General features: G+C 39.4%; 17 protein-coding genes and 2 long non-coding RNA genes across 37 annotated transcripts; 11 read left to right on the top strand and 8 right to left on the bottom strand.

Moving 5' to 3' along the window:
- Positions 1-2,823: 2,823 nt before the first annotated feature.
- Positions 2,824-63,228, bottom strand: SLC17A7 (solute carrier family 17 member 7). Its single transcript, XM_087917860.1, has 12 exons — positions 62,510-63,228; positions 27,426-27,678; positions 26,609-26,727; positions 20,730-20,844; positions 18,181-18,268; positions 17,295-17,381; positions 15,674-15,816; positions 14,482-14,631; positions 12,719-12,851; positions 11,191-11,301; positions 6,845-6,972; positions 2,824-4,387 (listed from the first exon to the last, which is right to left on the bottom strand). The coding sequence occupies exons 1-12, from the start codon at positions 62,569-62,571 to the stop codon at positions 4,013-4,015; spliced, it is 1,764 nt and encodes a 587-aa protein (XP_087773986.1). The 5' UTR covers positions 62,572-63,228; the 3' UTR covers positions 2,824-4,012.
- On the top strand, positions 63,193-73,144 carry LOC148124422 (uncharacterized). Its single transcript, XR_015740362.1, has 3 exons — positions 63,193-63,275; positions 67,645-67,832; positions 71,755-73,144. It is a non-coding gene; the product is annotated as an uncharacterized LOC148124422 (long non-coding RNA).
- Positions 73,145-79,271: 6,127 nt separating this feature from the next.
- Positions 79,272-98,635, bottom strand: PIH1D1 (PIH1 domain containing 1). 5 transcript variants are annotated; one of them, XM_087917866.1, is made up of 11 exons: positions 98,536-98,635; positions 92,021-92,131; positions 91,108-91,220; positions 88,761-88,827; positions 87,569-87,754; positions 86,267-86,328; positions 85,934-86,018; positions 85,674-85,770; positions 83,692-83,782; positions 83,429-83,572; positions 79,272-79,542 (listed from the first exon to the last, which is right to left on the bottom strand). In XM_087917866.1, exons 3-11 carry the CDS (start codon positions 91,192-91,194, stop codon positions 79,495-79,497), a joined length of 867 nt encoding a protein of 288 aa, XP_087773992.1. In that variant the 5' UTR covers positions 91,195-91,220; positions 92,021-92,131; positions 98,536-98,635; the 3' UTR covers positions 79,272-79,494. The 5 variants fall into 5 exon arrangements, with proteins under 5 accessions (XP_087773992.1, XP_087773991.1, XP_087773990.1 ...); XM_087917865.1 differs by lacking the exon at positions 98,536-98,635 and adding an exon at positions 96,664-97,705; XM_087917864.1 differs by lacking the exon at positions 98,536-98,635 and adding an exon at positions 94,615-94,742.
- Positions 97,785-146,922, top strand: ALDH16A1 (aldehyde dehydrogenase 16 family member A1). Its single transcript, XM_026712170.2, is given in 19 exon segments — positions 97,785-98,404; positions 98,407-98,665; positions 100,539-100,924; positions 104,773-104,875; positions 105,967-106,093; positions 109,226-109,404; positions 112,802-112,879; positions 115,387-115,571; positions 121,744-121,896; positions 122,892-123,089; positions 125,991-126,089; positions 129,396-129,532; positions 130,130-130,235; positions 130,318-130,484; positions 131,983-132,150; positions 137,591-137,795; positions 139,873-140,058; positions 145,425-145,550; positions 146,649-146,922. Coding segments are annotated over 19 exon segments (3,582 nt in total). The 5' UTR covers positions 97,785-97,861; the 3' UTR covers positions 146,826-146,922.
- A 24,689-nt stretch (positions 146,923-171,611) lies between these two features.
- Positions 171,612-202,794, top strand: FLT3LG (fms related receptor tyrosine kinase 3 ligand). 5 transcript variants are annotated; one of them, XR_015740364.1, is made up of 8 exons: positions 171,612-171,850; positions 175,748-175,848; positions 179,299-179,409; positions 181,833-181,886; positions 183,091-183,237; positions 187,148-187,304; positions 189,812-190,005; positions 190,999-191,425. XR_015740364.1 is itself a non-coding variant. In XM_087917869.1 (8 exons), exons 2-8 carry the CDS (start codon positions 175,807-175,809, stop codon positions 202,412-202,414), a joined length of 693 nt encoding a protein of 230 aa, XP_087773995.1. In that variant the 5' UTR covers positions 171,612-171,850; positions 175,748-175,806; the 3' UTR covers positions 202,415-202,794. The 5 variants fall into 5 exon arrangements, 3 of the variants coding, with proteins under 3 accessions (XP_087773995.1, XP_087773994.1, XP_087773997.1); XR_015740363.1 differs by having other exon boundaries at positions 189,859-190,005; XM_087917869.1 differs by lacking the exon at positions 190,999-191,425 and adding an exon at positions 202,403-202,794 and having other exon boundaries at positions 189,836-190,005.
- Positions 198,927-210,151, bottom strand: LOC148124423 (uncharacterized). Its single transcript, XM_087917867.1, has 4 exons — positions 210,030-210,151; positions 203,548-204,077; positions 201,217-201,387; positions 198,927-199,213 (listed from the first exon to the last, which is right to left on the bottom strand). Exons 2-4 carry the CDS (start codon positions 204,047-204,049, stop codon positions 198,951-198,953), a joined length of 936 nt encoding a protein of 311 aa, XP_087773993.1. The 5' UTR covers positions 204,050-204,077; positions 210,030-210,151; the 3' UTR covers positions 198,927-198,950.
- A 19,008-nt stretch (positions 210,152-229,159) lies between these two features.
- Positions 229,160-237,587, bottom strand: LOC113443727 (galanin peptides-like). The gene is made up of 5 exons (XM_026712143.2): positions 237,507-237,587; positions 235,325-235,379; positions 231,753-231,878; positions 231,244-231,318; positions 229,160-229,384 (listed from the first exon to the last, which is right to left on the bottom strand). Exons 1-5 carry the CDS (start codon positions 237,585-237,587, stop codon positions 229,326-229,328), a joined length of 396 nt encoding a protein of 131 aa, XP_026567928.2. The 3' UTR covers positions 229,160-229,325.
- Positions 237,588-246,276: 8,689 nt separating this feature from the next.
- Positions 246,277-252,665, top strand: LOC113443525 (GTPase HRas). 4 transcript variants are annotated; one of them, XM_026711803.2, is made up of 5 exons: positions 246,277-246,413; positions 248,356-248,497; positions 249,422-249,600; positions 250,671-250,830; positions 251,257-252,665. In XM_026711803.2, the coding sequence occupies exons 2-5, from the start codon at positions 248,387-248,389 to the stop codon at positions 251,365-251,367; spliced, it is 561 nt and encodes a 186-aa protein (XP_026567588.1). In that variant the 5' UTR covers positions 246,277-246,413; positions 248,356-248,386; the 3' UTR covers positions 251,368-252,665. The 4 variants fall into 4 exon arrangements, with proteins under 4 accessions (XP_026567588.1, XP_026567589.1, XP_026567590.2 ...); XM_026711804.2 differs by having other exon boundaries at positions 248,366-248,497; XM_026711805.2 differs by lacking the exon at positions 250,671-250,830.
- An 11,726-nt stretch (positions 252,666-264,391) lies between these two features.
- KASH5 (KASH domain containing 5) lies at positions 264,392-285,095 on the bottom strand. The gene is made up of 11 exons (XM_087917318.1): positions 284,855-285,095; positions 271,543-271,704; positions 270,979-271,096; positions 269,070-269,120; positions 268,486-268,563; positions 268,296-268,352; positions 267,709-267,768; positions 267,278-267,342; positions 266,723-266,804; positions 265,241-265,345; positions 264,392-264,550 (listed from the first exon to the last, which is right to left on the bottom strand). The coding sequence occupies exons 1-11, from the start codon at positions 284,992-284,994 to the stop codon at positions 264,392-264,394; spliced, it is 1,077 nt and encodes a 358-aa protein (XP_087773444.1). The 5' UTR covers positions 284,995-285,095.
- Positions 285,096-295,905: 10,810 nt separating this feature from the next.
- Positions 295,906-302,519, bottom strand: DKKL1 (dickkopf like acrosomal protein 1). The gene is given in 6 exon segments (XM_026712055.2): positions 295,906-296,409; positions 298,081-298,103; positions 298,106-298,166; positions 299,333-299,464; positions 299,740-299,917; positions 300,971-302,519. Coding segments are annotated over 5 exon segments (687 nt in total). The 5' UTR covers positions 299,878-299,917; positions 300,971-302,519; the 3' UTR covers positions 295,906-296,076.
- A 3,765-nt stretch (positions 302,520-306,284) lies between these two features.
- Positions 306,285-330,218, top strand: TEAD2 (TEA domain transcription factor 2). 4 transcript variants are annotated; one of them, XM_087918548.1, is made up of 12 exons: positions 306,285-306,638; positions 315,884-316,085; positions 317,128-317,192; positions 317,322-317,384; positions 318,984-319,112; positions 320,108-320,166; positions 320,267-320,331; positions 320,852-320,988; positions 322,886-323,050; positions 325,129-325,284; positions 327,363-327,518; positions 329,658-330,218. In XM_087918548.1, the coding sequence occupies exons 2-12, from the start codon at positions 315,938-315,940 to the stop codon at positions 329,769-329,771; spliced, it is 1,257 nt and encodes a 418-aa protein (XP_087774674.1). In that variant the 5' UTR covers positions 306,285-306,638; positions 315,884-315,937; the 3' UTR covers positions 329,772-330,218. The 4 variants fall into 4 exon arrangements, with proteins under 4 accessions (XP_087774674.1, XP_087774675.1, XP_087774676.1 ...); XM_087918549.1 differs by having other exon boundaries at positions 325,129-325,191; XM_087918550.1 differs by lacking the exon at positions 320,267-320,331 and having other exon boundaries at positions 306,335-306,638; positions 322,917-323,050.
- Positions 330,219-333,233: 3,015 nt separating this feature from the next.
- Positions 333,234-353,272, bottom strand: CD37 (CD37 molecule). Its single transcript, XM_026711928.2, has 9 exons — positions 353,107-353,272; positions 349,368-349,443; positions 349,135-349,207; positions 347,454-347,578; positions 346,061-346,135; positions 343,717-343,821; positions 342,159-342,344; positions 340,145-340,228; positions 333,234-336,312 (listed from the first exon to the last, which is right to left on the bottom strand). The coding sequence occupies exons 2-9, from the start codon at positions 349,431-349,433 to the stop codon at positions 336,235-336,237; spliced, it is 792 nt and encodes a 263-aa protein (XP_026567713.1). The 5' UTR covers positions 349,434-349,443; positions 353,107-353,272; the 3' UTR covers positions 333,234-336,234.
- A 14,249-nt stretch (positions 353,273-367,521) lies between these two features.
- On the top strand, positions 367,522-406,163 carry SLC6A16 (solute carrier family 6 member 16). Of its 2 annotated transcripts, XM_087917021.1 has the most exons (15): positions 367,597-367,699; positions 368,143-368,257; positions 373,256-373,378; positions 381,771-381,896; positions 387,570-388,380; positions 389,685-389,842; positions 391,332-391,458; positions 394,046-394,227; positions 395,745-395,855; positions 397,010-397,251; positions 398,795-398,975; positions 399,882-400,083; positions 401,801-401,960; positions 402,128-402,290; positions 402,890-406,163. In XM_087917021.1, the coding sequence occupies exons 5-15, from the start codon at positions 388,185-388,187 to the stop codon at positions 403,154-403,156; spliced, it is 1,989 nt and encodes a 662-aa protein (XP_087773147.1). In that variant the 5' UTR covers positions 367,597-367,699; positions 368,143-368,257; positions 373,256-373,378; positions 381,771-381,896; positions 387,570-388,184; the 3' UTR covers positions 403,157-406,163. The 2 variants fall into 2 exon arrangements, with proteins under 2 accessions (XP_026567477.1, XP_087773147.1); XM_026711692.2 differs by lacking the exons at positions 368,143-368,257; positions 373,256-373,378 and having other exon boundaries at positions 367,522-367,699.
- A 13,732-nt stretch (positions 406,164-419,895) lies between these two features.
- On the top strand, positions 419,896-435,427 carry BAX (BCL2 associated X, apoptosis regulator). Of its 4 annotated transcripts, none has more exons than XM_087917847.1 (7): positions 419,984-420,170; positions 428,423-428,471; positions 428,858-429,025; positions 430,610-430,745; positions 430,896-431,000; positions 431,846-432,184; positions 432,745-433,453. In XM_087917847.1, the coding sequence occupies exons 1-6, from the start codon at positions 420,113-420,115 to the stop codon at positions 432,140-432,142; spliced, it is 813 nt and encodes a 270-aa protein (XP_087773973.1). In that variant the 5' UTR covers positions 419,984-420,112; the 3' UTR covers positions 432,143-432,184; positions 432,745-433,453. The 4 variants fall into 4 exon arrangements, with proteins under 4 accessions (XP_026567638.1, XP_087773973.1, XP_087773975.1 ...); XM_087917848.1 differs by lacking the exon at positions 419,984-420,170 and adding an exon at positions 420,382-420,512; XM_026711853.2 differs by lacking the exon at positions 431,846-432,184 and having other exon boundaries at positions 419,896-420,170; positions 432,745-435,427.
- A 7,152-nt stretch (positions 435,428-442,579) lies between these two features.
- LOC113443578 (apoptosis regulator BAX-like) lies at positions 442,580-455,946 on the top strand. The gene is made up of 6 exons (XM_026711905.2): positions 442,580-442,678; positions 443,968-444,022; positions 444,763-444,957; positions 446,642-446,774; positions 448,630-448,722; positions 455,778-455,946. Exons 1-6 carry the CDS (start codon positions 442,615-442,617, stop codon positions 455,811-455,813), a joined length of 576 nt encoding a protein of 191 aa, XP_026567690.1. The 5' UTR covers positions 442,580-442,614; the 3' UTR covers positions 455,814-455,946.
- Positions 455,947-468,730: 12,784 nt separating this feature from the next.
- Positions 468,731-473,216, top strand: LOC113443563 (ferritin, higher subunit-like). Its single transcript, XM_026711881.2, has 4 exons — positions 468,731-469,118; positions 470,467-470,613; positions 472,218-472,343; positions 472,899-473,216. Exons 1-4 carry the CDS (start codon positions 469,017-469,019, stop codon positions 473,061-473,063), a joined length of 540 nt encoding a protein of 179 aa, XP_026567666.1. The 5' UTR covers positions 468,731-469,016; the 3' UTR covers positions 473,064-473,216.
- Positions 473,217-489,457: 16,241 nt separating this feature from the next.
- Positions 489,458-493,464, top strand: LOC113443562 (ferritin light chain, oocyte isoform). The gene is made up of 4 exons (XM_026711880.2): positions 489,458-489,687; positions 492,096-492,242; positions 492,366-492,491; positions 493,144-493,464. Exons 1-4 carry the CDS (start codon positions 489,586-489,588, stop codon positions 493,300-493,302), a joined length of 534 nt encoding a protein of 177 aa, XP_026567665.1. The 5' UTR covers positions 489,458-489,585; the 3' UTR covers positions 493,303-493,464.
- Positions 493,465-494,895: 1,431 nt separating this feature from the next.
- On the bottom strand, positions 494,896-549,263 carry GYS1 (glycogen synthase 1). Its single transcript, XM_026711844.2, has 16 exons — positions 549,130-549,263; positions 542,199-542,380; positions 527,307-527,498; positions 527,032-527,217; positions 524,414-524,558; positions 523,568-523,685; positions 521,197-521,317; positions 520,110-520,216; positions 518,596-518,655; positions 518,257-518,335; positions 514,388-514,501; positions 512,325-512,451; positions 510,560-510,655; positions 504,455-504,618; positions 499,312-499,392; positions 494,896-497,747 (listed from the first exon to the last, which is right to left on the bottom strand). The coding sequence occupies exons 1-16, from the start codon at positions 549,245-549,247 to the stop codon at positions 497,439-497,441; spliced, it is 2,199 nt and encodes a 732-aa protein (XP_026567629.1). The 5' UTR covers positions 549,248-549,263; the 3' UTR covers positions 494,896-497,438.
- Positions 549,202-550,257, top strand: LOC148124424 (uncharacterized). Its single transcript, XR_015740319.1, has 3 exons — positions 549,202-549,271; positions 549,526-549,576; positions 550,119-550,257. It is a non-coding gene; the product is annotated as an uncharacterized LOC148124424 (long non-coding RNA).
- Positions 550,258-554,504: the final 4,247 nt, after the last annotated feature.

The raw sequence follows: 554,504 nt of genomic DNA on the forward strand, positions 1-554,504 counted from the left end.
CCAGCTTCATCCAGTGAGCTTCCATAGTTGAATGGAGACTTGGAACTAGTTCTCCATGATTATGTTTCTCAACCTAAATTCATCATATAAGATTGTTGTAAGGAGAGGTTTTTACATGCATGGAGAAAGAGACAGCTCAAGTATAATAGGTTTGTTTAAGAAAAGTCCATAGGATTGAAAGCAACAGTCTAATCTAAATGAGAGAACATGATTGGAAATATTTTATACCTATTCACGAGTGAATTGGAAGCTTTTTAATATTTGCTGTTAAAGCACAGTGTGGAGAAGCGGTTGATTTAAATAAGAATCTGGGAGAATAATAGGCCCAACTTATCTGAAGGGACTATGCTAGTTAGTTTCTTGAAAGAGAACAAGTAGTTATAAAAACTGTAATCCATCTGATGGAGGGACAGTGAAAAATAGACATTTAAGGGATAACATTTGGTTAGCCTTTAAAGTGCCTATTATTTGAAAATACCAAAAGCAAGATAAGAAACAATGGATGAAAACTAATCAAGGAGAGAAGCAACCTAGAACTGTGGAGAAATTTTCTAATAATGAGAACAATTAACCAGTGGAATGGTTTGCCTTCAGAAGTTGTGGGTGCTTCATCATTGGGGACTTTTAAGAAGAGACTGGACAGCCACTTGTCTGAAAAGGTATTAGGGTCTCTTACAGTAGATTTATTAACAGTAGATTGGACTAGAAAACCTCCAAGGTCCCTTTCAACTCTATTATTCTGCTTTGATCTGCTCTGAAGTACTTTAGGGTTTTAGAATATAATGTTGCCTTCTGGAGAAGAAATGGCAAAATAATTGACAACCACAACACAATGAGTAGCCCGTGAGTAAACCAGCTCTTTGTAATTTTTCTCTGGACAAAGAAATGACTTGAGATGGCCCACAGATGCTCCAGACAGTTGCTTTCTTGTGAAGAGACTGCAAGATAGGTTTTTTCCAGTGGGCTTAGAGACCAGGGAATAGCTTCCTTACTCAACCCATGGCCAGTGCCTTTAAAAGGAAATAGGGTTTGAGTACTTCCTTTTCTAATTACTTTCGGAAATCGCTTGTTAACTGTTTTCCATCTATTAGGAACCTGGATTAACAGGTTTTACAATAACAGGTGAGTTTCCTTCGATCAATAGTGAAAGAAGTTTTAAATATAAGTTCTATGACTAACTTATAATACAATGCAAGGACTATTTTTCTAAAATAAATAGCAAAATTATGATTAAATGTTTTGATTTTCAGAAAGTTACGAATAGACTAAGGGTTCTAGATGGATTCAAAATAAGATGTTGGACTTAATTATAAAAATCCTTCCTGTAGGAAAATACTTTTGGTTTTGAATTCTTGAAAAAAAAAAAGAGAGAGAGAGAGAGAGAGAGAGAGAATGAGGCTTAGAAGTTTACGCTAGAGGACACCAAAAGAAACTTACATAGAGTAGAGTTGGAAAGGACTTTGGAGGTCTTTTAGTCCAATCCCCTGCTCAAGCAGCAGACCCTATACCATTGCGGATAAGTGTTCAGTCTCTTTTTGAAAACCTTCAGTGATGGAGCACCCACAGCTTCCGGAGGAAAACCATCCAATGATTAATTGTTCTCACCGTTAGGAAATTTCTCTTTAATTCTAGGTTGTTTCTCTCCTTGATTGGTTTCCATCCATTGTTTCTTGTCCTGCTTTCTGGTGCTTTGGAAAATATGACCCTCTCCTCTTCTTAGTGGCAGCCCCTCAAATACTGGAATTCTGCTACCACGTCCCACCTTAGTCGTTCTTTTTTCTAGACTAGCCATACCCAATTCTTGCAGTCATCCTTCATATGTTTTAGTCTCTAGGTCTTTAATCATCTTAGTTGCTCTTCTCTGCAGTCTTTCCAAACTCTCGCATCTTTTTTGTAATGTGGTGACCAGAACTGAATGCAGTATTCCAAGTACGGTCTTACCACTTGATGGTTCTTCATGCATTCCATATTTCTGGCACTAAAAGAGAACCAAATGCAGAACTAATCTGTAGGGCTTATCAATAGATAAGTCTCTTTGCTTCTAGTCTCATGTCTTAGCCACTACCCCAACTAAATATTACAATTAAAGAAGATCGCTTAAATTTGGTTTACATAATTGAGCAAAATATTTTAATATTTGACTTATTGAAGAATATTTTTCAACAATGGATCCAGAAGTTAACATTAAGAGTTTCTGCCTCTGTAGACATATAGTTAAAAGATGTTATGGTAGAGGAACTAGTTTTATCAGACAAGACTGAGACTGATTTTAAAGTGAATTTAAAAGCTTCAAAAATGATATAGAAAATGATGCTATGCTGAGTATACAAAAGAAACAGATAATAATTAGAGGGGATATACAAATAACAAAACAAGACTGACTTGTTAGACTGATTATATTAGAATTATAAAAGAATATTCTTAAAGCCTTGAAGACTTTTTTAGAAGAGATGAAGAAAAGTAAAAATAAATTGGGGGTGACATTATTTGAAGGGATAAAAAAATTAAGATTATTAAGAATACAAGGAAGGAATATAAAGCTGGTTTATTTGATCAAGGCTAAAAAAATAGATATGTTGTAATCTCTGGTAATCCTTAATGGATATTTTTTATAATCGAGACTGAAATAATGAGATTTTAAAGGAATTGTTCCTATTTAAGAGAGTAGATATGGGAAGAAGAGATCATTGTATTTTAAGAGAAGGTGATAAGTTTTTCTTTATATATTTCTTTTCATTTTCTTTTCCTATTTTTCTGCAGATTCTATTTTTCTTTTTTAGTTGGTATTTGTTTTTATTGATGAAGTTGAAATTTTTAATAAAATTATTGTTAAAAATAGAGTATAATGTTGCCATCTGAAGTTTTCAGTGTTGAAGAAACCTTAGATGTATGTTTGAATGTAAAGTGCATTAAATAAATCTGAAGTACTATACATAAAAAAACCTGCAACAAAACAATAGGAGGAAATTCCAAGAGGTGGATTGGGCAGGGAGAGAATATAGCCAACAAGTACAGGATATTTTTAAAGCTTCCAAGAATTGGGGGGGTTGGGCGGGGGGAGAGAGAGACAGAATTTGATATTGTTACACAGAAAGAGATTTACAGTACACATTAGGAAAATATCAACCCATTAAGCATAAAAATCATTTACAGCTCAGGAAAAAATGCTGAAATGCATAATACAGTATTTGGAAATGTCTGGGTGCATTTTGAAGGCCTATAGATTACAGCAGAAAAATGGACTATTTTTTAAAATATGGGAGCAAGCGGTTATCTTAAGGGCCACTGTGAACGGATTCTCCCATCTTCAGTTCAGGAGGATGGTTGGTGCATAGGTATAAAGGTATAGGATGTTGAGGGAGTCAGTTCTAATTTATTTCTAAAAATCAGAAGGGTCTAAGGCAAAGTTTAAAGTACTGAAAAGATGAGCTGCACAACAAGGGTAGCCAAGTAAGAGACTAAAAAGCTGGGGTTGGTGCCAAGCCACTTCCTAATTACAAGAAGTCCTGAGGGGAAACCAAAATATCAATATTTCCTACAGTCCATTTGGCCTAGGGATTGAACCTGGGGTCATATACATGTGAAGGGCATGGTCTATTCATAAGCTATGTTTTCATTTCATACATAATAGAGGATGTTGCAGGGTCTTTGCTGTGATCCCAAAGCTTTTCAAGGACTGTGCAGTGGAATCAGGAGCAATGGATGTGTGAAATTTAGCTCAACCCCTTGGTTCAAGGAGCATCAGCCTTCAGTAGGAATGGACAGTGTGGAGATACAGTGGCCTGCAAACAAGGAACAGTAAAGTAAAGCACTTGAAGTAAGTGCTTATGGATCATTGAGGGGTAGCAGACTGCCAGGAAGGGCAATTTTCAGTGGGTCCAGACATTGATTGCCAACACACCAGAAACGGGATGGAGGTTATAGGACAGAATGGTAAAGTAATGGAAGATAGAGAAGAAGGCTGAACAAGAAGCCTTCTTCTCACTCCATTGGATTGACTCAATCCCCATCATCACATGAGAGCGGAGGATGGGGTTCTCTGTGACAAGTCCCGTTGTTCTGGCACACCATACATATAGGAATCTTTCCCAGGATCCTGTATATATTCCTCCTTTTTGTCCCAGTCAGCCGTCCAACCTCCATTGGCAAAACTGGTACTTTTGGTGGCCCCATAGCCACCACCACCTGCCCCTGCTCCCATGCGGGCAGCTTCATCTTCCTCGTCAGCCAGTTCATCCTCGTTGATGAAGCCACATTTCTCTTCAGTCAATTCTTCTGGCTCAGCCCAGGGCTGCTTCTCCCCAGAAGCAAAAATCCCATAGAAGATGACACCACCATAATGTACTAGAGAGGCAATGAGGAAAACGTACTGCCATTCTTCTCGTGTCTGCGGAAAACGTAAAAGATCCATCATTCACAGCTTATTTGAGGGATATCCCACACCCATGTTCTTTAAGCTATGGCAGAAGCCTGAACATTCTCTTCCCCAAAAGGAGCATTCAGTTTCTTGAAAATCCTCCTTCCGTACTAAAAGTTATTAAATCATTGTTGCATATGCCACTGCCTTGAAGATGAAAAGAATGAGATTACTTATAATCAAATAGGACTGGTAACTTATAGGATGGATAGATAGATAGATAGAGTCTGGATAGAGTCAGAAAGAGATAGAGTCAGAAAGTAAAAGAAAGTAAAAACTCAGGATTGCAAAAACAAGGTACACTGGCATCCCTTTAATGTTTCCAGAACTACTCGAGTGGGTGTCTTCTAAATTTTTGCCTGATTTGCATTTTGCAGAATTGAATATTGCAGAAGTTGCTAAACAGCTGCGACCTTCCGGTTAATGGAAATTGTGCAGCTTGGGAGAGAGCAAGCAGTGTTGTTGGCAAGATTGCTAAGTCAAACCCTGGTTTTCCTGATCTTAAGACAGAATTGGCTCATCTTTGCTTTGTTGCAGAGTTTTATTTTGATTTACTTTCCAATTTTGCCGACACTCCTGGGATTTCTTGTAGTTTCACGTTCAGATTCTAACCAAGTCTTACCCTACTGAAGTTTCTTTGAGTTCAGCCATAGTCAGGCTCCACTAGAACAATAAAAAATGGCATGTAAACATTCAAATGCTCCAGAACTCTTCATCAGTTTTGATAGTTCCAAAACCCAGAGGTGTATGGAAAACAGACTGACATTAGAACAAATAATAATAATATCCGATAATGTTGCAAGATACAAGCTGCAGACTTGATTCATTGTAAGTTATTTAACCATGGGCAGTTGAATAAGACATAGCTAAATTTACATACTCTTAGTTGTTCCAGCCTTTATTTCAGTCATTGACCAATATTTTGTGCAGCTTCATATCAAAACTTATAACATGCAAAGATTTAAAAGGAGCAATAAAAGTTGCTTTTACGGGTACTTAAAAATATAAATAGCACACGAATAAAGTGAGCTAAAAATGCATGCAATCAATAGAAATGAAAAAAAAAAATCCAACAGGTAAAATACTCTATTAATAAAAAAAAACTGCTAAGAAATGTACTTAGAGGCTAGAAAATTAAACTTGTCGGCCTACTAATATATTAAAATATTGAACTGTTACAGTATTCAACAAACCAATGTTCTCCTGCTGATTTTTATGACAAACTATCAGGATTTCATAAAACTCGGGAAAAGTCCGATAAAAAAGAACAGTTATATCTTATTGTCAGAATTAGCAATTTGCAAATCACAATAACTAATTTGTTAAGCCAAAAGCAAACAAACCACAATATGGCTGAGTATCTGCCAGGTTCTGTGTATACCAGATTTATATTCTGATAAGTATTCTGTTAAGTAAGTAAGTTACTTAAGTTCTTTAACAAAGAATGGATGTCTAATCCCTGTTGAATTTAGTTAAGCATCGTTGTGGGTAACAACACGAGAGGAAAAAATCTGAATATAGTACTGAGGTTTGCCATCACCTTCTGCCCAGACAAAACTTGAAATTAATCACAATAGCAAAAGATTTAATCATTTGATTTGAAATAAAATCATAATTAGTTCTACCTAACAAAGCCATGTAAGCTATGCTGTGACTTAACATTAATGTATGAACAACGTCATAACCTCTCTACATATCCATCTAAAGCAGGGGTGTCCAACCTTGGCAACTTTAAGACCTGTGGACTTCAACTCCCAGAATTCCTCAGCCAGCTTTGCTTCTGGGGGTTGAAGTCCATAAGTCTTAAAGTTGCCAAGGTTGGAGACCCCTGATCTTTTGCTGAATTAAAGTCCATTCTTGAGGCAGCAGAGAATTAAACAATAGAAGGGAATATATGTAGCTCAGGGTGAAACTGTGAGGTCATTAGTGTTCTCTGAGCATGGCAGTTTTCTTACATTTAATTACCAAACTAGGTAACATCAGTAGCACTGATGGGATTATCTAGCTTGGTAATGAAACATCTGCAAGAAAACCACCAAGCTCAGAGAGCACCAAGCACCCTGGCGAATTAAACAAACATGAAATTTGTGATTCTAGTGCCAATCCTTAACTAGCAACTATTACCTTTGTTTGCATATACTGCCAGTCACCTGATGTCCATCCAAAACAACAGGTGACAATGCCCAATGTATTGCACATGCCAATATGCTTAGTACAACTAAGAACAATTTAAGCCTATCTGACTCATGAGATGAGGATGAGACAAAAGCAAATATCCAAACATGTCACCTGCACATTTTGGGTCATACTAAAGTGGAAGTGGAGAAGCACCTTACATATGATATGCATTATTTGCACAAAAATAAGAATTGTAGGGACACACATTTATGCATAAAAATGTTCCACTCTCTAGAAACCGTTTCTTACCTTATGTTTAGTCATTGCTCCAACAATGAGTGGGCACACCATACCTGACAGGGTCCCTACACCATTGGAGATGCCCATCAAGATACTGGCATATCGAGGAGCAATATCTAAATGATTGACATTGAATCCTGGAAGTGGAGGAGATAAAAATGAAATGAGTATGACCCACTGCCTGATCACTTATATTGATCACTGATTACTTATATTGATCACTGATTACTTATATATCACTTATATAGATTGCATTTGGCTACACAATTGCAGTTTAATAAGATAATGGTTAATGTTACTATGGTCTTCAATCTATTAATACAACTTTTCTAAGGGAGTTGTTTTTCAGTTTCCATAATGAGATTGGAGAAGACATCCATAACACCATGTAGGTTCAGCTGATTGGGCCGGGATGAGTGAAGGGCCAGGGAGCATGATACTCAAAAATTTAAAGGAAAAAAAATACGTTAAGGTGCCTAATCAAATCTGCAAAATTCATTGCATTTCTATTAGTCTGCTGGGGCAGAGAGGTTATGCAAAGTAATTCTGAGAGCTATTAAATTAATTCCTTTTAACACAAGCAGAACGTTCTTCAATTTGATGGTGATTGTGGAACAATGCAAGAGAACAATTCTACAGGTGGTACTTGCTTTATAACCACAATGGAACCCACATTTTTAGTTGCTGAGCAAGATGTTGTTAAATAAATTTTGCCCCATTTTATGACTCTTCTTGCCACAGTTGTTAAGTGAATCACTGCAGTTGTTAAGTTAGTGATTGGGTTGTTAAGCGAACCTGGCTTCCGCATTCACTTTGCTTGTCAGAACGTCGCAAAAAATTATCACGTGAGTTCAGGACATTGCAATTGTCATAAATGTGAGTCAGTTGCCAAGCAGCCAAATTCTGATCATGTGACGATTGAAGATGCTGCAGTGTTCATAAGTGGGAAAAATGGTCCTAAGTCATTTTTTTCAGGGTCATTGTAACTCCAAATGGTCACTAAATGAACTGTTGTAAGTTGAGGACTACCTATATGTAATCTGTAGTCTAAGATGTCTAGATCACTTTGGGTGTGGTTATGTAGGAAATGCCTTTTGGGGCTTGGCAGAGGGCAGTTGATAGCCATGATTACATCACACTGGTCCAAAACTCAATTCCCAACTATTTGAAAAAGCTTTGTGGAACTAAGCAAGAAAATCCTCTGTGTTGGAAAAGAAAACAAAATGAAACCAGAAAGCACTCTCCATTTTCTTCAAAAAAAATAACCATAACATTTAATGATATAGTGAATTTTCCAGAAATCTTATAGAGGACAGACATGGTTAGCATCTTAATACTGCAAACCCATGTTATGCTCAGTACTTCTTTCTATTAATACACTTAGAAGCACACAGAAACCTGTGTCACTTTTGACAGGTATAAAACCTCACTTGATAGGTATAAAACCTCAACCTAGATAGTAAGTTGCACATATATAATTAAAAGTGGCAGCTGATTCACTTCAGATTATGGTACAGTAGATCTGTTCTTTTGATGCATCACATACTTACCTTCACTACACTTGAGTAGAGCTAACTTTCATAAATTTATGATATGCGACTTCCGGCTGGACTTCCGTCACCTTTGGAAGCAAGGACCGTGAACACTGAAGGCCCGTTCCAAGCTCACCTCCTTGGATAGCCACCCTGAAAGGGTGGTGAAGAAAAGGGACCACCTGGCAGGTAGAGAAGAGCTGCATCTCTCCTCCCTGACACGGAAAGCCCCCTCATCCAAAGACGAGCTGTAGCGGAAACCAAAATGGCTGCCACGAAGATGGAGACAGTCTGAATACCTAAGACTATGCAGGACTGTGAACGGTGTGCGATCTGGGTGAGAATATTTTTGAATTGCTAAACGTAACCTCGATAAAGATACCAGAAAAGAGGACTCACAACGATTTGTGAACTAGCAGCAACCTAATACTGGAGAAGAATCTGTAAAATACTAAAAACTTAATCTTAAAAACCGAAAGACAGAAGGAAACTAAAATAAAAGAAAAATAATGCAAATATTTTCAATAATAAATAGAGAATTGAATTTGTGATCGGACAGGATTTGGCTGTGGATAGGCATTATTTAAAATGCTACAATCAATTTACAAAAAGGAATATATATCTAACTTTTTGAAATATTGGCAAATTTGAAAAAAAGACTAAAGAGGGAAAAAAAGGTGGAAAGTGGAAACTGACCTAATGGCGCCACCTGCTGTCAAAAGAAAATACTGTAGATCCCTAAAATTTTGAAAAGGCCTGACTTAAGAATAATTGAAAGAAAGAATTAAAGGAATTGTAAGACCCCAGAATGTCATAATGTAAATTTAATTGGTGGAGAAATCGATGAAGGTATCATCCTTGGATTATTTAAAAGATAGAATGATTAACTTTGGGACATGAAGACTTCTAGACACTGGATTTATCGTTTGAAAAGCGATGCTGGTTTGAATAAAAGATTACTGGACAATTGGAGAGAAGAAATAGAATAAGCAAAAACAAAGATGAGCGAAATATGTAAAGAAATTATGTTGGACTTACAGACTATAAAATACACTATAAATAGAAGATTTGAGGATATTTTTAACAAAATACAGAGCGTGGCAGAAGAGCTGGAAATGGAGCCGCAAGTAGCAGAAAGAAAACGAGATCTCGGAAGAGGAGGAGCTAACTGGAAGAATAACCAGAAAAAATAGAATAGATGGAACAACAAATAAAAAGAAAGGATAAAAAGGAAATAAAATGATAATGATTGATGCAATAAATCAAGGGGAGAATGTTTTAAGGGAAAAGCAAGAGGGAATGAAATTACAGAGAGGATATTTTGAGAGGATAGGGGTAAAATTAGATAACTGGAAAAGGAGAAACGGAATATAATGATAGAAAATGGGAGACAAGCTAAGGATCAATTAATGCTTTAATAAGAGTAAGATATGATGGTTGAAAATGGGAAAGATAAGATAAGAATTCCACATGAATGGGTGTATTATTATTCAAGACATATAATCTTTAATTGTAAAAAAACATGAAATTAATACCTGAGTATAGGATTATTATTAAAGATAGATAATTGTTAACTGTAATAAACATGAAAATTAATATTGTAATTGTAATAAACATGAAATTAATATTTTATTATAGGATTATTATCAAAGATACATAAATGCTAACTGTAATAAACATGAAAATTAATATCGTATTATAGGAAAAGAAATGACATGTGGAATCTGATAGAAATAAAAATAATATAGTGAAAGATGGTATTAGATAAAAATGATTATATTATTACTAGAATTGTATAATTTGCTAAATGTAAACAGGATGAATATTATTTTGTTCGTATTATAACAAGACTAGAAAGGGATTTTGTTTTAAACATGACAGTGGCATAACCAAGAAACGAAAAGGGGATAAATAATGGAAAATAAAAAAAATAATATGAATTTATAATGATTATTAGAATTATATGATTTGTCAAAAACAGCAAATATGACTATTAATATAATATTTACAATAAAAGAAGCTATGTTAAGAATATAGAGATTGACACAAAAATAACACGTGGGAATATTGGATGATTAAGATTGATAATTTGTATTAATACCAAATTATATAAAAAAGTTAATAGTATCAATACGAAATTATTGTCATATTTGTTTTATAATGTAAAGCACCCTGGAACCACACTGTTCACACAATACTGTGTTTGTGGAAATAAAAAAATAAAAATGTATTTAAAAAAAAGAAATTTAAGATATGCAACTAAGATAATTAAAGGCCTAGAGATAAAAACATGGAGAACAGTTGCAGGAATTGAGTATGGCCAGTCTAAAGAAAAGGACTAGGGGGTGACATGATAGCAGTATTCCGGTACTTGAGGGGTTGCCCCAAAGAAGAGGGAGTGAACTCTGCAATTGTTAAATGAATCACACAGTTGTTAAGTAAATCCAGCTTTCTCCATTTGTGGCTTGTCAAAAGCTGTCTGGGAAAATTGCACATGGCAGTCACATGAGTGCCTGAATTCGACCATGTGACTGTGGTGATATTGTGATGGTTGTGAGGACTGGTCATAAGTTACTTTTTTCAGTGCTGTTTTAACTTTGAACAGTTGCTAAACAAATGGTTGTAGGCCCAGGACTACTTGTAGTGCTTTACACGTCTTTTCCATCCCTGAAATCCCCCTAAATCAGGTTTAAGAAGTTTGGGCAAAACTTTTGGCCCACTCTTATTGGACTCCTTCTATCCAGGTAAACTTGGGAATGGAGAGGAGATTTACTGCAGAACATAACCATGCCTAAAAATCAGCCCAGCTGTTCAAAAGCTTACCTGAAATAGCAAAGCCACTGAAACCCACAGCTAGGACGAGAAAAGAAATTGCCATCCCTTTGCTGTGGGAATAACCAACTACTAAGAGCAACGTGGCTTCCATGCCGAACCCTGATGAGAAATGAAAACCACACATGTAACTATGGATTACGAAAAAATACTAGCTGCATTCAAACACCGTTTGAAACTAAAACTAAACAAATCATGGTTTGGCTTAGTATGCAAGATAAGAACCCAGTCAAAAGACCCCAGTTTAAAACCAATAATCACCATTGGTGTAAGACCAGGTGAGGGACAGATAATCATGGAGAAAATCTATGTTGGTCACTAAGAGCTGGCGTTGATCTGATGGCACATAACCAATAAACCCAATTATGAGCTCTGCCCTCTGCCAGTCATTTTGATATTTTGAGGTTCTGAGATCATTTCAGACCATTCCTAAAAGAGGTTTCCTGAAACTTCCCTGTGACGGTGCTCTTCAGATGAGGTGGACTATAATTCCCAGTATTTTCATCAGCAAGGCCATAAGTATTTTGACTGAGGATTTGAAGAATCATATTCCAACATATCTAAAGGATGCACCAAGTCTTGGGATGCTTTTTTTAAAAAAAATGAAAGCTATTCTTTCACACATGAAAGAAGTTTGGAAGTTTCTGGAAAGTTGTGGGAGTAAATTCCTCTCAAGAAAGAGCAGACAAGATGTACAACCCTTCTGTCTGGTTAGGCTCAGGCTATTGGAAACTCAGCCTGAACTTTGTTAAAATCACATGCAAAAAATTTAACAGAGTTTTTATTCTGTGAGTGGAAACCATGTTTTTCTTCATCATTAAAGATGAAAATGGATTTAGTTGAATTGTCTGCAAAGCTTTTAGATTTGGAGGACTTGTGGCTCTTCAAATGTTGAATTAAAACTTATAAATGTTGACCAGATTAATATCAGCAAGGGATGATGGGGTCAGGTATATAACATTATTTTGATTGTGGTAGGCTGCCTGTTCCTATTTTAAGAAATACAAGGTGATTCTAAGAGCTGTGGTGGTACAGTGGTTAGAAGGCAATATTGCAAGCTGTCTCTGCTGACTGCCAGAAGTTCGATTCTCACCGGCTCAAGGTTGACTCAGCCTTCCATCCTTTCGAGATAGGTAAAATGAAGACCCACTTTGTTGGGGGTGATATGCTGACCCTGTAAACTGCTTAGAGTTTTAAAGCACTGTGAAGCAATATATAAGTCTACAGTAAGTGTTATTGCTATTGCTATAGCATTCCTTCCTTTAAAGCAGGTTTCTCCAAACTTGATAACTTTAAGACTTGTGGACCTGGGAAATTCTGAAGTCTTAAAGTTGCCAAGTTTGAAGACCCCTGCCTTAAAGAATTCAAGTGTCTTTTGTTCATTGGAGTACTCATCTTTTCAATCTGGGTATCTATCTATCTCATTTTTCTTTTTTTTTAAAAAAAAACCCTCTCTAGAGCTGTCCTAACTCTTGTCCCCACAGCTTTGTGCTGTGATGATGACGCCTCTCTCACTCACCCCCACAGTTCATCATCTTGCGGACGTTTGTGGTAGACATAAGTCTTCGGGAGCGCAAGAAGTCAGCAATTTGGCCTCCAATGGGTACAATGATGGTCATAACCAAGTGGGGCAAAGCAGAAAGCATCCCCACCTGTGTGTGAAAAGTGAAGAGAAACCATCAGCATCCCAGAGACCCAGAAGGTGCGGAGCAATCCCAAGTATCCCTTAACAGCAGCCTTCCCCAACCTTTGAGGCTTGCCAACCTCACTAGAGGGGGAGGAGAGGAGAACCAGGCCATGCGTGCCCACACAGCGCCACGCATGCAAGAGAGAAGAGAAGGCTTTGGGTCCAGGTTTTGCGCTCCTTCAGGTTTCTGTGCACCAAAAGCTTTTGCAAAGAGACGGAAGGCCTGAAGCAGTGCAAGATCGTTTCCCCGAAGGCCTTCGTCCATTTGGAAAAACTTTTGGCACAGAGAAGAGAAGACTTTAGGGGCGCGGTCTTGTGCTCCTTCGGACTCACCAAGGCTGCCAGACTCTCCAAAAGCAGATCGGGTGCAGCCAGCCTCGGTCAGTCAGCGAATCTGAGCAGGGCACACTCCTCCCACTCAGCCTCTCCTCTCTTCATTCCACTTTTGGAGCATCAGAGCATCAGCTTTGCCACCCGGCTTGGGTGGGGGGTGGGGGGCAGAGGGGAAACTGGGCCACTCCCACAAGTGGAGCTGCACCAGCCCACATGGTCTGGTTCCAAATATGCCAGGCCTGGTTGTGGGGACTCTTGCCTTAGAACACAGGTGTCAAACTCTATTTCATTGAGGGCCACATTAGGCTTGTGTTTGACCTTGGAGGGCTGGGGGGCATGGCCATGGTGGGGGTGACATGGGACTCGTGCCAGGGGCACCTGTGGTGGCCGAGTCTAAAGCAGGACTTCCCTGAGACCCTCCCCCACTCTCATTATAATCTTCTTCCTTCCTTTTCTTCTTTTTCCTTCCCTCTTCTTTTTCCTTTCTTCTTTCTTCCCCTCTTTCCTTATTTTTCCTTCCTTTATCTCTTCCCTTCCTTTTCTTTGTCTTTACTTTCTCCCTTTCTCCTTTCCTGTCCTTTCTTGCATGCTGAAATGCAAAAGGGGAAACGTTTCTCCTTTTAGTTTGTTTTGATAGCCCTCCACCAGCGAAAACTGGGCTTGGGGGAGCCTCATACCCCCTCTCCTGCGATATCCGTGTTCACTGGTGGAGGGCTGCAGGAGGCTGTTGCAGATGAAAATGGGCCACAGGGGGGGCTGCTCGCGGGGGGCCCCGTGCCTTGTTTTTGCTACCAGGGGCACCACGGGCTGGTCCTTTGCTGTTTCTAAAGCACCCTGCGGGCTGGATCTGGCCTGCAGGTCTTGAGTTTGACACCCCTACCTTAGAAGAAGAGGGGACTCAAAGGAGATAGTATCTTATCTCCATTCTTTTTCAAAAAATAGATTTATGATATTAGGCAATTAATTTTTTAAAAAAACCTCCAATCCCACTTTAAAAAAAAATGTTTTAGGAAGTAATAATAAGTTAGCACTTTCCCAAATCTTGTTGTGTCTAAATTGTAGCCAATTTTTGCTACAATTGGCCAATCTAAAATTTAGATAGGCTCCCAATTTCTAGGGCCAATAGAGGATAAGCATCTCTCTTGCAGAATATACTCAATTTGCCCAAGTGCATTTTTTGTTGGTTAATGACCTCAATAACGTTATTTGTATATCCATGTGCACACACATATATACAAACAAGAAAAAAACCCTTTTCTTACCTTACTGATTTCAAAGCCAAAGACTTCTTCAAAATAGGCTGGCTGGCTGATTAAAAGTAAATAAAATGTCCAGCTTCGGCAAAAATTGGCTACAATTATGGCATAAACTGGCATGGATGTAAAGAACCTACGCCATGGAGTTTTGAATTTCTGCAGAGACAGAGCAAAGATCTCTTGTTATCAGATATCTTCCAGATGTGCTGTTTTATAATTTTTATACATTCCAGATGGAATTTCAACAGACACGTCTACCCAAGATGGAAAACCCAGAGCTATAGGACCAGGGGTGGGATGCAAATATTTTTACTACCAGTTCTGTGGCCATGGCTAGGTGGGAGTGGCTAGGTGGGCATGTCCATGTGACTGGGTGGGCGTGGCTTCCTTTTTGCAGCAGCCCCCTCCCCGCACTCTGTTTTTTGCCTCCTGGGCCTCAGGGAAGCTTCCTGGGCAGGGGTGGGATTCTACCGGTTCTGTCCACCTCTGTAGAACCGGTAGCTCTGAAGAGCAGCAGACATAGAACCAGTTCTATGTCTGCTGCTGTTTTGGCCCACCCACCCACCCAGGCTGTTCCCTGACCTTTATCTCCTGCTTTTTCAACCTCAGCTGTTTTGCGTGACACAGCTGCAGTTGAAAAAGCAGGAAAAAAGTGCTTTTTCAAATGTTGTGCACCTGCGCTCAGCTGTCCAGGCAGCAAGCCGACAATGTTATAAATGCGCGCACAGCGTGCGTCAGGCAAAACATAAAATCACCGAACAGGTAGTTACACCAGTTGGATCCCACCCCTGTTCCTGGGCGAAGCAATAACACAGCGAGGAGGATCCCGACACAGCTGATCATCAGAACAGCTGATTGTTGGGAGGAAAAAAGAAAGAAATACTTATTGGAGTGACTGAGCAGGGGAGAATGCAGTCAGTGATGTTGTGCATGCACAATAAGGACTGACTGGGTGGAGAGGGGAGGGGAGGGGCATGTGGAGAGGGGAGGGGCCGCCAGGGGCACGATTTGCTGGTTCCCCAAACTGCGCAGAATTGTAATAACCAGTTCTATAGAACCGGTTCGAACCGGTAGAATCCCATCCCCTATGTAGGACACTACTAAATAAGTAATTTAATAAATGAAGGTAAAATTGTTGTGATCCTTTTGAAGCATCACAGAGGAGCTGGCTAACTTACAAATATATACAAAGACTGACCATAAGGGGATTCATAAGGCTGGCGCTCTCTCCGATGCTTTCCTCTATATACTTCTTCTCTTCCTCGGTGATGGTGGGGTGCTGTGCAGGACTCTCATAGGAAACCATCAACCAGAATAAATACCATAAAATACCAAAGCTCCCTGCAAAGACAGAAGGGCAGAATAACTGGTGAGATCTATGTGTCATCCTTTTCCCCCCCTCTTGGGTGAACATGATCGCCACCCCTTTTAAGTCAGGAAATCTGTGGCTCCGGTTGCTGATCCTTATCTAGCTTCAACTGCTTAGGTTTCCCATCATTCCAGTCATCTGACTTCTTGCCAAGGTGATGGGTGACAAAATGTCGTAGACCTGGAGGCTTTCTGCAGATGGTGGTGGAATAAGTGGGAACATTTACAACAGATAGTGACCATAATTAGGCTCAGTTGTTAAGCCAGTTATCATTTATTTATTATTATTTATTTATTTTGATTTGTCAATCGCTTACAAGATAATAGGTATAAGTATATACATAGTTATGAATACATGAAATGGGTACATATAAGAAAAATAAAAGAAAGAACAGGACAGGGACGGTAGGCACGTTGGTGCGCTTATGCACGCCCCCTACAGACCTCTTAGGAAAGGGGTGAGGTCAATAGTAGACAGTCTAAGGTTAAAGTTTTGGGGGTTTGGGGAAGAAACTATGTGAAATTATGTGACCATGCCCAATTTTACGACCTCTTTGGTGGCAGTTGTTAAGCAAGTGCTTAACAATGTCTTTTAACAATGTAGGGATGCATTAGCTCAGTGGCTAAGATGCTGAGCTTGTTGATCAGAAAGGTCAGCAGTTCGGCAGTTCGAATCCCTAGCACCATGTAACTGAGTGACCTCCCGTTACTTGTCCCAGCTTCTGCCAACCTAGCAGTTCGAAAGCATGTAAAAATGCAAGTAGAAAGGACCACTTTGGTGGGAAGGTAACAGTGTTCCGTGCACCTTTGGCATTTAGTCATGCCGGCCACATGACCATGGAGACATGTTTGGACAGTGCTGGCTCTTTGGCTTTGTAATGGAGATGAGCGCCACCCCCTACAGCCAGAAACAACCAGCACATATGCGCGAGGGGAACTTTTACCTTTAGCACAACAATGTCCTATAGTGAACGAGCTAAGCCAACCCATTGTTTACTATAGGACATTTTTTTGCCAGAAAGTGGAAATTAAAGCCATTTTCTGGCAAAAAATATAAATCATGGTCACATGACTCAGGGACTCTGCAAATGGCATAAATGCAGGCTGGCTGCTGATTGCCCAAAATGTGATCATATCAACATGGGGGTAGGGAGAGAATGAGGGCTAGCCATCAGAACTTCAAATCCAGGTCGCAAGTTCCTTGTTTGGAGTAAGTCATAACTTTGAAATGATGCTAAGTGACCAGTTGTAAATCAAGGACTGCCTGTATTTTAATATCTATATAGCTGGGGATGACTGAAGGCTGTCTCGTTAAGCTGGGAATGAGATGAAGGCAATGGCACAGGGACATGGAGAATAAAATGTGTGCTAAAGCATGTTAAGGCTGTGATTAAGTCTCAGTAAGGAAAGGCTCAATATGGCAGCCATCACTTTCGTGCCAGTTCACTTACCATAGACGTAGAATACAGAGCTCCATCCTGAATATTGAACTAGAATCCCAGCAAGAGGCATGGCCACTACCGCTCCTGCATAAGAACCTGGAAAGTTATGTAGGAAATATTAGCTAAATATGTAAGCCAGGATTCCTCCCTCCCATCAACCTGTAAACCTGATAGCGCAATTGCTCTTTGATCTGAAATGTCATTCTTAGTTATGGTTATAGTGTTTACACATGAGAGAAAAGGAGATGGTTAAAAAAACCCACCCACAAGAGGAATAGGAGCTAATAAATAATGGTGAAATTAAGGTGTAATTCCTTAATTATTTACCAGCAATGCTAATTGAACTGAAAAGGAAACAAACAGGGTAGAAGCTACAAAATAAAATTACTAATAGTATTTACAGCTTGCAGGAGACCATATTGTTTCCAAGTAAAGATTAGAGAAATGTGTTGTCTATCAATATGAATGCTTATAGATATCATAATACTGCATTGAATGCTTTGAGTAACCGCTATTTTAATTCTGTTACTAGATTATTATGAAAAAACAATACCTCACCAACAATAAAGAAAAATTGTGAAAGCAACTTCATAGCCATTTTTAGTGAGTTCATAAACCAATGGGGGGATGAGAGGGAAAAACTCCGGTGAAGTGTTTTGATCCAGAGTTTTGCACAAAGTCTAAATCAGTGTTTTTCAAACCTGGCAAGTATAAGATGTGTGGATTTCAACTCCCAGAATTCCTCTGGCAGCATACTGGCTGAGGAATTCTGGGAGCTGAAGTCCATAGATATCTTAAAGTTGTTAAGTTTGAAAAATATCGGTCTAGAGATAGATCAAAGATTCACTCTCCAGAAATCAACAAATATCAGCTTTAAGAATCAAGGTTATCTTACCACAGAAAGCAGTTGTGGCCAGGCGGCTACGTTCCAAAGGGGGTGCCCATTTGCTCCAGATACCGTGGCATGCTGGGTAGGTGACTCCCTGGAGGTGGAGAGCAGAGAATTACCATAAAGAGGAAGACCAGAAATTTAGTTTCATTAGTCTCTTAACTCTTTGGTATTCAGACTCTTCTGTAAGATAGTGATAGGAACATGGAGACAGACGAAATTTCATAGAAGAATTAAACCTGTTGGCCCTGAGAAAGTAGGTGGGATCTTCAAAGCTGTCAGTGTGATCACCTGTGCATTTGATCCATGTCCTTTAGTTGGGCAATGTCTCCCCAGGAAATAATGAGTTGGTAGGTCCAAGCAGTGATAAATTCATCCTTGAGAGAGGAGGTGGCTACTTCCCCATAAGACATTGCTGCTCTGTACAGTATTGGATAATTTCTGATTTGTTTCTCCAATTCCTTTGGGGGAAAGTTGCAGAAGGCTCTGGAGGTAGTTGATATATCAATATGCTTCTGGATCAAGGCAACATGCTTGTTGTGGTTTGCTGGCAGCTGGTGCAGACGGCAGAGGTATCGGACAGTGAGGACTAAAGGGAACCAATCAGGGAGTCTGGAGAGGACTTGGACGAGGGTCCTTCGTCCGATGCAGGGATGGGGCCAGGACATATTGGAGTGAGTCTGGCAAAAGCGAAGCAGAGGGCCCAGGGGAGCCTGTTCCCAGTGCGCGTGTGCGCAGAGCTGCTAGAAGGCGAGAGCAGTAAGGCTGGGAGGTAATTACCCCTCCCATAAGGGATAAAAGTCAGACCTTGATGACGAAAGCTTTGCAGGAAGCAAAGCAATTCAATATATTCTGAGTCCTTCTTGAAGCTCTGTACTCTGGTCGCTTTTTTTCTGATACTTTGGGTGGGCTCTGTTATAATTACTTTGAAGACTTCCGTTTTTGGCAGCATCCCACAGCACTGACAAACATGGGCTTGTCTTGGGAAACTGTATAATTAGTTCTTGCTGGAAAATGAAAGTAATTCCCAGCGTTGCATTAAAATAGGTTTTGCTTTTCAAACAAGCTTGTGTTTCAGTACGTTTGATGAAACCTGGGTCAGAACAATACTAGATTACCACTGATCTTCCATGATAATCTAAGAAAGGACTGGAATGGGGGTTGGATCCATTCTGGGCCTCCCTGATCCCTGAATGGCCTTTGATAGTATCAATAATTGTATCCTTCTGAGGTGCCTTAGATTATTAGGAGGCTCAAGGTTACTCCCCACAAGTCTGGGATTTTTTTGGATCACCTGCCTGCCTTTTAAAAGGCTCTAAAGTTTTGGCTTTTTCCTCAGGAGCCTTGTGGAGTCATCTTAATTATTCTGGTTGTGGGATGGTGAGAAGTTGCCTCATGTGTGATATGTCTTATTTTTTATTTCTCTTAAAGTTACCCTGACTTGTATCCAATTGGACAACTATAGAAAAATAAATAAAATAAGTAATAAAATAAAATAATAAAATAAAGTAAAATAAAATAATAAAAATAAATAGATAAATACAAAATAAAATAAAATAATAAAATAAATAAGGTAAAATAAAATGATAAAAAATAAAGTAAAATAAAATAATAAAATAAACAATAAAGTAAAAAAATAAAAATAATAAAATAAATACAATTAAATAAAATAGACTGAATAGGGCAAGCCCAAGTCTGCTTGCTAAAATGAAGAACAATGGGATCTTTCTCCCATTCTGTGTATGGATCTATCTGTAGTGAAACTCATTTCAACTCTAATATGAGTTGAGAATATATTAGCTATGAGAACAGAATCTAAAGTACACCTGCAAGCAGCCATCCAGTCCAGGGGCTTCCAACAGGCCATTTAGTATTCAGAGCTGTGTCTTCCAACCTTACTCTTTCCTCCCTGTTATCTCTCCTAGACAATCTGATGATTGGGCTAACCCTACACTGAGATAGAAATCAGCCTTCTCCAGGTTGTTGCCACTTGGTTATCTTTATCTTCAGGGATGGGATCCGACCGGTATAACTACCGGTTCTGTTGCTCTGCGTTGCGCATGAGTGCAATTTACGACCTGCTGAGCTGCCCGGACAGCTGAGCAGCTCTGTGTGCAAGTTCTTTGTAGAGCAAACAGGATTCATCCCATTGAGGGCAATAGCATGGCGTGGTTTGATGTTCTTCTTACACCTGTACACCTGTTTAGTCGTTCTTCGTACAGCTGTGTGATACTTTTAGCCATTTGAATAGCTCTCAATGGTTATTACTGCTAGCAATAAAAGTGTGCATAACCAATGTTTGTTTTTTATTGGATTCTTGCAATACCCTGGAGAGTCAGCCAGGCTTTATATAGTGTAAAGTGGAAGAAGCTCACAAAATCATAGAATTATTGAGTTAAAAGAAAGTACAAGGGATCATCTTCTAATCCAACTCTGCTGGGAGATGGAAGAGGAACATTTAGGGATATTGGGGGAAACCATCTTCTGCAATTCCTATCCATTCCTGTGTTAACTTTGTGGCTACAAAAACAAACATGTGAAGTGACCAGCCTTACCTCAACAAGCCCTTGTAGGATCCTCACAAAGATTACACAGCCAAAATGGACCCGAGCAGCTGAGGGAATGAGCATGTTCAAAGTAGAGGTTGCCACAATGGCAAAGCCAAAAACTCTGCAAGCAAGAGTAGAAGGTATTAGCATCAGTAGCAGCAAAGAGCGCTTTGAGCACAGAATTTCTATTGCATTGTTCTCGTAAGAAAGTGTTCTAGAGTGTCCCTTTTCACTCTTCCAAGCAATCAGCCATACCCTTGCTCCAGAATACTCTATTCCACACACGCAGAGCTTGTAGACCAATATTTTTTAAACTTGGCAACTTTAAGATGTGTGGATTTCAACTCCCAGAATTCTTCAGGAAGGATGCTGGCTGAGGAATTCTGTGAGTTGACATTCATACATCTTAAAATTGCCAAGAAAAACACTGTTATGAACTGTTTTGGTCTTCTTTCTATCTTTCTGTATACTTCTGTAAAATAGTGTCTGTTGGTCTCTCTTCATTTTGATTCAATTGGCTTCGTAAGAATCAGACATTCTTCTGAGATGTAGATTTGGAGGGAATAATATTTCTGTGTACAAATTTCATGACTGCTGACTACCCCTACCCCAATACCATCTCATGAAGTGCAGAGGAACAATTGTCTTCTTTAAGCACCACTCAGTATTTCATTATTTTGGATTAAGGGGATATTGCCATTTTGTTTGGGGTCAAAATTGACCCCTGAAGACTTGAAGTGACAGCGACTTTTGAGGCAGGATCCTCACTAATGGCTTTAGGCATCTTCTGGGGTCATCCAACTGTTGTGGGACTGAAATAATATCAATGAGTTTTGCATTGCTTTGATGGTGGATAGGTGATGGGAGAAGATGCTTGAACAGCCTGGAGATGGTTTAGTCTGGCAATGTGAAACTACATAACATAAACTTTTTTTTTCTTGCCTGGTTACTAAAGACTCATCTTCTGCTCTCATTAAAAACTGTTAACTCAAGTTCCATTGCAGACTTAATCCAACTGACTCTTGTTGGATTAGGACCACTGTATACTGTACAAGTAACCCTCAACTTGCAATCTTTTGTTTAGCAACCATGCAGAGTTACAAAGCCCTAAAAAAATATGCCTTATGTATTGTCCTTACACTTAAGATCATCACAATATCTCTACAGTCATGCGATCTAAATTTAGACAGTGGGCAACAGGCATGTATGTCAACTCTGAAACAGCTCAGGTCTGTCGCAGCCATGATTCCATTTCTGAAGTTTCCACAGAGCTGGTGCGAGGAGGCTTGGAATGCACACCAGCTAAAACAATTTGTTATATCCTGGGAACCAAGGTCATCTCAATGGGCGCTGACCAGAGACTGAACTCCATTGCCAAGGAGACGCCAGAGCACCTAACTGGACAATGTGATCTGTGATACGGGGGGAGCAGAGGATGACTAACTTTTAATTATACGAAAAAGCATGAAATAGTCATAGCTGTTTTTTAAGTTTCATTCGTGCTGAATTATGTACTCAATAAACCAGTGTTTTGCTGAAAATGGACCTGTGGGTGCTGAATTATTTGGCTTCATCAGTGGGAACTTTAACAATGGGTTGATGATAGTTGCAGTATACTGAACTCATATGTCAGTGTATAAGGATTCATGAACTGAAATAGGCATAGCAATAAGTTAGCCAATGGTGACTATTTGGTGACTGACAGAGCTTGGAGCCAGGGCATGGCTTAGCTTATCTGTTCTGTGTATAAAAGAGTTCATTTTGTCTTTGCTTGAGAGTTCTAGTGCTTGTTCTTGTACTTGCTACTTCTTCTTCTCTCTACCCATTGTAAGAGCTGCATGGGTATTGTATACATGGATCATGTTTTATATTATTGTATATAAAGATTTTTCTCTATAATGAATCCTGCTGAATTATTTGTTTGTGTGCTGGCTGGATCGCTACAAACTCTGACATCATCTAATCACCATTTGCAACTTCACAGCTGGCTTCCAACAATCAGCGGGGAAAGCTGGATTTATTTAATGACCACATGATTTGCTCAACAGCTGTGGTAAAATAATTTGTAAAACCAGGTATGAGTCACTTAATGATGGCCTAGCATAACAATTGAAATTCTTGTCCCAATTGTGATCATAAGGTGAGAGCTGTCTACCTTGATTGCAACAGGAGAAATATTATTTGGGCTGTAAAAATAGGATGCTTTCTGAAAGCTAAGGAGCTCTGGGATATTGTTATTAATCCATTCCAGGCACCATTAGCCATTGAAATCAAAGGCAGCATGATAAGGCACTGGCCTACATCATTTTAAGTTTGGAAGATGAACAATTATTGAATGTAGCTGATTTAAAAATTGCAAAGGAGGTTTGGCTGAAATTTAGACGTGCATGTGAGTGCATCAGCATGCAATATTGTGCAATTATCGAGACAATTGTACAGAGCCTGACTGCTACCACAAAAGAGTGTGAAGAAGCATTTGCTGCACATGCAGACTCTGTTTATTGAGTTAGAACAGTGTGGATTCAGACTCCTGAATCTCAGAAAGTGCTGTTGGTGTTAAATAGTTTTGATGAAACATGGGACATTATTTCAGCCTTTTTTGAATACAAACCAGAACAGGAATTATATATGGAAGTCTTTAAAACCTGTTTGATTTCTGAAGAAAACAAACACCATTTTAGAAGAAGCCATGAGAAGAAATTCCTGAGGTGGGGGTCCAAGGACCAGAGAGAGAAGAGCAACAGAAGAGATTGGATTACATCCCAAAGGAACAGACAGGATGTCTGCAGAGGCAAGAGTAACAGAAGAGATTGGATTATAGCCCAGCAAAGAATTTCTAAGAAGAATGAAGAGGAACAATGGTGGGGTTTCATCTGTACTGATAAGACTCATTTAAAGAAAGACTGTTTACAAGGAAGAAAAACAACAGATAGAAAAGCTGTGTTGCAAAAGTTAGTTATTGTAATAGTAGAGACAAATGGTTAATAGACAGTGGGGCTAGTCAAACAATTGTTAATTTGTTTTTCAGAATGGATCCAGCTGGAGGAGATGCAATAGCCTTGGCAAATGGCCAAAAGGCTAAAGTCATAGGAAAAGGCAGCGTACTGATTCCATGTCTGGAGGGAAAGTTTAGTAACATACTAGCTGGATACCCATGCTTCTCTACTAAACTATCTGATCGGCCTTGGTTTGGGGGAGGAAAATAAGGAGGAAAAAATTCTGGCTCTGCCTACCAGTATCCATCGATATTCATTTGACTAGCGTGCTGTCAGTGTGTGAGAGAGTTGAGGGCTGTTTGGAAACTGAAACAGTATTTGCTGTGTCAGCAAGGAGTCAGCAAGGAGCCTGGGCATGGCTTAGCTCAATTGTTCTGTACTAAAGCTGGTTGCTGCTGTGAAACTAAAACTGAAACTGAAATTCCTCTCTTCTGCTTGTGTTTTGCATTTGGAACAGATTTGTTTTCAGGTGGGGAGATGGAGTAGAACTACTTAGCATCAGAGCGTGTTAATAATAATATACAAAATATTAATGCTCTGATGGTCATCTTGAAAAATCCTTTCTTAGTGAGCACCCAGAGGAACATACAGGCCAAATTTCAAGTTTGTAAACTTTACAGTTCTGGAGATTTTGTGATGATGCATGAGTGCTATTTCACTTTTATATTTATAGAAGATTATGTGTGCCTGAAATGGAGCATAATTTACTGAGTGTCTCCAGTTTAGACAAACAAGGGTTTGAGACCACATTTGTAAATGGGAGATTTCTCATAAAAAGAAATGGGAGTGTATATACACAGGGCATAAACAGGATAATCTTTATGTGTTGCAGGGACAAAGGTTCAATGTGCCCAAACATTTGGAAATGTGGCACAGCATCATTCATGCATTCATCTCTTGTACAGAAAGCTTGGCCATGTCAGCTTCAGCGTTTTGCAAAAGATGCCACAGTTTGGAGAAGGATTAAACTTGAAAGGGTGTAAGGCATACTTGAACTATACAATATGTAAATCATCGAATTCAATCAGTGTAACAACCGGTTTGGTGAACGAGAATTAGAGGAAGAAATTTTTATGGTTTGAGCACCAGGGTATGAAAGTAAAAATCCTAACACTGTGTGTAAATTGAACAAGGCCATTTATAGGTTGAAGCAGTCAACCAGGAATTGGAATGTCTGTTTAGATATGGCATTGAAGGGTCTTAGGTTCAAAAGTTGCAAGGCTGGTGGTTGCATATATACTGGAAAGTTACAAGGTGGGGATTGTCAATTATTAGCATTTGTGGATGATCTTTATTTCATTGCAAAAGATGTGTCACAGGTACAAGTATTTGCTAATCAGTTAGAGAAGAAATTTGAATTGAAGAATTTGGATGAAATACAAAATTATCTTGGTGTAGAGATACAAAAACTGAGAAAGGTGGTTATATTCTCAGTCAAAGGGGAAAAAATGAACAGCTGTTGGAGAGATATAACATGAAGGATTGTAATTCTTCTCCAACACCTATGAGCACAGGTTTCCATAACAATTTGGGTGAGGAGAAAAGTGAAGCCTGTGATCAAGAGATATATTAATCAACAATAGGGAGCCTGTTATATCTGTCAAAGTGGTCCAGACTAGACATAGCTTGTGCAGTAAGCATCTTAAGTCACTTTACTGCTGCACCAATGTAATTGCATTGGATGGGTATAAAAAGAATTCTCAGGTATTTGAAGGGAACTGTAAATTTGGGTCTTTAAATACAGGTGTCTGAAGAATTAAAGTTGAAATATTATGTTGACGGTGATTATGCCAATGATGTAAAAACCAAAAAGTCCAATTCTGGGATTGTGGTATGATTTGGAGGGGCTTTAATTGGTTTGAAGTTCAGAAAATAAACAACTGTAGCCATTTCTACTGCAGGGGCAGAATGTATTGCTGTATCTGAACTTTTTTCAGAGGTAACTTGGTATGTACGGCTGTTACAGGATTTAAATGTAAATGAAGCTGTAACAGTGTTTGAGGATAATGCTCCTTGCATTAAAATGGCAACAGGTGACAGAGTGAAAACTAGAAGCAAGCATGTGGACCTTAAATATTGTAATGTAAGAGAAGCTATCAAATGTAAATTGATGTGCTTTCTTCACTGTTCTTTAGAAGACAATCTGGCAGATGTAATGACAAAGCCAATGGGGAATATTTGGTGACTAAGACAACTTGGAGCCTGGACATGGCTTAGCTTAACTGTTCTGTGTACAAAAGAGTTCATTTTGTCTTTGCTTGAGAGTTCTAGTGATTGTTCTTGCACTTGCTACTTCTTCTCTCTACCACATTGCAAGAGCTGCATGGATATTGTATACATGCATCATGTTTTATATTATTGTAAATAAAGTTTTTTCTCTATAATGAATCCTGCTGAATTATTTGCTTGTGTGCTGGCTGGATCACTACAAACTCTGACATCATCTGATCACCATTTGCAACTTCATAGCTGGCTTTCAACAGACAGCGGGGAAAGCTGGATTTATTTAATGACCACATGATTTGCTCAACAGCTGTGGCAAAATAATTTGTAAAACCAGGTATGAGTCACTTAACGATGACCTAGCATAACAACTGAAATTCTTGTCCTAATTGTGGTCATAAGGTGAGGCCTACCTGTATGATTCAAATTTGAGCCAAATTTTAGAAGAGAACATACGACTGGAGTCATAACTGTTCAACTATAGCCTCAGACAGTTGAGATCTGATTTAATAAAATTTTCAAGAGTTGCTGTCTCTTAACTTTCATTATCCCAGCTAGGATGGCCAGTGGTGATGGACACCAGAAGATCAAGACACTAACATCTTGATGGTCCTAGATTCCCTAGCTGATCTACACATAAACATATATTTCACTTTTCCCCTTTACCTGTTAGCTGCAAATTTCTGTGATATGAACCCCCCTGGGATCTGGGTGACGATGTAACCCCAGAAGAAGGACCCGTGGATCATGCCTACTGTCTCTGGATCCCAGTTGAACTCAGCTTTCTAAGCAGGAAAGGAGAAGAAACAAATGACAGGGGACACATGAGCAGGCAATTCCTGATTAGAGCCATTTATAGGGCCTCCTTAGATAGGACTTGGAGCAATTTGGAGAAATGCAACTGAGCCAGTTTATTGCTCTGTTATTATGTTATGTTAGGTCATTCTGCATTTTTTGGGGTGGGGGGAAGACTTGCAGAAAATTATTTCAGGTAAATGAAATAGTGTGTGGACCATTACGCCCAGAAGCTAAACTTATTTATACGGTAGTATGTGCCCAGCTGACAGCACACGTTAACTTGAATGGAGGCTGAAGAGGGTGTTTTTTAGAATGTGAGAATGAAGAGTGCATTCCTTCAATACCTGATCCCAGAATACCCAGGATTAGGGGAAACACTTAAGTGTTTGTCAGGCCTGTTCTCTCTTCCTGATGTTTCTTTTTAGAAATTAAGCATCTATGTAGAATTCTCAACCTCTTGTTCTCCCTATGAGTGTTGACTTGTATTTTATAAATCCAGACTTCTGAGCATGTGAAATTTCTCAAATGCTACTGCTTCATCTGTTGACCTGATGCATCTTTCAGAATTTTAAGGAGGTGCAAGATTATGAAGATATGAACCACCCCCTCAAAACAACAACAACAAAGCAACAATCCTGAAACAAAACGCAGTTACTTTCCATTAACAGAGGATGAACAGCCTCACCTTCACAATGACTTTATCCCCTTCATAGACAGTGTTATTATTAACCATGCTGACAATGGCCACACCCAGGTTGCATCGGATGCCAAAGCTGATGCAGAAACCCAGACCGCAGAGGATGGCAATGATGTAACGGCGAGGGAGGCCAAAGCAGGTACAGTCTACGATGGGCTGGGCCTTCTCAGTCACTTCAACAGGCCGCCCCTCTTCTGTCAGTTCGATGATCTCCCCACCGGGCTGCTTTCTTTCTAGAATTCTGGGGGTGGAGACAGCAGGCAAGGTGGGAACAAAAAAACGGATGTATGTGTTAAAATTAGGACTTTGATGTAGTGGTGATAGAGTGAAAACCAGAAGATGAGGACTTTGAGTCTTCCCTCAGGCATGAAATATGGTGAGTGCCTTTGGGGCAGAGGCTGTTGTAAAATCAGGAGTGACTCACTTAGTAACCACCTTGCCCTAGCAACAGAAACTGTGGTCCTGACTCCTAAGTCGAGGACTACCTGTATTAGGTGCAATGAAAAATCTAGACAGCTTTTGAGTGTGACAGAACTCTTCTTCAGATTCGGCTGTAAAGAAGAATTTCTTGACAGGGATGAAGACAGAGTTAAAAATACAGGTGTGATAGCAGAAGATTTAACGCATAACAAGGCTGCCCAGGCATTCTTCATTAAGCCCTCCATCTTTCGCCGGCAGAGATCCTGTTATGACTGTTAGATGTCAGCAAAGGAGTATCGTATTTTTGTACTTAGTCTTTTTGTGTTTTTTAAAAATCATTAACTGATTCTAAGGCTTAGAGCTGGATGGAAACACACCATCAAAGTCCTGTCTTTTTTTTTTTTTTTTTAACACACTGTGCATTGCAACACACATAAAAAGACGCAGGGCTTCCATGATGCAGTTGTGGCCGCCATCTTCTTGTTCTTTTATCTCTCTCTCTCTCTCTCTGGAAACCTCCCTCAATAAAGCTTTTGTTTTTCTACTGAGTAAGTAATTACATTTTGACCTTCTTCCCTTGCAAATACAAGGGAAGGCAGGGATTCAATTTGCTCATCAGAATTCACTGACTCTTGTGAGTTGGTGAGCAAAAAATAGAGAAAAACTCAATTGCTTTTATATATGCAAAATAAGAGATTTGTCTTGGAGAATACTAGGCATAAAATCAATAAAAGCAAAATCAATAATGCAGGGAAGAGCACTGCTTGGTGACTGGCAGATGCACTTAGCATTGGAGAAAGTCATACCACGGGAGGCAGGCCAATGATGTCAGGTGGGTTGGATGGTCCCATAACTATGGGAATGGGATACACATGGGCAGGTAGTTAATTTTCTTTGCTAGGGAAAATTTGGTATTATTTTTTTAAAAAAACAACAATCCAAAATCTATTTTTGGTTTGACGAGACAGCTTTTATATACGTCTTATCTCAAATTGACAAGAAAGCCTCTCATCAAGGAACTAATCAAGGAGTGAAGCAACCTAATACTAAGGTGAAATTTCCTGAGAGTTAGGACAATTAATCAGTGGAACAACTTGCCTCCAGAAGCTGTGGGTGCTCCAACACAGGAGGTTTTTAAGAAGACATTGGACAGAGATTTGTCTAAAATGGTATAAGGTTTCCTGACTGAGCAGGGGTTGGACTAGAAGACCTCCAAAGTCCTTTTCAACTCCGTTACATTCTGTTATCAATTTTTGGCAGTGCTAGGGGTACTACCAACTGGCCTGCTTACAGGCCCACCCTGGTCTAATGAATGGAAAGGGGAGTTTTGTCTACCTTCCCAATATGTACTAAAGAGTTAATGGACTCTGCTTCACTGAAAGCAGAGTGACCTGTAACTAGGCGGCTGTGAGAAGGAATTGCAAAAGTTCTCCCCTGCCAAGGATTGTAAAGAAGCTTGGAGCCCTCCCAAGTCGTTGTCCGTCACCAGCCTCTTCCTGCTCTTCCATACCGTCTTGTCAGCCTGGTGGAGAGGCGGGTGCAACCCACGCAGAAGCTGTTCTGAGCAGAGCCGATGCAGATGGGCTGTGAGCTCTGTCTCGGCTCCAGGCCCAAGAATTATTTCCCTTGCTTAGCAACCAAGGAACATGGTCCTTCTTCCCAGTCCTGCTTTGCTTGACCATCTTTTCCCTCATCCCAAAATTCTCCCTGCCCTTCTTCTAAATCTTCAATCTTCCGTACATCTTATGCCTTTCTCCGCCTTGCAGGACTGTTGCAATGAGGGAGGAGCTCTTGGTAATGTCCTTGCACGAAGGAAATTTTCTGCATCCTTTTGAAACTTCCCAAGTGCTTAGGACACCAGATGGACAGGAGGGCCCACGTTCATTTTCTCAACCTTAAATTCGTTGCATCCCATTTCTGCCAGTATTTTTATCCTTTTCCTTTGGGCTGCCCCCCCACTCAAATCATACACATTTCCACGTGCATTTCTCTCATTGTATTTTTGCACACCTCCTACAAAATTTTTTGGTATTATATACTATTTGATTGAATACAAATACATTTTAATGCCATGTTTGCAAATATAAGCATCGTTTCCCTAATAGGCACATTCTGTATGTCTTAAAAAAGCAAGAACACCCTTGCAGAATTCAGAGAAGTGTGAATATCAAAGAACAACTGTATTTTTGTCTCACTCAGGAAGTGCTAATTTGGTAAGTTTAGTAAAATTCCACCTCCGTTTTCACTTCTGGCCTCTATTTCTACCATACTCTGTTCCTTTCATTACATACTGAATTACTTATTAAACCGGTGAAACTAGTTCTGGTGTGTCTAATAGTAAGGAAAAAGAAATTGGACATAGGATTTGTGGATTTATAAAACACTCCAGTTTGTCTTCCAGGATTTTTAACTCTGAACCTTTTCCCTATCAGAGTGCATTTTTAGCGGAAATTTCCACGTTCAAGCAGCAGGTATAAGCATACTTGCCATCAATACAAGTACCTTTTGACTTAACGACCACAATTGAGCCCAACATTTATGTTGCTAAGTGAAGCAGTTGTTAAGTGAATTTTGCCCCATTTTGCAACTTTTCTTGCCACACTTGTTAAGTGAATCACAACAGTTGTTAAATGAATAACACGGTTGTTAAGTGAATCTGGCTTCCCCATTGACTTTGCTTATCAGAAGGTCGCAAAAGGGGATCACATGACCCTAGGATACTGCAACTGTCATAAATATGAGTCAGTTGCCAAAAATCTGAAATTTGATCACATAATCACTGGGATGCTGCAACAGTCGTAAGTGTAAAAACAGCCAGAAGTCACGTTTTTCAATACTGTTGTAACTTTGGTCACTAAATGAACTGTTGTAAATCAAGGACTAGCTGTATAAAAAAATGGGGACTTTTATAGAGGTTGGACTGCAAATCCCAGAATTCCAAGCTGTGGTGGCCAATGGAGATGCTTCTTGTTTCTAAGATCTGACATCACTCTTCTACTCCACCTCCTAGGAAAGAATCTGTTCACGGATTGGCTGAATTGACTTCACTGGGAGAAATACCAGTGGCACTGTAGTTTTCTTCCACAGATAACAGAACCACCCATTTTATGAATTTATCTCCCATAGCTTTTAACGAAAGTCAAACACACAAAACATAACCCATGTCAGTATATTAAAATGCTACCTCTGCTAAAAATGAGAGAAGCTTACCTAAACAAGTTACCCCTTAGATCGAAAAAAATTACTACTTGAATATTTTGCTATGGGGTTTCAAAAAATTTTTTATGATATTTTGAAAACAAACAATACAAAAGCAATAGGGACCTTTTTGTAAGGAATTTTGAAGAATATGGGTGGGCTTTGCTATGTTTAATTTCTGTCTGTAGTCAAAAAGGTTATTTGACATGGATACAAAATACTGGATATTATTTTATTCAACACTTCTTATTGATTTTGTTGACACGAGTTTATATTAATATTTATTATATATTGATTAATATTATAGAGATATGCTAGATTTTATAATAATAAATTTTATATTCCTGTTTTAATGTTTACCTATATACTATGAACTTGGATGGGGGAATTTTTGAGGGCCTGTTAAAGAATTGATATGTTACATAAGATTACTGTCATTATTTTCAGTGGTGGGATTCAAATTTTTTTACTATCAGTTCTGTGGGCGTGGCTTGGTGGGCATGGCATGGCTTGGTGGGAGTGGCTTGGTGGGCATGGCAGGGGAAGGATACTATAACATCTCCATTCCCTTCCCATCCCACTAACCTGCTTTCCAGCTCTGTTCTCCTGTGCAGGGCAACGAAAGAAGACCCAGCTGATCAGCTGGGACTCAATGAGAGGCAGGGAATAGATGAGGGCGGGGCCAGTCAGAGGTGGTATTCCAAACTACTCAAAATTTCCGCTACTGGTTCTCTGAACTACTCAAAATTTCTGCTACCGGTTCTCCAGAACCTGCTGAATACCGTCTCGGATTATTTTCCTATAATATCTGAAGATTTTCATTTTTTGTGAATGGTTGCTATTCCCTCTCTCCCTCTCAGGACAAGTTGCCAGCAAATTGTCACTGTTACTGTCCCCTTTAATCAATTTGTCTTAGTAGAAAGGGCCTAACCTTGAACAAATTGTAACAAAGGCAAAATTTCCATTAAAATTCTTAGGAAGGAGCCCTGTTCAAAAAGTCTACCTCTTGCTGGAATAATGAGGAAAATACTACTTTCATGCTGACGCAGCTAACAAAAACTTAAGGCTGCCTCAGTCATGAAATAGAAGTGAGAGAAAGGCAAAGGCACGAGGAAGAAGAAAAAAATATGTACCATGATTAGATGTACTGTAATTGGGGAAAAACAAGAACATATTATTTTCTCCCTTATAGTGATGCCAACCAAGGGCTGTGTACAGTATAAGTAATCCTCAACTTATGAACATTTAACAACCATTCAAAGATATGATGACACTGAAAAAAATGGCTTATAACCAGTCCTCACACTTAGGTCTATCATAAGTCCCGCCCCACCAGGTCATGTGATCAAAATTCAAGTGGAGAGAGGGCCTTGTCTCCCCAACCTTGTCATGTCTGCATTTAATGGACAGGAATGGGAGACTGGGACCAGGAACGGTCCAGGTTGGTTGCTGATCTCTGGCACTGTGCCCAAATGAACTTTTAATCTAGCCATATTTCAATATTCCGATATTTTCCTCCAAGCGAGTAATTCTGTCCTGAGGAAGATTTTTCTCTGCCGGCTGGGCTCTATTCCCTGTCCTTTGCAAGGGAGCATACTGCCTATCTCTGGATTTTGCACAACTCTGGATATGATCCCTTGTGCTGACGTCAGCTCTTGGTGGTGGAGCCGGCTGGCAGCTTAGGAGGAATGGTTTTAAATATCCCTGGCTATGCTGTCCTCTGCCAGCAGCTTTGCTGTGACCTTGAATAGTACCATAAGCTTCTCAGATTCCAGGATCTTGCTTCTCTTCCGCCTTATAACATCCATTCTAGGTACTAGATACTAACCACAGGGGAGAACAGAAACAATCACAGAGGCTGAGTATTTCAATAATCAGGCAAAAGATCCAGCACAGGCTGGCAAAACGTAATTTCCAGGGTGGTTTCCTCAAAAGTAAATCTTATTAATTTGGATGGATTGTCCTTCAGAATAAGAGTTCATACACCTTCAGCCAAAATAAATTTGAGGTTGCACCAGGCTGGGGAAACCGCATCCCTGTTTGACCATATAACTTTATGGGCATCTTTATGTCTTTATATCTAACAATCAAAAGACCCGCAAAGAATTTCAAATCGAATGTTTGTTCATCACAAACATTTCACACTGGGAAGATGGGATATTAGTCTGTGATTCTGAAGTTTAAGAAAATGCTATAAGATGGTATGATACTGAATGTTCTCCAAAATGCTAATTTGCTTCTAGTAGATCTAGAGAGGGATTGGATGTAAGTATTTCCTGTGTTCCTATGTCTAAAAACTTAACTTAGTATGCCCAATCAACTTCAGTTCCCAACTTTCAAACACAATTGAAACCAGAATTTCCATTGCTAAGCAAGGCAGTTATTGTCATATACCTGATGTTATGACTTTTTTGCCATTGTTATTAAGCAAATCACTTCAATTGTTAATTGAATCACATGGTTGTTAAATGAATCTGGCTTCCCCTATTGACTTTCCCTGTCAGAAGCTAACTGATTAGCTCACAAATGGCGATCACATGACCCCACCACACGAAGCCGCAACCATCATAAATATATATCAGTTGTCAAGCATCCAAATTTTGATTGCGTAACTGTGGGTGCTGTGCCAGTCATAAATCTGAGGGCTGGTTGTAAGTCTCTTTTTTACAATGCTGTTGTAATTTTGAATAATTTTGAATACTAAATGAATGCTTACAATTGGAGGGGTGCCTGTAAATTGTTACATTATAGTTATCTTTTTAAAAATTCTGTGTACTTTTGAGATTGCATCTTTCTCATTCCTCAAAATCTATTCCCTTCCCCAATAATTACAGCCTTCCCATTCTCCCTTTTAAAGAAAATAGACACAATAGCTGTTCTTTTCTTTTTATGTACACTGAGAGTATATGCACTAAAACAAATTCCTTGTGTGTCTAATCACACTTTGCCAATAAAGGATTCATTCATTCATTCTTCAGGATGTCATTTGTGTAGGTCAATACAGTGCATATCCCTCTTAATGTGATGTGGACAATATTATTTGGTTTCAAAGTGGACTACATATTATAGTAACTGATTACCTAGAATAATGTGAGCATGCTTGGAGTAATAGGACTCTATACAAAGAGCCAAATGGACCAGTACTTTCCTTGCCATTAACACAGAATGCTAAATATGATATGGATGTGACTAATGCTGGTAACTTGGTCTACATCTTCTCTTATTAAAAAATATTGCAGGTATCCTTGGACTTACAACCATTTATTTAGTGACCGTTTGAAACTACTATGACACTGAAAAAAGTAACTGATTACCATTTTTTCACTCGACCATTGCAGCATCCCTATGGCTATGTGAACAAAATTGGGCCAGTTGGGAGGGGCATGTATTTATGACCATGGCTGTTTCCCAAGGTCATGTGATCACCTTTTGCAAACTTATTACAAGCAAAGTCAATGAGGAAGTCAGATTCACTTAACAACCATGTTATTAATTTAACAACTGCAGCAATTCACTTAACAACTGGGCAAGAAAGGTCATAAAATGGGGCAAAATTCACTTAACAACTGTCTTGCTTAGTCAAAGAAATTTTGGGCTCAAGTCAAGGACTACCTGTATTTGAAAACTTCTATTCATCAAAGGCACAACGGGTGCGAAAGTCAATATCTGTGGTCCCATCTAGTGACTTCGGCATATAGAAAGCTTGTAAAATAAGAGGAATAAATAGTAAAGGGCATGAATTAATAAAAGGCAAGAATGGAGAAATGCAACGTTGTGTGTCTGAAAGAAAAAAGAAAACAGGAGGATTTAACAGCTAAATCAAAGTGTTCTGACTTTGTAGAATGGAACTGATTAATAAAGGCAAAGAAGTGAAGTTGATGGTTTAATTATGAATGAAAGCACTTAAATAAATGTCTCAAGTTATGAATTGATATTACCTCGGTTATTATGGATGCATATGAAAATGGGCAGGGGTGGGATTTAAATTTCTTAACAGCGGTTCTGTGGGTATGGCCTAATTTGCGGTTGTGGCTTGGTAGTCACATGACTGGCTGGGCATGGCTTGTCTGTAAATATTGTAAATATTTATGTAAATATTATTTTTTTTATAAAAAGAGAGCAACTTTTACCCAAAATCAGGCAAAGCAGGCAGATTGAGTTGCTCACAGAATCACAGATTCACTCACAGATCTACCTTTCTGCAATCTGCTGCCTGAGTCTGCACTGAAAAATAGAAGCTTCAGTCCTAAGGAAGGTTCGGCTCTGCTCTCAGGTCACTTCTCCCCCCCCCCCGCCCCCCGCCCCCAACTCCCTGAATAAATGGGAATCCATAGATTTGGGACAGTTTCATGTTAGAGGTATTCCTTAATTTATGACAACAAATGAGTCCAATATTTATGTTGCTAAGTGAGAGTTTTGTTAAATGAATTTTGCCTCATTTTACAACCTTTCTTGCCACAGTTGTTAAGTGAATCACTGCAATTGCTAAGTTAGTAAAATGATTCTTAAGTGAATCTGGCTTCCCCATTGACTTTGCTTGTCAAAAGGTCGCAGAAGGGGATCTCATGATCCTGGAATACTTCAACCGTCATAAATATGAGTCAGTTACAAAGCATCTGAATTTTGATCATGTGACTCTGGGCCTGCTGCAACAGTCATAAGGGTAAAAAATAGTCATAAGTCACTTTTTTCAATGTAGTTGTAATTTTGAACAGTCACTAAATGAACCGCCGTAAATTGAGGACTATAGATTAATTTTGATACAAATTGTGCAACATTTTGAATGAATGTAATTCTGGGGGTTAATAATTCTGCTAGGTGACATAAGTGATGGGTAAGAATGAGGTGCGAGTACATAGAAATAATTGCTCTCAGACATTTGTAGATGCAGGAATAAATGAGAATGATGACCTGCTTAGCAAAAGATTTGTGGGTTTTTAAAATGTACTTAAAACATAAGTCTACCCATTTGTACCACATGGCAGAGGACATCAGAAAGAAGAATTGATGCAATTGCTGATAATGAAAGACTGAGAGAATTTGTGAAGAATTTATAAGAATGAAGAATGTGGGAGGGGCAATTTTTGGGAGTGTCAAAGGTGCTTCTTGGGAAGGAAATGGACTGAAGACATTGGATTGAAATTGGACTATAGGAAAAAGATCCGTTGTTGTTATGAACCTCCAAGTCAAACTAAGTTTCTAAGGACAATATACAAATCCATGCGGATTTCTAGTCAATATTTTTGGAAATGGTTTAGACTAGATATACCTTTGTCAAGAATGTTTTCTTATTTCTCAATCTAAGATAGTGCTTCTCAATTTAAGCAACTCAAAAATTTATGGATTTCGACTCTCAGAATTCCCCAGTCCCGGTTCTGGGACTGATGCAAATTACAGCATTTACATCATTTTTCATGATGACGTCATACTGAATGTTACTTAAAAACTTTTAGCAATGCTTATGCTTTCACCTGGAAAACGTGTTTTATCCTACATTAAGGTTTCATTAGAAAGAAAAAGAGTAATTCAGAAAGAATATTTGTCAAAAAGAAATAGGTACGGTTACATTAAAACCTATATTGGATTTTGTTTCATTTCCTTTTAATTACATTAAATTAAATAGCTCTGAAATGATTGCTCTCCAATCATGCATTTAATTATTCTCCCTATCTATTGCATGAAAATTAGTTTGGTAATAACTGGAGATCTGTCTATATTCACTAGGAATCACCAACTTGAGGGCCCACAAGCAATAACTTTTGGGGCTTTCTCAGCCTACATACAAACCTTTTGGGGATCAGCTTTCATGTTCTTTGATATTTGTTCTTACAAATTTATGTCTCTCGGTACTGTTTATCAGTTGTTAATTTCACCAATCCCCACGTTTTTAAATCTCCCTGATCTGGGATAACTAGTGAGGCTTACATATACATCTGTCTTTTATTTTGAAAAAAAAAAACAACTTGAATATCATTTTACCCCATGGCATTTGCTGTAGCTTCAGATTTCCAAGTCCCAACTGCTCCTCTCTGTGGTTACCTGTATAGCCTGATAGACTAGCATCGGGTCTGTGGGACCAGGGTTCTGGGAATTATTCCCCACTTTCGCCTGCTTCTTCCATATTGTTGTTGTTATTCATTATATTTCTGATGTCAACTTTGAACCGAACCTGGCAGCAGTCATTTTTCTGTTCCTCAGTTGCCACTCAGAGCGGGAAGGGTGGGGGAAGGAGGTTGGAATGCCTTACTAGACACAACAGAGAGCTTTCTCGTGAGAAACAAGGTCATCTCTACTGGCAATGGATAAGATTGTGGAAGGAGTGCCTGGAGAGCCTGCCAATTAACCCAACTGGCCAACATGACTTTTGGGGAATTGAGTTGTTTCTTATTTTAATTATTCTGAAACCATGGGAAAGATTTAGAGTTGGTTTTCCTTTGAAGATCTGCCAATATGATACACTCAACAAAGAGGACCTTTGGAAGGACCTCAGTCTCAGAGTTCTGATCTGCTTGGGTTCATTCTGAACTCTTGGAAGATTGAATAAACATTTTGGGGATGGATGAATTAAAGGTTTTTTTTTTTCTTTTGCACACTGGCCAAAGGTAAAAATTTGGGGCATATGGTTTTTTTATCAATGCTATTTTCATCCTCCCTCCTTTTCTTTCACAGCGCTAATGGAACAGGTGCCAAAAATGGCACTTTGTCAGATTTCACACCTAAAACTTCTAAAATAGAACGGAGAAATAAAGACGGATGCAAATTAAATAAGGCAAAGCTTTCTTCCATTTTTTCTTGCTTTCTTACAGCTGAGTACCTTCTGCTGTATCCTGTTTTTTGAAAGATGGTGCCCTCAAAGATTAAAATGTGAGGCAATTCTGATCCTAGCAGACTAAGAGTGTGCGGGTAGCTCGAGTAGGTGTACAAGATTGCGGGTGGGAACATATGGATGTAGTGTTAAATCTCAGTATGTCCCCATTGTAGCCAAGGCCTCCATCACCCCCATTTCCACCCTGGTCTCGTACGTCTTGTCTATCAAATATGCAACAAAAAGGCTGAGAATAACGCAGGATGCATAATGCATGCATACAATCATGTTTAGCTCCCCTCCTTTTCAGAAGCACTTTGAATTCGAAATAGAATAGAATAGAGCTGGAAGGGACATTGGAAGCCTTCTAGCCCAGCCCTTCTAGTCAAGCAGGAGACCCTATCCCATTTCAGACAAATGGCTGTCCAGTCTCTTCTTAAAAACCTTCAATAATGAAGCACCTAGAAGTTCTGATAGCAACTGTTCCAGTGGTTCATTGTTCTCACTGTTAGAAAGTTTCTCCTTAAGTTCCAGATTTCTTCTCTCATTGATTGGTTTCCATCCATGGCTTCTTGTCCTGCCTAGAGGTGCTTTGATAAATAAGTTGACCCCTTCTTTGTAGCAGCCCTTCAAATATTGGAATATTGCTATTGTATCATCTCTAGTTCTTCTTTTCTCTAGACTAGCTCATTCTTCATATGTTTTAGTCTCCAAGCCTTTGATCATCTTAGTTGCTCTTTTCTAATCTTTTTCCAAAGTCTCAATGTTCTTTTTGTAGTGTGGTGATCAAAATTGGTTGCAGTATTCCAGGTGGGGGTCTTACTAAGATTTTATAAAGTGGCACTAATACTTTATGTGTTTTTGATTCTGTGCCTCTGTTTATACAACCTAGGATTGTGTTAGCTTTCTGGCTGCTGCCGCACACTGCTAGCTTATAGTCAAGGGATCATCCACTAGGATTCCAAGATCCCTCTCACGCTGTTTTTGAGCCAGGTTTTGCTCAATCTGTATGTATACCTTTGGTTTTTCCTGCCTAAATGTAAAACTTTTCTGCACGTTTTACTAAGAAGCTATCACTGGCAGACATTCTACATGGGTTTGCATTCATATGCACAACTTGAGATTGTAGGTAAACTTTATCATCTGCATTTTGTTAAGTGTGACATCAAAAATGAAGGTGACAAGTGAGCATGGAGAATCAAAAAGTTGAGATGCACCCAGAAAACACCAACCAGCTTTGATGAGGAAGCCTTTCAGAAATAGAGGAATGCAATCATTCCAAACCAATGGAAATGGTTCATGAAACTCCTTTCTCCTCCGCTATTAAGGTTGCTCTTTCATGTTGCTTCTTTTTGGGTTCTTAAGAGTGAAAAAAATGAGCCATCTTGTCTTTGGCCCTTCATAGATTACAAGGGTTCAAAGGGTACCGGATTTTCTCAGATCTTTCAGATCAAAGCATAGCATTGACACCAGAAATTCACCATGCAACTGAAAGTTAATGTTTAATTTTATTTCAACTTTCTGGAATTTTTGTTTGCAATGTAAAATAGTGGGGGAAAAAACATATTCTGTCATTTAGTGTGAAATATATCATGCTAATGTCTATGGAGAGTCTCAGTCATCCAGGTTACGGTTGTCCCAAAGGTTCTTTTTTCAAAAGGCAACTGGACTTCCCACCCGCCCTGAAGATGTTTCTCTTCTCATCCAAGAACGTTCTTCAGTTCTGATGAGAGAACTGAAGAAGCTTCTCAGATGACAAGTGAAACGTGTTCAATAAAGTCCAGTTGCCTTTTCAAAAAGGACCTTTGGGATACGATTCTAATTATCTTAAGGTTTTTGTTCAATTGTCTTCCATTGGACCTGTATAATTCAAAACTTCCTGCGTCTGCTCCTTAATTTCCTGCCACAGACACACTTGATCTGTTATTTATCAAATGTGGTAGAGAAAAGATTCTAAGCAGAAGCAAGATTAAAGCCCTCCCCTCCATACTAAAGCTCTTATAATTATTTTAGGCGAAAAGGTAAAGTCTCCCTCAAATCAAGCTAAATTCCTGGTGACGAATGAATGAATCCACGCATTCGTTATCTTGAAAACCTGGAAGTTCCTTGCTATCATCTTCAGTGTAAGTGTTTTTTTTCCTTCCCAATTGTAGGGTTTCCTAGTGATTCCCCATTCAAATTTTAATGTATTTAGTTTTTTGATGAGTCAGTTTGAAAAACCTACCATGATACAAGTTGCTGAGAATACAGGTAGACCTTGACTTACGCCCACAGTTGAGCCAAAAATTTCTGTTGCTAAGTCAAACATTTGTTATGGGTTTTGCAGCATTTTATGACCTTTCTTGCCTCAGTTGTTAAGTGAATCACTGAAGTCATTAAATTAGTAACACAGTTGTTAAGGGAATCTGGTTTCCCCATTGACTTTGCTTGTCAGAAGATCGCAAAAGGGGATCCCATGACTCTGGGATGGTACAACGGTCATAAATGTGAACCAGCTGCCAAGCGCCTGGATTTTGATCACACTATCAAGGGGATGCTCCAAAGGTTGTACCTCTGAAAAATGGTCATCAGTCACTTTTTTCAGTGCTGTTGTAACTTTGAATGGTCACTAAATGAACTGTTATAAGTTGAGGACTAACTGTAGACATGGAGGCAATACCTCAACAAGTTATCTTTCTGGCTGGTAGTTTTTTTGACAGAAGGAGTAGGGTGCTCTCTGGGGTGTCTTCTGCCACCTATGACTTGGACCCTTGTTCCCCATGGCTTCTTTGTGTTGTTGTAAGGGAGGAATGTCTGGGAGACCATACATGCCTTCAGGGGTGGGATTCTACCAGTTCGCACCTATTCGCTAGAACCGGTTGTTAACATTCTAAGCAGTTCAGAGAACCGGTTGTTAGAAGAAATTACTGGCCTAATCCTGTAAGGAAGGCAGGAAGGAAACATTCTGGTGTTGCTTACAGAAACTGCCTCTCCGTTAACCCTTATTACATTCTTGGCAGGACTAGACTTCCTGTCTCAGGAATATCTCTGGAGTTTTTTTTCCTTCCTTTGCTGGTACTTTGCTTGTGTGGAGTGACCATTTAAAGTTACAATGGCACTGAAAAAAGTGACTTATGACCATTTTTCACACTTATGACTGTTGCAGCATCCCCACAGTCATGAGAGGCCAGGCGAGGAGATGCATGCCTCGATGTGAGTGATATTGAGTTGGCCACGCCCAGCCAATAACATGACCACCAAGCCACGACTCCCAACTAAGCCACACCCACAGAAACGGTTGTTAAAAAATTAGAATCCCACCCCCTGCATGCCTTGTGGGAGTCAGTGTTGCTGTCAGGAGTAGGCCTAAGCTGAGCAAGTATTTGTGCTTGGTCATTCTCACTTTTTGTCCTTTTCCGCTCACTCTCTAGGTTTTATTTTTGCTGTTTCATATCCTGGATATCTTCCAAAAACCAAGGAGCCACTCTGGATTGGGCAGTAGAGAGCAGGGGTGGGATGCTACCAGTTCCGCCCGGCTCTATAGAACCAGTAGCTCTGGAGAACAGCAGGCGCCAAACCGGTTCTGTGTTTGATGCTGTTTGGCCCACCCACCCGCCTGGGCTCTTACCTGTCCTTTATTTCCTGCTTTTTCAACCGCAGCTGCGATTGAAAAAGCAGGAAAAAAAGTGGCTTTTCAAATGCTGTGCACCTGCACACAGAGCCTTTCAGCTGTTCGGGCAGCACAGCTTAAGGTTTTTTACCTGCACATGCAGCGCATGTCAGGTCCGCATGCATGCAAGGTGCACATGTGCACATAAAACGTAATCATCAAACCAGTAGTAACCCTGGTTGAATCCCACCCCTGGTAGAGAGTGTTTGATTTTATCACGGTCTCAAGATTACTTTTGTTGCCAGCCATCAAGGCAGGGCCTCCATTGACTTGTCCATTGGAAAGGCTGAGGAATTCTGGGAGTTGAAATCCCCACAGCTTAAAGTTGCGGAGGTTGGGAAACACTGCTCTGGAGGGACCGCTACATTTATGACCGCAGTTGAGCCCAGAATTTATGTTGTTGAGTCAAAAATTTGTTAAGTGAGTTTTGTTCCATTTTACGACTTTTCTTGCTACAGTTTGCCTAGTGAATCGTTGCAGTTGTTAAATGAGTAACATGGTTGTTAAGTGAATCTGGCTTCCCCATTGACTGCTTGTCAGAAAGTTGGAAAAGATGATCACAGGAACCCAGGACACAGCATCTGTCATAAATATGAACCCTTTGTCAAGCATTCAAATGTAAATCACATGGCTGTGGGGATCCTGCAATCATCATGTGTGAAAAACGGCCATAAATCCCTTTTTTCAGTGCCGCTGTAACTTTGGCACTGAATGAACTGTTGTAAGTCAAGGACTACCTGTAGTTTATTTTGGCAAGTCAGTAAGTAACACTGGAGCCAAAAGGCTGTGTGTTCATGACACACTGAACCACCAACTAGCCAAAGTACATATTAGCGTACTGTGTTGTGTGGAATCTGTATGATCATGCTGTGATTCTGTGCTTCATTCAAGCCTTGAAAATTGGGTTAATTGGGAAAAAAAAACACCATGGTTTAGTTAGCCGGTGCTAAACTGGCTGTGCAAAAGCTACCCCTGAATTCCAGTCAGAATGTGCTGCCTCAGAGCCTGAGGCTCATCTGCCTTGTCCTGCAGGCTTTTCCTACCATGCTGAGTAACAGAGGTAGCCAGGAACTGCAGGATGCCTTTTAAACTTGCTCCAGGCCTAGTTGAATAATTCATCTCATTCTGGCACTAAATGCTTCCTACTTCATCAATATTTCATGGAATTAAACATTGAGCATTTCCCCACTTTTTCTTTTTTTAAAAAAAAAATGATGTGCTTAATTGTCCTAAATTCTTTAAATATGGGTACAAGTTTCTTGGAAGCTTGCAGTAAGTGAAATACGAAGAAATATAACTCTTCAAACTCTTTTTATAGATTGCCAAGGGCACCTCTTTAGCTATTATTGGAGATCCTTTATATATTATTTGGCGATTTGCTCTGATCTGTCCTAGAAAAAGAGGAGGAGGAGGAGGAGGAAGGAGGAGGAGGAGGAATACAAGAAGCTTACAATCTGGACATGGTTTGCAATTTACATTGTTTTGGTTTATTCACAATAAATTGGATTTGCACTTCACACTAAATCATTGTTGAAAGATCACTGTGATAGAGGTCACATGACATGCTGAAACCTACCCTAGCAATTTTGGGTTCCCACAACCCTAACAGTTGTGGGAACCCAGCAATTGGCTGACTGACCCAGGGGTGTCCAACCTCGGCAATTTTAAGACCTGTGGACTTCAAATCCCATAATTCCCCAGCCAGTGATACTTTAAATCCACAAGTTTTAAAGTTGCCGAGGTTAGATCCATTGGACTGACCAAATCAACTAGGTTGAATTGGCATTGACCTGATGCTCGCTCATCAGTGAAGCTCAGCTTGGTGACAGCAGCCTTCTCAGACCTTAAAGATGTTCACAAGACATTTTTTGATTCCTTTCCTTTGGGAAGCCATGATTTGGGGTTTCAGAGGCAGATCTTCTTGGTGGCTGACTTATTTTGGTCAAATAGCTTTCATTCTCAAGCTTAGGGTTCCCATCGTTCCTGTTGAAAAAAGGTAGAAACTGCGGAATCTTTAGACCTGAGAGATGGGAATTTTATGTTAATCTGGTTGTTGTATTTTTATATATTAAGATTTTAGTCTTATATTTGATGTGTTTATGATTTTATGGTTTTATTCCTATGACAATGAGCTGCAGAGAGTCTACAACTAGAGAGCAATATATGTTGTATTTGTGAAATAAATGCTGTCTCTCCCGAGGAACGAATGTTTGGCTTCTAACTGGTTTCTTTCTAGTGAGTTTTGACCTTTTTTAATTTCCAAATGCTTTTAATTGAAACATGACTTGAATTTTTAATGGTATTCCCCCACTTATGTTGAACTGAACTGAATCAGCCTGAAACAATTCATTGCACGTTGAAGCCTCTCCAGTAATCAATCGCCTGTTATGTATGAGTGTGTGTGTGTGTGTGTGTGTGTGTGTGCATTAGAGAGAGTGCAATATAACTATATTTAAAAGCATATTAAGTAGAAGCAATTTGAGAAAAATATTTTTAGCGGGAATATGAATTCTTGAAAAATATGATTAAAATTAAATGCTTCCCTGGATTTAAAGAGGATTAAGTGAAAATGGCTAAACTGGTGTAAAGGAATTTCCTTATTCATAGCTTGCTTGGGCAATTCCCAGAACATCTGATTGTCCTTTGGGAAAACCAGTTGGATTCTGAACTCTTTTTCTTGATAAAATACAACCACCAAAAATGAATAATTATTACCATGTCTTCCCCAAAAAAAGACCGGGTCTTATATTAATTTTTCTTCAAAAGATGCATTGGGGCTTATTTTCTGGTTAGGTCTTATTGTGGGGAAATGTGATACTAAATGTATCTGTCTGGCTGACAATCTTAACTGGGACTTTTTTGGGGGATAGGATTTATATTATGAGAATCCTGAAAAATTATGCTAGGGCTTATTTTCCAGTTGGGTCTTATTTTGGGGAAAACATTGTATTATAGAATAATTTACTATTTAGGTAAAGTAAAGTAGCAAATGATTACATTTACTATAGTATTATTATCTCTTTAGAGAATTTATAAGAGCTATGGTGGCACAGTGGTAAGAATGCAATACTGCAAACTACTTTTGTTGATTACTGGTTTCCTGAAATTTGGCAGTTCGAATTTCACCAGACTAGACTTCGGGATAGGCTTCTCTACTTCCAGGAATTCGAATTCAGATATGTGTCCTGTTGCACACTTCTTAGAATTCTTCTCTCTGCTTGGACATAGCTGTCTGGGAAGCTTGTCTGAAAACTCTTCTGGCGATTTTGGAAATGGACAATCACACAGACGATCATGGTGGTGCCCAGTATGAGAGGTTTTCATAGGGAGAAACGCTCAAAGAGAGCTGGTTCTAGGGGGCATTCCTCCTTTTCTTTGACCATCGTTGCCATGCGGATGGCCTGTTCATTCACCTTCTTGTCTAGAGGTCGAATGTTGGCATCTTGGCCTGGATCTAGAAACTCATGGTGTTCTGATTCCCTAGGTTTCAGGGTGTCTGTGTGCGACAAGAACTCAGGGCCTTTTATCCAGGTCAATTCTGCTAATTGGGATGCAGGAATAGACCTTGTAGCATGGTCTCCTGGGTTCTGGTCTGTTGGCACATACTTTTGATCCGCTCCACTCTGTTGCTCACATAGATATAGAAGCATCTGCTCTCATTGTGGATGCAGCCCAGCACCACCTTGTCTCTCTGTGTAGAAGGTGGTGGGTTCTAGCTTAAGGTCTATCATCTTTGTTATCAGATCCGTTAGTTCCACATCCAGCACAGCCCTGCAGAGTTCCAGCCTTGGCACAGTATGACCTTGTTGTGGTACTAGTATTGCCTTTCCCATGACAAAACTGACATAAATGTTACTCTCCCCGCCGTAGACCCTGAGGTATGCCACGGCTGCTAGTGCCTTTGTTGATGCATCTGAAAAAAACATGCAATTTCTTCTGTGCTGTGGCAGGTAAGATAGGAACATACGTGCGCTGCAAATGAATATCTTGGAGACAACATAGAGAGTTGCACCACGTCTCCCATTCTTGCCTCTTTTCTGGCGGAAGGGGCTCATCCCAGTCTTTGGTGTTTTTGGACAGCGTGCTCAGAAGGAGTACCTTGGATTGTTACAGGTGCTGCAAAACCTAGAGGATCAAACGGGCTGTTCACTGTCGACAATACTCCTGTCCTTGTGAAGTCAGTTTTCTGGGTTGGGGCTCTGAAGGTGAAGACATCTTCCTTCAAGTCCCAACATAGGCCGAGACCGCGTTGGATAAGGGGGGGGGAGGTGTCGCTGCTGAAATCAAGGTCTTGTAGTCCCTTGGCCTGGTCCTTGGGATTGAAGGCCATCAGCACTTCCTCGCTGTTGGATGCTATTTTGTGCAGCCTAAGGTTGACTGTCACTAGCATCTGCTGTGTTTTCTTCAATAGGTCTATGGCCTCTGCTGGGGTGGGTACAGATTTCAGGCTGTCATCCATGTAGAAGTCGTGTTCCACGAAGTGTGTGGCATCTGTACCATATTTGTCTCCACCTTCTCGAGCTGTGTGTTATAGACCACAGTTGGCAATTGCAGGGGAAGAGCCATTTCCAAAGACATGCACTCGCATTCTGTATTTCAATATCTTTTGGTTGTATTGTTCATCACTGAACCACAGGAAACAGAGGTAGTTGCGGTGATCTTCCCTGACGAGAAAGGAATAGAACATCTGCTGGATGCTGGCCATGACTCCTATGGCTTCTTTTCTGAAGCAGATGAGCGCCCCAAGCAGACTGTTGGTAAGATCAGGCCCTGTAAGTAGAGCCTTGTTCAGAGAGTGGCTTTGGAACTGCACGCTGGCATCAAAGACTACATGTATTTGGTCTGTTTTTTGAGGATGATACACTCCAAAGAATGGCAGGTACCAACATTCTTCATCTTTCCCCAGGGATGGGCCAAGCTCAGCGTGTCCATTCTGTACCATCTTGTCCATGAACTCCACCAAGTGAGCTTTCATTTCCAGCTTCCAGTTCATGATTCGTCTCAGACTGAAGAGGCAAGAGAGCCCTTGTTCTTGGTTGTTTGGCAGGCGCTGCCTGGGTATGCGAAAGAGTAGTGGAGCGACCCAGTTCCCCATGGCATCCTGTTGAAACTATGAGCCATAGAAATCCTTTGTCCTCTATCAACAAGGCCAAGTCATTGTCTTCTTTGCTAGTCTGGAACAGTGCCTCTCCTAAAACAGGTTTGACTGTCAAAAAAGTTAAGTGTTCCTGGCACGGTGTCAGATGGGATGCTTTTCCGTTCTTGAGAATGGGTGTTGTGAAGACATTCGCCTGGGTTGGGGCCTGCAGCTGATTGACACAGACTGTTCCTGAGATTCCCCATCCCAGTTCTGTCTTGAAGGCAAATGGGGAGCCTCTCGGGCTTCTGACTACTTCAATGCAAGCTAAAGCATCGGGGGCATCTACTCCTAACAAGAGCAAAATCTTGGCTTCAGGATCTAGAGCAGGAAGGTGATGAGCCATGTGCTTCAGGTGAGGTATATTACTTGCTACCTCTGGTGTTGCAGTCTGGCTACGATCATCTGGTAGCCCATCCCATTCTAACACGGGTGGCAGTGGGAACCATGAACTACCATCTAGTGACTCTATATAGAGTCCAGTAGCTTACCTCCCCACTGTGCACTGTGGTACAGTGCACACTGATATCGTGAAGGACACTTCTTCCTTTTGAACATCAAAGAGGTCAAAGAATGCAGACCTGGCCAACAAGCGATTGCTCTGAAAATCCAGTATTACATACATCTTCACTGCTTCTGCTGGGCATCCATCGGGTAGACGTTGGCTAAACAGATCTGATGACATGATCGAGGGGATAGTGTGTCACCACCTACTGCCATGCAGTTGACACTCGCCACCAGCTCCCTGTGTGCTTTGGTAGCACGCTGTGGCTCCTTGGTCGAGGGAGGGTTAGGAGTTGTCTGCTGTGGTGGCTCAGTCTGGATGCAGGGCACCTGGGTGATTGTTGCTTTTGCATAGATAACACTTTCAAGTCTCTAATCTTCTGGCTGAATATAGAGACAAGCAGTTCAACACTACAAAGGCTTCCATGCAAAGTTCATTTATTGGGTTTTATTAGACACTGTCAAATATAACCAATGGTGGGATTCAAATTTTTTTTACTACCGGTTCTGTGGGTGTGGCTTGATGGGCATGACAAGGGAAGGATACTGTAAAATCTCCAGTCAGGGGTGGTATTTGCCGGTTCTCTGAATTACTCAAAATTTCTGCTACCAGTTTTCCAGAACTGGTCAGAACCTACTGAATACCACCTCTGAATATAACTCACAGTTATGTCGAGATTCATCTAACATCCAATCTTTGTCTCAATAGTCGCCTCAATAGTGTGAAAAAATGGTTATCTTCATCCCATAATGTTATACCAAGGGAAGACTCCAACACGAGCTGGGGTCCAGGTAACAATGCCCCAAAACTCCCTTAGCCCAACCAGAGGTCAATTCAGTGACCAATCAGGATTGCAGATGTGACCACATGACATGAACTACATCTCCCAAGAGGCATTAACTACATTTCCCATGAAACATTCCCTTAAGGGGACAGCTCTCATTCCCAAACTAACTATATACTGTCTAACCAGCCTGCAGGATGCTTAAATCTGGCCTGTGGGGCCAACCTGAAAATAGCAAAGGACCAGCTGTGATGCCTCTGGCAGCCAAAATGGGGCACAGGGGGTGCATGAGGCCCTCCTGTGCCCCATTTTGGCTGACAGGGTGCTGCAGGAAGCATCCATCCTATCTCCCATCTCTCCCTACTAGCCAGCTCACAGAAGAGAACCACAATGATGATCCAGCCCTCAAAGAAATCCAGTTTGACACCCCTGTTCTACACCAACAGAGTTTGATTGTAAAAATCTGGATAACTATTAGATGGTAAACGGAAGTGTTTTCTGACTCTTTTTGCTGTCTCAGGTTACCCACTGCATATCCTGGCATCTGTGAACTCTTAGCATGTTTGACTGTGCCAGAGGATGTCTCTGAGTCTTTAACATTGTGTAAAAAAAATAGTTTGATAGAGCTTATTAGACCCTAGAAAAGAAAGAGGTGAGGTTTTAAGGACAAAAGACAAGGTATGTGTTGTTGTTGGTTGTGGCAGAAGCCACAAGGATAGTTTGCAATGATAGAGATATAGCAAATATCATTACATAAATTCTGTGTTGGTTTCTCATTCAACTTTTTTTTAATGTTGCTTGCTATTTCTTACTCTCTTTCTGTACTATACAAAATGTAGCTTATTCCAAAAAGCAAAATAGTTAGTTGGATGGATTTTTTTACATATCTGGGCAGCTAACAACAATTTAAAGGTAATCACAAAATATTTTATTGGCAGCCATCATAAAAACTAACCAATAACAATTAACATATTGTGGATTCTATTTGACCATCTGACTCCCATGACCTGGGCTCACAGCCAGGTTTTCAAGGCCTTCCAAAAGGCTGGCAGGATCAGCGCCAATCTAAATTTGGGCAAATCATGTCGCAACTGGCAGAGGCTATGACAGTAAAGGTTGACTTCCTGGGTCCCACAAAGTGACAATGCTTAATTAATGGGAACACAAAATGACTTTCCTGATAGATCTAACGGAACAAGAAGAAGTGATTGAGAGAAGCAGTCCCTCGAATAACACATCCCCATGCCACAAAGAGTTTTATGGGTAACCAGTAGCAGCACATTTAATTGCACCTGGAAACATACAGATAGTCCTTGTCTTATGTCCAAAATGGGAACCCAAATTTTCATTGCTAAACATGGCAGCTGTTAAGTGAGTTGTGCTTCTATGCAGGCATTTTCTGCATAGTTGTTAAACAAGTTCAGTTTCCCTCATTAACTTTTCTTGTTGGAAGATGGCTGGGAAAGTTGCAAGTGGCAATGACATGATGCTGGGATGCTGCAACCATCATAAATACATGCCAGTTGTCAAGTACCGGAATATTGATCATGTCACTGTGGAGATGTTGTGACGGTTGTAAGTGCAAGGACCAAGTCGTAAGATCACTTTTTTTCAGTGCCATAACTTTGGACAATTGCTAAAGAAATGGTTATAAGTTGAAGACTGCCTGTACTGGTATGCCCAGTGCAAAGTTGTAATGTGAACATCCCAAGGAACACTTTCAACTGTCTCTGTCACTGTTTTTTAAATTGATTGCTGCTTCTGGATGCTCTTCAAGGGCAGATCCATGTAGGCTGCATAGCAATAGTTCCCTTGGGAGATGACTAAGTCATGAGTGGCTATAAGCAGAGCTTCTCGGTCAGGAAAAGCCACACTTGGCAAACAACACAAAATTTGCAATAGTGGTTGAATATCTGTAGTTGGGGTGTAGCATGGGGGTGAAGGTTCATTCTCCAAGCTTGTGGCTCGGTTTCTGAACATTTTGTTACCAAGCTAGGTAACATTTTCAGTGGAGTTTAGGGCATATCTGTGTTTTTCTGTTTATAAGGGCTTCATGTGGTCAGTAGATCTTGTGATGGGTCAGGAGTGAGTGTGTCAAATGAGGGTCTTGTAATGGGTCTTGTGATGGGTCAGGTGGGAGTCATCATTGGGGGTCTTGTGATGAGGAGGTTGAGTTCATCAAAGCCTGGCACTCCACAAGCAATTCTACCAACAGACACATTGACCTACAACCAGCCTACAAAGACCTCAGAATCCGAATCAACTGCAAAGCTAACCAGAAGCAGCACCAACCCACACAAGCCCCCCACAACCAGCACTTCACTTCTCAATGACCCTCACCTGATGTAACCTCCCAATGACCCTCACCTGATGTAACCTCCTTATCACAAGACCCTCATTTGACATACTATGTCATTATTTGGTCAACCCAAAGTGGAGTTGTGAAAATGAAAATGCATCTCATTTACTTTGGCCATGTCATGCATGGGAATTCTCTGGAGAAAACAGTTATGTTTGAAAGAGTTAGCAGTAAAAAGAAACCAGACCATCAAGAAACATGGCAGCTGGACACCGTCAAAGCTGATGCCAGACAGAGTGTTGAAAAACTCAAAGAAATAGTGCAAGATTGGAAGATGTGGAAAGACCTGGCCATAGGATCATCAAGACTCAGACTCAGCTTAATGGATAACATCATCTTTGGCTTGATGTAGATGTTAAACAGGCATGGGGAATGTGCTGTTCAGACAGTCTATAGTTAATTGGGAATTGGGATGGTTAGTTAGGAATTGGGAGCTGTCCCCTTAAGGGAATGCATCATGGTAAATGTAGTTAAGGCATCCTGGGAAATGTAGTCCATGTCATGTGGTCACATCTGTAATCCTGATTGGTCACTGAATTGACCCTTGGTGGGTTGGGGAAGTTTCCTTCACTCTTGCCTGGACCCCAGCAGTGTGCTGGTGCCTCACCCCCTTGCTTCTTCATCGTGGGGATGAAAAGATCACTATCCCTTTACACTATGATTTCAGCTATGCAAAGATTAGGACATTGAGATGAATCTCGACGCAACCGTAAGTTATGTATGAGGATACCTGATGAAGCAATAAAGAAACTTTGTATGGATGCTTTGTAGAAGTCTGTCTGCCTTTATACGTTCAGTCAGTAAGTATAAAGGACAGAACAGGGAATTTGTCAAGCCTTGTGAAGCATCCCACAAAGCAGTGACTGTGGACTAGGCTTCTCCTCCTCTAAATTAGGGGTGTCACATTCATGTCATCTCGGTGCCATCACATAATGTATCGTGACTTTTTCCCCCTTTGCTAAACCGGGCGTGGGTGTGGCCAGCATGTGATGCATCTGGCCCACAGGCCGCAAGTTTGATTAGCCCTGCTCTAAATCAACACCCAATTGGAGTCAGACTAAAGGAAGGAAAAAAATCAGTGCAACACAATGCTCTCAAGTCCTGAAGCCACACCAGAAGGATACCATGATGAAGGTTTCAGAAACCACCAAGAGACCCAAAACAGCCAGCATCTCAACGAAATTAAGTAGTTTCCTTGTTTCTTGATGCTTCACCAATCCTTCTACTTGTAGTTTTTATACAGTAAACTTAGCATGTAATCTGAACCAAGACATAGAACAAGCTAGTTGAAATCAGTCGTACCCAATTAAGGAAGACACTTTTAAGCCCCATTCAGTGATATGTTGAGGTTGGGTTGAATCTAGCTTAATTATAGCTGAAAGAGATGTGCAGAAAGTCATTAAGTCTCATAGATTTCAATGAATTGGAGAACTAAAGGAGAACTGAAAACTAATTGTGGATTCAACTCATGATGTCTTTCTTCTTTGAGATTTCTAAAATGACGTAATACTTGATTAAGATTTGCAAAAGCCAAGTTTCACAGCAGACCAATTTGGTCTCTTTGCCAAACTCTTCTGCAAGGTTTACCACCTTAAGAGAATGAAGTTCACAGGTCCCACAGCCAATCTTTGCAAAAGGCCTTGAAAGCTCAGCTATTCAGCGATTGTTGATTAGACAGTCTGAATCTAGAATGCACTGACAATTCTTTCAAGAGTTTCTCTGCATGTGAAATGAAGCAAGAGAAGATTGGCCAGGAGCCAATGACATGTCACTTCAAATAAAAGCTCATGAACAGAAACAAACAAAGCCTTCATTTGTGGGTGGCATCAACAGATGGGCAATATGGTGTGCTAATGATTTTGCTTTTTGTATGTGTGCCGCACACCTTTAGGAATGGGATGTGTTAATATTAAAACACAGTATTTGACTTTGTGATTGAATGAAATTGAAAGATACAGAGAAAGAACATGCAGAGAAAGGCAAAGGAATAAAATGTGTAGCCATATATTCTTATTAACCACAATGTCTTGTCTCACAGGACATCCTAAGCTGAAACCCAATAAACCAGATTATGGCTTAGCCTATTTGTGTAAATCCAGTCATTATGTGTAGTTCCTTTCCTTTTTTTCCTTTTGTATTTTTAAATTAAGTAAAACTATCCTTCTGACTCAGGACTTCATTTTAGATAGCATAATAAATAAACATCAAGGAAAGAAATAAAAATAATCAAGATTAGTAAAAGATATCAGTTTCAACAGATAGATTAATAAATGATATAGACAGAATAAGATACTGAAAATAGAGTAAACTGCACATTTATATATTAAAACAATAGAATTCTGCAGAAAAATTCTATTTTCATTTATCTAAAACATTTGCTTTTAAAAAACCAATCTCTTTCGCTAATTAATTTAGGATTAATTATTATTAAATAATCTTGGTAATGACATTTGTTCTAAATAATTATTCCTAATCATTCATCATACTAATTCTGTTTATTAGGAGGGTGTATTTATTTCTAAATTTTTCTACAGTTTGGGAGTAAAAGAATGGTGCTGATTCTCCCCCACACACACCTAATTCGAGGTATTGCTACCTTATCCATAACAATAGATAGGATTGTCAAGGGATCAAAGAACAAACAACGGCTTGGAAGTTTTTTATTCTGTGAAAATAAAAAAAATAAGGTAATACAGATCTTAAGCAATCATACTTTTTTCACTAATATGAAAGAGGAACTGATGAAATGAATAGTAGAACTACTGTGCATGAGTGAAATTTGAAAGACTTTTTCTTAAGAAATAGGCATAGCCCTAGTATTTACTCCTTAATGCCTGATTCACCACATCTTGAACATTTAATTCAAACTGATTTCTGGATTTGCATGATACACTGAATCATAAACTACTCAAATGGGCTGGATTCATGCAACAAACTGAGTCCTACAAATCAAAAGGAAAGCTAAGACTGTGCCAGTGCAGCTGATTATTTATTTGATTTATTTCCCACCTTCTCTCTGAAGGTCAGGATGTGTAATAGTATGTGGAAATGGCCTTGGGAGACAGGAAGAAGAGCTGCGGATGGGAAAACTGGCAGGTACACCAGCAGGGAGATCACAGGAAGAAATACTTTCATCCTGGCAAGATTCTATTAATGTAACCCTATAATAAAGATAGAGCAAATACCACAGTGTTGTACTTCTTGTCCGAATGTCTATGAGGATTCTTTATTTTTATTTTATTTTATTTATTTAATTTGGTTTGTCAATTGCTTACAATATAATAGTAATAAGTAAAAACATACTTATGAATACATGGATACATATAAGAAAAATAAAAGAAACAATAGGACAGGGACGGTAGGCACGTTGGTGCGCTTATGCACACCCCCTACACACCTCTTAGGAAAGGGGTGAGGTCAATAGTAGACAGTCTAAGGTTAAAGTTTTGGGGGTTTGGGGAAGAAACCACAGAGTCAAGTAGAGTATTCCAGGCATTGACCACTCTGTTGGTAAAGTCGTATTTCCTGCAATCCAGTTTGGTGCGATTAACCTTGAGTTTGTATCTATTGTTTGCTCTTTTGTTGTTATGGTTGAAGCTGAAGTATTCATTGACAAGTAGGACATTGCAATGTATGATTTTATATACTATACTTAGATCGGACCGAAGGCGGTGTAGTTCTAGGTTTTCTAGGTCTAGAATTTCAAGTCTGGTGGCATAAGGTATTCTGCAATGAGTAGAGGAGTGGAAAACTCCTGTGAAATATTTCTGGACTTTCTCAACTGTGTTAATATCAGATACATAATGTGGGTTCCAGACTGATGAGTTGTATTCAAGTATTGATCTAGCAAATGTTTTGTATGCTCTAGTTAGTAGTGTAATATTACCAGAGAAAAAACTGCACAGGATTAGGTTAACAACTCTTAATGCCTTTTTGGCTATGTAGTTATAGTGGGCTCTGGCACTTAGATCATTAGAGATGAATACTCCAAGGTCCTTGACAGAGTTTGGATCATCAACAAAGTCTTGACTATTCAGCCTGCATTTTATTTTCTGATTTTTTTTGCCAATATGTAAGACAGAGCATTTATTTGTTGAGATTTGAAGTTGCCATTTGTTTGACTATTCTGATACGTAGTCGAGGTCTTTTTGAAGGGGGGCAGTATTGTCTGTTGTGTTGAATAGCTTTACATCATCAGTGATTACATTCTCAGTCATCCAGGTCATGATTGTCACAAAGGTGTTTTTTCAAGGGGGAGCTGAACTTCCTTGTTTTTCTTTGAAGATGTTTTGCTTCATATCCAAGAAGCTTCTTCAGCTCAGAGCTGAAAAAGCTTCTTTGATGAGAAGCAAAACATCTTCAAAGAAAAACAAGGAAGTTCAGCTGCCTCTTGAAAAACCACCTTTGGGGTTGTTATCTGAATGATCCCACAAGGATAACAAGGTTACTCCAACCTTCTGTTTTCCCCAGAATAGAAATCCAGCGTGATTGTCCTCTATCCTAACCACTGTACCACCAAGACCAATATAGGAGGAAGAAAAAGGTTGTCTATGTTTGCCATCTTGAATTACTTATAAAGTTCTTATTATTACTTATAAAATAATAGCAAACAAACAACACAACAAAATAAAATACATTAGGCCATTTTATGAATCTTAATAGGGCAACCTCCTCTTGTTACACAGGCAGATGCCTTGATCCCTCATTAAACCTCAATAAGCCACAGAGGAGAATCATTTTTAGCTTTCTGATAAGTGATTGTCACAATCAAATGCTGTGAGAGAGAAAAAGGGCTACTACCACTTTTAAGCAGGGGTGGGCTTCAAAAATTTTAGCAAAAGGTTCTCTGCCTGGTTGCTGGGTGGGTATGGCCATAGTGGGCATGGCCTAGTCAGCCTCCTGCACAATGGTGTGTGGGGGGGCGTGTTTTTGCCCTCCCCAGACTCCGGAGGATTTCCTCGAGCCTCAGGAAGGGTGAAAATGGCCTCCCCAAGCTCCGGAGGCTCTCTGGAAGCTGGAAATGGGTCCATTTCCGGCCTTCCTGAACTTCCAGGAGGCCCGTTTTTTGCCCTCCCCGAGCCTTCGCAGGCACCTTGCACAGCTCCCTCACATAATAATATTTCTTTTGTATTGGAAGAAGATAGGATGAATTTCCACTTATTTTCTCCTTCTGAAGACTTGGTTTTCAAATACATTTCCTGCCCCCATGTCCAGATCCAATATTGTCAAATTTTAATGTATCTCTAACCATACTGTCAGTCAGTCTCGCACACAGACGTCCAAAATGTACATATCCAGGAACACATTATATAAGGGTTAGGTTATTGGGGGCAGGAAAGCCGAACATCTATGAAAAGATTTTATGCCGGATGCTAGACAGGGGATTAGCACTGGGGCCAGCTGTCTTATTCTCTGCTCGTATGTACAAAATGCTACAAGCACCAGCCTGAAATCATATCTGGCAGAGCTATACCACCAAACCTTTTGTTCCAACTGCTGAAGCCTCAGAAATATATTTAGTAATGATTGAAATCACTTTGAAGGTCTGTGTGTCTGAGCCAGAGCTGCAGTTCTCATTAATGGAAGGCAAGAAGGACAGAGAATCACAGAGAACAAATGATAGCAAAAGCATTTTTTCAGATCCCTAACTAACCTCTGTTTCCCAGGATCCTTTAGGAGACTAATGGATACCTGGAAGCTTCACATAATATGCGGGGTCAGTATGATGCATAAATATAGAGCCAGAATGTTTTCCTTTTTCTCTTAAACATGATTAAATCTATTTTAGGTGCTACATTACAGTTTGGTTTGTTTAGTACTTCAGGGAATTATGGTTTTAAAATGCTAAAACGTGATCCAGAGCTTGTGAGAAATCAGAAATCGCTTTCCATTGCTTTCTTCTTGAACTGGGAGGGAGGGAGGGACTGGCCCAAGGTCACCCAGCTGACTATGTGCTTAAGGGTGGACTAGAATTCACTGGCTCCCAGTTTCTAGCTGATGCTTTAACTACTACACCAGACCAGTTCTCACATTTAATAGCATTAACACTTTTATTTGGCATGTCTTATATCTAAGTGCATAGTGCACAATACCTAGGCATATTTTCCCCCATAAAAACAACCTTGTGAATTAGGTTCAGCTGAATGAAAATGACTGGCCCCCAGTCACCCACTGGATCCAATGTCTTCGTTTCTACATCAAACTGACTCTAATATAAATGATTGCAGAATATAGAATATGAAATTATGATGCATTGAGGATAATTACAAAACATTTTGATGAAAGAATTGGCATTTTGTTATAAAATTGTTTTGTTTGTGCTTAAATCTTGGTCACAGTCCATGAGAATGATGTAGAAGGAGCTGCTGCATTGGATATATACATGAAACTAGTTTATATTTTACCAAACCGAATGTGTGATTTTCAATTTTCTTATGTTAGATTTATAAAAGAGACCTATTAAAGTTGTAAAGAATTTTGTGAGAAGAAAAAAATAAAAGAAAAAGTCATAATAAATCAAATTCCATGACTTTATTTGAGAGGATTAAGGATTAAGTTTGTTAAATGAAAAGGGAAAGATTGGTTTATTTGATCAAACCCAAAAGAGATGTATTGTTATCTCCAGTATTCCTTAGTGGGCTTTTATTGAATAGGATTGAACATTGAGGCTTTACAGATTTGTTTAGATATAAACATTCTTTCACTCTATCTTTTTAGAACTTCCTATTTTTTCTTTTTATTCCTTTATTTATTCATTTATTTTAGTTAGCATTAATTTTCTTATCTTTTAAATTGTAATGCTAATTAAAATTAGGATTAAAAAGAGGGGTTTTTGCCTTGTTAAGGTGAGGATATGCCAGTAGAAACAATTCTAAGCTTCTAAGCATCAAACTGGGATTCATGGAATTATTTGGGGAACCTTGAATTCTTAAAGATCAGGCATAAGAAGGACGTTTTTATGTAGTACATAGATTGTCAGGTGTAAATAACCGAACGCTCGTTGAGTTCAAAGCACCAAAGAGTTTATTATTGCTATCTGTACACAAGAATCCGACCAACTAATAGTCTAAGTTAAGTAGGAGTTAGATAATGGTCAACAGTATATACTGGTAGGTCTCTTGTGTGAGCACAAAGATTCCACACTGACGACACATTTATCTCCATCTCCGAGTTCAGCCTGCTTATCTCCTTCATAGATAATTCTACTGAAATAACAGAGCTAGGAAGGACCTGAGACTTATTGCTTGACAAACAATAGCAAGAATGTTCCTTTGATTCTCTGGACCTTCTGAAGAAGGCAACAACCTATTGAGTTGGCCATCCTTTCTATTATTCAGAGCACTGTGTACTCTAGACCAACTTGGCATATCCCAGATGATTTGAACTGTAGCCCTCATTGGCCTTTGAAAACCATGTTGGTGAAAAATTGTGGGAAACAATCCAGCACATACAGAAGGCGCAAAGTCAGAGAAGGCACAAATTCAGACATTAATTGGAAGAGGCTGGAACGATTTGGCTATCTGGCTGTCCAAACCTGGCATAAATTAGAACACCTTATTTATTTCATTAAAAAAAAAAAAATCAAATATACCCAAGTCCTCAGGACAACTAGAGAGGGACACAATTCTGTAAAAAACAAAATGGAAATGTTTGGTTGAAGGAGAGGTGATATTATGAAATCAAAAGCCTCCTATACAAAGATATTTTGCGTTTATTACCTAAATCAGGTACATCCAATCTGCAGCCCATGGGTCACATGTGGCCCTATACAGCGAGTAACGTGGCCCCACAAGATAATAAAACATTAGAAAATAAAGGAAGTTTGTTATTTATATACACATGCTGTGCATTGACAATAAATGTTTGATTTGATTTGATTATTGTATATTTTATATGTGGCCCAAAACAATTCTTCTTCACTCAGTATTGCCCAAGCAAGCCTGGACTACTATGACCTAAATACAAAATATAAACCAGAAAATGATAGCCATACTGCAAATAAAGATTTTTTTTTCTAGTCACCCAAATTCTGGTGATTGGTCTTCAAAGACAATTCTACTAAGCAATTGTTGCTTTATTATCTAACTCCAGTATTACAATGTTGGAGAAGATTCCTTCAAATGTATCTTCCCTTCTCTTTCTGAATGTCTTCCTCCTCTTCACCATGTCACTGTTGCCCATTTACTGTCCATTCACTCTTCTCTTCCATTGCACTCCACCCATGTACATCCCTGGTTGCACACGTGTAGAGGGTGGTGAACAAGGGGAAGAGTAAGAAGGTAAAGCAAAACTGGGATTTCCCCCGTTAGCCTGGAGACTTCAATGTCAATCTCTGGTGAAAGAAAGTGTCCTTCAAGACTCATCAAGCATGGGCCGCATGGATCTAGATAATATAAAGTCCTTGACTGGCATGGGAGTGTTGAGGACTGAAGGCTCTTTCTTCATGTTAACTTTCTTTCTCTTCAATCTGTCTCTCTGAGGAACATATTTAAGAAATGGCTAAGAGACAGCAGTAAAATAAAACTTATTTGCAGGATACGGAGGATGAAGTCATGCAATAAACCTTAAATCCAGTTAACAAAAATGCAATTGCTTTGTTCATATAACATGCTAGGCCCAGAGAGCTAAATTATCACTTAGCATGTCTCACCTTGCTCAAGAGTAGTAATTGTGAGAGAGTTCTTGGAGTCCTAGTGGACAATCACTTAAATATGAGCCAGCAGTGTGCTGCAGCTGCCAAAAAAGCCAACACAGTTCTAGGCTGCATAAACAGAGGGAAAGAATCAAGATCACATGAAGTGTTAATACCACTTCATAATGCCTTGGAAAGCTACACTTGGAATACTGCATCCAGTTTTGGTCATTATGATGTAAAAAAAGATGTTGACACTCTAGAAAGAGTGCAGAGAAGAGCAAGAAAGATGATTAGGGGACTGGAGGCTAAAACATATAAAGAAAGGTTGCTGGAACTGGGTATGTCCAGTCTGATGAAAGAAAGTTCTAGGGGAGATATGGTAGCAGTGTTCCAATATCTCAAGGGTTGCCACAAAGAAAAGGAAGTCAATCTATTCTCCAAAACTTCTGAAGGCAGGGGAAGAAGCAATGGGCGGAAACTCATCAAGGAGAGAAGCAACTTTGAACTAAGGAGAAATTTCCTGACAGTTAGAACAATTAATCACTGGAACGACCTGCCTCCAGAAGTTGTGGATGCTCCATCACTGAAAGTTTTTAAGAAGAGATTGGACAACCATTTGTCTGAAATGGTATGGGATTTCCTGCCTAGGCAGGGGGTTGGACTAGAAGACCTCCAAGGTCCTTTCCAACTCTTCTATTCTATTCTATTCTGAATAGAATAGAATAGAATAGAATAGAATAGAATAGAATAGAATAGAATAGAATAGAATAGAACAGGTAACAGGTAAAAATCAGATGCTCTTCTATCTTATTTTCAGTTAAACAATTTAGCTCTATCATATCTGTTAGTTTCTGCTGTTAAATAAGTATCTGAACACAGGTTTTAGTGTTGAAATTTATGGCCATGCTTGGCCTGAAAGCTGAATATTCATGAGGAATTTACAGTCATCCCTCCATCTCCCCTCCCCAGTTTTAAGCAAAGGTGCGGAAAAGCATATCAGGATTGGCTGCCCATCATTCCTTTGGAGGCTCCATACTGTCTTTGTCACTATGGATCACATTAATGGCTGTTTCTGAGTCAGAATACACACATCTTGTGTGGACGCCAACATCAGCTGTGGCTCTGCCCTATGCCCTGGTTTCTTTAAGAAGTAGACCATTGATCAGTCCTGGAGTTCAAAAGCTGTTTATAAAGAGATGATATCCATGTATGCAGATATTTAGGACTTGGAACCATCCTGGGACAATCCAAATTCAGCCTGAAGGGAAACAGGTTCTGCACCTGAATAAATTATGCAAAAGAAACACATTTGCATATCTTTTCTATTATTTAATCCATTTCTGCTACTAGGAATGGCGCTCTACCGGCCTTATTTAATCTTTTCCTGGCATTCTAAAGTTCTATCTCTTGTTTTTCAAATTTCGCTTAGAAACCTGGCTTCGGTTTCTTTCTTTTAACAGCAAAGGATGTTCTAGATGCTGAGGGTGAGCCTGATTAATTTCATTGAACTGGGTACTCCGAATTCTTATGCATTCATAAAGATGTCTTACAAATCTTTATGTTGTCTCCAGGGAACCATATTTGCAGGAGGGATATTTTGTTGTCTGCCTAACTATCCATTTTAGTCATACACAACAAGAGTTATGGGAAGAAGTATACGTCCTTGTGAGTTTAAATATACTTCTAGAAATGGGGCGGGGGAGAGAGGGAGAGATAGAGAGAGAGAGCTCTCTAGCCACTTATAACTCCGGTGAATATTTTATGTTCTACCATGACGGTGCATATTTCAAACTGGAATCCATGCCAATTACGTAAAGCAATTTTGCTGTGGCAGTCAGACTCCTCCCAATGTATCTCTATGGTGGGCTGGGATTTTTATTTTAGCTTTTCTTTGCTTGGCTTTGTTTATTTTTAAATAGCAATGATCTTCTCAGCTGCATTGACCGGAGCCTTGTTTGACCTCCTAGAACTTTAGAAGGCCTTGCTTGGGAAGTAGAGTGGGTGTGGAGAGGTTTGGATTATAGCTGATGAGCCATTCCTAGAGGAATATGATATCCTATATTGGGTTTGCCTTCATGGGAATTGGGCTGTTTTGATCATGGCTATCCAAAATCTTGTTTTTTCTTAAGACTTAGATTGTTGAGAATTTGATCTCAATGGGTTAGCATTCAAACATTAATTTCCCAGTATGATGAAGAAACTAGTATGAATTTAACAAGCTCGTCACCCCTTACTATTTTAAAACCCATCCTCTGCTTGCAAAATCATTCTCTGGGATGATACAAGGCTGAGCAAATTTAATAAAATAAGTGAAAATATAATATTCAGCCCATAAAAAGATTTTGATATATTGGGAAGTCTATGGATGTATCATAGTGGTGGCAGCAGAAATAGTAATGCTGAGTGGTGGAAACGTTATTGTATGGGGTTGGGGTAGAGAAATGGATAGATGAAGGTTAAAAATAGAAATATTTCGCTTCTCTTGTTCTTTTCGTGGTTACTTCTCTCATCATCACATTTAGGTGACCAAACATATAATGTTTGGTAAATGCTAAAATACTGAAGATAGGAGCAAGGAGAGATATAAAATAGTTTAAATGTGACTTGTAGAACTAAAAAAATGATTTCCCTGTGCATTTGAAGCATGCAAACACAGTGATACAAGATAAACTGAAGTGTTCAGGTTTGTAGCCAAGAGGTTCCATCTGGCTATAGAGCAAAGGAGATTTTTTTTTAAAAATAACTTAGATAGAAAGTGGATTCTCTAAGCAGGGGCGCACATGGAAAAAAATAAAGTAAAAATGGAATGAAAAAGAAAGCAATTTGTGGTCTTGAGTGCACGTATGAAAAACTGCTGGAAAATATATATTGTGCTGTGCGAGAATGTTACTTTATCATTGTTGACCTCCAGTAGCTGAGCTCTCAGATAAATATGCAATTATATGTGGCTTAGATATTTTAATTCCACCTAATTAAATCAGGAGGTCATATATAATTCCCACAATCCCTTGACTTGCACACAACATTCCAGTGAGGTAGAGAACTGACCTGAATTTAACCTCCATCCTCCCCCCTCCAGGAACTATCTAGTGGGAATGAATCCATTAACAGGAGACTATATTTTTCAGACCTGGAAAGTTAGGATGAGGCAAGATTGGTGATTGTTGTGAGAATATACAAGAAATACAGCAACAACATTGAGTAGGACAGCATTACTTTAAAGACTGTGCTAGTGCATGTGTATCTGCTTCAGTTCAGCCTCCAAGATGGAAAATGTGCATAAGGTATAAGTGAGTAACTGAAGATACAAGGATGTGTAAATTGTGGACATTGCTTATGACAGTTGTAACCTCTTGCAACCCACCTACCCCATTCTCAGTTCCAGTTTACCCTTCAATTCAATTAAAAGGTAGAACATTTACATGTACTATTTTGAATAGTTACAGTTTAGGATTAAGACCCCTTTATTTCTCTCTTACCTAGATGGCAGTAAACTTTGTTATAACACCCCCCAAAAAAAAAATCTGTTTGCGGCTTCAAAGAGAGAAAAGAAAGCAGGCAGGCAGAGTCGAATTCTTACCTGTTTATCTGCCCCAAGGTCCTTCCAGCCAACTTCTTAAACTCTTCTTTTCGAAACTCCATGGCGTTTTGCTCCCTTGGTTAAAAGAAAGAAGCGCGGGGATCTCCCTGCCCCACTCCTTTCCCACTGTCACTTTTGGAGACTCGAACAGTTAAAGACTCCGCCACATCAGGAAAGCTTCTTGGGGAGAGACGGGGTTGCACAGCGATCTCAACCCGTTCCTCTCGCCTGATGCCTTTCTTTTTCTCGTTTCGTGAGCTTCTTTCCCTCTTCCCTCGATTTTCGTTCTTTTCTTGCCTACTCTTTCCCTTTCTAGCTCTTCTCTTCTTCCCCTTCTCTCCACCGGTCTCTCGATTTTCTCTAGGACCCTCGAGATCTGCCAACTTGAAAAGCGGTGCGTGGGGATACGACCATCAACGGCGCTGCCGCCTGGCGCCCTGCCCAATCCACCAACACGGCCTGAAGCGTCATGGGGGCAGCTCTGCCACCGCGCACTAGTGCCCGCGCCCTGCGTGGGACGCTGCGGAGGGTCCCACTCTCTCCCCGCGCTTCCGCAGGCACCTAACCACTAGGGGGGTCAGTCTCCGGCAAGAGGTTTACGGAAGCGTCGGCTGGGGGCGCCAGGGCTGACTCGGAGCGTCGGCGCGAACTTTCCCTGTCCCGAAAACAGGGTCGCCGCCCAAGATTGGGGTTTCAGCACCACGGAGAGCGACGTGAGAGCGCGCGACAGCGCCCGGTGTGAGATTAAGGGAATCGCGCGACCTGTGTGAGCTGTGTGTGTGTCCAGTGGGGAGGGGGTGGCGGGCGCATAGAAGAGATTAGAGGGGTGTGTGGGGGGGATGGATCATGGATGGGAAAATGAAAGGCAGCGAATGGGGAAGGAGGGTTGTGAGTATAAAAACCGAGGTTCCGAAAGCGGGGCAAGAGATTCTGGGTACGGAAAGGATACCAAAAGAAAAGAAAGAAAAAGGAACGGGAAAGCAGCAAGTGAGAAGTGTTGGAAGGAAGAAAAATGAATATAATGAACAGAAGTGGCAACTTTTTTAGACTGAAGTCTGGATTGCAGTCTGCCGAAACGATGAAGATGAAAAAAGAAGGGGAGAAGGGGCGGGGAGGTGAAGAGGAGAGGAGAGAAGAGAAGAAGAGAGGAGAACAGAAAAGAGAAGAGAAGGTTGGGCAGGATGCAAGACTTCCTTGCAAGTTGCGGCCATGTCCCAAGAGAAGGCCGAGTAAGCAGCTCAGAGTCATTAATCTTTCAAAAGTACTGAATTAAGCTGAGAGAGGAAGAAGCTGGGATTGGGTGGAACACAGTCACAGCAGTCGGGGGGAGCAGGGGCAAGGCAGGAGTAAAGAAAAGAGAAAAGGAGGCAAAAATTGGGGTGGAGAGGCAAAAATTTCCATTTTGCAGCCCCTGGAAATTGGGAACAGGTGGATGGCAGAGGGTTCTCTCTCCCACATCCAAATGTAAGCAAAAACTTCAAGAAAGCAGTGAAACAGGGCCCCATCCCCATGAGGCATCAGTACTCATTCATGATCAGGGCTGGAGCGTGGAATAATGTGCAGGAGACTCCACTCACTTGGGATGATGCTCTTCTTGTCCTTTTGATAGGCTGTCATATCACATCAGCCATGAGAAACCAAATGCTCCAAAGCAGTCTAGAGCAGTGTTTCTCAGTCTTGTGAACTTTAAATTGTTGCCACGGTTAAGAAACATGGGCGTAGAGTCAAAAGAGAGGTAGATAATCTGTCTTGATACCAAAATCCTATGCCTCCAGTTCAGAAGGAAGAGCCATTTATTTCCCGATTCTGCATTCTTACGTTCTATGAAAACCTGTTTTTGATTGTTGCACACTGTCTGTATTTCCCAAAGGCAGCCATCCCAACATGGTCTCCTCCAGTTGTGTTGAACATCCATCATTCAGATATACCGTAACTTCAAAGTGATGAGAGCTACAGTACAAAACATCTGGAGAATTTAAAAAAAGGCTGCTGTGGCTCATCTTCTACAAGATGTTATGTTAGTTTTGTTGTTGTGGCATCTGTAGAATTATCTCATTTTATACCAATATTCAGTTAGTTTAAATATATTTATTCCACATAAAGTTGGGGGGTGGGGGGGTTGAGAAGAATTGCAATTATAAACATTTTAATTTGCTAGTTTCTGTATCAACATATTTAGTAAATGATCAAACAATTCCAGAAATGGGAAATCAATTATTGCTACAACTTTACTTGATGAATTGATTCAGTTCCACAAAAATCTTGTTAATAACATAAAAATATCAAATGAAAAATGGCTCTTTTTGAATGTAGTGGCATTCTTCCCAAAATATATAATATTATTAAAGAGCATTGATTTGGCTTTCTACATTATACAGAGAACAAAAAAAAATGAAGTGTTTTTAAATTCATCCGGCTGGATATATACAACCTATGCAAATGAATGCAGACATGCAAACTTTTACCAGAAAGATAAGCAGCAATGGTCATATTGAGAAGTTTTCTGCTTTTAGGTTTCCTAGTTACAACTAATTATTTTTCCTACATATTTTTTTTATTAAAGACAAATGGTGTATGTAAGTTGCTTTGAGATCCTTCCAAGCTGAAGAATAAGGGAATAAGATGAATGGGTGGTAATATTTTATTAATTATTTACATTATACTAATAGTGACTTATGACCACTTACTTGGAAGTAAATGCCATTGTTTAATTCTTGCTTACAGTTTGCACTCCTGTCTCCAGTGCAAATGTGTTTTGATGACCATTATAACAGCAAATCCTCTTTTCATTGACTCTCTCATCCTTAACAGTCAGCTGAGAAACCTTAAAGGCACCAGTAATTTGTAAGACTTCTACTTTCCTTAACACTCTTTTAGTAATGAAGAAAATAGTTTTAATTAATTCAGCACTTTCCAGCCATACTTAGAGAATTTACACATATATACATATATAAAATATAGTGTGTGTGTGTGTGTGTGTGTGTGTGTGTGTGTGTGTGTGTAAGAAATACTATATATAGTACTTCTCCATCTCCAGGTTGCAAGTACTTTGGAAACATCTGTTTGGCCACTGTGAGAAAGAAAATTCTGGAATAATAAATTCTGGAATTCTGGTATTGACAACAGTCCTTCTGGATCAGGGGCAAGGCCATTTTATTCCAGCATTTTCTTTCTGACAGTAGCCAACCAGATGTTTCCAAAGTACTTGCAAGCTGGAGATGGAGACTCTCCCATAATCATTCTTCACATCCTGGAAGAGATGCTGACTCCATTACAAAGGTGGCATGGAATGTTCAAAATGAATAGAACGTCTGAAAATTTATTCAGTTCCCCCTAAAACCATCCAAATCAGAATGTATCACTATGGCAAGTAAGGGATGAATTCTACAGGCTAATTATACATTATGTGAATACTGTGCTTTCTTTTGTCTTCTTTTAATCCTTCAATCTTCACTGAATAAAGCTTCACTGAATGATTCCTAGCCCTGGTGTTTTAAAGCAGAGTTTCTCAATGTTAGCAATATTAAAATGTGTGGACTTGAACTCCCAGAATTCTCCAGCTAGTATGGGTTGAGATCCACCTATTTTGATGTTGCTAAGGTTGAGAAACATTGTAAGGATAGACAATCTCTTCTCTCTATCCACTTTTCCCATCATGTTATACACCTTCATTATGTCCTTCCTCACTTTTTGTTTTGGCTAAATCAGACAACCCAAATTGCAAATGTTTTAGGTTTTTTCCCCCTCCAAGGGAAAGGAACTAATATGCTGCGGAAGGCGCAGATTATATGTTGGTAATTGGATTGTATGGATTTCAGCATAATAAGTGAATGAGATGCAATAGATTGGAAAGTCATAAAAACATCCTGGGGAAAAAATAGCAACCCACTTCATTATTGCTGCCAAGAAAATTATATGGAAAAGTTATCAAAAGCTGAACTCAACTTTAGCTTATCTTTATCTTTTAATATAGATTCATCCATGTAGGTCATAATACTATTTGCTTGCTTGGTTTGGTGTATGGTATACACTCAGAAATATTAATTTTAAACCACAGTTTCTGGCATTGGGGTTTTTTGTAGCCAGAGCTTTAATAAATTGTGATGTATTAAATAAAAACAGTATTAAACAAAAGGTTTTTTTTGGGGGTGGGGGTAGAGTTGAGTGGCCTTAAGAAATCTAATTAATAATGCCTCAACTGGCAACCTGAATATGTAAGCCTAAAATAGGTGTCTTCAGGGATTGGTGGAGTGTAGAATAGATTCCTAGGAGGGAGGAGGATCAAGGGACAGCAAAGTTTAGATAGTTAGGTTGGGAGGAAGCCAGTCAAGACAGCTCCTCCCTCGGAATTTTCAGAGTACATCTTTGGTGATGCAAGTAGTTTGCTCTTTCCTACAGGTGAGGAACAATAAAGGAAACTGCTTAGCACTAATTCAGTGTGTCCTTCTTGATTTTTGAAGCCTGACAAAGGCAGTGTATGTAAATGTGTATATGTGCATGTGTGTGTTTAGGTATACATTTCAATCAACCAATCAATCATCTATTGGCACCTGTAGTCCTTTCACCCAAATCAAAATGGTTGGATGGATGGATGGATAGATGGATGATGGATGGATATCTGCCACAGGAATGGGTGTGGAGTAATTGAAAAAAGCAGCATTGCACCAATACAATACAAGCTGTATTGTATTGGATCTACATCCATTTTGTAGAGGCATTGGGAGGCATTGTTCTAGGGCCTCAAAGATCCTCTGCTTTCTTACAAGTATGGAGTGTCATGATCTATGTACAAAATTGGAGGAGCTTGTATTGCACAGGTGTAATGCTGCTTTTATCAATTACCCCATAGCCATTCCTGTGGCAGACATCCATCCATCCATCCATCCACCTATCCTTTTCTTACCCAATAGAAGCCAGAGACTGTTTTAAAAATCAGCTGATAGCTTCACTTCTGAGGCTAGCAAACTGATCCCATGGAACCTGAGACTCCAACAAAGCACTAAGCATAATTCAGCTCCATGTGCTGGAGCCGAAAGCCTCGTTTTAGTTGTGAAACAGGAAGCAAAGAGGCAGGCCAAAGTGGCAGGAATGTGTCAGAGTTTGTGCTAGATTGGCTCATTTCTTTCTCTTTCCAGACTCGGGGGACAGACCAGCTGTCAGCTGAGTCACAGGCGGTCAGGGAGTTGGCAGTGGTGAAGGTGAAATGTGATTTTGGAAGAGAGACCCAACAGGACGCAGATGGTGTTAGGTAGGAGCAAAGCAAAGGCCGAGGGACAAAACAGCCTTGGGAACAAGTGAAGAGGAAAAAAATTGCTTAACCCAGGTGAGACTTATTCTGTTTATTCCATCCATCTTGGGCCTTCTAGTTGTATTAGACTACACTTTCCATTATCCTCAGAGGGCTGATTCTCCAATCATGCTCTATTTCTTTTTAAACCCCAATTTTGTGGTGGGTACAAGAAATGGAAGAAAGAATAAAATCAGTCCTTTGCTCCTTGCTAAGCCTGTGTAGAACGTGCACTTTGGTATCACAATTTTTGATAATTTGTGATAAACAGGTAGTCCTTGACTTATAAAAGTTCATTTGGTAGCCATTCAAAGTTACAATGGCACTGAAAAAAGTGACTTATGAACATTTTTCACATGACTGTTGCAGCAACCCCATGATCACACAATCAAAATTCAGACTTTTGGGAACAGATTCATATTTATGATGGTTGCAATGTCCCAGGGTTATATGATCTCCTTTAGTGACCTTTGACAAGCAAAGTCAAGGGAAAGCCAGATTCACTTAACAATCATATTATTAACTTAATAACTGCAGTGATTCACTTAACGACTGTGGCAAGAAAGGTCACGAAAGGGGGAAAATTCATTAACAAATGTTTCACTTACCAACAGAAAATTTGGGCTGAATTGTGGTGGTAAGTCCAGGATCACATGTATAGAGTATAATTTAATTATAAAAGTAAGGGGAATATTTATTTCTTGCCTGAGGCTCAAAATAAAAGATTAACTTTATTCGTGTTGGAGGTGATTTTTGCATGAATTCATTTTAATTGCAAGGGGTCATGATACTTCAACATTTGCCCTTACGCTGAATCACAGAGAGAACAGAGGCACTAAGCCAAAATGTAATGAACCATTCTGCTAACTGTGAAATGGGAATGAACCCTGGGAAACTGTCAAATGTGAATTGGTGGGGGTGCCAAATCCCCAGCATATTTATTCCTCAGGCCCTGCATGGCCGGCTCTATCTAGCAACAGCTCGCTACCCAATCGTGTTGCCTATCGGCCACTACTTGAGCCTTTTCAGTGGTTCCCTGGGACTTTTGACATGCAGAGTTTCCATTCTATCCTTCTACCATATTGTGACCCGCTTAATAGGAGCTGGATTGGAGACTTCGGTTTCTGGGCTTCTCCAAAAAGCAATGGTGCTTGAATGGACTCCCACGGCAGTCTTGTGTCCTAGAAGGCTGCTTTCCAATTTCAGTAGTTCTATGGATTTCAACTCCCAGGATTCATGTCAACATGCTTAGCTGAGGAATTCTGGGAGTTGAAGTCCACACAACTTCAGCACAAGTTGCTGAAGTAAAAAAAACACTTAACTCAAAATCGCAGTTGGGACCAGAATTTCCATTGCTAAGCAAGGCGGTTATTAAGTGAGTTGTGTCTGGTTTTATTGCATTTTTTTGCCATGATTGTTAAGTGAATTGTTGCAGTTGTTAAGTGAACCACACAAAGATTAAGTGAATCTGGCTTCCCCCAATGATTTTGTTTGTTGGAAGCTACTTGGGAAGGTTACAAATGACAGTCACATGACCCTGGGATGCTGCAACTGCATAACAGCGATGACGGGTTGTAAGTCAGTTTTTTTCAGTGCCTTGTAACTTACAAAATAGTTGTAAGTGAAAGATTACCTGTATCCTAGAAATTAATTACAGATAGTCCTCGACTTACAACCATTTTTAGTGACCATTTGAAATACAATGGCACAGGAAAAAAAGTGAGTTATGACCATTTTTCACATTAGCATTGAAAAACAATCACATGATCACGTTGTAGTCACATGATGAAAATTTGGACAGTTGCCAACTGGCTTGTACAGGTAGTCCTTGACTTAGAATAGTTCATTTAGTGACCATTCAATTTTACAACGGCACTGAAAAAAGTGAATTACCACCATTTTTCACAGTTACAACCTTTGAAACATCCTCATGCTCATGTGATCAAACTTCAGTTGCTTGGCAACTGGTTGGTACTTATGACTGCGGCTGAGCATGTGATCCCCTTTTGCAAACTTCTGACAAACAAAGTCAATGGGGAAGCTAGAGTCACTTAAAAACCAGGTGACTAACTTAACAACTGCAGTGATTCACTTAAACAACTGTGGTAAGAAAGGTCATAAAATGGGGGAAAACTCACTTAACTAATGTCTCACTTAACAACAGAAATTTTTGCCTCAACTGTGGTTGTAAGTTGAAGATTATCTGTATAACCTGCCTGATTTTCAAGTCAATTAAGAATCCCCCTTACATCATGAAGCCCCTACAAAAGACTGAATAGCTTTCTTCTTCCTCTTCTTCTTCTTCTTCTTCTTCTTCTTCTTCTTCTTCTTCTTCTTCTTCTTCTTCTTCTTCTTCTTCTTCTTCTTCTTCTTCTTCTTCTTCTTCTTCTCCTTCTCCTTCTCCTTCTCCTTCTCCTTCTCCTTCTCCTTCTCCTTCTTTCTCTTCTGCCACTGCCACTGCCACTGCCACTGCCACTGCCACTGCCACCACCATATCTATCATCGGACGTTGGTGATCATGTTGGTGATCCTATTTTTATCAACAGCTGCACCAAAAAGTGCTGCTGAATTTTGTCCAAACCAATCCCTTAGGTTTTGAAGCCATAGTGTTCTTCTTCTGCTTGGACCTCGTTTGCTTTCAGTTTTTCTTTGGAGGATTAAGTGAAGTGTGCCGTATATTTCTCAGTATCGCATCACACGTCCAGTTTGCTTTTTTATGGTTTTGATTATTTCCCTTGGCTTTCCCAGGCGGCTTGTCACCTCCTCCTGAGTAGCTTTGTGGGCCCATAAATGTTTAAAGGGACACCAAACTGAGTCCCACAGCCAGACTCATCATCCTCATTGTACCCTCCCTCCTGCCCGCTCCTGTTTCAGAAATCAGCAGGAAGGGTAGAATGAGTGTGGAAGTGGTGCAAACAATGAGCAGTTTCTCAGTGAGGAAATGCCACTAGCTGCACAAAGCATAGGCAAGAATGTACTTGAACAAATTGACAACACCCTGCAGTCTTGGGAATTGAGGTGATGCAGAGATGTCTGTGAGCTGAGAATATTTACAGACTCTCTTACCTGCCCTTCAACGGAATCGCTTGCAAACACAAATCATCTTCCCAGATATGGCAATACAGACAATCCTTGACATTATGACCTTATCGAAGCTTGGAATTAAGGCCATAACATGAGAGTTGTTCAGAAGGGCTACCATGTGACCCATCCATTTTATATGGTTGTTAAGTGTACATCATGGTCATTGAACAAGCACCATGGTTGTTAAATGAATCAATTATACCCAGTTTACTGGAAACCAAAAATAAACTCGGAAAACTGGCAAAAAACACTGGAAATTGTGGTCACGTCACCACAGGATGCTGCATATGGCTGTAAACATGAGCCAGTTGCCAAGCATCTAAAATGCAATCTCTTGACGAAATAAGTATTGGGTAGGGATTGTATAGCCTTTGGAACTTCAAAATCGGGTCATTAGTACAGAGTTTTGGTTGCTAAGGGACCAGTCGTTAAGCAAGGACTATCTGTAGAAAACTTAAATTATTAGAAATTGACAGATTTAAGATTGGCATTGGCTCCTCTCTCCATTAAAGCCCACAATGGTAAGGGCCAGAGTGTGAGCAATTGCATTCTTGTATAATGGCAGAGGCTGGGGGTGGAGTCAAAAGAGGGATCAGCCTAGAATCACTATGTAGCCACCAATGGACTAAGTCCAACCCCTTTTTCATTCAATTAACCCTGATCTAGTGCTAACAGACTGCTAGCTGTTAGTCGATTAGCTTTTTGTGTAAAGGCATGAGCAATAAATCTGTTTAATTATGGCTTGAGGGGTCCTTGGTGCTCTCTGAGCTTGGTTATTTTCTTGCAGACATTTTATTACCCAAACTAAATAACATCATCACTGCTAATTGGAACCTGACGTGGCCTTAGTCTTTCACGCCCTTCTCACTATTAGGCGGACTTTCCAACTTAGCATCTTTCAGCATGTGGTGCTATGAGCCAGCATGAGGCATCGGAGGCAACATCAGAGCCAAAAGAAAACCATCCAATCTGAGAACTGTAGTAGTGGAAGTTCAGTTCAATCTGGAGATGCAGGTTGGGGGATGCTGTGCACAGGAGTCAAGGAACAGATGCTCTTTTGCTTCTTAAGGGAGAAAAATTACCTCAAACAACCAACCCCATTTTCTGAACCAGAGAACCTCTAGGCCAGCCATTTGCTCCTTCTCAAGATCCCAGACACCTCTCCAAGTAATTAGCAAGTAACTCAGCAGGGTAAAGAAAATGCCCCACAACGTGAGATACAGCATATGCATTAATAAGATGTAAATGTATTCATAGTGAAAGTAGTGTTGGCAGAGGATAGCATGGGGGAGAAGGCAGATCCCTTGTCATTTTTGCAATGCTAGAGCAACATCATTCCTCCTCTCCCTCCTTCCACCCTGTTTGCTTTGATGAAAGAATCGGGGTGGGGAGAACAAAGCTATGACAGACATCTGTCCATATTTGAAGCTTGTCCAGGATCGTTAGTATGTATTCATACAATGCACTGACCCTCCACTGGTTCAACTGGGAGTGTCAGTGCATACTCAACATGATAAATCTTCTCCAACTTGAGTGTCTTCCAGATAGTAGGAATACTGAGCAGGAATACTCAGAATTCTTGGCCTTATAACCATGCTGTAAGAACATCTGGAGAAAGGTACAGTAAACTATAAACCATCCTTTACTAGATACAGGGGTTACATTCACCCAATTTCCTAATGTTTTGCAATGGTTAGTTAATGTTTCAAACTGCTTAGACCTGCGTTTCTCAACCTTGGCAACCTTGGACGTCAACTCCCAGAAGTCCCTAGCCAGCATGGAAGTTGACATCCACACATCTTAACATTGCCAAGGTTGAGAAACACTGGCTTAAGCAGAACTGAGCCTTATTGGAATATTCTTCTATTAGATCCAATTATTTATCCATTCAGTATTGCTGTGACAAGCTCAGATTTACACCCAATCTAGTTTTAGCAAAGCCTTTCCATGGAGAAATCTTTTCTAACCTCTCCTTCCCAATCTCTGTCCATGCTGGTGATTAGACACGGGCCTTTTTCCTATAAAGATCTATTGTACAAGACATCTATGCTCATGGGTCTAATCTGTAGATGTACATTCACTTGATTCCACTGTATATATTATACTGGTTCTGGAAAAATATTGACATTTTCTTACACAAGGACTCAAGTCCCATTTGTGACTCAATCATCAAATGACAAATTATCATCCAGGGAAGAATTATCCCCTACCTAAATGCAGAGCATTTATAACTTGGAATTCTTTATGAAGGCCAGAGGAAAGGAGTACCTATGATCCTACCCCAGGGCAGGCTATTGGAAGATTTCTGAATATTTTAGATTTCAGCTTCCATCAGCTCTAACAATAATAGCTTAAAGGAGATATTGTCCAAAACAACCTAGGTAATGCTAGGTTGATATCTATCCCATTCTGTAAATAAGAATTAGGATTAGCCTTAATTCTCCAGTCTTCTGCATTCCTAATACCTCTTTTATCTCCATTCAACTGGAGCCAAGTCTGCTTGAAATGCTCCTGAACCATATTAGTGTTTTGAAAACCCTAATCTAAACTTTCCACATAGATGTTGCTATGCAGGGATTCCACACTGAAACATTTTCACTTAAATATAATATCCCTGCCACAGGTGGGGCAGGCCCCCAGCCTTCTGGCTTTTCAGAAGAGTTTGAAGACTTGACTCTGCCAACTCATATGGGGTATTCAGGGGAGCACCCTGGGATTGTTAGTGCCTTGGAGACTGTCTCCTTGCCATTTTAATTTTAATTATTCTATCCTTGTTTTAACTACCACCTTTTGCTGAAATATATACTTTATATGGCTTTATATTTTTAACTGTACACTGCCCAGTCACTGAGATAGCAATAGCAATTAAACTTGTACACCACCTCATAGTTCTTTATCGCACTTTTTGAACAGTTTAAAAATGACAGCATATTGTCCCCAACAATCTGGGTCCTCATTTTATTGACCTTGGAAGGATGAAAAGCTGAGTCAACCCCAAGCCCCGTCAGGATTGAACTCCAGGCTGTGGGCAGAGTTAACCTGCAAAATTGCATTCTAACCACTGCACCACCAAATGGGTAATCTCTAAATCCAGTTAATAAAATAGAGAGCCATTACAATTTTTTTTAAAAAACTCCTTTACCGAGTTTAAATCAGCTGGGCTTGTACTTCTTGCTAGTATAAAAAGTGGCTAAGGTCGCCATCTGACTCCCATCCTAAATCATTGAGAGGAAAAGCAATCTGTAGTAAAATTTAAATCTGTCCCATCTCTCTCCAGCTCCCATTAGCAACAGGGGATGGAAGAGAAAACAGGCTGTTTTAAGGAAAATGAGAGACAGACGGTGTGAAGGGGAGCAGGCGGGGGTGGTGGTGATGGACATGTGCTGATGGAACAAGCTGTACGAAAAGTGGGGAAGAGCATGGATAAAGAAGGGAACAGGAGGAGATTTGTATTTGTATGCCTCTAAGTTGGAAAGAAGAGATAGTAGCTGTAAATGAAGAGAAAGTGAGATGGAAACTCCCAATATCCTAATACGCAAAATACGCAAAAATTACATATCAAAGGCCAAGGATTCAAGTCCCAGCACATCCAGTAAAAAAGATGCGAGCAACAAGAGCAAAGACGAATGAAATGGCCCATCTTGTTTCAGCTCAAAATTGATTTCCTACTTGTTCAGGGAGGGTTAAAGAAAACTGGCACAAACATCACTATAATTTTCATGTTCTTCTCCATATATATGTGCAACGTGTGCTTGTTTTTATTCCTGTAGATCATTTTGCCTAATAACATATTTACTAAAAAGCTCCCTAATATCATGCACTCGTGTATTTTTATTTTTTATATATTTATTTATTTTTATTTGTCAATTGCTTACAAGATAATAGGTATAAGTAAAAACATAGTTATGAATACATGGATACATATAAGAAAAATAAAAAATATATAAAAGAAACAATAGGACAGGGACGGTAGGCACATTGGTGCACTTATGCACACCCCCTACAGACCTCTTAGGAAAGGGTTGAGGTCAATAGTAGACAGTCTAAGGTTAAAGTTTTTGGGGTTTGGGGAAGAAACCACAGAGTCAGGTAGAGTATTCCAGACATTGACCACTCTGTTGCTGAAGTCATATTTCCTGCAATCAAGCTTGGTGTGATTAACCTTGAGTTTGTATCTATTGTTTGCTCTTGTGTTGTTATGGTTGAAGCTGAAGTATTCATTGACAGGTAGGACATTGCAATGTATGATTTTATATACTATACTTAGATCGGACCGAAGGCGGCATAGTTCTAGATTTTCTAGGTCTAGAATTTCAAGTCTGGTGGCATAAGGTATTCTGCAACGAGTAGAGGAGTGGAGAACTCTTCTGGTGAAATATTTCTGGACTTTCTCAACTATGTTAATATCAGATACATAATGTGGGTTCCAGACTGATGAGCTGTATTCGAGTATTGGTCTAGCAAATGTTTTGTATGCTCTAGTTATTAGTGTAATATTACCAGAGAAAAAACTACGTAAGATTAGGTTAGCAAATCTTAACGCCTTTTTCGCTATGTAGTTACAGTGGGCTCTAGCACTTAGGTCATTTGAGATGAGTACTCCAAGATCCTTGGCAGGCCTTGACTATTCAGCCTGTATTTTATTTATTTATTTATTTTGCCAATATGTAAGACAGAGCATTTATTTGTTGAGATTTGAAGTTGCCATTTGTTTGACCATTCTGATACATAGTCAAAAAGTCAAGGTCTTTTTGAAGGGCAGTAGTATTGTCTATGGTGTTGAATAGCTTTACATCATCAGTGATTACATTCTCAGTCATCCAGGTCATGATTGTCACAAAGGTGTTTTTTCAAGAGGGAGCTGAACTTCCTTGTTTTTCTTTGAAGATGTTTTGCTTCATATCCAAGAAGCTTCTTCAGCTCAGAGATTGGTCTGTAATTTTCAACTAGGCTGGTGTCTCCCTTTTTAAAGATGGGGATGACCGTGGCTTGTGACCATAGTTTTGGCAAGGAGCTGGTCCTGAAAGATTTTTCAAAGATTATGTTTAGAGGTTCAGCTATGGCAGTGGGTAGCTTTTTTAAGAAGTAGGCACATATTCCGTCCGGTCCAATAGATAGAGATGGTTTTAGATTGTGTAGTGCTTTTTCAACATTGTCTTCTGTAAAATTGATATGTATTAGATCATTGTAGTTGTCTGTGGTTCGACTAGGAAATACTGGGCATGATCCATTGCTGTTTACAAATACTGAGCCAAATAATGTGTTAAAGAGGTTGGCTTTAATAGTGTTGTCGTTGCAGTCTTTACCAGTCCTTTCAGGAGTGGGATTGACCTTGATTATAATTATAAAATAGGTGCAGTTTTGTATGCATTTCTCCTAATATCCTGCATGCAGAAGAAGCTGCAACATTTGGAATAAAATATCCCCAAACTAATAGCATTTTAGTGTATGTATTGGTACAGAAATGCCAAATGATGCTAGTTCACATTAATACACAAACAAAATTCCTTCTCCGTTCCTGTAAATTAGGACTGACCATCAGGGAATGCTGTTTGGGCAAAATGCTAGAATAAACATATCCAGATATATGGTCAGAGAAGAGAATTTAAATCTTCATTGTATGGTTGAAACCTAATCCCAAGTGAAGGTTTGGTGGTTTTGCCATTGTTTGAAAAGAAATCTAAAGAATTAGGGCCATCTGAGAACTTTAATTTTGTTTTATGGTTTGGAAAAATATTAGTCAACTCATGCCCCGTTGGGTCATTTCAGAGGTATTTCCTCACCTAAACAGAGAACTAGAAGGATCAAGGGTGGGTAAAAAAGCAGTTGCAGCAGGTGTGACTTATGACTTCCTGCCAGCTTCTCCATTGAGTTTTCTTGTGGGAATTTGATTTAAACATTGAAAATCATCCTTCCTTTCTCCCTACCTCCCTCCTGGCAAGTGGCTGCTGCTGGATGAGGGAAGGAGCAAGGGATTGCAAGACTGGCTGGGAAACTGTAACAATTGAAAATGAAGATCATATGACTGCAGTAGAAACAGTGCAGCATCAGCCAGTAGTATTGAAGCAGTAACACTTCCCCACATTTTATTCTCTTGAAAGTCATGGGTCCCATATATTGGATGTATACTTTAAGTTAGCCCATATGAGGAAACTTGATTCAAAATCTACTGCCCTACGATGCACTATTTCACACAGTTAAAGCTCAGGATGAGTTTTAGTAGCATATGGATTCTAATGTAGCTCAGCCCTCTGGAAATATCAGTTTATTTTTTAAGACAAGCTTTCATAACCTGGGATCTTCCAATTTTTCAAAAACAGGTAACAAAGATGCTATCCTTCATAGCAAGATGGGAAATCTATGTTTTTCTTCCTTCTTTTTCTCCCAAAGCCAGAAGAGTGCAATGCAGAAATCAGTCACAAAAATCTGCATGAAACATCAGTGGGAGGAGTCATAAAAATCAAGATGGCACCTATGAGAAAAGAATCTCTTCTTTACTTTTTTGGGCTAGACCCACAGATATCTCTATGCATTGCTTCAAATATTTCAATTGCATAGAGATCTGCAATTTATTTATTTTTATTCTGCCTTTAATTAGGGGAGGAATTTTGAAGACAAGATTGCAATTACTAGATGAAGGCCTATATATAGTTCATGATTATCACACATTCAAAAGAAATAGTTTAAAAATTTCTTATTGTTAAATAAGTTTAACAATAGTTTAACTATCGACTTTCAGATTTTGTTGAAAACCAGGACTATAATCTTTCTTCTTCTTTTGGTCAATGTGTCAGAAAAGTGCTACCTTGTAAAAAGGCTTCAATCATGCACATTTCACAATTAGTTCAGAAATTATTGCACCTGTGAGGTGTGGCAAAGTATTTTGGCAGCAACATATAAAGTCAATTCTGAAAATATCACATCTGCGAAGATATTCACATGGGGGTGGAGGAGAAAACGTACACCTTCATTCTTGCAAGGACAAGGGACAGCGGCAGCTAAAGAAGGAAGTGTTACAGGAGAATGAAGTTGGTATCTTTGTCACAATTAAATCCTCAATTATAAATGAGATCAGTTTTTCCCAACCTCAGCAACTTTAAGATATGTGGACTTCAACTCCCAAAATTCCCTAGCCAACCATGCTGATTTCTGATTTCATGACTCATGCTGGTTGGGAATTCTGGGAGTTGAAGTCGACACATTTTCAAGTTGCTAAAGTTGAGAAACACTACTTTAAATGGAGAAAGTTTCAGTTTAGAATAAGAAAGAGGACCAGGATTCTCAGCCAATTGGGGAAATTGATAAATTTTAATGCTAATACATCTAGACAATATCAGACTGATGAAGGCAAGCCTACAATTTTAGCAGTAGTTCCATCTCAGAGTTTGGTAAAACAAGAGCGTAAGACTGCTGAGTGGACTTCCAAATATGGTGGTGGAGTATCATTTGAGATAAGGGACTGGAATACATCAGTGCAGATGGCTTGTTAGAATATTTTCCCTGAATCCAGATATAAACGAAGCAGATGGAAATGATTGTGGGGTGTCTGTGAAAGGAACAGAGTAGTGAGTCATTTATTATCTTCGAAATAATTCAGCCTAGTTAGAGAGAAATCGGGGAAAAGGCAGCAACTTAAAATACTCAAAGAGACTCTGTCTTAATTAATTCACTATAATTGAGGGATTCCTCTACGGGTTTCCAAGATTCTGTATTTAAAACACATCTATCGATCTATCCATCCCTTCCTTCCCTCTTTCCTTCCTTTTTTTATAAATAACTCAAGGTGGTGAGCACTTTTTGCTCATGTTTTCTCCACAACCGTGAGAGGTGGATTGGGCTGACTGACTGGCCCCAAACCCCCTAATTGGCTTTCATGCCTAAGGTGGAATTGAACTCATGGTCTCCTGGTTTCTAATCTGATGCCTTAACCAATAGACCAAACCGGCTCTCTTATTAAAGATTCCATTAATTGGCGTGGTTCTTGCTTGCTTGATCATGCCCAGTTGAGTAGGCATGACAGTACACAAGGAAAAAAAAGTTCTAGCTTTGGCCATTCTTCCTTGGCTGATTTTCTAGCCATTAACAGTATCATTAGAAAGGAACACTTTCAAAAGACAGCATTTTTGGAGCCCATTGGAATAATTTCCTGCAAGAATCACTTCAAAATTCACTCCCTCTGCAATTGAAACAGAACAAATTTTCATTAAGATGGCGAGTACAAATCATGGCCACAGACTGCAATCGAGCTGACTGTAGGAGCGAAGGGGGGAGAGTACATGGATTAAGTATTACAAAAGGAGGCAAAATTAAATAGGAAAGAGTGACAGCTGTTGTGGGTGGAAAGGAAGCTGAAAACAAACCGTAGGAGGAAAAATGGAGACAAATCCTGAATCTCATCCAACATGTTTTACTGTGTGTTTCTAGGTTCAAAGCCTGTGTGTTTTAGAGATAACACTTCCCGAACTACAACATCATTCTTTGGCACAGGTCATTCCTATTTCTCCAGGCTGCCGTTCTTCACCCAGAAGTTTCTCGTAACTGGCTGGGACATATCTCCGTAATGTACATCCCCGGCCTACACTGTGATCAGTCCTCTAGACCGTCTGTTCAGAGCTCACAGCAACAGCAATGGGCGTTGGACAGGCATCAAGATCGTAAGGATCTAGACGAGAAGAGAAAGTAAAGAATGACTAGTAATTTGCACCCTTTCTGTTGCTGCATCTGTTGAAACAGGTAATCTATCAAGAGCCCGAGGAACAAGACCACAAACAAGGAGCAGACTCACAGTGACACTTGCATTGCTGCAGGCCAAGAATGGCAATCTTTGGGTGCCTGGGAATACACTTTTTTTTTTTTTTTAGGTGGGAGGAAGAATCAAGAGCCATAACAAGTGGGGTGGGGATGAATCCATAAAGTGGATTCACTTTATGATATAAGAGTATTATGAATATTATGATATAATATTCACTTCTATTATATGAAGCCTGTTTCATGGATTTATATGAAACGTTTTGTATGTTCCACTTCGCAATGACAGGAGGGGATTCTAACAGCCACCAAAAGATGTTTCTGGGTTGCAGGCAGCTTAGGGAATTCAGGTTACCCATTAGAGTAGAGCACAGAATGTGGAATGCCTAGCTGCCTATTTTTGTGGCTAGAACCAGGGAACTCCATCTTCTGGACACAGAAGAATCTGACAAGGCTTCAGAAATCAAGGAAGGCACAACACTGCAGGCAGGGGAGGTGTAGGCATGGGACCAGAGACTCCAAAATCATTTCCCAAAACAGAGGATAACAGCATTGTTGGGCAGAGGTGGGGGAAAATACACCTCAAAGGAAAATTTCAAGATATTTAAATGTATAACTCAAACAGTAGGGGTTGGGTAATGAGTTTAAACCGGCGGTTATAGCTGATTGATTGACAAGAGCTGGCTACCGCATGAGGCAATCTCAACTGCGATTGGTTGCCTTGAGTGAAAAGGGGAAGCTTCCTTATTTCCCGCCTTTTTTGCCCTGGGTGCCCTCTATGCTCTCTGTGATTTACCTCTTGAAATTCTTGCTGTGTTGATTTACCATACTATGCTCCTGTTTTGCCTCCCTTATTTACTGAAATACTATATTTATTTATTTGTACAAAAACTACAAGTTCTTGTCAGCGTCTCTGACTCCATTTCGACACAGGCTGCGCAATTCAGACAGAAAAGTTCCCTTGAAGTGAAGGTCTACTAAGGGGCCATTTCTGAATAAACCTGCATCCTTGAGAAGATACAGAAAAAGAAAAGAAAAAAACTGAAGGAGGATTATAGCTTCCAGGATGAAGCTTGCCAACTGGAAGTAATCCAGTCCTGGAAACAATGACAGATAAATGTATTGGACTCGTATTGTTGTTGTTTTTTTGCCCTTTGGCAATTGAAATTTTTGCTGCTAACATCGCTGATTCTGCATATTTTAGTCTAAACCTCCAATTCCTAATGGTCTCATAAACAGGAGAGTTCATTGTGGTAATGTTAAAAAGTCAAGATGGTGGTAGCTGTGTGATGGAAAACCTGCCCGTTTTACATACATTGAGACATTTAATGTGTAAAAATGGAGTGTGGCTTCAATTGCATAAATGTAACAACTATTCTGACCCTCCCACCCATCTCCGGCAGATGCTCCTGTCGATAAAAGAAAGATTAGCTTATTTATATTCTCCACCTGATTCTTCAGCAGGGTCAGGTGAGCTTGCAAGAAAGCTTGTGGTTCAATTAAAGCAATCAAACTAAGAAATTGAAGATTTGAAAATCAAACCTTCCCCTGTAATAAGCAGCAGCCCTTATTAGAAGAGGTGGGCAACTTTTCTGCCCCACAGACTACCTTTGGAAATAGGTTGAGGTCAAATTGATTCTTATACAGGTAGTCCTTGACTTACGACCATTCATTTAGTGATCATTTGAAGTTACAATAGCAATTAAAAAAGTGACTTATGACCATTTTTCACACTTAATGACTGTTGCAGCATCCTCTATGATCAAATGATCAAAATTGGACACTTGGCAACTGGCTGGCATATATTTATGGCAGTTGTAGTGTCCCCGGGTCATGTGATCAAGTTTTGCGACTTTCTGACAAGCAAACTCCATGGGGAAGCCAGATTCATTTAGTGGTGTTACTAACTTAACAACTGCAGTGGTTCTTAACAACTATGTCAAGAAAGGTCAGACGGAGCAAAATTCACTTAATAACTGTCTTGTCTAGCAACAGAAATTTTGGGCAACAGGTACAGGTGGTCCTCAACTTACAACCACAATTGAGTCCATTTCTGTTCCTAAACGTGACAGTTAAGGGAATTTTGCCCCATATTATGACCTTTCTTGACCTGTACAACAGGATCTTGAGGAGGGAAAGGGTCCTTGGAATACTCTTTCTCTAAATCTCTCCTTTGCTAGTAATGATGGCTTGTTAATTCTTCATCTTCAGGAGTATCAGCTGAGTAATGAGAGAAAATAGGTGTTGCTCCTGCAAGGTATTCCATGAAGGGCAAAGAAGGGGCAAATGCCAAACGTGTGTGAGATATAATTATGCAATTGCTACAGTTCAAGACATCCAACATTAGTATCTAAATCATGGCATATTCATGATGTATATATTGTCATTTTGGCATCACAGTGATTTGTTATGGAATCCACTCAGCTTCTGGCAGGCAAGCTGGCTACAAACAATAGTTACAGATCCAAATGACTCAATCAAGGGCAAAAGACTGAGTGCTAAGAAGAAAAATAAAAAGGATTTCTGAGAGTATAAATCTGTATTAGATGAAGCTTGCAGGCATACTCACCCATGAGCATTTAGATGTGATCTTCTTAATTAGCGCAAGCAGCAATTGAACCATAAATGAATGTCAGAGATTGGATATGTACATTAGGCAAATCTGTGGCTGGCTAAACTGTGATTCAGTGTATCACAGAAAAAGAACTAAAGTTACAACATTCCTTTAGCCAGGTAAATCAGAAAGAAAGTTCTATTAATTTTCAAGCAAATTCAATCAACTTGATCATCTATCTAGGCCAATGTTTCTTACTTTTGGCAACAGAAAGATATGCAAACTTCAACTCCCAGAATTGCCAGGCTGGTGTAATGATTAAGGAATCATGGGACTTGAAGTTCACACACCTTCAAGTTTCCAAGGTTGAGAAATACCATTATAGCATTACTTGGTGTGTTTTTTATATACAATACACCCCTCTGTATATTAGTTCTTCCTTTTTCAGAGCTTTTTGAAGGTTCATGGTGATGATCTCAAAAACAGAAAACAGAAAAGAAAAAAAAAAGCTCCCCTTTGACATAAGTTTTTGAAGAGCTCTTGCATCTACTTCATGCTGAATGGCCAGCAGCTAGCAGCTGAAATGAAGGAGACTGAGACTGAGTGTTGGAAACTAGGCTCCCCTTTCAGTGTGATCAATTCACAATAGACCATCCTTGACTTATGACCCTTTGTAAATCATGAAGGTCATAAAGCAGATCATCATGGTAACTGACCTGATTTTATGACATTTTCTTGAAGAGAGTCATTATGCTAACAAGGTGGTCGTAAAGTGAATGAGGTTTTTTTTAGCGAACCCATTATTTGCTATAGGCCATTATTTGCTATGGGATATGGTTTCTGGCCAAAACATAAATTGTAGTCAAGTGACCAGAGGATGCTGTAAATGGCCATAAATATGGACCACTTGCTGAGTGCTCAAATGTGGTCATGTGACCCTGGAGGGAGGGCAACCATCCAAACTTTGGAACTGGATTGTAAGTAGTTTTTTTGGGTGGGTGGGTGGGTTCTGTGATAACTTCAAATGGTCTCCAAGTGTCCGGTTGTAAGTCAAAGACTACCTGTCTCTATTTCAGAGGGGATAGGGCTATTACACAACTTTGAGATAGGAGAGGAAGTTTAAGAAGAAAAGTTATAGGTATCCAAACTCCTCTTCAGGACTGAAAATCTGGAAGTAGAAACATGCTTGTTTTTTTTAAATCAGGGGGTGAATTTCTCCAAGTCTCGTTCTTGCTTAGTTGCTCACCTTTGTTTCTTTGTGGAATTGAGCCCGGCTTTCCTCAGGGACAATGCTGTAGGGTATGAAAATATCCAAATGATAGAGCTCAGGATGTCCCCGTAATACAATACGGTCTTCTCCAAGGTCCAGCTCAATATTTCTCACTGAGATCTGTAGTAGTGATGAGGAGGACGAGAAAAACATATTCAAAAAAATGAAATCAGTCCCAGCACCTGGGCTAGAGTTGGAACAGGTAGGTGCTTCCCTGTAAACATACACTATGGAATTACCATTTTAGGGAGGGAGATCTTTGACACTAGATGACTGGGATGACTGGTTGACGGCTCTGCGACTATGGTGAATTCAGGAGTTACAGCAGGGCTGAGAAAAGAACAGAACAGACTTAGATAAGGAGAGCTGTGCCCAAGGCAGATCAATAACCACTGTCAAGTGCAGAATTTGGAAGGCTTTTGTGGGGCAAAACTGGATGGAAAACAAGGAGAGATGGAACAGGTTAGATAATAGACAGTACATCTGTACTCTATACCACAACATTTTAGTGCTGGTCCCTCATTGTGTACTAAATGCAACTGGGTAAAAAAGAAAACCCACGTGCTACAATCCAACAATTTAATCCAGTGTTTCTCAAAGTTGGTGGCTTGAAGATGTGTGGACTTAATTCCCATGGGTAGGGGAATTGGGGAATTCTGGGAGTTTAAGTCCACGCAACCTCAAACTGCCAAGGTTGAGAAACATGGTTAAGTGACTCATGCCCATTTTGCAACCTTCTTTGCCATGGTTGTTAAGTGAATCACTGCAGTTATGTGAATCACTTAAAGCAAATCTGTCTCCTCCCATTGACTTTGCTTAGCAGAAGCTTGCTGGGAAGGTTGCAAATGGCAACCACAAGACCCTGGGAGGCTGCAACTAGTGTAAATACATGCCAGTTGCCAAGCATCCAAACTGGTCACACTTAGTAATAAAATAACAGAATTGGAAGGGACCTTAGAGATTTTCTAGTCCAACCCTCTGCATAGGCAGGAAATCCTATACCATTCCAGACAAGTGGCTGGAAGCCCCCAATGATGGAGCACCCACAACTTTTGAATGCAAACTATTCCACTAGTTAATTGTTCTCGCTTTTAGGAAATTTTTCCGTAGTTCTAGGTTGGTTTGTTGATTAGTTTTCATCCGTTGCTTCTTGTCTTGACTTCTGTGCTTTGGAAAATAGATTGACTCTCTCAAATATTGGAAAAGTACTATGTCACCCTTATTCCTTTTTTTCACTAGACTAGACAAACCCATTCCTGCAATCTTTCTTCTAATGTTTTAGCCTGTATTGCTACAAAAAGAAAAACCTTCTGGGACTTGCATCTCCTTTTGCCAAACCATGCTGGGACCCAAATTCCTACCTAATGGTTTTCTTAAATGTCAAGGTTATTATGACTATTTTTGTCCTAGTTCTGAACCTATCCTTCTGGACACATTATACAAAGACCCAGCTTTCCAGAGAGGTCTGTAAGGCTGAGAAAGACAAAAAGAAAAGAGAAAAGCCAGCAGCAAGTGAAGGACTCAATTACAGCAGCATTGAAGATCAGGTTAGGGACAGATAGTCCCGCAGAATATCTATCCATGTTGTCACTAGAAATTAAGTTGATATGATGGCACATAATTAATCCATTAATTGTAAGATTATTCTGTCCTTATCAGATATGTGGGCAAGCAAGCAAAGATTCTGCTGTGCCAGTTTTACCACTATCCAGAATTGGCAAAAGTGAGTCTAATTAGAATGGATGAATATCAGGGTCAAAAATCTTATTCCAGGAGATCATATTAAGTCCTGAACACATATAAACTTAACGTAAACCACTTTAAATTTGATTGTGAAAGATTCAATTTTTGTAACAGCATTATCAAAGCCAGGAATATTTTATCAGATTCAGTTGTCTAAGGTACTAAGTTTCACAACGATAATTCCAACTTAACTTCTATGGACCTAATTCCATATTTAAGAAGTTCCTAAGCATGCGTAAATGCTCTAATGTGCCTGACATTCCTGTCATGTTTTACTTTTTTTGTTTTTCTTGTTCTAATTTGTAATTTTTGTAACAAATGAATGAATGAATGAGTATATCACCTAGAAACTTAAAGATAACATCCAGAATAGCTAGAGAGCATTTCTGGGGGAAAAAAGATGCGTGGGGGAGATCTTACAGCACAAGGAGGAGATTTAGCTTAAGGGAGTCCACTCCCCCAACTCAAAAAAGCACACCTGCTCTGTATTTCCTGGATGATGGGCTTGGATTTAGTGCGGATATTCTGTTCTGATATGGAGCCCATAAACTTCCTGTTCTTCAGAATCCGCCAATCTGAGAAGGAATACAAGCAACTGTGTCAGCTGGTTACAGAGGTAACAAAATCAAAGAAGAGCAAAGCAATGCTGCCAGAGTCCCCTTGAGATGGCTTATATTCAGGAAACCACCCCACCCACCGAACAAATGCTCTCCTTGCTGCAATTTTTATTTTCTGTACCTTGATTGCTGATGTCCATCTTGTACTTCTCTGACAATCCTTCCATGGCTATGGTAAGGAAGAATTCTTTGAGAAATTGGTTGCTCTTTACCAATAGGAGAGAAAATTGCAGATAGGAGAGAAAATTGAGATAGTTTAGGCCCCCTTTTCCCATGACTGTGTTAAAAAAATGGCTTGAAAATTGCTTTCCCCCATAAAATCCTGTGTGTCTTGGGAGCACACTCAGCATTTACATCGTGGAGGTCATACATTCAGCTTCCTGTTGTGCTGAAAAAGGCAACCAGATGAGCACAGGAAGGGAAGATCCCAAAGCCCCTGTAAAATAAGACTCACCTCCATCTTATTAAAAAAGTTGGTGTTTATGGTGACATCATAGGCCGTGCAACCATTACCACCTGAAAGGATGAAAGAAACATTAAGCTGATTCCTAATAGGGACAATTCTTCCTTAGGTCCAAAATGCACACGTAATGTCCATTGTTTCTAGTTTCTAGTTGCTCTTGAAGGGATACAACTACACTGTATTGTCTTCATGGAAAGGTCCCCGTATAAATCCATTCCATATGAATTTTTTTTTAAAGTTTGCTTTTTCAATACTATTTCCTTTTCAGTCAGGATGGTTAAAAATGTGTATAATATTGCATTTGTATTCTGTTATAAATTTTCTGCAGAGTATAGGATAGGTACAGAGTAATCCACACAACAAATAAAAGTAGTCAACAGTGCTCTGTTCTCTGTGATTTCCAACTGCATCTCTGTGAAGTGTCTGAACTGAGAAGTCCGAGAACAATTTAGAAGTAATTATGAGTGACTTCTACTCTCTGTTAGTGCCATCCTCACCTTTGCCCAAAATAGTTTTGTTGCTTCTAAGCCCAGACAGATGTTATGACCTGAGAAGCAACAGGGTATTCAATTAGGTAGATGGAAAGCAACATTTACATCCACCTGACCCACTGGCATGGGAAGACAGAGTTGATTATTACAGACCCCATCAATTAGGAGTGCACATCTGGTGGGGCCACGAAAAAGGGCCTTGTTGGTGATGGCCCCTTTTGTATAGAACATCATTCTCCCTGAGATATGGTTGACCACCCACACCCTATTGCTTTTCCGAAAGGCCCTAAACATGGTTTTGTCAGCAGACCTACAGAATACTAATGGAAATGGATCTGAACAAATGGCTATTTTGATTGTGTTGTTGCTGCTATGGAGAGTGGAGTGCTTTTTTATGGAGTTTTATATTATGTGGCGGGTTTTTAAATAGCACTAGCATTTAGACTTATATGCCCCTTAATAGTGCTTTACTAATTTAGTGCACTTTCTAAGTGATTTAAAGAGTCAGCATATTGCACCCAACAATCTGGGTCCCTATTTGGACCTCGGAAGGATGGAAGGCTGAGTTGACCTTGAGGTGGTCAAGATCGGACTCCCGGAAATGCTCAGAATCAGCTGCAATATTGCATTGTGACCATTGTACCACCATGGCTCCTGCCTTACAAATGTTATAAGTCACCTGGAATCAGCTATGTGTGAATTGGGCAGTTACTATATATAAATTTGTTTAATAATAATCAATTCCCTAGTTTGTACCATTCATCTCAACACCAATCAATTTTCTAATGAGTTGACAACTCACTCTTGTCTACTTCTGCATGGGGCTCCCCCAGACTCATGGGGATCCGGAAGGTAGAGGCATTCTCTGATTCAATGAGGCAAGCCAGCTCTTCATTGGTTAGGTCGGGCGGCGAAGGGATGTGCGGGGATTTGCAGACATTGACAAAAATCTTCTCACCAGAACTTGTGTGGGTTTTAAGGCAGAATCCTAGGGAGGGAAAAAATGGTGCAAAATGAAGATGTCACACATGCAACAAAAACTAGAAGTGATAATATCTTTCTTGTGATCTGGCAAACCAATTTTTTCCTATCTTATTGAAGGATTTAAATATGCAGCAATGAGATATAAGTGGAAATTGAACCTATCCGCCGCCAACTAGTTCTACTTGAAATAAAGCAAGGAAAGCCTCTTTGTGTACAAATCCAGAATATCCAGGATCAGTAAAACTCTGTGAACCCTATAAAACCTTATAGATTAGGCTTAGTTGAACAACCCCTAGCTTACCCTACCCTGCCTACCCTACTCTACCCTATTCTTTTACTCTGCCTCTGTCCCACCCACAGTAGCACAGCAACTGGAACTGGCATTTTTTTTTAGCTTTCCAAGTTTCCCTGCAAAGCTTCTCCTATTTAAAACTCTTTTCCCATTTTTGATACTATTTTTTTTCCCAAGTGCAGCCTAGGAATATCATGCAAAGTTATTTTTGTAAGTCTTTTTTTAATTGAGTGTAGAATATAAACACAGGTGGTCCTTCCTTTATGACTGGTCATATTTGAAGTTTCAAGAGACCTTCCCAGAGCTACTGACAGTCCATTTTCAAAGTTACAATTGTTGTACCCCCTCCCCACAGTCACATTTTAGTGTTTGGCTAACAGCTCATTTTTATGGCCCTTTGCAGTGGCCCACGGTCATGTGACAGCAATTTGCTATGTTTTTGTTTCCCCACTGGGAAAAATGGATTCACATAAAGACCCATAATATCCCCTATTATCTCATATCCCTCTTGGAAATCAATAAAGAAACGACGGAGAAACAAACAAGAGAAAGTAGCAACATGTTGGGGAAATGAGCAAATGTATGCCATACGATAGGAAAGGAAGAATTTCTCATTTCCATCTTAGGTCTGAGAAATCTTCTCCCATATCTTACACCTTTTTCACATTCATTTTCTTTCATTTAGCATGTTTCCTTTAGTAGTATTTTTTTTTTTTACCTGGAAGGGGGCGGATAGGCTTGGATTCTGCTGGAGAAGGAACGGAGCCCTGGATATTCTGGGCTGCCTAGAGAGAGAATAGTTGGATGTGTTTATGAATCCTGTGTGCCCCAACCAGTCAACAGCCACACTGATTTATATTTTTTCCTTTTTCTTATGACTAAAAGAAACCTATTGGGGGACCTACTGGGTCCGTCAAATCTACTGAGGGGCAGTTCTATGTTGGAGGTAGTTGCTAGATTGACAGCAGACCCCAGCTCCCCCCCTCACTCTCTGCCCTCCACTCGCCCATCTTTTCTTTACAAGTCATATCAATATATTTTCTTTGTTTTATTGTTCTATTACTTTACTATTGTTTTGCTTAAACTTCCTTTTTATTTCTTTGTTTATAGATGTGAACTGCCTAGACCAGCCCCTTGGCAAGAGGGCAAATAGTATTACTAATTCTACTACTACTACTACTACTACTACTACTACTACTAATAATAATAATAATAATAATAATAATAATAATAATAATAATAAATGTCGCTATTTGGAAATTCTGAATTCATCAGACTTGAATACCCTGATTCTACAAAAAACCACCCAACTTGGAATAGCTTATATCCTCTGACACTACCTTAACAGTTCCTAGGTCCTTGGTTAGGACTCGAGCTGTTGAGCTATCAACCAGCCCCAAAGGCTGTGAATCCCACCAAAGATTAACAATATTATTATTATTATTATTATTATTATTATTATTATTATTATTATTATTATTAACAACAACAACAACAAAAGCCTTAGTTGATACCTAGAATGCTGGCAGGAAACCGTATCAATTATCAGTGCCATTCAATGATATTTGTGATACATTTTTAAAAGTTCAGTTGACTGAGTTTCATATTTAATGAATAAAAGAAATATTATTAATAATAATCATACCAATAATAATAATTCATCTTATTCTCTAGGAGTGATCAGACAGACTAATTGCACACCTATAAGGGTGAGTGGTGGAAAAAAAAGACAAAAAGGGAACAAAGCTACTTTAACCTGCAATTTTGGAAAGTGTAGATCAACACTTTTGGTACATGCCATGTGTAGAAAAGCTGTCACTGTGCATCATCATTAAATAAGCACAATCACTGGACAGTAGATAAGGAAGAAGATACCACACAAGGGCTCTAATGCCAATTACAGATTCCTCCCAACATTACCAACTACCTGTAAAACTGCATACATATGCTGAATTGATATTAACATCGCCTAGGAGAGAGTTCCACAATCTTTTTGGCTTCATGGACTAGTCAGGGGGAGAGGGGACAAGTGCATGCATGCAGTTCCATTTGTATGAGCAGCGGCATACACGCCTGCCGCTTGCACAAGCGGAGATGTGCGCACATGCACTTGCCACTTCTGTAGCCTGGTTCTGAATGGCGCAAGGCCTGGAGGTGGACTGTGACTGGGGGTTCAGGACCCGTGTCCTAGGGTGAAGAAAAATACAATAATTATATCCTACAGCAATTACTACTGAGAAAAGTGACCTTAATAAAATTGTAATTAGGAATGACATTTGAGCATTTTAGCTCCTTCATAAAAATGCGGTGTCTTTTATGAAAACCAACTGCCTCTAGAATCAGAGTAAAAACATATCATGATGGCTTTATTACTGTGTGTCTGGAATTGCCTATAGATGCATAATTGAATTTAAAATCATAGTTCGATCAAATTGCAGACAGCAATAGTCTTGAAAAAGAAATGAAGATGTCCTTCCAAAAAATTATTTTTGACAAGAGCCGCTTAGCCTTATCTATATCTGTTGAGATGGTTCAGAGGCAGCCCCCCCGCCCCTGCATTGGAAGCCCATCAAAAGAAGTGGATTGTTGTTAATATTTATGGCCCCCAAGACCACCTCTGGCTTCCACAACCACTTTTTGAAGCTCCTAATCTCCTCTGACTTAAGTTGTTGAAAAACGATGGTATGATATTCTTTTGAATGGGAAAAAAACTAAAAAATGTTCATGTGAATTATAAAACAGGAATGTCAAAGCAAAAAAGCCAAGGGCTGCCTAAACTCCCTTTGAAGTGCCAGACACACCCACTCTGCAGCCTTCAGATCAAAGACATTACATTAAAAAGTCCCTATTTTGATTTAATATGACAAAAGAGGAGAAATAATTGAATACATAAAGTGGAAGTATATTAAACTGGATGGATTTGATTTATGGGAACATTAAATGTTTTATGAAATCTGGTCTCCCTCAGCCTGAATTCCTACTGTAACCTCATTCTGTTCTCTTATCGCACATGTCTTGCAACCCAATTTTTTTCTTAAATATGAGAGAAACTGCCCTCAACACACCTGAAGTAAAAGGCGATTGAATTCCTCTTCCTCTTGTTCTCCTTGTAATTCGGTCGATAACAGCGACTTATCTGTAACTGATGCCATGCTGAACCTGGTGGGCCCAGCAGAATCTACAAAATGAAGGTTTAAGAACCAATGTTTAGAAACAAGTGACAAATGAACTAAAAACCAATTTTGTAATCTTGGACCTGTCAAGATGTATTATTGTATATAACTATAGTACAGGTAGTCCTTGACTTACAACCACAATTGAGGCCAAAATTTCTATTGTTAAATGAAACAGTTAAGTGAGTTTTGCTTTATTTTATGACCATTCTTGCCACAGTTGTTAAGTGAACAGTTGCAATTGTTAAGTTACTAACATGGTGGTTAAGTGATTCCAATTCATAAAGATGAGTCATTGCCAAGCATCTGAATTTTGATCACATGACCATGCTGCAACAGTTGTAAGTGTGAAAAATGGTCATAAGTCACTTTTTCCAGTGCCTTGTAATTTTGGATGGTCATTAAATGAACTGTTGTAAGTTGAGGACGACCTATAGTAGAACATTAGGGATGTTGTTATTCAATAGGCCACCCTGCCATTATCAGTTTAGGAAAAATTTCATTGAGATCTTGGGTCAGGAAGAAAATTGCCTAAAAGGCATAGGCTGGTTTTTAAAAACTGATTACAGTGCTTATGCATGCTCCTCAAACCTTTGAAACATGCAGTGAGGAAAGTCTGTTAGGATGGACTCCTGAGAAAAAGCCATTGCTTATCCATCCTTCTCTTCCAATGAACTGAGGGGTCTGGAACACGGCCGCCATGTGTCCTTCATGGAATGGCAGCAGAGTAACAAGGCAGAGCCAATTTAATGGAATGGTTAAGTCATCAAGCTAGAAACTAGAGGATGGTGAGTTCTAATCTTGCCTTAGGCACCAAGCCAGCTGGTGATGTTGGGCCAGTCACTTTCTCTCAGCCCCAGGAAGGAAAAACTTTTCCAAGGAAACTCCACGGACTTATCCAGGCAGTCTCTGAGAACTGAAAGGGGAACAAAAGGCAGAAATGCTAAAAGATTTTACAACACTAGGGAGGATAACAAAGAGGCTTAGAATCCCTTGAATAATAATAGAAGAATAAATGATATATTTTTGTTTTTAAAATGGCCCAAGGTCCTTTTTTATTTTTTGCTATTGAAGATCAATGCAGCCACCTCATAGAAAAGTTTCCAAAATAATATTAAAACTGCAATTTCAGTCCATAGAAGAAAACCACAGAAGATCCAGGTATATGGAACTGGTACACTCTTTGTACCACCCAAACCAGCCTCCAATTGATAGCAATAGCACTTAGTCTTATATATTACTTCATAGTGCTTTACAGCACTCTAAATGATTTACAAATGTCAACATATTGCCCCCAACAATCTGGGTCCTCATTTTACCGACTTTGGAAGGAAGGAAGGAAGGAAGGAAGGAAGGAAGGAAGGTAGGTGGAGGCAACCTTGAACCAGTCAGGATCGAACTCCTGACTGTGGGCAGCGTCAGCCTGCAATACTGCTTTCTAACCACTTGTGCCACCATACAAGCACAAATCTTCTGATCCTCTTGGCCTTTCTTTTTAACTCCATTATTTATGGCAGTGGTTTTCTACCTGTGGTCCACAGTGTTAGGATTCTGGCAGACCCTTGGGGAGTCTGCAAAAGCTTGAAGAAATGTTACGATCTAAATATTGAGTTAAATTTTGGAGATCTGTCGCCAGAGATCGTGGCCACAAAAAGTAGTTAAAGGGGGTCCATGGCAGGGGTGAGATTCAATTTTTTTTACTACCAGTTCTGTGGATGTACTTGGTGAGCTGGCAGGGGAAGGATACTGTAAAATCATCAGTCAGAGGTGATATTTGCCGGTTCTCCAAACTACTCAAAATTTCCGCTACTGGTTCTCCAGAATTGGTCAGAACCTGCTGAATACCACCTCTGATCCATGGTGAAGAAAAGGTTGAGAACTACTGCTTTAAGGCATCAACATCTCCCTTCCCTCCAAGAAAATCAGAAAAATCAATTCTCTTTTTTCAGTCTCACAATATCATTGCAGCGCTAACTACAAGCAACTAGTCAACTATTACCTAGCAACCTAAATAAACAGAAGAAAAATTATTACAATCTGGTTACTTCTATGTGAAATTTCTTCCTTTTGCTGCTACTTCTATTACTACAAGCTTCATTTCTTTGACCTCAAATGTATCCTGAGACTAAAATAACAAAATCCTACAACCCATGTTAGCAGCCCAAATCTGTCATCTCCTCAAAAACCTCACTGAGCTTAGTGCAATTGACTTCCTATGGAAATGAATATAGGTAGGTCTTGATTAGGGTACTTAATAAACCCCACAAAATGGCTGCATTATTCCAATTTGCACTATTTGAATATTTCTCTGGAAAATAGGGTAATTTCTTTAAGATTCTCATTTATCCCAAAATAATGTTTAAAAGATACGAAAACAGAGCCTGTTTGGTCTAGAGGTTAATATTGGCCTAGAAGAAATGGAGTTCTAGATCTCCAGTTCTAGATCTCCCTCAGGCATGAAAACTGCCTGGTGACTTTGGGCCAATCCCTCTCTCAACCCAACCCACCTTGCAAGGTTGTTATAGACAAAATTAAGGGGAAGGAGGAGTATTAGGTATAAACACAAAATGAATTTTTTTAAAAAGCATTACATTCATAAACTCCCACCCAAGTGTTTTTCTAGGACACTTTTACCTTTTTACTATTATATTCAGAATACCCCTAAATGCTATTGTTAACATCTTGGTGAACAGCAAACATGACCTGGTATCAACACGATCAGGAATCAGGAAAAAGATTTGAAAAGATCAAAGGAAAAATAACAAACACTAAAAGTCAAGAGCAGGGAAGAAAAAAGAAAAATATCTAAAGAAGCGACTTCTGATTTTCTGTACGGTGGTCACAAACATAATTATCACCACTTTTACTTTCCCAAATTATATATTATCAGTTCATTTTTGTCCATTTTCCTCAAAAAGTCCATGAAAGGTTTCCAGTCGTTTATAAAAATTGTGACCTGGTATCAACATATAAATCATATTACTGTAAGTCAAATTTTGCACTATTCGAACTCGCGCTAGTCAAGATCTACTTGTACAGTTTACACACACTACATGACTGTTAGGTGAACGACACACGCTAGTAATTTTGTCATTTTGAACTAGGTACCTCTCGGTACAATACTGCTATCCAACCCACATACAATGGAGAAGCAATTCGTGGCTTCATTCTCTAATATTTGCTGTATTCTTTATAGAAATGGGATAACGAAAATAGAGAACAGCAAAAATTCGCCTGGGCTCCGTTTTTTTACTCACACGCTGTACAGTAGAAAATGTGCTGTAGAGAGACAGCAGTTTCCTCTGCTTGTGGGGTTAATTAAACCGAAATACTCTCACTCGCACCTAAGCACGGAGTTTCGTACAACGAATCCCACCCCCTCGGTTCACTGAGATGCACCTTGAAGGAGCTCTCCGCATGTTGCGTTGCGTTGCGTTGAGCCGGAAGATATTTTATAGACTTCAAGATGAGCATAGATGTACGAATTTAGAGAAATGAGCCATGCAGGCAATGTCAAGACAAAACTCCTTGATATGGAAGGGATGAATAATTTCTATGTCTATGTTCATTTGGCATTGTTTTGGGGCTGAATTTTATCTCAATATCTGATAGCTCCGCCTCCAAGTTACGTGACCAGGGCAGCATTTTTAAGTATTATTTAGTTAGGAAACGTTTTAGCTAATTATAGTATAAAGCAGCGTTTATCCATTTTGACAACTTTAAGACTTCAACCAGCAGAATTCCCCAGCATGCTTTAACTCTGTTGGCTGGGGAATTCTGGGAGTTGAAGTCCATACATCTTCAAGTTGCCCTGGTTGAAAATACTGCTATAAAATATTAACTAGGAGATGGATGGATGTTTCAATATGCAGAATATACTTAGGTTGTATACATTGTTGCAGATTTTTAAAGTATTGTTTTCTCTGGTTGACCGGTTAGTGACCACATAGATGAATTATCTTCATGATAATCTGTCCCTAAACTGGGCCTTCAGGTCTTCAAATGGTATTCCCATAACCCTGTTGTCAACTTCGAACCGAACGTGGCAGCAGCCATTTTTCTGTTCCTCATTTTTCTGTTCCCCAGTTACCACAGAGGGGGAGATTGCAATGCCTTTCTAGAGACAACAGAGAGCTTTCTCATGAGAACCAAGGTCAACTCTACCAGTAATGGATAAGGATGGGGAAGGAGTACCTGGAGAGCCTGCCACAATTAATCCAACACTTGGGGAATGGAATTATTTCCTATTTTAATTATACTGAAACTGTGGAAAAGATTTAGAGTTGGTTTTCCTTTGAAGCTGTGCCATATGATATACTCAATAAAGAAGACTTTTGAGAAGGATCCTAGAGAGTTCTGATTTGCTTGGGTTCATTAGTTGGAACCTTGACACCTGTAACATTTACATTGCTGGTTATTTGCTTCTCTTTCTCTCCATTTTCCCCAGCACTGGATTTTTCTTCAGGGAGTTAGGTCTCTGCATGCAGCCAAAACAGTATAATTTGAATCTGCCCAAGTGTCCAGCAACAAACTAAGTGTCTCATAGTTGGAATGTTGTTGGACATTACTTCCCCTGCTGGAAGATTATATTCTTTGAAAATATTTTTGGCGGCGGCATATGTTCGTTTTTATTTGGAGCATATAATTTTGAAAACTAATCAAGCTATCTAGCATCAATTTGAGTGGGGGAAAGGAGCGCGCTGTTGCTCTAGGCTACGGTCTCAATGATTGCAGTCAGTATGTTCTCTCTATAGTCAGTATGTTCCGCTCTCTAACTTTACGTCTCAACTCTTCCCTACATGTAGCTGAACTCTATGGCAGTTGGGAGGTCGGAAGTGACTATTAAAGCGGAGGGGATGCTGTTCAGTTGGGAGGTTGCTGTTTTTGGCTATCAAGAACCGAGCAATCAAGACTGGAGTCAATGGCCGGCTTCTCAGCGACGGAATGCAGCCGCGAGACCCCTTCAGTGTACGATCTCTACAGCTCCATGGAGTATGGGCCGGTCCCGGAGGCGCTTGGGGCAGCCCAGGTAAGGGACTGGAAGGGATCCCCTCTCACGTCTGATCTCCCCCCCCGCCCCTCCCGGCGGAGAGCGCAGGATCTGGTTGGCGTAAGAGGAACATACATGATCTGTGTGCTCCAAAGGAAAGTAACTTGCATTTCCGCCTCACGCTAAACCACAAAACTGTGGGCGCTCAGTGCGGGGGGAGGGGGGGAGAACTTACTCAACAAACGATCGTTAAGCCATCGTGGTTTGCAGTGGCTGGAAACCAAACCTTGCAAAAGAGGGGATCCAAAGCGAGCCCGGGGAGACTTTGCTCTATCCTGATTCCTCCCCCCAAAAGAAAACACAGTTCCCCAAGAGGCAATTTTTGTTGACCCCACATTTTAGCTTTCTCTCCCCCTCCCCTCCAACCCCGCCGTCTCCCACTCGCCTCTGTCCCTGACCTTCGCTCCCGCTGGCTGAACTCCCGGTCCTGCTGGGATAGGGCGGACTTTACTGATAATTCAGGTTCAGGACGTGTCATTCCCGCCTGTATTCGTTACTTCGGCGCTTTTAAAGACGAAGCGCTCTTGGTGGACGCTTGAGCGGGTTTTGCACCTCTCTTATACGATCGGCAGCGCTTTTGCCCCGGTTCCTTCAACTAGTTTTAATAGACAAACGTAGCTTTTTTTTAGCCAAGGAAATCTGCACCCGTTGTCACTTCCATATTGTATTCAGTATTTTGCTTTGCTGCATCGAAGTAAGGCGGCTGCTTTTAGAAACTTCTGCCTGGCAGGGTTGAAACCGCGCTCTAAAATTAGTTGTAGCCTTGTGGCTTGAATGATGCCTGAATATAGTCCCAGCCCATAACTGGATTGTGATTTAGCGTCATCCGAATCCGGAAAGTTTGGGTACCTAAACAAACTTCAACAAAGATGAGCGTTTCTGGGAAACAGCCCGTGTGCCGCCTGAAGGGGAGTAGGGGCGCAATAAAGAGGGTGTAAGAAACTTCAGATCAATGTCATCCCCGCTTCGCCGCTTCTGAAGTTTCAGACGAATTCGATCGACTCCGAATTTCCATTCGCTAATAGAAACTTCATTTTGCTGGTGGTCCCTTTCGGTGTAGAAATCTGGAATAACTACTGTGATTCAGTCCCGGGTTAAAAATGCTTTCGCCACCTCTCCTTAAAACAAAACCGGATTAGATGCAACTGGGGAGAGGGGGGACCTTCAGACGCCGTGCAAAAATCAGGAATAGAAAGAAAAGCAGCCCCCAACGTGAGAACAACTTTAACTCCCGGGTTCCCAGGGAGGTAACAACTCTGCTGTCGTGGGGGTACGGAGCAAACCCACCCACCCCTTTATCGCGCCGGCGCAAATGGCTCCAGAATCCCGATTTAAATCAGGTTCATATGCATACCACGGGCTCGTTGGCCAATAGTTGCGCAGTAAGTCCCACCTCGGGTTACGTGTTACCGCGGAGGTACCCGCCTCGCTCGGTCTTCTGGGTTAGGGAGGAGGGTACATCCCGACATGCACCGGGATTGGATTTTTAATTAAACATAGGTGGCAGAACGTTCCCCCCACCCACCCCCACACACTTTCCTTTGCTTTAATCCTGTTCCTGCCACCCACCCACCCCTCTTCCTCTCCGGTCCCGGGATGTCTTCTCCTTCCCCCTCTTCCTTCCTGGGCCCGAGGTCGACGGATCGCCCTAAAGTGCCTCGAACTCGGGCGGCCACTTGGAGTCACCGCGAGACTCTGGATTTCCTCGCCTTGTGGGGCGAGGAATCCATCCAGGCGCAGCTCAACCGGTGCCACCGGAATGCCGACGTCTACCAGTGGATCTCGGAGCGCATGGCCGAGAAGGGCTATTTCCGCGACGAGGACCAATGCCGGACGAAAGGCAAAGACCTCAAGAAAAGTTACAAGCAAGCCAAGCTGCAAGACGGCGTCGCCCGCCAGCGCTGCCGCTTCTTCCACGAGCTCGACGCCATCCTGGGCGGCGGGGGAAGCTCCCGTGGCGGGGACGGCGCGCCGTGGTGCCAGGTGGTGGTCAAGGAAGAAAGCGACCCAGAGCAAGATACCGAGCCGCAGCCTGCGGAGGACGAATACGCCTGGACCCAGGCCTCCGTCACCGACGGCAGCGATCTGGAGCCTGCCGGCGCCTCCGCCTATTCACCATCCTCTTCTCAAGCGGCTGCTGGGGCGTGATCTACACGGAGCCCTCGATCCTGCACCGTCAGGTGGCCGGTGGCGAGATCAAGGAAGAGAAGAGCCCGCCGCGGGAAGAGGCCGACCCTCGCGTGGGAGGAAGGGGTGCAGATGTGGCTTACCTCTACCCTGCTCCGGAAAACTCTCCAGGGGAGATCCCGGGCAGATCCAGGATGGTGGAGGAGCCTCTGCTTCAGCAGGAGACCCAGGGACGTCTGGACGCTTCCTGGAGAACCGGGGTAAAAAGGAGAGGTGAGTTGAAAAAGTAGCAGTGCAAAGTGGAGGGTGGGGGAGAGGGAAAGAGGCTTTATCCAGACATCAGACAAGGAATAGCTCTGGTCATCAATTCCTTAATCTCTGATCTCCCTACTTAGAAATAAAGTCTCCTTGAGTTCAGTGGAATTGATTCCCAGGATGTGAGCTTAGAACTGGAACAGTTTTGTGATCAGCTCAGATTGGCATCTCATTTCCAACAAGTTTCAGATATTAAGTGCCAGAGATGTGGGTGAACTGCTATTTAAAAGCCTGATTGAACTGTTTTACTTTCACTTTTATCTCTAATTGTGGGTGGGATCTTGGAATCCTAGTGGACAATCATTTAAATATGAGCCAGCAGTGTGCTGCAACTGCCAAAGAAGCCAACACAGTTCTAGGCTGCATAAACAGACAGAATCAATTAACATGAAATGTTAATAACATTTTATAATGCCTTGGTAAGGCCACACTTGGAATACTGCATCCAGCTTTAGTCGCCATGATGTAAAAAAGGCGTTGAAACTCTAGAAAGAGTGCAGAGAAGAGCAACAAAGATGGTTAGGAGACTGGAAGCTAAAACATATTAAAAAAGGCTGCTGGAATTGGGTATGTTTAGTTTAATGAAAAGAAGGACAGGGAGTCAAGCTATTCTCCAAAGCACCCAAAGGCAGGACAAGAAGCAATGGGTGGTAACTAATCAAGGAGAGAAACAACCTAGAACATTGGAGAAATTTCCTGACAGAATAATTAAGCAGTGGAACAACTTGCCTCCAGAAGTTGTAGATGCTCCAACGCTGGAAGTTGTTAAGAGGAGATTAAACAACTATTTGTCTGAAATTGTATAGAGTTTCCTGCCTGCACAGGGGCTTGGACTGGAAGACTTCCAAGGGCCTTTCCGACTCTGTTATTCTATTCTAACCTATTCTACTTTATCATGTTTGGGTTAGAATGCTAACAACGTCTTCTCTTGGCTTTCATTTGTAGTTGAGTGGATGGCCAAATAGTTTGGTGCTTTATTCCCCGTTAAGGGAGCCTTTTGACTGGATAGGATATGAGATGCTTTGGATGTTTGTCATCCATTGAATTTTAATATTCCATGTTTAATATTTTATAGTAGTATATTAGGACCAACAGGAAAGGATAATAGGAACTAGTGCGTGTATTCTCAACTTAAAACAGTTCGCTTATTGACCCAAGTTACAACGGCACTGAAAAAAGTGACATGATGATTTTGCACACTTATGATTGTTGCAGCATCCCCATGGTCACAAAATCAAAATTCAGATGCTTGGCAACCAACTCACATTTATGACAGTTGCAGTGCCTCATGGGTTACGTGATCCCCTTTTGCAATCTTCTGACAAACAAAGTCAATGGGGAAACCTGACTCATTATAAACCATGTTACTAATTTAACAACTGCAGTGATTCACTTTAAAAATGTGGCAAGAAAAGTTGTAAAATGGGACAAAACTCGCTTAACAAATTTTTCACTTGGTAACAAAGTTTGGGCTCAATTGTGGTAGTAAATTGAAGACTACCAGTGTTTAAATTCCGATTCATTTTTTCCAATGATACTCCCTCTATTTCCCTCCCCCCCAAGATATTTAACGTTCACTGAATTATATGGGTTTTAGAGATTTTTTTTTCTCTTTTGATGTTTCTACATCAGACTTCCTTATGTATGTTAATAACTCCTCTCTTGATTCTTTGAATCTCACTTTGTCTATATGAATGATGAAAGGACATGCTGCTTTAATGGTGTATGCATCTCAGAGGCTGGTTCTCATGTCTGGCGAGCTCCGGTGACATAGTTTTGGTCTTCATCACTGCCACTTGAGTAATATCATCTCATTCCTCCCTGCCATCAGCTTTTTCCAGGCCACGGAGTCTGCTGAGCATGCGTGAGAAGGTGGCCCAGCTCCGGAGCAAGAGGAAGAGACCCTGGGATGACAAATTTGACGAGTTGGTGCGGGATATCCGGACACATTTCAGAGAGAGAGAAAAGCTATTTCAAGGACTTTGGGAAGAAGAGAAAGCCCAACGGGAGAAGGATCGGCAGCTTTGGGTAGCTGAGATGGCTTGGATTCGGCAAATGTGGACCAAGAGCCAAAAGGAGAAGGAAGCAGGGGAAGAAGACAAGGGGACGAATGGCCCTGGGCATGTAAAGGAAGAGAATCGAAATAGAGATATCTGCAAAGACTCAGAAGAGGGATCTTGTAAAGAGGGCAGGGCTCGGGAGCCCCCGCTGTTAAAGGTTGCTCATGCTTTACAGCAGCCATTCATATCTCACTAGCTTAAATCTCTTCCTCTGGGAGATTTTTTTTGGAGGGAGAGGGACGATTTATTTCACCTCTATTGTTTTTTTTATAAACAATTCAAGGCAACGAACCTATATAATGCTCTTTCTTCCTCCTATTTCCCCCACAACAACCCTGTGAGATGAATTGGGCTGAGAGAGATTGATTGAGCCAAAATCAATCAGCTGATTTTCGTGTCTAAGGTGTGGGGATGAGAACTAATAATCTGCTGATTGGTCCCAGATCAGTCAGCCAGCATTCACACCTAAGGCAGGACTAGAACTCTCAGTTTCTAGCCTGGTGGCTTAACCACTAGACCAAACTGTCTTTTTTGTTCAGTTATAGTGAATGAATAAACTGTGGTGGTTGAGTATGTACAACACCAAATCCAAGGTAAACAAGCCACATTTGGATTTAATGTGGCTTGAAGAGCCGTGGTGGCGCAGTGGATAGAATACGGTACTCCAGGCTAATTCTGCTGACTTCTGGCTGCCAGCAGTTTGATACTCACCGGCTAAAGTTGATTCAGCCTTTCATCCTTCTGAGGTCAGTGAAATGAAGACCCAGATTGTTGGGGATGATATGCTGACTCTTGGCTTAGAGAGGGCTGTAAAGCGCTGTGAAGTGGTATATAAGTGCTATTGTTAATATATTGGAAGCCACCTTGTAATTCTCATGAGCCTCAAACAACATACCTGATGGTCAGGGATGATGGGAATTCTAGATAATAACATCTTACGTCTTCCAGTCTTCTTGCGGGTTTCAAAGTTTGGCTTTTGTATCTTGGCATTCAAGCTAAATTAATGTTTTGGGGACAATCTCACTCTCTCCCATAGTAACTCTTACAATAGGATTAGATTCTTTGTAATAATTATTTTAGCCTTGAAATCTTTCTACTGTCTTTCTCAACCTTTAGGTTTAATCAGTTGATCAATCAGTGAATATCTCTGCATAGATTTGAAAACGAATGAGAACAATGCAGGTAGTCCTCGACTTATAGCAGTTCATTTAGTGATCATTCAAAGTTAGAATGGCACTGAAAAAAGTGACTTATGACTGTTTTTCACACAACCTTTGTAGCATCCTCATGATCATTTGATCAACATTTAGATGCTTGGCAACTGGTTCATACTTATGATTGGTTGTCATAAGTGATTACCTTTTTCAACCTTTTGACAAAATCAATGGGGAAGCCAGATTCACTTAATAACCATGTTGCCAACTTATCAACTGCGGTGATTCACTTAACAATTGGGTCATAAAATGGGGCAAAATTCACTTAACAAATGTCTCACTTAACAACATAAATTTGGGACTCAGTTGTGGTCATGCATTGAGGATTATTGTGGAAAAGAAATCCATACTATACTTTTAGACATCTGGTACTTGCAAGTTTTTCTTTGTGAAGAGTATGGACAAGTTTCTGCATGAAAACAGCTAGAATATTTTACAGTAGAAGATAGCTAATCCCCCTTAATGGATGACCGTCTTTGGACTATTACATCTGATTAATGTAATTTACTATGGCCTGCGTGAGTATCTGATCCACTGCAATCTTCTGCATGCCCCATATGGGTCATTCCACTTACACTCCTCCCAGCTGTGTTCTTACTACCATGCAAATCACATTTTCTCCTTTTACCAAGCAGTTGAATTGCTGGCTTAGGGTGGTACAGGAGATGGGAAGAGGGGCATACTTTCTACTTGAATTTTTTTTCACTGTTCCAGACGTGTTTTTGGCAGGTTGAAGGAACATAGTCATAATGGAGAGGAAAGAAAAGAAGAAAAACTGTAAACGTGCACAAGGGGGATGCTGATGGCAAATTAACTTCTTTTATTGATTTTGTGGATAGTTTGATGTAGTGATTAAGGTATCGGGCTAGAAACCAGGAGACCATGAGTTCTAGTCCTGCTTTAAGAACAAAGCCAGCCGGATGTCATTAGGCCCTCAATCTCTCTCAGCCCTGTGAAGCTGGCAATGGCAAACTACTTCCAAATCTTGCCAGAAGTCTTCAGAGGGAGTACAGGCAGTTGCCAAAAGACAAAAATGGACTTGAAGGCACACATGCATATATTTATGATTGACCTTCAAGGGACCTTAATATTTAAAACACAAGTTTTGGAAAAGTGAAGTACTCAATCACTTGGTATTTCAGATTAGACATTTTCAAATTAGGCTTTAGAGAAATTCTGAGCTTGGAAATGTTGGTCCTTTTCTTTATGCAAACTGAATTAGAAGTTGGTTGTGGCAATGGGGAAGATAACTAGCTGTACAGCAAATTCTCCTTTGCATGGAACGCTTACTAGCCCGAACCAGAAAACTATGGATGATGAATGACATATGAAGCTACTATATCACCTGTTCATAATCAGAGAGCTAGAAGGATCAACTAAGAGAATAATAATGAATTGTGTTCCGCTTCCATATCAGGTTGCTTTTTAAGTAATCAGGTGTCATCAACCTGATTTGGAGGCAGAGCAAAAAGCTCAGTTTGGAGTATCTTCAACACTCTTAATAGTCAATGTTGGAGTAATATACCAGGATGTAGAAAATTCGAAGCTTATCTGTATATATAAAAGCGAAAAAACTCACACATCATCACAAAATCTTTAGAACCGTAAGTCTACAAACATGATATTTGGCATGTATGTTCCTCTTGGCTTCTAGGTGCTCACTGAAAGGATTTTTCAAAATGACCATCAGAGCTTTAGTATTTCCTATATTATTATTAACACGCTCTGATGCTAAAGAGTTCTACTCCCCCTCCCCACCTGAAAAGAACTCTGTTCCAAATGCAAAACACAAGCAGAGGAGAGGAGTTTCAGTTTTAGTTTCACAGCACCAAGCAGCTCTAGTACAGAACAGTTGAGCTAAGCCACCCCCAGGCTCCTTGCTGTTTCTTTCTGTCTCACACAGCAAATATTGTTTCAGTTTCCGAACAGCCCTCAACTTTTCTCTCATACTGACAGCATGCTAGCCAGATGAATACCGATGGATGCTGGTAAGCAGAGGCAGAATTTTTCCCCTTATTTTCCTCCCCCAAAACTAAGCCCGGCCACATAGTTTTGTAGCGAAGCATGGGTATCAAGCTATTAAGTATATTGGTGCATTGATATATAGCTAGTTCGGTATAGGTAGTCCTCAATTGGGACCATAAGTGGGAACAAAATTTCCATTGCTTAATAAGGCAGTTATTAAATGAGTCTCTCTCAATTTTACAATCTTTTTGCCATAGTTGTTAAGTGAATCATGCAGTCATTAAGCAAATTCTGCTTCCCCCATTGACTTATCAAAAGCCAACTGGGAAGTTCATAAATGATGATCACGTGACACTGGGATTCTGCAACCATTGTAAATACATGCTGGTATTTTGAAACCTGAATCTTGATCATGCGACCTTGGGGATGCTTGTAAGTGTGAAAACTGGTTGCAAGGCCCTTTGTTCAGTGCCATTGTAACTTTGAACAGTCGCTAAATGAATAATTGTAAGTCAAGGATTACCTGCAATGTTAAAGGCTGAGTGTTCTGGTCTTTCCTCTCAATCAGGGTGAATCAGTGGGTAGGGAAACAGTGAATTTCCAGATGCTACAGTAATGGATCTCCTCTCGGCCCTGACTATTGGCCAGGCCTAACGAGTCCATCAGCTTTCTGAAGCTACAGGTTTCCTCCTTGAATCTAGCTGTTCCCTCCTGTTTTCTGGAAAAGGTTGCTAAATATCCATTATTATTTGGAGAAAATTCCAATTCTTCCACAGGGTAAATACTTCTTTTCCCTATAACCTGACATTTCCCTCTTTCTCTTCAGTCCTGGCTGGAATCTCATGGTCGTAAACTGGGACACTTTATAAATGGCAAGTGGCTGAAACCAGATGGGCGAGAGACCTATACGCACAAGAATCCAACCACAGGTAAAAATGGTGGATGAACTAGGGAGGCTGGCTTTTGTGGGAGATTACATATATTCTGGCAGGGGGATTCTGGGAATTGAAGTCCACCCACTTTAAATTTGATATGGTAGAGAAACATTGATTTAATGTTTTATATGCTTCTGCTCCAAAAACCCAGTTTCTCTGAGGCTGGAAAGGCTATATTTTCTGTGCTGTTTGTAATGCCATGAAGCTGCTGATAAACTGGGACTAGAGAGATGCTGAGAATGGCCTTACTGTCAACCATGAAGTGAACCTGGCCGAGGCCATCTTGGAGGATTCAGGGTTGTCACAAAGCAGAAAAAGGGATGGAGGAGTGTGGGAGGGGGGGGAAATAGCTAGGTGGGGTTTTGTATCCAAAACACAAAAGTTTTCCTGTGGGAACCAAGGACGTTCTAACAGGTGGCTGGCCAGAGAAGGAGTGAAGTAACCGAGAAACTAGCCAGCGCCTTGATTGGACAGCGCGACCGGTGACTTGGGAGAAAGGGGAATCATTTACTTTTTAATTAGGTGAAAGCCACAGGAACTTTCAGAGTCGGCTTTCACAGTTGTGTCAATATGATGTATCCAATAAATTGTTCTTTGAGGAACTTGCCTGCCTCAAGAGTTCTGCTTTCTATGGGTGCTTTATTTGGAACCCTGACAATTATTTGATCCCAACTCCCAAAGCTGTAGTGATTGCTGCTAATTTCTCCTTCCCTTTCATAAAGGGGCAGACTGTATTCCTTAAAACGACAGCAAATCCTGCTTCCCAAAATTGCTAATAATTTCTAAATCTTTCAGTCAATTCATGGTGGTGCAGTGGTTAGAATGCAGCATTGCAGGCTGGTTCTGCCTACTGCTGGGAGTTCGAACCTGAACTTGACTTAAACTTCCATCCTTCTGAGGTTGGTAAAATGAGGGCCGAGACTGTTCGGGGCAATATACTGACTCTGTAAATCACTTAGAGAGGGCTGTAAAAGCACTGTGAAGCAAAACAAAGAAAAAAGAGAAAGTGCTATTGCTATTGTTATTTCAGGGTAGACTTAGCAGGAGGGGGGAAAAATCCTCTTTTTTTCCCTCCTCTCCTTTAGGGGAACCACTGGCCACCACAATCCAAGGCAAGAAAGAAGATGTGGACAAAGCAGTTCAAGCTGCTAAAGTAGCCTATGAAAGTTGGAGCCTGCTCCCTGGCCATGTTCGAGCCCGACACCTTTACAAGTAAGAGGCAGTCACAAGCGGGTAATCTTGGCTACTTACAGATAGCCTTCTACTTATGAACACAATTGTGCCCCAGATTTCTGCTGCTAAGCAAGACAATTGTTCAGCTTTCTTCAGTTTTGAATAGAATAAAAATGGAATTCATTATTGGCCAAGTGTCATTGGACACACAAGAAATTTGTTTCCAGGGTATAAGTTGTCAATCTACATACTAGCAACAAGTGATGGTCATAAACATCGTAAAATACGTTCATCATAATCATAAATGATAGTCATAGGATACTAAATAGGCAATCGACAAAGATCATACTAGGATACTAAATATTAAATGAAACAATATAAATTGTAAGATACAAGCAACAAAGCTATAATCATAAGAAGATAAGGTAATAGGAAAGATGAGAAGGATAATAGTAATAGAGTTGTATGACAGTATTGTGGGAATTAGTTGTTTAGCAGAGTGATGGCATGGAGGAGGGGGGCGAACTGTCCTTGGGTCTGGTTGTTTTGACTTGTAGCCTCACCTTGAGGGAAGAAGTTGAAACAGCTTATGTCCAGGATGTGATGGGTATAAAATACAAAAATACAACAGCAAATAGGGGAGGAAAAATAGGGGAGCGAAAAGAGAAAGGAAGAGGGTAGAAAAGAAGGTGGTGGGGGAAAGAAAAAAGCTGTTGACTGCTAACTGCCTTTGGTGCAGTAGAATAAGATAATAACATCAAACCTCAATTTTTTACTTTTACATACCGTAACAGTATAAACTAGCCGTTTCTGTAACAACAAATCTAATTACAAAAGCCCAAAGTTTCATTTTTTTCCCACCTCAAGCACAAAGTCCAAGTAAAACAAAAAAATTGTGTTTTTTTCTTTTATCAAAGCAGTCCATTTAGCCATCTCTGCTAAGCAAGGCAGTTGTTAAGTGAGTTAGGCTGCATTTTTGCATCCTTTTTGTCACAGTTGTTAAGTGAATCGGTGGAGTTAAGTAAATCATGCAGTCATTAAGCGAATCTGCTTGCCCATTTACTTGGTTTGTCAGAAGCCAGCTGGAAAGGTTACAAATGGTGATCGTATCACCCTGACCCAGTGCAACCATCACAAATGCATGCCAGTTTGCGAGTGCCTAGATTTCGATCATGTGACCATGGAGATGCTGCAACGGTCATAAGTGTGAAAACTGGTCGTGTCACCTTTTTTTTCAGTGCTGTTCTAACTTTCAGCTAAAAGAATACAAGAGGTTTCTTTGACCACAGATTGGGGAAAGAGTGGTTTGTAGTGAGAGATGCTAGGGAGCTGTAATTCAGTAACATCTGGACATTCTCCACCCATATCCTGGACCTGGTTGCAGAACTATAACAACTACAGGTAATCCTTGACTTACGACAGTTCCTTTAGTGATTGTTTGAAGTGACAGCGTCACTGAAAAAAATGACTTATGACTGTACTTCACACTTATGACCGTTTCGGCATCCCCATGGTCACATGATCAAAATTCAGATGCTTGGCAACTGGTTCATATTTATGACGGTTGCAGTGTCCTGAGGTTGTGTGATCCCCTTTTACGACCTTCTGACAAGCAAAGTCTATAGGAAATCCAGATTCACTGGACAACTGGGTAATTAACAACAACTGTGCTGATTCACTTAAAAACTGTGGCTTATAAAAGAAGGATTATAAAATGGGGCAATATTCGCTTAAGAATTGTCTCATGTAGCAACAGAAACTTTGGGCTCAATTGCAGTCATAAGTCGAGGACTACCTCTACACCAGGCTTACTGTTTTAGTTATAACACATCTGGCTAGAGACATCCAGAAACATCACTGTTTAATTTTTTTTTCCAGCTGTCATTGGAAACCAGAGTTCTAAGTAGAATTTCGTTAGTAGAAACAAATTAAAGAAGTTCTTTAGTATAATTATCGAAGTGTAATTTCTAAGAGTTTTGAAAGAAGCTATGCCATGGTATAGCAGTTACCATATAGTTCAGTGTTTTCAAGCTTGGCAATTCCCCCACCCACCCCCGCCCAAGAAATGAAATGTTTTATTATAGGTTATCATAAGACAGAAATGCAATAAAAAAATAAAGTTAGAGACGTGCAGAATGACAAAAAAATAGTGAATTTTGACTTCTTTTTTTTTTCAATGCAGTAGAGTAGAAAAATACTTACAACCCTAACCCAAACTTGGCAATTTTTAAGATGTGTGGACTTCAACACCCAGAATACCCTAGCACGGGGGGGCCCAACCCTCAAGCCATGGCCCGCTACTGGGCCATGAGCCATTCAGAACTGGGCTGCAGAAGCAGCAGCGGGGCACACGCGGGTGCTCCAGTTGCATGAGCAGTGGCCATGGTGCTTGCCGCTCATGTAAATGGAGCTGCGTGTGTACTCACCCTGGCTCGTGAAGAAACATCCCACCCCCACCTCCCAAAAACAATCCTCAAAGCCAGAAAGGTTGGGGACCTCTGCCCTTGCCAAACAGAACTGAAGTCCACACATCTTAAAGTTGGTGTGGCTGAAGATCCTCTGCCTTGGCATTCTCCAGATAAATGTATCTCATCCTCCAGAATTTTAATTAAAAGCCGTAGTGCCTGGGGAATTCTGGGAATCAGAGTCCATATGCCTGGAAGTCACCTGGTTTGCTGGTAATTGTTGACTTACGATCACAGTCATAAGTTGTGCCCATTGTTAGGAAAGTCACCATGTGATTGTGTCCGTTTTTATAATATTTTTAGTGGTGGGTATTAAGCAAACGCCACAGTCATTAAGTGAACACTGTGGTCATTAATCGAATCCATTGCCAACAAAGGAAACTGGAAATAAACACCAATTTCCCGGGGGTGGGGAGGTGACATGTGATCATATGATTGCATGGTTACTGTAAATGGCCTTAAGCGTTGCCACTTGCTGAGTGTCCAAAATGTGATTATGTGGCCATGGGGTGAGCTAATTGTTGGAAATTAAAATCTTTGGAGATCCGTTGTACATTTGAATGATTGTAAATGACTGGTCTTAAGTCGAAGTAGAAGACTTTCTTAACGTACTATAGCTTACTCCTCTCAACTGGTCCTGTAAGTGAAATGTGTGCAGCCATTCAGTCCAGCCATGCTTTATCTGAGGTTGCCTCTTCCCTGACAGTGTTGCCAGGACCATCCAGAAACATCAGCGGCTGCTCAGTGTTCTGGAGAGTCTCGACAGTGGAAACATGATCCGTGAAAGCCAAGAAGCAGATCTCCCATTGGTTGTCCGGCATTTCTACCACTATGCAGGATGGGCCCAACTGATGAAAGAACAGATGAGCAACTGGCAACCACTTGGTAAGTCTCACTGGGGAGACTGGAACCTTAGCCTGGGAAAAAACACCCAGCATCCAGGTTTTCCTAGCATGAAGTTTATCTGCTCCCCCTCCCCCGAAGCACTGGAGCAGGGGTCTGACTGGGGAATTCTGGGGGTTGAAGTCCACAGGTCTTAAAATTGCTAAGTTTGGAGGCTTCTGCACTAGAGGAGAGTGAAATGGTTGAAACCAGTGGTAGGATTCAACCGGTTTTCACCGTTTCATCTGAACTGGTTGTTAAATCCCCACCCCATCAAAGTGGTTCCTGGGTGTTGCGCTGTGCATGATGGAGAACCGCAGTGGCTGACTCAAGGGAAGGAGAAGGCCAATTTCCCTCTTTGTTCTCCCTGCTCCTCCTCCTTCCCTCATGCTGGCCCTCCGTTACCCATTTCTCCATTTGCAGCTCAGCATCCAGGATCCACTTTGATAACAGGGAGGGAAGTGTAATTTAACAACTAGTTCGCCCAGGGTCAGGTTGGCCATCATGGGAGGCTCAGCCCACATGTGCGGTGGAGCTGGAGGACGGGGATGGGCCAAACCTCCCATGACAGCCAACCTGATGCTGGGTGAATCGTTGTTAAATTATTTGAACCCCACCTGTCAGCTGGTGCTCCGTTCAAAATCCAGGAAAGAAATACTTAGACTCTTGTAATTAGAAAAAAATATGTCTTTTACTGGAAGTCAGTGGTAGCAACAAGAAAATTCTGAATCTGGGTAATTAGGCACGCAGATCGCATATATCAAGGGAGTGAAATGTTCCCACCCCCAACAGTTCAAACGGTTCTTCCAATTAAAAGTTGTGAACTACATCATGCGGACATCTCCAGGTGGTGATGATTAGTTGACCTTGGCTTACTCAGATAAAGGGTTGCAGTTGCGCAGAGAAGAGAGAGCTAAGCAGGAATGAGAAACCCTCCCCAGTTTATACAATATTAGTTAGCAACATTTGCAGCTGGCATCCCATAGATTTCCCTCTTCCAGCCCCCGTTACTCATGGCAGCCAGAAAGAAGCAACGGAAAAGAGGAAGATCTTGAAGGCTGACACCCACCACTGGTTGAAACACTCAGTTTTAGATTCCATGCAGTGGTTGTGAGTTCGCAGCAGACTGTTTTGTTCTCCTGAAGGCGCCTGAAGCTTGTAATGATGTCAGTGTTCCAGCAAACCTCCACTCCAACCAATAACTCTGAGGCAGACATTGCTCAAAAGTTCTCTTTTATTTGGCTAGTAACTGGCACAACTGGGAGAATCTCGAATCTGAAAATTTCGGGCTTCCTTGCAATAATCAAAACTACAAATCCAACCCCCCACATCCATCATCACATCATCCATCCCAACTGAAGACCTCCCTCACATGCGCACAATAGCATGGCCTTGAACTACAAAAATAACGTTATTTTGTCTAACTACATTTACCCCAAGAACTTCCACCCTCCCACTTTCCCAGGCTCAAAATGTGGCAGCGTGTGAGCATCAGGTTTCAGTATAGCTTCCAAAGCTGACAAATGACCTGTTGACACTCGAAATACCACCAAAATGGCCATAACAGGAATGGGGCACATTGGAAGCTTGAAATGACTTGAATTTGACCATTCAGTGTGCCCTTGTCAAGCACAATAATGCAGCAGTGGCAAAGAAAGAAGAGGTTTGTTTACAAAGATTGCAACGTTTCTGAAATTAAGAACTAGCTTGTAAAGGTATTCCTTGGCTTACAACCACATTTGAGCCCAAAATTACTATTGTTAAGAGACATACTGGTTAAGTGAGTTTTGCCCCATTTTATGATTTTTTTTTTTGCCACCGTTGTTAAGTGAATCACTGCAGTTGATAAATTAGTAACCTGTTTGTTAAGTGAATCGGGCTTCCCCATTGACTTTGCTTGTCAGAAGGTCTCAAAAAGTGACCTTGGGATACAGCAAAGGTCATAAATATGAACCTATTGCCAAGCTCTCGGTTTTGATCCCATGATCGTAGGGATGCTGCAAAGGTCATAACGATGAAAAATGGTCATAAGTTACATTTTTCAGTTCCTGTGTAACTTTGAACGATCCTTAAACGAACTATTGTAAGTTGAGGACTACCTGTATGTAGAATGTGTATACACAAAGAGGCATCAAAGTGTATTCCTTTTGCTTTTTTTGGTAGTGGGGAGTGAGTATGAAGGTTACTTAGAGATTGCTATTGGGTAGGGAGAAGTGGCTGACCTTACTGTAATGTCCAGGCTTTGTGCATGCCTTCTAGCAGAATGAACATTTCCCAAAGTTGTGGCCGATTCTGCACAGCTTCTTAAACTAATCCCTCATCATCAATAATTTTCTCTTCAGTTTTTTCAAACGTCCTTGAAATTCTTCAGCAAATATTAGCAAGGAAAAAGAGGAGACAATAGTTAAACATAATCTTTTCTTTGGGTATGTCTATTCATTGTAATGGAATCACCTAGGAACAGTAGCTCTTTCCACGTGCTTAAAGGCTAATGGGGTCATGCAGGCATGTGTACACACACACACACACAAATATTAATTCTTAGTGATTAGATTTGGGACCACAGGCAGACTACCAATCTTCCAGTAGTAAACCGCTCTGTTTAATTATGTTTGCTTTTTGCATTGTTTTTATTCTTTATTTCTGGTATAGCTGGCTGCAATAGCTTAATGTTTTACAATAAAAGCCCACAACCAGGTTGACAGTAATAAAAAAGAAAAATAAGAACAGGCACTAGTGATAGGTTTAACTGTTAAGGCTGCAAAATTTTTCTAGTACATTTGATTGATCGTTTTGCTTTTGAATATGAATATGCTATGGGTTGTGGATTATGGTTTTTATAAGGGATATTTGAAGAGTGAATATTGCATGTTGTATGCTTCAACACTTCAGTCTTTTAAGAAAAGACTGAACATCATTTGTCTACAATGGTATAGAGTCTCCTGTCTAAGACCTTCAATGTCCCTTTCAACTCTGTTATTCTGTTATTAAATGAGAGGTGAAAAACACTTTAGATATGAAAGATAACTTATTGTATGATATTATTATATGACTTGCATGAATGAATGTAATAAATAATTGAAACCTATTAAAAATTCAATAAAAAAGTCAGTTCCTAAAGTTCAACAAGATTTGCATTCTAAAAACTTTGGTCTGCTATAATGTAGGTTCAGCTAGAATCACCGCCGTATTAATGCAATATACTGGTTAGGGAGTGTCCGGAGTTCCTCTCTAAGAAATTTAGGAAGTTTTGATCCTGGACTGCAGCCTTCCTGTACAGATCTCAAAGTGCAAAATAGAGGAAATTTGGCACATTTGGAGGCTCCTAGAAAGGATTATTGTAGAAACGGAACACAGCCACGGAAACACTCAGTTTCTGATGAAACTTGTCTCTCTATAGGTACTGTTGCTATTCTTATTCCTCGAAGTTTTCCTTTGCTGACGCTGACATGGAAGTTGTGTTCAGCCCTGGCGATGGGTATGTAAAAATAGTTCCAACTCATCTAAGCAAGTCTTGAGATCCATCCTGGCACAAAAGTCATTGCGTTGATCTCTATCTCGTGAGGTTAATCTGAGAGTAAAAGTATGCAGAGAAAGAGAAACTTGAACTCAATTCCTTGAAAGACGCTGTAGTTAAAAATATGTATTTTTATTCCATTAAAAAAAAATGTGCTTGCCCAATTCACTCACAGTGACTCCAGCTGCCTTATAGAAATGTAAAACCCAATGAACTTCCAGGCTTCTGGTGATAACACTCAAACGATGGGCTCCATATCATCTTGGGATGTCTAGGCCCACTGGCAAAGCCATGTCTTCAGGGTTTTTTAAAAGGGTATCAAGGTGAGGGCCAGTCTTATCTCCATGGGGATGATATTCCACAGAAAGGGAGCCAACCACGGATAAGGCCCTTCTTGGTTCCACTAGATGGACTTTCTTAAAAGAAGGAACCTGTAGCATACCATGTCTCCCTGCTGTGCTTTTAAAGGAAATACAGTGGAATCTCAGATCGCGAACGCTTCTGTTGCGACCAAATCGGGTTCCAACCAGAAAATCCATCTGATTTTTAAAGTGGGTCACAATTCAAAAATCAGGTGGTGAACAAACCCAGCCGTGGCAGATTCCCTTTCCGCACCGATTTCCCCTTCCATGCCCGCACAGTCCATGCAGATTTTTGTCTGCACATGTGCAGTCAGTCATGCTTCCGGTCACGACCAAATCGGGTTGAGACCATAGTCCTGGAACGGATTACGGTCACGACCCCAGTTTCCACTTTACTGTAACCTGGAGTTGAGAGTCAGTTTGGGGTAGAGGTTTAAGGCATTGGGCCAGAAACCAGAAGATTGTGAGGTCTAGTCCTGCCTTGGGCACAAAGTCAGCTGGAGGACTTTAGGTCAGTCACTTTCTCAGACCTAGAAAGAAGGCAGTGAGGCCTGAACATACTGCCAAGAAAATTGTATGGATATTTTACACTGAATGTTGGCTCTTAGGTACTATGACTAACAAACTGGAATTATAAATTGGGAACTTTAAATAGTATGCATTGTATAGATCAGGGGCATCAAACTCAAGGCCTGCAGGCTGGATCTGGCCTGCAGGACTGCCCTAGAAACAGCGGACCAGCCCAGGGTGCCACTGCCAGAGAAAAAGGAATTCAGGAAGCCGCATGGAGCCCTCCCAAACTCCTTTTTTTGCTGGCAGAGGTTTGCAGGAGGTCATCACAGCTGAAAATGGAGCTCGTGGGTGCCATGTGTTGCCCTCCTGAGATCCGTTTTCACTTTCAGAGGGTTGCAAGAGGCCGTTGCAGCCGGAAACAGAGCTTGGGAGCCGATTTTCGCTGGCAGCGCACTCAGACCACCACAGGTGCCCCTGACATGAGCTGGCCATGCCCACCCTGGCTAGACCCACTGCAGCCCACCAAGGTCAAGCAACCCTGATGCAGCCCTCAATGAAATTGAGTTTGACACCCCTGGTATAGATTAATAAATTCACAAAATCTACTCTTTTATTTGTCATTTATCTATCCCCAGCTTATCTTAGTTGAAAATATTTTGTCTTTATATATTGCTGATATTAGTCTTCTGAGCTAGGTGCCTTACCTTGATAAGAATGTTCCCTAAACTCATGGGATGTTAAGCGCAAAGGATCTTTCTCCCATCTTCCCTTACAGTTTCATTGGCCAACTAGCCATGATTGAACCTTGAGAAGGAAAAAAAGGGACTCTGGTCCCCATGTTTTCCCTGCCTCACTTGTCTTTTTCAAACTGTCTTTATTTACAAATATGTTCTTGTCTTGATTCTGCTGATGCAATACCAGCTGCAACTTTTTCTGAAAATCCACAGTCCTTTTTTTTGTGAGATCTTCTGGGGCAACATTTTAACAAAAAGCCATGAGAGTCCAGGGCCTTATGAAGTCTAAATCGGGCACTGTTTTCTGTCGTGAAAAAAATGGAAATCATTGACTCCGCTTTGGTCTTCTTCAGCTTTTCCCTGCCTGATGTCCTTCAATTTTCCCAAGTGACTGGGAATAGAGGTGTTTGAACCCCAAAATTATCTTGCGGAGACATTTGTTATAGCAGTTGTTAAATTAGTAACACGGTTGTTAAGTGAATGTGGCTTCCCCATTGACTTTGCTTGTCAGAAGGTCACAAAAGGGGATTGCCTGACCCCGGGATACTGCAACCGTCATAAATATGAGTCAGTTGCTAGCTGTCTATATCTTGGTCACGTGACCATGGGGATGCTGCAACAGTCTTAAGTGCGAAAACTGGTCGTAAGTCATTTCTTTAAGTGATGTCATAGTTTTGAACGGGCACTAAATGAGCTGTTGTAAGTCGAGGCCTACCTGGAGTTGCAGTTCAACATATTTGGAGGCCACTGTATATCAGATAGGGGAGAAGAATATAGGGAATAGATATCTCTCTGGCCTTTTAACTACCTTTTCTCTTCTCTTCCATCCCTAACTCTCCATTGCCTGCTTTGCCAACAGGAAACACGACGATCTTGAAGCCAGCCAGGTCCACCGGGTTGGCTGCTCTGTTCTTGGCCGAGGTCTGTACCCAAGCTGGGCTCCCCCCAGGGGTCTTCAATGTCCTCACTGGCGATCAGGGGCTGGGAGATGCCTTGGCACACGACCCAGGCGTTGACAAAGTGGCCTTTGCTGGAACTGCCAAGGTAAAGCCCCTTTGTCTCCATTCAGGCATTTAGGAGGAGGCTCAGGAGGAAAGATCAGGGGTGTTGGGTTTTTTTTTTTTGCCACTCTTGTGGGTAACATAGTTGAGATCTCGGTTAAGGCAGAGGTCTCCAACCTTTCTGGACTGGCGGGGGAGGGAAGAGGGGATGGTTTTGCACAGGCACTTCTTTCATAAATGCAGCTTTACACTCACGCATGCTAACCCGCCCGGTTCCAAATGGGCTGCAGTCTGGGCCATGGTCTGGAGATTGGAGACGCCTGAGTTAAGGCACCAGGATAAAAGTAAGGAGACTGTGAGTTCTAGTCCTCCCTTAAGCATGAAAGATGGGCGGGTGTCTTTGGACTAGTCACCAGGAGACTGTGAGTTTTAGTCCTGCCTTAGGAAACCCAAATGGATGACCTTCAGCCAGTCACTCTCTGTTAGCCCAACTTGCCACCCAGGGTTGTTGTTGTGGGGAAAATAGGAAGGAGTATTGTAGTGTTCACCACCTTGATTTATTTATAAAAATAAAAAGGTGGCATATACATAAATAAAAATATCCGATGAGGCTGCAGTCCTGTCTGCATTAAGTAAACTGTTGCATTAAGAGCAGGATAAAGTTATTCTTCATCTTACAATGACCATTGTGAGGCATGAAGTATTACATTCAAAGTCAGCCAGGGATCTATTCCATCCCTCCTTTTTTTTTTAATTGTGTCTTTAATTCAATTTGAAAGAGAATTTCCTTCAGCCATTCTTTGACAAGATAAGAGAATTTTGCAGAAATTATATGGCAGCACTATTGCTATTATGGCTGTTGTTGATTTGCTTTATGAGCTATTCGATTGGGAAGACGATACAGGTAGCCTTTGACTTACGGCACCAACTGGGAACAGAATTTCCATTGCTAAGCAGGGAACATCTAAGCCGTACCTAATTTTATCATTTTTGGCCATGGTTCTTAAGCAAATCACTTAGTTATTAAGTGAATCATGTTGTAATTAAGCAAATCTGGGTTCCCCTATTGATTGCTTGTCAGAAGCTGGAAGACACAAATGATGATCAGATTAGCCTGGAGGATGCTGCAACTGTAGTAGTTGCCCAGTGCCCAAATTTTCATCATGTGACCACGGAGATGCTATAACAGCTGTAAATGCAAAGATCAACTGTAGGTCACTTTTTTCAGTATTGTTGTGACTTTAAATGGTTGCAAAGCTAATGGCTGCAGATTGAGGATTATGTGTAAGTAGAAAATATGAAAAACGCATCATAAAAATAATATGCCACATGAAATAAAATTAAAAAGCAATTAAATTTTAAAAATTGTTTTACAAAGTGTTCAGGCCCAGAGTCAGATTTTAAAGCTTTCTCAGATAGAAAAATTGTTTAGCATAAATATCATTTAGCAGCATTAACAGGAATGCAGTATTTCAGCACTTATTTATAATGGTGATTTTCTCCAATTTGGACAGCCTCCAATTATATTTTGGGCTTCAGCTCCCTAAATTCTCATAATGGCTATGTTGGCAAGAGAAATCTGGGACTTGAAGTTCATTTCCCCAAAAAGGCTCAGATTAGGGAAGGCTGAACCACAAGGTCAACAAAAGATTTTGTATAGATGCATTTTTCACTGTATAAGCTGTCATTGCTTTCCTGACTTCCTATGTTTCAGTTAAATCCACAAAAGAAGAAAATAGGGAATTTGCCCAATGGACTTTTTGCAGCGATGATGCTATTATCATTGCTAAAGAACAGTCCCATTCTTGGGAAATTGTTGGACCAATTAAATTCAAAGAAATATTTCAACAAATTCCTCTGCTCCCAAATTTTGAGGGAAATTTCCAAAAACACCTTTTGTTTTATCAAGGTATCTAATGGGAAGTTCAGCAATTTATTCCTGTGTGTCCAGCAGTGGTAGGATAGACTTCCTGTCCTGAGGCTTCATATTAGATGGTCTGCAACTCCCAGGCTTCCAGTTAGTTCATTGGAATTATGGGAACTGTAGTCCAACACAACTGCAAGATGTTTGATTGGAGATAGTCACAGTAAAGAACATTTTAGATCTGCTTACTGAAGGGACTTCTGGTTTGAGCTTCTTCGGTGATGGACCGAAATCCACAGTCGTGCGCAGTTTTGAGCTGTGCTCGCCTCCAGAGCACCCCGAGCCGGCTGGATTTGGGGCTAAGCCACCCTGTAGAGGTGGTGAAGAGCGGGGAGACTGCCAGCAGGGTTGAGGAGAGCCGCATCTCTCCTTCTCAGCTGGCCATTACTCCCTTTCCCGAAGGCGGTTGCAGCGGTGGTCAGAAATGGCCACCTCAAAGAAGAACTCGACTGGAAAAGAATGTGCAGGAGGAAGAGAAGAAGAGAAAGTTTTGGTTGACTGGATTGAACTGAAAAAGCAACAACGTAAGGTACCCTGGAATTTGAACTATAAAAAATAACATTGTTCCCAAAGAAGATTTTGAAGTAGCGAAGGAGAGAAGGGAAGGGAAAGGATTTGGCTTTTTTTTTCCTTCCCTTCCTTATACTGACAGGTAAGAGATTCAAGTAAGAAATTGACAAAAATCCACATTGACATCAATAGGCATTTAAGCTGAAAATAAAATGTCAAAGGGATAATAAAGACTTTTGGATACTCAAAAAAATTTTAAAGAAGGAAAGGAGAGAAAAGGAATGAATAAAAGGGCAGGATCTGGAAAAATGGAGGAGACTGCCTGGAAATAAAAGGAACTTACAGTGAAACTTTAACAAGAGTCCTAAAAGATACATTCTAACTGAAATTTTGTAACAAAATAATAGAACCCCAGGAAGCGAAAGTGGAAAAAGGAAGCAAGAAGAAACAGCTTTCGATTATTTGGATTACTTGGTGATTTTGGGATTTTTGGCTATTGGATTTAAATGACTAAAATCAATCGGGTGGTTGTTTAAAAGTGTTTAAAATGGCATCACTTTTGGAAGAATTGAAAATGGAACTTAAAAAACAGAAAGAAGATGCACAAGAAGGAAGAGGTTCTTTTGGCTTCCTATTTCAATTTTTAGAAATGGAGATCTGGAACTATGAGAAACAACAAGAAACACTTGTAGAACAAGAAGGTCGGGACAAAGAAGAAGCCATCTTTAATGATCAAGTAATTTTATGTGGAGAAAAAAAGGAAAGGGGGGAAAGAGAGTGGAAAGTTTAAGATTTGAAAAAACAACCAAAAAAAAGAATAGTTTGAAAAATAATTACAATATTACAACAGAAGAGAGGATTACAGAAGAGAGAATTAGAAGTAGAAAGACAAGGGGGCAAAAAGGGGAGGGAGAAGAAGAGGGGGAAGAAGGAAAGGAAAAGAAGTTATAAAAGACAGAAACAAGATATAGAGAAGCAAGGAAAATGTATAAGGATTGAAAGTATAAGCCTATTTAGAGATAATGGGTGAAAATTTAATTAAAGGGATTCTGCAAAGGTACATAAGATAGTATTGTTATATTAGAAATAGAAATAATTTTAGAAAATATGAAACAATGTATGATTAAAATGATGGATAAAATACTTATTGTAATGCAATGAAATGTTTGTTAATAAATAAAAAATAAAATGAGAGAATAAAATTAGGAAAGGATGGGAACATTTTAATTATTATTAATTATTTATAAAAATATAAGTGAAGAGAAATATGGAAAAAATAATAATTATGGAAAGTTTATAAGCGTTCCCAAGGAGGTATGATATTCAATTGAAAAGAAATGTTAAAGAAATTAAGATTGTAACTAATATTAATGATAGAACTGAATTGGAATGGAATGAGTGTCTTATTTACTATTGTTTTATGTATGTATGTATGTGTGTATGTATATGTGGCTTTCATGTGTTAGACTAGTGAGGAAGTGTGTTCCAGCTTTTTTACTGCATTTTTGTGTTCATCCAGATGGGTACTTATGCTTCTGTTGGTCGGTCCAATGTATGTGGCAGGGCATGATGCACAGGGGACTTCATATATGCCTTGGTTTTCCAGGAAAGCTGGAACACACTTCCTCACTAGTCCAACATATGAAAGCCATAGGTCATAGCATCAACTTCAATGGCACCAAAACCCTAGCCACTATAGAAAACCCCAGCCACAGAATTATCAGAGAAGCCATAGAGATTGAAAAAAGACCTGAAAGCATGAATAGAAGAGATGATTCCACCAGACCATCAATTATTTGGAAGCCTGCACTCACAAACAAAAAAATCCCCACACCACAAGCCAGGCAAACACCTGGGCACAAACAGATTTCCCCCTGATACCTCCAGCTCAAACACACCCCAACCAGGCACCCAGATGAAACCTAGCTTCCTAATAAATGATAGCTGTCCATTTACTCAGAGCCAAGCTGCACTAAAAGCCTCCAATACAGGAACACAATGTTGCCAGCCAATCAAGACAAAAAAAGCCATAAAACAGACAGAAGATATTAGAAACACCAATCAAGCAGAACACAGCAAACTCCAAGACCAATAAACACAGACCAAGACTCCCAACCAATCATGATGAAGAAAAAACCATTCTGGCACAGCAGTAGGCTAGCCCCAAATTTAAAACTGAAACAACTGTAGAAGTCTGACTCACAGACAAACTCAATACAGAAGCCTGATGATGGCAGATGAGATTCTGCCGAAACGTTGCTACAACTTTAAAAGCACAACTATAACGACGTGGGAAAATACCCGAACAAAGCTGAATACCATACATGTAAGTACCCGCGAAAACTTAAGAAAACACACACACACACACACACACACACACACGTATGTATGTATATATGTATGTATGTATGTATGTTTGTATGTATGTATAAAGAACATAGTATGTATTTTAAGAATGTACCAAGCAGAATTCGATTGGAAGTTATGTACTATATTGAATGTTATAATTCTAAAGGCATTAATTGAAGTTTAATTAAGAATTGAATGGATAAAATTAAATGATATAAAGGTGTCATACTCCAATTAGTAACTACAGGGGAAAATATATTTAATGAGAAAAGATAATATGAAATTGAAACAGAACAAACAAAAGTATAAATACAATGATTAGAAAGACATTGAAACTTAGAAAAAGAGACATAGTTGAATTTAGATATGAGATAATTAAAAATAATTTTGAGAAAACCAAGGGAGGGGAAAAATTATGGAGAAAATGTTAAAATAGTAATAAGATATGGAATAGAACACAAAGATGAATATGAAATTGAGTTTGTGTCTGTATGGAGAAGTGATAACCCAGGATCATGCTATTCTCAAAAAAAGATGTTTTATTTGTATTATGTTTTTGTGAAAACCCAAATAAAATTTATTTATTTTTTTTAAAAAAAGATCTGCTTACCGATGGAATCACTTAGCCGTGTTTCACTTTAGGAAGCAGGAGCTTCAAATATTTTTGCTTCTTCCCTCTACAGCAGTGGTTCCCAACCTTTTTTTCGCCCCGCACCCATAAAGAAATTTCACTCGAACCTGTGACCGGTTTTCACACAACCATATTGGCATCCTCATGATCAGGTGATCAAAATTCAGATGCTTGGCCATTGACTCATATTTATGACAGATGCAGTCTCCCGGAATCATGTAATCATCTTTTCTTACAAGCAAAGTCAATGGGGAAGCCAGATTCACTTAACAACAAGTTACTAACTTAAGAACTACAGTGATTCACTTAACAAATGTGGCAAGAAAGGTTGTTAAATGAGGCAGAACTCACTTAACAAATGTCTTACTCAACAACAGAAATGTGGGGCTCAATTGGGCTCATAAGTCAGAGGTCCCCAAACTTGACAACTTTAAGACTTGTGGACTTCAACTCCCAGAATTCTCCAGCCAGCATAGCATAGCTGGCTGGAGAATTCTAGGAGTTGAAGTCCGCAAGTCTTAAAGTTGCCAAGTTTGGGGACCCCGTCATAAGTTGAGGAATATCTGTGTCTACTTTATTGCAGCTTTCTTCTGTTTTCCCATCATCCACTGCATTTCACTCTTCTTTTGATAGTGTAGTTCAGGACCCTTGGTCTCCTACTTATTCCAAAATCAGCAACACGTCAATTCTCGCAACTAGAGCAGGAATTTGACATGGGGAATGGGGACTTGGGGCTGGCGTGGGAGAGGTGGTCAGTGGCCATTTAAATATGATCTGATGGAGAATGTGTTTCTGCTACAGGTGGGTCGTTGTCTGCGTCAAGCCACAGCTGGCAGTGGCAAGAAACTTTGTCTCCAGCTTGGGGGGAAGTTGCCCTTCATTGTCTTTGACTCAGCTGACTTGGATAGTGCTGTTGACGCGGTGGTTGATGCCATCTGGCTGAATCAAGGACAGGTATGCTTTTAACCAAATATCGAACGAAGAAGAGACTTGGTGAATGGCTGTTTCTTAACATTTCCCCCCTTTTCAGGCTGCTGGTTGCTCACCCAAACATAATAAAAGAGGAAAATATTTTTAAAATCTCAATTCTTCATATTTTTTCCTCAGCAGCCTGTTAGATTTTAACTTTATGATATAGTAAACCTTTGCCCAGAATTTTCTGAAAATGTTGGCACACATATATAAAACTTTGGGTGTGCATTTTAGCTGCCCCCTTCAGTTGCACCTATTCAGCAATCACCATTGTGTTTATTTTTTTTGCATTTGCATTGTTTAAGACATTCAACTATTTAATGTTACATCAACTAGTCCCTAAAAATAGATAGGAGCTAGACATGTAATTATAGGAACAAGAGGCAATACAATCATTTTAAAATAAATTAATGGCTTCTACTGTTAAACCCAGATTCATTTTTCCAATTAGCAAAGAGAATAAAGTATGAGCAGAGATACTTCGAAAGGATCTCTCTGGAATATTTCCAAGCTTGACTCCAGAGATAGCAAGACATTAAAATTTGGCCAACTTTAGATGAAGTTTAATGTAGTTTGGCCAACCAATAGATGGAAATAGTTGTGGGAATAGCCTACTTCCAGACATATTGTACTTTGTAGGTTACGTATATCTAATCTTTTGAAAGGGATCAGAAATAGACAATTATACAAGGATTCTACATTGACTAAGCCAGGGTTGGCTCAGCTATAATTTATGGAATACAATGTTCATTCAACATAGCACACCAAAACTAAAGCTCCAAACATTCCCAAATGGGCAAAGAGTCAATCTGGGAATCATATTATTTTTGTAAATTGTTTGTCCACATATTCTAAGTTTAAACATTTTTAATGAATCAGGCTGTGATTCTTACTCTGGCAGAACCTTGGCTGGAAAATCCTGCAGCCAAGGATTGAATTAATCAACCTCGTGGGTGGCTTTTCCTTCCCCTTCTCAGGTCCACAGTGCTGGGGCTCAGCTGTTCCTTCAGGAATCCATTGCCAAAAACTTTATACAACGCCTGAAGCACCGAATGGGGCAGCTCCACTTAGGAGACTCTCTGGACAAAATCACAGACGTGGGGCCACTGATCAGCGAGAAGCAGCGAAATTTCATTGAAAGCCTGGTGGAAGAAGCTCGAGCTGAGGGGGCTGAGGTAAATGGGAAGGAGTTGTTGTGCCAGACCAAAGTCATCCTAACAATAGTAACATTTAATAATAGAGCTAAATAAAGCTAAACAGGGTTAGGCTTTAGTCCTTAGGTGAGAAAACACCTCAGGAAACCCAAGAAGTCCCCGAAGAAGACAGTTAGGTCTTATGGCCAAACCCCTCTCCACAACTGAATATTTTACATTTTTAATATTTAATATCAAAATTATTAATTATTCAAATTAAATTATGAAAATTATTTAATTCACATTTTTAAATATTGCAGTTGAATAGCATTGAACTTGGCTCCTGGAAAATCAGCTTTTTAAAAATGTGTAATAAACTTATCTTTGGGGGTAAATTTATTAATGTGTATTTGATAGAAAAATCCTTTCACATATAGTTGATGGCAATGCCTTTATAAAATGTGGGGGGAGTCCATTACTAGTAAATTGTGTTAGATAATGTAATTTATTTCAGAACCAAACCATGTTGCTCATAAAGATGTAAATAGAAAAAAACCCTACTTTGAAGTAAACACATTACAGGTGAAACTAGAAAAATTAGAATATCGTGCAAAAGTTCATTTATTTCAGGAATGCAATTTAAAAGGTGAACCTAATATATGAGATAGACTCACTACATGCAAAGCAAGATAGTTCAAGCCGTGATTTGTCATAATTGAGATGATTATGGATTACAGCTCATGAAAACCCCAAATCCACAATCTCAGAAAATTACGAATATTACATGCAATCAATAAAACAAGGATTGTACATAGAGCAATATCGGACCTCTGAAAAGTATAAGTATGCATATGTACTCAGTACTTGGTTTGGGCCCCTTTTGCAGCAATTACTGCCTCAATGCAGTGTGACATGGAAGCTATCAGCCTGTGGCACTGCTGAGGTGTTATTGAAGACCAGGATGCTTCAATAGCGGCCTTCAGCTCTTCTGCATTTTTCGGTCTCATGTCTCTCATCTTTCTCTTGGCAATGCCCCATAGATTCTCTAAGGGGTTCAGGTCAGGCAAGTTTGCTGGCCAATCAAGCACAGTAATCCCATGGTCACTGAATCAGATTTTGGTGCTTTTGGCAGTGTGGGCAGGTATCAAGCCCTGCTGGAAAATGAAGTCAGCATCCCCATAAAGCTCATCTCCAGAAGGAAGCATGAAGTGCTCCAAAATCTCCTGGTAGATGGCTGCGTTGACCCTGAACTTAATGAAGCACAGTGGACCAACACCAGCAGATAACATGGCTCCCCAAATCAACACAGACTGTGGAAACTTCACACTGGACTTCAAGCATCTTGCAGTGTGTGCCTCTCCATTCTTCCTCCAGACTCTGGATCCTTGGTTTCCAAATGAGATGCAAAAGGTGCTCTCATCAGAAAAGAGGACTTTGGACCACTGAGCAACAGACCAGTTCTGTTTTTCTTTAGCCCAGGTAAGACGCTTCTGACATTTGTTGTTCAGGAGCGGCTTGACAAGAGGAATACGACATTTGAAGCCCATGTCCAGGATCCGTCTGTGTGTGGTGGCTCTTGGTACACTGACTCCAGCCTCAGTCCACTCCTTGTGAAAGTCCCCAACACTTTTGAATGGCCTTTTCCTGACAATCCTTTCCAGGCTGCGGTCATCCCTGCTGCTTGTGCACCTTTTTCTTCCACATAACTTTCTATTAATGTGCTTTGATACAACACTTTGGGAACATCCAACTTCATTTGCAATTACCTTTTGAGGCTTTCCCTCCTTATGGAGGGTGTCAGTGATGGGTTTCTGCGCAACTGTCAGGTCAGCAGTCTTTCCCATGATTGTGATTCCTACTGAACTAGACTGAGAGACTATTTAAAGGCTCAGGAACCCTTTGCGGATGTTATGGCTTAATTAGCTGATTAGAGTGGGACACTTTGAGCCTAGAATATTGAACCTTTTCACAATATTCTAATTTTCTGAGATTGTGGATTTGGGGTTTTCATGAGCTGTAAGCCATAATCATCACAATTATGACAGATCACGGATTGAACTATCTTGCTTTGCATGTAAGGAGTCTGTCTCATATATTAGTTTCACCTTTTAAGTTGCATTACTGAAATAAATGAACTTTTGCACGATATTCTAATTTTTCGAGTTTCACCTGTATAAAACATGTCTGTGAAACATCTGTGCTATTTGTTAAAATTATGGCCTTGGATTTCTTTGCTAGTTGTTAACTAATAGGGAAGAAAAATGTAAGACTGAAGATTTCAGCTGAAAAATATTTGTAGCAGGGAGGAAATATTTCAGTAGACACTTCTAGAAAGAGTCGGGCTTTATTTGTTTGATTCAGGAGTTGATCAAGAATAATGATTTCTCTATCAGTAAGGGCCATCTTCTCCATCCTGGTATCCTTCAAACAAAATTGTTGGAGGCTGTTTCTCTTTCTCTGCTTGCCAAGAAAGGATAGGGGAAGACCATCTGCATCTGGAGAGTTCTGGCTTAGAAAACCTTGATGTTATTTAGACCCAGCTAGAATCTTCCACAAGCTGAATGTAATATTTAATGGGGTCTATCTTCAAGTGTCTTTCTGTTCATAACTCTGTGTGTGTGGTTTTTTTATAAGCCCCACCAGCTTTTTGAAGTGTTTAAATTTCTTTGAGGAGTCCTTAGTGCTCTCTGAGGTTGGTTGTTTTCTTGCAGATGTTTTATTACCCAACTAGATAACATCAGTGCACTAGTTGGATAATGAAACTTCTGCAAGAAAATAACCAAGCTCAGAGAGCACAAAGATCCCACAGTTCAACCCTGAGCTGGAGACATAGAGGGAAAGGGACCATTTAGGTGTAGAATCCAATCCCCTGCTCTGGATAGGAATCTAGATTAGAGCTTCTGTGACTGCCAACCTAATTCAAAAGTAATTATTATTTTTTAGGTCTTCCAGGCCTGTGCATCCCTCCCATCAAGTCAATTGTTTTATCCTCCAACCTTAATCACCGGCGTGTATCAGACCTCTCGCTGCGTCCAGGAAGAGGTAGGAGGAGATGAGAAAGCATTTCTGATATCTGATTTAATCTCTAGAAATTAATGTTAATAATAAATGGAATAAGAGAGCCAGCTGGGTCCAGCAGTTAAGGCTCTATGCTAGAAACAAGGAGGCTGTGAGCTCTAATCTTGCCTTGGAAATGAAAGCCAGCCGAGTAACTTAAGCCAGTCATTTTCTCTTAGCCCAGCCCACCTCACAGGATTGTTCATGTGGGATATAAATAAGAGGGAGGGAGAAAGAGAGAGGGAGAGGGAAAGAAAGAAAGAGAAGAAAGAAAGAAAGAAAGAAAGAAAGAAAGAAAGAAAGAAAGAAAGAAAGAAAGAAAGAAAGAAAGAAAGAAAGAAAGAAAAGAAAAGAAAAGAAAGCATTGAGTTTGTGCTGTTCTCTCTTCAAGTACCCATTTTTGGCCTTATACTAGATTTCTTTTAAACTCGCTTTAATCCACCTTTCTTCCCTCACCTAATATTTTCAGACATGTTAGGCTAAGTTGTTTTAATTCCCACTGACCCTGTTAAAATTGGAAATTCTGAAGCATTTGGTGTAAGGCACCATAGTAGATGAGGCCGCCATTCCGAACTTATCCTGTGGCCGCTTAAACATGGCCAACATCACAATGTCCTGCCTTCTGTCTTGTTTTTCTGCCTCTCTTATCTCCTGTCTTCTCCCTGTTCGGACTTTTGGACCATAACTTCTGTCAGGTCCTGAAGGCTGACAGATTGAAGAAAGCTGTAGTAGTGTAATGGTGGGGGTCAAAAGTGGGGCTTTGAAAATGCTTCAAACCTCATGCAAGACCTCCTTTTCCTTTCCCTTTTTCTTTCAGGTTTCTCTGCCTGCCTGAGAAACGGTATGGCTGTTTTAAAAGTCATATTAAGTTTGATAAATACATGTCTTAAAGTGGCAAAGTTTAGGTCTGCAGGTTGAAGGCTGAAAGAAAGATCAGTGCTATGCTAGGTTTGAAGCTTGCTAATTATGGCTGTAACTGATAACTGATCTCTGCATCACAACAGATACACATATAGACAATTGGGGAAAAACTCTGAAATACAGGTAGTCTTCAACTTAGAACTATTTAGTGGCAGTTCAGAGTTACAACGGCACTGAAAAAAGCAACTTATGACTGCTTTTCACACTTACAAGCATTGCAGCATCTCCATGGTCACATGATCAAAATTTGGATGCATGGCCAGCTGGTTCATATTTACGATGGTTGCAGTGTCCCAGAGTCATACGATCACCTTTTGCAACCTCCTGACAAGCAAAGTCAATGGGAAATCCATGTTCACTTAACAATCATGTTGCTAATTTAATAACTGCCGTGATTCGTGGCAAGAAGGGTCATAAAATGGAGCAAAATTCATTTAACAGTTTTTTCGCTTAGCAACAGAAATTTTGGGCTCAATTGTGGTCATAGGCTGAGGCCTACCTACAGCCACTTCCTGCCTTTCAGTGGACATGGCTGTTTGAAAGCATTAAGGGAGGATGCTTCCCTCCTGAACCCTTTTCCCCAGACGTGGGGTTCATAACAGTTGTTTTTGTCTTCTATCCATGGCATCTATCAAAGGAAGCTATGCCTTGATGAACTAACAGAGGGCCATCTCTCGACAGATATAAGAGCCACCAAATTGTGATGAAAAGAGACAAAGGTTGATATTGTCCAGGGTTTGCTTATCAGGACATACAAGGTGATCACTGAATCTTGGGACACAGCAAAGGTCATAAATGGAAACCAGTTGCCAAGTGTCTGGATTTTGATCTCATGGCCAAGGGGATGTTGCCATAACTGAAAAACAGACACAAGTCACTTTCTTCAGTGCCATTGTAACTTTGAATGGTCACTAAATGAACTGTTGCAAATCAAGGACTATCTGTACTTAGGTGCACTACCTAATGGGAAAATAGCTTTATATAATTAGGGTGCAGTGAGTGGTGATACCAAGTAGATATAACCCTATCACATGCATGGAGAAGGGCCTAGTACGTCCTGTGTATCGTCCCCCACAACTCTTTGTGGATAAGAGATGGGGCATTTAGCTTTGTTTCTTCATTTTGTAGCTACAGGTAGTTCTTGGCTTATGACTGAGCTGTTTGATGTTACACAGACCAGCATGGAGGCTACTTGTGACCTGGATTCAAAATTCTGATGGTTGCACCCTGTGGAGCCATGTGACCAAACTTCAGGGGCTCAGCAATCACGCTGCATTTATTGCTGTTTATAGCATCCCGGGATCATGTCACCATGTTTTATGGTGCTTTTGTCAAAAACCAGCAATTATTTCACGTGCTCAGCAAAACCATACCCACAACGAAACATTTGTTGGCTGAATGACTGCAGCATTTGTTTTTATGACTGAACTGGTTGCAAAATTTATAACTGTCATGTCAGTGCCACTACAGTTGTAACCTGGATTACCTTTATAATAAATTTGCTTCAAATGTGCAGGTAGTCCTCGACTTATGACCACAGTTGAGCACCAGATTTCTGTTGCTAAGCAAGACAGTTGTTAAGTGAATTTTGCCCCATTTGATGGCTTTTCTTGTCACCATTGTTAAGTGAATCACTGCAGTTGTTAAGTTAGTAAAATGGTCGTTTAGTGAATCTGGCTTCCCTATTGAGTTTGCTTGTCAGACAGTTGCCAAAGGAGATCATATGACCCTGGGACACTGCAATGGTTGTAAATATGAACCAATTGCCAAGATTCTGAATTTTAATCATATGACGGGGGGGCTGGAACAGTCGTAAGTGTGAAAAATAGTCATAAGTCACTTTTTTCAGTGCTGTTGTAACTTCGAAAGACCACTAAATAAAGTATTGTAAGTATATCTTTTTCTGCCTTCCCTATTATTGTAAGTAGAGACTATACATCTTTTTCTGCCTTCCCCATATTTTCTATTCCATCAGATTTTGGTTATTGCTGAGGTTCCAGGTTGCATATTCTCAGCCTAAAGTTTTGGAGGAAATGTTGCTTTTCGTCCTACACAAAATGTTTAAATCAAGCTGTTCATACTAATCTGCTGTCCCCATCATATATGCAGTTACTGCTGTTTTCAACCAAGCACCCCTCCTTGGCAGGATTTGCTTTGATAGGAAATCAATTTGCTTTGATAGGAAATCATAGGGTAACAGATTCTCATTGTTTAAAAATGATCTAAAGCAGGAGTCTCCAACCTTGGCAATTTTTAAGACTTGTGAACTTCAACCAGCTTTGCTGGCTGAAGAATTCTGAGAGTTGAAGTCCACAAGTCTTAAAGTTGCCAAGGTTGGAGACCCTTGATTTAAAGCATTTTCTTTTCCAGATCTTTGGACCTGTTCTGGTATCCCTGACTTTCCGGACAACCAAGGAGGCAGTGGCTTTGGGGAACAGTACCCCTCACGGACTGGCCGCTAGCGTGTGGACAGAAATTCTTCCCTTGGCACTTGAAGTTGCCCACAGGTATCACTTTTAGTGCAGCCTGTTCTTGGTTACGGTGTCCTGATCTCTCCTCTGGATCCATCTGCATTCTGTCATTTGGTTCCCAATCACAGAGACCTAAACCATTGTTTTCTCCCTGTGCAGGTAGTCCCCGACTTACAATAGTTCATTTAGTGACCGTTGAAAGTTCCAACAGCACTGAAAAAAGTGACTTACGGCTGTTTTTCACAGTTACAACCATTGCAGCATCCCCACAATCATATGATCAAAATTCTGATGCTTGGCAACTGGTTCATACTTACGACCGTTGCTGGATCCCGTGGTCCCGTGACCCTCTTTTGCGACCTTTTGACAAGCGAAGTCAGTGGGGAAGCCAGATTCACTTAACAGCCATGTTACTAACTTATCAACTACGGCGATTCACTTTACAATTGTGACAAGAAAGGTTGTAAAAATGGGGCAAACCCACTTAACATATATCTCAATTAACAACCAAACTCTAGGGCTCAATTAGGATTATAAGTCGAGGACTCCCTGCACAGAACACGCAAAAGTGTCTAATTTTTCGTGTCAGGCTACTTGAAATCCCTCGCCCCTTTTTGTCTTCCGTCTTCTTAGTTTGCAGGTTGGAACAGTCTGGATCAACAGCCACAATATGCTAGATGCCGCAGCTGCCTTTGGAGGGTATAAGGAAAGTGGCCATGGACGGAATGGAGGCAAAGAGGTTAGTGAGGAAGGGCCGTAACTGACTGGCGGGAGGGATCCCAGCGCATCTCTAAGTTTAATTCCGAATTCTTTCTGTCCAGGCACTTTATGAATACGTGAGACCAATCTGGGAAATTCAACCACACATCAGTAGTTTGGATCTGAACTACAGAATCTTTGCTACTTCACCAAAGAGTGATCTCCCACTGATTCCTGGGGATAAAGCTCCCTCCTCTATAGTTTCTGAGCTGAAAGAAGACATTCCAAGGTAAGAATAAGTGGGAAAGCACCTGTGGTGTTTTTTTTTTTTTTTCAGAAAACTACTTCACACGCTTTGTAGCAAGAATTTTTTTTTTAAAAAAAGCAGAAAATCAGACTTGATGATCTTATACAGCCACAGTACCTCACAACAGAATGAGACAACATGCCTCAGGCAATTTGCCCTGGCCAACTCACCACAGCTAACTCACGCGGTGCATTTGCATAGTTCTTTTTATTTTTGTTGACCATGTTTTCATTAAAATTAATTTATCTGTTGTATCAAAAGAAATTAATCCTATGACCACCAGTTTTTTTTTTTATTCTTTGATGACGAATTATTAAAGGAACTAGTCCCATAGTGATTTATCCTGTGGTGAGTTGTTACACAGTCCCTGTGTAACACTCCTGTCAAAAACCCGTTGCATTATGGGGAAATGTTAAAAAACTGGCTAGACTTGTTTTTTTTATACAGCTCAAGGTGGTATGCATCAGGCTCCTATTTTCCCACAGCAACAACTTTGGTAGATGGGTTGGGCTTAGATGAGAAGTACATGCCTCTGGGAGGAATAGAACTCACGGTTTCCTGGTGATTGGCCCAAAGTCACCCAGCCAGCTTTCATGCTAAATGTGGGACTAGAACTCACAGTTGCCCGGCTTCTAGTCCAGCACCTTAAACACTGCAATAAAGACTACATCTCTAGACTACACTTTTATTGGGAAAAGATGACCCTTAGCATTTTATCCAGAGTTGTTGAAGCTTTAGACCTGGGATATGTATCCTAAATAACTTTTCAGCAAGAACAGAAATTTACAGTGAAGCTTGAGAAAAAAAATAGGAAAGTATCTTTATTATTGAGTTTTGTTTAAGATGGCGCCATTGCCTAATTCTGGAGTGCAGCTGATTAATGAGTTTTTGAAAAGTGGTTAGGATCAAGAGTTCACCAGCATTTAAATCTCAGAATCTATTCATCGGCCAACATCTAATCCTTCTTCCAAAGTTCAAGGTACGGAGTTCCCCTACTTTAGCTAAACATTAAGAACAATAATGGGCCCGACATGATTGTGAACCATCCCTATGATCAATAAGAAAGGCCTGGTTCTCTCATGCCGAGTGCATTTCAGCAGCGCATAGGGCCTTTCCTTTCTCATTAAATAAGCAGAATTCATAGCCATCTTTTGCATCTCAATTTTGAGGAAATGGGGGGAAGGGATTGTAGCCCTTGAATATAAAGAACTACGCTTAATAATAGAAGGACTATGTCTTAATATCCAGACATTTTCACTTTCCCAAACCACTTTTCAAGCCTATTCTAGGGAATTTCATCCTCGGGAAGTCTCAACCTATCTGTAAAATCCACGCACCCGGAGTTTTTTTTTTGCCTTCCTGACCTTTTCAGCTTTGTTTTGAAATGGATTCAGAAGAACAAGAGGCAAAAGCTCTATTGCAGTTTCTCCTCCCTCCCTCTCACTCTTCCTTCTTCCTTCCTCTCTCCTTCCTTCCACAGCATGGACCAAACCTACAAGCTGTACTACGGTGGTGCTCAGAAGAGACCGGATTCCTTGAGTTCCCGAGCCATCCTTGATCACGCAGGCAAAGCAGTGGCCCTTGTGGCAGATGGGAACGTGAAAGACATCCATAATGCAGTGGAGGCTGCTCACAAAGCAGCGCCTGGGTAAGTCCAGACTTTTCATTTAACTTACCATCTAACCCAGGGATTTGGGATTGTTCTCTCATTATGAGATGCATACAAGTAGTCCTTGCTTAATGACCGATTGCATGGTGATCATTTGAAATTACAATGGATCTTCCCCCCCCACCCAAAAGGTACTTAGGATTTGGTTCCAGAATTGCAATAGCAGGTATATATCTCAACACACCAGGATAAACAGGAGAGGGAGGAAGGAGGGAGAGAGAGTGTATGTCACATGTTCATATTTGGACTCTTGTCAACCGGCTTTCATTTACAGTAGTTTGCAGCATCCCATGATCACATGACCATGATTTTCAGCAGTTTTTGCCATTTTCCTGCATTTACTTCCAGTTTTCTGCAAGAAACACCCATTGGATAAAATAGATTTAATTAAGGGCTGCTGGGTTCACTTAATGACCATGGCATTCACTTAACAATTGCCACAATGAAAATGGTAAAATTTGGTGCCGTTACCCGGTGAGCTGCTTAATAACCACCATGACTTTAATTCCAGAGTCAGTGACACTTATAAGTTGATGGCTGTCTACATAGAGAGAGCTGCCTGTGATTTATCAGCATACTCACAGGAAGAGACCAGTTACATACTTCAAAAAGAGGACCCCACAATGTTCTTTGTTCTGTGTTAATTAACATTTTTTCTTACCTTAATATTTAAACACACTGCTCAAAAAAATAAAGGGAACACTTAACACAATGTAATGCCAAGTCAATCACACTTCTGTGAAATCAAACTGTCCACTTAGGCAGCAACACTGATTGACAATCAATTTCACATGCTGTTGTGCAAATGGAATAGACAACAGGTGGAAAGCTCAGGCAGTTAGCAAGACATCCCCAATAAAGGAGTGGTTCTGCAGGTGGTGACCACAGACCACTTCTCAGTTCCTATGCTTTCTGGCTGATGGTTTGGTCACTTTTGAATGTTGGCGGTGCTTTCACTCTAGTGGTAGCGTGAGACGGAGTCTACAACTCACACAAGAAGCTCAGGTAGTGCAGCTCATCCAGGATGGCACATCAATGCGAGCTGTGGCAAGAAGGTTTGCTGTGTCTGTCAGCGTAGTGTCCAGAGCATGAAGGCGCTACCAGGAGACAGGTCAGTACATCAGGAGACATGGAGGAGGCCGTAGAAGGGCAACCCAGCATCAGGACCGCTACCTCCGCCTTTGTGCAAGGAGAGACAGGAGGAACACTGCCAGAGCCCTGCAAAATGACCTCTAGAGGGCCACAAATGTGCATGTGGCTGCTCAAACGGTCAGAAACAGATACCATGAGGGTGGTATGAGGGCCTGACGTCCACAGGTGTGGGTTGTGCTTACAGCCCAACACCGTGCAGGAAGTTTGGCAATTGCCAGAGAACACCAAGATTGGCAAATTCGCCACTGGTGCCCTGTGCTCTTCACAGATGAAAGCAGGTTCACACTAAGCACATGTGACAGACATGACAGGGTCTGGAGACGCCGTGGAGAACGTTCTGCTGCCTGCAACATCCTTCAGCATGACCAGTTTGGCAGTGGGTCAGTAATGGGGTGGGGTGGCATTTCTTTAGGGGGCCGCACAGCCCTCCATGTGCTCTCCAGAGGTAGCCTGACTGCCATTAGGTACCAAGATGAGATCCTCAGACCCCTTGTGAGACCATATGCTGGTGCGGTTGGCCCTGGGTTCCTCCTAATGCAAGACAATGCTAGACCTCATGTGGCTGGAGTGTGTCAGCAGTTCCTGCAAGATGAAGGCATTGATGCTATGGACTGGCCCGCCTGTTCCCCAGACCTGAATCCAATTGAGCACATCTGGAACATCATGTCTCATGCCACATTGCACCACAGACTGTCCAGGAGTTGGGGGATGCTTTAGTCCAGGTGTGGGAGGAGATCCCTCAGGAGACCACCCGCCACCTCATCAAGAGCATGCCCAGGCGCTGTAGGGAGGTCATACAGGCACATGGAGGCCACACACACTACTGAGCCTCATTTTGACTTGTTTTAAGGACATTACATCAAAGTTGGATCAGCCTGTAGTGTTTTTCCCCACTTTAATTTTGAGTGTAACTCCAAATCCAGACTTCCATGGGTTGCTAAATTTGATTTCCATTGATAATTTTTGTGTGAGTTTTTTTGTCAGCACATTCAACTATGTAATGAGCAAAGTATTTAATAAGAATATTTCATTCATTCAGATCTAGGATGTCTTATTTTTGTGTTCCCTTTATTTTTTTGAGCAGTGTAGTTCCACAGAATTGGAAGAGATCTTCTGGGTAGTATTTCTCGAACTTGGCAATGTTAAGATGTATAAACTTCAACTCCCAGAATTCCTCAGCCAGCATTATTGGCTTTGGAGTTCTGGGAGGTGAAGTCCACCCACCTTAAACTTGCCATGCTTGAGAAACAATGTGTAGTTCATCCAGTCCATTCAGTTCTGTTTAGTGCAAGGAATCGAGTTATAACTCTCAGAAAATCTTGAGCCCAAGCTGGTGTGTGTGTGTGTGTGTGTGTGTGTGTGTGTGTGTGTCAAAAAATCCATACACTTTAACACTGGGATTTGTTACATGTGCCAAATAAAACCTTTGGATAGTGTCATACAAATATATTATATTGAATTAGAGTTACTGCTGCATATTTCATTTGTGAATCTGTATTTGTATAAATTAATTTGGTGTATAAGAACAGTGGTCTAAAGCTTGGCCAGTTGAGAAAACAATTAAATTGATGCTACCTGAAAGTATCCAAAATAATAAAGCTGCATAAAGTATTTTTGCTATTTTTCTAAGACCCATCAGCAGAGGACATTAGATGCAAACTAATCCTCTAATATAGATAGTCTTTGCCTTACAACCACAGTTTAGCCCAAAATTTTGGTTGCTAAGCAAGACAATTGTTAAGTGAATTTTGCCCTATTTTTTACCTTTCTTGCCATAGTTGTTAAGTGAATCACTGCAGTTGTTAAATTGTAACACAGGTGTTAAGTGAATTCAGTTTCCCTAGTGACTTTGCTTATCAGAAAGTCACAAAAGGTGACTTTTGTGACCCTGGGACATGACCCTGGGCTGCTGCAACCATCATAAATATGAACTGGTTGCCAATCATTTGAAATTCGATCACCTGATCGTAGAGATGCTGCAGTGGTCATTAGTGTGAAAAAACGGTCCAGTGCTGTTGTAACTTTGAATGGTCATTAAGTAAACTGTTGCAAGTTAAGAACTTAAGCACACATTTGTGATTGGTTCGAATTTCTTTTTGACCCCAGTACAATTTCATTATCTGAATCTTGACAGAGTAGAAGGGATGGGTGGACGTTTGGAAATGTTATTTATTTTGGCAAACGTGCTATTTTATTTCTTGCTCTTTTCGCCTAGTCTTGTGCAATACACCAGAGAGAATATTGGTGTGTGTGTATGTGTGTGTGTGTGTGTGTGTGTTGGAGAGAGAGAGATACATATTTTTCTTCCAAATACCTTCCATGCTTCCCTAGATGTATCTGTCCTTTAATGTAGAATATATACTTTTGTCTTTTGATGAACCAAATCATTGATTCCAGCCTAGCTTTTCCCAACCATCAGAGAGGGATGAGATTCATAATTCAAGCACATCTGGAAGAAATCCAGATTAGAGAAGAGGGCTTGGGTTTCAAACAAAGATTTGTTCCAGCTCTGGTGTCAGAGAACCTGCAAACAGAATGCAGAAGGATGGGAAGCTCACTGCTCGGTCATTCATGCCTGATGGGTCTAGGACAACTCACCACGGTCAGCTTGCCTCAGGACAAGAGTTACTCTAATATTGAAAAAAATGTGAAATAATTATTAAAGAAGGGGTGCCAGAGGGGGGGGGGGGGGGCAGAATGGAATGCGAATGAAAAAAAATACGATAAAATGTTTAATTATTGTAAATAATTAAGTTGAATTGTTGGATTGTCCCACAATGAGTTGGCAGTGGCGAGTTATCCCATGGTGAGTTGGCCACGGTGAGTTAGTCGTGGTGAGTTGACCACGGCAAGATGGCTGGGGCGAGTTGTCCCATTCCGTGCCCTGGACATCTTCCACCTGGACTGCTGCAATTGCTCTACATGGGGCTACCCTGGAAAAGTAACCAGAAGCTTCAACTGGCACAGAAGGCAACCACACGAACAAACTTGGGTGCCCAAAGAATGATGCATGTAACACTTTGGCTGCGCAAACTGCATTGGGTGCCAATCTGCTTCCAACTCTAGTTCAAAGTATTGGTTTTGACCTTTATAGCCCTACTTGGATTGGTCCATATTACCAATGGAACCATCTTTTCCACATTACATCAGCCTATCCTACACAGTCAGGCAGTGAAGCTATGCTTGCACCCCATCAGCTAAAGAATTTCAATTGGCAGGGTCCAGGAGGAGAGTTTTGTCTGAAATTCCCCGCTCCCCAAGGCCCTCACTCGCCTTTCTTTCTAGCAAAGTATGAAAACATATCTCTGCCGCATACTTTGGGGCTCACAGAGAAGCACACAACCATGAGGCTGGTTAAGTGGCCTTGAATGTCCTTTCCCCAAGCCTTTTAATTAACTTTTAACATTTAAAATGTTTAACATCCTTGCTTCTTGCAAATTTCTAGGTTTTAAATAGTTCACTCGCACACTGTTCAGAGCCCCTCTCTGAGTGACTATAGAAGTTTCAAAATTTAACAAATAAATAAATTGATACAGATCAGTGTTTCCCAGACTTGGTAGCTTTAAGATGTATGGACTTCAACTCTCAGAATTCTCCAGCAAGTGGTTCCCTCTTCTCAGTTTGCTCTTGCTACTCCTAAAGTAGCAAATGTTACTCTTACTCCTGGACTCTGTATTTAGAAAAGGCTTGATTTAGATCACATGTCCTGAGAATGATTCCTAGGGAAACAAAGTGGTTGAATTGATTGGTTGGTTGCCGTTCCCTTGCCTTTTTCTGCTGTTTGGGCATTCACTTAGCTGCTGTAGAAGATGGCATAAAATAAGTCCATGCAGATTTTACTCCACTAATCGTTACCGACTCTAGGAGGCGGTGCTCCCTCCATTTCAAAACTATTGAGCCAGTGCTGTCCAAAGACATTTCCACAGTCATGTGGCCAGCATGACATCATGGAGCGCTGTTACAGTCCCACCGATTTATCTACTCACATTTACTTACTTTCAAATTGCTAGGTTAGCAGGAGCTGGGGCAAGAAACAGGAGCTCACCCTGCCACAGGGCACTTGGGTCTCAAACCTGGTCTGCCAGCTTTCCAGCCAACAAATCCAGCTTCTTAACTGCTGAGCCACCATGCCACCCCAAAGTTAGCATTCTGGGCTAAATATCTTTTTTCTTGATGCAGTAAAGTTGGTTATACGTTCTCAGGAAGGGTTATTCTATGAACGATGGTGCTAGTTTTCCTTTCTAACTTTGGGCTGGTCTCATAACAGATGGGCGAAGAAAACAGCACATGCCCGGGCACAGATCTTGTTCTACCTGGCTGAAAATATGGAACTCCGTCGAGCTGAGATTGCATCACAGCTGGAATCATTAATGGGTATAGAAAAAGAGAAAGCTTTGATGGAAGTGGATATGAGTGTGCAGCGACTATTTTATTGGGCAGCTTACTCTGACAAATATGGTGGAGTTGTGCAGGTGAGAATAACAGGGGCTTGGGTACATATGATGGGTACATATGATGCACTTTGCACTCTGTAACTGTTGATGGATGGAATGTGGCTGAATGCCCGGAAGAGTGTGAGATGTGACCATACTCAGTGCCCAAGAATTAAGCTTATGAGCAGAAGGGGTTCAATCCCTGCTGTAAAAAATAACAAAAAAGCTCAAAATTCTTGAATAATTTTCTCCAACTTTGGTGCCCTTCAGATATGTGGAGTTCAATTCACAGAAGCCTTAGCAATAGCTGTCCTGGCTAAGGATTTCTGGGACTTGGCCCATATATCTGAAGAATGCAAAAGTGAAGATAGTGTGAAGGTTAAAGCCAATCAGAGTTGGCCATATCTATGAGTTATGTAACCCAAGTTATGGTTTAGCTCCTTCTTGAATGATTTTAATCTTTAATTAAAGTTCCTTGGAAGTATCATCATTAATTTATATGATTTTATGTTTGTTGTGAAATGACCTTACAAAAAGGAGGGGCCCATGCTTAGGGAATAATCAGTTAAAGAGGGACGAGCCTGCAATTGAGTAATGGACAAAGAAAGAAGCTTGGAAAGGATATGCTATAAATAATTAGACCTTTAAAAAAGTTGGAGGGAGAATTACACTTTTAGGCTTGCAAAGTTCCGTTAGTGCAACCTCATAATAAAGTATGATTAGCTCATCCTGTCATGTTTCCTGTCTGATCTTCTTGGGAGGATGGCAGTTTCCCTCTTTAGGTAGGTATTCTTAAAAGTACTGGAAAATAGTGGTTCCACGGAAGGCGCTCCACTTGTGGAGTGCCCTGTTGACAACCCTTGAAACAATGAGCATCCGGCGAACCAGATTGGAGTTGCCATTTGGGGGTGGGAAGGCTTACAAGGATAATGAAAATAGTAAACTCATGGTATGGGTGGTGGACAACAAAGAACAACCAGCCAACAATCAGCTGGAGAGCAGGCTGGCAGCAGAAGAAAGAACTAGGCCCAGCAGAAAGATTCCAGGCCTCTGTAGAAGTACAACAGCCATGTGGGTGGGGCAGGCATGCGCAGGGGGTGGGGTTAAATAGATGGGGAAGCAGCAACGGTTATTACCGCCTTTGTTTTGGTTGCTATGTGCCGATGTTTCCAGGCCTGCCAGAATTAAAAGCAGTTAATCAAACTTTTTATTGGTTTTGGAGAATTGGAACAGTGACACCTGTATTTGCATGTGAAGATTGGCAAAGAGGAGACCTTACTGGGTACAATTACAAATATAGAGGCCTTCCCTGAGCTAAAATGCCACAAAGGCAACTTGTGGAGGTTTCTGTTCATACCATAGCAAAGATTCCCCTCTACGTTATCGGCCCTGTATGTACCAGTAACTGAAGGTATGTGGGAATATGCTTGGGAGAAAGGAGGAAGAACTACAGACTAGACAACATTAGATAAGAGGCAGCTGAGCTTACAGAAGCAATGAGGGTGTGGCAACCATCTTAAAAGGAATCCTCCCAAGGTTCTTCGACTGAAAAGATGAGCAGAGAGAGAGAGAGATGGACCCTCAGACTGCAAGGATTCTGTGAATATGATTTTACTATAAAAGTATAGCTAGCACTTTGGGTGGTGTTCTTGTCTAGGCTAACTAGCAATGCTAACATTGGAGCTGCAGGGGTCTGGCAATTTTCTTTTGGATTAGGGAAACCCTCATAAGAAAGGAAAAGGTGTGTATGAAAATAAAAATCAAAGCATTAGCAATAGCACTTAGACTTCACAGTGCTTTATACCTTTCTCTAAGCGGTCTACAGAGTCACTGTATTGCCCCCAACAATCTGGGTCCTCGTTTTACCAACTTTGTAAGGATAGAAGGCTGAATCAACCTTCAGCTGGTCAGGATCAAACTGCTGGCGCCAGCAGAATTAGCCTGCATTATGTGTATTCTAGCTACCGTGCCAGCAAGGCTCTTCCATATAGATATTTCAGTGGGTTGATTTAAAAAGGAAAGGGAGGCTGACAATCAGAAGGCATTTTGTTAATAGGAGATCTTTTATTCTCTTTATAAGCCTTGAAATTTTTGCTTGGGCCTTTTTCTGCTTCAGGAAACCACTCTATATGGTGCCTGCGTTCACTTTCGAGAACCCCTTGGTGTCGTGGGAATTGCCTGTCCAGACGCGCATCCTCTCCTCAGTTTTGTCAGCTTATTTGCTCCAGCAATTACTCGTGGCAACTGTGTTGTGGTTATTCCCAGTGAGCGATATCCTTTGCCTGCCTTGGACTTTATTCAGGTATTTTCTGAATTTTTCTTTGTGACACATTTTGAAGATCGTTTTAAAAAGCAGATATGAATGAACATGCGAGTGACATGCACCTGCCCCCAGGTGTGAACCTCAACCACTCCAGGGAGTGTATCACCTGTTTCTCTTTTAAGTATTTTCTCCTCTGCTCATGGAATATTTATTTAGCCAAAAAAAAACTCGATATTTTGGCCGCTTGGCAAGGCTCTGGGGAGTTGATGCTATCAGAACCTCATAAAAACGTAATAGTAAACTCATAAAATGTGATTCAGGCAAGTTTTACGCATGTTTAAGGATTCCAAAATAATCTTAGTTTGGAAGAAACAGCAAAAGGCTGATTAGAAGTTTGATTTGGCAAATTTACAAGCAGGCTAAGAAGCTTGATGGATTTTAAATAAGATTTTGAAATTAATTACAAGAATCCTTCCTGTGGATTTTAAATATATTTATTCTTGAAAATAGATAAGAAATGTACCCATGAGAAAATGCTCTCAATTAAGGAGCGGAGGGGGAATCATAAGATTGGATTTTGAAGGTTGGACATTAGAAGAAATCAGAAAGAACAAAGATTATAATTAAAGCAAAAGAGATCCACTAAAGCATAATGGAGCAAAACATTATCCTGAAGAATTCAAAGATTTTGGGGAACAATGCACTCAAAAATTATTCTTAAAATTATCTGCTGTAATAAAGCTGGGTTCAGAAGAAAAAGAAACTGGTTTTATTGGACAAAACAGAGGGGACTAAAAATCAGGCTAAAGAAGCTGTGGTAATTATTATCCTTACGGTGGTTAACTTGTTTTAGGAATGTCTACATTTTTCCCCTTTTGAGTCTGGAAGAAACAGGCAGAATGGCTTCTGTGGTACCCTAAGAATGCGAAATTCCTCACTTGGGAAGAGCTTAAGTCTCTCTTTGGGAAGTTGCATAAGAAGACAATTGTACAAATGCCTGTATCCTATCTTATTCTTAGTAGTTACATAAATATATTTGTAATTCATTTTACAATTAATAAAAGGTGTTAATGTGGTTTAATAAAAGGAAAGGAATTAAGGTGGTAAGAGTAGGGAATCAGATACCATAGCTATTACCACGGTGTTTCTCAACCTTGGCAACTTTAAGAAGTGAGGACTTCAACTCCCAGAATTCCCAGCCAGCATACTGGCTAGAATTAAAGTCCACCACTCTTAAGGTTGAGAAACACTGTATTAGGGCCACACATGATTTCTTCACAACATAAAACATTTATCCTTCCTTCCTTTAAGGCAGGGTTCCCAAATTATGCATCTGCTTTCTGTCATTTTAGCCTGTATTTTTTCACATTTTCAATAGTGCTGAGGCCTAAAATGTATCTAAAACCAAGACTTCTTGAAGAACTTGTGTAAAATTGCTGACCTCCTAGCAAAAATAGGTGATTTGTTGCTACAATCAAGCTGAGGGCCAGAACTCCCCAAAAGTAAATTCAGTTCTACCAAATTTTGGGAAATTTTGTATCAACAAACAGAACAGAGGCAAAATGGTGTATATGGATTCTCAAATGCGCCTGACAATTTTTTTCATAGATGACTCTTGATGGAACATAATGCCTGTGGGATGAGATATTTTTTTTTTTTTATTATGACCTCCCATAAAGAACAGAAGGTAAAGAATAGAAATAAACAGGCATTTTTCTCAGAGGAGGAAAGACACGGAGACCCTTAAGGATCTCTGTGCTGGGAATCATTGTTTTTTAAATTCTTGATAAAGGCTCTTGATTTATGATTAAGCTCTTAGCTGGTTTGTAGATGTTTCCAAACTGTACAGTGTACCCTCCAACCATTCATTTTGAAACAATTTGAAGTTACAACAGCACTGAAAAAAGTGACTTATGACCATTTTTCACACTTACGACTGTTGCAGCCTCCCCATGATCACATGATATAAATTTGGCTGCTTGGAACTGGCATGGATTTATGATGGTTCCAGTGTCCTGGGGTCATGTGATCACTTTTTGCAACCTTCTGATGAGCAAAATCAGTGGAGAAGCTAAATTCACTTTAGCAACTGTGCTACTAATTTAACAGCTTAGGTGGTTAACAACTGCGGCAAGAAAGATTGTAAAATGGTGCAAAACTCACCTAAAATACAACTTGCTTAGCAACAGAAATTTGAAGTTCGATTGTGGTCATAAGTCAAAGACTACCTGTAGTAAAAAGAACAAAAGTAACTGAAAACCTACAGAAGGATTTTTGTGTTTTTTTTAAAAAAATGGTGATTAACTAAATGCAATTCCATTGAAATAGGTGTAAACTGACATACATCAAGGCAAAAATCCATTAATTTTACATACGTATTGATGAAATCTTAGTTGTCAGTAGCTAAATAAGAAAACATTTTGAGGCCATAGCAGATAGCACAATGAAGATTTAACTCACTAACCTAGTGGTTCCCAAAGTGGCCGGTACCACCCCCTGGGGGGCGGTGGGATGCCTTAGTAGGGCACTAAGAGGCAAGGGGGATGGCAGGGGGGCGCTAAGAGGCAAGGGGGGGCATTCAAGGGGCCAGTCCTGCAGGTTCACTCATTGACTGTAGCACCACTCTGGAGCGGGTGTCTCCAATGCAGAAGCGGTGGCACATTACGTGCCACCACAGCTGCATTTGACATGCCGCTGCCCCTGCCGCCTCTTAGCGCCCCTCTGCTGGCCCCCTTGGGGACACTAGGCAGCAGGGGGGCGTTCGAGGCACCGGCCCTGCAGGTTCACCCATTGACTGTAGTAACGCTCCAGAGCCGGTGCCTCCAATGTGGAAGCAGTGGCACATTATGTGCTGGCGCGGGCACGTTTGACATGCCACCCCCTGCCACCTCTTAGCATCCCCAAGGGGGCTGGCAGAGGGGCGCTAAGAGGCGGCGGGGGGGCGGCGCGTCGAACACAGTCGCAGCAGCATGTAACATGCCACCACTTCCGCATTGGGGGCGCTGGCTCCAGAGCAGTGCTGGACGATGGGTGAACTGCAGGGCCAGCCTGTGCCTCGAACGCCCCCCTGTCGCCTCTTAGCACCCCTCTGCTGGCCCCCTTGGGGACACTAAGAGGCAGCAGGGAGGTGTTCGAGGTGCCAGCCCTGCAGGGTCACCCCATTGACTATTGTACCGCACTGGAACTGGCGCCTCAATTGCAGCAGCACATTGGGAAAAGCCGCTGCCACCACTTTCCCAAAGTGCCGCCGCTGTCGCATTGTCGGTCTGTCCATCCATGCATCCATCCATTTCCTGTCTGCCTGCCTTCCTGCCTACCTACCTGTCTGTCTTTCTTTCTACCTACCTACTAACCTACTTATCTATCTACCTACCTATCCATCTATCCATCCAAAAGGTCTCTGTCCTGCCTGCTTTCCTGCCTGCCTACCTATCCATTCATTCATCCAAAAGGTCTGCCTGCCTGCCTACCCAACTTTCTTTGTTGAATATAATATCTTTATTAAGTTCGCTAATTTCAGTCATTAGCTATTCTTTTCAATACACTTAATTCCAGCATTTAGTTATGCCCTTTAAGTGCCCACAATTCAATATCTGTCCAGTTTAATTTTTAAACCTTTGTTGTGTTAATGTATTTTCCTTTAAATTTCTCCTCCAGACTAGTCCAATAGAATAGTCAAATCCAAATTTAAAGACCCATTTTCTTTCTCACTTTCTCTGGTTGCCGCTTCCACACACTTTCCTCCAAAATAGCTCTTTAATTTGATACCGGGGTACCTAAAAAGCGATGTCCTTTGCCTGGTTCACACTCTGCTCGCTTCTTCTCTCTCCAGCACACAACTTAGTTTTCCGGAATGTTCTTCGTCTTTATGGTGGCCATTTTAAGACCACCTCTGCAGCTTGCCTTTGGGAAGGGTTTTCCTGTCAGGGAGGGGAGTTGCAGCTCCCCTCGACCCTCCAGGCGATTTCCCCCTTCTTCACCACCCCACCAGGGTGACTCCAGTTCCAATTGGAACCCTCCAGCAAGTAAGCTCGGGCAAAACCACACACGATCGCAGATTCCGCACCAACACTGATGAGGATCAAACCGGAACTCCCGAAATCCACAAGTCTTAAAATTGCCAAGTTTGGGGACCCCTGCTTTATTGGAAAGTATTGTCAATGAAGAACAGGAATAAATGTCTCTGTTAAAAAGCATCAAGCAACCCTAAATTAAAATAGTATTAAATATGTATATTAAAATAGGAGACAAGAAAAATTTAAAGATCTCTCTCTACTCTTCACCAGGAAAAAACTGGGTGAAATTATAATCTTTAATAGGCATATAAACTATTTAAATTCATAAAATCATCATGCCTCCGCTTCCATTCCTCCTAGATTTTGGATACAGCATGTTAGATATCAATCATTTTCTGAAAAGATAAATAGACATAAATGGCCTACTTTAGGATCCCAGGAAAGATGTATGATTCATTTTGTTTTGCTGGTCAAAGTAGCAAGCAGATTGTTGGCTGCCTTTGGATCTGTATTTCCCAAAAATTGGTCTTCTTTAGAATTGCAAAATAATGAACACAGCCAACTTTTGCATAGCAACAGAATTTGTTACTAACACCGGAACCAAGTACATCACCAGTACAATCAGTCCACTTTTGATTCTCTCTCAAGATATCTACTTCAAACACTTCGTTTAAGGGCAGGAGATGGGAAGAATTGTGTTTTCATGTTTCATCTTCGTTAAATCATTGAAAGGCCAAATCCACGTAATGATCCCAATATTTATGACTATTTTCTTCTGCTGTCTTCTACATTGGCAAGAGATGTTGATTTCTAAAGAAAGAGTCCTCAATTTATCCAAACAAAGATTGTTTTTGGATGAACGGGTTGAATAATAATGTTTTGCAACAAGAATTTTATAGCATGGGACAGGTTTCTCCGATTTAGTGTCCTGCAGATATAAGTAGTCATTGAATAACGACCACAATTGAGTGCAAAATTTCTGTTACTAAGCAAGACAATTGTTAAGTGAGTTTTGCCTCATTTTACAGCCTTTCTTGCTACAGGTATTAAGTGAATCGCTGCAGTTGTTAAGTCAGTAACATCCTACATTATAACTCAGTGCTCCAAACAGGCAGCCATGCTGGTTCTGGAGTGACTTTTCCTAGAAACCTAAGGGCTTTGATAGAGATGTGTTGAGGGAAAGAAATATTCGCTGTGCTTTTGTGTTTTATGTATTTTTGTTTCTGTATAAACTTACAAATAATTTGGGGAGAATCAATAAGGAGGAAACAATATGCGAGAAGCAAATCTGACAATTTTGGTTTATTTTCATATCATACTGAAGGAGATTGCATCTTGGTTTAGGGGGTTAGTAGCATCCACTTCCCCATACTTCTTTATTGTTAACAGGTATTAAACACCTCTGATGTGCCTGCTGGGATAATGAATATCATCTCTGGCTCCCGGGATTATTTGAGTCGAAGTTTAGCTGAGCATCATGATGTCCAAGCCATGTGGTACTTCGGCTCTAAAGAGGTGAGTGTCCTTGCAGGCTGTGGGACGGGATAGGCCAATTTCCACAGCCAACTCATCATGGCCAACTTGCCATAGAACAGCTCAAGGCAGCCAACGGTCACTAAATGAACTGTTGTAAGTTGAGGACTGTATATACTGCACTGTGTCCTGTCCATCTTCAGATGTAACTGAGTTCCACAGCTGATTTATTGAACAAGCCAAGGTCAATCTTCCCAGCAAGCAGAGTAAAAGCTTGGTTTGTTCAGCCAATTACTAATTTATTTTCCCTCCATTTCTTCCTTCAGTTCTCATGTTGGTATCACAAGTATACTAGACCTGTTAAGAACAATAAGCTTTTTTATATGGTAAAAGTTTTTTTTTTCTCACATACACATAAGTCAATTTTGCCTGTGCGCTATTGACGTTTTTTTTAATAAATGAGCATTTTTGAGGTTTGCCTCTTATTTATAGTCAATGTGGGTATGCTTCTGAGTTTGAACCATATGGGTTTTTTTCTGCTTTTGTGGGGATTATTGGGGGATAGGTCTGTCATTTTTGTTTTTCTTTTGTGGGTGCATATTTTGGTCACATGTGGGGATTGATATTTGTTGGGTTTTGTGGGGGATAGTTGTGGAATATCATGCAAAGCATGAGTGTCGTTGTTTTTTTAAATATTACTAAGTCCCCTGGTGAGAGATGAGTTTTTGTGGGGGCTTGTATCTGGTTTGGCATTTGGAGACCAGATCTTCAGGGGTTTAAATGAAGAGCAAAAAGGGGCAGATTAAGGAGTGATATCTGTTTATAAAGACGACTCTGGTCTCTAAAGATGCAAAGGTTTTGAAAGTCTCAGTTCTAAATCAGTATAGCTCTATTCATTTTATCATTTTATTGTTCTGTTCATCTATAGCATTAATGTCCAAACAAATTCCAATAGGCATTCCTATTTTCTTTAGTGTTTTGCTATGTTTGGACCATCCTTTGAAATCCATCTTGTAGGAGGTTGTTGAGGTGGGCATACCTAACTGTTGGGCCACCACCATGTCTCTTTTTGTAGCCATCTGTTGTCAGATAAACAAACATTCAATGGCTTCATGATGACATTGATTCTTTCCCAAACAGGGTTCTGGCCTTGTGGAATGGGCTTCTGCTGGGAATCTGAAGAGGACATGGGTGAATTATGGAGCTGACATGCGTTGTTGGAGTGATCCAGAAGATGGGTCAGGAGAAGAATTTCTCTACCAGGCCACCCAGTGTAAAAGTGTATGGATGCCTATGGGTGACATATTTCCCAACTGAGCTTTGGGCGGGGTGGGGGGGGAATTGGGACGGGAGCAGGGTAAAAAATACATATCTCTAATGTCTAATAAAAGAGCATTTCACTGTTTTGTTTAAACTGGTAGCAAGCTGTTTTCAATGGAATTGTTGATTCTTTCTGGGTATTTTCCTTTAGCAAATTCATAAAGTTCTATTCCTGGTGAGGCAACCTAACCTTCCTCCCATGTATCTTCATCCACTCCCAGGTTAGATGTTATGTTAATAACAGAATAACAGAGTTGAAAAGGACCCTGGTGGTCTTCTAGTCCAACCCCATATTCAGGCAGCAGATCCTATATTATTTCAGTCAAGTGGCTGTCCAGTCTTTTCTTGAAAACTTCCAGTCTGATTCCATCAGAAATAAACACACACACACACACACACACTTGGCCCAAGAAAACCTAGATCTGAATTGTGTGCTAAGACACCAGTTTGGTGTACTTGACTTCCAACCATTTGCCCAGTGACCATTCAAAGCCACAACAGCACTGAAAAAGGTGATCCACAACAGCTCCTCACAACCACTGCAGTATCCCCATGGTCACATGATCAAGATTCAGCTGGCAACTAGTTCATATTCATGATGGTTGCAGTGTCCCAGGGCCATGGGATCTCCCTTTGCAGCTTTCTGTTAAGCCAACTGTTAGCTCTTGTGGGCTTAATACTTCTGAAAGGAGAAGGACCGCCCTGTGTTGTAGGAAGAGCCATAATAGCCACACACAAAAATTACAAGAAGTTTGCTAGAACCTTTTTCAGACTATCTTAATATAAAATGGCTAAGCTATTGTGAGTTGCAGTTCACTTCATCAGCTATATGTGGTGACATCTTAAAGTTATCAAGGAACACCGGGCTAAAGGGACATGGGATTTATAGCAGGATGAGGCAGAGGGAGGGAGGGAGGAGAAAATGGTGATTATGCAGGTAATGGAAAGTGGTTGGGTTGGATTTTTGGAAAGGGGGATGCTCGTGGATTTATGAAGTAACTTTACAAGTTGTTTTTTTTTTAAGAATTTACAGTTATCCCACTTCATTGTACAGTAGAGTATTCACAGGTTACTGGGCTGTTGGCAGATGTGCTGAGAGGAGCCTGTGGTCAGAAGCTCCAAGCTGTCTCAAATTGTTTAGTCCAGGAATAGACTGTTACCCAGTAAAAAGATCAGATTTAGGATTGCCAAATGAGGTATTTCAGGAGCTGGATTAATTTGTCAAATATGTGTCTCTTATCCAAGCTTTTTTCTTTTTGGTAGCAAAACTTGCTACTTCCTATTCAGCTCAGTGCAGTATTCTTTGTAAACTTGTGTCCCCCCCCCCTCACATTGCTCAGCTTAGGGAAGGGGGAGAGACACATTGTTCAACATTAATATGATTTATTGGGTGCAGAAGTTCTAGAGCATCATCTCTGATAGCTCTATTCACTTGTTCATCAAATGCCGGGATCATTGAACTACAGAACAACTCTGAGCCACTTCGCAATTAAAATAAGATCAAAAACAATATCAAATAAGAACATCAACTGTAATAGAAAAGAATATACATAGCTCGGGGGCGAACTGTGGAGTCCTTAGTGCTCTCTAAGTTGGGTTGTTTGCAGACATTTCATTCCAAAATTGGGTAGCATAATTTCTCAGCCAGCATGGGGAATGGCTGGCAAAGGAATTCTGGGAATTGAAGTCCACATATTGCCAAGGTTGAAAAACACTGCTTTAGCCATGCCATATATCTGATGAATTGAACTGCAGCTCACAACAGTTTATCCATTTATGTATTACAGTAGTTTGAAAAAGGTACTAGAAAATCCCTTGTGATTACCCCACTAGGTAATGTGATGATGTTACTTAGTTGGGTAATGAAATGTCTACAAGAGCCAAGCTCAAGAGAACACCAAGATTCAATAATTCAACCATGACCTATAAATATTCTCTTCTTTTATCTTCTCAGCACAAGGTCTTGATATTTCAGACTATAGGTGGAAAGCCCCAACTTTTAAAGTTTGTTTTAAACTTCATCTTTTCCTGCCTATTTGGGGCAGCAGAAGTTTAACAGATTGCAGGCATAAATGGTTGTGGTATTTGCAGACTCTTGCTAAAAGTATAAACATCAGATAAGCTTGCATGACCTTCAGTAAGAAAAGCAATTTGCAACTGAATTCTGGAATTCTTTGTGACTCAGAAATGGAAAACGCCCACTATCTGCAGTGACTTCATGACCCTTCAAAACTACTTGCAGAACAAGATTACATTGAAGTTAAGAGGGCCATCTCAAGAATTGTTTCCTAAACTTGTATCTTTCACATCTGTTGGGACTTAGAGTCTGAGCTAGCATAGCCATTCATATTGCTGGGAATTCTGGGAACTGTACTCCCAATACAACTGGAGATTGTCTGTTTGGGGACGTGGTTTTCAAACTTCACTGCAACACAACTAGCTTGTAAACAGCATTGGGGTTCCATTGTTGCCTTGGGTCAATGGGACATTTGAGATCCCTCTCATTAGGAAAGGCTGAATTCCAAGAGATCAGTGGCAAAGCTGCTTTCCAAGTAATCAAACTCAAGATACTGTGCAGCTTTCAGTTTTGAAATGTAGCATAGGAAAAAAAAAATTCCCTGGGCTTTTTTCTGATTGGTGACTCTCTGCCTCTCTTCCCAGCTTTTTTTTACACCATTCACTTGGATGGTATGGAAAGGAAAAGTGAATCAAATGTCTATATACTTTAAATACATTAGCAAGGCATAGGAAAAAACTATTTGCTTGTCCTATTTCCAGAGTCTTTTTGATTATATTTCTTTTTATTCTGGAAGTAGTTTTCCGGGCAAATTATACAACTATATTTTTTAAAAGTAAAATATTATTTTAACCAACACAATGTGGATTTACAGATGGCTATTATGTATAAGCTAGGTTGACAAAATCAGAAATGAGGAGGTGATAAGCCACTTGGGAAAGCCAAGGGAAATCATCAAAAGCATTAAAAAGCAAAAGTTAGAATATTTCGGACATGCGATGCGACACCCGGAAAAATATGGCATACTTCACTTAATCCTCCAGGGAAAGATTGAAGGCAAACGAGGTGAAGGCAGAAGGTGAAGGCTTCAAAATTTAAGGCATTGGTTGGACAAAACTCAGAAGCACATTTTCATGGTGATTGAGAATCTCTATAGACTTTTAGCTTTACAATTTGGGATGAACACTCTTGAATGGTGTGGGAGTAGGAATGGATTTCCAGAGAAAAATTGCAGACTACAGGAACCAGGAGCACTACTCAGATGACCCTGAGGACACAGATAAACCTCCAAGGGTTTCAACAACTCTCTAAAAGGTTGCAAATGACCAGCTGTCTCCAAGGAGTATAAATCCTTCCATTCTACACCATCCAGTCTGTTGTGGAGCGGCGGAATAACCTGAGGCAAACAAGGAGCGAACTTCAGCTTTAACTTTATTGTAACAATAAAGGGTTGCTGCAGCTGCCGCTGCCGCGCTAACAAGGCAGCCAGCTGGTGGACAACAGCTGATGCGGTTTAACAGCTCCCTTTTATAGCCGGCTGTCAAACGGCATCAGCCAATAGGAACGGTGTTCCCACTGGAAACACGGACCAGAGTGAAGACTTCAGCTCAGTCTTTTCCGACCTTTCCCCCAGACGGAACATGTGTAGTCCTTCAGATAACTCGGGCGCTTGCACAGGCGGCCAGATCTTCTAAGTCCTGACGAAGCTGCTGCTGGAAGGAACTTTTCTGCTTGCTGGGCAACTTCTGGTGCCAACGAAGCTGGCGTCTCGGCTTCAGGCGTTTCTGGGGGAGGGACAGATGGCTGTTCAGCTAGGCTTGCGTTCCTGTCAGATCCAAGGGAAGTTTCTTTGGGCGCCGGCGGTTTCTCTGCTGCAGGAACTTCTTGAGGGCCATCTGCAGACGCACTCCAATGCCTTCTAAGCTGATCGATATGGTGGCGCCAGATGTGCCCATCTTGCAGTTGGACCCTGTAAGACTTAGGACCAGTTACCACCACAATTTGCCCAGGCATCCACAAAGGGTGTCCTGCATAGTTCCGGGCATAGACCTGGTCATTCTCAGCGAACTCCCTTGCCAAAGGGAGCTGTCAAACGGCATCAGCTGTTGTCCGCCAGTCAATTTTTAGAGGAAATATTCTGCCTTTTTAATATTTCCTAGGATATTTCAATTTTCTAGAAGAGGATGGGTGCCAACTTCCTACACATGTTTAAACTATTTATTTTTATTTATTTATTTGGTTTGTCAATTGCTTACAAGATAATAGATATAAGTAAAAACATAGCTATGAATACAGGATACATATAAGAAAAATTAAAAAAGAAAAGAAAAAATAGGACAGGGACAGTAGGCACATTGGTGTGCTTATGCACGCCCCCTGCAGACCTCTTAGGAAAGGGGTGAGGTCAACAGTAGACAGTCTAAAGTTAAAGTTTTGGGGGTTTGGGGAAGAGACCAGAGTCAGGTAGAGTATTCCAGACATTGACCACTCTGTTGCTGAAGTCATATTTCTTGCAATCAAGTTTGGTGTGATTAACCGTGAGTTTGTATCTATTGTTTGCTCTTGTGTTGTTATGGTTGAAGCTGAAGTATTCATTGACAGGTAGGACATTGCAATGTATGATTTTATATACTATACTTTGATTGGACCAAAGGCAGCATAGTTCTAGGTTTTCTAGGTCTAGAATTTCAAGTCTGGTAGCAAGGTATTCTGCAATGAGTAGAGGAGTGGAGAGCTCTTCTTGTGAAATATTTCTGGACTTTTTCAACTATGTTAATGTTATGTCTCACCTGTATCCACAGGTGAGAATACACAGTTCCTTTTTTTTTTAAACAAGTTTTATTGATTTTACAAACAAACAAACAAAACAAAACATCATTAAACATTAAAAACATAAAACCTCTTTCCATTGTAAATCCTTACAAGGCAGGTAACATATTGCTTTATATCACGTACTTATAATTTATCCCATTTCCATATAAACACGTAAATTCCCTTTACCAAATTCCACATTGTTTCTCTTTAATCATTATTCAATCATATTTCCTTTCTGATTTATCTGCTATCCAATCATCAACTTTATATTTTCCTCTGGCTTGTTTATAATTATTCTCATCTAGTCTTCCTCCGAGATTTTATTATTTAATTCTTAATTAAACACACACACATAAGACATAGACATAAAAACATAAAACTTTCTTCTAGAAAGTAACTTGGCCCCAGATTACCTCTTTTTGTATGGACTCAATTGAATTCACGCTCTTCTTATATACCATTACCCATCTTATTTACCATTCTATATCTATTATATAACTCCTCTCCACTTTTGCCTCATCTTAATTCTGTTTTATATATTTAATCTTGCTTTAAGAAAAATATTTTTATATCTTTTGTCCATTTCTCCCTTTACATCTGTCTCATTTCCAATTTAAGAAAGAATAGTTTCCCCTGGAATCACTAATCGGAGTATGATGCCTTTCTATCATTCCCCTAAGTTAAAATTTAAAATAACACCTAAATCCCAATCAGATTCTGCTTAGTACATTCTACTATTTCAAAAACCAATGCTACAATAATAAATCCACAACAATCAACACATTAATCCATTAAACTCTATATTCAAATTAATATTTTAAACATTCCCTTTAGTATTTTATTAAAACTTATTATCATTCATTATTAAACCTTTTAAAGTTATACCTTGATATTTTAGTCTTTTATTAGATCTTAAAAAGTTCTGATTATCTACTTATAATACAAATACCACTATTACAATACTCATGTGTACTTTGCAGAATCCCCCTTTTTTAAAAAAAAAAAATCCCATATATTACCCATTATCCCTAAAAAAAGTTTCCTTTTCTCCATCTTGTCTTATACCTTTGTAACTTTTTTTCCCCCTTTTCCCTTTCCTTCTTAGCCCGCCTAAACTTTTACCCCCTCCTCTCCAAACCTCTGCCTTCTTGATTTCCCCTTTCTGTTGCATTCCTCTTTCCTTTTGCTTTCTAGCATTCTGTTGTTTTTGCATCTTCTTTTTCTCTTTCATAAACATTTTTTTTATTTCTTAAGTCCTTCCTTTTCGCTCCTCTCTTTCTCCTTTCTTTCTTAGTCACACCGTTTAGTTCATTAAAAATGGCTTCTTCTTCCTCGGCTTCTTCCAGCTGTTGTTTAATTTGCTGACACATGACAAGCGCCATATCTAGGAAACAAAGGGCTTCTCCCATAACATCTTTGCCTTCTTTCTTTATTTTTAAATATTGTTTTTTTAGTTCATCAAGAGATAGAGCCATTTTAAACTGTTTCTTCTTCTCTTTCTGTATCCTCTTCTTATTATTAAGCCAATCAGTTATTTCCAAACTTAAAACAGTTCCCAAAAGTCCCAAAATCCCACAGTCATCAAACAGTCCAGGCAGAGTACAAGCTTCTTCTTTTTACAGTTTCTCTTCTAGGAGTGAAGTCAAATTAGGGAAAGCAGAAACGTCCAATCTGTGCTTTAAATCTTTCTTAGAATTAATTTCTATTCTCTTTATCTTCAAGGCATCTCCTCCAGCAAAGTCTTAGAGTAAAAATTTGTTTTCCCAAGCCTCTCCCTTCCCACTTATAACAAAGGAGTTTAGGTTTTACCTTCTATCAAAATGCTGGTTTCCTTGACCATTTGTTAATTCCATAAGGGAGGGAGAGTGACTTCCCCTTTTCGTCACTTTTCTTCGCAGCTGAAAACATCAATCGGGAACATTATAGCTTCCAAGTCATTACTTTCCCAGGTGTTAAATATGTCCTTAAGGTCCCAGTTCGACCAAGAAAAAACTTTCTTTAAAAAAGAACTCCTTCTCCCTCCTGCGCATTCTTTATCCAATTGCCGGCTTCTTTATGGTGGCCATAAAAGACCACCGCTGCACCGTCTTGAGAGAAGGGGGTTATTGCCGGCTGGGGGCGGGGTTTGCGACGCCCCTCACCCCCTCTGGATCCCCCCTATCTTCAGCTGCCCCAACAGGGCAGCCTTAGCCTCCAAATCCGTCAGGATCGGAGGCACCAAGGCGGCTAGCACAGCAGGGATCGCAGAGAAGGCGAATCCCTGCTGTCACCGAAGCCGACAACCGGAAGTCTCAGAATACACAGTTCCAAAGTTCAAATATTCAAGCAAAACAAAACCAGACCCAAAAGAGTTGGGCCAATAGCTACATTGGAGGCATCTGTCTCGACCACAAATGGATGATTCGGATCAGGATGCCTCAATATAGGTTCGGCAATGAAGGCTTTCTTTAGAGCCTCAAAAGCCTGTTGCTGCGGGGGGGGGCATTTGAACGGGACCTTCTTGCAAAAGAGCTGGGTGATGGGATCCGTCAGCTTGGCAAAATCCGGGATGAAGGTCCTGTAGTAATTAGCGAACCCCAAGAGACGTTGCACATCCTTTACTCGACGAGGGGGTTCCCAACTACACAAGGCCTCTACTTTCCTTGGGTCCATGGCAATGCCCTCGGGAGAGATGATATGCCCCAAGAACTCTATGGAAGTTTGGAAAAAGAGGCATTTCTCCAGCTTTGCATAGAGTTTATTCTCCTGAAGATGTTGTAATACCTGACGGACTTGGCAAAGGTGGCTATCCCTGGACTAGGAGTAGATCAAAATGTCACCCAGGTACACCACCACGAACCAATCAAGCATGTCCCGTAAAATGTCATTCATTAGATGTTGGAAAACCGCAGGGACGTTGGTCAACCCAAACGGCATTATGGTGTATTCAAAATGTCCGTATTGGGTGCCAAACGCTGTCTTCCACTCGTCCCCCTTGCGCATCCGCACCAGATTGTAGGCCCCTCGAAGATCAAGCTTCGTAAAAATAGTGGCCTCCCGCAACCGCTCCATCAACTCTGGAATGAGCAGCAAGGGATAACTATTCCGCACCATAATGGTGTTCAACCGGCGGTAGTCACAGCACAAACGCAAATCCCCCGTCATCTTTTTCACAAAAAGGACGGGAACAGAAAGAGGAGATGACGATGGTCTGCTAAAACCCGGGTCAAGTTCTTATCCAGGAAATTTCGGAAAGCAGCCAATTCAGGCTCAGACATGGAATATAGACGACCCTTAGGCAGTGGGGCATCAGGTAGAAGGTCCACAGGACAGTCATAGGCTCGATGCGGTGGTAACTGGTCCGCCTCCTTCTCACTGAAAACGTCAGAGTAGTCCAAAAGCTCCGGTGGTATGGAAACTGCTGGGCTGGCGATGTCCTGGCCAGCGCAGATATGTCTCGGATGATCCACGCACTGGAGACTTGGGAAGGAAATGGCATTCTGCACCCAAGCCACCAAAGGATTGTGCAGTGGTAGCCAGGACACGCCAAGAACCAAAGGGAGATGGAGGTCCGAGGTGATATAGAAGCTAATTGCCTCCTCGTGGTCTCCAATAACCAAACGCAGCAGCTGGGTAGCAAAGCGAATGGGCCCCGACCTAAGCTCACGCCCGTCAATGGTTTCCACCTTGATGGGTGATTCCACAGCAACCAAAGGGACATCAAAGTGAGTTGCGAAGGCCTGGTCCATAAAACTAGTAGTAGCCCCCGAGTCCACCAACACAACCGCAGGAATCCCCTCCTTCCAGGAATGTAGGAAAACCTGCGTGTCCAAAAGTAAATGCTGGGGAGGGCCAGGGTTCACCTCAACCACTTCGGGTGGTGGTGGGATACGTGCCCAACCTAAGGTTTTTCCGACGGCTCAGGAGTAGATTCTGGCACTAGTCTTCGTGTCCCCCTCCATTTACAAGAACTGGCAAAATGTCCCGGCCCCCCACAATAAAGGCACAAACCTCCCTGGAACCTTCACAAGCGTTCCTGCGCCGTCAACCGTGGGTGGAGTGCACCCAACTCCATCGGCTCCTTGGTCCTGGTCACAGTATTGCGGGATATCAAGGGCGTGGGTTTTACTGGAGGTTGCAGCCATGAGTGAGAGGACGGTTCCGGAACTGGTTGTTTACTCTTGCGTTGATGAAGCCGGGCGTCAATACGTAGACATTGTATGACCAACGCATCCAGGGTTAGAGCCCGCTCCGCATGCACCAGCTCATCTTGGATGTCGTCAGCCAAGCCCTCCTGAAAGGCATCCATGTGGGCTTACTCATTCCAAGTAGAGTCCATGCAGAGCAGACGAAACTCCGCAATGAATTCTTGCAAAGGACGTTTCCCCTGACAAATGTCCTTCAAGCGTCTGGCCACAGTTTGACTTTTAATGGGATTCTCAAACAAGACACGTAATTGCTGCTGGAAACCCTGGTAGTCATTTAATAAAGGGCTATCTTGTACCAGCAGAGGAGCAGCCCATCTAGCAGCCGGACCTGATAAGAGGCTAATAACAAACCCCACCCTAGCCCGGTCGTCAGGAAAGTCTTCAGGCCGTAAGGACATGAATAATTGGCACTGTCCCATAAACGCCGGGAACATATCAGTCTGTCCCGAGAATTTATCCGGCACAGCTACCGGGCATTTGCTAAGGGGGGGGAGCTGGGGGAGCCACAGGGGTCTGTAACTGTGCAACATGATTAACCAATTGAGTTACCTGTTGTTGTAACACCTGGTTAAGCTGTAAAAGTTGATCAATTTGTTGTTGCTGCTGCTCCACCAGTTGTTTAAGTTGTGTTTGGTCCATCTTGGTCATAAGATGGAGTAGGGCTCGAAGCAAAAATGTTATGTCTCACCAGTATCCACAGGTGAAAATACACAGTTCCAAAGTTCAAATATTCAAGCAAAACAAAACCAGACCCAAAAGAGTTAACTGCTCTGTTTACACAGTCCTTAGCAGTTTTCCAGGAATCTATCTGGCAAAGCTGAATTGTTCATAAATCACGATGGCCGCTTCAAACGTATTCTTCTGAATCCAAAAAGCACTAAAAGTCCACTTTGCTTTGAGCGGGGGAGAGGCATTAGCTCGCTCCTTATATATCACCTGAAGGGGCGTGTCAGTCTCATTAATTAATCCTTGGCTGGACATCTCTTTTCTAATTGAGATTGACGTCTCAATCTTCTCCTAGTTCTAGCATCCAGCCAGCATCTGGCAGTTTCATCATCGCTTGAAGCCTCTGGCACACCTTCCTGATTAACAGTTAACACCTGAGGTGCAATCAGGGAGGGAGTTCCAGAAGAGGAAGACGTCTCTGAAACTTCTAATAAATTAGGCTCATCTCTCATATTCAACTCCTCCTCCTCCCCCAGACTCCTCTCAACGTCGCTCAGTAATGCAGGCTCGAATCTCAATGCCAGATCTTCCTCCTCACTCGAGCCAACATCTGCTGACTGACCTGGTTCAAACCTTGGAGGCACAACATGTTAATATCAGATATGTATTGTGGGTTCCAGACTGATGAGCTGTATTCAAGTATTGGTCTAGCAAATGTTTTGTATGCTCTAATTATTAGTGTAATATTACCAGAGAAAAAGCTACATAAGATTAGGTTAACAACTCTTAACGCCTTTTTGGCTATGTAGTTAAGTGGGCTCTAGCACTTAGATCATTAGAGATGAATACTCCAAGATCCTTGACAGAGTTTGGATCATCAACAAGGTCTTGACTATTCAGCCTGTATTTTATTTTCTGATTTTTTTTTTTTGCCAATATGTAGGACAGAGCATTTATTTGTTGAGATTTGAAGTTGCCGTTTGTTTGACCATTCTGATACATAGTCAAGGTCTTTTTGAAGGGTAGCAGTATTGTCTGTGGTGTTGAATAGCTTTACATCATCAGCAAAGAGAACGCAGTTGCTCTTAATATTATCACCGAGGTCATTTATGTAGAGTATGAAAAGAGTTGGTCCTAGAACACTGCCTTGGGGGACACCACTGTTGACAGGTACAGAATTTGATAGGACGCTCCCAATTTTGACCATTTGTTGTCTGTTCGACAGGAATGCTTCTATCCAATTATGCAGGTGTCCAGAGATACCATAAGATTTTAGTTTTAGTAGTAGTTTGTCTTGTACCAGTGAATCAAAGGCTTTACAGACGTCTATGTAGATTGCATCTATTGCTTTGCCTGATTGAGTTGTGTAGTCCATATGTTTTTGCAGTGTAAGAGTTGCAGATTACATGATATTTTTTTCCTGAAATCAAATTGTTTATTAGAGAGGAGGTTGTTTGTTTCTAAGTGGAGGATGATGGATTGGTTAATAATTGATTCCATGACTTTACAGGTGATGCAGCATAAGGAGATTGCTCTGTAATTTTCAACTAGGCTGGTGTCTCCCTTTTTGAAGATGGGGATGACCATGGCTTGTGACCATAGTTTTGGCAAGGAGCTGGTCCTGAAAGATTTTTCAAAGATTATGCTTAGAGGTTTGGCTATGGCAGTGGATAGCTTTTTAAAGAAGTAGGCACATATTCCATCTGGTCCAATAGATAGGGATGGTTTTAGATTGTGTAGTGCTTTTTCAACATTGTCTTCTGTAAAATTGATATGTATTAGATCATTGTAGTTGTCTGTGGTTCGACTAGGAAATACCGGGCATGATCCATTGCTGTTTACAAATACTAAGCCAAAAAATGTGTTAAAGAGGTTGGCTTTAATAGTGTTGTCATTGCAGTCTTTACCATTAGGTCCTTTCAAGGGTGGGATGGACCTTGAGTCTTTTAGTTTGTTGTTTACAAAATTGTAGAAAGCGCAGGTGGAATTGGTGCTTAGAAGGTTTTCCTCTTGTTTAATGTGATAATTGGTGCATTCAGTCTTTATCTGGTACGATAAATTTTGAAGTTGGCAACATGACCAGATTTGCTTTTCCGCCAAAGTGATTTCTTTTTGGATTGAAGTTTCCTTATTGTTATGGGTAATTTGTTTTTTGTGGCTTTCGGAGTTGTTATTGGTACATATAGCTCGATGACTCTTTTGACTTCAAGTAAAAATATGTTGTAATGGTCTTCTAGAGTATTGCATCCATTGAATAGAAATTGCCAATCAAGGGATGAGAGACCATTGTTTATAAGATCATAGTTGCCTTTTTTGAAGTTATAATTGGGGATTCTGTCATTGTGATGATTTTTATGTGGATGTATGTTGAGACAAAAGTCAATCATGTTGTGGTCACTGTTGGAAAAGGGTTCTTTAATTTGTATTCCGTAAATTGAATTCAAACTATTGCAAAAGATGAGATCGAGGCAGTTGTTAAGTCTAGTGTTGTTGGTTACTAGTTGTTCTAGTCCCAGATTTGTTACTGCATTGTAGAAGGTTGCATGTGTGGGTTCAGTTGTACATTTGTTAAGGGTTCAGTTAATATGAGGCAGATTGAAGTCACCGAGAAAGATAAAAGCATGAGGATGCTGCCCACGTTAGTAGTGTATTTAGCTTGATGGCATGTTGGATGTCATAATCAGGGGCTCTGTAACATAGTAAGAACCGAAATATGATATTTCAGGACAGTTCACAAATGATGGTCTCAGGAATAGCAAGCTCTTGGGTAACTTGGATATTTTTAGATGTAGGGACTTTTTATAGAAGATACAGTCTTGAAATTAGCCCAAGTAGTTTGTGAAATTAACTTTTTTTTTTTTGAAAACAGTTTTATTGGTTTTTTTAACAAACAAACAAAAACAGACAAAACATAAAAGCATCAGCTCTCTTCCATACTTATATACAAACAGTGTGTCGGTTGGTTCATTAGTTTTGTGCATCCATTTCGTAGTCTCAATCACAATTATGTTACATAATAGCTCTTATTTTCAACCCTAACTTATATATATTCATATCATTATTAAAAAAAAAATCATTTTACTATACTTTTATTCATTCATACTTTATGAGATACCGTATTTCCCCATGTATAAGCCACCCCTTTTTTCCAAAATTTTCAAGCCCAAAAAGTAGGGGGGTGGCATATACAAAGCAGGTACACTTTTTATACGTGAAAAATGCATAAAATAATAAAGTAGGAATAAACTGGTTTTCCAGCAGTATGCTATACTTTTTTGTAAAAATTGTACGTGATGATACGATTACGAGTGCGAGTACGCGATAGAAATGCATACGCTAGGCATCGGCCTGAATGCTTCGTTCCTACTCTCGTTCCGATGCGTAGATTGCTAGCGTCGCCCGCACCGCTTCGGCGTCATGACCGAAGTTGTAGATCTAGACGTCGAATTTTGTTTCTTTGTAAATTTTCTTTCTTCATAACTTGTTTCTCTAATAAAATATTTTTTTCAAAACTTCACAGTCCAAAAATTGGGGGGGTGGCTTATACAAAGGAGGTACTTATACATGGGGAAATACAGTAACTATAATTTAAGTAATTTATTCTATAACAAATCATATAATCATGCCAATTCTATCCTTAAAAAAACACTTTATAGAAATAGTATCTGATAACAAAAGAAAAAGAAAAAACAAGAATATTCCTTATTATCTAAAATTCTAGGTATTCTATTATCATATTTCATCATCTAACCATTGATAGAAAAGGTCCCAAATTTTATAAAATTGTTTATCTTCTTGCTCTCTAATTTCAAATGTCAATCTACTCATCTCAGCACATTCCAATATTTTCTTAATAATTTCTTCCTGCGATGGAATTTTCTCATTTTTCCAGTTTTTAGCAAATACAATTCTAGCCGCAGTTAATACATTTACAATCAAATATTTCAGATCTTTACTATATACATCTGATAGAATTCCCAATAAAAAGAACTCCGGTTTCAAATCTATATGTTTCTTTGTCATTTTTTCCAGCCACATGCAGATTTTAGTCCAATATTTTCTGGTGTCCTCACGTTTGTGAAATTAACTTGATAGTTATGGAAGGGTGGAGGGTCAGAAGTCCAAGATGAAAGCTAACTATGTAGGACACAGCTGACCCACTCTCTCTCTCAGCCAAACCACCATCTTAGCTTGCCCAGAAAGTGTGAATTTTTTCTTCACTTACAGTTCTGGTTTGTCAAGGAAAGAACAAAATAAGAATCCCCATATTATCAAAGTAACACTAAGCAAATTATCAACAGTGATTTTGTTTTTTAATTAGGTGATCCTATCAGCAGAAACTGACAAACATGAGCAATTCACTGGCCTGCAACAACACACTGGGTTTGTTCCTAGTAAGCCAGAGGTCTTGGCTTATCACTGCCTGTGAACCAGATGGTGTGATTAAAGTCCATGTTATGAACTCAATCACCCAATCAGCAACGCAAATGTAAAAAGATCGACCATTTACAGGTGATTGAGTTCATAATTGGATATATCCATTCTGCTATTTTAGTTGGGTATTTGTGTGTGTGTGTGTATGTTTGAGTCAGTGTTTGCTCTTGGTGATTACCTGGACAAGTCCTACAGTTTTTTTGGCACTATTTCATGTTAATCTTCTCTGTATCATTTCACTTTTATTGTATATGTGCTGCCAAAGTGAGCACATTTGGCAATATTTGAGATGTGATTTGCCATTACCTGCTTCTAAGGGCGTAGAAAAAGTAACTGGCCTAAAGTCACCCAGCTGGCTTAATGCCTAAAGCAGAACTAGAACTCACAATTTACTGATTTCTAGCCTGACACCTTTAACTAGTGTACTACATTGGATCTTTTTAGTTGTCTACATTAAATGAGGTTATCACTTAACATAACATTGCTTTATACCTATTATAACAACAAATTTTTGTGAACACCACTAACCCTGTGGTAATATATTGTGAATATAAAGTCATCTTAAATCATGGAAAAAAGAAGAGAAAAATTCTAGGTGGCATGGCAATTTATAAGCTATTTTGTTCAGGATGTTTGCAGACATATTGAGACATGTTTCCTTTTGAACACTAGCATGGGTTTACATGCATATTTCTAAGTTGTTATTTATTTACATTTCCCTTCTTGAAAAGGAAAATCTAAACCTTCAAGAATCTGAAAGACCAATCCAGCCATAAATGCCATTCATATTTTTCCCAATCTATACTTTATGCAAATCTCAAGTTAAAAACTAGAACAATCTCTGATGCCTGAAAATAAAGCATCTTTATTCCAAATACATTGTGCTTAAGCAAAATTACATATTTCTGGCTCATAGTGGTACGGTTACATAAATGCCAAAATAAATCCATTTATTTTAATTTTGGTTTTTCTTTTCTTTAATGCTTAAGTGACCTAATTTTTAGGCCCTAAGTCAGAGTTTTTTTTAACCATGACTACTTTAAGATGGGAGGATTTCAACTTCCAGAATTCCCCAGCCAGCATCTACATCAAATCCTCACCCCAGGACTTGTGCAGTCTGATCACCCATTAAATCATTTATATTAGATGGGCTGGTAGGAATCTAGACAGGGAGAACATAACTGACTTCATAATCATACAAGACATAGCTTGTAAACAGTAATATCCATCTTCTGAGCTGCTGACTGAAATGAAAGATGAAATGGACACTAAAGATTTTCCACAACTTTGACTGAAAGCCAACAACAACAAAACACAGTAGAGACTTGAAAAAAAAAAAAAAGCCCTAATACCAAATATTTTCAAGATGATCAAGAAACACCCGGCTGATCTCACCCCCGAATCCAGAAGGAGGTAGAGAGTCCAATTATTAAGTAGGGAGAAGGAAGACAAATGAAAAATAGCACTTATTATTGAGCACATTAAACAACATTGAAAAATGAACCTAATTATTATATTGTAAGATACTTAAAGATGTAAAATGATATGAATAATAATGGAATGAATGAATATATGCATAGCGCTCTAAACCAGAATAGTACAACTATAATACCATAAATTGAATAGTTAAATTATATAGGTTTATTTTTTAATAGCATGTTATGTAAACTAGCAATTGTGCTTGTTTTCCTGGGTTTAGGATTTAGCAGGTCATAAGTCTCCTCCAATTAATAAGTTGCTCCAGTTTAATATACTCATCCAGGGTACGAAAAATGTTTTCAGATGGTGTAGTCATCCTCAAGAAATAACCAGGCACAACTGGGGCAAAAAAGGGAAGTCTCTGATCGTCACATAATGGGGTTGAGTTGATTTTCTTGGCTATTGGTCATCTGATCAACGTACAATGCACATAGCATGTATAAGCAGAAGGCCCTGAAAGCCAGAAATTATGGTCAGAACTTATACCTAAGTAGATAAAAACAAGCAATCAAGAAGCAACCTTTATAACTATTTGTTTTCAAAGAGATGGTTGCATGGATGTATCTAGAACAGTGTTTCTCAATTTTGGCAACTTTAAAATGTGTGGGCTTCAGCTCAGAATTCCCCATCCAGAATATTCTGTATCAAAACCAGTGAATATGACAGCCTTTCTAGTTTTAGCAGAAGACAAGGAAATCGATGCATAGGATTGGATTTGTTTAACCTCCCACTCAACATCACCAGCCAATAGGAAAAACTTCCAATTGAAGGCAGATAAACATGTCCTAGGATAACGTTGCAGGATCCATTATGAGTTTGTCACCATGCTTTCAGGCTCATGCTGGAGGGAATTTCTCTCTCTCCAGAATATGTGCAATGAGCTGTTCTATGCATTGCACAGGTAGTCCTTGACTCACAACAGTTCATTTAGAGATCAATGTTACAATAGCACTGAAAAAAAGGACTTATGGCCACTTTTTCATACTTACAACCATTGCAGCATACCCATGGTCACATGATCAAAATTCAGAGGCTTGGCAACTGACTGATATTTATGATGGTTGCAGTGTTCCGAAATCATGTGATCAACTGTTGTGACCTTCTGACAAGCAAAGTCAATGGGGAAGCCAGTTTCATTTAACAACCGTATTATTAATTTGGCAACTGCAGTGATTCCCTTAACAACTGTAACAAGGTCGTAAAATGAGGCAAAACTCAACAAATGTCTTAGCAATTGAAATTTGAGGTTCAACTGTGGTTGTAAATCAAGGACTACCTATATTTATATGATGCCTGGTTGTGTGAAACTTTTAGTTGTTAATTAGAGTGTTTGAGGACTGGCCATTAAGTCATGTAATTACTGTTGGCTGAACCCTAAGTATCTGATAAGCTTGTGGTAAATAATTACTTCTATAGCTCAGTCAGGCAAAAAGAATGGTGATTTATCACTACCTTATAAGGTACTTAAGAGCAGAGGGCTCAGCCTCACAATGAAGCAACGATCAATGACTTAATAGCTAGCCATCAAACACACTAATTAAAAACTAAAAACTACATACAACCAGGCACCATATAAATACAACACATAGAACACCCACTGCACATATTTTGGAAAAAGAGGAGTTCCCTGATGATGGGCTCCAGCAAGTGCTTGGAAGAATGAAGGGGAAAACAACTCAAGAATCTTGGGAAACTCTGAAAAGTATGACCATAGAAGCCCAGACCAGCACAATATCACTGAGAAAGAAAAACAAGAAATCCAAGAAGAAACCAGCATGGCTGCACAAAAATCTCTCTGGCAAATTGAAAGAAAAAAAAGGACAAGTACAAAAAAATGGAAGGAAGGACATACAACCATGGCAGAATATCAGCAGATAGCCAGAATCTGCAAAGATGAAGTCAGGATAGCAAAGGCCCAGAACGAACAAAGACTTGCAACAAAAATCAAAGATAATAATAAAAAAGTTTCTTCCAACATATAAATAACAAGAAAAAAATCAAGGAAACAGTCGGTCCACTAAAGAGAGAAGACTGCAAGGAAGTAACAGGCAACAGAGAGAAAGCAGAACTGCTTAACTCATTCTTTTCATTGGTCTTCACACAAAAAGAAACTATAGCTCAACCCACCAAAAACATAACTGTAAAAGACAGACCAGAAATAAAAGTTAAAATAAGCAAAAAAATAGTAAGAGAATACCTGTCCGATCTTGATGAAAACAAATCACCGAGGCCTGATGGATTACATCCCATAGTTTTAAAGGAGCTGGCAGAGGTCATCTCAGAACCACTGCACCATATCTTTCAAAAATCCTGGAGCATCGGGGAACTATCAGAGGACTGGAAAAGAGCTGATGTGGTTCCCATCTTCAAAAAAGGACAAAAAACAGACCTGGGAAACTATAGACCAATCAGCCTAACATCAATACCCAGGAAGATACTGGAAAAGATAATAAAAAAACAGATCTGCCAACATCTAGAAACAAGTAAAGTAATAACTAGCAGTCAGCACGGGTTTGTTAAGAACAGATCATGCCAAACCAATCTTATTTCATTCTTCAACACAGTGACTAAATTAATAGACCAGCAAAATACTGTGGACATAATATCTTTAGATTTCAGCAAGGCATTCGACAAAGTAGACCACAACCTACTTCTTAGTAAGCTAGAAAAAAGTGGAAGCACGACCACTAGATGGACTCACAACTGGCTGACAAACCATACTCAACGAATAGTCTACATGGAGGGAAGTAAGCAGTGGGGTTCCACAAGGTTCTGTCTTAGGCCCAATACAATATCTTCATTAACGGCTTAGATGAGGGAATAGAAGGGGAACTTACCAAATTTGCAGTTGATATTAAGCTGGCAGGAATAGCTAACACCCAAGAAGATAGGCTCAAGATCCAGATGGATCATTTTTTTAAAATAAAGTTTTATTGAGTTTTAACAATAAATAAATAAAACATCTTATTTGAGTACAGCATGGTTCCGGGTTATCACATTTCCATACAGACACAATTTCATATGCATACTCATCTTATGTATTCAACTTCATATCTTATTACTCTTTTTCCAACTTCTCACTATTTCTCTTCTTCACTATTTCTTTTTTGCCACAGAGAGGAAGGGGTCAAGCTATTTTCTAAACTAAAGCACCCAAAGGCCAGACAAGGAATAATGGATGGAAACTGAACAAGGAGAGATTTAACTTGGAAATAAGGAGAAACTTTCTGACAGTGAGAACAATCAACCAATGGAAGAGCTTCCCTCAGCAGTTGTGGGAGCACCTCACTTGAGACCTTCAAGAAGAGATTGGACTCCCACCTCAGAAATGGTGTAGGGTTTCCCGCTTGGGTGGGGGGATACACTAGATGACCTATAAGGTCCCTTCCAAATCTGTTATAATCTGTTATTTTTATTCTCACAGGCAATGCAAGTACGGAATTCCAGCTCTCTGAATTCCTAGCTCCTAGCTCTGCCAAAGAAGTTGATTCTTACATCCCAAAGGGGTTTTTCCAAAAGGCAGCTGGACTTTCTTGTTTTTTTTCTTTGAAAATATTTTGCTTCTCATCCAAAAAGCTTCTTCAGAACTCAATAACTTCTTGGCTGAGAAGCAAAACATTTTCAAAGAAAAAAACCCAATGAAGTCCAGTTGCCATTTGGAAAAGCACCTTCAGGACAAACATAATTTGGCTAATTGAATCTCCATAGATAGGAATCATAAATGTTCAGGATAACCACAAAGGCCACTGAAATGCATCTCTGTGTCAGTACATACTGATTGCATAATATGCATGCACAAATCAAGATTGCTACATTGCCACATCCTCTAGTTACAGGATTCAGCTTGCAACTGCTGACTTTATTGGGCTTGTTTCATTATTAGTCAAGGGGATTATCATAGAGTAGGCAGACATAATCTTGAATAAGTCAAATTAAGGGTGGAACAGAAAGAAATTAGGTTATCCAAAGCCATTGATCATTGCCTACTTCCTTATTTCTACAAGTAGCAGTTTCCAAATTCAGCACCCTTTACATGTATCATCCATAGCCAGAACTCTACCTACCGAACTAGGATTGTAATTTAGAATTCCTAGAGTCCAGCCAATTGAAAAAGCTGCTAAGGAAAACTCAGCTAATCATCTGGGATTTCCAAACTTCCCCTTCCCCTGCTGGCTGAGGTTTTTGGGAGTTGAAGTCCACAAATCTTAAAATTGCCAAGTTTGGAGACCCTGCTCTAGTCTCAGGGAATGAAATTCACTCTTCTGTCAATGTCAGGCCATACCAGTTCATGAACAGTCGAGCCGTTCTAGCTCCAATGCCTGGTTTTTCCCCAGTCAATAATCTGTTTTTATTCCATTTGATATCCTGCTTTTTTTACTACTACTACTACTACTACTACTACTACTACTACTATTACTATTATTATTATTATTATTTGTCAATGGCTTACAAGATAATAGGTATAAGTAAAAACATAGTTATGAATACATGGATACATATAAGAAAAATAAAAATATATAAAAGAAACAATAGGACAGGGATGGTAGGCACGTTGGTGCACTTATCCACGCCCCCTACAGACCTCTTAGGAAAGGGGTGAGGAGTATAGTAGACAGTCTAAGGTTAAAGTTTTTGGGGTTTGGGGGCCACAGTGGAAATATCTGCCTTTCATTTCAAACATTCCCAAAATTAAGAAATGAAGTAGTGGCAGAGAGCTGCAGCTTCACTAGTCATCTTGTTCCAGGATCACAAAAGCATAATATCACTTTTAGCTCTGTTGGGCTGGGGAATTCTGGAAGCTGAAGTCTACACATCTTTAAGCTGCTAAAGGTTCAAAAGCACTGGGCTAGACTCAGGGGTGGAATTCAAATTTTTTAACAACCAGTTCTGTGGGGTGGGACTTAGGTGATGGACATGCTTGGTGGTCATGTGACTGGGTGGGCATGGCTTGGTGGTCATGTTATTGGCCAAATCAATATCACTCACATCGAGGCACGCATCTCCTCGCCTGGGCTCTCATGACTGTGGGGATTCTGCAATGGTCGTAAGTGTGAAAAATGGTCATAAGTCACTTTTTCAGTGCCATTGTAACTTTGAATGGTCACTCCACACAAGCAAAGTACCAGCAAAGGAAGGGGGGGAAATTCCAGAGACATTCCAGAGACAGGAAGTCTAGTCCTGCCAAGAATGTAATAAGGGTTAACAGAGAGGCAGTTTTTGTAAGCAGCACCAGAATGTTTCCTTCCTGCCTTCCTTACAGGATTAGGCCAGTAATTTCTTCTAACAACCGGTTCTCAGAACTGCTTAGAATGTTAACAACCAGTTCCAGCGAATAGGTGTGAACTGGTAGAATCCCACCCCTGGCTAGACTGATGCGGGATTCTTTATCCTCTAATCCTACAGATAGTCGGCAACTTACAATAGTTTGTTTAGTGATCATTCAAAGTTACAATGGCATTGGAAAAAGTGACTTATGACTCTTTTTCATACTTACAACTATTGCAATATCCTCATGGTTGCGTGATCAAAATTCAGATGCTTGGGAACTGAGTCATATTTATGATGGTTTCAGTATCCCAATCACTTTTTGCCAAGCAAAGTCAATAGAAAGCCACATTCACCTAACAACCATGTTACTAATTACTACTAACTATAGTAATTCACTTAACAACTTAGCAAGAAGGGTCGCGAGATGGGACAAAACTCACCTAACCACTGTCTCACTTAGCAACAGAAATTTTGGGCTCAATTGTGGCCAAAGGTCCAGGACCACTTGTATATAACTGTAGAATTCTACATCTTTCTGATTAGAATTATTTTAATTGTATATAATTCTAATTGTTCTGATTTTTGGCCATCACAGAGTGACCTAGCTCTTTTCCTACGATGGTTTTGAGAGGTTGAGTCTATCTCATTTTGTCAAGGAGCAGAATATTTTCTTGAAGGACACTGGAAAAAACCTCAGCTGGATAAGTCTGAAGGTCTTCAATCTAACAGCAGAAGGAGAGAGAGTTAAAAGTGTGGGCCTTCCCACTAATCATATAATAAATTCATTAGATTTGGCAGAAAAAGTCTGGCAGCCTCTCTTTTAACAGGTTTACTAAACGGTTTAAATTGTTGATGTTATTAAAAGGACTTTTTTCAGGATGGGAAATTCAAAACAGATTAATGTATAATGTTAACTCCTGTAGGAAGTTAGCACCCACCCTTCTCCTAGAAAAATGAAATATCCCAGGAAATATTAAAAAGGTAGAATATTTCCCCTAAAAAGAGTAGAAACTCAGAAGCAGAAACTCACCTTAGAAGCTGAAGCTCACCCCCCACTTTGCTAATGGACCATTATTCTGGCCTAGGCCAGTCTATTTTACATAACAAAGATCTCCAGGTAGAGCTGTAATAGAAATTGCCCAAAGCCTTTTCATTACATCAACACCCAGCAAGGCTCAACCAAGCCTGGGACTAAGGACAGCCTACAGAGTTGCCCCTGTATAGCCCCATGGGAGTCTAACAACCAATTAGAATACAAGCTCAAATTCAAATCCCAACAGAGGGCATAAAACCCAGGGACTTTCAGCATCTCTTTCCTTTTCCTTCTTTCTTTACCCAAGGCATGTGATCCTGTCCACCATTAAACTATCTTTCCAAGCAGTCATCACGTATCTAGTGTCTTTCTTCCCCACTTGGAACTGAACACAGAAGGATATTTCTTCCACCACTCCAGTAGCTGGGTTGATCTGGATGATATCATAAATATAAAAGTGTATTAGGAAAATAGTTTTCTAGATCAATTTCAACATTTATAAAATCAAATCTTTTGACTTCCTCAAACTGGTGTATTTTGAAGACTGAAAAAAGGCAGCCAAGTCAGTTATGCTGTTACTGTAGTCTATTACTTAATTTCAATGGTTTTAATATTCCTTTGGTACCATATTTTCTCTACTTTTTGAACGCCATAGAGGAAACATAGGTAGTTTTCAACTTACAAACATTTCTTTAGTGGCCATTCAAAGTTATGACAGCACTGAAAAAAGTGACTTTTCATGCTTACAATTGTTGCAGCATCTCCCATGGTCACATGGTGAAAATCTGGGCGCTTGCCAACTGGCATGTAGTTATGACAATTGCATGTCCCAGGGTCATGCGATCACTATTTGTAATCTTTCTAGCCAATGTCTGAGAGGCAAAGTCAATGGGAGAAGCCAATTCACTGAAAAACAGCTGTGATTCACTTAACAACTGTGGCAAAAGGTCATAAAATGGGGCAAACCTCACTTAACAATTGCCTCATTTAGTAATAAAAATTTTGGGCTCAGTTGAGGTCGTAAGTTGAGGACCATCTGTATACTGCAAGGCAGATAAGTTTGAACATTTTTAAATGACAACTGTTTTGGATTATAATTCGCAACATATCAGCAAAGTCTTTCCATCTGGGTGGGAATTCTGGGAGTTTTTCAGATGCTACTGGCTTCTCAGGTTGGGAAAATAGCAATAGCACTTAGACTTATATATCTCTTCATAGTGCTTTACAGCCCACTCTAAGCAGTTTACAAAGTCCGCTTATTGCTCCCAACAACCTGTGTCCTGATTTTACCAACCCTGGAAAGATGGAAAATTGAGTCAATCTTGAGATGGTCAGAATCAAACTCCTGGCAGTGGGCAAAATCAACCTGCAGTACTGCACTTTAACCAGTATGCCACCACAGCTCTATGATTATATGCAACATAATGCAATATATGACATCCCTACTGCCTTCCCAAGTTAATAGAAAGGCATATTAATCTGTTGCAGCAAACTCAAGGTCTCGTGTGGCAATTTAATAACAGGCTTAATAGATCCCCTAAAATGATTCCCACAAAAGCATGCTAATTTTTAAAGTACCAAGAAAGGAGACTCTTTGCAGCTCAGGGTTGAAATCAGTGCACTGCTGATGTTACCTAGTTTGGATAATGAAATGTCTGGAAAAAAACGAGGCTCAAAGAGCCCCAAGAGCCCCATTGTTTTTAAAGTATTATACCAATTTTGTGATGTGTCTTGCCTTGTACAGTGATCATAGTCAAGGGAACTCAGCTGGGCCCAAATATTATCCTTTCTACAGCTAATTTCACTGGAAGAAATCAGATGGAATCCAGTCATACATTTGCACCCAGTCCAGAATGTCTACTGTCCATTGCTTTGTACAATGATACAAAAAAAGTACCAGAACCTTTGAAATCAATAAAATGTAGGCTATAGAAATGTTATAATTGACTTAGCTGCCCTTTTTTCAGGCTTTAGCATGCACCAAAGGATTTGATTTTATAATTAAACTAGGCTAGAAAACTATTTTCTTAATATGAATTTAATAGGGATTTTCTGGATCACAGTTGATCCCCATCCAGGAAGCCAGGCGTGTGATTAGGATCCCTAAATTCTCACCAGGGTAACGGCTTCTCTCCTTCCCAGGCTCACTCTATCTTTCCAAACCATTAGCCCCAACTTCCACCCAGATTCCCTGACTGTCTGGATGCCCTTCCAACCCCCAGGCTCCCCCGGGGAGACCTGCGGTGCAAGATCCGAGCGAAGAGGCAGCCAGGCGGAATCCTTGCGACACTGCCTGCGGGTTCAACGAGGGGTCGTTGAGGACAAGATGAACCCCCACGAGAACCTTTTCGATGCGGGTGGAGCTGGCGAAGACATTCGGTAAAAAGACGCCGTGGGACCCTCAAGTCCCTTGCTGAATGCTTGGCAGGGCGGAAAGCTGCGATCTTTCCCGCGAATTAAAAGGGCCGCTCCAGCCTGGGAAAGAAGCGGCTAGGAACCCTAAGGACTGAAGTGCAAGAATACTCGAGAAGGACTAGCGGCTTGCAAAGTCCTCTAAGGAAACGGAATCGAGAGGAACAGTGGAAACCTCTAAATTGCTCGGCTAGCTATAATTTGAAACCTCCTTGGGATTTTTGGGGAGCGGGTAGGACGACGGTGGGTATGTGCGTGAGTTTGCAATGCCAGGATCGGGCTGGCTTTTCGCTCCGATTCCTGAGCCCACGAGCTGTTGGTGGCGGCGGAGGAGGAGGAGGAGAAAAGAAGGAGGAGGAGGAAGGGTTTGCTCTTTGGGAGACTGATAGCTGATCCCTGGATCAGGTTCCCCATCTCCCCCCACCCCCACCCCTTCTGCGCAAGATATCAGCAGCCCCCGGGCAGCCGGACTCCTCCCACTACGAATAACTTTCGCTTTCACTCGCAATTGCAAGGGAACTCCTGGGCCTTTTTATTGTATTGTATTCCCTTTTCGCCGGATATAACGCACGTGCCAGGACAGCTGGCAACTCTCCTGCAGCACCTCCGCGATTGTGGAAGAAGAGTGCGTGCACCGAACGACCCCAGAACAACTACTGACCTCCCGGGACGTGGCGCGCTTCCTCTACATGCCCGCGTCGCATCTTTGCAGGTAAGCTAGAGGATTGTTTCTTGCTAGCCAGAAGGGCTAATCCTCCCCCACGCGCCCCATTCCTTCAAGCGGAGAGTGTCGAGGAGGGGAAAGCAGGGGCTGCCGCCACTTCGTTTTGGGGGGAGTTGGAGCGGGGAGCCTTCCGGGGAATGTCAAGGACTGGGTCCTCACTTGGATAGCGGGCAAGGGGCTTCGGGGACTCTTTTCCCATAAGCTCGGTGAGTTGGAGTTGGAGGCTTGGGCGCGCGGGATACCGCCTCTGCGGCTTGGTTTAGTCTTCTCCCAACCCCATCTCAGGAATTTCGGGTTTTCTTCAGGTGAACCACCTGCTGGATATTTTTGTTTTGGCTGCAGGAGCAAGCACCTGATCGTAGGAACGAGGGGCTCATGGTCTGGGGCTGATAATCATAATTTCTGAGAATTCATCATCCTCTGGTGAACTTCCTGGGCTCCTGTGGTACTTGGGCTGGTATCCGTGATGGAGCTGAGCCCTCATTTTTAAGGGGTTCTGGACAGAACATCCTCACGTGGCCTCGGATATTCCAATGGACAGCTTAGTTTTCCAATCAAGTGGAATTCTGCAGCAGTCATATTTTTTCCCCTTTCAGGTGCTTTGTGTGGTTTTTAAAAAAAAATTGCATAATGAAACAGAACTTTTCCCAGTACAGGTAGTCCTTAACTTACAACAACTCATTTAGTGACTGTTCGAAGGTACAATGTACTGAAAATGACTTATGACCATTTTTCACACAACCATTGCAGCATCCCCCGTGGTCACGAGATCAATATTTGGATGCTTGGCAACTGCCTCATATTCCTGGGTTCATGGGATCCCCCTTTGGAACCCATCTGACAAGCAGAATCAATGGGGAAGCCAGATTCACTTAACATCCGTGTTACTAACTTAACGACTGCAGTGATTCATTTAACACTGTGGCAAAGAAAGTCACATTGGGGCAAAACACACTTAGCAACTGTCCGCTTAGCAACATAAATTTTGGGCTCGACTCTGGTCACAAGTTGGGGACTACCTGTACTTAAGCTGTAGTAATGATGCTCTACTACCTACAAAGGAGAAAAATTTGGGGTGTTTATGGGTATCACAGCATGCCATCTAAAGGATGAGGGAAGATGATTAGAAAGGTAACAGTGTCTGTTTCTCTCCCACATCCTTTTGTGTTAAATCTTTGCAAGGCAAGAAGAACAAAGTTTTGCAAAGCTCCCCAAGGCCAGTGCAAGTGAAAGGGGTAGGGGAGAATGTCCCTTCTCCCTCCCCCCCCCATATTTATATGAAGGTTTCAAAAACAAACATCAAAAACTATTCTGCTGTCTCAGCTGACCCATAAGGAACAGCAAAGAAAAGTTTCCCCTCTCTGCTAGCGAAAGTGCGATTGAAATAACTGAAATGACTACTGCATATACATTGCAGTAGTATTTGATTAATGCGGTTGATATCATGAATGATAACTGTGTGAACGGAAGTACTGGGACTGCATATCATGTAAACAATATAATCTGCCAGTGTATAAACAGAAAAGTTCTTTGTAATTGACATTAAATTGACATGGAAACTGCTTTGGTGGTTTGTGTGGGATCAAAGCCAACTTAGTAAGGGCTTCAGAGGGGATTTTAGAGTTTTTTTCTTCACTATTTAAAAAGCAATCATTTTTTATGTTTTGACTTGGGGATATAATCCTCCATTTACTGGTGCTAAGTCAATGAAGCTTTGTTGGTCTTGAAAAATGATCAGAACCACACCTGGAAAAGACAAGGAGGAAAATTCCAGGATTACAGGGTAGAGTGGAAACTAGGACAATGATGAGGTGGAAGATGGTGGCAAGAAGAAGACAACTGGCAAGTTACTTTTAGAAGTCATTATTTCTGCTTAGAAAACTGGTGAACATGTCTATAATGTTATCAGGAGACAATTTGAAGGATAGGATTTTTTTAAAATACAATTTTCAGAATCTTCCAGCTCAGTAGAATGCTCCATATACCTGGAACCCAAGGAAGTAAAGAAAATAAAAACCATTAGGTAATGATATGATTCAGTGTGGGAAATTCTTGAAGTTGGGAGTTGAGAAACACTGCCCTGTTCTTTTTGTAGTCTTCTAAAAATGAAATAGTTCCAGTTCACCTTTTATTCACTTAGAAAATATATACCAAAATATATACCTTGTTGTTAATAATCTATTACATTCACACATTTTACGATGATGTCATATCCTAGCTGTTGTGAATCATCAATTTTTTTTTTGATGGTACACACTATTCTTTATTTTTTTTGCTTTTTCCAATGTCCCTGCAGAGTTTCTCTTGGCACCATCTGAGTTGCCTGCTGGACTTATTTACTCCCCCCCCCACCCCCCCGTTTAAAAAAGTGTTCAGTAAAAATAGAAAAGATAGCTTACTTCAAAATAAAATACCAGCCTAACATTATATTTTTTTTAGAAAATAAAAATGATGGTTGGATGCAGCCCAATATAAATGTGCCCAATACTCCCCTGGGGAAAAAAAATAAAGTTGAAGAGGGCTCCTGGATTTGGTAGATTTTGGTAAATTGAAAATTCTCATGCTATTTAATGAGGGGATTAGTTTTTCAAGAGTTCTTATAATTTGCTCTTATAATTTAAATTGGTTCCCAAGCCTCTTGGCTTTCTTGGCAGGTTTTGTGGACAGAAAATTCCATGTTGAATCTCTAGTAAAAGGAGATGCTGGTAAATATCCTGTCCAGACATTTGCTGAACAATTTGGAGAAGTTCGTGCAATAGATAATGGGTTAGATCACTGTTTCTCAACCTTGATAACTTCACTACAACTCCCACAATTCCCCAGCTGGGAATTTCACACATATCAAAGCTGCCAAGATTGAGGAACACTGGGCTAGGTAAGTAAAGGAACTTATCCAGTTCAACAGGTTGATGTATTCAGCGGCTCTGTTACCTTTCCGTATCTAACTAAGCACCATATACTCTTTCCATCCAGAGTCCTCTGCTCAATGGATCATCTTAGCCTCTGAAATTGGGCAGTCCACAGACCCTTTTAACTTTTTGTAGATCCTTAAAAACCTGATTCCCCACTTCCCCAAAATATTGGGAGACTAAAAGTGATACATTTGTACAGATTGACACTGGATTTTTGTTTTTATTTTCTTTTTAATGTTTTATGTTTTAACTGAGTGTCTTTTGCAGTTTGTAAAATGATGCTATTGGGAGATACCCAGACATGTCTGAAAGATGGGCAGCTACATGAACGTTTTAAATAAATATATTTCAACTATTAAACCCGCTTTGATACTTTATGCATTTATTAAAAAACAGCCATTCATCAGTTGGGTCGTGATGACTAAAAAAGTCATTGTCTAAAGGAAGAAGAAAGAAGGAATGGTGTAGAAGAAGGAAATATTAAATGCTTTAAAATGCTTACTTATAACTTGTATGAAAAAACTCTAGAAAAGCCTACCTTCAGAAGAGTGGGGAATTACCTCCTTAATCCTCAATTTATGACCACAATTGAGCCCAGAATTCCCATTGCTAAGTGAGGCATCTCATTTTTATGACTTTTTTTTGCCATAGTTACTAAGCGTATCACACAGTTATATGAATTATGGGGTCATTAAACAAATCTGGCTTCCCCATTGACTTTGCTTGTCAGAAACTTGCAAAACATGACCTGGGACACAGCAACCATCATAAATATGAATCCGTTGCCAAGAATCTGAATTTTGAGCATGGGGATGCTATAATGGCTGTAAGTGTGGAAAACTGTCATAAATCACTTTTTTCAGTGCTGCTGTAATTTCAAATGGTCATTAAATGAACTACTTGTACTGAATATATTTATTTGCATGGTGTCTTTTGCTGCTTAATCTTCTCAATATGCTTTCTTTTATTCCAGAACCCCTTCTCTTCTTTTTTAAGCGGAAACCTCAGCATGCTGGCCACCCACCAAACTACATGGAGATGATTTGGTATCATGATACTCCAGATTCTTCTGTGGTAAGTCAAATGATATAAATTGATGACAGCTGTCTGCTGTTGCTTTCCCCTTCAGAGGAGGTACACTAGAGACCCCAGAACTCCTGGACAGCATGGCCAGTGGAATTCTAGGAGTTGTATTCCTTTTAAAATATTTTTTAAATATTTTTTTCTTAATATAAAATACAAATGAAAATAGACAGTGGAGAAAATCGGTAAAGGGAAAAGGAAAAAAGTGAGGGGCAAAGAAAGAAAAGAGCAGTGTCTTCCAACTTTTTTGATGCAGCAAATTATACATTAAAAACTATAATCTCAACTTTTTATATAAGAATAGTATTAGCCATTTCTATAACAAAAATCTGTTTAATCATCAAAACCCAAAGTTAGAATTTTTTTTGCCTTGTTTTGAGCAGGAAGTCCAGGAGGATTTCAAAATGGAAACTACTCTAGATACATTCTTATCCCCAATTAAGACAGTTAATTTTGCCATCTCTACTAATTCCATCACCTTTTCAATCCATGGATTGACATAGTTTCCATTTTTGTGCATATAAGATTTTTGCTGTAATCAGCACATATAAATTCCATTTTTCCCCAAGTTCTTTATCCAGTAGTCCTAAAGGAAATATTTCAAATTTTTGATTATATATTCATTTTCTGAATCTTGGGGAGCTGTATTCCTGACATATTTGCAGAGTCCCAGCTTCCAAAAAGCTTCTGTATTGCAAACTACTCATGTACTTTAAAAAGGATTCAGAAAGAAGAGGGAAATTAAAATTGTCAGAACTCTGGAAGCTAGATTGTATGAGGAGTGGTAAAAAGAATCAGGGATGTTTAGCCTTAAGAAACGAAGAGATCTTTGTCTGGAGGCTAACATCTGTAGGTCTGGTTCTCATGTTAACACCACCATCTTGATTTTTTAATCTCATCTCACCCTACAGATACTCTTGATTCTCCTGTATGATTTCCAGGCTATAGAATTCTCATGCTTTGACTCTCATTTTTTAACTTTTGCAAGAATCACAATTGGCAATCCTTTTTTAAAGCATCTTGCACATAGGTACCCCTAAAAGTGATCAAAGCACATTTCTTTTCTCAGACTTTTAATCATTGTTGTTGTGAGTGCTTTTTTCTCCATTCATTGATTTTGTATTTTACTTCTACAAGTTAAACTACGAACAAGAGATTCTCAAAACAGAAATTTGGTTCTGTCAACAAGTGAAAGTCACATAGTGCAAAAATTGAAAAAGGCTAAGCAACAGAGGTAGTATTCAGCAGGTTCTGACCAGTTCTGGAGAAAATTTTGAGTAATTCAGAGAACAGGCAAATACCACCTCTGACTGGAGATTTTACAGTATCCTTCCCCTGCCACGCCCACAAAGACTCACCCACAGAACTGGTAGTAAAAAAAATTGAATCCCGCCACTGCTAAGCAATCATCCAATAAACTATGAAAAAAAAATCTGGGTATAAGAAAGAGCTCTACTTCATTTGGAAACTATTTAGAGTGGTTACTTCTTAGTAATAAAGATTTTTAGCTAACAGAGCTCCATCGAAGTAGTTTCTGCTGAGACGGGTGGTGGTTTGATTTGCTTGCAGACTTTAACAGAACAAAAAAAAAACTGGATTAAACATAGAATAAAATAAATATTAATCAATTAATCCACCTCCCACACATTCTTCAAACTTTATTAACTGTGAACAGCATATTCTAATTTAAAATTAAGTATAATCTAATAAAACTACAGAATAAATAAATAAACTAATTTATGAGCAACTCATCTAGTTTAACCTCAAAGAGTATGTTTTTTTTAAAGATTTTTTCAGAGATTTGGGAGGGTTTGTTTTAAGTAGCTTCTCTTGACTTGATTCATATATCATGCTGAGTTCATTTATATTATTAAGGAAACCACAGCTATGCAAAGTCCAAGCCAAGGAAACTACATTATCACTTAACATAATATGTAATTTAACTATCTCATGGACATTTTGCTAGATTTACACGTTAAATTTAGTTTGTAGATAAATATGTGAGAATCAAGCCAAAAGTAGTCTATTATCATGATTTAGCTTAGTATTAATGAAAGCGACATGATTAATCAACTGACTAAAATAGACTAAGACTGAAAAACATCATTGAGTGTCACAATTTCTGAACCCAATAATGTATTAAACCATTTTACATCCCCTTTTAATAGGGAGGAAAATGTAAAATAAAGCATGAAACTCTTTTTTCTGAAATAACATATGGTGATATAACAATCCATTACCATCATTTTATCCATATGTGGAAACTCTGCAAGAGGGATAGGCTAGTCTTGGAATTAGCTAATTTTAATTCTAAGATCTAGAAATGGCTAACTTTAATTCTAAGGCCAAGGTAGTAACGTCCATGCCTGAGCATTAATTGAACTTAGGACCTTTCCACAAATATTCCCAAGATTAAACAATTTTGGATCTAGACTCAAATGACAGTGTGAAGAAGCACAAAGTGTTATTAGTGCACTCCTGATATGTAAAAATAGATTTTAATTGACACAAGAACATTGATCCCACAAAAATCCCCTTGAGGAGTTACAATAGGCCATACATTTCAAGTGTTTTGTTGGCAGCAATGAAATTATTTCCCAAAGTGGCCTCCTTAAGACATATTTGGAATAGACTTCTGTCCCCAAGTTAGGAATGGCTGATCCATCATCCCATTAGTATACAATATTTCAAGACTACTAGATATTGCCTAATTATATTTTTAGAAATAAAAGCATGAAAGAATAATACGTGTTTGGAATGGTTCTCTGAATGAAAAACACTCTTAAATATTTGCAGATTATCTTGATCTACAAAACAAGGATGGCATTCAGGAAGGACTTCAGAAGCTTATGGATGAGATAAGAGGAATAAAGTCAGGGATGTATGAATAGAAGAGAATATTTGTACCAATGTACAAATATTGTACCAATAGGAGAGATTATACATAGCTCGGAGTTGAAGTGTAGAGTCCTTGGTGCTCTCTGAGCTTGAAGATGTCACCTATTTAGAATAGAATAGAATAGAATAGAATAGAATAGAATAGAATAGAATAGAATAGAATAGAATAGAATAGAATAGAATAGAATAACAGAGTTGGAAAGGACCTTAGAGGTGTTTTAGTCCAACCCACTGCTTAGGCAGGTAATCCTATACCATTTCAGACAATTAAAATTTTTCACTGTTGGAGCATTCACAACTTCTGGAGACAGTTGTCCTAACAGTTGCAGGCAAATTTCTCCTTAGTTCTAGATTGGAACTCTCCTTGATTAGTTTCCCTCTATTTGAATAATAAAACACCTGCAAGAAACCAACCAAGCTCAGAGAGCACAAAGGACTCCACTCAGGAATAGTTTTTTTAATTACTGTAATTAAAATATTCAGTAAAAATAATGTAGAGGTACATAGATATAGATAAAAAGGAATGTGCCAATTGTCTCCTAGGTCTTGCTGCTTCTATTGCTGTTTTTCTCCCCATTTGGGCTACTCAAGGGCTGCAGCTTTAATTATTCACCTATCGCTACTTCTGACTTTTCCCAGGATATAAAACCCCTGGTGAGTATGAATACATTGCATAGTTCAGCAGGCTGCCAGCCCCGTTTGGTAGAACAGAGCAGGAAATCACCTGCAGGAAGATTAAATCTAGTGACAGGTTATAATTTATTTAACAAACTTATATTGCTGCCCATTTCAGGAAAAAAAAAAGACTCTCAGTGGTGTAGAACAATGAATTAAAATAAATATATAAAACAATAATCCAAATTTCAAATTATACAAAATAGTTACAAAATCATGCAAGCCTAATTGCGTTATATTTCCCCCAATCATCCTATACTCCTGAGAATCAGGGAGGTGCCTTCTTGAGCCACTTTGAATATTACCTTGTTTCTCAGGTCTTAAAAATGTTTCAACCCCTTTTGCCTAGAATAGATAATGGTTCTCACATATCTCTATCAAGGTCATCTTCAGGGGTGGGATTCTACCAATTCGCACCTATTTGCTGGAACGGGTTGTTAACATTCTAAGCAGTTCAGAGAACTGGTTGTTAAAAGAAATTACTGACCTAATCCTGTAAGGAAGGCAGGAAGGAAACATTCTGGTGTTGCTTACAGAAACTGCCTCCCCATTAACCCTTATTACATTCTTGGCAGGACTAGACTTCCTGTCTCTGGAACTTCTCTGGAGGTTTTTCTTCCTCCTTTGCTTGTGTGGAGTGACCATTCAAAGTTACAATTGCACTGAAAAAAGTGACTTATGACCATTTTTCACACTTACGACTGTTGCAGCATCCCCAAAGTCATGAGAGGCCAGGTGAGGAGACGCATGCCTCAATGTGAGTGATATTGAGTTGGCTACGCCTCGCCAATAACATGACCCACCAAGCCATGTCCATCCAGTCACATGATCACCAAGCCATGCCCACCAACTAAGCCACGCCCACATAACCAGTTGTTAAAAAATTTGAATCCCACCCCTGGACAATTTCCTTACTCTGCACATCTTTTTATTCTTGTTTTTACTTCTATCAAAGGCAGAAATGCAAGTGCTGGTGATAGTGATGAAAAATTATACAAAAAAATCAATGCAAAATACATGTTTGTAGAAATGACACATTGCCCCTTTTTTGTGCGGAGTTTTTTACAGGGAAAAAAACTAAAATCCCCAATAATTAAAATATCATCATGCTGGCTACATGTCCAGGGAAATGTCTTGGGACAAAGCTAGCTCCCTCAGCTAAGAAATGGAGATGTGCTGAGCCCCTTAGAGTCAGATAGGAAAACACTTACCTTTTTACCTTTATAGTCATGTTCTCACCTTGGGCCTCTGCAAAACAACTGCATTTCATCCTTCCCTTTTGAGTCCCCAAAGTAGAAAGATGAGCAAATCAGAAGGTGACAAAGAAAACTGAAATGTGTAAAAGAGAAAAGCAGTTGTAAATTCTATCTTGTCAAAAGTTTAGGATGAACATTTATGAAGGCAGACTTAAAATTAAAGTATTAGTTATGGCACCACACAAAATTGAGCTACATCATTCTACCATGACATGGCACTCTCCAAAGCTGTTGAACTACTCATTCGATCATTCCCCGTTAGGAGGACAATTACTTGTGATCAGGGAATTAAGGGTACTTAATTTCCACTCTTCAGCCTACCCATGGAACTTAAATACAAAGAGCATCTAATTTTATGGCATTTTACAAGTAGTCCTTATGACTGATTGCTTAGTGACTGGTCAAACTTATAACAGACTTCCTTATGACTTAGTTCCAAAGTCAGGCCTCCGCTCTTCCCCCATGATCATATGACCATGCGTTACTCAATAACTGACCCATACAGGTAGTGCTTGACTTACAACAGTTCATTGAGTGACCGTCCAAAATTACAACATCACAGAGAAAAGTGACTTATGACTTATGTGATCAAAATTCAGACCGTTGGCAACTGACTCATATTTGTGACCACATGATCCCCTTTTATGACCTTCTGACAAGCAGAGTCAATGGGGAATCCAGATTCACTTAACAACCATGCTGCTAACTTAGCAACTGCTGTGATTCACTTAATGACTGGGGCAGGAAAGATTGTAAAATGGGGTAAAACTCAATAAGGTTGCACAGAGCAACATAAATGTTGAGCTCTATTGTGGTTGTAAACCGAGGACTTATCTGTATTTACAGCTATTTGTAGCATGCTGTGGATGGTTAGGATGATTTTGCCAATAGCTAGCATTTAATCCTGGTTTTTGGCAAAATCGGCCAATTGGTTTACTTAACAACTTTATTAGAATGGTGACAGTCACTTTAACGACCACGATATTTGCTTAACGACCGTGACAGTTGTTTAAACACCACCGCACAAGAGGTCATAACATTGGGTTTCTCACATGGGTGATCTTATTTATGACCATCACCACCATAATGGAGGGTCGTAACTCAAAGATTGTCTGCAATCTTGTCTTTCTCTTTCTCTCCCCTCAGAAAGAATATTTGCTCCTGGACTACAAAGTATCGATGAAGTCCATTCTGAAACCGGTACAGTCTTTATGGCAGCTTTTACCTCAGGGGTGAGGAACTATGACCCTTTTATGGTCTGTGAACTTCAACTCCCAAAATTCCCAAACTGGCTGGCTCTGGAATTCTGGGAGTTGAAGTTCATAGCTCGTAAAAGGGCCATAGTTCTCCACCCCCGTTTTACACGAATACTTTCACCTTTCAGTGAAATCAACAACATTGCTGTTGTTGGTTTGGCAAAAATGTATATTGTACATTGATTGTTGATTATTCTACTATTGTATATTGATCGTTCTACTATTCATGAAAATAGCCAACCCTCTTTCATGGAACTGCCCATGGCACGTTAGCTAAAGATGACAGGCCAACCTCCAACAAATTTCCTGCCACACAACTGAGAATATTGCCTGCTGTTGAAATAAGACTCTTGTATCTAGCCAATATTTTGTAGGAGGAAGTTCAAAGTTGGTGGGGTTCAATTTGGAAATGCTTTGGAGGGTGTTTTTTTTTTTAATTAATATGCCTATTTTAGGCATCTTCCATGCTAATGGCAAAGAAAATCAATTCTTGCAATTGTTTTGAGCTACCAAAATTCCTTGTGTATGTCCATGGTAGGGTAATGGGAAATGAAGTCTGCAAGGGTCCTTAACATCCTTTGCATATCTGTTGAATGTTCCTGGTTTAATCTTTGGCTTGTCCAGCCACATCTGGCAAAGTCTTGTCTCAAATAATTGAAAAGCTGTTGGTGACTCCTGATCAGGCTTGTGGAACCTTCCTAGTTGGAAGAGCTCCCAAACTGAAAAACTGGAAAATCATGTTTTTTAGTTAAGAACTAGTGCTTTGAGTCAGTAATGTACCAAAATGGTCCATACAGTGAACTTTTTCCTTTAAGCGAGCATGGAGGTACAGATCTCACATTATGATATGCCTCTGGATATAGGGTTTTAATATGATTTTCATCTCCAATCTTGGATTCTGCTTGAGTAAAATGGTCTTGGTGGCCATGCTACTAGATTTGGTCTCCAATGATATAGAGAACCACTAAATGGCAGTAGTGAATCCAGATTTTCTGCATTTCTGTGTTCCCATCTAGAGGGAATCCAAAGGTTTGCAACCCAAGTGTGGTAGTCTTGTTTTATAATGAAGGTACAATCTTTTTTCTTCTTTTTGCTTCCTTTTTGGTCTCATGTTTTCTCTGCATCCCATCTCCATTTATATTCTCCAGGACATATTCTGCAGTTTGTTATGGGATCTCCATTTCATCAATGAAAACTTAAAGGAATTAATCAAAGTGTCTGGGAAAAGCCTGAAAAAGTTATTCGAGAAGATACATGATCACACAAGATTTGTCGAGGCATGTAATATTAAAGAAGTAAGTTGAAGAACTTTGTTTAGAGTGCTTTGGAATACAATTCAAATCCAGAGGTGGTATTCAGCAGGATCTGACCAGTTCTAGAGATCGGTAGTGGAAATTTTGAGTAGCTTAGAGAACCGGTGGTAACCTTCCCCCAGGAGTGCGGAGGGAATTGAGATTTTACAGCAGGGGTCCCCAACCACCGGGCCGCAGACCGGTACCGGTTCGTGGAACATTTCCTACCGGGCCGCCGGTTTGCTGGGCGCCACCATCTTCTTTGACGAGAAAGTGCTTCCGGGTGAGCTTTTCCGGGTGGAAAGCGGCGTTTGGGTCCTGAAGGAATCCTCGCGCCTTAGTTTCATCGAGGGGGGGCTTTGAACAAAACTAAGGCGTGAGGATTCTTTCAGCACCCAAGGCAAGGCGAGCCGAGCGACCGTCCTGAAGCTGTCCCGAAGGGAAGCCCATCGACAAAGGTACAAAGGAGGAGTTGAAGGTGGCAGGGAGAAGCAGGGGACGGCTGGCTGGCCGGTCGCTCGGCTTGCCTTGCCTTGTCATGCGTGCTGACGCCAGTACCGGGCTGCAGATCATTTTGTGATGCTGGTACCGGGCTGTGGCACAAAAAAGGTTGGGGGCCACTATTTTACAGTATCGTTCCCCTGGAGTGGGGTGAGAATGGGGATTTTGCAGTCCACCAATCCACACCCACAGAACTGGTGGTAAATTTTTTTGAATCCCACACTGTACAAATCATTCCTATATTATTCGGAATTTAACCTAACTTGCCTTGTCCTACTAGCTTAGAACAGACTGCAATCAAAATTTCTATTTTTTTTTTATAAATGCAGTATTAATTTAGATCTGAACTAAGTAAAGAAGGAAGATTTAAATTAATCCAGGGCTCTAAGAGTGCTGAACAAAGTATGAATACTTCTGTGTGTATTCCTTGTCTGACAGAAATATTTGTATCTACATGGTCACTAAGAGTCCGCACCAGCTTGACCGCTCTTAATCAAAATGAGGGGAAAAGGAACACTGAAATTTTTCTTTACCCTATTTTTGGGTTGCGAGAAAATGGGAAAGTATCTGAATTTATTTAAGTTCCTCAGTTTTTTTTCTGGCTGGGACAGAAATTCCTCTCTTCCTTTGCGAGACAGATTTCAGTACAGGTAATCCTTGACTTACGATCACATCAGAGTCCAACATTTCTGTGGCTAAGTAAGGTGGTTAAGTCAAATGAGTTGTGCCCCATTTTACAATCTTTTATGCCACACTTGTTAAGTGAATCATGTGGTTGTTAAGTGAACCTGGCTTTCCCCATTGGTTTTGCTTGTCAGAAGCCAGTTGGGTGACAAGCAAATGATGATCACATGACCCAGGGACAGTGCAACTGTCATAAATACATGCCTGTTGCCAAGCACCCAAATTTTGATCATGTGACTTGTGGGGATGCTGCAATGGTAGTAAGTGTGAAAAATCGTCATAAGTCATTTTTTTCAATGCCTTTGTAAATTTGGTTATTAAATAAATGGTTGTAAGTCAAGGACTACCTATATTTGTTATGTCTGTTTCTACAAGTGGGTTCATTTCATTTTGAAGCAAAAGCCGCTGAGAATTTCCCGAGTCTGAATCAACCCTAACCCCTCTGTGTAGTGTACAATTGGATGGGACCTTTGAGGTCAATATACAATCCAAAGTCATTACTATTTGCAATAAATAGCATCACCAGGATAAAGCGGGTCTTAAGCTGGAAATTGCTGTCAAGCCCATGTTCTACAGTTTGTATTGCTCTTTTTAAAAATAATTTTATTAAGCTTCAAATATAAAAAATTTGAAATGTTGCAACAAAAAGGATTAAAGTGGAGGAGGGACCACAGGGAGAATTTAAAAAGTAATATACAAAAACCTCCAAATATAACATAGGAAAAAAAAGTTACTTCCAACTCTCTTCAGTTCAGATAAAGTTGTAAGATAAAACAAGGTAACTTTTGTTTTAGTTTAACAAAGAGATACAAAATATAAAAGATATATATACCATACCTAACAATCAAATAATAACAATGCTTTCTTAGTCTAAATGTGTGGCCTGGTGGCCTGGAGGTGTCTATCAGGATAGAAAGAGAAAAGATTTGCTACGAACTCCGTGTAGGCATCAGGAAAGGCACCCGGCCAGTAAATGCTCAGCACCACGCAGTCACTTGGATTTCACCCTGAATAAACAGATTACAAGGCTGTAAAACCCTCTTAGTCTATTATTAGTCTTAGTCTATTATTAGTTCTTTCTATAAGAATACACACACACACACACACACACACACATACATACATACATAAATACATACATACATACATATATAACTGTTGTGACTGGAAGGTTTGAGCCTGCTGTGAGTTTTGAGTCTGATGTATCAGAAGACACAGGTTTGAGTGATCAGGAAGGTTTGGCATTGGAATTGGAGCCTGCTCTAATGAGAGATGCATACGTGAGCCAGGAGGATGAGGGAGTGTCGGAAACACCATCCTCCAGAACCTTCCATGTCAATCATGCCTCAGGTGTCAGCAGCTGATCCACAGAACATACCAGAGTCCTTGAGTGATGACGAATGTTGGGTTGATGCAAGGACTAGATGCAGGTTGAGACGTCAAGCACAATTTGAAAAGAAACGTCAAGTCAGAGACTAATTAGACAGACTGACACACTCCTTCAAGGAATATAAGGAGGCGTGCTAGTTAACGATCCTTGTCCGGATCAACTTCGTTAATTACTGCGCAGCTTTGAAGAAGCCTCTGTTCCTGTTCCTGATTTATCTTGTGTTATCTCGGCTCGAAGACAGTTTCTGGGAAAGCTGCCAATGACAATTATAGAGACAAGTTAACTCTCTGGTTTCTGGTATTATTTGTTCGTGTTTATTTCTTTGGGACATTTGGACTCTCACTTGTGGCTACAAGTGAGACAGAACATTATATATATATATATGAGATACATCATTTACTTCAGTGGTTCTTAATCTTTTCTTCATCATGTACCCCCTTTAAATACCTTTTGTGGTGATAGACTATGGCCACAGACTCCCAAGATTTAAATTATAACATTTCTTCAAGCCTTTGTGGACTCCCTGTGATGGCGTTGTGGCCCCCAGGGGTCCACAAACCACAGGCTGAGAACCACTACATTACTTCAAATGAAAACAAATGCATAAAAAGCCAAAATAAAATGTGTATCTATTAAACTCCCAGCAGCACACATTTCTATAACAATCAATGCATATCTAATCAAAATCTAGACTTCATTTTTATCTTTGTCAAGCAAAAACTTCCAAAGGGTTTCTATGTAGAAAGAAAAGCAGTCCAAATCTTTAATAAAAGCAGTCACTTTTGACATTTCAGCCATTTCATGTTGTCGGGTTTTTTTTTCAAAATAAACTTCAAAAGATATACAGATACAGATTAACAGAGTTGGAAGGGACCTTGTAGGTCATCTAGTCCAACCCCCAAACCCAAGCATACCTTACACCATTTCTGACAGATGGCAGTCCAGTTTCTTCTTGAAAGCTTCCAGGATGCTTTTTCCTTAACAAGGAACTGCATTTAAAAGGTATTTTGTAGGTACAGGAAGTTCTTCGCTTATGACTGGTCACTCAGCCATCGGTAGTAATGGATGCAAAAAAAAGGTAGTCAGATTCAAAATTCTGAAAGCTGTCCCAGGTCAAGTGATCTCTTTTTGGATGCTTGGCAACCAACCCATATTTACATAGATTTGTGGTGTCCAATGACCATGATTTGCCACTGTGTTGATTTATTATATAAAAGCACAAATAATGGTGTCTGAACTTTGCCATTGATTTCTGAAGTATGAGGTAGTAATTACACCTGTCATACCGGGATGAGCAAGCTGCAGTTAATGCTTTGTGTTTTTCTTGCTTTTTTTCAGGATAATAATTCTACCAGTGTTGAGTTGATAAATATCTCCCAGTTTGTAGATGCCATTCCTTCCCACCTTCGGAATCTATCAATGAAGATAGAGACAATTACATCGGAAGAAAAGTATGCTGATTTTAAGAACTGCACCATTATTCAGAGCCAAATAGGTAACATTTTTAAGTGATGGGGAAAGGGGTGAGGAGGCAAAAGTTTGGCCATGTTCCCAATCATGCTTCATTCAACGATGTTATCTGTTGTGTCCAGTGTCCCATTCGATTTATCCCCAGACCATAAATGACATAGACTTAAGTGTTAAAATAATGTTTTCCCTCTTACCCCTCCATTATCCAAGAACAGGCTGTAAAGCTTTGTCCCTAATTACCATGAAGGGAAACGGGGTAAATGCTGGTGAGAGGAAACAGAAATGGCACCACTAAAGGCAGGATAGAGATCTGCACCTTTTCCACCTAGGATTGTTTTCTTCCAGCAACTGTGTGACATGCCGGTGGGGAAAGGCCCGGGTACCTATTAAGCTGACTTTCAGAAGATATTGTTCCCACAGTGGAATATGGCAGAGTTCCCCAATGTTTCCGGCTTTGGGGACTCCGCGGGGAGCGGGGGGGGGAGGAAAGGGATGGTTCCATGTGAGCGGCCGGCGAGCTTGTGCACGTGCACGCAGCTGCATTTGCAAGTGGTGTGCATGTGCGCCTCCCGCTCACTTAAATGGAGCGCATGCGGACACCAGCCATTTCCACAGTCTTGTTGCAAATCAGTCATGGTCCACTAGTGTGTTGTGGCCAACAGTTGGGGAGCCCTGGAATACGGTCTACCATTTCGGACTGCTCCAACCTGGTACCCTCTGGATTTTAAATCCAACATTGATTGGGGCCAGATGAAGTCTCAAGAAGCCATCTCAACTTCTCAGTACAGATAGTCCTCGACTTACGATCACAATTGAGCACAAAATTTATGTTGCTAAATGAAACATTTGTTAAGTGAGTTTTGCATCATTTCATGACCTTTCTTGCCACAGTTGTTTAGTGAATCACTGCGATTGTTAAGTTAGTACCGTTGTTGTAAAGTGAAGCTGGCTTCCCCATTGACTTTGCTTGTCAGAAGTTCACAAAGCTGATCTTATGACTCCATGACACTGCAACTATCGTAAATATGAACCAGTTGTCAAGCATCCGAATTTTGATCACATGACCAAGGGGATGCTGCAACGGTCGCAGGTGTGAAAAACGGCCATAAGCCACATTTTTCAATGCTATTGTAACTTTGAATGGTCACTAAATGAACTGTTGTAAGTCGAGGACTACCTGTCGACTACCTTCTTTAGTGGCTACAGCCACAGCATTCCTCCAGATGACACTCACAAAGTACCATTTTGGGGCACCGTGGAAACTTGAGATCTTGTCAGGCCCAAATACAACAAAGATACAAGGTGGCTCCTTCAAACCATATTTTATATTTTTTGAATGCCTTAGACAAAACCTTACCCGATTGAGCATTCTACTGATTGCATTTACAATATATTCTGTGAACTATTAAGAAGGGGCTGTCTTCACCCTCTTTCTCTCACACATGATATCTGGACTAAGCTGCCTCTTCCTCTTCTCCCTCGGGGTGGGGGTTGTGGCAACTGACCTCCTCACTACTTTACATCACATATGATTTTGCAATATTGGAAATGGCAGCTCATGGATGCTTCCAGGATTGACAGAGAGAAGACTGATACTAAACTGGGTGGAAGACCTTTCCAACTTGGAGCAGGCCTTGATTATAGTAATATGGCTGACTTAGAATACTATAACTCCAATTTAGTCACTATGAACTTCACCAACTATATTTAGTTCCAGCTCTTCTTCTGGGACATGCTTTAATCTTTCTTTCTATCCCACCCTCTTAAGGCACACCTGTGGTTTTTTTTAACTCATCCTGATTTCTATAGGAAGTAGAGGCTCTAATAATTCTCAGCACCTATACTAAAAGTCTTATTTTTTTTGTAAATGATTTAATTGTTTGTTAATCTTAACACGGAACGTCACCGCCACAATCACATGGCTGGCAAGGAAAAAGGAACAAAAACTAGTATCAAAGGTTTAAAATCCCACCACCCAAATTCTTTTAGTAATTGGACATAGAAGAAGGATTTTTTTTTTCCTGTGATAATTTACAAATCTAGAAACAGTAAGCACTTATCATTAGATATGCAACGTTATTTCTCTATCCCTTTTTACAAGGCACATTACAATGTCACATATCTTCAGGCAGGTCAACCAGTGGAACTTGGGATACAAAATATTATACTAAAATGTGACCGATTGGGTGATTTATATAATGTATAAGGTTGTGTTAAAATGGCTGGGCAGTTTGTAGGTCAGAACTTCAGGGAAACCCAGCTGTTGTCTTAACACTATTTTCTCAAACCTTTCAGAGGTATGGATTTTAACCCAGAATTCCCTTGCTGGCTCGGGAATTCTGGGAGCTGAATGTTGTGGGAGAAGTATCATCATGTTAAAGCCATAATATATGATTGATTCTGGCATGGCAACATAGCAATGAGTTTTATGAACAGATTGAAAATTTAGCATGTGTATGTATACCACCATTATGTCTTTTTTCTGAATATCACTTACTCTCTGCTCCATCCTCCCCACCCCTTTGTTACCAGCTGGCATTTGATCTGCCCCTATAGGTCAGTCTCTCTCTGTACTACAGAATCTTCCGTTACCCATCAACACTTCTGATTGGAAGCTAGAGAAGAAACAGTTATCTCAGCCAATCTCCCACAAAAGGACTTACTGGTGGTTACTTCTTTCAGCTATCTTAGTCTGTCTTCTCATCAATTTATGGAAAAAATGCCAGGTAAACTCTTCATAAGAAATTGCTTCAGGTAAAAATGCATAACCCAACAGTAGCATGTGAAGCAGCCTTGGATTCTACCTTAGTTACAGAACCGATATTCACAGGCAGAAAGTCTTCTGCTCTTTAATATTGTCATTGAAAGATCTGGATGAAGAGATAGAGAAAACCAGTTCTGTAGATGACATTTAATTGGATGGGTTCCTAATTCGCCAGAAGACAGAAATAAAATTCACAATTGCTGTTTGAGAGAGTGGAGATATGGACTGCAAGTAATAGAATGAATTTTACTAGAGATACATAACAAAATTCCTCACTCAAAAAACATAATCCACATATAGCGGATTGAAGGTACCTAGCTTGATAATTGTATTTGTGAAAAAGATATTGGAATAATAGCTTATTGCAAAGTGAGCCCATACTGTCATAAAGCAGCCAAGAAGACAGATTCAGTTTTAGAACGTATCAATACAAGTCCCATTTCCAAATCATAGACAGTATTGTTCCTTTCTTGCAATGGATCACATATTGTACTATTTTTCTACTGCATTAACATGTCTTGATATTTGCCTATTTTCCCATCCTCTGCAAACATGCATACATTTATCATATTTGCTTATTCTACATTTTCACCTTGTATGCATAATACATAAATATAAAAGATAAGGGTTATTTGAGAAGCCTTCCCCTTTCAGACATTTTCAGAACAACAACACAGTTAAACCATGTTTTAATTATGATTGGTGTTTCCTGTCCATATGGAGGAATTCTATTAATTGCATGTACAGTATTCTTTTATTTTTATTCTGCATTTTTACTCTGTTGAGTGTAACCCATAGTTTGCCAATCGGGGCAGGTTATAAAAACTGATCTGAACCGAATTGCACAGAATATAACTAGAAACCATCAAAATTCTCATTTTTGCTCAATCTTCTCTGCCAAATACAAATCAATGAAGATAAATGGTATGTTCTAACTTATCTGTTTCCTTCTTAGGTGTTCAATTGGATATTTTATATGGTACATAAACAAGGCTTATATCAAGACCGAAATTGACATATGTGTAGTCATTTTATTTAGCCTTATTATATTTGTTTTCTTCCTTTCTCTTTGCTGGTTATGGGGGGGAGGGTTTCGGGCTTGCCACATCCCTAAGGTGGGAGGAGTGGAGATAGAGGGAGATGTTTAGGTTGGGGGGTTCTTCTTCCCATGGAAACACGAGCTGTTAGAGCTTAGGCCCCTTGAGGTAGAGATTTATGACATCAAGCAACGCTGAATTACTTCTATTGGAGAATATGACTTTTGGGGGTTGTTTCTAACTTCCAATATTATGTGGTGTAATTCCAGGTTGTGTCAGATCTGGAATTACCATGGACTTTGCCAATTTGATGCTTTCCTAAATAAAAGAAATTGTTTTGGAAGATGGACTTTTTGCTCTTTTCTTTTTAAATGGATTTCATCACCTGGAAACCTGACAGCTTATCTTTATGGTTGATATGAATGACATGCTTTCGGGACATCCCTTATATTCTTAAAAGATATCCTCTCCAGTAGGCAGATAAGCATCAGTAGATAAACAATTAGAGAGGAAATAATTTTCTAATTAAAGAGCTATGAAGGAAAAAGCCACACCACACCAAGATCGATAGGGAAAACTACTACAGATAGTTCTTCACTTGCAACAGTTTGTTTAGTCACAAAGTTACAACAGCACTGAAAAAAGTGAGTTATGACCATTTTTCACACTTACGACCATTGCAACGTCCCCATGATCATGTGATTTACATTCAGCTTGGAAACTGGTTCATATTTATGATGGTTGCAGTGCCCTGGAGTTGTATGATCATATTTTACGACCTTCTGACAATGGGAAAGTCAGATTCATTTAACAACCATGTTACTAATTTAACAACTGCAGTGATTCACTTAGAACCCATCCTGCAACATCCAGACTCTGAATGGCCATTTTTTATCCAGGCCGATGCCAGTACTGTGGTCGTGGGTGCCGTCCTTCTACAGACGAATGCACAGGGATAATTGCTACATTGCGTGTACACATCCAGGAAATTGATGGAAACTGAGCAGGCATGGGAGAAGGAGGCTTTTGCTGTCTGGTGGGCTTTGGAGATGTGGTGGCATTTTCTGGAAGGTGCCAGGAATCCATTCAAGGTTTGGATGGACCATAAAATCCTGGAGGCCTACAAACCCCATGTTGCTTGTCCCCAAAGCAAGTCCAGTGGGCACAGTATTTCCAACGCTTTACCATCAAATATATCCCAGTGGGAAAAAAACTTCATGGTGGATGCCCTATTGTGGATGACCCAATACAATAGCTGTTGGGAGGAAGTAATCCAGGCCATAATGCCTCCTTATCTGCAGCCGGCCCATATGCAGAGTGCTGCAAACAATCTTAACAGAGGAGCCCGCAGAATGTGTTATGGGCTGATCCATGGTTCCTGGAGCCTCAGCCGTCACTAACCTGATGAAGCAGATTGGCATGGAAGGGCAATAAACTATATATCCCATCAGCCATGCGGGAGAAGGTACCATGACATGAAACAGGCCAGTCATTTTGGGTTCCTGAAGACATTACACCTCGCCAAACATCAGTTTCGGTGGTCTCGAATGCAAGCAGGTGTGGAAGTGTACATGAAAAGCTGTCCTGTCTGTGCAACCTCAAAGAATCGGGTGGGAAAGCCCCCTGGCCTATTACAGAGGGTGGCGAACCCGACCCATTCTTGGGAGGACATAGCACTGGACTTTGTAGTGGAGCTGCAATGGCCATACCATTATATGGACAATTATCAACTTTCTCCAAACAAGCCCATTTCGTAGCATGTGCTGGATTACCACCCACACGTCTATTGTCTCCACAGGATGCCCCAGAGGATAATATCCAATGGGGGGGGGGGTCAGTTTACAGAGAAGTTCTGATGGGAGTTTGTCCAGAGGATCGGTTCCTCCCGGGGTTTTAGCTCGGCATTTCACCCGGGTACCAATGGAGCAGCTGAATGGACTAATGCCATAGCGGAGCGGTACCTCAGGTATTACGTCACCTACCAGCCAACCAGTTGGGCAGATCTTCTGCCATTTGTGGAGGTAGCATATAGCAACGCGGTGCATAGTAGCACCAGGTTCACCCCATTCAGAGTGGTCAACGGGATGGACTTTGTGCCCATTCCCAAGTACCTGCAGGAACCATCCTTACCTTGCTGACCCAGTGAGTAGATGAGCACCATACCAGGCATGTGGAGTGCCGTAAAGGCAGCACTAATGAAAGCAGAGAAGACATACAAAGCCCAAGCAGACAAAAAATGGGCCACTCACAAACTGGAGGGGAAGTTTGTGGAGGGGAAAATGTATCTTTCAACCAAATACCTTCGGTTGAAAATACCCTGTAAAAAGTTGGGTCCAAAGTTTCTTGGACTTTTCCCCATAGTTAAGGTAATAAATCTGGTCACAGTGGAGTTGAAGCTGCCCCACCTGTTGGGACGCATTCAACCAGTGTTCCATAGTAGTTCACTAAAGCCAGTAGAGGATACCCACATCAGGAGCCCTCCACAGCCACCAGGGCCCATTAGCAATGATCAGTATGAGATAGACTGAGTACTAGATTCCCAAATCCACCAGGGTTAAAGACAATACCTGGTGTGGTGAAAAGGGTACCCCTCGACAGAGGCCACCTGGGTGGCAGAGAAGGACATGTGGACCACTCGACTTATCCAAAAATTCCACAAGCCCTACCCTCAGATACCAGGGGTGGGGTGAGGGAATAGAAACAGAACAACCATGAGCAACCATGATTAACATATATATATATATTTACTGTCTTCCAGGTGCGGCCCTGGTAGGGGGAGCAGCCTGTTAAGCCCGAAAGTCTTGACATACATGGGTGGGGAGGGAAAGAATGGAAATTGTCATGATGAAGGGAGCAACGGTGCAGAAACAACCAATCTCCAGTCATCCGCACAGCTAACTGACAGTTCTCCAAAGCCCAGCCGATTGGCGCCCGAGGAGACAGCGTGCGGAACTCAGAGGCCAGAAACGCAGGCACTGGATGGCGGACCGCTGATAAGACACAAAATGCTGGCATCGGTTGCTAGGGTGTGGGAAGGGGCATGGTCTTACCTATAAATAGAGCGCTGGGAGGCAGTTGCTCCCAGCGCTGACTTTTCAAATGTCAGTTACTCATTTGTGTCATGCCTCAGGATTGAATAAAAAATGCCAACTGCTTCCAGAGGTTTTTTTTGCTTCTGAATTCTCAAGACCTGGAGATTTGGACATTTGAGGTGACTAATACAGGTAGTCCCCGACTTATGACCACAGTTGAGCCCAAATTTTCTATTGTTAAGTGAGATATTCGTTAAGTGAGTTTCACCCCATGTTATGAATGTTGTTGCTGTAATTGTTAAGTGAAATCATTGCAGTTGATAAGTTAGTAACATGGTTGTTAAATGAATCTGGCTTCCCCATTGGTTTTGCTTGTCAGAAGCTTGCTAAAAGGGATCCCATGACTTTGGGACACAGCAATGGTCATAAGTATGAACCACTTGCCACGCATCTGAATTTTGTTCACATGATCATGGGGATGATATAAAGGTTATGTTTGAAAAATGGTCATAAGGCACTTTTTTCAGGACTGTTGTAACTTTGAACAGTCGCTAAATGAATTGTTGTAAGTCGAGGACTGATTATGCATATCATAATTTTGATGTCAATTCTTAGCAACCTTATGGATAGACTTTCTTTGAGATGATCAGTCCCTAATTTGGTTCATCGAATTTTCCTGTAGTTCTCCCATCACCACTATAATCAAGTCCATCTATTTGTCTTCTTCTCTTTCCTTCCATCCTAAAAAATATCCATTTTGGTATTTATTATAATTTCCAAAGAAAATGAATTTTGATTCCAGTCATTTGTGGTCATTTAAAGACTCTTTTCCTTGGGAAGCCAAATGTAACTTCCAACTGAAATTCCCTTTAGTGAAAAACTGTCCAATTTTTCATGGCAGGAAGAACACAAATCTATCATTCTTCACTTCAAGACATATTGCTGGAAAGGGTTTTCCTGTTTGTTTCTGGCAATTTTATGTAACACTTCATTCATTTTCTGTCCAAGTCTTCATCCGCATAATTAATATCTGATAACAATCAGAAATTGGATTTCATCGTCCACAATTGATTTAGCTGTAATTGAAAGTCGTTCTGAAGAAGTTTTAGGAATGTCTAGAAAATTGAGTGTTGGAGTATTTAATGAGTCCTTTGATAGGACATCATCTTTCTCTGCTGTTTTCCCAGTCTAGACAATGGTCTGATAGACAAATCTGAATCTAAAGAGAGATTGGGTTGGAGACAGCATCACAGATGGGAAGGGTTAGTTTCTGTTAGTTTCCTCTTCTACTAAAAGTAGTGTTACGAATCCCAGTTAGTGCTTCTTGTGAAGCCAGACTATGATTTGCTGAGCAAATAACTAGTTAACCTGCTTATAAATTTGGACAGTAAATTGATCCTAATATCTTGTATAAGTCAGAATTCAGGGAAATGAGTGATGAGATGTTCTCTTAGTCATTTATGAAGTGGAAAACATCTCTTTAGCAGAAGAATAAAAGTAAGGCAGTGGAATTCTTTCCAAATAGCTATTAAAAGGCAATAAATTTGGGGGTCACTTTTTCATACATTATCTGGGCACCCTTCTTTTTCTTTCATATTAAGGCAATGCATATTAGAATGACTGAAAAGGGAGAAAATTCACTGCCCCCTCCTACTTAACCAGAAAACATAAATTTCCTCATCCATTACACAGCCATCTTCTGCATACTGCATTTTAACAAAACTAATTTTTATGACTTTAGTCATGTATCCATAAAATTTTCTTTCACTGATGAATTCATCCAGTTTTTTTTTTTTTTTTCCAGAAACAGTGTTTATGACATTCGGATTGGCTCTGAATTTCTCTTATTCCAACATGAATCAGTTTTGCCCTGACCCATAACAGATGTAAGATACATATCTGATACATATCTAGTCAATTGTTCCTTCACATCTTCCAGAGAAAAACATATTTCTAAGGACAACATCTGAATTTCCTGAGAAGTTTTATCTGTTGTTTTATCGTTCAGGAGTTTAATAATCTAAATTTGTTGCTTTTGGAAAACACCAGACATTTGACTGACAACTTGAAATCTTTCATTATGTCTTTTGTTAGGCAGCTAATTGTGGTGAGCTTAAATCTTCTGGTCATTTTGTAGGCTGAACTCAGGGATTCTTAAAATTTGCCATCACAACTTTAATCTTAATGAATACACCTGCACTAAATATCCAAAAACACCGAAATAAACACAAATGAACAATGGAAACAGTACAACAAAACTTTGGAAAAAGTATATTTATTTGTAACAATATAACTGAAAGTACCCTCGCAGCACTACTCCACTCGGTTTGCACTAAAGGAGGTACCCCTTAGCTCTATAATATGTCAAGCAACCCTTGCAAAGCTTTAGGTGTGAGTTTTTCAGCAATTAGGCTGCAGTAAAAGTAATCCATTAATTTGCAGAAGGGATGAATTACACTTGGTTTGTGTTTTGATTTAAACTTAGCCCATGGGATAGTATCTTAATTAAGTTGTTATAAACTAGTTCAGAACCTAAGCAAAGAAAGAAACTGGCATTTTCCTCAGTGGAAAGTTCTTGCCCATCACTAGTTTTCCCAAGCTGATGTCTTCAGATTTATGAGAGAACAAAGTCCACATTCAACACCATGAAGGCTTTTGGGGACATTCTCTTCAGGAAAGGCTGCCTTGCAGAGAAATGCCATCTCAGTGTCTAGACTTGCTCTTCACACATTTGAAATAACTGCCTTCATGACTGATTATGTGCTGTCAACTCTTGCTGACTACATTGATAGATTTTGTCCAGGATAAATCTGTCTCCAACCTGGTTATTCACATCTTATCTGTTTATTGCCAAATAATTGAATCCATAAACTATATTATCCTATTCTCATTCCTTCCACCTTTAGAGTCTTAGAGTGTTCTCCAGAAAACCAGATCTTCACATGATGTGACTGAAGTAGGATAGTACCAATTTTCTGGTTTCTATCTCAACAACTTTTTTTCTTACTATAGATTCATAGGGACTAGTAAAACATGATCCTTCCTTCCTTCCTTCCTTCCTTCCTTCCTTCCTTCCTTCCTTCCTTCCTTCCTTCCTTCCTTCCTTCCTTCCTTCCTTCCTTCCTTCCTCCTTTCCTTCCTTCCTTCCTTCCCTCCCCAGCTGAAATTGACAAGCGTTCTAAGAATTCTCTCAATTTTCCCTTCTACATTAAGTGAAAGAAAGAATGCTTAAATTGAGGTATTTTTTGTTCCCACCATTCCAAGAGTGGACATGCCAGATGGGACAGGGTCAAGTACAAATAAAGGGTCCAAATAAATGGTCAGTCAATGGAAACCATATGTTCCCTAAAAAAGCAAAACAATTGGCATGTGCTTTCTCAGAAGGGACGGGAGTGAAGAAGCTGCAGGACATCAGTCAGACACCATTATGATCTATGATCACTATCTAGACAGCACACTTGTTGCCAAAGCTGAAGAACAGATTGAAACCCAGAGAGTAAATTCTTAAACTGGTTTCATCAAGGGAGACCAGGAGTTTAAGGCTTTCGTGTGGCAGAACCCTATAAGGACCCTTTGGGTCGGGATCTGTATCTGCTTGTGGTTATTTCTAGTGACGCAGCAATTATTTTTGTGCACGGGAAGAGAGTTTGGTCTAAGGTTTACGTCTGTCTGTTGGGAGCGTAGCAATGGAATTAATCTGACAGTGGCTGGGAACACCTCCAGCATGTTGCTTCCAGTACAGTGCCAAAGTGGCTTACATCCACCTAGATGCTACAGCAGGGGTTTCAAAATGAAGGCCCACGGGCCAATCTGGCCCCTAGGGTGCTTAAAACTGGCCCGAGGGGCTGGCGGCCTGGAAATAGCAAAGGACCAGCCTGCAGTGCCTTTGGCAGCCAAAACAGGGCACAGGGGGCCACACAGGTGGCCCATTTTCAGCCTGAACGGCCTCCTGTAGCACTTTGCTGACCAAAATGGGATGCAGGGAGCCGCATGTGGCCCCCACACCCTGTTTTGGCCAGCAAAGTGCTGCAGGGGGCATCCATCCCATCTCTCTTTCCCCCACCCCCCTACCCCCTCCCGCTGGTCTGTGGAGGAGAACTGCAATGCTGATCCATCCCTTGAAGAAACCCAGTTTGACACCCCTGTTCTAGAGGGAGGAGGAGGAGAGGGGAGGTGGCAGATTGACAGGAAATATGGGAGGGGAAAAGATACAGGTACTCCTTGACTTAGCAACCATTCATTTAGCAACTCCAAAGTTTGAAATTGTCACCACACTGAAAAGGGTGACTTGCCACCAGTCCTCAATATGACAATTGCACCATCCCCACAGTCACATGATCAAAATCCAGATGCTTTCAATCGGCATGTATTTATGATGATTGCATCATCCTGGTGTGACGTGATCACCTTTGGTGACCTTCCCAGCTAGCTTCCAACAAGCAAGCGGGGGAGGCTGTATTCATTTAACAGCCGAGTGATTCACTTAACGTCTGCACTGATTCAATTAACAACCATGGCAAAAATGATTGCAAAATCCAGCGTGACTCAGTTAACAACCTCCTTGCTCAGCAATGGAAATCCTGGTTCCAATTGTGTTTGTAAGTCAAGGACTACCTGTCAGCTATATAGCTACACATATATTCTAATAGCCTAATTTAGGAAGGTGGACTGTTTTCATCACTACTGGGAACCCAGCCCTATATGGATCTGCAAATTCATCATCCTTCCTTCAAACCACACTTAACCAGATTATTCCAGATTGAGATACACATTGAATAATATAGGGGGGGTGGAAATTGTACTGAAGGAAAGGGGAGCTGCTAGAGCGGAGTTGCACCTCAGATGAGATTTCCAAGGCTGGCTGGAGACAGGCATTCCAGCTTCACGGGGCTTCGTGGCACCTCCTTGGTGCCTGGTCCTGCCTCAGGTTTAGCAGGTTTCTCTGGTGATTCAGTTTCGAGCCCAGGAGAGGGTTGTTTAAGATCTGGGACCGAGAGGACCTGCATTGGTTTAAGTTGGATTTGTGTTGGAGTTGGGTAGACATTACCGTCTGTTTCACGGAAGAACCAGTCATAATGCTGGGGCCTGTCCAGGGAGAGAGCTGAAAAGAAAAGAAGAGATCTGGAAGCTAAAGAAATATGAATAGTCTACCTATCAGTTTAGAATTCCAGGTCTGGAATGAATTGGGGCATTTGGAAAATTCAGTACCTAATATAGGTTCTCTTCTAAATGGCCATTGGGTGGGGTTTCCCATTCATAAAATGGATGCCAAGGAAGACATGATTATATGAGAATGCTATTTGAGACCCTTCCTGGATCTTCTTCCAACCCACTTATTTACACATTGGAGTTATTGCTGCCGAATGCTCTATCTAGGTACTCTTACAATCTCAAATGAATAAGGCATTGCCCAGTAAAATGCCTCCGTTATAGAATGGGACAACTCACCATAAACATTTCACCATGGCCAACTCGGCACAAGACAACTCACTATGACCAACTTGCTGTGGGATAACACGCTCCAGGACAATCCATTATCCAGGATAATTCAATACAATAAATGCTATTCACTACTGTTTTGTCCATATTATCTCCATTGACCAAAAAATAGTAGAATTGTCCATGGTGAGTTGCCCCATAGCCAGTTGGCCATAGAGAGTTGTGCTGTGGTGAGTTGGCCATGGCAAAATGGTCATGTGAACTTGCCATGGTAACCTCTCTGTTATCATATCCCAGTGCTTATAATGCTTGTTTGGCAGCTACATCATTGTCGTTTTGGTACCTGGCCAAAGACCTTTTTCTATTTACAAATTTGGTACAGAAACATTCTTATGTCCTTAGTTTCGTTCCTGTGTTTATAACTGGATATTTTAATTGTACAGTAGTCCTCCCTTAACAACAGCAATCATGACCAGAATTTCCACCACTAAGTGATGCAATTGTAAGTGGGATGTCATGTGACTGCATTACTTAATGGCAGCAATCCCAGCACACCCCATTGCCATTGTTAAACAAGCATCATGGGTTGTTAAACAAGTCTCAGGCAGTTTCTGCTGGGCAGAAGAGAGTGCGCAGTTGGCTGGCAAGCCACGGCACAACCATGTCAGGGATGGTTCTTGCCAGGCAAGGGAAAATGTGAGGAACTTACCAAAGTGACCCACAACCTTCGTTGCTGACTTCCCCGTTGACTTTATTTGTAGGAAGCCAACAGGAAAGGTCATAAGTAATGGTCACATGACATTGAGATACTGCAAATGTTGTGAACACAAGTCAGTGGTCAAGTGCCTAGATCAGGGGTTCAAACTCAATTTCATTGAGGGCTGCATCAGGGTTGTGCTTGACTTTGGAGGAAGTGGGGGAGCATGGCCAGGGTGGACATGGCCAACTCAACATCACTCATGTCAGGGAAGCCTGTGGGGACCCAAGCCCTCTGCCAGCAAAAACGAGCTCACGAGCTTGGCAGAGGCACTGTGGGCCAGTCCTTTGATATTTCCAGGTCAGCCCCATTGGCCACATCTAAGCACCCCATGGGCTAGATCTGGCCCACAGGTCTTGAATTTGACACCCCTGGCCTAGATCAAGGTCATCTGACCAGAAGGGTGCTAGATCTGCCAGGACTTCGAGGACCAATTTAAGTACCACTCATTCAGCACTGTTGTAACTTTCAATGGTTGTTGAACCAATGGTCATCAAAAGTCTATGGAGATTCTTAATCGTCCAGGTTGTGGTTGTCCCCAAGGTGCTTTTTCTAAAAGACAACTTGACTTCCTTGGTTTTTTGTTTGAAAGCATTTTGGTTCTCTGCTAAGAAGTTTCTTCAGTTCTGAACTTCTTGGATGAGAAACGAAAAGTTTTCAAACAAAAAAACCAAGAACATCCAGTTCTTTTTGGAAAAAGCATCTTTGGTTATTAAAAGAGAAAGACTTGCAGACCCTTCCCTATCACCACCACCACCATTTTTTCAAACAAAGGCTATCAGCAACACTGATGAACCAGAAGGAAGAATTTTGTATCTCACCATGGGAGCAAAACGCAGGGGAATGACATTGACAATGCCCTCTTAAGTGGCCCTTCCCACCCCAAAGGACCTGGGGAACAGGTTTACCAGGTTCATCAAATGCATCCTCATTCAAGCGATGGTGTATGAATGGTTCTTTCTTGGATCCCCGACTGTGGGCACAATAGATTCCCACGAAAACACACAGCAATATACCGCACACCCAGAGGAAGAGAGCTATGGCATTCTTGGATATTCCTTGAGTTTCCCCAGCTTCACCTTTACAGGAAAAAAAAAATGCCTGAGTTCACATACAATACACCAAACTGGAAAAAAAATGGGATCAGCTTATACACTAATGCTTCATCAGGCTAAGGAACTCAGCCGTTGCTTTCCTACGTTGGCAGAAGCCGCCATGTGACTGCTTTGGGCACGGGGTTCTTCAGAGCAACCCTATTTTGTTAACCTGGGTTTATAACCAGAGAGCGTGCTATGTACTGGCTGCCAGTTTTCATTGAATGCAACGAACCCAGTCCAATTGCACTTTTTGCTTCTTGAATAAAAGCCAAGAAATCAAGCACAGTGCTTAGCACACTAAGTAGTCTTAAATATCTCTCTCCTCTGTCCCGAATATCTCATTCATCTTGCTTTCCCCAGCGAGACATACACATATATCTGAGTCTGTGGGGTGCAATTGGCTTTGGAATATTAGGGTACAATAATTCAAATGGTGGAACTGGATGGGGAAATGTTAAACTTGATCTAAGATTTAAACTAATGATTATTTTCCAGCCATGGATTGAATTATCTAGTTTATTATTTTTGAGTATCGATGGGATCTGACTAAGACTTTTGAGGTCCATAATTAGCCACCTCTAGCCAGTTCCAAAGAGCCTTCAATTTACAGTTGCATTTCTTCAATCAGGGAGGCTTAGAAACAGTGATGGGATTCAAAAAAATTTTCTACCAGTTCTGTGGGCGTGGCTTGGTGGCCATGGCAGGGGAAGGATACTGTAAAATCTCCAGTCAAAGTTGGTATTTGCCGGTTCTCCGGACGACTCAAAATTTCTGCTACCAGTTCTCCAGAACTGGTCAGAAGCTGCTGAATATCACCTCTACTTATAAGGGATTCCAGCAATTGCAACTCTAATAGACAAACCTGTTCTGTTTTCCTACTCTTTCCTCCATCTTTTTTCATAGTAGAATATTATTTTGAGGAAAGGGAACAAGACTACACAGAATACTAGTCAAATTTGATAGAAGAATTTCTGTATTGCATTGTTTTTTTTTTCAGAATCCAATATGAGAAGGTTTGACTGTCATCCACAGACTTTTTAAGAACTCAGGAATTTATGAATACAATCACATACGAAGGCAACGAGGCATCTCCACTTCCAGATTTCTGCTACAGAAGATCTAAAAAAATCATAAGAATATGGAACCATCACAGCTGCTAGCAACAAATGTTGTGATTTAACAAAGCTCTTTGTAAAAAAGGGAATTCCCTCCTGTCAGTCTTCGCAGTAATGGATGACTTCAAGAGACAAATACTTTGTATGTATAACCATACTTGACCAAATAAATAAGGCATAAGTTTGAACACTGTAATATATAACACTGTAATAATACTTACGTTCAGGGTTGAAAATGAGGGGTCCTTGGTTGTTTTCTTGCAGATGCTTCATTACCCAAACGAGGGGTAATGGTAATGATGTTACCTAGTTTAGGTACTGAAACCTTTGCAAGAAAACAATCAAACTCAGGGACACCAAGAAGCCCTAATTTAACACTGTGAAAGTAGGGGAAAAACATGATCTAGATCAGTGTTTCTCAACCTGAGCAACTTGAGATTTGCTGGCTGGAGAATTCTGGGAGCTGAAGCCTACACATCTTCAAGCTGCCCAGGTTGAAAAACACTGATCTATGTAATTTTTGCCATGTCTGATTCTATGTCTTAGTCATGATTGTCCTTCATTCCTACCTAACATTTTTCTAAAATATTGGCTTGAGTGTCCAAGAGAAAGGGCAAGGGAGGAAAAAAATCATGCATTACAGTGGCATCGTTCAAATGACATAACTTCATTTGTACAATGACATCGTGATGCATGCAGCAAATAAAAGCTACTGTGGATTATAAGAAGGAAAAGTAATACTGAATTCTTATCTCTGTCACTGTAATACATTAGGCTAGACCATCTTCTAAACCAGGAGTAGGGAACTATGGCCTTTTTACGACTTGTGGACTTCAACTCCCAGAATTCCTGAGGCAGCATGAAGTCCACAAGTCATAAAAGGGCCCTAGTTTCCCACCCCTGATCTAAACATTCAATTACTCTCCGTATTATGGATAAGCTAAATCTGGACCATTCAGGGATCCCAGATTCAACTGAACAAAAATGAGATTTCCTCCAAGGAACCTCCTTCCAAATTGCCTTTCACCTTTTGGCTTCAGCAGCGCAATTGCCACGCCCCGAGGTGCAGGCTGGTTATTTTCCATCTTAAGGCCAGAAAGATTGAAACGAGCTCTCTCTTCTTCTTGAAACATCTCAGTCATGTTCAGCACCAAGTCCGCACGCCTAGCTGCAGCCTCCCACTCATAATTTCTTATTGGATCCTCCACGTTTTGGTCAGAAAACCCAAATGGACTATATTCTTCTTCCTGGATCAACTCTGGGTTCTCAGTCTGGGTGGTGGAGACCGAGGGCTGAGTCTGGTTCTGATGAGGCAGGGATGAATTGGGTGGAGAGTTGGTGACCAGACTGGGGTGCAGGAGAGATTTGGGATCTTGCGTGGATTTGGAGGACATTGGTGACGGGGATGACAATGTGGTGGGGACAGATGAAGAAGAGGAGTAAAGGGGTGTGCTTGATGACACATTAGCCTCTGCATAACTCAGACTTATAAGTAACAGCAAGCCAAGAGCAAATGAAGATAGATTCATTTTCAGGTACACACCCCCAACGGAATTTCTATGGAGAAAAATACAAATACAAATACAATCACTCACACATTGCATCTTCTAAAAGTTCTCAACTGAACACACAAATCCTTTGTTTACCCTTTTTCACACTGTACGGGAGCTGATGTGGTTTGCCACTCAATGAAAAGCTGTAGCCTTTTTCACTCAGCAACAATTGCACAATTTCAGTCACCTATGTCGCTTGAATGTCATCAGGCAGCAACCTGAGGCATAGATATACTTCTCTGCAGTATCCTGACTGAATTATTTTAAATAGCTAGTTTACAGTAGCTATTGCAAGCTGTTTTTTCCTGGATTTCTGAAGCTCAGTCTGCCAATGTTATCCCTAGACAGACAGGCAACATCCCTACAGAAATCATTGAGATCAGCAATTGGGCAGTGTTGAGCTTCAGGGTTTAGTGACTATGGTCTAGATACACATTTCCATACAGACACAATTTCATATGCATATTCATCTTATGTATTCAGCTTCATATCTTATCACTCTTTTTCCAACTTCTCACTATTTCTCCCTTTACTTCTCTTAATTTTCTTTTATGGTAATCTCATTTTCTTCTTATTCAATTGTATTTCTTTTGCCTAAATTTCTATATCTTTTTATTCATTATACTTATACTTTCATCTGTCTTGTTTACAATTTCATATGTTCTCTTCCAACATTCTTAAAAAGGAAAATTTCCCCTATGATTGCCAATCAGAGTGCAACACTTTTAAGTCTTATTGTTATTATCATATGAAATCTCATTAAACATTAAATTTGTGCATTCTAAAATTATAACATTCAAATTTCTAATATCTATTTTATATCATGTAAATCTCATCATTCAGAGTCTGCTTGGTACTTCCCCTTGAAAATGTAAAAAGAAAAATTCTAAAAAAATAGCAAAAACAATATATATATATAATAATATATAATATATATATATAATCATTAGTAAACAAAATAGTTATTCAAATTCATTCTAGTACTGGTATGAGCCTTGTAAATCTTTCATGTTTCTTTTCAATATTTATCAATCTTCGAGAACAATTGAAATGTTTCCCTCCCTTCTTCATTATTACTTAACTGTTAATAAGCCTACCATTGGATAGTCATACAGTGTTGTCTTACAAATTATTTACTATTAATAAGCAAAATAATTGTTCAAATTCATTCGAGTAACTGGTATAAATTTCCTTATAAATCTTTCACATTTCTTTTCAATATTTTATCAATCTTTAGAAACAATTACAATGTTTCTCTCCCTTCTTTATTATTGCATTAATTATAAACATACCATTACATAACAATACAGTTTTATCTCATAGATTATTTACTTATTTCATTTCTAACTCATTACAGTATTCTACTGTTACAACACTATCTTTTGTACCTTTGCAGAATCCTCACTTTTAACTTAATTTAGCCATTGTCTCTGTTTTCTATCTGAGCAAATACCTTTAATCCTAGTGTGTTTCCCCTTTTTCTTTATTTCTTGCTTTTGTCCCTCATAAGTTCTTTCCCTTTCTATCTTTCCCCCCTTTTTCTCATCCCTTTTTTAATACCCTTCTTTCTCTAGTTTTCTTTTCTGCTTCTCCTTGCTGTTATATTTCTTTTTCAGACTATTTGTCTTTTTGGTTGTTCCCTTTGATCTCAGACTTTTAACTCCTTTCCCCCCTTTCCCCCTTTTTACCACACTTTTTATTATTTGATAATTGAAAATGGCTTCTTCTTTGTCCCGCCCTTCTTCTTGCTCTTGAAGCTTTTCCTTTTGCTTTTCATAGTTCAGGATCTCCATTTCAAAAAATTCAAATACGAAGCCAAAGGATCTTCCTCCCCTTTCTGCATCTTCTTTCTGTTTTTTAAGACTCATCTTCAATTCCTCCATTTTAAACACTTTTGAACAACCACCCAATTGACTTTAAGTAAAAAAAGAAAAAAAAACAATGCCAAAAACTTTTTTTTAAAATCACCAAATGATCCCACACTGTTTCTTCTTGTTTCTTTACTTTTCCTTTCTGTGGGTTACTGTATCTTTTAATAAGATTTCAGTTACAGTGTATCCTCAGGAGTCTTTTCAAAGTTTCACTGTTAATCCCCTTTGTTTTTCCAAGTAGCACTCCATTTTTTCATTATTCCAAGTCCCACCCTTTTGCCTCCACTCTTCTCCTTTTTAGGGCTTTAAAATGACCAAGAAAAAATCTTTATACTCCTTTTGACACTTAGATTTCAGCTTAAAGTTGCCTATTAGTGTCAAAATAGGTTAACATAAATTTCTTTCCATATCATTTGTAATTGTCAATATAAAAAGGGGGATATTTAACCTCTTTTTCTCTCTCCTTCGCCGCTTAAAAAATCTTCTTTCAGAAGTATCCCTCTAAGTACTTTTAGATTCAGGGTACCTTGCTTAGATGTTCTCTGTTGTTTAGCCCGGTCTGTCCTGCTTTCCTCTTTGTCTTCCTCCTGCACAATCTTATCCAGTCGGGTTCTTCTTTGAGGTGGCCATTTCTGACCACCGCTGTAACCACCTTCAGGAAAGGGAATATAAACCAGCCAAGAAGGAGAGATGCAGCTCCCCTCCACTTGGCTAGCAATCTCCACACTCTTCACCACCTCTACTGGGTGGCTTCAGCCCCAAATCCAAAGGATCGAGGTGCTCCAGCCGCAAGCACGGATCAAAACTGTGCATGATCGTGGATTTCAATTTGTCGCTGAAGAAACCCAAACCGGAAGTGGTCTAGATACTTCTGAAGATGTCAGCCACGATTACCAGCAAAACTGCAGGAAATCTGCTGTCCAGACAATGGTCAGACCCATTGAAGCTCAACACTGCCCAACAGGTTCTGGCTGTGAAAATATATACAATATCAGCAGTCTTGGGAATCTTAAATTTTGTAAAGGCAGGAAAAAACCTTTGAAGGAAAAACTCCCACAATCTCATAATGACCGCCAAGAGTTGCTGTTTGCTGGAGGAGTGCAGAAAAACAAGAGGGAAATGAAGAAATGGAGAAACTCGAATAGTGAACAGAAAACTCTTCATATGGAACATCAAGCATGGGAAATGTTTGTTTACCTTTTACATTAAACAGTGGATATTTTTAAAAAAACCTACATTATCAGTCTAAAACTCTTGCCTTCTAGTGTTGGGTTTCGATTCCCAGACTTCTAGGCAAGAATACATAACTTTTTAAAAGCAACCATTGGCCTTTGACCCTTCAAGGGTATGTCATCCAAGACCTTCACTCCCCATTCCATGTTCCATTGATTTTCATTCAAAGTCAAGTGGTATTTCTTGGTCACTGAGCATGTTCAATCTTCACTGAGCTTAAATTGTGTCATGTTGCTGCAAAAATAGGTTTTCCCCAATCTTAATGATTTTTGTATAGCTATACAAGAATCCACATGTTACTTGTGATTAGAATTTTGATTGGATGTAGAATTAAGTCAAACCTTCTCTTAGGGGATTGTAATTATGTTTTTCTGTGATTTGAGAAGAGATTTACAGATGGTTTTTGCACCAGGGATTGAAAGATTCTCTAAGAATCATTAAACTGTCAAGTCAACATAATTGTACTAAAGATAACCTTTATATCACTAACAGTGGTTGGATGGTGCTATATAGATACTGTAAATAGCTAAAATGGACTTGACCAACATTTGAACTTACAGGTGGCTGCCCTCATCAATGGACAAAAATTACATAAAATGAATAATTCTCATCACTGCCACTAAATAGATGGGGCAATGAAGATGGAAATGTAAGGGGGGGAAATCCAATATTTTGGGAAGTTGGATTCAACAAAAAGAAAATACAATAGGGCTGAACTGGGTTTCTAAGAGTGTGAAGTTTTGTGCTGCGACACAAAATATCTGATATGAGAACTGTTAATATTGGAGTCTTAATTAATCTTCTACCTGTATACTTGTACATATATCATGAATTGCCATGTATTTTCAAAGATGACCAGATTTGAGTAAGTAACAAACCTTGATATCTCTCAAAGAATTTGCATTCAGACAAGCTTGCTAGCTGAACCCTGGATTACAGAATAACAGAGTTGGAAGGGATTTTGGTCTTTTGGTCAACTTCCTGTTCAAGTGGAAGACCTTGTACCTTTCCAGGCGAATGGCTTTCCAATCTCTTCTTTAAAATCACCCAGATGGTGCATCCATAGCTTCTGGAGGCAAGCTGCTCCACTGGTCAGAAAATTTCTCTTTAGTTCTAGGTTGAATCATTGCTTCTTGTCCTGCCCACAAGTGCTTTGAAGAATAGGTTGGACACTTCCTCTCTGTGACAGCTCCTCAAGTATTAGAAGACTGCTATCATGTCATCCCTAGTCTTTTCTTCTTTAGACTAGACATGTCCAGTTCCTGCAACGGTGCAACCCTTTATTGTATACTTTAGTTTCCAGCTTCCTAATCATCCTTGTTGTTCTTCTCTGCACCTTTTCTAGAGTTTCAACATCTTTTTAAATCAAACGCCACTACCAGCAACATCTGGTACATTCCTCTGGTTATGAAACCTTGCCTTTCACAAAAACCTCTGACAAGAGGTGATAACCCAGCCCTAGCTACAAAAACAATGCTCCAACTCCCCTGGGTAACAACAGTGGCCTCAGAATGGTTTACTGTTTACACAGCTTTCATTACCCATTTCCTCCTGCCCATCATCATAAACAAACGTTTCTATTTCTAAATTGGTTTCAAAATCTAGAAATTTAAGGAATGTTATTGAAGAAGGTGAATACTGGTACAAAAAGTGAAGTGTTCTTTATGACTGTCTCTGTGTATTGGAACAATGTTCATTCCAATTTTCTCTCTTTGTAGTCCAGTTTCTCTGTGAGAACAGGTTGATTTTTCATCTGTTAACCTTCAGTTCCCTTCTAAAGCTGTACAGAAGCAAAATCCTGTATCCACTCACCTCAAAATAAATCCCACTGAACTGAAATTATTTCTGAGTAGATCAGCATCAGATTACATGAATCAGTGTCTCCCTTCTGATCAATTTTATGTTTTCAAACTATAAAACTGCAGCTCATACGATATTTTTTCCTTTCTAAAAGCCACCTAGTCCAGGTGTGATGAACAAGGTATAAAGAATTTCTAAATATTCAAAATTCTACCACTATTCCAAAATTTATAATTTTATATAATTTCATTATATATATAGCAATAACAATAGCACTTAGACTTATATACCACTTTATAGTGCTTTACAGCCCTCTTTAAGCAGTTTTACAGAGTCAGCCTATTTGGGTCCTCAATTTGGTCAACAATTTGGGTCCTTGTTTTACCTACCTTGGAAGGATGGAAGGCTGAGTCAACCTGGAGCCTGGTTGGGATTTGAACTGCCAAATTGTAGGCAGCTGGCTGCAGAAGTAGCTTGCAGTACTGCACTCTAACCACTGCGCCACAGAGGCTCCTATAAAATATATTGATGATGATGATGATGATGATTTTATTTATATATATAACTCAAGTTATAAATCTCAAGTTAGTTTTTTTGGTTAGACTATTTTAAAAAATGTATGTATGTATGTATGTATGTATGTATGTATGTATGTATGTACGTACGTACCAGTATGTGTAAGAAAACTCAGGACTGTATTTGTTGGAAACATGCAGGAGAGGTCTTCATCCTGCAATGGATAGACAATGGCTAAAATGATGATTGCAGAATGAAGACTTCTCCTGCATGTTTCCAATAAATATGGTCCTGAGCTTTCTTACACATACTGGAACTTACATACATACATACATACATACATACAAACATACATACATACATACATACATACATTTTTTAAAATAGTCTAACCAAAACTCAAAAACCAACTTGAAAAATGATGCAAGTTTTTTCATTACAGCTCTGTGTTGGAAATGTTCAGCATTTCTGCAGAGTTGCTAGTTTGAAAGGCAGAAACGCTCAGAAAGTTCTAAAGAGCTGCGCAGTGTACATACCATCCAATAAAAAGTCAGTCTTCTGATACGGTCACTTGCCTAAGGAAAAGAAATTGATCCAGGTAACCTAAAAGAAAGAGTCTGCAGCCAGGTAGAAAAGCATGAACAGTTTGCAGCCAGGTAGGAAAGCATGAACGCGTCGGAAAATAAAGAAAACTCCACCCCCCCAATTTTCCGAGCTCCCCTTTTTCTCAAGGGAAAGAGAAGAACCTGGCATATTATGAGTCCCAGGAGAGAACATCTTAGCAACGGGCTTGTTTGAGCAGATTATCTCCGGTTTCCCAGAAAGGCACCTCTGATTTTAATGTTCTATCATCTCTCCGCCTCTAATCAGATGTATTATTAGTAGGTAGGAATAAATGGGCTTATTGCCTATTCTGTCAGGAAGGCACCAAGCTAGGAAAAACTACTCCAGTTCTACATGATGTATGTACTGTGAAAAATGGTGTTCAGATTTTTTTTGGGGGCGGGGGAGAGGAGAAGGAGATTAGACGGGTGACTGATAATTGGAGTCAGAAAAATTGCATCAAAGTTAGCCTAAGTTTGGGTACTTTCTCTCTGATAGCTGGGCTATAACCTCTTTTTAGCTTCTCATCGGCATACATAGGAGATACACAACGAGTGCCAAGATGGGTGGGGGGAATGTCCACAATCCCCATGCAGTTCTTAGTGATCTCTGAGCTTGGCTTGCAGATGTTTCATAACCCAACTAGGTGACATCATCAGTGCGAGAGGGAGTTGGGTTTGCTCTCTGTTTATACACAAGTGGCTTGCCCTGTCATTTCAGAGAGAGTATTCTTGATTTTCTGCACCAAAATAATCAAGCCCAAAGAGCACCAAGAACTCCATAGTTCAACCCTGAGCTAAAAATATTCTCTTCTATCAATCTACAATCTCCTTTTGGAAGAAAGATACCTACTGATTGAACGGCAAACAGGTGCAAACAGAAAGGCTAATTTTGAATGAAATATGCGGCTACTCATAGATATCGTCATTCTATCCTGATCTTGATGGCCTTCTGAAAGGCTAAAACTTGGGTTGCTGGAGGGAGGATGTTCCACAAGGTAAGGTAGATGTAGTCATGAAAAGGGAACATTTTCAAGGTCCTCCTAAATGGCAAGATTTCACGAAAGGGTCTTGGAGAAGATTGTAAGCTTAATATTAATGTTACTAAAAAAAAAGGAAAACAAAAAGACCTACCAATAAGTACAAAAGTATGCTCATCTCATTATTTCTAGCCATAAGTTAATTTCCTCTTTCCAATTTGCATTTGGTTTGGTTCCTGTATAGGTTCTTTAATCTAGTGTGAAATAGATGTATCCATGCATCTATATGAGTGTGCCTGAATATGTACATATGTGGGAGAGAGGGGCAGGGACTAGCTAAAAGTCAAACACCCACTCTCTGACAAAAGATTAGGCCAAACAGAGCTGCACATCTGAAGGCGATGCCCAGGGCCATTAATTTATCAGCGCAGCTTCATATCTGGCCATGCATCTCTAGTCTGAAAGCCTAATTAGCCCGATAGAGATCAACATTTTCTGCTGTCTTACTATTGAAAACTTTAGAGAAGATGACACATTGCTTGGCCTTTTTTCAGAAAGACCAACTAAAGAATGAAGCAGAAAAGAGTTAAAGTGCCTAAGTGGCTACAACTTTTTCTTATCTCAAAAAAGAATTCTTCAAAAAAACATGTTTTTGAATCATGGACTGAGATTTTAATTAATAATATTAATTAATTCTCAGAAAGAATACAGATTTCAATGGACAAACTTTTAGAAGATGATGAGAAAAACTTCAAAATATTTTTACCTGACATAGATATTATCTAGTTTGAAGGCATGGAAGACAACATCATTGAGATTATCAAAATGGGAAAACAAAAGACAATTCAAGAAAGCAATCTGGGAACAATTATGGCAAGAAGTCCTGACAATGCCGCTTCATGGCTTGATGGAAGCTTTGAAGACTCCTTTTAAATGCCAAAGGATTTTATAATTAATTAATAATCAAATCCTGCAATGCCACAGGAATGATTTTGTTATATATTTGAATGTTTGAATGTTCCATTCTGATTGGTTCGGTTGACGGTGGGAAAATTGAATAGCCGTCATCGGCCGAGAGCCGAGAGCAACCGCTATAAAAGAGGCTGCTGCGGCTCCGTTGTTGTTCAGTTACCGAGAAGAAAATTAAAAGCAACTAAAGATTAACTGGTCTCGAGTCGTCTTTCTCACAACTTAACACTGGCGACGAAGGTGGGATACTGAGACAAGGAGACCAGTTGAGCACGTGGCAACGAGAACTGAGCTAGACGAGATGGCCGGCAACAACTCACCACCCGAACTGTTCAACCCAGCAATGGAAGACTGGGAATCGTACATCGACCGATTTCTCATGTTCCTAGAAGGGAACGAGCTCCAAGGAATTTCCGACAATAGGAAGAGAGCCGTTTTCCTCACCCACTGCGGACCCATAGTCTTCAAAATGGCAAAGGCATTAGCGTCATCCCACAATGTAAAGAAAATGGTGTGATCGGATTTAGACAAGTTACTACGAGCCCATTATACACCAACCGTCTCATGCCTTATCAAGCGACACGAATTCTACAAGCGTGACCAAAAGGAAGACGAAAGCATCGGAGATTTTGTCGCAGCCCTAAGAGACATTGGAGGAGTGTGCGAATTCCTAAACATGGACGAGGCTATGAGGGACCGCGTGGTTCTTTTATTAAGAGACCTTACACTACAGAGCCGACTACTGACCAGACCCAAAATAACATTGACCGAGGCAATACAAGAAGCCACCGCAGCAGAAGCAGCACAAAGATTAGCAGCCACCATGCGACAGATGAATAAAGTAACATAGGAAACCCCGAAAGACACTAACCAAGTGCAAAACAAGAAGCAAGAAATAACCACCACCACGACACACCATGAGGACATTGAATCCCTATCTGAAACTGATGAGGAAGAAGAAGTAAATGAACTTCGGTCGGAGAAAGACAGAAGGGAGCGCAGGGAAAGAAAATCGGAGTTTCGTTGTGCCGGATGTGGAGGGGACCACCCATGTTCCGAATGTTGTTTCTTCAATGCTATTTGCAGGCATTGTGAACGGCAGAGATACATAGCTAGGGCATACCGAAACATAAATAACTATAGCCCTAAATGAAGAGGAAATACCCCACCCCAAAAATGAGAGAAAGACAGACAGCGGGCCGTTGGAGCCAAGACAGCAGAAACTTCCTGGTTTCTGATCCTGGTTTCGAGCTCCTGGTCTGGTTCCTGTTCCTGGTGTTACTGGTCTCTGGTCTGTCTGCCTAATACTGTTTCCTCCTGTATGAGATGTCTACTGTGCAAGATACTTCTCTCTACTGAACACAAGGACTGTTTGCTTGGTGAGCTGTGGATTCAGCATTGTCTTTGAGAGAAAGGTATCAGAAGAAGAAGATTTACAAGCAGATAAAGACATTATATTTACTGTTTAAAAGACTAGGTAACTGGATAGATATACTGGATAATGACATATGGACTGAATGACTATTCTTAATCTCTGTGTGTATTAAATATCTATTTAAAACCACAAACAGTGTTTTTGTCTCAAGTGTGTGTATACTCTTGGGCCCAGCCTCTCTCTCATTTGGCTGCCTGGCTTGACTGCTGCTGTGCACTCAGCTCGGGGGTTTATCCCCAAACACTAACAGAAACACACCAGACAATAACTATTGGACACTCGAGCGCAGTCAATGTGAAGAAGGTACTAGTACAAGTCACCATAGAAAACCAAACATGTGAGATGGAGGTGGATTCTGGTTTGTATCTGTCAATGGTATCATGGAACACTCTCAAAAGCCTGATACCCGACATGAAAAGAAAGGAACTAGAAAAACAAAAACTCACACTTAAAGACTACCAGGGAAACAGAATTCCCATAGTTGGAACCGGACACTTCCAGATCAAATTTAAAAAATACACGAAAGTCCTTCCATTGACCATAGTTGACCAGGATCGCCCCAGCTTACCGGGACTTGAATGGTTCGAACCGCTAGGAATTGGAGTGACTGGAATAAACAACATCGCTGAGACAGACTGGGAAGAGAACCTGATGAGAGAATTCCAGGACGCCTTCAATGGAGAACTGGGCAAGTACCGAGGGTCCCCTATCTCATTTAATTTGGATCCTAAGATAGCCCAATAAGGTTAAAGGTGAGACGAGTCCCTTTTGCATTAAAACCAAAAATTGATTAACAATTAGATAAACTTATCACACAAGGGGTATTAGAACCAATAGACCACGCAAGGTGGGAAACCCCAATTGTGACTCCTATCAAACCAGATGGGTCCGTACGCATCTGCGGGGACTACAAGGCATCCTCAACCATGCGCTACAACAAAGCGCATACCCAGTTCTGGAAGTACAGCACCTGTTACACTCTTTGGGGGGAGGTAGAATTTTCATGAAATTAGACCTTGCACAAGCTTATCAACAGTTGCCAGTTGACTCAGAAACCGCGGAAGCACAAACAATAGTGACTCATAGAGGGGCATTCAAATGCAAAAGACTACAATTTGGAGTTAGCATGGGCCCAGGGGTATCTCAGAGTCTAATGGAGTGCCTACTTCAAGGAATTAAAGGGGTAGTGCCATATTTTGATGATGTGCTGGTATCAGCCAAGGATGAAAAACAACTCGAAGACTGTTTGAGGGAGGTCTTACAAAAATTTAAAGAGGCGGGACTTAAAGTTAAAAGAGAGAAATGCCAATTAGCCACTGATAAGGTTGAATTCCTGGGATACCTTATAGATAAAGAAGGGATCCACCGAACTGAAAAGAAAATCAGAGCAATCAAGGGAAAACAGATTTACAGGCCTTCTTGGGACTTATTAATTTTTACAATGTATTTTTGCCTCAGAAGGCAACGATAGCAGAACTGCTATACAGGTTGCTGGATAAGAAAGCTACCTGGATCTGGGGGCGATGAGAAGAAACCGCATTCCAGGGAATCAAAGACTTAATTACATCAGACTGTGTACTAATCCAAAATAGCGAGACCCTGCCACTAACGTTAACCTGCGATGCGTCATCCTTTGGCGTCAGGGCTATACTCAGCCACATATTACCCATGGAAGAGAAGCACCAATCGCTTTCCATTCAAAAACTCTATCAAAAGCAGAGTGGAACTACAGCCAATTGGACAGAGAAGCGCTGGCTGCAATAACAGGAGTTAAAAAGTTCCATGAGTATATCTATGGCAGGAGATTTTCACTGGTCACTGATCATAAACCTCTTTTAGGAATACTCACAGGAAACAAACCCACACCCAACATATTGTCACCGCGAATTATGAGGTGGTCCGAATTCCTTGCTGCATACAACTATGAATTAATCTACCAGCCAGGAAAGAACATAACACACGCTGACGCCCTGAGCCGTTCTCCCCTACCTGAGTTAGAGGATGATCCTGCACCAACCACATCAACACTGCACATCAAGACACTGGCAAACCTACTCATAACAGCAACAGACATTGTGAAGGAAACCGCGAGAGACAGAATCCTGGCGCGGATTTTAAATTGGGTAGGTAAAGGGTGGCCAGAGCCGAAAGCAACAAGACCGTTAAAACATTTCAGCACAGACAAACTGAGCTGTCAATTTAAAAGGATGTGTACTGTGGGGGGATAGAGTGATCCTACCAGACAGATTAAGGGAACAAATACTTAAACTATTACATGAAGGTCACCCAGGTATTGTCCGAATGAAATCCCTGCCTAGGAGTTATGTATGGTGGCCAGGGATAGATTCGGATATAGAGAAATGGGTAGCAATGTGCAAACAATGCCAGGAATCTAGACCTGCACCCCCTTCTGCACCTGTACTTGACTGGGAGAAACCTAGGGGCCCATGGTCTAGAATACGCATTGATTTTGCTGGGCCAACAAAAGGGCATACATTCTTAATAGTAGTAGACGCTTACTCAAATTGGCTAGAGGTAAGCATCATGCATTCAACCACAACAGAAGCTGTTATTAGACAATTAAAAAAGCTTTTTGCAATGCATGGATTGCCGGATTTAGTTGTATCTGACAATGGACCGCAATTCACTGCACTAACATTTGAGAGGTTCCTAGCCGAACTAGGTATAAGACATGCTTTAACAGCACCGGAACAGCTGGCTACAAATGGACAGGTGGAACGCATGGTCCATTTTACCAAAGAAACATTACACAGATTAGAAGCTGGAGATATCCAGGAAAAAATTTATAAATTGCTAACGATACAGCACATCACACCAAATGCCATGACTAACAAAAGCCCAGCAGAACAATTGATGGGAAGAAAACTAAAATCTAGTTTAGATAGACTACACCCCACATATAGCACAGAAAAACCAACAGACTCCTCCAGTAAGTGCCGTACATTTAAAACAGGAGACCTGGTCTATGCAAAAAACTTAATAGGGGAGCCATTATGGATACCAGTTAAAATAATCCAAGTAACAGGATCCCGGTCATACAGGGTAGAGACAAATGACGGAAAGAGCTGGAGGAGACATATAGACCAACTCAGATCAAGGGCCATATTAAGAAACACCAACAACCAAAGGGAAGAAGGGGAAGAGCCCACACAAACACAAGAACCAAATAAAACTTTAAACCAAAATAATAACCAAACCAGAGAGGGGGGAGACCCCTCAAACATAAATGAGAGGGGAGGGGGAGACCCTCCACAAACACAAGAAATAACAAAGCAAACCCTAACAACAACACAACAACTAATAGCACCATTAGCCCTGAGGGGAAATCAAAATCGTGTACCTGGAGAAGAAGAAAACTTCGGAGGACTGGAGCAGGCATTGGAATACCATCACGAAGCCACTCCTGGCAGGAGCAGCCAAGCCAACTCAACCAGCCCAGAAAGGTCAGGCGGGAGTGGCATGGCTGACTCCACCTTCCAGGAGATTCCACAGAAGAGGACAGGAGGAACAGCGAACCCATCCGAGCAGTCCAAAGACAACAACACGACTGAATTGCGCAGGTCCAGTAGGAACCATAAAAGCCCCACCTATTTACGTGACTACGTAACATAGGGGTGGCCTGATTTGTGGGACTGTACCACATAGGGAGGGGTGTTATATATTTGAATGTTTGAATGTTCTGTTCTGATTGGTTCGGCCGATGGCGGGAAAATTGAATAGACATCATTGGCTGCGAGCCGCGAGCAGCTGCTATAAAAGAGGCTGCCGCAGCTCCGTTGTTGTTCAGTTACTGAGAAGAAAATTAAAAGCAACTAAAGATTAACTGGTCTCGAGTCATCTTTCCCACAACTTAACAGATTTAAAGGTCAAGATTGTACAAAGGAAAAAAGAAGGAATATAACATTGGACTATTTGATCAGGGATTAATAATCTGTTTGATACTTCTGGTAACTCCTAATGGATGTTTTGTTGAAGTGGTGTCTAGATAAAAATTAGTCATCGGGAGAAGAATTTTTTTTTAAATTGTGATTTTTAAAAGGGATGAAAAGTCAGTATATGACTTAGAAATATTCAAACAAACAACATTTAGACTAATTTGCATCTCATAAAAAGTATTTAAAGACCTGTGTTCTGATAGATGAGCCCAATTCAAAATGCATTGACAATGTCTCCTTGAATGGTGATGAAACGTTTGCAACAAATTGCCAAGCTTGGAGCTCAAACCAACAGCCTAGATTACATTGGTTATTACTATGTGAATGAACAATTTCAATAAAAGGCCTTGTTGGGACAATTGTGAATATGACATCATTGCCCAAATGTGACATTTATGCCATGACACCATAATTGGTGATGTCATCATGGTTTGCACCAGTCTCCTAGGGCAGGGATATCAAACTTGCATTGGTACAGCAGCGTCACATGATGTATTATGACTTTTTCTCTCTTCTCCAAACCAGGCATGGACATGGCCAAAGTGTGACACATCTAGCCCATGGCAGCCCTGTCCTAGCTTCACCTGACTTTTAAAACATAATGCTGCTTTTCCTGGAAATAGGCAGAACACAAAATACTTTGGGACCATTGAATTGTTTTCCAGTTAGATGAGTCTATCCTCTCAGGACTTTGTGCGATATAATATGTCCTTTTTCCACAAGCTTTGCCATTTTACTCTGCCCACAGCGATATCTGCTGCAACTTATTAGTGTGTCTGTACTAATGAAGTCAATATTAACGAGGCTGCAAAGAAGTAGGACCACACAGCCGTCCACTTTTCATTGACAGGCCAGCAGTGAGTCACCTTATAGTATGAAAGAGGTTTTCATTAGTGCGATGTTGACAAGACCTTTCAAGGAGGGTCAATCCAATACAAGTAGTTCAATAATGAGAATGAAGTAATGGAGCTAACTAAATCCTTTGCCTTGTTAACGTTCATAAAGCCACACTTTAAAAAATTTGCTAGTTATTATGTCTGACTTTCACATTTAAATTCCTGTCCACTTGTGGCCAAGTTCAGAAAATATGCTACTATGGCATGGCGAGTTTAACCAAGCAAGGAAATATTATTAAGCCATAAATGGCACTTTACATATAAACCATAATAGTTGGCGTGACGCAAAACATTAAAGTTTAATTATTTTATTTAATGCATGATCCCAACCTATCTGCTTTTCCATCCATCTCATTCTCTTTGTGGTGTGTGTTCCGAATTTGGTTTCATGTTCCTTAGTATTATGATCTGTCTCTTAAAGTTTAATAAATTATTCTTGTCATGGCTAGTTGCACAGTCATCCAGATATTTAAACAGCATCTGGCATTTTTATCTACCTATTGAGTCCTTCCCAAGGACCTGGGATAGTCTGATGTCATTTCACGATATCCAAAGTGTAGTCACAGGATATAACTATAGATGCCAGTGATTTTTGACAATGCTGGTGGAATTCAAATGTTGCCCTAGATATTTAGGGTTATGCGTAGGTAATTTACAATTGGATTCACAGTCTAAGACTGATGGAAACTTAATAATTCAAGTCCTAACCAAGGATCTAAGAATTATTAAAGTGTCTAAAAATATAGGCAGATGCATATTTTTATTATTTTCTTTATTGTGGTTTGCCTCACATTCAGCTAAATGTATAGACTGGCTTTGGCATTTTTATCCCCTTTTATTGAGTCTTTCCCAACAACCAGAACAGGGTTAGGATTAGGGTTTGATGGTGCTAAAGGTACTCCTGTACAGAGGTGGATTTGAAAGTTGTACAGATGCAGATAGATAAATCAACAAGACATCCAAAACAAATTACATTTATTAGTTCATCAGGTATCCTCATAACTCACATTTGTGATGAAGTTCTTCTTTAATGACCAATCCTTTGTATATCTGCCTTGTAGTAAAAGATGGTTATCTCCTAACCCATCTTGTAGCGATAGAAAGAAGCTGCCATGAGTTAGAGAGTTCAGGCAAAAGTGAGGGAAACTCCCCTAACCCCTTGAGGGTCAATTCAGTGACCAATCAGGGTTACAGATGTGGCTATGTGACATGAACTACATTTCCCAGGATATCTTTAACTACATTTACCATGATGCATTCCCTTAAGGGGACAGCTCATAATTCCTAAGTAACTATCCAATTCCCATAGACTGGCTGGGACAGCACAGGTACCATTGCAAAATGTCAGCTGTGCCAAATAAAACTGCCTTTTGCAATTGACTGGTGGTGATTTTGTCAAGGCCAGTGGTGTTTAAGTGGTGCTCCAGATGTTTTGGGATTGCACCTGAAGTATCTATTATTAGTAGTACTATTTTTGTTCTTTTTTGCCACAGTTTTTCTACTCCTATTTGCAGGTTGTAATTTTCTCCAAATCCAGTCTAAAATCAGACTGAGTGTGTGACCAACCTTAACCATCACCACCACCACCACTATTTTAGTGCAAGTATTTTGCCAATATCATGATAAGGAAAATGGCCTGCAAGAAGAACAGATGATGATCTGTTCTTCTTGCGGGCCATTTTCCTTATCATGATATTGGCAAAATACTTGCATTAAAATGCAAAATGTTGGCTCTTTAAATGCCAAATTAGGAAACAGCATTCTGATATTTTCTCCTCCTTTAGTGTGTTTGTGGGGGTGTTTACCTAGTGTTTGGATCTGTGAGAGGAAGTCAAAAAAGTCTTCTTTTTACGCATACATAGATAAACCTTGATGTCTCTGGTTTAAATTCTTGCTTCAAGGAAAAATTCTTCAGCTTATGAGCAGAAGTTATACTTTCTTATGTCTTGGGAATAATCAAAACCCCACCATTTTAAAAAAATGGCTTGTGACTGCCAGTTTTGGCTTTTTTTCACTCCTTTTCCTGAGGACACCACTATTTGTGTCTAATCTGATATTCCTTACTGCAGTGTCTCCCAACTTTGGCAACTTTTAAGATGTGCGGACTTCAGAATTCCCCAGCCAGCCATGTTATTTGGACACTGGTTGGAAGATTCTGGGAGTTGAAGTCCACACGTCTTAAAGTTGCCAAAGTTGAGAAACACTACCTTAGCACAATGATACAGATATGCAATTTTCCTAGATTCTGAACTACTTTTTCACTATATGGAGTCTATAACAACATATTTTTAGAATGATTTCTATGTTGATCTGCTATAGCAAAATTATTTAATAGGCCTTTTAAGGTTAAAAAGGTTAATGGGAGATAAACATCTGTGGCCTAGCATTAATTTATGACTACTTTTTCTTCTTTTGTTCAATCATGCACAATTCTCAAACAAGTCCCTGCAGGTTTTGGCAAGGTTTTTCAAATGTGGTTTGCCATTGCCTCCTTCCTGTGACTAAGAGAGAGTGACTGGTCCAAGGTTGCCCAGATCTTGGTTTTGTGCCTAAGACAGGACTAGAATTCACTGTCTCACATTGGAATAATTACACCAAACTGGCTATGATACAAATTCCTTTGTGACTTTTTATACACAATACTGGTCTTATTTTTCATATTTTGCTTTGAGCCTTTTTTTAAGAAAAAAAAAATCATCTGAATCTATGACATGAAAAGTTGAGTAAAAATTTAATGGTACAGAAATATCTCTTAGTTCCACTCGCCTTTATCATTCATTCCCTTTTATACATGTCTTAAATATACATATCTAACTGTCCAATCTCCCTGCAACCCATTATTCTGTTTATTACCATTTCTCACTACTGTCTTTCTCCTACTTAAAAAAACTTACTCTAACAATCTTCACTACATCTTCCTCCACTTAAACAAGTCATGTCATGACTCCATGCTTATGCTACCTCATTATTTTCTTGATTGGGATGACACGGGGCAATCCATTCCAACCAGATCCATTCCATCTTTTCTTCCTTCAAACTGTTGACTTGGTTTTCTATTGATCCGGTTCCTCATGCCTCCATCAGCCTCTCGCACTGGTCTTGCTGAGCACGTCACAAGCAGAGATGGAAAGGTATAAATGTCCCTGAAAGAGGCTACTAATGTGTGGGAGGACAGAGGATTGGACTTGGGGAAGTCGGAGGAGGGTAAAGATCCAGAGGCTGTTTCAAAAGGAGAGATTGTAAGTAGTTAAACCAATAGGGCATGATGTTGGTCCGTGTTGGTGTAGATCTCTTCTCCATTTTTTTTTTCTAGCAGCAAAGCAATGGATCCTGTAACTGGTGCACACAAAGGGATCTTGTCCATCATAGTCCTTCTTAGTTCATGCGGGCTGCTTACATCAGGAACCTTCTTGCCAAGATTGCATTCCCCAGGCAGGTAAGCTTTTGGTTCACTGCCATTTTGTTCTTCCCCAAGTCATTTTAGATCATAGGATCAGTTCTGCAGATAATGATTAGCAAGAAGAGAGTGAGAGGGAAATGTGCAAATTAAGGAACACAGATGGGATCTTACACAGGAGTAGGTGACAGAGAAGGATATCGAGCAAAGGTAGGAATGAAGTCTTCTGCATATAATCCTCTGTGATAACTCAGTTAACTCAGCTTCATGTACAAATATATGTTCTTGACTGCTCTTATTCTTTAGGGCACTCTTCCATTTTCCCATCTTCTGGATGTTACTTATACTTTCAAAAGAAGACTGTAAAAAGAACCTCATCCATAGAACAGGGAGATTATGATTTCAGTAGTTCTAAAGTAAGCTTCCAATATCTATTCATTCAAAGGTTGAACTGGAGTGACAAAATTCCATTCATATGGAACTTCCAAACACAATATGTAAAGATGGCCACTGCTTCAAATAATTTGAAAGAAATTTGTGAATTTAATGAAAGATAAGTATGATAATAGCTACAAATGTACATAAAGATCTGATGGCCAAATATTACTTTCAGAGCCTTTAAAAAGAATGATTAATGTTATGTCTGGCTAATGGACTTCTCAAAAACTGATCTCCAGTTTCCTCTTTTGTAAGAAGGTTGTTGAGAAATTGGTAGGGCTCCATTTGTGGAGATCTCTGGGAGAATGGATGGTCTAGATTCTTTCTAACTAGACTTGAGCATGGAACCAAAAGCATCTTGATTGCTCTTGTAGAAAACTTGTAATAGGACCAGAACAAGGAAAGTACCATACTCCTTGTCTTCTTTGCATTCTCATCAGCTTTCAGTATCTTTGAATTCTCATCAGTTTTCATACCTTTGATCAATGTTCTTCTGGACTGTTGTACACACAATTATTGGCAGTAGGCAGCATTCTGTGCAGAAAATGGAATGCTTTTTAACAGTCAATCTGTGCGTTTGTGTGTGAGAGAGAGGGGGGGGAGGGAGGGAGGGAAAGGCAGGCAGGCAGGCAGGTGGGCAGGTGGGCAGGCAGGCAGGCAGGCAGAGACAGAAGCCAAAGAGTTGAAACTCTCAGCTCCCCTATTTATTTTCTACATGAAATTACTAGAGATCATTTGCTGACACCTAATTAGGTATCAGCAGTGTGATACCCAGATATATACCTTATCACCAGGATAAACAGAAGATGTGGTTGAAATTTTGCCTTGATATCTGGAAGGTTTTAGGATCTAGATGGGAAGGAACAGGCAGAGGCTGTCAATGAAACAGAGAGGCTTTGGGTGTGAAGGCTGTCTGATTCCAGAAATATGACATCCTTGACTCCACACTGGGTTTCACTTCCCAGGCAGAGTCAATCTGTAATCTGTGGATCCTTCTGGATTCACAGCTTCTGGATGAGCAGGTGGTAATTGTGGTTCTATCAAGAGCAATTCTAGCATTTCCAGATCAGGGAGCTTTGTTTATAATCCCTCATGCTATCTCCCATTTGGATTATTACAATCCATTCACATGAATCTATCTTGAATACCACTTGTAAGTTTTACATGGTCTGAAATATGGCACCCTAATAGTTATGGGTACTAGTTATCCAACTGAGACCCACAGAGGTTATTGAGTACACTGGCAGTTGCCACTTTAAAATCCATCATTCAGATCTGAGCACCTACAGGGCCACCTGCTCCCAGGTCTTTCCTTTCATTAAGTTTTAGAAGAGGCACAGCTTCATCCTTAAGGAGTATCACCTATGGTGGTGCCTGGTTCCCCCTCTTTTCAGGATGAACATCACCCTGACATCAGACACTGACTCCCTTGGCCTTCTGCAAAACTGATACCACGAGGCTTTTCCAGGGAGTCTTTGAGATCTTGTTCCTACATAGTGAGGAATGTTTATATATGAAGTTTGTTTGCCCATAGGAAACATCTGTCACTGTATTATTAATTGATGGGATTCCATAATGATGCCATTATTAGCACACTATGTTCCTTATCATCAGAGATGTTGAAGGTCATGTAGATGTTACAAATACTTGAGAGACAGGTCCATCAGTGGTTATGTCAGTTGAAAGTAGCTGGAAATGAAATTTCTATATGCAGATGGAAAGGTGCTCATCTTCACTGGAATTAATAAGGAACATCCTTTTTTGCTTATGACGGATACTGTACAAGCAGGATGCTGGAGGCAAAGGCTGACCTACAGCAAAATCTAAGCTGTGTTCCCATAAATGATGGAAAAGGACTAGATGTGTGCAGATTAAATGTAGAGAGTAAGGAAGAGGATCTCGATGGAAGCACATATCTTCCATAACTCTATCGATGTTATCTTCCTTCCACAGTAAGGAGGATTTGGATTTTGTCCAGAGTTTTCTCAACTATCAGCTTCACTAATTAAGAACATCCAGAAATCAAGTCCACAGGAAAGCTAAAACTAATTTTATTGAGATTGATTATAATAACAGAACCTTGCAAATCTGATATATGTACCTCCTTCCACTTCTTATACTCCAGTGAATTAGGGAGGTTGTATCTGAACTATTTCCAAATGTTATATGGATGTGAACTTAGGAAATGTTTTAAGTCTTGTCATCTTGGCAGTACATATTGTGTGTCTCCATTAAGATCAGGCTTCATCCAGTATTCAGGATTCCTCTATTGTAACTCCCTGACTCCTGTTTGTTTTTTGTTTTGCTTTTTAACTTTTTCCAGACAACTTTTCCAAAATGTATTTTGGGATTTCAATCAAAACAACTTAATATCTAAACACACATTTCAAAACCCTTTAAGATGAATTTCAAACTACCTGTGAAGAGTCAGAACTGAATGTAATGTTCAAGACCCCCGAGAATTAAAAAGAGGATTTCAATCATTTTTTTTCTTGGTGGTCAAATTATCCACCTGTTATTTCTATCAGCTACCTTGTGATGTCACTTTATTGTTAAAAAAAAGATCATTTTGCTTCATCTGAGAGAGAAAAACGGTAAATCAATACTGACTGAATTTGCACATTTTCCAAATCATAGTTTGGTTCTCTGGGCAAGAAACCACAACTGATTTGTTTCACAGCACTCATTTAAAGCCATCAGCTAAAGAAATACAGGTAGTCCTCGACTTACAACAGTTCATTTAGTGACCAAAGTCACAATGGCACTGAAAAAAGTGATTTATGAGCATTTTTCACACATATGTGGCATCCCTATAGTCATGTGATCAAAATTCAGACTGTTGCCAATTTTGATCACATGACTATGCCGCATAAGTGTGAAAAATTGCTCATAAATCACTTTTTTCCATTTATGATGGCCATAGCATCCTGGGATCATGTGATCCCTTTTTGTAACCTTCCGACAAGCAAGTCAATGGGAAAGTCAGATTCATTTAACAACTGAAGCAAGAAAGATCATAAAATTGGGCAAACCTCCCTTAATAAACGTCTTACTTAACAATAGAAATTTTGAGCTCAATTGTGGTCATAAGTCAAGGACTACCTGTACATTGTACTATGTAAACTAGGTCAATGTGTAATTCTATTCTACAATGTGCAGTTTTTAGAAACATATATTGGAACGAAGTCTAAAAAAACCCACCAGCAACATTTTTCTCAAAAAAACTTTACCAATCTTTAATCTTTCTCTCTTAAAAAAAACCAACAACAACCCTCACATATCTTTTGTTTCCCAGGAAGTTTGGGGAGCATGACGTCTCTCAATATCCTGGGTTAGAGAGCAACGTTGACCTTAAGGCTAACCTTCTTCCGTGGGGCATCTATACACCATCCATCTCCCTGCAGGACTGGAGTCTCAAATGGATGTCTTCAGACGTCACAGCCTCACAAGATGATGGCAATCATGACGAAAGACAGAACAAAAAAATCCAGCGATGGGGTTTAGCAAGAAAAGAAGCAGTACCTGCTGGGAACCAAATGGGGGCAGTAGATTTAACTGGATGGGTGCCAGGCTGGCGTGGGAAGCGGAGTATTGTGGTAGCAGATGACGCGGCTTTCCGAGAGAAAAGTAAGATGTTAACCGCGATGGAGAGGCAGAAGTGGCTCAACTCTTACATGCAAAAGTTTTTGGTGGTAAACTCAGATTAAGAATGAAGTAGCAGCACGTGGGGGAAGGGGCATAACATCTTGCATGATGAGGGTCAAACTATGTATTATCACATTCACGGACCCCTGTCAAGGACCAATTTTAGCTTGACAGAATGGAAAGATCTGTAGAAGCTTAAAAGCTGAATTTGCTCCTGTTCTACAGACTTTCTAGGGGGTCCTGATCCCTGAGGATCTTAGTACCTCGGAGCATGCTCTCTTTCCACTTGGCTTCACTGCTTTCTCCCCAAATCAGAGTCACATAAGATGCCCTACTCCATAGAGCAGATGTATTTGCTAAACTAGGCCATAATATGGGTTGCTTTGTTTAGCCTTATTTGTAAATCCTGCTGCTGAGATTTATCAACTGCTACTTATGCATTAGCACAAGGCATGAATTTAGCCAACAGTGGTTTATTCGTGGTTAGCATGGTTAGTTGAACCAGGAATTAGTCTGGGAAGCTAGTCTGAAAATAGCAAGAGGAACTTAGGCAAAGGTTTAATTCAAATTATGCCCTTCATGAATTACAGATCATGTCATGATGTGCCTGTAAATTGCGTTATTGACTTGACACTTTCAATACCTGTTCTAATAAATTATGAGATTTGTTTGCTTTGTATTTTTTCAGTGGAACACATTTCTGGAAAATATGAACAGAACAACAACGATTTACAGAGAAAGTCTGAAGAAGGTTGTGGCTGTCACAACACTGTCAATATTTAAATGCAGGTAGTCCTTGACTTGCAACAGTTCATTTAGTGACTGTTCAAAGTTACAATGGCACTTGAAAAAGTGACTTATATGACCATTTTTCACATTTGTGACCATTGTAGTATCCCCATGGTCATGTGATCAAAATTCAGATGCTCAGCAACTGACTCATATTTATGACGGTTGCAGTGTCCTGGGACCATGTGATCCCATTTTGCGACTTTCTGACAAATAGTCAATGGGAAAGCCAGATTCACTTAACAACCTTGTGACTGCCTTAACAACCGCAGTCATTCACTTTAACATCTGTGGCAAGAAAGAACGTAAAATGGGTCAAAACTCACTTAACAAATATCTCACTTAGCAATGGAAATTTGGGCTGAATTGTGGTCATAAGTTGAGGACTATCTGTAGTAATTTCTTTCCCCTTACAAACACACTGTTCCTAATTTTAGATGCAGTGAAAGAGCTCAGATGGGCTACTTCATTGCTCCTGCCTGGCTTCTCCTGGCAGCAAAAACTGTGAAACAAACCTGAACAGGCTCAGCATACAGTTGTTTAGCAGTTCTATGCAAACAGGAATCCTAGAGTCCTGCTTATGACACTGGTTTATTAAAAACCAGCCAGAATTTCCGATAGACTCCTAATACTGAATAAGCTATGGGGCTGAACTATCTGGTTTCATTAGCTTTTTCTATACACCAAATACTGTTTGTGCTGGTTAAACAGTATATAAGTTAGTTTGGGAATGAGAGCTGTCCCCTTAAGGGAATGCCTCATGGGAAATATAGTTAATGCCTCATGGGAGATGTAGTTCATGTCATGTAGTCACATTTGTAATCCTGATTGGTCACTGAATTGACCCCTGGTTGGACTGGGGGGAGTTTTGGTCATTCTTACCTGGACCCAGCAATGTGCTGGTGTCTTCCTTTGCTGTATTATTATGGGATGAAGATAACTATCTTTTCACACTATGAAGACGACAATGGAAAGATTGGACATTAGATGAATCTCAGCATAACTGTGAATTATATCTTGAGGATGCCTGATATAATCCAATAAAGAAACTTTGTATGGAAGCCTTTGTAGTGCTTAACTACCTGTCTCTATATTCAGCCATAAAATTAGAGATAAGGCAGTTTATTCACAATTAGTGTCATAACGTAATATCTGAATGCTGCCCTGCTATCTTTCAAGCTCATTTACTATTAATTCCTTGTGTTTTTGCCATTTCTAATATTTATGATCACTCTTCCACACACACAAAACTTCTGAACTATGATTTCTATTAATGATAAGAGGGATTTTTCTCCAAACACTATAGTGTAGAGTTGACTTATCTTTTCAGAGTCAATCAATTATCTCTCTCCTTAATACTCTGTTGCTTAATTAAGCAATGTTTCTCAACCTCGGGAATTCTGGGCTAGGGAATTCCGGGAGTTGAAATCCACACATCTTAAAGAAACACTGGTCTATAGTACTATTACAACCCAATTGCCAATTTTCTCATGGAGGGGAGAGAGAGCACTTGCAAATAATTTCTGCTAGTGTTATAGCTGAATCAAATTCAGAATTAATACAAGTCTACTCACACTGCAACACTGCTGGCCAAACAGACCCATACTGGAAGCAAATTAAGTTAGAAGTTAAGTTCATATTAATTCTGAGTTTAGTTCAGTGATAGCACTAGCAGAAATGATTTGCAGGTGCTCTCTCTCCCCTCCATGAGAATTTATTAAGTAGACAGTTTACACAGTCTTTTCCTTATGTGAATTGTGATACATAAATGTTGCCCATGCTGGCTGGGGAATTTTGGGAATTGGAAGTCCACACAGCTTAAAGGCTGCTAAGGTTGGGAAATATTCTTCAACAGGCACCTTCCACATGTTCTAAACCCCAATTTGTGATCTTCTCATGAAGGTACAAAAACACAGATCCCCAATAAGTGTGCCAACGTCTATTAAAAACATGAAGCTATAAGGATACGAGGAAATGAAAGTATAATATTGTTGCATATCCTGTAATTAAGGGGTCTTCAACCTTTTTTCCGCAAAAATTTTTATTTTTATTTTTACATGCAATAAATGCATTCCATTTCAACTGATTAGGTACATATTTCATGTGCTTACAATTAATAATACTCATTTTACCAATATAACAATATAACAATAACCACATTCCCATATAAATAATATAAGTAATATTCTTATCAATATAACAATACAACAATAATCACATTCCCATATGAATAATATAAGTAATATTCTTATCAATATAACAATACAACAATAATCACATTCTCATATGAATAATATAAGTAACATCCAATATATCTATTTCAGGGTCTTTAAACTTGACAGCTTTAAGACTGGTGGACCAACTCCCAGAATTCCTCCTCCAGTCATGATAGCTCAGGAATTCTGGGAGTTGAAGTCCACCAGTCTTAAAGCTGTCAAGTCTGAAGACCCTTGCTGTGATTGTTTACATTAGGGAAAAGAATAAAATTCTTTTATAAAATCCAAGAAGGAGGTTTATAGAGGCCTTGCAAGACAAGGAACTGCAGAATAATTGGCAATATTAAATAAAGGGTGAACAGGAAGATTAGATAGATGAGAAGTGAATTATTTTGAGCGAATTGCTGAATAGCGGAGCAGCAGATAAAACACGACAAAGGCTCTGACCAACACCTGCATGTGTGAAACAGGAAAGGAACTGCAATGCTACAAGCAGCTCTCAAAGAATATTACTGTTGCATCGATTCTTCTGACACTGGGAGGGACAGGCGTCCAATCACTCTTTGATCTAAAAAGAGAGAAAGCACATTTTGAGGTTTCATCTCAGTCCTGCCTGTGTAACGCCCAACTGTCTTTCATTCTTAATATTCCATGCTATAAGAACAAATCTAACATAGTTTGCCCCTGTCTGGAATCTATGTCTATATATAAAATAATCAAGACATATTGTGAACTTATTATAAAATTCCACTATGTATACATATAATAATACAACATATACCAATACTTGGTGCTTGGTGCTCGCTGAGCTTGGTAGTTTTCTTGCAAACATTTCATTACCACACTAAGTAACATCATCATTAGTAGAAGGGAGTCGGGTTTGCTGTTATTTTAACATACTAGTCGCTTGCCCTGTCAGTATTGGTGGGAGGGTTCTTGGTAATTCCCTGCATAGGCTGTTTAGTATTAATTTGTCTGCATTGGTAGTTCCTTGATTGGGGGATTGTTCACTTGATTGCTGGTCTAGACTCTAGTCAAATAGTAAGCGTGGAAGATACATGCTATAAAAACCTCCAGAATGTTCCTTCCTGCTCAGTCCATATTCTTTCTTCATGCTTGTGACCTGAGCCATAGAGATGCAGGGTTTAGAGTGCAGTATTGCAGGCTAATTCTGCCGACTGCCAGGAATTCAGTTCTGACTGGCTCAGGGTTGACTCAGACTTCCCTCCTTCCGAGGTGGGTAAAATGAGGACCCAGATTGTTTGTGGGGGGGCAATAGGATGACTCTGTAAACCACTTAGAGAGGGCTGTAAAGCACTGTGAAGTGGTATAGAAGTCTAAGTGCTATTGCTATTATCAGTCAGGCTAACAGAGAGAACAGAGCATCGGATGAAGCAAGAAATCAATAACCAAGTTTTGTCCTGGAAGGAAATGTCAGTACTAACTCTGAGAGACTGTGATAAGCAGCACCTAGAAATAGAAGATACAGTCTGTTCTGTCGCCAGTAAAGAGACTCGCAGACCGGAATTGAATTCAGCTCTTTAATAATAACAGGAACTTCAACTGCAGTCAAACCTCAGCAGCCCTTTTTATAGCGGCTGCTCCATGGCTCGCAACCAATGACATTTAGTTAAACTTCCCGCCGCTAGTGGCGGCCAATCAGGTACTAATGTTACTAACCAATCATATCGTTGCTTCTGTTAACCAATAGGAACATTGCCCTAGAAGTCTCTATTTAAATACACTACTCAGTCCTCGACTACAATTGAGCCCAACATTTCTGTTGTTAAGCGAGACAGCTGTTAGGTGAATTTTACCCCATTTTACGACCTTTCTTGCCACGGTTGTTCAGTGAATCAATGCGATTGTTAAACTAGTAGTACAGCTGTTAAGTGAATCTGGCTTCCCCGTTGACTTTGTTTGTTAGAATTTTGCAAAAGCTGATCCCATAAATAAGAGTCAGTTGCCAAGCGCCTGAATTTTAATTATATGACCCTGGGGATGCTACAACGATTGTGTGAAAAATGGTCACCAGTCACTTTTTTCAGTGCTGCTATAATTTCTAATGATCACTAAACAAATTGTTGTAAGTTGAGGACTACCTGTAGACAAAATATCATCAACACCCCCAAGTAATAGAAGCAATAAAAAAATTGGCCCATATAAAATCCGTTATGTGTAAAAACCAGGTGTTATACTCTTTCATAAGAGCAAGGTATACAGGAAGTCTTTCAGAAAACACCAGTCAGAATGGTATAGAGGCAGATGCTCTGTGTAGAGGCAACATTTCCACTCTCTTCTGCAAGTTAAAAGAGAGTAGTAGGCAAAGACTGAAGGTACTCCTCATCTTAGAACATCCATTGTTAGAATATCCACTGCTAAGCAAGGCCATTGTTCAGTGAGAAAGACCCTCTTATGTGTTCTCACCTTGGAAATTCAGGGAGGAGAAAAAATCCATCAGCGTTTGGAGTATGCCGAAATCAGAAGGTTGCAGAACAGGTGCTGAAAGAGGGAGGAAACAGCATTAAGGGCTACATCAGGGGTGTCAAACTTGATTTCATTGAGGGTCGCATCAGGGTTGTGTTTGGCCTCGGGAGGAGGCTATGGGGGGGGCATGACCAGGGTGGGTATGGCCAGCTCGATGTCACTCATGTTGGGGCGCCTGTGGAGGCCCAAGCGCTCTGCCAGCGAAAACAGGCTCCCGAGTTCCGTTTCTGGAACTTGCAACCCTCTGCCAGTGAAATGGAGACCGGTGAACCAAGGTTTTCACTGGCAGAGGCACCGCAGGCCATTCTTCCATTGTTTTCTGGCCCCGTGGATCAGATCTAAGCACCCTGTGTGTCTGGATCCAGCCCCCAGGCCTTGAGTTTGACACCCTGCTAGGCTAAATAATGGGGAAATAATACAGGGAAAAACCACCGACAGTGGGTGCTCACCAATAAGATCCTGCCCCACAGAATACAGATCCTCCTCAGCATCTCTTTTTCCAGCCACAGCTCCTTTATCAGGCAGCGTCTGGTGGGCATCTGCTTTGGGGAGAGGAGATTGGGAGGGAAGAAGTGCTGCAGGTTACATGGAAAAAAAAAGAGATGGTTTACACCAGGCTCATAAAACCAAGAGCTACTTGAGGGAGGGAGGGATGGACGGCCTGGTGGCCTTTTATAATCACCCCACTGCCAGCAGCCAGCAAACAAGGAATATTGGTGAAAGGGAAGAGAATTGGGAGACTTCCAGACCAGCATACAGGTAGTTCTCGACTTACGACCATAGTTGGCTCCAATCTTTCTGTTGCTAAGTGAAACATTTGCTGAGTGAATTTTGCCTGATTTTACCACCTTTCTTGGCCACGGTTGTTAAGCGAATCAATGCATTTGTTAAGTTAGTAATGCAGTTGTGAAGTGAATCTGGCTTCTCCATTGACTTTGCTTGCCAGAAGGTCGTAAAAGGGGATCACATGACCCTGGAACACTGCAACCGTCATAAATATGAGTCAGTGTTCGGATTTTGATCATGGGGACTGTGCTCTGGAATGCCGCAATGGTAGTAAGTGTGGAAAAACAGTCATAAGTCACTTTTTTTCAGCGCTGTTCTAACTTTGAATGGTCCCTAAATGAACCGTTGTAAGACAAGGACTGCGTGTATCATGCAGTTTTCCATCATTCACAGAAATGTGATACAGCTGTTTTCCATCTCATATTTCAGCACTAAATCTTAGCATTAGTAATGCCAGGAAGGCTCCATGTGGGAGAACTATATTTCTTAGGGAGGAAGATATCATCATCATCATCACCACCACCAATGCCACCAACGCATCTCCTCATAGTTTTCTTTTTCACCAAGGAGCCACAAGCGAAGCAATACAGGTAGTCTCTGATTTACAACCACAGTTGGGATCAGAATTTTGGTTGCTAAGCAAGTTAAGTGAATCACACCCAATTTTAGAACCATTTTGTCATGGTCGTTAAGCAAATCACTGTAGTTAAGTGGATCATACAGTCCTTAAGTGAATCCACTGACTTAAATTTCCCTATTGACTTTCCTTGCCGGAAGCCGGCTGGAAACTCATAAATGATGATCACCTAACCTCAGGATGCTGTAATGGTTGCAAATACAGACTGGTTGCCAAGTGTCCAACTTTTGGTATTTATGACCATGGGAATGCTGAGATAGTCATAAATTGCAGGTCCGGTCATAAGTCACTTTTTCAGTGCTATTGTAACTTTAAACAGAATATTTTAGTTGTCTAAAAGCGATTATTTTCCAGGCCTCATTCTTATCAGACTTCTCTTTAGCAAGACTTATTGAGCTACAGGTAGTCCTCGACTTGCAACAGTTCACAGTGACCGTTCGAAGTTACAACAGCACTGAAAAAAGTGACTCGTGACCATTTTTCAGACTTATGACGAATGCAGCATTCCCGTGGTCACATGATTTACATTCAGATGCTTGACAACTGATTCACTTTAATGTCGTTTTTCAGTGTCCCGGGGGTCATGTGACCATCTTTTGCCACATTCTGAGAAGCTAAATCAATGGGGAAGCCAGGTTCGCTTAACAACCAGGTTACTAATTTAACAACTTAATAAGTCATAAAACAAGAAAAGTTGTAAAATGGGACAAAACTCACTTAACACATTTCTCACTTAGCAACATAAATTTTGGGCTCAGTTGTGATCGTGAGTTGAGGACCAGCTGTAAATGAGATGGAGTTAACATGTGTTCCAGAAGCTGAACTATTTTCTATTTAAAATATATAAATCCCCTTTACATTAAAAAACCTTTTAATTGTCTTTCCCAGAGTCTTCTTATCAACCAATAGAGAGGAAGTTTCTCCACTGATAACAGAGGAGCTAGAGGCTGGCTGTTTACATACAATAATGGCTTATAGGTAGTCCTTGACTTATAACCATTAGTTTAGTTACTGTTCTCACATTTACTAGTTTAGAAAGTCCTCGCACTTACAACTGTCACAACTCCCCAGGGTCACATGATTAAAATTCAGGCATTTGGCAACTGGCATGTAATTGCAATGGTTGAAGCACTGCAGGATCATATGATCACCATTTGCAATCTTCCCAGCCAGATCTGACAAAGAAAGTCAATGGGGAAGGTGGGTTTGCTTAACGACTGGCTTATTTGCTTAACAACTGCAGTGATTCACTTAACACTTATAGCAAAAAAAGGTCATAAAATTGGGCAAAATTCACTTAACAACCGCTTTGCTTAGCAATGGAAATTCTGGTCCCAATTGTGGTCATAAATTAGGATTACCTGTATAGGAACTCCTCAACTTGCAACAGTTCATTTAGTGAACGTTCAAAGTTACAGTGACATTGAAAAATATAACTTACGACTGTTTTTCACAGTTATGACCTTTGCAGCATCCCCATGCTCGTGTGATCAAAATTCAGAGGATTGGCAACTAGGTCTTGTGACCATTGCTGTGTCCCAAGTCATGTTTTTGCAACCAGCAAAGGCAATGGGAAAGCCAAATTCACTTAATAACCGGGTTATTAATTATCAACTGCAGTGATTCACTTAACAACTGTGATAAGAAAAGTCATAAAATGGGACGAAACTCACTTAATAAATGCAACTGAAAATTTGAGCTTAGTTGTGGTCATAAATCAAGGACTACCTATGCTGAATCTCATCAGTCCAGGGATCAATTATAACAGCCAGATTGAGTTTTCACTGGATGTACAGATGTTAGGTTACTGCTCTGATGCCCTGATATATATTTTTATAATAACATTATTATTATATTATTACTATTAAACAGATAAAAACTAATCCTTCAAAACAGGATAAAAAGAATAGAAATTACGGAAAAATAGAAATAACTTAGAAGAAAAAAGGAGAACAATAATATGATAAGAAAGAAGTATACAGAGACATTACTTCCCCCTTTATCACACAACTTATCACCTTCTCTTAAAGCATAACTTCCTGTATTTCACTCTTATCTACAAACAGATCCTTAAAACTTCATCATTCAGTCCTGGTGAACAAAGATCAGTTAAAGGTTAACAGAAATAATAAGATTGATCATCTGCTGCTTTTTAGGAGCTTATCAAGGGACCCGCCCTCACTGCTAGTAATACAGTGCTATACATATTTCCTTAGAACAGTGCTTCTCAGTTATAACACATCTAGTGAGAGTTATTAAGCAGAGGGACAGCTTGCCTCCTGGAGCTGTGGCTGCTCCACCACTGGAAGTTTTCAAGAAAAAAGTGGGAAACCATTTGTCCAAGATGGTATGAGGACCCCCTGCCTTGGACAAGGGGTTAGATTAGAAGTCTCGGCCCCTCTCAGTCTCTTCCAGGCTTATGAATCTGATTCTGTGCTGGCTGGGGGAATTCTGGGAATTGAAGTCCATACATCTTAAAGTATTGAGGTTGAAAAACACACTGCCTTAGAAGGAAATGTCATTTGGTTCAGTAAAATTTCTTTCCCTGTGACCTTAATGCAGCTTTCACTTAACCCTGTTTTCTCTGAATCAACTTACGGGGTCCCAGAAGATATCCAGCACTGTTCAGGGTCCACCCGCGTTTGTCCTTGGGCTACAGAAGGAACAGTAGGAAACATGACGTTAAACTTGCATTCGCCTCATCTGGATTATAATCTGTGTCCCCCCCATCAAAAGTCAAATTAGTAGCAGAGCAAATTTTACAAAATTTAAGACAGTCCCTAGTCCTGTGTTTCTCAACATCAGCAAATTTAAGCTGTGTAGACTTCAACTTCCAGAATTCTTTTCATCAAAGTTGGCTGGGGAATTCTGGGAGTTGAAGCCCACACAGTTGAGATTTGTCGAGGCTGAGAAACCCCTGTCCTAATCTATTACAGGACTCTAAATTCTCATGAATTACAAAGTTTAATTTATGGGGATTGTAAAAAAATTAATGTATTTAGTGACTTGCTGGAAGGAAGTCCAGATGAAATGTTAGATGGCATGAGAAACAATTGGCTGGATATTTAATTCTCTCAATGTTATATCCTGCATCAGTTTTTGGACTAGGACAGGGGTCCCCAAACTTGGCAGCTTTAAGACTTGTGGACTTCAACTCCCAGAATTCCTCGGCTAGCATGGCTGACTGAGAAATTCTGGGAGTTGAAGTCCACAAGTCTTAAAGTTGCCAAGTTTGGACACCTCTGGACTAGGAGAAAGGAGCAGAAATTTAAGAGGACAAAAACCATGATTTGGGGAGCCACATTTCCCCTTCAAAATAATAAAAAAAGATCTGCAAAATTTCATTTCAAAGGAATGAAAAAGAGAAATTCAACCTCAGAAAGGAGAAAATTTGCACTGTTCTGTTTCTTTTTGTTCAATACCTTCCAGAGAAAAAAATGGAAGATACCAAGAAAAGGACTAGAAGTCCTATCATCTGAACAACAAAAAATGCTGCTTTATAAAACCTTAGTAAGACAACATTGGGAATATTGTATCCAGTTTTAGTTTTTTCCTCATTATAAAAAAGATGTTAAGACTTTGGAAAGGGTGCAAAGAAGAGCAACAAAAATGATTAGAGGGCTGGAGGCTAAAACATATAAAGAACGGTTGCAGAAATCAGGTATGTCCAATCTAATAAAAAGAAGAAATAGGGGTGACATGATAGCAGTGTTCCAATATTTGAGTGGCTGTCACAAAGAATAGAGGGTTAGCCAGTTCTCCAAAGCACCTGAAGGTAGGACTAGAAGCAATGGATGGAAAGTAACCAAGGAGACAAGCAACCTAGAACTAAGGGGAAATTTCCTTATAGTAGGAACAATTAACCAGTAGAACAATTTGCCATCCAAAGTTGTGGGTGCTCCATCACTGGAGGCTTTTAAGAAGAGACTGTTGCCTCTTGTTCTGGAATGACATAGGACTCCCGCTTGAGTAGGTTGAGTTGGTTTAGAAAAGGGTTGTCAAACTCTTGGCCTGCAGGCTGGATGCATGCGCTGGCCACGCCCAGTTTAGTGAAGGGGGAAAAAGTTGCGATATGTCATGTGATGACCTCATGACAACGTGAGTTTGAAACCCCTAGTCTAGAAGACCTCCAACTATATTATTCTGTATTCTCTCCTTTCTCAGATTTTTCTTTAAATGACAAAATGGTGTTCACATGTTCGAATGGTATTTTCTCGGAGCAAAGTACTGTCTTGAGGGCTAGGTAGCCATGAGACCATGATTTGCTCTGAGGAAAAACCTCTCAAAAAGGCCATGAAATTAGGGGTGTGTGAAAATCTTCTCACACCCAAGGACCCATGAAGAACTGAGACAGAATGTTTTGTGTGTGTGTGTGTGTGTGTGTGTGTGTGTGTGTGTGTGTGTGTGTAAATTTTTTATTTTGTTTTATGTTTATGTGGGCTATTACCACTCTGTTTTTCTGGTCGGCTAACTCTTGTGTGGATCATAATAAATTAGACCCCATTTTCCCCCTTTCCCGATTGAATGGAAATGCCACAGTAGTACTGAAATTCTTGGTGCAGACGTTCCTCCATAGTTAATCATACATATGCTTTTAAAAACATCCAACACCATGGAGCATTCACCCCTGAAATCCACAATCTGAAATTTGGTCGTCCCTGCTATAACCACTGCCTTTACCATCTTGTTACCTTCTGCCAGCGAGAGCCAAATGCTGGTACTCTTAATTCTCCCCCAGTAAATTGAAAATATAGATTTGGAAGATCTGATACAAACTCACCACAAACGCAACTCCAATACAGTCTCCAAGCAGTGAGCAGAAAAGCAAAGAAAAGCACAAGACATACCAAGAAGTCCTCATCTGGTTAGAGGAAAGAAGAGAATCAAAGAAAAGAGTTTGCTTTCCAATGACATGACATTTCTTTGCTAATAATTTTTTCCTTTGTAGGAAAATAGGATTACAATACCTTCTTTGGTTTTACTATCATCTCTGATATTTAAAAGTTAGCAATATTTTTTATTTTTATAAATAAACACCCAATAATTCATCTGAAATTATATTTCCACTATGGTTGATAATATATATATATATATATACACATGCTCAACCAAAGTGAATCAAAGTCTGAATTCTGCTACAGTCTATTTGATATGTAGACCATGCTTTATTCAGTAAACCATGATTAAGCAAAGTTTGGCTTAGTGTGCTTTGTGAATAATATCACAAAGAATAACATCTCTTTTTCTATGGCTCTCCTAGTCTTTTACCATAGCTCTACAAGCATTCTGAATTATAATTCTTATAGCCTACAATCACATCAGATGCTAAGAAGACATGGGAATTGCATTTCCATTAAGGCCACCTTATCAAGCTGGCAAAAACCCAAATGATCACCCAAATGAAAAGATATTTGCTGTGCCTATGCTTCTATCTAATGATTATCCAGTTTTTTTGCAATTCTGAATGGATTGTTTTAGTTCTACAAATATGGTTAATACTTCCTCAAGAAAATTACTATTTTTACACTGACCTTATACAATGTGAATAAGCAGTCAAAAATCTGGGTGAAACAATTTGGAAAATTGTTCTGCATAAAAAAGCAACTGTTCTCCCATCAAGTTTCGACGCTTGTATGATCATTAACTGTGGTTCAAATTTGCCTTCGCTCCACGATCCAAGGTCCTGTGAGTTTTGACCTTCTGTTCTTGAAAATGTTCTACACTTTTAAAATATTTCATCAAAATACTTTGAAACTCTTTACATACCTGAAAGTACATGGTATGTATGCTTGGTAGATACAAGCATACAGACATTTACCGGTAGCTAATAGGACTCTCGCGTCACTGAACAGCAGTACAATAGGTAGAAACTCTATAGATAAAGACTTTTTTTAGTACTCTGTCACATGCCTACCTTAAAAAACAGTTAGCAAACCTTCGATCTCCCACATAAATGCTGCTGCCAGGATTACCCTCACCTACCCACCCACCCAACCAACCAAGACCTCCTGACTCCTGAACCTTACAGATCAGAAAAATCATACCTTAATGTCTTGATTGGATTGCTGGAGCTCTGATTCCCCAGGCAGGAAGGAACCCAAGTTTTATAGAGGGGAAAAAAACATAGATTTGGGTGCGTCATTACTCCACAGACAAAGCATATCAGTATAATTGGCAATAATGGTACCATGAGGTCCACTTGCAAAGGGCGGGAGAGGAGATGTTGATTCCTTTTAGTGTTTATTCACATCCTGTGCCAGAAAATGGATAGAAAATTGGGGTAATTAGCCCTACTTGACTAGTCAATTAATTGGAAGAGAGCAGAGTAGAAGACACATTACAAGTAGAAGACACATTCCATGTTGTTGGTAAAACAGGAAGAAAATAAGAGTCCACTTTGGTTGGCTCTCTTTTTGACAATCTTATCTGGGAGAGCATCAATCTTAAAGCTGCTTCATATACAGCATTATCCATCCTCAGCACCACAATTTCTTTGGCCCGTTTCTTGACATTTGCATTTTTAATGGATCACTAAAAGGCCAAATGCAACTTTTTGCACAATGTATTTATTTATTTTATTTATATGGCACTCATCTTACTCTGAAAATTGACTTTTTTCTTCTAATAATAATTATGAAAACATTAATACTAATCCTCCTAAACTGGCCAAAACTTTTAGCCACTTCCATTCTATTGATATTATCATCAGGTCTACAAGGCAGTTGGAAAGAGCTGAAAATACAGGTAGTCCTCAACTTACAACAGTTTGTTTAGTGACTACTCAAAGTTACAAAAGGACTGGCAAAAGTTTTTCATGCAATTGTTGCAGCATCCCTATGGTCACATGATCAAAATTAAGATCAACTGAACGAGCCAGCTTAGCCTAGCGGTTCCATCACAATTTGTTAATTCATGTTCAACTCTAGTTCCTAGCAGTTCAAGTCCTGCGGGAGCTGTCTGGCTTTTTAAATTATAATAATAAAAAAAAATAAGATCAGCTGACTCATGTTTATGATTGTTGCAGTGTCCTGGGGTCATGTGATCACCTTTTGCGACTTCTTGATAAGCAGTCAATGGAGAAAACAGATTCTTTGTTACTAACTTAACAACTTCCCAGGTTTCCCCTAACAAATGTGGCAAGTGAGGTTGTAAAATGGAGCAAAATTCACTTCACAAATGTCTTATTCAACAACAAAAATGATGGGCTTATTAGCGGTCATACGTTGAGGACTATCTGTATTCACAATAAGCCCTTGATTTCGCATGTCAGGGACAAGGATTGTGTGTTTAAAAAGCTATAACGTCCAAGGGTGGGATTCAAATTTCTTAACAACTGGTTCTGTGGGCATGGCCTAATTTGTGGGTGTGGCTTGGTGGTCATGTGACTGGGTCGGTGTGGCTTGCTGACTGGGTGTGGCTTGGTGGTCATGTGACTGGCTGGGCATGGCTTGTATGTAAATATTGTAAATATTTATGTAAATATTGAAGAGCAACTTTTACCCAAAATCAGGCAAAGCAGATTGAGTTGCTTGCAGAATCACAGATTCACTCATAGATCTACCTTTCTGCAATCTGCTGCCTGAGTCTGCACTGAAAAATAGAAGCTTCAGTCCTAAGGAAGGTTCAGCTCTGCTCTCAGGCCACTACTCCCCACCCCACCCCCTGAATACCACCCCTGATTGGGCCTCAGGGAAACCTCCTGGGCAAAGGCAAAGCAGTTCAACAGTGATTTAGATTAGCTAGAAAGCAGAAATCTGACAGCAGGTGAGGTGAGGGGCCAGCCAGTGCCACGATTTGCCAGTTCTCCAAACTGCACAAAATTATAACAACCGGTTCTATAGAACTGGTCCAAACTGGTAAAATCCCACCCCTGGTAACATCCCAGAAATCCAAATGAGATTTTATTCATTTGTATTTTATTTACTTTGTACATTTTTTAAATTATTCAGTTACTAAGTCGTATCCAACTCTTCATGAACTCATGGCCCATAGCAAACCAGAACCTCCTGTCTGCCACTGTCTCCCAGAGATTGCTCCAATTCATGCCCACTGTGTGGCTGACCTCAGCCATCCCTTCTCCCTTTGGCCTTCAATCTTTCCCAGCATCAGGGGTCTTTTCCAAGGAGTCCTGTCTTTTCATTTGGTGGCCAATGTATTTGAACATTTAACAAATGTATATTTTACATATTTTTCTCGTTTTAAAAAATGGGAATGTGATTTTTGCAAATTCATAAAATAAGGGAGGAGATTTTTATGATGAGCAGAAACATGTAGTACAGGTAGTCCTCGACTTACGATCTCAAGCCCCACATTTTTATTGCTCAGCAAGATAGTTGTAAAGTGAGTTTTGCCCCATTTTATGATCTTTCTTGTCACAGTTGTTAAGGGAATCAATGCAGTTACTAAATAAGTAGCATGGTTGTTAAGTGAATCTGGCTTTCCGGTTAATGTTGCTTCTGAGAAGATTGCAAATAGTGATTACATGAACCTGGGACACTGCAACTGTAATAAATACCAGGCATTTGCCAAGTATCCAAATTTTGATCCCATGGCCACAGGTATGCCGCAATGGTTGTAAGTATGAAAAGGATCATAAGTGACTTTTTTCAGTGCCATTATAACTATGAATGATCACTAAATGAATGGTTGTAAATCGAGGCCCAAAATTGTCTGTGAGCTTCTATGAATGAAAGTGCACCTAAACCTGGATCTCCTCATTCCTGATCTAATACTACTAGGATCCAGAGAGATATTGGAAATAAATGTGAGGCTGCAATTGGTTCTTTGATATGACAGTTTTCTGCTGAATTTGCTCATACTATAATGAAAAAAAGCTAAGGGACAACCATCAGAACTTTGGGCCTGGGTTCTAAGTGTTGAAAGGCTGTCAAAATGCCTTTCTTCTGAGGATTCGATTTTCCCGCTGGGAGAGCTCCGGTGCAAGGATACAGACAACTGCTTGAAAGCTGGATCTTTTTATTTTTCAGGAAGGCGATAGATAGCAAGAAGTCTGTGTTCCTAGGCTAGCTAGCTTTGTATGATAAGTCCCTGATATTTTATACCTTTTCTCCTTGTGTGTGTGTGTGTGCTTGTGTTTGTATTTCTTAATGTTTTAAATCCTGTCAGGGATTATCTTCATTTCCGCCGGAGGGTAAACTCCGTGGGGTGCAGAAGGCAAACCTTGCGGTGTGGTTTGATTGGATTATTGGTTTCGTCCTAATCTTTTTTTTGCTTAATGGTTTCTTATATTTGTTTTGTGGCAATCTCCTGTCTGTCTCCTTTGCAATATATTTTGTGTCTTTTGTCTGTTTGTTTTGCTGATTTGGCATGTCTTGTGTTTGTAAGGGTTTTATTTTCTTGTTTCCTTAGTTTTCTTAGTTATTTGGGCTTTTGTCTAAGGGGCTTCTTTAATACCTTTTATTTGATTCCTTTTCCTATGCAAGTTTGTTTGATGGCTGGCTTGATGTTCCCTTTGGGCTTTTCCTGCTTGGGTGACACCACTGTCCTCATGAAGTTCCCTTTCCACACTAAGTACCTTTGGGGAACTGTCATAACTTCAAACAGTTGCTAAGCAAATGATATTTAGTCAAGGATTACCTGTGCCATTCCGGAATTTCAATTACCTGTGAAGTAAATCACCTACCAAATAGGAAGAAATAACCAATGAGACAAAGGAACCTAGAATTTCCAAATGCATACTAACATATAAAGTCCTTACAGGCAGTGCTCATTTAATGACTGCTTTGGGCAGTCACTGTATGATGGTAATGAAAAAGTAACTTGGGACCAATGCCTGCATTTATAATCTTTGCAGGATCTCTATTATGTGTTCACACATTACAGTGAGTTACTATACATTGTCCTCTGCATCATGTTTTTTTTTTCCTTTCCCTTGCAGATTTTCTAAACTATCTCTTCCTAAGCTGATTTTCACTACAGTGCAACACCATTGAAAGTGCTAAGGGCAAGTTAAACTCAAGTCCATGACCTTAATTATTAGTTTGGTGTTTCTTGGAACCAGCATGCTGGCTGTGGGATTCTGGAAGTCAACACGTCTTAAAAGTTTCCAAAGTTGAGAAATACTATTATAGTTGATTACTGTAGAACCCTCCAGGTTCAGCTGCTGCCTGAAATTGACCCTAATCAGTTTCACTCTTTTGTTTGCCTCCTGAACTGCTTGCTCCATTGAATATACTGTATATTCCCCGTTATGTCCCTGTTTACTCTTGTAGAAAGTTAGCACCTAGAAGAATGAAATATTCTAGGAAATATTAAAAAGGCAGAATATCTCCCAGGATGAGAAAAGGAGAAGCGTGTTCTTAGAAAACAACCCCCACCTTTGGTAATAACCCCAGAAAGACAGGGCCATCCTATCTACAGGACAAAAGGCCTTCAACTCCAGGGTGATAGGATTAGCTCTCACTCGAGATCCAAACCAGGACAAAGCCATTAGGCCATAATAGGAATTGCCCAACACCTTTCAGAACATAACCCTCTTCATTACCTCACCACCCAGCAAGATTCAATCAAGTCTGGGACACAGACTGCCTACAAGGTTAGCTAGATCCCCCCATAGCCCCCAGGGGTCTGACAATCATAGGATACATTTCTTGCAAGGCCCAAGAGAGGGTATTAAGTATATCTCACTCTCCACTCCATGTGGTCATCTACCCAGAATCACATGTGCTTGGTGGTTCTGGTTTACCATTGAACCATCCTTCCAAGCAGCCTCCGTGTTTCCAGTGTCTTTCTTCTCACTTGGAACTGAACCCAGGTAGACATTTCTTCCAACACTCCGTTGTAATCTTTTCGAATGAATGTGCATGCCAATATCAATTATTTCCTTGCTATTTATCCCTGCACCAGGATGAGCATTCCAAAAGGTAGGGGAATAGGAGAAAAGTGCTATAGTTTGCCCTTTTATCCAGGTTCTTCATTAGGTCTTAACTGGCTGTTTGGGGCAGTTATCTCTTTGATGCTGTTAAGAAAGCAAAGCTGTAGCCACAGTCATGCAATTTTCACTTAGGGACCACTTCACTTAATAATCAAGTTAACAGAACTAATTACAGTCACTAAACAAGGACTAACTGTACTTTTTAAATAACCTACATTTGGAAATAAACAGATCATCCCCATGTTGTCCCACGCAGGGCCCTATCTGCATGTTCCATGATTCTTCCTACGAAGAAATCTTTTCCATGGAGTCTGTGTATACTCTATTTGACTTCCTGGAATGTTTTGTGCCATAAAACACTGTTCTACCACACACAATGGCCACATTGGTTGGAACATTGAGACCCCTAGGCCCCGTATTTCCAGAAGGTTCTGTGTTGAAGAAACTGTTGTGACTTTGATTTCTTCGCAGACTGCTTTTCACAGCATTTTGTTACATCTCTTCAGTTGTTGGCTTTAGCAGGGACTTTCATCTTAACCTGGCATGTTTTTTAAGCCAAGTGGGCCCTCTTTTGTAATAGCTCAATTAGAGCTCCTATGTCACCTATCACAGAACTATATTTTCTTCCCCTCCATGTTTTTCAACCCAGTGAAGAGCTTTCGGGAAAGAGTCAGGCTGAACTTAAGAATTCAGGATGCTATGGGAAGGGTACCAAATAGGTCAGAACCACTTTGTTGGATATTAATAAGCTCTCAATGGTTGAAAGAGGCCATGAAAGACCTCTTGTAAGGTGCAAAAAGCATATTTGCACATCTATTCATTACATATTGCAATGTTCTATGATTTGCAAAGAGACTGCAAATCAGAAATCTTTGAGCTAGAGTAGCTTTGTCCATGAGTTCCAAAAAGGAGTCTACTTTGGTTGAGAATAAGGAGGATGACCCTGATGGAGAGATGTAGGAATCTTTACCTAGGCAAAAGAGGCTGAAGCATTTTAATGCCTAGAACTACAAGATAACACTCAGAAATGATTCAAGCAAGTTTCTTTTCTTTTTTTTATTTTTCTTATATGTATCCATGTATTCATAACTATGTTTTTACTTATACCTATTATCTTGTAAGCAGTTGACAAACCAAATAAATAAAAATAAAATAAAATAAATAAATACATGAAACTTACAAGACTGAAGTCAGTCACGTCAGGTAGAGTAAACCAACTGCATACGAGGACCAAAATACTCTGAAATTGGGTGTAATAACACAATTGTAAGTGCTATGGGGACATGGTGGCTCAGTGGCTAAGACACTGATCTTGTCGATCAGAAAGGTTGGCAGTTTGGCAGTTTGAAACCCTAGCACTGCATAAGGGAGTGAGTTCCCATTACTTGTCCTAGCTTCTGCCAACCTAGCAGTTCAAAAGCATGTAAAAATGCAAGTAGAAAAATAGGGACCACTTTGATGGGAAGGTAACAGTGTTCGTGCGCCTTTGGCGTTTAATCATGCTGGCCACATGACGATGGAGGCATCTTTGGACAGCACTGGCTCTTCGGCTTTGTAACGGAGACAAGCACGGCCCCCTAGAGCTGGAAATGACTAGCACCTATGTGCGAGGAGAAGCTTTACCTAAGTGCTGAGTGCAAATCTATTTTGTATGAGTGAACAGATAACATTTTGTTGGGCATGCTAAGTGTACATGCAAGTTTGGATCCCAATTCCCTGGAAATAGGATTATGTAGCCCAAAGCTCCTATCCCTCAACTCATCCTTTATGATTTCTTCAATTTGATAATTTTCATATACCAATTATTAAAGAATAATGGAATTATGGTATTGACTAAACACATCCATGCCCAAAGTCTGTTCTGAGATGGTAGAATTTTTATTATTAAATGTTCATCCCACTGAATCCTTTTTCAGAGCAGCTTAAAAAAAAAAAAAAACCCAGGATAAGAAAACCCATCCTCCCAGAACACAATACACAATATAACATAGCCTCCCCCTTTATAGATGGGGAAGCATCTCAAAGGAGTTTAAATTAATTTCCATGTGGGCGAAGGCTCCTTAGAATAGATGAACGAAACATTAGAATACCCTCCAATGAAATAACTTCCGTAGCTGATCAAGCACAGCTAGGGGCAAACAATAGAACTGCTGTACCAAATGTGCTTTTTTTTCAAGAGGCAACTGGACTTTATTTTTCTTTGAACTTGTTTTTTTTTCCCGAACAGAACAGCTGCTTTATTGGGACATCCAGTCCCGATACTTCCAAGACTTTTAGAAGATATGAACTGGGAGTGACTATAATTTTCCCGCGTTATTACGGGTAGACTACTCTTCACACAGAAGCTCCAAACAGCTACCGATATCGCTTTAGCCGCTTTTAACTTGCATCGCAAGTTAACTTTTCTAGTATCAGGGATGGGGTGGGGGTGGGTGGGGAAACAGGCTCTTCCCCCTCCGCCGCGTTCGCCCCACTTCCTGCTGACGCTATTGCTTTCTCTTCTCACGTCCCCGCCCTTGCCGTCCCGCAGCTCCTCTAGCTTGACCCATTTAACGCGTCTCTATGGTATCGGCGTCTTCGATTGGTCGTTCTGAGGCGGTACCTTCCACCTATTGGCTGGGCGGCCCTGTGTGGCGGGGCGCGGAGGGGAGCTGTCAGGCTACAGAGGGAGGGGTCTTTCGCTGCCGGCCTTAGGCCCTGGCCTTGGATAGGGGAGGCCGCCCGACGCCGAGAGCCCTCGGTACCCATGGGGGATCCCTGAGTGCGGTTTTCCTTCCCCTTTCTACGGGTTGGGTGAGTGCCTACGGCGGTGGGAGCGGGCGTGGGGCCACTGATTTAATTGCACGAAGAGTGGCGCTAAGGAATGGAGCGCTGGGTTAGTCGGGGACGAAGGGAAAAGGAGGCTGAGGATTCATTCTGGGGGAGCCGGTGGGCGAATTTGCCCAAGTCCTTAAAGAGTGCAGCCATTGTAGGGCCCTTGTGTGGGAATCCTGGCAATTGAAATAAATGGGGTTGCGGCGGAGGGGAGGTTCTTGCAAGTAATAGTTTACGGGCAATAAGCTGGTTTTGCTTGGTGGTGCTCGTCTCCTCCCCCCACCCCACCCCACCCCCGGGAAGAAGTTTGCCATTTGGAAGGCGGCTAATAACCTGACCGTTGATAAGACCTTCGCCTTCCTTATGGGAAGCGGCGACTGCAGCCTTGCCTTTTACAGGTGCGCTGATTCAGCAGGTCTAAACTTGTTAACTTGTCAGGGAAGCTACCTTATGCACAAGACGAGATTTGAAAGAGACTTCTGCAAATTTGGATTCCATTAACCTTTTTCTCTGTCCAAAAATAGTGAATGTTCCCAACCCTGGAAGATTTTGAGAAGCGATTGGACAATTGAAATTGTAGTATAGGGTTTTCTGTTTGAGCAGGGGGTTAGACTAGAAGATCTCCAAGCTCCCTTCCAACTGTTATTCCATTCCATCCCATCCCCATCCTGTATTTTTCCATGAAATGCAGACCTTTAGAAGCCTTTGGTAACTCCTTTAGTTTCTGTGCCATACCCGAACATAAAAAACATGGAAGTCCGTTGGTCACATAGCAAGAAGAATTAATGCCAGGTGGACCAAGACAGCCATAAAATGGATCCCACTTGATAAAAAAGCATCCACAAAAGAGACTTAAGGCAAGATGGATCGACAACATCAGCAAGTATTGTGGGCCTAATTGACAAAAAAAAAAAAGCTCAGGACCATATGGGTTGGAAACATGCTGAAGAAAGCCTTCATCCTACAGTGGATAGATGATTGCAAAAATGATGATGATGATGACTTGAACATAACTGTCTCCCCCATTTCATTTTCCTTCTCTTAAGCCTTGAAAGGGACTTCTATGCCAATCAGCCTATTAAATATACTGTAAACATACCCTTAAAGGTACTATATAAAGAAATAGTAAGAACCCAGCTCATTTTACTTTTTAATACCTGTGGGCAACTGTAGTATATATGCATGATACATCTATATCCAGTCCCAGAATTGTTGGAAGTTTTTCTGTGTAACACAGACATAAACAGGGAAGTAAGCACATGTCAAAAAACCCATATAGTCAGCAAGATACAGATAGGTAATAGTACAGGACCAGTCAGTAGCAGGTACAAACAAAAATTATTGTGGGCACTGATAAAGGAATAGAGGTAGCAGAGACAAATTACAGAAATTGTGTCAAAAAAGGGACACCCAAAATGGCCACATCCTCACAGGAAAAAACAAGAGACAAAAGAATGGGACAGGTAATTATACCAGCCAGAAAGTGAGAGAAATCCATCTAGAATAAGAACTTTGGAGATAACAGAATTGTTAGCGGAAAGTTAGGCTTCCTTCTTTTAAGTCAGTTTTGAAAGAGATTTCTGTTCCCATAAAAGATTGGTAGAAATCCTCGTATCGTGAGCTTTTTAAATTAAATGATAAGAAACCTCTTTATAATGATGATGATGATGTTATCCAGTTGTGTCTGAGCCTTGGCGATTTTATGGACCAGGTCTCTCCACACCACCTGATCTTGTACTGCTGTTGCCTGATTCAAACAACACCAAACTTTATCTGCTTACCCTATTGCAGGTTATTGCTTCCTAGAAAGAAATAGCAAATATTCAGAAATAGTTGTCCAAGTGTGAATTTTAAGATCACATGAATGTTGAAAAAGAATTGAAATTCACTTCAGTGTCTTCTGTTGATTTTAATTTTTTAGTTTTCTTTAGTTGCCCTGGAGCCCAGCAGAAATGACGGAATACAAGCTGGTAGTAGTGGGTGCTGGTGGCGTTGGAAAGAGTGCATTAACGATACAGTTAATCCAGAATCATTTTGTGGATGAATATGATCCCACTATAGAGGTATATAATCACTGCAGCACTGGCACTGACCTCGGAGTTGCTTAGTGTCCTCATTCTCTCATTTTGTCTTGTTCAAAGAATTCATTGCACTTTGATTCTGTCATTCTATTCCACTGTCCTTCCTAGGTTTCTTAAAATACAAAATACATTACTGGTTATTTACTGGTTGTGAATGTCTGATACCTGCTGCATTCTTTCTTAATGATCTACATATATTTTAATATTGCACAGTTCAAATTTCTGGGTGCTTTATCTGGCTGCTTTTAGTGTGTGTGTGTGTGTATGGGAGGGAGAGAGAGAGAGGAGAGAGAGAGTCTGGGGGGGAGTAGGGGGAAGAGAGGGAGAGAATAAACAATGTTTTTAAATTTATAAATGTACACTGTCCAGAATCATTTTGAGAATGAAATGGATGGTATAAATTTGACCAATAAATAAAACTTCTCTGCCTCCTTTTTCCTGGGGGTGCGGGGGAATGAACCATTGCCCTATTTCCCCACTACAGTTGCTCATTTCCTCAGCTCTTTTGGGAAAAACATACTCTGAAGTTAGAATTAATGCTCAATAGGCATAACAGTTTAAGCCCCTTCCCCCACAAAAAACTAAAAGCTCAGAGAAAAGCCAAAAAATTGTTGGTGCCATGTATATAAAAGCATCTTCTTCTATTTGCATCATCGTTCCATCTACATCACTCTAGTGGTTTGGTGTAAGATCTGACTAGCAAAAGGACACTCATCACTTCATAAAATCTGCTGTAATCCTTCTTCAGGACTTTTTTTTTTCCTTCAGGACTTTTTTACTGGAAATCTTTATGTATAGTAATGTTGTGATGAAGTATTATTTTGTTCCTGCCTTTTGTTTTTTCCTTCTCCCATGTTTTTCCTGTGTTATATTTTTCTTTGTGTGTGGATGTGCTTCTGAATTCAGGATTCCTACCGGAAGCAGGTGGTTATCGATGGAGAGACATGCCTTTTAGATATCCTGGACACAGCTGGGCAAGAGGAGTACAGTGCCATGCGTGATCAGTACATGAGGACAGGAGAAGGCTTCCTGTGTGTCTTTGCTATCAATAATACAAAGTCTTTTGAAGATGTTCATCATTATAGGTAAGAGGACAACTTAAATTCTGTAGGCTATCAGCATCTATTCTTTTCCTTGTTAGCTTCTTTCCAGTAGCAGTGATGGCAAAAGTACCCCAAACCTCTCTAATACTGAAAATATGATGGAGCTTTATTTGATTAGACTGGATTTTCTTTTTACTAAAAATGGGGAAAATGGTGATTTATTGAATTGCTGATTAAAAAAGAATGAATAAGAGAGCAATTGTATTATGTTAATTTTAAAGGGGGCAGAGAGGTAACTGCCATAAAGATTAGTTGTTTCTTCATATAGCTTTTTTTTCTATTTGTACTATTCACATTTTTCTTAATCTTACTTTACATCATTTCATGCTTCTTTGTGAAAACCTTTAATAAAAATCATATAAAAACATGAAAGCTCATTTTGTGTGTGGTGCAAAAATTCATGTAATGTTTTTTTCCAAAAGAAATAAAACAGGATTTCTCCAGAAAACTAAAGAACAGCCACCCAACTCCAAATTCAAGGGGGGAGTGAGTATGCAAGTAGGTAGGAGTAGTAGTGTAGTGTATATAGAATACTCAGTTTATTGGCCAAATATTTTATATATAAGGAAAATATGGTTACTTCATATTTTTTATTCCAATTTTGGAAGTCTCAGCCTCTTCTTTACAGCCAGACTACTTGCACTTATAACTGCATATATAAACGCCTTATTGGTAAGAACTGTTCTGTGATATGACTTAGGGATTTTTTGCTCAAAATAACTTATCTGAATCGGGGTGGGGCTTTTTTTGTTTTTGTTTTGGTGGAATGGGATTCAGCCCCATCCCCACCCTACCCCCATCCTGTCATTCCTCCATTCAGACTCATGATTTTGAATACTGAAACACAAAAACTGAGGGAAAAGGAATTGTATTTCTAAAGCATATTGCACATAATCTGGATTTCAATAGTCTGCTTTAAATATAAGTGAACACACAGGGCAAAATTAAGTACTGGAATATATTTCATTCAAATCTAGAAAACTCAGGATTGAATTTAGAAACTGATTTGGTCAGAAGCACCTTGTTCGCATTTTCCTCTTACATAACTCCAGGGAACAGATCAATCGTGTGAAGGACTCTGATGATGTTCCCATGGTCCTCGTTGGCAATAAGTGTGATCTGCCTTCTCGGACAGTGGATACTAAACAAGCTCAAGAGCTTGCAAGAAGCTATGGAATCCCCTTTGTAGAGACTTCAGCTAAAACCAGACAGGTGTGGTATTGTGCAAGTAGGATAAACTGCTATATTTCAATCTTATTTCACCTCATTATTTATGTGTTAATCACCATGTAGGCCAAATATCAGATGCTTTGCTTTATAATAATTGAAACTGGGATTCTCACAAGCCAGTATGGGGGGAAATAATAAACAAGGCTACAGTACATAAAAAAACATTGATTTTTTTTTACCCCGATTGAAATATTTTTGCCTATTGGTAACAGCCTAAGAAAAGTTAGCTAGAACCCAGGTATTTGGTAGTTGGAATCTTTGAATTGATCCTTGTTGTTGTCTAAATGTGGGTTTTGAAATCCCACTTTGTAAAAATTAAAGCACCTGATGTATCTAATATATTTTTAAAAGAATAAAGCCCTGTGTTATATATCTTCCTCCACTTTTTGTATTTGTATTCATCTAAAGGGAGTGGAAGATGCCTTCTATACCCTGGTGCGTGAAATTCGAAAGCACAAAGAAAAGATCAGCAATGGACGCAAGAAGAAATCTTCTAAAAGAAAGTGTATTATCCTCTAAGAGAGATGTTGTTGCACTGCTGGAAGTGTGGGAAAAAACCTTTGTTTGGGTATTTTCCAGCCTGCAAGATAAATTCTGATGGCCTTGTCCCCTCATCCTTTTCAGCTGGAACGCAAAGGTGGTGGTGTTCTTAAAATGTTTTTGTTTTGTTTTGCTATTTTTAAAACTTGGACATCACAACCAATATTAATAACTACATTTGATAGTCTTGTTGCTTCTCTGCAGAGTAAAAAAAAAAGATCCTTAGGATAACAAGGATTACTTCATAAAATCATCCAGTGTAACCTGATCCCAGAAACTAAATTGAAGGAACAGCAGGAAAGCAATGTTTCGTTCAGAGCATGGTGTCAAACTTGCAGCATATGTAGCTGTCATGTGACTTATTGTGCCGTTTTCCCTTTGTGGAGCTAGGATGGGTGTGGTCTGTGCATGATGCATCCAACCTGTAGGCCGCCAGCTTGACGCCCCCAATTCAGAGTATTACCTAGTGGTCTTGTTTGTAGCATTTTCTTTACTTTGGTTCTTTGCAATATTGAAGAAAAAGTCAAGTAGATGTGAAGTCATCTTTTTTGCTATCTGGAGAAATAAGACTGTTTGAAGGTAACGAAAAATATCAATTGCAAAAATGTGGAGAGCCAAACCCATTTTAGCTGTTTCACCCCTCCGTATTAAAATAGATGGTGCTCAGCTTTTCTGGATGGTTAAATTCAATATTTACTTTTTTGACTCTTCCTAATTTTCATTTGATTTGTTTTGTGTAATTCCTGTGTTCTCTAAACTGAACCAGAAATGATAATACATCAACAATGTGAAAGAGAAGTAGGGCTATTTGGGTAATACAAGATTTCCAAATGTAATGACATATTGTTTGAAGAATAATCTGAAGATGGTTGAATGATGGCACTGTGAAACATCCTAAATATAATCTATCACTGTTGTTCCCCTTTCTTAATAGGTATTCATGTTTTGGGGAATATGGTAATGTTTACACATCATAGAAAACAGAAAAGAGAAATATGATCAAAAGATCTCTTATCCACTTTTCCCCTTTTAATCATCTGAATATTTTATCTAACCCCTGGGAATAAGAAGTATAGGTACTTAAAGACTGGCAGTGAGAAAACAGAAGAAATATGAATTATCATTCTGTTAGTGTTTAAAGATATCAGTTATTGTCCTTTTGTATATTTAACTTTCTCTTTTCCCTCCTCCAATTCAAAATCCTTTGTAACCTATGTTCCTAAGGAACTGTACAATAAATACATGCCACCACTTGGAATAAACCTGTGAATAAGCTACCTGATGAGATCAATTTTTTTTTCTTAAGTGTATATTAAATTCAGAAGAGTATAATCCTTCTCGAGTTCGCTGTTGTTAGTTATGGTTATAGTATTTCCTAAAACTTTTTTTTTTTGAGAATGGAGCTGTGATAGTTGTGGAACCTGGAGGCTTTTAAGGAACTGATTGTTGATTGTCAGTTCAAAAAGTCTTTGACACATATTTAGTCTGGAGAATCTTATATCAAATTTCACCTTATTTTGAATTTTCAACTTTTAAAAATATTTTAAACCTATGAATTCTGCATCAAAAAGTTTGTTCTTAAAAAACAAAGCCCCTGTGAAGTTCTAAAGCATTCTTCCTTTTTGTAAAAGATTTAGATGTTTACAAATTGAAGAAGTATGTCTATTTCTCTTGATTTTTTTTTGCTCTGCACTAACAGTTCTGAACTCTTAACGTTTTCAAGATTTACAGTAGCTTTCTGTAACATGACACACTGTATGCTCACGTTATATGGTTCCATCCACTCACTTTGACTCATTTAGATATTACATTTTTGTATTTGCTAATTAGTTTTAGATTTGGGTCTGGTGATTTTTTCCTTTTGATTTAAGATAAATATAACTGAAGATGGCTCCCAAAGGAAAATGAACTTGTTTCTCTCTCTCTCTCTTTCTCTCTCTCTCTCTCTCTCTTTTAGGGCATAGTTGGAGGGGTGGTTTACTGGTACTATCTTTTCAAGCATATGTTCTTAAAAATGAAGTAACCTGTATTTTATTTAAGTTGCTATAGAAATGATTGTTGCTACTTTTAGTGGAACTCCAGTCAAAACTTTCTGCTTTATGGATTTTTTTCCAAATCCCAATTCTTAAAAAAAACTGAAGAGAAATTTGTAATCATGTAGACTACAGGAAAACTAACAAGAATATCAACAATAAAGTCAGCAAATTACAGGAACATTTCTTGATCATTAATTTAGTGAAAGAAAATAATAACTGGGAAGTTTGTTTTTAGGTGAGTAATGTGAAATAGAGTGGTGAACACTGAAATTTGAGGCTCTTCACACTCCTGCAACCTGGCTCCTATTAAAATGATTTGGATGGTTAGAGTGGAGATACAACAGGAGGTTATGTTCCCATTGTGATTTGATGAAAAGAATAAGGTTCCCTATTTTACCCAGTTCAGTTATTTGCAGCTTTGATAAGATTCCTTCTACTTTCTCTTCTAAGTTATTAACAAAAATGTTGGAGTCCAGAGTTGAGACACTCAGTAGTTTTCAAAGGTGGGGTTGTGTGCTTGACTTCTCAAAGATCCATAGTTTTGAGTAAGCTATTTATCTGCTCCTTGACATTTTTGATAATTTACCTGAGGAACCTATTTGTAGGAGTTGGGGCAAGTACCAATCATGAAAAAAAGGTTACATGCTTTAATGTACATAGATCCATGTGACTGAATGGCTGTCATGCAAAGAATTGACACAGAAATTCTGAAAAATAGTTTCTGTAGTGATGTGGAAGAAATCAAGCAGCCCTTCTTAGAAGTTGCAGACATTGCAAGATTAAGTCATAAAATGGTCTGTCAAATCATCTAACAAAAGTTAAACGGAAATTTGTAAGCTATTCTGTGAACACAAATAATACAGAAAAGGCCTTTCAGATTTGTACAAAGCTTCAGTTTAATCCATGGAAAAACTAAAGCTCATCTAGATCCATGAATGGATTCAGAAAGAATGATGGCAAACCAAAGGTTATTCAAATGAAACTGCTTTGGAGAAATATATCTGTGTGAAGGAGTATTTTACCCATACAAAATTGAAAGTAAGAAAAGATTGCTAAATGCATAGAAATTATTGCCTCTAGAAGTAATGGCTATCAGAAATGTAGCCTTAAAAAACAAGAACTGAACATAACTGGTTAAGACTTCAAAGGCATTAATCAGATGGGATAACATAACAGAAGAGGTATATGAACTATAGGAAGTAGTATAGAATGTATGCTTTTATGAACCTTGTCACACTTCTGTGAGACTAGAGACAAAAGGAATTGAAAAACCAGTAGCAAAACATATGGGATACATCAAGCCATCTGGATTCAACAAATGCAGTTTTCTACAAATAACGTTTGTAAAATGAAGTTTTTAATATTTTTAAAACAAGGCAGAGAGGGAACAATCTGAATTCTAGAACGAGGCTATCCATAAAGCTGATGCTTGCACCAAAAAAGGTTTACTCCTTGTGGATTCTAGCAATAAGCTCGTACAGAACTTCCAGCTTCACAGCATAAAGCAGAATCCATTACTTTAGCTAGGTGGACCCAAACTATTAAGGGATTTATATATTAACATAAATACAAATTTGACCCAGAAAACTACAGAAAGACAAGCAAATCAAGCTGCGTAAGTATTTCTTCACAGGGAGTATGACCCTGTTTAGTATAAGTAAGGGCTCCAACATTTTTTATCTACCCAAATAATTAGGCCCTCTCATTTGTCTGGGCTTAACTTTCACCTGTTCCATCTGATCCAGTATATAATCCGGCTCAAATAGTAGGGCAATGACACCTCTGATAGTAGAAAAAAACACATGTGAGCATTATATAAATATGTAGTCCACACATCCTGATAACCACACCAAGTATATATTCTTCATCCATTAGGGTGACTAGTCTGTTTCTATGCTGTGCCCAAGCCTGAAACTGGATTGAAATGGATCAGAAAGTCAGTTTCATCTAGAAGCAGGTGGCCATCACCTTTACTAAGAATGGTAAACATGAAATAGGTATATCGTGATTAAAAAATGGAACAACTTCAAGAGGGTTTCTTTAACAAACTTCTACCATCTCCTTCAAGGCAGGCAATATCAGACTGAATAAGGAAGGAACTAATGTTCAAAAGTGACACCTCCCTAAATTGATATTTCTCAGCAATGATACATGCCTTTTTTTCATAAATTACCACACAACTTTTAGAACACCCAATAACATTCCTTACCCATACATACATACATGATGGCTGACAATGGCCCTTGACTCGCATTCAAATTAATCTGGAGACAGATATATAGGTCACATTTCAAAACTAATTTCATCTTCAACCATCCTTTGAAGGAAATATCTAAAGAGAAACTGGAATCATGCTTATCAGCTGAATCTTGTTATAGCAATTCATTGGAATTTTTCTCTTCCTTTGAAAAACTAGGTGATTTGCCTTTCCCGTTAACGAAAGAAGTCAGGAAAGGTAACACATCCCATCTTACATCCAACTAATTGAAAAAATGCTCTATTTAATGCATTCTTGTAGAACATGTATTTACATGTTGGATCTTCAAAGAGATCTCCTTTTCTTTGTAGGGATTTAGGGATGGGATAACGGTCAGATAGGTGGTACATGTTGATACTTCAGTGACAAGAAATGCCAAAAATTTCCCTTTGGCTCAATCCACATTGAAAATTGGTTGTAGAATATAATTAAACAGAAAACTGCTAGCAAGGAAACACACAAAACAAGCAGCAGTCCAAGGAGTAACAGTTCCTGGATGATGTGCAGGATTAGATAGCTTAATGGGACGTCAAAAAATCTGTATGGAAAGAAGAGGGAGGAAAAGGAAACAAATACTAAAAGAAAAAAAGGCACCTGCAAATTTAAGTTAGATACAGAATCTGGAAACACAGGAGCTGAAATGAATTTTTACTGGATGAGGATTAGCAAGATCCTTTTACATTAGATCTAACGGTATGAAATTCATCATTTGTTTACTATGGTGCAAATATAAAATATTTAAAAATTATCAGAAAGCAACACAAATTATATTGTGGCTTTCTTCTTTTAACGTACTATATATGCAAAATAGAAATAATCCAAACAGATGGATTGTAACTCTTTTCACAGGAAAAGAATGTGGCCCCTATTAACTGGGTCAATTTTTTACTTCAGTGTTTAAACAACATTTAAACATTAAGAAACAAACTGCACTCCTGCACTCCTGATACAGCTCTTCTTTAATCAAGCCTAAAACAATATGTTGAGAAATCAGCACATTTTATATGCATGCAAATATGCTTGAGTGGCTACATTCTTAATTATTTAATTATTTAGTCTACTGTGTTCCACTTTCAAACATTTTAAGATCTTATGTCAATTGTATATACATCATTAATCTGTTTATTTCATACTGTATAGATACAAGAAAACTGGGGAAACATAATTACTCCAAAACCATTTGTTATTTTTTGAAATTGAGAATCAAAAGTTTAGTTGAATATTTTATATCTTTTGTTTACTTTATCAAAAGGCAAAATAGTATTCTTTATTAGCTGAACCACTAATTAGCTTCCTGAGAAGCTGGTCATCTGTCCTTTAATTATGATTTCCAATATATGAATCTTAATAATGAAATGTGGCATTCTCGGCCTTAAAATTGATTATCTGTTTTAGCATACTCTGGTCTAGTACTATAGTGACCATTTATGTTAGATTCACTTCTAGGCGCATTTCTATCTGAATAGTATCTGTAATAAATTTACTAGGCATGATAATTACATATATAGGTAGAAAGCAAAGCAAGCACTTACATATAATTCCTATTTTAAAAGGCTCAATTTGCTGTGGTGGGTAAGGCATCAAGCTAAAAACCAGGAGACTATGAGTTCTAGTCCCACTTGAGGCATGACCAACAAGGTGATCTTGGGCTAGTCATTCCCTCTCAGCCCTAGGAAGCAGGCAATGACAAACCATTTCCAAAATCTTGCCAAGAAAACTACAAGACTGCAAGACAGGCACCAGGAGTAAAGATTGATTTGAAGGCACAAAAAGTATGTAAAAATCGTAATAGAATACAAAAATACTGGCAGTCTTCAACTTATGACAAATTGAGCGCAAAATTTATATTGCTAAGTGAGATATTTGTTAAGTGAATTTTGCCCCATTTTACAATGTTTCTTGTCATATTTGTTAAGTGAATCACTGCAGTTAATTTAATAACAGGGTTGTTAAGTGAATCTGCTTCTCTCATTGCCTTTGCTTGTCAGGTCACAAAAGGTAATCACACGAACCCGGAATACTGCAACCATTATAAATATGGGTCGGTTGCCAAGCCCCTCTGAATTTTGATCACATCACCATGGGGATGCTGCAACAGTTGTAAATTTAAAAAATTGTCATGTCACTTTTTTCAGTGCTGTTGTAACTTTGAACAGTCATTAATGAACTGTTGTTAAGTCAAGGACTAGTTGTAGTAACGGTACATGAAAGAAGAATAAATATTATTGGCAAAAGTATGTGACAAATATAGCGATTCCTTACCTTTGAAGTAGGATTTCATTTGAGTGGCCATTAGTTTTTTTCCAAACATTTGGGATTAGTTCACCATCTTTTGGGATGAAAGGGTATTTCCGCAAGGCTTCTTCAGAGCTTCTGAAACAAAAGCCCCACATACTATAGAACTTACGTGCTAACATACTTCATTTGAGACAATATACATCTATGTCACTGCCTCCTGGGATCTGTTGTGTCAGTTATGGCTTGAGTAAGACAAAATCATTAGAAACTTCCGGAATAATCTATCCCATTCAGATTCTGATATAATTTTCTTCTACTTTAAAATGGAAAAAGCAACTATAAGTATATATCAATCTCAAGCTGAAATAGTGTAAAAGTAAAAAACCCATGATTATCCTAACTCCTGCTGATTCAGGAATGCTGAGAATAAAAAGTAAAAATAATTGCCCAGCCCTAAGATGTACAGCAACAAAAAACCATCCCCACAAAATGAAGGCAAGAACTTGTATTTGACATGTAACTATCTCCTGAAGAAGCAAATAGAAAAACAAAAACTTATCAAATCACCATATATATTGAGGATGGTATAGTGATCCCTATCAGTATGCAAGGGGTTAGATCAGATAATCTTTGTGGTCCCTTTCAACCCTATGGTTCTATTACTTGGTAGAGTTACCAAGCTGTTAATGTTCCTTTTACAGGACTTGGCAGGACAGCTTAACCTCAGAAACTAAGAAAGGAATGAAACAAAAGTTCTCCTCTTGATAAATAACCCACAATTCTTGACAGTTAATAGCTAAAGAAAAATTTCTTTTTCTACTAAACTGGCTCAGCTGTTAAAAAGATTTCATAGGTGCTGAACCAAACAAGAAGTAGCATTAATACCCCATGTGCAAGTACAATTGCTTCTCCAAAATATATAGTTGTTGTTCTTCACTGAAAGCACAAATTCTGCTACTAACAGTAGACCAACACCTTCTTCTGGACTCAACACGTACACTTACAATTCTGCTGAGCTGAAAACCATGATTTCTTGAAAGTTAAAATGCACCATCTTGAGGGGAAATGATGAATAACATGTTAATACTGATAAATACTTATTAATAATAAAAAAAAATAATGAAAATATGTTGTTCAATTATTTAAGCATTTTTTCTCATCTCCCAATCTGAAAATTTAAATCTATAAATATGTTCGTTTGTATATATGTATATAAGAAATAGGCATCACTGAGATTAAAATAAATAATTCAACCTAGGACAGAACCCATTAGAAAAATAGATTTTAAAAAATTGGTATTTCTTTTATCCCACAAACTCTTATTTCAAAATAATTTTATGTGGATAAGTTCTCAACGTACTTATCAAAGTATCTAAATAGTATATCAGCATGAAATGTACTACTCTTAATAGCTATTATGCCTCGGTAACTATGCTAGCACTGTATTGTGTTTACCATTTTAATGAATACAAAAGTAAGAAGAGATTACTTGATTCCCTTGGTTTGTTTCCTTCCCCCCAAAAGGTCTCCTACCAGCAGAGAAACAATTGCTATTCACTGCCAATAATTTGCAGTGGGATGAAATTGGAAAAGAATAGGCAAGTGCAGAGAACATGTTTAGCCAGCTGTTGATGTGTCTGGCTTATCAGCGTAGGGTGTGTTTCACACCTGTCAGTTGTGTCTAGTGATCTGCTAAAAGAACATTAAACTCAAGTCTCAAAATGCCCAGACTGAGTTGTGAGGATGAATGAGAATGAAACTGGAGAGAGCAATTCATGGCAAGTGAACGCTGTCCTTGAATAATGAAAATAGTGATATTTCAGCAAATTCACTTGTTTGGGGGGATGTCAGCATCAAGAAATAACCCGTAGATTGCCATAAATTTGAAATGATGTAGGAAAATAACACCATCCAATATTCCTTGTATTAAATGTCCCCTTGCAGTCTAAAATTGCAAATATACATAGGGCAGTTTCTCTCCCAGTTTCAACAACTAAATTGTGGATGAAGCATGATGGATCATATCCATGACAAAAACTACATAGAAGAGGGCACTGCTTTAAAACTGGAACAGCTAAATATGACTTTAAGGCAATGTCATGAGGACATGGAATTAAAAAAAAAGGTTATTGGGACATGCTCATGTTGTAGGGAAGAGTACATGAGGATGAGCCTTTAATTCCAGTACAGCTTAGGATAACTTAAATCTTTCTGACTCGTGGGCCAGAAATGATACAGAAGCAATATCAAGGGTACCATATATAGAAGAAAATAGATGTTACTAGGGCATGTTTATGCAATAGCTAGAGGCAAGATGGGAAAGACCCAGGGACTGTATTACCTGTCCAAATTTACTTACATACCTTCTTTTATTCGGTCAAATTGAAGCTATTTCTAAAAAATATTAACTCAGTAAATTCAAATAAACATACAGAAGGTAGACAAGTGATAGTTTACAAAAACAAATCTCATGCAAGAAATAATCCTGTATACTGTCTTTAATATTTCATCATTCCTATTACAGCCTAAATAACATTAAGCAAAAATATTCCTTTTATGTTATATTTTCCTAGGAGAAAACCAAATAGCTTTCCACAAGATACTTGCAACTATATAAATCAAAGGTACCTCTTTTATCTAGGAAAAGACAATTAAATAAAATAGGAAATGGATGTAAAAAAAAACTCCTTATTTGTTATGATACCATTCTCTGGCTGTGTGAGAATTAATTCTAACAATGGATAGGAATATAAATTGAAAAAGACAGGTTCACTACTGATGTAAATTTCTTAGACACAACTACAGTAAACAAGCTGTAAAAAGCTCAGTTCCTATTCCCATCAATATCTTTGTTTCTGTTTGTTTGTTTCTTCTTCAGAGTTTGACAAGACAGACAGAGCTAACAGACGTAGTCTTGTTTTGTGATCACTCCAAAGCCTTCATTCTTGAAGGAGAATCAACTGTAATTATACCTTGGCTTAGGTTCAAAGTTATACAGGAATATGGTATGAATAAGAAACAATAGACAGCAACAGGAGAAATTGTGCAAATAATAGTTATGATGTTTAGCTTTAACTAAAGATATCTTAGACATTATTTCAGGCCTAATATTATATACTGTGCTAAACTCTGTTTTACTTAACCATATTTTGATAAACTAACTATAAAGCAGATATCCAATAAATCAAAGCTCATATTCCATAATTGGGCTCGTACTACAAAAGTCAAATTGAGAAAAATATCCCCAAAACATAGAATATTAAGGTATATGTAATACTGCACAAAAAACTAAGCAGAGAGATTCAAAAATATGGATATGTTCAAGCATAAAAAAATGCCTAGGGAGTATGAAACAGTACTACGGATATTCAAATATCTGAAAGGAGATCGTATAGTTTATGGAAAAGTCTGGCATCCGTAGCTAAATTCTATGTTTCAATAAATACCTAAATGAGGAGATGTTGATCTGCATGTTACAAAGACAAACAAGGTATTTTTCTGGAGACGTGAATACAAACATGGTTGTTCAGAGCTTTAAATATGTATAAGCCAGTGTAATTTAGATATTTTTACAGTTAATTCAGTGCATAAAGACTGCCAATCATTCTATCTAAAAATAGCCATTTTCCAGATTAGAAATGTCTATGTCATTATTTTTCTTTGCAAGTACAAGAAAGTACCTGAGACTCTATATTAGATGAGTAGGCCCATACATCCATGTTCTTTAGAGTCAATTCAAGAGTCTTGCTATTGCCAGTGTGTTCATTTGTCAGGGTTTGTTCTGATTCCTCCCTGTTGGATTGGAGGAAAAAATGATAATCATTACACATAGATAGATACAGAGATACAACAGAAAATGTAAACTTCTTCAGTATGATATGAAGAAACTTTTAACAAGAAGATTAAAATGCTCGTTGTATATGGACATTTCCCTTTTCTAGATAACAATGGCAGAACATGCCCTAGAAACTCTTGCCATGTCCTTAAGACCTTGGCAATTCATACTTAAGAGATCTTAAGTTACCCTTAGCTATTCTAACTATAAAGTAGCTCTCCCCTTTAAGCAGGCATAAGTCCTAAACAAATTTTCTATGAGTGTAATCTGCTAAGTATATAAGCCACAATAAACAAGGGAGGAATCTGGAATGCTATCCAGAACTAGTTGATAGTTATGAGTTTGCAGAATCCAATGTGAGTCATTCATGAGGACCAAAGGTTTAGTCTTCCAAGTTTTTGGATTCATGCTGGAGCCCATCTTCAAGGAACTTCTCCCTATCGGAATGTGTTATTTGGGCTACTCCATGTGTTATATTTATGTGGTGCCTGGTTGGTGTGGCTTCCTTTTGCTTGACTAGTGTGTTGATGGCCAGCTATTGGCTGTTGTTTCCTTGTGTTGTCCAGTCCTAGCTTGAAGTACCTGATAAGCTGGTGGTAAATAAAGCACGCCTGTTAATTGACAAAGGTCCTATTTCCCAAGCTTCAATCAGAATGCATGGAATGAAATGAAATTCAATGTAGAGAAAAGTAAAGTCCTACACTTAGGCAAGAAAAACCAAAAGTACACATATAAACTGGGTGAAACCAGGCTCAATAGCAGTAACTGTGAGAGTACACATATAAACTGGGTGAAACCAGGCTCAATAGCAGTAACTGTGAGAGGGATCTTGGAGTCTTAGTGGACAACCAGCTAAATATGAGCCAGCAGTGTGCAGCAGTAGCCAAAAAAGCTAATGCAATCCTAAGTTGCATTAACAGAGGGATACAATCAAGATCAAGTGAGGTACTAATACCACTCTATAAAGCCTTAGTAAGACCACACCTAGAGTATTGCATCCAGTTTTGGTCACCACATTATAAAAAAGATGTTGAGACTCTAGAAAAAGTGCAGAGAAGAGCAACCAGGATGATTAGGGGACTGGAGACTAAAGCATATGAAGAACAGTTGCAGAAACTCGGCTTGGCTAGTCTAGTGAAGAAAAGGACCAGGGGAGACATGATAGCAGTCTTCCAATATTTGAGGGGCTGCCACAGAGAGGAAGGGGTCAAGCTATTTTCTAAAGCGCCTGTAAGCCAGACAAGGAATAATGGATGGAAACTGAACAGGGAGAGATTTAACCTGGAAATAAGGAGAAACGTTCTGACAGTGAGAACAATCAACCAATGGAACAGTTTGCCCTCAGAAGTTGTGGGAGTGCCATCACTTGAGACTTTCAAGAAGAGATTGGACTGCCATTTGTCAGAAATGGTGTATGGTCTCCTGCTTGGGCGGGGGGTTGGACTAGATGACCTATACGGTCCCTTCCAACTCTGATTATCTGTTATCTGTTATATCTGAATATTGATCTTGCAATAAATTATGGTTTCTAGGCTTCTATCTTCCTGCCTATTGACAAGCACATCTAAAACTGGTAATTGTCTAGCTGCTTCTTTCTCCATTGTGAATTTTATGTCTGGGAAGATGGAGTTCAGTAGGGTATGAAAGTTTTTCACTGCATTTCTGTTGATGATGACAAATGTGTCATCCACATAGTGGCACCAAAATATAGCAGTATACTTTGGAATGCACAGTGTTCTAGTTCATGCAGGACAGTTTCTGCAATGATTCTGATATTGGGGATACCATTGGTGTCCCTTTTATTTGCTCAAACATTTCCCTTTTGAACATGAAGAAGGTAGGTTGGCAGTATTGGAGTAGATTCATAATTTGTGTCCTGGTGAGGTTGTTGTGTTGTACTCTATTACTTTGTATGCTAAATGGGGAGGATACAAATAGGGGTACTACATCAAAGAAGACATGATCTCATCAGGAGCCACATTTAACCCTTGTAATTTTATCAAAGGTTGTGTGGATGAGTTCAAAGGTGGGGTCAGGAAGCTTAAAAGTTGTGCCAGCCATTTACCCGGGTTCTAGGTAGGGGTATCTCATAGCATTACAATAGGTCTGAGGGGGATTCCAATTTTGTGTATCTTGGAGAGTCCACAAAATCTCACTGGGGCAGCATCTATCGCTCTCATTTTCCAATATTTGTTTCTGTTTTGTCCCTATTTACATTAATCTCTGGGGGCTGCAGTGGCTCATGTGGTAAGATGCTGGGCTTGTGCACTGCTAAAGTCGGCAGCTTAGCAGTTCAATTCCTATGAGCGAATAAACCACACAGGGACAAGAAAGGAGCCTCCCCTGAATGCCTACCAGCATTCAGGTGTCCCGAGAGTAAAGATAACACCACATGAAAAATTCCTTTCACAAAGGCAGCTAGTCACCACAGTGATCCCTGGCTAATAGGTGCCATATGCTAAATAAATAAATAAAACATCCATCCCATAGAAGTATTCAAGTGTTAAAAAGAAAAGTTCATTTCCAAAGAGGTCTGGATGTTCTCAATCACTTGCCCAACTTATAGCTAAACTCTTGATCAAAGAATTTCTTTGAGACTTAAAAATTCTCATTTAATCAGCAATGTCATCATTGTTCTTACCTTCCCCATTTCTGTGAGAGAAGATGATTTCGGTCCTGTTTCTGTTCCTGATTCTTCAATATTAGTTTACCATCAGTCGAAAGGCTTAACTGAGGCAAGATATGTGAAACTGGAAATAATGCTTTGATATCATCTGACTTTTTCTTGCTATGTTCCTAGGGGAAGAGAAAAAGAACAGCAGCCAGAACAATAGAACTCACATTAGTTCTTTATCAGTTCTTAACAAGACTGAAAACAAGACTTTTTAAGCTACTTAAAAAGGTTGTGAAAGTAGTGCTATCATATATAAGCTACAAATATTCAGACAACTATTGCCCAGAAAGTTAAAGAAAGTGAAATTCTATCTTTTATATGAAGAAATAAAGATGATGCTTTGAATTCTAATTAAGTATATATTAATTTTAATGCTATATTGTTCATCCAAATAGTTCTAAATTAATTAGAAGTTGTTTATCTTGATGATAAACTTGGATTGTTTTAATCCATTATGGAAGATTTCCAAAAGCAAAAGGGCTGAATATCAATCATTATTGGATGATCTTCTAACCTTCTGCTGAGTAGACTTGAAGGGATGTTCTCAAGTCTACTGAAACCCTGAACAATATCTGCTGAAGACATTGAATTAACATTGAATTAGCTGCAGATATCACTTGGAATTAATTAGTTTAAAAAAAAACTAAAAACAGAAATATGGATTATCAAATAATCTGTCAAAATCAACTTTTTGAATCATTTGCCATTATTAAAGGATGCTCACTGCTGTGAAATCTAGAGTAGGTGTCATTGTAATTCAGGTTTTGAGGAAAAAGGGGGGGAACCCAATGTACTTGTGATTCTATATTTACCTGTTCTGTCAAATAATCAATGCTTCCTTCAGCCACTGGATGTATCACCAAAGAATTCAACATCCCACACAAAGGACTAGGCAAGTCACACTCCTTACTGAGGTCCTGATACATACAACGAAGATATGTCAAGTCATAGTTTGAGGAATGTTGTATATAATTTAATACTTATTAATATAGCATTTAATGAAAGAGATTTTTTTCTAATACCCCAAAGTAAAATATTTTGTTCTTGGCAAAATGTTATTCCCCTCACAGAAGGATATCTATTTCTACTACATATGTTATATGCATTATAACTGGAACAGTCTAGGTCTGTAATGTGATAACTCTCTTCTGGTACTGGACTGTAGTATGACAATTCCATTCCTATACTGATTGAGTTGGTAATGAATACTAATTCACTATAAGACAGCATAGGTGTGACCATCCAACTTTAATTATAATTTAATATTAACATATACAATACAGTTATTGTGCAAAGTTTTAAATCTGAAAAGGAAGATGTGTTTTGAAGCATGGATACAGGTAACACAATAGCAATTCCTTACATTCAACTTCACAGGAACTATGCAATTCCTGGGGGAAAGGCAATTATTTTTGTGTGGACTGAATTGGTAATGCCAGAAGCAAAGAATCTCAAATCAAATAGTACTATTACCAAAACATGCATAGGTACCTGCACATTCAGGGCTGAAAAATGAGTGGCATTGTCCATTACTATATAAAAACAAGCAGAGGACTTGTAATATTTAAACCATGAATTGTTTATAGAGGGCTTGATCACAATCAAGTTGATTTTAGTTATCTGGGCTTCTATCTGTAAAAGTAACTTATTGATCTGAGCCATGTCTTTGTTTCTTCATATTGCTCCAGGTGCAACTTTGAATTTTCAGAAATTTATTGTCAAATCCTGGGTGAAATTGCAATAGCTTTAAAGAATTGCAAGCATGTGCTTTTTTGGCCCTTACATTCAAACAATCCCAATTTCCAAAATTAATCTATCATTCCATAAATTTCTTCTTAATTTTAATAAGCTTGTCGCATTTACTGTTTTATTAATTTACTATAATTGTCCCACTTTAAAATCCTGAACAAATTTATAATTTCAAACAATTAAAAGCGTAACAACACAGAGTAACAGCCTTAATAGTTAAAGAAACAAACAAACAAACAAAACCACAAGAATTCTAACTAACACTGGGCCTGGGAAAATGGCCAAGTCTTATGAGTCTTCTAGAACTCTGAGTTGGTTTTGTTGGCTAGGGCTTACTTGGCTCTACTTATACTTCAAAGAATGCAAGTAACAATTCTCTATTCATTTCATTCTATGGGTTAGGTATAGTTAAATGCAAAATGTTCATGATAATTTTCTGGTCTTCTATTCTTCAATATGTTCTCAATTTATGTTCAAAATACCCAAGATTATTATAAGTTCATCTAAAACAATGACATAACTCTCTAAATAGAAATGCTTCTTACGCTACGTGATTCTTCAATCTCTTTGTAGAGTGACTGTGCCTGTATGGGACCACTCATGTTTGGTAGAGAGTTTGTTGGCGGCCTGCATCAAGAAAATAACTACTGCTGAGTTGTAGTTTTCCATTTCTGTTATATTTCTGTAGCTATATCTGATATGAAAAATGGTTTAAATTATATAGTAAAACTGAATAAATTGGAAGGTGATATGTATTATTTATTAACCATTTATTTCTTTGTGTTTAATAAAAAATCTTCCCAGAATTAGTTAATATAGTTAAGCTAATATAATAAAATGGTTTTATATTACATATGTGTTACATAATTTCTTGTGAATCAATGAGACTGACCATGATTCGTCAAAAGGAATAATGTAATTACAAATTAGCCTCAAGTTTTGTTGGAATAGCAGTTATACATGGTATTTATTTAATATCATGATTTAATCTTTCCTTAAAAATACAGTTGTAACTAATATTATAGTATTAGCATTCAATAAGCATTATGGTACATCTTAAAACTCTCACACTAAAAATATCTAATGCTGATAGCACTTACATTTTTAAGTCTTGATAGGATTGACATATTTGTTCTTGAAGCCTACTAACTTCCAGCTTCAATTCCTATATGGACAGTGCAATATAAAGATATGTACAACAGCTGCTATAATAGTGCGGAGGAAAGAAGCAATGCAGTAGCTAAATAGGTATATCTAGAAATTTGCATAGATTTACTTTACAGGAACGTTCAATTTCATTAACATTTCAGTAATTCCACTGATGTAGAATACTTGCCATAAGCTGAAGAAAGGGTCGAAAAAACTGTAAACCTTCACCTTCCTGATCTGAGTTACCAATACTTTTACAATTATGTAACTGAAATGGGAAACTTTAGGATAATAATCTGTGGATATTCCAAGCAAGCTTGTCCCTGGATTGCTTAATGACACTGGACAGATTCTTTCTTATCACAATTAAAATGTACATTACCTGTACCATCATTCGATATTCGTCTAGAATTATTGTAAGCTCTTCTGTTTGTTTTATTTTCTATAAATATAAACATTAATAAAATCCATACAAGAAAGTAACTCAGCATCACAAAGCAAACTGTATTCTAGTAAAAATTTCGAAACTAGCTATCTGAACTCAGGAATCATTTCTTTTTTCATAATCAAATTAAATTTAACACTGAAGTTGTAGTGACACCTATGGATTCCTAAATGCAGAGAGAAAACAAGTTAGGCTGAGGTTCTCAATTATTTTAACATCTGATTATTGTAAAATGTATTATCTCTGCAGCATCAATGTTTCAGGTTCATAGAAAAAATTTGAAAAAGTGAAGCAGCTTTAATAAATTAGTGGTTATGTTTTAAAATGGTACCTGCATTTATTATTATAGTAGCCATGATAGCCATGAAAACTCTTCATTACTGTAAAACAATAGTTGTTTCAACTGCTATCATCATAATAGCACAAAATATCATAAGACAATATGAGTCTTATTATTTTACACACACACCTCAGTATGACATAACTACTTTTTCAATTTAGCATACCCTGGACAAACAACTCACCTTATTAAGGGCAGCCTCTTTGCAAGAGATATGATTTTCATACTCAGAGAGTTGTGACTACAAGGAAATAAAAATACAAATACAGTAGTTGTAATCATATAGCCAAATTACAAGTACTGCAGTTAACTACCCAACTAGTGGTACACTGACATTTTCAATAAGCTATATATACAACTCAGCTCATTCATACCTTCATTTTGGTTTTCTTTGTAAATAACTCTTTGATTTTACCCTCTGAGCTTTCTTTTTCTAGAAGCAGCTTTTTGTTCTGGAAGACAAATGCAACAGATAATTAATGTTTCTTACCTCTGATTAATGTTTCTTACCTCTGTTGATGGTGTTTCAATTAGTTTCTTTTCCAGCTGCATGAGGAAGATGTTAAAATCCAATGTACAACAAGTAGATAATATATACAATTACACTTTTATAGGGGAATATGCAATTTCATGCAGTGATTCTTTTTGAAATAAAAGATTAGCTGTGCAGTTGTTAAAGAATATCTCACTTTTATTCTTACGCTATCCAAAGGCAGTCTTAAGGTATAGAATGTATGTTAGGTTTTGTTAACCAATATCTAAAAGGGAGGTCAGGTAATTATAGTGACTTGTAAAAGAGGTTAGATAGGGATCAGCAATGAGGACGGAAAATTTCAAGCTGGTACAATTTTCTGCTGCCTTTGAAATTCTGTTAAATTAAAGTGATTAGTGAGTCCTGAATTATTTCAGGTATAACTACTATAACTTCACTTTCTGAACTCTCCCCTCTTTACCTCACCTCATCCTGAAGGTTATCCATCTTAACAGAGAGAAGCTGCTGCTCTTTTTCCTAAAGAATATAGGAGAAAACATATTAATTAAATGGTAGTCACAAAAATTTTGATAAAATTTCAATCAATACTACATTTTCATGACTGTGAAGGTTTAAATAAGCTTGTGACTGCGCTTAAAACGAAGGTCCCCTTTTTATTCCTCAAATATTCATAAAGTAATTTAAAGAGCATGCCTGTGTTCACTGCTCCCATTCTTGCAACAGTCTAAACTGATCATACAAGGATCAATGCTCCCTACATTTTTTTCTTCCCAAACCCCAAAAACTTTAATCTTAGACTGTCTACTATTGACCTCACCCCTTTCCTAAGAGGTCTGTAGGGGCATAAATAAGCACACCAATCATGCCTACCATCCCTGTCCTATTGTTTCTTTTTATTTTTCTTATACGTGTCCATCTCATGTATTCAAAACTATGTTTATACTTATACCTGTTATCTTGTAAGCGATTGACAAATAAATAAATAAATAAATAAATTGGAATACCAAAACTGACAGACTGTACCTGTTCCCTCTGCAGACCATGTGTACCCAGCTTGATCTTTTGTGACGCAGCTGCTAGACAAACAAAGTTTTCTCCCCAGGGTCATTCACAGTGGTTCTTCAAAAGAACCGGGGATATGGCCTCATGCAGCCAGCAGCTGCCTCACAAAAGCCAGAGGCAGGCATGCCTCATATGCAACAGGAGCAAGATGGCACAGCTAGAGCAGTGGAGTGTAGGACGGCAGGAGCCTCGGAGTGCAGAGTGGCAAAGCCAACTGCATCTGGGACTGGGTTGGGGTAGCTGAGATTTCCTGGAATGGCTGGGGTTTTCCATCACATTGCTGGTATGGTTGGGGCTTTATGCCACACTAGGACAGCCGGGACTTCCCAAGTTACTGTAGCTCAGTGGCTTCTTGCATCCCCAGTGCCCCAATGCACCAAGGAGCCTCTGAGCCATAATGTGGCAGGAGGTTCCAGAGCTGAGCAGTACTAAGGCTGTTTGCCAACCCATATGACAGGGTGCAGGGCAGCCAAAAGGGCACAGATGGAGAGGAGATAGGCAGGTGGAAAGAATTGAAAAGGAGGCAATCCTTTATCTTGCTGAAGCTCAAGGCCAAGCCCAGAAGAGCTTGGACTGAGCAGATATTCAACTAACAACCAACAGAATTCAGTTAATGACAGCAACAAGCAGTGCGAGGATTGCTATTGCTAAGGTGTAAGCATGATGTCATGCTTCACAACTGCATTGCTTAAGCAACCGAAATTCCAATCTCAATTCTAGTCATGAGTTGAGGTCTACCTGTGGTCCTGCAGTTTTTTTGACAAGGCTTTTTCAGATTTGCCTCCACCTCCTGAGAGGGAGTGGCCTAAGATCACACGGCTGGTTTTGTGCTTAAGGTGGAGCTAGAACATACAACGAGATTGAAAGTATGCCCATCAACATGCATCAAACCCAAGATACCTGGACACATGCCTATAATCATTCCATAGAACATGAATTCTGAATTTCCCTATTTAAAAGGTCCCCTGAACTGTGACTTAAATCCAGTCTGAAGCAGGAGATTCAAGGTTCTGGACTGAAACAAGAGTATGTACCAATGGAAAATAAATGCTTTCAGGTGTTTCAGGTACCAACTGTTTGCAGTGATATCTCCCATACAACTGCTAAGAAATTAATCAGTTCTGCTGCCCAACCACTATGTGCATATGAAAAGCCTCTAATAGTTTTAGAATTAATTTTGCAAAAGACTTGAACTTTCCAATAAAAAGGCCAAACCAATAATAAATATAAGGCAAAAGAAATATGCATACACTGATTTCCTAAAGGAAAAATATATTGATAGATTACAAAATAATTATACAGGGAGACCTACCAACTGCCGTGCTTGTGTGTGTAATCTATTATTTTCCTCCTCCATACTTTTTGAAAAAAATTTCAGATCTTCCAATTCATTTGCCAAGATTTTAGCTTGTTCCAGTATTTGCTGGTTACTGAAATATAACAAAGATTGTGTTCAGTCATATTGGTCTGAATTCTGCCTTTAACCTTTATTAATATGAATATACGATAATCTGACAAAGTTGAAAATGAAAGGAAGAAATAATTAGATATTAAGCTCAAAATTAAGGAAGAAGGTAACCTAGGCACAAACTTATATTGAGAAACTGACCCTGTAGAAACAAAAAAACAGTATAAAAAGATGTTGACAGAGAAAAATATATGAGGCATAAGACATGTTTGGTGGAGTGACAATATTTCAAAGAACTGTACTGATCCCTCATTGAATTACTTCTCTTTTTAACTTTCAGCAACATACGCATGTTGTATAAATGCATTCAAATTATTTTTTTTCCTTTTCTTAAGTGCTTTCCGACATTTTTACTATCTTGCCTTCTGAGATTAATCCTTATCAATGGCCCCATGTAAGACAGTTTACCCTCTCAGCTTCCCTTTCAATTGAGAAATCTCTTCAGAGAGTCTTGAATTGAGCTCTTCTGCAGCCTCTATAGTTCTCTGTAGTTTAGCATTCTGCACTGCTAACTGTTTGTTGTCATGCTGTAAGTCCTTGATACTATTTGTCAGGTCAGTAGCCTCTTCCCTTTTGGGGGAAAAAAACAGGAAAAGCCAATAAATTGGACAGTGATTTTTGCCGTTATATTTCATTATAATGCTAATTATACCTTACCATTACATATTCTATATATGGTATGTAACATTGGATCAAATATTTTATCTTAAGCAACAAATTATTCATTACAACTATGGGGTCCAGAATACTTGTGGACAAATAGTTCCTATTGCTAATAATTCATTCTTCTTCTGATATAAACTACAGATTCATTGCAAGTAATTTTTCACTATTTCATCTATTATCACAAATATTGTGGATATATATCTTTCAATGTGTATTTTATATTTAAAATATTATTCACCTCACTTCTTATTCAAAAGGTTCTCATAGTGGCTGACAAATATAAGTCAGTTAGCCAGATCATACATATACCATATATATATATATGTACAAAGTAAGCAGAATTTTTTTTAAAAAAAACTTTTTTTATCCTGATTACACAACATGTTGTGGCATATAATTCCTTTTAAAACTATCTTAGCAAGAGATTGACTATAAGAATTCACAGAAGATACTACATCTTGAATTAGCATTAGTGTATATATTTTTTCTACATTGCGTTGATGAGATTGCACTCAAACTAGTATATATTATTTCTGATGGCATTTAGTTATTCACGTTAATAAAGCATTAAGAAAACTAAAGCACTGAGAAAACTAAACAAAAATATAAAACTATCAGCCTTTATAATTAACACATGCTTCTCAAAATTGATACTATGTGAGGTAAGTTTATTGGAGTTTCACTAGAGTTTCACCTCTAGTGTATATTTTTTATTATTGGTATACACATTTCTGCAAACTTACCTTATTGCCATCAAACAACAGCTAATATTTATGCTGTGTGCTCAGTAGTGGGATTCAAATAATTTAACAACCGGTTCTCTGCCCTAGCTGGGTAAGCATGACTGGGTGGTATGTGACTGGGTGGGCGTGGCCAACTTGACATCACTCATCACACCCAGCCCCGCCTCCCAGCCACTCTCCCTTTACCCAGGCCTTGGAGGTATACACAACACCTCCAGAAATGAAACAGTTAAGCAACCCCCAGTTTTCTGGTGCGAATGCTCCCAGTGAAAGAATGGGGAGAGACCAGCAAAGCAGTCTGCTTGCATAACCAAGGAAAGTAAGACATTGGAAGCTGAGCTTATTAAAAAGCAATATATTGTGTCATAACAGCCAACATTTCATTCCTGAGTTGGCAGAGGCAATAAATCCCATTGACTCCTCAGAAGCAATTTGCAATTAAAACTGATTTGCACCCCAAAAATTATAAATAGCAGAAGGATTGACAGTGCTTCTGTGCAGGCAGTTCTGAAAGAGACTAAGCTAAAGCTGGATTAACCCCTTCCCTCCCTTGCCTCATTCCCATCTCTTTCCTTCCTTCCTTCTCTTTCCATTCTTCCTTCTTCTCATTTCTATCTCCTTCCTTCCTTCATTTTTCGGCCTGTTTTTTGGCCTTTTCCAGGCCATTTTTTGACCTTTTCCAGCTGTTTTTTGGGCCATTTTTGTCCTGAAAAATGGCCCCAAAACAGCTGAAAAATGGCCTGAAAAAAGGCCCAAAACACGGTCCGAAAACAGCCATTTTCAAAAAGTGTCCTGAAAAAGGGGTGGGGTGGGGGACAGCCAGTGCTGGGATTAGCCAGTTCGCTGAACTGGGAAGAACTTTAACAATCAGTTCGTTTGAACTGGCTGAATACTACCTCTGTGTGTGCTTCAATTAAAAAAGTTCCTGCACAATATTTATGGAATAAATTTTAGAAATATCAGATGAAATTCAGGTATGTGCAGTCCCCTACATCACCATCTCACTGAAAGTCATTATTAATAGATATTATGCACGTTGATAAATACTGTATTTGAACAAGGGGAAAATCAGATATTTTCTCCATTGAAAATCAATAGTTTGAGGAACTAAGTTGGCACTGAATAGCCTTTCGATTTGCTACGACCTTAATGTGTTTGCCCTACTAAGTGCTAGTAGAATATTTAGCCAACTTTCTAGAGTTATAAGACTCTTAATTGATATAAAAATTTAGTTTACTTTATTGTCATTGCACCTCATACAATGAAATCAAACATCATCTTCAGTGCACACCATGACCATGAAAATAAACACAAAAACACATCCTTCAACCTTCACACATTGAATCGGAAACCCGACACCACACCAACACTGCACTATACAGCAGAATTCCAAAGAGCTACTGCCCTGGGATAGAAGCTGTTTTTCAGCCTATTTGTCCTTGTTTTTATTATTATTATTTTTTATAAAAGTTTTTATTGTTTTTTAACATACAAACAAACAGACAAAACATAAAAACATCAGCTCCCCCATATTTATATACAAACAGTGAGTCGGTTGGTTCATCAGTTTTGTGCGTTCACTTCATAGTCACAATTACAATTACCTTATATAATAACTCTTATTGTCAATACAAACTTATAAATCATCATATCATTATTAAAAAAAGAAGTTTGACTATACTTTTATTCGATCATGCCTTTGTGAGATAACTATATTTTAAGTAATTTATTCTAAAACAAATCATATAATCGTGCCAGTTCTATCCTAAATAAGAGAAAAAAAGAAAAGAAAACCATTATATAAATATAATATCCAATACCAAAAAAGAGAAAAGAAAAATAAATTCAATATTATTCCTTATTATCTAACATTTCAAATATTCTATTTTTGTATTTCATCATTCAGCCATTGATAGAAAAGATCCCAAATTATATAAAATTGTTTATCTTCTTGCTCTCTGATTTCAAAAGTCAATCTACTCATCTCAGCACATTCCAATATTTTCTTTATAACTTCTTCCTGCAATGGAATTTTCTCATTTTTCCAATTCTTTGCAAATACAATCCTAGCGCAGTCAATACATTTACAATCAAATATTTCAACTCTTTACTATAAACATCTGGTAAGATTCCCAATAAAAAAAAAACTCCGGTTTCAAGTCTATGTGCTTCTTTGTCATTTTTTCCAACCACATGTGGATTTTAGTCCAATATTTTCTAGCATCCTCACAAGTCCACCACATATGGTAGTATGAACCAGGTTTCTGATGACATTTCCAGCATTTTTCGGATTTGTTCTTGAACATTCTTGCTATCCTTGTCGGAGGAAAATGCCACCTGTAAAACATCTTATACAAATTTTCTTTATAGGCTGTAGACATTGTCATTTTATAATTTTGCAACCATAATTTCTGCCATTTCTCTAAATCAATCCCATATCCAAAATTCCTCCCCCAGGCAATCATAGTTTCTTTAACTTGTTCTTCCTCCAGCTTAATTTTCAATAAGTAACCATATAATTTTTTAATCACCTTTTCATCAGTACCCATCAAAATCTTATCTAAATCAGTTTGTTTATCATAAAATCCCTCTGTTTTGGAATCCTCATGATACTTTGCATGTATTTGCAAATATGAAAACCAATTCATCTGTATACCTTGTTCCTCTAATTTTTGTATCGATTTAAGTTCACCCTTTTCATCTAGTAATTCCCCATAGCTAACTGTTTGTTCCTTTTTATAAATTATAGGGTAAGAAAACGCTTCTATCGTCGATAACCAAACTGGAATTTTCAAATAACATTGTTTTTTTGTCTTCTCCCAATTTAACCACAGAGACTCCGTATATAATGTCTTCTAAAATACCCCTGTGTTTTGGTTCCTTATACCATAAAAAAGCATGCCAACCCAGCAACAAATCATGACCTTCTAATGTCAACAATCTAGTTTTCCTTAATGTTATCCATTCTTTAACCCACATCAAATTTACAGCTTGGTAGTACAACTCCCAATTAGGCAGGCCAAACCCTCCTCTGGTTCTGGCATCCTGTAGAAGCTTTAACTTTATCCTTGCTTTCTTGCCTTGCCATATATACTTCAAAACAATTTTGTTTAAATCCTCAAAATAGTCTTTTCCAAGCCTAATTGGTATTGTTTGGAACAAAAATAAAATTCTGGGTAGAATATTCATCTTAATTGTTGAAATCCTTCCTATTAATGACAATTGTACGTTTTCCCATTTCTTCAGATCTTGGGCTATCTGTTGTTTAAGTTTAATATAATTGTTCTCCTTTAATGTACTACATCTTGATGTCAAATATATCCCCAAATACTTAACCTTATTTGTAACTTGGATTTTTAACAATTCTGCCAGTTCTTCTCTTTGTCTTAGCAACATATTCTTTGACAAAATCTTTGTTTTATCTTTATTTATTTTCAGACCGGCCACTTCCCCATGCCTCTATCTTTTCCAACAGCTTCAAGGCTGTTTCTATAGGATCTTCCAAGATAAAGACTAGGTCATCTGCAAAAGCTTGTAGTTTAAATTCTTCCTTTTTAATTTTCATTCCTTTTATAGTTTTATCTTCTCTAATATTTCTATTCAACACTTCCAAAGTCAATACAAATAGCAAGGGAGAAAGAGGACAACCTTGTCTTGTGCCTTTTCTTATACTAATAGGATCTGTGAATTCTCCCTCCATCATTACCATAGCTGTTTGCTCATTGTAAATTGCTTCTATTGCCTGAATAAATCTTCTAGCAAAGCCCATCTGTTCCATTAAAAGTAACATAAATCTCCAATTCACGTTATCAAATGCCTTTTGGGCATCTAAAAATATCAAAGCCATTTGCTTTTCAGGATGCGCCTCATTGTATTCCAAGGTGTCCAAAATTATTCTCATATTGTCTCTGATTTGTCGCTTTGGCAAGAACCCATTTTGGTCTGGATGAATAAAGTTGTTCAAGTACTTTTTAAGTCTTTCTGCTAATATTGAAGCAAAGATTTTATAATCTGCATTTAATAAAGAAATCGGTCTATAATTCTTGATTTGAAGTAGGTCCGCCTCCTCTTTTGGAATAAGTGTAATATAGGCCTCTGACCATGTTTTAGGTATCATCTTTTTAACATAACTTCATTCATAACTTCTAACAATGGAATACACAGTGATTCTTGAAAGGTTTTATAAAATTCTACAGGAAACCCGTCTGGACCTGGTGCCTTTCCATTATTTTGTTTCTTAAGTGCTTGGCTTAACTCCATCATTGTTATATTGCTTTCTAGCATTTCTTCAATCTCTTTAGGTATCTTAGGTAGATTTGCATTCTGCAGGTACTGTTTAACTTTCTCCTCATCAATATCTTCTTTCTTATATAAATGTTTGTAAAAATCATGAATAATTTCTTTTTTCTCTTTGCTGCCATGACAAGTTTTACCTTGGTCATCTATTAACTGCGATATTTTCCTCGACTCTTTCTCCTTTCTCAACTTATATGCTAGCCATCTACCTGGCTTATTTGCATCTTCAAAATAATTCTGTTTGGCATTCCTAATTTTCTGTGCCAGTTCTTCTTTCTCTATTAAGTCCATTTTATGTTTAATTATATCCAGTTTCAGTTTAACGTCTTTTTTCTGTGACATTTTCTGCAGTTCTTTTTCGAGTCTTTTATATTCATCCTCCAAGGCTTTAAAAGCTTGCCTTTTCCTAATATTCTTTTTTCTTGTATAGTCTATTATCAAGCCTCTGGCATAAGCCTTCATTGTATCCCAAACATTCTGTATTGAAGTATCTTCTTTTCTATTTTCTTTAAAAAAAAAAGCCAATTCTTTCTCCATCCATTGTATAAATTCTTTCTCCTTTAAAATAGTATTATTTAATGTCCATCTCGATCTTTTTTTTTGTCCCTTCCATTTGATTGTCAATGGATTATGATCAGCCCAAGTACTTGTTTCAATATTTACTTCTTGAACGCTAGATATTAAGTCTGTTGAGATCCAGATCATGTCAAGTCTGGACCATGATAAATGTCTATTTGAATAGAACGTATATTGCTTAAGTTTAACATTTCTTTCTCTCCATATATCTTTTAGAGTTAATTCATCTATCATTTTAAAAAAAGATTTAGGAAGAGTTTTTCTATTATACTTTGCTGCTGTTGCAATATGATCAAGTTTATTGTCCACGATTCCGTTGAAGTCTCCCATCATAATTATATTAACATAGTCCAGTCCAGCCATCTTTGTATGTAATTTTTTATAAAATTCTTCCTGTTTATCATTTGGGGCATAAATTGCAGTCAAAAGTATCTTTCTATTATTGTCCATTATTTCCACCATTAATATTCTCCCATCTTCATCTGTATAAATCAGTTTTGCTGGGATAGCCTCTTTGATATATAAAACCACCCCTCTTTTCTTACACTGAGTCAAAGAAGTAAACAATTTCCCTAATTTTGGTTGTACTAACAATTGTTCATGTTGCTTTTTAATATGTACTTCTTGTAGACAAATTATATCAAACTTTAGTTTCCTTAATTTATGGAAAATCTTCCTTCTCTTAGCAGCTGAATTCAGTCCATTTATATTCATTGTAATCAGTTTTTTCTCTTCCATGGTTATATTTTATATTTAGATTTAACCACTCTCGTGGGTCTTGATTCACGCTGATCTTTAATATCCACCTGTCCACCTACTGCACCTTCTTCTTTTCCAATCTCCATTTGTTCCTCTTGAGGTTCAATTAATGAAACCTCCTTTTCTGCCTCTCCTTCTCTCCCTCCAAAAAATTCTGTGTGGAACAGTTCTGCTTTCTCAATTGAATCAATTCTATGTCTCTGTTCCTGCCACGTGAACATCAGTCCTTCTGGGATCAGCCATCTGTAGGTCACCTCCTTTTTCAATAACATTTTGGTCAGAAATCGATATTCTCTTCTCATCTCTCTCACTCTTCTAGGTATTTGTTTTAAGACCAAAATGTCTTTACCTTTATATTTCAATGTCTTCTCTCTTACCACTTGCAAGATTTGTGTCTTCATGGATTTTTTAGTAAATCTAATATGGACTTCTCTGGGCAGATTATTTCTCATCGCATATCTTGTAAAGACTGTCAGTTGGGTGAGAAACTTTTTTTTTTATTTAATTTTTTGGAGTTTTGAAAGTTCACTCTGATTATTAGAAGAAATCTGTGTGATTTTTTTTTTGACAAAACTGACTAAGCGGCGTTTTTTCAAAGGGAGACGTCAAAGAGAGGCTTTATTTGCTTTTTTTTTTTCTTTGCTTCCGGACTTTATTGCTATTTACTGGATAACTGGACTGTTCCTTTTTATATTTATACATTTTATTCTCCCTTTGGATTTTTCATATTATTTTTTCTTTTAGGCTAGAGGCTCCCTTTGTTTATTTTTTATTCTTTTTTGCCTTTATATGTTTGTGTATTCCTTGCGGGCTTTTTTTTTTATTCTAATAGAGAGGAGGGGGGAAAGTGAGAACTAAGAAACTTTGTAACACTGCCAACTAGAGGCTTGGAAATATTTTACTTGAACTGGAAAGAGGTGAAAGACTTCTTCTCAAGGACATATTCTGATAAGATAGAGGAAAGCGCTTTGTAGAATATTATTACAGGTGTCTTTCTGGATTCTTGTCTATAATTAAACATTTATGGCTTAGCTTTGAAGCTTGTGGGAAAGAGAAGGGAGTCATAATTAGTGCCTTGGACAATTAAATAGAGTGCAGTGTATTGTGGCTTACTTTCTTTTTCTAATCCCTTTTTTTAGTTCCACCACCCCCTCCACCAGCATCAACCTATATTTTTATTCTAGTAAGGTTTTTATTTTTAAATTTGATTTATTTGCAAGGGGAAGCCTCTGAACTTTTTATTTTTATTTTATTATGATTTATTTTATTTTTTTCCTTTCCATTGGGATTTTTGCTTTTCTTTTTAATGTACATCAATGGACTATTTTTTTTTTCAATTGAGACTTTTTTGGTTGGATTAAGGTGTGGAATTTGAAGAAACTTACTCTTTTTGCTTTTTTTCCCTCTTTTTCTTCTTTTTGGCTTTGGTCTTGTTTATTATTATTACTACTGGGTTTTTATTCTTATTTTTATTTTCTCTTGTGGATTACTTTTTAATTGGATTAAGGTCAGGAAGAACTTGAAGAATTTTTTCTTCTTTTCTCTTTTTTTGCCCTTTCTTTTTCTTTTTCTTTTTCTCTTTTTTCTTCTTTTTCTCTTATTATTGGTTTTTTTTATTATTGGCTTTTTCATTTTGGATTATAATTGGCTACTTTTTTTTGGATTAAAATTTGAAAGAACTTGAAGAGCTGGAACCATTTAAAATGAGTAAGAAACTTATATCTTCGGGTGCCTCTGTGTCTACTTCTGCCTCCCCACCATCTGGACAGCGTTCAATTCAGACAATGTTAAAGCAAGATAAAGAAAAAGAACAAGAAAGAGTAACTTTACAGATGATTATGCAAGGAATTCAAGATCTTAAGATAAAAACGGATACCACTGAACAAAGAACAGGGAGGACGGAGGAAAAAGTGGAAAGTATTCAACAGATGATGGCAAAGTATGAGGAGAGACTTCAAAAAGTCGAAGAAGGGGGCAAACGAAGAGAGGAGAAGATTGGAAATATTGATAATAGATTAACAGTGATAGAACAAGAAAAAAGTGGGATGTTGAAATGGGAGTTGGATAGGTCAGAATTCTATCTTAGATTTCAAAATATAGAAGAAGAAAAAGGACAAGATTTGGCTGCAATAATGATAGGAATCTTGGCGGACGCTTTGGGAATAACAGAAGAGAAGATGATGGATGGAATAGATGAGATATATCCTTGTTTTTATTATTCTGTACTGTCTGCCAGATGTTAATAGTTCAAAAAAAGGGTTCCCAGGATGAAATGGATCCTGGAGAATGTTTTGAACTTTCTTAAGGCAGCGGGAGCTATAAAGTTCTTCCAAAGAGGGGAGAGGGCAACCAATGATCTTCTGGGCAATGACATTAACCCTCTGGAGTGCTTTCCTATCTGCCACTGTGCACTTGGCAAACCATACAGAGGTGCAGTAAATTAAGATACTCTCTATGGTGCAGCCGTAGAAGGTCACCAGCAGTTTTTCATTCAGTTGTTGTTTTCTGAGAAATCTCAGGTAGTATAATCTCTGCTGGGCCCTTTTGACCAGGGCTGCAATGTGGGCACCCCAGGTCAGGTCCTCTTTTAGGGAAACACCCAGAAACTTAAAACTGGCCACTTATTCCACTTGGTCTCCAATGATAAGCAAGGGCTGGATGTCTGATGTGTTCCTTCTATAATCCACTATACGCTCCTTGGTTTTATTGGTGTTGAGGACCAAGTTATTGTCTCCACACCACGAAAGCAACCGGTCCACCTCATCTCGGTAGGCAGATTCATCCCCCCCCCCCGAGATAAGTCCCAACACTGTTGTATCATCTGCAAATTTAGCAATAGTATTACTAGCGTGAGCGGGAATGCAGTCATGCACATAAAGAATATAGAGTAAGGGACTCAACATGCAACCCTGCGGTGTACCAGTGTTAAGAATAAGGGCTGAAGAGGTATGATTATGTAATCTGACTCTCTGAGAGCAGCCAGACAGGAAATCCATAATCCAAAGGCAGACTGAATTAGAAAGTCCAAGGTCCAGAAGTTTAGACACTAGTCTATGTGGAAGAATTGTGTTAAATGCAGAACTAAAATCCACAAAAAGCATCCTCACATAGCACACACACACACACACACACCGCTGTTCTAGATGAATCAGAGCAGTGTGAAGAGTGATGGCTATGGCGTCCTCTGTAGATCTATTTCTTCTGTATGCAAACTGGTGTTTATCAAATGTATGCGGAAGACCAGAAATGATGTGCCGGCAGACCAATTTCTCAGAGCACTTCATGATGATAGGAGTGAGTGCCACTGGTCTGTAATCGTTGAGGTTATTGATAGGGAACTTCTTTGGCAGCGGAACAATGGTGGAAGCCTTCAAACAGGATGGAATAGTGGACTGGGATAAAGACCAATTGAAGATCCTGGTAAAGACTCCAGCCAACTGATCAGCACAGTCTTTAACCACTCGGCCAGAGATACCATCAGGACCAGCAGCCTTTCTAGGGTCCACAGCCCTCAGAATGCTCCTCACCTCCTGTTCCTCCACAATGAGGTGGGGGCTACAATTGGCTGGTAGTTGTATTTTATACGTCTCTGATGTCTCCACTTCAAAGTGAGCAAAGAAATGATTCAGTTCCTCTGCCAATGAAGCATCCCCCTCAGCAGGGATGACATTGGTTGTGGGTTGTAATTTGTTGAATCCCCTGTCATACAAAAATAAACTGAAAATCATGTTTGTCATAAAAATAAACTGAAGATCATATTTGCCATATTTTGATCAAAATGTTTATACAAGTGCATTTTAACTTTTCCAAACCAGGGCATCTCATCTCCTAGGATCAAGTGCATAGGTACTGCAGAACATGAATGAAAGTTGATGGCAAAACTCAAGTTGAGGATATATTATGAAATTATAGTACAGGTAATTCTTGACTTACAACAGTTCATTTAGTAACCGTTCAAAGTTACAACTGCACAGGTTGTAATAAGGAAAATACTAGAATGTGCAGAAATGAACAGATTAACACTTGCTATTAAAGGGAAGGAACAAACTGAATATTATCAGATATGGGAATTATTTTATCAATGGCTAGAGAAAAAATATGAAAGCTAGAAATAATTATTAGGCCATTGAAATACAGAAAATGTGTTAATAGAATTGAATATGTAAAGAAATGTTATAATAGAAATAATTTGTATACTAATATGATAAGAATGTGATAAGAATAGAGAATTAGTATTAAAATAAAGAATATGGTTGGAAAATTTAATCGTTATGGCACAAGACATTTATAACACCATTGAATGAAAGACAAATTGACTGTATTTTACATAAAATTAAAAAAATATTTTTTTAAAGTTACGACCGCATTGAAAAAAATGACTATTACTATAATAATAATATTAATAATAATATTACTATTTATTATATTATTATATATTATTATAAGTACTATTATTAAAAATGAATATTAAAATAATGAGTATGGTTGTAAAATTTAATTGTTATGGCACAAGACATTTATTATATATATGTATACATATACATATACATATATACATACATACATACATACATACACATACACACACATATATATATATGGTATTCAGCTTTGTTCGGGTATTTTCCCACGTCATTATAGTTGTGCTTTTAAAGTTGTAGCAACATTTCGGCAGAATCCCATCTGCCATCATCAGGCTTCTGTATACCATACATGTAAATACCCGCAAAAACTTAAGAAGACATATATGTATGTATGTATGTATGTATGTGTGTATATGTATATATGTATTCTGTCTGACGAACACAATGCAGAAGCCTGATGATGGCAGATGAGATTCTGCCGATTCTTGCTACAACTTTAAAAGCACAACTATAATGGCGTGGGAAAATACCTGAACAAAGCTGAATACCATAAATGTAAGTACCCTTAAAAACTTAAGAAATATATATATTTCATATATATATATATATATATATATATATATATATTTGTTTTCTGAGGTTCTCGCGGGTATTTATATGTGGATCTTTGGTTGTTGGGTTTTCTCCCGCGTAAGATTTGAGGTATCTGATATTTGATACCTCAAATCTTACGCTGAGCTAACAACCAAAGATCCATATATATATATATATATATATATATATATATATATATATATATATAACAAAAAAATATAAAAAAATGTATAACACCGCTGAATGAAAGATAAATTGAATGTATTTTAAATAAAATTTAAAAAATATTTTTTTAAACGTTACAACTGCACTGAAAAAAATGACTTATGACTGTTTTTCACACTTACAACTATTGCCACATGGTCAGAAATCAGATGCTTGGCAAATATTTATGACTTGCATGTCCTGAGGTCAAATAATCATCTTTTGTGACTTTACAAGCAAAGTTAATGGAGAAACCAGATTCACTTAATAACTGTGTTACTAACTTAACAACTGCACTGATTCACTTAAAAAATGAGGCAAGAAAGGTCATAAAATGGGGCAAAATTTACTTTAAAAATGTTTCACTTAGCAACAAAAATGTTGGGTTCAATTATGGTTCTAATTCAAGACTACCTATATTCAGCTACAGGCCCAGAAACATAGATGAAATAACAGAAATAATAAAGAAACCAGAATTAATATTGCCTGTAAGGGCAGAACACATTTAATGAACAATTCAAGAATGTTCACTCTTTGGGTAGGAGAGACTTGCTATTGGAATAAAGAGGTTATTTGCAGAGGAGTTTGGTGAAAATATATATCCTTATTAAATTGTGGGCAAAGAAACATAAAAAATGCCACAATAAAACAAATCCATATGCCATAATGTATTCTCATGCAGTATATTCCGCCATATTCAACAGAAATAGGAATCCAGAAGTATCAACAGATGAGCAAGAACGAGCAAGAAGTTTGAAAACACCCTATTTTACCTATTCCATTTGGGCAGTAATAGTTATTATTTTCAGTTCTTTCAATTTTCAGAATGCATAATTATGCCATTAATTTGAATCATTTTGATTTCTTGGCTTGAAATAGCTCCTGACGACAAATTTAAACATTGTAATTTTATGCTAATGTCCACGCTTCCAAAAATGCAACATTTAACTCCAATAACAGTCTCTCTGAGATTCAAGGCAAGAGATTTAGCTGCCTGCTTTCAGGATATTTGCAAGCATCATTTTATTCTCCTCCCTTAAATAGGTGCCCTCCAGAAATGCTGTATTACAACTTTCAACATTTCCATTTCCAAACAGAACAGCTAATACCTGTACTGAGACTGCAGTGATTATAGGCCAACATTATACTTTCACCCTGCTTTTATTTCAAGAAAACTTGAAAAACTTTTCTTTAGCAATAGAGGAATTACTCCATAATACGCAGATCAGATTTGCAGCCCATGAGGCTTATTTATATGGATTTTGGTTTTGTATGTTCCTGGTTTTGGAGGATTTTAAATGTTCGTTGTTTATTGTTCACTGTTAGCCAGGTAAGGCCTTTGGAAATTGGTGACATGCGCATAAAGTTAAACAAAGCTTTATCATTCCTAACTTTAATATAATATCGCAACATCATAACTTTTCAGAACTCTTACAATACAAATGGATTTTTTAGGGAAAGTTAATATTGGTATCAGAGCAAACTATAAAACAACTTCTGAATACTATTCATACTCACCCTTCCTGTTGACAGTCTGAAATCCAATCTTTCATAACAGTATAGAAGGTGAAAAAATCAACAGTAAGCCCTTGTTCTTCAGGGTCCAATCTCTTGTAGAGAGATTGAAGCCCCCAGTCTTCACAGCTTTGCCCTGTCATTTCTTGTAAATATTCAATGATGCGGAAAACAGAAACCTGTCCTATTATCAGAATAAAATGGAATATGAATGTGTGAGTATAAAATCCAGACAAGATTTCAAAGGTAGTTTGCCATTGCCTCCTTCCTAGGGCAGAGAATGACTAGCCGAAGTTCACCAGTTCACTCTGTGCCGAAGGCAAGACTAGTCTCATGGTGGTGTTTTAACCACTACCATAAACTATGTGAACTAGCTGTTCTGTAAATCAAAAAATAATCTTAGAAAACTCACGGAAGTTTTGTTTGAAATACTTAATGTAGAATAATTTTTATTTCATTTTTTTAAATGAGTTTTTTATGAACACAGAAAATTACTTGCAGCAAAACATTGTTCTGAAATCTCAGTATAGAAATAGGGAAAGGTCTAAAATACCCTAAACATTTTCATTAAATTTTAAAATATTTTCAGTTTAATACATCATTTCCCTGTTAATTATATTTTATTGTTTTTTCTCCATTAATGTTATACATGTCATTTAATTAAAAAATTCTTTTAAAAAAAGATAAAAATATGCTCATTTATGAGCTATATAATTTTTCCCATTTTATACAGCCATTCAGCTACTATTGTCCAAAATGTTAATTATGGGGCAGATCACATGAGTCTTTTTCACTTGCCCCAATGATGGCATAAATATGCAATTTACTTTTTCTACTATATTTTCATGAGGTTGGCATCCTAGCTGATTCAATGCTTCCAGCAGTGTTTCCATAGTTACCTCAATAACATTTCCCCCTTGGATTTGATCTGGCATGCTCAAAGTATTTTTGTTGTTGATGTGGTCAGCATTTCTGCCCAGCATTTATGGGTTATCTTAGGCTATTGTGGGCATAGCGCCTTCCCTCCTAAGTACTGCCTTCCATGAGTATTTTATAACAGGCTGAGAGAAACTGGACACTTCCATAGAGTGATCTGCCCATCTGCCCACTCTTGTGTTAATCACCTAGCCAGGGCTTTCAATAGCATGTCAGATCTTACATATTTGTCATACTTTGGAAAAAGTAGGAGCATTGTGCTGCACAGATTGGTTTAAAATGGAAAGAAGCCAGATTCTACTGTATGTTTTTTATTAGTTCTATCAACACTGACCACAATACAGATTATTGTTCAAAATGTAGTTTCATAGAACACAGAACCGTAGGGCTGGAAGGGACCTTAGAGGTCTTCTAGTCCAACTTACTGTTTAAGGCAGAAGGCCTTATACCTTCCTTGTCAAATGATTGTCCTGTTTTTGAAAGCCTCAGTAGTGGAACAGGCACAAATCCAGGAGGCAACCTATTCCAGGGGTCTTCAAACTTGACAGGTTTAAGACTTGTGGACTCCCAGAATTCCTCCGCCAGTCATGTTAGCTCTGGAATTCTGGGAGTTGTCCACAAGCCTTAAACCTGTATTTGAAGACCCTTGACCTATTCCATTGATTAACTGTTCTCAGTGTCAGAAAATTTCTCCTTACTTCTAGGTTGGATCTCTTTTTATCAAACTTTCACTCATTACTTCTTGTCCTGTCCTCTGGTACTTTGGATAATAAGTCAATCTACTCTTTTTTGTGACAGACCCTCAAGTACTGGAAAACAGTTATCACGTCCTCCATAATCCTTCTCTTCGATAGCCTAGACATACCAGGCTCCCTCAACTGTTCATCATACAGTTTAGCTTCCAGACCCTTTATCATCTTTGTTGCTCTTCTCTGCAAATTTTCTAGGGTCTCAGCATCTTTTTTGTATCATGGTGACCAGAACTGTACATGCTATTCCAAGTGCTGTCTCATTAATGTGATATAAAACAGTATTATTACTTCTTATGATTTTGATGCTATCCTTCTGTGGATGTAGCCCAGGGCTGCATTGGTTTTTTTAGATGCTTAAGTTTTGTGTGGTGGCCATATTTTTCCCATTTAATTATTTTTTTAACCACTAAGTCTTTGGTGCTATGGTACTGAGTGTGTTTAGTACATGCAGATTAATCCAGCTATTAACTACCATTGGGTGCAATTGGCAACAGATAAATTCAGAATTCACTCCTAAACTTAGTCCCTTTTGTAGGCCTGACTATTCCCTTGCAGCACTAGTTGAAGACTGGGTTTGCTTGTTGTCATCACTCCCTCCCACTTCACTCTGGATCTCTCTTCTGTATTTTACCTATCAACTGGGCTATTTTTGAACTCAGGCTTAGCATTCTTTAATCGCACTAGAACATGTTAAGAAATAATGTGACAGGTCACAGGTTCAAAAGTACGATTGCAAAAGGACCAGTGAGAGGATTCTAAGTATCCATTTAAACTCTCCTCATTACACAAAAGAAAAGTGACTGGTAGATATTTCTTCTGCTAGCAGGTAAAAATTTGATGGGAAGGAAAATGAAATAAGAGAATCCAGTTTCTTTAAATTGGACCTACAATAAATAAAGATGACCCATTCACAAACCTCCTTACTTTGGCAGAATAAGGATTGTAATGGGGTATTTATGTTAGCATACTTTTTGTCAGCTCAAGGACAGTGGATAGCATTTTCACTGAGCTATCAGAAAGACCCTACATCACTTCAGCAACTGCTGAGTGATGTTATGAAAATACTTTAAGTCTAGTGACAAAATGATTTAAGTCCTTGAGTGCCTTTTATCTACCCTCTTACAAAAATATTTTACTAAAATATTTTTACTATAGAATTCACTAGTTGTTGGAATGAGGAGATATAACATATAATCAAAGCATATCATCAAAAATCACTGCCAGCCTGGACTGTTGTATATGCTTCTATACTACACAAGCATGAAAAATTATGTTAGTTTCTTCAGCATTTTAGGTTTTATTTGTTCTTCAAGCTTATATCCCTCATAGAATGAAGATATACTTAGATAATGGCTAGCAAGATCTAAGACTAAAAACATACAGATAGTATTCACTTAACAACTGAGACTTTCTGTCCCTTAACAATTGAGACTGGTAAATCTGTCACTAAGCAACATCATCATTAAGTGAGATGTCACAGTGACTTGAGATTTCACTGCCAGCCTCTCCAATTGACTCTGCTTGTCAGAAGCTAGCTGTGAAGCACGTAAGTGGTGATCATGTGCCCATGGGGATGTTGCAAGTAAGTGTGAGGACCAATTGTAAAGTTACCTTTTCATCGTAACTTCAAACAGTTGCTAAAGAGGCCACTTGATAAGCAAGGACTACCATTAAATCAAACTCCATTAACTGAGATTTTTTGTTGGAGTACCTTGATAAAATAACATTCTCAAAAACTCTTAGCAAAATAAAGAGCTTTTTATTAAATGCTAAGTGCTTCCAAATGATATTAAAATGTTTTTTACCTGTTTCTTCTGGGTCACATGCTTTGAATGTGCATTTTAGAACATGTTCTTCCGAGTACTGGCCTGCATTCAAAATGACATTTTTATTGCTGATACCAATGCTGTCCAACGGCATTGCTAAGAAATTAGGAAGTTACATTTAATAAAAAATTTGGATGTTTTTATTAAGATTTGCTCAGCCTATTCTTGACCTTTCTTCTTCTCTCTTTAAAAAAAGTCAAAGAAAAATCTTAACTGGCTCTCTATGGTCAGTGATTCTGAATTTTTTCATAGGTATAACCGATTCTGAAATTTGTATTTTTAGTTATATAAAATGACTGCTAACTTTTTATTTTAGAACATACATAGGAAATCTTAGGATGTTACATTTGCCTCTGGAAATGATCTTTGCTCTGAGCTATACATATATATGGTTACACATATCTATAGCCTCTATGTGTCAAATCCCTGTATCTACTTTAAAGAAAGAAAAAAGAAATCTGAACCATTGCTAATTAATACATCACCACTATTTCTAACATCTCCTTTTTAGGGAAAGTGTTGAAAAGATGCTTTGGCTCCAGATGTAAAGTCTTTTAGAGACAATGAAATATCTGAGCTGTTTTTAGTTTAGAGTTCAGACCTGAATAGAGCTGGAATGGCTTTAGTTGGGTGATTCCCTTGGGCACTCCATTGATGGTCCCACAGAGGATTTCCTTCTACCTCTTCTGTTTAATTATCCACCAGTTCAAAGACTGGTATTATCAGAAAGCTGATTAGACTCAGTAATATATTGCACCCTGGGCTGAGCCAGATATTGTCAACCCCCAAAGTATATCCAAAGAAACAAGATTCACATATAATGAATTTAATTTCGGAAAGTATGTGTGTGTTTGTGTGTGTGTAAAATTTCAGGAAGAAATGAATAACTTACTTATTTTGAAAACTAAATTAAGAAAATTTAGTTGTCATTTGTTAACAAATACATTAAGGTGTGTTCTCTGTCCCCCACCCCACTTCCATAAATTGCTATATTGAGGCATTGCTGGTTTCTTAAGGCTGAAATATCCCTCATTTTCCATGTTTTGCTTTCTCTTTCCAGATTTCAAGAATATCTTTACAGATGTCAGGACTATCTTGATTCTGTACATGGAAACTATGAAGATCTAGACAGGAAATAATAAGTGAGTAAGTAATAAGAGTTCAATAATAATAATAATAATTTTGTCCTGTCTGTTCTAGCAGTTACTCTGAATGGGGTAGCACTCCTCCTGAAAGAGCAACTCATGACTCCAAGTCATTGCTAGGATATCAAGGAACCTTAATTCAGCTTCATCTAGTATACACAGAAACCTGGAGTGAAAATACCTGGCAATGATATTTTCATTCATGCCCTCATCACCACTACGATAGACTACTAGAATAGGCTTTGAGAACTATCTGAAAATTGGAATTGGTGTAGAATGTAACCATATAACGATACCATCTATATTGTGGATGATGTACTGGTTTCTAATAGGTTTCCAGATTGAAAGGGTTGGATTTACCCTTTAAAATTCTAAATGGTTGGTTCCTAGCATCTGCAAAACCATCTCTTCCTATCCAATTTGTTTCTGCTGGTTGTATATGTTGAATGTAGGTTCCCAAACTACTAGAGATGAAATATAGGAGCGATCTAAAGCAATTTCTCTGTTAAGGGCTCTATTTTGTGGAGAGGGATGAGGTGACTTAGTGGCTAAGACACTAGGTTGTCAATCAGAAAGGCTGGCAGTTCAGTGGTTCGAATCCCTAGTGCCACGTAACGGAGTGAGCTCCCGTTACTTGTCCCAGCTTCTGCCAACCTAGCAGTTCAAAAGCATATAAAAATGCAAGTAGAAAAATAGGGACCACTTTGGTGGGAAGGTAACAGTGCTCCGTGCGCCTTCAGCGTTTAGTCATGCCAGCCACATGACCACGGAGACATCTTCAGACAGTGCTGGCTCTTCAGCTTTATAATGGAGATGAGCACCACTCCCTAGAGCCGGAAACAATTAGCACATATGTGCGAGGGGAATTTTTTGGAATAGTCTTCTTCTAGAGATCACATTATCTTTTTAAAACATCTGTTAAATGGAGTTGTTCTAGAGGGTTTGAAAAATTGATATGCCCTAATATGGATTGGTGCCATCACATTTTAAAATGTGTTATAGTTTATTTTAATGTTCAAGTTTAATTTTATTATTACTTTTTACATTTTGTGCATTATATTTTTATATTACAAATTGTTAGGATTTGTGCAAGTTTGGTAGTACATAAATTAGATATATTCCTATATTTAAAGAATCATTAGCTTTAAGAATAAACATTTGATTCAAAATAAAATATCAGGTGAAAAATTGCAAATTTTTCATTATCTAATTGCTGTAGGACAGAGACTGGCAGAGCCAGGAGGGAATGTAAAGTAGGACATCAGCTTGAAGTCCCTATGTAGTCACAAGAAGACATGGTCCAACACTACCCCCATACCACTGACCTGCAACATCATCACTAATGAGTACCTCACTGAAAGCTTTGATCTACAGTAGAATGCTTTCATGGGGAAAAATGACATTTTTATTGTCTTGCAACAATTAACAGTTCTAAAATCTATAAAAAAGAAGTCTCTTTAGTTAATTACATAACAGGTTTTATGGTTGCAGTAAAATATCCAATGGAATGTCAAGTCATTTATAAATTGGGCATCAAAGCTTCCCATCTACTCATTATATGGTTAGAACTGGATAAGTATTTAGACTATGTAGTAATAAATTCCCCTAATCAGGAACACTTTTACTCCTTTTTATAGAGCACTCTATGATGTTTTAATGCAACTGGAACAGATTTGTTAATCACTGTCAAGAATCAAAAATATTACTTTCTTTATTTCTCATCAGAGAGGGATTAGGAAAAAAATAAAACTGTTCCCAGGACAAACTAGAAATAGCTTCAGGTTTATTTAAATAAATAATACAAAGTTAGAATTTAATATTTCCATATGAAGACATGTGACCAAATTATTTCATTTGGCCAAATTATCTCAAATTTCCAACCCATGTGTGGTTGGTAAAAATTTGACCATATAGGTGGCATATAACCAATCAATCAATACAATCCTCTATAAATGACATTCTAGGACATTTGAGACCCTTTTTTAAAGGAAATGGTAGTATATTAGTATCTGTGCAATCATTCTTTTAGAATAATATTCATTTAGGAAGACAGAAGGAATTTTAAAGCAGTCCTCAAATCTATGAGCTTTATATTATAAAAGAGATGCTCACGAGGCACTGTAAGCGCTAATAGCTATGAACCCATGTTTTTACTAATGGATTAGGCAATGCTATTAAAATAATAAATATAAATTTAAAAAAAAGATTCGGATTGGAACAGTTAAGAAAGCGGACTGCTTTGTCTGACAACCAATTTGCAGCGTTATTACAAATCTGCATGCGTTAAATCGACTGAAGAGGGAAACTCTGGAGCTACCAAGCCACCGAACGCTGCGGTCCTTCAAACGCTCCACGACAGAAAGCGTTTTTGCTCACGGCATGGAAGGATTACTACAGCAAGAGGGAAGGGAATTCACTGCGACCACCTCAGCCTGGGATGCGCTTGTGAAAAAAGGCAGTTCCTCCGCTTGGCTAAAAGGAAGAGCGATAGCGATGGAAAGGAGTTTCGCCGCTCAGAAAATAAAGGAAATGGGGGGGGGGGAGCGGAGCGGGGGGGGTGAGAACAATTCCTCTTCCGCGCGAGCCAAGATGGAGAAGGAGCTTGTCGGTTGGGGCGCCCGCCTTTTTTCCAGGCGCTTGGGCGGGGTGGTGGGGAAAGGGAAGTTAATGGCGGATGCTGATCCCTCAGCTCAGCGCCCGGAAAATGCAAGTCCCCAATTCGCTGCGGGGAACCAATAGTTCACTTGGTGATTGTATAAGCCAGAACCAAATAATGCCCTATTTTAAAATCCAGTCGTTTGAGTTTGTAGAAAAATAGTTTATTGGAATTAATCAGCTCTTTTTTTTTTCAGTACAGGTAGACCTCGATTTAACAACAGTTCATTTAGTGACCATTCAAAATTACAATCACACTGAAAAAAGTGACTTGTGACCATTTTTCCCGTTTATGATTGTTGCAGCATTCCCATAGTCGTGTGGTTTATTGAATTGAATTCTTTATTGTCATTGTACATATATATACAGTATACATACAACGAAATTCACATAACACGCAGAGACCAGACTCCTTGCACACACAGGAGACAATCCCCAAACACCTCCCCAGCCGCCAAAATTTCCCGCCTCCTAAAAACACACAAGCATCCATACAACAGACCAAGTAATACTGGCCAAGAGTTCACTGATGGTGGTCCTTAAGTTCATTGTTAAGTGCAATTTATATATATTCAGATGCTTGACAACTGACTCACATTTATGGCAGTTGCAGTCCTGGAGTCATCTGATCTCCTTTTGCATCCTTCTGTCAAGCAAAGTCAATGGGGAAACTGGATTCATTTAACAACCATGTTACTAATTTAAGAATTGGAGTGATTCACTTAACGACTGTGGCAAGAAAAATCATAAAATGGGGCAAAACTAACTTAACAAATGTTTCACTTAGTAACATAAATTTTGGGCTCAATTGTTATAAGTTGACTACCTTTACTAAGGACTTATTCTAGTCATAGCCATCTTTCACTCTTGTATTAATCAACATCATGGGATAAAAGTGTGGATAATCAATTACTTTATACAGTACATTAAACTTGAATTGTAAAAATAATGTGCCTCTAAGTCATAGTTACTATTTCCTTCAGCAATAAATAGTACTAGTACTGTAGTAAAATTGTGGTTTGTAAAAGGCAGCACTCTATTTTATTTTAATTTATTTGTCAAGCAAGTATTAGATAATAGGTATAAGTATAAACATAGTGATGAATACATGAAATGGATATGAATAAAAAAGAAACAATAGGACAGGGACTGTAGGCACGTAGGTGCACTTATGCACGCCCCCTTACAGACTTCTTAGGAAAGGGGTGAGGTCAATAACAGACAGTCTAAGGTTAAAGTTTTTGGAGTTTGGGGAAGAAACCACAGTCAGGTAGAGTATTCCAGACCTTGACCACTCTGTTGCTGAAGTTGTATTTCCTGCAATCAAGTTTGGTGCTGTTTACCTTGAGTTTGTATCTATTGTGTGCTCTTGTATTGTTGTGGTCCAAGCTGAAGTATTCATTGACAGGTAGGACATTGCAGTAGATAATTTTATGTACTATACTTAGATCGGACCGAAGGCGGCATAGTTCTAGGTTGTCCAGGTCTAAAATTTCAAGTCTGGTGGCATAAGGGTATTCTGCTACGAGTAGAGGAGTGGAGAACTCTTCTCGTGTTAGGAATCATGATATGAGGATTTCCTGACAACTTTTTAAGATTCAGAAATTGAGTTAATGTGTCAACTAGCAGGTTTTGCTGTCACCTAATACTTTTCTGCACTGCAATATTATATACTCTCTATATTATGTCTAAAACAGCCAGAAATGAAGCGTTTAAAAAATCCCATTCAGGATGTGAAGGTCTTCCTTCTTGTGATGACCTGGAATTTCTTCCAGTCTTAACAGCATCACTGGTTTATTGATTTTCCTGAATTTTAAAAAAATTTCCACCTTTCTATGCTCAGAATTTTCAGTCATATGCTTCCCATTGATATAACTTCTGAATTAGGCCCCTCCTCTGATTATACTTCTCACTGCAAGTTGGCATCTTCCTGTTTGGACATCCACTTTTAAATCAATAAAAAGAAAAGCAGTTGTATCATTCTTCCTATTATTTGGGATAGAGCCCAAGGAAGATCCCAGGGCAGGAAGGTTCTAAGGCAAAACTGACAAAAAATTCTTGTCAGATTTACTGGGGAAAGAAAGTCTAGTCTAGCCTTTCACTTTTTACTATTGTGGGGTCCTTGGTGTTCTCTGAATCTGGTAGTTCGCTTGCTGATGTTATCATGTTTTATTACCAAAGTAGATATCATCAGTGCTAGATGATTAAACTTATAGCACTGATGTTACTTAATTCATTATCTAGTTTGCTAATAAAACATGTGCTGGAAAACTGCCAAGCTCAGAGAACATCAATGACTCCACAGTTCAACCCCGAGCTACAAATATTTTCATCTGTTGATTCTTTCACTATTACATCATTGAAGAAGAGTGGAGAGGAGACTTTCAATATCCTACTAATTTATTTTTAAAAAGTGGTCAATCGATGAACAGAAGGGGGGAGAAGGTTTCGTCAATCAAGATTTCTTCAGAAGACGGGACAACACACACACACACACACACATACACACACACCACTACCAGCAGAAATCTAGTATGAAATAAATACAGGAAGTCAGGAATTTGAGGAACCATGGAGTTGAGGCCTTAAATGAAATGAAGCACAAATCTCTGCTATTTTGGAACAAGTTGGAAAACACTCTTGATGCCTAGCAGGAAAAGATGGGTGAAAGTTGCATTCCCAGGGCAGATAGAGGACAACACTTTGCATTCTTGTCCTTAAGAGTGAGTGAGCCATCCTCATGCTATGACAATTTATTGTGCAGATAAGCACTCAAGTCTGTACTGTAGTTCAGAATAAACCATTTTTATCAAGATATCTTGATAGCGGTATTTAAAAAAAATTATCAGTTTGCAAAAGAACGTGCTGAGAAAAACAATGAAAAAAGAAGAGAGAGATATAAAAAATGACTTCTCCCTTCGTCAAGACATACACAATTTCAGTAATACCACCTAGGAGATCTTGATGTTTTTAGAATCACACAAATAAGTATATAATCTCAATATGATGTTGTTGAAGTCCTAGCCCAGTATGTGGAGGCTATATGGGTCTGGATGGGAGGAACAGACTCAGTATTGAAAAGACTATGTGCCCCCCGCATACACCACTACTAGGAATAAAATTTCATTTTTAACTCTCAATAGGATGGTACTTTTCCTTATGATTGTGCCCCATAGGGCTCAGTCTCAGATCTTTTCTACTCTCAATTCCCTATTCAGAGAGCAGGTGCTCTTGTGACCAAGATTTTTCACAGACACATGTGCACCTTTTTCTGAGTTGGAAGGTTCTTCAAACAATCAGTTATGCCCTGGCCACTTCACAATTGTATTACAGCAATGAAGCTGCCCTTGAAGACCATATCCAGAAGCTACAACTGGTCATAGGTGTGCTTCAAATTCTATCCATCAACCAGTGTTATGGAACCTAAATAGTGTCTACTTGTTTGCAATGCCTACCATTTGGAATACAATTTACCTTCAGAGATTCATGCAGCTACCATGGTATTTGGAAGACTTAGTGATAAAAAGAAACCAGGCTGTCTAAGAATACAGTGGCTGGACACCATTGAAGCTGATGCCTGCCAGAGCATGGAAGAACTCAAGTAGTGCAAAATGGAAAGATTGGAAAGATCTAGCCAATAGAATTGCCCAAGAGCTGGACACGACTGAATGGATAACATCGTCATCGTCACTATCGTAATATCCCAGAAAAAAAAAACATTATTTCATCTTTGAGGGCTTTTTCAAAATGATAACTTTTATTTTGAATTTTTGAAGGAAACATTTCTCCTTTTTGTAGGACCAACCTCACTTTAAACTTTTGATGTGACAATAGAAATATTTGGGAAGCTAGAACGTTTTCCACTAGCCCAGGTATTATGTTTTCCCAATGCCTCATGTGTTTCTAATGCCTTATACCTTCCTCCAGAAGAAAAGGAAATGACGCTTTCGTGGAGTGACCTTGTGATTTGGGATCACAGGCAGGGTCTTCTTAATTGGATGAGGGACTGCTAAAAGCCCATTCCGAATGGCCAGCAATCTGTGCCTCTTATCACTGATTGGCTCTTCTTTTATCAGTTTGGCTTCAGGCATCTGCTGACTCTTAAGATGCTGGGGCAAGCGAAAAATAAAAAAAGTTAGCTTTGGCCTAAGCTGAGGGAAACCTAGCTTGAAGACCTTAAGCCCAGAAGTTGTTGTCTCTGGCTCAGCACTGTTTTCTTCTTCATTAGACATTGATTTATTGTCCTAGAAAGGAGATAAAAAGCAATGAAAATGGGGGACAGGAGTATTATTATTGTCTTCTGAGCTCCCTAAATTTCTAATCATCCTCATCCTATATCCCACCAAAAAACTGTTCCTTTATAAAATAGTTGTGTTGCCCAGAAGTGCCAGAACACATAGTCCAACTCATCTGGAATATCCTAGAGAAGGGTAGTCCTGAAGATTTGTGTGAATTTGTTAAACCTATATGATCAGAGAATGTATGTTAAGAGTGGAGGTGATTTTGGAATCCAAATTTTTTGGTTTTCTTAACTCTAGGATAGGGAACTATGAATTTGATCAAAGATTAGTAAAAGGAAGGGACTCATAAATTCTGATTATGAAAATTGGTTGGACAGATGGTTATAGGTTTAACAAATGCTGTTACCTTTAATCATTGAATAAATCATCTTCAGAAATACAGTGCTTTAGTATCAAATTCTCGGAAAGGGCCAGAGAACAAAGAAATTATTGCCTTTGGTCCTTGCTTAAAAGGTATTGAATTGCCTGCTGTCAGACATGTGAATAAAAATCCAAAACATAGCATGTATGTTAACTTGTGGATTTTCTCACTTTGGGAAATGATATAGTAGCTTGCTGTCAGGTTCCTAGTGAGGGAAGACTAAAAAATCCCTAGAACAAGTCAAGAATCTATACCTTTTTAATCTCATATCTAACTAGTTTGGATTCTGATTCAATTTTAATGAAATTTTTGTATTTCATTAAAAGAGGTAGTTGAGATATTAAAAATGGCAGCACTTTGCTAATTTCTTTGATTCCCATAATAGACAAGGTGGACAAGTGATAAAACAAACATATAAGTTATGGCCCTGACATTCTTGCATGCACAAAGCACAAGTATTGAATAGTGAAACTTGAATCATGACATCACAATGCCCACTTCGTTGTTCTGGCAGTTTTTTTCTTCACTGCCTTGCCTCAAGTCCTTTAGAGCAGAATCCATTAGAGAGTAATAATCAGTTGGCAAATTGTGGAAAAGAGAATGCTCCTACCTGCTACTGTTACAAAAAACAAACCCACCCACTCAAAAAAAAAATCCCATTATCCTTAATATGCAAAAATAGGTATAGCTCACACGTAATATAACATTAATTTCCCAATCACATTTGTTAAAGCATGCAAGAAGGCATTGTGAGGAATTCAATATAGTCATTTAGAAGAAATAACGTCTACTCATATGACTGGCACACCTGCTTGCACCACCCATTTTAGAATCTTGCAGTAAAGTATCCAATCTTTAGGTGGTCATGTCTATATTTTGGGGGCAAGAAGGTAGATGAAAATAGATGAAAAAATAAGCAAAATTACATAACTCATAATAACTGAAAGGGTTTGGGTGAAAATTTGAGAGGGTTCTTTTAATGAAATATGCCAATTTCAAGATTTGCACCACAGTTTTTATAGCTTTCTACCTTAGAATGACAAGAACGTTATTTGTTTTCAGCAGTTATAGTCAAAAGGGACTCCATAGATCACAGAGAGAGGACTCAAGGGCCATGTATTATTTACCTCTAATATAATACCACCTGTCTCTTCAACACATTCTTTTCTTCTCTTACACACAAACTTGTACAGCACACAGCCTAAATCTGGCAGGAAAAGGTAAGCAAATATACTCATATTTTGCATACTGACCTCCTCCTTTGGATGAATCTCTTTTGCTCAATAGAGGTCAAAGATTTCTCCGAAAACATCATATCACCTGTATGGTTATCAGTCACCTGCAAAGAGCAATATAGGCTTGAATAGAATTGGCTTGAAAAGAAAAAGGATCTGTTTTCAAAAACCCTAATGCCTAAGGCCCTGCACGGTTATGGGATCTTTTGGTCCAAATTTCCAGGCAGTCTCCTGTGATGCACAGGAAAATACCCATTCCATCAATATTATTTCCTTAGAGTCTGATGGTATTGAACTAGACAACTAGACAAGTAGACAAGTAGGAGAGGGAAATGTATGTTCAAATATGTTCCAGGTTATATATAGACCACAGCAAAGAAGCAGTACAACTTTTTGGAGCATTTAAATCAGGTCCCTGCTACGGCTGGCCTCAAGCTTGGGCAAGACCTGTGGCAGTTGTCTTCCTGGAATGAGCACTGCTGGATAGAGGACTACTTGGCATTCACACTGGGCAGTAAAGAGGTCGGAAAGCCATGTTTATGATTTCCCCTAATATTCTTGATGTCAATTTTCTCTGGGACATTGCTGAAATGAAAATGGTGAATTGTAGTGCTAATTGCCAAAGAATGATGGGAATCTCAAATCTGCAAGACGAGTGCAGGCCACTGGTAAGGCACTGAAACTATAGCTACTACCAAAGAATGCTGACTGATATTGGATTTTCTTTATTCCTGTATAGAATTGATTGCATCATTTCAGTCAGCATAGTTTGGGATTTGCTTTACTGAACTTTGCTGAATATTCCTACCAGGGAGAGAGCTAAATTAGAATTATCTTCCTTATATGCTTTTTTCATATTGGCAGACAGTTTTGGGAGCAAAAGTGTATCTCATCTCTATCATTCTGTGCAGTTTGCCCCATCACTTTAATCTGGTTCCTATATAAAGCAGTTCTTAACAGAGGTGGTAATAAAGAAGCAGTGCAGGAAAGAGAATAAATAGATGGATTCATAGCTGTGTTAGAACCAAAGTTTCATTTAATTATATGAATATTCATATCTCCTAATATCTGATCTTGTGTATGTGTGTGTGCGTATGATAAATGCATAAAAGCTTAATAATAGCTGACTACATCAAAACGTAGCAGAATTAACTTTAAGACGTTGAAAAACAAACCATAAGTTAGGGCTCTATCGATGTAGTGAATATAACTATCCAAGATTCTGAATGTTTAAATAACCTATGTTTCCCATTTTCTGTAGTTTACTTACTTTGCTGATTTCATAGTGTCTGAAAAAAGTGGAATTTCCCACTTTCTGCTGCTTATTCTCCTCATGATGGTAGTTGGGGGGCAGCTTATCAATGTCAACTGGAGTATCAAATTGATCTTTCCCCAGCACTTCCTACAAATGGCAAAGAATGGTCCTTATGTACAGTATAGAGAAAGTAAGCTATACTTAGTCAATGAAAATTAAAAAGTGCACAGACAATCATATGTCTCAAAAATAATTTCCAAGAATGGACTTACCAAAATTTGGCTAAAATAGGTAAACTTGAGAACATAATTCTGACAAAAATTTGCATACAATTATTACATCAGCTTGAATGTAAAATAGATTCTCTATAGGAAATTATCTTAGAAATTATCTGATAATTGGACTGTTCTTTTTCTCCTTACCTGACTTTGTTTAAAGAGGCTGCTAATCTTCTGGAACAGTGTGTCCATGCTGGGAGGGAGGAAGATAGCAGAAGCTATATTCCCCTGGTTCAGAGATGTCAGGCCCCATAGCCAGCACAAAACTACCAGTAGCAGCATCTTTGCCTAGTCTGCTGTTCTGCAGCTACCTGAACTAGACCTGCATAAAAGGCAGAAACGGGAGGACAGATCAGAGAAGAAATATCTTACAAACACTGCTCCTTCAGCTAGCTGTTCCCTAGCACCATGCATGTTTATATATCCCCCTCCAATATTCCTCCATCATCTCTTTTCCCACAATTCATGTATCTGATTGGTAAAACTGAGCCTAAAAAGAATCCTGTCTCTTCCCCGAATCCTACGCACAAAGAGTTTTGCCATCCACAGTCACTTCTCAATAGCTCGAGCTATTCTCCTCACATCTGGATTCAGTGATCAGCCTGCTAGCTCTCCACTGTCTCTACCAAATTCTAATCAGTTCCTTTCAGCCAACAGTTGATTTTAAAAAAAAATCCAGAACTTGCTGACATCACTGAACATTTGTTACCTTATTGTTTCTCTATAGATCAGGAGTGGGCAACTATGATACCTTTATGACCTGTGGACTTCTGGGAACTGAAAAAAATAGGTCATAAAAGGGCCATAGTTGCCCATCCCTGCTGTTTGTTGGTCGGGATTAGAAGGAGACTGTTATTTTTAAATTCACCCTTACCTATTGTGGATGTGTGCCAGAGATTTTTGATATAATTACCATAATTACCAAGCAAAGTTGGAGATAAAAGGAGCCATAATTTGATGTTTATGTTTCTCAACCTCAGTAACTTTAAAGATATGTAGATTTCAATTCTCAGCTGGCTGGGAATTCTGGTAGTGGAAGTTCACACAGTGTAAAGTTATTGAGGTTGAGAAACATAGATCAAACACATCTGGAGAAGGCTACGTATTTAAGGCCTATTGCCCTAACAAATTATGATTTCTAGTGTATGCATAGATAAAACAAGAAAATGAGATATGAGTTTAAATGTTCAAACTTTTCCAGTAGGAGGGTACAGTAGCCGATGACTCCTTCAACATCAACAATATACAAAAACAATACCATGCTTAAGAGTTCATAGTTTATTTGGTTAATCAAATTTTCTCTGATCACATAGTACATTGCATCATACACAAACTAACCATTGCCAGAACTGGCATGTCAAAGGTAGTTGGCTACCTTGTGGTCTTTTCCGCAACGTCCATCAATGAAACAAATATTTTCAGGATGTCTTTTTTAAAAATCTGTAAGAAAGGTATCCTGTAGACAGAAATTTTGAAATCCAAGAATTAAATCAGTCATTTCATATAACAAATTCATAGCTAGGATGATAGATCTGCATCTGTGAGAGAGAAATTCCTTGAGGATGGACTCCAGCACCAGTTCAAAAGTTCAGAAGACTAAATCTCTAGTACTGGTTACCAACCCAGATTGGATCTTGCAAAATTATCCTGGAACACATATATTTACTTTCATTTGTGATAGTTCAACAATACAAAGAACTTTGATAAAACTCTGTGGAGATTCTCAATCATCCAGATCATGGCTGTGCTTTTCCAAAAGGCAACCTGATTTTATTGGGGTTTTTTTTTCCTTTGAAAATGTTCCACTTCTCATCCAAGTTGTGATAAAATTCCAGTTTTCTTGTGTTACCATTAGATGGCAGCCTAGAGTTTCAATGAAAGTGGTAGGTCTTGGCCTAGAATCTTTTACTACTGAATGTGCAAAATGTCAGGAAATGTGTTCCACGCCCCCAGGGAAAAATTGAGTGAGTGGGAGTATATTCATAACTGGGAAAAAGAGATTACATCATTTTGAACTCTCTTCCTAAGTTCATACAGTAAAATACAAACCTGAGAGTGGAAATACTTATGCTGCTCTGGGACAGAATTTCTATAACTTTGAGGTTTGTGCCACTGAACAAATGCAGAGTTTCCTTTCCTTTACTATGGCCAAAAATATTGAATATTCACTTGCAATATGTATTATACAACACTTTCTATTGTGTTTATTTGTTTATGGGATGTATAGTCTGCCTTTTTGCCAACAGAAGGCCCTCAGCAAGAATTATAAACAACTAAGTAATCTAAACATTATTTAAAAAGCATATTATACAACCATAAAAGGTCTGAATAAACATGTACATTTTGTTGGCATCTTTTAATTGTGAACAAATAAGCATGAAAACTCATTATTTTTCCTATTCTTTTGTTGGAAGAAATGTCCATCTGGGTTCAGTTCCAAGTGGGAAGAAAGATACTGGAAACATGGAGGCTGCTTGGAATGATGGTTCAATGGTGAACCAGAACCACCAAGCACATGTGATTCTGGGTAAATGACCACATGGAGTACTAGCGAGTGAGATATATTTATACCCTCTCTTGGGCCTTGCAAGAAATGTATCCTATGGTTGTCAGACCCCTGGGGGCTATGCAGGGATCTAGCTAACCTTGTAGGCAGTCTGTGTCCCAGGCTTGGTTGAATCTTGCTGGGTGATGAGGTAATAAAGAGGGTTACGTTCAGGGGTGGGATACGAGAGGGTTAACTACCGCTTCAGGATTTACAAAGTTCGGTGACTTATGATGTGCTTCCCTGCATGCTGCAAGCTGGCGCTGCGTGCAGAGAAGCAGCCTTTGAAGCAGCCCTCTTTTCCTGCTTTTTTAACTGCAACTGTGCCTCGTTTGGCAGCTGAAGTTGAAAAATCAGGAAATGAAGATCAGGCAAGAGCCCTGGTGTGCAAAAACATCTGCAGACATAGAACCGGTTCTATGTTTGCTGCTCTTCAGAGCTACCGGTTCTACAGAGGTGGACAGGACCGATAGAAACCCATCCCTGGTTATGTTCTGAAAGGGTGTTGGGCAATTCCTATTATGGCCTAATGGCTTTCTCCTGCTTTGGATCTTGAGTTAGAGCTAATCCTATCACCCTGGCCTTTTGTCTTGTAGATAGGATGGCCCAGTCTTTCTGGGGCTATTAATAAAGGTGGGAGCTGTTTTCCAAGAGCATGGTTCTTCTTTTCTCATGCAGGGAGGTATAATATTCTGCCTTTTTAGTATTTTCTATAATATTTCATTCATCTAGGAGGGGGGTGGGTACTAACTTTCTACACTCTGCATTACATCCTACAACACCTTGAATCTCCAAATACCTAAGCAAGGGTCCTCTTTGTAGACTTCAGTTCAGCATTCAATACCATCATTCCAGACATTCTTCTAAGTAAATTAAACCAACTAGCGGTACCTGAACACACCTGTAAGTGGATCATAAGCTTCCTAACAGGCAGGAAGCAGCAGGTGAAGTAGGCAGAATCACATCCAATACCTGTACAATCAGCACAGGGGGCCCTCAAGGCTGTGTGCTATCTCCACTTCTCTTCTCTCTATATACCAATGACTGCATCTCAAACAATCCATCTGTTAAAATAATGAAGTTTGCTGATGACACAACAGTGATTGGTCTCGTTCGAAACAACAATGAATCTGCATACAGACAGAAGGTTATACAACTTGCCTTGTGGTGTAACCAGAGCAATCTGGAACTGAACACACTCAAAACCGTAGAAATGGTGGTAGACTTTAGAAGAGACCCTCCCATACTACCACCTCTTACAATACTAGACAACACAGTATCAACAGTAGAGACCTTCAAATTTCTAGGTTCTACTATATCACATGAACTATAATGGACACCTAACATCAAAAACATCATCAAAAAAGCACAACAAAGAATGTTCTTTCTGCGCCAACTCAGAAAGCTCAAGGAGCTGCTGAATCAGTTCTACAGAGGAATTATTGAGTCTATCATCTGTACCTCTATAACTGTCTGGTTTGGTTCTGCAACCCAACAGGACAGACACAGACTTCAGAGGATAATTAGGACTGCAAAAAAACCCAATTACTAACCACCTGCCTTTAATCAAGAACCTGTATACTGCACGAGTCAAAAAGAGGGCTGTAAAAATATTTATAGACCCCTTACATCCTGGACATAAACTGTTTCAACTCCTTCCCTCAAAACGACTCAATAGAGCACTGCACACCAGAACAACTAGACACAAGAACAGTTTTTTCCCGAAAGCCATCACTTTGCTAAACAAATAATTCCCTCAACACTGTTCAACTATTACAAAGTCTGCACTACTGTTACTGTTAATCTCATCATTCCTTATCACTGATCCTCCCACTTGTGAATGTTGGACTGTAACTTTGTCGCTTGTATCTTTACGATTTATATTGACTGTTTCCTAGTATGATTTGATTGCTGATTGTATCCTATTACTATCATTAAGTGTTGTACGTTTTGATACTTGATTCTTAACAAATGTATCTTTTATGTATACTGAGAGTATTTGCACCAAGACAAATTCCTTGTGTGTCCAATCACTCTTGAACAATAAAGTATTCTATTCTATTCTATTCTATTCTATTCTATTCTATTCTATTCTATTCTATTCTATTCTAATCTACACTTTATATCCTTGTGTTCTGTGGGATGAAATTCTAAAATCAGTCTTAGTTGCAGAGATCCTGTGATTTCACTTTTTTCCCTCTCATTGCAGCAAATCTCATAACTGCAACTGTGCAATTAGGAGGTTTAAATCTATTTCCCCACTCCATATTTTTATTTTTACATTGTTCGTATAGATGAAAATTTAATTCATCTATTTAATTAAAAGAAAATAGATTTAAAGCATCAAATTTTGAAACTGACATCAAAAGACTAGGACAGCAGTTTATTTTTTTAAAATGACATACAATTTTTATGCATTGTATGCATCGATATAACTGGATAACCAATAAATTTAAAGAAACAATAAGCCATAACCCACTGTACAAACCACAATGGCTGGTCTCACATAGAGATGGAAGCTAAATGACACTACCTATGGGGGGAAAAAACACTGTTATGGTTGATATGGTCCTTTTTTGCCATCTGTACTTTTAATATGATGATAACAATTACTACTTTAAGAATATCCTAAAAGCCAGATTCATAACACAAAATGTATCCTACCAACCCTATAATTCTGGACTTTTGGTCCCAAGACACAATAGGAATTATATTCGAGCTGACTACCCTGAAGCAGTAATCTAGCACTTATATGTGAATACATGTGCCTGAATTCAAATACTTTATTTGAATGAACATATTGTACTCTGTCCCTCAAGTCTTACCACTCATCCTCCATTTTAAAGTATTTTATCCTTTCTCTCTTATCTTTTTCTTGTTTTACACACATCCTAAAGAGCCCTGGGAACAGTAAAGCATAAGTCTTGTTTGATCAGATCATCTTGTCTGTGAGTGGGGGATGAAATGCTATAGCTATGGGGCATACTTTAGAACTGAAAGATCCAAAATCACTTATATCTGAAATTTAAGATAAGTCTTTCCCAGCCATATCTTAAACTCTGGAAAGCAGTTGCCAATCACAGTCTAAGTTCACCCACCAAGCTACAACTATAAAGAATTGTTTGGTTTTGGTTTAGAATGTAAATCCAGCCATGGTGGTCAGCAAACTGTGTTTATGGCTTAGTGCAGTGTAAGAATTGTGATATTTAAAAAAAACTATTAAAACAAACCATGGCTTAAATCATGTGTGAACCTAGTTCTAGATAGTTTTCACCAATTGTCTTGATTCTGTGTCCTGATTTGCATCGCATATTTTACTGAATAAATGATTTGGTTTGATTTACACAAATCTTGCTTAGCAACCGTTCATTCATCAACTGTTTGAAGTTACAATGTCATTGAATAAGAAAACTTAGCACTGTTCCTCCAAGCTGTGTTTATAATTTATGTTTACAAACCACAATGGCTGGGGTGATCAATTTAGCTTAGTAGTTAAGGCACCAGGCTGAAAGGAAGAAAACTGGGAGTTCAAGTCCTGTCTTAGCCATGAAAGCCAGCTGGGTGACTTCAGGTCAATCACTTTCTCTCTCTCCCAACCTACCTACCTAACAAGGTTGTTGTTGTTGTGAAGAAAATACGAGGAAGAAGAAATATCAGATATGTTCATTTCCTTGAGTGACTTATAAAAATAAAGACAGGAAATAAATCAAATATAGGCCAATATAAGACTTTTATTTCAATACCTGGTTCACTCCACTACCAATTAAATGCCTCAGGAAGAATCTGTAGGCAACAGCCCATTCTTGTTTTCAGCTACTGGCATTCAGGAAAGACAATTGGCTGCCAAAGTAGTATTTACCTGGAATACTGCTTGAATTTTTAGCTGGCACTCATCCATGAATATTAGCTTGTCAGATTTCTTTTAAATGCCATCTAAATTTTCTGAAAATTATCAGTGCAGAACCTGATTATACACCGGTTGCTTTGTCACAGGTTTTTCAAGACTCATCATGATCAAGGTAGACCCATTCTTTCTCCCAATTCCTTTCCCATCCAACATTTTCCTCCCGTGGGGATGTGATATCAGTCTTCTAGACCCCGCCTCTTTCTGCCTCCGACTCCGCCCCTTCCTCCCCCCCCTCCCGAAACTGACTCACTGCTGCTAATTTAATTCCTCTGCTTCATTCCAAGGATTCCAGAGGAAAACTGTCACCTTTCCAAAATACCACGCAGGCCTGTTGCTTCTTTGCATACACTACCACATCTTAGCTCTTCTTTTTTTCCCAATCCTAATGAGTGGGCAGTAACTTCTTGGAGGAGCCAAAATTAACCCTGCCAGTGGAGCGCTTCATTATTATCTCTCACTTTTTTTTCTTCCTTGTCCTTCACAACTTTTTTTTTTAATAAAGCAAAAGTTCAGATAAAGTTTTTCCTTTCCTTTCCCACTTTTCTCCTCCACTAGCACACACAAAACCAAGCTCTTGAGTGTCTTCTGAAAGTAAGTAAGACTCTTTTCCCTTCCAATTCATCCTTTTCTTAAAAAAAAAAAGTGATTAATCAGATTCCTGTTGAGAACAAATCCTATTAGAAAAGATACTGATTAAAAAAACAGGTTCTGCTGCGGAACGGGAAAGTAATACTGCAATTAACTTTCTCTATTTGTGAGGTGGGTGGAAATACGTTTACCCTTGAATTTAAATGGGGGGGTTTGGTCTGGGATTTTAAGGAGGTATATATGTAGAACTGTTTTTATTTCTCAATTGATTGGATATTTCTAAAAATCAACATTTGTCATCTAACCTAACTATGAGTGCCCGTTTCCAAACGATTGTTCACATGCAGCATGTCTTACTTTCGTTCTGTGTTCTTAAGAAGCAAACGGAGAGCTCTGTTTACATGGGGAAAAAGTATTATACATGAGAAAGCTTGAAGTAAAGGCTGGAGAAAAGAATCACTCATTTGCATACATGGATTGTGTACCTGGACATTTTTCTTTGTCTGGAGAAAGGGGAGGAAACTGATAACGTTTTGTTTTTAAACCAAGAGTTTATTAGTCTGAGTGTGCCAACAGTGTTGGTTGCAAAGGGATCAGCTTTGAGAGTTTCAATGAAAGGTGTGTAAATTCCATTGCTGATTACATTTTGGGAAACTGGGCTGTAATTCAGGAAGGGATGCAAAGCCACAATCATAGCTGGCACCCAATAAAAATAATAAGAGCAGCAAAAATATTTCTTATTTGTGAGTATACATAATGATAAACTTGAGCCAGATAAGGGAGGATAATTTTAAAACAATTGGCATGTCAGAATTTAGAACCATATTAACAAGTTGAAAACTTTTCCAATTATAAATCATAAAACTAAGTGTTTTTAAAAAATAATTAATTCAGTGAACAGTGAAGAACCTGTAATCTGGATCCATGCAGGCTAAAGCAAAAGTAATTTCTTGCATTCTGTGGCAGTAGGAAGTCCCAAGTTTGACATTCTGCTGTGTGTAATTTCCAGGGATTGTATTCTATGCCAGAAGAAAACAACTGGGGAAAGGGGGGGTGTGAGCTTTGCTTTTTAGTAGAACTCGGGGATTTATCGATAAGTAAACTTTAACTTCCATTCCTAGTGATTTTTGTGCATTGTTCAGGAGATCTTATTGTGTACCTATTTTCTGCCTGCTCGTTTTTACTTGCAATCCTGAGGAACAAAATTGCTTGCCAGCATAAACAAAACCCCATTTTATAGCCAGGAATACTGAGACTCCAGTAAATGTGCAAATATAGGTCAATAACCTTTCTATTGCTGTCGTGTTAAACCTCAGGGGTCGGAAAACATTGACAATATACAATAAATCATCTTGGAAGTCTCCTGGTAGATCCTGATCTTCCAGTTTTGTATCTTTGTTGGTTCAATTTCTCCCATGTTGTTCTGACAGATGCCTTCATCACAGTTAGGAAAAGATTTTAGAACAGCATCTAGAAGAACTGTTTTTTTATGATGCACTTTGAGTTGATAGCAGGGATTTAAAAAAGAGAAAAATGTTTCCCAAAGTTGATTTATTTCAGAATATGAGTAGCATCAGCAATGTCATTATGGTACTCTCCAAAGTTTTCTCTCTTTTTTCGGAGATGAATTGTGATTAGGTTGTCATGTTTCATATGGGATGTCTGATATGATGATTACTAATGTGAGTGTGTGGTGCTTTCTGCATTTGATTGCTTTCAAAGGAGAGAAGGCCTAGTTAACTAATGCTCCCTCCTCTTCTTCCCCCCCATGTGTGAAAGAGAGATTTGTCTACAGCAGTTTCCATTTGCCCAAGACCTTGATGTGACTTGTTCCAAAAACAAACATGACCTTTCACATGGGTGCTTATGTTACTCAAATTACAGGATAAGGCTGGGGCCCATTATTGCTGGGTGGAGGGCACAAGCAGCCTACTTTTCTTAACTTCCTGTGCAACTCAAGCCATTTCTTATTTAAAAAAACCTCCATAAAGTAAATCAAACACTGCCAGTGGTTCAATTCTGCATTACAAGTACCTGATCTCACCCCTTCACTCATACATTTTGCTGTTCTTTGTTTTATCTTTATGTGTGGATTTGCTGTAGCAAGAATATAGATTAGGGTGGCAATTGGCGTCATCTTAGAATGGTTGACTCATTTCTATAGTAAAACCCTTCAGCTTTGTACTGTCACAGCTGTACTATACACTCATCTTCTTTAGCAATTACTAGTTTAGGTATATGTTGTGATAGCACTTAAGAAACCCGATTCAGCATCCATTTTCTTCTCATGTTTTGATACTGTTGCTTTGAAAATATTTATCCATAAAGAAGAAAATTGTTCAGGTTTTTTTTTAATGTCAGGTTTTTTTATTCCTTTTTCTTTGATAAGTTAAGTGTTTTCAAGGCAAATTCAGTGTTTATCCTTTTTTTTTGAACTCACTTTTTTTTCTGTGAGGGACACACAATTACCTTTGATTTAGATCTTTCTATGGCTCATTGCTTCAGAACTAGGACTCTTTCTGAAAATCACTTATATATTAGTGGTTTCGAGACTGCAAGGGTAGAAACAGGAAATTGAATTGAGTGGGAAATAGTCCCAGGACGTGTGAAGTGGAGTTTTGTTGAAGGGATGTTCCTCCAAATAACAGCTTTCCTCCATAACGGTACTTGGAAATTGATTCTCAAAACCAGGGGGGAAACGTCAGAGCAGAGTCATAACGTCAGAGCAGAGTCAAAACAAATAAGTTGTTTTAACTTCCATAGATCCATGTCCTTGGCTCGGGTTTGAAAAAGCTGGGGGCTCTGATTTAGGGAAGTGATTTAGTACTTTGTAAAATAGTCATAATAATGTAAAAAAAATGTTATTTGACTGTAGCTGTTGCAGCCTTGTGGTTGATGAAGGAAAGGAAACAGGCCAAAATGCTGTGTATAAAAAGAAGAGGAAAAATCCGATTGGAGATGAAAGAGCTAACCCTCTTCCTGTCTTTAATGCAAGATGTAATCCAGGCTGGAGGGTTTCTTTGTCTTGTGATGAACTGTGCTCCAGGGGTCATCTGAACTGGAATAACCAAGCAGAGAACTGGGTTTCAACTTGACAAGAAACAGCATAGGTTGGGAGGGGACAAAGTGAGGGTGGGTCTCCCTCTTTCTTTGAGGGGTATATTTTCTCTGGATGAAGCTTAACTAGTATATGCTGGACTTCCACTCTGGAAGGGTAGTATGTGTGTGGGGATTTGATCTTCCCTTCAGAAAATTGCATTTTAGATCTGTTTCATTTCCCAGCATGATACTGTACTTTCTGAGTGCCAGCCTCCGGCTAGTTACAGCTTTCTTACTTATAGTAATCTGACTTAAGTTTGATCATTGTTTATTGAATAAACCACAGTTGGTTGTATTTATGTTAAGCCATGGTTCATAAACACAAACCAGTGCTTAATTCTTATCTAAGCAAAACTCTTGGCACAATGGATCACCCCAAGGAGTATCTGTAAATTAGAGGGTATGTGGGTGCTCCATTATTGGAGGTTTTTAAGAAGAAATTGGACAAGAATTTGTCTGTAATGGTATAGTTTCCTGCTTCAGCAGGGGGTTGGACTAGAAGACCTCTAAGGTCCCTTCCAACTCTGTTATTCTGTTCTATTATTTTATTCTAATCCACTTAAAAAAAAACTTTTTGGAAGCTTGCCTCTTTAGCACATTTGTTTAACTGGTAACCATAATTCTTCCTGCTTCCTTCTGACACCCCTTCCCTACAGAATTATTATTATTATGCTCCTCAAATACCTTCTGCAGTATAATTTATAGTTTTGGCTGCCCACTGAGTGTGTGTAAGGAAAGCTTTTCTCCAGGGGTATCTACAGAGCCACAGAGTGAGGTCAAAAAAATCAAGATGGCAGCCATGATAAGATTTCTGCCTGTTTTATGTGCCACAATGCATGTAAAGAACAGGGGGCCTTTGTGCTGTGTTGGCTGAGTTGTTTAACTATATGCCCTCACCCTGAGGATGTAGAAGAAGTGAAGGAGAGGGTCATTCATGCATTGGTCACTTCCCATTTGAATTGCAGGTAATTCTTGTCTTACAACTGTAATGGAGCCTGCCCAATAAAGTCGTAAGTCATTATGGTCGTAAAGTGAGTCACTCTTATGACTGATCCAAATTTGCCCATTTTTTGTGGCAGCCATGCTACAGTTGTTAAGCAAAACAATTGTTTGTCTTGGGCCAGTTTTGCTGAAACCCAGAAGTAAATGCTGGGTTTTGGCAAAAATGTCTTTAAATGCGGTCATATGACCACAGGACACAGCAAACAGCTATAAATGCAGGCTAGTTGTTGGGGAAGCTGTTAGAATTTCAGAACCAAGTCATAAGTACCCCTGGAGAGGTCTGTCATAACTTCAAATGGTCACTAAGCAAACAATCGTAACTGGAGGATTACCTGTACTGCAATGCATTCTATATGAAGCTACTTTTGAAGACTACTCAGAAGCTACAATTAATTCAGAATCTGGAGGTACACACAGTGCTGGATGCCCCTGGATTTGCCCATATAACAGCGGTCCCCCATCTTTCTGGCTCCACAGTCTGGTGGAGGGGGGATGGTTTCACACGTGCAACCTAGATCTTGTGTATGCACAAATGAACGCCTGCCATATAATATCCATGTTGCTTGAACTGTACTTGCTCCCGGGTTCCTTCCGGGATGCAATTGAAGATGCTGGTTATTACCTTTTAAGCCTTATACAGGTAATCCTTGATTTACAAGCACAACTGAGCCCAAAATTTTTCTTGCTAAGTGAGACAGCTGTTACACGAGTTCTCGCCCATTTTATAATCTTTCTTACTGCAGTTATTAAGTGAATAAGCTGCAATTGTTAAGTTGATAACACAGTTGTTAAGTGAATCTTGGCTTCCCCATTGACTTGCTTGATAGAAGGTTGCAAAAAGTGATCATGTGATCCCAGAACACTGCAGCCGTCATAGATATGAGTCACTTGTGAACCATCCGAATTTTGATCTCATGTCCATGAGGATGCCGCAACAGTCATAAGTGTGAAAAATGGGTACAAGTCGGTCACTTTTTTCAGTGCCATAGCAACTTGGGCCGCTAAATGAATGGTTGCTAGTCGACGGCTAGCTATATGACACAGGGCCTGGTTATCTGCAGGACAACCTCACCCTAAGGATGTCTACCCTTCCTGCCAGGTCAGATAGAGGGAACACTCCAAGTCCCTTCCTTTCAACATTACCTTCCTATGGGATTAAGGAAAGGTGCCATTTCCATGGTAGCCCCTGCCCTATGGAATTCCCTTTATGAGATTCAGGAAGCATTTACGTCACCCCTCCCCCCACCTCCTGACTAGCATTTAAAACTTTGTTTTCCCTTCAAGTGCTTACATAGGTTGAGGCAGATGAGATGATTTAACCAGGATGTTGGAAGCCTTACTTTGGTTCCAGGTTTTTAATGTTTATATTAAAGATATTAAAATTATATCTTTTAATATTTTTAAAATATTTATATATAATGCTGGTTTTTATTGATATTGTTTTAATTGTTGATTAGGAGCCACCCAAAATTTGATGTAAGATGGATGGCTATGTAAAATGAATAAAGTATATTTATTTAATCTGCATTTGAAAGTGACTTTATCTGATTTTTTGAGCCAAAGTGTAGTTGCAGCTTGATTTTACTTTTATTTCCAATCAAGAATGCTAGTAAAAAATATTTGTTATAATGGAAAAGTTTCCAGCCTCTAAAATGTTTATGCATAACAATATAAAAAATGCATATATTTGCTAATATTGGTTATATTAGACAAAGTTGATCTTCAAAAATGGGAAATTGACAGAGAAACCAAATGGGCAAATTTATTTGGGTCTTCAATCTAATTATATCACCCTAATCATCCATTAGAGCAATATTTCTCAATCTAGGCCTCAGGAAGATGTATGGGCTTCAACCAATTCCTGCTAAGAAATTATGGGAATTGAAGTCCACATATCTTCAAGTGGCCAAGGTTAAGAAACATTGCAATAGGCGCCTTATTTCTACAAAACATCTTTGTGATAAGTGTAATTCCAGATTACCCGAGTGCAAAACATCAGCAGACGTCAAGGTTGTAAGGCTTGTTTATATATTTCTTGGCTTTCTTGAGTCAAGAATCTACCAACCGCAGCTAGTGATTTGAGTAGTGCTCACGCACTTGAAATAATGTTAAATTTCCAAGCCCAAGTTTGGCATAAGAATACATTTTAAGAACCAGCACTGAACTGTTCCACCATTGACACTGAAGCCCACCCCTGGTTTTTCAACAAACATTATTATATGCAGATTACAAATATCAGCAGTAACTTCTGTTAAATAACTAGATGTCAAGCTATTAAGAACTATCTAATAATAGAGGTCCATTTAGTTATGGGCTTCTTCTTAGCTAGACTGAAAAAGGTTAGCCTTGCCAGCTAACCTCTCTTTCATGGTTGTTATAAAATTATTCAGTTTGGGCTTTTTACATGGCAGTTGGCTATCTAAGAGACAAAGCAGCTTACAATATGTAGGGCAGAATCCAAATTATTATATTGGGTTACATATGAGAATTTAAATTTGTCCTTGTATCACATCACCAACGAAGTATATCTGGAGAAATGAAGGCTGCTGCTGAGGCCCCACCATGATATTCTCTATCCTGTGATATTGTGATATTCTCTATCCTGCAAGACCTGGCCTTGCAATTTGAATGTTGGCATAAAATTTCCCTCCTTTACCTCTCTGGCTCCAAAAGAGCTCATTTGGAAGCATCTGTTGTACTTCCGGGCAGCAGAATGAAAGTGCTCTGCCATTCGATGCTGGTGGGTGAGAAGGCTGTGTAAGAATTTAGGATAAGGCTCAAGGGGAGGAGCTGGACTCTATTGCCACTGCAGAACATCTTGGGAGTCTCATCTTGCCACTGCAGGACACAGCACCAGACATAAGGTAACCGAGGTCTGAGATCAACAATCTTTTCCTTGGGGGTTCATATTTAAAACCAGACAAATACTTAATCCAAGAGGTTGATCCAATTTGTGATACTTTTTAATTGTATTCAATGTAGCTGCCTGATTAATGTAGGGGTTATTAGATGCATACTTTTTTACAGCCTCTCTATTGACTTCGGGATGAAGTTGATGATACTTTTTTTTGCAACTTTCCTTACTTGTGTTTTCCTAATCGCATCTGTAAATCTTTTCCTGCATTTTCTCTCTCTTTTCCCTTTAACTGGTGTTACAGTAGAAGGAACAGATTCGTCTGAACTGAGGAGGTCAGTGTAAGAAGTGAGTTGGGGATGGGACACTATGCAGGAGAAATTCAGTTCATAATGCGTTGGCTCAGTGGTGGTGGGCAGGGGTGGGATTCGACTGGTGTAACTACTGGTTCTGTGATTTACATTTACAACGCGCAGGTGTGCAGCCTTTGAAAAACCACTTTTTTCCTGCTTTTTTAACCGCAGCTGTGCCACGCAAAGCAGCTGAGGTTGAAAAAGCAGGAAATAAAGATCAGGTAAGAGCCCGGGCAGGTGGGTGGGCCAAAACAGCAGCAGACACAGAACCAGTTCTGTGTCTGCTGCTCTTCAAAGCTACCAGTTCTACAGAGCCGGACAGAATCGGTAGAATCCCACCCCTGGTGGTGGATGATTGAAACTCATAAGGGAATATCTTTCCCGCCACCTTGAGTTCAGAAGCAGTTCTATAGGTTGAAGGCATAGACATTTTGGTGAGGTACCGACATACAGTACTGTAAGGAGCCCCAGTTCTGAGGTTGTCTTCACAATGGGCTTGACCTGCAGCTGATTTTGGAGATAAACAAAACTGCAGCTAGTATAAAATATAGCAGCAGGATTATTGGTAGTATAATACGTATATTAAAGTCACTTCTTCACTTGCTGTTAGGCTTCCATGCTCAATGCAAAGACTTGGACATTCTTTAAAGCAACTCCACAGCATCAGGATATGTCAGCCAACACCTGCTTATGGTACACTTCCCCCCACAAATTATATGCAACCCCCACTTTACCACAATTAAAAAACAAAAGGTTAAAATGGCTTTGTTTCAATACACCTTCAGTCTCCACTGAGCATAGATCAAACTTAATTTTTATCGAGTTTAAATTTTACTTTGCTTTTTGTAGTTGCTTTTCTTTTTGTGGTTATTTTTGTTGTTCAAATTAGTTACGATGATGATTTTGGTTTTCTCTTGGGTGATTTTGTGGGCTGCCCTGAGTATTTTGGGATTAGGGTGGATTGCAAATACAGTGGAGGGAAGGGAAGGGAAGGGAAGGAAGGAAGGAAGGAAGGAAGAAAGGAAGGAAGGAAGGAAGGAAGGAAGGAAGGAAGGAATTAAAGATTTTTTTTATACCAACAGATACCATCTTTAAACAAAAATAGTGAAAACAAAGTGTGCATTGGGATTGGTTTGTCAGCATCCAAATTCCTTGTTTGTCTTTTTAAAACAGGGGAACTGAACCCTGTTTTTCAAGCCTGATTGGTCTTATGAAGGTCTGCTTCTTTATATATAAGCCGGTGCTCTTTCTCTTCCCTTATATCAGCTTTGCAAATATTCTATCTTTTCAGAACTGCCACACAAAATCATTTATCTCTGATGTTCTTGGCTTTGGACCCTCAAATGATGGTGGAGTGCAGTTCCGTTCTTCCCAACCAGATCCAAATGTGTGATCAAAGCGATAGTCTAATAAAACCTGGGAGACCCAAATTGAGGATTTGTGGAGAGATGGTTTTTAATTTTTTCTACTGCAACACCCGTTTTACTATGCTGGCTGAAAGTGATAGGATATGTAATCCAATGCAATCCATTGGAATCCTTGACCTACAACCACAACTGAGCCCAAAATTTCTGTTACTAAACAAGGTTATGTGAATCTTGCTTCCCCATTAATTTTCTTGTCAGAAGGTCACAAAAAGTGAACACATGCTGCAATTACCATATATGCCAATTGCCATACACCCAAATGTTGATCACATGACCATGGGGATGCTGCAACGGTCATAAGTGTGAAAATGATCTGAAGTCACTTTTTTCAGTGCTGTAATAACTTTAAATGGTCACTAAATGAATGGTTGTAAGTTTAGGACTACCTGTATCTAGAAAAGATTAGATTGCAAACAGTTCCTTGAATGGACCACTTTCCCTTTTGCTGCTGTTGAATTGGTTTTAGGAAGCCTTAACTCAGATTCAACGTCTCTTCTGCTTTTCTGCTCCTAGGTATCTCTCCTGGCATTATAGAGCTGTGCAAAGGAGGCCAGCCCCTCCAGAGAGATGGGGGAAGCTGGGGGAAAGGGTCTGGATAGTGATGCCGAAGGAATATGGAGCGCGGACATTGAGCAGAGTTTCCAGGAGGCGCTGGCAATCTACCCACCCTGCGGGAGGCGCAAAATCATTCTTTCAGATGACGGAAAGATGTATGGTAGGTAGACATGTGAGCCTCAGCTTCCCTATCCCGAATTTCCATTCCTGCACTGAGTAGGGGTGGACTAGATGATCTCTAAGATCCCTTCCAACCCCATGATTCTTTATGAAAACGCTTGTGGATACCACAGAATACAGTTTTTTAAAAAAAAAAAATACATAGGATTGAGTTCAATTTAAAAACGATGGACATGGTTCTAATCTCTCCGAAAACATAAATGCAAGGTCAGCTTGCATTTATCAGCTTGCACGTTTGAATGGCAGAGTCCTGGGTGCAGTGAAATTGTGCACAGTGAATCTTCTCGAGGCTCTCATAAAAACAAAGCAGAGGGAACCACCAGCATTTTAGACTTAGAATGATGTTTCTCAACCTTGGCAACCTTAAGACATATGGACTTCAGCTCCCAGAATTCCCCAGCCAGAGCGATGAGTGAAGTTAGAGCCCAGAAGTTAGATTTGAATCTGGCTGTGTAGAAATGTGTTGCCTTTGGGGTGCTGGGAGTTTTTGTTGTGTTTTTTATGATTTTTATTGTTCCGTATATACTCAGATTTATGGTACATGACATGGACAGATCTGTCTGTCTGTCTGTCTGTCTATACATCCATCCATCTATTCACCCTCATCCACCATCCATCCGTCTGTCTGTCTATCGTCTGTCTGTATCTAATCTAATCTCTCTCTCTCTCTCTCTCTCTCTATTCTCTCTCTCTCTCTCTCTATTCTCTCTCTCTCTCTCTCTCTCTCTCTCTCTCTCCCTCCCTCCCTCCCTCCATCCATCCATCTAGTCTGTCTGTCTGTCTGTCTGTAAAATATAAAATCTGGGTATCTACTTATCCACATGATCCAGAATTTGAGACATCTGAGATCCAAGCTTTCCCTCTGCTAATGTAGCCATTTGGTTTACTAACAATGGCACGGCCAGACAGAATGACCTGAAAAAAATGTTCTCGTCCCACATGGAGCTCATAACAGCAGATAGTATGTTTTTATTTCCCAACTGTTTTTCTCGTTTTCTCTTTTCCCATTTCTTGTCTTGCAGGTCGTAATGAGCTCATTGCCCGTTATATTAAGTTGAGGACTGGGAAAACACGGACAAGGAAACAGGTAAACAAGAAGTTTGGGCAGGGAGCTGTAAGTTATAAGAATTAAGTTTGAGGGAGATGGAATGAAATCTGCTATTGTCTCTTTCAAACCATTTTATGTTTTTTTTTCTATCTCTGAACCCTTTCTCAGGTCTCCAGTCACATCCAGGTGTTGGCCCGGCGAAAAACACGGGAAATTCAAACCAAGCTCAAAGTAAGAGATTTCCCTATCAATTTTGACTAATTCATGCTAAAATCATATACCTGTCCTGCTGAAAGAATGACGCATAATGAACTGGGTGCACAGTGTATTAATACTTCATTGGTTCTGTATCTGATAAAGTATGTAAAGTTATTTATGCAAAATGTCATCTTTTGCTAGTCTTCTGTACCCAGCCATTTCAAGGCAGGTTGAAAGGGTCACAACAGATAAGGAAACAGATAGTTGCAGGTATATGAGTTTGACTACATTCCAGTAAATGAAATATATAACCTGATTAGGAATATAGTGGGAGTCATAATAATGGGAGAAAAAGTTAATTGCAAATTTGGAATCCTAGATTTCTTGAAATGATGGGATCTCTTTTAACTTCGTTTAAATTTTTCTGAGGTGGTGTAGGCTTTGTTTTTTTTAAAATTTCTAGCCTGGAGAAATGCTAGATACAGTTCTTAACTGTTTGCTTTAATGAAGGGGTTGAGCCTAGGATCTTAAACCTACCCAACATGACATGATCTGAGAATACCTGAAGCTAAGCAGGTCTCAGTTTGGTCAGGACATAGATGGGGAACAATTGTGAACCGAATGCACAACACCCTGACTGCCTTCATGGAAGAGCAATCAGGTACTGATAGACATGTTAGCAGGGCACAATGAAAAAGAAAGCTTAGATAAAGAGAGTACACGAGTGGAACCATTTTTTATAACAGAGTTGGAAGGGACCTTGGACGTCTTCTAGTCCAATCCTCTGCTCAGGCAGGAAGCCCAGCACCAGTGGTCCTCAATCTTTGTGGCTTGGTGGCCTGGCTGGAGGGTAGAGAGGGGAACAGGGCCATGTGAGCAGCAAGCCGATGCACATAGGTGCATGTGCAACTTACACAAGCGGGCTGGCACACACACACACACACATATACACAAACACACACACGCAGCTCAACTCATGCAAATGGCAGGCCAGTGCATATACACGTGCTCGCCAGCTCTCTGTTCATGCAAGTTGAGCTGCGCACGCATGCATGTGTGCTGACTCAAGGCCCAGTTGTGAATAGGCTATGGCCCAGGATTGGGCCACGACCCGGGCATTGGGAACCCCTGCCTTATATCATTTCACACAAATGGTTGTCTCAAATCCTTCTTTTAATCGTTCATGCTCCACATTTTACAAAAAGTTATAGACCAGCGTGTGCGAATTCAAAATTCAAGCACCTCATAGTAGTCTTCTGGGTCTGATCAGAGGCAAGCATGTATTTAGATTTTACTCGGTCAAATATAAGAGGAGGAGGCGGCTGATGATGAATAGAGGAGTGCTAGGAACATGGAGGGAGGAAGGAAGGAAGGAAGGAAGGAAGGAAAGGAAGGAAGGAAGGAAGGAAGGAAGGAAGGAAGGAAGGAAGGAAGGAAGGAAGACAAATAAATCTCTGGATATCTCAGAATGACACTTATCATAGGAAGCCCACTGCAATTTCAATGCATGCAAGATTCCCTTGGTAGAGTAGTAATCTATGTGGAAAGGGCAATATGAGTTCATAAAGCAAGAGAAATGATCTCCTAAAATACAGAATGCATCTCTCTTTCCTGCCTCACTCTGCTTCCCAGGATGAAATGGAAAAGGACGAAGAACTGCAGAATATGGCAGCCGTGACTTCTGCTCAGCTTGCTTCGGTCACTGTCTTCGAGGAGGAACTAGACCTGTTGGAACTCCAGTATCCATCCAGCACCAACACTGTAAGCATTATGTGGTGGGAAAGGCTGTGAGCTGGGATTTCTCTGGAGCTTTTGGGGGTGGGGGTGGAGTTCTCAGGCTGCAGATTTCAGGTTGTAGGTTGCTGCAGTTTAAGGCTTAATTTCTCCTAAAGAATTTGGGAAATTGTGGTTTGGGCACTTTCCAGGAATTTTCTCCATGCTCTTTCTGAAAGCATTGTCTGAGGGAAGACCACGTTGTAAAGTGACCTGCTTATGTAGGACATTTGCCTGGCGAAAGAACTCTCTGCTGATCAATTATATGTAGGTAGTCCTTGATTTTAGTTATTTGCCTGTGCATGTAGTCCTTGACTTACAACAGACCCCCAAATAGATACTTATGATCTAGTTGAAGTTCTGATACGGTCTCCCACTGCAATTATGTGACTGTATTTTGGGAGTTTGGGGAGCTCATATTTACAGCTGTTTGCAGCATCTCAGGGTCACATGACCATGATTTATGAGATTTTGTTGTTGTCGTTGGAAATTGGCATTTGCTTCTGGTTTCCTGCACAAAATGCCCAGCGAAGACAGTGGGTTTGCTTAACAACCATGACTATTTATTTAATGATCACCACAAAAAAGGTGCTAAATTGGTTTGGTCACATGATGACCTACTTAATGACTGGTATGATTGTAATTCCAGGCTCAATTATAGTCATAAATTGAAGACTATCTGTAATTGATAAACTGGCATCAAGTTTATCAGAATATTTTTTAAAAAATAGCACATGCTTTCTGATGATTTATGCCTCTGTCATAGCAGGTATTCTGTTTTATTAACGTAAGAGAATGTTTTTTCTAACTTGGTGTTTGCAATCTATAAGACTTACATGCCTTTAAAAAAATTGTCATTATGTTTAATCATGGGTACTATTTGGGTCAATTAAAGAACATTTCCATATTTGCAAAATAAATTTGGTTTATATTGTATGACACAGAAATGGTAGGAATATTTTAAATGTTCTTTCTGGTTTCAGGGGTCCACAGACCTTTTCCATTTCTGGGCTGGGGATACAGACCAAGAAACTACTCCAGAGTAAGTTTTGGATTGATCTTTTTGCAACCAGCATGTTTATGTCTATCTCTGGAACATTTTCTGCTGAATTGCTACTTTTATATGTCCTCCCTTTCCTCAGTATCAAGCCCATCCTCCAGGCCCCATATCCAATCACATCAATTGCAACAACATTTGTTGCCTCAGGTAAGCATTATTCCTATTTCCATCACCCATTTGTTATCTTACAGGTAGTCCTGATAGAACAACTATCCGTTCAGCGACTGTTCCAAGATACGATGGCACTGAGGAAGGGGGACTTACAACAGGTCCCTGTCGTTGCAGCATCCACATAGACATGATTGTAATTCAGATGCTTGGCAACCGACTCACAATTACGATGTTGCAGCTTCCTGTGATCATGTGATCTCCATTTGTGACTTTCTTTGCTGGCTTCCAATAAGCAGAGTCAATGAGGAAACCAGCAAGAGATTGCCAGTGGCGATCCCATAAAACACAAGAAGCTATGACCATGCAGAATTCACGTAACAATAGCAACTCGGGTTGCTATAACTGCCATCATAAGTCAATGCGGCCATATAATGTCACTCTTTACGACTGTATTGTTTGGCAATAGAGTTGCTGGTCCCAATTACCATCATTAAGCGAGGACTGTACTACTAACCATGTTCCATTAGCCACAAGTCTTTTTCTCTTGGCTTGTCAGGTTATCTCACCACCACAGGGAGGAGTTCTTGTCTGACCACCACAACTACGTCTTTGCAAAAGAATCTTATTGGTACAGAAACACTTCAACTGGTGGAGTTTACTGCTTTTATGGAATGGCAGAACGAACGAAATATGGTAAAATTGGTGCACATGTGCCCCTTCAATGGTCCATCTGTTTCCATCCGCTAGAGTAAACTTGGCTTGAAAAGTCTGAGGAATGGTAAAGCTGACTATAATAAGATTAAAACTAGAGAAGTGATGCTTAGTCCTATTCGGTATGTGAAGCTCAGTAACCTATTTGGGATAGTAACAGTCTTCCTACCTAACGCTCCAGTTATTAAGAGAATAATAAGAAAAAAATTTATTTACTTAATCCAGGAAAGTCAGGATAAACAGGATAGAGTTCTTTGAGGAAAGATAGATTATCATGATCAATTAGAATGAATTGGGAATAAAGGCAAAGCAACCTGGTGAAGTAAAGATAGAATTTACGAATTTAAGGTGGTAGCAGGTCTATTACCATCTGGAAGTCAAACCTGAAAAATTGTATGGTTTAAAATCTGATTTTAGCAGTAAGTTTGGGATGAAAATGTTAGCTTAGCTCTAAGTAATAGTAGGTAAATGTGTTTATGTGCTATGTGAAGTATCATTTGCTTAACCATGACTTATCCAATACCGAAATAATAAATGATTGGTTTCACCCAACACACTAAGGCAGTCTTTCTCTATCTTGGCAACTTGGAGACATGTGAATTTCAACTCCCAGAATTCCACATTGGCTAGGGAGTTCTGGGAGTTGAAGTCCACATATCTTCAATCTGCCAAGATTGAGAAACCTTGCACTAAGGTCTCGAAGCATGAATTTCAAACAAAAAAGGCTGTATTCATACAAATACAAATACAACGAGCAGATGCTACTTTTCAGTTAACTTCTGTCTTCTGCATGTATGAAAACTATGCAGATTTAGCAAGTTTATCTGAAAAAAAACCTCCACCTATCTCATAGCTCCTTAATTACACTGAAAGTTCAATCCAGGATGTCTGAGGCAGGGGTCACCAACCTTTTGGACCTTGGGGACCACCAAACTCATAATCATAGATCCCAGGGACCACTAACTGGTTCTGTGGGTGTGACCTAATTTGTGGGTGTGGCTTGGTGGTCATGTGACTGGGTGGGCATGGCTTGTATGTAAATATTATAAATATTTATATAAATAATTGAATTTTTTATTTAAAAAAGAGCAACTTTTACCCAAAATCAGGCAAAGCAAGCAGCTTGAGTTGCTCACAGAATCATTCAGTGATCTATCTGCCATTGGCTAGCTCAGTCTCTCAAATTTGTTTGCCGTGAATCTGTGCTGAATTTGCTTGCAAGCAAACCTTCAGTCCTAAGGGAGGTTCGGCTATACTTAAAAGCAGTGCCGAAGATCTAAAGACTAGCTAGAAAGCAAGAAATCCAACCATTTCCTGCTTCCTAGCTAATCTAAATCTCCCAGCACAGCAGAACAGATGATGGTCGGAAAAAGGAAAATAAGAAATTTAGCAGGCAAGTTTACTGGGTAAGGAATGGGTGGGGAGGGTTCCCGCGGGCCATGTGGGTAGCCTGTTTCTGCGCAGCCTGCTTTGGGGGGCGGGGTGCTCGGGGGGTGAGATTTCTCTGCAGCCCACCAAAATTTTTCTCACAGCCCACCAATGGACCGTGGCCCACTGGTTGGCAACTGCTGGCCTGAGAGGTTCAAAGTTGGAAAGGCTATGCCTATTTAGGTCAGTATGTCAGAGTGATGCCATTGCAGGCAAATTCTGAAAATTGCTGAGTGAGTTCCAACCTTGCAATAGTGTAATGCTTTGCTGTCACTAGTAAACGGCATCCTTTCCCTCTGGTGCATCCTTGCATTCAGAGGGGACACACTTCTGGTATGCTGCTCCTACCTCTCAGCAAGTTCTTGAGCGCTCCAGAAAGCAGTTTGTGAGATGAGGCAGGCTATGTTCATCTGATAGCTCTGGCTTCCCTTTCTCTTCTCCATGGTTTAAGCGGCAGCATCGTTTTGTTTACATTGGCCCAGTACCCATATGTGGATCACTGCTAGAGATGGTGGATGTACGCCAAATCTATGACAAGTTTCCAGAGGAAGGAGGTGGATTGCAAGATCTATATGACCAAGGCCCTCCTCAAGCTTTCTTCTTGGTCAAATTCTGGGTAAGAACTCTTTTGCTTACTGAATTTCCAAATCATCAGGAATACAAGCAGGCTCCCCTGGGACTCATGATCAGTATTCACATGAAACAGTGTGTGTTGTTGGTATTAGTATCCAGATTGTATAGGTCTGTAGATAGATTTAGAGCAGAGGCAGGCAAGCCAACTTGATGTATTCCAGATGCTTGGGACTTTGAACCCCAACTGCTTTAATTAGTATAGTAAATGGCAAGGACTTATAGGAGTTGTAGTTCAAACATTTGCAAGTTGCTTATCCATGTTTTACATGTTCAGAGCTGGTAGTTAGGTTATTCAGGGAGTTTTCGACTTATGACCACATTTGGCCCCCAAATTCCTGTTGCTAAGCATGACCATTGTTAAGTGATTTTTGCCCTGTTGTACCATCTTTCTTGCCACAGTTGTTAAGTGAGTCACTACAGTTGTTCAAATAGGAACACAGTTGTTAAGGGAATCCGGCTTCCCCATTGACTTTGCTTGTCAGGACACTGCAACGGTCATACATATGAATCAGTTGCCGAGCGCCTGAATTTTGATCACATGATGGGAATGGTTCAAGTGTGAAAAACAGTCATAAGTCACTTTTTTTTCCAGTGCCGTTGTAAGTTTAGATGGTGACTAAATGAACTGTTGTAAGTCAGGGACTACCTATATCTGAAAACAGTCATCCCGCACTTCTCAAAATGGCTTGTTGCAGCACACATCTGCTTGTTGGTTAACAGCAGCGATCAAGTCATTCTCAAGACTGAGTTTAAAACTAAGCTAATGAATTACACAACATCTGGTTGGTTGGTGTTTGACCTCAGTACAAATCCTTTTCAGTTATGAAGAGTGGCAATGCTCAAGTCTTAATTCCTCACAGCTAGTAAATTAGAAACAGGAAGGCTTTGTCAATAAAACTGTTGCTGAGATATTTGGTTTTTGATCCTGATATAATTAAGTCACCTTAGACAGCTTTATATCAAGAACAAATATTAGAACTGTTGGATGCGTTAAAATTTGCCCAGCCACGTATTCTCTCTTCTACAATACAGTGCTCCAAGTCACATCCTCATGTTCAAATAACATCATTATTTTTAAAATCAACAACTGGTGAATGTAGTGTAAAATATTTATCACTTGTGCTAAGTACAAATCAGAAATAATATTTGCTTATGCTTTTATTTATGCTTTTCTTGGACTCTGGGGGTATATGCTGTCCTTAATACAGAATTCTATCTAGGCAGCCTTTGACTTACAAATTGTTTAGTGCCTGTCCATAGATACAACAGCACTGAAAAAAGTGAGTTATGACCAGTTTTCACCCTTACGACTGTTGCAGTGTCCCCATGGTCATGTGATCAAAAGGCAAACTCTTGGCAGCTGGCATTTATGATGTCTGCAGTATTCTGGGATCATAAACAAGTCAATGGGGGAAGCTGGATTTGCTTAACCATCGTGTGAGTCAATTAACTGCAGTGATTCACTTAAAAGATGGCTAAAGTGGTTGCAAAGTTGGGGACAACTCACTGAACAACCTCTTTGCTTAACAGCAGAAATTCTGATCCCAGTTGTGGTTGTAAGTTGAGGACTACCTGTGTATTCTAGGAAAATGATAAGCATGGCCATTGCAATGTCTTTTTCCCTGCTGTTTGTTGTTCCAAGCTTCTGAAATAAATAGATATGTTGCTTAATAACTGGGAATGTCATTGCATTACTCTAGAGCAGGGGCCCCCAACCCCTGGGCCTCAGCCCACTACCAGGCTGTGGCCTATTCAGAATTGGGCCACAGCCTGATAGGAGGCTGGCTGGAGCACATGCGTGCACATGCAGCTCCACTTGTGCAAGCAATGGGCTGGTGGGCATTCGCATGCGTGCACACCAGCCTGCCATTCATAAGTTGAGCTTCACACCCGTGTGCTGGTGTATTGCTCGCACAGAGCAGTTCCCCTCTCTTTCCAGAAGCTGGACCAACAAAGGTTGGGGACTACTGCTCCAGAGAGTAACATTCAATAATCTTTGTCCCACCCTTGCATCAGTTGTTAAAAACAGTTCTGATTTTGTTTTCCAATCTTTTGCTCTAGGCTGACCTAAACCTTTCCCTCCTAAGACAAGAATCTGCAGGCATAGGAGGGGCCTTCTATGGGGTGAGCAGTCGATACGAGGGCCCACGGGCCCTGACTCTCAGTTGCTCCTCCAAAGTCTGCTCGTTTGGTAAACAGATGGTGGAAAAACTGGAGGTGGGTGTGGTGAGGGTGGAGCTCTGAGACTGAGGGCAGAAATGAGGGTGACCATGCTGGGACGAGCCAGGGTGGGATGTGGGGAGCAGAGCGTTATAAATTTACAGCTAAGAAACCCAGTCATAGAATGTCAAAGTTGTTGCATGCAACTATGCTAAAGAGCTGCCTTGTTCTAAGTCTGTTTACTGTATTTGGCTTGTGCACAGCATTATCTGGCCTTGTCTTGCTCTGCCAACACTGACATTTTCCAACAGAAAGATTGAAGGAAATAGGCAGTGTGGTCAAAGCCTGGCATATCTTATCCGATTCAGTTGTCTCAGCTATGAACTTTCACTGTTTTAATTCTAATCAACTTCTGGAGAGTTCATCCCATATTTAAAAGATTCTTAAGTGGGTATGCATAAGTGCACAAGTGTGCCTATCATCCCTGTCACATTTTAAATGTTTTTTTCATTTTGCTCCTTTGAATTTGTAATTTTCATTTGCAAATACATAAAATAAAAACAAATAGACACAGAGATATGGGGTTTTTCCTCTCTCTATTCATTGGCAAGAGGCAAAATCTGTAGCACTTTGTTTTTGGAATCTGACTTCTGGAGTTAGCACAAGAATTGTAGTCTGGAGGGACCACACAAAATTCATCTTGGGTGAGGGAAATAATCAATAGAAGAAAGGTTGCTAGGAACTCCTCTGTGGATCTCCTTGTAATTCCTTTTAGTTTCCTTGGCCCTTCTGCAAGAGAAAATTCAGGATTCTCAATAAAGAGAACCAAACTATGGCTACTTTTCATTCTGTGGCTGTCTTGGTCTAAAGTAGTCTAATACTCTTGCTCTTTATTTGTACTGGAGTTGAATTCCCATAATCCCCCGGTCAACAAGACCATAATCTGTTTTGGTTGCTGACTTTAAGAACTCAGATCCATCATGTCAGGGGGTGTCATAATTAAACCAGGACCTCATATTGAATATTATTTCTACATACCATAATAATCACTTTTTGCATCATAAGCAAACAAAACTCCAGGAATTGATTCATTTTGAACTTGGGCAGGAAAGGCTATCAGATCAAAGGCATGGTTTTTTAAAATTTGAGTTGAAAAACCACTATTAAGAGTTTTAGGCTTTAATAGGCCTACTACTTGTATGCAGGTATATTGAACGCCAGGTATAATGCAGAAAAGTTTGGGATTAGCTTTATGTTACAGATTATTTGTCAGCAGAAAACTACCATAACAGGAACTGGATGGGCTAAAATCTTTCCCGTTGATGTGCTATTTTATCTACAGAGTTTAGTGCAGTATTTCTCAAATTTAGTAACTTTTACATGTATAGGCCTCAACTCCCAGAATACTCTAGTCAGCCTTGCTGGCTGGGAGAATCTGGGAGTTGAAGTCCACACATCTGGAAGTTGCCAAAAAACAGGAAATCAGATATTTGCCTACAGAAGCAAAAGGTTTGGGCTTTATAAAATTAGGCATGGGGAAGTAAAGCTGCAGCGATCTAAGACAGTATGGAAAGATCTTGATGCTAGCAAGAGCTGAAGAGAAACAGGCAAAAGAACTGGGTGAGTGTGGGTGGTTTTTTTTTAAAGTATCCTTGTTGTCAATGAAATTTGCCTTTGTTTTTCATTTAGAATAATGAATCTCATGTTACTTTTGTAAAATGTCCACGTTTTGGAAATAGTGATTAAGATGTTCTCCTGGAAACCAGGAGATTGTGAGTTCTAGTCTGGCATTAGGCATAAAAGCCAGCTGGATAATTTTGGACCAATCAGGAGACTATGAGTTCTAGTCCCGCCTTAGAAATGAAAACCAGCTGGGTGACTTTGCACTACTCTCTCTCTCCTCTTAGCCCAACCCACTTCAAAGGGTTGTTGTGGAGAAAATAGGAAGACGGAAGAGTTTTATACATGTTCACTGGCTTGAATGACTTATAAAAGTAACAATGGTGGGATAAAAAAATCTTTTTTAAAAAACCTGATTGCTGAAAGTATGCATTGTATGGTTGTAGGTTTGGGGCTTTTCTCTAATCTGTCTTACTTTCTATTATCTGTCTCATTTCATCCCCTCAATTCCCCAGACAGCCGAGCCTGCTCAGTGGGAAAATGGCCGCTTTGTTTTCCATATAAACCGTTCACCACTTTGCAAGTACCTCATTAATTTTATTCGCAAACTACGAACACTACCAGAAAAACAAATGATGGATAGCGTGCTTGAAAATTTCTCCATCCTGCAGGTATTTGGGAAAGGAATTATGGGGAGGGCAAGAAAGAGTCAAAACTATACTTCCACAGGGAAACAATGGGGAGACAGAAAATTTTGCCCAAACCTGTTTTATTTCAGTTTCTAGTTCCCATGGGCTTAGTTCAGTGTTTTTCAACCTTGGTAAATTTATGACATGTATAACATATGATGGCTGGGGAATTCTGGGAGCTGAAGTCCACATGTCTTAAACTTACCAAGGTTGAGAAACACCAATTTAGTATAATAATTTTTTTTTGTTAACAAAATTGCTATGGCTTGTTTGAGGGCATATTTAAGCTAGATAGGTTTTCTTTTCATGAAACGAAAGTTGTTATGCTGGTTGCTTCTCTGGGAGTGCCAGGCAAGTTAAACCTGTCCCAGAAACTCGTTTCCTGTTAGTCTTTATGAAGATTATCTGATCCCTTCTTTCTCAGCATCCCAAAATGAGTTAAGGTGCAATTAAGGTTATGTCTGGAACATTTAATCAATTAAATAGTGAGAACAGTCATTAAATGTTTTGTTGTTTTAAATATGTTCCCGACTTAATTGAACAGATAAAAAGATATTTTATATGCTTATATAATATCCGTTCCATTTACTGACAGAGAGGCATCCTGGGTTAAGAAGGTAGGGCCTTTTTAAAGATTGTGCTGCCTGCTGTGATTCACACATGCATCACTGAAAATACCGGTTTCCAGACTTTTATATGGCTTTCTCCATCATCATTGAAAGTGTTTTTGAGAGAACTGTCACGTAAGCCAAGATTCAGCAACATGATATTCCCAGGGATGCCTGGAGGCTTACTAATTTATATTAACAATTATTCTTTTATAAATTGAAATCGCAAGATCAATAATATGAAAGATAAACCTTCTTGCCCTAGATTCAGTGAGATTTGGTAATGTTGAGGTGTTAAAATGCCTATTTTAAATATATTTTATTTTGATGTTGGGGACTGTGCCAGGAAACACCTGAAAACATCTGGCAGACAGTAAGTGATCTCAGGAACTATTAATCCCGAAGTCTGCCCTCTAGAATAGTCATTCGTATGTGTAAATACACTTAGATTCAATTGGTTAATAGTTCTCATTAAAATACAGATAGTCCCCAACTTACAACACTTCCGTTTAGTGACCATCCAAAATTACAACAGCATTATGACTATTTTTCACATACATGACCATTGCAGCATCTCCATAGTCATGTGATCAACTCATTCATATGACGGTTGCGGTATCCCGGGGTCATATGATTCCCCTTTTGTGACCTTCCGGCAAGCAGTCTGGGGAAGCCAGATTCACCTAACAACCATATTACTAGCTTAACAATTGTAATGGTTCACTTAGCTCCTATTGCTAGAAAGGTCACAAAATGGGACAATACTCACTTAACAAATGTCCCACTTAACAACCCAATTGTGGTCGTAAGTTGAGGACTGCCTGTAGTGGAATGCTGCATTGCATCAATCAATGAGGGATGAGGGACAGGTTACATAAGGGAAGATAATGCCCAGAGCAGCCCCATAATCAAGTATAGAGTTTCAGTGGTTAGTCCCTACCATGAAAGAGCCGACTGGAGAGACACTGGCCTTAACATTACAGGTAGTCCTCAACTTATGATCACAACTAAGTCTAACATTTTTTGTGTGTGTTAAGCAAGGCAGCTGGTAAATGACATTTGTTCCATTTTACAGCTGATTTTTACCATAGTTAAGAAACATGCGGTCACTAAGCAAATCTGATTTCCTCCATTGACTTTGCTTGTCGGAAGCTATCTGAGAAAGTTACAAAAGGTGATCATATGATCCCAGGATAATGCAATAGAGATAAATACATGCCAGTTGCCAAGCACCCAAATTTTTATCACCTGACCATGTGGATGCTTTAATGGTCGTGAGTGTGAAAACTGGTGATAAGCCACTTTTTTTTTTTTGGTGCCGTTGTAACTTCAAATAGTCACTAAACAAATGGTTGCAAATCAAGGACCACCTGTATTTTTTATATTGTGTTAATTTCCCTGGAAAGGGGGTTAGGAGGTTAAACACATCTGCTCCAGGGTATGGGTTGGTTTGTTTCAATGAGCCAATTAGTGAACTCTACCATTAAAAACTATTATTCTCGTTTCCAAACAGGTTTTGCGGGATCAAGAAACGCAGGAATTGCTCCTGTGCATGGCCTTTGTGTTTGAGGTGTCTGCAAAAGAACGGGGATCGCAGCATCACATCTATCGGCTGGGCCGGGACTGAGAAGCAGTTCATCATGCTCAACAAATAAACCCCAGCCAACTAGACCATCTTCCTCTTATCATATGATACTGGATGGTAGAACTGATGGCTGAATCACTAGAAAAACTGCTGACCCCGTTCATATCTACTTTTTTAAGTTTACTAACAAATATTTTTCTCTCTTTGATGATCACAAAACCAAGGTTTAAACCTTTAAAAGGCTTGAACCCATTGCTCAGTTAGACCATCTTAAAGATGGGATAGCTCAGTAGACCATCTTACAGGTGGGATGGTCCTTTGAACAGGTGTACTACTGGAAAAAATACTCCTTTGGTCAAATCATCTCAGGCATGTTGAGGATCTCAACTCCATGCATATCTTTCTAAATCTCCTGGTAGAACATTGTCCCTTGTCATTACTTCCTGGGATTTAACACTCCATTGTAAGAATAAATTGTATTTCTTAGCATTACTGTTTTGTAACACAGTCAGGCTTTGATGTACATTATAACTTAATTCTCGCAAACTGCTGAAGAGTGACCCCATTCCTACACTCTGTATATCAGACTCTAGGGAAAGGTTCACATCAGTAATGCACAACCTGATGCTTCCGATTCACATGTTCTCCCCAGATTCTTTTAAGAGCCCACCACAAACTGTAGGGTTTAATGTGACTCAGGTTGAAGACGGTTATATACAGTGGCAGCAATGATATTAAGGTTTAACACAAGTTTTAAATCAAATTTGAATTCTTGTTCCATGTTGGATGAATCTCCTTCGTAGGGTACAGTCCTTGATTTACAACAACTCTTTCAGTGACCATTTGAAGTTACAACAGCACTCAAAAGTGACTTACAACCATTCCTATGACATCACAGTACCCACATGATCACGTGATCAACATTTGGTGGCTTGGCTACTAACATATATTTATGAGGGTTTTAGCATTTGGGAGTCATGCGATTGCCATTTGTGACCTTCCCAGCTGGTTTCCAACAAGCAAAGTCAATAGGCCAAGACAGATTAGCTTAATAACGATTCATGTAACAACCATGGCAAAAAAAGATTGTAAAATTGGATGTCAGTTGCATAACAACCATCTTGCTTAAGCAAAATTCTTGTCTCAGTTATCCAATTTCTCCTTTGCTGCCTGGGAGTTTAAGGCTCATGTTGATGCCATTTCAAATGCAGATAAGAATTCACACTGTAGAAAGATATTGCCTTGCAAAACTCAGGCTTCATCTACACAATGAGCATGAGATCATGTAGTCCACTACGTTATCTTTGTAGTTCAGGTGGGAGGTATTTTAATATTACTCATCTGAGTAATTAAAGATTAGCAAGAGCATTAACAATTGGAAACTGAAAAAGTGGTCTTTTAAGCCCACTTTCTTTTGCCTTCTGCTGCCTTAGTTCTATATCTAAGGAAGCATTTCAAAAATAGCTGTCCAAATTTTGGAGAATGAATGGAATTATGTTTTGGCTCTGGAATCAAAATTACCACCTTGCTCTATTTCACACATAATCCCAGGCTTAAATGAAACAAAAATATAAAAGTAAACTGAGCTTTGTTACATGTTTGACCTAAATAAGCCTTATCTGGCTAAATGTAGGATCATGATTGTCATCTTTTTGGCATTCGTAGTTGCTTCTCTCTCTCCCCCTCTTTGGTAGGAAAGGGGGATGATATATAGGTAGTTCTCAATTTACAATTTTTCCAGTGACTATTTGAACTTAAAATGGCAGTGAAAAAAAGTGAATTATGATCATTTTTCACATGACAGTTGTAGCGTTGGCCATGGTCAGGTGATCAAAATTTGGGTGCTGGGCAACTGAGCCATATTTATGACAGCTGCAGTGTGCCGGGGTCATGTAATCACCTTTTGAGACATTATGTCAAGCATAGTCAATGGGGAAGCCAAATTCATTTAACAGAAGTCTGTTGTGTCTCAGGTGGCTCCTTTATGACTCAGAACCAGCCAATCAGCATAGACCAGGGGTGTCAAACTCAAGGCCGGTGGGGTGCTTAGATCTGGCCCACGGGATTGCCCTGGAAACAACGAAAGACCAGCCGTGATGCCTCTGCCAGCAAACACGGAGCTCGGGAGGGCCACACGTAGCTTGCCCAAGGCTCCGTTTTCAGCCACAACGGCCTCCTGCAGCCCTCTGCCAGCAAAAACGGAGCCTGAGGAGGACTCTGTTTTTGCTGGTAGAGGGCTGCAGGAGGCTGTCATGGCCCAAAACAGCCTTGATGAATGGCATTGAGCTGGCCACACACATATCTGGCCTACCCCACAAACACAACTCTGATGTGGCCCTCAGTGAAATCGAGTTTTACACCCCTGGCATAGATTAGTCAACTGGAATAAGGGGTGTGGCTTAGAATTGACCGGGGATTCTATCAATAGTATCTCTATTCTTGGGAGAAATAGCTAAATAGCTTCCCTAAATCTCCACTGAAGATGTTACCTAGCCTTGCAATGAAATGTTTGGAAATCAACCCACAAAGGTTAGGGAATGAACCTTTACCCTTGCCCTCCACCCTTATCTATATATATAAAAGCAAAATATCACTCACGCATCATCACAAAATCTTCAGAATCGTAAAGCCTACAAACTAGAAATTTGGCACGTATGTTCCTCTTGGCTTCTGGGTGCTTACTAAGAAAGGATTTTGCGAAATGACCATCAGAGCATTAGTATTTTGTATAATACTATTAACACACACTGATGCTAAGGAGTTCTACTCCCCCTCCTCACCTAAAAAGAAATCTGTTCCAAATGCAAAACACAAACAGGAGTTTCAGTCTCACAGCTGCAACCAGCTTTAGTACAGAACAGTTGGCCTAAGCCACATCCAGGCTCCTTGCTGTCTTGCTCACACAGCAAATATTGTTTCAGTTTCCAAACAGCCCTGAACCCTCTTACACACTGACAGGATGCTAGCCAGATGAATACCGATGGATGCAGGTAGGCAGAGGAAAATCTTTTCCCCCCTTTATTTTCCTCCCCCAAAACTAAGCCCGACCACAGTTTCATAGCAAAGCATGAGTAGTTACATATATTTGTCACTATTGTAAATACACATAGTCCTTAACTTACAACCACAACTGAGCCCAAAGTTTATGCTGCTAAATAAAACATTTAAGTGAGTTTTGTCCCGTTTTATGACTTTCCCCACATTTCTTAAGTGAATCACTGTTGTTAAATTAGTAACACAGTTGCTAAGTAAATCTGACTTCCCCATTGATTTTGCTTGTCAGAAGGTTGTAGATGATCACATGACCCAAGGACCTGCAACCCGTCATAACTGTGAGTCAGTTGTCAAGCATCTGCAAATCATGTGATCAATGCAATGGTTGTAAATGTGAAAAATGGTCATAAGTCACTATTTCAGTGCCGTTGCAACTTTGAACAGTCACTAAGTCACTACCTATAGCTAAAAGCTATTTTTCATCCAAGTTCAATGAACCAAACACATCTGTTTCATGGATCATTTTTATTTACAAAATAGAAAATTTTAAAAAGCCTAATTCTGCCAAGAACAAACCGCAGTAAGTTGAGAAAGGAGGTGAAATTATATATGTACCTCATTCCACCTGCATCCTCTTCCTCAAACTATTTTCCCCTTTATACATCTGTTTTAAACGTCCAAGCTGAATATACAAATACCACAAAAAAAGCAAAAAGAGATTTTCTCATATGCCCTGCACAGGGCTGTAAGTGTGCAAGGCGTAACACAAAACCATGTTCGATTATTGGGGTTAAAAGATAAGGTGTCCCCTTCATTTACACCTGCTGGGACAGTAAAGAGGCACCATCCCAAAATCCACAGAAATGTTAATGGCTACATCAACGCATTCCCAGTGCAAACAGACCTGTCTTCATTCCAGACCAGTTATATTCTGCCTCTGAACTAGCTCCTGGGATCAAGAGCTCCACCAAAGGTTTGCAGATTCAGTGCTGTGGAACTTGTCATTCAACATTCCTTACCGCTCTCTGGGACAATTAGGAGCCACCAACTAACAATATCAGATGGATTTCAGGTCCCTCATCCCTTTTATCCCACAAAAGGAAAAGGCTTGTGATGGAACAGGTTAGTCCACACATAAGGGAGAAATGCAGCCCTCTTAACTGAGCCGTTTTCAACATGGGTTAATTCAAACCAAATCAAGAAAAGATTGTGGTATAAAAGGCTAAATACGAAAGTACATGCCTAGGGTAGCATAGAACATGCAAAGTTTGGTTATATCCTATATACACTGTGCACAATTATTAGGCAAATGAGTATTTTGACCATACCATTTTTATGCTTATTTTCCACCTCCCAAGCTGTATAAACTTGAATGCTTAGTGGATATAAGCATATCAGGTGATCTGTATTTGTGTAATGAGGGACAGTGCGGCCTAAGGAGATCAACATCCTATATCAAGGTGTGCATAATTATTAGGCAGCTTCTTTTCCTCAGGCAAAACGGGCCAAAAAAGGACATTTGAAAAGTCAAAAATTGTAAAAAAAAAAAAAAGGTCTTTCAGAGGGATGCAGCACTCTCAAAATTGCTAAGGTATTGGGACATGATCGCAGGACCATCAAACGTTTTATTGCAAATAGTCAAAAGGTTCAGAAGAAAGATGTTGAGGAAAAAAAAGACGCACGTTAACTGCCAAAGATTTGAGAAGAATCAAATGTGAAGCCACCAGGAACCCATTATCCTCCAGTGCTGTCATATTCCAGAACTGAAACCTCTATCTGGAGTGCCCAGAAGGACAAGATGTTCAGTGCTCAGAGACATGACCAAGTTAAGGAAGGCTGATCACCACTGAACAAGACACGAAATGGCAAGACTGGGCCAAGAAATCTCTGAAGATTTTTCAAAGGTTTTATGGACTGATGAGAGTGACTTGACCGACCAGATGGATGGGCCCATGGCTGGATCAGTAATGGGCACAGAGCTCCGCTTAAGACTCAGACACCAGCAAGGTGGAGATGGGATACTGGTATGGGCTGGTATTATTAAAGATGAGCTAGTTGGACCTTTTCAACTTAAAAATGGACTCAAAATCAAATCCCAAACCTACTGCCAGATTTTAGAAGAGACTTTCTTGAAGCTGTGGTACAGGAAAAAGTCTGCGTTTTTCAAGAAGATCATGATTTTTATGCAGGACAATGCTCAATTGTATGCATCAAAGTACTCCACTGGGTGGCTATCCAGTAAAGGCCTTAAAGATGAAAGAATAAAGACATGCCCTCCCCTTCCTCATCTGACCTACACCCTATTGAGAACTAGTGGGCCCTTCCTAAATGGGAGATTTACGGTGAAGGAAAACAGGACACCACTCTGAACAGTGTCTGGGAGACTGTGGTTGCTGCTGCACAAAAAGTTGATCGTCAACAGATCAAGAAACTGACAGACTCCATGAATGGAAGGCTTATGACTGTTACTGAAAAGAAGACTGGCTATATTGGTCACTGATTTTTTTTGTGTGTATGTGTGAAATGTCAGAAATGTTTACTTGTACATTTTGAGTTAATAAACAGATACAAACAAAAGAGTGAGACGGGCAAATTTTTGTTTTTCATTTGGTTGCACAATCATTCTGCACACTAATAGTTTCCCAATAATTGTGCATGCACAGATATTATCCTAAGAAAGCCAAAACCTCACTCTCTTAAATGTTCAGGTTTGAGGTTTATTAACATTTTGGATTGACCGAGAGCCCTGTAATTGTTCAATAATGGAATTAATCCTCCAAAATACAACTTGCCTAATAATTGTGCATCAAGTGCATAGTTGAGAATGCTTGAAGACTGGCTGCATAGATCATACCTCAATAGTAGTAGGAATGAAACTTTGGGTCCAATCAGGTGGGCCAACCCCACTGTTAATTCACAACCTGAATTGTTGACTAAATAATATGCTGTGAATTTCTCTTTTTAAAAAAAAATTTTTTTAGCTTTAGGTCTAAAATAGCTGTATTAAAGATTTGGGGGTAGTGTCGAATGTGTAATATGTATACACTCTTAACAAACAATTTTTCCCAGGTCGTATTTGGTGGGTCCTAGCAATAAGTGATTTATGGTTAAATAGTTCTCCTCATGCAAAAGTAGATCAGGGCATGGCTGTTAAAATCTGTGCATTCCAGGACAATGCAATATAAAAACATATAAAACTTATTGTAGGGATTTAATGTAAAGCTAAAAGCCGATACGGCTATAATTTTTGGAGGACATCTAAAAGCTAAATTATCTTTACCAAAGTGAAGGTAAAAACCTGTTTCATAATACTCTGTTTTCTTATTGGTTGCTCTGATTCTTGAAAGTTTCATCTCAGTTTCCAAGACTGGATCAATTGGGACAAGAAAGTTAGATAGTAAACTTGCTGAACACAACCGCAGCCCTACAATATACTGTTTTAAAACCCTAGTGGAATGTCTGAATAAGACAGAATGTTCTTCAATGCCGTTTCCCCAAAAACTTTGTTTGCCTAGGAATAACGAGCAAGCTTGTCGTAATTGGGGCCAATGGTTCTACACAGAAACATCGATACCATCATGAGGAAGAGCTGTGGGGAAAAAGAGAGATTTTAGTAAAAGAAACAGTAATCACACATTGATCATAAGAAAAGCTAAACTCCATGTTTGGGATAGTTTTGTAAAGCAATTTAAAAATAAGATTCTCAATTTGTTACCATGACTTTCAGATGTGTTGGACTTTAACCTCCAATATTTCTGCTTCAGATTTCTGGCCGTTGGGAAGGTTGGACATTGGGATGGCCCCTTCACAACTTGTGGACTTCAATTCCCAGAACTAGCCATAAGTTGAAGCCCACGGGTTGTAAAGAAGCCATAGTTGCCCACTCTGTGTCTAAGCCTAAGCCCTCAAATTACAACTCATCAGTACAGTAGCTATCTCTGAATCCTTACCGAACCCAGCCAAGTACTTTTCATGTGTACAATCCCCATTATCCTTGAAGCTATTTCCCTTATCTGGATGCTCTCCAGACACATGGATCAGCAATGGTCAGGCTGACTGTGGAATACTTGAAATATAATCCACCACAGGGAAAGTAAATACACAAGATGGAAAGAAGCTACGGAGATCAGAATGACTCATAGAATACCTTGCCGAAAGGAAGGAAGATGACTATCAATGCTAAAAAAGGGATGAGTCTCTGCCCTGTAGCATCTTATGTTTTTTTTTTTTAATTATTTGCTACATTTGCCTTCTCCAGTTCTTATTGGAGCTCATTTAACTGCAGCCCCTGCAATTCTTGGGCCCTCTGGCATGCTATGCTTCATTTTGGCCCTGCGGGGGCAGTAAAGCTCTTTTTGCAACAGCACGAGATGCAAGCAAGACAATAACCTGCAAAGGAGGAATGAGGTGAGGAAAACAAAGCACTGACATTTGGACATTGACACATTTGTACTAAAGGAACATTCAGGCCTGACAATGCCCTGGAATGAATTACCTTGCCAAAACTCCAGGTAGATGTCCCTGTGCAGCAGGTGTGTGAAATAATTGAAATGATTATAAAAATAGAAAGAAGTTTGCAATAGTGGCGAATATCTGTAGCTTGTGGGTAGGATGTGGGTGAAGGCTTGTTCTCCGAGCTTGTGGGAGAACAATCTTAATCTCTACCCACACCGACACCAAACAGCACCATTCAATTGGAGCAACACAAAAATATTTGGCCACCACCCGCTACACTCGTGAGTTCATCAAAGCCTGCCACTCCAAAAGCAATTCCATCAACAGACACATGGATGTACAACCAGTCTACGAACCCTTCAGAATCCAAATCAACTGCACAATCAGAGACGGCACCAACTCTTAACCAACCCAAGCAAACCCCCCACCAGCAGTTAACCTCCCAATGACCCTCACCTGATGTAACCTCCCCATCACAAGATTCTTCAAAAGACTCTCTCCAATGACTCATCAGTGACCCATCACAAGATCCCTAAGAGACTCTCACTTGACACACCCACACCTGACTTATTACAAGAGTTACTGACCACAAAAAGTCCTTATAAACAGAAGAACACTGACAATGACATCCCCTAAACTCTGCTGAAGATGTTACCTAATCTGCTAATGAAACGTTCAGAAACCAGCCCACAAGCTCAGAGAACGAACCTTCACCCTCATGGAAATTGGTTTCAGAATTGAGGGAGAATTAAGAAGTAGCACAAACATAACCCAGGGGCTCATGCATCACTTTGGGAAGCAAATCAACACTTCAGCTTTTCAGACATGCCCAGACCTAGGCCAGGAGTAGGGTGTGTAGGTGTTGAGAAACACAACAGGCATATGCATATACCCAGCAGTCAGCATATCAAAAGCACACTGGAGCAGCTAGGTGTTTGGGCTGCAACTACAGGCAGGGCTTACCCCAAAAGGCCCAAAGGTTAAGAGCTCTTAGATGGGATTTAATGTGCAGACAGAAGGAATAATGAAAGAAGAAGACTTCATTCCAGGGACTTTGAAAAAGAACTGATTTCTAAATTTAGATCTGCATCAGAGAATAGATTAATTTCATGGGTTTTCCAAATCTATGTGATTCTCATTGGGGAATACCAGAAAAACATTTTGTTCCTCTTTTAGCTCTTCCTCTAAAATCCAATTTATTAAAAACCTTACAGAACAGCACAAACAGCTGTGTTTGCTTTTCTTTAACAAAAAATGGAAGTACACAATCATTTGTAATCTTCCAAAGCAAACTACTCTTAAGCTACACCCACGCACCCACACACAAAATCTATTATCTTCTAGCCAATTCAGAAAGTCAGCAAGGAGAAAAGATTCCCAGAAGGATAATCACCACACAAGCTATTTATTGCTTCTTCCTATCGTGTTGGACAACATTGGCTATCATCCTCAGCAACTATTGGCTGTGCTGGCTTGGGGTGATGGGAATTGTTATCTCTTGCATTGTTTGTGCAAGAGCTCAAGGCAGCTCTACACAGGGTCTCCTTTTATGTTAACAAATAACCATTCTCTAAGTTTGGGCTGAAAGAGTGAATCGCCCAACATTAGCCAATAAACTATACAGTTGGAATAAACTTGATAGCAATAACACTTCAGACTTATATACTGCTTTATGGTGCTTTACAGTCCTCTCTCAGGAGTTTACAAAGTCACCCTATTTCCCCCAACCATCTGAGTCGTAAATTTACCAACCTCGGAAAAATGGAAGGCTGAGTCAACCTTGAGTCAGTCACCATCAAACTCTGGCAGTCAGCAGAATTAGCCTGCAATACTACATTCCAACCACTGTGCCATCACGGCTCCCAAGTCTTTCTGGCCTAAATCATACTTCTAAAATTACTGCACTATTCTACATTATGATCCAGCAGATATGAAGAACACCAGATGGAGGAAACTGCCTAGATGAATTCACAGGGATTTCATATGGGATCTCTCAGTAGCCCAGTAGTCTTGTTGAGCATCTTCCTTGCAAATACACAAGCGTGGCACCATGGCATGATTTGGGGATGACAGCAGCTTTTCTGGCCAATACTTCCACCCAAGAAAAATCAGTAATCCCTGCACTGCACACATGAGTCACACAGGTCAGAGGACATGCAGAGAAGAAATCACATCCTTCCCAACATAGGAAGACACAAATAACAAGGCATGGCAGAAAGCTGGAAACATCTATGCACTCCCTTTAGCCACCTGTTAGGGATCTCCTGGGAGCCACCACTATGCAGGTCCTTGTGTTCTAATGCAGTGACCAGCAACATGCACAGCAGCTGCAGTAACTACAAGAAAGATCCAGGATGAAGAAATAAAGACCTCAATTCTTTATCACATAATGCACTCACAATCAAGCACATGTAAACATTTTGGGTGTCCACCAGCAATCCCTACTGCTCCAAATGAGTAGATTGGTAGGGACAACACTGGGCAATACATGATTTGAATAATAGCACTGACAGCAGAAATATAATGGCACTTTAGGTGGGCAGAAGAAAACCAGGTTTGGATCATTCCATCATCCAGCAGGAAACTATCCAGGGAGCTATGACCATTGGACACTTTAAAAAAATTAGGTCTCTAACACCCAAAACTGAATACCATGAAACAGCAACAAATGTTTAAATATTTAGCTTAATATTCCAGAGGACGAAGTGGCTATAAGGGAGTTTCTACCTACAAGACCCAATTGCACTTCAGTGCTTCATATCTTGATATAATTGGGATTGATGGGAAAAAGATTATGATTATAAAATGTCTTTGGACAGTCCTGAAAGTAAACACCACGCAAGGTGGTATAAACTGAATAATTTTGTTTTTTGGAGGTCTCCAAGCTTATCAATATTTGCACCTCCCTGTACCATTTCTGCGCCATTGATAGAAATGTAGCTGTATTGTCCTTCAGGAGCCCTTACCTCTAGAAGAGCAATCCCAAGGCAGATCCCTACAATGCTGATGATGTTATTGTTCAGCCAGATTTGGACACTCTCCCTGCAGCCCTGCAAATGGACAAAGATAGATTAGAAAGGATTATCGGATGGAATTCCAAGGACAACCCTTGTCAGATCAATTTAAGGCACATTTCACTCGCTCCCACGTTGCAGCCCATCAGATATAGCCAAAAAATTCACCATCACCCCAAAATCAGAAAAGAATACTCCACCTTTGTTTTCTGCACTCTGGCCCTAACTTTGCCTTTTCTAGTTCTTTACGAACCCGGCTTACCCAACATTCAGAAGCACACATAGCACCGTCCTTCTCCATATCAGGACGCGTTGAGTCCCACAAATTACTTTTGCAATGTATGAATACCTGTTTCCTTTCATCACTCCGACACCAACTGGTGGTTCATTTTAAGGACTCAGCAGAAAGAGGCTGAAATTAATACCTCTATGGCTAAGAGCCTACATATTTACAAGACCAACTTGCCCCTGTAGCTTGTATCCATATCCAAACAGATTGAGGGGAGATTCACTCCAAGCCATTTCCCTTAAGGAGTTTGTTTACAAAACCCAAGATGCAGAGTCTTCTCTGTTGCAGCCATTCTTCTTTGGAATAACCTAACCCCAAGATCTGATTTGCCCTACCTTGTTATGGGTTAGGGAAGCTGTAAGACTTAGCTTTCATTATAAGTTAGAACCCACATTCTGGGCTGTGGCTAGATGCTTTGTTCTCAGTAGTCTTTTGTTTCTTTTTAAATAATGCTATTGTAATCATGTGCGACTGCCTCTCATTTTATTGTACCATTTTTTAAAACAGAAATGCATGCTATTCAGAAATAAATACTTCCATCAAAAGGATATACCAATTGTGGGGAGGCTCAAATAGTGTGTAATCCTTTTCTGTACAATTGCTTTTTGCAAGTAGGTTAATGGTTGGGAAAAGTAAGACAAGGCGCACAGTGATGTAGAAATCAATGCGTGGAAAAAAAGTGGATAGGACAGGGGGTGGAAATTCCTTTTTTCCTTCTGAACTGTCCCATTTTTTGCTACAATCATATCGATCTCCTACCTAGAAAGTGCCAAACTGGGCAAAAGCTGTTATGATGTTCCAGAAATTACTGAAAACGTGGATGTTCACCCAGGCCTTGGAAGCATCTTTTAATTTAGCTAAGTTTTGTTCTTCTTGCTTGCCATGTTTTCTATGTTTTGTTTATTTGTAAACCAGTCAGTTGACAAAGAGTAGGGCAATCTCAAAATTGGAATCAACCAATCGACATGCACCACTGTTTTTTGGTTGAGGGCCCTACATGATCTATTACAACTTCCCTCCATTTGGCATCTCCCAAATACATTGGAATAAGCTGTTCCATATGTGCTTTCCTTCCTATCTATTTCTTTTTTTATTTTACAGAAATCTGCCACACCCATCTGTCTCTTAAGTCAATGGCCCCCAACCATTTGGGTACCAGGAGCTGGTTCAATGGAGAGAGGTTTTTCCGCAGACCGGATAGTTCTTTCTCATGCTACTTGAATCCTGCAGATGGGGCTTCGCTTGTTTGCATGGCCCTGTTTCTGGCATGATCTGGCCCAGTGTCGATCCACAACTCAGGGGTTGGGGACCCCTGCCTTAAGTCATCTCTTTTCAGTAGCTAAACAGGAGAATGAATGTGGCAAGCTTAATATTTTGTGCACAAATTCTCCCTCTTCCTCTCTCCAATGAGCAGGAACTGGCAACCTTTTCACACTGTCATATAATCGCATGTAGGCCTCCCTGCCCCTCTTAAACGATTGCCTAAACATTTTGGGATACAAATATCAGTGGGCACAGAGAATGCTGGCATTTCATGACTTTTTTTTCCCTGCAGGATTTGGATCAGGTTTATTGTTTTATATCAACAGAGAAATACAACTATCACCACAAGTACCCATAGGGGTTGGACTGCACTGTGCACACCCTCAGCCCAAGAACAATGCGTGGGCTACTCACTTTATTGTTGATTAGCAATTGTGGCTCTGCTTGGCAAAAGAGGGCCGGCTTGGCAGTTGTTCTGTTGTTGGCTGAGTGCAGAGCAGAGGTGTTACCACAAGAGCAGGGAAATTCTTTCTTCGAGGCATTTCTGACTCTGCTGTTTTCCATCCAGTCTGTCCAGCCTGTCCAGCCACAGCATTGGAACTAAGAACAAGGGAGGGGATGGAAAACGGTGAGAAAGAGAAGATGGTTAGAGAGACAAAACTTTCCTGTCTGGGTATCGTGCAACTTAAGAAAGGTATTGCTTGTTAACCCTGCAACAGAAAAAACTATACTAGAGGAAAAGATCCAGCACAAGGTTGGCACAACTTTGCTGATAAGAGCAAATGGATAATGGTCCATGCCTAAATGGGAGATTCCATAAAATCTCTTATCCAATGTTTCCCAACTTTGGCAACTTAAAGATGTGTGGAGTTCAACTCCCAGAACTCCTAAATGAACATGCTGCCTGGGACATTCTGGGAGTTGAAGTCCACAGATCAAGTTGCCAAAGTTGAGAACAAGGGCTCTTATCTATGACAACTTGAGCTCCAATATAGAGGAAAAGCAAGCTGTTTAGCAATAGCACTTAGAATGGAATGGAATGGAATGGAATGGAATGGAATAGAATAGAATAGAATAGAATAGAATAGAATAGAATAGAATAGAATAGAATAGAATAGAATAGAATAGAATAGAATAGAATACTTTTATTGGCCAAGTGTGATTGGACACACAAGGAATTTGTCTTTGTGTAAATACTCTCAGTATACATAAAGAAAAGATATATTCGTTAAGAATCAAGAATCATAACATACAACACTTAATGATAGTGGTACAATCAACAATCAAATCAATCTAGGAAACAGTCAATATAAATCGTAAGGATACAAGCAACAAAGTTACAGTCCTACAATCACAAGTGGGAGAGGATGGGTGATAAGGAGTGATAAGATTAACAGTAATAGTAATGTTTTAGAGTTTAGACTTACTGTAGACTTACTAATTTAGAGTTTAGACTTACTGTATCTACACTTCACAGTGCATAATAGCTCTCTCTAAGCAGTTTACAGAGTCAACATATTGCCCCCAACAATCTGGATCCTCATTTTACCGATCTCAAAAAGATGGCAGACTGAGTCTACCTTGAACCGGTGAGGACTGACCTCCTGGCAAGTGAGCTGAATTAGCCTGCAATACTGCATTTTAACCACTGTGCCATCATGGCATTGCATATATATGCAATGAATAAAAGTAAATATGACATCATAGCCATACTTGATGAATAAACTAAGCTCAGTTGCAGATCATGTCTATGGCTGCATTCATCAAATCAACCAGAATTTTTAGAATTTCATATATCATGACTTTCAAGCCATAAGGCTGGCCCCAACCAGCACTCTAAGCTAAATCCAAACAAACCCCCTTATGGCTTAAAAATGACTCGCTCTGTGAATGGCCAAATATGTTCCCAAAGAATCACATCAAAGGAGCTAAAGGATATAAAACTAACATTACTAACAGGAAGACAGCTTACCTGCTCCTGCACAAAATCCCAGCTGTCACCATGATCTGAAAGGGATGCATTTGTTCCATAGCTTACAATGATGGTTTTTACGTGTCCAGCCACTGTTGAACTGATCTGCATGTGGGAGGAATAGCAAGCTTAGGTAGGCTCTTTATATCATATATAAAAACAAAGATGTGTCCATCAGTGACAGATCAGCACCCTGTTTTTTCCTGGAGTCCTTCCAGGATGCAGAAGAGGAGACAAGTCTTTGTTTATAGATGGGGCTTGGTTCAAACACAGTAAACCAGATGCCCACAACTTTGAAATACCCAGCTAGGAATAAAAACTGGATTATATTTACAGGTGGTCCTCGACCTACGACCACAACAGAGCCCAACATTTCTGTGGCTAAGTCAGACATTTGTTGAATGAGTTTTGCTCCATTTTATGACCTTTCTTGCCACAGCAGTTAAGTGAATCATTGCAGATGTTAAATTAGCAACACCAGTTGTTAAGTGAATCTATCTTCCCCACTGACTTTACTTGTCAAAAGGTCGCCAAAGGAGATCACAGGACCCCAGGACCCTGCAACTGTCAAAAATATGAGTCAATTGCCAAGTGTCTGAATTTAGACCATATAACCATGGGGATGCTGCAATGGTTGTGTGAAAAACAGTCATAAGTCACTTTTTTTAGCGCCACTGTAACTTTGAACAGTCACTAAATGAACTGCAATATTTCAACGACTACCTGTATTTGGAGTAGAATGGGAGGTTCTGCCCAAACTCTACTCTCAATGGACAGTATCTCAAAGCGAACAGGATGCAAGGTTTCTTTTCTTTTCCCAGAGAATCCAGTTTTGGGGAACAGTGATGACAGTAATTTGCAAAGCTGAATCTTTTTCATCATCTCAAAAGGCCATACAGAGTTGCTGATCACCCGGCCCTTCCAGAAAGCGAGCTAGTTCTTTTACTCATTGCATTATGCAAGACTTTAAACCCAAGCCTTAATTACTTGTGTTAAGGCATTAAACCTTAAAGGCATCAACATACAGTATTTATGCTTGTGGAAGGAGTTTAAAGAACCCAAAGCCTGTACAAAGAATGGGATACAGCTAACTTTGGCTGGAAGAAAAAGGGTGGCAAAAAACAGAATTTTCTGATTGGCAAAAAATCCCATTCATAATTTACAAACATCATACTTACTCCAGGACAAGGTCTACATAGCTTTTCTCTCGTTCTTTTATATAATCTGCCATACACCTTTTCTTATGCCTCCTCCTCCCACCCTCCGTCCCGGGTCTGTGAATCACAAGCACTAAGGACACAGAAATGATGAGTCTAAATCAGAGGTGTCAAACACAATTTTATTGAGGGCCGCATCAGGGTTGTGTTTGACCTCTGGGGGCGGGGGTCATGGACAGGGTGGACATGGACAGCATGACATCGTTCGTGTTGGGGGCATCTGTGGTGGCCTGAGCGCTGTCCCAGCAAAAATGGGCTCCCGAGCTCAGTTTTTGGCTGCAATGGCCTCCTGCAACTCTCTGCCAGTGAAAACGGAGTTTGGGAGGGCTGCACACATTTTCACTGGCAGAGGCACTGTGGGTCAGTCCTTTACTGTTTCCAGGGCAAACCTGCGGGCCAGATCTAAATACCCTGCAGACTCGATCCAGCCCCGGGCTTGGAGTTTCACACCCCTGGTCTAAATTGATTCTTCTCTTTTACAGGCCCCAGCCATTTCTTCCGCGCCCGTTTTTTGTTTGTTTGTTTTTGGTTCTGGGCAGAGGAACAGAGAAAGAGAGAGGAAGAAAGGGAAAAATATAAATAAAGAGAGAAAGGATTTGGTCTAGAAGGTGCAAGATGGTGGAACACAATATTCTGTTTCAGATCATGTAGTAGGACTACATCTTTTTTTTCTCCACAAAAATTCATGGAAAACAAGGATATGCAAGTAGTGAACTAGTCTACAAGTGCCTTTCTTTCCAGATGCTTTTTTACAAATCTCTCTTGACTAGCAAATCTTATTTGTTTGTTTGTTTATTTTGGTGGGACTTAACAAATAGACCAGCAGTCCCCAATCTTTCTGGGTTTACGGACCGGTGATTGCAGTGGAGTGTGAGTGGAGAGGGGATGGTTCTGCATTGTTTGCATTGCACCACTGTTTATGCCAAGAGCCATTCAGAAATCAAGGCACATAATCTTCGGGAAGGCTGTTATCCAGTACGTAAACCAGATCAAAGACTAGGAATAAAATTTTAAAAAGAAGTGAATAAGAACAAGAGAGAAAGTTCTCCAAGTAGAAATAAGCATCACTGAAATAGGATTATGGTGATTATCTTATGAGAAATCTTCTGATTTATTACATTGCTTACCGTGTTGCTGTGTGTTTGTATCAAGATTGCAATGGTGACTTGACCAAGAAACAGGAGCAGTAGGAAGGCAAAGTACTATTGATGGAGAAAGAAAAGGCCAGCAAAATCAGTCAACATCACTATGGAATCAATAATTCATTCATTCATTCATTCATTCATATTAGTCATTCATTTCACATGAACATTTCTTCAAAATTCTTACAAACAAGCATGCTAAATTTATTTTTAATCTGCATTCTTGCCTACACTTGATAAATATTATTAAAATACAGACACACAGTATAGCAGACCTCCAAGTAATCAATATTAAAAATCTACCGGTCATCATTAAAAACTGAGAACCACTGCCATAAACACTGCAAACACGCCTGCAGCTAAATCACACAATACCAAATTTATAACTACAAAGGGAAAATACCACAGAGCATAATTACCTTTTTGCATTTACCACTATAAAAACCTCTTGGGAAATTACCACATCATGCACTATACAGGTTCTTCTTCCTTTTTTCTGTTGCATTATTAAAAAGTACACAACCAGATTTCTACCTGTGACTTGAGGGATCACCTGAGTCATTAATTAACTAGAATGCTGCGCCATCATTTTATCAGTATATCAGTCTTACGTTAAAGATGAAATATCCCCATATACTATTCATGAATTCTTTCTGTTAATTGAATGGCATATGTGACATCACAGTTATACCTACCCTCCAAATAAAGTATATCAGCTTTTTCAGTTGTTTTATACAGCTTCCAATAGAATAGAATTTTTGTAGCTCGGGATTGAATGTGGAGTCCTTCTTGCTCTCTGATCTTGGTGGATTTCCTGCAGACCTTTCATTTCCAAACTAGGTAACATCATCAGTATTACTCACTGATGAGGTTACTTAGTTTGGCAATGAAATGCTTAGAGAGCACCCACAGTAATGATTCTTTGCAATCTTTCTATTACATGGAATTCTTCACTGTCATGCTGCTACACTGTCTTAGTCTGTAGATCCAGTTTCCAGAGAAATCCTAGTTTCCAGAATTGTTGCTTTAACCCAGGAGTTGGAAACCTTTTCTTGCCCAAAAATTCTGTCCCACATGGTTAAAATATTCTTCTCAAATTGTCCACCTAATTTCTTAGAACTTAAGAAATCTCAAGTTTCATCTCAAAACTTCAGAAGGTTTTTGTCTTCCTGAAAAAAATCAACAAAATCGTTCAAAACCTATTCCATTTGGTGAAATGTTTATAATGCTTTTTTTAAAAAAACTTTTAATTTAAGGGGAACATCATTTGGGATGCAGGAGCAACATGTTGTTCCCACTGACTGAGCCCAATAAATGCTATTTTTGTTTCTTAGAGAGTACCAGAATCAAGGCCCACTACTTCTACCTGGCTACTTACAAGTCCTAGCATACACTTGATTTCCTTGAGGGAACCCAAGCATCCAAGAAATCCCAAAAACATTGTTAGGATGCCCACACCAGAGAAAACGTAGGACCATATCTTGAGAGCATAATATGAGGACCCTGTGAAGGAAAGAAGAAACAGATCGGAACAAATCAAGAACTGAAATGGTACAAATGATAGAAAATATATCTGTAAAAATAATAAGCAGTCTCTATTATTTTCTTATTCCTCAACTGACAGAAATGTTTGGAAGAACAAGGCCCGGTTAATAGGCCTTTGTCCAAAGAAGTATAAGTCTTTTGAAAGAGAATCTACAGGTGACGTACAACCATTTATTTAGTAAGCAACCAAATACTAAGAGTATTTACACCAAGACAAATTCCTTGTGTGTCCAGTCACACTTGGCTAATAAAGTATTCTATTCTTTTCTATTCTATTCTATTCTATTCTATTCTATAACTGATCCTTGCACTTACAACTGCTGCAGTGTCACCACAGTCATATGATTGTAATTCAGGTGCTTGGCAACTGGCATGTATTTACAACTGTTGCACCATCCTGCCACTTATGACAAGCAAAGTCAATGGGGAAGCTGGCAGGGACTGTTGGAAATGGAGACCACACAACTCACTTAACAAGCACAATAGTTAATGGGAAAATACTTGGGGGGGGGGGATTTGAACATCAGTTATATATGTTGATGACAGCCAGATTATGCACAAAAATTGAAGGATGCTTTGATTCTCACAATGAGTGAATGGCTGCAAAAATCGAGTGGAGTTAACGGAGATGGCTAAATTGACTGCTTTCATTTAAGAAAAAAACCACGATTGCTTTTGTTTCTATTTGCAAACCACTTCTTGATTTTGTGCTTGAGGTGGAGAAAAAAATGAAAATTTGATTTTAGGTTTTACCACTTAGATCTAGAAATGGTTGGCTTATACTATTACCGTATGTAAAAGTAAAAAGTTGAGGTTTGATGTTAATTTATTTTACTGCACCAAAGGGAATTAGAAGTCAACACATTTTCTTTCTTCTTCCCCCTTTCCATACACTTTTCCCTTTCCTTCTTATTCCTTTGCCTATTTTCCTAATATTTTCCTTTATTATAAACTAATAAAAACCCCAGTGATGATAGTTCATGTAATGACGATGGCGAAAAAGATTGTAAAGGTGTGGTCACATGACTGAATCACTTAACCAATGAAATTTTTCAGTCCCAATTATGATCCTAAATTCTCTACAGTATTTAGAAAAGGAAGCCCCTCTCTAAATATGAAATATAAATAAGTAAATAAAGATGAAGGAGTTGACAATGCAATTTTATTTGGGGAGGGTGTGGCCTTTATGAAGGCCTATTTTCAGCTCCCCCTTAGTCCAAGGCTCTCATAGAGTCTGGAGGATGGGGTACAGTACTACGTGGAAGAACAGATCTGCTGGGTGACACATTGTGTTGTTTTGTTTTGTTCAATTTTGGCTTAGCCCAATGCATGAATACAGCTACTACAGTTTGTAAATCCTGTTTACATTCTATTAAGTGAAAACTAGGCTGTTGTGGTTTGTATAATTTTTAAAAATGGAAAGATGTCTTAAGAGCAAAAAAGTTTAGAAACACTGGTTTAGTCCAAGGTTAAAATTCAACTATGTAAAGTGGGAATGAGCCTCTGCAACTTACCAAGTGTAGAAGCAAAATTATTTTGATCAAAAAGTATCCATAAGCCAAAACTGAAGACCAAACTTCCAAGCATCTGAAGAAAGGGAAAAAGATTTTTGATTTGATTTTTTTTAAAGTATACATCTATGTATAATAGCCTCTTTTCCCACCCTGCATAAGCACCGCTTCAAGAACTAGCTGCAAATCATAATTCTCTAGCTGGCTATCCAACTGGCCCCCAGCCATGTACTCACAAAAAAGAAAAGGTTGAAGAGAAAGAGGAAGTATTTTGTAACACTGAGACATCCTTTGTGAGACATTATCTTCTTCCTGTTGGAAGGAAAAAAAACCACTGTGTTTTATTCTACTTTAGCCATTCCCCTTCCAGGCCCCATCTACATCAATATAGGTGATATCCAGAACATCTGAGGGACTTATTTTTTTAAAAAGGGAAAGATTTTAAAATGGAGAGCCTAGGCCTTTACATATAGTCCTCAACTTACAACCACAATTGAGCCCCAAATTTATGTTGATACAGTAGGTGACACAGTTATTAAATGAATTTTGCTCTATTTTACAATCTTTCTTGTCACAATTGTTAAGTGAATCATTGCAATTTGTTAAGATGGTAAAACGGTTGTCAAGTGAATTTGGCTTTCCCATTGAGTTTACTTATCAGTAGGTCACAAGAGATGATCACACAACCTCAGAACATTGCAACCGTCATTATATAGGAGTCAGTTGCCAAACATCTGAATTTTTATCACGTGACCATGAGGATGCTGCAAGAGTCATAAATGTGAAAAACATGTCACTTTTTTCCATGCCATTGTAACTTTGAACGGTCACTAAATGAACTGTTGTAAGTTGAGGACTACCTGTACCTCAAAATTTGCAGATTGAAGTCACACCAATGGCCCACTTGGTTCCAGAAAACTAGAAACTATTCCAAGATTCCAGAAATTATTTGAAAAAGGTAAGAAAACATTATTCACTGACAAGGAAGATACAGTTTGTTGTTAATAACAACAGTTGCCAGCTGTTTCCAAATGATTAACTGGCCCCACCTTTAAGTTAAATTTTGAAGTTTTTTAAAGAAGACATTGCAACTTTATCTTTGAAAACAGCTTAAGGTGCAACAATGACAGAACGTGGCTGTACATGAATGTTGTTCAAATTTGGCAACTTTAAGCTGTCTGGACTTTAACTCCCAAAATTCCCCAACCAGGCAACGTCTTAATATTGCTAGATTTAAGAAATACTGAGGTATATCAAGTGGCTACTGAAGAGCATGTGTTGTTTTCCTTTTTCTGATCACCCCAGTATAGAAGGAGTGCTAAATGGCCAGGATCATATATAGAGTTGATCAATACAGTGTATGTGTGTGTATATATACATATATTATGCACGTGATAGATATAAAAAAGTAGAAAGACTATTATTATCTTGACTTTTTGATACAAAAACATACACATCCTGAGGATGCCCCTGAAAATTTATCAGAACTGAAACACGAGGCATTGCTCAACATCTGAATAAAGTAATTTCACAGATATTAAATTATATTTAGAGATGTCACAGCATTCCTCAACCTGATATCTTCCAGGCCGGTTGAACTTCAACTCTCATAATTTTCCATTTTACAGGGAGTCCTCGACTTATGACTACAATTAGCAATAGCACTTAGACTTATATACCACAACTGAACCCAAAACTTCTGTTGCTAAGTGAAAAATTGGTTAAGTGAGTTTTGCCCCATTTTACGACATTTTTTATCACATTTGTTAAGTGAATCACTGCTGTTGTTAAATTAGGTTATTAAGTGAATCTGGCTTCCCCATTGCTTTTGCTTGTCAAAAGATTTGCAAAAGGGGATCATATGACCCCGGAATATTGCAACCATCATAAATATGAATCAATTGCCAAGCATTTGAATTTGATCACGGGACCATGGGGATGCTACAACAGTGTGAAAAATGGTCATGTCACATTTTTCAATGTCGTAACTTTGAACTGTTGAAAGCAACTGTTGTAAGTGGAAGACTACTTGTATTAATTTATTAACAAAGCTTAATCCACTTTTTCTTCAAGGCTGAAGATTTCTTTTACTTTCTTCTCCAGTTTTTCCCTTCCAACATATTAGCATGGTATCAGAGTGATGAAAGCTAGCCTAGAAATATTCTTGTAATTATACTGTACAGAACTTCCCATGTTCATCAACAGGATTCTATACAATAACAACAAAATATGTTTGCACATGGGTGTGCATAAGCATAAGGAAAGAAAAACATAATACGGTTTGCAGAATTCCAGGGTCTATTTAAATACCAAACCAAAAAAGAAAGAGAGTATATTTTATTTTATTTTTAATTGGGAGAAATAAATACAAACCAAACCAATGAGAATTGAGCCTATTGAGAGTCCACAATATGTGTGAGATGGGGAGGTATGAAAAATTGGACGGGAGTTGCCAAACTAAGATCAGGAGAATACTATTACTTTCATATCCAGAATTTAAGCTTTAGAAAACAGATAGATAAAAACCACATGTAGACAAGATATGTACTTTAGAAAACTAGGGGAACTTTCATTGTAATTTCCTCATATATTTTCCCTATCACTGAAAATGTTTCATAAGATATTTCAGAACAAAGCAGAAGAGGAAGCGCTATGTTTCAGAGTTAGTGTGTCACATATTATCCGAAAGATAGACTCACTTCCTGGGGTACTGATGTAAGTGATTCTACCCCCCTCCTTCACACAAACTGATGTGGTGCCATTTTAGCTTCCTTGCTGATATACATCTAACTCTCTATCGGATGAGCTAACTAACAGACTTCATATATTTATTCTCATGCAAGTTGCACATTCTACTCCCACCTTAAAATATCCAATTACACTATTAAATTGTTATTTCCCTTTTTCCGCACAAGATATCTTTTTCCCAAAAGATACGGAATCGATATATAATATTCAGTTCTGCTGCAGATCCCTGCTTACTTCTTTGCATGTGTTCACCACAATTATTTCTGTACAGTACTTATACCCTTCATTTTCTAATGTAAAACTGAAGACAACCCATATTTAGATTCACGGACCTATCTCTTTGAAAACATGAGGTGTCTTTTGCCCCAATTGTTCACACCCTAATTCACATAAAATATTTCAGACAGTGCTATTCATTATGCACATGGTGGGTCCGCAGTTGGCGGCACTTACATAACTCCACGTAATTATATTAAGTAGCACCAGAGATTGTGATAGCAAGCTTGCTGTCCTACATGCATGTTTAGAAGCAACATTTGGACTTTCACACACCATTTTTCACTTTCTTGAAAGCCATCTTACTAGGTAATATTCAAGGACATTTTTCTCTGGGCTGTCCAAATGCACAAGTACACTAACACAGCTAAGATGCCTTTTTTCCAATTTTGTGTGGTCTCATATTCTCAATCAGTGGAGCGCTTTCTTTCCTATTCCCATCTTACTTACTCTAGAAACAATTCACACAAGCACCTTTAAACCACTCAACAAGGGCATTCATCTACCCACCACTTACCTCCAGCTTCATTCAACCCTCTACAAATACTTCCCCTCCATGATGCCCAAACATGTGGTCCAACCCACTGACAGATCTCAAGCTGGGAAAGGCAGTTTTTTTTTTACTTAGCTAGCATTAAACCACCATGAATCTATGTCCTGTTCTCAAAGATTTCACTAACTCTCCATCCTTAAGCTCAACACCCACAGGCCCCTCTTTCAGCCCTGGCCTACTAAACTCACACACATATATACATTGCATATCCATCCAGACCATGGATATGCGTTCCTCATAAGGTGATTCACTCCTTTGTAATCAATAGAGACATACCGGGGGGGGAGGGGGAGAATCAACATTTCCTATACAAGATATCCAACAATCCTCCCATGCCCTTCTCACCTAACCTAGATCGTAACAGCTTTCCTACAACCCTCTCGCTCATTTGAACTTACCTTATCGGGCAAACAGCTTTCGCCTCCCGCTTCTGCTACTACTTGTACTATCACAGCGAAAATCGTCTTTTTTTTCTTTTTGTCTTCTGATGAGCTAGTTCCAAACTTCATCCATCCCTCCCTCCTCCCAGGGCGCCCCCACCTTCGTTGGCTTCTCTCGTTTTTCATTGGTTGCGAGTAAAAGCAGGGAGGTGTGGCTGAAACATGAATAATTAATAGACTCCAAAGTTCCATTCGCAGCTTTGTAGTTTCCGGACGGCTTTCTCCGCCCCCGGATTTTTTTTTCTGGGTAATTGTTAAGGGTTTTCCATTTATTAGGGAAATAAAGTTGTTCAGTTGGGGGAGGGGGGCAGGGTCCTAGGATGGTTTCTTTACGTTTATTTCCTGCGCCTTCCACACCTATGTTTAAAAAACTCCAAAAGAATATAATATTGTACACGCCCGCCTCCTAATGAGTTGTATGCTTTTAATAAAGGAATAGAAATAAGATACTCGAGGGGGAATACTAATGAATTCTGTAGAAGTTTCTTTCTGAGTGAAATTGATATAAATATATGCGTCATTAAGAACATCTGTTCTTGACTCCACTTCTCCATGGAAACTGCCAGTTTTGTCAATTTGTTGATTAGATCACAGCAAACCTTTGTGTTTTCCACAATAATCTGATTAGAGGACCTTAGGCAGCCTAATCTATATTTTAACCTGTGTGGACCCAGATAAATCCATCCAAAAGAACTGCCAAGTTTCAGGTTTTCTCTATCACTTGTACTAGGTTTTGTTTGAGCAGGAACCTGAATTTTATCAGCGAGTTTGATAATACAGCGAGACATTTTTTAAGTGAGTTTTGCCCCATTTTATGACCTTTCTTGCTAGAGTTGTTAAGTGAATCACTGCAGTTGTTAAGTGAGTAACACAGTTCTTAAGTGAATGTAGCTTCCCCATTGACTTTGCTTGTCAGAAGATTGCAAAAGGGGATCCCATGACCCCAGGACGCTGCAACAGTCATAAATATGAGTCCATTTCCAATGGTGTGATTTGATCACATGACCATGGGGACGCTGCAATGGTCAAAGTGTGAAAAATGTCACTTTTTTCACTCATGTAACTTTGAATGGTTACTAACTGAACTGTTGTCGAGGACTGCCTGTTCTTAATTTCAGAGAGGGGAGGCCTGGGATTGGTTGTTGTTTTTTGGCCTTTAGGTATAAACAGCAATCTGGCATTAATTGCATGTTTCTCATGCTGACTAGAGAATTCTGGGAATTAAAGCCCAGAGATTTTAAAAATGACCGATGTTCTATCACCAGATAAAAGAGACTCGAAGACCGGAGTTGAATTCGACTCTTTATTAGTAAACCAGTAACTTCAACTAAAGTTGAGCCGCAGCAGCCCTTTTTATAGCGGCTGCTTGCGGCTCGCAACCAATGGCATTTATTTAAACTTCCCGCTGCTTTAGGCAGCCAATCAGTAACTGTCGTTATTAACCAATCGTTTCATTGCATTTATTAACCAATAGGTATGTAGTTCTAGAAGTCTTTATTTCAATACACTACACCCGTCCCCTCTTGGTTTGGCCCAACGTTATGTGACGTAGTCGCGCAGGTAGGCGGGGCTCTTGTGAGTCCTAATTGACCTGCGCAGTTCAGTTGATCTCCACCGGTTCGGACAGGCCTGCTGTCCTTCCCAGTCTTCTCCAAGGAACCTCCTAAAAGGGCGCCTCAGCCATGCCGCTCTCACCATGCCTTGTTGGGTTGACTGGGCTTTCGCTCTGCCCTAGGTTTGTTGGACGGGCGGAGTGGTCTCCTCGTATTGTGTGCAGGCAGGTAGCGTCGGCTGGCCTGCTTCTTCTCTGAAGTTCTTTTTCCTTGAAGTCTTCTAATGGTAAGTGAGTTTTAATTTTTTCTGGTTTCTCTGTTTCTGGTTGATACTTTGTAACCGGATGATTTCCCCCTCCCTCTGGATTTTTTATTATTATCAGGGGGTGCTTGAGAAAATGTTTGTTTCGTGCTCCGGGGAACATCAGTGTCTCTTTCGATGTGTCGTGACCGTAGCTAGTCGATGTGTCATTTCCACGATCTGCTGTCAGCTGTTTCTAGCCAGTAGGAATGAGGGCCCGTGATTTGTGTGATTGTTGCCAGTAACCACAATGGTTCTCCGGTAAGGCTTTTTGCATATACTAAGTCGCCTGGTAGGAAAGAGCGGTACTTACTGGAAGAGTCTGGTGGCTTTTTGGGGTTGTAAGTGGGGTGCAGTCTGCCCATGTAGGAACGCAACTTTCTTCCCATCAGTAATTCAGCCGGGCTCTTGTTTGTGGCCGTGCATGGTGTTATGTGTTGGATAGTGAGCATGGTGTTGATTTTTTCTTGCATATCGTTTCCGTCAAGCTTTTCCAATGCTTCCTTCGTGTAATGAACCATGAGTTCCGCTCTTCCGTTTGCCGCCGGATGAGCTGGCACTGTCAAAGCATGTCGTATTCCATGTTCCGCTAGGAATTGTTCAAAAGCCAAGGCTGTAAACTGCAGCCCATTGTCCGATACTACTACATCTGGTAGACCGTGGGTGGTGAAAAGTTTTTTAAGTTGTTTAGTGACGGCTTCTGTCATTGTTGAATTCATAATGACTTCCAACCAGTTGGAATATGCATCCACGATGATTAGGTAAGTATAACCTTTTGTGAGGCCGGCGAAGTCCATATGGATTCTTGACCAGGGGCCTGTCTCCCAGTCAAGGACTGGTGCTGGAGGGGGGGGGTCTGGATGATTGGCATTTGTTACATGTTTTAACCCAGGTTTCAATGTCTTTATCTAATCCTGGCCACCAAACGTAGCTTCTGGCCAGGGACTTCATCTTTACCATGCCAGGGTGTCCTTTGTGTAACATGTTTAGCACGTCTTCTTGTAATTTTTTAGGAACAACCACCTGGTCTCCCCACAAAATGCACCCTTTTTCAATTGATAATTCAATTTGCCGGTTTTTAAAAGGTTTAAAAGTCTCGTTTTTTTATGTTTTTCGGCCAGCCCTGTCCCACCCAGTTCAATATTCGGGCCATCAGTGCATCTTTCGCCGTTTCCCTTGCAATGTCCGATGCGGAGATGGGCCAATTTGGGATGGTCTCAATTTGTAGGGTCTGTGTAGTGGGAGCTGGATCGTCATCGTGCCCTGGAAGTGGTGTGCGGCTTAACACGTCTGCGTGGGATATGGCTTTCCCTGGGCGATAAATGACTTTGTAATTGTAAGCTTCCAGAAATTCTGACCATCTAGTCATCCTTGGGGAGAGGATGTTGGAGGTGGCCCTGTCTCTGGCTAGGATTCCTAATAGCAGTTTGTGATCGGTAATTAAAGAAAATGTCCTACCGTATAGGTATTCGTGGAAACTTTCCCCCCCCCCGAGATGGCTGCCAAGGCTTCTCTGTCCAATTGGCTGTAGTTTCTTTCGGTCTTGGATAGCGTCTTGGAATAAAAGGCCATCGGTGCTTCTCTGCCATCTGGTAGTGTGTGGCTGAGTATTGCGCCTATGCCAAAGGGTGAAGCGTTGCAGGTGACAGTTAGAGGTAGTGTGTCACTGTATTGGATCAATACGGATTTTGATGTGATTAAGTCCTTGATTTTTTGGAATGCTGTTTCCTCTTGGTGGCCCCATTTCCAGTTGGCTTTTTTATCAAGGAGTTTATACAGTGGTTCCGTTACTGTTGCCTTCTGTGGCAGAAAGACATGATAAAAATTGATGAGTCCCCAAAATGCTTGTAACTCCGTTTTGTTTTGGGGTCTGGGAGCTTCCTTTATTGCTCGTATTTTTTTTTTTTTTTGTGGGGTGGATTCCTGCTTCATCAATAAGGTATCCCAGGAACTTGACCTGGTTTGTGGCAAGTTGGCATTTTTCTTTTTTAACTTTGAGTCCTGCTTCTCTAAATTTTGTCAAAATTGCCCTCAATCGGTCTTTTAGCTGTTTTTTGTTTTCGGCTGAAATTAATACATCATCAAAGTAGGGTATCACCCCTTTTAGTCCTTGTAGGAGGCGTTCCATTAGGCTCTGGAAAACGCCAGGGGCCACGCTTACCCTGAATTGTAATCTATTACATTTAAAAGCTCCTCTATGCGTTACGATGGTTTGCACCTCTGCTGTCTCAGGATCAACGGGTAATTGTTGATACGCCTGTGCAAGGTCGAGCTTTGCAAAAATCCTGCCTTTCCCCAATGAATGCAACAGGTGTTGGACTACCGGTACAGGGTATGCGCTCTGTTGCAATGCATGATTCAGGGTGGCCTTATAGTCATCACAGATACGCACGGACTCATCAGGTTTTATAGGGCAGGGGTCCCCAATCACTGGGCCGCGGACCGGTCCCGGTCCATGGATCATTTGGTACTGGGCCGCAAAGAAAATAAAAATAAAATAAAAATGGCGGCTTTCTTCCCCTTCGGTGAATGCTGCTGGGATCAGGGATCAAGGGCACAAATGAAAGAAGGGGAGGGAGGAAGCAACCAAAGCCTGTCCTGCTCTCCAGCTCAGCGGCTTCTGTTTCCTCCTGCCTCGTTCCTCTCTCAGTCACTCTCTCGCTCCTCCACCAGCCCAGGAAGAAACTGCTTCAAAGAAGCCAGCAGGGTGGCTTTTCCTGTTGGCGCAGCTCCCCTGAAGCGCCCGTTCACCCCCACCCCACCGCCCGCGGTTCAATCCAGTGCTCCAGTCTGCCTGCCTGCCTGCCTTCGTTTCTGGTTATTTTGGAGTAGCTTTGGCTGAGAATAATAATTATTCGCCTCTTTTACTCAGCCAAAGCTGCTCCGAAACAACCAGAAACGAAGGCAGGCAGGCAGGCAGAACGGAGCACTGGATTGAACCACAGGCGGCGGGGTGGGGGTGAACGGGCGCTTTGGAGGAGCTGCGCTGACAGGAAAAGCCACCCTGCTGGCTTCTTTGAAGCAGTTTCTTCCTGGGCTGGTGGAGGAGCAAGAGAGCGACTGAGAGAGGCACGAGGCAGACACCTGAGGGATGAGGCTGAGGGAGGCAGGGCTGAGAGGTGGGGCTTCTCAGCCATCCTGCAGGGACTTGTCCTGAGCCGCGGAGACAGCCGCGGGCTGCCGCTGCCCAGCGCTCAGTTTTGAAGGTGCTCCTCAGCCCGGCGCAGTTCCTGAATCTGCAGCTGAAACCCTCTGTTTTAAATGTCCCAATAGAAGAGAATATCTGTCGCTCAGGGTTGCAATGAGGAGGCATTGGCGCTCCCTGAACTTGGTGGTTTGCTGGCAGACGTTTTATTAGCCGACTAGGTAACAACATCAGATGTTATCTAGTCAGGTAATGAAAAATCTGCAAGCAAACCACCAAACTCGGACTCCTCCCCCTCCCCCCCGCTTGAAAAAGTGTCATCTCCCCCCTGGTCCTTGAAAAAGTGTTTCTGCATGAAACTGGTCCCTGGTACAAAAAGGTTGGGGACCACTGTTATAGGGGACACAATTGGGGTTTCCCATCTGGCATGGTCGGTTGGCTCTAGTACCCACTGAGCGATTAGTTTGTTTAGTTGTTCGTCAATTTTTGGTCTTAGTGCAAATGGTACCCGTCTGGCTTTAAGCCTGATGGGATCTACATTCGGGTTTAAGCTAAATGATATGGGGGTCCCACTGTACTTGCCTAAGGTCCCGTTGAATACATCATGGAATTCTTCCATCAGGTCTTTTTCCCAGTCCGTCATGGTGACGCTGTTGATTCCTGTCACTTCGATTCCGAGCGGTTCAAATCATTCCAACCCGAGCAGGTTGGGGCGATCTCTGTCAGCGATGGTTAATGGAAGAATCTCGTGTGTTTTTTGAATTTTACTGTAAAATGTCCCAGTCCCACTACTGGTATCTTGTTGCCTTGGTAGTCCCTGATGATCAGGCTTTGCTCTTCAAGTTCTCTGTGTTTTATGTCCGGTATCAAACTTTTTATTGTGTTCCATGATACCATTGATAAATACGAGCCGGAGTCTACTTCCATTTCGCACGGTTCGCCTTCTATCAGGACGTTGATTTGAACCTTCTTAGTGTTTGTTGTTCTGGCTGATCCGATAGTGATTGTTTGATGCATTTCTTCCTTTTCGTCGAGTTGTTGATTTTTTTCGTCTCGGCTCCAAAGACTTCTGGTTGACCTTTCTTTGTTTCTGGGGGGTGAGTGGGGGGTACTGCCTTGTCCTTTTGGACTATAGCTCTTTTTGTTTCAGCAGACCCTTGCAATATGCCCCCGCTTCTCACAATTCCGGCATGTGGCATCTAAGAACCGACACTCAGACCTTGGGTGGTTTCCGCCGCAACCTGCACACTGGAACTCGGGTTTTCTACTTCGTCTCTCTCTCCAGATTCTTTCTGAGTAGAGTTTGTTTACCTCCTTGTCCTCGTCTTCCGAATCGGTTGATGATCGATGTCCTCGTGGTGGGAGGTTGTGACACTGTGCTTTTGGGCTCCCTCTGTTTTCTTTTCTTTATTCGGGCACGGACTGTTCGTCGTATTCATCTGCTTCATTTTTGCTGCAGATTTCTTTGCGGCTTCAGCAGCAGTTGCTTCAGCAATGGCTTCGTTTGCGGTGATGTTGGGTCGGTTTAGTAGTTTACTCTGGAGGGTTGCATCTCTTAGTCCGAGGACTATGCGATCCCTCATGGCTTCGTCCATGTTGAGGAACTCACAAGCCCCTCCCCCCAATGTCTCTCAATGCAGCTACGAAGTCTCCAATACTCTCACCCTCCAGTTGGTCGCGCTTGTAGAACTCGTGCCTTCTAATAAGGTTGGATATGGCCGGTGCATAATGGTTTCTCAGCATCCGATTTAGGTCTGGCCAGGCCATCTGTTTAACATCATTTGGTCTTGCTAATGCCTTGGCCATTTTGAAGATAGTCGGGCCACAATGCATTAGGAATACGGCTCTCTTCCTCTGGTCAGTGATTCCTTGCAGCTTGTTGCTTTCTAAAAACATCAGGAATCTGTCAATGTATGACTCCCAGTCTTCTTCGGCTGGGTTGAATGGTGCGGGTGGCAAATTGTTGCTGGCCATCTCGTTGGTCCCTCGGCTATCGGTGCCACGTGCTTACGGTCTTTGTCTCTTTTATCCCACCCTCATCGCCAGTTTTCTATCGCCAGATAAAAGAGACTCGAAGACTGGAGTTGAATTCAACTCTTTATTAGTAAACCAGTAACTTCAACTAAAGTCGAGCCGCGGCAGCCCTTTTTATAGCGGCTGCTCTCGGCTCGCAACCAATGGCATCTATTTAAACTTCCCGCCGCTTTAGGCGGCCAATCAGTAACTGTCGTTATTAACCAATCATTTCATTGCATTTATTAACCAATAGGAATGTAGTCCTAGAAGTCTTTATTTGAATACACTACAACCGAGAATGAGAAGCAACAAATTACAGGTAGTCCCCAACTTACAATAATTCATTTAGTGACCATTCAAAATTATTATACTGAAAAAAGCATTTATGACCATTTTCCATACTTACGATCGTTGCAGCATCCCCATGGTCACACAATCAAAATTTGGATGCTTAGTAACTGACTCATTTATGATGGTTGCCATGACTCCCATTCATATGATCCCCTTTTGTGACCCTCTGATAATCAAAGTCAATGGGAAAACCAGATTCACTTAACAAATGTATTACTAATTTAACAACTGCGGTGATTCACTTAACAACTGGGCAAGAAAGTCATAAAATAGGGCAAAATTCACTTAACAAGTGTCTCATTTAGCAACAGATTTTTTTGGCTGAATTGTGGTCATAAGTCAAGGACTATCATTTATCTACTGGTAGCATTGTCTGTTTTATCTGAACTACAATCCCCCATTGCAGATTGACTTTAAATTTTCTTGCTTCTTTCGTATTTACTTCTCCCTATAATATCTTACACGAAAGCACAACTTGGATGATACACAAATGTTGGCAGGAAACACTACAATCAATATAGAATTCATTTCTTCCATCTTGTTTCTCCTTGCTTATGGGGTTCCCCAATGTACTAAAATCCAAATAAGTTAACCCCATTTTAGCTTGATATGTTGCCTGAATGCAGCCATAGTTCATCAGGCAGGAAGGATGATATTCTGGAAACAGTAAAACCACATATCACATGTGAAGGAAATGGTCTGCAAGACATATAGAGGCAAGAATGTTCACTGTCTGGGTTTGTGCAATACTTTCTGTTAAAATGGGATGGGTGATTTTGTGACTTCAGTTAATTTTTACATATGCAGTTGTGCAACCATGATATAATTAAGGTTCTGTGCTGTAGAAACCCAGGAAACTGAATTAATTTAGTAAATATATATAGTCTCTTTCATGTTCAATTCCTGGCTAATTTAATGGAATGCTAGGTAGTTCTCTTGGCCAAGCCAAAGATCATTTACTATCTTCTTCAAGTTGATTTTCTGACTTTTCAGCCAACCCTACAACCCTCGGATTTAATTTATTTATTTAGAAAGAGAAAAGTGAGGACTGAAAAAAGATCCAGTGATCCACCAGGATTGCCCTTTAAGTTTTTGTTTGTTTTTGTTTTCTTTTTTAATTAATTAATTTATTTTTAATTATTAAATTTTCATTTTGTTTATTTATTGGTTTATTACTTTTATTTATCTTTTGTGTATTTTTAATTATGTCAGATGATAGACATGTGTTTATTCCAAGCATGTTTAATCCCAAACATGTTTTATTTATTTACTTGTATTTCACTTTTTTTTTTTAACAAATATCTCAAACAGGCAAAAACATATCTAACACATATTCATCCTATTTCCCCACAACAACAACCAGTTTTTCCTCTAGTTTTATGTGCAAGAACAAATCTGCATCTGATCTTGAGTAGCATTAGGATAATAAAAGATAATTAAGTATTGGGTTAACTAACTGACAACTATGATTAAATCATATTTTATGTTGCATGGTAAATAAACCATGGCGAATTAAGATTGTAAAGACAGTCAATAGTTTGTGGCTCTACTAGGCAAGCAACAATACATTTGCATGTACTCAAAATTATTTAATTTATATCTATAATATATAATATACATTACAATATATATAAAACAATATATAATAATTTAAGTATAACTTTGTACCCTCAGAGAAATTGGAGCAGAGGTATGAAAACAAGATCTTGTTCTGTTTTTCATCTAATTTGGCACTAACAGGGTGGTTAAAAATAAAAACAAGCATAGATTTTTAAGATCACAGACACAAAACTAAATAGAATTAAGTGTCTAATTGCAACTACAGGGAGTCCTTGATTTATGACCACAACTGAGCCCAACATTTCTGTTACTAAGCAAGACAGTTAAGAAATGAATTGCCCCGTTTTACAACCTTTCTTAAGTAAATTAAATTAAGTGAATCACTGCAATGGTTAAGTTAGTAATATGATTGTTAATCTGGCTTCTCCATTGACTTTGCTTGTCAGAAGGTCACCTAAGGGATCCTGGGATACAGCAACCATCATAAATACATGCCAGTTGCCAAGCGTCCAAGCTTTGATCACATGGGCACTGGAATGCTGCAACAGTCATCTAAGTGTGAAAACCAGTTGTACGTCACTTTTTTTAGTGCCATTATAAGTTAGAATGGTCATTAAATGAATGGTCATAACTTGAGGACTACCTGTACTATGTTGGATTGCTTCTCTCTTGGCTGACAGAAGTATAATCTACTAAATGCAGAATAAAGTAACGAGCAAAATGAGTGAGTGAAGTTACTGGATTCAGAGTGGCAAGACCTGGGTTTTCAGTCCATCCTCAATCAATGGGGTGACATGGCCTATTCATAGGGCTGGGTGCAGAATAGAGACTATATGTTGTATATAAAGTTGTCCCCTCAAATTCTTCCTCATGCTAACAAGGGATTTTAAAAATTGCAGTTTTCCGCATTTCTACATTACAGGGTCAAATATTTCATGCCTCATCTAACCTCTAAGCAAGACAGAAAGAGGAAGTACAACCCCTCACCTCGGCGAAAGATTGCATAATCCTCCCCTGAATCATAAGGGGATTTGTTTGGTTTACAACCTAAACATAAAATGTTTTACTAGTTTTATTGTATTTATTGGTGCACTCTTGAGCTTGGTGGGTTTCTTGCAGACATTTCATCACCAAACCAGTTAACATAATCAGTGCATCATCAGTGATTTTACAGTATTTTTTTGGATTTGATAGTTGTGAACGGCCCAGAAGTATTATGAGTCAGGTGGCGTACAAATTTAATAATTTTTATTTGATCTATTAATAGCAAATGGATGCTAACATTAGTATTTTACAAATTAGAAAAGTTACTTTTTATCTTTGATGCTTATGTGCAACAGCTCAGGAACTGGGCCACCCACTTTTTAATAATGGTTTTCATTTAGCTACAATGGGCTATATTCATTATTTTGCTATGATATACTTCATACTTTATATAATTTTTTTAATCATCAGGTTTTGGCAACATGTTAACCAAAACGTGTTGCAAACACGGTACAAGAAATCAGGAACCAGGATTGTTCAAATGAGTACAGGTTTAATTAATGCTAGCTCATTACAAAAATCTGGACTACTAACAGTCTAATGAGTCAAAAAGAGGGCTGTGAAAATATATACAGACCCCTCACTTTCCGGACACAAACTGTTTCAACTCCTACCCTCAAAACTAAAGAGCACTACACACCAGAACAACTAGACACAAGGACTGTTTTCCCCCAAACGCCATCACTCTGCTAAATAAATAATTCCCTCAACACTGTTCAACTATTTACAAAGTCTGCACTGCTATTACTATTAATCTTCTCATCACTCATCCCCTCCCACTTGTGACTGTGTGACTGTAACTTTGTCTCTTGTATCCTTACGATTTATATTTTCCTAATATGATTTGATTGCTTATTGTACCCTAGGACTATCATTAAATGTTGTACCTTATGATTTTTGACTCTTGACGAATGTATCTTTTCTTTTATGTATACTGAGAGCATGTATACTTTATGTATACTTTTATGTATACTGCACCAAGACAAATTCCTTGTGTGTTCAGTCAGACTTGGCCAATAAAGAATTCTAATTCTAATTCTAAAGCAAAATGTCAGTAGATAAGAGTCAATGGAATCAAGGAAGGCTGGACATAAATCTCTTTGTGGGACTGAAGTGGGTCCAAACTAATGACGTATTTGACGCCTCCCTGTGACTTAGCTCAGTGGTCGCCAACCAGTAGGCCAGGGACCACTGGTGGTCCACGAAAAAATGTTGTTGGTCTGCAGAGAAATATCACTACCAAAGCACATACCCCAAAGCAATCAATTCAGGCTGCATGGGAACACAAGGCTAGCATCACTTGCATTGTGAACAATATGAGGTAGTGAGAGAGGGGAAAGGGCGGAGGGGGGGGAACTTGCCACACTCACCGCACATGCCTGGCCTGGCCACTGGGCTGCTTCTTTCTTCTGCTTTTGGCTTCATGCAAGGAAAGCAGAAAAGGTCTTTCTTTCTCTCCCCCAAACTCCGCCAGAAATAAGTCTTTTGGACCCTGCAAGACAACCTGCTCCAAGAGGCTGCATGGCGTGACAAGTCTCACAAAGCCTCATTTCTGGCAGAATTTGGAGGAGAGAAAGAAAGACTTCTGCTGCTTTTGCTGCTTTCCTTGCATGAAGCCAAAAGTCTCTCTCTATCTCCCCTCCTCCCCTGAGAACAGAGCTGGAGATGGTATCCTGCAGTCCCAAATAAAGAATGATCGATCGGTAGGAAAACAGAGTGGGGAATTTTCCTGCAGATTTTTGGGGGGATTTTCCCAGGGTCTCTGGTCCATGGGATTTAAAATTATGAGTTTGATGGTCCCTGATGTCCAAAAGGTTGGTGATCCCTGGCCTTAGCCTGATCATTTCCTATATATTGTTAACTGTGGATGAGTTAGATTGTACATACCTAGCTAACTCAATTTTATAAATGTGGTTCTATTGCCCAAAAAATTGTCTTGTAAACCTAATTCTCCTTATAAGGACATTTTCTTTCAGGCTTCCTAATGTTACACCAGGCGCCAGGTTTTGACGTTCCTTGCTAGCACTGGTGAACTCTGAACAGGATCCATACCCAACATGGTGTCTGCCATGACTTATTTAAGTGGGATCTTGTCTCAACCCCTCAGTGTGACTGTGGTGTTCCTTGACAAAATATCCATCACATTGTGTCTGAATATCCATCAAGAGCTTACATCAGCCCAATATCTTATTTTTTGTCAACATAAATCACCCTGTCCTTGAATGACTGGGTGGACTGGACATTTACATTTGAACCACTATAAGTCCATATATTTGCCATATGCTAAATAAAACTGTTATACTAAGAAAATATACTAAGAAAATATATGAAAAAATTAATTTTCCTTAATATGGTACCATGATACATACAATTACAGTTGTATTCTACTGATAAGAGTTTCATACTAGGAAGTGCTGATTTTTCACTTAACTACTTTCAAAATAGTATATTTCTTTTCCTCTTTTTTTTTCTTTGTTTCCCCTTTCTCATTTTCTTTAATCCATGTTAAAAAAGAAAAGCTCCAAGAAAACAGATGCCTCTAGTTGAATTACTTGATACCTTAGTACTCAACTGCTTTGAAACTCATCGAATTTGGTACTCATCGCATCTCCTGGAACCAATTAATGATGAGTATCAAGGTACCAGTGTATAATCCTGAAAAAATATTGAAACTTTACCTACTGCAACCAACCAATTATGTACTGAATTTCACACTGTTTATAGCTGATAATAGTAGTTGAAACACAGCATAGTTAGGCTGTAACAATAGATACTGCCACTGGGTGGTAGCAGAGAAGTTATCTTTATCTCACTGCTACCCTCTAACATTTGTTGAGTTGTTTGCAACCCAGATCTGAGAGTCTTTCATATCTCCTAATCCAGAGGTGTCAACCTCAAGGCCCATGGGCCGGATCCAGCCGCAGGGTGCTTAGATCTGGCTCGCGGGGCTACCCTGGAAATGGCGAAGGTGTTTCTGCCAGCGGTGACTGCCAGTGAAAACGGAGCTCAGGAGAACTGTGCACTTTCAGCTGCAATGGCTTCCTGCAACCCTCTGCCAGTGAAAATGAAGTTCAGCCCTCCTGAGCTCAGTTTTTGCTGGCACAGCACTTGGGCCACTACAGGCACCCCAACACAAGTGACACTGAGCTGGCCACACCCGCCTGGCCCTCCAAGGTCAAACACAACCCCAATGCAGCCCTCAGTGAAATAGAGTTTGACATCCCTGCCCTAATCTGAAGGACTTGAAGTGGAAGATCGTTGAAGGTTCTCTTAGGTGGAACCACATTTACCCGGAATGAATATAAGGAGAGCAATATAAATCTGATTCACATGTCATGCTAAGCCATAGCTAATTAAACAGGCACAGGTAGTCCACAATTTACAATTAATTTAGTGACTGCTCAAAGTTACAACAGCACTAAAGAAAGTGACTTTTGACCATTTTTCACACTTGCAATTATTGTAGCATCCTTGTGGGTCACACCAAAATTCAGACGCTTGGCAACTGACTGATATTTATGAGAGTTGAAATGTCTCGGAGTCATTTGATCACTTTTTGCGACCTTCTGACAAGCAAAGTCAATGGGGAACCACATTCACTTAACTGTGTTACTAGTTGAACAACTATGGTGATTCATTTAACAAATATGGCAAGAAAAGTTGTAAAATGCAGCAAAATTCACTTAACAACTGCCTCTGCAACAGAAATGTTGGGCTCAGTTGTGGTCATAAGTGGAGGGCCACGTATACACCCTACTGTAAACCACCAGCAAGCGAGCAAGCAACATTCACCACTTTGTAACACCTTGGTCAGACCACACTTGGAATTTTTTGTTGCCACGATGTAAAAAGATTCTCCAGAGACTCCAGAAAGACTGCAGAGAAGAGCAACAACAATGATCAGGGGGCTTGAGGCGAAAACATATAAAGAACAGTTGCTGGAATTGTGTATGTCTAGTTTAATGAAAAGAAGAACTAAGGGAGACATGATAGGAGTGTTTCAATGTCTCAAGGATTGCCACAAAGAAGAGGGCGGCAGGTGGGGTGTCAAGCTATTCCTCAAAGCATCTGAATAGGAAGCAATTGATGGAAACTAATCAAGGAGAAATGCAATCTAGAACTGAGGAGAAATTTCCTGATAGTAACAATCAATGGAAGGACTTGCCTCTAAAAGTTGTGGGGACTCCACAACCCTGAAATTTTTAAGAAGAGATTGGGCAAGGTTTCCTGCCTGAGCAGAAGGTTGGAGTAAAAGTCCTCGAAGGTTCCTTCCAACTCTTACTATATTCTTCTTGTAGTGGCAACGGGCTCTTTCTACATCCTGCCCCTTAGCAAACTTCAAATGTAGGACCCGGATCGCCTCCCCCTCCGCCTTTGAAAAACAGGAGCAAGTACGACTGGAAAGGACGCGCCTCCCCATAGCGCGAGGTAGGAGCAGCGATTGGGCCTGGTTCCGCCTCGCCCCTTCCCGCCCTGAGGGTTGGCTGATGCAACGTGGCCACGCTTGCAAATAGCTCGAGAGTCTGGATTTGGGCTCCTCGTGTCACGGTGAAGCCGATACATCTGGAATCACAGGAGCGGGTAAGGAGAACCAGGGCAAGGTGGGCAGAAGCTCCTCGGGGTTAGAGGCTGTGAACGAAGGAGAAGAAACGCCGAGGGAGAAGTTATCTTGCTCGCGGATCCCGTCGCTGGAGCAGCTTCAGGATTAGAAAGCGAAGGCTTGCAAAGATAACGCTCATTTTCCCTTCCCAGCCCATTTGTTTACAGTATCTCTATTGCCGATTGCTTCACCTGTTGGAGTTCGATCTGCTACCTGGCCAAAATGCTGATGGGAGCCATAAATAGAATAAAACGATGGGTACCGAGGCGAAGGAGCTCTGAATAGCTCCCAATTTAGGAAATGGGGTGGGGCTTCTACGGCGTAAAGTGTGAGGCAGAGGGATTGCAATATGAATTTATTAAATGGTGTGTACTGTATAGGCTTTTCATGAGATTTAGAGTTAAAGCATGTTTTATTTATCCAGTTTCAATTCTAGCTTTCTGCCGTTGGAACACCGTAACTCGGGTATCGAAATTCACTTGTAGAATTATTGATGTCATAATTAAAGCCACACAGCATCCATCTGTTTTGCTGCAGAGGTAATCCGGGATGTTATGCTTTCCTTTCCGAAGGAATGTTTAGGAATAGCCTTTGCCCTATCTAACACTTGCAGGTTTGTTATGACATTTTTTGGAATTTTGGTGGTTGCAAAATTTGCCAGTCAATAAGATGCAAATGTTTTCCCCCTTCTGAACACATACAGAATAAGACATTGATCTGTTAAATAGTCTTGCCTAAGGTACAGCGAAGGGTTGGCCTTAGGTAGCAGATGGTGAGGTGCTCCAGGTTCACAAAAACAGGTATTCTTCAATACAAAACCACAATTCAGCCAAAAACATCTGTTACTAAGCAAGACAGTTAAGTGAGTTTTGCACCATTTTACCACCTTGTCATAGTCGTTGAGTGAATCATTGCAGTTAAGTCAGTAGCACAATTGTTAAATGAATCTGGCTTCCCCTTTGACTTTGCTTGTCTGAAGGTTGTAAAAGGTGATCACATGTCCCAGGGACACTGCAACCTTCATAAATTTGAAGCACTTGCTAAGCACCTAAAGTTTGATCACACAACAGTTGTAAGTGTGAAAAAAAGTCTAAAAGACACATTTTCAGTGCTGTTGTAACTTTGGTCACTAAATGAATGGTTGTAAGTTGGGTATGCATGTGAAGTTGAGATATCGTTCTCCTCACCAGGGATGAATGTGTATTATTGCTGGTGATAAAGATAGTATGTATGGTGCATTCAGGATCAAAAAGAAATGCTTGTCTATCACAGTTCATCCATGGGGTGAAAAAAAGCTTTGGGGTTGGCTTTTTTAAAAAAATGCTATTATTTAGTGGCCACTTTTATTGCTTGTTCGTCACTGAAATAGAATCTTAGTTAGCCTTCTCAAGTGATAACACATATAAACACATATACTGGGCATCCACATTTACACCCTTAGCACTGGAATTGTGCCTTCAGAAATTCTGAAATTATGTCAGAAGATTTTAAGGCTTGTAAAAACATTGGTGGTGATGGGGAGCAGGTTTTTTTTATTTTTTAAACCAATTAGGGTTGTGCAGACAAAATGAAAACATCAAAACCTGCTCTAGATTTTGTTCCTGATCCTGCAAGTTCTCAGTTGGCAAAATGTCTGTGGAGAATCTCAATCATCCAGGTCAGAGTTGTCTCAAAGATGGTTTTTTTTCCCTTCAAAGGACAACTGGACTGTTTTTTCCTTGAGGTAGAAGAAAACATTTCCCTTCTCATCCAACAAGCTTCATTAGTTCAGGAAGAAGAAGAACTGATGAGCTTCATCGAACTGATAAAGCTTCTTGGATGTGAAGCGAAATGTTTTCTTCTTCCTCAAGGAAAAAACAGTCCAGTTGTCCTTTGAAGGAAAAAAAACACCTTTGAGGTTCTCAATTGGCAATTGTACTGTGAAGGTTCAGAACCCCAGAGAGGGAGAGGGAGAAATTTTGTGTGTGTGTGTATTAAAAAGTATTAAAATTAAGATGTATATTTCTTGGCTGTAACTTTAGAGAAATAATTATGTTCACGAAGATGAACCCATGGTTTGAAAATGCCTGTCTTCACTATCTAAATAAAACATGATACAAAAAAAAAGATGTTGAGTCTGGAAAGTGTGCAGAAAAGAGCAACAAAGGTGATTGGGGAACTGGAGGTGGAAACATACCATGAATGGTTGCAAGAAATGTGTATGTTTAGTCTAACAAAGAGGGGGACTAGGGATGACATGGTAACAGTATTTCAATATTTGAGAGGCTGTCCCAAAGAAGTGGGGGCAATCTATTCTCCAAAGCACCTGAGGGCAGAACAAGAAATATTGGATGGAAACTTACCAAGGAGAGATCTAGCCTAGAATTGAGGAAAAATTTCCTGACAGAGCAATCAGTGGAGTGACTGGCTTTCAGAAGTTGTGGGTGCTCCTTTAAGCTTTGAATAAGAGATTGGATATAGACATTTCTCAGGAATGGTATAGAATCTGTTTGGACTAGAAGACTTCCAAGGTCCCTTCCGATCGTTATTTTGTATTTTATATATTAATAGGTGGTCCTGTACACATACCCTATACATTATTATAACAACTATATGTAGCAGTGAAGCTATATTTGGAATTGGGTGCAAACAGTGATGTTTGGGTGGGAGGATCAAAGTCGGTCAGCCCTTATAAAGGAGATTTATATGTCACAGATGCCCATAGATTCAGGGATATGCTTGAACCAAACATACAGAGTTGGAAAGGTTATCAATAGCTCATTCTAGAAGTATCTTTTAAATAAAACTCTTTTGTAGGGCTAAATTTGGGTTGTTCCTTTGATGGTAAAGGAATTTATTTCCGGTACAGATTTTCTGTGTCACAAAACTATTACACAACAATTGTTTAACATTAACAGCTGCCAAATATACTTCCTACCTAAAATATGCTGTTGGAATGGGAGTGGGGTGTATGTGAATTTGGAATAATTCACTATGGATTTAGATAGATGGAAATCTGAGTTTAAGATAACAATCTTGGTTAGCTTTAACCTTAGAAAAATGAGTTAATAAAGACATTGATTCAGTTAATCATAGGGACATGTATTTGCAAATACAGCCTTAAGTTGGAATGTTGGTATGAGTGCTTGTGTGAGGGAAAAAGTCTGGGAAATCAATGTATGAGGACTCAATAATATTTAGACACAAGCAATTGTAGTGTGTGGCTTAGGGTTAAGGGTGGAGTAATTTTTATTCCAAAGGAATAACATGTGTCTATGATGGTGATAAGAGTTTAGGAGGATTTTTTTTTTTCATAGTGAAGAAGGGAGCTGGTTTAGAGACACTTCCATGGAAAACTCTGGCAAGAGGAACTCATTCCAGAAGCAGTGTATGCTGTAATAAAATTCAACCCCAATCAGGAATTCCCTTGCAGCATCTGTTTCAACAGCATTAACTATTATGGTTATACTCTTGCGACATTCTTATTCATGATGAACACCTGTGTCTTCTGGTGTTATTAGACCCTGTGGGTAAGCTCTCAGTGACTGCCTTTGCATAACATAACAATTTAATTTCACATTAAAACAGAAATCAGGCACATTGGCTGGGGTCACACAACAGCCTAGGGATTGAATACATTGCTGCCTTTTGTATAGGAAATATGTATAAACACATAGTGCTATTTCCTCTTGTCTTTCCTCATAACAACTCTGTGAGAAAGGCTGGGTTTATTCATTTTATTTCAGAAAAGTGACTGCTTTATGTCAGCTAATCTTAAATAAATACACTTGGGTGGGAATATGATCAGTATTAAACAACACAGAGTTAGGTTAGGGTTTTTTTTTTAAAAAAAAGGACTGGCCTGAAGTGATTCAATAACAAAATATTTGAAAAAAAGATTAAAAAAAGATCTCAGTTGTTACGAATTGACTAAACACAGCCAAAAAATTTAGGTGCAAATTTTCCCTTGTGCCAAATAACTGCATTTTTTGAAACTGATGGGATTTCATATACAATGTCCTTGTTTAAACATGCCACTAATTTATTAATTATTGCCTACCCTGGACCACAAAGGGATTAATACCCATATTTTAGATGTGTGTTGTGGGAACCCTGATTGTAAGGTTAGTTCATATACGGTGCATTGAATAAACTATAAAAAATAAGTTGAGTAAATTACATTACGGTTAACCCTGGCAAAATACTATGCCGTACAAATACAGCCCAAAACTGTTTTTTTTACAATGTTGCTGAGCATGCAGTGCCCTATATTCTATAATAATTTAATAAATAATTGTTTAACTACACGTGGGTTAGCATACTGCCTCAACACAGACTTACTTGCTAGTGAGTCCCCCCATAAGTGTGTCTAAGATTCCACAATATGGAAATGATTTTCTGTGGACTTCGTATATTTTTTTTTCCTTGCCTAACTCTGAGAAGTCTGGATAGCATTTCATTCATGTTCTGATCTAGTTAAACTCTCCTTAATTTTTCCAGACTTATACAAGACCACCTGTTGTGGCACCGACCAAGAGATCTGGTCAAAAGTACTCACACAGCAGCAAAACTGAAGATAATTGCTTATAAAGTTAAGCTGAGTTTACGATTAGCTGGTAAAGGAAATAAACTCCAGATAGTCCTTAACTTAAAACCATTTGTTTAACGACTGATCAAAGTTACAGCTGCACTGAAAAATTTATGACCAGTCCTTACATTTGTAACCATTGCAACATCTCCCGATTACATGATCAAAATTCAGGTGCTTGGCGACCATCACATATTTCCAACTATTACAACATCCCAGAGTTATGTGATCACCATCTGTGATCTTCCCAAATGGCTTCTGACAAGCAAAGTCAGTGGGAGAAGCTGAATTCGCTTAATGAGTGACCACATTTATGAAACCAGGAGGAAAACAAAACTGATTATGAGAAAGGCCAATCTAAATCAAAATAATTTTAATTTAACATACGTGCTTTGTACTTTTTGTAATGTACATGTTTTTAATATTAACAATATTGAAATGAACTTATATGTTTAGTTTTTAACTTCTTGTGGTCCAGAGTCATTTGATGATGAGATGGGGAGCTATATAAATATGATGAATAAATACATTTAGAAGGGGAATAGGAGCAAGGGGAGAGCAATCTTAATTTCTAATAGTCTCCTAATCTAAAAGAGAAGGTTAAATGGCAAGTTGATGGCTTGTGTCACTTTTTTTACGAGCACTTCTAAAGTGACTCAGGGGTTCGATGCCAAGGCTTGTAGGTCACATTGTAACATGATGCTAAACTGGGCGCATAAAGGTGGGTGGTATAGTGATTTTGGAACTGGCTCTGGGACTAGGACTTAGTGCCACTTCAGATTAGAGAACTGTGAACATATAGTTTGCTGCAGAAACATACGGGCTTCAGTAAATTGAATTCCAAAATTTGGGGCTGGCTGAATGCAGCACCCTGAAATAGGCTGCCAAGGCATTAACTGGTACTTCAGTGAGCTTTGGCAATCCACCTGCTAACTTTGCATTAAGACTTTACATGGTTGTTTTGTTTCAGCATTACATCTGAAGTTCTGAATATGCAAACCCATATGTAGGGATTCTGAGAATCCAGCCATTCTGTCTATGCTGAGTCAATATGAAGGGAGAGGACCATTCCTTCACTGCAAATGTATTTCAGGTAGTCCTCAACTTATAACCATTAGTTTAACAAACATTTGAAATTACACCAGTGCTGAAAAAAGTGACTTATGACTGGTCCTTACAGTTATGACCATCACAGTGTCCCTATGGTTGCATAATCAAAATTTATGCACTTGGCACTGGCAAATATGTATGATGGTAGAGGCATCCTGAGGTCACATGATTGTCAAAGTCAGTGGGAGAAGCCAGATTTGCTTAATGACAACATGATTTGCTTATTGACTGCAGTAAAAGAGGTCATAAAATTGGAGGTGATTCACTTAACAACTGCTTCATTTAGCAATGGATGTTTTGGTCCCAATTGTGATTGTAAGTCAAGGATACTTGTACTATGTTAATTAACGTGTCCTGTGGAATTTTGAGTGTGCTTTTTCCAAGTGACCAAAATGTATGGATATCACACAGGAGGAACCTGGCCTTGGATGATATTAACTGCTGCCAAATTCAATACTCTGGCAAATATTTTTCCATCTTCTGAGGACATGAGGTCATATATGCAGATGTGTTCAATTTAAGAACGAATCACTAAAGCAGGAAGAGAATAGGAGGGTTGAGGTTGGTAGAACATTTGCAAAGAAGGGAATCCGTATTTAAATATGTAAATATGTTGTTATTATGGGAAACTCAATCCTGGGAGAGATCGAATAAGCTGAAAGAGGGACTGGTTTCCGCCTCCATCAAGGGCACATCATGTTTGCTTCTTGTTAACTTAGTATGTTCCGTGAGTACATCTATTGTGGCTTCAAGCCACAACTTTGTGTGATATGTGCACCAAACCTCTCTCAGGCCTGCTCTGATGTTCTAACCACCATAACATGTTGCCTCTTGCTAAAAGAGGTTAGGTACATTACAAAACAAAATGGGTCTATTACCAGCATGCCCTTAGCATTTTTCTAACTGACTTCAGTTCACCAAAAACCTGTTCAAGAGGAACCTGTCTGCTTGGGGCCATAAACAGACAGAATTCTCTCTTAAAAAAAGAAAAAAAAGAAAAAAATCAATTATGTGTTGGTTCCTTCTTCTGGGAAACATTTGGGAATAAAGACAAGAGACAGATGAGTATCTTTTCCTGTTAAGATATATTAACGTAATTAATTTTTTTTATTTGAAAACCACTTTTGGACTTTGTGCTTAAGGTGGAAAAAGATGAAACTTTGATTTTAGGTTTTGCTGATTTAGATAGATTTGTTGTTATGGAAATGACTAGTATATATTATTATATAAAAGTAGAAAGTTGAGATATCATGTTATTATACTTTTCTATTTCACCAAAAGGAATCAGAAGTCAATTCTTTTTTTCTTTCAGACTCTGTCCTATGTCTTTTTCTTTTCCTTTCCCTTATTTTACCACTATTTTCACTTTTCTTTGTATTTCTGTATTTTATATTTTGATAAATTAAAAAAATAAATAAAACTATGATTTCAAGATGTATTGAATTGATATTATCAAGACTAGCAAACTCCTCTGCTTAGTAGGACTAGAACACGTCCTGAGGATCATACCTTGAATGCTGTGAGGGTCCCCTTTGACTTTTTATCTCTTCTCAATTTCTCTCCTTTCCTGTCAGTTTTCATATCTGGGCTGCAAAAATCCAGATGATCATTAGATGGCAGCAAAGGGATAGGTTTGCTGCCTCTACAGGTCATCTGGAGTTTTGTAGTCCAGATAAGATATGCCCGACTTGATCTAGATCAGTTTCTATTGCAGTCCCAGAGGAGAATTTTGAGCCAACAACTCCATTGCTTGTTCATCCACGTTTTCTTTGGAAAAAGCAAGCAAGGAAGTAGGTGCCAAGGCACTGAGAGGACTACAGCAGCCAGCAGTGCATCATCAATTGTGTCATCTTTCTGCACATGACTAGATTTGTGTAAAAAAACTCAGTCACAAGCTGATCACTCTTGTGATTCACTATCACGAGAACCCGAAAGATGGAGTAGTAGAGCTCTGCAGCTCTTGTGATTTGGTAGGAAGACAATTATTTGGAGCAACCAGGGACCCACATGTAATACCTGCCTACCTCTCTTTAGAGTGGAGGTACTCTCTTTAAAGTAGATGTATGGACCATCTCCCAGAATATTCTAGGCAGCATTGCTAGCTGGAGTGTTCTGGGAATTCTGGGAGTTGAAGTTTATATGTCTTAAAATGGCTAAAGTTGGGAAATGTTGCTTTAAAGGATTGGCCGCACGATGTTGGGCAAAGATGTAGCTGCTTTAACGGGTTGGGGAGAGGTATTGCATTTGTGTGGTTGCCTGCTTTCTCAAACTGGATTTAAAAAAGGTAGCTGACAGCTCAGGGAAGGAAGAAGCCAACCTACTTAGGGAAACCTCATTTTCATGAGAAAAGAGAAAGACAGAAGTGGGCACACACAACACATTTAAATAAAAAATGAATAAACCATGCCATGACTATTGTGTAGAGCCAGACATTATGGATCACCATAAAAGAGATGTAATTTTAGCAGGGATATCCTTGGTATTGGTGCCTTCATAAATAATGTATTAATCTGTTTAAAATATTTGAGTGGAATAAAATTAAAGGTTTATCTGGCCATAGTTTACTTAAATTATATGAAATAATATCCCCCCAAACCAGGGGTGGGATTCAAACTTTTTAACAACCAGTTCTATGGGTGTGGCTTAGGTGGTGGGCATGGCTTGGTGGTCATGTGACTGGGTAGACATGGCTTGGTCTTCATGTTATTGGCTGGGTGTGGCCAACTCAATATCACTCACATTGAGGCACGCATCTCCTCGCCTGGCCTCTCATGACTGGAGATGCTGCAACAGTGGTAAGTGTGAAAAATAGTCATGACACTTTTTTCAGTGCCATTGTAACTTTGAATGGTCACTCCACACAAGCAAAGTTCCAGCAAAGGAGGGGGGGGGAAATTCCAGAGACATTCCTGAGACAGGAAGTGTAGTCCTGCCGAGAATGTAATAAGGGTTAATGGAGAGGCAGTTTCTATAAGCAACACCAGAATGTTTCCTTCCTGCTTTCCTTACAGGATTAGGCCAGTCATTTCTTCTAACAACTGGTTCTCCGAACTGCTTAGAATGTTAACAACCGGTTCTAGCGAATAGGTGTGAACTGGTAGAATCCCACCCCTGCCCAAAACTGGAATTTCTCAAATTTATAAAAATCATTGGATATATTGAACTTGGACATTGGATATCCTGAAAAAAGGGTTATATGCCAGACATTAAAAATTGTCTTAATAAAATTGTTCATCTCTCTTTTAAATTAGTTTTCTATTTAAATACAGGAAAACTAGACACTATGACTTTATTAAATCCAGATACAATTTACAGTCAAAAAATTGAATCTCAATGATGAAATTTAAAAAAAAAAGGTTATTCAGAAGATAGCAGCCTGTGCAGAGATGGACAAGTTAACCTTAACACTTAAGGAAAAAGAAACATCAGAATATTATAGAAGCTGGGAATGCTGGTATGACTGGATAGAGCAAAAATAGAAAATATATTAATAAACAACGTAAAATGTAAAAGAGGTAGTAATTATATATTCGCAATAAGATGTATTTGTAAATTTATCACCAATATTGATAACAAACAAGGAACCATAGACTGTCAACAGTAGAATTGTTAGTTTTTAATCATTTTCTTTTTCCCTGTTTTTTTTTCTTCTGTGTGTTGTGTATGTGTTTGTTTGATATTTTAGTTTTATAATCAATAAAGTTTGTTTAAAAATATATATATAAAAATTTTATTTCAGTTTTTACAAAACATAATACAAGTAAAATTTCTTTTTTGAAGAATAGCATTGTCCCGGGTTATCACTTCTCCATACAGACACAAATTCAATTTCATATTCATCTTTGTGTTCTGTTCCATATCTTATTATTATTTTAACATTTTCTCAATAATTTTTCCCTTCCCTTAGTTTTCTCAACCTTGTTTTTAATTATCTCATTCCTATCTAAATTCAATTTTATATATATATATATATATCTTTTTCTAAGTTTCAATATCTTTCTAGTCATTATATTTATACTTTTGTCTGTCCTATTTCAATTCCATATTTTCTTTTCTCATTAAACAAAATTTTTCCCTGTAGTTACTAATTGGAGTATGACACCTTTGTATCTTTTAATTTTTATCCATTCAATTCTTATTTAAACTTCAATTTATGCCTTTACAATTATAACATTCAATCTAACACATAACTTCCAGTCGAATTCTGCTTGGTACATTCTTAAAATACGCACTAAGTTCTTAAAGAGAAAATATATATAACAATAATAAATAAAATACTTATTCTATTCCAGTTCAGCTTTATCATTAATGTTAGTTATAATCTTTGACATCTTTAACATTTCTTTTCAATAAGGTATCATACTTCTAGGAACGCTTATAATATTTCCATAATTTTTTTCATATTTCATATTCCTCTTCACTTAAATTTTTATAACACATTTATAATAATTAAAATGTTCCCCTCCTTTCCTAATGTCATTCTCTCATTCTCTTTATTTCATTTATTTATTAAACATTCCACTACATTACAATGAGTATTTTATCTATTATTTAAATCACACTTGTTTCATGTTTTCAAAGTTCATTTCTATTTCTAATATAACAATGCTATCTTATGTACCCTTGCAGAACCCCCCTTTTAATTAAGTTTTCACCCATTATCTCTGTGTCTTCTAAATAGGCTTATACTGTTAATCCTTGTACGTTTTCCCTGTTTCTCTATGTCCTGTTTCTGTCCTTTATAATTTCTATTCCTTTCCCTCTTCCCCCTCTTCTTCTCCCTTCCCTTTTTGACCCCTTCTCTCTTTAATTCTGATTCTCTCTTGTGTAATCCTCTCTTCTGCTTCTTCCTAATGTTGTAATTACTTTTCAAATTATTCTTTTTTGGGGTTGTTTTTTCAAATCTTAAATTTTTCACTCTCTTTCCCCCCTTTCCTTTCTTTTCCCCACATAGAAATATTTGGTCATTGAAGATGGCTTCTTCTTTGTCTCGACCTTCTTGTTCTACAGGCATTTCTTGTTGTTTCTCATAGTTCAGGATCTCCATTTCTAAAAATTGAAATACGAAGCCAAAAGAACCTCTTCCTTCTTTTTTTTTAATAAAAATTTTATTGGTTTTTAAAAACAAACATAAACAAACAAAACATAAAAACATCAAACTGTCTTCCATGGGTGTACATACAGTGTGCCGGTTGGTTTACAAATTGTTTTGTGCATCCATTTCGTAGTCTTCAGTTACAATTACATTACATATAATCTAATATTGTCAATCAAAAACTAAATACCTTTGTATCATTATTAATCATTTGACTGTACTTTTATTTATTCATATTTTACAAGATAACCATAATTTATTTAATTTATTGTATAACAGTTCATAGTATCATCCCAAATCTATCCTAAAATCATTTTGTAGTTATAATAAAAAAGAAATACATCTTTATATATTTATTATTTTCTAGAAATCTACATATTTCATTACTGTACTTTATTATCTAACCATTGATAGAAAAGATCCCAAATTTTATAAAATTGTTTATCCTCTTGTTCTCTAATTTCAAATGTCAATCTACTCATTTCAGCACATTCCAATATTTTCTTAATGATTTCTTCCTGTGGTGGTATCTTCTCATTTTTCCAGTTTTCAGCAAATACAATCCTAGCCGCTGTTAATACATTTACAGTCAGGTATTTCAAGTCTTTACTATATATTTCAGGTAAAATTCCCAATAAAAATATCTCTGGTTTCAAGTCTATATGTTTTTTCGTCATTTTCTCCAACCACATGTGGATTTTAGTCCAGTATTTTTTGGCATCCGCACAAGTCCACCACATATGGTAAAATGAGCCAGGTTTCCAACATTTTTCAGATTTATTCTTGAATATTCTTGCTATTCTTATACAAATTTTCTTTATATGCTGTTGACATTGTCATTTTATAATTTTGAGACCACAATTTTTGCCATTTCTCTAAATCAATCCCATATCCAAAATTCTTCCCCGAAGCAATCATAGTTTCTATAACTTGTTCTTCTTCTAGTTTAATTTCTAATAAATATCCATACAATTTTTTAATCACCTTTTCATCAGTACCTGTCAAAATCTTATCTAAATCAGTCAATTAATCATAGAAACCTTCTGTTTTAGAATCTTTATCATACCTTGAATGTATTTGCGCATATGAAAACCAATTCATCTTCATACCTTGTTCCTCTAGTTTTTGCATAGATTTAAGTTCACCCTTTTCATTCAGTATTTCACCATATCTAACTGTTTGTTCCTTTTTGTATATTATAGGATATGAAAATGCTTCAATAGTCGATAACCCGACTGGAATTTTCAAATAACATTGTCTTTTAACCTTCTCCCAGTTTAACCACAGAGATTCGCGTATATAATGTCTTCTAAAATACCCCTGTGTTTTAGTTCCTTTGTACCATGAAAAAGCATGCCACCCCAACAACAAATCATGTCCTTCTAATGTCAACAATCTAGAATTTCTTAGTGTTATCCATTCCTTAACCCACATCAAATTTGTAGCTTGATAGAGAACCTCTTCCTTCTTGTGCATCTTCTTTCTTTGTTTTATGTTCCAGTCTCAATTCTTCCAAGAGAGATACCATTTTAAAAACTTTTAAACAACCACCCGATTAATTTTAGTCCTTTAGATCCGATAGCCAAAAATCCAAGTATCACCAAGTAATCCAAATAATCCAAAGCTGTTTCTTCTAGCTTTCTCGTCCTGGGATTCTCTTATCTTGTTACAAAGTTTCAGTTAAAATGTATCTTTTAGGAATCTTGTTAAAGTTTCACTGTTAATTCCTTTCACTTCCAGGTGGTCTCCTCCATTTTTCCAGATCCCACCCTTTTGGTTTTTTCCTTCTTTTAAAAGTTTTTGAGAATCCAGAAATCTTTATTATCCCTTTGACATTTTATTTTCAGCTTAAATACCTGTTAATGTCAAAGTGGATTTTTGCCGGTTTCTTCCTTAAATCTCTTAGTTGTCAATATAGGGAAGAAAAGAAAACAACCCAAATCCTTTCCCTTCCCTTTCTCATTCGCCGCTTCAAAGTCTTATTTGGGAACAATGTTATTCTTTATAATTCAAATTCCAGGGTACCTTATATTGTTGCTTTTTCAGTTCGACCTGGTCTTCCTCCTGCACATTCTTTTCCAGTTCTTTTTTCGAGTTCTTTTTTGAGGTGGCCATTTCTGACCACTGCCGCAACCGCCTTTGGGAAAGGGAGTAATGGCCAACTGGGGAGGAGAGGTGCGACTCTCCTCAACCCTGCTGGCAGTCTCCCCCCTCTTCACACCTCTACGGGGTGGCTTAGCCCCGAAACCAGCCGGCTCAGGGTGCTCCAGCAGCAAGCACAGATTGAAACTGCGCACGATCGCAGATTTTGGTCTGTTGCCGAAGAAGCTCAAACTGGAAGCCCAATGATGAAATAGAAAATTGTAAATGTTTTGAATACCATACCATACCTTTCTATTAATCTAATTTCATTATATATGTATTCTATGGGGAATAACACATCCACCAAATTATTTCCTGCATGCTAGTTTTTCTGCTTATGCTGGAAACTTTGCACCACTAAAAATACAAGGACCACTGAATCCATTAATATGCAATTAGTTATCTCACTCAATCGTTTCAGATGGTTGTTTATGCAGTGATGAACAGGTGGTCCTTGACTTACAACCATTTGTTTAGTGACCATTCAGAGTTACAACGGCATTGAAAAAAGTGACTTGCAACTATCTTTCACACAGCTATTGAAACATCTGTGATCATGTCATCAAAACTAGGTAGCTTGACAACTGCCAACTATTTATGATGGTTGCAGTAACCTGGAGTCATGAGAACACCTTTTGTGATCTTCTGATAAGTAAAGCCAATAGGGAAGCCAGGTTCATTTAACAGTCATGTTACTAACTTAATAACTGTGGCATGAAAGGGCATAAAGTGGGGCAAAAACTAACGACTGTCTTGTTTAGCAGTGGAAACTTTGGGCTCAATGATGGTGTTAAGTTGAAATTAAATAAGTTAAATTCACCAGGAAGAATACAGTCTTTTGGAGGTGGTAAGGTGTATTTGTAGTGATAAATCTATTTTTTTTTCTGTATTCATCCCATATTGTTAGCATGCCACCTAATAATCCCGTATAGCTATATTTTGTTTTATTAGCATCAGATCAAACATACAAATCATGGTCAGCTTGTATCACTTTAAAATGGTTGTTTCATTGAAATTTGAGGGCGTGTTGCTATATAAATTTGTCTCTTGTAAGGTTTTAGGAGTTTTAATGGCAACTATACAAATACATGAATTTCTGAATGAACATTATTAATTTAAGGCTGTTACCATATTTCAGAGACCACTGCACCACAGAGATTTACTTTGTGAACCCAAAAAATCCAGAAGCTGCAAAGATGGAGGAAGGTGGACACACTGCCTGAAGCGAATTCTTGTATGATCACATGAAAAGCCTAATTCATAGGTAAGTTCACAGACCGTCTGTCCTTCTGAATAAATGGGGTTTAATTGGAACAGGATTATCCTTGCCACTTTTTATCATAAGCGAAACAAAATCAAATGATCAATTAAGCAAACCTAGGATTGTTTGTTCTAACTGCTAGGGACTATTTTAGGCAAAGGTAATTATTTCCACAGTCCTTTTAACAGTGCTTGTTTGAAGTAGAAACACTCAGAAATAAGCCTGAAATTTGGGCATTGCAAAATACAAGATTATTATAGAGCATGTATGTTGCACACAAAAGTTCCCACATTCAATTCATGTCATTTTTGATAGAAATATCAGGAATCAAATATAGAAGTTAATTAGAAATACATTTGTGCCTGTATATAGGTTAGCTTGCTTTTATTAAACATAAAATACAGATGATGGGACTTGGACTAATACACCACCTGACATTTGTCTACAGTTTCTTCTCATTCCAGATGTCTTCTCAATCCATATGTTTTCTCTATTCTGACAAAGTTCTGAAGACAGGTTAGAGCCTTGAGTTATCTGCAAAATATTATACATTTAAGTCTTTGGTTCAGCATTGAAGTATTGTCTCTCCCTGGCCTTATCTATCAAAGAGGCAATTCAATGTACCCTGGACATTTTTGCTTAGGGAACCAACTGCCATATCACGTGAAATCTCTTTTGTAATTGAGCACCCACAAACACACTGATCTTGCTTCATAATTTGATGTAAGAGCCTTGAAGAACCGTCATTTGTGTGTAATTTGCAGAGCTAAAGATACAAAAGTCTCTCCCAATTTGCGGGAGATTAAGATTAGCAAACAAAGCCATGGAGTATTTGCAGAGGACAACTGGCACTTATAATCTTTTTCCAGGGCTGCCCCTTGGTTTGAATTCCCTCTCCCTTGGTGGCTGGCACCCGTTGCTGCCTTTCATATCTGACCTTGGTTTCGCTTGTTCCATGAAGGTTAGATCAACCTCGGTTTCTCATTGTGGAGAATAATTCAATTTTTTGTATAGATGGTGGAACTGAAAAAAAAAGAGAGCAGAGAACAAAGGATCACCATTGGCACAAAGTCAGGCTTATTGTTGGAATCAACTTCCTTAGTGAAGATTGCTTTCTCTGTCATGAACACACACACACAATTTTTTGTTGTTCAGCCACTAAGTCATGTCTGACTCTTTGTAACCCCCATGGATCATAGCATGCCAGGTCCTTTCGTCCTCTGTTTCCCAGAGTTTTCCCCAAATTCATATTCATCTAACCATCTCATTCTCTGCTGTCCCTTTCTTCTTTTGCCTTCAATCTTTCCCAAAATCGGGTTCTTTTCCAATGAGTCCTCACTTCTCATGAGGTGGCCAAAGTATCTGAGCTTCAGCTTCAGTATCTGTCCTTCCAAAGAACAGTCAGAGTTGATTTCCTTCAGGATTGACTGATAATAGCAATAGCACTTAGGCTTATATATTGCTTTATAGCCCTCTCTCAGCGGTTTACAGAGTCAGCATATTGCCCCCAACAATCTGGGTCCTCATTTTACCGACCTCAGAAGGCTGAGTCAATCTTGAGCCGGTAGGACTTGTACTGCCAAATTGCTGGCAATCAGCAGTTAGCAGAAGTAGCCTGCATCACCACGGTTCAATGCTAAATTAAATAACCCTGATTTTTAGAGCTTTATAGGCTAATGGAAGCACCATCACTTGGGCTTCAGAAAGTACTTTCAGTATTGGAATTGTGTGGTCCTATCTGAATATCCCATTTACCAATGGAAAAGTTGCAGGCTGTACCAGTTGGAATTTCTCTGTCCTAAAAAGAACATTCCTGTAATCTATGTGACAACAAGCTAGCTGTGAGATTATTAGGGCCAGGTTAGGTGAATGATCCTTTAGCACAGGGACCTCCAAACTTGGCAACTTTTAAGACTTGTGCATGGCTGGCTGAGGAATTCTGGAAGTCCACAGGTCTTAAAGTTGCCAAGCTTGGAGACCTTTGCTTTAGCAGGAATGACACTTCATTCACATCAGGCTACCTTCCTTATTCTCAAACTGAAGAATATCTATCCAGAGTACCCGTATGTTTCACGAGTAAGTACCCAATTAAGAACGTCCAATTTACAGACAAATTAGGGGGAGGAAGTAGTATTATGTCACTGCCTTGAATTATTTACAAAGTAATAAACACAGTAATTATTTATTTAAAGCAATTATTTAGAAAGTAATAAACATAGGATAAATAAACTTGGTACTTACAAATGGACTGGCTATTACTAAAAACGATGAATAGCGTTCTCCTTCCTAAAGATGATAAACCATTGAAGCTTTGCGGTGTTTTCATGAACTGTTGAAGCTGTTCATTTTTAATATACAGCTTGTCAGTTCAAGGAAGGAGAACACTGTCCATCATTTTTAGTAACAGTCCATTCATAAATACTACTTAACGTACAAATTCAAAAAAGATTTAGGGATGGAACTTGTTCTTAAAACAGAGACGGTCTGTACTGAGATTCAGTTTCATTTTATTAGCCCTCATTTACTTCAGGCAATTGTCAGGCACCTGGATAGCTCTTCCTGTTTGAGGGGAAAGTATGTGGAGGAAGTTGATTACCATCTGCATGCGGATGATGTCACACTTCAAGTATCTTGATGACTACCCCTTGTGGGTTGTTGGAGAGGAGCAAATTAGAACTAATGATCTCACAGACCAACCACTGTGAGGAAGCAGTAACTTTCCACTACCATTATAACTTAAAAATTCCAGCTCTAGCTCCCCACTCATAGAGCCATTCCACTGATACTTCGTGATCAGTAATGTCAAAAGATCCACATGAATCTGTATGGTAGCTCTGGATCTTTACTCACAGCAACCAAACTGTTTGGTTGCTCCATTCAGTTGTGAAACCAAACTATAAAAGGCATCATTTGGGTCATTACATCAATGTATGTTTGTTCAGGAACCTATGGCTGTGGTGCACCCATAAACACAACGGTTTCTACTAAATTGTGGTACGTAAGAGAATAAGATGAGGTTGATTTTATATTCGAATTGTTTTAAATGTTACTGTAATTGCACAATGATGGCGATATCGGTGATAATGGAAGTCTCATTTTCATCAGAAAAATTTAAGGATTAGGAATAGTCTACCTGACTCTGTGGTTTCTTCCCCAAACCTCAAAACCTTTAACCTTAGACTGTCTATTATTGACCTCACCCCTTTCCTAAGAGGTCTGTAGGGGGCGTGCATAAGCGCACCAACGTGCCTACCTTCCCTGTCCTATTCTTTTTTTTAAATTTTTCTTACATGTACCCATTTCATGTATTCATAACTATGTATATACTTATACCTATTATCTTGTAAGCGATTGACAAATCAAATAAATAAAATAAATGAAAATAAATAAAAGGGGGTTCCCAGGAACTGAGCTGGAGGTGGTCGGTGATATTTCAGAATAGGTGGGGATGTTTTAAGAATTTAACTTAGAATAAGCAGAAGTGAAAAGAAGTGGGGAAAGTTTTGGCTAGGATCATAAAGGAGAACAAGAAAGGAGTGAGAAGTAACTATGTAAATCTCATTGTCAGATTGGTTGTCAACCTTCAAAATGACTTCAGCTGAAGCCATGCTTACTTCTGTTTCTTTTCTTTCCAAGGGGGAGGGGAGGGAGAGCACGAGGGGGAACTCAGGAATGTGGTGCCTCAGCCGGCTAGCCATAACACCTCCCAGCCGGCATGTGAACAAGGTCGTTTCCACGGACAGTTGTCCAAATTGAGTGGAAACGTACATCTGGACTGATTGGCCCATGTGACCTGAGAGACAAAGGAGGGTGGGGAGATCTTATTCTTTTAACTATCCCTGAGGGTGGGAATAATTTAGAGCTAGATTCACCTTTCTAAATGCCTATATGATGTACTCAATAAATGATCTCTTGAACCTGAATAAAGTGCCAGAGTCCTGACTTCCCTGAGTTCATTACTCGGAATGATGACATTGGTGAGTGTGATTTCCCTTAATGAGATTTACATAGCTACTGCCTTTTTTTTGGGGGATTCTCCTTTATATTATAAAAGGCTTAAGGGGAAATAGAGTTGGATAATTTATTTTTGTTAATGTTTTTAGTTCTTATAACTAAAAGAAATAACTGAAGTGTTTCTAACAGTTATCAATCTGCAGAAAATGTTTAATGAATATCTTTGTTCAACCTGGTAAATCTAGTTTTTTTCCTCAAGATAAATCTGCCCCCTCTCCGCCAACAAATGGAGAATTTGCTCATATTTTCTTTTTCCATCCCTGACTATTTCATGAGAGCTAGCCTTTCTTTCCCAGCCACAAACAGCCATTTTGTTTGTTTAGGGAGAGAGAAAAAAGAAAGTTTCAAATTTACCAGGACATTTTGTAAAGCATCTAAATTATATGTGCTTATGTCAATTTGAATGATTCTAGAAACCACCATTAGGACAAGAAGAATGAACACTTTGAGGCAGTTTGAATCTCCCTGATCAAAATGGAGACGTGTCCAAAAAAGAGGGTTGAAAAGCATGTTGTTCTGGGGAATGTTTGACTCTAAAGAAATATTTTTTTCACTTGGTGGCAATGAATACTTGTTAAGTTTCTGAACATAAGACCAAAAACTGTTCCAGATTTATCTCCTCTTCTGTTACTTTCCCTTCATATTCAGGCAAAAGTTACCCGCTACTATTTCTTCTTCTTCTCCTCCTCCTCCTCCTCCTCCTCCTCCTCCTCCCCTGCTCTTCCCCCTCTCCCTCCCTCCCCCACAACTCACATCAGAATTCAGAAATGCATTGCTCCGCAGAATTTACTTTGATATTTCAATTAAAATTGGGCATGGACCCTGTCCTCAAGGTTATCAGCCAAAAGTCTAGACTCACAAAAGAAGGGAAGGGAGATCAGCTTGATATTGTCAAAACAAACTGATAAGTTCTTCACAGAACATTCTTATCCCCAATGACGCCAGGCTGAATTTTTAAAGACATTCCTCTTCAGAGGTAGTTGCTGAGGCAATTATTTGGTGCCTTTTAGTCCTTTCTCCAGAACTATATCAGTGGTACTTTTCCCATGGAACACAAAGTTTTACTTTTGGATCCCTTTGTGGCCAATAACCAGGTTGGTTTTATGTTTGCTGTAGTAATTTACTGGGAAGATAGAGGCCCAATTTTCATTCTTCATCCTGCAAGCTGCATTCAAACTGAACTGAGGAAATTATCCTTAAACTTCTGACCTGGTTGAACCTACATTTTGAATTAAATTTCAGTTCCTGGTTTGGTGGCACCTTTAGTATGTCCAGGCAAGAAAAAGGAACACACAAAATGCAAACACATAGACAGAGACATTAGACAGAGATATAGATTAGATAATGATAGATATAGATATAAACCAGTGTTTCTCAAATTTGTGAACTTTAAACTGTGTGGACTTCAACTCCCAAAATTCCCCAGCTGGCTTGGAATTCTGGGAGGTGAAGTCCATGCATCTTAAAAGTTGCCAAGGTTGAAAAACACTAATACAAAAGAATACATCTGGCAATTCTTTGAATTTGAGGAATGTTTCTGTTTTTCCAAACTAGTGTTTTAGAGCCAGGATTGTGCCTTCTGAATTAATCCTGACATTTCAATAAATTGTTTTAGGTGGATTGTCCATTCATGCAACCTTTTTGTCACTGTTCTTTTTCTAGATTTCTTCTTGAAGAACATCCTCCAGCATGTGTACATAACTAAATCATATTACATGTGCAGTTCATTAAGTCAAATAAAGTTTTTCCCCTCATTTAAAGTTCTGCTAATGAACAGTGCGCACCGTGACCCAAAATACATTTGATACGTTATCTGGCTGAAGACAGATAAGTTAATTGAAATACATGCTAAACATATAATCAAAGACTTCTTGTATTGTGCTATTACACACACATAAACACACACACACACACACATACACACACACACACAGAGGTTTTATTTTTTATTTTTTTTAGATATACTTAGGACATGCTGTAGTTGCATGAAAGAGTGAGGGCAAAAAGCTGTTTTCATATACTAAGTACCTGACGTGCTAGCATACATTTCCTAGTAAATAAGGGATATATTGTCAATGTGCAAAGATTCCATACACTTAGAAGAGTGTAGTTAAGCTTTTTATAGTACTATACTTGAAAAGAGTTCTAGATCAGGGAAGAGGGAAATCTGCTGTGTACATTTAATCAAGCAGAGACTACTATTTAGGGGTGTGAATTTGACAGGAACATAAGTTCTAAATCACATTGGTGTGTTTGGATTGCATACTTTATCCCTTGATGGAGAAATCCAAAGCAGACCTAGAAGTAGCTGGAGACTCTGAGGGTGAATCCCGTCAAGATCTTTTGTCTGAGAAACCAGATGCCCGCCCTACCTGGGGGTCAAAGGCTCAGTATATCCTCGCCCAGGTTGGCTTTTCTGTTGGACTCGGCAACGTCTGGCGTTTCCCCTACCTGTGCCATCAAAATGGTGGAGGTGAGTTGACTTGGGCAGTTCTGCCAAATTTTGGACTTGGATTCTACTGCAAGATTCTCCTTATTTCTAAGAAATTATGACTTCTCAGAAATAACTGAAGTAGCAGCTTATAAAGCACTGTTCTAATTTTATCCATATGTAATATCTAAAACTTAGATATTCGGTCCCCTAAAAAGAATGATTTTCTGAATTAAAATACAAATTTGAGAAATAGCAAATAGACCACTTTAGCAGTTTGGCCAAAAGCAGGCAGACAACTGAAGCGGTGCATTTGTTACAGAATACATTTCTGTCATTTGGATACTCTTTTTTTGGTGTGAGTATTGGACACCCTGAATTTTCACAATTTTAGTTATCTAGTTACTCAGGACAAACTTACAAGATCACCACACACTCAGTTTCTAAACAGCATTGTGTGAACTTGATGCTTTTGCCAATGAAGAAAATTATCTCCCTTTCTAAAACATTTGGGAACAGTATTTTTAAACAATCTTATTTTAACTGTAACAACAAATCATACATGTGATCCATTTCATCAGATTTAAAATGGTTCAACATTTTAAGGCAGCGGTCCCCAACCTTTCCAGCTTGGTGGTCTGGCGACGGGGAGAGGCTGTTCTGTGTGAGTGGTAGGTGCATCATGTGTACACAGACCGCTACTCACACAAATGAAGCTTTGCATACAAGGGCCATTTGCACAACCTGGTTCTGAACAGGCTGTGGCCCGATAGTGGCCCAGGGTTGGGGACCCATGCTTTATACATGGGTATAAATGTCTGATTAAATAATCTTGCCAGGTGCTTCGGGGGAAAAAGGTAGCACAGAAAGAGAACAGAGGCATAAATGCAAGAGATATTCAGAATGTGATCCATAAAGGGGCAGAAGGCGTATTTAAAAAAGAAGATCCATTCTTTAGCGAGCAAGGGCAGTATTTGGGGTTTGCTTACCCTGCTTACAGCCAGATTGGTGTAGTGATTAAGGCACTAAACTACAAACCAGGAGATTCTGAATTCTAATCCAACCTTAGGCATAAAACCAGATGGGTGACTTGGGCCATTCGCTCACTGTCAGCCCTAGGAAGAAACCAATGGTAAATCACTTCTAAAATCTTGCCAAATATACTGCATGGACTCGTCCAAGCAGAAGTCAAAAACTGACCTAAAGGGATGTATAAACAAAAAAGCTGTACTAGTTTACTGGTGCATCATTTTTCCTCTTAGATTAACCTGATTCAGGAGACTGTAGTTTGTGGAATAATTGCCAGAATGACTGGAATCTGTGAAATGTTTCCTCTTGCTGGACAGGTTCTTTTCTGCTTTTATACCTGCTGCTCCTCCTTATCATTGGAATCCCTCTCTTCTTCCTGGAATTGGCCGCTGGGCAGATTATCCGGCAGGGCAGCATTGGCGTCTGGAAACACATCAGCCCTCGCCTAATAGGCATCGGCTTTGCAAGCTGTGTGGTGAGTGCCATATCACCATTCTTCTAAGCCCGACACTTATTTATATGTCTTGGAAAAAAGAAAAAGTCCTTCGGAATAAACCAACCGGTGTGAAAAATATTAATTGGTTTATCTTTCTAGTAATCAAAAGGATTTGTTTTTATTTTTTTAATCTATTTATTTATTTATTTGCTTATCTTGCCACCAGGCAACTCCTGGCAGCTTACAGCCTATATATCTTCCCTATTATTCCCTATGTTAGCTATTTCTTTGTTAGCTTCTGGGACGAAGCTTTGCACCATCCAAAGCAGAACAAGTAGATTCTGTAATAGCTTTATACTATATAGCATCAACCTTGTTAATCTCAAGACTTTTTTTCCCATTATGTATTCTAAATCAAGGGTCCCCAGGCTGTGGGCTGTAGCCCACTAATGGGCTGTGAGGGGTTTGCAACTGGGCCATGGAAATGGCCAGCACGGGTGCTCATCTTCACTTGCATGAGCAGTGAGTGAGCGAATGCGTGTGTGCTCCATCTGCGTGAACTGCGCATGCACACAAATATAGCTGCACGCACGCTTGTTGGCCGCTTGTGCATACCATTCTCTTCCCACCCACCCCCGCCAGTTTGCAAAGCTGGAAACATTGAGGAACCCTGTTCTAAATGGTCTGTGATTGTGTATGTGTATGTATGTGTACTCTGTGTGTGTGTATGCTTTTGAGAGTGGGCATCAGAATTTCATTTTTTTCATGTAGGCCAGTGTGTTCTTAGAAAAAAGGGACAATAAAGGTTATCTTATCTATTGGGTGGAAATGTTTACCCTCTACTACCTACAAGCATACTCCTATGGTCTAAAAAAGAGAGTACAAGTAATTTTTGACTTACAACCGGTTGCTTTGCAACAGTTCAAAATTATAGTGGCCACCTAACCTAGTTCTGTAGTTCCACTAGCAAGGAAAGCTCTTTGTGGTCAATTGAACACATTTTGGGTGCTCAGCAGTAAGCCTGCATTTGCAGCCATTTGCAATGTCCCATGATCAAAATTTGCAAAGGTTTTTTTGGCTGAAATCTGACATTTATTTCCAGTTTTTAGCAAAAGCAACCCATAGCAAACAGCAGGTTTGTTTAGCAACCACTGCATCTTCAAATGTTTTCAGATTGTGATTGCTTGTGATGTGACAGAAGGAAAAAACACATGACTGGAGAACTATCTTATTAAAAATATTTAATTTGAATTAATGAAATCATAGATAAAATCAAACCTAATTTAGTTTTGTTTTGGCCTGCTTCCTCAACCTGGAGAAGTTTTAGAATGACTAATCCATCAAAAAAAAAAAATGCATAACTCTACTTTGGAAAATAGGAATATTTCAGAAGAAGATTAGCATGTTCTAAACACATTCCTTTTCATACATTTTTGACATAATCTGTAGTTTGTCCCTCTTCATCAAAGCAGCTGTATCTATGTCCAGGGACAATGTGGGATGCTAATTCATTTTGCTTTCCTTTTAGGTGTGTTCTTTTGTTGCCCTATATTATAATGTCATTATGGCATGGAGTCTTTTCTACTTGGGTAATTCTTTCCAGTTTCCCCTTCCGTGGAGTGATTGCCCTGGAGCAGAAAATGAAACAGCTACAGGTAAGCGGGAACACAGGAAACAACAGCCATTTGTGGCCTTTCCCGTGTTTGTGGCATCTCTGTATCACAGAATTATCTGCTTTTAACAAGGATTCCTCCACACTGTTCCCAAAGCTTGAAATATGGGGTGGAATAATGGTTTAACCAGCTCTTTCCCTCCTAATTAACTTTCAGCTTCTCCTATCTATTGGTCACATGTGGCCCTGGACAGCTAGTAATGTGTTCCCACAACATTGTAAACTTTTACCATTATTATGTGATTTATATACAGTAACTTTACATACTGTACTTTACATGCATCCCAAGAAAATTTCTCTTTATTCAATGTGTGGAGCCAAAAATGTTGGACATGCTTTAACTCAAAGGATAAGCATGTCATTTTTGATTTCTAGATAGGCCTGAGCAAAACACTTTTGAATCACTGAGAGTTGCTGTTAGAGTGGACGAAAAGGAAGAGACTCACTTGATGGAACTTTCAAGGAGAGATTAGACGGCCATTTGTCAGAAACGGTGTAGGGTTTCCTGCTTGGGCAGCGGGTTGGGCTAGATAACCTACAAGGTCCCTTCCAACTCTGGTTATCTGTTATCTGGTCTGCTATAAGATAAGCATATAGAGCCAATTGTTAATTGAATCTGGCTTCCCCATTGATCTTGCTTATCGGAAGGTCGTGAAAGTTGACACAGCAATGGTTATAAATATGAACCAGTTGCTGAACATCTCTGAATTTTGATCGCATGGTCATCAGGGTGCTGCAAAAGTTGTAATTGTAAAAAACGATCTTAAGTCATATTTTTCAGTGCCATTGTAACTGAATATAGAAATGGAAGATTGTAAATAAACCAGTAGGCTAAGCTGGAACATATCAATCTTTTTAGTTCTTAACAGATTACCAGGAATTAAATTTGATCTCTTAAAAAGTTTCTCCCCGCAATTCCATGAAAAGTCACCTCCATACAGCAATAGTTAAATAAGAATACTTTCTATACTATATGTCCTTTACAAATTGTCTAAATAAATTAATGATTCCCCACTAGGACTGTCCTACTTGCAAAAATCTAGGCAACCATTACAATAATATTTCTCAACCATGGCAACATTAAAAATTAAAGTATTTCAGCTCCCAAAATATTCCCACCAATATGCATGCTAGGGAATTCTGGGAAATGAAGTCCGCACTTGCCAATATTGAAAAACTCGCATGACAGTACTAAAGAAAATGAAAATGGTACAAAAGCAATTGCTGCCATCTAGCGGTCGTGCAGATTTTGTCATTTAGATATATACAGTAAACGTTGCTATATTCAGTACTCTTTTCCAGTACTCTAAGCTCTTTTGACAGTGTTTAGTCATAAGCAAGTCCTATTTAAAAAGATCCCCTGCAATGTTATTTATGGCTTTTACTTTTATTGTTGTTATTGTTTATCATTGTTAAGCCTTATCATCTTAAGGCAGCCGAACTATTATTCTGTAATAACATTATAGACTCCTGGCTTCCAATGTACAATCACCGTATGCTAAATAAATAAAATAGTCTGTTTTGGGTGCTTTGGAAATGGGAGGAATTTTCTTTAATTGGGTGTTACCTAGCTAGCCGCTGCTGGAAAGGTAACTGGACTGTTGAACTTTATAGTATTCCTTACATTTTCTCTGTCTTTCTTTATGGCAAAATATTTCTTTTGAAATATGTAAAAGTAGAAACTTTTACGCTTACAGGCACTTGTAGCTCAGAACAGAAGCTGAGGCATTTTAATGATAAATTGCTCTTTATTCTGAAAAGAAGGGATATTAAGAGCAGACATTGGAAGAGAGAATTTTTTAATTATAGTTGATTATCTTTGTGAAAAGACTTGACATATTTTATCTGTTCACCCTGGAAAGCCAACACAGCACTTGAATTGTTGAGGAAAAAATTAGCAAGAACTTGAGACACATTGGAAGCTACCTTAGGCCAAATAGGCAATTGGTGTCATCCGGTTATCCAGTGGCATCCAGTGTCTTACACCCGAATAGTATTAGTCTTTGCAGATTTTCCCAACCCTACTTAAGTGTCAAGAAATAGATTATAATTTGAAATAGAGACTTTCTGCATGCAAAAAGGCACTCTATGTCTGCATTCTGGGAAAATACATTTGAATGCATCAAATTACAATAAATTTCAAGTGCAATAGTTAGTGCAGGAACTGAAGACTGAAGGATACAAGCCTCAAAATGGAAATAACCTCATTGCCTTTTCTGAAAATACTTCTGCATTTATATATTTGGTTGGCTAGAGTTAGTGAAAGAAAAAAAAATGCCCTCTGCTGATATTTGCTGTATAGTCAGTTTTGTAACCCTCACAGTTCTAAAATAACATGGAACTGACATGAAATGAAAAAAAGAAACATCCATTTGGGTGAGAAGCATTCTGGAAACCAATATATTTAGATGTACAGTACTGGACAAGCTTGTTTGTCCACAACATTCCAAAATAAACATCCTGTTTTCTTTATTACAACAGAATTGCAAAAGGAAAAGCTGGTCATTTGTCCCTAACCCTAACAGACACTGTCTTTCTTTTCTCCCTCCTCCCTCCCTCTCTCTTTTCAGTCACAGAATCTGAATGCATGGCCAGTTCTCCCACTATCTATTTTTGGAACCGAAAGGCCTTGCACATTACCAACTCCATAGAGGAGAGCGGGGGTCTTGACCCAGCCCTTACTGGCTGCCTCTTTGCTGCTTGGATGCTGGTTTGTCTCGCCATGATCAAAGGCATTAAGTCGTCAGGCAAGGTGGGTTGTGCCCAATCTTCTGTCTTTACACAACAGCGTTCTCTCAGAGACTTCATACAGGTAGTCCTCGATTTACGACTGAGCCCGGAATTATGGCCATAAGCCGTGCCCGTCATTAAGCAGGGATACCACTGTACGATCTGATTTGCGGCAGTTAAGGGTTCATTGAGTCAATGCATGGTTGTTAAGTGAATCCATTGCTCGCAATGGGTGGGTTGTTTCTTTTTGTTTTGTTGCAAATTGGAAGTAAATGCTGGTTTCTAGTAAAAACAGTTGTAAATCATGGTGATATGACTTCAGGACACTGAAAACTGCTGCAAATGTGGAGTGCTTGCTGGGCATCCATTATATCAGAGGGCTCCAAACTTGGCTACTTTAAGCCTTTTGGACTTCAACTCCCAGAATTCCTCATCCAGCCTAGCTGGCTGAAGAATTCTGGGAGTTAAAGTCAACAAGTCTTAAAGTGGCCAAGGTTCGGGACCCCTGCATTATATGATCACTTGATTTGGGGGGTTGAGGGAGGGAGATGGGGCACCAGAACGTCAGATCCAGGCTATGTAGCCCTAGGGAGGTCTATTGTAACTTCAAACAGTCTCTAAATCAGGGGTCTTCAAACTTGACAGCTTTAAGACTTATGGACTTCAACTCCCAGAATTCCTCCTCCAGTCATTTTAGCTCAGGAATTCTGGGAGTTGGAAGTCCACAAGTCTTAAAGCTGTCAAGTTTGAAGAACCCTGTTCTAAATGATGGGTCATAAGTTGAGGACTACCTGTAATTGAAATCCCAACCATTACTTTGCGTATAGTTGTCTTCTCTTCCTCAACCAAGTAGCCTCTAGATATGGTGGACCATACTTTCATCTTCACTAGCTGATCTTACGGCTGAGGAAATTTGCATTTACTTGGATTTCGGGGAGGAAGGGGAAGAAGAGACCTAAGAATGGAAACCAAGTAATTTGGATTATAGACTAAATGAGGGGGACTGGGGGGTTTAAGTGTGATTTTTAATGTACACTGCGCAGAGCCACTGTATATGAGATGGGCAGCTATACCGATAGTCCTTGACTTAACAACAGTTTGTTTAGTAACCATTCAAAGTTACAAGGGCACCAATAACAGTGACTTATGACCAGTTTTCACACTTACGACCATTGCAGCCCCTTTTACAACCTTCTGGCAAGTCAATGGGGAAGCCAGATTCACTTAACAAAAGTTTGACCAATTTAACAACTGTAGTAATTCACTTAACGACTGTGGCAAGAAAGGTCGTAAAATTTGGCAAGCTCACTTAACCACTGTTTCACTTAGCAACAAAAATTTTGGGCTCAATTGTGGTCATAAGTCATGGACTAGCCGTATAAGTTTAAGAAATAAATCAGTAAATACATTTGTGAGAAAGAAGCTGCAGAAACATGAAAGCAAAATTTTACCCTTATGTACCGATAACGCCTGACAGCGTGATTCTCACCATGCCTTGATTTTTGAGTTCATTTCCACCATATCTTCTCTCCATCCCAGGTTCTGTATTTCAGCTCTCTGTTTCCTTACGTGGTTCTCTTGTGTTTTCTTGTACGTGCTTTGCTGTTAGAAGGGGCAGCTGATGGAATCAAGATCATGTTTACCCCTAAGGTAAGAGATGCTGGCCTTGGGCACCATCCTGGTTTTGAAGTATAGGTCGTCCTCAGGTTATCATAACTGGGACCAGAATTTCTGTTGCTTAGCAAATTAAGTGAGTCACCTCCGATTTTACAACCTTTGTTGCCCCAGCTTTTAAGCAAATCATTGTCATTGTTAAGGAATCATGCAGTCCTTAAGTCGATTGGCTTCCCCAATGATATAGCTTGTCAGAAGTCAGCTGTGAAAGTTACAAATGGCGATCACATGACTTCTGGAATGGCTATAAATACAAACTGGTTGCAAAGCCCTCTAATTTTAACGATGTGATCATGGGAATGCTTTAGCCAAGACTTTGTAAGTCACTTTTTTCAGTGCCTTTTGCTGTACAGAAAAACAGCTGATGTCATCCAAAAGGAAGTCCAGAGAAAATTAAAATCAATTATATAAGAAAATATTCCTCAAGGGGTCCAACCTAACCTAAGACCTGAGTCAGGTTTTAAAGTCTCATTTAAACAATCCTGCAGGGAGTGGTCAAATCTAGGTTGGGCTGGTATCCTATAGCTCAGTTCTCATGTCAGAGATGGGTCCCATCAGATAACATTGTTTAATGGATGGGACTTGGAGTATGCTGGCTCTGTCAGGCTGTATGGAATGGACAGAAATAGGCAATCCCTCAAAATCCAGTTCTTATCCCATATAGCAGTATTTCTCAATCTTGGCATTCTGAAGGTGTGTAGACTTCAAGTCCCAGAATTCCCCAGGCAACGTAGCTGGCTGGGGAATTCTGCAAGTTGAAATCCCCACATCTTCAAAATGCCAACGTTGAGAAAAATTGCTATATGCGATTTTATAGATGATAACCAGCACCTCGAGTTGCATTCAGAGGCCTGCTGGCCTGTAGTGCAGCTCGCGAAGCAGAGGTGTTACATGGGCCTGTCCCAAACGGTCCATGCTGCCACATTCTGGACTATCTGTAGCCTCCAGATAGTCTTCCTGTGTGGAATGGACAGCATAGTCCAATCATGAGGGAACCAAAGCGTTTTTGAGGGGGGTTTTTGCGCATGTCAGCAAATGAGAAAAGATCTAGCAGGGCCAGAGATGCAGAAATATAAAATGGTGCCTTTTGTCCCTTCCTCACAATGTCTTACCTTTCCCCACTCCCCAAGCTATCCATTTGGGGAGATATGCAGGTCTGGCGTCAGGCAGCCACCCAGGTGTTCTTTGCTCTGGGCCTGGGTTTCGGCACCATAATTGCTTACTCCAGCTACAATCCTCAGCATAACAACTGCCACATCGATGGGTTGCTTGTGTCTGGCATCAATTTCCTTACCTCGGTGCTGGCCACGCTGGTGGTGTTTGCCGTGCTGGGCTTCCGAGCCAATGTGTTGGCGCACAATTGTGTTGCAAGGTTAGTGTTCATCTAACTGTTAGTAAAAGCATTAGTAAAAGGGTAGTAAAATGTGATCAAGAGCCCTGGTGATGCAGTGGTCAGAATACAGTATTGCAGGTTAACTTAGCTCACTGCCAGGAGTTGGATCCTGATTGGCTCAAGGTTGACTCAGCCTTCCATCCTTCCGAAGTCGGTAAAATGAGGACCCAGATTGTTGGGGGCAATATGATGACTCTCTAAACCACTTAGAGAGGGCTATGAAAGCACTGTAAAGTGGTATATAAGTCTAAGTGCTATGATCAGATACTAAGTCCTGCAAGAAAGGATTGAGTGGGGATATGATACCCCTTTTTAAGTACTGAAGGAGAGATGTAATAGCGAAAGGTAAGTCCTAGGTTGGCTGTGCTGTTTGGCTCCACATGTACCAAGTATAGGTGGGACAAGTCTCATTTATTCCCAGAAAAGTCTGTTATAGCATCTTTCAGCCATCCTTCCTTCTCAAGCATATTGGATTTATAGTATCCATTGCTGCTACCTTTCTTGCAGTTAAAATGGCTTGACTGACTTTGTCCCCTCCATATTACTTATGAGAGTGGCAGGGCATCTCACAGCTTGAGATGCCTGGATATTATTAGGTATTATTCCCAGTTATACCTGGGAATAACTGGGTATTATTATGGCTTATTGCACAGTCAACCAGATGTTTAGACCACATTTGGCATTTTTATGCATCTATCAAATCCTTCTCAAGGATTTGGGATAGGCCAACGTTGTTCTATGATTTTAAAGGTATAAGCTGGTTTTTGCAATTGAAGTTCCACTGATACAAGTGAAGAGTGCCAAGCTCCATTCACGCAAGTGGAGCTTCATGCACTCAGGCAAACCCCTCCATTCACGCAAGTGGAGCTTCACGCATGAACGCAAGTGCCCTGTGCTCACACAAGTGGAGCTTCACACACACATACTTGCCCATTTCTCCTGCAATCCAGTTTTGAACAGGCTGTGGCGTGGTAATGGTAGCAGCCCAGGAATTGGGTCCCTTGCCTTATTGGACATTCCTTTTTAGAGTCAATGACCAGTATATATTAATTGTTTATTGTATGTAAGCATATGATCATAAGAATAGCAATAGCACTTAGACTTATATACCATTCCAAAGTGCTTTACAGCACTTTCTGTACACTTTACAAATATCAGCATATTGCCTCCAACTATCTAGCCCCTCATTTTACTGACTTCAGAAGGGTGGAAGGCTGAGTGAACCTTGAGCCAGTTAGTATCAAACTCCTGGCTGTGGGCAGAGTTATCCTGCAATACTGCATCCTAATCACTGTGCCACCAATTAGCTTGCAACAGTTTAAACTCTACCTAGAACCTTCCAGATGTGTTGGGCAACAAATTCCAGCGCTGTCACCCAACTTATTCTTGAAATTCCAATGTTGCCTCCAAGCCTTGGTTACCCAACCTTTGTCTAATGTCTTCCAGGTGACTAAGTTTTAGTTTTTATGTTCTGTTTGGGGTGTTTTCTAACCTTTCTACTATATGTTTATTTATTTGGCAGAAATGCAGGTCTTTTTACAGAGCTAGTGAAGAATGGTTCCCTCTCGGCTGTGCTCCCTGTAAACCTGTCTGAATTTTCACCTGCTCAATACAGCAATTGGTATCAGGATCAATGGAATGATACAAAGCAATTGCAGAAGTGGAAACTTGGTGACTGTCGTGTAGAAGATGAAATGAATAAGGTAAATAGGTAGACAAGGGATGGATTCACAAATCTGGATAACTATAGATCAGGAGTCTCCAACCGTAGCAACTTTAAGACTTGTGGACTTCAACTCCCAGAATTCTTCAGCCAGCAAAGCCCAAAAGTCTTAAAGTTGTTAAGGTTGGAGACTATAGATCATTCAAGAGCATGCTGTTAAGTTAAGGGTCTTCAAACTTGGAAAGTTTAAGACTTGTGGACTTCAACTCCCAGAATTCCTGAGCTAACAGGACTGGAGGAGGAATTCTGGGAGTTGAAGTCCACGAGTCTTACAGTTGTCAAGTTTGAAGACCCCTGTGCTAACATGATAAATCTATAAATCCTAGTGGTTGACTTCACCAAAACCAAAATAGCAAAATTATGGATTGGAATGATGTGTCATGGGTGGTCTGAAATCCTAAGAAGCAAAAAGCTGATTAAGGGTAAAAAGAAGTCAAGCTATTGAGCAGATATGGCCCTGCATGTATTATGACTTTCCAGTCAAAACATAATCTTCCAGTTTAGCACAGTGTTTCTCAGCTTTAGCAATTTTAAGATCTGCGGACTTCAACTCTCAGAATTGTCCCAGACACCCTATTTGGTGTCTTCTGGGTTTGTAACCAGCGGAATGCGACTGGGGAAGTCTTTTTTATGTTTTATTTGTATTTTCCCTTTAACAACCAGCATATTTTAGACAGTGTAATGATTGGGTCAATATATTTTTTACACAATGCTAACAATAATAATACAATTACATATACATATACATAAGGGTCTTTTTTCTTGCTGACTGGGGAAGTCTTAAAGTTGAAATCCTCATACCTGGAAGAGATCCAGATTGGGGAAGACAAAGTTTTCCATCTGCTATAGTTCCTATTGTCCATATTTCTCTCTCTTTCTCCCTCAGGGTGTGGAAGGGACAGGCCTGGCCTTCATCGCCTTCACAGAAGCTATGACCCTGTTTCCAACAGCCCCCTTCTGGTCTATGCTGTTCTTCTTTATGTTGCTCAATTTAGGGTTGAGCACCATGTTAGGGAACATGCAAGGAATCATCACTCCTTTGTTGGACAACTTCCAAGGCCTCCAGCGTCGGCGGACGCTCTTCACAGGTACCTCAAAGGGGCAAGTCTTTCTTCTTCTGGGGCAAGACCAAAATTTATGGGTGTGTTACATACCTCAAGGGCTGGGATTTTCGGTTGCGGTACTTTGTACTCTATAAGATATAGATAGCAAAACAGGTGGTAAGATTTAAAATATTCTGCAAGATGAGGTGATAGGATTTCAGAATCCAGAAGAATGAGTTGCATTTAAAATGGGATGCTAATGTTTTGATTGTTGATGGTGCCATTTCAGATGGCTGGGTCAGAATTTGGATGCTGCTACTTCCCTAATTCAAACTGCCAGAGGACAATGAATGCATTTTAAAATGAGATCATTCTTAAATCCTTCTGGTCCTGGGCAGGACATTGAGGAAGGAACAAACAAAGGATGATATGAAAATTCTATATTTCTCATATCGCAATGAAGCAAAAAATAAAGCATTCCTTTATATATAGCAAATGCTTCAAGTACAATTCATTTTAATTCCGTGCAATCGGGATTTTCCCTTTAAAATATTTCAAGAGAAAGAACATCATTTTGGGCTTTTTCTACTGTTAACACGCAGGTAATCAGCTTGTTTGATTTATTTATTGATTTGATTTGATTTGATTTGATTTGTCAATCGCTTACAAGATAATAGATAGAAGTATAAACATGAGTAAGAATACAGGAAATAGGTGCGAATAAATGGGGACAATAGGACAGGGGCGGTAGGCACAATGGTGCACTTATGCACGCCCCTTTGTTATGTGAATTTATGATCACAATTGGCACCAGAATTGCTGTTGCTAAGCAAAACAGTCATTGTGAGTCATGCCCAATTTTATGATTTGTTTTGTTAAGCGAATCATGCAGCTCTTAAGAAAATCCGGCTTTTCCTATTGATTTTGCCTGTAAGAAGGTTTCAAATGGTGATCATGGGACCTTGGACAGTGCAACCACTATAAAAACATGCCGGTTGCCAAGTGCCCAAATTTGATCATACGACTGTGAGGATGCCGCGATGGGCATAAGTGCAAGGACCTGTCATAAGACCACTCTTTTTAAAAACTGGTAACTTCAAATGGTTGCTAAATAAATGCTTGTAAATTGAAGATTATTAGTACATAATTGTGTACATAATCCCAGTCTGGCCTCCAGTTCTATATTTTTCTCTGGGCTGGTACCATGTTTTTTGAATCTTGGACAAGAGATCTGAAAGTATCTTCTCCATCCCAGCTTATATACCACCAGCAGGTGTCCCATTCCTGGGCCTAAGAAACCCCCAAGCAGTTGGGTGTTGTCCCCAGATGTCAACCTCATCTCACAACTCTTTTGGACTGTTGTTCCTCCCCCGTTATGCTGTAACTTCTGTGGGAAGACTGCACAAAGTAGTTGGGCTCGGCCACCTCACATTTTGTTCCCATCTCTGTTTGAAACAGGGACACCCAGATGGAGATACCTACTGGCTGTGGATATCTGATAGGCCGTTAAAATAAGGGTTACATTCCTACGTTACCCTTAGCTGTGATCCAGATATCATCTCCTATTTTTAAAAATGCTGCCACGTGTCTCTTGTGCTGCTTATTGGCATCCAGAGGCTTCTGTTAGACCTCTGAATATACCGGTGATGCTAAATAAAAATAGCAATGGCACCTCAATTTTGTCTATACTGGTCCAGACATTCTGACAGATACCCATTCATGCCAATGGTTTTTGTGTGTGTGTGTTTTTTCTCCCTTACAGTCCTATGCTGTATTATTGGATTCTTGCTGGGCTTGATTTTTGTTCAGGGCTCAGGCAACTATTTTGTGACTATGTTTGATGACTATTCAGCCACTCTGCCCCTGCTTATTGTTGTGGCCGGCGAAGCTTTTGCCATAGCCTGGATCTATGGAGCTGACAGGTAATTTTCTTACCTTCCTTCCCACCTCTGCATGTTTCCAGTTTGTTTGTGTAGTTGGAGAAAGAAAGGTGATGTTTAATCGGCAATCTTAAATTTTGTGTAACATTTGCGCAAACAATCTTGTTCAGCTGTCTGCTACTTTTGCCTGTTTGTTTCTCTTTCTGCAGGTTCTTGGATGACATAGAAAACATGCTGGGCTGGCGGCCATGGAAAATCTACAGCTACATGTGGCGCTTTGTGAGCCTGGCAGCGATGTTGTGCCTGTTGCTAGCGAGTTTGGTACACCTGGTCATGAAGCGCCCCACCTACACCGCCTGGAACAGAGAAAAGGTAAGAAATTTATCTACTCTTTGGTTTTCGTGCATTGCAGTTATCCTGCTTGCCTTCTGTTTGAAAAGAAACAAAAATAAAATGAAATCTAGTGACTGTTTAAAGCAGCCGCCTCTAACTTTTCCAGCTTTAGAGACTGGAGGTGGGGAGGGGATGGTTCCGTGTGAGTGGGAAAATGCATGTGTATGTGTGCATGCAGCTCCATTTGTGTGAGCAGCAGGCACACGCACTTGCCACTTGTACAAATGGAGCTGCAGGCACACACTCACCCGTCACTTCCATGGCTCTGTTCCAAACAAGCCGCACAGTCTGGTATTGGATCACGGCACCAGGATTCGGAACCTCTGATTTGAAGGGTGGGTTCACACAATATATTTAGCTTTAGCCTTGGGTTAGAATGAACCCCCCCACCCCCCAAAGTGTTCAGATTGTTAAGCCCAAACAAATGATCATATTAGGGCTTATTTATGGAGCATCGTGTGGAGAAGAGTTTTTTCCACTGAGTTCTCTTCCTGATGCAACCTGTGAATATACAGAAGAGGCCTGAGGTAAGAGTGAGGTAATGCATCTAAAATTTTCTCTCTCCCTTTCCTTTCCAGTCAGAGGAGGAGCAGCTGGAATACCCACCATGGGCCTTGGGCCTTCTCATTAGCCTGATCGTTGTGGCCGCTCTCCCCATTCCAGTCATGTTTCTCAGGCACCTCTTGCTAGAACGGTTTTCCCAATACAGCCACAACTCTGGCCAGATACCTGTACCCACCAAAGAAGAAGATGGGGTGCAAGAAAAAGAAAGTCCAGCTGATCTTGATCTCAATCTCCCAGGCAATGGTTATTTGCTTGTGCCCGCAGAAGAGGGGCAGGAATAAAACAGGTGATGTTCAGGTAGTCCTCAACAACCACAGTGGAGTCCAGAATTTTGGTCATAAGTCATTGCGGTCATAAGTTGAGGCACCGCATGACCAAACTTGATTTTATCACCATTTTACAAAAGTCATAAAGTGAGTCAATCACATTATTAAGTGAATCAGGGTCATGAAGCAAATGCAGCATATCCAAAAGACGTTTTTTGCCATTTTTTGCTGGAAAGTGACAAAAAACGTGGCAGGTTGTGGTCACATGATCGAAAACTGCTGCAACCGGTTTTACAAGCGAGCCAGTTGCCAAGCACCCAAAATGCAATCATGTGACCCTAGCAGAGTACGGCAGTCATAACTTTGAGGACGGATCACAAATAGCTTTTCTGAGGTAAGTCCATCATAATTTTGAGCGGTTATTAAGTAGCTATTAGTGCATTGTAACTTTGAATGGTTGTTAAGGGAAAGTCATTAAGCAAGAGCTACCTGTATAAAATGTGCAATTCTCCACCCGATAAGTATTTAATAGTAAGCGCTTATTCGTTAAAGCCTGATTACCCATTCCTAAAAGTTGAATATATATGATCTATATGATCACAGTGTACAATATATTTTTTAAGGTTAAGATGGAAGTGGGGGGGGGGAATAATTTAAAATGGAAATTAGACTGCTTTAATGTTCTCATTTAAGCAGTGTATTTCGCTAGTGCTTCTTTTTAAACTAAGTAGGGAAAGCAGGAGGAAAGGGTTTCCAGAATTCTTTTTTTAGCCCTTAATTGTAGTCCTACTGTGGGCCATCCTGACTAAGACAAAATGGGGCTTAGATCATCAGGCAACACTCCAAGCTGCTGTCCAACTGCCTCTCACATAGAGATAGATAGAAGGGATTTTTTCTGACAGGTTTTTTTTTAAAAAAAATCCTGGCCTGATCTGGATCATTTCAAGTTTACTTTTCTTTTATGGATGACTTCTCCCATGCCAAATTTGGTCCTATTCCGCTGATGAACTGGCAGATAAAGTCCCGAGCCCCTTTACATAATTTTTCAGGCATTCCGTTGGGTTGGATAGAATCAAAAAGTTAATGGTAACATGGTAGGTGTGTTTAAAAAATGAACAGCACTAAATAGTTGTAACTTTAAACATTTTTTAAAAATACAAAAGAAGACAATTGTTAAGGATATCCATAGAAGTGAAGTCCTTTGTATGATCAGAGGAAGGACAGAAAAGACATTTGGAAAACTGCAGCTTCCAGACAGATAGTTTGTGATATGAGCCCTTTTTCAATAAATGTGAATGAACAACACACAACAATTCCATATCATCTCAGAAGACGCATGACTTGTGCTGGAGGACAGTAAAAAATGAAAATGGAATGATAAAGGACCTGTGAATAAAATATATTTAAGTGGACTCTCCTCACCATGTTGAACTACCTTACAGTTTGAACAACTGTCAAATAACCTTATTCTGTTCCCCATGAAGGCATCTTCAAAAAGTATTGGTTGGACGAACTCTGACTGGAGAACTACAGTTACTGGATTTCAAGGCACTATGCTCTGCATTGATCAGTGGTAAAAGGAAATGAGGCCATCAAAAAACACAATGGCTAAACACCATCAAAGTCCACACTAGTCAGAACATAGAACTGAAAGTAACCCTACAAGATAGGAAAATGCAGAGACAGTTGGGAATTCCTAAGAATTGGAGATGATTGAACAGGTAGCGTCATCATGTTCTGCAAAGAATGAATGAGATCCAGGAAACAAAGGTGTGATATCCAGGTGCATTTGATGCTAAAACATCTATGTCTCACACTGGTATGTGTTCCTCCCTGTTCCCCAGAATTCATTTTAGATTGTAAGCTCTTCAGGAGCAAGGGCCCATTTGATATCTGATGACACCACATCCTTTCATGTTCTAAAGCACTGTTTCTCAACCTTTGCAGTATTAAAATATGTGGACTTCATTTCCCAGAATTCTCCAGACAGCCATGCTGACTGGGGACTTCTGGGAATTGAAGTCCATATCTCTTAAAAGTTGCTGAAGTTGAGAAACACTGTTTTAAACTAGACCAGGGATGTCACAGCAACTGATACATCATCTGATGTATCGGGACTTTCTTCCACTTCGTTAAATTGGACAGGGGCAGGGCCAGAAAACCAGTTTGACATTCCTATTATACTGGTGACTTGGAAGTATCTCTGGTTCTGGGTTGGAATGTCGTCGGAAGGTTATCACAAATATTTTTTTAAAAGAATGGAAGAGCAAAGTTGTCAAAACACATTGCCAGTTATGCTCCTTGTTAAACATAAGGTTGCTCTAAGCAGTTATAGTGGTGCAGTTTGAGAACTCTGTTACTACTAGGGATATTCCTTGCATAACCCTCATTGAAGAAGAGCATAATGCTGGGAATGATTGAGGGAAAAACAAGAAGGGGAAGGCAGAGAATGAGGTGCTGGAGTCACTGAAGCAGTCGGGGTGAGTTTAAATGGACTCCGTGGGATGGTAGAGGACAGAAAGACCTGGAGGAATGTTGTTCATAGGGTGGCGATGGGTTGGACACGACTTCACGACTAACAACAACAAACCCTAGGATCAATTGGGAGGGTGGGTCACAATATCCACAAGAATGCAAACCATAGCCTGCCTTCAGTAAGATTCTACTTCAGTGAAAAATAAAGGGTGGACTTTTCCAGTACTTTGTCAGAGATTATAGTTCAAAGAGCTAAAAGCTTTGCAGAAGCAGTCAATGGACTGCTTGTTTTATGATATTCTCTATGGGGAATTACTGGACTTTTTCAATAGTTCAATAATGAACTGTATGTTGGAGTTTAAATTTTGTTTTGAGGACTTCCCTAATGCAGGGGAGAACAAAGCAGATAATTAAAGCTCCACTGTTCTGATAATGGGTGTCAGTTTCTTATGAGGGAACAGAACCTGATGTCTACAAATGAACCTTAAAGAAGAAAACATCTTTAATTATTTCCCCCTTTCTCTTCAATAAAAGCTGTTTAGCACAAGTGCATTGTATTAAATTCTGTGGTGGGAAAACGTCTTGATTTCGATTTCTTGGTTGATTTAAACTTCTTTATCATACATTAAAGAACTGCAGTGGAAATAAAGATAAGTTGTCTAGTTCAAATTAGGGAAGTTTTCCTTACTCAAATTAGAGCACTTAAAAACATAGCTGTCACAATTTATTTCATTTTGATTGGGCAGCCTAAGGAAATCTCAATCACTCTTTGTGCTATACCTAGGACTGTACAAAAAATAAAAAGTTCCAAAATGTGAAACAGGTTGTTTCGGGGATTTTGGAATTTACCAATTCCCCATTCAGAATCAGATTTCATGAAATGGTGTACCTCAAATAATTGAAAATATTGTGTCTGTTGCCTTGAAACTCAAATTTGAAGTGGAGCTAATAAGAATTTGATCCCTGAATTTGACAGAGACACTTTTACCTTTGCAAAGGGGCTTCTTTCCCCACCTGAAAGTGTGAATCAAAAAAAAAAAATACAAATTGCTAAATAATTCAGGCAAAGCAAAATGCATTTCTTAAAAGATAGTTAAATCTTTATTGGGTACAGAAACAAATGACAAGCATATTGTTATATGTGACACTTTAGAACAAGAGTTCTCAAAAACCGGGCCACATTCACACAAATCAAATTGTTCGTGTGTGCAACTGCCCTCACACAAAACCATCCCTTCTTTTCCCCCCTTGTGCCCCCACTTGCTGAGCCACTGCTTTAAAAAGCAAATGATCAAACAATAAAAGACTTGAATACTTGCAAGTTTTAAGAAAGATACAAACCCAACTAGATTTATGGGTTACATTACTCTTTCTCAGCTGGATTTCTATCTTTCTTAAAACTATTGTATGTGAGACTTGAATAAAAAAATTCTAGACAACTGGACTTCTGGTTTGAAGGGCTTTAGCGACTGACAGGAATCTGCGATCATGCGTGGTTTCTGCCTGGGCTCGCCGCTGGAGTGGCTGGTTTCAGGGCTAAGCCACCTCGTAGAGGTGAAGGGGGAGACTGCCAGCAGGGTCGAGAAGAGCCGCAACTCTTCTCCTCAGTTGGTCAAACTCCCCTTCCCAAAGACGGTAGGAGCGGTGGTCAGAAATGGCCACCTCAAAGAAGTACTCAACCGGAAAAGAACGTGCAGGAGGAAGATAAGTGAAAGTTTTGGCTGACCGGGCTAAGTTGAAAAAGCAATAACTAAGGTACCCTGGAATTTAAATTTTACAAGAAATAACATCGCTCCCAAAGAAGAGTTGGAAGCAGTGAAAGAAAGTGAAAAGGAAAAGGTTTGGCTTTTTTTTCTTCTTCTCTCTCCTTCCTTATATTGCCAATTAAGAATAAGAAATTGGAAAAATCCGCTTTGGCATTAATAGGCAATTAAGTTGAAAATATAACTAAATGCCAAAGGGACAATAAAGATTTCTGGACATTAAAACCTTTTTCTTCTATAAGCAGGAAGGGAGAGAAAAAGAATAAGGGCAGGATCTGGAAGAGGGAGGAGACTGCCTGAACTTTAAAAGAATCTAAAGTAAAATTTCAATAAGACTTCTAAAAGATACATTTTAACTGAAACTTTGCAACTAAATAGTAACCCCAGGAAAAGAAAGTGAAAAGAAAGAGCAAAAAGAAACAGTTTGTGTGTATTTGGATTACTTGGTGACTTGGATTTTTGGCTATTATATTTGAATGACTAAAATCAATCAGTTGGTTGTTTAATTTTTTTTACAATGGCATTACTTTTCGATGAATTGAAAATGGAACTTAAAAAGTACAAAGAAGATGCACAAGAAGGGAAGGGTTCCTTTGGCTTAGTTTTTCAATTCTTAGAAATGGAGATTTGGAACTATGAGAAACAACAAGAAAAGACTGCAAAACAAGAAGACTGGGACAAAGAAGAAGCCATCTTTAATGAACAAGTAATTCTATGTGGGGAAGAAAAAGGAAAGCGGGGAAAGAGAATGGAGAATTTAAGATTTAAAAAAACAACCAAAGAAAAATAATGCGAAAAATAAGTATAATACTGGAAAACAACAGAAAAGGGGAATACAGAAGAGAAAAGTAGAGGTAGAGAGACAAAGGGGTAAAAGGGGAGGGAGAAGAAGAGAGGGAAGAAGGAAAGGAAAAGAAGTTACAAAGGTCTGGAGCAAGATATAAAGAAACGACCTATTTAGAGATAATGGGTGAAAATCTAACTGAAAGGGGGATTCTGTAAAAGTACATGAGATTGTGTTGTTATATTTGAAATAGAAATAACTTTAGAAAATTGGAAACAATGTATGATTAAAATGAGGGGTAAAATAGTGTAATTTAGTGAAATGTTTGTGAATAAAATAAGTGAAATAAAATAAATGAGAAAATTGAATTAGAAAGGAACGGGAACATTTTAATTAGTTAATATTTTATAAAATATAAGTGAAGAGGGGGGGAATTGATTATGGAAAGCTAATAATTGTTCCCATAGAGGTATGATATTTAATTGAAAAGTAACGTGAAAAATCCTAAGATTTTAATGAATTTTAATATTAATAATAGAATTGAATTGAAATGGAATGTTGTTTTAATTATATACATTTATAATTTTTTCTTTTTTAAGAATACTGTGTGTATTTAAGAATGTACCAAACAGAATCCAAATGGAAGCTATGTATTATATTGAGTGTTATAACTTTAGGGGAAAGATATAAAGGTGTCATACTCCAATCAGTATCTACAGGAGAAATTTTGTTTAATGAGAAAAGATAATAGACAATTGAAACAGGACAGACAAAGAATATAAATATAATGATTTGAATTGAGATGAAAATGTAAAATTGTAATAAGATATGGAATAGAATATAAAAATGAGCATGAACCTGAAATTGTGTCTGCATGAAGAAATGTAACCCAGGATTATGCTGCTTTCAAAAAAGAGGTTTTAATTGTGCTTCTTTTTGTGAAAACTCAAATAAAATTTACAAAAAAAGAAAAAAAGAAAATTCTAGACAACTAACTAGATATCAAAAGTGGCAATGGATTGCATTTCTCTTTCTCAGCTGAGCCTGTATCTTCCTTAAAACTTCCAAGTGTATTCAAGAACTTTCAGAACATGCTGTCTTGTTTAGCGGCAAAAACACATATTCTTTTTTTTAAAATACATTTTTATTGGTTTTTTAAACAAACATAAACAAACAAAACATAAAAACATCAGGCCATCTTCCATATATGTACATACAGTGTGCCGGTTGGTTTAGAAATTGTTTTGTGCTTCCATTTCGTAGTCTTCAATTACAGTTACATCGTATATGATCTCGTATTTTCAATCCAATATTAAATACATTGGTATCATTATTAATCATTTGACTATACTTTTATTCATTCATGTTTTAGAAAATAATCATATTTTACTTAATTTGTTTTGTGACAATTCATATCATCCCAAATCTATCCTAAAATCATTTTGTAGATATAATAAGGAAAGAATACATCTTTATATATTTAGTATTTTCTAAAAGTCTACATATTTCGTTACTGTACTTTATTATCTAACCATTGATAGAAAAGATCCCAAATTTTATAAAATCGTTTATCCTCTTGTTCTCTAATTTCAAATGTCAATCTACTCATTTCAGCACATTCCAATATTTTCTTAATGATTTCCTCCTGTGATGGTATCTTCTCATTTTTCCAGTTTTTAGCAAATACAATCCTAGCCGCTGTTAATACATTTACAATCAGGTATTTCAAGTCTTTACTATATATTTCAGGTAAAATTCCCAATAAAAATATCTCTGGTTTCAAATCTATATGTTTTTTTGTCATTTTTTCCAACCACCTGTGGATTTTAGTCCAGTATTTTTTAGCATCCGCACAAGTCCACCCCATTATGGTAATATGAGCCAGGTGTCTGATGACATTTCCAACATTTTTCGGATTTATTCTTGAACATTCTTGCTATTCTTGTCAGGGGAAAATGCCACCTGTAAAATATCTTATACAAATTTTCTTTATATGCTGTTGACATTGTCATTTTATAATTTTCAGACCACAATTTTTGCCATTTCTCTAGATCAATCCCATATCCAAAATTCTTCCCCCAAGCAATCATAGTTTCTTTAACTTGTTCTTCTTCTAGTTTAATTTCTAATAAAAAATCCCACCTTTTCATCAGTACCTGTCAAAATCTTATCTAAATCAGTCAGTTTATCATAGAAACGTTCTGTTTTAGAATCTTTATCATACCTTGAATGTATTTGCGCATATGAAAACCAATTCATCTTTATACTTTGGTCCTCTAGTTTTTGTATAGATTTAAGTTTATCCTTTTCATTCAATATTTCACCATATCTAACTGTTTGTTCCTTTTTGTATATTATAGGATAAGAAAATGCTTCAATAGTCGATAGCCAGACTGGAATTTTCAAATAACATTGTCTTTTAATCTTTTCCCAGTTTAACCACAGACTCGCGTATATAATGTCTTCTAAAGTACCCCTGTGTTTTAGTTCCTTTATACCATAAAAAAGCATGCCACCCCAACAACAGAACATGTCCTTCTAATGTCAACAATCTAGTATTTCTTAATGTTATCCATTCCTTAACCCATATCAAATTTGTAGCTTGGTAATACAGCTCCCAATTAGGCAAACCAAATCCTCCTCTTATTCTAGCATCTTGCAAAAGTTTTAACTTTATTCTCGCTTTCTTACCTTGCGATATATATTTCAACACAATTTTATTTAAATCTTCAAAATAGTCTTTTCAAGCCTAATTGGAATTGTTTGAAACAAATATAAAATTCTGGGTAATATATTCATCTTGATTGTTGATATTCTTCCTATTAATGACGGTTGTAAATTTTCCCATTTCGCCAAATCTAGCGCTTTCTGTTTAAGTTTGATATAATTATTCTTTTTTAGTGTATTGCATCTTGCTGTCAAATATATCCCCAAGTACTTGATCTTATTCGTGACCTGAATTTTCAATAGGTCTGCAAGCTCTTCCTTTTGTCTTGATAGCATATTCTTTGTCTTATCTTTATTTTCAAACCAGCCACCTTTCCATATGTCTCTATCTTTTCTATCAGTTTTGATGCTGTTTCTAGTGGGTCTTCTAAAATAAAGACCAGATCATCTGCAAATACTTGCAACTTAAATTCTTCCTTTTTAATTTTCATCCCTTTTATATTTTTTTCATCTCTAATATTTCTATTTAGCACTTCCAAAGTTAACACAAACAACAGAGGTGATAGTAGGCACCCTTGTCTTGTTCCTTTTCTTATATCAATAGAGTCTGTCAGTTCTCTCTCTATCATTACCTTTGCCGTTTGCTTATGATATATAGCTTCTATTGCTTGAATAAATTTTCTAGCAAAGCCCATCTGTTCCAGCAGTAACAACATGAATCGCCAATTCACATTATCAAATGCCTTGTATGCATCTAGAAATATCAAAGCCATTTGTTTTTCAGGATGTGCCTCGTAGTATTCCAAAGTGTCCAAGATTACTCTCATATTGTCTTTAATTTGTCTCTTTGGCAGAAATCCATTTTGATCAGGATGGATAAAATTATTTAAGTATTTTTTAAGTCTTTCTGCCAATATTGAAGCAAAAATTGCATAAATCTGCGCTTAGTAAGGAAATAGGTATATAGTTCTTGATTTGTAATGGATCGGCCTCCTCTTTCGGAACAAGTGTAATATAAGCTTCTGACCATGATTTAGGTATCCTCTTCTTTAACATAACTTCATAACTTCTAGCAATGGAAGATTCAACGATTGTTGTAATGTTTTGTAAAATTCTGCCGGAAGTCCATCTGGGCCTGGTGCCTTTCCATTATTTTGCTTCTTGAGTGCTTCAGTTAACTCCATCATCGTTATGTTGCTTTCTAACATTGTTTCAATCTCTTTAGGTATCTGGGGTAACTTAGCATTCTGTAAGTACTGTTTGACTCTTTCCTCATCAATATTCTCTTGTGTGTATAGTTTCCCATAATAGTCTCGAATGATTTCCTTCTTCTCTTTACTACCATAGCAAACTTGGCCTTGATCATCTATTAATTGCAATATTTTCCTTGATTCTTTCTTCTTTCTCAATTTATATGCTAACCATCTACCTGGTTTATTTGCGTCTTCAAAGTAGTTCTGTTTAGCACCTCTAATTTTCTGTGCTAATTCTTCTTTTTCTATTAGATCCATTTTATGTTTAAATATATCCATTTTTAACTTAATGTCCTTTTTCTATGGCATTTTCTGTAGCTCTTTTTCAAGTCCTTTATACTCATCCTCTAATGCCTTAGAGGCTAATCTTTTCGTGGTATTTCTTTTCCTTGTATAGTCTATTATCAAGCCTCTGGCATATGCCTTCATTTTATCCCATACGTTCTGGATTGATGTATCTTCTTTTTTGTTTTCTCTAAAGAAAAAAGCCAGTTCTTTCTCCATCCACTGTGTGAAGTCTTTTTTCCTTTAGAATAGTATTATTTAGTGTCCATCTAGATCTTCTTCTTTGTCCTTTCCATTTAATTGTCATTGAATTGTGATCTGCCCAAGTACTTGTTTCAGTATTTATTTCTTGAGTATTAGTTAACAATTCTGTTGACATCCATATCGTATCAATTCTGGACCATGATAAGTGTCTATTTGAGTAGAAGGTGTATTGTTTAGTTTAACATTTCTTTCTCTCCATGTATCTTTTAAGTTTATTTCATCTACCATATTAAAAAAAGATTTAGGGAGAGTCTTTCTGTTTTGCTTTATTGTTTTCTGTGCGGTGTAGTCCAGTTTGTTGTCTACAATTCCATTAAAATCTCCCATCATAACTATATTAACATAGTCCAGTTCAATTATTTTGATATGTAATTTTTTATAAAATTCTTTTTGTTTGTCATTCGGGGCATAGATTGCAATCAGGAGTGTTTTCGTATTATCCATTATTTCCACCATTAGTATTCTTCCATCGTCATCAGTATAAATCAATTTCACTGGAATGGTCTCTTTAATATATAAAACCACTCCTCTTTTGTTGCATTGTGTCAAGGAGGTAAATATTTTCCCTAGTTTTGGCTGTATCAACAATTGTTCATATTGCTTTTTAATACGTACGTACTTGTAGGCTGATTATATCAAATTTTAATTTCTCTAATTTATGGAAAGTTTTCCTTTTAACGGCTGAATTAAGTCCATTTATATTAATTGTAATAAACTTTTCTCTTCCATGGTTATATTTTATAAATTAGGTTTGGCAGCTCTTGTGGATCTTGGTTCACATTGTTCTTTGGCTTCCTCCTTTCCAGTCATCATTTGGCAGTCCTCTTGGAATTCAATTAGTGACATTTCTTTTTCTGCCTCTTCCTCTTTCCCTCTGAAAAAATTCTGTATAAAATGATTCAGCTTTCTCAATTGAATCAATTCTGTATCTCTGTTCTTGCCATGTGAACATTAAATCTTCTGGAATAAGCCACCTATAATTCACCTCTTTTTTAAGTAGCAATTTGGTCAAGAATCGGTATTCTCTTCTCATCTCTCTCACTCTTCTGGGTACTTGTTTCAAAACCACAATCTCCTTATCTTTATATTTCAATGTTTTCTCTCTTGCCACTTGCAATATTTGCGTTTTAATGGCTTTCTTTGTAAATCTGATGTAAACTTCCCTTGGTAGGCTATTTCTCATTGCGTATCTTGTGAAGATTAGATAAACCTCATCTATTCCATCCATCATCTTCTCTTCAGTTATTTCCAAAGCTTCAGCCAATATTTCTATCATTATCTCAGCTAGATTTTGTCCTTTTTCTTCCTCTATGTTTTGGAATCTGAGATAAAATTCTGATCTGTCAATCTCCCATCTCAGCATACCACTTTTATCTTGTTCAACCACAGTTAATCTTGTATCAATGTCTCCAAACTTTTTATCTCTTTGTTTATCTTCTTCAATTTTTAGTAGTCTCTCATCATATTTCATCATCATTTGTTAGATGTTCTCGACTTTTTCATTGGTTTTCCCTGTTCTTTGTTCAATGTTCTCTGTTCTTTGTTCGATGTTCTCTCTATTCTCTTTTCAATATTCTCTGATCTTGTTTGAATGTTTTGAATTCCTTGCATAATCATCTGCAGGGTCACTTTTTCTTTTTCTTGTTCTTTCTCTTGCCTTAACATTGTCTGTATTGAACGTTGTCCTCCAGATGGTGCAGAGGAAGTAGAAGTTGAAGAACCAGGAGCTGTTAATTTCCTACTCATTTCGAACAATTCAAAATCTTCACGTTCTTCTAGACCTTAATCCAACTGTGAAGTAACCAATTGCAATTCCAAATAAAAATAGTAGGGTAAAAGAAACCAAATAGTAATAATAATAAAAAAAGAAAAAAGAATTTCTTCAGGTTCTTGTATACCTTAATCCAATTGATTAGTTAGATAACAATGAAAATTCAAAAATGAAGGAAAAAAACATAAACATACACAAAGGAGAAAAAGTTGTAAAATCCTAAAAAAGATGGAAAAGTGAAGAATAAAAAGCTTAAAAAGAAAAATTCTTCAGGTTCTTCAACACCTTAATCCAATTAAGAGGTCTCAAATATAAAAGGCTGCATAAGAGAAAAAGAAAAAAGCCAGGAAGATAAAAAGAAAGAAAAAACCAGTATTGGTGGTAGATGGAAAAACAAAAATACCAGAAAGGCAAAAAGAGAAAAAGAAAAAAAGGCTACTCCCTTAAAATGAAAAGGAAGGGAATCATTAATACTAAAATGTTTCTTTTAAAATAAAAAACAAATTTAAAAAATTAACTTCCAAAGACAAGCATAAAAAAAAAGCAAAGACAAGTTCCAAAGAACTAAAAATCCAAATAGCTATTTCAAAAAATAAACTGTTGAGGAGGGGTAGCACAGCTTAGGAAAAATCAAGAAAACACACTGCACTTTATTTAGTTATCCAAGGCTCTTGTTATAACACTCTTCTCCAGAAATTTATCACCTTTTTCTTTTCCTATAAACTTCAACGTCCAGCTGTTGATAGAAACCCAGAAGAGCACCTGCAATAATACTCTCCCATGCTCTTCCCTCTATCTTATCAAATAGTCCTTGAAAAAAAGTCTCAGTTCTTTCTTTCTCAGCTTTGTCTGGTCACAAGAGAAATATAATATTTCCAAGCCTCTAGTTGGCAGTGTTACAAAGTTTCTTTGCTTTCACTTTCCCCTTTCTTTTCCAAGTAAAATGCAATAAGAATTAATAAAAAAAAAAAAGATATTTAAAAAAAAAGAAATATCTAAAAGGGAGTCTCCTAAAATGGTTACAAAATCAAAAAGGAGAAAAAAAAATAGATGGAAAAGAAAAAACCAGTCCAGATTCAAAATATAAGATCATGTATAGAAAATCCAGCAATGAGAAAAAAACATTACTTTGACATTCCTGTCAAAACTTTTACAGATTCTTTCTTTTCCTTAGGGTGTCCTTTCAGATCTTAGAATAAAGAAAAAGTTCTCACCAAACCGGTACACTCTTTCTGTTCTCTTCTGTTTCGGAGCTGTCCCAACTTCAGCAGCTTTAATGGCTGCCTCTTTGCTGCTGGCAAGAAGAGCTTCTCCTGGATCTACCAGGGACTTTGTGATGTCCCTGGGATTGATAGGATGCGCTCTTCACTTTCATTGTCTCTTCAGGACGGTTTAGATCCGATAGGATTGTCCAAGAGCAAAGATATTGGCAGCAATCTCAGACCTCCAAGATCGCATGCTGTATTGTCGCGACGCCAGCTCCACCCTAAAACATATTCTTGAATATCAAAAAATGAAAGAATAGAAACAAGTGTTTTCCTGAAGTTAAAAAAAGGCCTTAACTGTATGTATGTATGTATGTATGTATGTATGTATGTATGTATGTATATGTAGGTCTAGGTATGTTCGAGTCTTTTCCCATGTAAGATTAAGAGTATCTTGGCGATGTTTCGGCGAAGTCCCACTCGCCATCCTCAGGCTGGTGCTTTTGGCTTCGTGCCAGTGCAAGCAGTGTGTGATCGGAGCAGCCGTCTCTCTATAAATACTGCTGGTGGGGGCTGGTATGCTGGGTTGGTTGGCAGCGCTGCTGCCTCTTGATTGATTGATGGAGTTGATGTTGATATAATGGGCTGTGTGATGGCCTTGTGAGTTTTGTTGTGGAAATATCCTGGATCTTGTGCTGGAATCTCCTGGGTCATTTGTTTTGTAGTGATCTTTTTTCCATTAGCCTCTCATGTTTTAATGGCTTGGGTAATGGGTCGTGTGATGGGCTTGTGAGTTCTTTTGTTGTGTTGTTTTGGGTCTATGAAATACCATGCAACAATTGCCCAGCCACATACATTGGACAAACCAACAGGGGAATAAATGTACGCATCGCAGAACACAAAAATGCAGTCAGAAGAGAAGAAAATACTTATTCTCTCTTCCAGCACCTTAAAGCCACAGGACATGAGATTAATTTTGACGGAACCAAATTAATATCCAACACTGAACATTCCGGCAAGAGAATAATCAGGGAAGCCATCGAGATAGAGAAACACCCCCATAACATGAATAGACGGGACGATACCTCCTGCCTACCAGACATCTGGAAGTTAGCCCTCACCAACAAATGAGTCCAAGTCACGAAAACCAACACCAGACCCAAAACAACATGGGACACCACTGCCAATCCCCCTCATCAGACCCAGGCTCAAGCCCATCCTATAAATGAAGGACAACCACCATCCAGAAAACAGACCATGGCTGCTTCGCCAGCTGTCGCACCCCCGACCCCCAAACCAAACAAGCTGACACATGCCAAGAACACAGACCCAGACCCCAAACTCAAAGCCAGACCAAAACCCAGAATGCTACATCACAGCCACCAGCTCAGGATATCACATCAGAAAACTCAGGAAATTACACCACAAGAACTCAAGAAGTTGCAACACAGCAAATGACCCAGGATATCACAGCACAAGGCCGAGGATACCAGAGCAATAAGTCTCACAAGGTCATCACAAAACCCATTACTCAAGCCGTTACTACACAGGAGGCTAATGGAAAAGATCAAAACACAAACGACCCAGGAGATTACAACGCAGGACCCAGGATACAACAAAAGAACTCTCAAGCCCATCACACAACCCATTACCCAAGCTGTTAAAACATGAGAGGCTAATGGAAAAAAGATCACTACAAAACAAACGACCCAGGAGATTCCAGCACAAGATCCAGGATATCTCCACAACAAAACTCACAAGGCCATCACACAGCCCATTATACCAACATCAACTCCATCAACCAATCAAGAGGCAGCAGCTCAGCCAACCAGCCCAGCACACCAGCCCCCACCAGCAGTATTTATAGAGAGACGGCAGCTCCGATCACACACTGCTTGCACTGGCAGGAAGCCGAAAGCACCAGCCTGAGGATGGCGAGTGGGACCTCGCCGAAACGTCGCCAAGATATTCTTAATCTTACATGGGAAAAGACCCAAACACACCTAGACCTGTTTTCTAAAGTTTTTGCGGGTACTTACATGTATGGTATTCAGCTTTGTTCAGATATTTTCCCACATCATTATAGTTGTGCTTTTAAAGTTGTAGCAACGTTTCGGCAGAATCTCATCATCAGGCTTCTTCAGACGGACACAATACAGAAGCCTGATGATGGCAGATGAGATTCTGCCAAAACATTGCTACAACTTTAAAAGCACAACTACAGTGACGTGGGAAAATACCCAAACAAAGCTGAATAACACACACACACACACACAAACACACACACACACACATATATAAAACCAGCTGCCTATCTCAATTGTGTAAATTCAATATGTAAACTCAATGCAGTATGCATGGAGGAAGAACAAAAACTGCACTTGATTTAATGCAATTGAAATTAAAACATAGTTAATATGTACCGATAGAAGAGAATATTCGTAGCTCAGAACAGAACTGTGGAGACCTCAGTGTTCTCCGAGCTTGGTAGTTTTCTTGCAGACATTTCATTACCAAACTAGGTATCATCATCAGTGCTGGATTAGAGTGGAATTTGCACTGATATTGTTATACCTAGTTCAGTAATGAAATATCTGCAAACAAATCATCAAGCTCAGAGAGTACCAAAGACCCCATAGTTGAAATGCCTCCATATTTTACAATGTTTACTATCAATTTAGAATTATACAATTTGTTGTATTTGGAGAACTCGGCAAGTTAATAATCATTTAAAGCCCTAAAACTTTACGTTGTATGCCTTTGATACACTTAATATCCTAGTATGGATGACAAATTATACAACTTTAAAGGCATCTAAAACTGAAAAACCCGAATCTATGTCTTTATTTGATCTAGGAAGGAGAAACTTTATCTTACTTCTTTCTGATGTGGTCGCTTGATAACTGGACTGCTTACAATAGAATAAAAGCGTTAAGTATAAAAACATTTTTATTATTTTATTTTATTTTTATTTATTATTAAGTTTAAAATTAGCAACAATTAAGTAAAAGATTAAAATCAAGACCATAAAACAGTACAGAGTTAGGGTTTTTTACAAGTTAAAATACTCAAATTGAATTCAATTCCTGATGATATAACATGTTCATAAGTAGTTTCATTGATAACAATATGGACATTCTTTGGTGGTTTCCATAACCAGTTTAGTGATTAAGGTGCCAGCCTAGAAACCAGGAGGCTGTTAGTTCTAGTCTTACCTTGGACATGAAAGCCGAGTGGGTGACTTTGGGCCAGTGCCCCTTTCTGAGCCCAGCCCACCTCACAGGGTTGTTTTGAGGAAAATAAAAGGCAGGCAAATTTATGTTTTAAAAATAATACATGCAGCATAAAAATCTAATAAATAGTTTGCCATTCAAATTATAGCCAATTTTTCATTTTGACTAAAGAGGTTTTTCTCTGCCTTGCCTTTATTTTTTCCTCATTGAATAATTTTTAAAACTCCGCACTTCACACAGTCGTGATTAAGCTACTAACCAATTCTGTTTTGATGGGGTGTCCTCATCTTACGTCCACAATTGACCCCCAACTTTTAGATTGCTAAGTGAGAAATTCATTAAGTGAGTTTTTTTGCACCATTTTACAACTTTTCTTGCAAACATTTGTTAAATGAATCACTGCGGTTAAATTAGTTAACACGGTTGTTAAATGGACCTGGTTTCCCCATTGACTTTGCTTGCCTGAAGGCTGCAAAAGGGGAATCACATGGCCCCAAGACAACTGCAACCATCATAAATGTGAGTCACTTGTCAAGCATGCAAAATGTAAATCAAGTGACCACGGGGAGGCTGCAGTGATCATCAGTGTGAAGAAGTCACTTTTTTAAGTGCCCTTGAAATTTCGAAAGCTCACTAAGTGAGCTTTTTAAATCGAAGAGTAATTACTGTAATCCCGCCAGGTTAGCTTTTAGCTCTCAGTTCAACCATTAGCGTTTTATGCAGAAGCAAACCACATCTTTTAAAATTGATGTTCATTTTGCTGCCCCCTACCGGCAGTGCCGGGGGACTAAAGTCTTTCTTCGAAGAGGGCGGGGCCTCCTCCGCCTCACACGATCGCTTACTTCGCATCGCATGATCGCTGTACTTTCGCCCCTTCCTTTAGAAAGGAACGCCGAGACTCCGGTCACGTGGTCCAAGAAGCCGTGAGGGGGCGGGCTATGCCCTTACATGTATTTGCTACAAAAACAGTTTTGCGCAGGAGCTGACGGAAGTTTGCGCGGTTGCATTAACCCCCTTCTCCCGCCGTTCCCTACTCGGCTCTGTAAGCCGGCAACCAGAAAAGAGGATGTCATGGCTTCAGCCCGCCTTCTCCCTCTGCATCGTCACGTGACCGGCAATGATCCCGCTCCCATTCTCCGCGCTGCTTTTCCTCCCCCCCCACCTCTCACTTTTTTTTTTATTCCTCCTGTCCCCCTGCCGGCCGCTGGATCACGTGACTCTATAAAGCGGGTTGCCGCCTTGAGTCGGGCACAGCTGAGTAGAGTGGAGCGATGGCGGCGGCAGCGGCGGGTCCCGGGAGGGAGCGGGAGCTCCCGCCTCGCATGGAGGGTGAGCGTGCCGGGGCTCGGGGAGCAGGGAAGGCGGGGCGCGGCAGCCGGGCCAGCCTGTCGGAGGCTGAATGCCAAAGCACGCGCGAGCTGCCTCTCCGAAGACGAGGGCATGCCCGGGCATGAAGATTTCCATGGCTCCCTTCGCCCTTTTAGCCTGAGCGCCTTGATGCTGCTCCTCTCCAGCCTAGCGCCTTCCTAAGGAGACCCACTCCGACAGTCGCCGTCCCCACCCAGCGACTCTCCCATTGCCTCCGCTGGCTGAGGGTTGCAGTCTCGCCGGGATGAGGAAGGGCAGGGCCGTGGGCATGTTTTGTTTGTGTCCATGCGACAACCCTGCCAGGTAGGTTCAGGTGGCGGGCAAAAAAAAATCCCGCCTCGGCTGCCTTTGGGCTTCTGCTGCTTCCTCCTCGAGAATCTCGGGGTGCTTTTCATCTATGGGAGGCTTTATTCTTGAAATGATGCCTTGCCTCAGGGTGACTAAATCAGAATAAAGATTTTGAAACGACAATAGGGGAACCTAACCTAGCAGGAGAGTTTTATTTAGCGCTCCAAAGATGCTGAGCCCGGATTCCGATGAGGATCTGGTCATTGATGACTTAGATTTCTAAAGCCACCCGACTCGAGAGCAACTCTGATTCAAAAATAAAAACAAAATCACAGTGCATTAACAATTCCGATGAGGATCTGTCATTGATGATTTAGATTTCTAAAGCTAACCGTGTGGAAAGCAACTCTGATTCAAATTAAAAACAAAATCACACTACATTAATACACACCTCCACCCTATGGAGGTTGTTGATAATGATGAAGAAGAAATAGGAATAGGTGTTTACCAGGAACAAATCCAGATTATTGCAAGATTGGAAAAAAATCCGTTTCAAAGACAGCAGAGTTGGCGGTGTTCAAACCTCTGGGTGGAAGTGGACAATGCCAGGGCAGATTTCAGGTGCTGCAACTGAGTTGGAAATGTTTGAAAAGGTTCTTTACACAGACTTTTTTTTGTTAAAATTGTTGTAGTCCAGTGGCTGGTGCACAAAGGAACACAATAAGTTCCCGAAAATCAAAACCACAACAAAACATTGAAACGTGAGGTGGCGATGGATGCCATCATCAAAGTAGAAACTGAAAATCTATATAAGGGCAGTGTTTTCAGGAAGTTAATTAAAATGTCACAAAATCGCACGGAAACTTTTGAATTTATTAACAAATGAAATGAGGGAAAGCAAAAAAGAATGGCATTTTAGTAAAGCTGTGGAGTCTGTTTCAGGTGTTTATAGATGATGATTTTATTGGGCTAAGCTTTTCATTAAGTTGAATGTGCAAGTGCTCCAAATTTATTGTAATTCTAATACATCCATTTTTTAAAACTGTTATTTATGTCCTTTCCTCCCTCTCACACACACAAATAAATGTCCAGTAATAAAGAGAAAGATGGAGTAGCAGTGCAATGCTTTTTTAATAGTAATGGGACTTTGCTCTTGATAATTGTCCGTCTCATAACTATAAGTTAGAAACGTTCACATTTGATTTTGCTTTTCACATAGATCTTTTGGAGTGAAGATTTAATATGTTTAAAGGATGATAGATATGATTTAAATCTGGTTTAATCATTACTTTCTTGTACTTTGATATAGAAATACATTTTTCACTACTCATATGGTACTTTTTGATTCAGTTTCTGAAAAATTGAATTGTTTGGGCATTTGATATGCATGGTTTTCTTATTTGGAGATTCAAAAATTATTCTCAAGTGACTTTATGGTGTGCTGTCTCAATGGGATTTAATTCCTACATTTTCTTCAGCAGAACTCAGAAATTTATTTTAAGAAACTGTACGCCCACCACCCTTTCTTCCTCCTGTCCAAGTCTCTTCCATTTCTTCTCCCTCCATCTTTGTCAGTTTTACAAAGAGAGATAAGAAAATGGTGCCTCTTGTCAAACAAGGTCAATCAATTGGTTACCATTAACCAATATGCTGATAAAATATAATTCAAAGTTCAGATGAATACTCATATTGATGTGTTTAAATTAAATAAGATCTCAATAACATTTAATAATCATAAAATGTGATTTAATTAAGATCCTCATTTTTTTTAAAGAAAAAGTGTGATCCATCTTGATTGCCTGTTAACATGGTTTGATAATATGCTTTTGTAGTTGTTCTGTTAATTTAGATCTTTAATTCTTGAATTCTATTTGTTTATTTCTGCCTATATTTCCAAATTTGAGAAAACAAAGAAAAAAATATTTTCCATTTTTAGGCAAAACACAAGAGATCCTTTGGTAGGCAGAAATCAAAAATAGCAAAATAAAATTGTTTAACAGTGTTGAAGTTTATCTGAACTACTAAATTTTAGAAATATATCTAATAATTTGCCATTGTATTTTTTGACATTAAATTCATTTTTTCACCAGAGCTGATATATGAATTGGGTTTGTTTTTCCCTAGCCATTGAGATGGGTATTGTTGTAGTTCTTGCTATGGCCCTTGTGTTTTCTATTTATTTTTTGTTATAACCTATCTTGGATTTTGTTGTTGTTATTGGTTCGTTTCTTTTGAGTTTTAATTCTATTAGCTGCCCAGAATCTTTGTTGAAAGATGGGCAACCATATAAATAAATGAATAGTCCTTGCTACAGATATTGGTGCTAACATGTATTAAATACGTAGTTATTTATTAAAACTTCAAAAGGCCGTGCTTGATCAGATTAAATAATAGTATTTCTAATTCATATTTTTTTTGGCCACACAGAAACCTAAAAGCTACTTAGGAGCCAGAGGGAATGTTGCTTAGGGAATTTTGGGAGTTGAAGTCCACCCATCTTAAAAGTTGTCAAAATTGAGAAGCACTGCTAGATTATTGTTCAGGGGAGTATTGCCTCTGAAAGAAGTTCTGTTTGGCTCTCTGGTTGAACATTGTCTCTAGAAGCGCCTTCTGTAAATCTATCTTATTACTTTATCAAAATCAAGTTAATGATCATTACGTAAAGGACAAGTCTCTGCTTGTTAGCAACTTACAATCTAAATTTAGATCAGGAGGGTTGAAAAAGGCACAAGGTATAAATGTGAAAAAAAACAGGAAGACATAACCTGCCACATGTTTTAGTGGATCCAGGCACTAGAGATGGTATTGAAATTTCAGAAAAATACAGTTTTATTCTGGTGTAAAACAAATGTTTTTAATTGGTGCATTTTGGGGGATGAATGGGAGACAAGGATGTATTACTCTGTCAGGCTAAGATTCTTTCTAGATCAGTGGTTGCCAACCGCTGGGCTGCAAGAAAATTTTGGTAGGCGACAGAGAAATCTCACCCCCAGAGCACCCCCCAAAGCAATTAATTCAGGCTGCGCAGAAACACAAGGCTGCACCGCCCACATGGGCCGCGGGAACCCTCCCCACCCACTCATTTCTTACCGGCAAACTTGCCTGCTAAGTTGCTATTTTTCCTTTTTCCGACCATCAGCTGTTCTGCTGTGCCGGGAGATTTAGTTTAGCTAGAAAGCAGGAAATGGTTGGATTTCTTGCTTTCTTAGCTAGTCTTTAGATCTTCGGCTCTGCTTTTAAGCACAGCCAAACCTCCCTTAGGACTGAAGGTTCTATTATTCTGTGCAGACTCACGGCAAGCAAATTTTATGAGACAGACTCAGGTAGCCGATGGCAAATAGATAGATCACTGAATGATTCTGTGAGCAACTCAATCCGCCTATCTGCTTTGCCTGATTTTTGGGAAAAGTTGCTCTTTTTTTAATAAAAAATTAATATTTACATACATGGTGTTGTGAGTTAATTTTGTGAGTTTGCTTCCTAGCAAATTTTATGTGAGAGACTCAGGTAGCCGATGGCAGATCTCTGAGTGAATCTGTGATTCTGTGAGCAATTCAATCTGCCTGCCTGCTTTGCCTGATTTTGGGTAAAAGTTGCTCGTTTTTATAAAAAAATCAATATTTATATCAATATTTATAATATTTACATATAAGCCATGCCCAGCCAGTCACATGACCACCAAGCCACACCCACAAATTAGGCCATGCCCACAGAACCAATTAGTGGTCCCTGGGATTTAAAATTATGAGTTTGCTGGTCCCTGAGGTCCAAAAGGTTGGTGACCCCTGAGGTAATGAATCTTGCAGTGTCCAAGGGGATGGAACTGATGACTGATGAATTGAAACTAAGAGAATGATGAACAGAAACTAAGAAGCGAACTTATAGAGCAGCATATGAACCTTTGTATACTCTTACTCATGTCAGCATGGTTGACTCACCTTTTAACCAAGAAACTCCTTTCCCTTAGTCCAAAAGTTACCCGTTGCAAATGTTCATAAAAGATGATAAAGAAAACCAAGTTCTTCCTTCATCAGTTCTAGCAAATAAACCAATTTCCTTTTTCATTTCTTTAACGTGCCACCCATTTCCTTTCAAGAGAGTCTTATTATGACTAATCATTACCTAGTAGCATATTTAGCTATCATTTCATGTGATTGCTTCAAGTGCCAGTTCATTATTTTTGGTCTTAGAATGGATAAAAAGATCAAGGATCAACCATCCAGCCAGAAACAATTTATCTCTAAGAATGTTGTTCTTCTACCTCGCTCACACAGATGTCAAAAGCACAATTCTCCAAAATCATAGCCAGCAACACCACTGAAATTGGGGTCCAATTGTATACGGGGGACCTGAAGATGACGAAGCTGCCTTATAGCCATAATGTAAAAATGGGTTTCTTAGAGCTTTATACAGGCAGTCCTTGACTTACGACCGTAATTCAGCCTGGAATTATGGTTGCAATTTTTTGTGGGGTCACCTGGTGACCACGGCCAATTTTACAACTTTTTTTGCAGAAGTCATTAATTGAATTACCATGATTGTTAAGTGAGTTTGACTTCCCCAATGGGTGGAAAATTGAAAGTAAACGCTGGTTTCTGTCAAAAAAATGTATTAAATTATAGTCATGTGACCACGGGACATTGCAAACAGATGCAGATGCGGGCCTGTTACTGAGCAAATGTGACCACATAACCATGTAGGGGAGAAGGCCTCGGAACTTTGAATCTGGGTTTCAAGTAATCCTGGGGAGGTCTGTCATAATTTGGAGCAGTCACTAAGTGGCCAATTGTACATATATTTGTTATTAATTTGTATGTGAAAACACCTTTGGTTTACCTAATGTTAGGGCAACATGAAACTGAAACTATTTTTAAAATATGCTCAACATGCCTAAGTAGAAATATAGGTTAGTAGTAATGCCAGGTTCATGAAAAGTTCACTACTGTTTTTCACTTAACATTTGTCTGTATTCTCGAGTTTTTGTACATACATGTTCTTACCTCTCATGTTTTCTATTCTGTCAACACTTCCCCATGATCAGCAAAGAATGCAATCTAGAACAGGGGTCATCAACCTTTTGGACTTCAGAGACCATCAAACTTGTAATTTTAAATCCCAGGGACCACTAACCGGTTTTGTGGGCATGGCCTAATTTGTGGGTGTGGCTTGGTGGTCATGTGACTGACTGGACATGGCTTATATGTAAATATTATAAATATTTATATAAATATTGAATTTTTCATAATAAAAAAGAGCAACTTTTACCCAAAAGCAGGCAGGCAGATTGAGTTGCTCACAGATTCATTCAGAGATCTATCTATCTGCCTTTGGCTAGCTCAGTCTGTCACATAAAATTTGCTAGCAAGCAAACTCACAAATTTAACTCACAACACGCCATGTATGTAAATGTTAAAGTTTTTATTTAAAAAAGAGCAACTTTTCTCCAAAATCAAGCAAAGCAGATAGGCGGATTGAGTTGCTCACAGAATCATTCAGTGATCTCTCTATTTGCCATCGGCTACCTGAGTCTGTCACATAAAATTTGCTTGTCGAGTGTCTGCACTGAATAATAGAACCTTCAGTCCTAAGGTAGGTTCGGCTGTGCTTAAAAGCAGAGCCGAAGATCTAAAACTAGCTAGAAAGCAAGAAATCCAACCATTTCCTGTTTCCTAGCTAATCTAAATCTCCCGGCACATCAGAACAGCTGATGGTCGGAAAAAGGAAAAATAGCAACTTAGCAGGCAAGTTTGCCAGTAAGAAATGAGTGGGTGGGGAGGGTTCCCGCGGCCCATGTGGGCGGTGCAGCCTTGTGTTTCTGCGCAGCCTGGATTAATTGCTTTGGGGGGTGCTCTGGGGGTGAGATTTCTCTGCGGCCCACCAGTGGGCCATGGCCCAGCGGTTGGCAACCACTGATCTAGAAAGAATCTTAGCCTGACAGAGTAATACATCCTTGTCTCCCATTCACCTCCCAAAATGCACCAATTAAAAACATTTGTTTTACACCAGAATAAAACTGTATTTTTCTGAAATTTCAATACCATCTCTAGTGCCTGGATCCACATAAAACATGTGGTAGGTCTGATCTATATTTACGTCCTTGGAAGATTCATCCCGCTAGCTTTGCTCCCTCTGGAGCATGAGACAATTGTCCTTAACGCTCTACAGAAGGGGTGTCAAACTCGCAGCCTGTGGGCAGTTGTGTCACGTGCTGGCCACACCCACTCCTAGTTTAGCAAAGGAGGAAAAAGTTATAATACATCACGTGACAACAACATGTTGTAAGTTTGACATCCCTGCTCTACAGTGTGATAACCCTTCAGATATTTAAAGATAGCTATCATGTTCCTTCTCAATCTTTTCTTCAGCCTAGACGTACCTAGTTCTTTTAATCATTCCTCACAGGATTAATTCGTTTTCTAGATCTTTTATCATCCTAGTAGTTCCTCTCTAGACTTGCTTCTGTTTATCAAGTGCAGGACTCAGCACAATACTCTGAGGCCTCATCAAGGCGGAGCAGAAAAGGACAATTACTTCCTGTGATCTGGACTTTACGCTCCTTTTGAGGCTCTTCAAGAAGTTGTTGGCCTTCTTTTCAGCTGCATTACATATTGGAATAGGTTCAGCTTGTGATTCAATGGTACATCTGAGTATCTCTTGTATGTGCCGCTCTTGAACCAGATTTACCCTGTCCAATACATACATCTCTCGTTTTCCTTATCTAGTTGCACAGCCTTACATTTCCCCCTACAGATAGACCACAGCTTACCACAGTTCATTTAGTGACCATCCAAAGGACACTGAAAAAGTGACTTATGACTGTTTTTCATACTTACGACCGTTGCAGCATACCCATGGTCACATGATCATAATTCAGATGCTTGGCAGTTGGCTCGTATTTATGATGGTTGCAATGCCCTGGAGTCATGTGATCTTCTCTTGCAACCTTCTGACAAGCAAAGTCCATTGGGAAGCCAGATTCATTTAATAACTGCTAGTAACTTAACAACTGCACTGACTCATTTAATAACTATATTGTAACATCTGCCTCACTTAGCGAGATAAATTTTGGGCTCAAATGTGTTCATAAGTCGAGAGCTACCTGTACTTATTTTTAATCTACTTTTTCTTGCCTGCTATTCTAGCCTAAGTCTTTTGGGATTTTTCCCCTGTCCTCCCTAATATTAGCTTTGGCTTACCATGCTAAACAAATCAAGTTGTATCCATTTAGTAGGCATGTCATAACAAAACATATAAACTATGCTATAATAATGGCACGTGTCTCATAATGCTATTTTGCCAGTCAATTGATTTCTGCCATTTGCTGAGCAAGATGCGATGACAGACCGTAATAGGGATTAGATGAGTCATAGAGAATGGAAATTCTTTATATCCTGGGTATGAGATTCTAGTACAGGCAGTCTTCGACTACAGTTGAGCCCAGAATTTCCATTATTGAGTAAGGCAGTTTTTAAGCAAGTTGTGTTTCATTTTATGACCTTTTTGTCCTGGTTGTTAAGCCAATCACTATAGTTAAGTGAATTATGCGGTCGTTAAGCAAAGGTGACTTCCCCCATTGACTCTGCTTGTCAGAAGCTGCCCAGGGAGGTAACATATGACAATCCCAGGACACTGCAACCATTTTAACTGCACGCTGGTTGCCAAGCACCTGACGTTCGATCACGTGACTATGGGGTGGCTGCAATGGTTATAAGTGTGAGCACTGGTCACAAGTCATTTTTTTTTTTGTGCCATTGTAACTGAATAGTCATTAAGCGAATAGTTATAAATCAAGGACTTCCTGTAGTTCAATGATATGAAGCAGGATTCTGGGCTGGGCAGAGCTTAGATCTTAGTTAACTTGACTGCTTTGATCCTGGAGATGTTTCTTCTCATAGCTCATATGTTTGTTTGTTTTTCCTTTTCAGGCACAAGTTCAGATCAAATCCTTCAGACAGGAACCATTCTTCTCAAAAGGTGAGTTCTTTATCTTCAGCATATATCTAGACTAGTGTTTCTCAACCTTGATGACGTTAAAGATGTGTGGAACTCTGGGAGTTGCTAATGTTGAGAAGTACTACTCTAGAGGCATATAGTCCCCCTCTTGGAGAAATTAGCAATAAAGCCAAGACTGAGCTGTTGATTCTTCTGTCAAACTCGTGGCATCACGTGACGTATCAGGATTTTTTTTTTCCCCTTCGCTAAACAGGGCGGGGGCAGAGCCAGCACATGACACATCCAGCCTGCGGGCCACGGGTTTGGCACCCCTGTTCTACAAAGACCTGCAAGGACAGAGCTAGTTGAGATCTCAGGCTGAAAATTCTCATATGACTTAATTTATTTTACTGGGATCCTGTTTTCAGCTTTATCAGGGATCGGGTACAGTGCTGTGGAGATTCAGAACGCATTGAGGTGACCATGGCAGAGCTTGAAGATGCAGAGGCTCAGGCTTGTAATTCCAATACCAAATCGCTAAGTGAGTGCCTGCGCCGGATTGGAGATGAGCTGGATGGAAACACGGAGCTGCAGAGGTAAAGTTTTGGCAGCCGTGTTGCCCACCAATGTAGCCATTTTTTTCTTTTTTAGAAGATCTAAATTGTTGCAGTCCCATTATTCATGAACACTTCTAAACAAAGTTAACAGTTGGGGAGGAAGAACTATAGGGAGACTTTGACTTACAATGCAGCGGAGCCTGGAATTTCCATCAAAGGTCATGATGGTCATAAGTTGAGGCACCCATCTGACTGACCCAATTTTATGATATATTTTGTCCATAATGGGCAAATTTTGCCAGAAACTGGAAGTAAACATCATTTTCCAGCAAAACACACACACAGTAAATCATGGTTATGTGACCATAGGAAGCTGCAGATGGTCATAAATGTGGGCCAGTTACCAAGCGCCCAAAATATAATCACATGACTGCTGGGTGTGTCTGTGCTGCCGTTGGAATTTTGACACTCAGGCCATAAATATCTTTTGGAAGGCAGTATAGTTTTGAACAGTTGCTTAGTCACAAGTCAAGGAATACCTGTTGTATAAAATCAACAAAGTTCATATATATATATATATCAGCTATTAAGTTTTCCGCCTAATAGAAGTAAGCTTTGCATTCATATAGTTATTGCTTTTTTGTCTGCTGTTAACCCCTTTAACACCTCTGTGTAATCTTGAATTAAGTCAATCAATTATTTTTATTTATATTTTAAGTACTGCAGTTTGCAGAGCGTTACACAGTAAAAATTAAATTAAAGCCTATATAATTGGCTATATCAGTTGTTCAAATGCCATGTAAATTTTTACAGAAGATTGTAATCTAACAAATCCTATGCAGAGTACAGATATGCTTAGACAATTTTTAAAATAATTTTACTCATAGCTTTTGGTAGGAGCCCCCAGATCAAAACTAATGCCATGTGAATTGCTCTGGATTGAGTATTGCAATGCAGGGTTACCAGGACTAGGAATAGTATGCGTCTATTTGATATTGCCAATTTGATGCTAAGTGATCCTGGGAGTTCCTTAGAGGAAATTTGACTTAATTAGATAATGCAATTTTTAATCTACCTGATTCTTAACATACAGAGCTTTTATTGGAAGGGAATTGTAATCCCAGCACTCTAAGAAGGTGTCTGGGTAGAAAATGCAAGATGGCAAAAGAGAGCCAGTTTGGTCTAGTAATTACGGCACCAAATTAGAAAGCAGGAGACTGTGAGTTCTCGCCTTAGCCATGAAAGTTGGCTGTGTGATTTTGAGCCAATCGCTCTGTATCAGTCCACCTCACAGGATTGTTGTTGTGGGGAAAATAAAAGGAACGTGTGTTGGATATGTTCGCTGCCTTGAGTTATTTGTGAAAATAATGAAGGCGGGATACAAATAAATGAATAAATAAATAAAATCTGCTTATTTCTGTTCAGCTTGACAACTCTCTCACTTTCTGCTTCCAAGTCTAATGAATTTCTTACATATGACTTCAAAGAGTTTTGCTTTACAGGAGGCCAAAATTTAACTCTCCTTGGATCACTTAAAAAAAACCTGCATTGTACGAGGTTCACTGAGCTTCTCCCAATATTTAACCGTCTCTAATTTAGATTGTTTTTTGCTGCACCTTATAGGATGATAGAACAAGTTCAGATGTATCCCCCCAAGGAAGTTTTTTTTCGAGTGGCTGCTGAGATGTTCTCAGACGGTGCTTTTAACTGGGGCCGTGTGGTGGCATTGTTCTATTTTGCATGCAAGTTAGTCCTAAAAGTAAGTATGGTCATTTCTAGTCTTCCCCTTTTTCAGACACCCTTCCCAGTTGCTGTCCATTTTTGGCTTCCTTTTTCATGGATTTCTCCCCATCTTGGCTGTTTTTAATAACTAACTTTTTTCTTTCTTGGTTTTGTCATTTTTCAACAGGTAGTGTGCAGTAAATTACCAGAGCTCCTAAGGACTGTCATCAGCTGGACTATGGAATATATACAGGAACATGTCCTGTCCTGGATCCAAGCCCAGGGAGGATGGGTGAGATTAGATTTTTTTATCCCAGCTTTATTTATCCCAGCTATATTAGACTTTTTATCCCAGCTTTATTACTATATAAGCAGACTCAAGGCAGCAAATATACATAATGCTCCTTCCTCCTCCTATTTTCCCCACAACAACCTTTTGAGATGTGTTGGACTAAGAGAAAGTGATTGCACAAATCCACCCACTCAGCTTTCATGCCTGAAACAGGACTAGAAGTCACAGTCTCCTGGTGACTGGCCCAAAGTCACCCGGCCAACTTTCCTACCTAAGGTGGGTCTAGAACTCAGAGACTCCTGCTTTCTAGGTCAACACCTTAACCATTATATCAGGCTGGCTCTCATTTACAGTATAAATGTCATTTAGAGTTTACGGGGACTTTTACCTTGACTTCCTTCAGATTAGAAAACCTTTATCAAAGATGTAAAGCAGATTTCAGTTTTTTAATACCAAAACTTCAGGGCCCACAAACTGAAGCTTTGTGCAGTATAGTTAATTCTGAATTCAAGCATATTTTGAGATGAGTTTTCTTGGCCCACTAAGCTATGATTTACTTAACTGTTTGTTTTAGTAATCCACAGTTCTGAGCATGAACAGTTACACTTAAGGCCATACTATGGTTTTAACAATTATTGAATTCATACAGGTTAAGCCAAAGCCAGGCAAATCACATGGTTTAGCATGTGGTGAGAACTGATCATATTGTTTTTAGTAGTTCACTCAGGAACAGAGGCTGTCAAGTAATTAAATCCCTTTTTATATTTAACAACAAAAAGAGGGAAGATGTGAAGTGTTTTAAAGCTTCTCACTTCTCACTCACTCCTTTATGTGTTTTCTCTCAGCTGAACAATTCCTTTGTCAACATTTTGGAGAAGAGAAAAAAACCTGAACATTGCTTCCCCAAATTTTCAGCAATCATGGATTTTTGTTTAAAAACTTTCTTTCTACATAACCATACAGTAGCTGGGAAACAAAGACAGCCTATTTGGTTTAGGTGTTGGGTTGATCCAAACGGGGGTGGGGGGAATGGACAGATCAAGACCACCATTGCTGGATGTTTCAGAGGTGCTCCGTCTCAGCCCAGTCTCCTTCACAAGATCGCTGTGAAGATAGAAGTACAGGGATGTGGGCTTTCATAGGACAACTGTAAACATGACAGCCTTTTCTTGATGCTTGTACAGGTACTCTTCAACTTATGAATGTGATGGAGCCTGACTTTAAAACGGGTGTCGAACTTGTGTCGTCACAGGTTCACCATATGACGTATCAGGACTTTCCCCCTCTTCGCTAAATTGGGCGGGGGTGGGGCCAGCACGTGACACATCTGGGCTTCGGGCATGGGTTTGACACCTCGTAAGGCAGTCGTAAAGAGACCGATCCAATTTTTCAGCCTTTTTTTTTTTCATTTGCATTCATTAAATGAATGCCACGGTCATTAAATGAACCAATTGTTTGCTATGGGGCCCTTTTTGGCAAAAAGTGGAAGTAAATAAGAATTTTCGGCCTTGCATACCTGTAGGGAACTTCAAATGGCCATCAAAGTGAGCCGGTGGCCTAGGGATTGAAATGCAGTCACTTGTGGCTGTCAGAACTTTATAAACCAGGTTATCAGTACATTTTGGAAGGCCTGTCGTAAGCCACAGGTTGTAAGACAAGGATTACCTGTATTGCTGTAACATGTCTTTGTTTCACCATAAGATGCCTTTATGTTCTCCCTCCCTTTGTTATTTGTCCCTTTCAGGAAGGCCTCCTCTCCTTTTTCGGCACCCCTACTTGGCAAACCATTGCTGTTTTTGCTGCGGGGGTCTTGACTGCCTCACTGACCTTCTGGAAGATGTCTTAATCCTCAGCCCCCTCCGCTAGGAGGACCTTTTCATTACGAGAACAAGTGAAGGAGGGGCAGGTTCCCCTCCCCCCCCCATTTCCTAACTAAGAAAGAAAATGTTCTAGGATTCCTTTTCAGACCTGTGATTTTTAAAACAAATGCTGTTGCTCATATTTGGTGCCTTTTTTTTCAAAAAAGGTACACACTTTTTTGTTTTGACAAGTGTGTACTTCTCGCTTGCTTTTTCCAATCAATCAGCCTCTTGGACTTAGAGGTCCGAAGACATTTAAGATTCTATAGTTTTGAAACAATGACGGGGAACAAGGTTGAAGGATTCCAGTGGTTTGTTCTCTCTGCCAGCAGCTTGCAAATAACTGCTAAACGTTTATACTGATTTTTGGAAGATTAATCCCAGATTTCTTCTGCCAACAATCATAGCAGTGCATTTGTCCAGCATCCTCAGATGTTTTCTAAGGGATCCGTGCAAACAAGTTTTGATATTTCATGTTTTCCTTTTCTTGAACAAAAACTGAATTTTGGCAATATTCTGAGAGAAAACCAAGTTTTCTCCTTACTAAACTTTGCATATTTGAATAAATTACACTTCTGCTGATAAATCTTTTTTTTTAAAACAACAACAGATCACTGATCTGGTTACAATCAAAGTAGAGGAAACATTTAGGAGACTTTTGCAACTACTAATGTGTACAGGATTTGGGGGGATGATGTTTTACATAGGAACTGTATTGCTGGAAAATGAGAATTTGAAAGCCATCCTTCGTTCTGCCAGATCTGTGTTTTTCTGTAGAAATGCTCTGAGGGACGCTAAATAGAAACATGTTCCAATCTGAATGGGTCTGTCCCCAGTTCAAACAAACAGAAGGTGAGAAAAATGCTTCCTAAAAGCAACATGTCTCCAGGTGGAACACAGAAGACATTGCAAGATTGAGACAAAATGATTGGAAGATTCCCTTCCCTTTACTGCTTCATTCTGTCCTCATAGAAATTAACTTTTCACTTGCCTTGGAGATCTGAGTCAAGAAATGGAGAAGAAAGAATGCAAAGGGCTTCTGATTTATTTATTCTAGAAGAATATTTTTTCATTGCTCACTTCTTCTCCATTTCTATATTTTACCTCAGCCTTCCCCAATCTTGTGACCTCTGGAAGTTTCTCCAGTAATATTCTGGTTGAGAATTCTGGAAGTTGCTATCTTAATCCATTTGGAGGGGGCCAAATTGAGGGAACCTATTAAATTGAATCACCCGTGGGGTTTCTTTAGTCTTTAGACTCAGCCAAATGAAAAAAAGAAATCTCCAGGAAATCCAGAAAATCATACTTTCTTCTACCATTTCCTAGTACTTTGAACCTCATTATAGCTGTGATAACGGTTGAGACATTTGGCTGCATGTGACTATTGTGGGTTTTTTTTTTTTTTTGCTTTTTTGGCTACATTACTTCTTTATGTTCATGTGTGCAATGATAAATATTGTGACTGCGGATCTATGTGCAAAAGATGGAGCATCTGCATATATGCCTCCAAAGTACGCCCACCTATTGATACCCATCTTGGATTATGGATTTCACATTGATATTTATTGGTGTGCAGGAAATATTTATCATTCTCAGATCAGGAATAGGAATTTGTGATCCTCCAGATCAATGGTTAAATGTCTATGGATATTTTCAATTGTCCAGATCATAGTTGTCCAAACTATGAGACAACTGTGGGACTCCAACGTTTCTCAATCTCAGCAACTTAAAAACATGTGGACTTCAACTTCCAGAATTCCCCAACCAGAATTCTAGAAATTGAAATCCACACATCTTCAAGTTGCCACAATTGAGAAACACTGTTCAAGATGTTGCTGAATTAAAAATCCTAATTGCCATGGGTATTGCTGGGAAATTGTACTTCAGCAGCCTCTCATGAGAAGGCCACAGATTCCACTCCTGCTTTGAACTTTTCCCAAAAGTATTTACATTCACTTTTCTTTTATCTTCCAGTCGATCAATGGATAATCAAAATGTGTCTTTACACTTCTGTACAGCATTTGCCTTGGAATTCCAAATGAATACATTCAAGCTATATTGACCTAGAGGAGGTGGGCCAAATTAGAGTTGTTGAACTATTTGACCAAGAGTTTGGGTAATGAAATTGTTGTGGTGTATCAAGGGAAGTGAGAGAGGCAAAATAATAATAGTCAGCAATTCCAGTTCTCTTGTTTATTTGGTGACTTGAGATCATCAGATTTCCCTGTTGATGTCACAACCTTTTTGTTTAACTTCCAGGAATGGAAGATGGCATAGGTAGCTCTGGTATCCTACATTGAGTTAGACCAGGGATGGCAAACTATGGCCCTTTTATTACTTGTGGACTTCAACTCCCAGAATTCCTGAGCCAGCCATGCTCGGAGTTCTGGGAGTTGAAGTCCACAAATCATAAAGGGGCCATAGTTCCTTACCTTCGCCTTAGACTATTGGTGTCTTTCACATAGCTTAGTCCTAACCTTATTTGTATGATGCCCTGAGCAAGTAATCTCTGCTGGTGAGGGAGCATATGTGCCAGTTCCCCCCAAAAAAAAACACAAAAAACCAAAACAGCTTACTATGTTCTTTTACTCACCATAAGGTTGCCTGGTGTTGTACCTTCAAATTGTAGCCTTCAAATGTCAAAAGAGCCGAGGTACAACCATTGAGAATCCAGATGATCCCATCCATCAGAGATCTGAGAAAGAAAGAAAAAGCTGGCACATGGGTTTAACTGCCCTGCTCCCCCGCTGCCACTTGTGGCTTCCTTCTTACCATGTTTTGTGAACAAAGCCAACATAAGCTATCATTTGATAGTGCTAGGACTGCCAAATCTGCCAGACATTGATAGGTGGCATCCATCAAGTAAGAGGTCAGGGAATTCTTTCAGATCATTCTTAGTTGCAAAGAAGTGGTTGTGGCAAATGGTAAACTAAGGATATGATTGTCCAGTTCTAGAAACCTACTTTTTCTCCATACTCTTGCCAATTCTAAGTGGGGTATCCCCGACAGACTTCCTGATACAGTTGTACATTCTTCCGTCTGTTGTACTCAGTTTATATTATGGTAGCACATCAAGCTAGGCTAACATCTGAGATCTGTTCAATTATTGTTTGTAGATTTAGCCAGCTAATGACCCTTCTACTTATCCAAGCTCATCGGTTCAGCTAGAAGCTACAAATTGCGGCTGGAGAAATGAAATGAGAGAGAAGGTTTAGGGGCAATGAATGCAGTGAAGGCAGGATTGGGTCAATATGAATTAATTGTACTTGAATAATTATATTGGGGAGGGATTTTGTTACCTCAGGGGGTTGGGTTAGGGAGGGGATGAATTGCCATTAAGGGTTGGGTTTAGGTAGACTGGGCAGATTCCATTTTTCTCAGACGGGCCAGAAGTAGAACAATACATTAAAAACATGGGTATGTGAACGCTGAGGCTTCTGTTGTAATTCTTTAAAGTATTTTGGGGTGCTGTGGATTTTCATAATATAATAATTTTGAAATTGTGAAGTAAAAGAGTCCAGGAGTGTGAATTTACTGGACTGGGGGTGGGTTGGATTGGGTTTATTTAGATCTTTGGCTTACTTTTTGTAGTGCTTTGATATTTCAAGCTGTGAGAGTTTTTTTCTTTTAAGATCTCTGGCTCTTTGAGGAGGTGTGGCTTATAGATAGCATGGCTGTGTTTTATGGCATTAGTTTGGAATTAGCAGGCAACGATGATGTGGGATTTTTTTTTTTTTTGCCAGTTGGCTATTAATTGTCAATTGAGATTCAGTTATTCCTAAATCTGTGCGTGTGTCACCCTGGATTTGTACCTTCATATGGATAATGCTTTGTTTTTGTTCAGATGCTTATTTTGCATCATGCTTCTCTTCTCCAAATGTATTGGAGGAGGCTTCTCATTGCACCAGCATGTTCAATTATTATTTCACCACCCAGTGGTAAAAGTACACACATCTTGCACATGGGCAAGTAGTCAGTGTGAAGCAAGTAGCTGAAACAAATAACCCTGGGTGGATTGCCTCTGGGTGTCCACTTTTCTTAGCCAACTGTCTTCATGGATGGGCAAGCTCCATAGAGCCAGAGGAAGTGTTCACACGATGTCCTCCTGCTCCATCTCCCCTCAACTCAGCACAGGGCCCCTGTGCTACATCAGTAGACTGAAGAGGAGATCTTGGCCAGAAGCCCCTGTCTCAAAGCTCCAAGGTTAGCCAGACATAGTGTTGATGGTTGCTCAGCCAGCTTAAGTTTTTCACCCTTGCCATCAGATTCACTTCAGGAAACCTTTATTTGTTCATAAGGCAATGAAGGAAGGAAACAATATTTGAAACTGTCGGCCATGTGGGCAATTTAGACAGAACACTATTCTCTTAGCTGGCCTCAGTCTGGTATCTTTGCCTGTTTAATCATATATCCTAAAAAGCTGTCATGTTTTTAATCAGGAGTTAAATTTTTGAATTATGTATATTTCTGGGGTTTGACATATACCGCAAGAGGCCTGTGGGCCTGAGACACAGTAGCTGACATGGGCAGTAGCTGTGCCTCTTAAGGTTGAAATCCACTCACATCTGATTGTAAAGCCAATGTTAACATGAACCCAGGTTAGCTGTTATACTGTTCAAATTTATTCATGTCTGTATTTTCTATGCAATTGACCCTTCCCTTACTTAGGCAATAGTTTCTACACTTTTTTTAACAAAAAAGTTTCTTTGAAAACTACCTTCCCATTTTATAATATTTTTTAAAAAAATGTTTAATTCATCTTTAATCTGTCAATTGAAGTTACAATGGATTTTTTTTGTTAGTGTGGAAATTAAAAACAAAACAAAAAATCTAACGTGCACATTCCAGTCTGTATAGAAATGATGGCATAAGAAACTATTAACTGATAACAAGGGAATCACTTCAATAGTTTTCAGAAAGTGTATAATGTGATTTTTGTGTCTTCAGTGATGTAGACGTTCTTCAGTTTTTTTTAGGACTAAAAACTTAGTTATACTGTACGTCTGTGGGTCTATTGTTGCAAAGCTAGTTGGAAGAAACGCCCAGTCAATCTCATCCATACCTTCCTTGTGCTCACCAAGAGAGGCTACATATCCAATACTGGTGTATTCAATAAAGCACTGCTGACTGGGGGATTCTGGAAATTGAAATATACACACACCACTTTATAATGCCTTGGTAAGGCCACACTTGGAGTACTGCATCCGGTTTTGGTCGCCACAATGTAAAAAAGATGTTGAGACTCTAGAAAGAGTGCAGAGAAGAGCAACAAAGATGATTAGGGAACTGGAAGCTAAATCCAGTAGTGGGATTCAATTTTTTTTTACTACCAGTTCTCTGAAAGAGGCTTGGTGGGCATGACTGGGGAAGGATACTGTAAAATCTCCAGTCGGAGGTGGTATTTGCCAGTTCTCCAAACTATTCAAAATTTCCGCTACCAGTTTTCCAGAACTGGTCAGAACCTGTTGAATACCACCTATGGCTAAAACATATAAAGAATGATTGCAGGAACTGGGATGTCTAGTCTAATGAAAAGAAGGACTAGGGGAGACATGATAGCAGTGTTCCAATATCTCAGGGGTTGCTACAAAGAAGAGGGGAGTCAAGCTATTCTCCTGATCACCTGAGGGCAGGACAAGAAGCAATGGATGGAAACTAATCAAGGAGAGAAGCAACTTAGAACTAAGGAGAAATTTCCTGACAAAACAATCACTGGAACAGCCCGCCTCCAAAAGTTGTAAATGCTCCAACACTGGAAGGTTTTAAGAAGAGATTGGGCAATCATTTGTCTGAAATGGCATAGGGTTTCTTGCCTGATCAGGGGGTTGGACTAGAAGATCTTCAGGGTCCCTTCCAACTCAGTTTTTCTATTTTCTGTTCTATTCCATCTTAAAAGTGGTTGAGATTGAGAAACACTGCTCTAAGTCGTAACACATGGTTTGCTAATCACAGTTCCTGGACTTGCACTATACAGGTAGTTCTCAACATACGGCTACAACTGAGAACAGAATTGCCATTGCTAAGCAAGGAGGCTGTTAAGTGAGTTGCACCTAATTTTATAGCTATTTTGCCACAGTTAAGTGAATCACTGCCATTGTTAAGTGAATCATGTGGTTGTTAAGCGAATCTGTCTTCCCCACTGAGCTGGCCTGTTAGAAGCCGACTGGGAAGGTTGCAAATGATTACATGACCCTGGGATACTGCAACCATCAGAAATATATTGTAACTTCAAATGGTCAACGAATGATAACTTGAGGATTGCCTGCATTTGTTTACAGCGGTCAGGTATATATATAATGCTGATCTCTCCAAAAACTCCCAGTAATACACAATATTCACAAGATTAATACATCATAAGATCCATAATGGTCCATCCCTCTTGGTACCCCTTCATTGGTGACAGCGGTTATTGTTAAAATCACACTTCATAAAAGCTCTGAGGCAGCTGGGTCTCCACTGCTTTCTCAAATGTTATCAGGGAGGGTGTGGTCCAGGGCTTTGGGTATAAACTATTCCAGGGCTCCCCAAATTTTGCAGCTTTAAGACTTGCGGAATCCAACTTCCAGAATTTCTCAACCTGTCATGCTGTCTGGGGAATCCTGGGAGTTAAAGTCCACAAGTCTTAATGTTGCCACATTTGGAAAGCCCTGAACTATCCCATAGGAGTGGAGCCTAATGGGAAAACATTGTCTTCTGTCCCACAATCATTAAGGGAAGTCTGTCAACATCCTTACTTGGGAGAAATGAATTAGACAGGTCAATTCTCCCAGAGCAGTCCTGGGAAGACATGGATGCTGAGCCCTGATGGCATAAGGAACACGGATGCTGAGCCATGATGGGCTGTACGGATTGATTCAAGGACTCTGAATTTTGGTGAGAAACTTATTAGTTAACCAGCACTCAACATTGGTGTGGTTGAAAGGGCTGTCCTCTTATCAGCAAGTGGGCAGCTGTTCTACATCAAAGGTGGCCATGGCTCCCAAGTATTTTTTCAAATAAATAGAATAGAATAATAACTTTATTGTCACTTTGTACACTAATTGGCATACATTAAAATGGTGAGCATGCAGCTCTCAAAAGGTCACCACCTCCAATATATGCTACCTGAACATGACAAAATAAATACAAAATGATGTATATACCCACATATATGACACAAAGAAACAACAAAGTCCAGTTTGGATGTACACATGTGCATGGTGAGAAAAACGGATTTTGCAAGTTTACAAGATGGATGAACGTTTTGAAACCTCCCAGAGGGTAGCAACAAAAACAGACTGTGAAGTATGTGTGTGGAGTGTCTCTAACAATATTTTAAACTCTAAGCACCTAGTGCTTATAAGCAATATCCTAAATGACAGGTGGTAAGCTTCCTATAATCATCTCGGCTGTCCTTATCACTCTCTGTATGGACTTTCTTTCTGAGGAACTGCTGCCACCAAACCAAGCAGTGATGCAGTTTGTTAAAATGTGCCTCTGTAAAAAGTGGCCTGGACAGAAGGAGAAAGTTGTGCTCTCCTCATCCGATGCAGGGAATGCAGATCTGGTTTGCACACTTCACTAAGGATGACGTGTGGAGAGACCAGTTCAGATTGTTAATTATCTGCACCCCGAGGTATTTAATACTGTTGGCCATCTCTACAGCTGCATCTTTGGATACTGAGTGGAACAGGACTATGCCACTACTGTGTCATCCACATATTTCACAATATGATTCATAGCAGATTTGGCACAGCAGTCATGGGCATCAAGGTGAACAGTAGCGGGCTCAACAGAGCCCTGTGTGATCAAAATTCAGGTGCTTAGCAACTGGTTCATATTTATGACGGTTGCAATGTCCTGGAGTCATTTGAACAGCTTTTGCACAAACAAAAGTCAATGGGGAAGCCAGATTAACAACCAATTTAACTGCATTAATAACTAATTTAACTGCAATGCTTCACTTAACAACTGTAGCTAGAAAGGTTGCAAAGTAGGCAAAACTTACTTAACAAATATTTCACTTAACATAAATTTTGGACTCAATTGTTGTTGTAAGTCGAGGACTACCTGTATTCCTGTGGTAAACTAAACGACATTCTAGCAAAAAAGAGGATTGGTTTGTTCATTTGCTCTACAGTATGCATTATCAGACAACATGTTATTTTCTAATTTTTATTAAACAGTGACTTCTAACTTTTTTCAGATACAGGAAAAGTTACAACTTCAACTTTTTGCTTCCCATTTCTGCTTAATTGAAACCATTTATGTAACAACAAAGTGAAATCTAATACAAACCTAAAGTCAAATTTTAATTCCCCCGCACCCCCTTGGAGTTCAGAAGCTGTTTTCAGATGGAAACAAAACTAAATAAATTCTTTAATTAAAACAGTTTTGCCATCTTTGCCAACTCCATCGCCTGTACCATCCATTCTTCCATTGGGGGAGTCGATGTATCTATCTGCTTTGTGAATGTAACATTACTGCGGCCGTCTGCATATATAGTAACAAAATTCCAAATTTTCTTTCAATTTTAAAATCCATCAAACCTGAAAGAAAGACATCTGCTTTCAGTTTTATATTATATCCACTGAATTAAAATAAAGATATGATCTCAATATTTTTTTGATTTGCCACAAATTCACCGATGATAAAAAAACAAATCTTTACATTTACTTTTTCAACATACCTATGAAATTCCTTTATACGACTTTGAAACACTTTTTTTCCTAAGTGTCCAACAGCTCCCCCCTTGATAATGTCTTCTACAACTTTGCTGATATCCTTGTCAAACTCACCTGTCTTTACTCAACCACATCTGGCCACATACAAAACAGTATCTAGCATAACTGGGGGAAATAGGGGACATTCCTATGAAGGATTGAGGTCACAGGATAGTGCTGGTTTATCCGGAGAAGTTACTAAATAGGGGTGCAGTGGACAAGACAAATCCAGCAGAAATATATTCATGGCCTGAATTATGAACTCTAAATGAAATTCTGGCATGCTTAAACTGCGTTTGCCACACCATGATTAACTGCAGCATAGTAGTTAGATTCACACAACATAATAAACCAAAATGCTAAGAATACCCATTAACAGTATGAGAATTTGGCCAGAGGTGCATAAGATTGTTCTTGGGCTGAGTTCACAAACCTCAATTTGCCATTGAGGCAATCTCAGCAACTTGAAAAGGAGGGGACTTCAACTCCCAGAATTCCTCAGCCAGGAGAGGAATTCTGGGAGTCGTAGTTCACACCTCTTAAAATTGCCAAGATTGATAATAGCACGGCCACAAAGTACTCTTTTCTCATTGTGGAATTTGGAGGGCACTTAACGACAACTGTAGCATACACAAACCACAATTTAAGCCTATGGTGAGTTAAAGCAACGTGTGATCCAAGCTTCATGGTGCAAACTTCGTGCCTCCTCAAAAGTTAAGTGCGAAAGTGCACTCAGGTTAAGAACTGCACCCGACTTTTTGCAATTTTATTTATTTATATTTATTTTATTTTGTCAAGAGATTATAAGATAACAGGTATAAGAATAAACATAGTTATGAATACATGAAATGGATACATATAAGAAAAATTAAAAGAAACAATAGGACAGGGACGGTAGGCACGTTGGTGCGCTTATGCACGCCCCGTAATTCTTCCACATTTCGGGAACGGAGTGGAAGTCCCATCAGTAACGCCTTCAGTTGGCTCCCTCTTTCATTTTCACCGGCAGAGGAAGTTACTCTGCAAAGGGGGCGTCATCGCCTGGATTTCGACATGGCAGCGGAGGGAAGCGGGAGGAACCGGCCGATGGCCCCAGTTGCGATTCCCGGGGAATCGAGTAAGAAAGTTGTGCAAAAGAGCGGCCGAGTTATGTCCCCAGCGGAGAACGGGAAGGGAGGGAGGAAGGAGTTGGAAGTCCCGGCTCCCGAAGCCGTTTTATCCAGCCGCACCCTCGGTACAGGCAGAGGTGGATTCGAGTATAACGCGGTCCGTGCCGCTGCTTCAGAGTTTACGGAGCTACACTCGGAGAAATTGAGAAAACTAGTTAATTTAACCAGGAATCTGCGCATCTGGGCAACACAGTCAACGTATACAACCAATATACATAACCCTAGGCTATAGGATTCCACTGGGGAATGGAACATGCTTCTAACACAATATGTACAGGTAGACCTCAACTTAAAACAGTTAATTTAGTGACTGTTCAAAATTAAAAGGGCACTAAAAAAAAGTGACTTATGACCCCTTTTTCACACTTACCACCTTTGAAACATCCTCATGACCACGTGATCAAAATTCAGGTGCTTGGCAACTGGTTCATGACTATTGCTATGTCCTGAGATTTGCAACCTTTTGACAAGTGAAATCAGTGGGGAAGCCAAATTCACTTAACAGCCATGTTACTGACTTAACTGCAGTGATTCACTTAATAACGGCGGCAAGAAAGGTCGTAAAATGGGGCAAACCTCCCTTAACAAATGTGTCACTTAAAACAGAAATTGTGGGCGCAATTGTGGTCATGATCTGAGGACTACCTGTACTTTAAGCAAAGTATAATGAAGCAAGTTAAATGTGTAATCCATACATTATTTAAAGGGAGAAGATTCCTTTCGCAGGTTCTTTAGTCAATCAGTCCAAATGCTCTTGGGGTTCCTTAAAATAGAGACTAAATGATTCCTTGGCTAACTGGAACATGAACTAAGAAATCTTAATTGATATGTTCATGTAACCTACTATGTCCAATCAAATTAGTACTTGGGAAGTTCTCCTTAAGAGACTGATATTTGCATCTGTGAAACTTTTTCCCCTGCTTTTAGCGCAACAGAAGCTTGCGCTTATTCGGGGAGGTCAGAGCACAAGTGACAGGATTTCCAGATATACTACAAGGAGTCCTCAACCCCACAACCACCCGTTTATGACCATTCTCTTCCCCAATAAGGTATTTCTTAACACGGGTGTCTGATTCACCAGCCTAGGAAGAAATCTTCCCCAGAGGGAACTGTCCATTTTCCTTAAATCTCAAGACACCGGAAGCCGATATAACAAGTTTGAAGGAGAATGAATTAGAGATCGGTCCGATGCAAATGGAAGGTAAACGCCTGAAATCTTTTCTCTCCTTCTCCCAAGGCCTTTCTGACAGCATCTCATGCATTCTTCGAATTGGGAAAGCCTTGTTGTGGGGGTAGGTGAGAATTTGTTTATTTGTTCGTTTGTTTATAATGTTTATATAGCCACCCATCTCATAACCAACTTCAAGCAGTTCCCATATAACCCTGTAAGTCAGGGGTGTCAAACCCGCAGGCCAGAAGCATCATGTGCTGCCCCCACCCCCACCTGGTTTAGCGAGGGGGGGGGAAATGTCTCGATACGTCACGTGACGACGCCGTGATGACGCAAGTTTGACACCCCTGCTATAAGTGATACGATGACACCCCTGCTATAAGTGATACGATGAGTACATTTTGAGCACGAGTGAATGTTCTCCAAGCTTTCTCTGTTACTTGAATAGGGAAGAGTCCAGATATGCTGAATTTGGGCCTCCCAGAAGGTCCAACTGCAGGACAAGTGTATTGCGGGGGGTGGATTTCAAAGAACTCTCCTCACAGAGTTGTTGTTGTGGGGAAAAGAGGAGGACGAAGGAGTATTGTGTATCTTCATCGTCTTGAGTCACTTATAAAATAATAAAAGGAGGATCAAAAAAAATCAAATAAACTCATTCAAGAGCATCACTTTGTCAGTAAGGCTGCTCTGTGCTTTTTAAGGAGTCTTTTCGCTGCTCCTTTTTCAGCATCTCTGCTTGTGACACTGAATCTCCTATCCAGAGCCCAGTGATGGAAAACAACGTAGGAGAGTGCTAACTCCACCTTCTTCAAGTGCCAGGCCCAGGCGCCACATCTGTTCATGCTTTTTTTCTCTTGGCAGATTCATCAAGACTCTCTGGCAGCGATATGCGGCTTGCTCTCCTCACCCAGCCTCCTTGGAGCAGGTTGGCAGAGACAGCATCCCAGGGGAGCAAGCAAATGGGGGAGATGAGTCAGATACTGCCCAGGTGTATTCATTGAAAGAGCACATGTTCCGCATATTACAGGAACTCAGGAATAATGCAGATATCACCAGGTAGGAAGATACAAAACCAATTGGATCCAGCCCTCATCGGTGGGCCACTCTGGTTCCCCCTTTGGGAAGAAGAAGGCCGATTTCCAATCGACCTGTGATTGGTTGCATTTTGTTTGTTTGTTTATTGAATGTGTGTGATCCCATGTCACTATTGAGGGACTTTGAGAAACTTACATCATAAAGAAATGCAACAAAGATTATAAGGGGGCTGGAGGTTAAACCATACAATAAATGGCTAAAAGAACTAGGTATGTTTAGCCTAATGGAGAGAAGGCTTAGGGGTAACATGATAGCTGCCTTCAAATACATGAAGGGCTATCACACGGAAGAGGGGGTTGATTTATTTTCCATAGCACCTGAGGGCAAGATAAAAAGCAACTAGTCAGAGACTGATCCAACCTGGAGCTAAGGAGAAACTCCCCGAAAGTGAGAATGATTAATCAATGAAACAACTAACCTCCTGGAGTTGTGGGGACTCCATTACTCCCACCACCACTACTGGTTTACACGAAAAGATTGGACAATCATTTGGGATGGAATAAGGACTGCTGCCTTGGGCAGAGGGTTGGATTAAAAAATCTCTTAAGGTCCTTCCATTTCTATGCTTCTAGTAACCCCTTCCAGTGTGTGATTGGAGCTTCCACCAGGGCTCCAAGATCAATGGGCAAAGCCAGGTTTTCAGGCCCTTTCAGAAGGCCAAGAGGTTACGGGTGGATCTTACCTCAAGGAGCACGTTGTTCCATAGGAGTCACAGCAGAAAAGGCTATTCTGGACCCTGCCTGCCCAAATTCCTTGGCCAACGGGATCCTTCTGCTGGAGTGAGTGGGGCAGTCAATCCCACTGGGTTGAGATGGTTCCTAGGGGAGTGTTTGTTGCTACTCTTGCCTGAGAAAGCATATTCTGGATTAATAACACAGATGAATAATATCTGGTCTACTACATGGATGCATTTTCAACTGTATTTGATGATACAGTTCCTAAAAAGAAGAAAAAAAAAAAAGCTACTGTATGGAGTATAGTGGGACAGCCTACCAGTTCTATTATAAGATGCACCAACTACTTCTGGTGAAGGTGGTGAGATCCAGATTTTTTCTTCTGCCTCTAGTAAAATCCATTCTTCTCTCCTGGGCTTCTAATGATATTCAAGATCCATGAAAGCTTTTCTTTTTTAAATAAAACCTAGTTTGATCTGTTGGATCTGCTACTTTTTACATGATTTTGCTTTCTTTTCCAAAATTAACTTTTTATTGTACAGGTAGTCCTCGACTTACAACGGTTCATGTACTGACTGTTCAAAGTTACAACGGCACTGAAAAAAGTGACTTTCACTTCCATTTTTCACACTTATGGCCATTGTAGCATCCCTGTAGTCATGTGATTTGCATTCAGATGCTTTTGACCACTGACTCACACTTATGACGGTTGCAGTGTCCCAGGGTCACATGATCTTCTTTCATGACCTTCTGACAAGCAAAGTCAATGGGGAAGCCAGATTCACTTAACAACCATGTTAGTAATTTAACAACTGCATTGGTTCACTTAACAAATGTGACAAGAAAAGTCGTAAAATGAAGCAAAACTCACTTAACAAATTTCCCACTTAGCAGCGTAAATTCTGGGCTCAATTGTGGTCGTAAGATGAAGACCACTTGTACTGCCCTGAGATGTCCTTCTCCCATTACAGAATGGCAGAAAGCGTCACCAGTGAAAATCCACTCCACGGTCTGGCCAAAGTATCAGAGGAGATGTTTGCTACTGGGGTCAACTGGGGACGGATTGTTGTCTTCTTCTACTTTACATACGAAGTTTGCAGACAGGTAAGAACCTGAAGGCATAATGTCTGTTGTATCAACATCCTCAAGGAGTGGGCAGGAAAAGCAATATAAGCTGAAATCAGAGCGGGGTTTGTTGTAGTAAGACCCATATAATCAGTGCCAGCTTAAGGCAGAGTTGCTTTGGGGTAGACGGGCTTTTTGTGGGAGGACATTCTTAAAACTTTTAGTTGGGCTGAATGTCACAAAGGGAGAGAGGCCTATCACAAGGATGGATGCAGGTGGCAAGGCTGGGAGAAAGAAAAAATTGAGTTATTTTTGTATTTTAAGTGCTTATTTTAAGGAAGCAGCAGCATTTTTTATTTTTGTTCTGCCCCAGAATGATAGCTTTGATGTAGATTTTTAGCAGACATGGTTAGGGGAACTCACTGTGCTGCAGAAAAGCAATTGGGCAGATGCATGAGGCCCTTTTGCCATAAATTACTCTCCCTTGCCTGAAAGATTTATAAGGATGAAGCTTCTCTTAATTAAAATCTTTTATCTCTCCTTATTGGTAATCTTTACTGGCTCCTTCTCATCTTACTTGCATGTCACACTAAGAGATAGATAGTATAGTTTTTGCTTATTATCTCTGGGTCAGAGATGCTGTTTACCATGTTTGATAGCTATGGTTTGGCTTTCACTAGTTCACCTTATTCATGGCTTGGTGTCCTAGACAAATCCAGATTGCTGGCTAATTTTTAATTAAGGAACCATTAGTGTTCCAGAGGAAAGGGTATTTGGGAGGGCTCTGTACACTTGGATCCATTCATTACTAGTCGTGATGTCAAAATTAATGACATGTAAATAATCACCATGCAAATGATGCAATTGTAGGCTTGCGTCATGATATTTAAAGCTTCATCTGTGTTTGATGACATACACGATGTCATTTCCCCTTCTACAAATGCCAAATGAGACTATATTTCTTTTATATAAACACACCAATGGAGAGTTAAAAAGAAAGAATATAGGGAAAATTTCTATCTCCTATCGACATTGACTGTTGTTCTGGTCAAACCATTGTATACCTATTTTAAAGGAAAAACAAACAGAAAGGATACCTGAGTCTTTTTGGGTTTTTTTGCTGGGGTGCTTTATAATATTTGAAGCCTCTGCAAGATTTAAGGTGCCTGCCTGTTTTGTCTTATGGATTGTGTTCTTCAAATCTTCCAGGTGCAATTCGCCTCTGTCTTCACTCATCTCATTTATCCTTCACTCTTTCCCCACATATTTAGGAAAGAAATAGCACCCTAAATCACTAAATAATAATTCTTTTGTTTTGTGTGCCAGGCCATCCTAGCTTTTCAAACACAGAATTGACTGTGGCATTTTTTTCAAAAGGAAATCATGCACTCAACTCAGTACTAGAAACAGATTTAAAACATGGTTGACCTCTCTCTTTTTAAGTGGTTAGAAGAGTATTTGTTCTTCTGTAACTTAATGTGTCTTTCCACAGATTAACATCCTCTGATTGGGAAAAATTATGTCACTTTGCACACATCTCAGAATAAATCTGACACTTGATTTACTTCTGAATTGATAAATGTGTACAATTGCTTCCTTTGTTTGAAATGTCTATGATTACTGCAAATTAGGAAGTCCTAATTTACTGATCATCAGGTTGAAATGAGCTAGTGAATTCACAAACTTTGGAGTACATTCTATTGACCTTTTAGACAAGTAAGCTTAATTCATAGCCAAGAATCTCCTAATCTGCAAATCTGATTTTTCTAGCCATTATTTCCCTCAATATTTCTCTGTCCTCAATATTTTGACTAAAAAAAAAAAAGCTAAAGCTTATAAATTTTAGATTCTGTTTTGAATCATTTTTGCTCTTTCTTCTTTTCTACATCCATAGTGTGCCTCCAGTTTCTTTAGGGATGTGATGGACTGGGCCATGAACTTTTTAAGGGATCGGCTGGCTCTCTGGATCGAACAGCAGGGAGGCTGGGTGAGTGACATGGTTGAGGATCCTTTGAGTGTTTCTCTTATAGCCAAGATTTGAGAAGACTTTGTTAAAAATATAGATTTAGGTCAGCTGTGGAACACATTGGACCTCAAGTTCCATCAACCCCAATTAGCATGAATCCTTACTAATACGAATTATCCTGTAGCAATATGTGGAAAGCCACGGCATCTCCAGAAGATCCCATGACCTGGAAATGTTCAGCTCCTAATCAGAATAAGTAGGGCAACCTTAAACAAAGCCATAATGCTGTTTCATTCATTTTTTATTTTTTTTTTATTTTTTATTCTAGAAAAAACATTTATTTGACATACATTTAAAACAGACAAATCAATATATGTGTGTGTGTGTGTGTGTGTGTGTGTGTGTGAAGTTTTTGCGGGTACTTACATGTATGGCATTCAGCTTTGTTCGGGTATATATATATATACACATACATACATACATACATACATACATATATACATTTTACAGCATATATTGAGCAATGGTTAATTTTTTTTTCTTTATCATTGATGTGATCTTCCTTGTTACAATAACTCCTTCGTTCTTTTAATGTTTTAATTTCTCTATATAGTTTATGATTAAATGCACATCTTCTGTCATTTTCATAACTTATCCAAATATCAAATATTACCTTTTCTTTAACCACTCATACCAAATGTTCCATATTTCATAATGGTCACTATCTTGTTTATTTTTTAACAATTTGGTTAGGCTATCCATCTCAGCACATCCATGTATTTTTTTAATTACCATATCCTCTGAAGGAATGGAAGACAGTTTCCAGTTTTGTGCGTAGGTTAGCCGCAGTTATGATATGCAAAATTAAATATTGATATATTTTCTCCATGTTTAAACCTATCATACTTAGCAGAAAGGTTTCGGGTTCAAATTTTAAAATTTGTTTCGTTATATTTAAAATCCAATTTCTAATATTTTTCCAAAACTTCTGAGCACATGGGCAAGTCTACCACATGTGAAAATATGTTCCTTGTGCGTAGTTACATTTCCAACAGTTGGGTGGTAGGTTGGGGAACATCTTAGCCAGTCTCGCAGGAGGTAGGTGCCAGCAATGAACCATTTTATATAAGTTTTCTTTATACAAGACTGACATGGTTAATTTGTAGTTTGTTTGCCAGATGTGTTCCCACTTATCTAATTCAATACTATGACCCACGTTTTTAGCCCAAATTATCATAGATTCTGTGACTGTTTCTTCTTTTAATTTGTAGTCCAAAAGATATTTATGTTTTACTAATAGTTTTCTTTTCCTCTCCTAGTCATATTTTATCTAATTCTTGTGGGGTCATATTAAAGCCAAATTGTTCTCTATCTTTTTTATAATGGGTTTGTATTTGTGTGAAGGGCCACCAAGCTGTCTCCTTTCCTTGAATTTGTATTTGGTTCCTATTTTTAAGCTCTCCAGTATCATATAATAAATCTTTATACCTGACAATATTTTCATAATCCAATACATTTGGATGTGTGACTGCTTCCAATGTAGATAGCCACAATGGAACCTTTGTGTAGTGGTTTTTTTTAATCTTTCCCCAGATATTGAACAACACATTTCTTACATGGTGCCTTTGGAAATATGAATGTTGTTTAGATTTTCCATCCCACATGAAGGCGTGCTAGCCAAGTTGGAGATCAAAACTTTCTAATACTAATAACCTTCTATTTTCTAATTTAACCCAATCCTTAAGCCAGTTTACTATAGCAGCATCATAATATAATTCAAAATCTGAAAGGCCAAATCTTCCTTTTTTTCTTGGCATCCTGTAATAATTTATATTTCGCTCTGGGTTTTTTCCTCTGCTATATAAATTTAGATATACATTTGTTTAATTCTACAAAAGAAATCTTTTCTAACTTGACAGGCACTGTCTGAAACAAGAACAACAATCTTGGCAAAATATTCATTTTTACTATCGAAATAGGTCCCAATAGCGATAACTGCAATTTGGTCCAATTATCTAAATCTTTAACTATTTGCGTTATTAACTTATCATAGTTATCTTTTTTAATCGACGAACATCTAGCAGTCAACCAGATCCCTAGGTATTTTACTTTATTTACCACCTACATACCTAATTTATTTGCTAGTTCTTCCTTCTGCTCCTTTGTACAGTTTTTTGTTAACACTTTTGTTTTTTCTTTGTTAATTTTTAACCCTTCCACCTTTCCATATTCTTCTACTTCTCTTAGTAGTATAGGCTCGCTTCTAAGGGTTCTTCTAATGCCATATCATCGGTGAATGCCTGGAGTTTATATTCCTCTTTTTTAATTTTTAGTCCTCTAATCTCTTGTACTAAGAGAGTCTCTTCTGCCAATATATACAATAGAAGAGCTAGAGGGCAGCCTTGTCTTACTCCCTTATTTATCTTGGAAAGTGCTCTACTGTGAACTCCGGGATTCGATGGTACACATGGAATTAGAGAAGGCATCATTTCATCTTAGGTTCCAAAATGTGGTGGGAGACAAAAAGGAAGATTTACGTGCAATTATGACGAATCTGATAGCGGTGGCTTTACAGAGATCCAAACTGGAAATTGAGAATGATGTAGATGAGGTCTACAGAGTATATACACACTATGCGAGGAGACATAGACTACCCGAGAGGTTCACATTCGATTTGTGAGGAAGACAACACAAGACCTGCTCTATCGTAAGACCAGAGATGAACCACTTGTATACAAAGATCATGAAGTGGTTACACTGAAACAAATACCAGGAGAGTCAGAGAGCAGAGAAGGAGCTATCAATTTTTATCAACTCATTAGAAATGGTATTCCATTTAGGTGGCTCACCCCAGAGGGGCTTTTAGTTTCATGGCAGGACAAAAAATACAAAATTGATATAATTGAAAAAGCACAGGAATTTTGTGAACGACATCTAGAACCCGAGGAAGAACAAGAAAGTAGAGACGACCTAAATACGAGAAGCCAAGAGGAACAACTCTCCAGAGAAAAAGAATCTGATTCACACTCTGAACCCCAAAATCTTAGAGAAGAAGGGGAAGGCAACAGACTAAGAAAAAGAGAGTCTAGAACAAGGAATGAAACAAGAAATGCCTCAGACAGTCAGTGACACTGATAGAGAAATCACTTTATTTTCAGTCAATATCAATGGTTTAAATTTATCATCAAAAAGAAAACAGATATTTGAGAAATACAAAAAATAAAATGCTGACATAACTTGTATCCAAGAAGTGCATATTCCAGACAATCAAACAGACCTCTTAAAGAATATAAATTTGGGTAGAATGTACTCAGCACTTGCAAACAAAAAATAGGGGGTATTGTAGTATACGTAAAGGATTGGTTGCAACATAAACAAATATACAAAGATCAAGAAGGGAGAATGTTCTTTATAGAAATAAATGTAAATCAGAAAAAGATGTTATTAGTCACAATATATGCCCTGAATACAAATCAAAAAGACTTTTATAACAGGCTTCACCATAAGATAATAGAATTTGAGTATGCTAATGTATGCATTGTAGGGGATTATAATGCCGTCCCAGACAAAGATAAAGATTACAGAACTTCCAAAAAAATAAAAAGGAAAGGAGAATACTCTGTCTTTTAATAATATGGTAAGAGAACTTAACTTGAAAGATGTGTGGAGAGAATTAAATCTAAATAAAAAACAATATACCTTTTTTTCGAACCCCCACCACTCTTGGTCCAGAATACATCAGATATGGATGGACCCTGGGTTAATGGAGAATATTGAAAGGATCGAGATTTTGCCAAATCTATGGGCTGACCATAATCCCACTCAAATTAAATCAAAAGGAAAGAGAAAAATTGGAAGATGGACATTTAACAATACCATATTAAGAGATAAAGAATATATTGAAATGATAAAGAAAGAATTGAACGTATTTTTTGAAATAAACAAAAGAGAACATACTTCTTTACAGAATCTTTGGGATACGGCCAAAGCCTGAGAGGTCTAACTATTGCTTACAGTATTAAAAAGAATAAAGAAAAAAGACAGCAACAAAACATATGGAGGGAGAAACTGAAAGGTTTGGAAACAAGTAGACAAAAGGACCCAAACAATTCAAACATTAAGAAAGAAATTGATCTGGTAAAACATAAGATAAATCTAAATGTACAGGAAGATTTGGCCTGAAAAATTAAATTAGCAAAACAAAATTATTTTGAAAATGCAAATAATCCGGGGAGGTGGTTAGCCCTTACAATTAAAAAAGAACAAGAAAAGAGAACGATCATAGCTCTCCAAGATCAGGAAGGGAAATTATGCACGCAGACCCAAGAAAAGAAAGAAATTGCTAAGGAGTTTTTTATGAAATTGTATAAACAGGAAGAAATACCAGAAGAATCTATTGATCAATATTTGAATGAAAAGAACTTGCCTGAAATTACTGATGAAGAGAAACAAAATTTGAATAATAAAATATCTATAGAAGAAATTAGGAAGGCAATTGGAACACAAAAAGCAAATTAGACCCCTGGCCCAGATGGAATTCCTTCAGAATTCTATAAGGAATTCCAAGAAACAATAGAGGAGATATTGGTGGACTTGTACAATGAAGCCCTGGAGAATGCTAACATGCCTAAATCATGGTTGGAAGCATATATTGCGCTTATTTATAAAGAACAATCAGACCCACAAAAAATTCAAAACTATAGACCAATATCACTTTTAAATGTAGATTACAAAATAATGGCTACAATATTGGCGGAAAGATTAAAGAGAGTGTTAAGTAGAATTCTCCACGCTTATCAGAATGGCTTCCTCCCCCATAGGCAAATAAAAACAAATACAAGAACCATTATGGATATATTAGAATATTATGAAGTATACTCAACCAAGACAATGACATTGATATTTTTAGACGCCCAGAAGTCATTTGACAACCTGAATTGGAACTTCCTTATTAAACAACTAATAGGCATGAAATTTGGTGAAAATTTTATAGGATTTATTAAGACAATTTATAACATACAAACCGCAAAAATATTAATACATGGGGAAAATACAGATACCATAAAGATAAATAAGGGCTGTTTCATTCATTTTACCTTAATGTGTTGTGGGAACCCAAAAATTGTGTTTGTTCACTAAACTATGATGCATAACCTGGCTAGTGTAGCTGATTCTTGTGCTTAGCTGATCTTTCTTTCTAACAATTGCATTTGTGTGGGGGTAGTTGTGTTATTCTCTGTTGAATGACTTGAAAAAATCATAGTTCATGTGGTTGTTGTCTTGAAACTGTTTGGGCAGCTTCTTCCCAAGAAGTCCAACAGGGGACAGACACGCCATTTTGTACACCCCAAAGCTGAGCTCAGAATCCTAAAAACCACCAGTTGTCTTTTAAAGAAATGTTTCTAGTCCTTAATACAGCAGAAGCCAGTTGGGTGAATTGTCTAAAAGTAGGAATTAATAATAAGATATTTTTCTGGGAGTCCATGTGACTCTAGCTACTTAGGAAAGTGGAAAAAATAAAATAGGCATATAATTTTTTTTTTAAGAATTCATCTTTTTATTGAAAAAAATAGATTGATTTTTAAACAATTACTACCTTGTTACTGATCCAAAACTCAACTGTGAACAGATGCAACACATTTTCTTTCAAATGGTACAATGTTAATACAGGTTCTTAAAGATACTGTTAATTTAAATGTTTATGCAGTAGATTGACAGCCTACATTTTCCCCTATTTCACTAGAGAGTTTGCTTCACAAGGACTTTCCAAATCCTTTTTTGGACACTTTCAAAATTTGCTATTGAGCTTTTGTTATGAATGTGACATGGGGAAAAGTATGAAATTGAAAATGTGTCTGGAAAATACATTAAATAGCTATATTTTTAACTCATGTTAATAAGGATTGATAAATGACATCAATCCAACATTTCATTTTTTTTCCTGGTCATGGTCACATCTTTTTGGAATGTGACTTTGGACATGTACCTCACATCATTGGAAGCTGCAGTGCAATCTTCATTCTGTTGTTCCTCCCAATGTTGTTCTTATTCCCTCTCATACAATACGGGTATACATGATTTACAGCCATTTGTTGTGGCAACTACTCAAAATTGCAACAACACTGAAAAAAGTGACTTATGACCGGTCCTCATGACCATGGCAACACCCCCACAGACAGACACATGATCAAAATCTGGATGCTTGGCAATGTATTTATACCAGTTGTGGTATCCCATTGTCATGGTATTGCCATTTTCAACCTTCCAAGGAGCTGAAGGACTGCATGATTCACATTACAGTGGCAGTGATCACTTAACAACCACTTTTCTTTGCAATGGAAATTCTGGTGTCAATTGTGGTCATATGCTGAGGATTACCTTATCCCACCAAATATGACTCATTTATATGTCCTCCCCCCCGTCCCCCCAGTGCCTGTTGCTTCCCTGAATAGGTCATGAATGAGAAGTATTTACAGGCCATGGAAATCACACAGATCTGACTGGAGATGCTTTTGAATTAATCTACTACTTGCCAACATCCTCCCCTCTCCTTCTCCTTTTCTCCTTACCATAGCAGGGAGAAAACAGGTTTTTTTGCTGCCTGCCAGCTAGCTGATCATGGGGTAAAGTGGGTTGAGTTCACTACACTTAACAAGAGCTACACTTTTTGTAGCCTCGAAATCACAGGTTGCCAGCCCACAGATTAGGATAAATTTTACCGCAGTCTACATTAAGAGGCATGTCAGGCATTGCAAAAGTGTTACTGAACTATTTTATGTCCAACTTTTTTCCCTTATTTCTACAAAGCAGCATTTTTTACAGCACAGATTCAGGTTTTCCTAAACGATGAGATGAGAATGCCTCCCAAATGTGATGATACTTCTCTGCTGTGAAAAACTGCAGAGGTGAAACTGCAAAGGTTATAAAACAAAAAATAGAAACTCTGTGGAAACAGAAAGACAATAAAATATGGCATGGGAAACTTTTGTTAACTGTTCTCCTGCTGAATTAAATAATTTTTGCTACCCTTTGCATTCAAAATGCTTCCATTCTTTTTTTTTCCTTTTTCTTTTCAGAATGCTATACTAAACTTTTTCCCATCATCAGAATAGAAATGTGGAGAGATTGGTATTTCTAATTCCTGCTGTGTGGAAGGCTAAGAAAATTATTGATTCCTCTTGGGAAACCATGGATGGATTTCATCCTGATCAGAAATAACAATAAAATACAACTGTTGCTTGTTTACATGTCTTGTGACTCACTACAAGGCAGACTTCAGTTGAAGACAGGAGACTTCAAAAACTGTCACGTCAGAAAACTTGCTGGAATATCTGTGGCCTGTAAGTATAGGTAGTCCTTGACTTACAACAGTTCATTTAGCAACTGTTCAAAGTTACAACAGCACTGAAAAAAGTGATTTATGACCATTTTTTACACTTATGACCATTGTAGCATCCCCATGGTCACGTGATCAAAATTCAGGCGCTTGGCAACTGATTCATATTTACGACAGTTGCAGTGTCACAGAGTTGTGAGATCCATTTTTGCAATCTCCTACAAGCAAAGTCAAGATTCACTTAACAACCGTGTGATTAACTAAACTGCAGTGATTCACTTAAGAACTATGGTAAGAAAGGTTATAAAGTGGGGCAAAACTCACTTGTTTTCACTTAGCAACAGAAAAGTTGGGTTCACGTCAAGGACTACCTGAATTTTCCTCCCTGTTTTTATGTGTGTGTGTGTGTGTGTGTGTGTGTGTGTATGACAATTTTAAAGAGAACATAAAGATAAAACTAATGAATACAGAATAAAAAATTAAAGGATTTCTCCTGCCAGCCATGTCTGACTCTAGAGGGCAGTGCTTATCTCATTTTTTTTAGCCGAGGGAACTCCAGCATTGTCCAAAGACACTTCCATGGTCATGTGGCCAGCATGACTATGTGCTGGGTGCATGTTACCTTCCACCCATTTATCTGTCTGCATTTTCCATGTTTTCGAATTCTAGGTGGGCAGGAGCTGGGTAATAATGGAAGTTCACGCCATCCCACGTGCTCAGATCTTGAACCCAAGCTGTCTGCTTTCCAGCTGACAAGATCAGTGTCTTTAGCTGCTGAGACATCACGCTCCATGAATATGGAATAAAGAGAACAAAAAGAAAGTGAAAAATAAAAATACAAAAAGAAGGAAATGGTAGAAATAGAAAGAAGAAACTTCTAATTTCATGGAATCATAGAATAATGAGGCTAGAAGGGATCTTGGAGGTCTTCTAGTCGAACTTCCTGCCCAAACAGTAGTCTTGATAACATCTCAGACAAATGGCTGTCCAGTCTTGAAAACATTCAGTGATGGAGCACCCAAAACTCTGGGAGGCAAACTATTGAATAATAGTTCTTACTATCAGGAAATTCTTCCTTATTTCCAGGTTGGATCTCCTTCTGATGAACTTCCACCCATTGCTTCTTATCCTGCTCTCAGGTACTTTGGAGAGTAAATTGATGCCTTCTTCCCTCTGGCAGCCCTACATGTATTGGAAGACTGCTGTTGATTATTCGCTAAGCAACAAAGGAAAGGTATATCCTATGTACATTCAGTCTTCTTAAACATTACTATATTGCACATTCTAGGCATTTGATTGTCTTCTGTTCTGTATTGAGCAGTGAATCCTGAGATTTAAGTGATGACATTATTTTACTTCACTACGCTTCTTTTTTTTTTTATATATATAAATTTTTATTATTTTTTTAACATAAAAAACACAACAACAAAACATAAAAGTATCAGCTCCCCCATATTTTTGTACACACCGTAAGTCGGTTGGTCCATCGGTTTTGTGCATTCACCTCATAGTCACAATTACAGTTACTTTATATAATACTCTTATCAATACAAATTTATAAATCCTAGTATCTCTATTAAAGAAAAAAAAAAAAAAATTGACTAAACTTTTATTCGGTCATGCCTTTATGAGATAACTATATTTTAAATATTTTATTCTAAAACAAATCTTATAATCATACCAATTCTATCCCAAATATGAAAAAAAAAAGAAACAAAGAAAACTATTATATAAATATAGTATCAAAAACCAATAAAAGGAAAGGGAAAATAAAGTCATTATTATTCCTTATTATCTAACTTTTATATTTTAATATTTCATCATTCAACCATTGATAGAAAAGATCCCAAACTAAATAAAATTGTTTATCTTCTTGCTCTCTAATTTCAAAAGTCAATCTACTCATCTCAGCACATTCCAAAATTTTCTTTACAACTTCTTCTTGCAATGGAATTTTCTCATTTTTCCAATTTTTGCAAATACAATCCTAGCAGCAGTCAATACATTTACAATCAAATATTTCAACTCTTTACTATAAGTATCTGGTAGTATTCCCAATAGAAAAAACTCCGGTTTCAAGTCTATATGCTTCTTTGTCATTTTTTCCAGCCACATGTGGATTTTAGTCCAATATTTTCTAGCATCCTCACAAGTCCACCACATGTGATAGTATGAACCAGGTTTCTGATGACATTTCCAGCATTTTTCGGATTTGTTCTTAAACATTCTTGCTATCCTTGTCGGGGGAAAATGCCACCTGTAAAACATCTTATACAAGTTTTCTTTATAGGCTGTAGACATTGTCATTTTATAATTTTGCGACCATAATTTCTGCCATTTCTCTAAATCAATCCCATATCCAAAATTCCTCCCCCCACGCAATCATAGTTTCTTTAACTTGTTCTTCCTCAAGCTTAATTTGCAATAAATAACCATACAATTTTTTAATCACCTTTTCATCAGTACCCATCAAAATCTTATCCAAGTCAGTTTGCTTATCATAAAATCCTCTGCTTTGGAATCCTCATAGTACTTTGAATATATTTGCAAATATGAAAACCAATTCATCCGTATACCTTGTTCTTCCAATTTTTGCATCGATTTAAGTTCACCCTTTTCATCTAATAATTCCCCATAGTTAACTGTTTGTTCCTTTTTATAGATTATAGGATAAGAAAACGCTTCTATCGTCGATAACCAAACTGGAATTTTCAAATAACACTGTTTTTTTATCTTCTCCCAATTCAACCACAGAGACTCCCGTATATAATGCCTTCTAAAATACCCCTGTGTTTTAGTTCCTTGTACCATAAAAAAGCATGCCAGCCCAACAACAAATCATGACCTTCTAATGTCAACAATCTGGTTTTCCTTAATGTTATCCATTCTTTAACCCACGTCAAGTTTGCAGCTTGGTAGTACAACTCCCAATTAGGCAGTCCAAACCCTCCTCTAAATCTAGCATCCTGTAAAAGCTTTAACTTTATTCTTGCTTTCTTACCTTGCCATATATACTTCAAAACAATTTTATTTAAATCCTCAAAATATTCTTTTCCAAGCCTAATTGGTATTGTTTGAAACAAAAATAAGACTCTGGGTAAAATGTTCATCTTAATTGTTGAAATCCTTCCTATTAATGACAATTGTAAGTTCTCCCATTTTTTCAAGTCTTGAGCTATCTGTTGTTTAAGTTTAATATAATTATTCTCCTTCAATGTACTACATCTTGATGTCAAATATATCCCCAGATACTTAACCTTATTTGTAACTTGAATTTTTAACAGTTCTGCCAACTCTTCCCTTTGTTTCAGCAACATATTCTTTGACAAAATCTTTGTTTTATCTCTATTTATTTTCAAACCAGCCACCTCCCCATAGACCTCTATCTTTTCCAACAGTTTCGAGGCTGTTTCTATAGGGTCTTCCAAGATAAAGACTAGGTCATCTGCAAAGGCTTGTAGTTTAAATTCTTCCTTTTTAATTTTCATTCCTTTTATAGTTTTATCTTCTCTGATATTTCTATTCAACACTTCCAAAGTCAATACAAATATCAAGGGAGAAAGAGGACAACCTTGTCTTGTGCCTTTTCTTATATTAATAGGATCTGTAAATTCTCCCTCCATCATTACCTTAGCTGTTTGTTCATTATAAATTGCTTCTATTGCCTGAATAAATCTTCTAGCAAAGCCCATCTGTTCCATTAAAAGTAACATAAATCTCCAATTCACGTTATCAAATGCCTTTTGAGCATCTAAAAATATCAAAGCCATTTGCTTTTCAGGATGTGCCTCATAGTATTCCAGGGTGTCCAGAATTACTCTCATATTGTCTCTGATTTGTCGCTTTGGCAAAAACCCATTTTGGTCTGGGTGGATAAAGTTATTCAAGTACTTTTTAAGTCTTTCTGCTAATATTGAAGCAAAAATTTTATAATCTGCATTTAGTAAAGAAATCGGTCTATAATTCTTGATTTGCAGTAGGTCCGCCTCCTCTTTTGGAATAAGTGTAATATAAGCCTCTGACCATGTTTTAGGTATCATCTTTTTAACATAACTTCATTCATAACTTCTAACAGTGGAATACACAGTGATTCTTGAAAGATTTTATAAAATTCTACAGGAAACCCGTCTGGACCTGGTGCCTTTCCATTATTTTGTTTCTTAAGTGCTTGACTTAACTCCATCATTGTTATATTACTTTCTAGCATTTCTTCAATCTCTTTAGGTATCTTAGGTAGATTTGCATTCTGTAGGTATTGTTTAACTTTCTCCTCATCAATGTCTTCTTTCTTATACAAATGCTTATAAAAATCATAAATAATCTCTTTTTTTTTCTTTGCTGCCATAACAAATTTTACCTTGGTCGTCTATTAACTGCGGTATTTTCCTCGACTCTTTCTCCTTTCTCAATTTGTATGCTAGCCATCTACCTGGCTTATTTGCATCCTCAAAATAATCTAATGTACATTAAAAAAAAAAAAAGGAAAAAAGAGAAAACAGGATCCAAATAGGCAAAAGAAAAAATAAAATCAGTTAAATCAAAATAAAATATAAGTAGAAAAAAAGAAATTCAGAGGCTTCCTTTGCAAATAAATCAAGCTTAAAAAGTCAGGACCTTGATGTTAGTGAAGGGGTTGGCAGAACTCAAAAAAACAACAACACTGCACTCTATTTAATTATCCAAGGCTCTAATTATAACTCCCTTCTCTTTCCCACAAGCTTCAAAGCTGAGCCATGTATATCCAGAAAGACACCTGTAATAATATTCCACAAAGTGCTTTCCTCTATCTTATCAGGGGATGTCCTTGAGAAGAAGAGTCTATTTTTCTTTTTTTTTAAATATTTCCGAGCCTCTAGGTGGCAGTGTTACAAAGTATCATAATTCTCACTTTCCCCTCCTCTCTTAAGGGAAAGCCGGCTTGCAATACACAAAACAAAAACCAAAAATCAAACAAAATCAAGAGAAGCCTCTAGCCCAGAAAAAAAAAAATAAAAAGTCCAGAAGAAGAATAAAACATATGAATATATAGAAAAAAGAAAACAGTCCAGTTATCCAATAAGTAACAATAGAGTCCGGAAGCAAAGAAAAAAAAAAATGGATTCTCTCTTTGACGTTTCCCTAAAAAACGCCGCTAAATCAATTTTGTCAAAAAACAAAACAAAAATCACACAGGTTTCTTCAGATAATTAGAGTAAACTTTCCAAATTCAAAAATTAAATAAAAAAAAGAAGTTCTCACCCAACCGACAAACTCTTTCTCAAACTCTTTCCGCCTGGAGTCGCCCGGCCTCAGCAGCATAGGGGCTGCCTCTCCGCCGCTGGCAAGAAGAGCTTCACCCGGGCTCTCCAGGGATTTTGCGGTATCCCCGGAATCCTCAGGATATGCTCTTCACGATGGCTGTCCCCTACGGGACAGCGTAGGTCCGTGGACCGGCCAGTGGCGGAGATATCGGCTGCAATCGAGGAGCTCGATTGCAGACCGTATCGCCACGGCGCAAGCTCCTCCCATCTCTCTTCACTACGCTTCTTAAGACTTGTTGGGAAGACACCTTGCTCCAACGAGGCCAATCAGATTAATTTCACAGGCCAGATATCTCCCACCCTGTATTGGATAGAAAACCTGAAGACTTCAAACCTCACATCTAATTCTTGATTCCTTGAACCTCAACGACAAGAAGATGTGTCAAGACAGATGGTTTTAATGAAGAGAATGTGGGCAAAGACCCAGCCTTCCACTCTCATTTGGTTTACCTGGCTGGTAAACTAGCTCTGACCATTGTTCCATATCCTGCCACAATTAAATTATGGCTTATGCTCTTCCCTATTTTCTTCATGTCATCTTTCTGAATAGCTTCTAAGAGATTCTGCATACTGGCCTTCAATTGGAAGAGACATCAGATTTCTGGGCATGAACAATGGCACAATTGGAATTAAAGTGGATCTTACTTGGGAGAACATACAGTGATGCTATTTCCACAACTACTTAGCCAACTTACGGCTCACTGTTTTCTTAGTCACTATCTTTTCTCTGCATGAATGAGGCAATCCTGGTCTTAGGAGGATAAAAATGTAGGCAGCATTACAGAAATCATCCATTATATCAACATTTTGAGCTGTTCAGCACTTCTGCTTGGATATGACAGGATATCAATTCCTTGGAGGCCAGGAAACAAACTTTTGAGGCAAACCCCTTTGATTTGGAAATAGGCAGATTGAGCCCAGCCATTACTTTGTTAGCCTTCTTGAGTAGAAAGACAGGATGAGTATCAAAAACAAAAATACTGAAGAGATGTGTAAGAAAGGCATGTCTGGCACAATTTCTATGACTTCAGTAAGATGAAAAGTTCTGCAGTCAGCTACCGAATATGAACAAAAATCCTTAGAGTAAATGTTCACCTTTCACCAAATGGCAACTAAAACACAAGGTCCAAGTTGTTAATTGGTCTCCTTTGGCTGAGTTTAAACATCCTGCTTACAACACCTGATCAATTTACACAGGGTTTATTGAGACTAATGCTCTGAATCATGAACACATGGCATTTAAGCCCTCACAAAGCATTAAGCTAAAATGTGGCTTGCTGATTTTTGTTTCAGGATATTCCATAAACACAATTTGTCTCCTTTAAGAACTGGTTTAAGGAAAAGGGAAAACTGCCTTTATTCTCTGAAGAAGCTGCCTTCTCCCCAACAGATAGACTTCTGGGATCTTCTTCAGGACATGTAAAGAGAGAGAAAGAGGCCTCAGAAAGGCCTCATATCTCTCTTCAGTGCCACCGAATGGCTCAGCAAATCTATTGGCTGAATATGCCATTTGCAAACCACCAAAGCTGACCTGCCGTCAGCAGAGTTTTTTTCCTTTGCCACCCTCAGCAAAATAGCCGGTCCTTGGAGATTAAACCAAAAGGGTGGGGAGATAACGGGTTGCAACTCAAAACGATGTCATCGGTTAAGAAGTCTAATTAAGGCCATAGAGGCCTAACCACGAGAGTGAAAAACTCCAATTCAGCAACCTGCAGGGTTATTAGTGGCTTTTAATTAGCAATTAATAACTTCTACGCCTTGGGCCCAAGTTGTACCCTTTGCTGACGGATCAATTTATAAACAGAAAGGGTTAATATGTACACGTGTGCAGAGGGTGTGAGGAGGAGAAGAAACTACATTCCCTCATGGATCAATGTTTGTCAAGTAGTTGTGGCCAACTCGCTGCAGCCAACTTGCCATTGCCAACTCACTGCGTCACAATTTTCCACAGGACAAGAGTTACGCTTACATTGAAGAAATAGTCGAATAGAATCATTAAAGAAAGGATGAGAAAGGAGCGACAAAATGAAATGTGAATGACAAAAAATAAAATATTTCAAATAATTAAACTGAATTGTTGAATTGTCCACGGCGAGTCGCGCCATGGTGAGTTGGCTGGGGTGAGTTGGCCTCAGCGAATTGGCCTGGTGCATTAACTGTAGCGAGTTGTCCCATGCTGGTGTGAGGACTCCTCCTCCAGTCTCCTGTAATTTCCCAAGCTCTGGAAATTCAGTGAAGGTTGGCTATTGATGGAGAGCAAGCTGGCACAGGATCTTAGGGAGAGGCACTAATTGAACACGGAGCTGGGTGCCTCGAATGTGTTGACGCCAGTTAATCTAGTCCGAACAAGTTTCCTGGTTGAATGGGAGGACAGAGAGTTTCGCACGTAAATCTTCTTAGCTCTCCCCCCTCCTCCATTTTACAGCTCTGGTTGATGCTGACTCATGGTGATGAAACTCCACAGCTTCATGTCCAGCACCCATGCAAAGCCTATCAGAAAAACAACATGGATTCAGAGTAGAACTGTAAGGAAAGATAATAATAATAAAAAGATAGTAAGTAATGAAAAAAGAAAACAGAAATTTTTTTAAAAGTGGCTCCTGATCTTCTTCGGCAGTTATAAATACATTTACGTTTTGCCTCCTCTCTCTCTAACGTTACATCATAATTTTCTTCTTTCTACCAGCTGCCCTTTCTAATCTTCAAATCCATAAGTCGCAAGTTGATTTTTCTCTCTTTTTAAGCAAAACACAAAAATAAATGCAGTTGTTGACCTTTTTCTAATCCAATGTTTCTCTATGTTTAGCAAGAGGCTCATGCTAGCTGGGGAACCCTGCGAGTTGAAGTCCCCATCTCTTAATGATATTGACCTTAAGAAACATTGCAACAAGTTATTTTTTGCCATCAAAATCAACATGGATTCTATTGGGATTTAAAAAGACAGAAAATTTATTTGAGGCGTGGTCAACAGGAAAAGGAGGGCAAATGAGAAGTTGGGCCTGGATGGACGTTAGTTACAAAGTGCTGGGACTTGTCCTAAAATAGAATAAAGAAAAAATTTCATGGCAAGGCTATCCAACTACTTAATATTGCTGATGGTGGCTAATCTTAAATAACATACTATAGTTATTTGAAAAAAATCACAGTTACCTGAAGTTGTGTAATATACTAAGCCACAAACCCCAGTGACTGGATCTAAACCAGGAACACTACAAAACATATTATGATTTTACATGATGATGGTGATAATGATTGATAACGGTGATGATATTATTCATTCAACTGTATCGCCAAGTCTTCTGATCTTGCACTACTTTGAGTGTTTTTACACTCTGGCTGGTCATCATTTGATTGTAAATACTTGCTGTCCATCCACTGTATTCTTTGGCAACCTGGCTTCCTTTTACTCCTAACTCCTCAAAGAATAATTGCTTTCTTGGGTCAATTCCTCCACATGACGTAGCCAAAATAAGCGAGATACAGACGTTGCAGATGGTTTTAAATAAAGGAAGTCCTCAACTTACAAGCACAGTTGAGATGGGAATTTCCATTGCTGAGCAAGGCAGTGACTTGCACCTAATTTTATCTCTTTTGTCAAAGCTGTTAAGTGAATCATGCAAATCAATCACGCTGTATGTGAGGTGGGGACCAGGCCCTTTAAGATTAAGAACAAATTTGGGTTCCCCCATTGACTGCTTGTTGGAAACCAACAGGGAAGATTGCAAATGGCGATCATGTGATCCCAAGACACTGCAACCATTGTAAATACACGCTGTGAGGATGCTATGATGGTTGTGTGAAAATAATAATAACAACAACAATAATAACAACAATCTTTATTATTGTACATATATACAACAAAATTGATTTTGCTCCTGCTGATGCTATCCATAACAAAAATACTAATAATATAGAATATAGAAAATGGTTCTTATACAAGTAATTAGGGAGAAACCAGTCATATATTTCCATGTATGCATGGAGTGGTTGTTGTATTTACAAGTCTGACCACCCATTGATAAAAACTGTTTTAAACCTGTATTTGTTAAAAGTCACTTATTTCAATGTCGTAACTTTGCTAAAGTTGCTAAACGAATGGTTGTAAGTCGAGGAGTATCTGTAAACACACTTGCAGATAGCAACTCTCCAACTTTACAAGTAGGTTGTCTGCTAAGAAGCTGGGACTTCTTTTTTGTGTTCGATCTATCAGTCTCTTCTGAGAATGTCTGCAGGATGTGGTTAAATTAGTTAAGTAGCTAACTATGATGGCCTCACTCATTAAAAAAACACTGACTTTTTTGAAAACATCCTGCAGACAGCTGTTACAGTTTCTTTCTATGTTTGCTCAGAGGTCCTTTCAAACCTCTGGCAGGACAAACAAATTGTAGGGACCAACAAATTCCTCACCATGTGAATAGTGCCATTAATGGACATTGCAATGCACAGACTGAAATGCTTCTTTTATACAAAGATGTCCACAGCACGTGTATTATTTTGAAGTTGTAGCTCAGGCCTTTTGCACTCAAGGAGAGAATATCCAGGGCCTCTTTCTTTAAACAGCAGCGTGTATTATTTAATATAGATTAACACAGGGATCTCCAACCTTGGCAATTTTAAGCCTGGCGGACTTCAACTCCCACAATTCCCCAGCCAGCTTTGCTGAACATGTAGCAAATCAACGTGGCTGTATTTGGGGTGAGAGCCAGGCCCTTTAAGATTAATAAATGGACATGTTAGAGAAACCTCTTTTTTGTAGCAAAATCTTGAACGTTTCTTTCTGTCTTTCACCAAGCAAAATAAAGAGAGTTTTATATTGCAGTTGCTTCTCATGCTTTCTATTTTCTCAGAAATGAGCAATCTTTTCTGAAACTTCTTCCCTAATGATCCATTATTCCTTCTCCGTTCCTAAACTTCACTCTTTCAGAAGAGTGTTAAGTTGATGGGTTTTTTTCCTGAAAAAAGGCTTAACATTGCCTTAACATCCTGATATGGCCACACTATTCTTTCAATATTATGCTGGTGGAAACATATAAATTACATAGTTGATTTAGTGACTGTTCAAAGCTACAATGGCAATGAAAAAAGGGCATTAAGACCATTTTTCACATGGCTGTTGCGACATCTCCATGGTCATGTAATCAAAATTCAGCGGCTTGGCAAATGACTCTTACTTAATCCCTGGATCATGTGATCATTTTTTGCGACCTTCTGACAAGCAAAGTCAATAGGGAAACTAGATTAAGTTAATGGTGCTACTAACTTAACAACTGCAGTCATTCATTTAACTGTGGCAAGAAAGGTCATAAAATGAGGCAAAACTCAATGTCTCACAGTAACATAAATGTTCGGCTCAATTGTGGTTATAAGTATTAATTACTTGTATTAATAAAACAGATAAGCCTGAAAAGCAGAAGACATTGTGGCTTGGTTTACACATTGCAATTAGCTAAAATCAAGCTTGTGTATTTGTTTCTTTTCAAGACAGGATTCCTAGATTAATACATATTGTTGCCTAAATTGGTGCCCTACAGGTGAGTGGGATGGTAAATTCTTTGTTGGTTTAGGATGGAAGTTGTAGCTCCAGCAATCTGGAAGGGCTCACTTTAGAAATAGTAAATCTGGAAATAAACGGTTACCCCTTAGACTACAGATGGAAGACACCACTTTGAATGTTTCTGGATAAAAAATGAAAACTTTTTTGAAAATCCCTTCAGTGTTGCACCACAACACATGTAAATGTAGATATTTTATTTCTAACACAGGAGAAATAGCACAGCACCAAACATCTTTTGTGAATTGATCTCTTTCTTTCTTGAAAGGGTACAGGGTCTCCAGCTTGAGTAAGGGGTTGGACTAGAAGACCTCCAAGGTCCCTTACAGCTCTATTCTGATTGATTGATTGTGAAAGACCTGCTTAACAATGTTTGAAAGGTTGCCAACCAAGACCTTCTCTGGCCTCTAACAAGAAACACAGAGAAATCATTTGGGAATATATTCAGAAAGCAAAATTCCAACCCTGGTTTATGTTTTTCATATACTTCCGCGACCTTTTTGAAAAAACACCAAGTTGGTGTCTTTCAAAAAGGGATCCACCAAGGTTGATCCCATCACATAACTCGAATCCTGATCTTGTTTCTTGGAGAGGGTCAAGCAATGGCAGGAAGCTGGTCTGAAGCCACAGCAGATAGAGATCACAACTCATTGTGTTGGCAAAACAAAGCCATTTTGCAATGGTGTACAGTCTTCGTACAGTCTTCGCACAGTCTTCTTCAGGTGGAGAGTGCAAGACAGTACAGTAGGTTAAAAGGTCAACTCCCTTGTATGTCCCCTGATGGGACCTTGGTGTCTTCCCAACTTTCAGAACAGCCTCCCATCTGAGAGCAGAGGGATCTGTATCTGTTTTGCCTCCATGAAGACACGGCTCTCGCCTCAAACAATGGATTAGCATGAGCCTTGAACTGGGAGGCTCTTTGGTATGGTGCCTGCATTATTTCTCTTTTTTAATCATTGTTTTTATGGATTGTTGCGAGCAGCCTAGAATTATGCTATGTATGAAACAGGTGGCCACGGAAGTCTAGCAAGCAAGCAAACAAATCCAACTGGTTGAAGTTATTCGCTTACTATATAATGGCAACAATAAGGATTTTGTTTCTCAATTTCTTTGTCTAATGGCAAGAAAGTGCCTAGTCCTCAAGGTGCCTTAACAGTTGTTTTCGTTTGCTTCGTGCACACAGCTATTCTACCCAGATAAGTAGGCTCCCAGGTGCAATCTAATCAGAATAGAGCTGGAAGGGACCTTCGAGGTCTTCTAGTCCAACCCCCTGCTCAAGCAGGAGACCATAGACCATTTCAGATCTTTCCTTAAAAACCTCCAGGGATGAAGCGCCCACAATTTCTGTCGGCTAGTTAATTGTTCTCACTGTGCCTAAGTTTCTTCTTAGTTCTAGATTGCTTCTCTCCTTGATTAGCTTCCATCCATTGTTTCTTGTCTTCCTTCAAATGCTTTGGAAAATAGGTTGACCGCCTGTATTTTATTTATTTATTTTGGCAAGCCATGATAAGATAAAAGGTATAAGTATAAACATAGTTATGAATACACGAAATGGATACATATAAGAAAAAAAAAACCCAAAACAATAGGACAGGGACGGTAGGCAGGTTGGTGCGCTTATGCACGCCCCCTATTTCGTGGCAGCCCCTCAAATCCTGGAATACTGCTATCATAGAGAGTTAAGAAGGAGGAACGACGTTAAACCGTATACCTCCCCACCTAGCCGGCGGGAAGGAGACCGTCTGCAGGCTGCGTCACGTGAATCGAGAAGGACGGGCGCTAGGACTCCGGGGCTTTCTCCTCCCAGGCTCCGCCTTTAGCAAACCTCCGGCCTGAGCTGGCGAGATCGAGTGGTCGTCATCGGCTGCGCACGTCCTTCTGGATCGCCCAGCCGCTTTATAAAAGGGGCGCGAATCCCTTTGTCCCGCAGAGCTTGGTTCCTGCTTCAACAGTGCTTGAACGGAACCGGTTCCACCGCCTTTTCCATTCTTTTTTTACCCTGCCTTGGATCGCCTCTTTCCTCCTCCTTTGAGTTGAAAACAGACGAGGGAGCGACTCGCTGCTTGCCGATTCTCCACTTCCAGCAGGATCTCCTTGGGCCGGACGCCTCTTCCAGCCCACCGCAGAAATGGACTCCCAGATCCGCCAGAACTACCACCGCGACTGCGAAGCTGCCATCAACCGCATGGTCAACATGGAGCTGTATGCCAGCTACGTCTACCTCTCCATGGTGAGTAAAGGGCAGGAGACACAGGGCAGTTTGGTCTAATGGGTAGAGCCCTGAGTTCTAGTCCCGCAAAGTCATCTGGGAGACTTTGAGTCAGTCCCTTTCTAATTTGACCTACCTCACAGGGTGGTGGTTGTGGGAAACTAGGAGGACGGAGAAGTGCATTAGAAGAGAACAGAACAACAAAGTTGGAAGGGATCTTTGAGGTCTTCTAGTCCAACCCTCTGATCGAGCAGGAAACCCTATACTAAATAATTAGGTATGTTCGGCGCTTAGTTATAAAAGTAAAGGGGGATCTAGGTCAGCCTGCCTCGACACCCCGCCATCCCCAGGGTTTCTTAGAGTGATGGGAGTTTATCCCCTTCTCCATCTGTGCGAGGCTGATAAAGAGAGGCGTAGTCGTTGCTCCACCGCGGGCGGCTAGCGGAGTAATCCGCTTTCTTGCCTAAGTAACCTAAGGCGCCTTTTTTTCGTTTGAGCAACTTGTTCTCCAGGGAAATTATTATAGAATTGTTCTCTAGGAAAAGAAATGGTGGCTACCAGGAGGGCTCAGAGTGTCTGGATTCGGGGAAGAGGTAAACAACACAGGGGCTAAGCTAGTCGCTGACTTTGCACACGCACGTGCATTTTAGACTCGCGGGCGCTCTGGAAAGTGAGGGGAAGTCTTACGTGTATACCTCTATTTTAAACGGTAGGAATTAGCTTCTCTGATGATGATGCATTTACCTGGCATAGTTTCAGTCCAGGCAGTGTCTCTCTCAACCTTGCCAATTTTAAGATGTGTGGACTTCAACTCTCAGAATTCTCCAGCCAGAAGCGAAGTCCACACATCTTAAAATCGCCATGGTTATAGACCAGTCTTTCAGCAACTTTTAAGATCTGGAGGATGAGGAACTGGGAGCTGAAGTCCAGCATATCTAAAAGGTTGAGAAATGCTGATCTAGACCCATGGCACACAAACTATGCTTCCTGGAACCCCCAGCGTTCTGAGGGAATCTAGTGGTTCAACATGACAGTTATTATAATTATAAAATGTTAAGATCTTTATTCCTTTGTTTCATTTAAGTTTGAGAAATGTTCTTCAGGTATGTCAACTTTTGAAGAACATCAGTTTCTTAGTTTAGACCCATCTCCATGCTGACTGGGGAATTCTAAAAGTTGAAGTCCATTCATCTTAACATTACCAAGTTTGAAAAATAGACTGTAGATTAACCCTGTTGCTTCTACTCTTCTTATTCCGCTCCTGCTGTCTTTTTTTCATTTGTCCAAGGAGCCGCTGAATGGATCTACACCAGAAATATAAAGATATGCCTACAGGAGCACAAAGACAGATTTCTGTTTCTTTCTGCAGGCTTCATACTTTGACCGGGACGATGTTGCTCTTGCGAACGTTTCCAGCTTCTTTCGGTCTCAGTCGCATGAGGAGCGGGAGCACGCTGACAAGTTGCTGAAGTTTCAGAGCCAGCGTGGTGGCCGGGTCCTCCTACAAGATATCAAGGTATAATAAGTGTGGCCCAAACTTCTGCTTCTCTAAGAGATATTGAGAAAATAGTATTTTTCAGTCTGGGTGCCCTTCAGATGTACATTATGTGTGGGGGAGGCAGAGGGACACTGGGGCAAGTTTAGGCTTGGAAGAATGTCCCAGAAACGGTAAAACTCTGTCCAGATGCTAAGAGATTAGTGAAAAGGGCTTCAAAGAGATTCCCCCCTAATTAACTCCCCAGAAGTATGACTGAGAGTTTCCTCTTATATTTTTCAAACCTCTTGCAGCTAGTCCTTGACTTACAGTCACAATTGAGCCCAACATTTCCGTTGCTCAGTGAGACAGTTCTAAATGAATTTTGCCACATTTCACAACTTTTCTTGCCACTGTTGTTAAGTGAACCACTGCAGTTGTTAATTAAGTAACGCAGTTGTTAAGTGAATCTGGCTTCCCCATTGACTTTGCTTGTCAGAAGATCGCAAGAAGGGATCCCATGACCCAGGGACCCTGCAACCAGTTGAGTTGCCAAGCATCTGAATTTTGATGGGGATGCTGCAATGGTCATAAGTGTGAAAAATTGTCACAAGTCACTTTTTCCAATGCCATTGTTACTTCAAATGGTCACTAAATGAACTGTTGTCAGTTGAGGACTACCTGTATTTACCCCATTAAATATCCCTTTCTGAAGTTAGTGTCATTTCTGATTTGCTTGCTCTTGCCAGCTAGTTTAAGCCTATGGTCCTTATTTAGTGTGGCTCTGCTGAGTTTGATGGAAGGATAGCAAGATTGGCAGGCCTCCTTAAGTCTGGGTCTATATATCACACTGAGCCATACTGGCTGCATTCATATAATGCAATCATCCTTGAATAACTTAACTATGGTTATTCAGGCAACTACTTCTGATGGCCACAATGCAAGGAACCTACCAAGGTTTTGCCGATCCTCAAAAGCCTGGAGTTTGCTTTTGTTTTAGCCCCTGGGGATTTTTTTTTGTAAAGGAATGTGTGTTAAGCCTGTTTGCACAAGTTCTTTTCTTTTTTTAATTTTGTAATCTTTCCAGAATCATCCGGCAGTCACATAGATTTCTAAATTTAATAAACACATTTGACCATAAACTGACAATTCTATTTGAGTCTGATCACGTCATGCATTAAGGTGTATTTGGCTAGTCATGCAAACTCAGCCATTGTTGGGATTGGCTTATTATTATTTATTTGTATCCTCCCTTTATTGTTTTTACAAATAACTCAAGCTGGCGAGCATAGCCGGCACACCTACCTCCACCTAGTTTCCCCACCACAAAAAGCTTGCGATGTGTGTGGACTTGAGAGAGAATTACTAGCCCAAAGTCACCTAGATGGCTTTCTTGGATTTAAACAGGACTTGAACTCACAGCCTCCCTGTTTCTAGCCTGGTGCCTTAGCTACTAGACGAGACCAAACCGGGCATTGCTGTTTATGAACAATGCAACCTCAGTGTTAACTCTGGCCTAGCATAATAGGTAAATAGCAGACCTTTGCCAGCCCCCATCCCACCAGCCTTGCCAAAGTTGTTGTTGTAGGATCAAATGTATCCAGCCATTTTATAAAAGAGCTAAGCAAGGTGTTTTTCCTCCACAGAAGCCTGACAAGGATGTTTGGGGGAGCATCCTCAATGCCATGGAAGCAGCACTCCAGTTGGAGAAGAGTGTCAACCAGGCCCTTCTGGATCTGCACCATTTGGCGAGTGACCAGGGAGACCCACATGTGAGTCTTAGGATTGGGGGGGTATGCTCAGGATTCTCACCACCAAATCCCCACTGGGTGCTCATGTCACCAGTCTGATTCCTTTGAACACACAAAAAATTGGCTGAAAGGCTCTTTTACTTCATGCAAGGGGAAAACAGAAGAGCCGCTATAATGTAGCTGTGGGATGGCAGTGGAGATAAGAGAGCAAACTGGCAGTAAAACTCCATTCTGTGATTTAATGGTGATCTGGAAAGGTGCCTTCAAAGCAGTAAATCTGAGACTTGGCACCGGTCCAATTTGAGCCCTATCGTGTACCTTTTTTTTTTTTAAGGAATAAATGGTCAAAGTTAATGAACGGATGTATGGTTAGAATGATGCTGACCTTAGAGTAGGGTTTTCCAACCGTGACAACTTAAAAATGGGTCGACTTCAACTTCCAGAATTCTCCAGCCAGCATGGAGAATTCTGGGAATTGAAATCCACGTGTGTTAAAGCTGCCAAGGTTCGAAAACCCTGCCCTAAACACTGAGACTGCAAACAGCGTATAACTCTATTGTCTGTATTTCTTTCCAGCTGTGTGACTTCTTGGAATCTCATTACCTCGATGAGCAAGTCAAAGCTATCAAAGTCCTGGGCGACTACATTACCAATCTCCGGCGCTTGGGTACAAGCCAGGGAGGGCTTGGAGAATATCTCTTTGACAAGCACACCCTAGGAGAGAGCAGCAGCAGCAGCTGATTTCACCTTCTCCCCAATTCCTGGGAATCACTTCCCATGAACCCACAAAAACCAGCCCACACCATCAATTTTGCTGTGCCCCAGTCAAGGAGGGCTCCGACCTGCCATCCCTGAGTTGGCATGCTTCCAATAAACAAGGGTTCATCTGTTTTACACTTGTGTCTGTGTGTGTACTTGTACGTGGAAAGCTAGCTGGGTGACTATGGGCCAGTCACCCCCAGAAAGAAGGAAAACAAATTTATATAAATCAGCTGGAAGAATGCTGCCTGTAGCATTCCTAATGCTATTCAAAGTTTCTTGCCACAAACCCTTTTCCTTGAATAATTTTTAACACGACTGGCAAATTAAGACAACTTTTAACCCACATTGTGCAAAGCAAATGCTTGACATCTGCTCCAGACAATACCATCACAAGTAGATATATAGACTGCCCAGATATAAAGCTAGATCATATATGACCCAATATGCAGAAAAATTAAGTGACTTGAACGAGGTGGGAAGATAATCAAACTTCTCAAGCTATTTTGCTGTTCTGCTTCGACCCCTCCCATTCCATTCCATTAAAGAATATAGAAGGTGTTAGGACACCTTGTGTGTTTTTGCTATGAAAACTGCCCATCCATTTTCTGTACATCTGGACTGAAGTTTAGACTTCAACTTAATGGGATAGATTTAATAATAGGCCTGAACAAAGGGCTTCTTTATATTCTCTATAGAGCTTTAATGATGCTCTTGACTGTAGTTTAATTACTGAAATATTATAACTGAACAATAACAAAAAGAACAAACAGCATCACTAGGGCATGCTAAGGTTTTATTATAACTGAAAGCAAACTTCAAGGATTTGTGGTATGATACAAGTCTGTTCTGGTAATTTAAGAAGGAAAAATAAACGTAGCCCTGATGGAAATTGTGAAATACTGTATGGAGGACAATTTTCTTTTATTAGAACTTAGGCTGATTGGCAGTAAGTGTAGGATCAAAAATGTCTTCAAACAATGCAAAAGTAATTTATCCAGCAATTAACTTTTGCAATTATACAAGGCCTTAAACTAGAAAAAATGAAGAATGAACATACTACAGGTTAATAGGCTGGTTGCCGCATGCACAGACAGAGGCAATGTAACAATACCACAGACTGAAGAAAAGTTGCAAGGGAGACAATTTTATTATTTAATGCTGGATTTTCAGAGGTTATTATGAGGGCCCTCAAATGCTACCATTTCAGAAGACAAAGGGAGTAGCTATAGGTAACATTTGAGGAAGTGAGATGTCTTGCTCATTCATTAGGCCTATCTAGGCTTTCTGTTCAAAAATGAATACTGGACGGTTTTCATATTCTGCTTTTGCTGTTCCAGATAGAGCCGGCTGCAATCATAGATAGCATGCTAGACTATGTCTGTGGTTATGAAGCCCAGTCTTGTGAGTTACTTCTCTTCTTATTTTCCAGCCAAAACACGATCAGTTTCAGAATACTCCATTGTTTCTTCCTCCTCCTCATATGATCCCTTTCGTAGATACACACTGTGAGACAGTGGTCCAAAACATTTAGGGCACCACACCACAGAGGCCTTTCCATGGAGTGGAATGGTTTCACATGCTGCCTACATCCCGCAGATGGGGCTTTGCTTGTTTACGCAGCCCTGTTTCTGGTGTGCCATGGACCAGTGCCGGTCCATAGACCAGGGGTTGGGGGCCCCTGCTGTAAGATGTTCAGACTTAAATGGGTGAGTGGTCCTGCTAGTTTTATTTATTAATACATACGTGTACTTCTGTACATAAGCCACTGTTTCAGTTCCTGAAAATCATTGTTACTTCCTTCTTATGTACATTTATGTACAAATGGGTCATTTTGACTATTTAAGGTTCCCTATTCACCCTGCAGTTGGGAAAAATTGAAGGCAAAAGGAGAAAGGGATAGCAGAGGATGAGATGGTTAGATAGTGTCATTGATACAGTGGATGTTAGTTTGGGCAAACTCTGGCAGACAGTACAGGATGGGTGGTGCGCTGGAGTTTGATGGTCCGTGGATTGTAAAGAGTTGGATATGATTTAGCAACTAAACAACCAGAAAATTAACTCCTGAACTCAGGAAACTTTTGACACCTTGTTTGCTGAATCAAATGCCACTTCGGAGTCATTTCTCCCTCATTCCTCGCTCATTCATGACACGGCTTGGTTGCAGAATGACTGCTAACCTAACTGGATTTCAAATAATACGTGGTATTTTTAAAAGGCTTCTTATGCTCAGGGGAATAAAGAGAAATATGATGTAGTTAGAATTATCAGATCAATTTTTTAAAAAAAGTTTTAAATTATGTCCCATGGAAAAATGTGAAACAAGCAGAAGGCATGGAAGAATCAACAAATTGCATGAACTTAACAAAAGGCATTTTATTGAATAATCTCAGCTATGTCAGTGACAAGTTTATGACTTTCAACCTAACATTCATCTCTCCTCACTAGCCAGCAGGGCTGTAAGCCAAAAACAATTCCACCTCTGGGAGACGTAATTAATGACTGAAGAAAAGACAATGGCTATAGGGAGTCCTCAGCTTACAACCACAATTGAGTCAGACATTTCTGTTGCTAAGAGAGACTGCTGTCAAGTGATTTTGACCCTTTTTATGATCTTTCTTGCCTGTTAAGTGAATTACTGCAGTTGTTAAAATTAGTAACACAGTTGTACAGTGAATCTGGCTTCCCCCATTGCTTGTAAAAGGTCACAATAGGAGTTTCTGGGATGCTGCAAGTATCATTAATATGCCAAGCACCTGAATTTTAATCATGTGACCATGGAGATACTGCAATGGTCATAGGTGTGAAAAACAGTCATAAGTCATTTTTTTCCAATGCCGTTGTAACTTCAAATGGTCACTAAAAGAACAGTTGCAAGTTAAGGATTCCTCTGCTGGATGGATCGCTTCAGCTTTGGAGCTTCCCAAAGCAAATGTTTTTCAACCTTAGCAACTTTAAGATGCATGGGCTTCTGGAGAGTTTCTGCTGGGGAATTCTGGGAGTTGAAGTCCACATATTTTAAAGCTGCCAGAGTTCAGAAACGCTGGCCTAAAAATTGTGGAAGTTGATGCCAAACCTGGTTCTCAGTCATAAAGAGCAAGACTAGCCAAAAATATTCCCTGCCTCATGTGGAAAAACTGGATATGCTCATCTTACCCACCCCATCTGCAGAATCTGATCAGTTAGTTGTGGGTTCATCATTGGTGACTGGATCGTATTTGGTGCAGAATAGGCCTCAGGATATGTTTGGGAGCATGTCCACAAGCACACATACCTACATAAACCATTGTTCTTCAGGAAAGGAGCAATCAGAGAAGGGCTAGGAGGAATTGGTGGATTTTCCAATATAGTGTAGTAGAAGACTAGACTAGACTAGACTAGACTAGACTAGACTAGACTAGAATAGACTAGAATAGAATAGAATAGAATAGAATAGAATAGAATAGAATAGAATAGAAAATAGAATAGAATAGAATAATAGAATAGAATAGAGAATAGAATAAAATAGAATAAAATAGAATGGAATAGAATAGAATAGAATAGAATAGAATAGAATAGAATAGAATAGAATAGAATAGAATAGAATAGAATAAAATAGAACAGAATGGAATAGAAAATAGAATAGAATAGAATAGAATAGAATAGAATAGAAAATAGAATAGAAAATAGAATAGAATAGAATAGAATATAGAATAGAATAGAATAGAATAGAAAATAGAATAGAATAGAATAGAATAGAATAGAATAGAATAGAATAGAATAGAGAATAGAATAAAATAGAATAGAATGGAATAGAATAGAATAGAATGGAATAGAATAGAATAGAATAGAATAGAATAGAATAGAATAGAGAATAGAATAGAATAGAATAGAAAATAGAATAGAATAGAATAGAAAATAGAATAGAATAAAATAGAACAGAATGGAATAGAAAATAGAATAGAATAGAATAGAATAGAATAGAATAGAATAGAATAGAATAGAATAGAATAGAATACAACTTCTGGAGGCAGGTTGTTCCAGTGATTAATTGTTCTAACTGTCAGGAAATGTCTCCTTAGTTCTAAGTTGCTTCTCTCCTTGATTAGTTTCCACCCATTGCTCCTTGCCCTGCCCTCAGGTGCTCTGGAGAATAGATTGACTCCCTTTTCGATGTGGCAGCCCCTGAGATATTGGAACACGGCTATCATATCACCTCTAGTCTGCCCCCAGATCACTGGGCCTAGAGATGCAGTCCACTATGCAGGACAGAGGCTCATACATTTCAGGGCTTTTAAGGTCACTGAACTTATTCTAGGGAGCCACCTAACAAAAATACACATTTTGTCTTCACCCCACTGGAATCCTCAAAAAAAAATGTGCATCGCTTTCAATTAAAAGAAAACAGGTAAGATGTGATATGGAAAAAAATGGCCTGAAACCCTTAAATGTAGCTAACCTTCAGGTCTAGACAACACTGAATCTAAAGGAACAAAATAGTTAAGTTAAATGATTGGTAGTTATTCCTATATAGCAAAACACTCATTCAACTGTGTCCTCAAAAACACACTGTTAAAAGCCTCCCCATAAATATTGCCCTTTAGACAAGTTGGGTTACCATTGATAGCAAGTTCTTGCATGACAAGAGGTGTGTCACTGATAAAAACCCTGGAATTACTACTCTTTGCACAACGTATCAAGCTTATCACCTTGGAGTTATCAGCAGGGGAACAATACATGTATTATATTGTAGCCTAAACTAATTACAAAGCCTTCCCTCCCATTTCTCTTCTCCTTCACCTAGTTTTTATGTTTCCATCTGTCTTGTAAAGGAACATGTGAACTCAGAACCACTGTTTTTTTAGTTTGCTTTGTCAAGGAATCTCATGGAATTTAATATTAATATAATATTTAATAAATAATTTAATATTATTTCGACAGTATATTCCTTGAATGTTTTCAAAGGTAATTGCACAAATCAATACACGTAGTCCTCGACTTATAACAGTTAATTTAATGACCATTCAAAGTTACAGCAGCACTGAAAAAAGTGAGTTATGACCATTTTTCACACTTATGGCCATTGCAGCATCCCCGTGGTCATTTGATCAAAATTCAGATGCTTGGCAACTGACTCATGTTTATGTCGGTTGCACTGCCCAGGAGTCATGTGATTCCCTTCTGCGACCTTTTGACAAGCAAAATCAATGGGGAAGCCAGATTCACTTAACAACTATGTCACTAACTTAACTGCAATGGTTCACTTAACTGTAGCAAGAAAGATTCTAAAATGGGACAAAATTCACTTAACACACGTCTTGCTTAGCAACAGAAATTTTGATTATAAATTGAGGACTACCTGTAATCCACTTGTAGTCCACTTGCATGGTTATAATAGTCGTAAATTTACTGCACAAATACCTTTCTAATGTGTTATAGATAATTGTGCATCTAGAACAGAACAGTCATAGAAGATTGGATTTGATAATTATTGGTCCTCATATAATTATAATTGCAGAATCAATATATGTGGTGAATATTAACTATCTAGGTATTCTTTTATTATAGATGACATAGCTCAAAATTTCCATTAATTATAAATACATCATATAAAAAGAGTCCTTTGGATATTGCCAGATAACAGCCTTATCCTTTGGGCTAGGTTAAACATTCTAAAAAGAAATCCAATTTCCAGGATACTTTACATCTGGAAACTTTTTTAAAAACCTAATGTGCCACTCTGAAATTTTCTATGGGTTTTTCCTACTCCAAAGACATCTTTGAAAAAGATGCCGTTTTCCGCTGAAGAAGGGGACTTTTGTGAATTGTGAATTATACCATTATGCAAATTTTGTGGCTAGTACAACATTTTGCTTAATATAAATCAATCTTCCAAAGAATTTACATTTTAATTTTCAACATGAAAGATAGCGAGAAAAAAGGGTAAATGTGTATAATACAAGTAGTCCTTGGTTTATTTGTTTAGCAACCATTCAAAGTTGGAATGGTACTGAAAAACCTCGTGGCAGATTCTTACCAGCTGTGACCATTGCAGCATCCTTGCAGTCACATGATCAAGTTTTGGGTGCTTGGCAATAGATGTATTTGCAATTGGAGTGCCCTGCGGTTATGTGACTGCAACATTTCCAGCTGGTTTTTGAGAAGCAAAGTCAAGCGATCGGGGGAAAAACTGGATTTATTTAACTGTGACTCACTTTATAAACACGGCAAAAAAAGGATGCAAAATCGAACGACTCACTTAATAAGTGCATTGCTTAGCTTAGCAATGGAAATTCTGGTCCCAATTTTGATCATAGGTTCAAGACTACCTGTAATAATGTTTTTATATTGCTTTGCTGAGAAGAAATCATATAAATAGTATAGGGCTTTTTAAACTTTAAAAATATAATGGTTAGCAAGACCTGAGTGACCTTGTTTGGTCTTACAATATAAGCTAAGTAGGATTTAGCCTGATGAGTACTTGAATGGAAGATTCTGTCTCAACTTTGATTGATTAATTAATTGATTCATTCATTCATTCATTCATTCATTATGCCACCCACCTAGCCTATAATGTGAACTCTGGGTGGCTTACAAATTATAAAAAGATAAATAGAAAAGTAGTTAAAATATTAAAACTATGCAAATTAGAAATTAAAAACTAAACAAAAACCCAGGTGTAAGAGACAAACAGCGCAGGGATTAAGTCTTCTTACCTCATCAATCACCTCCAGCGTGAGCAATTCCTCCCCCAAATCTCAATGCTTGTGATATCTTTTAGATTGGGAATTCAGAGAAAGCCAGAAAAACCACAAGTGTGTGCACCTATCATATTCCCAGTTCAGTTTCTTTTCTTTTTATTATTATTTCTGATGGCTTGGAAATAAAGCTACTACTTCTACCTGGTTACAGATTAACTAAAGAAGAAGAAAAAAACAATGGTCCTTGTAAATTTGGTAACACTCACCTTTATATGCAGCATTTTATGTAAAACTTTGAAATGATTTTGAAACATAATTAACCATTCACATTTAAACTAGGCATCTTGAGCCTCGGTGGCACAGTGGTTAGAGTGCATTACGGAAGGCTAATTCTGCTGCCTGCTGGCTGCCTGCAATTTAACAATTCAAATCTCAACAGGCTCAAAGTTGACTCAGCCTAAAGCGCCTGTAGGTCAGACAAGGAATAATGGATGGAAATTGAACAAGGAGAGATTTAACCTGGAAATAAGGAGAAACTTTCTGACAGTGAGAACCATCAACCGATGGAACAGCTTGCCCTCGGAAGTTGTGGGAGCGCCATCACTTGAGACTTTCAGGAAGAGATTGGACTGCCATTTGCCAGAAATGGTGTAGGGTCTCCCGCTTGGGCAGGAGGGTTGGACTAGATGACCTACAAGGTCCCTTCCAACTCTGATTATCTGTTATCTGTTAGCCTTCCATCCTTCCGAGGTGGCTAAAATGAGGACCCAAATTGTTGGGGGCAATAGGCTGACTCTCTAAACTGCTTAGAGAGGGCTATAAAGCACTATGAAGCGGTATATAAGTGCTATTGCTATCTTATCTGGTAGGTAGAAAATTGTGCTTGGAAATTATTAATAGAATTTATGAAATTATATGATCATTGTTTTCAAAGTGGAAAGTTGGGGAGACAGATTTCCTATCTATGTTCTAACTCGGGCTACATATAGTTGCATTGAACTAACTAACATTCCTCATGACTACACCAAAACATTCTTCAATGAATACTTTGTTTCATCCAAGAAGCTACTTTAGAACTATGTGATCTTTGTCATAAATGTGTGAAGTTTTAACCGTCTGGTTTTCATTCCAGGCCTGAGAAATTGACCAACCTCATTCTCGGTGACTAGGGCATTTCACAAATTGAGGGATATTAATGATGTGTACTGTATAGCTTAGGACTTGGTGACATTCAAGTGTGGGGTATATATGTTGTTATATCCTGTAGCACAGGTGGTGGCAACCTATGCATCTTAAAGTCACAGGCCATATTTGGGTGAATAGTGGGCTGCTCTCTCCCTCTCTTGGCAAATACACTTGCACTTCGGGGGACTTTGCAAGATGAAAGGTAAAAATGTGTCAAAATCTGTGGCATTGCAAATTAAGTGGCTTAGTATTGGCCTTATCAACTCATGTCCGTACAAAAGGGGGCGGGGGCTGGATTGTGTCACTGCCCACCATCTTGCAGATCCTTTGACTCCTCTTTCCAAAGCGTGTTCTTGTGATATAATCCATTTTTATGCCAATTCAGGATCTGACATTTCTTCCTCCTGTGCAATGAGATTTCACATCTCTTCATTTGATTAAGTTTATCTAGCAAGCTAGGCCACAATCTAACTTCCTTAGCAAGTTGGCCATAATGAAATTTTCATTCACTCACATCCTTAAAATTTATGCAAACCTATCATAAATCCATTTCATCTCTTCTTCCTGGAGGCAGCAAAACAAAGAATTTAATTTCCTCTTTTCATGGCTCCTTTTCAGATCTGATTCTTTCTCAATAACTCATCATGAGTTGAACATTGTCATTTTTTTTTAAAAAAGCAAATCAGGTGGGGCGGGGGAAGTGCACTGTCACAAATGAAAATAGCTTAGTCACATGAGATTGGGAAAGATAGGTTTAAAAGAGATCAAGACTATATGGCGGCTCTCACACCATGGATGCCTCTCACACTTTGCAGAATTCTCAACTCACAACTGAAGAACATAAGAGAACATAAGAACCTCTGGCAGACCTGGGAAATGAAGGTTCTTTGAAATAATAAGGCATCAATAAACTGACCAAGGGGAGAATGGCGAGGGAACAACAATATGTCTTGCTTGTCTATTTGCTTGTTTAAGGGCTCTGCGTTGTGCAATGTTACTGCCAAGGTCATCATCATGTGGTCTATGCATGACAGCTAGTGGAGAGGTAACTTAGAGATTTTTTTTTTTTTTGTAAATTTTATTTGAGTTTTCACAAAGAGAAAATACAAATAAAACATCTTTTTTGAAAGCAGCGTAATCCCGGGTTACATTTCTTCGTACAGACACAAATTCAGGTTCATGCTCATTTTTATATTCTATTCTATATCTTATTACTATTTTACATTTTCTACATAGCTTCTCCCCTCTTTTAATTTTCTCAATTTTATTTTAATTATCTTATCTCAATTCAAATCATTGTATTTATATTTTTTGTCTGTCCTGTTTCAATTATCTATTATCTTTTCCCATTAAACAAAATTTCTCCTGTAGTTACTGATTGGAGTATGACGCCTTTATATCTTTTCCCTAAAGTTGTAACATTCAATATAATACATAACTTCCATTTGGATTCTGCTTGGTACATTCTTAAAATACACACTGTATTCTTAAAAAAAGAAAAAAAATATAAATGTATATAATTAAAACAACATTCTATTCCAATTCAATTCTATCATTAATATTAATATTCATTAAAGTCTTAACATCTTTAACATTATTTTTCAATTAAATATCATACTTCTATGGGAACAATTATAAGCTTTCCATAGTTAATTCCCCGCCCTTCACTTATATTTTATAAAACATTAACTAATTAAAATGTTCCCGTTCCTTCCTAATTCAATTTTCTCATTTATTTTATTTCACTTATTTTATTCACAAACATTTCACTAAATTACACTAACTATTTTATCCCTCATTTTAATCATACGTTGTTTCCAATTTTCTAAAGTTATTTCTATCACTAATATAACAATACAATCTTATGTACCTTTACAGAATCCCTTTTTCAATTAGATTTTCACCCATTATCTCTAAATAGGTCCTGTTTCTCTATATCTTGCCCTGGTCCTTTGTAACTTCTTTTCCTTTCCTTCTTCCTTCTCTTCCTCTCTCTCCCCTTTTTACCCCCTTGTCTCTCTACCTCTATTTCTCTCTTCTGTATTCCCCTTTTCTGTTGCTTTCCAGTATTATACTTATTTTTCGAATTATTCTTCTTTTCTTTGGTTGTTTTTTTAAGTCTTAAATTCTCCATTCTCTTTCCCCACTTTCCTTTTTCTTCCCCACATAGAATTACTTGTTCATTAAAGATGGCTTCTACTTTGTCCCAGTCTTCTTGTTTTGCAGTCTTTTCTTGTTGTTTCTCATAGTTCCAAATCTCCATTTCTGAGAATTGAAAAACGAAGCCAAAAGAACCCTTCCCTTCTTGTGCATCTCCTTGTACTTTTTAAGTTCCATTTTCAATTCATCCAGAAGTGGTGCCATTGTATAAATTTTTAAACAGCCACCTGATTGATTTTAGTCATTCAACTATAATAACCAAAAATCCAAAGATCATCAAATAATCCAAATACACGCAAGCTGTTTCTTTTTTGCTCTTTTTTTCCCCACTTTCTCTTCCTGGCGTTACTATTAGTTGCAAAGTTTCAGTTAAAATGTATCTTTTAGAAGTCTTGTTGAAGTTTTACTTTAAATTCTTTTTAATTCCAGGCAGTCTCCTCCCTCTTCCAGATCCTGCCCTTATTCTTTTTCTCTCCCTTCCTGCTTATGAAAAAGAATGTTTTTAATGTCCAGAAATCTCTATTATCCCTTTGGCATTTTGTTTTATTTTCAGCTTAATTGCCTATTGATGTCAAAGCGGATTTTTCCTATTTCTTATTTAAGTCTCTTAGTTGTCAGTATAGGAAGGAGAGAGAAGAAAAAAAAAGCCAAACCTTTCCCTTTTCACTTTCCTTCGCTGCTTCCGACTCTTCTTTGGGAGCGATGTTATTTTTTGTAAGTTTAAATTCCAGGGTACCTTAGTTGTTGCTTTTACAATTTAACCCGGTCAGCCAAAACGTTCACTTCTTATCTTCCTCCTGCACATTCTTTTCCGGTCGAGTACTCCTTTGTGGCGGCCATTTCTGACCATTGCTACAACCGCCTTCGGGAAAGGGAGTAATGGCCAGCTGAGGAGGAGAGATGCGGCTCTCCTCGACCCTGGTGGTGGTCTCCCCCCTCTTCCCCACCTCTAAGGGGTGTCTTAGCCCCAAAACCAGCCAGTTCAGGGCGCTCCAGTGGTGAGCCCAGACAGAAACCGTACACAATCAAGGATTTCTGTCTGTCACCGGAGCCCTTCAAACTGGAAGTCTCCTAATTTAGAGATTTTGTATTCAATAAAATGGAAAGGTTAGAAGACAGAAATCTATACATGTTCTAATATGAGAAGAGAAATAAATAGACAACCCCTGACCCTTTGGGTTATTGTTTCAGATACATTTCCTTATCCAAACTGAAAAACAGAATGACCACAGGTGATCAGAAAAGTAGTGGGAATGACTTTTGACTTCTTGCAAGATCTTCCATTGGCCTTCCTTGTGGGAAGCTGGCAGGGAACATTGGAAGTGACCACATGAATAGAACTGCTTCTGATGGCTCAACGGCATAGTGGCATTAAATGTTACAGTTACAGATAATCAGAGTTGGAAGGGACCTTTGTAGGTCACCTAGTCCAACCCCCTTCTAAGCAGGAGAGCCTACACCATTTCTGACAAATGGCAGTCCAATCTCTTCTTGAAAGTCTCAAGTGATGAAGCTCCCATAACTTCCGAGGGCAAGCTGTTCCATTGGTTGATTGTTCTCACTGTCAGAAAGTTTCTCCTTATTTCCAGGTTCAATCTCTCCTTGTTCAGTTTCCATCCATTATTCCTTGTCTGGCCTTCGGTTGCTTTAGAAAACAGCTTGACCCCTTCCTCTCTGTGGCAGCCCCTCAAATATTGGAAAACTGCTATCATGTCTCCCCTGGTCCTTCTCTTCACTAGACTAGCCATGCCCAGTTCCTGTAACTGTTCTTTATATGTTAGTCTCCAGTCCCCTAATCATCCTGGTTGCTCTTCTCTGCACTTTTTCTAGAGCCTCAACAAGTTTTTAATAGTGTGCTGACCAAAACTGGATGCAGTATTCTAGGTGTGGTCTTGGACACAGCTTTGCCAAATTTCAATCCCACTGGAGTAACTTGAATTTTGGATACATCTTTAAGTTAACCCATTCTAGAGATGTTGGTTCAAAATTTGTTGCCCTATGATGCATCGTTTTGCCAAATCAAAGGTTACAAACAATCAAGAGATTTCTAGTAGTATACAAATATTTTGGTTTGTCTTAATCACAAACTACTCATGTTTTCTAAAAAGTGCATCAAAACACTCAAAGATATTAGCAAGTATATTTTATAGAGAGGCAAACATTGTTTTAATAGGATACAATTTAGGAGATGCTGTTTTTTTCCAGCATGAATTTGCAATTGTCTATAATTATATGTGGTTAAACATTCCAATCTGCTGAAAACTAGAATGAGAGGGGGAAAAAATCTACCAGACATCTGTCTTTGACTGCTAAGATTCTACAAAGATGGAAAATTCCATTTTCAGTGTAAAAGTGGCCGAGTACACTTTTTGTTTAATTTTTATTCCCATAATCTACCAAAAAAAAAAAAAAAAGGAAAATTCAAATATAGCAAAATAGAGCCAAATGCATGAAAGAGTGAAAATATTGCAAAGGACACCAAAAAGTAAAAAAAATAATAATTATAAAAAACTCAGTTTTTAAACAATAAATTAAAGCTTGCCAACACAAAATGCTAATAATTAGCTTTTCTATTTATTTCATAGAGGCTACATTCAAATGATTTCTAAATCTTTCACTCATTGGCTTGCCAGCCTGGTTTTAACTCAGTGACATATGTATACCCAGTCATTCCACTTTATAATTTATGATTTACAATTCTGCGGGAACAATGGCTTGTTCAGTAAACTATGGTTAAAGAAATCACAATTTAAACCTAGGAAATTGTATTTTTAATTTGCTCAACACTTTAATCAGTGTTGAGTTGCAGGGTTTATTAACCATGGCTTACATTGTTTTTTTGATGTTTTGCCAGCCACTGTAGGGGCATTTTTAGATGCAAAGTGGCCTGTTCTACGCGTTGCTGTTGCTGGGGGAATTGCAGGAAATCTGGTCAGTAAATCCTCCACCTTAACATTGCACATCAGATATCAGCTGTGAAAGCTGAGACCAATAGATGGGTATGTGTTTCTATAGTGCTTGAGGTGCTAAATAATACAGGTAGTCCTCAACTTACAACAGTTTGCTTAGTGCCCGTTCGAAGTTACAATGGCCCTAAAAAAGGTGACTTATGACCATTTGTCACACTTACCACCATTGCAGCATCCCTATGGTTGTATGATTTACATTCAGATGCTTGACAAGTGAGTCACATTTAAAACAGTGGCAGTGTCCCTGGGTCATGGGATCCCCTTTTGTGAACTTCTGACAAGCAAAGTCAAAGGGGAAACCAGGTTCACTTAACAACCATGTTACTAACTAGCCGTGGGGGACAGTGGTTAGAATGGAGTACTGTACTGCAGGCTAATTCACTGTTCACCCCAGGACTTCAGTTCTGATTGGCTCAAAAGTGACTCAGATGTCCATCCTTCTGAGTTTGGTAAAATGAGGATCCAGATTGTTGGGGGTGATATGCTGACTCTGTAAATTGCTTAGATAGGGCGGCAAAGCACTGTAAAGCTTTACGGTAAGTGCTATAGCTATTAACAACTGCAATGATTCACTTAACCACTGTGGCAAGAAAGGTCATAAAATGGGACAAAACCCACTTAACTAATTTCTTGCTTGGCAAAAGTAAAATTTGGGCTCAATTGTGGCAGTATGTTGAGGCCTATCTGTCACCATATTTTGTTTTTAAAAAGTGTACATAGTATAATAGCAAAGTACAGGTTGACCTCAACTTACAACCCTAATTCAGAACAGAATTTCTGTTGCTAAGAAAGGTGGTTGTTATGCAAGTCATGCTGTAGGAGATGAGCAGGTACAAGGCGGGGGGTGGTGGTGTCAAACACATCATCAGTCATGAATCCTTGCATACCTACAAGAGATCTAAATCTAGCCCATTTGAGTTCCTTTCTATTCTTGACTCCTGCTAATTTCCCTTGATCATTAGTAGCTCAGATTCTTGTAGAGAGCTTAAGACTACAATACATCTTTATACACATTTGAATTGTCTGGATCCCCCAATGTCCCTGGTGCACGACATTAATCTGGATGGTGGGTCTAGAATTCCCTTGTTTTCCTTATTTTACCCTTCAGAATATACAGCTCATTTGGGGTTACCTGGATAGGTAACTGATGGGGGAATTAGTCTATGGAAGTCGGGTAGCCTAGTTTTGCTAAAAATACGAGATCTTCGATTCCCCACCTCCCTGTATCATTCCACTCCCCGTACTCTGAGATCAAGGATTAATGGACAAAACAGCCTTAGGATTTCACAAAGGATAGAAACAAAGTTTTTCTTTTTCTTTTGCTGAATCATCCTGAGTTGGTTTTTTTTCCTTGGGGGTCAGATTATGTAGGAGCTCTTTTTGCTGAGTCACTTTAATGGGGGAAGTACACAGAGGAGTAATATGATACTCCAAACTGTTGAACTTCCTCTCCAGATAATACTGTTTCTTTAAAATACATTATGACTGGCGCAAGCACTTTTTAAAAATACCATGGATGGATTTCATGGTCTTTGGTTCAAGATAATGTGATATGACTGTTTTATGAATTAAATGAGCATTTGCATCTATCTATTGTTAATCGCATGTTACAAAAGAAAAAGAAAGGAAGGAAGGATATTATGAGGAAAAGGATCATGGCCTGGTATGCCCTTTGCTGATTCATACAACGCATTACTGTAATCCTGTAATTGGAATTAATAAAATGAAAGACTTTAAAGGTGCTTCTGAGTCAAACCTGAGTCCTGGTTTGACAATGGCTGTGTCCATGTCGTTGACTTGGCAACAATTTGCAAGAGGTTTGCTGCAATCTTTTTCCCAGAACTTTCTCAGCTACCCAGTCTATCCTTCAGCTTAGGATCTCCTTGTGGTCTCTCATCCAGGCTTCATCCAATTGGTTCATTCACCCACCCAGGTCCTGCTGCCTACAGAGGTGACCTATGCACAGTTTTTCTCAACTTTTGCCCCTTAGTGAACTCCGCACATCTTCAAGGGGCAGAAGTTGAGTAATAGAATAGAATACTTTATTGGCCAAGTGCGATTGGACACACAAGGGATTTGTCTTGGTGTAAATACTCTCAGTATACATAAAAGGTACATTCGTTAAGAATCAAGAATCATAATATACAACACTTATGATAGTCATAGGGTACAATCAACCATCAAATCATACTAGGAAACAGTCAATATAAATAGTAAGGATCCAAGCAACAAAGTTACAGTCCTACAATCACAAGTGGGAGCAGATGGGTAATAAGGAGTGATGAGAAGATTAACAGTAATAGTAATGCAGACTTTGTAAATAGTTGAACAGCGTTGAGGGAATTATTTGTTTAGCAGAGTGATGGCTTTCAGGAAAAAACTGTTCTTGTGTCTAGTTGTTCTAGTTGCTCTATAGCGTCATTTTGAGGGAAGGAGTTGAAACAGTTTATGTCTGGGATGTGAGGGGTCTGTAAATATTTTCACAGCCCTCTTTTTGACTCGTGCAGTATACAGGTCCTCAATTGAATGCAGGTGGGTAGAATTGTTTTTTCTGCAGTCCTAATTATCCTCTGAAGTCTGTCTGTCCTGTTGGGTTGCAGAACCAAACCAGACAGTTATAGAGGTGCAGATGACAGACTCAATAATTCCTCTGTGGAACTGGATCAGCAGCTCCTTGGGCAGTTTGAGCTTTCTGAGTTGGCGCAGAAACAACATTCTTTGTTGTGCTTTTTTGATGACATTTTTGATGTTAGGTGTCCATTTTAGGTCATGTGATATAGTAGAACCTAGAAATTTGAAGGTCTCTACTGTTGATACTGTGTTGTCTAGTATTGTAAGAGGTGGTAGTATAGGAGGGTCTCTTCTAAAGTCTACCACCATTTTTACGGTTTTGAATGTGTTCAGTTCCAGATTGTTCAGGTTACACCACAAGGCAAGTTGTATAACCTCCTGTCTGTATGCAGATTCATGGCTGTCTCGAATGAGACCAATCCCTGTTGTGTCATCAGCAAACTTCAGAATTTTAACAGATGGATCGTTTGATCCTAGAGTGTTGTGCGATGCCACGTCTCTAAATTGGTAACTTCCAAGTTAGGATCAGCTCTAATTAATGCCACCACTGTGGTCACTTGCTGATCGTATTCCACAGAACAACATTTTCAGCACATCGGAGCTGAAAGGGAAGCCAAATCCTCGATCTGAACCAGATTCCGCGCAAACTCAACTCACCGCCCCCGCCACCCCCTCCCACCTAGCAGCCTTCTCTTGGCGAGCCCGGGGGCCGAGGGGGTGGGTGGAGCCTCGCGTTTTCAGTGGGCGGAGGGAGGGGTTTGGAAGAGCCTCCGGCTGCCCATAAAAGCCTCCTCCTGGGCTCGCAGCGCTCAGTTCGGACCTCGCTTTTGGCTTCGGTTCCTTTGCTCTTGCTTCAACAGTGCTTGAACGGAGCAGGATCGCAGCCACCCCATCTTTAATTCCTTTTGCCAGCCAGTCCAACCAATCTCGACTTGCACCATGAGCTCTCAGATCCGCCAGAACTACCAAGCCGAAAGCGAAGCAGGCGTGAATCGCTTGGTCAATCAACTCCTTCAGTCCAGCTACACCTATTTGTCCTTGGTGAGTATCAAAAGGTAGAAATCACCCCTTTCTCCCCCTCCTCTAATGGTTTCCTGGCTTTGCCCAACCCGGCGCCCTGTATTGATCTTGGAATACAGCTCCCACCATCCATACCGATACTTAGTACAAATGATGGAAGTTGCCGATCGGTGCCTCTGTGGAAAGCATCAGGTTGCTTTCCACTCCTTGTTTTTCCAAAAAGCCGATCTGTGCGTGCGCAAAGCCAAGAAAATATTTTTTTTTCCCTCCACTTAAATGGTGGGTACATATTTACGTGGTTCGAGGGGGCCGATTGCTTTATTGAAAGTAACTAGCAAAAATACTGCGCTTTCCTGTAGTCCGGGATGGCGGACTGTTGTGTGTGTGTTGTATTGGGCTATTGTGTTCCATAGCCCCACCCAGCGAGTCCTTTTTTTTACATCCCTCGAGCCTGGCTGCTTCTGTTTATAAAGTGCGTAAGAAAAACACTGCCCCCACTCCAGCCCCAGTCCTTCCTCCACCGGAGGCTCTGGTTTTAGATGGGCCTCTCGCCTCCTTTCTTTCTCTAGAAAATTCACCCTCTGCTTTTTTCTTTTTTTGCGGTAACCATGGAGACCTAAGCAGAGTTTTCCAGCAGCTCTGCTCTTCTGTTCACTTGGCATTACAGGAGAAAGAGAAAAGGCTTTCTTCATGGGGGTAGTTTATTTATTAGCCATGAAGCTAATCTTCCCCACCCTGCATCCCCAGATGCGTGGGACTTCAAGTCCCATCATCCCCATCCTCTTTTTGTGGGGCTATACTAACCGCTGTAGATTTCTTTGTCCTCTGCTTTCAATCCGTTTAAGTATTCTGATTCTGCTGGCTGAAAACCTGCTGAAATCCTTTAGAGGGCAGAGTCCATAAGTTGCGTGAGCTCTTTTTCACGTCAATCATATGACCGGCAGCTCCTTTTGAGATGCTTGATAAGCCTCATTAATTATATATACATACTCCTGTTTTTAAATGCTGTGCAGATGTGCCTTTTCACACACACACACACAGAGGCTTGTTCTGGTTGGGAATTATGGAAATTGTATCCCACTACCAGAAGGTTAGGGAAAGTACCATGGCAAATAGTCCTTTTTGCCCTGTAAACAAGATACCTGTTGTTTGTCCTTGCTGTGTACTTGGTTTTGGCAAGGAAGGAGCTCTATGCAATTTGTTTTGATACAAAGTCCATCTCTTCATGTTTACCCATTGTTGCATCCTCTAGAATGGTTTTAAGGGAGAGACGAGGTTAATGATTTGATTATGTCAAACTCCCTTATCAGTACAAAAACTAGAAAAAAGTCTGGACTGATAAGCTGAGGAAGGGGCAATGGGCATTTTGGCTAAGATTTAACCATGATTTTTTGTGTATGGCAGCAGTTAAGTTTGGTTAGCCGTAACCTCTAGTTGATAAACCACAGTAGGCAGGTTTTCACAATATATTAAGCCATAAATAGAACATTTTGGTTATTGATACTAAAATTTTGAACTACCATATTTTAGAAGCAAATAACCAAACTTTTTTTTTCTAGATACCCATAAGTCTCTCCTTTCTAACCAACACTTGTGGTCCATCCATATGGTATATAGCAGGAACTTTAAAAGGACTTCAGTTCAAAATGCTGCTGGTCGGGGATGAATTAGGCAATTCTTACATTGGGTTCATGTATTCATATCACTGCTGATTAATGCTTTTCCAGAATGTATCCAGTTTTCTTGCTAAAGTGATAGTTAAATAACACATACAGGCAACTGCTCATTTATGCATCAACTACAGATCTGCTGTAATCATGGAAATGAATTACTTCATTGAATATGGAATTCAAACTATGATATATTTATTTGTTCTAGCTTTTGGTTTTCTCGGGATTTTGGGGAGGGGGAAAGGCAGAGCTGCAAACCATCACTGTGGATTGGCTGCAAGCCAGTATGTAAAACAATGTCATTTTAAAAAAAGTGACTCTAGATAGTGTAACTCATGCAACCCCCAAAATAAGATACAGCTGCAAAATATGGTTATGTAAATTTCAAATAATAGGCTTTTGGGCTTTACAGATTAGTTACGAATCTATTATTTTATTTTGGGGTCTTATTAAACCCTAATTGCATTGTTGATTCCAACCTGGGATGTGAGAAGCATGCTGGATTGAAACCACCAGCATTTGGGAATGTAGCATGCTAAAATCTGGACGATGATTTATACATCATAGTGACCAAATTCAGACAATAAAACCAAGCCTAAAAAAACTATGTCATAACGTAGCACAATATGTGAATTATATTAAAAGGAGGCTGGCTCTTGGTAGGCAGTAGTGACTGTAAGTGATAATCCTTCAGAAGCTTGAGTATAAAAGCAACTTTAAACCTGTGCCAGTTCTAAACTCTTTCTTTCTTCTGCCCAGAGTTATTACTATACCCGGGATGATGTGGCACTGTCCAAGTTTGCCTCCTTTTTCCACCACCTGTCAGAGGAGAAGCATGAACAAGCGGAAAAATTCTTGACTTTCCAGAACCGCCGTGGGGGAAGAGTTGTCCTGCAGGATGTTAAGGTGAGAACGGGGAAAGTACATTGGGGCACAGAGAGGTTGAATGAAACCAGTGGTCGGCCGATTGGGGACATACGGGTAAGTGTAGTGCAACTGAGACATGATTAACTCTTTCTAATGCTCCAGAAACCAGAACAAGATGAATGGAAGAATGGAATCAGTGCCATGGAAGCTGCCCTGAAGTTGGAGAAGACCCTGAACCAGGCCCTGCTGGATTTGCACCAAGTTGCTTCACGCCATACAGACCCTCATGTAAGCTGACAGGAGAAGGTTTGCGGGGTTAGGTTCAGTCCCATTTTTCTATTACAGTAACGCCCACCAAGGTATCCTGGAATAATACATTTTTAATTATACTTGTCAAACTTTGTTTTGGGCACATTCACACAGGATTAGAATTAGGGAAGGAAGGATGGAGAGCCTGCAAGTCTCCAGCTGCAAGAAACATTCCCCATTGGTTAAGCTGGGTGGTAAAATTTCCTGGGGGCAGTTGAGATTGTGCAACATCTGAATATTATGAGTTCCCCAAGCTACCTAGCTAGGATGGCTGCTGAACTATGATTGACATGCCGTAGATGCATCCCCCTCTTTGAAGAGCTCAAAACCTGCTTTCAATTTTTAAGGGTGTTATGACTGAGTTCTTTGCATGGTGTATCTGTGTTCTACATTCCTATTGCCCCAAAACAAGGTTAAGCAGATGCCAGCTGGCCAACTATCAAGAATGCAGTGGATTTCTTTCTTTCTTTTTATATTGGTAGAAGATAGGATCAGCTGATTTTGAGATTCTTTCTAGTTCCTGATAGATTGAATGATCGACAGGCATTAGTCCTTCTAACCCTTGCACTGTGTAATATAGGTGAGCTTTTCCTGTGGAATCCTTGAATTAAAACTCCTTTCTTTTCCTAAGCTTTGTGACTTCTTGGAGACTCACTATTTGGATGAGGAGGTGAAGTTGATCAAGAAGCTGGGAGACCATGTAACCAACCTGAAGCGTGTGCGTGCCCAGGAGGAAGGCCTTGGGGAATACCTGTTTGACCGTCTCACTCTGGGCGAATCCAGTGACTGAGCCTAGAGGTGTTGACTCCCTCCCAGCTCCTACAGCCTTAAATGTATTAAAAGCTGACTGCTCAATAAATATGGCCTCTGTACCCCTATCCATTTTTTTTTGGGGGGGGGGAAAGGAGCTGAGTCTGTAACTGGCATTAAATAAACTTGGCATTAAGCACTATATCCTGTGCATGTGTATATAATTGGGGGAATGGTATAGTTAATCGATATGGTTGTTTTTCATAATGGTTTGGCAACTGTTGCACTAGATTAAGGATTGTTTAATCCAGGATCCAATCACAAATAGTGACCAGTGAACATACATAACCAGCGTCTAAGTCAAACATGCAATGCTCCTATAACATAAAGTCCATTTACTGTTAATGGAAGATTTGAGGTAACAGCCATGTGCAACTGGAAGGAATGCAGAAAAAATTAACAGCTGTATCACAAATACTGGTAAAAAAAAAATTTTTGGCTGGCTTTTAGTGAGGATTTTAAATTTCTTTCACTTATTATGGCATCTGTATATTGTGCCCACCAGGTTGCAAGAAGTTACACTGCTAATTTACATCAATGGTGGTCAGAAGGAATCCTGTTACCAACTCAGTGCAGAATGTGGACCTGTAGGATGCTTATATAGTTAGCGCTCACAAAGGAGGCTGTGTGTGGTTGTTGTTTGCAGCTTCCAGTGTCGATGCTTCCTGCATTTTGCAAACTCAATCTCAATTCTGCTTATCTAAAGCAGGTCTCCAAACTTGACAACTTTTAAGACTTGTGGACTTCAACTCCCAGAATTCTCCAGCCAGAGTTGAAGTCCACAAGTCTTAAAAGTTGCCAAGTTTGGGGACCCCTGATCTAAGAGGCCTTGGCCTTTTCATTCAACACTTTGCTCAAGCAGATTATTCCTGACAACCTGGCTGACCAATCTCTTCTTACAAACCATCCATGACTGAGCACAAACAATTTTTGGAGGCAAGCAATTTCACTGATTAATTCTCACTGTCAGGAAATTTCTCCTTAGTTCTAGGCTGTATCTCTTTAATAATTTTCCACTCATTACTTCTTGTCCCGCCCTCAGGTGTTTCAGAGAACAGATTGATACCCCCTCCTCTTCTGTGTGAGAGCTCTTCAAGTACTAGAAGACTAGAAGTACTAGAAGACATTCTGATTGCAAAATTTGAAATTGCAATGAAGTTTAAGATTTGAGTTAATTTAAATGGGCAAATATGTTTTGTGCCTAGGTGTTAAGCATTTAGAATTGTACTTTGGTTTCCCCATCTGCATATAAAAAGGTCACAGTTAATACACCCATCAGAAAGTAATTTGTGTACTGTGTTCTCAACAAGATACTTGGAACTAGGGGTGAAGGCAGAATCTTGAGCCTGCAGCATGCAAATCAATTGTGTTAACTCTGAGATACCCCCTTTTGAATCATGGCCATCTCTTCCTAAGACAGGACTACTTTTCCAGTGCTATCATCAGCAATCCAGCAGGCATTAGCATTTAGTGACTATTATTTGCAATGGCTATTTCGGACAAGGATCTAAAAGTCAGCAGATTCAGAAGAGCTTTTTCTGCAGCACAAGGCACACTTCCCATTTTTCAAAACTATTTCCAAAGCAAACTTTATTCTGAAATCATTTTCTTCATAGTCTGTTTTTCCACACAGAGGGGAAGGAAAAAAAGAGACAAAACAAAATTCAAGCTTTTTTTTTTTTTTTTTTTTGACATCTATAAATAAAAATCTAGATGGGGAAAGTTGGAGAAAAGAGAAAAGGGGTTTAAGGCCCAAACCGATGTCCTGCTCTGTTAAAACTGTCTCCCCAAGTTTAGAGCCAAGCAGGCCAGGAATTTGCAGGGCTGCATCCAAAAATACCAGGTTCTTCATGCATGATTGCATCACAGAATTGTGAGAAAGGAAATTCACAAGATTACTATTTTTTAAATGGTTTTCCGTATTGAAAAATAAAATTGGCAGGAGAAGCAGAATAGAAAGGGTTCTTGAGGGTGTTGGCATCTGTTCTGCCTTTTGAGGTAGTTGCCTCTCATGCTAGGGTGGGTATTATCCACATAACAGCTAATTAAGCCTCCCAGCCTCCAGGAACATTTCTTTGTTGCCTGTCTGCACTATAATACCTGCTTTGGTCATAGCTACATCATCCCTGATGCAGGGTCACACTGTTCTGTACTGCGTCGTCAGCAAAACCCTCATCACAAACATTACAGTATAGGATGGGGACACTTCAACAGCTCTGTCTGATTCTCAGAGGCAACTAACAAATCAGTCTAAGAGTGTTGATAGCCAAGCATTCTAACAGAAACCGCAAGGGAGTTTAACATGATGGGCAACGTGAATGGACTCTAGAACTCTTTCTCTCTTTCATTAAGATGGATGCCGGAGAATGATGGGTTTTAGGCTAGCTCAGTGGTCTTCAAACTTGACAGCTTTAAGACTTGTGGACTTCAACTCCCAGAATTCCTCCTCCAGTCATGTTAGCTCAGGAATTCTGGGAGTTCACAAGTCTTAAACTTTCCAAGTTTGAAGACCCTTGGGCTAGCTTATCCTCAGTATATGCTAGACTCCAATTCCCATGAAACCTAGCTAGGATGAAGTTGACTCGTACATCTGTGGCATCCAGCTTGGAAAGGTAGCTCTATTTATTACTATCCTTAAGCAAAATGCATTATTTTGGAAGACTCTCCTCTAGCCTGTTTCAGAGGTTTTAAGCATGCAGTCCATTCTGCTGGCCTTGACCCTACGGTCTTCTGAAATTCATTATGGTCTATGCAGAATGAATATCACTACCCTGGGAATTGTTCTAGGGTGCTCTTGAGTGCCCATGGGGATGAAGACTTTCCTTTTTAAAAAAAACTTCCACAAGCAGCCCTAAAACCCACTATTTTTAAAGAATCTGTTGAAAAGGAATTAGCGTTGCTAGTTGTAATTTATGTGGCAGAGGAAGTAGGAGTGCAATTCATGTGTCAAGGTGCTCCTAAGCCCTCTTGTATCTTGGAAGGTCATATAAATGCATGGCTGGATGAGGAATTCTGGGAGTTGGAAGTCCACAAGTTCAAAGTTGCCAAGTTTGGGGATCCCTGCTTTAGAATATCCTCCCCTGATCCCTGCCCATGTGGGTTGAGGATGATGGGAGTTGAACCCCAACACATCTGGAGAACAGGAGGGTGGACATCATAAAGCAGGAAAACTACTTCTTTCTCCCAGCTGGATTTATATCCTCTCCCATGGGGACTTTTTCAATTCTTTCTCTAGCTGCCCTTTTCAGAAAACCTTTTGTTAGAATCGTTGCTCTAAATGGCTTCGCAAATTCCTTTACAGAAAGAGACAGAGCAGCTAACTGGCAAACAATCCCAAAGTATGAATTAAGATTGTCTGGACATATTATGAAACGTCCTCTTTTTCTTTTTCTCTCTGCCTAAAAAAGAGCAGAGTCATGGCTTTTAAAGAAGTTTCCAACTCTGAGCAACAATCTGTCTTTCATAGTCCTCCAGATCATTCTGAAATCCTGCTGAGCATACATCTTCACCGGGCCTCCATGCCAACCGTCTAGGGTTACCCAACAAAATATTATTATTAGATGCACTCATTTTATGAGCAGCCTTTAAAAGGCCTGCTCTGTTTGTGGTTCAATGAAACCTTTGTTGGCAGGGCAGGGGAGGTAATACAATACCTTTCCTGTGTCCTTCCCATGAAGGCCTCCCATTTTCCCTTTTCTCCCATTATTACTATTTTTTTAAAAAAAATTCAGCAAGGCCTTGAGAAGGCCTTCCAAAACATCAGCAACATATGGAGGGTGTTTGGGAGGAGGAAATGCATGACCTTACGTTCTTACTCTTGCTCAACACAAGGATGTTATCTTGTGTTCTGCAAAAAGAGCCAATGGGTCACTTCCTGACTCCTTCCAGAGGAAGAGATCCTCCACCCTTGGCATTCTGTGATCCAGAGAAGACTGTCTTGCTGTCCTTTAACCGAACTATGTCAAGCGTGAGCCCCCAAAGCTTCTGTCTGGAACACCCTAGAACTTACACTCTAGGCTTATTTCAGAATGCAGCACGAGTTAACAAGCTCTTGAAGGATAGGGGGAGGCGTGGGAAAAGAGCAGGCAGGCGAGTCAGCACAACCATCCTACCTACCTAATTTTTTTCTTCGATCAGAGAATTGGTGGGGCTGCTGAGGTCACTAGGGCTGCTGGGGAGGGTGGGGGTACTAGCATTAGAGGAAGTGCTGGCCTCACTAGACCCCTTCTTGGAGTGCTTTCGCCACTCGGGGACTGTACCCATCATGGCTGGGGATTTGATGTTCTGCCTGTCCTTTTCTGCCTCTTCTTCCTCGTCGTACCGTTCATCATCCTCTTCAGTCTCGCTGTGATGGGGGCTGGAGTGGCGGGAGATGGAAGGAGAGGGTGGGACGGAGGCTGGGCGTGGGTAGCGGAAGCCCTGAGCCTGCAAGGTTGAGGTCGGGAACAGAGTGGATTGGGGGTGGGGAAGAATGGTGAAAAATCAATCAACGTCACAGAGTCTCTTGCCATCATCCCCTCCTGCCTTCAACCCGTAACTCTTTTCTTTCCCCCTTTCAAATCACTCTCTGCAGGACCAGCATCTCAGCTTCTAGCCCATTTTTCCAACATGAGAACAACATCTGGCCTTTGACAAGGGCACTCCAGGCAACAGAGAGAGAGGGCCAGGACCCAAGAGTTGAAGTCCCAAACAAGCCTCAAAGTTGCCAAGTTTGGAGATCCCCGCTTTACAATATCCTTCCCTGATCCCTGGAGGGCCACATTCAAACAGATACATCAACAAAATAGCATTCTCTTTCATTAGCCGCTTGTATTTACTTGTATTTTCTCATTCTAGCCTAGTTTATAACTCAGGGACAATTTTGGAAAGAGGGTTACTGAGATCTGCATCATGGACTTTCAGCTTCATGGACATTTCTGAAGCAGAAACTACTTTTATTAGAACCTTGAAGTTCACCAACTGGAACTGGCTCAAATAAATGGACAGATCCTAGAAATTTGGGACAGGCTCCCTCTGCCCAGCTGGGAGTTTGTGATCAATAGTAGAACGCAAATCCCCTCAACGCTTTTCAGGGTGTTTTAGCAAGGTAAAATCTTTTTCTAGATACAGGTAGTCTTTGACTTACGACCACAATTGAGTCCACAATTTATGTTGCTGAGCAAGACAGTTGTTAAGTGAGTTTTGTCCCATTTTATGACCTTTCTTGCCACAGTTGCTAAATGAATCACTGAAGCTGTTAAGTTAGTAATGTGGTTGTTAAGTGAATCTGGCTTCTCCATTGCTTGTCAGACAGTCACAAAAGGGGATTACACGACCCTGGGACACTGCGACCATCGTAAATGTGAGTCAGACGCCAACTGACTCTTGGTCACATGACCACAAGGATGCCACAATGGCCTTAAGTGTGAAAAATGGTCATAAGTCACATATTTCAGTGCCACTGTAACTTTGAACGGTCACTAAATAAACTATTGTAAGTCGAGGACTACCTGTAGTGGGCTATCATCCGAGCTGATACATGATTTTAAAGTCCTCGGTTTACAACCACAATTGACACCAGAATTTCTGCTGTTAAGCAAGGTGGTTGTTAAGTGAGTTTCAGTCAATTCTACAGCCTTTTTCTGCCACGGTTTTTAAGCAAAAACCCTGCAATTGTTAAGTGAATCCTGTGGTCATTAAGCAAATCTGGCTTTCTCCATTTACTTTGCTTGCCAGAAGCCAGCTGGGAAGGTCCCAAATGGCATTCACATGACCCTGGGATGTTGCAACTCTGGTAAACACACCCCAGTTGCCAAGCAACCAAATTTTGATCATGTGACTGCAGAGATGCTGCATCCATTATAAGTGCAAGGATCGGTCTTAGTCATTTCCCCCCCCAATGCCATTATAACTTTGAATGTTCACTAAATGAACAGTTGTAAATCAAGTTGTAAGGGGACCCCATATAAGGCTTATGTCTCTTTCGTCTCCCACGAGGGACCTCACTTACCGCAGTTGTTTCGTGTGGCTCATAGGTGAAGTTATCAGGGAAGGCCTTTGCGAGAGCCATGTGCCGGGCATACATGTAATACTGCAAAGAAGAGTATGGTAGGAGAAAAGGGAAAAAAATGAACACCTAGATTCTGCCCCCACTGCTGAATTTCTTCCCATTCCCATGGCAAGCAACATAATCTGTTATCATTCAGGCAGTCAACACACTTCTGGTTTCCAAAACACGTGGAAAAGATTCCCTCCTGGGCCCAGAACTGCAGAACCATCAATTTAGTTGCAAATCTGATTTCTGTCTTCAAGAGTTGATGGTATCAGGTTTCTCTACATTCAGGTTCTTTGATAGGTGGAAGGAAGGGGTGGTGGTGGCTGATGAGGGTAAGCAGGGGAGTTTTCACCATACCTACACTTAAGCTGTGGCGTACTTTGCCCTGGGCGGCTCAATTCTTACGTTGCATTTGCATCTGTTTATGGAGATTCACAGTCATCCAGGATAGGTCATGGTTGTCCCAAAGGTGCTTTTTCAAGAGGCAACTGGACTTTCTTGCTTTTTTTTGAGCACTGAATGGTGTGGGAGTATGAATGGATTTCCAGAAAAACTGCAGACTACAGGAACCATTTGTACTTCAGTTTGAGATGCAGTCAACACAGACTCATCCCCAACAGCCTGAGCCTGTCTGCAACAATTGAAGGGACACGGGGTAGAAAAAAATCCCGCAGCCAAGAAGACTCCACACCCATTTGCAATACTCAGGTCAACCCCGAGGACACAGACAAACCTCCAAGTGGCCTCGGTGACTCTCTAAAATAGAGTGCAAATGACCAGCTGTCTGCAAGGAATATAAATCCTTCCGTTTCCCACCATCCAGTCAGAAGTGAAGAAGCTTCTTGGATGCAAAGTCCAGGTGCCTCCTAAAAAGCACCTTTGGAACATTTGCATTTGTGTAACCCAAGGTTCCTCAACCTCCAGTCCGTGGACTGGCATTGAACTGCGGCATGCCAGAAACCAGGCTGTGCAAACAACAAAGCCACATCTGCGGGATGTAGGTAGCATGTCCACGGAAAAACCTCTCTCCACGGAATTGGTCCCTGGTATCCAAAAGGCTGGGGGCCGCTGGATAGAAGGTCTCTTTGAAATCCATGGCTACCATGAGTTGATAAGGCTCAAAACAAATGTTGGATGAGATCGAAACATGGTGTCTGTCTTCCCCACATGGAGTTCTTTTCCCCCACCTCCCAATTTTCTTTTCTGAAGGTGGTGGAACAGAGGCAACTTTGCCAGCTTTACAAAAAGGTATCCAGCAAATTGACAAATGCCAGATCGCCTCCTGAATTGCAAGATAATTGTGGAAAAGAGAGAGGTGAGGGATAAGGGCAAGTTACAGTATTTTTAACTGTTTGTTTAACTTCCCTTTGATTTTAGGGATAAATGAACTTTGTGCCCCACAATGAAGGCTTCATAAACATCAAAACAATAAGACGTTGCATATTTCTGAATAAATGAAAGTAATTCATGTTTGCAGCAACATCCCTTCATATAGCAGCTTGTGGGTTGGAATTCTTTCCTATAGAAATATATCTTTCCATTTAAAAAAGAATTATTTTGAAGAAGACACTAGATCAGTAGATCTACAATAACCTTTTTCTTATAATGAAAATACGGGTAGTCCTAGTGTTGTGACCAGAATAGGCATCAGAAGTTCTGCCGCTAAGTATTTTGGTGTTGCCGAAGAAGCCCAAACTGGTTTTGATCTGTGCTCGCTGCTGGAGTGCCCTGACCTGGCTGGATTCGGGGCTAAGCCACCCCGTAGAGGTGGTGAAGAGGGAAGAGACCACCAGCAGGGTTGAGAAGAGCCGCATCTCTCCTCCCCAGCTGGCCATTACTCCCTTTCCTGAAGGCGGCTGCAGCCATGGTCGGAAATGGCCACCTCAAAGAAGAACCTGACTGGAAAAGATTGCGCAGGAGGAAGATAAGAAGAGAAAGATTTGACTGACCGGGTTGAACTCAAAAAGCAAAAATATAAGGTACCTTGGTATTTGAACTATAAAGAATAACATTATTCCCAAAGAAGATTTCTAAAGCGGCGAAGGAGAGTGAGAAGAGAAAAGATTTGGGTTTTTTTTCCTTTCCTTCCCCATACTGGCAGCTAAGAGACTTAAGTAAGAAATTGAAAAAAAATTCACTTTGACATTAATAGGCATTCAAACTGAAAATAAAATGTCAAAGGGATAATAAAGATTTCTTGGATATTTAAAAACTTTTAAAAGAAGGAGAGAAAAGGAAAAAACAAAAGGGTGGGATCTGGAAAAATGGAGACCACCTGGAAGTAAAAGGAATTAACAGTGAAACCTTAACAAGATTCCTAAAAAATACATTCTAACTGAAACTTTGTAACAAGATAATAGAACCCCAGGAAGAGAAAGTGGAAAAAGAAACAAGAAGAAACAGCCTTGGATTATTTGGATTACCTGGTGATTTTTGGATTTTTGGTTATTGGATTTAAATGACTAAACTCAATCGAGTGGTTGTTTAAAAGTGTTTAAAGTGGCATCACCCTTGGAAGAACTGAAAATGGAACTTAAAAAACCGAAAGAAGATGCACAAGAAGGAAGAGGTTTTTTTAGCTTTGTATTTCAATTTTTAGAAATGGAGATCTTGAACTATGAGAAACAGCAAGAAATGCTTGAAGAACAAGAAGGGCGGGACAAAGAAGAAGGCATCTTTAATGATCAAGTAATTCTATGTGGGGGGGGGGAAGGAAAGGGGAAAAGAGAGTGAAAAATTTAAGATTTCAGAAAACAACCAAAAAAAAAGAAGAATAATTTGAAAAGCAGTTACAATGTTAGGAAGAAACAGAAGAGAGGATTACAGAAGAGAGAATCAGAATTAGAGAGAGAAGAGGTCAAAAAGGGAAGGGAGAAGAAGAGGGGGAAGAGGGAAAGGAATAGAAATTATAAAGGACAGAAACAGGACATAGAGAAACAGAGAAAACATATAAGGATTAAAGGTATAAGCCTATTTAGAAGACATAGAGATAATGGGTGAAAATTTAATTGAAAGAGAGGATTCTGCAAGGGTACATAAGATAGTATTGTTATATTAGAAATAGAAATGAACTTTGAAAATATGAAACAAGTGTGATTAAAATGATAGTCATTGTAATGGAATGGAATATTTAATAAATAAATGAAATAAAGAGAATGAGAGAATAAAATTAAGAAAGGATGGGAACATTTTAATTGTTATTAATGATTTATAAAAATGTAAATGAAGAGAAATATGAAAGAAATATGAAAAAAATATGGAAATGTTACAAGTGTTCCTAAGGAAGTATGATATTTAATTAAAAAGAAATGTTAAATATTTTAATTAATATTAATGGAAGATTGTAACTAACATTAATGGTTGAGCCGAATTGGAATAGAATGAGTATTTTATGTCTTTAAGAATTTAGTGTGTATTTTAAGAATGTACCAAGCATAATTCGATGGGCCAAAGTTATGTGTTATAAAATAGAGGTTAGATATTGAATGTTGTAACTGTAAAGGCATAAATTGAAGTTTAAATAAAATCTGAATGGAGAAAAATTAAAAGATACAAAGGTGTCATACTCCAATCAGTAACTACAGGGGAAAACTTGTTTAATGAGAAAAGAAAATATGAAATTGAAACAGGACAGACAAAAGTATAAATATAATGATTAGAGAGATATTGAAACTTAGAACGAGAGATGTAATGGAACATAGAAAGGAATGAGATAATTAAAAACAAGGTTGAGAAAAGTAAGGGAAGGGAAAAATCACTGAGAAAATGCTAAAATAGTAATAAGATATGGAATAGAATACAAAGAAGAATATGAAATTGAGTTTGTGTCTGTATGGAAAAGTGACAACCTGGGATCATGCTATTCTCAAAAAATCATGCAACCCGGGATCATGCTATTCCCAATTTTATTTGCATTATGTTTTGTGAAAACCCAAATAATTTTTTTTACAAAAAAAGAAGTTCTGTCGCTAAGCAAGGTGATGTTAAGCTGGGTCCAATTTTATGACCTTTTTTGCTATGGTCCTTAACTGAATGACCACAGTTGTTAAGTGAATCACATGGTTGCTAATTGAATCCAGTTTCCCTTCACTGGGGTGGGGGTGGGATGCTGCAACTGACACAAAACCATGCCAGTTGCCAAGTGTTTGGCTTCTGATCATGTGACCACAGGGATACTTGGATGGTCATAACTATAAAACTGTAAAATGTGGTTGTAAGTCACTTTTTCCAGCACTGTTATAATTTCAAACAGTTGCTAAATGAATGGTCCTAAGTTGAGGTAGTATTGTATGAGGAAACTTCCAGTTATTAAGTTCTCATTTAGGGGAGTACATGCATAGGATTGCCTCCGGTGTGAATAGCAGTTCCCACAGGCATATGCATCTATCATGCTCATTTGCTTTAAGGACTTCATTTATAAAGTTAAGGTGAACAAGAATTTTTCTTCCTCATTTGAGCTAGATTTTCTCTAAATTAGGCACTCAGGACCTGTATATGAAATTTACTCTTTAAGTAAAGAAATATTTAATAATGATAGTTTATAAAGTAAACATTTTTCCTTTCTGAATTTATTTTTACTTTAAGAAAGAAAACTAATCCAATCACTTCAAATGCAGAGTTGCGTTCTGACACGAACCAGAACATATTGGGAACAAAACCCTTTCAAGAAACTTTTACCATACCCAACTTTTCAAAGATGCATTGATGAGAATAATTTGACACTAGCCTTGTTATAGGCTGGGAAAAACTTCTTGGAGACTTTATAAATTGTAAATAAATAATTATGCACATAACTGTTTGTACTACCTCCTATAATCTCCTGATCCCTCCCAAAAGCTGGTGATATTCCTGATCTGTCCTCAAATTTATTTCTGCTTCCAGGAAATTGCACGGAGCAGAGAAGACAAGTTACCATCATATTAAAGGACTTGTTGAGCATGAAAGGCCCATTAGTGAAAAAATGAATAAAGTAATATTTGCGCTATACAGCCTCTGGGGCAAACATGGGAATTACAATAAAGCAGATGAAATGCCAAAGAGCAGAGGAGGAGGAGGAAGACTATCACAATGACATGACATGGTGGAAAGAAAAGCTCACCCTTCCTAGATATTTCCAATCCAGGAGATCGGAAAGCCTCTCTGTACGGTTTCTCTGGATAATGCGCTGCCGCCGCGACTGCTGGCAGAAGCTGTAGAGGAAAGAAGTCAACTGCGTGCACGATTCGTCCAAGCCCCGGAAACGCCTATCTAAGATGTAGATCCCTGGTGGGAACCAAAAATATGTCAAAGGAGCAGCATCACCTTGATTCAATACAGAGAGTTGACAATTGATCAAAGTAAGACAAGGCTGACTCCCTTCTGCCCAACTGAATGGCTATGAGATGCTAGACAACAATATGCAGACAATCCTCAAGTGATAATCGTAATAAAATTGGGACCGGAACTTCCATTGCTATGTGAGAGGTTGTTACGTAAATCACTTCCAATCTATTTTACTGTGGCTGTTAAGTGAACCACCATGTTTGTTAATTGAATCACAAGCTTTTTAAAGTGAATCAGGCTTTCCACATTGACTTTGCTTGTTGGAAGCCAGCTAGGAAAGTTGCAAACTGTGAACACGTGAGCCTGGGATGTTACAACTGTCATAAATACACATCAGTTGCCAAGTGCCCAAATTATGTTCATGTGACTGTGGGAACACTGTGATGGTTGTAAGTGCAAGGACTGGTGATAAACCATTTGTTTCCACTGCTGTTGTAACAGTCACTAAGCAAATGGTCAAAAGTCAAGGATTGCTTGTAATTAAAAATGTTTTAGGTAGATAGATAGGATAGAATTCTTTATTGGTCAAGTGTGATTGGACACACAAGGAATTTGTCTTTGATGCATATGCTCTTATAAAGAAAAAATAAAATACATTCATCAAGAATCATAGATACAAACTTATTGACCGTCATAGGTTACTAATAAGCAATCAAATCATACTAGGAACAAATAAAACAATAAAAACTGTAAAGATACAAGCAACACGGTTATAGTCCTAAATGGGAAGAGATAGGTACTAGGAAGGGTGAGAAGAATAACAGTAATAGTCTTAGTAAATAATTTGACAGTGTTATGGGAAATAGTTGTTTAGCAGAGTGATGGCATTAAGGAAAAAAATGTCGTGTCTAGTTGTTCTGGTGTGCAATGCCCTATAGCATCATTTTGAGGGTAGAAGTTGAAACAATTTATGTCCAGGATGTGAAGGGTCTGTAGAGATTTTCACTGCCCTCTTTTTGACTCAGGCAGTATACAGGTTCTCGATGGAAGGCAAGTTGGTAGCAATAGTTTTTTCTGCAGTTTTAATTATCCGTTGAAGTCTGTTATCTGTCTTGTTTGGTTGCAGAACCAAACCAGACAGTTATAGAGGTGCAGTTGACAGACTCAGTAATTCCTCTGTAGTATTGAATCAGCAGCTCTTTGGATAGTTTGAGCTTTCTGAGTTGGCGCAGAAAGAACATTTTTTGTTGTGCTGTTTTGATGACATTTTGTCCATTTTAAGTCCCGAGATATGATAGAATCTAGAAACTTGAAGGTCTCTACTGTTGATACTGTGTTGTCTAGTATTTTAAGAGGTGATAGTATAGGAGTTTTTTTCTAAAATCTATCAACATTTCTATGGTTTTGAGTGTGTTCAGTTCCAGATTGTTCCGGTTACACCACGAGGCAAGTTGTATAACCTCCTGTCTGTATGCAGATTCATCATTGTCTCGAATGAGACCAATCACTGTTGCATCATCTGTAAACTTCAGTATTTTAACAGAGGGATCTTTTGAGATGCAGTCATTGGTATATAAAGTGAAGTGGAGAGAGCACACATCCCTGTGCTAATTGTACAGGTAACTGATGTGATTTTTGCCTAGCTTTACCTGTTGCTTCCTGTCTAGAATGATGGTATTAAATGCTGAGCTGAAGTCTAGAAAGAGGACCCTTGCGTAGGTCTTTGGAGATTCAAGATGTTGTAGGATGTAGTGCAGACTCATATTAACAGCATCATCTGTCAATTTATTTATTTATATATATGTGTGGGTCTTTGGTTATTCGGGTTTTCTCCCGCGTAAAATTGGAAGTATTTTGGCGACGTTTCGACGAAATCTCATTTGTCATCTTCAGGCTTGTGTCTTCGGCTTTGTGCTTCTCGGAGTAATGTGAACTTGCAGCTGTTTTTTCTTTTAACTGCCAGTGGGAGTGCGACTTGACTGGGTGGGGGTTGGCTGTGTTCTGATTGGCTGGGGTGTGTTCTGTTCAGGTGGGGGCTTGGCTGTGTTCGGGTTAGTCTTAGTTGTTGGGGGATTTGAGCTGGTGAGCTGTGATCCTGTTGTTTGGCTTCGCATTCGTGGTCGTGCCACATCTTCATGTTGGGCGTCAGTTCGCTTCAAGTATGGGTTGGAGGGGTTTGAAGTGGGTAGTGATGCAGCTGCGGTACGGCTTCTGGTCCGTGGTCGTGTCTCATCATCTCTGTGGGTGTGAATCTGCTTTCTACGTGGAAGTGTGGTGGTAGCATCTTGTGTGGGATTTGTGGGTGGGTCTGGTGTCATTCTTCATGTTAGGTACTCATTTGTTAATGAGGGCGGGTTTCCAAATGGCTGGTAGGTGGGAGGTATCATCTCATTTATTCATGCTGTGTGGGCGTTTTTCTATCTCTATGGCTTCTCTGATTATTCTATTGTTGAAGTGTTGAGTTTTGGCGATAGTTCTGGTATTTTTAAAGTCAATCTCATGACCTGTGGCTTTGAGGTGCAGGACCAGGGAAGAGGTCGGTTCTTCTTTTTTGAGTGAGTTCTTGTGTTCTTCAATGCATGCACTAATTCTTCTGTTGGTTTGTCTGATGTATGTGTTGGGGCAGGTGGTGCATGGGATTTTGTATACTCCTTGGTTTTCTAACTTGATTCTGTCTTTAGGGTTTCTTAGGATGGTGGATATTTTTCTATTTGTGCAGAATGCTGTCTTAATGTTGTGTTTTTGGAGGATCTTGCTCATTTTGTCTGTATTGCCTTTTATATATGGGAGGAGGGCTTTGCCGTTCTCTTGTTCTCTGTCTTGGATTTTGGTTGGGGTTTGTTTTTGGACTAGGTGGGTAATCTTTCTTTGGAATCCATTGGCTGTTAGTACGTTAGTGAGAGTGTGTAGTTCGGTTTTTAGGTGTTGTTCGTTGGCTAGGCATTTTGTTCTGGAGATGAGTGTCTTGGCTACGGAATTGAGCCGTGCTGGGCGGTGGTGTGAGCGTGTGTGTAGATAGCGGTTTGTATGTGTTTTCTTCTGGTAGATGGTGTGTCCTAGGGAGCCATTGGATTTTTTGTATACTAAGACATCTAGGAAGGGAAGTTGATTGTTAGCTTCTGTTTCCATGGTGAATTGTATTTTGGGGTGTAGGCTGTTGAGGTGTGTGAGGAAGTTGTTCAGTTTTTCTTTCCTGTGCGGCCAAATTATGAAGGTGTCATCTACATATCTGAGCCAGAGTTTGGGTCTGTGATCATATTTTTCTAGAGCTTGTGTTTCAAAGTGTTCCATGTAGAGGTTTGCGATGACAGGTGAGGGGGTGATTCCATGGGTGCTCCTTCTATTTGTTTGTATTTTTGTCCATTGTAGGTGAAGTATGTATTGGATAGGCAGTGGTTGGTCAGATCTAGGATGTGCTTGGCGGGGTTGTATTTGTTTTGGATGGCTATCAAGGCTTCTTTTATTGGCACTTGGGTGAAGAGGGATATGACATCGAAGCTCACTAGTAGGTCGCTGGGCTGTAAGTTTTGTTTCTTTATGATCTCAATGAACTGGAATGAGTTTCTTACGTGTGAGTTGATGGATTCTGCATAGGGGTGTAGTTGTTTGGTGAGAAATTTGGCTAGGTTTTGTAGAGGTGAGCCTATGGAGCTGACTATTGGTCTAAGTGGGGTTCCTTCTTTGTGTATCTTGGGGAGACCATAAAGCTTAGGGCATCTGGATGATTTCTCTCTGGGTATGATTCTTTGCTGGATTTCTTCGCTGATGGGGGAGGCTTTTATTTTGGATCTGGTGATTTTTTCTAGGTAGGTGGTGGGGTCTGTCTTTAGGGGTTTGTATGTGGGGTCTTGGAGTAGGTTGGTTAACTTGGTTTGGTAGTCAGATGAGTTCATAACCACTGTCGCATTGCCCTTGTCTGCTGGTAGGATTATTATGCTGGTGTCTTCTTTCAGGTTAAGTAGTACAGTTTGTTCTTCTTTGGATAAGTTGCTTTTGGGTGGTTTGCTGGTGCAAAGGATGTTGATGATTTCGAGTCTGATTCCGTTAGCATCATCAGAGTTGGTTTTGGTCAGGCTGGTTTCAACTTCGCATATAATGGTTTCTGTGGGGATGTGTTTGGGAGTGACAGCAAAGTTGAATCCTTTTGAAAGGACATTGGTTTCAGCTTTGGAGAGGATCTTGTTTGAGATGTTGTGCACTGTTTGTTTCATGTGTGGATGTGAGGGGGGAGGAGTTTGTTTCTGGCGTTGTTGTAGTTTTCTGAGTTTGTTGGTGTGTGTATCTGTCTTGAGGGTGGTCTGTGTTTTGGCTCTCCAGACAGCAAGTTGTTTGGATTTGTCCCAAAGTGCGGGGTGAATCTTGTTGCTGAGTCTGAGGTGAAGTGTGAGGAGATTTTTGTTGATTTGGTCTAGGTCTCTTCCCTGGTCCAGCACCTCAAAGCCACAGGATATGAGATTGACTTTAAAAATACCAGAACTATCGCCAAAACTCAACACTTCAACAACAGAATAATCAGAGAAGCCATAGAGATAAAAAAACACCCACATAGCATGAATAAACAAGATGATACTTCCCGCCTACCAGCCATTTGGAAACCCGCCCTCATTAACGAAAGAGTACCTAACATGAAGAATGACACCAGACCCATCCACAAATTCCACACAGGATGCTACCACCACACTTCCATGTAGAAAGCAGATTCACATCCACACAGATGATGAGACATGATCACGGACCAAAAGCCGTACCGCAGCTGCATCACTACCCACTTCAAACCCCTCCAACCCATACTTGAAGCGAACTGACGCCCAACATGAAGATGTGGCACGACCACGAATGCGAAGCCAAACAACAGGATCACAGCTCACCAGCTCAAATCCCCCGACAACTAAGGCTAACCTGAGCACAGCCAAGCCCCCACCTGAACAGAACACACCTCCAGCCAATCAGAACACAGCCAACCCTCCAACCAATCAGATCACAGCTAGGCCCCCAACCAATGAGAACACCCCCTCCACCCAATCAGAACTCAGCCAAGCCCCGATCCCAATCAAGTCGCACTCCCACTGGCAGTTAAAAGAAAAAACAACTGCAAGCTCACATTACTCCAAGAAGCACAAAGCCGAAGACACAAGCCTGAAGATGATGAATGAGATTTCGTCGAAACGTCAACAAAAATACTTCCAATATTACGCAGGAGAAAACCCGAATAACCAAAGACCCACATACAAATACCCATGAAAACCTCAGAAAACAAACAAATACACACACACACACACACACACACACACACTTTGTGTGTGGGTGTGTGGGTGTATTGTATATGTGCATATATATTGTATACTCTGTGTGTGTGTGTGTATATATACACACACACACATACACACACACAGTACACACTTGCCATAGTACACACTTGAGGCAGTGGTTTGAAATGGCTTAAGTTCCCTAATCTTTGAATTTTGTGGTGGCTCTATTGTATCCCAGCACACATTGCTTTAATTACTAGGTCTGGGCTAGAACAGACAGAATGGAATTACCCTAGATCACCTATTGAACCATGGTGGCACAGTGGTAGAATGCAATATTGCAGGCTAATTCTGTCGACTACCAGCAGTTTGATCCTGACCAGCTCAAGGTTGACACAGCCTTCCATCCTTCCAAGGCTGGTAAAATGAGGATCTAGATTTTTGGAGGCAATATGCTGACTCTGTAAACCACTTAGAAAGGGCTATAATGCACTATGAAGTGGTATATAAACCTAAGTGCTATTGCTATGCTATTTCACCCATTCATTTCTTCTAGAAATGTATAGGTTAATCTAGGCACCAAAATTATCCCCCCAAGATCCGCCTGAAGAAATTATCCTGTGGTCGAGTAAGGGTTGCATAGCTCCCATTGTGCCAATCCCTGTTTCCAGAGGCGCCACAATGATACCAACCATAGGCAGATGGATCTGCTATGTGTTCCTCCATGAAGCAGCCAAAGCCAGAGAGGTTGGTGGAAATGCTGGGTATCCCCATCACGGTACATTCAGCTGGAGAATAAGAGAGAGGTCATTGGACGACACAGAGGGATTAAATTCCGGCGAGATGCACTATCTGAAGAATTTACCTTGTGGCCAATTCAGTTGAGTTTATTAAGCTTTCCAGTCCCTACAGATTTTATGTACATGTTAAGAATAAGGTAAAGGTAAAGATTTCCCTTGCACTTATGTGTTAGTTGTCTCCAGCTCTAGGGGGCAGTGCTCATCTCTGTTACAAAGCTGAAGAGCCAGCACTGTCCAAAGATGTCTCCATGGTCATGTGGCTGGCATGATTAAATACTGAAGGTGCATGGAACGCTGTTACCTTCCCACCAAAGTGGTCCCTATTTTTCTACTTGCATTTTTACATGCTTTTGAACTGCTAGATTGGCAGAAGCTGGGACAAGTAACAGGAGCTCACTGTTACGCAGTGCTAGGGATTTGAACCGCCAAACTGCCGACCTTTCTGATCGACAAGCTCAGCTTCTTAGCAATTGAGCCACGTCCCTATATTAAGTATAGTAAACAGCTATTTTATTATCACCGAAACTTTAAGGCATTACAAAAAACTGTGCTTTCCTCACAAATTACATTCACTTATCATTTTCAGCAACAATTCACAATGCAAACTTATTTCTATCATTCTTCAATTAATGAGGTTCAGAGATGAGTTTTCATCTTTTTCTAGCGAAAGCATCATTACTCACACATTTTATTTATTTATTACTCAAATTTATACACCACCTATCTCACTGTCTAGGTCAGGGCCCCCCAATCCCTGGGCCGTGGTCTGTTCGGAACTCGGCCGTGCGATTAGCAAGCTGGCATATACGCACAAACAGCTCAACTTATACAAGTGGCAGGCTGGCGAACAGTGGGCCAGTGCACATGAGAAGCTTAACTTGTACAAGTAGTGGTTGGCACACATGCCCAGCTTGGGGGCCTGGTGGGGGGAAGACAGGAACTGGGCATGTGTGTCAACCCATTAGTTGTACAAGTTAAGCTGCTCATGTGCACTGGGCCACTGTTTGCCAGCCTGCCACTTATATAAGTTGAGCTATTTGTGCGCATATGCCAGTCCTCTAAGTGTCTCTGGATGATTTGCATGATATGATATGATGTGATGTGATACTGCAGAGTACTGCATAGTTGCATAGAAAGCTGATTGACTACTGGGAGAGAAGGAAACAATAACCTGGAGTAAAGCACAAGTGGCTAAAAACACTAGCAATCTACTAAAGTGTTTTATTTCTAATGTGTTTTGATGCCAAAGTTTTCCTAATTAATTTTATATAAAACACATACCTCCATGATTCTTAATAGCTCCATTGAGCTATTGAAATTGAAAAATGAAGGAAAAGCCATCATTTAGAAAAACACTTGCAGAATTAAGTGGAAAGACATGTAAGTGAAGGGCTAAAAAAGGCCTTATTGTTTGCAATGGGCCAAAACAATGACAAAATACACTAAATGAATTTCAGATGAAAAACTGAAGACCATGTTGGCTCTTTCCCTTCCATCACTTTTGGAAAGCAAAGTTACTAGGCCTCAAGACTAACAAGATGCATGCAGAATTATGTGTAAAACATACCTGGTGACACTGTGATCCCCTGACAACCTGTGGTTAATTTGAAGAGGGGTTGAGTCAATACCCAACAGTCTGCCCTTACAACCCACCTACCTGGTGTGTAGCCCCATGGTTCATAATAGGAAGGGAACACCCCCAAATGGCAGCCTCTAACAAATTCTTCATAATCAACAGGAAGCAATGGGCTTGTGGAAGACAGAAATTCTGGATGGAAGATGACCTAGGGAGAAGAAAAGTAAAAAAAGAAAGAGTATATAATTTCTTTATATACTATCAAACTCAATAACTGACTTCTAGTGATTTAATGTAATGCAATACAGGTATAGTCTTTGACTTAAAGCAGTACATTTAGTGACTGTTCAAAGTTACAACAGAAAAATTTGACATGACTATTTTTCACATGACCACTGAAGCATTCCACGTGATCAAAATTCAGTTGCTGAACAACTGATTCGTATTTATGACAGTTGTGCAATGTAATTATCTTTTGAGACTTTTGACAATCAAACTTATTATTACCTTTATTGTCAGAGTACAACATCTGTACAATGAGATTGGCTGAGCCTTCCTTTGTGCACCCCCCCAACACAACTCACAGTGAGGACCGAAGCCCCTAACCCAGTCCTAATCTTATTACACTATGCAACCTTGTTGCACAATGCACCGGCCCCTCAAATCTATCATAATAAGTTGACATGAAGTTATTTTCTGTCAGAAGTCTGACAGCTCACAGGTAGAAACTGTTCTTCAGCCTGTTGGTGCTGCTGGTTATGCTTTTATGTCTCCTACCCAATGGTAGAAGAGTGAAGAATTGCTGACCAGGATGTGAGTCGTCCCTAAGGATTTTCCTCACTTTTCTAGGCAGTGAGCCCTGGCGATGTCATCTAGTGGTATCAGGGAACAGCCCACGATGTTTTGTGCTCAATGGAGAAGCCAAATTCACTTAACAATTGTGCCTCTAATTTAACAACTGCAGTGATTCACTTAACAACTATGATAAGAAAGGCTGTAAAATGAGGCAAAAGTCAACTGTCTTGCTTAGCAACAGAAGTGGTAGCCTCAATTGTTGTTGTAAGTTGAGAACTATCTGCAATATTATTACAAATAATTATAAAAAAGCCATAAAACAACATAGACTGGTACAGTGATGATATATTTGAAATCTAAATCACTTTTGCTCTTATAAGCAAAACTATCTTTAAAATTTTATATTTCATTTTATCCACGTGTATCTTTATGTATGTGCATACAGATGATTCAGGTTTACACTGCTAGCATTCAATTCATGGGTCTTTAGGGGATTATGATAAAAAAGAATTCTTTAAAAAAATAATATATTCCATGGGAATAAGCACTTAAAAAGCAAACTAAAAGTACAAAATTCTGATAAACAGATAACTTTTGTTTTAGGAATAAAGAAATAAAGAATGAAAAGAAAAAATAATATCATGGCAACTATAAAACATAGTAAAATATGGCCATATACACAATTAAAATAAAACATTTAAAATACATTGGACATATATCTAAATTGCATCCACTAAAAATTCTTATTATTATTCACAGTGACTACAGGCACCAAGACTAGAAGAAAAGAGCCTGAATTTAAAAAATGACAACATAAGAAATTCAGAATACATCAAACCATAATTCTTTCCTTCAATCATTTTGGCTTATTAAAAGTCTGAATTTTTAGATTCCTAAGAATAAATAAAACATGGACAGGACAATTAAAAGAAAAAAATTACCAGATAAAATCAGGCACTAAATATTATAATTGCTTCTTTTCTTCCTTTTCCTCTTTCCCCTTGTATCTCACACCCCTTTCCCCCTGGCTCCCTTCCCTTAACTTCCTTTTTTTTCTTTTCTTCTCTTCATTGTATTTTATACTCCTGACGAATGTATCTTTTCTTTTATGTACACTGAGAGCATTTGCACCAAGACAAATTCCTTGTGTGTCCAATCATACTTGGCCAATAAAAGAATTCTAATTCTAATATAATAAAAATAAAACCTTAAAAGTATTATGATTTCCAGCAATATCTTAAAAATGCAGGAAATTATAATATTTTAAAATGCTTTTAAAAATACTGTACTGCAAATATCCCCCCCAAATTTCTCCCCTCGCCTGGCATGGACAAGCACCTGTTACTCACCTTGACGCGGTCGGCACTGCTATTGAAGAGACCAATGCGCCTGATGGTGTTGAGAATAGGGTCAGTAGAATCGTCCAGCATGTTGTGAGTGCAGATTGGGGGGAAAGAATGCCGCTGATTGAAGAGGGAAAAAAATCCAGACAGATGTTAACAACTCAGATTTAAAACCTTAAGCCTGGAAGAGAAGCAAAGCCTATATATTCACTTGTTAAACAGAATCCAAGATTGCTCCTATGTTTTTTCTGCTTCTCTTTCTGTACAAATTTGACAGGGCAATACATTATGGTTATTTGAAGGAATCACACTATATTTACAGATAATCTTTCTTTTTCCTTTTCTCATATGTTTTCTGAAAGATGATTTTGGATTTCCTTTCTAATATGAAGTGTTACATGAAGTGTGTGTAGGGCATGTGCAGAATTTATCACCAGGAATCTTATATGTATCAGTGTTGTAAATTTAATCACATTTCTTATGGCCACTCACTCCAGCTGATTCTGGGTGGGTTACGGTATATTAAACAGTTGAAAACAATTAAGAAACACACAAAAGAAACATGAAAGTCTGCATTAAAACCAACCATGCCAATAAAAGCATGACGCAAAACATTATTGGGGCTTCCCAGATACACTAACCCAGGCCTGAGAATTGACCAGATTTTAAGGACTTCTGGAACCCCAGGAGAGTGGGTGACATCCATATTTCTGGGAGATTTTATTCCTCATTCAGAAGCCTGGAAAGAAAGACAGGCCTCCCATCTCCACACATATCAGTGTGGTGTTTTTGACCTTATATTGGAATATCCTGGCTTATTTTCTACTTAAGTGCAACCATCACTGAGATGGCAAACCAGAGACTGAACTGTAAACTTCCAGATGGAGAGAAGAAGTGGAATTAAGATTAAATGTTATTTTATACTAAACAGAAGATCCTTCCTCAAACCCCAAATAGTATTCTTTTTTTTTTCTTTTTTTCTAAGAGAAGTTTAGAAACCAAGGTATCTTGATTTAGCACAAATCCAACATCCTTATGATTTCTGTTCTAAAATATTGCTTCAATCACAAGAGTCTTTTCTATCTCCAGAGCCAGAGTGGTCATTGCTGACAATCCTGAGTGTTGCGACCAGCAAGTCCTCACTCAGGTCTGCTGTTTAAGTGGGAGCCGAAGAAGCCTCTGATTGGCTGATCCGTTTGACAGCTCCGTATAAAAGGAGCTGTCAAACGGAATCAGCTGTCTCTCTCTCTCAGCTGCTGCCGCAAGCTCGCTGAGATACAAATTAACAACAAAGCCTGTTAAGTTTTATTGCTGTCTCTGCCTCTTCTTCTCAGTGCGCCAAACACAAAATTGGTGACGAGGATAGGATCGCTGACAAACTGAGGCAATCCTGAGGCAGAGAGAGAGAGAGCACCACACAGTTAAAGTCACTACAAAAAGAGCTTACAGCTTACAGCTACAAGTTGACTTACAGGCCTGGCATCAGCACATGCTGATGACCAAGCAGATGATCATTACCCATTTTGGTCACTGCCCCTGCCCCTTCAGCCTCCATGTTCCTGCTGGAAGATCTACAATTGCCTCTCACGGCTGATGACATCGCCTACGCCTCCACCAGAGATGCACAGCTATCCCAAGTTATGGACTGGGTGGCCCAGGGAGCCCCCGACAGTGGATTTCGACTCCTTCAAGGCACGCCAGACAGACCTAAACGTGCTAAAGGGGTGTTTACTGTGGGGACCCCGAGTAATTATTCCACACCTGCTAAGACTGCGTGTCATTGAAGTAGTCCATGAGGGTCACCCAGGTATCAACAGAATGAAGGCTCTGGCCAGGAGCTACATGTGGTGGCCAGGACTGGATGAGGCAGTTACTAATAAAGTTCAAAGTTGCTCCATCTGCCAGATGTCCAGACCTGCTCCACCAACAGCCACTCCGGGGAGTGGGAAGATACCAAAACACCTTGGCGTAGGGTGGATTTAGCAGGCCCCATGCAAGGGAAAACTTCTTAGTCCTGGTTGATTCATTTTCCAAGTGGGTAGAGCTGGTTCTCCTCAAATCAACCATTTCAGAAGCTGTAAGCAGGGCCTTGGACAACATTTTCGCATCCCATGGGTACCCAGGCACCCTGATTTCAGATAATGTACCCCAATTCACCTCCTCTCCCTTTGAACTATTCCTGGCCCAAAGAGGTATCACACATGCCCTGGTTTCCCCTTTTCATCCAGCTTCCAATGGCCTGGCAGAGAGGGCTGTAAGATCAGCTAAAGAAGCCCTGGGGAGAATGGCAAAAGGGGACTAGTCTACCAGGGTAGCCTGGTACTTACTAATCAGCACACCACCCCAAGCACTGCCACCAACCTCACCCCAGCTGAACTATTAATGGGAAGGAGACTTCACATAACCCTCGACAGGCTGTACCCTACTTATGCTCCCAGGGCACCCCTTGACTCATCCAGCAGGGCAAGGGACTTTAGGCTGGGGGACCCAATCTACTACCACAATTACGCGGGAAATCTCCTATGGTTGCCCGGGTGGGTAGAACAGAAAACAGGCCCTAAATCATACAGGGTAAGGTTGGCTGATGGAAGACTGTGGCGCCGACACGTGAACCAGCTGAGGAGCCAGTGAGAGTGCCCTTACAGGTCCAGTTCAGAGGGAGGCCGAGATCAAGGACACTGAGTGGGGCAACATCGAAGCCGCTTGAAGACCGACTCCCGACCAGCGGTCTTTCGCGGAGACCTTACCTGGGGAAACGACGACCGGAGCCCGCTCACTGACATCCGAAGAGGTCCCATCGACACCCGAGGTCCTTCCTCGGCCAGCCGAGATCGTCAGGGAAGGGGAGACGACACTGCCCCAAGTAGAAGGCACCACTCCAGCAACAGATCCGTCCCCATTGCCGCCGATTGCTGAACTAAGGTGATCTGGGCAAGTAAAGCGTCGCCCCGCCTATCTGGACAACTATACATGCGCAGTTCCAGGGGGAAGGAGTGTTGCGACCAGCAAGTCCTCACTCCGGTCTACTGTTTAAGCGGGAGCTGGAGAAGGCTCTGATTGACTGAGCTGTTTGACAGCTCCGTATAAAAGGAGCTATCAAACGGAATCCGCTGTCTCTCTCACTCAGCTATCGCAAGCTCGCAGCTATCCGCAGCTGAGATACAAATTAACAATAAAGCTTGTTAAGCTTTATTGCTGCCTCTGCTTCTTCTTCTCAGCAGGCCAAACATAAAACCGAGAGTCAGAAGTCCACACAGCCAATACTGGGAGGGCTGAATTAAAGCAACCTATAACCCAGGAATTTAGATCCAGACTCCCAGAATCCTGTGCTCCCACTCATCTAGCAACATGTCCTTCTAAGAGACTCTCAGACTAATTGCAACAGTCCAGAATCACTTTGTGTGAGATGAGCAAATAAATAGTTACAGGTAGTCCTCAACATGATCACAATTGGGACCAGCATTACCATTGCTAAGCAAAGGGGTTGTGTGTTGTGTCCAATTTTACAACCTTCCCCCCCCCTGTTGTTAAGCAGATCAAGGTAGTTGCTAAGTGAATTGTGTAGTTGTTAAACAAATCTGGCTTCCTCCATTGACTTTTCTTATTGGAAGCTTGCAAATGGCCATCAAACAACCCCAGGATGCTGCAACCATTGTAAGTGCCTGTTGTCAAGTGCCTGAATTTTGATCAGAGATACCACAATGGTCATATGTGTGAAGACTGGTCACAAATCACTTTTTTCATCATTGTTGTTAACTTTGAATTGTCTCCAAATGAATGGTTGTAAGTTGAGGAGTACCTGTATTATTAATGTGAAATAAACTCGTTTTTCATAACCAATGTTTTTCAAGACTCATTTTCCTCATGTCCCATACCTGAGTGGCAAAGATGGCTCTCTTCATCATTGTGAAATCTTCTTTGTCCAACATTTTGTTCATGTCAGGAAGGTTGCCCCTGAATTAGAAAAGCAGGCAGGCAGTGAATAATGTGGAAATTAATGAATAACACTTACAATACTGCTTTTCACTTGGACACGCATTCTAGTTTTTATATGGGAACCAAGATTTCTGAAATAGGCTTCTATCAAATCATTATTTCTCAGAAGAGACAAGGTAAAGAGAAGAAGCTCCCATTCTCTGTAACCATGGCAACCCAGCAGCCCATTCTCAGATGCTCAGCCCTTTATCATATTTCTTCTCGCCTACGAGACTTACACGAGGAGGGATTCGTACAGCTTTTTGCCAAACTTCTCCTTCACTGCATTGGCTGTGTCCCTAGAGTTAAAAAAGGGGGAAAAGGCGGAGGGGAGGGAAAGGAGAAAGAAATTTATGATTTGTGACACAACCTAGGATTCCTTGAATCAAATCCTTGCTTCTGAATCAAGGATTAGGAAAAATGGCTTCCAGCATTTTTGGGGTTTTCTCCCTAGAGAGAGTTCAGACAGACCTAACGGACTGGAGAAATATGTCAATATTGGTATTTCTTCAGGTAGGGAGATACCTTCCCTGTTCTGAGGCTTCAGGAAAAGAATGGACTTTATAGCTCATAAACTATATAGCTGAAGGCCAAAATGGCGGAGAATTATGGAAATCTTTCATGACTATGTGGTATATTTTTATCCAGCCTTTTTTTTTTTAAATCTCACAGCAATTTAAGGGAGGGGTCTCACCCACTAGCTTTATCCCCATAACATTTACTCTCTGAGGTAGGTTGTATACAGGTACAAAATTCATTTAGGGGCTGTTGGAAGTTACAATGGCACAGAAAAAAGGAATTTACCATAAGACCGTTTTCCCCACTTATGGCTGTTACAGCATACCTAACGTCGCATGATCAATATTCAAAAGCTTGGCAACTGATTCATATTTATGATGGTTGCAATGTCCTGGAGTCATGTGATCAGCTTTTGTGACCTTTTGGCAAGCAAAGTCAATGGGAAAGCCAGATTCATTTAACAACCGTGTTATTAACTTAACTGCAGTGACTCACTTAACAACTGTGGCAAGAACGAGGGCAAAACTCACTTAACAAATGTTTCACATAGCAACATACATTTTGGGTTCATTTGTGGTCGTAAGTCAAGGACTACCTGTAACACCCATTGGACTAAAAGCTTAAGCTTTATGTTAAACAAGGCCTAAGAACAATTCTACACTGCTGCCTTTTATCTTGCAATCCTCTCATTTGAGTACAGTTAATCCTCGATTTATGAGCCCAATTGAAACCAGAATTTTTGTTGCTAAGCAAGATGGCGTTAAGTGAGTTGTGCCCAATTTACGACATTTTTGCCTGTTGACTTTGCTGATCAGAAGCCTACGAAGAAGATGGCAAATGTTCATCACATGACCCCAGGATGCTGTAATCATTGTACGTATGTTCCAGTTGCCATATCCCCAAATTTTCATCACCTATCTGTGGGTAATGCTGTGATCACCTTAAGTGCAAGGACTGGGCATATTTTAGTGCCATTGTTAACTTTGAATGTCCAATAAATGTATGTCGTAAACTGAAGACTACCTGTACAGAGAACAAACTGTAACATTTGAGTGATTTTCCTTGTATCAGCACATCCTTTTCAAATGCATTGAACTTGTATGGACAGTTTGTTTTTCCTGCTCAGGAAGGGTGATGTAATGGGTTTTTATTCCATTCACCTACACTGCCTGATTCCTTAGGAAGCCTGTTAAAAGGACAGATTTATGAGATCCAGAACCTAACACAAACTCACCAGAGCTGCTTGCGGACAGCTTGGCCTTTTAGTGTCTCCACGTTGAAATTATTTGTCCTAGCTGGCATGATAAAAAATGCTACCACTGTAATCTGGCTTCCATTCACCTACAGAGGGAGAAGCCAACAAAAACCAGATATGAAAGATCACCACAGTACTTTTAAGTATGGTCAAAACTGCTTCCTGAAGAAATGGATAAGTTGACCCATGTTAAGAAAGTTTAATCAATTTGAATTCATAGTTTGTTTTGTAGAATTCATCTTTTCCCCCTCTTCTACTATGCAGCTGGTTTCTCACAAGTCATTTGCATTCATCTTACAGCATGAGGACTCATGAGGTGCTTGTTAGAAAGCAGACACTCACATGCTCCAGGCCGATAAATGAACAGTGCCCCAAAAACTGACTATGCTTGGCAAGGTGAGGAAAACTGGATGAATACATGGATAAATCAGGGATGTTCCTGGGATGTCCTTGTAACCATTAAACGGATCTCCAAGAATCACGAAACTATCATGCAACCCCAGGAAAGGATGCAGCTAGGTGGTAGTAAGGGTGGTGTGAACATCTACACCTAATACAGATCTAAAATTCAGTATGTCCTCTCTCTTCCTTTCTATTTTCCTAGAGCTTGACTGAAGGGAGAATTCCTTGAAAGAATGGCTAAGAAAATCTCAGCTGGACAGATTGGAAGATGCTGGCCAGACTGGTGTGTGTGTATGTGTGTGTTTCGTCTATTGTAAGTATCTTTTCATGGAGTATTCTTAGGACATGGGTCAATTAGCACTCCTGCCAGCTTTAATACAAAATTGTTCCAATATGTTATTCCTGCTTTCATCCACATGTATCTTTTGTAGTCATCCTTCCCATTGTCCTTCATCTGCACAACAATGTAAGCATGAAGAGAAATCCCAAAATAACCTCCAGATTCTTTGGGCTACAGCTACTTAACTCCTGAAACACACAGTTGTTCCAGTCAGGGGCCTAGCATTGTTGTAGGGCATACTCTCCCAACACAGCCATACCTAATTGCCTACCCCCACCCTCTCTCACATCTCTATTCCCTTACAGCACCCATTTTACTAATCACCCTTAGTAGGTAGTTGAGCCTGGCTAGGGCTTCCAAGAAAATGTCAGCTCCTTTGTTGGAGTATTCATAGCGTCCAGCAATGAAGAAGAAAATAGTTTTGTCAAGGTTGAAGTCCAGGTGCCTAGAAAAATAACACGCAGTGATGGTGAAGATGAGTCCAAGTCCAAGCTTCTTGAAAAACCAGAAAGTCTATGTTATTTAACAGCCAAGGCAAGTAAATTGGCTAAATACAAAAAAACGCACTAGTACATTAGAAATATCAATGCTGCTTATATCAAAAACCACAACATTGAAAAAATAGTTCAGGGAATCCATAGGAAATGGTGGAACATCATCCCACCCAAGATGAAGAGGCAAGTGCCACTACATTCAACAGAAATTATTGTACGCCCTAGCGAGAAGAAATCAAAATGAGTTTGGTGTGGTGTTTAAATGAAAGAATAAAATTTGCACTTTCCAAATCTGTATGGACCAGAATACAATCATCCTTCAATGTTGATACTTTTCTGGTAACATCACACACTCTTCTTAATAAACTACTTGGAAATGCCTTTTTTTAATAGGTCGGATCAATGTGAATGCTTAAAAAGCTGTGAGTCTTCAAAATCAATTGTTTTAAAATGAAGTATGTGTGTCTGTGTGTTTCAAAATAGTTGGTGTGTGGGTGTGTATACAGGTACATGTATATATGTATATATACAGGATGTGTGTGCGTGCTTGCACGCTTGCACACACACACAGACACACACACATTCTGCACAGCTGGCTGAAATCCTTTTTTTGAACATTTTAATAGTTCCCTGAATTCTAATCACAATGGTATTATTTTGTAACATTAAGTCATCATGCAAAATATGAATGCAAAATGGAAAAACAAACAAACAAAAAAGAGATGGAGCCCTTCTGTAGGTTTTCAGTGCAATAAAAACAGAAAGGAGCGTGGACAAGAAAATAAGAAAAAAGAACAGGAAAAATGTCAGAACTGTGTCAGATGCAGGGAGCTAAACAGAAGCAAATAGAGATCCACAGTCAATTGCCTTGGGAACATATGGAATGCATGAAAATGCAAGGTTAAAATATAGGAATAATGGCTGTGAAACATAAATTCTGAAATCATTTCTATAGGACAGCACTTAATATCTGAAGGACAACTTGCTGGACTGAACAAAGTGTACAGGTAATCCTCGACTTACAGCCATTCATCTAGAGACTTATTATCATGTTTAACACTTACGGCCATTGTAGAATTCCCCTCGGTCACATGATCAAAATTTGGGCACTTGGCAACTGATTCATATTTATGGTAGTTGCAATGTCCCAGGATCACACGATCACCTTTTGCAACTTTTAGACAGTAAATTCAATGGGGAGGCCAGATTCACTTGACAACTAACCTAACAACAGCAGTGCTTCATTTAATATCTGCGGCAAAAAAAGTTGTAAAATGGGGCAAAACTCACTAAACAATTGTTTCACTTAGCAAAAGAAATTTTGGGCTCAATTGTGGCCGTAAATCGAGGACTATCTGTATTTCTAATGCAGTGTCTAGTTTCCATTAATGCACAGATGCCTGTATGCTGAATAAGAAAGCAATAGTTCTTTACTTAGTCACTTATAAACTTATTCTTTATTAACAACAAATGATTCTTCTCTTACATGAGTCCTGGAAAAAATTTTATACCTCAAAAGTTTTCTATACCTTTGTCAGCCTTGAGCAAAAACATCTGCTCATTCCCCTTACTTTTCTTCAAATGTTATTAACATTATTATTATTTCATTAATTTATATTCTGTCTTCCTGTGAGAGCTCCTCCCTCATCCAATTTTCCCTTTTTGTATGCTGTCAAAGTGGCATCTCTGTCTCCACATACAGGAAACTTATTTCATCTAAAAAGTGGAGACCAAAACTGAGTCATTGTCAGGTGTGAAAAATCAGGACCACACACTAAATTCCAGGTAAGATTTATTGCTCACGCCTGCACACAAGAATCTAGTCAACTAACAGTCAACATTAAATTGGTGCTAGATAACAGTAATAGACTTTAAGGGGCCTGGACTTGGATAATTTGTGGCACATAACGACACCAGATTAATTCCTCTCTTGACTCCACCCCAGTCTCTGCATCTTCTTCTACAGTCACATATACTCTTTTAAAAGGAAGAACTCTAAGCTTTCACTCTACACTTGAAGGTGTGCTATGATAAACAACATTGTGGAAGATGAATGAAGCACAAATAGTCATTTGCTTTTAATTCATGGATATTCTTACATCACTTGTCACTACTAGCTTCAATTTTTTCCCTTAGAACTCAACTTCATAGGGAAACCTGTTATAATTGATAAGATACAAGTGAAGCTCATGATAACTCACCCATAGAAATGGCCTCGGACAAACTCCTGGATACGAGCTTTGCTCTGGGCATGGAGGTTTTGGAATTCGTGCATAGCAGAGAACTTCTTGACGTTCAAACCATTGGGAGTCACAATATCTGGGTGTGGAATGTAAATGGAGATGGTTTTGTAAAAAGTGAGGAGTTTTAGAACTTTAAGTTTCTGAATTTACCCAAACTGCCAAGATACGTGTGCAGAAAAACACATATGAGTCACAGCAGGTGTTTTTTCAGATGCATTCAGCTTCCTCAAACATCCTTGGAAATACAATTGATCAATGCATTTGATTGCAACTGGTTCAAAGTGTAACAATGGATGGGATAAAACAGACCTCAAGGAGAAGGAATGGGAGTGGTCTTGTGACCTCATAAGGAGTCAACCAATCAGGACTAATAATCTTGGTGCAAATAAGAATAGAAATTCTCGCCCCACATCCCTCTCTTTAGTCTGAAAAAGAATAAGCCTTTTAAAAAAAATTGGATGCAATCAAAAATTCAAAGTGCATATTAAGATTAAAAATACTTTTAAGAATTTTTTACATGAATTTTATAATGGTTATTTTATATTGGGATATTCTTTCTATCTGAGAAAAAAACTAAGATTAAACATCAAGCTTCGATGTATAATTTGCACCAACAGTCTAATTAGTATTATTTAAGGACTAGAAAATTTAATTAAAAACTACAAAACTTGAGATTCTGCATTCTACACAAAGCAACTGATTTCCTTGTAATATTATTCGGTACGTTCATAAATCCAGACAAGGCTTAAACTGGATAGGATCTTGTCATACAGAGCAATCTTTTAGCTTTTAACGTTAACTCACCAGGTTTCCGTTTCAACAGATGTTCAGCTTCTACTGCTGTGATTTGAGAAACTGTGCTAAAAACATGTGTGCAGTGGACAGCAGCTCTCTCCATACAATAACGATGGTAAATTTGGCGGTCTCCAGCCTCCTTATCCACATTAAACTGGGTAAAAGACAAAGTATAATAAATATCCTGAAACACACAGAATTGCACAGAGTAGAAGTAGGAAAGAATATAGCTTTCAGACTAAATTACAGTCCAGGTAGTCCTCAATTTACAGCCACTATTGAGCTCAAAATTTCTGTTGCTAAGTGAAACAGTTAAGTAAATTTTGCTCCATTTTATGTCCTTTCTTGCCATCATTGTTAAGTGAATCATTGCAGTTGTTAGGTTAATAACATGGATGTTAAGTGAATCTGGCTTCCCCACTGACTTTGCTTGTCAGAAAGTCGTACAAGGTGATCACATGACCTTGGGACACTGCAGCTGTCATAAATATGAATCAGCTGCCAAATTTTGATCACATTATCATGAGAATGCTGCAATGGTCATTAAATGTGAAAAATGATCAGATGGCACTTTTTTCAGTGAATTTGTAACTTTGAATGGTCACTAAATGAACTTTTGTAAGCTGAAGCCTACCTGTAGTATATCAAAGGTTGAACAAAGGAGACTGCAATCCAGTAGTCTGATTTCCAAGATTCTAAGAACTTAATTCTACATTTTTTCTTTGTAAAACTCTTCTGTAATCCCCAAATGAGTGCTAACAAATGGGCTCCTAGACTGAAAAACCGAGGGTAGCTTTTTTTTAGTATTTTCTCTCATTAATCCAGTTCCAACTACAGGTAGTCCTCAATTTACTGCCATAATTGAGCCCAACATTTTTGTTGTTGAGTGTGACATATATTGAGTTTTGCCCCATTTTATTAGCTTTCTTGCCTTGGTTGTTAAGTGAATCACTGTAGTTGTTTAGTAATACAGTTGTTAAGTGAATCTGGCTTCCCACTGACTTTGCTTTTCAAAAGGTCTAGTAGAAAATTATACACCAATCTCACTGTGTTGCATCACCTGTAAAGTCATGGAATCAATTATAAACCAATCCATCACCCTATACAAACAACCTACTTTTTAACAAGCAGTTTGGTTTCAGGAAAAATTTGCCCTGTAATCTGCAACTCCTACTCTGCAGAAACATTTGGAACACACATCTGGACCAGAGTAAAGCAATAGATGCAATTTACATAGACTTCTGCAAAGCCTTTGATTCAGTAGTACACAACAAACTATTGCTTTAAAACAGTCATAAATCACATTTTTTCAGTATCATTGTAACTTTGAACAGTCACTAAACAAACTGTTGTAAGTCGAGAACTATCTGTGTTTCATTTTTGTTCTAACCAAATTTTCATCCTTACGTCTTTACTGATAGTAGTCTAAATATGCCTACCAAATAGACTGGAAATGAAATCAAGGGCAAATGACAAGATCTTATTATTGTATTCAATGTAATATAATATAATAATATTTCAGGTAATGTCCACTGGTTATTCAGGATGATCCGATAGATGTATTTCCAAAACACTAATTATCACAGGGGTCATAACATGGTGGGGAGAAGCACTGAATCATATTTTCCATGCAGTAAAAATATTACTTAAGGGCTGGTTAAGTGTGATTTCTTTGACCACTGTTTCCTTAAGGAAAAATGGTTCCTGTTTCCTAGAACTGCTTCATTTATGTGCTAAGTTTTGAATGAAAAGCTGCGAGGGCAAGGGTCAGGCACATCAGGCAATAATTTGCTCTCTCAATTAAAAATAAAAGCACTTTGAAATCTCTCTCATATAAGAACAGAAACCTTGTGAGATTGCAGCTGCTTCTTAAGATCTGTTTAACTGGCACAGCAATCATTGGACACCTACAAGGAATTTTAAAGCACTGTATTGCCACTTCCTATGCAGGAATTTTGAGGGATGGGAAGATAAGAACTTCAGCCTGCTGATGCAGAATTGAGGGTAGTTGAAAGAAAAGTTCTTATTCCCTGAACAGCCCAAAGCACTCAGAAAAAAAGGGCAAAAACAGGATAGTCAGAACTTCCCATTTCTACCAAACGAAACAGAATATTTGTAGCTCAGGGTTGAACTGTAGGATCCTTCGTATTCTCTGAGCTTGGTGGTTTTCTTACTATACTAGGTAACATCATCAGGGCTACAAGAAGTTGAGCTTACTCTCTGTTTCTGTACAAGTGACTTGCTCTGACTGTATTTGGTGGAAATGGTCTTGGTGGCCCCTTGATTAGGTTGCTGTTTACTGTTTGTCTGAGTTGGTAGTTCCTTGAGTGGAGTATTGCTTACTGCTTGATTGTTGATCTAGTATAAATTTTGGTGTTAATTTATACTTATCCAAGTACTGAAGGCAGGCAAAAAGCTGTTTTGGTCATTTTGTTTCCTTTTTAGCTTTTTGATTGTCTCTTTTGAATGGCATGGAGATGTTGTTTATACCTTTGTGCCTGTTGATGGCTGATTTGTCTGAGTGCCACACTTCCAGGAATTCCTATTTCTTCCTCTTGTTCTTGGATCCCATAGTTTCACACCCCACCCACCAATCGATTTTCAGTCCTAGAGATTAGAAGACTCACAGTCTGCAGATTGTTGTAGAAGTCCACACTGCCTGCACACAGGTAGCGACCAAGCAGGGTAGCATGGGTGGTGAAGATGGTAGCTATTGGAAGTTTCCGGATCCGACAGAGGAAGAGGCCAACACCAGACAGCCACTCATGGAAATGACCAATGATGAATGGCTTTTCTTCACATTGTGCAGAAAACTGTACAAAAAGCACAAGAGGAGAGTGAAGAGAAAGATGTTGGGTGACAGGAAGAGAAGATATTTTCTGACAGAAACATGTTCCCTTACCTCCCCTAGGAACCAGGCTGTGAGGAAACCAAAGAGGACGGCATCATTGGCCTCTCGGTCATACCAGGGAATCCCAATGGAGCAGCTTTCCCACAATTCAGTTTTCCAGCGATCCAAGCTCCAAGCGGTTGCCCCAATATCGATGAGGATTACATATGGACCCCCCTCAATCAGCCAGCGGCCAAAGTAAACCTAGAAAGAAGTTAGAGACAGCAGATGAATGAATAGGAGAGGTATGAATTGACATTTTCATATCAAATCCAGAGATATTCTGTGAAGCACAACCAACAAAGCATCAATCGTAAAGGTCAGTACTCAGTTGAGCAAGTTTTATCATCAACTTAATAATATCTCATAAGATTATGTTCTAGAATGATGAACAAGCATTTTGTCTCTTAGATTCTTGAAGGAACATTACATGTTTTACAATTTCAGGAAAAAAAGAAATGGTGAATCTGCACATTGCATACAGCAAAAAAAGATAAGCATCAGAACAAGGAATAAAAAAAGAAGGGGATTCTATCTAAGGAAGTTCTCTATATACTTTAAATCATCTGAATTTTCAGCTCTTCTTATTTACAGATTCAAACCTTGTTTTTTTTGTTTTGTGTGCTAGAAATATCCCAATTTTTCTTCAGACGGTGAAATACTTCAAGGCCCCAATTTATATTAATTAGGTTTATCAATGGTATTACAAAATAAACTTCTTAAAACTATTTATGTATACATTTAATTTGCAATCTGTATATGTAAGGTGGCTTAGATCACTTCAGATTTTACAGACTTCCAAATCTGATGAGAATATCTCAGTAACTTATTTTTAACGGTCAAATTCTCCTCGTTTTCATTGGACCCCATACATTCTGACCTCCAAAACACTCTTTGTCTCCTTCAACACTCAGACCTGTTTTAACCATGATGTCATCACCTCTTGTCCACTCATTTCACATACCAAAGTGTGCAGAAATATGTGCATCAAGTGTGTGTAGATTTCTAAATTTAGTCTCTGGTTCATGTTACCTCATCTCCATTTTATAAAAGGTCACCTCGCCTAGGGTTGCTTTTTTGCTGGGCAACCCAAAATAACCTCTTGCTCTGAAATCAGGTTAGGAACTAGAAAAATCAAGTAAACAAGAGGGAGTATTGAATGTGTCATATATGTACTTTCCACACTCACAATAGTTAATACCTATATTCAATAGTCCAGCATACATTTAAATTTGTTTTTTACACCAGTGTTTTCCTTCTCACTTGTAATTGTTTCAGCAGGGAGCTGATCATAATATCTTTGTATCCAATTTGGAACCAGTATTTAAATGATGCAAAGATAAGCCAAAATTCCTGGCTAATTGGATGAACAATATACAAACCTGTGCATGATTTATAATCCTAGTTTTGGAAGCTATAAACCATTACCTTGGGTTTTGTCATAGTGGGTGGGCTCTGCCATTGTTTAACCACAGTTTATTAATTAAAGGGGACTTTTATAAGCCATAAATCCTGATTTAACCATGTATATGTATATGTATGTATATGTATGTATATGTATATATGTATGTGTGTGTGTGTGTGTGTGTGTGTATATATATATATTTATTCTTAAGTTTTGCATGGTGCTACATGTATGGCATTCAGCTTTGTTGGGTATTTTCCCACGTCATAGTAGTTGTGCTTTTAAAGTTGTAGCGACGTTTCAGCAGAATCTCATCTGCCATCATCAGGCTTCTGTATAGTGTTTGTCAGATGAACACAATACAGAAGCCTGATGATGGCAGATGAGATTCTGCTGAAACGTCGCTACAACTTTAAAAGCTTAACTACTAAACTTAAAAAGCACAACTACTATGACGTGGAAAAATACCTGAACAAAGCCAAATACCGTATGTATGTATATATGTATGTGAGATGATTCCACCAGACTGTCAATCATTTGGAAGCCTGCACTCACAAACAAAAAAATCTCCACACCACAAGCCAGGCAAACACCTGGGCACAGACAGATCCCCGCTGATACCTCCAGCTCAAACACACCCCAACCAGGCACCCAGATGAAACCTAGCTTCCCAATAAATGATAGCCGTCCATTTACTCAGAGCCAAGCTGCACTAAAGGCCTCCAATAAAGTAACACAATGTTGCCAGCCAATCAAGATACAAAAAGAGCCAAAAAACATACAGAAGATATTAGAAACACCAATCAAGCAGAACACAGCAAACTCCAAGACCAATAAGCACAGACCAATCAATCAAGCACCAAACAAGCAGAACACAGCAAACTCCAAGACCAATAAGCACAGACCAAGACTCCCAACCAATCAGGGTGAAGAAAAAACCATTCTGGCACAGCAATAGGCTGCCCCAAATTTAAATCTGAAACCACTGTAAAAGCCTGACTCACAGATGAACACTATACAGAAGCCTGATGATGGCAGATGAGATTCTGCCGAAACGTTGCTACAACTTTAAAAGCACAACTACAATGACGTGGGAAAATACCCGAACAAAGCTGAATGCCATACATGTAAGTACCCGCGAAAACTTAAGGATATATACATACATACATACATACATATATATATATATATATATGGATCTTTGGTTGTTCGGGTTTTCTCCCGCGTAAGATTCGAAGTATCTAGGCAACGTTTCGATGAAGTCTCATTCATCATCTTCAGGCTTCTGTCTTCGGCTCTGTGCTTCTCAGAGTGATGTGAGATTGCAGCTGCTTCTTCCTTTTAACTGCTAGTGGGGGTGTGACTTGATTGGGTGGGGGCTTGGCTGTGTTCTGATTGGCTGGAGGTGTGTTCTGTTCAGGTGGGGGCTTGGTTGTCCTTTTTAATGTATTAAAAGTATACAAAGGAAAAAAAAGGAAAACTAATTTTAAAAAGAAAAATTCATTTAGGAGAATTGTTTCAAAATGTTCATGTAGCCCAGAGTTATTTATTACACAAAAAATGTGGATCCCTGGAAATACAGTACTATCTCAAATATTGTCCACAGACCTTGCAAAGTGAATTAAAATAATAATTTTAAATATTGAATAAACCTTGTACAATTTTAGCATTCTCATGGCAGACTTCACAAGATTTCAAAGTGAGATTCTACTAGTATGACTTTTGGAAACCTTATAATAACTCAGGATTTGTGTATGTGGCAGTATACTATAAGAATCTTCTGTTTCGTGGAATACAGAAAATAAGTCCTTGACTTACAACAGTTCATTTAGTGATGTTTTGAAATGACAATGGTGCTGCAAAAAGTGATGACTATTCACACTTATGGCTGTTGCACCTCATAGTCACATGATCAAAATTCAGGCATTTGGCAACTGACTCATATTTATGACGATTGCCATGTCCCAGGGGCATGTGATCCCCGTTTGCGACCTTCTGACAAGCAAAGTCAATGGGAAAGTGAGATTCGCTTAGCAACCGTGTGACTGACTTAACAACTGCAGTGATTCACTTAACAAATGTGGCAAGAAAGGTCACAAAATGGGGTAAAACTCACTTAACAAATGCCCCACTTAACACAACATAAATTTTGGGCTCAATTGTGGTCATAAATTGAGGACTACCTGTATTGGTTTACAAGGAAGTCTCTCTGTTAGACTGGCCAGCATATTGCAAAACTGATCATAAGTTTCTATACTATAAGCATGTGGCATGGTGTGACTCAGAAGGAAATATGGTTTACATCTTTTTCAACTTATTAAAATGTATTACAGTATCTAAAAACCTGGACTGATCAAAACTTGGATGGCAGAGAGCAACATACATGGGTTCATCCAATGGTGATCAATGATTATCAAACACTGTACCTTGGAATGTAACAGGAACAAATAATAAAAAACATAAAATTATAAAATAGGAAGGTTGATTGCCCAACTGTAATTTTATAAACGAATTCTTAACTAATCATTCAACACTAGACAGGAAGTAAGACAAGAATGTGTGACCTCCCCTTGATTGCTTAATGCATTCATGGATAATGCTTGAAATTATTATTACAATTGTGTAGTTTGGCGTCGTTAATATATGTACACTTTTGGGTGCACAAATTATTTCCAACAAATATTAGACAGAGTATATGATGCAATAAGAACTAAGGCTCTAAACACTCTATCAGAAATCAAATTGCATTAACTGCATTCACCAACTTGCATTTGGCAACAAAAATTAATAATTGTAAATTATTCAGAAATGGCAAAAATGGATGAATTTGCATTCTTGATGGTTGTTAAATATAGAGAAATGGGCAAATTTTAAGATGTGCAAATGTTGAAAAAAATACTAGCATATCTTCAACTATCAGAATGTCTCTTGAAAGACATAAAATGGATACACATTAATGTAGATTTCTGCCTACATTTTATATGGAAATGAAAGCTGAATATGCCAGAAGGGAAGCAGCAGGATGAGAGTGAAGTTCTTAATACAGTCAACAATCAATCAGTGCTGAATGGATGAATCAAATAGAAAAGAGATCTCTAGGAAAAATACATATTGTGATACTTTGGTCATGTAGGAGAAATTAGTAAGGGGTCACACTGCTAAACAAAGATATGAAGAAAGAGTGAACGGAGTGAGAGGAAAATCAAGAAAGATATGGTTGGATGGAGTTAACATGATCCTCAAAAAGAACAAGAAATTGAAAGAACAAAAGAAAATATATTGTTCTGACCCAGTCTTGTGAGAAGGAAGAAACAGACTCCTCGCAAAGAAAAACTATTTATCTGTTGTGAATTAATTGCAAGGAATTAACTGCAGCAATAGACCTTATCAGTTCATTATGATAATTGCCGTGAGCCCCAAAAGGCTGCAAATTAAGTTTTGGCAAGGCAGTATTTGTTGCCCTAAATACAATGAGCGAACTCTCTTGAAATACGAACTGTTGTCTCCTACCATTCCCCTTTCCTTCTATTTATTCCTCAGCCAGGGAGGGGCCATTCAGTGTCCACGTTTGATTTGCTTCCAGAGTCGACTCCTTGTCTTCCATTGTTCACCTCTCCTATCTGCTCTACACATATGTGCATCTGGAACAGGTCCCAGCTGTTCTTCCTCCTTACTCATCCCTGGCTCCAAAGACACCTGCCTCTCTGGTGGCTGAGAAATGCCAGATGGCCCTGGCTCTATCTCTGTATCCAACACTGAGCATCCATTGAGCCTTCCCCAGGTGTAGAGTTGTAATTGCAGAAATGTTCCAATCTTGGATGGCAAACCTCAGATAAAGAATGTTTCCAAACAAATACAACTCAGGTAAACAAAGTCACTAATCTAAAGGAGGATTAGAGAGAGGAAGTAAACATGTTAGACTTTAACTAGAGATAATTAATTGTATGGATTACTGTGCTAAACAGTAACGAAAGTTAAGCAGTAACCAAAGTTAACCAGTGATGGAGGATAACTAAAAATGTGTATAAATGCAAGACTAGACTCCAATAAAGATCATCATGATTCAGTTGTTCATGATCAAACAACTCGGCTGCCTCGTCATTACAACAAGTGGCGCCTGAACAGGGACCCTCTTACTTCATCTGGCAAGGATTTGGTGCACCTTCAACCCTTTGTGGTTTCTTCAACCTTTTGGTTTCTGTAAGTATGGGGTCTTCGCTTTTTTTTAAAAAACAAATTTTATTGATTTTCAAAAACAATACACAAACAAATAAAACATAGAAACAAAACATCTTTTCTGAAAGCAGCTTGATCCCGGGTTACATCTCTTCGTACAGACACAAATTCATATTCATGTTCATTTTATATACCATTTCATATCTTATTATCATTCTACATTTTCTATATAGCTTCTCCCCTCTTTTAACTTTTTTAATTTAATTTTATTTATTTCATCTCAATTCAGATCATTATACTTATATTCTTTGTCTGTCCTGTTTCCAGCTGTCTATTATCTTTTCTCATTAGACAAAATTTCTCCTGTCACTGATTGGAGTATGATGCCTTTATATCTTTCCCCTAAATTTATAACTCTTAATATAATACATAACTTCCATTTGGATTCTGCTTAGTACATTCTAAAGTTACAGACTATATTTTAAAAAGAGAAAAAATCATAGATGTATAATATAGTCAAAACAACAAATCCATGTCAATTCAAATCTATTGTTAATATTAGTATTCATTTAAATCTTAAACATTTTACACATTACTTTTCAAATAAGTATCATACTTCTATGGGAACACTTATAAACTTTCTATAAAACATTATCATTAAAATGTTCCCATTCCTTCCTGGTTCAATTCTCTCATTTATTTCATTTCATTTATTTTGTTCACAAAAGTTTCACTAAGTTATACTGAGTATTTTATCCCAGTTTTTATATGTTGTTTCCAATTTTCTAACATAATTTCTAATACAAATATAACAATACAATCTTATGTACCTTTGCAGAATCACTTTTTCAGTTAAATTTTTAGCCATTATCTCTAAATAAGTCCTGTTTCTTTACATCTTGCTCCACACCTTTGTAGCTTCTCTTCCCTTCCTTCCTCCCTTGCTTCTTCTCTTTGCCCTTTTTACCCCTTTGTCTCTCCACCTCCATTTCCCTCTTCTGTATTCTCTTTTTCTGTTGCTTTCTAACATTATATCCACTTTTCACCTTATTTTTCCCTTTTTTGGTTTTTTGGGGGGGTCTTAAAGTCTTCATTCTCTTTCCCCCCTTTCCCCCTTCTTCCCTAAGGAAAGTTCATCAAAGATGGCTTCTTCTTTGTCCCAGTCTTCTTGTTGCGCAGTCAGTTTCTCATAGGTACAAATCGCCATTTCTAAGAATTAAAAAACAGAGCCAAGAGAGCCCTTCCCTTCTTGTTCCTCTTCTTTATATTTTTTAAATTCCATTTTCAGTTCATCCACAAGCAATGCCATTTAAAAAAATTTTTTTCAAACAACCACCCAAGTATTTTTAATCATTCAAATATAATTTCCAAGAGTCCCAAAGTCACCAAGCAGTCCAAATAGACACAAGCTGTTTCTTTTAACATTTTCTTCTTTTTTTCACTTTCTCTTCTTGGGGTTGCTATTTAGTTACAAAGTTCCAGTTAAGATGTATCTTTTAGAAGTCTTGTTAGAGTTTAATCAGATTCTTTTAAATTCAAGGCAGTCTCCTCCTTCCAAATCTTATTCTTTTCCTCTCCCTTCCCACTTACAGCAAGAATTTTTTTTTAATGTTCAGAAATCCTTATTATCCCCTTGACATTTAATTATCCAGTTTAATTACCTATTGATGCCAAAGCGGGTTTTTCCAATTTCTCATTCATTTCTGTTAACGTTAGGAAGGAGAGTGGAAAAAAAAAACCTTTCCCTGTTCACTTTCATTTGCTGCTTCCGAGTCTTCTTTGGGAGCGATGTATCTTTTGCAAAATTTAAATTCCAGGGTACCTTAGTTGTTGCTTTTTGTCCCGGTCAGCCAAAAACTTTCACTTCTTAACTTCCTCCTGCACTTTCTTTTCCGGCTGAGTGCTTCTTTGAGGCGGCCATTTCTGACCGCCGCTCTTACCGCCTTTGGAAAAGGGAGTTTAGCTGGCTGGGGAGGAGAGGTGTGATTCCCCTCAACCTTGCCAGGTCTCCCCTGTCTTCACCACCTCTATGGGGTGGCTTAGCCCCAAAGCCGGCTGGCTCGGGGCACTCCAGCGGCGAGCGCAGGCAGAAACCGCGCACAATTGCGGATTCCTGCCTGCCCGAAGCGCTGCAAACTGGAACTTGGGGTCTTCGCTTTCTGATGCACAAAGGAAGCATGTAGATGAATTAGGCTATTTGTTGAAGAAAAATAATACCGAGGTACCACAGAGAAATCTCTTAAGGCTGGTCCAGGAGATTGCAGCTCAGTGCCTATGGTATCCAGAAAAGAGGTCTTTAAAATTAACTGATTGGGAACGTATTGGGAAAACATTGCATACTGAACCTTGAGCAAAAATAGAAGTTTTGCATGTGTGGCATTTATGTAGGCATGCAATTGAAAAATTTAGTCACAATGAACTTTCTCTTTTAACACCTCCACCTTCACGTTATACTAATGCTGTAATTTGTCCCCCTTCTTCACCTGAATATATGTCTTCAATTCCCTCAGCTCCTGCAGATACAGGGCAAAACTGACTCTATCGTTCAGTCATTCTTTTCAGAAAATGGTAGAGACTTGTAAAAGGGATGCCTTTGTCTCAGCAACAGAACTTGCAGAATTACTGTCTGTTTGTCCAGTACAATATTGTCCTGGTCAGGGGCCACAGCTTGGACTGCAAGTAGCAGAATGGGGGGGTCTGCCTTATCTGATCTTAAGAGAATTTAAAAAGGCAGTTACAGACTATGGGATTAGTGGTAATTTTACAAGAGGAATTTTAGAAGGAATAAAAAATGGTTATACAATGATCCCTGAAGATTGGAAGCAAATATTTCACATGATTTTAACATCCAATATGTGGTTTGGGAGAGTGAATATATGAGACATGCTCAAGCTGCTGCTTTAGGAGGGGGAGGAGCATATACAATTGAGCAGCTATTTGATTCTGGACCATTTGGTACAATTCCTATTCAAGTTGTTCTTCCTCCAGCTACGTTAACTATTGTTCCTGAATGTGCCTTTCATGCTTTTCTTAAGGTACCCCAAGCTGGAGAACCTAGAGCAAATTTTTCAAGCATTCGACAGAATGCCAATGAGCCTTATGCTGACTTTGTTGAGCGTCTGTCCAAAGCAATTAGACAGCAGTTTGATCATCAGGAAACTGCTGGTGAACTTCTTTGCCAGTTAGCTATTGAAAATGCTAATGCAGATTGTAAGAGAGCTTTACAGCCATTAAAGGCTACTGCTCATTACACTCTGGCAGATATGCTCCGAGTCTGCCAGGATATTGGATCACAAACTTATAAAATGCATATGTTAGCAGCTGCTATTCAGAAAGGACAGCGACCAATTGGTAACTGTTTTAAGTGTAAGAAGCCTGGCCACTTTCAGAAGGACTGTCATTCTACATCTTCTATGCCTCAGAATTGTCCTTCTAAGAAGTGCCCTATTTGTAAAAAGGGATTTCATTGGGCCAATCAATGTCAGTTTCAGTCGGGAAACTTGCCAATGGGTGTGGCACCCACCCAGAATCCAAAGCGCACCTTTCCCATCACTCTGACTCCTCCAGCAGTCTCTCTCACTCCTCCCCAGCCACAGCTGGTAGCCCTGGGATCGATTTAATCACTCAAGAGGAAATTGAGTTTAAATTTCCCATGGAAGTTAAAATAGTTCCATCTCAATTTAAAGGTCCTCTTCCTTCGGGATTAGTTGGCTTAATTTTGCCTTGTTCTTCTGCACACAAAAAGGGCTGTTTTGTCGTGCCTGGGGTAATAGATTCAGATTACACTGGTATCCTCATGATTCAGATTTGGGTGAATCTTCCTCAAGTTCTTCCTTGTAATTCTTCTGTTGCTCAATTGCTTCTTCTTCCATATGAAAATCCATCTCCTAGTATAGGTAATCGTGGGGATGCAGGATTTGGATCAACTTCTTTATCTGTAGGCTTACTTCATCAGCTGAACTCCTCTCGTCCTTTGTTAATGCTCTTCCTTAATAAACAACCATTTCAAGAGTTATTGGATACTGGAGCCGATGTTACTGTCATCTCCTCTTTACAGTGGCCAGTACAGTGACCAAAAATGACAGTTTCCTCATTGTGGGGAATAGGAGGTTCTATAGCTGCTTGGCAGAGTGTTCAAGAAATTAATGTTACAACATCTGCTGGTAAGTCCTTTTTCCTACAACCATACATTCTAGATATTCATACTAATTTTGGGGGCCGTGATATCCTTTCTCTTCTTAATGCCCATTTGATTCTTGATGATGGCTCTTCCTCTTAAATGGCTCTGTTCTACGCCGGTTTGGGTGGAACAATGGCCATTATCAAGGGAAAAACTTGCTGCTTTACAACAATTGGTTCAAGAACAATTGGCTGCTGGTCATATAGAACAGTCCTTGGAATACTCCTGTTTTTGTTATAAAAAGAAAAATGGGAAATGGCGTCTCCTGCAGGATTTAAGAGAAATTAATAAATGTATCCAACCCATGGGTCCTTTATGATGTGGTCTACCAAATCCTAACCTAATTCCTAATTTTTATAAATTATTGGTAGCTGATCTTAAAGTCTGCTTTTTTACTATACCTTTGTAGCCTCAGACAAAATTCAAAAGGTAGAACCTTATACCTACTTAGGACATAGAATGTTGCACAATTTCTCCATTCCAATTCTTCCTGAATTACAAGTACAGAAATCATATACATTAGTACAATGGCAAAAATTACTTGGCATTATTAATTGGGCACGCCCATTCTTTTACATTACAACTGGTGATATGTTGCCCTTATTTCAGTCTTTGAAGGGAGCACAATCACCAGGAGATCTAGCTGTATTAACTGATCCTCAAAGAACATGCCTTCAAGAAATAGTGAATAAGTTTAAGATTGATATGTGGACAGGATAACATCCTTAACAATAGGACTTTGCTTAGCTATTCTTCCCACTATACCCTTACCCACGGGATGTCTTTATTCTAATGCGTCCCCACAAGCGGTCAACATTCATGAATGGATTTGTCAGCTACTCTGCCTAGAAACATTTATCCTTATCAATCAGCATTAGAGGATTTGATTATTAAAGGTCGTAAACGAGCCTTACATCTTACAGGACAGGATCTCATTAGCATAGCTTTCAGTCGTACAAAAGTTGAACATGAGCATTTGATGATGATTTCAGAATCATATCAGATAGCCTTTTCTCAATATGTGGGAAACTTGTTGTATTCTTTACCCAAGGATCGTAGAATAGTGGTGACTAATACTTTAAATCTGGCCTTTTCTTCCATTTTTGTGCGAAATCCTATTTCTAAAGCTCTTACAGTCTTTACTGATGGATCACCTACAAGGGGTGTGGTTGTCTGGCAGATTCAACAACAATGGTATTCTAAATTTACTGCCACGCAGACTTCAGCTCAATGTGCTGAGCTGGCTGCTGTGATTTTGGCTTTACGATTGTTCAATGACCAACCTATTAACTTGATTGTTGATATTCAATATGTGTATTTAGCTATGCAATCTCTTCCCTTTTCTTATTGTGCTCTCTCTTTGGATAAGAATTTGTTATCCTTGTTTTTATCTTTAAAGAATAGTTTGGAAACGCTTGTATTCTTTGTATGTAGAACACATTCAAAGTCATACTCCCTTTACTAATGCCTTGACTGAAGGAAATCGGAAGGTAGATGAATCCTTAAAGGATGTTTCGTCTTTGTTTGCTGATTCTGTTGCCAGTCATTCTTATTTTCATCAAAATGCCAAATCGCTTGCAAAGCAATTTAAAATTTTATTATCTCAAGCCCGGGATATTGTCCGTGCTTGTCAGCAACTGGCAGTTCCCTTTCCAGTCGGTGTCAACCCACGAGGAACCCAAGCTAATCAAATTTGGCAAAGGATGTAACTCAATTTTCAACCTTTAAGCCATACTGTTATCTTCATACGTCTATTGACACTCATTCACACTTCCTTTGGGTTACTGCTTCAAAATATGAACGTACTTCAGATGTTATTTCTCATTCCCTATCCTCTTTTGCTATAATGGGTCGGCTTTCTCAGTTTAAAACTGACAATGGCCCCGCTTATATTAGTAAGGAATTTCAAACCTTTTGTCAGAAATGGAATATTACTTTAGTGCACGGAATTCCTTACAACTCTCAGGGTCAAGCTATAGTTGAGCAAGCTCATCGTACTTTGAAGGCATTGCTTCAGAAACAATTACAAACTGAGTCTGGCCCTTACCATCTGCGAAAGATTCAAAATCTCATTGCTGTAGCATTATATACTTGGATTTATTTAACCTTTTTAGATTCTCTTGCAGACTCACCTGTTAATTTGCATTTTTGAATTACTGAATATTTAGCAAGCCCTTTGGTAAAGTATCGCCAAGTTCCAGATCCAACCTGGAAAGGCCCTACACCGCTGATCACCTGGGGTCACGGTTATGCTGCCGTGGAAGATCCTTCTACTCGACAAGCAGTGTGGGTTCTAGCGCGCTGTGTTCATCCGTATCATGGCATGGCATCAGGGCCTTCACAACCCAATTCCGGATTTCAATCTTCATCTGAACACAGAAGTCTGGCTTCCAAGGTCAACGCGCCTGCAACCCATTACTTGGGGCCAGGTTAAATCTACTACATATCAAGCTCAACAACAACTGCAACAGGCCTCATTACCTCAGACTCCTGAAAATCTTGTTGCTGCTGTTTTTGCTATTATTACTGCTAACTCTGTTACCATTTTACTTTGTATTTTCTTTTTTATGGTTAATGGTGTTTCTGCTCAAAATGATACTTCTGTGGTTCATCTTAACCCTAATTTGTGGGTTCGTTATGCCCAATACATGTTTATGACCCATGGCACAAATATTACTTTATACTATGAGCCCCCAATGGCATTTGGTCAAATTTCTTTTACCCCTAACTTGATCATGTCTTCTACATTTATTGTCTCACAACTACAATCTATTCTACACTCCTGGCTATTTTCTACACCCCCTATGCAATTGAATTCTGTCCATTGGCGTTACTTGAAAGTTAGTCAGTTTACAAGGGGTCTGTGTTTCTGTTGTCACACTAAACACACTTGGCTTCATAATTGGTCTGATTATGCTGCTGCTCAGCACATATTTAAAAAGCTAGGAAATTATAGTTATTGTTCTACTATTGGTTGTCAGGTACCTTTAATTCTTCTTTGCATGGAATTAATATAGCTCCTGATATGTATCCTGACAATTCTCCTATTTTTAATGCCTCTGATCAATCTAATACAGGATCGATATGCGCTGGTTGGCAGCTTAAGGATCCTAATATGTGGTTCTTTTTTGATAAATATGCTACTAATGTTCATCCTTTGAATTATCAATGTGCAACTATAGGTTATTTTACTCTACCTGTTCAAATAGGTATGCTCCCATCAACTCGACAGAGGCATTCCTCTCTGGGGCCTACATGTAATGATGAAGTCATTATTGATATACAATTGTCTTCTGGTTCTACATTTGGCCGTGCATTGGCAGGGGCCATTACAGAAGTCTTTACTCTAGGCTCTTATCCTGGCATGATTGCTCAAGAAAACAGACGATCTATTCTTGGTCTCACCTGCAGACTTGAAAAATCCATCAATGCTACCGCTGCTATTATTCGTGATCTGCAGCATGAAATAGAAGATTTAAATCAAGATGTCTTACAGCAGTGTTTTGCCATAGACTATCTTTTAGCTGGTCAGGGAGGGTTCTGTACGTTAGTTGGACGCCGTGGATGTACTGTGCATTTTCATTCTTTGAATAAAACTATTGAGGATGAGCTTGCCAATTTACAATCATACATTCAAAATAATATCCATGCTCATTACTCACCTTTTGAGTGGCTAACCAATTGGCTCCCTGATTGGTCTTGGCTCAGTTTTTCTTTTATGCTATAATTATTATTATTGTACTAATTGCAACCTGTTGTTTTACTCAATGTATTCCAAATTTATTCGCATTGTTTCGTCCTGCTTCCCTCTCTCTTAATCCTCTACAATTGCGATACATTCAGAAATCTTTGAATCCTCCATTTAAAATAAAAAACGAGGATATGTAGAGTTGTAATTGCAGGAATGTTCCAATCTCAGATGGCAAACCTCAGATAAAGAATGTTTCCAAGCAAATACAACTCAGGTAAACAAAGTCACTAATCTAAAGGAGGATTAGAGAGAGGAAGTAAACATATGTTAGACTTTAACTAGAGATAATTGATTGTATGGATTACTGTGCTAAACAGTAACGAAAGTTAAGCAGTAACCAAAGTTAACCAGTGATGGAGGATAACTAAAAATGTGTATAAATGCAAGACTAGACTCCAATAAAGATCATCATGATTCAGTTGTTCATGATCAAACAACTTGACTGCCTCGTCATTACAACACCCAGGCTCCAGAACTGGCCCAAGTTCTTCCCCAACCCCCTCATCACTCGCTGGAGGGCCACAACATACATGAAATTGCATATGAATATAGTTTGCAAGGATTGTTCGTGAGAATATAAAATGTAGTGATGGTATTACAAACTACAGATAGTCCTTGACTTATAACAGTTCATTTAGTGATCATTCAAAATTACAATGGCACTGAAAAAAGTGACTTATAATCATTTTTCATACTTACGACCATTACAGCATCCCCATGGTCACGTGATTAAAATTCAGATGCTTGGCAAGGTAACTCACATTTATGACGGTTGCAGTGTCTCCTAGAGTTATGTGATCACATTTTGCAACTTCTGACAAGCAAAGTCAATGGGGAAGCCAGATTCACTTAACAACCATGTTACTAACTTAACAAATGCAATTTATTTAACAACTGTGGCAAGAAAAATCATAAAATGGGGCAAAATTCACTATCCAAATATCTCACTTAGCAACAGAAATTTTGGGCTCAATTGTGGTCGTAAGTTGAGCACTATCTGTACTTTTCTTATACTGCCTTCATTTCCCCAGACAATAATACTTACACCTTTTCTACATTTGGCATTATGTTGGTTAGTCCAAGAGGAAACAGCATGCTGGATATGCACATATGCATCTATGTAGATTCCTCAGAGACAAAGTTATCAATCTCTAATGTCCTCTGACTTGAAATTCTTTCTTTGCAGCCTAAAAATACAGCTTCTACCTATCACCAGCTACTTGATATTCCTTTTAAACTAGAATTACAATGAACTGAATTAAATATTCTTGGTCTACCACTGTATCCACAAACTTTCCTTCCCAATAGAGGAAAGGAATTGTTTATGAGAATTAAGCCCACTGAGGCCTAGGTCCCAGACATTTTTCTCCCCTCCACCCTGCAGTCTCTTACTTTACATCCTTTTGAATTCATGGAGTCAATGGTTCGGCGAATGGCAGGGTTGGGAGGTTCTATCAGCTCCACCTGTGTGCGCACATTCAATTCCAGGTAAGGTCCAATCAGGAAGTAATTCTCGCCCCATTCATCCAATGTAATCTTGGCTTTTGTCTGGATAACAGTGAAGATCCCACCAACTAAAAGAAGACAGAATAAGGTACTTGTTTTCTCCTTGCATGCTTATAAATTATTCTAAGCACCCACCTTAGTCAAGCTTTAGAACAATGTAAATTTGCTGTAATACAGCTTTGTTGGCTGGGGAATTCTGGAGGTTGAAGTCCACGCATTCTGAGTAGAGTAGAGTAGAGTGGAGTAGAGTAGAATGAATTCTTTATTGGCCAAGTGTGATTGGACACACAAGGAATTTGTCTTCGGTGCATAAGCAAAAGTTGCCAAATTGAGAAAATCTGCTCTAACATTTTATTTAATGTAATTCATTCTTCAATATTGTATGGGTGTGCTAACACATCCTGAATATGTGACAAGCAATATAAACCTGTTTAAAATAAATCTAAGAATGTAGAGATTTCAGTATCTGATCAGTCTGTGCTCACTTGACTCTAAATGTGAAATTCATCAGCTGTGGTTCCAGGACAAAGTAGTACATTTTTTTCAGATTAATTAAATTACTGGAGATTTGCTAAAGCAAGGTTTTTAACCATGCTGCTGAGGAATTCTGGGAATTGTAGCCACCCACTTATCAGGTGAAAATCAAGGTAAGCTGATCAAAGCTGCATTACAGCGTTGTTAACAATCTAAATATGGCTTTAAAAGTAACTTTGATTAATGCATGGAAAATTGGCCTGTTGTTGACTATTGGTTCCAATGACTGTTTCAGTAATTGAAATGAACTAAATGTAGACTATTTCTAAAAACAATTTGGAAGTTGCATGGAATTTGTACAAGTGAGCTTTTCTGTTTGCATCCTGTTTTTATCCCATTGCACTGAGGGACCTTTGTCAAAATCTCTGCCAATCATCTGTTTCCAGATTCCTTTTAAAGGGTGTTAGGAATAGGTCCACCAATCAGTTGGATTGGCAATATATAAACCAACAATGTTATGTTTGTAGCTTTAAGACAAAATCAATTTATTGATTGATACTATATTCCGATTGGTTGATTATATTGCAAATTACCATAAGAGGGTGCTAGAGATACCTTGCTCTCTGACATTCTGTCTCTCTGACATTCTGTTGCTATCTAAGGTTCTCTGTTGTATTTATGCTTATACTTTGATATTTTTGTTTACTGTAAATGACAAAGGCAACCGGAAAGAAGACTTGGTAATTGGATATTCTTTGGACTATTAAACGTATATGACCTGGACCGTTTATTGGACTGTGCTATTTCTTAAACTAAACTTTAACTCAATTTAATGTATCTGTGTGTGGCTGGATAATTATTCATAACTATTCTCATAAATGTTTCCATGTTCATATCCTTGTTACTCAAGGGTTATTCTGTACATATAACAAAGGGCTTTCTATGAGATCTCCCCCAATGATCAAAGTGGTAGACAGTATCAAGGAGATTGGTTTGGCCTTTTAGTGGCTTATGGCACTCTGATTATGAAATAATTACCCAGAGAAGTTCACCTAATATTATATAATTTATGATCCCATTTTTTCATGTGCGGTTATTTTATACTATTATTTTAACATTGTATTTTTGAGATACTTGACAGATCCAGCTAAAATGACCAATACCTCACCAGAAAGCAAAAATGCAATGTTATGATCAAACTAAAACTCTTTATGTTCCATTCCCCTAAATAAATCATGATTTGTCATACCTGCACCCCACACAAAAGCAGATGGATTATGGAAGCAGACAGGCAGGCTATTATCAGTCATACCAGCACAAAAGATGCCTGCAAGAGGAATTGGGTTCTCTCTCTCTCTCTCTCTCTCTCTCTCTGTGTGTGTGTGTGTGTGTGTGTGTGTGTATTTTATAGTATACAACTCAGCCAAAAGACCTTTCTTCATATATTCAATCTTCTCCAAGTGGCTGGACTCCAATTCTCTTCCGGGGAAGCAGGCAAACCCAGTCATCACTTACAAACCACTGTATTTATTTTACTCTCAAGGACCCTGGCTCTCTCAACTAAATTCTCCTCCCCTCTTGAGGAGCCTAAGAATCTTGGCTCTTTGCTTCCTCCTCCAAACAGGGACTTTTACAGGAAAAGCAATAAGAACACCCACATGAATATTCTATGAGGAAAGAGTGATTAGGAAATAGCACTGCAGAACACAAGAACCTGAAGCGTTGCAATGAAACTAAACAGAGCTTGGACTGTGCCCAGAGATGAAGGTTTAGAATCATGGATAAACAGTAATGACTTATTGCTGAGGAACTGCGTGCATTTAGAAAGATTTGCCCAAATAATAATTAAAACAGCCTTTCCAGCTTGGGTGCCCTATATATGTCCCCTCCCAGAATTTAACAGTCACCATGCTATTTAGAAAACTAAGGAGTTGAAGTCTATACCTAGGGAGCAAACTTAGGCAGGGGAAGGCTTCTTTAATAGGTTCAATTGATTCTCTTTGTGAGATCATTTCATTATCATAAGAGTTAGAAAGAGGATGGACATTTTGCAATGGATTTGCTCTCAGAAGCAAGAAAATGAAATCTTTTTCATGAAGTTCTTGGCTCAATCCTTCAACCTTGATATTTTCTTGAAGTAATGGCAGTCCAGAGGATTCTGAAATCCTTTTCTGGGCCTCTATAAACCTCTCCCAAATGTATCATTGAGAAGAAATATCCTTTTAAATCTAAAATAGTTTTAATATAGCAAAAAAAGGGGGGGAAATGCAACTCTCTCTAGGGAAAAAATCCAAGAATATCTTAAACTAACTCAAATCTCTAATAGCACATTGTTCCCCTACCCACTGCTCTTCCAAACTCTCTTCTAAAAAAGTGAAGCAAGGCTCCCAATTAGTAAGTAAGCCCATAGCTTAGAAACAATCATATCTTACTTCCTGATTGCTACACTACTCTCTTCTTCCTCTGTTGGTTCGTATACTAGATTTTATGTTGTAAGCAATGCAAGGCAGGAACCCGCCCTCTCAAAGTCCATAAAGCGTCAAACACTCTAACAGCATAACAATGAAAAAGACCAGATTAACTAATGCACACTCTGATAGAGAGAAGTTCCTTGAAGATGGGTTCCAGTAGGAGTTTAAAAGCTCAGAAGACAAAACCACTGATCCTAGTGACCGACCCAGATTAGATTCTGCAACATTATCCTGGGATGCGTACATCCGCCTTCATTTGTAAAACCAGATTAAATTCTTTTTCAGAGACTTTTCTTGAGCTGCTGCCCTCAAGCCTCAGAATCTCGTTACCCTCAAACGAATCAACTCTCTCTTCCAGACAAATTGATCTTTTACCTTGTATGCTATCCTTCAAGATTTATGAGACTTTTATCCGGTTTGATCTAGATAAAATATTCATCAATAATCCTGATTTTGTTGCCATATCTCCTTGGCTGGAATTGCACTTATATGCTCCAGCCAGCCTACTTTACAGAGTTCTTGATGTGGGCACAAAATTAAGGGAGGAAGCTCTTTCGAGAACTCAGGGAATGTTGAAATACATTCATATTTATTTAAATTGACTTAGGGCCTTTTCACTCCTCCTGTCCTTAGGAGCAAATGAGGTTGTTGGGAGTGTTGGTGACAAGCAGAAAGCAACTTCTGGAAAAAAATACTTTGTGAAATGGGAATAGCATTCCTACAAGGGAAAAAGTTAGTCTGCAGATCAACATTTTTTTTCCGTTTCTTCTTTTTCAAAAAAAATATATAGTCCAATAATCACCATCCAGATAAGATTCCATAATCCATATCCTTTAGGCTTTGGATGACAGATGTTACCAGAAACCACCCAAATGGTCTTCAATGCTTCCTTCCACTATCAAGTGACAGTCCCACCAGCTCTGGCTGGCCTTCCTACCACACATTAATTACATTATATGCTTTTTAAAGGCATTTTAGAACTAGTTATTAGATAAATGAAGGCCCCTCACATAGATAACACATGGCATTGCTTCTCTCTCTATAGCTCTCTAGGATAAGTCTCACCTTGGAGCTGCAGTCAATTGTCAACTAAAGGTCCAGAGGGGGAAAATGAGTAATAAATTGAACTCTGACCTATGTCTCCCCTGGGTGCCTGCATCCCACACCCAGGACATCGTATCCTGCATTCCATGATAAACATAGTCTATACTGAATATATTCACAAACTGTTCAGAAGATCCAAGGCTTCTCCAAGAAATGTTCTTGCCTGAAGCAAAAAAAACCCCTATGCCTCTTTATTCTTACTTGGACATAAGCGATGAGAGAGTTCTGCAAATGATCACAGGGCAAAAGACAGAGATAGGCCACAAAATATGCAAGTAGCCTTGTCTGAGGGAACAACTCAAAACTGAGGCATCTGTCTTGTTCAGAGGCAGAAATGGCCCTGAGTATCATCCTTGTATCCTAACAAAGACCATCATCTTTAGTAGCAAAATAATGCCACCCATTGACAAGAAAAAGGCAATACCTGTGGTAAATTCAGGGAAAGGCCATATGCAGATTTTAAAAAAAACCTAGGAAAAACAATCACTTTGTGGGAAAAGATCAAAGTCTTTCTACAAATAGTTTGTTGGGAAGACAGATTAAAAACAGAGGAAATGTATGAAATTAAGGGGCGAAAAGCATGAGCAGCATTTCACGCTGCAACATTTTGTTGAAGATACAAATAGTTGACTAAAATATTTTTCTGACATGGTCATTTCTGGTAAATTCCCTGATAAAATATTTAAAGTGAAATGTGGCATTTTAAAAAAATCTAATAGGTGTATAGTATGTGTGTTTACAAATAGGGATGTACATTCATAAAAAGACTTAAAAGCCAATTCTTTTTGGCAAAATGACAGTACAAATTCCGTTTGTATTGGCTTGGAAGTGAAAACCACTGCATCCAGTAGGATTCACTACACTAAACAAATTCTAGTTTACAACTGTTATCCAGCAGGGTCACTGTGTAGCAATTCTGTAGGTTTATGGTAGACCATGAGTTCTAATCCTGTCCTAGGCATGGGTGCTAAGCCAGTCATTCTTTCAGCCCTAGGACAAAAGCAATAGTAAATCGCTTTCAAAAATGTTGTCAAGTGAACTGCAAGGGCTTATGCAGGTAATCACCAGGAATCAAGAAATGCTCAAAGGCATACAGACAAAAGTGCTTTTTGGCCAGTATTGAGAATTACAAGCAGGGCTATTTAAAGAGGATTCTGGGCTTCCTACATCTTGCATGTATTTGATGACTGGTAGCATGGTCTACTTTATTACCTGGTAGAATAATCTTTAATTAATACATTAAAAATAATTATATGGCTGGGATGGTATGGAAGATTCTGCTCATTGGCCATCTGCTATTCAAAGTGGCTATCCTGGCTGGAATTGAGTATCTAAACAGGGATGCAGCTTCTCAAGGAATGAATGACATTTCAAAAAGTTTATTATGCAGTGGAGGATGTGGTTGAGGAGGTTGTATTTATTTCACATACAGATATATTATTGAGTATACATCAAGAATATGCACAGCAGATGCTCAAAACTCAAGCTAGGCCTAATTAGCTTCAAATGCAGTTATTCCTAAAGCAAGCACATGAGAATAGTTTTATAGTAACATTGGTAGATATTCAGATTTACTGGGAATCCCTATCCTTTTTAAAAGAACATAGTGCTCTTCTGGTTGTTTTTTGACACAATCACGTTACTACAGGGAAAGTCAGCCTGAAACCCTTGGGATCTCAGTGCCTTAAACTTCCAGATGTGTAGCAGCTGATTCCAGAAGGGGATCTTCTCAATGAACACACAGTGACAGCAGCTTGCTGCCTGGTCTGCCCTGGAAATGTTCACTATAAAAGGGTACTGTTATCTCAGACAGCACTAACCCATATATGAAAGATTTATGGGTGGGAGGATCTGAGAATAGCCAAGGAGGGGAAAGGCCTAAGGGATCTCCTAAAGTGCTGAGCAATGTTGCTTGGAAGGAACTGCAACCGTTACATGAACTTCCTTTCTCTCCAGTGAGCCTTTTTTTTAAAAAAAAATGCAATTTTTTTGCTTTAACATTCAGCATGCCAGTCAATCATTTTTAAAAAGAGAGATGTATAACCTGTTTCCCAATTATTATTTTTTTTGCCTTCATATCATGCCCTTCCACAATTCAATGAGTTGCTCAAGTATTGGTCTATTAGGCCTGATTCTTTACTACCTGCTCAACCAAGAGTCTTTGGCCAGCAATCAGATAAGTCTTTGTTTCTACAGGTAGTCCTTGACTTACAACAGTTCAAAGTTACAATGATACTGGAAAAAGTGACTCATGACTGTTTTTCATGCTTAACAACTGTTGCAGTATCCCCATGGTCAAAATTTGGATGCTTGGCAAGTGGTTCATATTTACAACGGTTGCACTGTCCTGGGGTCAGGTGATCTTCTTTTGCAACCTTCTGGCCAGCAAGGTCAACTTGGAAGCCAGATTCATTAACAACCACGTTACTAACTTAACGAAAGCAATAATTCACTTAACAATTGTGACAAGAAAAAGTTGTAAAATGGGGCAAACCCACTTGTTTCACTTAGCAACATAAATTTCGGGCTCAATTATGGTCGTAAATTGAGAACTAACTGTATAGACTCCATTCCCAGGGGATATTTGAACTCTGGCCTCAGCTCTTTCAATACTGCTCATCCTTTGGCTTGCAAATGGCTCTGTAGGACCTGTTTCCAGCCATATTCCCGCAAGAAATTCAGGCCTACCAATTCCCAAACACTCCTGCGCCAACTTTGGAAACCTGATCATTTCCCCAAGATCTTCTTTAAAAATAGTAATCACGTACCTTTATTGGCTACCTCCCAAGCCACTTCAAAAAGAATGGCATTATCAAGGTCAAGTTCATCTTCCCAGTCCTCCAACCCAGAGAGGGAGGTCACGGACAGGCTGCGGGTCAGTGGCATGGCCTCAAGAGGAGGAAAGCAAGGGTAAGAGGACTTGGGGGTTGGGAGGGGTTCTCAAGGCCTAACCTGAAGAAACAGAAAGATGTGGTCAATAGACAGGTCAACATCTGCTCAGGACCATTACAGCAGGTAGCAATTTAAACTTCCCCCCACCCCACCCCCAAATATGTCATGTGTCTGTCCTGTAACCTTGCCCAGGCTGCTGCAGGCCTACCTTGTTCTAATCTTAATCATTATAAGCCAATTTTTTCCCCTCCCTCTGGCTCTTCCAACCCCAGATAGCTGTCTTTGAGTCTGGAGTAACAGCAACAGCTGAAGGAAGGAACAAGGTAAGATGGTGGAAATCGCCAGACATGGGGGGAGTTTGCAACAGATTTATGTCCTGGAGCTTTCCAAAAGGGGTTCATTTGGGAGTTAGCCAGGATACTCTATAAGATTTCTGGGCACAGCCAGGAAAGAATAATGCCAAACCATTAAAAGCAACTATTTAAGACAATGGGCTAAAAGGAACAGTGCCCCCCCACATCTCGGTTTGACACACTAGATCCCTTATTTGGGCTGGGTGACGTGCAAGGGAAAGAACAGACAAAGTTCCTTTAAGGGGTTGCAGGAAGCAGAGATGGGGGGGTTGAATGGGGAAAAACCTTAGATTTGGGGGATACCAAATCTGTGCCTCTAAGTTGCCCGGGGAGGGGGAAAAGGTTTTTTTCTTGCGAAGGGTACACTAATGACAACGAAGTGGGAAATCAACGTCGCAAGATTTGCAGAGGAGCATTCAAGCTCGTCCCCGTGAGAAATCGGGGGTGCAGGAAGGAGCTGGGAATGAATAAAAAGGTTGCGTGCGTTGAAAGATTCTTGTGGCCTTTAAAAGGGATGAAGGAGCCCGAAATCTTGGCGAAGAGTGGGGAAGCCCGCTCGCACTTACCTCTCGGCAGCCGAAGTCTAAGGACTCCCAGTACCTCCACCACCTCCGCCGCCAAGACCACGCAGACCCTGAAGCCACGCCCAGGAGGTGGCTCCGAAGACTTAAAGGAGAAGCGTCGCCGAGGCGCGGGTGCGGGGTGGCGGGTGGGGGGGAGAGGAAAGAGAATTGAGGCTCCCTGGAAATTGCTTTCGGTGGAAGGGAACTCGAAAGCGAGGCCCAAAAATAAAAAATCAGGTGGGATATAAATGCACGGTGAGATCCGGAGGTAAAAAGAAAACGTAGTAGATGGGAAGTATATTATGCGTGCATAAGCGCACCAATCGTGTCTACCGTCCTTGTCCTATTGTTTCTTTTTATTTTTCTTATAAGTATCTATCTCATGTATTCAAAACTATGTTTATTCTTATACCTGTATCTTGTAAGGGATTGACAAATCAAATAAATGCTAAAAGAAAAATACTAAAGTACAGGTAGTCCTTGACTTACAACAGTTCACTTAATGACCATTGGAAGTTACAATGGCAATGAAAAAAAGTGACTTACAACCTTTTGTCACACTCACGTTGCAGCATCCCCGTGGTCATGTAATTTACATTGGATGTTTCACAACTGACTCACGTTTATGACGGTTGCACTGTCCTGGGGTCATGTGATTCCCTTTGTCCACCTTCTGACAAGCAATGTCAATGGGGAAACTGGATTCACTTAAATGTTACTAATTTAACAACTGCAGTGATTCACTTAATACACTGGGCAAGGAAAAGTCATGACAGGTCGGACACGACTTCGCAACTAACAACAACAGCAGCAATGAAAGAAAACCAAGAGTAAAAACATCAGGTAGGGATAGAACAGTAGATAAAAAAAGGATTGTAGCTGAACAATGGGGTAATGATGTGAAGACTGATGCAAAGATTGGCATAAAATTTGAAAGGAAAGGAGATTACAGGATAAAAGGAAGTAGTTTGGTTTGGTTTACTTTATTGTCATTGCACTTCACAACAAAATTAAATACCATCTTCAGTGTACATTATGGCTATCAAAATAAACACAAACACATCCTTCATAGTCTATACAATTGAATTGAAAACCCCTGATACTGCATTATATAGAGTAGAATCCAATATAGTTACTGGTCTGGGATAAAAGCTGTTTTTCAGCCTATTTGTCCTTGGTTTTTATTATCCTGTACTGTCTGCCAGATGATAATAGTTCAAAAAAAGGGTTCCCAGGATGAAATGGATCTTTGAGAATGTTTTGAACTTTCTTAAGGCAGCGGGAGCTATAAAGCTCTTCCAAAGAGGGGAGAGGGCAACCAATGATCTTCTGGGCAATGACATTAATCCTCTGGAGTACTTTCCTATCTGCCACTATGCAATTGGCAAACTATACATAGGTGCAGTAAGTTAAAATACTCTATGGCGCAGTGGTAGAAGATCACCAGCAGTTTTCCATTCAGTTGTTGTTTTCTGAGAAGTCTCAGGAAATATAATCTCTGCTGGGCCCTTTTGACCAGGGCTGCAATGTGAGCACCCCAGGTCAGGTCCTCTTTTAGGGAAACATCCAGAAACTTCAAACAGGCCACTTGCTCCACTTGGTCTCCATTGATAAGCAAGGGCTGGATGTCTGATCTGTTCCTTCTGTAATCCACTATAATCTCCTCGGTCTTATTGGTGTTGAGAACCAACACCAATTTTTTCAAGTAACTGAAAAAACAATAAAAAAGAAATGGCTAGAGAAAGATGGAAAATCACAAGTAGATGGAGATTGCCAGGGAAATAACCTTTTGATTGTTGGGATATTAATAGTCACAAAGTAGAACTGATAAATCGGGCTACAAAATATTAATCCACGTAGCAGGGGCTGAAGAAGTGTAGGCTTGAAATAATTGGTGTGGTGGTAAACCGAGTTATAAACTATGCAGATCTTAAAGCCCACATGAAGAACAAATTGTATTACATGTAGTCCTTGATGTAACAATGTATTTAGTGACTATTCAAAGTTACAATGGCACTGAAAAAAAGTGACTTATTATGACTTGTTTTTTATGCTTACAACCATTGCAGCATCCCCATGGTCATGCAATCAAAACTGGCCAACTGGCAACTGATCATATACATGACAGTTGCAATGTCCCAAGGTCATGTGATCACTCTGATGACTTTCTGACAAAGCAAAAGTCAGTGGGGAAGCCAGATTCTCTTAACAACGGAGTATTAACAATTACGATGATTCACTTAACAACTATGGTAGGAAAGATTGTAAAATGGGGCAAAACTCACTTAAAAGCTATCTTGCTTAGCAACAGAAACTTTGGGCTCAATTGTGGTTAATGTAAACTAAAAAATACTTCTTTGGTCTTTTTAGTTGCCAGCAGAAAGGGAGTTGGGGGAAAGCAGTGCATTCCTTAAATGCTTCAGATAATCACCTTGGCAGCCAAAGCTGTGCAAGATTATTACTGGAGAGCATGATTGATGACTCTTGGCTATGGATGTGTCTCATTGGAGAATATACATCCAGGGGGTGGGGGGAAGACCAGGGTCAAGGGTAAAATGAATGATGTGTCAGAGTCCGCTGCAACCAGGAAACACCAACATGTTAATTCCTAATAAATCAATCTTTTTTTACTCTGAGAGATGCGGCTAGAGACTTGTGATTTGAATGGGGGTGCATGTTGGAGCCTTGACAGCTGTAAGTTGAGAACTACCTATATTTAGGTACAATTTTACCTCTGCTTATCCCAAGGCCCTGAATGACAAGCAATTAAAAGAGATAAACATTATAAAATTTGCCTGATTTCATTATATTCTTGTGTTTGTTATTATTATTATTATGTGGGTACACATGCTAGCTTCATTCAAAAGATTTACCATTTTCAAAAGAGCCAGTGAATGGGCAAGTTTCTAAGGGAAAAACGTGGAAGAAAAAAACACTATAGCTTACTTATTCAGGACCTAAAGGCTGTGGCCCCATACGCACCATAGAATTTATAACTGAGATTTAGTTCCATGAGATTTTTATTTTATTGCTTTTTTCATTTCCATTTTCAGCCTTCAAAAGCACCAAATCAATTTCCAACATAATTGTGAGCTCAAGGTCCTTTGGTTAGAAGCTGTAATGAAACTTGACTCACCTAGATGACAGCCCATCAGGAGAGGCTAAATTAAGAGTTTCCCAGTTCCCTTCATTTTATCTGAGCAAAATTCTTATCTGGTAAGATAGGCTAAGAGAGATTGATTCATTCACTTTTCATAACACTGGATAATAAATCAAAATAGGAAAAAACGAGAGAGGGTGGTGGAATGTGACAAATGTAATCCCAGTTTCTTTTGATTTAGCTCATGGAGAATCTGATGTCTCTTGGTATCATTTCTTCTTACTGTGATGTTCTTTAAAACACTTTAATGCTTCCCATAATTATTGTCCTGTTCCGGGTTGCAAAGAACTTGTCACTGTTTTGAGCATTTATTCAAGATTTTCCTCTTGAAATAAATTATTCTATTAATTGTATTAAATAAAAGACTCGGGTTAGCCAACCTTGCTTTTTAAAATAAAAATAAAAATTCCTCCACGGCCACTGTGAAACATGTTTTACCCGAACTCAAGTATTTGGGTAGGGGGGGTGCATAAGCGCACCAATCGTGCCTACCGTCCCTGTCCTATTGTTTCTTTTTATTTTTCTTATAAGTATCTATCTCATGTATTCAAAACTATGTTTACTCTTATACCTGTATCTTGTAAGCGATTGAAAAATCAAACACTAAAAATATTTCCCCAACTTTATCCAACACATTTTTGTCAATGGCCTCACGTCGGACCAATAGGAAAGAGGCAAACTTCTACCAACCAGCTTCCACGAGAGAATTCAAAAGACCCGCCTCTTATTTTCCAGGAAGCTTTCATTCGTTGGTGGAGACGGTTCTCGCCCCATGAATGATCACAAAAACAGCCAGTGATATTTGTTAGTTTATTGACTGATCCCAATTTCTACCAATTATCTTGACCTATGAGTAAAAGAACTTCGATCTTCCCAAGTAGAACGTGGATGATGAATGTAAACCACTGAATTGATATACTAATAATTGCTTCTGCTGTATTTGCTTTTCTACCAATGGCATATCTGAAATAGCAAACGCTGAAAAGTGAATGAAGGATATTGCAAGAGGTGGTTAATTCGACTCCCGAGATTAAAAAGTGGTTTAATTGAAGTTTTGCTGTTGAACGACACCTCGTTAACTAAACATGTTTCCCCTAGTTTTAGGATGGGCATATTCATCTTGGAAGGCGCATAGCTTTGAATAATTTAGGGACTGAGGAGTTTCCGGTCTTCGC

This window comes from Pseudonaja textilis, chromosome Z (genome assembly GCF_049901715.1).
Source record: "Pseudonaja textilis isolate UNSWEBS1 chromosome Z, rPseTex1.2, whole genome shotgun sequence".
Lineage (NCBI taxonomy): Eukaryota > Metazoa > Chordata > Lepidosauria > Squamata > Elapidae > Pseudonaja > Pseudonaja textilis.

Excerpts from the sequence above, each read along its gene's own strand:
- BAX (XM_087917847.1), top strand. The coding sequence starts at position 420,113 with ATGGCGGCGGCAGCGGCGGGTCCCGGGAGGGAGCGGGAGCTCCCGCCT. Across the intron at positions 429,026-430,609 it reads GGAAACACGGAGCTGCAGAG|GATGATAGAACAAGTTCAGA; the intron begins GTAAAGTTTTGG and ends TGCACCTTATAG. Across the intron at positions 431,001-431,845 it reads TCCAAGCCCAGGGAGGATGG|CTGAACAATTCCTTTGTCAA; the intron begins GTGAGATTAGAT and ends GTTTTCTCTCAG.
- SLC17A7 (XM_087917860.1), bottom strand. The coding sequence starts at position 62,571 with ATGGAGTTTCGAAAAGAAGAGTTTAAGAAGTTGGCTGGAAGGACCTTG. Across the intron at positions 18,269-20,729 it reads TCCTACAAGGGCTTGTTGAG|GGAGTCACCTACCCAGCATG; the intron begins GTAAGGCTGGTC and ends CTCCACCTCCAG. Across the intron at positions 17,382-18,180 it reads GGCCACAACTGCTTTCTGTG|GTTCTTATGCAGGAGCGGTA; the intron begins GTAAGATAACCT and ends ATAACTTTCCAG.
- LOC113443727 (XM_026712143.2), bottom strand. The coding sequence starts at position 237,587 with ATGAGGACTTCTTGGTATGTCTTGTGCTTTTCTTTGCTTTTCTGCTCA. Across the intron at positions 235,380-237,506 it reads GTATTGGAGTTGCGTTTGTG|CCCAAGGACAAACGCGGGTG; the intron begins GTGAGTTTGTAT and ends TTCCTTCTGTAG. Across the intron at positions 229,385-231,243 it reads CTCCTCCCTGAATTTCCAAG|ATCAAAGAGTGATTGGACGC; the intron begins GTGAGAACACAT and ends CTCTCTTTTTAG.
- PIH1D1 (XM_087917866.1), bottom strand. The coding sequence starts at position 91,194 with ATGGCATCAGTTACAGATAAGTCGCTGTTATCGACCGAATTACAAGGA. Across the intron at positions 86,329-87,568 it reads CCATGCAGAAGTAGACAAGA|GTGGTAATGGTTGCACGGCC; the intron begins GTGAGTTGTCAA and ends TCATCCTTTCAG. Across the intron at positions 83,783-85,673 it reads ATCCAGGAAATACAGAGCAG|CCCTGCTGTAACTCCTGAAT; the intron begins GTGTGCTTTTTT and ends TTCTTTTCTCAG.
- TEAD2 (XM_087918548.1), top strand. The coding sequence starts at position 315,938 with ATGGGGGAAGCTGGGGGAAAGGGTCTGGATAGTGATGCCGAAGGAATA. Across the intron at positions 317,385-318,983 it reads AAATTCAAACCAAGCTCAAA|GATGAAATGGAAAAGGACGA; the intron begins GTAAGAGATTTC and ends TCTGCTTCCCAG. Across the intron at positions 323,051-325,128 it reads TCTTCTTGGTCAAATTCTGG|GCTGACCTAAACCTTTCCCT; the intron begins GTAAGAACTCTT and ends CTTTTGCTCTAG.
- FLT3LG (XM_087917868.1), top strand. The coding sequence starts at position 175,807 with ATGGAGATGATTTGGTATCATGATACTCCAGATTCTTCTGTG. Across the intron at positions 181,887-183,090 it reads TGAAGTCCATTCTGAAACCG|GACATATTCTGCAGTTTGTT; the intron begins GTACAGTCTTTA and ends TATATTCTCCAG. Across the intron at positions 190,006-190,998 it reads ATTTATGGAAAAAATGCCAG|GTGTTCAATTGGATATTTTA; the intron begins GTAAACTCTTCA and ends TTTCCTTCTTAG.
- SLC6A16 (XM_026711692.2), top strand. The coding sequence starts at position 388,185 with ATGGAGAAATCCAAAGCAGACCTAGAAGTAGCTGGAGACTCTGAGGGT. Across the intron at positions 394,228-395,744 it reads GCATTAAGTCGTCAGGCAAG|GTTCTGTATTTCAGCTCTCT; the intron begins GTGGGTTGTGCC and ends TCTCCATCCCAG. Across the intron at positions 398,976-399,881 it reads TAGAAGATGAAATGAATAAG|GGTGTGGAAGGGACAGGCCT; the intron begins GTAAATAGGTAG and ends TTTCTCCCTCAG.
- LOC113443562 (XM_026711880.2), top strand. The coding sequence starts at position 489,586 with ATGAGCTCTCAGATCCGCCAGAACTACCAAGCCGAAAGCGAAGCAGGC. Across the intron at positions 492,243-492,365 it reads TTGTCCTGCAGGATGTTAAG|AAACCAGAACAAGATGAATG; the intron begins GTGAGAACGGGG and ends CTAATGCTCCAG. Across the intron at positions 492,492-493,143 it reads CACGCCATACAGACCCTCAT|CTTTGTGACTTCTTGGAGAC; the intron begins GTAAGCTGACAG and ends TCTTTTCCTAAG.
- LOC113443525 (XM_026711803.2), top strand. The coding sequence starts at position 248,387 with ATGACGGAATACAAGCTGGTAGTAGTGGGTGCTGGTGGCGTTGGAAAG. Across the intron at positions 249,601-250,670 it reads GAAGATGTTCATCATTATAG|GGAACAGATCAATCGTGTGA; the intron begins GTAAGAGGACAA and ends ACATAACTCCAG. Across the intron at positions 250,831-251,256 it reads CTTCAGCTAAAACCAGACAG|GGAGTGGAAGATGCCTTCTA; the intron begins GTGTGGTATTGT and ends ATTCATCTAAAG.
- LOC113443578 (XM_026711905.2), top strand. The coding sequence starts at position 442,615 with ATGGCAGCGGAGGGAAGCGGGAGGAACCGGCCGATGGCCCCAGTTGCG. Across the intron at positions 442,679-443,967 it reads TGCGATTCCCGGGGAATCGA|GCCTTTCTGACAGCATCTCA; the intron begins GTAAGAAAGTTG and ends CCTTCTCCCAAG. Across the intron at positions 448,723-455,777 it reads TCGAACAGCAGGGAGGCTGG|AATGCTATACTAAACTTTTT; the intron begins GTGAGTGACATG and ends TTTTCTTTTCAG.
- GYS1 (XM_026711844.2), bottom strand. The coding sequence starts at position 549,247 with ATGCCACTGACCCGCAGCCTGTCCGTGACCTCCCTCTCTGGGTTGGAG. Across the intron at positions 520,217-521,196 it reads GGCTCAACTACCTACTAAGG|GTGAATGGAAGCCAGATTAC; the intron begins GTGATTAGTAAA and ends CTCCCTCTGTAG. Across the intron at positions 512,452-514,387 it reads GCAGTGCCGACCGCGTCAAG|GTCATCTTCCATCCAGAATT; the intron begins GTGAGTAACAGG and ends TCTTCTCCCTAG.
- CD37 (XM_026711928.2), bottom strand. The coding sequence starts at position 349,433 with ATGTCTCACAAAGGATGTCTCAGTGTTACAAAATACTTCCTCTTTCTC. Across the intron at positions 347,579-349,134 it reads TAATTTTGCTTCTACACTTG|GGTCCTCATATTATGCTCTC; the intron begins GTAAGTTGCAGA and ends TTTCCTTCACAG. Across the intron at positions 340,229-342,158 it reads AATTGCTAATCAACAATAAA|GGCTGCAGGGAGAGTGTCCA; the intron begins GTGAGTAGCCCA and ends GTCCATTTGCAG.
- KASH5 (XM_087917318.1), bottom strand. The coding sequence starts at position 284,994 with ATGACAGGGCAAAGCTGTGAAGACTGGGGGCTTCAATCTCTCTACAAG. Across the intron at positions 268,564-269,069 it reads TGGATAACCTTCAGGATGAG|AACAAAAAGCTGCTTCTAGA; the intron begins GTGAGGTAAAGA and ends TTTGTCTTCCAG. Across the intron at positions 267,343-267,708 it reads AATATCGAATGATGGTACAG|GAATTGAAGCTGGAAGTTAG; the intron begins GTAATGTACATT and ends CTGTCCATATAG.
- LOC113443563 (XM_026711881.2), top strand. The coding sequence starts at position 469,017 with ATGGACTCCCAGATCCGCCAGAACTACCACCGCGACTGCGAAGCTGCC. Across the intron at positions 469,119-470,466 it reads GCTACGTCTACCTCTCCATG|GCTTCATACTTTGACCGGGA; the intron begins GTGAGTAAAGGG and ends TTCTTTCTGCAG. Across the intron at positions 470,614-472,217 it reads TCCTCCTACAAGATATCAAG|AAGCCTGACAAGGATGTTTG; the intron begins GTATAATAAGTG and ends TTTCCTCCACAG.
- LOC148124423 (XM_087917867.1), bottom strand. The coding sequence starts at position 204,049 with ATGAATCTATCTTCATTTGCTCTTGGCTTGCTGTTACTTATAAGTCTG. Across the intron at positions 201,388-203,547 it reads TGCGCTGCTGAAGCCAAAAG|GTGAAGCTGGGGAAACTCAA; the intron begins GTGAAAGGCAAT and ends TTTCCTGTAAAG. Across the intron at positions 199,214-201,216 it reads GGATGCATTTGATGAACCTG|CTCTCTCCCTGGACAGGCCC; the intron begins GTAAACCTGTTC and ends TTTTCTTTTCAG.